A 576,716-nucleotide genomic window follows, 5' to 3' on the forward strand; every position below is an offset into this window, starting at 1 on the left:
AGGGTCTTTTAAAAGACTCATAGATAGGTACAATCCTTCTCCGTGGATTGTCACCTTGTCGTGGTGGAGAAGCTTGTGTGGTCCTGTGATCCCAAGAGCAATGCTATCTGGAGCTATGCTCCTGGTAGGGTCACCCATGGTGGTAAGGTTGAGGGTGAGGTCCCTGACAAAGAACAATCCAAACAAGACTTCAACGGTGGAACGGGTGGACGAAGTTACTTCGAACTCAACCGCTGTATGAAGGCTGCAACAAATCCATCAGCTCCAATCATCGTGGTTTCCAGGCCATTGGAATCAGTTGGTTGATTTGTGAAGTATCGTGTGCTTCTTGAGTGCAACATCAAGTACACGTTAAACAAATGCGCGCACAGGTGTCTTTGCTCTGTGGGCCACTTCTTCAGAATGAAGACCATCATCCTCGGCCTCGAGGGATAGCCACAAGATAGGTACATGGAGCTTAGAAAATTAGAGGGCTGTGTGGTAGGGAAATTCTAGGCAGCTTCTAGAGTAGGTTACATGGTTAGCACAACATTGTGGGCTGAAGGTCTTGTAATATGCTGTAGATTTTCTATTTTTCTAACCTTGTACAGTATCTGTTTAAGCAGTCAATAGCACAAAATGGCATGCTTGTCCCTGATGGGATATATTGGAGATGTTGGCATCTATATCAAAGCATGTGATACCTTCAATTCGTATATAAAAAGATGAAGATGTTGTTCCAGGCAAATAAGACCATAAATAACATTATTGAAACTAAGTGTTTGGGCGAAGATACTTGTAATAAGTATTATGCAAAGCAAGAAGATGTTATAAACCCAAAAATTATGCATTCTGTTTCCAGTTATGTCGGCCAATACACAGACATTTAGCTATTGTGCGTTGATCAATCTAACGTGAGTGTGCTTGATCGGTCACTTCTAACATTGCCTTCTTTGCACAAGCATTTTGTGCCTTTTGTCAGGGTCTGTGTTGTGACTGACTAAAGCCTGATTTATACTTCTGCGTCAACTCCACGCCGTAAGTGCTGCATTGCCGCAAACCCTACGCAGAGCTGACGCGGATCCCTACGCCAGAGCCTGACGTGAACCTCTCCCAAAATGTAACTACACGTCGTGGCAATGCAGAATGCAACAGCTGTGATTGGTCTGCATGGTAGCATTGCATTTCCTCCTACGCTGCAATAGCTTCCCATTGGGCAACTGAAGGGCAGCGAAGGAACTCTGGCAGCAATGCTTTCCATAAAGCTTTACAGACCTCCGAAATTATGGAGGACACATTTCGCTTTCATGAAAAAAGACGCTCGCTTTAAACTTGTTTACCCCGAGAAAGACTACCATGACCATGAAGCCTTGCATGGGCGGGTGTGTGGGCATGCACGACGTGCCCGAATTGCAGAGTGATGCAGACACACCAGTGCACAAGTATAACTGCTCACAACGCACGTAGGCCACTTGTGTAGGTTACAGTATCGAGTTGACGCGGAAGTATAAATCAGGCTTAAAACTGAGTCACACAGAAGCTGGCAGTGGGGTATATAAAAGTGTTTGTGTCAGGAGAGTGACACTCCAAGAGGTTCTCACTCTCCTGACACAAAATCAACATAAAGATAACAATACATGATTAACTATATTTTCAATTACTATGCTCATATTTATTTTAACATTTAGAATATAGACAGGTAAGCTTACAAAATTACATATTTACAATGACAGCACATCCCAACTAGTAGAATTTATTTGAATATTCAATGCTGGTGTCTGTACACAAAGCCTCTTTGTGTACAAACTCCGGACATCTGATTGCAGAGGGAAAGACAAACGTGCTGTAGTTCATTTTTATTATTATGTATTGCATTGTACTGCTGCCGCAAAAACAGCAAATTTCATGACATGAATTGAATTGACTTTATTAGTTGCATCCTTCATATACATGAAGAGTAAAATTCTATGTTACACCTCCATCTCAATGTGCAATTATAGTAATTTATGATAAATATTATGTACAACAGGATAGTCAATATGCCATAGAATTACAGTTGCTTCAGCATTAATTAAGGAGTCTGATGGCCTGGTGGAAGAAGCTGACCCGGAGCCTATTGGTCCTGGCTTTTATGCTGCTGTACCGTTTCCCGGATGGTAGCGGCTAGAACAGTTTGTGGTTGGGGTGACTCGGGTCTCAGGTGATCCTTCAGGCCCTTTTTACACACCTCTCATAGTCTGAGTCGATGTTCCCGCCCCTCCACTCCTTTGTAAGTGTCCTGAATATTAAACCTAATTCTGATTCTGATTTTGACATCCAAAATGTAGCCCTATAGAGATTCTGCAGATGCCCGAAGTCCAGGGCAACACACAAAATGCTGTTTATTCCTTTCAAAAGTTCCCTGGCCCTGATTGCCTCATTTTTACCATGGACATCCGGTCCTTATCAACTGAACATCCCCCAACAGGAGGGCCTTAAAGCTCTCCACTTTCTAGATAACAGACCCAACCTGTTCCCCTCCACCACTCTCCTCCATCTGGCGGAACTGGTCCTCCCACTTCCTTTAAACCAAAGGTGTAGCCATGGACACTCGCATGGGTCTCAGCTATGCCGGCCTTTTTGTTGGCTATCTAGAACAGTCTATGTTCCAAGCCTATACTGGTATCACTCCCCAACATTTTATACACTATATCAATAACTGCATTGGGGTTGTTTCCTACACCCATGCTGAGGACATTGACTTCATCAAATTTGCCTCCAAGTTCCTCCCTGCCCTCAAATGTATCTGGTCCATTTCCAACACCTCCCTCCCCTTTATTGATCTCTCTGTCTCTACCCCTATCTTCAGTCAGTTTTTCTATTGATATCTTTTACAAACCCACTGATTCTCACAGCTACCTGGACGATACCTCTTCCCACCCCCTGTCACTTGTAAAAATGTCTTCCCCTTTTTCTTTTTCCTCTGGCTTCATCACATTTGCTCTCAGGATGAGGCTTTTTATCCCAGAGTCAATGAGATGTCCTTCTTCAAAGAAAGGGGCTTTCCTTCGACGATCAAAGCTGTCCTCACCCGCATCTCTTCCATTTTGCACAGATCTGCCCTCGCCACATCCTCCTGCTACCCAACCAGGGATAAGGGTTCCTTTTGTTCTCACCTACCACCTCAGTAGTCTTCGCGTGCAGCACATTGTTCTCCGTGACTGCCATCTCCAATGGGATCCCACCATCAAGTCCACTACCCCCCCGCCCCACTTTCCGCAGGGATTGCTCTGTGTGCGACTCCCTTGTCCCTTCATCCCTCCTCACTGATCTCCCTCCTGGTACTTGTCCTTGCAAGTGGAACAAGTGCCATCCCCTTCTCGCAATTCCTCCGTCTCCGCCACATCTGCTCTCAGGATGAGGCTTTTTATTCTAGGACGAGGGAGATGTCTTCCTTTTTTAAAGAAAAGGGCTTCCCTTCCTCCACTATCAACTCTGCTCTTAAACGCATCTCCCCCATTTCACGTACATCTGCTCTCACTCCATCCTCCCTCCACCCCACTAGGAATAGGGTTCCCCTGGTCTTCACCTACCACCCCACCAGCCTCCGGGTCCAACATATTATTCTCCGTAACTTCCGCCACTTCCAACGGGATCCCACCACTAAGCACATCTTTCCCTCCCCCACCCCCCCTGCATTCTGCAGGGATCGCTCCCTACACAACTCCCTTGTCCATTCGTCCCCCCCATCCCTCCCCACTGATCTCCCTCCTGGCACTTATCCTTGTAAGTGGAACAAGTGCTACACACGCCCTTACACTTCCTCCCTCACCACCATTCAGCCATTCAGGGCCCCAAACAGTCCTTCCAGGTGAGGCAACACTTCACCTGTGAGTCGACTGGGGTGATATACTGCGTCCGGTGCTCCCGATGTGGCCTTTTATATATTGGTGAGACCCGACGCAGACTGGGAGACCGCTTTGCTGAACATCTACGCTCTCTCCGCCAGAGAAAGCAGGATCTCCCAGTGGCCACACATTTTAATTCCACATCCCATTCCCATTCTGACATGTCCATCTACGGCCTCCTCTACTGTAAAGATGAAGCCACACTCAAGTTGGAGGAACAACACCTTATATTCCGTCTGGGTAGCCTCCAACCTGATGGCATGAACATCGACTTCTCTAACTTCCGCTAAGGCCCCACCTCCCCCTCGTACCCCATCTGTTACTCATTTTTATGCACACATTCTTTCTCTCACTCTCCTTTTTCTCTCTCTGTCCCTCTGAATATACCTCTTGCCCATCCTCTGGGTCCCCCCCCCCTTGTCTTTCTTCCTGGACCTCCTGTCCCATGATCCTCTCGTATCCCCTTTTGCCTATCACCTGTCCAGCTCTTGGCTGTATCCCTCCCCCTCCTGTCTTCTCCTATCATTTTGGATCTCCCCCTCCCCCTCCAACCTTCAAATCCCTTACTCACTCTTCCTTCAGTTAGTCCTGACGAAGGGTCTCGGCCTGAAACGTCGACTGCACCTCTTCCTACAGATGCTGCTGGCCTGCTGCGTTCACCAGCAACTTTGATGTGTGTTGCTGGAACAAGTGCCATACCTGCCCCTATACCCCCTCCCTCACTACCATTCAGGGCCCCAAAAAGTCCTCCCAGGTGAGGCAACACTTCACCTGTGAGTCTGTTGGGGGTCACCTACTGTATCTGGTGCTCCAGATATGGCCTCCTGTATTTTGATGAGACCCAAAGTAGTTTGGGAGACCACTTCGCTGAGCACCTATGCTCCGTCTGCCCACTTCAATTTTACTTGCCATTCCCATTCTGATATGTCTGTCTATGGCTTCCTCTACTGCTGTGATGAGACCACACTCAAGTTGGAGAAGCAACACCTTATATTCCATCTGGGTAGCCTCCAGCCTGATAGCATGAACATCAATTTCCCAAACTTCCGGTATTTGCCCTTCTTCCCTTTTACCATTCCCATTTCCTTCTCTCACCTCATCTCCTTACCTACCCATCACCATCCTCTGGTGCTCCTCCCATTCCCTTTCTTCCATGGTCTTCTACCCTCTCTCCATATCCCCTCATTTCTACCATATCCCCCCTTCTCCAACCCTTTATCTCTTTCACTTATCAGCTTCCCAGCTCTTTACTTCAACTTGCCCCCTCTCCCCCGGTTTCACCTGTCACCAAACACCTTGTACTTCTTCCTACTCTCCCCCCAATCTTCTTGGTCTAACTTATCTTTTTTTCCAGTCCTGATAAAGGGTCTCAGTCTGACCTGCCGACACGAGCAATTCTGCAGATGCTGGAAATTCAAGCAACACACATCAAAGTTGCTGGTGAACGCAGCAGGCCAGGCAGCATCTCTAGGAAGAGATACAGTTGACGTTTCAGGCCGAGACCCTTCGTCAGGACTAACTGAAGAAAGAGCTAGTAGAAGTTTTAAAAGGGGGAGGGGGAGAGCCAAAAGGATAGGAGAAGACAGAAGGGGGAGGGATGGAGCCAAGAGCTGGACAGTTGATTGGCAAAAGGGGAATGAGAGGATCATGGGACAGGAGGCCCAGGGAGAAGGAAAAGGGGGAGGGGGGGGAAGCCCAGAGGATGGGCAAGGGGTATAATGAGAGGGACAGAGGGAGAAAAAGGAGAGTGAGAGAAAGAATGTGTGTATATAAATAACGGATGGGGTACGAAGAGGAGGTGGGGCATTAGCGGAAGTTAGAGAAGTCGATGTTCATGCCATCAGGTTGGAGGCTACCCAGACGGAATATAAGGTGTTGTTCCTCCAACCTGAGTGTGGCTTCATCTTTACAGTAGAGGAGGGCGTGGATAGACATGTCAGAATGGGAATGGGATGTGGAATTAAAATGTGTGGCCACTGGGAGATCCTGCTTTCTCTGGCGGACAGAGCGTAGGTGTTCAGCAAAACGATCTCCCAGTCTGCGTTGGGTCTTGCCAATATATAGAAGGCCACATCGGGAGAACCGGACGCAGTATATCACCCCAGCCGACTCACAGGTGAAGTGTCGCCTCACCTGGAAGGCACCTCACCAGGTCTGGGGCCCTGAACTGTGGTAAGGGAGGAAGTGTAAGGGCATGTGTAGCACTTGTTCCGCTTACAAGGATAGGTGCCAGGAGGGAGATCAGTGGGGAGGGATGCGGGGGACGAATGGACAAGGGAGTCACGTAGGGAGCAATCCTTGCGGAAAGCAGAGGTGGGGGGAGGGAAAGATGTGCTTAGTGGTGGGATCCCGTTGGAAGTGGCGGAAGTTACGGAGAATAATATGTTGGACCCAGAGGCTGGTGGGGTGGTAGGTGAGGACCAGGGGAACCCTATTCCTAGTGGGGTGGCGGGAGGATGGAGTGAGAGCAGATGATCTCCCCCTCCCCCTTTTTAAATCTCTTACTAGCTCTTTCTTCAGTTAGTCCTGATGAAGGGTCTCGGCCTGAAACATCGACTGTACCTCTTCCAAGAGATGCTGCCTGGCCTGCTGCGTTCACCAGCAACTTTGATCTGACCTGCTGAGTTGCCTTAGCATTTTATGTGTGTTACTCAGAATGCAGTTCTTTTGTTGCAGAGTTGAAGGACGGCCCCATTAATGTACAACTAACCAGAAGGTTAAATGACGAAACAGATCTGTCCTGAATTGGCAGGCATACACCTTTAACAATGTGCTAATAGCAGAAACATTCATCTGTTGTCTTTCCCTGTGTAGTTTTCAATGGGATAGAATCAGAATGATTGGCTTTGTTAGCCACAATGCATCAGTTGAAAGTTAAATTGTGGACAGGTTTTAGGTCCTGAAGACTAGTTCTCATTTTATTCAGTCCATAATTGTGCTATCCACAATTATGTAGCTCTAGAATGATCCCTCACAGTCTGGTAATCAAACAGCTGAAATTGCATCTTTGGCTTCCATGATGATTACACCAGTGGCAGCCATTTTATCTTCAGTTGTCACACTCCTTGCAGGGACCTTCTGGCATCGAACGAGCTTCCAGCAGAAGTGATAGAGGCAGGTTCGATGTTGTCGTTTAAAGTTAAATTGGATAGATAAATGGACTGGAAGGGAATGGAGGGTTATGGGCTGAGTGCAGGTCTGTGGGACTAGGTGAGAGTAGGAGTTCAGCACAGACTAGAAGGGCTGAGATGGCCTGTTTCTGTGCTGTAATTGTTATATGGTTATATATGGTTTAAAAAAAATGGTCTGACTCAAATGACAGGGTAGAAGCACACTTTTGTCTTTCTTTTTTTAAATCTTTTTATTAATTTTTCCAAGATTATAAACAAAATAGCAATGTTGATACAAAGAGATTGGAATAATCTTACTGTTAATAAACAATATACAGAAAAGACTTCAGATAACACAGGTATAGTAGACTTCCGAACTCATGATGTAATTAATCATAAAAAAGAAATAAAAAGAAAAAAAATTACACAGAACCCCCCCCCCCAAAAAAAACAACAAAAAAACTAAATACTAGACCCAAAAAAGCAAACGGAACAAGGCTAGACCAATATCTTAAATCGAACAGGTTCAGAAATGTCGTCAACTCCGCTCCTCTATTCATACATTCTAAGTTAATACGAAGGATTCGGAAAGGTCAAATTACATCATATGAAAATGTTGATTAAATGGTTTCCAAGTCTCTTCAAATTTAACCAAAGGATCAAAAATATCAATTCTAATTTTTTCTAAATTTAAACATGATATAGTTTGGGAAAACCATTGGAATGTAGTAGGGGGATTGGTCTCCTTCCAGTTCAATAAAATAGATTTTCTGGCCATTAAAGTAACAAATGCAATCATCCGACAGGCTGAAGACTTTTGTCTTATACTAAGCAAAGTATTACTAGGCTCATGCTACATTCCTGTGACTGGTTGCTCAAGGACAATCTTGCTAGCAGAAATCGGGCCAACATATTTGTGGACACAAAGGGCTGCCCATGTTAGAAGCTGGAGTAACAATCAATCTGCTGGGGCTCAGCAGGTTGAAGAGCATCTATGGAAGTAAAAGAATTGCTGAAGTTTCGAATTGAAATTCTTCATCAGGATTCCGAATGGAGAGGCAAGATGGTAGAGCAGTGATAAGAGAGGATTCTGAGGCGAATGGTGGACTGAGGAGGTGTGTAAGATGACAGGCAGGTAGTGCTATGTAGGGGAGGTGAGTGGGGCTGGAGGTAGGAGACAATGGCAGGTGAATGATAAGATTGAGGTAGAGAGAGGGGGGGAAACAGATGGAGCAAAGTGGGGTGAGGGAGTGGGAAGATAAGAGGCAGTCGTTGGAGGGAAATAAACAGGAACACAAAGTGCTACCAGTGCTGGATTCTGATAAGGAAGTGAGAATGTGTATCATTAGGGGAAAGGTGATATACACATACAAAATGCTGGAGGAACTCAGTAAGTCAGGCAGCAGCTATGGAGGGAAATAAACAGTCACCGTTTGTGTCCAAGAGATGTTTCAGCAAGAGAGCTGAAAATGTTGGAACCAGGTGGGAGATGGGGAGCGGTTACCTAAAATTCAAAAACTCAATATTCATGCCATTGGTTGTAGACTATCCAGGCAAATTATAAGGTGTTGTTTGCATTGGGTATCCTCTTGGCATTAGAAAAGGTCAAGGATGGACAGAGTTGTGTGGGAACGGGGAGGGTATTTAAATTATCTTCAATCGTAAGCTAGGAATGGCCATTTTGTACTGAGTGTGGGTGTTATGTGAAATGGTTGTCCAGTTTGCACTCAGTCTCATTAGTGTGGAGCAGACCACATAGAGTCATAGAAAAGTACAGCACAGCAACATGCCATTTGGCCCATCTAGTCCATGCCAAAACCATTAAACTAGCTGCTTCCATCGACCTGCAATGGGGACATAGCTCCCCATATCCCTACTATCCATGTACCTATCCAAATTTCTCTTAGAAGTTGAAATCGAGCTTGCATGCACCACTTGTGCTGGCAGCTCACTCCACACTCACGTCCCTCCGAGTGAAGAAGTTTTCCCCTCATGTTCCCCCTAAACTTTTATCCTTTCACCCTTAATCCATGATCTTCAGTTGTAGTCCCACCCAACCTCAGTGGAAAAAGCCTGCTTAACCTATACCCCTCATAATTTTGTATACCTCTATCAAGTTTCCTCTCAATCTATGTTCTACATAATACAATTCCAACCTATTCAATCTTCCTTTTAACTCAGGTCCTCTAGACCCAGCAACATCCTTGTAAAACTTTCTTTACGACCCTATCTATCTGTGATGCCACTTAAAATGAATTTGCGACCTGCATTCCCAGATCCCTCCACACTCCTCAGTGTCCTACTGTTCATTGAGTAAGAGCTACCCTGTTTGGTCCTACCAAAGTGCAAAACTTTGCACTTGTTGCATTAAATTGCATCAGCCATTTTTCAGCCCATTTTTTCCATCTGATGCAGATCCCTATGCAAGCCATGGCAGCCTTCCTCGCTGTCCACTCTACCCCTATTCTTGGTGTCATCTGCAAATCTGCTGATCCAGTTAACCACATTATCATCCAGATCATTGATATAAATGACGAACAACAGACCCAGCACCGATTACTGTGGCACTCCACTAGTTACAGGCATTCAGTCAAGAGGGCAACCCTCTACTACCACTCTCTGGCTTCTCTCAAAGCCAATTTCTAATCCAATTTATTATCTCATCCTGAATGCTGAGCGATTAAACCTTCTTGACCAGCCTCCCACATGGGATCTTGTCAAATGCCTTACTAAAGTCCATGTGGACAACACTCACTGTCTTGCCTTCATCCATCTTCCTGGTAACTTCCTCGGAAAACTATAAGATTGATTAGACATGACCTACCATGCATGAAGCCATGCTGACTTTTTAATCAGTCGTGTCCATTCAAATACTGATATATCTGGTCCCTTAGAATACCTCTGATAGTCGTAGTCATACTTTATTGATCCCGGGGGAAACTGTTTGTCATTACAGTTGCACCATAAATAATAAATAGTAATAGAACCATAAGTAGTTAAATAGTAATATGTAAATTATGCCAGTAAATTATGAAATAAGTCCAGGACCAGCCTACTGGCTCAGGGTGTCTGACCCTCCAAGGGAGGAGTTGTAAAGTTTGATGGCCACAGGCAGGAATGACTTCCTATGACGCTCTGTGCTGCATCTCAGTGGAATGAGTCTGTGGCTGAGTGTACTCCTGTGCCCACCCAGTACATTATGTAGTGGATGGGAGACATTGACCAAGATGGCATGCAACTTAGACAGCATCCTCTTTTCAGACACCACCGTGAGAGAGTCCAGTTCCATCCCCACAACATCACTGGCCTTACGAATGAGTTTGTTGATTCTGTTGGTGTCTGCTACCCTCAGCCTGCTGCCCTAGCACACAACAGCAAACATGATAGCACTAGCCACCACAGACTCGTAGAACATCCTCAGCATCATCCAGCAGATGTTAAAGGACCTCAACTTTCCTACAACTGGTATCAGACTCACTGGCCTATAATTTCCTGGTTTAAGTTTAGAGCCCTTTTTAAAAACAGCAGAAGAACATTGACTATCCTCTAATCCTCTGGTACCTCCTAGTTGCTACAGATAATTTAAATATCTCTGCTAGGGCCCTGGCAATTTCTGCACCTGCCTCCCGTAGGGTCCAAGGGAACACCTTGTAAGGTCCTGGAGATTTATCCACAGTGATTTGCCTCAGGGTAGTAAACTCCTCCTCTGTAATCGGTACAGTGTCAATGAAGATGATGCTGCTTTGCCTCACTTCTGCAGACTCTGTGCCCATCTCTTGAGTAAATACAAATGCAAGGAATTCATTTAAGAACTCCCCCATCTGTTTTGGCCCCACGTATGGATTACCATTCTTCTGTGAAGGCTTATCGACTTCTCTCATCCTCAGCCTAACTCTGCTCTTCATGGAGGAGGTGAGATGAGGGCAGAAGAATGAGAATCAATGAGATTAGGCTCTATCAACAGAGCAGAAGGAATCTCACAGTTATTGAAAAAGAAAGACATTTCAGTTGTCCTGGACAGAAAGCTTCAATCTAAAGAGCAGATGCAGTGGTGACAGAGAAACTGGGAGAAAGGACTGGCATCCTTACAAGAAATGGGGAGGGAAGAGGTATAGTCTAAGTAGCTGTGGAAGGCAGTGGGTTTATATTAAATACTTGCGGATAATTTTATTCCTCAGATAAATACAGAGAGATCAAGAAAAGGGAGACGAGTCAGAAATGTCCACATGAATTTGTGAGCATGGTAGGAGTTGGTGGCAAAGTTGCTAAAATTGATGAGTTCTGTAGGAATGCAAGCAGCACAATTGTACAAAGATGCCCAGATAATTCACACCTGAACTGATCTGTTGATGTGCACCTGTTCATTGGGGGAGAATGGATGAAAATCCTGAAAACAGGATTTAACTCCTTTCTGACCTTGGAAGAGAACAAGAACCTTTGACCATATGAGGACTTACAGCGGTGCTAGAAAGTTTGTGTAGACTTTTCTCTATTTCTGCATAAATATGACCTAAAATGTGATCAGGACTTCATGTAAGTCCAAAAACTAGATAAATTGAACCCAATTAAATAAATAACACAAATACTTATTCATTTATTTTTTGAGAAAATTATCCAATATTACATGTATTTATTGGAAAGGTGTATGTGAACCTCCAAGCCTTCTACAAAACTATTTGTAGTCAGGTCTTCCAATCAATGAGATGAGATTGGAGGTGTAGGCTGTAGAGGTGCCCTGCCTTATATGGAAAAAAAAGACACACGAAGTCAGGTTACTGACAGAGCCTGCTCTTCTCAAAAAAAAGATCTGTTTATGTGCACCATGCTGCGACCAAAACAACTTTCAGAGAACCTTAGAAGAACTGTAGAGATGCATCAAGCTGGAAATGGCTACAAAAGCATTTCTAAATACCAGTGTGTTCATCAATCCACAGAAAGAGAAATTGTCTCCAGACGGAGGAAGCTCAGTACTGTTGCTCCTCTCCCGAGGAGTGGGCATACTGCAAAGCTCACACCAAGAGCACAATGTGCAATGCTGAAGGAGGTGGAAAAAAAAAACCCAAGAGTAACAGCAAAAGACCTGAGGGAATTTCTAGGTCTTGCTGAAGTCTCTGTCATGCGTCCACTATCAGAAAAACACTGAACAAGAATGGTATTCATGGAAGGACCCCACAGAGGAAACCTCTGCTCTCCAAAAAAAAAAATTGCTGCACATCTCAAAGACCACCTGGATGTTCTACAATATTTTTGGGACAATCTTCTGCAGACAGATGAGACAAAAGTTGAACTTTTTGGCAAAAGTGCACATTGCTATGTTTGGAGGAAAAAGGGCTCTGCACTCCAACACCAAAACCTCATCTCATCTGTGAAGCAAGGTGGAAGGAACAACATGGTTTGGGGCTGCTTTGCTGCCTCAGGGCCTGGACAGCTTGCAATCATTGAGGGAACAAAAAATTGAAAATTATATCAAGACATTTTACAGGAGAATGTCAGGGTAGCAGTCCATCACCTGAAGCTTATTAGAAGTCGGATAATGCAACAAGACAATGATTCAAAAGACAAGAGTAAATTAACAACAAAACGGTTTTAAAAAAGAAGAAAATTCGTGTTTTGGAATGGCAGAGTCAAAGCTCTGATCTAAATCCAATAGAAATGTTGTGGAGGGACCTGAAGTAAGCAGTTCATGCAAGGAAGCCCACCAACATCCCAGAGTTGATGCAGTTTTCTAGGGAGGAATGGCCTAAAATTCCTCCAAGCCGATGTGCAGGTTGGATCAACAGTTACCAGAAAAAGTTTGGTTGAAGTTATTGCTGTACACAGGGATCGCACCAGTTACTGAAAGCAAAGGTTCACATACCTTTTCCATCAAATACATGTAATATTGGATAATTTTCTCAATAAATAAATGAACAAGTATAATCTTTTGTGTTATTTATTTAATTGGATTTCTTTATCTAGTTTCAGGACTTGCGTGAAGATGTGATCACATTTTAGATCGTATTTATGCAGAAACTGAGAAAATTCTACAGGATTCACAAACTTTCCAGCACCACTGTAGGTCTAATACTCCCAATGAGTAATCTAGATTCGGAAAAGATTTGGTACCATTAGTCTGAGAGTGATCACCATGTGTCTTGATGGGTAATATACTGTGCAAGCTGTACTCACTGCAGGTTTGTATTTGCAAAAAAGATAAATCTTCTAATAATCAGCAGAGTCTGAGATGGTAATGAGTGGGTGTACTGGAGCAAGGTATACCAGCTAGTTGAGTGGAGTCACAGCAACAACCTTGCATTCAACGTCAGTCTGACCAAAGAACTGATTGTGGACTTCAGAAACGGTAAGATGAGGGAACACATACCATTTCTCAGAGGGATCAGAAATGGAAAGGGTGAGCAATTTCAAGTTCCTGGGTGTCCATATTTCTGTGGACCCCACCTGGACCCAATGTATCAATGTAGCTCTAAAGAGTGCAAGACTGGCTACATTTCATAAGAAGTTTGAGACTTGGTATGTCACCAAAGACGCTCATAAATTTCTACAGGTTTGGAGAGCATTCTAACTGGCTGCATCACTGTCTGGTATTGAGGGCAGGGGTGGGGGTTTACTGCTCAGGACTGAAGTAAGCTGCAGAGAGTTGTAAACTTAATCAAATCCATCATGGTCACTAGCCTCCAGGACAATTTCAAGAAGCAATGCTTCAAAAAGGCAGCGCCCATCGATAAGGGCCCCATCACCCAGGCCATGCCCTCTTCTCACTGCTACCATTAGGAAGGAGGTACAGAAGGCTGAAGGCACACACTCAACGACTCAGGATCAGCTTCTTCCTCTCTGCCATCCAATTTCTGAATGGACATTGAACCCATGAACACTACCTCACTACTTTTTAATTTCTATTTTTTGCACTTTTTTTTGGAATATTATATTGGCATAATGTCAAATTCGAACAAAGCAAGAGTAGCATAATTCAGGAGGCATTAATTTATTTTGCTTTGTAATTAGATGAAATTGGGCCTCAGTCAATAAAAGAGAAAATTGAAACAACTACTAAAGACAGAATATTCAAAAAAATTTATTGAGGTTAGTTTCACTTTAGATACGACATTAAAGCAGATTCTTGTGTTTTCCTGCCTTAGTGCTTAGGACACTTCACTTTCTATTAAAACGTGAATGAATAAGGGTGACAGGATAAGGCAAGAGCAAGAAAATCTTCAGCTTTGTGCTTTTTTTTTGATGCGTTTCCAAACAGGCTGCACTTGGGAACAGGTTTCAACACTTTTAACTACAAAGTTGGCGCAGTGATTAACCACAAAGATGACGGACATGAAAGACCTATCGCATTCACATCAAACACACTGACCAAATGTAAAAATAATTGTGGAATGAGCTGCCTGCGAAGGTCGTGGGGATACTGGTTTGATTCCAACACTGAAGGCAAGTTTAGACAAGTACATGGATGAGATGGCTATGGTCGAGGTGTAAATGGATGGGACTAGGCAGTATAACAATTTGGCACAGACAAGATGGGCTGAAGGGCCTGTTTCTGTGTTGTACTCTATGATTCTAAGACTGAGAAGGGTGAGTGATGACAATTATATGTGGGATGATATTTCAAAGTTCAAAGTAAGTGTATTATCGAAATATGTATGTGTCACCATTTTCTGAATCATTATCTTGCAGGCATTTAAAATAACTTAAAAAAAAATACAATAGAATGAAGAAGATGACACACAAAGACTGAAAACCTAGCAATGTGCAAAAGAAGACAAACTGAGGAAATAAAAAACATAAATTGAATAAATAAATAGTAAGAATATGAGTTGCAGAGTCTTTGAAAGTGAGTCCATAGGTTGTGGAATCAATTCAGTTTTGAAAGTGAGTGGAGGTATCTATGCTGGTTCCTGAATCTGATGGTGTGGGACCCACGGTTCCTGTACCTCCTTCCTAATGACAGTAGCAAGAAGAGAGCATGGCCTGGATGGTGGGGGTTCTTGATGATAGATGTTGCTTTCTTGTAGCAATGCTCCTTGCAGATGTGTTCAATGGTGGGGAGGGCTTTTCCTGTGATGGAGGTTTATGAGTTAGTCCTCATTAGGGAATCGGAGGTGAAGAGGGTTAGTAACTAAATGCCTTGGTGTTATCACTTTAAAGGATCTGTCCTGGAACCAGCACATGAGTGCTGCTACAAAGAAGGCACGGCAGCACTTCTAATTTCTTAGAAGTCTGTGCAGATTTGGCATGTCACCTAAAGCCTTGAAAAGCTTCTATAGATGCAGAGTGGAGAGTACTCTGACTGGTTGCATCACGGCCTGGTATGGAACTACCAATGCCCAGGAATTTAAAATCCTATAAGAAGTAAAGGATTAATTCTAGTCTTTCTCTCTCTCCTTTTTCTCCCTCTGTCCCTCTGACTATACCCCTTGCCCATCCTCTGGGTTCCCCCCCCCCCCTTTTCCTTCTCCCTGGGCCTCCTGTCCCATGATCCTCTCATATCCAAAATGTGCCTTTTTTTTAGCTACACCATGAATACCAAACTTACCCATATTACTAGCTATTCAACACATATAGAGTACCACAACAATACAGTGCAATAGACGCCTTCTTCAAGACAGCCTTTACTAAATGGAGAACACTTTTACAATATGTGTCTGACAATGACTTCCCCACCGGGGCAGTAGAAATAGCTAGACCTATACTGAAGGACCCAATTCACAAATGTAAATTAACACAGTAGATGTACAGATGCAGACACTGGTTTGACTGAAGGCATGCAGTCAATAATGATTTGTTTGCAAGCTAGAACTGTATATGATGTGAATATAGGCTTGTGATTCCAAAGCAATGATATAAAATGATTTTAAAAAAATAGTTATAAACAACATTTGGGCACAGTACAATTGAAACCAATGGCCTAGGTATCTATCTGCTGCATACCAAAGACACGTAGATTAAATAAGCTGCTGTTATTTGTCTTCAGTATATGTGGATGGCAGAGGAACCAGGAGCTGATGGGACATGTAAGGAAGAATAGGTTGTAGGAAGTTAAATATGGGAGGCTTTTCCCCCCTCCCCCTTTCCTTTCTCCCTAGCCCTCCTGTCCCGTGATCCTCTCATATCCCTTTTGCCAAACAACTGTCCAGCTCTTGGCTCCATCCCTCCCCCTCCTGCCTTCTCCTATCATTTTGGATCTCCCCCTCCCCCTCCCACTTTCAAATCTCTTACTAGCTCTTCCTTCAGTTAGTCCTGACGAAGGGTCTCGGCCCGAAACATCGACTGTACCTCTTCCTCGAGATGCTGCCTGGCCTGCTGCGTTCACCAGCAACTTTTATGTGTGTTGTTGGGAATTAATGGGATTGCATTGACAGCCAGCATGGGCTGAATGGCCTATGTCACAAAGAAATACAAATATGAAAGTATTTCACCAACTGCTGCCTGGATTCCTGCAGTGTTTATCGAAAATTCCAGAGATAGGTTCTCTTTATTCAAAGACTTCTCAAACTATCTTGCTTACAGCATCTTTTGCTTTGTGTATTTGTCTGCACACTCTGCAGATGGACTGTCTTACATGTCATGAATCCACAGAGATCATATATACTGCAGAATGGGGCTCAAGACAACTCGGTACACTGCTGATCTAGCTACAGATTGAAGGCAAGGAAAAGATGTGCAAAACAGAATTAGAGGAGGAAATTTGGTAACATAGTTTTATTGAGGAACACACATCAAATTTGCTGGTGGCTTCATCTTTACAGTAGAGGAGGCTGTGGATAGAATGGGAATGGGATGTGGAATTAAAATGTGTGGCCACTGGGAGATCCTGCTTTCTCTGGCGGACAGAGCGTAGGTATTCAGCAAAACGATCTCCCAGTCTGCGTCGGGTCTCGCCAATATATAGAAGGCCACATCGGGAGCACCGGACGCAGTATATCACCCCAGCCGACTCACAGGTGAAGTGTCGCCTCACCTGGAAGGACTCCCGATTTCCGACATTCTCCCGATGTGGCCTTCTATATATTGGCGAGACCCGACGCAGACTGGGAGATTGTTTTGCTGAACACCTATGCTCTGTCCGGCAGAGAAAGCAGGATCTCCCAGTGGCCACACATTTTAATTCCACGTCTCATTCCCATTCTGATATGTCTATCCACGGCCTCCTCTACCGTAAAGATGAAGCCACACTCAGGTTGGAGGAACAACACCTTATATTCCGTCTGGGTAGCCTCCAACCTGATGGCATGAACATTGACTTCTCTAACTTCCGTTAATGCCCCACCTCCGTTATTTATTTATATACACACATTCATTCTTTCTCTCTCTCTCCTTTTTCTCCCTCTGTCCCTCTGACGATACCTCTTGCCCATCCTCTGGGGTTCCTCCCCCCCCCACTTTTCCTTCTCCCTGTCCCATGATCCTCTCGTATCCCTTTTGCCTATCACCTGTACAGCTCTTGGCTCCATCCCTCCCCCTCCTGTCTTCTCCTATCATTTCGGATCTCCCCCTCCCCCTTTCAAATCTCTTACTAGCTCTTCCTTCAGTTCATCCCGACAAAGGGTCTCAGCTCGAAACATCGACTGTACCTCTTCCTAGAGATGCTGCCTGGCCTGCTGCGTTCACCAGCAAATTTAATGTGTGTTGCTTGAATTTCCAGCATCTGCAGAATTCCTCGTGTATAGTATTATTGAGGGAGGTTACATAGCAATAGAGATAAGGTTATGAAAAATCTAAAGTGTGGAATTTTATCTGGACATTATGTAGGATGGGAATATTCAGTTAATGATAACGGACATAGGTGATGGGGACAGCTATCTAAAATTTATAAACAAGTTTTAATGAAACAGGTAAAGAACCAGAATCTGCTCAAGCCGGCACAGTTACAGTTGAGTCTAGAAATGACAAAAATCGCTGTTGCAAATTCCACATGCAGAAGTTAAGATGGCCAATAACATGAAAGAGGAAACAAGGAAGTTCTTTTTTCAGATATACAATATAAACAGTAAAATAAAGATGTGAGTGAATATTGGACCACTGGAAAATCATGTTGGACAGGTAGTAACGGAGCACAAAGAAATGGCAGACAAACTCTAAGTATTTTTTGCCAGTCTTCACTGTGGAAGATACTAATAATGTAACAGAAATTCGAGAATGTTGGGGACGGAAGTAGTTGCTATTACTAAGGAGAAGGTGCCTGGGAAGCTGAAAGTCTGAAGGTAGACAAATCACCCGGACCAAAAATCACCCGGATCTGAAAGAAGTAGCTGAAAAAATTGTGGAGGCAGGGGTCTGTGTTGGGACTACTTCATTTCTTGTTACATGTTAATGATTTGGATGATGGGATCGATTGCTTTGTTGTCAGGTTTGAAGATGGGTGGAGGAGCAGGTAGTATTTTGGAAACAGTGAATCTGCAAAAGGACTTGGACAGATTCGGAGAATGGGCAAAGAAAGGGCAAATGGAATATAGAATAAGGAGGCGTATTGTCATGGTAGAAGAAATAATGATGTAGGCTGTTTTCTAAATGGGGGGGGGAATTGAAAAATCAGAGGTGCAAAGAGACTTGGGAATCCTTGTGCAAGATTCCCTAAAGGTTAACTTGTAGGTTGAGTTGGTGATAAGCACGGCAAATGCAATGTTGATATTATTTTTGAGAGGATTAGAATATAAAAGCAAGGATGTAATGCTAAAGCTTTATAAGGTTGCGGTTGGGGTATCCTGAGCAGTTTTGGGCCCCTTATCTAAGAAAAGATGTGCTAACATTAGGAAGGGTTTAAAGGAAGTTGATGAGAATGATTCTGGGAATAAAAGGGTTAATTTAGGTGGAGGGTTTCATGGTTCTGTGCCAGTTCTTGCCAGAGTTTAGAAGAATGCAGGAGGATCTAATTGAAAGCCATCAAATATTGCAAGGCCTAGATAGAGTGGACGTGGGGAGGATGTTTCCTGTACTGGTGGAGTCAAGGACAACAGGGCACAGCCTCAGACTTGAAGGATGTCCATTTAGAACGGAGATGAAGAGGAGTTTCTTTAGCTGGAGGGGTGGTGAATCTTTGAATTCTTTGCCACAGATGGCTGTGGAGGCCAAGTCATTTGGTGTATTTAACACAGAGGTTGATAGATTCTTGATTAGTAAGGGCATCAAAGATTATGGGGAGGAGACAGGTAATGGGATTGAGTGGGATAATAAATCAGCCATGATCTAATGGTGAAGACTCTGGGCCGAATGGCCTAATCTGTTTGTATGAATGGACAAAGTTGGTCCTTGGGCTGGTGGCTGAAACTGAGATAGCAAGGTGGATTGCATCAGTAGAGAGGGCAGATTTGTGTCAGGGTCAAAAAACAATATAGAGATAAAAATAACCATAACAACAGTTATCTCCACATTTCTGAATTCACAAAATTCATCAAAGCAAACATGTCCTCAGAGTCCACAGCACAGAAATAAGCCTTTTGGTCCACTGTGCCCACTCTGAACATGAAACATGTGGCTACACTGCTCCAACCCCTTGAGTTTTCCACAAGGCATGTAAGAGCTAATCTGTAACTGAACTTCATTCACTGATATTCTCTTGATGTATTTACATAATAAAAAATATACTGATCTGAGTTTTGAATTGATTTAGCAGTTTAAAAAAAGATGAATTCACTCTTAAATGTTTTGATTTAATGCTTACTGATCATGATGGTGAAGGAGCTCCACCAGCCAGGCTATGCTCTCTTCTCACTGCAGCCATCAGGAAAGGGATAGAGCAGCTTTAGGACCCACACCACCGGATTTAGGAAAAGTTATGACCCCTCAACCATTAGGCTCTTGAGCCAGAGGGATAACCTCACTCTGCTTCCGTGACCGCATCATTTGAACTGGTCCCACAACCAATTGACTCATTTTCAAGGACTCTTCACCTCGTGTTCTCAGTATTTATTGCTTATTAACTTATTTCTTTTTGTATTGGCAAGAGTTTGCTGTCTTTTGCACGTTAGTTGTCTGCACTCAACAGGCCAGGCAGCCTTTCATTGATTCTATTGCGTAACAGGCCAGGCAGCCTTTCATTGATTCTATTGCGTTTCCTTTATTTACCGTGAATGCCCACAAAGTTGAATCTCAGGATTTTATATTATGACTTCGTTAATAAATTTACTTTAACCCTTGGTTTTAGATTCAAGACTGCAACCCCCTTTTTGATTACCTTGTGAATTTAGAAAAAACACACGTGGCAATATGTTTCACGTACTAACCCAGCTTTTAGATACTTTGATTTGTAGGCTGAACTATTTTTTCACCAACGTGGGTAAACGCTGCTTAAATCACTGAACCAGTTAAACACACACACAAAATGTTGAAGGAACCCAGCAAGTCAGACAGCATCGATGAAGAGCAATAAACAGTCCACATTTCGGGCCGAGATCCCCATCAGATTTCTCATGTGCTTCAGAACCAGTTGCACCGACATTTCCCGTTTTACTTTGCCACGCACGCGCAGTTCACCCTCGCAGCCAGCGTGCTGCCGTAAAATGTAGCCAATGGCCTGGGAGCTATCTAGGCATGATCCAATAACAGTGCGCATACCAGTGTAGGACCCAATCATAGCGAAGAGCATAGGCGGAACGATTGATCTGAGACCCTCGTGGGACAGGAGTTTGCCTCAGTAACAGTTTAGGACCATAATCTCAAGCATTTTAAATTATACGTACAGTAAATAATCCATCGGGATTGTTTATGTTAAGAGTTTTAAAAATATAGTTCTATCAATTTATTTCGCAAGATGACTAAAGTGAGGAAAAGTAAACTTGAAACCCGCAAGATGAAAATCTCCCCAAGCGAGCAAGAGCCAACTCTTTTGGTGCCGGATGCGAAAAGAAAGAAAATGACAAAAACACAGGTGAGTGGCAAGAAGCAGAGAGAACAACTGCTGATCAAACTCCTACTTGCTGCCCGTTACGCCGTTGGCGCTTAGGGTAGCAATGATCAAACTCACCGCTTCTCTTATTCCCATTGATCGATACATGTGTTTTCCATTTTATGAATCTTCTGGTCACTGTCAAAACTATAGGGCAAGCACTTACATTGGACTTTTGGTGGAGTCCTTATCTGTCATCCAACTCAGGGTCTTTGTAAACTTCCGGTAACTCTGCCATCTATCAATTCAGCTTTAATTTGTGTGTTCAGATTCATCTGAACTTAAAATTTATTTGATGGGGAACTGACCATTATAAACTGTATGTAGTATATGCAGATATAAGAGATTCCATATGCTAGAATTTGAGCATCTGCATCATGCTGTCAGAACTCGGTGAGAGTGGCAGCATCAATGCTGTGTATGGTCTGTCAACTTTCTGGGTTCACCTGAGTTGATAGTTTGAAAGGATAAAAGGCGGAAAGGGAGCAGAACGGGTGAGAGGAATTAGCAGAAGGAACTGGGAAGTGATTGTTGGAGGAGACAAAGAGATGGAATCAGACATGAGAGAAAGGTGGATCATGGAATCAGGAGAGGGAGGTCGGCGGGGGGGGGGGAGCGGAATGTGAAGCAGATGGGAACTGGGAGGAACAGTGCATGAGGACCTACCTACCACCCTTCCTCAACTGAATCCACCCATGGCCTTCAAGCTCTTGCTCGATCCATTCCCTTCCCTTTTGTAAACTGGCTCTCTCTCCACTGTCTCTCAATTCAAGTGAAATGTGCCAATCCAAAATGCTAACTGTCTATTTCCCTTCATTCATGCTGCCGCACTTACTGTGTTCCTCCAGCGTTTTGCTTGTTGCTCAATATGCATTAAATGAGTTTTTAATGAAGTCTGTTGCTGAATATACAATCTAGTATATGTGAGGCATGAGGAATTGGAGCAACATGTGCATGTAGTTTGTTCTAGGGCTGTTCTCTAGAACCTTGCAACCTGACCAGAAACTAACAGTATGTAATAAAACTGGAAACACTCATCAGGTAAGGAGTGCCTGTGGAAAGAGAAACAGATTTAACATTTCGGGACAAAGAATCTTCATTTGACCTATCATCCTTTGATGCTATACAGGTTTCCCCCGCCATCTAAAGGTAGAGCGTTTCTATGAAACGGTTCGTAAGCTGGAATGTCGTAAAGCGAAGAAGCAATTACCATTTACTTATATGGGAAAATTTTGTGAGCGTTCGCAGACCCAAAAATAACCTACCAAATCATGCCAAATAACACATAAAACCTAAAATAACAGTAACATATAGTAAAAGCAGGAATGATATGATAAATACACAGCCTATATAAAATAGAAATAGTTCTCTACAACGATTGCCTGCACAGATCTCCGTAGCGAAAATCTCACGCAAGCGCTCTCGGCAGAAAATCTCACGCAAGCGCTGTTGGCATAAACGCGCTCTCCAGTAACCTTTAAACTATAAAGCTGCCAAATCTACCAAATAACACGTAAAAATACACAGCCTATATAAAGTAGAAATAATGTATGTACAGTGTAGTATCACTTACCGGAATTGGGACAGCGCAGAGCACACTGATGATGGTGTGTTAGACAGAGTCATCGCAGGCTGGGGTGGTGCAGTGGCCCCCAACCTCTGGGCCGCTGACCCGATACATTGCCGCGAAGAATGCAGCGGTAGCTGGGAGGCACACAGCACATCTTTAAGAAAAAAGCCGAAATAAACATGCTAATTAATTAGGTGCTGCCCAGCACGTAATTGTCGGCCCAGATCAGTGCCGATTGCGTCGCCTCTGATCTGGGCCAACAATTACGTGCTGGGCAGCACCTAATTAATTAGCATCACACATCAAAGTTGCTGGTGAATGCAGCAGGCCAGGCAGCACCTCTAGGAAAAGGTACAGTCGACGTTTCAGGACGAGAATTAGTATGTTTATTTCGGGTTTTTTCTTAAAGATGTGCTGTGTGCCTCCTGGCTACCGCTGCATTCTCCGCGAATCGGTACAGTATCTGTCCGGGGCCGGGGAGTTGGGGTGGTGGGACACAGGGGTGTCATCTCATCGTCGATCAGGGCAGGCAGCTCATCTTCTTCTATGACTGCCCGCCTCGATATCGAAGGTCGAGGTTCGTCGTCTGCTGTGGCTGATGTGGAAGGCTTGCTTGACTGCTGAGCCTCGCGCATTTTTCTATCACACAGTTCTTTGTAAGCACTCAAACCATCCTGCAAATATCCCCTAAACCTACGTACCCTTTCTAAATTAAAGTCGTACTTTATCATTGCAGTGAAAATCTCACGCAGTTGCTTCACATTCATTTTGCTACTGCATTTGGTTTCGATTGTTATCCTTTTCTCTTCCAATTGCATCAGCTCTTCATCTGTCAGTTCTTGGTCATGGGATGCCAAAATCTCTTCAACATCTTCTTCGTCAGCTTCCACAAGCCAAACTCACTTTGTCCTTGCTTTGTTCACCACAATCGAAACGCTTAATTATGTCTAGCTTTATGCTGTGTAACACCCTTACGAGCTCTTTCAGGCTTTTCTGACACCTTAGAACTCATCTTGCTAACAGTTGCTCAATGCAACGTGTTAAAGCAATGCCGTTCCGAATCTGGGGGAGAGCGGCTGCTTGGAGCGCGCGCTGTGATTTATCGCACGCTGATTTTTTATCGCGTGCTGCCTTTCTTCGTAACAGTGAAAACACCTTCAGAAAGCGAAAACAGGGTACTAATGTAGGTCTTTTGTAACAGTGAGGTTTCGTAAAGCGAACGTTCAAAAAGCGGGGGACACCTGTACATCAGTTGGGTTTACATCAGAGAAGGATTTGAAGAAGATTTAAGGCCTTGGGCTGAGATTAACACTTTAGAAAATAAATGTACTGAATCTCAGGATCTGCAGAACTTTTTTCACTAACTTGAAAAGATAGTGAAAAGATTCCTATTTTCATACTGAAAATGTATTCATAATAATGTTAACAGTATTTGCTTCATTTAAAGTAGAAACAAAGCTGTGAGTTCCCTGTGAGGTGTTGCATGCTATTGCCTGGATTCTTGATTCTGAGTTGACAGAACCAACACTTTGTGTCAGCTTCACACTTGCTTTGACTACGAAGAAATTCTGGGTTTTGTCTTTAAACGTGAGCAAATTTCAAGTTTCTGCGCAACAACATCTCAGATGATCTATCTTGGACACAACACATTTTTGCAAACATGAAAAAGTACACCAGTGGCTCTACTTTGTTATGTGTTTGAAGAGATACGGTATGTCGCCATAGACCCTTATAAATCTCTATGGATGTATAGTGGAGATAATTCTGATTGATTGCTTCACAGTTTGATAATGGAGGTTCCAATACACAGGATTTCAAGAGGCTGCAGAGGATCGAAGCCCTCAACCAGTTGTACGACTTTTCACCTCATCAAAGAGGTCCTCAAGAGGCGATGTCTGAAGAAGGTGGCATTCATCATGACCCTCACCATTAGGAAATGCTCTCTTCTTGCTACTTGTTAATTGCAGGCGAGATACAGGAGCCTGAAGACACATACTCAATGATTCAGAAACAGCAATTTCAGAAAACAGGAATTTGTCTCTAATTTCATCAAGATAATTCCCATCATTAATATTACCATGATTTCTCCATTTTCCTTCTTTTGTCTTACCTACTGGAGGTCTCAACGCACAAACTCTAATGCAAACTGTATGTCCTAGATCTTTTCTCATTGTAAATATTTTGATGATTTTCCTGTTTTACTTGCCTTTCATCCTATTTTCCTTCAAAATTATGTTGGTCAATTTGCAATTATTTAACACGTCAGCAGAACAAAATTCTATTATGGAGTGTGGTATTGGCCATTCACTCAGAAATCTTGCAGTTGACGTTTGGCCAAGTTTCCATGGACCGTGCTTGCAGCAGGGTTTCAACCTGACATTGGGAGTTGTTTGTGTGAAGTTCACACATTCTTGCTGAAGCAGCATGAATTTTTGTCAGGTGCTGTGATTTTTTTTTTCTGCCTCCCAAAGATGTGTTGCTATGTTAATCAGTAATTGTAAATTGCCTGTTTGTGAACATCAGTGGCAAAAGGAATGAAAACAGAGCAGATGGGTAGCTGGGAGAAAATGAGATCCAGGGTTGGAGGAAAGTAAGGAGAGGAGGTCTAGAATATTCTGCTAGGAGCCACATGGACAAGATGGATGAAAAATTTTCTTGCATGTAAAATTGTTTCTTCAATGCCTTTCTCACAGGCAAACTGACTTTTCCACTTCCTCTTTTGAAGTTAGGTGGAAAGCAAAACCATATAACTGTATAATTACAGCACAGAGACAGGCCATCTCGGCCCTTCTAGTCCGTGCCGAACTCTCACTCTCACCTAGTCCCACCGACCTGCACTCAGCCCATAACCCTCCATTCCTTTCCTGTCCATATATCTATCCAATTTAACTTTAAATGACAACGTTGAACCTGCCTCAACCACTTCTGCTGGAAGCTCGTTCCACACAGCTACCAGTCTCAGGGTAAAGAAGTTCCCCCTCATGTTACCCCTAAACTTTTGCCCTTTAACTGTCAACTCATGTCCTCTTGTTTGAATCACCCCCACTCTCAATGGAAAAAGCCTATTCACATCAACTCTCTCTACGCCCCTCATAATTTTAAATACCTCTATCAAGTCCCCCCTCAACCTTCTACACTCCAAAGAATAAAGACCCAACTTGTTCAACCTTTCTCTGTAAGTTAGGAGATGAAACCCAGGTAACATTCTAGTAACTCTCCTCTGTGCTCTCTCAATTTTATTGACATCTTTCCTATAATTCGGTGACCAGAACTGTACACAATACTCCAAATTTGGCCTTACCAATGCCTTATACAATTTCAACATTACATCCCAACTCCTATACTCAATGCTCTGATTTATAAAGGTCAGCATACCAAAAGTTTTCTTCACCACCCTATCCACATGAGATACCGCCTTCAGGGAACTATGCGCCATTATTCCTAGATCCCTCTGTTCTACTGCATTCTTTAATGCCCTACCATTTACCATGTATGTCTTATTTTGATTAGTCCTACCAAAATGTAGCACCTCACATTTATCAGCATTAAACTCCCTCTGCCTTCTTTCAGCCCATTCTTCTAAGTGGTCTAAATCTCTCTGCAAGGTTTGAAAGCCTACTTCATTATCCACAACTCCACTTATCTTAGCAAACAACAGGAATTCTGCAGATGCTGGAAATTCAAGCAACACACATCAAAGTTGCTGGTGAACGCAGCAGGCCAGGCAGCATCTCTAGGAAGAGGTGCAGTCGACGTTTCAGGCCGAGACCCTTCGTCAGGACTCCACTTACCTTAGTATCGTCTGCATACTTACTAATCCAATTTACCACCCCATCATCCAGATCATTCATATATAAGACAAACAACATTGGACCCAGTACAGATCCCTGAGGCACACCACTAGACACCGTCCTCCAATCTGATGCATAGTTATCCACCACTACTCTCTGGCATCTCCCATCCAGCCATTGCTGAATCCATTTTACTACTTCGATATTAATACCTAACAATTGAACCTTAATAACATGTGGAACCTTATCAAAGGCCTTATTGAAGTCCATATAGACAACATCCACTACTTTACCTTCATCAACTTTCCTAGTAACCTCATCAAAAAATTCAATAAGATTTGTCAAACATGACCTTCCACGCACAAATCCATGTTGACTGCTCCTAATCAGACCCTGTCTATCCAGGTAATTATATGTACAATCTCTAAGAATACCTTCCATCAACTTACCCACCACTGACGTCAAACTCACAGGCCGATAATTGCTAAGTTTACTCTTAGAACCCTTTTTAAACAATGGAACAACGTGAGCAATACGCCAATCCTCCGGCACCATCCCCATTCCTAATGACATTTGAAATAAGTAAGATATTTCATTTCATTGCTTTTCATGAATCATTAAAACTGAAATATTCCTAATTGTGGGACTTGTATCTGAACCAACATCTTAATAGGAATAGATTAGGCTTAACTTTTTTTTTGTACACTCTGTAGCAATGCATGGCAGTATCTTCTTTATTTTAAACCACTCTTTCAATAAGCTGTCCACTCCTTTCTCAAAATGATAAATATGGAACTGTAATTATATTTTGTAGACTACTTGTGGTAAACCATGTATATATGTTGTAACTCGGTTACCTGTCTGGACACACCCCTCTGCTGACTGCCCCTGTGGCTCCTCCCACAGAGTCCTGTATAAAGGTGTTCGCCTTGCCCCTCTCCCTCAGTCCGGGGGCAGACACTCACTGTGGAGGTCGTATTGTACAGCGAATAAAAGCCTTTCAGTATTTTACCAAACCTCAGTCTTTTGGAGTAATTGAAGGTGCTTCAATTTTATTCACTGTACGTTTTAAAACATGGAACAGTCCCTGAGACCAGAAAAATTAGACCTCAATCCGCAAACACCTGAAGCTGGAAACGCTTTTGAACTCTGGCTGGCCTGCTTCAAAGCGTATCTAGAGGAGATTAAAGCGACCGACCCCGTAGCGAAGCGCAGAGTTCTACTTTCCAGGGTCAGTCCACGGGTCTATTCGCTGATCAGAGACCAGCCGAACTACGACGGCGCGATGAACGCACTCAAAAGACAATACCTGCGGCCGATAAACAGCGTCTATGCTCGGCACCGTTTAGCGACATAGCAACAACGCCCCAAGACAGCGACCCCACCCTGGCTTCCGTGACCCTCGACCAAAGCGCTCCCCACTAGCTCGCAAGGTCAATGATGGACATCCTGGTGGAGGGGCCAGGACAAGCTGCCTGTTTGACACAGGCAGCACGGAGAGTTTTATCCATCCGGCCACGGTGCAGCATTGTGGACTCATGATATGGTCGGTAAGTCAGAGGGTCACCATGGCCTCCAGGTCGCATACAACAGACATCCGGGGGGGTTGTGTAGCGACACTAGTGGTGCAGGGCACAGAATATTGGGACTTTACGTTACTGGTCTTGCCTCAACTGTGTGCCCCTGTGCTGCTGGGGTTGGACTTCCAGAGCCACCTGAAAAGCGTGACAATGAAGTATGATGGGCCCCTCCCGCCAATTACTGTCATAAATCCCCTGTTTTGTAGAGATATGTCGCGTACCCCGCTACTGACCACACACCCACACCGACCCGCACATCCCACCCAACATCATGCCAACTGCCACACCACCGACGCCACTTGCGGCCTCTCCACCCTCAGGATCCCTCCCCCACCGCTGTTTGCCAACCTGACCCCCGACTGTAAACCTGTTGCAACTAAAAGCAGGAAGTACAGCGCGGGGGACAGAGCCTTCATTAAGTCGGAGGTGCAGCGGCTGCTCAGGGAGGGGGTCATTGAGGCAAGCACAAGACCTTGGAGGGCGCACGTGGTGGTTGTTCGGAACGGGGAGAAAAATAGGATGGTCGTGGACTATAGCCAGACCATCAATAGGTTCACGCAGCTCGACGCGTACCCTCTACCCCGCATCGCAGATATGGTCAATCAGATAGCACAGTACAAGGTGTACTCGACCATAGACCTAAAATCCGCTTACCATCAGCTCCCCATCCGCCGGGAGGACCGCCCTTACACTGCCTTCGAGGCGGACGGCAGGCTTTATCAATTTCTGCGCGTCCCCTTTGGTGTCACGAATGGTGTATCTGTCTTCCAGAGGGCAATGGACCGGATGGTGGACCAGTGCCAACTGAAGGCCACGTTCCCATATCTGGATAACATCACCATCTGCGGTCACGACCAGCAGGATCACGACAACAACCTCCAAAAATTTCTCCAAGCGGCCAAATCTTTCAACCTCACCTATAACAAGGACAAGTGTGTATTTGGGACCACCCGACTTGCTATCCTTGGGTGTGTCGTGGAGAATGGAGTCATTGGCCCTGACCTCGACCGTATGTGCCCCTTGTTGGAACTCCCTCTTCCCAATACCCTCAGAGCCCTCAAAAGGTGCCTGGGCTTCTTTTCATATTATGCCCAATGGGTCTCTAACTATGCAGACAAGGCCTGCCCCCTGGTCAAGTCCACCACATTCCCCCTCTCTGCCGAGGCCCACGCGGCCTTCAACGGCATAAAAGGGGACATTGCCAAAGCAGCAATGTATGCGGTGGATGAGGCCATTCCCTTCCAAGTAGAGAGTGATGCCTCTGACTTTGGGCTGGCTGCTACCCTCAACCAGGCAGGAAGACCAGTGGCGTTCTTCTCCCGTACCCTTCAAGGCCCTGAAATTCGGCACTCTGCGGTAGAGAAAGAGGCCCAGGCCATAGTGGAAGCTATAAGGCACTGGAGGCACTATCTTGCCGGCAAAAGGTTCACCCTGCTAACTGACCAGCGCTCAGTCGCCTTCATGTTTAATAATCAGCAGTGGAGCAAAATCAAAAATGATAAAATTCTGAGGTGGAGAATCGAACTCTCTACCTACAACTATGACATCATGTACAGGCCTGGGAAGCTCAACGAGCCCTCCGATGCCCTATCCCGGGGAACATGCGTCAGCACGCAGATCGACCGGCTATACGCCCTACATGTAGACCTTTGCCACCCGGGAGTCACCCGGCTTTTCCACTTGGTGAAAGCCCGGAACCTGCCTTACTCCCTTGAGGAGATCAGGATGATCTCAGGGACTGCCAAGTCTGCGCAGAGTGCAAACCGCACTTCTACCGACCCGAAAAGGCACCACTCATCAAGGCCACCCGCCCCTTTGAGCGACTGAGTGTTGACTTTAAGGGCCCCCTTCCCTCCATCGACCACAATGTGTACTTTCTTAACGTAATTGACGAGTACTCGTGGTTCCCCTTCGCCATCCCCTGCCCCGACACCACTACCACGTCAGTTATAAAAGCCCTGCGCAAGCTCTTCACTCTGTTCGGATACCCATGCTATATCCACAGTGACAGAGGGTCCTCGTTTATGAGTGACGAGCTGTGCCAATATCTACTGGCTAGGGGAATTGCAACTAGTGGGACCATGAGCTATAATCCCCGGGGGAATGGACAGGTAGAGAAGGAGAATGGCACAGTGTGGAAAGCCACACTCTTAGCCCTCAAGTCAAAGGGACTGCCGGTCTCCCACTGGCAGGAGGTCCTTCCCGAGGCACTCCACTCCATCCGCTCCCTGTTATGCCAGCAATGCCACCCCTCATGAGCGGCTCTTTTCTTTTCCCAGAAAATTGACCGCTGGAACCACCCTACCATCTTGGCTGACGTCCCCGGGGCCCGTGCTGTTCCGGAAACATGCGAGGAACAATAAGTACTCCCCGATGGTCAAGAGGGTTCACTTACTTCATGCGAACCCCCAGTATGCCTACGTGGTTTTACCTGATGGGCGGGAGGACACGGTCTCCATCCGTGACCTGGCGCCCGCAGGAGCTCTGGGCCCCTACCCTGAACATTCCGTGGTGACTATTGACCCCGTACCCACCAATGTATGTACCTACGAGACACCGTGCACCCCAAACCCTATACAGACACCACACGACACTCCCATACCGGGCGCGACGCACACGCACGAGGGATTACCGACGCCTAACGTGCTGGCACCTGAAGTCAGGCCGGAGCCAGCACAACTGCCGTCGCTGATGCAATCACCACTAGTGCTACGCAGATCACAGTGACGGACTCGACCGCCTGATAGACTTGACCCGTAAATATACTTGTAAATATTGTCAGTCACTTCACCCCGCGGGACTCTTTTTAAAAAAAGGAGGGGTGAATGTAGTAAACCATGTATATATGTTGTAACTCGGTTACCTGTCTGGACACACCCCTCTGCTGACTGCCCCTGTGGCTCCTCCCACAGAGTCCTGTATAAAGGTGTTCGCCTTGCCCCTCCCCCTCAGTCCGGGGGCAGACACTCACTGTGGAGGTTGTATTGTACAGCGAATAAAAGCCTTTCAGTATTTTACCAAACCTCAGTCTTTTGGAGTAATTGAAGGTGCTTCACTACTTCATGTCTGAAGATGGACTTTAGGAGATAGTGTTCGTCAATCCTTGTAAACAATACATATACTGACTAGATGTTCGAAACATAGAAAACCTACAGCACAATACAGGCTCTTGGCCCACAAAGCTGTGCCGAACATGTCCTTACCTTAGAAATTACTTAGGCTTACCCATAGCCCTCTATTTTTCTAAGCTCCAAAATATAATCAATGAAAAACTGCACACAACAAAGACAAACAAACAATGTGTAAAAGACAAATTGTGCAAATACAAAATAGTTCAGGTTTAATTGTCATTCGACCACACATGAATACCCATGACTACAGACAAACGAAACAATGTTCCTCTGGGGCCTAGGTACAAAACACCAACAATCATACACAACACAGGGCACACATTGCACTTATAAGATAGCAACAAGATACAGTCACACAAAAAAAAATCTATAGTCCATATCCCTGAGTCTATAAATGTTGCAGCAGTTGGCATTTGAATACAGTACAGCTTGTCTTCCACCAAAACATAACAATGGGAACTGAGTCAGTATTAGTTATTACGTTAGTGTCTTAATACCTTGGCTGGCATTAGTAACTGGGGAGTTTGGACTGCTTCAACAGTAGGCAGTGATCACTACCCAGTTTTATGTTCAGTGGGTGAAAGAGTTGAAGTAAGACCAGGTGGTGGAGTCCCGAAGTGGGTGTTTGGAAAAGCAGATTGGGGTAAGTTCCAGAAGTTGAGTGAAGAAGCATTGACAAAGATTGATATTTCTGGAAATACAGATGAATTAAACAGTCAGGTGACGTCAGCAATTATTATGGCAGCAGAAGGATCTATACCTAGGAGTAAAAATAGGATGAATAGAAAACTGGTACCATGGTGGACAGAGGAATGTTGTCAGGCTGTAAAAAACAGAAATAGAGCATTCAGGCTAGTTAAAAGAACCCATAATATGCAGCATTTGACTCAATATAAGAAGGCACAGGCAGTAGTGAGAAGAACTATACGTCAAGCTAAAAGGGCAAGTTGGAGGAATTTTTGCAACAAAATGGGAAGAACAGCACCTGTGGGAGAGGTATAGGGAATGATTAAGAGGATGGGAGGAGATAGAAGGGAATGAGAATATCCAGTAATGATATCTGAGGAGGAAACTGCAGTCTCCAGTGGGGATAAGGCTGAGATCATGGCCAAGTCGTTTGTACAGATACGCAGTTCAGAAAATTTGTCTGAAGAAGGGAGAAGGAGAAGGGAAAGAACAATGAGTCAACGCCCAGGTGTGTTTAACAGGAGGGAAGAAACAGATGATATAATTGATGATCCATTTAAGTTGGCAGAAATGGTGAGAGCAATAAAGAGATCGAGACCAACCTCCCCAGGGAAAGATCTGATATGCTATGTTATGCTAAAAAATCTAGGAGAAGGAGCGCTCTTGAAGTTGCTGCATTTTTATAACAGAGTGTGGGAGGAGGGAAGGTTGCCAAGTACATGGAAAGAAGCAGTAGTAATTCCAATAAGGAAACCTGGCAAGGATCCGTCAAAACCCACTAGCTACAGACCAATAGCATTAACATCAAATATATGTAAGATAATGGAAAGGGTGATAACGGAAAGTTTATCATATGAGCCTGAGAAGAGGGGAATGCTGGCAAGTTATCAAAGTGGTTTTAGGAAGGGAAGGAATTCCATGGACTCAGTGATAAGGTTAGAGACTGAAATAAGAAAGGCCCAGGTAAATAAAGAGTCAGTAGTTGCAGTGTTTTTTGACATAGAAAAAGCCTATGATATGATGTGGAAGGAAGGATTGTTAATTAAACTGCACAAGATGGGGGTTGGTGGGAGAGTTTTTAATTGGATAAAAGATTTTTTGTTTGGTAGAAAAATTCAAGTTCGGATTGGATCAGAATTATCAAAACAGTACAGAGTGGGAAATGGCACACCTCAAGGTAGTGTGATTAGCCCGTTACTTTTCATCATTATGATCAATGATGTCTTCGCAAAGGTACCAGTGGATATAGGTAGGTCACGGTTTGCGGATGATGGGGCCTTGTGGAAAAGAGGCAGGAACATGGAGCATATAATCAGGAAACTACAAGGAGCAATTAATGAAGTGGTGGGGTGGGGTTATGATTGGGGATGTAGATTTTCAGTAGAAAAAACTCGAACTGTGTATTCCACCAGGAAAAGAATTGAAGTAGGGAAGAAGTTAAGTATGTATGGGATTGAATTAAAAAAGGTTGGATCATTTAAATCTCTGGGAGTTATATTTGATTCACGATTAACATGGGCAGACCATATCAGGAAAGTTGAGGAGAAATGTAAAAAAGTAATAAGTATGATGAGATGTTTGGCTGGTAGGGAATGGGGAGCAAGTTGTTCAGCGTTGAAGAGAATATATGTGGCTTTAGTAAGATCTGTGTTGGACTATGGAAATATAGCATATGGATCAGCAGCTAGGTCTCTTATAAGGAAACTGGATGTGATTCAGGCTCAGGCTTTGAGAGTGTGCAGTGGGGCTTTTAAAACATCACCAGTATCAGCCCTACAGGTAGAAATGGGAGTAATTCCTTTGAAACTAAGAAGGATGCAACTGATGGCAAACTACTGGGCTAATCTGCAGGGGCAGAATGATTCTCACCCTGCAAGAGGAGTGTTGCAGGAGTGCTGGGAAAATGGGAGGTTTCAGAGGGATAACTTAAGTCGGGTAGGGAATGATATTGCTAAAGAATGTGGAGTGTTTGATCTAAGGATAAGTCTTTCAGTAGTTTATCCGGTTGTAGCTCCATGGAAGCTTGTATGGCCTGACATAGACTGGCATTTGTTAGAGGTAAAAAGGAAAGGAAAATATAAAGCTGATTTGGTAAGTGCATTTAACTGTCATGTGATGGAAAAGTATAGTGATTATACTCAGATTTATAGGAATGGTGCTAAGGAACCTGAAACAGGCATGGCAGGGTTTGGGGTGGCTATACCAGCAAAAGAGATTGGAATCAGCAGAACATCATCTAATAATTTAGGGGTGTATACAGTGGAGATGCTGGCAGTGTTGGTTGCATTGCGATGGGTGGAGAAAGCTAGACAAGTCAAAGTGTTGATATACTCAGATTCATCCTCAGTTCTAGCAAGTTGAAGATCTTTTCACTCAAACAGTCAGCAAGATGTACTTTATGAAGTCCTTCAGTCAGTCACAAGAATTGCAAATCAGGGAGGTCAGGTAAAATTTCTATGGGTTCCAGCACATGTAACGGTGAAGGGGAATGAGAGTGTGGATGAGTTGGCAAAGAGGGTGTTAAAGAAAGAAAATATAGAAATGCACATTAGTATCAGTAAAGCAGAGGTTAAGTGTGTAATCTGGGGGAAAAAATCAACCAAATGTGGCAAGATGGGACAGGGAGGGGAAAGGGTGGCATTTATATCAAATACAGGTACTAGGGTAGGTAGTGGATACAGAAGAGAGGAAACTGTGTGGGTTAGGTTAAGGCTGGGGCACTGTGCATTAAACAAAACATTGAAAATGACAGGGACACATGGGACAGGATTGTGTGAGGAATGTCAGGAAGCGGAGTCAGTAGATCATGTAGTTCTGAGTTGCAGGAAGTATGGGATACAGAGAGAGATGATGAGAATTAATCTAAGGGAATTCACATGGAAAGGGTTGCTGGGCATGGGTGTGAGAGCACAGGTCAGGGTATTTTTAGCTTTAAGGGGTACAGGGTTTTTTTAATAAGATGTGATGGATAAGTAGGAATAGGTACTAGGATGACCAAAGATGGGAGGATAAAGTGTTGGTTGTGTGTGTGTGTGTGATTGAGAGAGAGATTGAGATTGAGAGAAGGGATTTAGAATGTAAGTCTATTGCACACTCCGGAGCAGAAGGTGGCGGTAATGCACCATTAAGCTGGGTGCCAACCGCCGTAGAAGAAGAAGAAGAAGACGACGATTTCCCCCAAGGGAACACTGGAGGACGGCACCATTGCCCTCCGACCACCTCGGCTACTCCTGTGGAGTACAGAGACTCTGACTCCTCTCTTTTGGAAGGCTGCAAACAGGTGACTCCACTGCTTGAGTCCTAGTCCCTGCCATAACCAAAGCCACACACCTCCCCCACCATTCCTCCCTGCTGTTCGCCAATAAACCAGTGAATCAGACTTGCAACATTCCACGCTGTCAATGTCCGACAGGGTCTTACGATCACAAGAAAAGTAACGAAGACTGCACACCGCATTCACACACCAATTCCAGTAGCATGGTCCACACCAAGTCCAGCTCCTTCAGTTTCTTTCTTGGTCAGACCAGTAGACAAATAGTCCGGTTGTAGCCTTCAATGCACTTGGTTGGCGGTTTTCATTACAGATTTCCCCCGCCATCCGAAGGTAGAGCGTTCCTGTGAAACGGTTCGTAGGCCGAAATGTCGTAAAGCGAAGAAGCAATTACCATTTATTTATATGGGAAAATTTTGTGAGCATTCACAGACCCAAAAATCTACCAAATCATGCCAAATAACACATAAAACCTAAAATAACAGTAACATATAGTAAAAGCAGGAATGATATGATAAATACACAGCCTATATAAAGTAGAAATACTTTTCCACAATAATTACTGCACTGTTCTCTGTAGCAAAAATCTCACACAAGCGTTGTTGGCAAAAACACGGCGCAAGTGCTCCCCAGTAACCTTTAAGCTATGAAGCTGCCAAGTCATACCAAATAACACATAAAAATACATAGCCTATATAAAGTAGAACTAATGTATGTACAGTGTAGTATCACTTACTGGAATTGGTTCAGCGCCGAGCACACCGATGATGCTGTGTTAGATTGAGTCGCCGCAGGTTGGGTGGTGCAGTGGCCCCCACCCTCCGGGCCGCCGACTGATACCGATCCGCGAAGCATGCAGGGGTGCAGGGTAGCTGGGAGGTACACAGCACATCTTTAAGAAAAAAGCCGAAATAAACATGCTAATTAATTAGGTGCCGCCCCAGCATGTAATTGTTGGCCAGATCAGTGCCGATTTCCGATTGCGTTGTCTCTGATCTGGGCCGACAATTACGTGTCAGGCGGCACCTAATTAATTAGCATGTTTATTTTGGCTTTTTTCTTAAAGATGTGCTGTGTGCCTCCCGGCTACCGCTGCATTCTCCGCGAATCGGTATCTGTCCGCAGCCTGGGTTGTGGGACACTGGGGTGTCATCTCATCGTCTGTTTCCATTAGAGCAGGCAGCTCATCTTCTATGACTGCCCGCCTCGATGTGGAAGGTCGAGGTTCGTTGTCTGCTGTGGCTGATGTGGAAGGCTTGCTTGACTGATGAGCGGCGCGCATTTTTCTATCACGCAGTTCTTTAATAAGGACTCAAACCATCCTGCAAATATCCCCTAAACCAACGTACCCTTTCAAAATTAAAGTCAGACTTTATCATTGCAGCGAAAATCTCACGCAGTTGCTTCACGTTCAGTTCGCTACTGCATTTGGTTTTGATTGTTATCCTTTCTTTTTCCAATTGCATCAGCTCTTCATCTATCAGTTCTTAGTCATGGGATGCCAAAACCTCTTCAACATGTTCGTCAGCTTCCACAAGCCAAAGTCACTTTGTCCTTGCTTTGTTCACCACGATCGAAATGCTTAATTATGTCTAGTTTTACGCTAAGTGTAACACCCTTATGAGCTCTTTTAGGCTTTTCTGATACCATAGAACTCATCTTGCAAACGGCTGCTCACAGGCATATGTTTAAGCAATGCTGGCTAGAATGCGGTTCCTGGGGAGAGCGGCTGCTCGGGGCGCACGCTGCCTTTTATCACGCACTGATTTTTTCGCGTGCTGCTTTTTTTTCGTAACAGTGAAAACACCTTCTGAAAGCGAAAACAGGGAACTAATGTAGGTCTTTAGTAACAGTGAGGTTTCATAAAGTGAACATTCGAAAAGCGGGGGACACCTGTATTACTCTGTGTCTCTGCTTTGATGTGCAATTCATAGTGCTGCACTGTAGAGTGCTCCAGTGGAAGTGTATTCTACAGATACTGTTGTTAATAATAATTCCTGAGTTAGGAGTTGAGACACTGCTTGGCTGCAACCATCTGAGCTTGCTGCATCTTTTTGTGTACAGGAACTAAGTGCTTTTAACAGCTGAAGTGGCTTGCTGCTCTGAACAGATAATGGTTTTTTTCATTTATTTGCCTTTATTAATTCATTATCAAATGTTCCTGAGGAAAGCTGCCAGTATATTGACACTTGCATCATTTTGGAGCAGCTGGTGTTAAATTATAATATGCTATGGTTCCTAAACCTGCAGGCTCTTATTAAACCTGATTTTGCACAGTTTAATTTATTGGCCTGGCTTCACATTTTCCACCTACATAAAGGTTAGGAACGTATGATTTACAGTATACCAATTTTATTGTCTTTCTCGGTAGAACAGGGATTCAGAATTAATTCGGTGAAAAATAATTTTTGATTCAAAGGTCAAAAGGTGGTTCAGAGGAAGCGTAAGCTTCTTGTGGAAGGTAACTTTTACCTTGAGCTGAATTTGAGGAGCAAGATGCAAGAGCCGAAGAGGCAATATCAGCATTTGGGTGATAAATTTCTTGTGCTTTTAAAGAACAGTGACAGCTTGTTTGCATGTAATGTTACTGAAGACATTTAGAAATGATTTATTAGTGCCATGATTTTTTATCCACACAGCTGCTCCATCAGCATGGAATGTTTTAATATTTTATCTGAAAGGCAGCATATTTGATAATGCTGTAGTGCATTGTTATAAAATAATCAGTATACTTTATGTATTTAATTTTTTTTAAAATAAAGTAATTGAGGCTTGGCTTTGTTATATTCTGACTGAGATGGACTATTGGAATCAGTTTGATCTTCTGAAGTTGATTCATTAATGGTGCATGATTATATTGTATTCCTACATGTTGATCATGATTAACTATCTTCACTGATATCTATTTGGATTAAGATAATTCCAATTTTCGTGGGTGGTTCTTTTTTATTTGACAGACAATGGCATCTTAACTGTAAAGTGGTAAATTAAGATCCAATAAACCTTTCGATCCATGGACACTTCAAAGCCCTAAGTTTTGACAACTGATGAAGTACTCTGTTTCGTAAAATTAATAGTCTTATTGAAGGTGAATGTGTCTCCTTCACACTGTATAAATGGCAACTCAATTTGCATAACATTTATTTGCTTTTAAGATTCCTAAGTGATTGAATTTCCATCCATATTGTGGCCCCTGGTTGAATCTTAAACTGTATAGATTATATTTTAAGATAAGCTACTTTGCAATTTTCTTTGTTCACTATGAAAGTCAATTTCTATAATCAAGCCAATTTTTTCTATGAACTGGAGTTTCTCCAGTTCACAACCGGCTCACTTATCTTGAACACACACATTCTGCCATTATACAAACCGTAACTGTCCATGGGGCCACACATCTCAAGTGCAAGTTCAAGTTCAAATTTATTGTCATTCAATTGTATACATGTGTATCGCCAAATGAAACAACGTTCCTCTGGACTAAGGTGCACTGAACAGTATGTATAACTCGTACACAACACATAAATATCACAAATAAATTAACTAAATAATACAACATATCCACATTTAGCATAAGGTGCATATATGACACAAGTCAAAGAGTAACCAGTATCATGCTATTGGCATTTCCTAAGTGATGAGACCAGGGCGGTGGCAGGGAGTTCTGTAGTTCCATGGCCTTGGAGAAGAAGCAGTTTCCCATCCTATAATTTCTTGTCCTAATCCTATGGTATCTCCTTTCTGAAGGTAGAGGGTCAAAGAAATTATGGGATGGCTGGAAGTGATCTGTGACAATGTTAAGGGCCCCTGTGTAGGCAGTGTTTCTGATAAATATTTTGGCTGGGTAGAAGACAATCCTCTCAGCAGTTCTTGCAATCCTTTGTCGGGTCTTGCATTCAGATGCCTTGCAGTTCCCATACCAGATGGTGATGCAGCTGGTCAGTATTTTCTCAAATGTGCTCTGTAAAAATGGAGGGAAGCCTGGCTCACTTTAGTCTCCTCAGAAAGCGGAATCGCTGCTGTGCTTTCTTGATTAAAGAGTTGGTTTTAAGGGAGCAGGTGAAATCGTCTGTTATGTGCACTCTCAATGCCTTGTTTCTCCTAACTGTCTCCATGGAGGAGCCATTTATGTGCAGTGAGGAGCAGTCAGCCTGCACCTTCCTAAAGTCCCCAATCATCTCTTTAGTCCTGTCCATGTTGAGACTCAAGACATTGTGCTCACACCATTCCACAAGCTGCTCTACCTCCTCTCTGTACGCTATCTCATCATCATCATCGTTGTTGCTGTTGGTGAGTTCAACCATCGCTGTTGTATCATCAGAGAACTTGTTGATTTGATTTGAGTTGGATCAAGCAGTACAATCATACATCAGCTGGCTAAGCATGCAGCCCTTGGGGTGGGAGGTGGGGAGTTGCTGGTGCTTAGCATGATGGAGCTAGAGGTGTTGTTGCCCACATGGACTGACTGTGGTCTTTCTGTCAAGAAATCCAAGATCCAATGACAGAAAGAGGTATTAAGAACCAACAAGGACAGTTTATCCACCAGCTTCTGAGGGATGATTTTATTAAACACTAAGCTGAAGTCGATAATTATCATCCTGGTTTATGAAGCACTATTTCCCAGTGGGACAGGACAGAGTGGAAGGTTGAGGCTATTGCTTCATCAGTGGACCGATTTGAGTGATAAGCAAACTGGAAAGGTTCCAATGTAGCAGGAAGATGGGATTTAATGCATCCATAACCAGCTGCTTAAAGTATTTCATTATTTTTGAGGTCAGTCCCTCTGGATGGTAGTATTTAAGACAGACTACCGTTGTCCTCTTGGGCACTAGGATGATGGTGGCTGCCTTGAAGCCTGTGGGGACAGTGGATTGTTCCAGAGAGATTAGCATTTATTTAAATCTTACATCCATCCCACAACATGAGGGAGTAAAAAATCTTTGTGTTATGACTCTGTTGCAATGTTGGTCTTGGCTTTAATGCTGCGGTAGTGTTTGCCAGTTGGAAGCAGCTGAAATTTTTTATGGCTGGCGTGACTGGTGTCCCCAATGATCTTCCAGGCCTTCTTTCTGCACCTGCTGCTGTAAATATCCTCAATGGAGGGAAGTTCACATTCACAGATGCGCTCTGCAGTGCCCAGCGGTCAAGGTTGGTGCAGTTCCTGTACCAGGTGGTATGCTGTCAATGGTGCCCCTGTAGAAGGTCTTGAGGATTTGGGGGCCCATGCTGAAGTTCTTCAGTCGCCTGAGGTGGAAGAGACACTGTTGTGCTTTTTTTGCCACAAAGTTGCTGTGTACAGTCTAGGTGAGATCATCGGTGATGTGTATACCGAGGAACTTGAAACTACTTGAGGATGTCCCTTATGTTATGTACCCCTAGGGTTCATATTTTCTGTGGACTGTCACTTTAAGGAGAGAGAGAGAAGTGAGACTGACTTTTGGGCTCTGTGTGAATTTCTACTGTCTGCAGAATTGCGTGGTTGCTATGGTGACCAGCTCATGTTATGGTTTCTCTGCAGTGTGTTTACTTTTTACAAGGGCTTTACAGACACAGAGAAACACATGCTCAAAGTCAAGATAGATTCAGTCAATGGAAGACACCAGTGAGTCGGTCACTGGTTTAAACTTTCAGTAGCTCGGAAAGGGGTGATATGAAATCGATCCAGGGTATTGATAAATGACTCTCATAAGTACTGCAACTAGGAGAAGTTTGCAGAGGGGAGAGGAAGGTTTGAAACAGAAGAAAACTAGTGATAAAGAGGTCACTGTTTGGACTCTCTCCTAAGTAGCCCGTAAGGGTGAGTTTGAGTTCCATTCGAATACGAAGGTGTGACTGTCACTTAGTTAATCCACAAGAGTGGGTTCTCTGGTGAGGGGAAAATCTTTGTGAATACTACTTGTGTGTTACCCTTGTTTGGGTGTGGTAGTTCACTGAAAAAAGGCACCCCGTGGCAAATCACTGTTGGAGTTATTTTGTATGTCGTGGAACTGGATGAGTGGCTATCACAGTTGTGTGTTTGGGGTAACCTTGTGTGGAAACTACCTGTGTGTGATAATCTTTGCCAGGGTTGGTAGTTTTACCACTTGAAGACGGTACCTCAGTGATAGACTACTGTTGGTGATAATCCATACGTGGATACTGCTTGAGTATTCTGTGGCCACCACTTTGAGATGTCCCGTAGCTGAATTTGGGTATGGTACCACTTGTGTTGAAAGGATATTCGTTGAAGATCACTGTCGGTGATACTTTGTGTGTGGAGTGGAACAACTTCAGAGATAAAAACTACCACTATTGTTATTTTCTATTGCTGTCGTGGAATCTGTGGAATATTGAAGTAATTGCTGTCTCACAATACTTGCCTTTTGGATTACAAATATCTCTCATTAATTAACCTGAGCATTGAACTGAACTATCTTACATTCCATCGTAAGACTGTATCCCTTACCACCTAAGCTTGAAGAAGTTTGGGTTTTATATTTACACACCTATATATGCATAAGTTCTGCTAACTTGTTTGATTTATCTGGTTTTATATTACTGTATTGCATAGTTACTAATAAAAATAGCATTATTTAAAAGCAAAACCAGACTCCAGGTGTGTTTCAATTCTGCTGGTTCTTTTAACTTGTTACGGGATACATAGCACTTAGAATCTCTGTTAATTGACCGGCACAGTCTCTCATCCAAGCAAGTATGTTATCAGACCCTATAGAGTTACGTGTGTTGACCCTGTCAAGAGTCTCATATCAGCTGCAACCTGCTGGAATGACTGCTGCTAATTCAAAAATGATATAATCATGCTAGTTTCCAGTTCAGTTTTTATTCAAGGATTGAAATGTACGCAATAGCAGATTGCACCAGGAAAATATATAAACATACCTTGTGTTTATCAAAGTGGCAAGCTTTTTAATAATGTTACTCAAATCATTGGTTTCCTCCCACACTCCAAAGCCGTATGGGTTAGTAGGTTAATTGGTCACATGGGCTTGTTGGGCCAGAGGGTCTGTTACTGTACTGTATCGCTAAATAAAATGGGGGAAAAAATCTACTAGTAATCTTGAATATGTAATTTTTGTTTAGTATGAGCCAGCTGTGCTGTGTCTGTGTGGGAATATCTTAAGTCATATAACAAGGTTTATGTGCGACAAGCGCATGCTTTTATTATAGATAGAATTTACCAACACTGCAAATTTGGCTCACAGACCAGCTCCAAGAACACTACAATTTCCATTGGAGATTATTACAAAAACACCTACAGGTCTGTTCCAAAACAAACTCAACAGATTGAGAAAACTCTTTGGTGCACCTACTGAGCTTTGCTGAATGGTACTTAATAGTTAGGAAGAATAAATGATGGTTAGTTTCCTGTTTACACAATCAGTTGATAAATCTGTGCAGTCGGTGGCAAGAAAAAAAAGCCTGATTGAGAAAATAGATTATAGAATTAAAAAGACAATTGGCATAAGAGGAAGTTAGATTTGTTTTAAGATGTACCATTTAGGTGGGAAGTGGAAGCTCAAGCATGTATAGAGAGCCAAAGGGTGTTCAGTGGAGTTTATGAATCATTTGCTGTACACAGGAAGGATAAAAATGGCTCTTGGGTTAACTATATTTGCAAAGGCAGATGATTGAGTTAAAAATGCCCAGGCCTGTAGTGAGAGAGTGCAAGAGTGAGATTGGCAAAAGACCTTGGTGATGCGTATTAATTTGCTGACCTATAAAGCTATAAATGTTCCCCTTAAAGAGCTGGTACAGCAGTTGGAATAATTGTTTCAGCCATGGCCCTCTGATTTTATCAGCATCAGGAAGTAGAGAATAGGAGAAGCTGTCAGTGACGTTATTGTTTGGATAGAAAGATGACAGAACAATAATTCTACTAAATTTTAAAATCTGCTCGAGGACATTATGTTCACTCCAAAATTTCTATAGTACATAACCGATGAATATATTTGGTCCAAAGTGTAATTGGAGAGTCTTTTATTTGATTTGCCATGTCTTGATCTCGATGGAAATGGCACTGAAAAATTCCAAATAATTTTGTTCGTCATTGTGCACAAACAGAATGGTGGAAAGCCGCCGTGTGTTCAGATGCTTCCAGTCGTCCATTACCCATACAGTGCCTTGAAAAGGTATTCAGCCCCCACGACTGTTTTTACATTTTCCTGTCTCATTTTCTAAATTTAAAATACATTGAAGTAGGATTTTGAGCTAATCTTCATAACATTGTGCGTCATACAAATCAAAATAAAAATTCCAAAACCCATCAACAATTTACTAACAATTAAAAAACAAAATTGTGAGGCTAAGAAAGTATTCATCCCCTTTGTAATTGCTAGGCTGACTTTCCTCGGGTGTAATACTATATACTACCTTACCAATTTGCCTAATTTGTTGATGTAGAAAATTGGAGGATCACTTATTTTTAATGAATTCATAAGAGTACTGCAAATACCCCCTCTTTCTGTAAGGTCCAGCAGTGTGATAGATTTTCAACGGAACAAACCAAACTGAAGACAAAAGAGCATTCAAGCAAGTCAGGGAAATGATAATAGAGAAGCACAAATCTGGGGAAGGGTACAAGATCACCCAAAGGCACTGAACATACCTCGGAGCTCAGTGCAGTCCATTGTGGGGGACAAAGTGGAAAAATAATGAAATCACAGACAGTCCCATGATCATTTCATATCCCTTTTGCCAATCAACTTTCCAGCTCTTAGCTTCATCCCTCCCCCCTCCTGTCTTCTCCTATCATTTCAGATCTCCCCCCTCCCTCTCCCACTTTCAAATCTCTTACTATCTCTTCTTTCAGTTAGTCCTGACGAAGGGTCTCGGCCCAAAACGTTGACCGTACCTCTTCCGAGAGATGCTGCCTGGCCTGCTGTGTTCACCAGCAATTTTTATATGTGTTACCTACAGTAAAGTATCTTGGAGGTGGCATTATGCTATGGGGATCCTTTTCAGCAGCAGGGTCTGGAAATCTGGTCAGGATTGATGGGAAGATGAATGTTGCTAAATACAGAGAGTTCCTGGATTAAAAACATGCTAGCATCTGCACGAAAGCTTAAACTGGGGAGAAAGTTTGTCTTTCAGCAGGTCAATGATCCAAACACACTGCCAGAGCAATCATGGAGTGGCTTCAAATGGGGAAAAAAAAATGATGTCTTTCACTGGCCCAGTCAGAGTCATGACTTTAACCCGATTGAACATCTCTGGAAAGACCTCAAGATTGCTGTCCGCCACCGCACTTCGGCTAACCTGGCACAGCTAGAGCAACCTTGCAAGGAGGAATGGACAAATCTTGCTCCATCATGTTGTGCAAAGCTAAGAGAGACCTGTCCAAAAGACTACTGGCTGTAATCGCTACAAGAGGTGGTTCAACTAATTACTGAGCAAAGGGAGATGAATACTTTTGAATTGCTGACATTTCAGATTTTGCATTTTTAGTTTATCATGCTTTACAATTTTCCCTATTCTTTGGGCTCTGCTTTTTGGTGTGGGAGGGGGGAAGGAGCATGCGATTCACAAATAAAAATTCTCAGCTAAATTGATCAATATCCTTGGTTGTAATACTCATTAATGTGAACAAAGGGTTGGGGGCTGAATATTTATTTACAAGATACTGATTATACCATCTTCCAATACATTCTACCAATGGAAGTAACAAAATGACTTAAAAACAAGTCCATACCAGGGGCGCGTGAAAACAGCTACTTCTTAATCAGGACGGCGATCGAGTTTTTAAAGCAGAGTTTTGTGGCAGTTTTTCTGATTGAGGAGTGATCAATCAGCAAGCAGCAGTTCGTAAAAAGAGTTACCTTTCAGTCAGGTCTGTTTTCAAGATTTTAAAAAAAACAGAGCTTTGAGCCAGTTTTCTCTTGAGTTGGATGAGCCACACCAGGGTTGTGTGAAAGGAGTTTATTTTTTAATCAGGTGATCGAGATTTTGAAGGCAGAGTTTCGTGGCAGTTTTTCTGAGTTGAGGAGCAACCGATCTGCAAGAGGGATTCATCTGAAAGGGCCAATAAGAATAATTTAAGTGCAAGCAGAGTGGCCATTCTTTTGAGCGTGCCAGTCTTTAGTGTGGCTCATCAGGCTTGGGTGAGGTAGATTGTCTTGTAAGTTAAGGCTGATTTATACTTGTGCGTCAAATGTACGCTGTAGGTACGGTGTAGCCGTGTACCGTACGCTGTACTCTACTCTGTAGCCTAATGCGCACCTCTCCCAAAATGTAACTACACGTCGCGGTGACGCAGATTGAAACAACTGTGATTGGTCCGCTTGGTAGCATTGCATTTCCTCCTTTGCTGCAATAGCTTCCCATTGGGCAATTGAAGGGCAGGGAAGGAACTCTGGCTGCAATGCTTTCCATAAAGCTTTACAGACCTCAGAAATTATGGAGGACCCTGTGCTTGATGCCAGTTTGTAGCTAGCTGCTACAGCCTGTTGACTTCCAGCTGAAGCTAAAACTCGAATGGTGATTGCCAGTCTCTGAGTATACTGTGCATACACTGATGCGAAATAAATGGTTGGAGACGATGAACTAAATCGTCAAATCTACCTGCCGACATCCGAAAATATTTGTAATGCATTTCCTTGCCATGTCTCTCAGTGGCCGGACAAGCACAGAAAATTCACCCTCCTTCAGTTTCAGTCGCTGTTGTTTGAAGTTTGAGTTTCTTCGTGTTGAGTTTCAACACGAAAAAACTCAACTCAGTGGCATAGAAATCCCACTGCCAACTAGCGTTTTGGCGGAGAATTGCAGACACACCAACGCACAAGAATAAATGCTCACAACGGTGTAGCCCACTTGCGTAGGCTACGACATAAGCTAGTATGCACAAGTATAAATCAGCCTATTCTCATTCTCTCATTCTCTCTCTCTCTCTCTCTCTCGCTCTCTTATTCATTCCTCATCTATTAGTACATAGTATAGTGAGAATGGCCAGGGGTAGTGTTTTGTACTGTGTGTGGGAAGTCTGGGAGACCTCCAGTCTCCCAGGTGAGCACATCCGTACCAGGTGCACCAAACTGCAGCTCCTGAGAGAATGTATTAAGGAAGTGGAGCTACAGCTTGATGACCTACAACATTCAGGAGAATGAGGAGGGGATAGACAGGAGATACAGGGAGGTCGTCACCCTTAGCTTACAGGAGTCAGGTAACTGGTGACTGTCAGGAGAGAGAGAGAAAAAATGCACAGCTGGTGCAGGGTATACCTGTGGCCGATCCCCTTAATAATAAGTATATAATTTTGAAGGGGACATCCTGCTGGGGGAGCCACAGTGAATGGGTCTCTGGCACTGAGTCTGGTGCTGTGGCTCAGAAGAGCAGAGAGATGAAGAGGAGATTCCTTAGCCAGGGGAACAGAGATGAGGTTCTGTGGGCACGATAGAGACATCCAGATAGTATGTTGTCTCCCTGGTGCCAGGATCAGGGATGTCTCAGATTGTGTCCCTGGCATTCTCAAGGACGAGCATGAGCAGCCAGAATTCTTGGGACATGTTGGCACTGATGACATAGGTAGACATTGTGAGGAGGTCCTGAAGAGAGATTTTAGGGAGCTAGGTAGAAAGCTGAGAAACAGACCTCCTGGGTAGTAATTTGTGGATTGCTACCTGTGCCATGTGCCAGTGAAGGTAAGAATGGAATGATTTGGCTGGTGAATGCATGGCTGAGGAACTGGTGCGGGGGGCAAGGGTTCAGATTGATGGATCATTGGGATCTCTTCTGAAGAAGGTATGGCCCGTACAGAAGGGACAGGTTACATCTGAACCCCAGGGGGGGGGTCCAATATTCTTGTGGGCAGTTTGGCTAGAATTGTTTGAGTGGGTCTAAACTAATTTGGCAGGGAGATGGGAACTGGAGTGATAGTGCTGAAGATAAGGTATTTGGCTTACAAACAGAAGCAATGTGTAGAGAGACTTCTAGCGAGGAGAGGCTGATGATAGGGCAAAGTTGCAGTCAACAGGATGTGTTGTGATGTAAAAGGTGGACAAAATCAAAAAAGGTGAATACAGGACTAAAGGTGTTGTGTTTGAATGTGCATAGTATACAGAATAAGGTCGATGAACTTGCAGCACAGTTACAGATTGGCAAGTATAATTTTGTAGGCATCACTGAACCATGGCTGAAAGATGATTATAGCTGGGAGCTTAACGTCCAAGAATACACATTGTATTGAAAGGACTGGCAGGAATGCAGAGGGGGTGGCATTGCTGTGTTGGGGGAAAAAAAGAAATTAAATCATTAGAAAGAGGTGACATAGGGCCAGAAGGTGCTCGATTGTTGTGGATCGAGCTAAGGAACTGCAAGGGTGAAAAGACCCTAATGGGATTTAAATATAGACCCGCGCAAACAGTATTAAGGATGTCGTCTGCAAGTTACAATGGGAGATAGAATATGCATGCCAAAAGGGCTATGTTACAATAGTCATGGAGGATTTTCAATAGGCAGGTAGATTGGGAAAATCAGATTGGGGCGGGATTCCAAGAGGGGGAATTGCTAGAATGCCTGCAAGATGGCTTTTTAGAGCAGCTTGTGTTTGAACCCACAATGGTATCATCAATTCTGGACTGGGTATTGTGGGAGGTGTAAAAGAGAGGCAAGCGTGGATATTGGATTGCTGGAAAACTATGCTGGAGAGGTGGTAGTGAGAGACAAGGAAATGACAGACAAACTGTGGAAGAAACTAACAGTATGGTGGAAGTTCCAGGAGTCAAGGATTCATGAAGTGTGTGAAGTTACCATCACTAGAGAGAAGGTTCTTGGGGAAATTGAAAAGTTTGGAGTTGGATAAGTCACCTGGACCAGATGTTGCCAACCCCAGGGTTCTGAAAGAGATTGTTGAAGAGATTGTGGAGGCATTAGTAATGATCTTTAAAGAATCACTAGATTCTAGAATGATTCCGGAAGATTGGAATAATTGCAAATGTCACTCCACTCTTCAAGAAGGGAGAGAAGCAGAAGAAAGGAAATTACAGGCCAGTTAGTCTGACCTCAGTGGCTGGGAAGATATTGGAGTCAATTGTTAAGGATGTGATTTTGGGGTACTTGGAGGCACATGATGAAATAGGCCGAAGTCAGCATGGTTTCAACAAGGGAAAATCTTGCCAGACAAACCTTAATTCTTTGAAGAAATAACAAGCAGGATAGACAAAGGAGAATTGGTTGACTTTGTGCGCTTGGATTTTCAGAAGGCCTTTGACGTGGTGCCACACATGAGGCTGCTTAGCAAGCAACGAGCCCATGACATACAGGGAATCATCTTCGAACCTGGATGAGTATGCTGCAGTTATTACCGACTTCATTAAAACCTATGCGGATGAGTGTGTGCCCACAAAGACTTGCTGGACATTCCCAAACCAAAAGCGTGGATGAACCGGAGGTACGTTGTCTGCTGAAGGCTGGATTTGTGGCATTCAAGTCTGGCAACCCAGGGCTGTACCAGAAAACCAGGTATGATTTGCAGAGGGCTATTTCAAGGGCGAAGGGACAATTTCAAACGAGGTTGGAGGTGACATCGGATGCACGGCAACTCTGGCAGGCTCTGCAAGACATTACATCCTACAAAGCGAAACCCAATAGTATGAATGGCAGTGATGCTTCACTACCAGATGAACTCAATGCCTTCTATGCACGCTTTGAAAGGGAGAATATAACTACAGCTGTGAAGATCCCGGCTGCTCCTGATGACCTTGTGATCGCTGTCTTAGAGGCCAATGTTAGACTGTCTTTAAAGAGAGTGAACCCTTGCAAGGCGGGAGGTCCCGATGGAGTACCTGGTAAGGCTCTGAAAACTATATGCGGAAGTTCCCATTTACTTCAAAAAGACAACAATTAAACCAGTGCCTAAGAAGAATAATGTGGGTGGCCTTAATGACTTGCCCAGTGGCACTCACATTGACAGTGATTAAATGCTTTGAGAGGTTGGTCATGACTAGACTGAACTCCTGCCTCAGCAAGGACCTGGACCCATTGCAATTTGCCTATCGCCACAATAGGTCAACGGCAGACGCAATCTCAATGGCTACCTACACGGCTTTAGACCACCTGGTCAACGCAAACACCTTCGTCAGGATGCTGTTCATCGACAGTAGCTCAGCATTTAATACCATCATTCCCACAATTCTGATTGAGAAGTTGTAGAACCTGGGCGTCTGTACCTTCCTCTGCAATTGGATCCTCGACTTCCTAACTGGAAGACCACAATCTGTGTGGATTATGATAACATAGCCTCCTCGCTGACGATCAACACTGGCGCACCTCAGGGATGTGTTCTTAGCCCTCTATATACACATGACTGTGTGGCTAGGCATAGCTCAAATACCATCCATTAATTTGCTGATGATACAACCATTGTTGGTAGAATCTTAGGTGGTGACTAGAGAGTGTACAGGAGTGAGATATGCCAACTAGTGGAGTGGTGCTGCAGCAACAACCTGGCACTCAATGTCAGTAAGATGAAAGAGCTGATTGTGGACTTGAGAAAGGGTAAGGCGAAGACACACATACCAATCCTCATAGAGGGATCAGAAGTGGAGAGAGTGAGCAGCTTCAAGTTACTGGGTGTAAAGATTTCTGAGGATCTCACCTGGTCCCAACATATCGATGTAGTAGGCAAGACAGCGGCTACCGTGGAGAGCATTCTGACAGGCTGCATCACTGTCTGGTATGGAGGGGCTACTGCACAGGACTGAAAGAAGCTGGAGGAGGTTGTAAATCTAGTCAGCTCCATCTTGGGTACTAGCCTACAAAGTACCCAGGATATCTTTAGGGAGCGGTGTCTCAGAAAGGCAGTGTCCATTATTAAGGACTTCCAGCACCTGGGGCATGCCCTTTTCTCACTGTTACCATCAGGTAGGAGGTACAGAAGCCTGAAGGCAAACACTCAGTGATTCAGGAAGAGCTTCTTCCCCTCTGCCATCCGATTCCTAAATGGACATTAAATCCTTGGACTGTACCTCACTTTTTTTTTAATATACAGTATTTCTGCTTTTGCACATTTTTTATCTATTCAATATGCGTAATTGTTTTGTTTATTTACTTTTTAATCTTATTTTATTTATTTATTTATTTTTTCTCTGCTATGTTTTGTATTGCATTAAACTGCTGCTGCTAAGTTAACAAATTTCACATCACATGCCGGTGATAGTAAACCTGATTCTGATTCTGAATTTACAGGAAAGATTCTAACATAGATAAAGCAGTGGCTGATTGGCAGGAGGAAGAGTGTGGGAATAAAGGGAGCTTTCTCTGGTTGGCTACCAGTGGCTGGTGGTGTTCCACAGGGGTCTGTGTTATGACCAATTCTTTTTAGATTATATGTCAGTGATTTGGATGATGGAATTGATGGCTTTGTTTACTAAGTTTGTAGACGATGTGAAGATGGGTGGAGTGGCAAGTAGTTTTGAGGAAGTAGAGAGGCTACAGAAGGACTTAGACAGATTAGGAGAATAAGCAAAGAAATGGCTGATGAAATACAATGTCGGGAAGTGTATGGTCATGCAGATTGGTAGAAGACATGAAATGGTTGACAATTTTCTAAGTGGAGAGAAAATATAAAAAAATGAGGTGCAAAGGGACTTCAGAGTCCTTGCACGGGATTCCCTAAATGTTAATTTGCAGGTTTCAAATTAAAAGCAAGGATGTAATGTGAAGACTTTATAAAGCACTGTTAAGGCCTCACTTGGAGTATTGTGAGCAGTTTTGACTTCTTAGAAAGGATGTGCTGAAACTGGAGAGGGTTCAAAGGAGGTTCATGAAAATGATTCCAGGATTGAATGGCTTGTCATATGAAGAGTGTTTGATGGCTCTGGGTCTGTATCCACAGGAATTCAGAAGAGTGGGAAGTGACCTCATTGAAACCTTTCAAAAAGTGAAAGGATTTAATAAATGTGGGAGAAGATATTTCCTATGGTGGGAGAGTCTAAGACCAGAGGATATAGTGTCAAAATAGAGGGGCATTCTTTTAGAAGGGAGATGAGAAGGAATTTCTTTCTGTATTCCACAGAAGGATAAGTTGTGAAAGTTCTCCAGAACTTTCTGTACGCTTTTCATTGCTGGGTATTAGTTTTTCCATTGCAGGCTGTGATTCAACCAGTTAGCATACTCTCCACTGCATCTATAAAAGTTTGTCGAAGTTTTTGATGATGTATTGAATCTACACAAATTGTTGTGCCTACTTTGTGATCACTTATGTGCTGGTCCCAAGATATGATAATACTCAGAAATTTAAAGCTGCTGACCTTTTCCATCTCTGATCCCCCAAACGAGGAATGGCTCATGGGCTTTCAGCTTCGTTCTCCTGTAGTCGATAGTCGGCTCTTTGGTTTTGCTGACGTTGAATGAGAGATTATTGTTGAGGCACCACTCAGCCAGATTTTCATTTTCCCTCCTGTATGCTGATTTGTGACCACCGTTGATTCAGCCAACAATAGTGGTGTCATTAGCACTAGTTGTCTGGCATGGTAGCATCGCTTTACGGCAGTCAGTGATTGGAATTTGATTCCCACCACTGTCTGTGAAGAGTTTGTCTATTTTCCCCATGACCATGTAGGTTTCCTCTGGGTGCTCCGGTTTCCTCCCACATTCCAAAGGCATATAGTTAGGATTAGTAAATTGAGGTTGTGCTATGTTGTCACCTGAAGCGTGGCGACACTTGCGGGCTGCCCAGCACAATGCTCACTGTGTATGTTTCAATGAACATTTGACAAATAAAGCTTTAAAAGCACAAATATAGCATTGGAGCAGTACTTAGCCGTACAATTGTAGGTATAAAGTAAATAAGCGCGGGGGCTAAGCACTCAGCCTTGCGGTGCACCTGTGTTGATGGTGATGAGGAGGTGATATTATTGCCAATTCTTATTGACTGGGATCTGCAAGTGAGGAAATGGAGGATCCACTTACAAAGGGTTGGTATCGAGGCCCAGGTCACATGAAATTCAATAAATGTCTCTCCCATTATTCCAGTCTAAAGAAATGGTTAGAAATTTTGTGGGAACTTTTGCCTGAAGTATAATCAATTGTCATCCCACATTTATTTCTGGATGGAAACTACTGGATCCTGCAGATTTGCCACTGCATAGTCATATTTTCCTCATACTGTTAATTTACTTGCATGAGTTTTGAGCCCCTGCCGTTTTGTTATTAATACTTGGCATGTGCAGCAGCTGTCCTGTTCCTCCACTGACACACAGTAGGTTTTCATCATGTCTCAGTATTATTCCTAATATAATTATTCATCATGTCTCAGTATTATTCCTAATATAATTATAAAGAAATTTTCATGTTGCTTTTGATATCCATTTTACTTTTCACAATCCCTTTTTAAAGATTCTTATTGCCTGATTTTATAATCTTTTGCTTGGCTTTGTATCTCCGCAAGTCCGCAGGACATGTGCTGGTTTTTGCCTTTTCTGAATTTTTTCCCCCTTCTCTCTCACGTTGCCTGATACCATAATTTCCCTTGTATTAAATGGAACACTTGTCCCTCACTACCTCAGTATAATAACACTGAACACCTTCCACTTGAATAGACTTTTTTCTTTTTGATCTATTTGGGTTCCTTATATAGTGTAAAACATAACTTTTGTTTAATTTATGTTTTTCTTGTGTGTGCCTGGTATTGTTCTTCTGGCCTCTTGCCAAAACCTCAACATCCTTCCCATTATGCGGTTGTCATCAATAACAATATAATAAGATACAATAACTGGACCCAGAACACATGCACACTTACGACTCAACCGCACTTTATTTTACTTGTGCACAAGGAGAACAGCATGGCCCCAGTCATCATACTATACTGAATTCTGACTGAGAAATGCCATTTTTATACAGAATTAGCTAGTAGTTGCAGATATAAACCATTTGGTAAACTTTGTTTGAATTCCTTACTGCAAGATCAATCACCATTCACAATACAAGTGTTCCATATAACCATATAACAATTACAGCACGGACACAGGCCATCTCGGCCCTTCTAGTCCGTGCTGAACTCTTACTCTCACCTAGTCTACTCTCACCTAGTCCCACCGACCTGCACTCAGCCCATAACCCTCCATTCCTTTCCTGCCCATATAGCTGTCCAATTTAACTTTAAATGACAACATTTAACCTGCCTCAACCACTTCTGCTGGAAGCTCGTTCCACACAGCTACCAGTCTCTGAGTAAAAAAGTTCCCCCTCATGTTACCCCTAAACTTTTGCCCTTTAACTGTCAACTCATGTCCTCTTGTTTGAATCACCCCCACTCTCAATGGAAAAAGCCTATCCACGTCAACTCTATCTATCCCCCTCATAATTTTAAATACCTCTATCAAGTCCCCCCTCAACCTTATATGCTCCAAAGAATAAAGACCTAACTTGTTCAACCTTTCTCTGTAACTTAGGAGATGAAACCCAGGTAACATTCTAGTAAATCTTCTCTGTACTCTCTCAATTTTGTTGACATCTTTCCTATAATTCGGTGACCAGAACTGTACACAATACTCCAAATTTGGCCTTACCAGTGCCTTGTACAATTTCAACATTACATCCCAACTCTTATACTCAATGCTCTGACTTATAAAGGCCAGCATACCAAAAGCTTTCATCACCACCCTATCCACATGTGATTCCACCTTCAGGGAACTGTGCACCATTATTCCTAGGTCCCTCTGTTCTACTGCATTCTTCAATGCCCTACCATTTAACATGTATGTCCTATTTTGATTAGTTCTACCAAAATGTAGCACCTCACATTTATCAGCATTAAACTCCATCTGCCTTCTTTCAGCCCACTCTTCTAACTGGCCTAAATCTCCCTGCAAGCTTTGAAAACCTACTTCATTATCCACAACTCCACCTATCTTAGTATCATCTGCATACTTACTAATCCAATTTACCACCCCAGCATCCAGATCATTAATATATATGACAAACAACATTGGACCCAGTACAGATCCCTGAGGCACACCACTAGACACCGGCCTCCAATCTGACAACAATTATCCACCACCACTCTCTGGCGTCTCCCATCCAGCCACTGCTGAATCCATTTTACTACTTCAATATTAATACCTAATGATTGAGCCTTCCTAACTAACCTTCCATGTGGAACCTTGTCAAAGGCCTTACTGAAGTCCATATAGACAACACCCACCGCTTTACCCTTGTCAATTTTCCTAGTAACTTCATCAAAAAATTTAATAAGATTTGTCAAACATGACGTTCCATGCACAAATCCATGTTGACTGTTCCTAATCAGACCCTGTCTATCCAGATAATTATATATACCATCTCTAAGAATACTTTCCATCAATTTACCCACCACTCACAGGCCGATAATTGCTAGGTTTACTCTTAGAACCCTTTTTAAACAATGGAACAACATGAGCAATACGCTAATCCTCTGGCACCATCCCTGTTTCTAATGACATTTGAAATATTTCTGTCAGAGCCCCTACTATCTCCACACGAACTTCCCTTAATGTCCTAGGGAGTATCCTGTCAGGACCCAGAAACTTATCCACTTTTATATTCCTTAAAAGCGCCAGTACTTCCTCTTCTTTAATCATCATAGTTTCCATAACTACCCTACCTGTTTCCATTACCTTACACAATTCAATATCCTTCTCCTTAGTGAATACTGAAGAAAAGAAATTGTTCAAAATCTCCCCCATCTCTTTTGGCTCCACACGTAGTTGTCCACTCTGATTCTCTGAGGGACCAATTTTATCCCTCACTATCCTTTTGCTATTAATATAACTGTAGTCAATAGTCAAAGTCAATAGAAACTACATGTTGACAAGCAATGATACGAAGTTAGTAAAGGAATTTTTCCCTTAGTTGTGTGTATTTTGTATCCATTAGTTATCTATAAGCGTAATCTGCTGTGCAAAGGAAAGCTCTGCTCTTCAAAGACTTTTCTTGCCCAGTCTGCATTCTTTTTGCAATCTATCCCTGTAGGCTAATGAAAGTTTAATAATAGTGCCACAAAACTTCCTGACTCTCAAACTCAGTTTCTGGAATAATATGGACAAGTATGCCGTATGCCTTCTCTACCACCCTATCGACCTGTGTAGCTATTTTCAGGGAGTTATGAACTTTGACCCCCAAATCCCTTTGTACATTAACACTGTTAAGGATCCTTCCACTAACTGTACTGTCTCTTTACATTTGATTTCCTGAAGTGCAACACTTCACATTTGGCTGGTTTAAACACCATCTGCCATTTTCCACCCATACTTGAAACTGATCAGTATCCCCTTGCACCCTTCGTCAGTTTCCTATGCTATCCACAACATCACAAATCTTCATATCAAGTGCAAATTTACTACTGCAACCGTCTGTTTTTAAACAGGTCATTTATATATCACAAACCCCAGAAGTATTAATCTAGATCCATGCAGAAAACCACTAGTCACAGATATCTAGTCCTATCGACACTACCCACTGTTTTATACAGGCAAGCCAATTCTGAATTCAAACAGCCATCCCATGCATCTTAATCTTCTTGATGAACCTCCCATGAGGGACTTAGAATAGAGCTCTTGGTTCTTAGGGCTATAAACTGATTCTGTAGCACACATTTGTTTTGACTTCCTCTGACTGCTCAATTCATGATTTGCCCAGTTGTCTTTACTCAGGGTAACTTCATAGATAGACACAGATTAAGCTTATTAAAGTCAGCCTTGTCTAAACGTAGAACTTCGGCAATTGAAACTCGCTTCTCCATTTTCAAATGAAGTCATTAATATTATGATCACGACAGAGTAGATCATTTGCATTACAGGCTGCTGACTGAATCTGTCAGATTAAATTTAAATGGCCTGCCTTTTTGATTCTAGGCACACAACAAAAAAAAATCCTGATTACTCTCAATTTATCATGTTGTCATATAAATTGAAGCAAGTTGTATCAGTTCTGAATACTGTAATGTCTTCTGGAGACTTGCAGTTAGATATGCATTCTTATTTCACTTTTATGAATGGTATGAAATATTTACATTAGACACTGAACATTGCACCTTATATTGAGGGATGAATAATTAAGGCTGTCATTGACTAATTTTTCTTTTAAACAGTTCGTCTCCCATTGGAGAGTTGCAAAGAAAATTTCCACATCAATTATTTAAATTAAGGTTATTTATCTGCCACTACAGGGCATTTTGCCCAAATACAGCTGTACTAGAATTTTAATGAGTTGCATCTCAGTCCACCTATTGTTATCACAGTTCTCGCTTCCCCTCCATTTGCTCTGAAATAAAATCTTAAGAAAACAGTTATTGAACTCAAGCATATTGGACCACGTGTGAGGAATTTTGATTAGAATCGAGCCTATTTCAAAAACAGAAAATCTGACCACATTTCACTGGTTTTTACATCATTACACTGGCTGCCTGTGTCCTTTAGGATCAATTTTAAAATACTCTTACTTGTAAATAAGGCTCTAAAATAATGTAGCTCTTCCATATGTTTTGGAGTGTCTATCCCATTACATCCCTAATCATAATCTTAGATCTGTGATACTAGTTTACTTCGTGTTCCTAGAGCCAAGCATATAAGAACTGCTGATGCAACCTTTTGCTCTTCTGCCATCTGAGATACACCAGGCTAATACAGTGGAACATATCAAAACACTTCTTAGAACCCTACTTTTTACAATTTTGCCTACTGATAGGATTGATGATGATTATATTTATATAATTTGGTATATTTGATTGTTTTATTCTTACAATGTTTGTCTTATGATTTTTAACTGTGTGTCATATTTTTGTGACTAATTTAACGTATGAAAGGTGCCATATAAAGTTATTATTATTTGTGATCAGATAACTCAATTTAATTATTTGATGACATCTATAGAACACACATGCAGATGTCTAAAAGCAAAAATATGATACTAGAAACTTGAAATTTAAAACAGAAAATGCAAGAAGTAATCAACAGTATCTTTAGAGAGAATAGTGTTTCAGGTCAATGAAAATGGACTTCTATTTTGTTTGGTCTTTTTTGTAAAGATTGTCTGCAACTTGTGTTTAATTTTTTGTGTATGCTGTTTAAATGATTCTATGTGTCTGTGATGCTGTTCCAACTACATTTATACTTATGCATATGACAGTAAATGTGACTTTGACTCATTAGAATTTAAAATGAGCAAACCAGCATCTTTTAGGTTGTAGAGTGTGGGGAGGGTGAGTATAACACAAGGAATATCTGCAGTAGGTTGGAGAACAAGAGAATCCACCAGACAGAACAACTGTTTATGCCTTGGGAAAGAAGGTGCTGAATGTTTGTTCATCTCAGCTGATATCTCCAGCAGATATAAATGGTGGGAAGTGAAGTAGGGAGGAAGAGTGTTAAAAGTCAAATGACTAATGTGGGTTGTAGAACATGGTTCCTGGAAAATGGAAAGACGAAAAGTGGTGCTAAAATATTTGTCGGGTCATATAGGATCTGGGGGAAAGAAGCTGAGTTAATATTACAGGTTAATGACCTTGCATCTGAACCGGTTAATTCTTACAATACAGGGAAAGCCAATTAATTGAAGTTGCTGAATTTACTATTAAATCCTGAAGAGTGCAATGTTGTCCTCTGGTTGTAATGACTTAGAGGTACAGTTCACTGTTAATTTAATTCTCCTTCTCACTCCCATTCCAATTTCTCTCTGACTTTAGCCACCTGCATTGTTCCAATGAGACCAATGTAAGCTTGAGGAACAGTATCTCATCTTCCATCAGGCACGTTATGGTCCGCTAAGTTCAAAATTGATTTCCACAATTTCAGATAATCAGCATTTTCAGTTTCTATCATAATTGGTCAGTTCAACTTAAGATCATCAACTTGTATTATTAAATCTATTTTTTTTCTGTCCAGATGCCATTCCCTTTTGCTTATTTCCAACGTCTGTTTCATTTTAGGTTTTTGTCATTTAGAGCCTCGGCATTGTTTTTCCTCTTTGCTGCCCCATGTACCTTCTGCTCCCTGCATCTCCTGTCTTCAGATCAGCCTGGTTAACAGGCACCTACCTGCCCCCTTTCTTCCCTCTTTCTTATTTTGCGGCAACAGCACTCATTTGCCTCATCTTCATTGTCTTGGTCTCTAGCCTATCATTGATATTTCCTTTGTTTATTCCACCCTATCTCCTCAGCAACATAAACCTACCTGTGTTTTGTTTTCACTTTTTCAGTTATGGTGAAAGGTTATTATCTGAAGCACTATCTTTTCTCTTTCCACAGATGCTGTCTGACCTGCCAATAATGTCCAGCACTTTTGTTTCTGTTGCAAACGTTGTATGTAAGCAAATCATTGAAATTTCAAAAGAAATGTAAAGGGTGACTAACAATATCATAAATCATGGTGTTCCTCAAGTTTAGACTTGCTGCTTGCATGGCAATTTTCTTTTGTATTCCCCCCATTGAGCTCATCTGCATGGAGCGCTGTCACAGGAAAGCAACATCTAACTTCAGAGAACTCCACCACCTAGGACATGTTCCCTTCTCACTTCTGTCATCAGGAAGCAGGTACAGGAGCCTCAGAACTCTCAGTACCAGATTCAGGAACAGTTATTATCTCTCAACCTTCAGGCTCTTGAACCGGGGGGGGGGGCCGTGGGGGGGGGATATTATCTTTGCTTGCCCCATCACTAAACTGTTCCCACAACCTATAGACTCACTGTCAATGACTGCTTATTACTGTTTTTCTCTTTTGTATTTTCATAGTTTGTCTTTACACAATGGTTGTCCACCCTGTTGGTTCCAGTCTTTCATTGATTGTAATATGCTTCTTAGATTCACTAAGTATGACCACAAGGAAACTAATCTCAGGGTAGTATATGGTGACATGTATGTACTTAGATAATAAATTTACTTTGAACTTTGAATATATGTGGTTGGAGGAACATTTAGTGTATTGTGCGCTACAGTAGTGCAGTAGCGTAGCATTTAGTGTAATGCTTTACAGTACCAGCGATCGGAGGATCGGGTTCTATTCCTGCTGCTCTCTGTAAGGAGCTTGTACGTTCTCCCTGTGGCCATGTTCCTCCAGGTGCTCCGGTTTCCTTCCATATTCCAAAAAGACATATGGGTTGGGGTTATTAAGTTCTGGGTGTTCTATGTTTGCGTTGGAAGCTTTGTGACTTGTGGGCTGCCCCAGCACATCTTTGGGCTGTGTTAGTCATCGTGCTAAACGACCTATTTCACTTTAAGTTTCAACGTACATGTGACAAATAAAACTAATCTTTAATTTCACATTCTCTATCTTGTTAGTTATTATGACAGACATCCTACCTGTCCCGGAAGTTCCGGGAGTCTCCTGCGTATCGATAGTGGCTCCCTGACGCCTGGAAATTATATACAATATCCCGGAAATAGATTTTTTTTTGAGAGGGAGAGGGAGAGCGAGCATACTGATTTGTCTCTCTTCGTGCTAAGAGTGGTCCCCAACCACCGGGCCGCCAGGAAACAATATGATTTGGCAATATGAAACAATGAGTCAGCTGCACCTTCCCGCATTCCCTGTCACGCGCTATTGAATTTTAATGCACGCGAGGTCATCAGTGACCCAAGATGTGCAAAGGAATGGGTGTGAGACCCATTTGTGAATGCCCCCAGTGAATCATCCATGTCAGCACTGGAAGAAGATCAACTCCTCAAGCTTGCAAATGACAGCGGGCTGAAAAGTATGTTTGACATATCATCTCTGCCGGCATTCTGGATCAAAGTCAAGGCTGAATATCCTGAGATAGCCATGAAAGCACTGAAAACGTTGCTTCCATTTCCAACATATTTCTGCGAAGCGGAGTATTCTGCAGTGAATGCAACGAAAACTAAATTGCGGAATAGACTGGACACAAGGAGCCCCCTTCGAGTATCGCCGTCTCCCATTACCCCTCGATAGGACCGTCTTGTTGCAGGAAAACAAGCCCAGGGCTCCCACTGATTCAGCGATATTGGTGTGTTGCAATGATTTTATATGTTCATACGAGGAAAATATGCGCTGTGTGTTTAATATCCAAATGTTACCTAAAATGTTATGATGCTATTGACTTATAAGTGACTTATAATTCAGTGGTCCCAAACCTCCGGGTCGTGAAGCATGCAGCGGTACAGCAGTAGCCAGAACGCACCCAGCACGTCTTTAAGAAAAAAGCCGAAATAAACAAGCTAATTAATTAGGTGCCACCCGGCACATAAATGTGGGCCCAGGTTAGAGGCGATTCGTCCCTGATCTGGGCCGACATTTACGTGCCGGGTGGCACCTAATCAATTAGCTTGTTTATTTTGGCTTTTTTCTTAAAGACATTCTGGGTGCGTTCTGGCTACCTCTGTACCGCTGCATGCTTCGCGGCCCGGAGGTTTGGGACCACTGTTATAATTGGCTTATCACTACATTCATGTGAGGAAAATATGCGCTGTGTGCTTAATATTAAATTCGTTAGATAAACCCCTTTAGAAACGAAATTGAGCGTATTAGCCACTTACAAGTGACTTATAGTTGACTTATCACCTATATTCTGGTTGCGTTTAACACCCCTCCACCCCCCCCCCCCCCCCCCGGGTCGGCCGGTCCGCAAGAATATTGCTAATATTAAACCGGTCCGCGGTGCAAAAAAGGTTGGGGACCCCTGATTTAAACTAGCTGGCTAGCTGTCCAGGAGCTACACTATTGATGTCCTACGTGATGAGGCCAAACTCCCTGTAGACTTGCTTAAAGTTGTAATAGAATAAACATGATAATATAATACAATATAAGTACATATTTTAATGTCACATTTGCTGCATATACCCAGCTTGGTTTACAGATTAGACAAAATCACGAAACAAAGTATTACATACACCCTTGGAGGTCGATTGGGGGGGGGTGATATGGGGTTGCAGCGGGTGGGGGTGCTACGTCCCTGAAATGAGTTTTTGCAGGGTGGGATGTCTGTTACGATTCTTTACGTTACCAGTAGATGGTGCCAAAGGAGCTGCCATCAATAACATTGGCTTGCTTTGATTCAGCAAATCAGTGTTGTACAGATTACAGTTTCCTTTAGTGATAAGTTAATACAGTTTACTAATAAAGTTTGCATATTTTCTTCTGGCATCTCTTTCTCTGCCACTGTCAGTGTATAGTTGTGTATAAGCTTTGTGTGGATAAAATCTTAGTGAGCAATTAGCTTCAAGCAGGTTGTTGGTCCTACTAATGATGAGTTATTTGCTGAACAAAATAGATAACAGTAATAAAGTTAAGAGATAAAAATCTGGCCTTGTCATCACCCAATTTTCTGGTGAGTCTGTCCTTTGATGATAAAATTTGATGTGTTATCCTGTTTTCTTGGCAAGTTTATTGAAGCAATCAGCAGTATTTTGGGTGATGATGAGGTCAGATTTTTATCTCTCAAGGTTCTGCTTTCAACTTCATTACTCTGCTGTCTGTTTTGACCAATATCCTCATTAGCAGGACCCAAGTCAATGTGCTTGACTATAGATACTAACTGAGATTTGATCTTGTGTGTGTGTAAGAGAGAGAGAGAGAGATGGTTTTATTTGTCTACAAAAAGTTTGTGTTCACTGGTATTAAATTGATTGTTATCAGTACTAAAACAGATGGTAAGCCACTTCAATCAATTTCAGCCCTGGAAGAGAGCCATTTGTTCCAGTGATGTTTAGCATGGTTGAAGTTTTTGAATGTACACAGTTTGACTCTGATGAGGACTCTGATCTTTTTTGTGTGACACTTTAGAGGTACGATTGTAGCTTGGGTAGATCGCACTTGAGGAGCAAATTGCTTTATGTAGCTCAAGCAAAATGCTATGTTCCTACCACAAATTTGTATCAAAATCTGAATGTTAGGTAACATAGTAAATAGTGCTTTCTTCTCTCAGAACCATTAGACAGCAATGACCATATTGTCACTTATTTATTCCCACAGATATTTGCAAAGGTGTAATATTTCCTTCGGTATCATTTCCGTATCTGTTGGTAGCAGTTTAAATGTCGGTATTTTAGACTTGGCCCCGTCACCTGCCATTATCTCGGTTGGTTCCTTCTTAATTTAAAAGATTTAACTTGCATGCAGTTTCCTATGCAACAGAAAAGTAAAGGTCCAGTTCTTCTTCTTCTTTAAAATTAATGCAGTCCAGTTCTTCTTCTTCTTTAAAATTAATGCAGACCATGAAAAGGTGGACATCATCATTCTAACCCCATTGTAAACGCAATGGATTCTGAAGTTGCTGGAAATCTTGAACAGCACCCAAAGTACCGGAGGAGCTCAGCAGGTCAGGCAGAACCTATGGAGAGGAATAAACAGTGGACCTATTGTCTTGGTCTAGTGGTCATGACAAAGTTGTTCTCAGACTCTTCAAAATCAGAGCTATTCTTGACTTTTATAATATAGTGTGTGTGTGTGTGTGTATTTCTTTTTCCAGCATGTCGCGTATCTCTGAAATACTCTATCCGAAAGAACTGTAGAGGCTGAGTCATTTGAGTTTGAAATGGTCAGATATTTTTGAATGATAGGGAAGCCAAAGTTTATGGGCAATGGAATAAAAGATGGAACTGAGACTAAGATCATTTGTAGTTTTATTGAATAACAAAGCATGCTTGAGAGAATGTATGGCCTTGTGCTTCTCTTTATGCTCTAATATTTTGATGAAGAATAGGTGATATTTTGATCAATATTTTTCCCTCTATTTTTTGCTTTAAAAAAAGAACTGTCAGCTTTTGCACCTTGCTGTTTATGGGAGTTCAATAGGCCTCTGTTAGTCTGAAAATTGCCCATTTATCCACGCTCTGTTTTCTGTTAATTAACCATGCCAATATATTAACTTAGTGCCATGGGCTCTAACTGTGTACAATAGCTTTTTACATGATACTTTTAATGTTTTTTTGAAAATCCAAGTGCACCAAATTTACTGGTTCTCCTCTATCCGTCCTATTCCTTATTGGTAGTTTTTTGTATTATGTGGAAACAGGAAGAAAGTTTTATGCTGGAGTTGTATAACAACTATTCAATGCATTTCTATGTGTATATTCTCCAAACAAAACCCTACATATCCTACAGTTAGGAATTTCAATACTGCAAAATTTTGTCAAAACACATTTCTCATGTTGTATGACACACACAAAATGCTGGAGGAACTCAGCAGGTCAGGCAGCTTCTATGGAAAAAAAAGTACAATTGACGTTTCGAGCTGAGACCCTTTGGTAGGATTCGGCCTGAAACGTGGACTGTACTTTTGACCGTAGAAGCTGCCTGACCTAATGAGTTACTCCAGCATTTTGTGTGTGTTGCTCGGATTTCTAGCATCTGCAGAGTTACTCTTGTTTCTCGTATTATATAATCATGGTGACCCCACTGAATGATACAGTAATTTTTTTTGCATATCCTTCTTTTACTTTAATGATTCATCATTTTCTAGTTTCAGTAGCCCTAGAGATAGAATGCTCATGAGCTCAATTTACTTCCAATGTTTGGAACAGTGTGGTTTAAGTTTAGACAGTTGTCAGGAAAACCAGTGGCATTTATAGCTGAAGGATTATTTTGTATTGTCACTGCTGGCAACTATTTCAGCTTTCCCAATATTTAGCTAGCCCTACCAGCCCAAAATTGGAAACCAAGCCAGGAACATGGAGCTGAGGTTCAGTGTCATCAGTGTCAAGGTGGAAACAGCTCTGTCCCTTTGGATGATGTTGCCCAGACCCAGCAGCCAAATAATCAATAATGATGAATCTAAAGAAGTGTTCTTATCACATCAAAGAAATGTTCATAACACATTCTAATTATTTTAATTTGGCATCAACTGCAAAAAAAAACTTGGAAAAGATCTGTTTTTAATATGTAGTTAGGTGTAGAACAATGCTTTCCAGTATTTCAGTTTTGATTCTACTTCCTGCAGTTTTCTACATTCACCTCACCCCCTCTTTCATTCTCCCATGATATCTCGTGGAGTTATTTGCAGTGGACTGTTAGGTATAATTATGTTGCAAAATTTAGTGTAAAAACTACAAATACTGTGATGTAGTGTGTGCATGTACTCTTCTCTAAATGGAAGGGTTTTTAATTTGGGCAATTTGTTTCTGCAGACAATATTTGAATTGTGAATGGTAGCTCTGGCAGGAAATTGACACTAACCTTTAATGCATGATTTTCTGCTAGTTACTTGATGCACACCGGTAATTTTTGACACTTTAAAATTACGTTCAGCAACTTAGTAGATAAGTATTAAATGTATCCAGTGATATCTTTTATCTGTTTTTGATGAGTATGCTACAAGATTTTAAAGGACTGTGACATGCATGGTTTTAAATTAAATTTAATAATGAAAATAAATCGCCCATGAAAACTTTTCACAGAATAAGCTGAAACAGTTTCTTTCCAGTGGTAGGAGAGCTGAGAACATGGATTTATGCTAAAGGCAAAGAAACAGAAGGAAAAGCATTTGTACAGTGTATTGTGATCTGGAATGAATTGTCTGAAAAGGGATGTGGAAGTAGAGTAGGGAATGATTTTTAAAGGGGAATAATTTAAATATCTGGAAGATAAGTATGTTCAGAGCAATAAAGAAAAAGAGAGGAGTGAGGATGGTTGGATAGTTGTTTTGAAGAAGTGACATGGACACGCAGGTGCAAACACCCCCCTAGTACTGCATCATTGTATGATGTCGATATAAGTAATTGGGCAAACTTATCCACAATGGAAAATAAACACAGAATTCCTGTTATCAGAACTCTGAGTAGCTTAAAATGTTTATCTTGCTAATCTCCTGTGACTTTATTTATATGTTGCTAGGATCCAGTGCAAAGGTGAGAAAATAATGGTGGCTTGCAACACAGAATCCATTTTGTTTTCTGCAAAACAAATATTTTTGTCATGGGATGACGAATTTAGTTTGAAGAAGGTAATTGGGAAGTATCCATTGTTTTTATTTTATGACAGGATCATCCTGCACTTTATTCTAGAAGTTATAAATATTAATGTATGGTGTTTGAGAATGTCACTGATCAGATAGAAAGAATGATGCACAGTCAATATCTTTTTGTGTTTTTATTGGCACCATCTACAGTATTGTATCTACTTATCTGCAGTAATGGCAAACTACACCGTCGTTGAAAACATTAACCTTTTTTGAGTTTTCTGTTATTGCCTGTCATGAATGTCTATGTAAAAGTACTTATTTTTAAAGCAAAGTGATTAGATGATAAATTTTGTAGATTTTTGATAGCAGTAGAAAATAATCCAGGCTGCTGAGTCTGTTTGCTGTCTCTTAGCCATAGTACACCTTGTGCCTTTTAATAACAATCCATTTTTTAATTCTAACTTCTGCTGATAGAATCATTGTGGCTCTCTTTACTGTTCTTAAGTCCATCCATTTCTGAAGAAAGCCAGATTTTAGTTGGAAGGTGAAATATATCAAATATTGGAATATGAAATGCACACAAAAAGTGGATCTTCGTTTAGACAGAATAATTAGTAAGTATCTGATCAATGTAAATTTTCTGTGAAACAGGCAAAGCACGTGTTTGAATACCGTAAAGATTATGTTGTGGTAAATGATAATGTTATTGATGGTGTGGGGTGGGGAGAAATACCATTGTATCAATTGATAAGGACATCAATGTAGGCTCACCGCAAGGACGTCTGATTAGCCCACTGTCTCTACTCATGACTGTGTGGCTAAACTCTGTTCAAACACCATTTATGAATTCAGAGATGCTCAATGGAGAGTATCCTGACTGGTTGTATCTCAGTCTGCTATAGAAACACCAATGCCCAAGAATGGAAAAGCCAATTAAAAAGTAGTGGATACAGCCCAGTCCATCACAGGAAAAGCTCTCTTCACCATTGAGCACATTTACAAGGAGTGCTGCCACATGAAAGCGGCATCTATAATCACGAACCTTCGCCATCCAAGCCGTGCTCTCTTCTCGCTGCTGCCAGCGGGAAGGAAGTACAGGAGCTTTAGGCTCCATACCAGTAGGTTCAGGCACAGTAATTATGCTTCAACTATCAGGCTCTTGAACCACTGTGGATAACTTCATTCACTTTTACACTGAACTGATTCCACAACCTATAGACAACCTTTCAAGTATTCTACAACTCATGTTCTCAATATTATTTATTTTGTATTTGTACAGTTTGTCTTTTGCACATTGGTTGTTTGTCGGTCTTTATGTATAGCTTTTTATTGATTCTATTGTATTTCTTTGTTCTCCTGTGAATGCGGACAAGAAAGTGAATCATATGGTGGCATATACGTACTTTGATAATAAATTTCCTTTGAAATTTGAGTCCTCCTTGAGTGATCAGCAGTGGAAAGGGTGAGCAACTTTAAATTTCTGGTGTCAGCATCTCCAAGGAACTGTCTGGGCCCAGCATCTGTAGTTTCTTGTGTCTCCAACATCCCATGGTGTGAGGAAAAATAATCTACATAGAACTTGAACTTCATAATTATGAGATTCAATTAGAGATGAATGCTATTATCAGCAATAATAGACAAACTACTATGCAAAGATTTGGAATGCTGGTTGAAATGGCTTTTCATTCTAAGCATTTTTCCCTCTTCTTCTGAAGATATTGTGTATCAATCTTTGGTAACCTACGGCACCCTGTTAAATTGTCTGAAAGGAATGCATTGTATGCTAAATTGGGAGCAAAGACTCTTGAGTATTTTAATACTTCAACTCTGAGGTAGTGGGAGTCTAATTGCAGTGGAATATTCTGGCAGTGGTTAGTCAGATCAACCTTGACTGAAGTTCAAGCTTATTTTTAAATGTTCCTGTCTGCGCTTTGCTTGGCACATCAGGTGGCAACCTTGCTGCTTCTTTAGCGTTTGTCTGCTTTTTACGAGGCCAAGTTGCTCACTTGGTGCTCACCCAGCACGGATGGAAAACGTGCAGGGAGCTGGCTGGATTCAAAGCCAGGACCACTTGTCTCTAAGTCCACTGCAGATGCCACTACACCACCGGCCAGCTACTGAGGTTCAAGCTTGGGAACTTATTGTCCCTTGTATGCTTGTACATATTCACAGCTGTGGAGAGCCATTGTTGAAGTTTAGAATGATGGTTCTGAGATTATTTTTCATTTTGTCTACCCCATTTGTTGTTTGCCTCCAGTGCTGACTTTTTAAAAGAACCTTGGATGAAATTTGCTTTATCTTTGCAGCTTGTTCCTTTGCATGTGTTAACACATCTTAATGGCATTTCCTCTTGCTGGAAAAGTTTTCTGTTTTCAGACCACAATCTGTGCGGATTGGTGATACCATATCCTCTTTGCTGATGATCAGCACTGGCACACTCAGAGGTGTGTGCTTAGCCCACTGCTCTACTCTCTATATACACATGACTGTGTAGCTAGGCACAGCTCAAATACCATCTATACATTTGCTGACAATACAACTACTGTTGGTAGTATCTCAAGTGGTGATGAGAGGGCATACAGGAGCGAGATATGCCAACTAGTGGAGTGGTGCTGCAGCAACAACCTGGCACTCAACATCAGTAAGACGAAAGAGCTGAGTGTGGACTTCAGGAAGGGTAAGACGAAGGAACACATACCAATCCTCATAGAGGGAACAGAAGTGGAGAGAGTGAGCAGTTTTAAGTTACTGGGTGTCAAGATCTCTGAGGATCTTACCTGGTCAAAACATATAGATGCAGTTATAAAGAAAGCAAGACAGTGGCTATACTTCATTAGGAGTTTGAAGAGATTTGGCATGTCAACAAATACACTCAAAAACTTCAATAGATGTACCGTGGAGAGCATTCTGACAGGCTGCATCACTGTCTGGTATGGGCGGCGGGGGGAGGGGGGCTACTGCACAGGACTGAAAGAAGCTGCAGAGGGTTGTAAATGTAGTCAGCTCCATCTTGGGTACTAGCCTACAAAGTACCCAGGACATCTTCAGGGAGCGGTGTCTCAGAAAGGCAGCATCCATTATTAAGGACCTCCAGCACCCAGGACATGCCCTTTTCTCACTGTTACCATCAGGTAGGAGATACAGAAGCCTGAAGGCACACACTCAGCGATTCAGGAACAGCTGCTTCCCCTCTGCCATCCGATTCCTAAATGGACATTGAACCCTACCTCATTTTTTTTTCAATATACAGTATTTCTGATTTTTATATGTTTTTAATCTATTCAATATACATATACTGTAATTGAATTACTTATTTTTTTTCTGTTCTACATTATGTATTGCATTGAACTGCGGCTGATAAGTTAACAAATTTCACATCACATGCCGGTGATAATAAATCTGATTCTGATGGTTGATGCTGTTGGTAATTGTTGATGATTATATTTTACGTCAGCTGTTTTGCATTTATTTCTCATTTTCTCCAGAATATTTTGTTTCTAAGTATTCCATTGATTTTCTTGACTTCCATCAGTATGCACCTTCTGTTAATTTTGGGTATAATCATTAGGAGGCCCAACAATTTAAATAATAAGTACAGTGAATTGAATGCATAGGGATATGTGCCAAATGGAAAGAGAACTAGCAACTTTTATGTGTGTAGCATTGAACATACTGTTTTCCTGCATTCAAAAATATTAACCTACGAAATGTGGTAGAAAAGCAAGAGTTGGTTTAAAATTTGTTAATAATCAAAGGGTTATCTCTATTTTATTACAGTAATCTCTCAGGGATCAGTTTTTTGTTTACAAAACCCAAAAAGTTCCACTTTCTCCTTTAATCCAGTAACCTCTGTTTCGTCGTTGTTTGTGTCTGTGTGTTTACATGTGTCCAATAAAGCAGGCACTCCTAAATGATATGCTTTCATAAGTAGACTGTTGCCCAGTCCTTTCCCGTAGCTTGGAAACACTAATTCTCCTGCCAGCCCCTGCTGTTTAGGTGAAGGAATTCTAATATATTTTTCTAAAACAATGCTACTTGATTTCACTTGCTAATTGCTTTGTTTGTTAACAAAAGTAGTTGCTTCCCTTAATTCTTGCTGTGATGTTTGACAAAATCAGTGGACTGAAATGTTGCTGCCTCTGCATTGTGTCAATTTAGAACATCTTTAGAGAGATTGATGGAATACCCTCTGGTTAGATGCAGCAATCCTGCCAAAGAAACAAAGCAATTTCACTGCTACACACACATCAGCTAATGTTGCATTCTCGCCTGCAATTGAAAACTTGCTCAAAGATATTGTCCACATGAATTTTTATTACGCTAGTAGTATTTCCTGGTTAAAGTTCAGTTTTGGACTCTGGATCATTAAGATCTTAAATGCTTAAAAAAAGTTGCAGATGGTCATTATTAGATTGGAATTCCCTGTTTTGTTCCTGACACAGGAGCAATAAAAAAAATAGTTGTCATTATGTTTTAAAATCCCAATCACAGATGCAGAAGGGTGAGGAGCAATGGGACATAAGAGCTTGAATTGGTAGATTGAACAGAAATAAGGGGAAGAATCCCAGTAGGGGTTTAAACTTCCAGTTTAAAATTGCACTGTTGATGATCGGTGACGGCTTATCGGTGGTATGTAAAGCAAGAAATCCAACTAAGTACTTTATTAATGACACTTTTTCTGTGCAAAATTGTGGTAAACTATCACTGCAAATAATGAAGAGGTGAGTGAAGGTGAGGCTGACCCAAGGATCGAGTCATGCGTGTGCAATGCAAAGTCGGAGCAATGTTGAGACATGTTTGAGGCAAAGTTGGAGCGAATGGAGTGGAGAAGTTTCAGAGCCTATTCACCTAAACCAGGAGCGAGGTTAGATTGATCTAAGCACCAGACTTCTTTGGAGAGGCAGAACTGTGGCGGTGGGGTCCAGGCCCAGAGTGTATCGAAGCAACGGGGCCCAGGTCCTAGGGTCCTAGTGTCCTAGTGCGGGGAATGACCCAGTGTTTGGGCAATTTAAACACTGGGCCAGATGGACTAAAAAGGCAGAGTGTCAGGACCGGAGGCGAGTGTGGGGCCAGTTCTGCTCGCTGCTCTGTGACGTTTGCACCACTCATCACCGTGCTAAGGCTGTGGCTGTGTGCTGCTCTGGGCTCCATGTCTGTAAGGTTTGCAACGATTTGCCCTGCTGTGTGACGAACTGGGGCTATGGGCTTGCTCTGGCTGCTTTGAATCAGTGGACTCACTTTCGCTCTGAATGATGTTGCTTGCTCTTACTGTTTACATGATTTGTGCTTTTTTTCCCTTTGCGCATTGGGTGTTGATCTTTTTTCAAATTGGGTTCTTTCAGGTTTTGTGGCTACCTGTAAGCGGACAAATCTCAAGGTTGTATAATTTATATGTACTTTGATAATAAATATACTTAGAACTTTGGTTGGCATGGACAGTGTGTCAAAGGGCCTGATTCCAGTTCTTACCAGTGCCCTCGTTATCAGCAGGTGTTAGGGCTCACCTTACTGGGATAAAATGATTGGATTCAGCAAGGCACTTTTGCCACTGAAATGAGAACAGAAAGTACATGATTGTTCGGAATCTTGAAATATTTAATGCCTTTTATAATTATTTAAACTATCTTTGATATGTCAGTATTATGGCTGGTGAAATCAGCTTTTGGAAAGAGCAGACTACAGTTTTTTTTCCAGCAGTCATTGGGGAGATTGTATCTGTTGTCTAATCTGGTAATGTCACTTCTGAGTGGCTTTAGCAGTTTTGGGAATCCTATTGGCATTGCTTGAGGCAAAGTCCTAAATAATAGTACCCTTATCTATTGTCAAGCTTAAATAAACACAAGCCAAATGGTTTTTAATTAAGCAATCAATCACAGAAAGCTATTTTGCACATACACGCAATTCACATTTCTGTCTCTGTATTTGTGTAACACTGTTTAAGAGTGTTAAACAGGGAAACAATTATATAGCAAATTATTGTGTATTTTTTTAAACCAGTACAAGCTAAGTAGCCATTATTTGAAATGATTAGGGCTGGAAGTGTTTCAGATTTTGGATTTTTTTTGGGGATTTTAGAATATATAATGAGATACCATTGGATCTCCATCATATCCGACTCTGAATTTATGTGCACTCTTGGTCTTGCACTTGTTCATCACACATACGTAAAAATTTTTATTGTTGAGTATATATCAATAATAAGGAAAATATAATGTGTTCAGGGTAACAAAAGCAGCAACGGGAGAATACCTGAATCAGCTGTTGAACAACAAACAATGGCAGGCTTTCACTCTCTCCGTGTTTTGCCGTGTTTTGATTAAAAGGTTACAGTACATTGTATCTGTTTTACAGTTTTTAGGTTTAATGTAAGGTATAAAAATAATCAGCATTGTAATCTTGTCCTGGTGTTACATTTTCATCAGTGACGATCTTGGCAAACTCAAAGAATTTCTCTGCTGCTTCGTGAACAGCAGAGGCTTTAAAGATTTAACACTGTGGCCTTTCTTAAATTTCTGCAACCAGCATGCTGAATATTCTCAATTACCTTCAATTTTCAGTTCATTGTGATAGATCTTTGCTTGTATCATGATCAGCATTCTGCTAAGCAGCACATGTTCACTCCGATGCTGACGTATCGACTCTTTCAGTACACTATCGAAATATTTATTTTTTGCTTTATGCAGTGTTTTTCTATTTTCCATTAACTTCCGTTCATTACATACATGAGGTCATTTCTCAGAAACGTCTGTTGTGTGCAGAGACCTGTGTATCACCTGGGAACCTGCCCTGCACCTTGTGTAATTTTCCATTTCTGACGTCATGTCAGCACTCAAAAAATTTTGGATCTCAGAGGTTTTTGGATTTTGAAATTTGGATAAGGGGTGCTCAAACTGTATTTTCTCATGATAACAAAAATAGCCTGGACTGTGTGATCAGCAACAAACGATGGTGCTTGCTTCTGCCTTCCATTGCAGCTCCCCTGAAAGATCTCCTGATCTCTGAAGCATGGACTTTTCTAGTGGCTGTCAGATTTGGTTCTTGGAGTGTGGGATTCCTGCATTTGCCATTGTGTTGATTTAAAATACTGGTGGTACTCTAATTTACAATGTAATGCAGCTGGCTGAAGTGCCAATCGTAGCAGTGTTCAAAGTAAATTTATTATTGAAGTATGTACGTAGCACTATATACAACACAGATTGATTTTCTTGCAGGCATTCAGTGTAAATGTAGGGAAACACAGTAGAATTAATGAAAAACCACACAAGACAGATATAACCAGTGTGCAAAAGACAACAAACTACAAATACAAACAAAAATAATAACCATAATAAAATCAATAAGCAATAAATATCTAGAATACGAGATGAAGAGTCCTTGAAAGTGAGTCTATAAGTTGTGGGTTTTTTGCAAATTGCAAGGTTTGATGTGAAAATAACTATTATCTTTTAAGATTTATACAGATTGCTTTATAAACGTTGGAACATGTGTTTAACCAGAAAGCTGAAATTTCATAAACTTAAAAATAAAGTTTTGAGATTTGCTCAGTATTACAGTGGAGTAAAGGGAATTACAAAGGCATGAGATCGGAGCTGGCCAGAGTTGATTGGAAGGGGACACTAGTGGGGATGCCGAATGGACAAACAATGGCTTGAGTTTCTGGGAGCAATTTGGAAGATACTGAATGGTCACAAGATCTCAACAGCATCTTTGTGATATCTATGTTAAGTGATTTAGAATCTGAAATTGTGACCAGTTTCAAAGTATGATAGGTGTGTGTCTGTGTCTGTTTCAAATTTTTCTTACATTTTCATTCACAAAGTCCAGGGACTATTCTTCCAATGTCTCTACATTATCATCCATTAGCAGTAATATAACAATAATACAAGGTCAAATGCCCACATGATAAAGTTCCTGATTTGTTCTCAAAGAAAGCTCGTGTGGGTGTCAGATCTTAGGCATCTGACAATGAGTCATGAGGGAGGTCTTTCTGTACCATTTTCCTTTTATCTGAGCTGTTTTCTCAAGGAGTGAAATAGATTGAGATCCGCATTGTGAAGAGCAGAAATATCCTAGCCTCCCCAGCATACTGGAATCTTCAAGAAGCGATGCTTCCATCATTAAGAACGCCATCACCCAGGCAGCCTCCCTTCTCATTGCTACCATCAGAGAGGTGGTACACACTCAGTGATTCAGGAATAGTTTCTTCCCCTCTGCCATGAACACTGCCGCACCCCTTTTTCTTTTTTCTCTTTTTGCTCCATTATTTAATTTAACTTTTTAAATATATATGCACTTGGTGTAATTTTTAAAATTGATATGTATTGCAATGTATTGCTGCGGTATAATGAATTTTATGACATATACTGGTGATCTTAACCTGATTCTGATAAACTGATGGAATATTTACTCCAAATAGAGATCTCAGTTGATTATATAGTTAATCCTGTTTAATTACAAGGCTTTTAAAAAAAAACTGAATTGATCAAGTACCAGTATTTAGACTTGGCCCAATGGAAGATACTTTGCTTTTATATTATTTAAGATGAAAATCTTAGTGGTAGCAAGACTTATCAGGTCAGGCAACATCTGTGGAGGCAGAAACAGAAATCTTACTGGTGAACAGTTGAATGAGTGCAGTTAGAGAATAGAAAAACCCGAAGGTTGGCAGTGTGGAACAGAATAGCTGTTGAACATACTGAGAAGATCGGATAGTATTTTTGGAGAATGAAAGTAAGCTTGGGGAAACAGTACCAAACCACAGCATCTGTTTTGTAAAAAAAATTTCGTCACTTCATCTCCTCACTTGCCACGTGGCAACCCTTGTGACTTGGTTTCTGATAACCTGCTTTTTATATTTATATCAGACATTTTTGAGTCATCCAACTCTAACACTAACTCAGATTTTTCTCTCTCCACAGATGCTGTCAGATTAATTGGGTATTTCCAGCTTTAATAAATTAAAAAAAAATTATGCCAATCAGATGACAGCCTTAGTACTAGCTTTTTCTCAAAGAAACATGTTCTATGTTACATAAATACACCTTGAAGGTCTTGTTACTTTGAAATAAGAAGTTATGTTGCACAGTATCGTATTTTTTATATTGTGACCGCACTAAACCTGGTGCAGTTTACAAACTGGTCTGAACGACAGTGCATATAAGAAGAATACTTCCAACGGGAGTGAATACATGTTTTATTGTTTTACAACATTGAATAACAGTGGATTTAATTTGGCTTTTTTGACACTGATCAACAGAAAAGGCTCTTTTGTGTCAAGGTGAAAACAAATTTCTACAAAGTGGTTTAAATTTACTACAATTATTAAACAATATAATTGATTGCATAATTACTCACCCCCTTCAAGTCGGTGTTTGGTAGATACTTTCTCGGCAACAATTACAGCCTTGAGTCTATGTGGATAGGTCTCTATCAGCTTTGCATATCTGGACACTGCAATTTTTCCCCATTCTTCTTCACAAAACTGTCAGATTGCATAGGGATCATGAGTGAACAGTCCAGTCACAAACTCTCAATTGGATTGAGGTCTGGAAACCGACTTGGCCACTCCAGGACATTAACTTTGTTGTTTTTAAAGCCATTCCTGTGTAGCTTTTGCTTTACGCTTGGGGTCATTGTCTTGCTGGAAAAACAAATCTTCCCCCAAGTTGCAGTTCTCTTGCAGACTGCATTAGGTTTTCCTCCAGGATTTCCGTGTATTTTGCTGCATTCATTTTGCCCTCTACCTTCATAAGCCTTCCAAGGCCTGCTGCAGTGAAGACTCCCCACAGTATGATGTAGCTACCACCACACTTCAAGGTAGGGAAGTTGTGTTTTTGATGATGTGTGGTGTTTGGCTAATGCCAAACATAGCTTTTAGTCTGATGGCCAAGAAGCTCAATTTTGGTTTCACCAGACCATGGAATCTTCTTCCAGCTGACCTCAGAGCCTCCCATATGCCTTCTGGCAAACTCTAGCCGAGATTTCATGTGAGTTTTTTTCCAATAGTGGCTTTCTCTTTGCCACTCTCCCATAAAGTTGTGAGTGATGAAGCACCCAGGCAATAGTTATATGTGCAGTCTCTCCCATCTCAGCTACTGAAGCTTGTAACTCCTCCAAAGTTGTCATAGGTCTCTTGATGGCCTCCCTCACTAGTCTCCCTGCATGGTCAATCAGTACCTGAGGATGGCCTGCTCTAGGCAAATTTACAGCTGTGCCATATTCTTTCTACTTCTTGATCGACCTAACTGTATTCCAAGGGATATTTGGTGACTTGGAAAGTGTATTGGATCCACCTCCTGATTTGTGCTTTTCAATAACCTTTTTGCAGAGTTGTTTGGAGTGTTATTTTGTCTTCATGGTCTAATTTTTGCCAGGATACTGACTCACCAGCAGTTGGATTTTCCAGATACTCAGATACATGTGTATTTTTATGACAATCAGTTGAAATGCCTTGACTGCACACAGGTGATCTCCATTTAACTAATTATATATCACTTCTAGAACCAACTGGCTGCACCACTGATAATTTGGTGCCTCATATTAAAGGGGGTGAATACTTCTGCAAGCAATTATTTTGTGTTTTATATTTGTAATTAATTTAGATCACTTTTTAAAGATCTGTTTTCACTTTGATACAAAAGGGTCTTTTTCCATTGATCAGTGTCAAAAAAAGATTCAATGTTGTAAAACAATAAAACATGAAAACTTCTGGGGGAGGGTTGATGGGATGAATACTTTTTATTGGCACTGTATATAGATTGAGTTATTTGATCTTCAGTGGGGGGACGTAATGCATTCTTTCACTGAGCTTTGGTGTTCATTCTCTTTCTAATTTTCATACAAATGAAGATTTGTACTCTTGTTATCCCTGCTATCTCAATATAATGTGCAATATTGGAAAGGTGCTGGAACTGTAATATAAAATAGTCTGCAATAATAACAAACCACACTTATTAGTAAAGAAGTCCAATGCATTAATTGGAGTATTATCAGATGGCCAAGGAGGGAGGATGCATTACATGTCCTACAGGAGGAGAGAGGTGTGATGGCAGGAGAACTTACTGAAGGAGTTCCAGAGCTTATGGTTTGGCCAGATGAAGGGATGGATGACAAAAATGCAAAGAAGGTGCATAAGGAAGACACTACAAAACAAGGATATGCTATTGGAATACATTTATCATTCACAACATAGAGTTACCAGACCATCTGCCCTGAGCAGCTCAAACTTCAGTCCGTGCTGGTAATTCCTGCTGAAGTAGTCCTCTTTCCACCCTTCCCAGTATTCCCCTTCCAGTTGTGCCTTATCCTTTAACCAAAACAGTGCTCCTTTTCGAACTACTGGTGATGTTTGCATGGCCAGGGATAATCATAACTGAAATAAATAGCATCTCAAAATAAAGCTGCCAAATGTGGCCAGCACCATAAAATGAAAATTATAAAAGAAAGCAAAGGGAATGTCGAAAGGACGTTTACTTCTGTTGTAAAACAAGTTTGGATAAGCAGTTAAAATCTAACCACAATTAAGTGTTTTGGCTGCCTGACAGCAGTTAAATTTATTACTGTTGGATGAATGTGCACAAGTGTCGGTCGGTAACTCAGGATCTGTAGATAATGCCCAAATACATTTGCTGGTGTCTTGTGCTGTGCATATAGATGGACGCATTAAATTTTAAGTGTTAAAAGAGCCCTTTTGGGCTCCAGATATTTTTACTGGGATTGAAACATTTGCTAGCAAGGTCAAGGCTGCCCTGCATTGAAACAGAGTGCAGAGAACTGGGAACTGGTGTACTTGTGAATAATAAAACTATGCTGAAATAAAGACCATAAGACAGAGGAGTAGAATTAGGCCATTTGCTCCATCAAGTCTACTCTGCCATTCAATCTTGGCTGATCTGGTTTTTCTCGCCCTCCTCAGTCCCACTCCTGAGCCTTCTCCCCGTAACCTTTGATGCCATGGCCAATCAAGAGCCTATCAATCTCTGCCTTAAATACATCCAACAATTTGGCCTCTACAGCTGCCTGTGCTAACAAATTCCACAAATTCACCACCCTCTGGCTAAAGAAATTTATCTGCATCTCTGTTTTAAATGGACATCCCTCTATCCTGAAGCCCTGCCCCCTGCACCTGCTCCTCAGCCACACATTTATCTGCCAGATCATCCTGTTTCTACCCTCACTGATGAGTGGCACAGGTGGCAATCCGTAAATTACTACCCTGTAGGTCCTGCTTCTCAGCTTTCTGCTTTGTGCTCAAAATTCTCTCTTTAGGACCTCTTTGCTTTCCCTTCCTATGTCATTGGTACCAATATGTACCAGGACATCTGGCTGCTCTCCCTCCCCCTCCAAAATGATGTGGACGCAATCAGAGACATCCCTAACCCTGGCAGGTGGGAGGCAACATACCATCTGGGTGTCCAGTTGAAGTACAGTGAATCTCCTGTTTGTTCCTCTGACTATTGAGTCCCCTATCACTACTGTTCCCCTCTTCTCCCTCTTTCCTGTCTGTACCACAGGCCCATGCTCAATGCCAGTAACTTGGTGTCCATGACATTCCCCTGGGAGTTCATCCCCCACGACAGTATCCAAAATGGTATGCTTATTATTGAGGGGAATGGTCACAGGGGTGCTCTGCGCTAACTGCCTGTTCACCATCCTAGTCCTTCTCCTGACAGTCACCAAGCTACCCGCCTCCTGCAACTTGGCGGCGACTACTTCCCTGTAACTCTGATTGATAACTTCCACCCATACAAGCTGAAGGTCAACGAGCTGCTGCTTCAGGTCCCTAACACAGTCTTCAGGGAGCTGCAGCCGGATGCACTTCACGCAGAGGTAGTTCCCTGGGAGATTCTGGGTCTGCCAGGACTCCAACATCCGGCATGAAGAACACCCAGTGGCCATTTAAACTACACTGTATCCCTGACACAGTTAGAAAATAGGGAAACTTAACAGAAATTTACCCGGACAACTTGCCCAGAGCCAATGCCTCTTCTAAACCAAAACCTGACCCTCCCGCTCTCACTACTGGCCTACTCCCAACAATGGTGGTTCCACTTGTCCCTTTTGTGCTTTTATTTTCTCCTCTCTGTGCTGCTCCCACTAGTGTTTTGGGCCACTGGAATGATACTGAACACCCTCGAAGCTCACCTTGTAAACGAGCGCCACCAATCTGCAAGGAACTTCCTTGCTGTGTGCTGCTTCTGTCCTAATGGGGCAGCTGGAATGACACCGAATGCCCGTGAAGGGCTTTATAAGTTGGCTATAGTTAGTGCATAATGCCGTAAGTCTTTCAGAAGTGACAAGATAATACCATGATGCAGCTGAAAATATGATCCTTTAAGAAATTAGAGGTGGAATCTATCAATTAACTTGCCTGAATCTTTATCAATTCAGGCAAGTTAATTAGAAATCAATGTAATTAAAAATTTGTACACAAGCTTTCACACACCAGATACCTGAGACCCCTTTATAATGGTAAGCATGCTTTTGAAGTCTGCATTATTGTAATGTGAGAAAAGAATAGTAGTAACTCCTCTGATCCCTTGTGCTTTGAATTTATCTTTGGACACAAATGATCTAAATTGACGTTGGAAAGAATTACGCTGGCAACCTGGGCTGTTCAGAAGGTTAATAAGAACAAGTCTGGAAATGTCGCTGCATTTCAGTCGGCATATTTTGTGTGGCTCCTTGTAATATTGCAAATCATTTGTTGCTGTTGGAAGACAAGGCCATCAAAAGTGTTATTCTGCTGCTGACTCCTCTTAATTTGATTTAAAAAAAAAATCAACAGATTTTCAGACGGGAGATTAATGTGCTACTGATCTCCATTTTAGATATGAGCTATGTTTCTGTGCAAAGCACTCTTAGCTTCAGTTCCATTCTAGGGGCTCAAGCACAGAAATCTAATGTGATGCATAGAGAATGCCACATAGTCCAGGGTGCCCTCCTTTGGAACGTACTCAGGTGGACGTAAAACTAAAAGGAGACAGAAGAGCTCTCCAGTAGGAGTCACAGGATGATCAGAATCAGGCTTCTTATCACTGGCATGTGTCGTGAAATTTGTTAACTTAGCAGCGGCAGTTCATTGCAATACATAATATAGAAGAAGAAAAAAATAATATGATATTAATAAATAAGTAAATCAATTAAAGTACATGTACACTGAACAGATCAAAAATCATGCAAAAAGAAACAGAGACAATATATATTAAAAAAGTGACGTAGTGTCTTGGATCAACATTGTATCCAGAAATAATTTTAAAATGTTATTTGACAAGTGCTGAAATAAATTTTATATTAATTGTAAAAAAAAAAGTGAGGTAGTGTTCGTGGGTTCAATGTCCATCCAGGAATCGGATGGCAGTGAGGAAGAATGGAGGGGAAGAGAGAAAGGTATTTGGGTATCTGAGCTGTTTTCATCCCTTTCCATGTCCCAGCCCCAAGTGTAGATCCCGAATATTGTAATCTGGCTACCTCAACATTGACTAGTAATTGAGCTTGGGCACCTTTGTGTAATGTTAAAGTGTTTAAAATGATTTAAATAGTTGGTAGGTCACGTAGATCTAAATTCTTTCTTCTGGTGAAAAATGATGTAATCTTAAAACTGAATCTAGATTGCATTGAGTGAAGTTACGAAGGACTTCCCTCTAAGATCAGTGGCAATCTATAACTACTTCTTGCAGTAAAAGCTCTTGGTGGTAGTGGGGGTGGTGATGGTTAATTAAAAATGTCAAATCTGAGGCTGACAGGTTGTCAGTAGGTAAATTATGGATCCAAAGTTGATACGAAAAGCTTGACATAAAGGTGTGTCGATCAGTTGTACTCTAGTTGCATGTTATGCAATCAGAGAATAGTACAAACGAAGGCTATAAAACTCATTCAGTCTGATAGCTTTTTCTAGGAGCAATTTGGTTAGTCCTACTCCCCTGCTCCTCCTTTTAACCCTAATACTTCAAGCTTTTGAATTATTATTGAATCTTTGCCCCATGCCGGCCCCCTAGGTCTGAGTCGACGTAGTAGTATTGAATCGATTTCAATCATCTTATCAAGCCATGGATTTCATATTTTAACAGTATGTTAAGAAAAATTGTGCCAGATATATTTTCTACCTGAAAGAGTGCAGTGGTCGGGGAAGGTAGACACAATTTTTCAACAGCTACAGTGGCCTGAAGTCCCATACCACCAAGAACAGCTACCATTCTGTTCCTGCCATTTATAGTTTAGCAACATTATGACTACTTGACCACATTGGACTAAAATAGACTTTGTTATTTTGTTCTAATTATTTTTTTTGTAAAGGTGGCACAGGGGCACCATGCTGTACAGTACCAGTGACCCAGGTTCAATTCCTGTTGGTGCCTGTAAGGAGTTTGTATGTTCTCCCCGTGACCACGTGGGTTTTCTCCGGGTGCTCTGGTTTCCTCCAGCATCCAAAGACATACTGGTTGATAGATTAGTTAGTCATTGTAAATTGCCTCATAGTTAGGCTAGGATTAAATCAGAGGATTGCCGGGCGGAATGGCTCGAAGGGCCAAAAGGGCCTATTCCACGCTGTAGCTCAATAAATAAATAAATAGTATGTAATTTTTGTTTAACTTGTGTTTTTCTTATGAATCCTGTTTATGTGAAGCTCTGTGTCATGCTGCTGTACTTAAGTTTACACTGCACCTGTGCTTACATGTATTTGTGCATATAATAAGTCACTTGACTTTCACTTTGACTTAATATATAATTAATACAATGTTGGAAAATGCATGGTCATGCACTTTGGTAGTAGAAGTAAATGTGCAGACTATTTTCTAAATGGGGAGAAAATCCAGGAATTTGAGACACAGAGGAACTTGGAGTCAGAATACCCTGAAAGTTAACTTACAGGTTGAGTCTGCGGTGAGGAAGGGAAATGCCATGTTAGCATTAATTTCAGGAGGTCTAGAATAAAAGAGTGAGGATGTGATGCAGAGGCTTTATAAGGCACTGGCGAGGCCTCACATTGAGTATTGTGAACAGTTTTGGGCCCCTCATCTTAGGAGAGATGTGCTGGCGTTGGAGAGGGTCCAGAGGAGGTTTGCAAGGATGATTCCAGGAATGAAAGGGTTATCATACGAGGAATGTTTGGCTGTGGGTCTGTACTCGCTGGAATTCAGAAGGATGAGGGGGGACCTCATTGAAACCTTTCGAATGTTGAAAGGCCTAGACAGAGTAGATGTGAAAAGGGTATTTCCGTGGGAGAATCTAGGACAGGAGGGCACAGCCTCAGGATAGGAAGGTGTCCTTTCAAAACAGAGATGCAGAGAAATTTCTTTACCCAAGGAGTGGTGAATTTGTGGAATTTGTTGCCACATGCAGCTGTGGAGGCCAGGTCGTTGGGTGTATTTAAGGCAGAGATTGATAGGTTCTTGATTGGACATGGCATCAAAGGTTATGGGGAGAAGGCTGGGAACTGGGGTTGAGGAGGAGATAGAAAAAAGTATCAGCCGTGATTGAATGATGGAGCATATTCTGTGGGCCAGATGGCCTAATTCTGCTCCTATGTCTATGGTCTTATATCTGTCGGTGTCTTTGACTTTGTTGATATATCTTTCCGTGATAGAGAGACCATTTGGTTTATTATGTTTGCAGCCAAGTTTTTCATTGTATTCCACATCTTGACAAATTTTACTCTCGTGAGCACACTTTTCAACTTCTTACTTTTTAAATAAATCAGCTGTTGGAAGAACAAGTGGGCTGTTTCAACAGAACGTTATGGCAATCTAATCATTAGACTGTCTGCTGTGATCTGGGATTGTTGGGTTTTCATTCTTTTCCTAGATATTGGAAAGATCCATCATTGCTGAAATCTAATCCAAAGTAAAACAGTTTAGTAACACTGAAACAAAAGACTAAATAATTATTGGTCAGTATAGGGGATGCTGAATGTTCCACAGTCCAGTAGTCAAAGGTGTGTATTGAAGGATGCTAATGTACACTTTAATGCACAATTTTTTTGGGTTGCAGGTTTGTATTTTCTTTGAGATAAAGTGACTGATCTGCAGCTGAACTTTTCTGAAATCACCACTTTTCAGTGGAATTTGTAATTTATACTCTGTTTGAATTAGGGTCAAATCAGCTGCATGTTTAGTCAAATAGGAATTAACTAATCTCTGGGGTTATCTTTAGAGCACAGCATCAAAAGTCGGATGATTCTGTGATATGAGAAACCAAAGCATCTTGAATTTGCCCACCCAGTGTTTGATGAAGAAATTGTTTGAGAGAAACCTATTGACTGCATTATGGTTATCCTGAAACTAATCCAATGTGAAATGCCTGCTGCATCTGTTTCAGTGAAAGTAGATGTTTCCTTTCGCCTAGTCAAATCCATGCAGCTGAGAGGTCAATTAATTAACCCTTGATTTCCAAATGCAATGACTTCTGTTTCACTTGACAATGATTTTTTTAAACAAAGAATCACATCAGAAATTCAGATTTCAACCTGAGCCATTGAATCTCTCTCTTTCTGTGGATGCTGCCTGTCCTGGTGCATGATAGCAAAAAAAATTAGCAGAGCAGATGAGATGGGGAAAGTGATGATGAACACGGGGAAAAATCAGGATAAAGAATTGGCAAGAAAGAGAGTTTACAGGTTTCCTTCAGAAATAGAAAGGAAAAACCAAGAAGGGTTCAGCATGATAAATAATTATATGTTTCAGAATTAATGACAGCTAAGGTAATTTAAAAGATTTCCAAGTTGTCAATGCTGGATTTATTCCAATGTCAAGGAATGTTGGTAACATTGACAGGCTGTGTTATAGAATTAGCATATTACTATAGAGTATTCACAGTGAGTAAATGTTGGTTAAATTTAAGGAATTGACTCTCATTTACCAGTGCCTTCCAAGTAGGAACTATTCTACAAGGGAAAGTATTGAAATCTTGTGAATGGCTAAAATTGAGAAGGATCTTCTATAATCCTGTTTTTGTGAGGTCAAAAAGGCCACTTACATTAGTTATTATTTCATACATCTTTCTGAATTTTATCGTGGTGAAAATTGTGTGTTCGATTGCATCTCTTGATGGACAGAATCTGTATTGCAAGGATATTGAGGAGAATTCTTGCTATTACTTTGACTGAGGCAATCAGCAGGGAGACGCCTCTTATAATTACTGCAATTGAATTTGATTTTCTTGACAATGGTCAGGATTTTGTCACCCCCAGATATACTCTCCTTTTCCCAAAAGAAGGAAATAAGGTCATGCATTTATGTGTGAATTACTTTTCTGTCGTATTTTGGACCTTAAGTAGATACTTTTGCCTGTTACAGTGGTCTTTTAAAACTTTTGAATGGCGTATCCAACCTCTTGCTGTGCAGGGTTAGTGGCAAGGTTGTTGCTGAAGTCATGCTGTGAGATGGAGTCAAGGAGGATCTCATCAAAATCAGAATCTTGGTTGTTAAAGTTACTCATCCAATTGGCTTTGACAATCTCCCTCGGTGCTTGATTGCTTGATGAGCTTTTATCCATGGCTTCTAGTAAAGTGGGTCCTTGGTTCTTTGGGCTATAGATGGTTTTATCAGCATTAAAGAATCCACCTTGGTTGTGGCTGTCTGCTGACTGCTGCATCTCTTTTTTTTTCAACCCGTCATTTGTTCCTTTAAGACATGTGTTTTTGTTGGATCTCGGCCTACAGATACCACTTTATTTTTCCTGGATTTGTGATGGAGTTTCCAATCCAAGAATATCTTGAGCTTATCAATAGCCCACTCCTGTGCATTTTTCCCTAACTAGTCTGTGTTTTTCACTTCGAAAAACAGAGTTTAGTCACAGATAAGAAATATAGTGGGCCTCAGTGAGAAATGGCTCGATGGATGTTCTCAGATATTTGCTGATGGGAATTGTCATGTTGTCTGTGAGGTGCTGACTGAGTAGAAATTCTTTGAAGGGTCCTTGAGAAACTTGATGTTGATTTTCCTGAGGGCAGTGTTTTTCTTGCCTTTATTATTTTGGGGCCAGTTTGATGAAGATGACAGATAGGCAGTGTCACACTCTGGTGGTCATGGGCTTTTGTCACAGCAGGATATTGTGGTCATCCTTGTGGTTCTTCACTCAGTTGCTGACATCTAATGGATACATGATGGCTGGATTGAGGATGTCAACATGACACACTGCTGAAACAGGATGTGGTTAGGACAAGACCAAGTTCTCAGCATCTCATCAAGGTGAGGACTCTGAGATAGCTTTCCCCTGCTCCATCCTGCTAATTCCAACTTTTCGGAGGTTTACATCCTTTCCAACTTTTGCAATGAAATTGCCAAAGAAAATCGACCCGTCTCCTGTTGGTGAAGAGTAGAATTCTTTCTTCATTTATTGCATCTAAGTTCAGGGGATTATTCTGATGATGAAAGTGTGTTGGTTCTGTGATTGAGTAAGTTGAAGGTTCATGAGCCATTACTTTATCCCATAATATGAGGATTGGAGAGGAGTGTTGGTGGGGAGTAGAAAGAAGGAAGGATTGATTGCAGACAAGCTTGACTAATTCATTGGTGGTGTGAAGCCATCCCTGATGACATAGTCCAATCACAAGCAAGAGAAAATCTGCTTGTGGCAATCCAGGCAACACGCACAAAATGCTGGAGGAACTCAGCAGGCCAGGCAGCATCTACGGATAACAGTATAGAGTTTTTTTTTCTGGCTTGCACTTCTAGAAGTAGATACATCTGGTGCCCAGGTCTTAATGAGCTGACCATTTGCTTGTTGAATTTCACTTGGGTAGCCAGGTGATATTGAGGCATCTGACAATGTGCTATGACAATGGGGTCGCATTCTGCTGGTTTGTTGTTAGGTGTGTGTGAGGGTCCTGATTTTCCAGCTTCCTAACTTCATTTTTAGATGTGGAAAATGTCTTTTTATGTGGGGAGGCTTTTGCACTGCAGCTACCACACAGCACTCTCAATACTGACAAAGCGAGGTCATGATCCTGTGCAAAGCAGGTCCAAGACAAGTGGAGATTATGCTCTGCTGCTTGGACAAAACACATACGTACAGAGCATGTGTACACATTGACATCTGTTCCTGCTGTAATTGTACTCTGCCCAGAAACACAGACACAAGCACTCTTCCCATTTTGCTCCTGAATACCACTGTTGGCCCTCACCAGGGCCACCGCACAATTGCTGTCCATCTTTTTGCTTCAGCTAATTTAGGCCCAGGCTTTACTCTCTGACCTCTCCTCGACTCAGTCACCCTCACCTTTGTCCAAGTGAGTCCCTGCATTTACATCCCCCCCCCCAAAAAAAAAATCCCTGGAAGTCTCAGTAACCGCAGCTGACTGCCCAATGCTGCTAAATTTTGACTGTAGCGTTTGGCTTTGCTGTTAGTGGATGCCAGTCCCTAGTGTAGATGATGTGGGTCAATTCTGTTCCTCAATTATACACAAAATGCTGGAGCAACCCCGCAGGTCAGACAGTATCTGTGGAGAGATGGAAGCAGTCAATGTTTTGAGCCAAGACCTTCATCAGGACTGGAAAGGAAGTGGAATGGTATGTAAAGCTGGAAGGGTATAGGCAGAAGTCAGTGGCCGAAGAAGAAATCTGATAGAGGACAATGAACCATGGACGGATAGAAGGAGGGAATTGGAAGGAGGTAACAGGTAGGGAGAAGGGGAAAAGAAAGGGCATACCAGCAAAATTAGGCACTCTTGGTGTTTTGGTCCTTTTTAAAAGTCAAGTCAAAATCGTTGCATGAAACCATAGAGACAACACAAGACATGGCCACAGAAAACGATGCAGTCTGACTCACGGGTGCTCAACCGCAGGAGCTGATTGATGTTCTTTATGATTGATGATTTAAAACAAGGACATGAAAGTCCCAGGTCATTATTTGGGTCAAGAACAGTGGGGTATCCTGTCGTTTTATTTATCTTTCAACAAATATAACTAAATTGAATCTTTTTAGTCAGTCATTACCTGATTGATATTTTTGGGAGCCTGTTCTGTGGAAAGTTAGCTGTTTGGATTCAAATTGACTCCGTTAGCTGCAAAATGTTTGGAATGTCCGCAGGTTGTTACAGCTACGATTAAAAATGTAAGTCTGTTTTTAATCTGGTGTCATTATCCATCTTCTGTTTTAAAGTAGTATGCTGTGTTTAGTAGCTTGATATCAACATCACTGGCTTAAAAAAAGTCTACACTCTTGGTTTTAAGATGTTCCCTTTTTAACGCAGAAACTTCCAGTGCGTGGGATGAATGTATTCGTTATGCTTGTTCCATGTTCAGTTTTCCAGCACTGTGGCGATTGAAAATGTTGGGAGATGATGTGGGAATGTTGGAAAGGAAGTTCTCATTTACTGCCTTGGCTCGGAAGGAAAATGAGCTGAGCCTCAAATTTACCTAATTAGCTTATGCATTTGGATTGGAAGGGTGATTCACAGTTTACATGGCTCCCTTTTGTCTAGATCCATGTAAAATATGACAGGATGGAATTAAAACTGAGAATTTTGAAGATTGCATCTGGGATATTTTTTAAATTTTGATTTGCCAATCTACCTACATCAGTGACAGTCTAATAAATTAATAATAATTAATAAATAAATGGAGTTCCTCCAGCGTGTTGTGAGTCATTAATAAATCTTGGGCACCTTTAGTCTAATATCAATTAAGCATAGGTTTTTAGTAGAAAACTGATAATCAGTGGAATTCCTGGAATAGCAGTGCTGTAACTCATTGTGAAACTCTGTGGTAAAAGTATGGAGAGTGTTGACTCCAAGCTATTCCCATGTTACACCTGATGTTACTTGATGCTAATACTGAATGCAAGGATATTGCATTCCTAAAGCTGTTGTTTAATCTTAAAAGGGAAAGCATTCTGAAAGCTTGGGTGGTGGATTGGTAGGGTAGGATAAATTCCAAAATTAAAATGGGCATTTTTACAAATTTTTTAAAGATGTTTTTGGGTTAATACTAACTTATTCCCTGTGAAAGCAATGACATCTCACCTATCCTGAGTGGAAAGAATTCAGTGACGTTTGAGTTAAAGGAAGCTTAAAAACAGAGGTCTCACAGATGTTTATTTAATTCGTGGCTTCATCAATGTCAGTGGAAAACAAGAATGCTTGGACTATGGCAGCAATGCAGTCTCCTCATTAACTAAGCCACTTTTCCTTTTAATTCATTTTCAACTCTAGTTTAAATATTCTAAATCTGTTTTCAGTGCTGTATTTATAATGTATTCCACATTTAGTTATCATATAGCATTAAAAATATTTATTCAGTTTCCCCTTAAATGCTTTAAATTCTAATAAATTTCTGCTCCTTACTACTGATCTTTCAGTATCTTGCAAGGAGATCCCAGTAGGGGTAGCAGCTAATTTGTTTTGATTTAATCCCTAAATGGAACAATAAAATCTCAACCAAACTACCCTATTCTTCTTAAAAATAATTCAAAAGCATTTTTAAAAAACTTGAAACTGTGTTTTCTGCATGGCAAATAAAGTGGTCAACTCTGAAAGAAACCTTTTGCATTTTTTTGGTTGCAGTAACCAGCCATTGTGGCAAGGGATCTTCTCCCTTCAAAGAAGAGTTGATTATTTGTGTAAAGGAGACTGCAAACTTCCCAGGGTGAGGCTTTACAGCTGGGAAAACATTTATTCTTACATGTTTTTTCCCAGGCTGGAATTTTTCCCCTTTCCACAAATGGGTACATACTGTTCTGATGTGCAGATAGCACTTTTTCTCGATTGAACAGAATGTGGACACTGAACTGGGTACTGCTTTTAGTAAGGGAAGCATTTCTGGTGGTTTTCCGAGATTGTCTGACATACTGTGACAAATGCTTCCATATTTCTACTAGTTCAGGTTGGAGCATCTTTGGGAAGAAAGGAGCATGTGTATCATCATATGTGCCCTGTTGTATGATGTGGGTGATCATGATTTTTCCATGGCCATGATTGTTCTTGGCAAATTTTTCTACCGAAGTGGTTTTTGCTATTGTTGTCTTCTGGGCAATGTCTTTACGAGATGGGTAACCCCAGCCATTACCAATACTCTTTTGAGATTGTCTGCCTGGCGTCAGTGGTCATATAATCAGGACTTGTGATATGCACCAGCTGCTCATATGACCGACCGACCAGCCAACATGTGCCCTGATCAGGCGGGGGCTGAGTAGGTGCTACACCTTGCCCAAGAGTGACCTGCAGGTGAGCGGAGGGAAGGAGTGCCTTACACCTCCTTTGGTAGAGATGTATCTCTACCCCACCACCCACATAACAGGAAGCAAAAAGCTGCAAATTGTAACTCTTTTGGTCAATAACATTAGTGGAAGATTTGACCATGAATTTGGTCTATGAACACTGGGTATCTTTCCATGCCCCAAAGCATTGAATACTTATTGTCCTACTTACAATAATGAATTTGATCTCTTGGAAAGAGTTTTGAGGAAGAATTTATACCCAAAATATCTTGGTGATCTCTTTGATTTTGTACAACCTAGAGCAGAGATGATGAACTTTTTTTTGAGAGCTTGTGTCCAAATTGATGATAGTCTAAAAATATTCTCTTGTGTGCCGTGGATTATCATAGATTAATAAAATAGTAGCAATAATTATGGATGTTTTTAAAAGAAAAAGAATGTGTCTTGTTGCTTATTTACCTGCATTCAATGTACGTGTATAACATCCATCATCAAGGACCCCCACCATCCAGGCCATGCTCTCTTCTTGCTGCTGCCATTGGGAAGGAGGTACAGGAGCATCAGGACCCACACCACCAGGTTCAGGAACATTTATACCCCTCAACCATCAGACTCTTAAACCAGTGGGGATAACTTCACTCAACGCAACACTGAACTGTCCCCATAATCTATGGGCTCACCCTCAAGGACTCTTCATCTTGTGTTCTCAATATTTATTTATTATTACTATTTTTGTTTGTTATTTGTTTCTTTTTTGTATTTGAAGTTTGTTGTCTTTTGCATATTGGTTGTTTGTCCATCTTGTTGCTTAATTTTTCATTGATTCAGTTGTGTTTCTTTGTATTTACTGTGAATACCTGCAAGAAAAAGAATCTCACGGTAGTATATGGTACTTTGATAATAATTTTACTTCGTCCTTTGTTTTACTACTACTAGAACTATAACAGAGAACGATTGAAATAAAAGAACCATCTTAGAAATCCTGCTCAAAAATTATTAATAATCTTTTCAAAAGATTACTGAAAAATAACATTATTTCCAAATAGTGTTGTTGTAGCTGTTTACTAGCCAAATACTGATGTGTACACCAGGTCTTTGAGGTGTTCATATGTGTCATTCAATGTCACGTGTTCTCACAACTATCTAGTTGGTGCCAAACCAGAGTGAGACGTTTCCTATGAAAACATCTCACTGCTCTCAAGTTCTTAAGAAAATATTTGCTGCTTCATTTGGCAGTAAGCATAATCATTATGTATCTTTTTATTATAGGTGGGATTTAAAGAATCAAGGGGTGGCATTGTGTGCCATTTGCCAACAAAATTTTTGTATTTCTTCTCAGGCATGAGTGCCATAGGTTCGCTATTCTTGGACCTTTTCCAATATATTTTAAGTTTTTGACATGTATAGTATATTAGATTAAATTATGAGGACACTCAGTCCTCATTTATTGTCATTTAGTAATGCATGCATTAAAAAATGATACAATGTTCCTCCAGTATGTTATCGCAGAAACACAAGACAGACCGAGACTAAAACTGACAAAAACCACATAATTATAACATATAGTTACAACAGTGCAAAGCAGTACCGTAATTCGATAAGAGCAGACCATGGGCATGGTTAAAAAAAAGTCTCAAAGTCCTGATAGTCCCAACATCTCACGCAGACGGTAGAAGGGAGAAACTCTCCCTGCCATGAGCTTCCAGCGCTACAAACTTGCCGATGCAGCATCCTGGAAGCACCCGACCACAGTCCGACTCTGAGTCCGTCCGAAAACTTCGAGCCTCCGACACCGAGCACCATCTCTGCTGAGCGCTTTGACCCCGCCCCGGCCGCCGAAAAAGAAGCAGAGCTGAGGATTCGGGACCTTCCCCTCCGGAGATTCTGGATCGCACAGTAGCAGCTGCAGCGAAACAGGCATTTCAGAAGTTTCACCAGATGTTCCTCCGTGCTCTCATGTCTGCCTCCATCAAATCAGAATTGTGCATGGCATCCTACTTGACAGATAACAGATATCATCACCGGAGAGGCCGTGCGCGCTGTGTCACGCCGCCATCTTCTGCTTCTCCTCCTTGTCTTGTATTTTACTATCAGACTATTATTTAATTTGATTATTTGCATGCTAAACCAACATAAAATATGTTAGAATTGCTGTACAATTCTATTATAATCATGTACAGTATAATATGAAGACGAGATTAGAAATGGATACACTCAGACCCCGCTTCATGCTGAGGATGTGTTCTTTGGGGGGTGGAGCACTTTGTAAATCAGTGCCTTGCAGGGTCATTATAACATTACATAAATGGGCATGTGTGCCTGATTTTTAAAAAATCCAACCCAAGATATATGATATATTACTTTGTGTACACACAGTAATTTGTGGATTAAGAAACATGCAAATAGGCCTAACCTGTACATCCGTGGAGCAGCAACATATCACAGCAACAGCAGTGCGGGGAAGTGGGTGGTGGTTGCAACTTAGACGAGGGACCAGGCTGTGGGTCCTCCTCTAACTTTAGCTTCTTCTTCAAGGAGGCTTCGAGATTTGCCTGCTTTTTCTTAAGTTTCCTCTCAAGAAGCAGTTCTCGGTGGCAGGAAATCATGTTGAGAACACCTCTCTTTGCCTTATTGCTTTGCTCCCAGTCAGGGTCATGATGAACATTGCAAATTTCAAAAAGGTGCCAACATCAACCTGATGCTCACGACCTTTCAAACACCATTTCACTTGCAGTTTCACATCCATACTAATGCTTTTCCAAGACATTTTAGGTGTACTATTCTCGCTGGAAGTTGCAGGCAATTCTCCAGACATTATGGGTGAAAAAAATGGAATAAATTAGCGAGGGAGCAAGACGCGTACACACGCGAGGGAGGCAGAGTGTGATCTCATATGTGATTGGCTGCGAGTGGCTCAGTGAGTATGTAAAGCGCTCTCATTGGCTGATTGAATTTTACTGTAATGGCGACTGCTTGAGAAGCTTTAAGTGTTTAGAATGAATTTTTGTCATTTTAAAAAACTTCAATAAAGAATTGAATAACCGTGTTGCAACAAATCAATGTTATGTGGGTTCTGAGTGTACTTGTATTTATAAATTTTCTTTCTTGACCTTTGACTGTAAGGCACTTTTGGACACTCCATGAAATACCTTTGAAGTGATAGCATCATTTTGATGTTGAAGATCTATGTTTGTCACTTGGTGGCTGTGCTTTATTTAAGATTTGTGATTTACTTGCTTAGCTCACTATCACTCTAACCTTTTCTCTCCCCAAAGCCGCTTGTTAAAGAATGCCCCTTTTACCAAGCACTTGGTGAGCTGTCCTGAAACTATCGAAAACCAAAAAAGCAGAATTTGGGAAGAACTCAGCAGGTGTAAGTTGACGTTTTAGGTTGAGACTCTGCATCAGGACTGAGGGAAACAGAAAGATTTCTAGTGTACGCTGGTTAGAAGTTGAGTTGTTCAGAGCTGGTAGGTGATAGGTGGATGTCGAAGCAGATGGTAGTAGGTGGGCGGGAGATGTTGGGGCCCCTATGCCTCCTCCCTCACTACCATTCAGAGCCCCAAACAGTCCTTCCATGTGAGGCAACACTTCACCTGTGAGCCTGTTGGGGACATCTACTGTATCAGGTGCTCCCGGTATTGCCTCCTGTATATCGGTGAGACTCAACGTAGATTGCGAGACTGCTTCACTGAGCTCCAATGCTCCTTCAACTACTGCACAGAGTCTTGTCATCTTCAGAAGTTTTCTGATGACTCTGCCATAGATGGATGCATCAGCAAGGGAGATGAGGCTGAGTACAGGGCTACGGTAGGAAACTTTGTCACATGGTGTGAGCAGAATTATCTGCAGCTTAATGTGAAAAAGACTGAGGAGCTGGTGGTAGACTTGAGGAGAGCTAAGGTACCGGTGACCCCTGTTTCCATCCAGGGGGTCAGTGTGGACATGGTGGAGGATTACAAATACCTGGGGATACGAATTGACAATAAACTGGACTGGTCAAAGAACACTGAGGCTGTCTACAAGAAGGGTCAGAACCGTCTCTATTTCCTAAGGAGACTGAGGTCCTTTAACATCTGCCGAATGATGCTGAGGATGTTCTACGAGTCTGTGGTGGCCAGTGCGATCATGTTTGCTGTTGTGTGCTGGGACAGCAGGCTGAGGGTAGCAGACACCAACAGAATCAACAAACTCATTCGTAAGGCCAGTGATGTTGTGGGGATGGAACTGGACTCTCCGATGGTGGTGTCTGAAAAGAGGATGCTGTCTAAGTTGCATGCCATCTTGGTCAATGTCTCCCATCCACTACGTAATGTACTGGGTGGGCACAGGAGTACATTCAGCCAGAGACTCATTCCACCGAGATGCAACACAGAGCGTCATAGGAAGTCATTCCTGCCTGTGGCCATCAAACTTTACAACTCCTCCCTTGGAGGGTCAGACAACCTGAACCAATAGGCTGGTCCTGGACTTATTTCATAATTTACTGGGATAATTTACATATTACTATTTAACTATTTATGGTTCTACTACTATTTATTAATTATGGTGCAGCTGTAATGAAAACCAATTTCCCCCAGGATCAATAAAGTATGACTATGACTACTATCTGCCACAAAAAGCAGGATCTCCCCTGTCCACCAATTTCAATTCTATTTCCCATTCCATTCCCACCCTTCACCCCTCCTCCTCTCCCATCCAGTTTCACCTATCACCTACTACCTTGTATTATTTCCTCTCCTGCCCCCCCCCCCACCCCCACACCTACTGTAACCTCTCATCTCTATTTTCCAGTCCTGATGACGGGTCTCGATCCGAAACATCAACTGTTAACTCTTTTCCATTGATGCTGCCTGGCCTGCGGATTTCCTCCAGCATTTTGTGTGTATTACGCTGGGTTAACGTTTTTTTATCCTGAGTAAGAATTAATTAAGGCAACACAGACTTCACTAGATGTTGGATTTGCAGAGTGAGAATAAGATGTGTATTCTGTAGCTCAGATTTGACTTGCATGAAGAGACACAATCTCCTTTTGTTGTAAATGATGCAATAGTAATTTTATAAACCATTAAGTCAATTTTCTGTCAAAGTATCTTTACAGTATATGGCTGAATGGATGAAAGGTCAGCAACCTGAAAGCTTTGCTCAGTTTCCCTCCAAATAGGATGTTTGACCTGCTGCCTATTTCCAGCATTATGTTTTCATTTTGGTTTTGTACAATTTAGGGTAGGGTATTGTGAAGTCATTTAAAGCCATGTTCATTGTGGAACTTTTAACTGGCTTTGTTACTTAAGAACATTTGTCAGAAAAAACAACAATCTGTTGCCTTCGAAAACAAAAGTGCAGTGCCTTAGGAAGACAGCGTCCATCATTAAGGACCCCCACCACCCAGAACATGCCCTCTTCTCATTGTTACCATCGGGAGGGAGGTACAGGAGCCTGAAGGGATGTCCTTAGTCAGGGACAGCTTCTTCCCCTCTGCCATCTGATTCCTAAATAGACGTTGAACCCACGAACACTACCTCACTACATTTTTTTTATTTCTGTTTTTTTTTGCATTACTTATTTTTAACTTAACTATTTAATAGACATATATACTTACAGTAATTCAGTTTTAATCTATATTTATCATGTATTTCATTGTACTGCTGCTTTAAAGTTAACAAATTTTATGACATATGCTGGTGATGTTAAACATGATTCTGATGCCGAAGTGGATTAAGTTTTCATTTATATAACTACTGTACCATGGTGGTGAAATGATGCGTTTAGTAAGACACCACAATGCACATTAGTTAACATCTATTTTTTCCTCAGACAAGTTGCAGGCAATCCACATTAATGGAACTGATGACCATCTTTGGAATCATCAATCTAGTGACTTCTGCAGCACTTTCTGCTAACACTATCTGCTGTAAATAATGTTAATGTTATCAGTAATGAGAAAATACTTACCTTTACTTATTTTAGCTGCTAAATGTCATTTCATGGTTACTTTGCTGCTCCAGTAATTTATCATGTTGAAGTGACATTAAATTAATGAATTTATCCATATTTCTGTAGAAATAGTTGTTAGGTTGTGTCGGAGTGTTACCTGTGAGCACTTTTATTTCCTCTCTCCCTCTTTTATTCTCTTCCCTTCCATAGGAGGCAGTTGCCATCTTGATCTGCCTTTTCCCCAAAACTGCTGCATTGCAATGGCATGTGTGAATGTGAGGAGAGTCAGAGAGATAGAGCAAGCGAGATAAAGTGATGGAACCTCAGAGCCTCAGGCGTTGTTAGCTGAAGCCGTACCCCCTACGGGATAGAATTAATTTGGGTGTGGAGAACAGACAAAAATAATAATAAGATAAAATTTATATTTGTCAATATAAATATTCAGACTCTTAAATAGAAAATAAATGTTATCTTTTCAAACTTGCAATTTTAATAGCATCCTATTTCTTCCTGTAGCTTTTTGTTGACTTCAGTTAACGGAATTGTGATTATTGACCCCATTCGATTGCACATGTATGAGTCTAGGGTTGCAATCGCAGTGCATGTTCTTTGATGTGGTATAACTCTGTAAGGTCCTGAACATTACCTTGTAGAGTTATAACAGGGTGTCACGTCATTTCAAAAATATCTGTGGCATGGTTTACTTTTAAGCAAATGCCTTTATCTGCTGCATTTGGGGGGGAGGTATGCATCTGAAGGCTGTGCTTTTGCTTGTCAACTGGTGTTTACTAAGCTTGCTGATCCCTCTGAGATACTCCTGAGCTCAAAAGGGCTGTTATTAGACACTGGGGAAAGAAAAGGGCCGGGGATAATAATGTGACTTTGATGAACAGCTTGACTATAAACTCAATACTGTAGATGTTTGAATCTGAAATATAGGCAGAAAACAGATGTGTTGAATATTTTCAGCTTTTACAGTTTCTATAGAGTTAGCAGGAAGTGAACACAATGTAGGTAATATTGAGGTAAGGCTGCGCCTGATAGGGTCAGAGCAAAGTCAGATGGCAGCCCAAAGGGGCTGTTGTAGGGATAGAATGGATGGGTCAGAAGGGGTTATCTGATGGATTTCTCTCCTTTTTTTATTTTAATTGAGAAGTTCACCAAATGGGATGCAGGAAGAAGATACCAAAAGAGACTGCTACCGCTGGAGATGGAGCTTAATAGAATTATAAATTTTGAAATTTATGTGCTTGCAAAATTTCATATTGTGCACTTAAGGGGTCAAAAAGGGCCGAACTGTAGAGAAATACAGTACAGTGTTATTGTTCATCGATTATTGCAACAGGCAGTTGATTAATTTGACTCCACATAATCTAATCCAGGAGTTCCCAACCTGGAGTCCACAGACCCCTTGCTTAATGGTATTGGTCCATGACATAAAAAAGGTTGGGAACCCCCAATCTAATGCCATAATTTTAATATATTAACCTAGCAGTGCAACCTGCGATGCTCATTAGATGTATCTTTAACCTCTGAGAATTGTGTTCTAGTTCAGTTATATGATTACCTCATTTCAGCTTTATTGAACTGCTCTTTATCATTGAGTTCTGAACGCTGAGCTAAATTATTATCTAAAATGGAAATGTGTTCCTCGCCTGGTTCCAGACAGCTAAATCTCAGGCTTGAATCTCAGGCACACAAATATAAAAGTACTAAGACAGGACAATATGGGTGCAATACTGCCTAGCGCTGATTTGAGGTTCAGCAGGGTCACAGCCTCGGAAGAAGCTCATCCTGTGCCTGCTGGTGCGGGAGCAGAGGCTCCTGTAGCGCCTTCCGGAAGGGAGGAGAGTAAAAAGTCCATGGTTAGAGTGAGATGTATCCTTGATAATGCTTTTTGCCCTGCCCAGGCAGCATTTATGGTAGATGTTCTCAATGGTGGGCAATTGGGTGCCGATAATCCGCTGGGCAGTTTTCACCACATGCTGGAGTGCTTTGTGGTCCGATACGGGATAATTGCCATACCACACTGAGATGCAGTTGGTGAGTATGCTCTCAATGGTACAGCGGTAAAAGTCCATCAGTATCCTGGGGCAGAGGTGAGCTTTTTTGATGCTCCGCAGGAAATAAAGGTGCTATTGAGCCTTTTTGACCAGAATGGAGGAGTTCAGGGACCAAGTGAGATCCTCGGAAATGTGGACACCAAGGAATTTGAAACTTGATACATGCTCCACTACAGCTCCATTGATGTAGATGGGGACGTGAGTCCGGCTCCTAGCATGCCTGAAGTCCACAATGATCTCCTTGGTTTTCTGGGTGTTAAGGGCCAGGTTGTTGGTCGGCACACCACACGGCCAGGTGCTGGACCTCGTCCCTGTAGGCCGTTTCGTCATCCCCTCTGATCAGGCCAACCACTGTGGTGTCGTCTGTGAACTTGATTATGGAGTTAGAACCATGTACAGGAACGCAGTCATAGGTGAAAAGGGAGTACAGAAGAGGGCTCAGCACACAGCCTTGAGGCACGTCGGTGTTCAGGGTGACAGTGGAGGAGGAGAGGTTGTCTAACTTAACTGATTGGGGTCTGTTAGTCAGAAAGTCAAAGGTCCAATTGCAGAGGGATGAGCTGATACCAAGCCGGTGAAGTTTGGCTATCAGCTTGGAGGGGATCACAGTATTGAATGCCGAACTAAAGTCAATGAACAGCATTCTGACGTAAGAGTTGGGGCTGTCCAGGTGGGTCAGGGCAGAGTGAAGTGCCATTGAGATGGCGTCCTTTGTTGACCTGTTTGTGTGATAGGTAAATTGATGGGGGTCCAGGGTAGTGGACAGACAGGATTTCAGATGTGATAGAACCAGTCTCTCAAAGCACTTTGCAATGATGGGGGTGAGTGCAACTGGGTGGAAATCATTGAGGCCCGTGGCAGTGGAATGCTTTGGCACTGGCACGATGGTGGCGATTTTGAAGCTTGTGGGGACAACTGCCTGGGTCATGGACAGATTAAGAATGTCCGTGAAGACCCCGGCCAACTGCTCAGCACAGACTCTGAGCGCGCGGCCAGGTACTCCATCCGGACCAGCTGCCTTCCGTACATTCACCCTGCTCAGGGTGGCGCAAACATTGGAGGTGGAAAGTGAGAGAGGCAGTTCACCAGGTGGGAGATCCGCTTTGAGGGTGACCTCCTTGTTCTCTTGGTCAAAGTGAGCGTGGAAGTAATTAAGCTCATCGGGGAGGGAAGCAGAGCTGGAAGGGGGCACTACTAGATGGTTTGAAGTCTATAATGACCTGTATGCCATGCCACATGCGCTGGGGGTCCGAGGAGTTGAAATGCTCCTTGATTCTCTGTTTGCATATGCGTTTAGCCTGGGAGATTGCCCTCCTCAGGTTGGCCCTGGCTGAGCTGTAAGCCTCCCGGTCTCCAGACCTGAAGGCTGAATCTCTGGCTTTGAGCAGGAGGTAAACTTCTCTGTTCATCCATGTTTTCTGATTGGGGAAAACTTTTATTTGTTTTTGTGATGTCACTCTATCTACACACTTGCTGATGTGCTCAAGCGTGCAGTGCTTGATAAATGCAGTGGTGTGCTGCTTTTATATTGGAGATGGTAATTCACTTCAACATTTGGATTCCTGGCACCTTTGCATTTACCGTAAGGACATTGAATTAAAAACAAGTGACTCTGAAAGAGCCTCTTCTGCAGATTTGATTATTCCATAATCATCTACCTCATCTAACATTTGCTTATAAGTTACATTGACAAACATGAAGGTACATAAGTAAAAGAGCACTTTATGGGAACATTCAAAGGGTCTAGTTTGATTATAAATTATTTATTATTGCTAACCATTTTTTCAATCTCTTAGCTGTGTACATACATCTAACTGATGCCTCTGGACACATCTTCAGTGATGTTCCTGGAATCATCGGGTGTTTCGGGTCTTTCAACATCATACACCCTCCTCCAGGTGACCCAGCCGGGGCTGATCAGACCCCAGCTTGTGTCCAGATGGCTAGCTACTTATGACTCCATGGCTGTCCTCTTTTGAGCCACAGCCATCTTGAGGCCCTCTCTGACACATCGGTGGTACTGCGGATGGCTCTCCTCTTCCTCTCTCTCTCGATGCCCAAATTGCTGAGGGCTCTGGCTAAAGAACAGGCTGTGAATCCCCTACATCCAGCCTCCACTGGGATACACCTCACTCTCCATCCAGCCTGCTGACAGTTGCTGACCAGTCCTGCGTACTTGGAGAGCTTCCTTTCAAAAGCCCAAGTGATCTTCCCATGGGACTATCAGCTTCAGCAGCACCACTTGCTTAGTAGACTCAGACACTAGGATAATGTCTGGTTGCAGGGCGGTGGTTGCGATATGGTTTAGGAACTTCAGCTGTCGTTCGAGGTCCACCAACAGCTGCCATCTCCTTGCAGAGTTCAGGATGCCTGCAGTCTCAAAGGGCAGAACTTTCAGGTGTTGAGGAACTAGTGAAGAAGATAGATTGAAGACTAACTTGATTCTACTTGAGCAGTGTGATAATTAATCAATATCTATCTTCAACCTTTCCCACCTGGATTGAGTTGATGAGAAAAAGAGACTTTTTGGCTGAGTGAAATTTTCATTTCTATACTGTCAAATGGCAACTTCTGAATAGAAGTAAAATTGAATGAGTTTTAATAAATTAGTGAAGTTGTGCAAGCTATACCTGCTGCTGCTTACAAAAACGTGTCATGATGGCAAAACAACTCTCTTTTCTTGCAACATTAATAACAGTTACTTGTAAATCACAAACCCGAGAAGATCTGTAGATTCTGGGAATCCAAAGCAGCACATACAGTGCTGGAGGAACTCAGCAGGACAGGCCACATCTCTGGAAAAGAGTAAACAGTCAACATTTTGGGCCGAGACCCTTCTTTGGGACAGGACTGGGCAGTCCCGATGAAGGGTCTCTGTCCGAAACATCAACTGTATTCATGTTCAATAAACCTAGGAGGTGGCATGAGTCAAATGGCCGTTGTTTGTGCTGTAAGTTTATGTGAATAGAACAGGGAACTATTTATTGGCACATAGATCCTGCTGAGGCTGAAGTTATGGTTTCCTGTCCGTTTGCTTTTCGGTCAGAATACCTTTTCTAGGCAGGAGTACTGACTTTCAGCATCACAGTAGAATGCAAGATGTTTATCCGTACTGTGGTCAGCTGAGTGAAAGGAAATGAACTGATGTGAGTCTGCTGCCAGGCAGAATTCAGCTTGTTAATAATGGGATGTGACTGGTCTGTTTCCATGCTGGCTTCTGTTGCTCTATTACAAATAAGAGGCATTGGTATTGATTTTTTTTTCAGATATATATATATTGCACCTTAATTGAAGTGAATACTTACTGTGACATTGTAATGCTTGAAAATGTAGAACAAGATCTCTCAGCTCTTTCTAATTCTGTTCAGATTGTACAGGGTCAACCGATCTTGGGTCAGCTTTCTGTGTCGATGTGACATTTTGTTGACAATTCATTGGATCCAACAGATCTACGCCTCATAATAACCTCCATCTAACTTGCTGCATCTCACTCAACCAACGTATTTAAATTAATTGGCAAAGGAACCAGAGATGGCAAAGTTGCTGTGATTGAGAATACATTTCATGAAAGACTGGTGGAAAGTGTTTCAATAATAACTTTCACAGGGGGATTAAGTAAATATTCCGTATATAATCTTATTATAATAAAAGGGGTGTTTCATCATCTTGATGGATTTTTGTGGGAAAAAAACATTAAGGTACAGTTGGCTCGAGCAAATAAATGTGTTCTAGTTGTTAGAATGTATTTTTGTTGTTAAATTGAATCTTTACTCTCTGCAGTGAAAGATTTAAAGTAACAATGGAATTAATTGCATAGCTGGTCTGAATAATTGGCAAGGCGTAATGGGCAAAATGTGATAATTCTGTACTGTTAGATTTATTCTTCCACTCCTTTACAATTTTATAAATAGGGTAATTTAAGACTCGACCATAGTGCTGGACTTGGAGCCCCACATAAGCCTGACAGGTTAAGCATGATAGAGTTCATTCTATGAGAGACCTTAATGAACAAGATGGGTTTTTATGACATTTTTCTAGTTTATTGTTACCATTATTGGATTCCCTTAGATTACAGTTATATTTAATTAACTTTCCAAGCTATATTGTGATTTGAATGTCTTTTCCTGAACCAACCTACTGGGGCTCTGTTTACTTGTCCAAAACTGCTGTTCTATTCTTCTACTGCACCCTATTAATTTATTCTCTTGTTCAATATTGGCTAGATATGGGTTTGATGACAGCTGAGAATAAAATAGCAGGTTTAATAAAGGAAAACATTTGTAAATTGGCTATAATATCCTTTTGTAACATCCTGAAATACTTTATAGTGAATAATGTAATTTTGAAGCCAGAATAATGATCAGGTTTATTATCACTGACATATGTCATGAAATTTGTTCTTTTGTTGCAGCAATACAGTGCACAGCACAAAAACTTACCGCAAGTTACAATAATAAATAAAATAAATAGCATCAAAAAAATAGCGAGTTAGTGTCATAAATCGTCCAGAAGTCTGATGGCAGAGGGGAAGAAGGTGTTCCTGAAACACTGAGTGTGTATCTTCAGGCTTTTATATCTCCTCGCTGATGGTAATAATGGGAAAAGGGCATGTCCTGGACACTGTTGTTCCTTAGTGACGGATGCTGCCTTCTTGACGCACTCCCTGCTAAAAATATCCCTGATGGCTGGGAAATTTGTGCCTGTGATGGAACTAGCTTAGTGTACAGTCCTCTGTGGCCTGTTTTGATCCTGTGCACTGGAGCCTTCACGCCAGATATTGATGCAAACAGTCAAAATGCTCTCCATAGTACACCTGTAGAAACTTGCTAGAGTCTTTAGTGACATGCCAAATCTCCTCAAACTCTTAACTAAATCGAGCCACTGGCATGCCTTCTTCAAGATTGGATCAATATGTTGGACCCAGTGTAGATTTTCTGAGATGCTGATATCCAGAAACTTGAAACTGCTGAGCCCTCAGTGAGAAATGGTGTGTGTTTTGTTGCCTTTCCCTTCCTGAAGTCCGCAAGTTGAATGCACTGCCGTATTTCTTGCTGACATTGAGTGTGGGATTGTTGTGATAGCACTCAACCAGCCACTCTGTACCTCACTCATCATCTGAAATTCCGCCAACAGTGGTGTCATCGGCAAATTTGTATATGAGAAAGTGGGGGGGACAAGCACAGTAACAAGATTTAAGAAATTCCTTGGCAGGCTCTAGAATGAACAAGACACACTGGGATGTGGAATTAATGTATGTAAATTGGATGAGACAGTATAGTCGGGTAGGCTGAAGGGTCTGTCTCTATGTTGTACAACTGTGTGACTTAAAAATATAATACTCCAGGTTATTCTTTGCTTACCAATGACTAGCTTTAGTATCACAACTTCTATTGTAGCATGCCTCTGAACAGTGGCAGAGGGTGAACAGACTGGTCAGAGAGATAAATTTTAATGTGTTTTAAAGATGGAAAGAAAATATAAGAGGACATTTGGTGAGCATGGGCTCTTGGCATCTGAAGACACAACCACCAATAATGAAGTAATTAGATTTTGGGATGAACAGAATGCTAGATGTAGAGAGGCTTGAATAAGTTGATGGGTATCTTGATGTAGTAGTACCTTACTGAATGTAGCACCACACATAAAACACATATGAGATTGCCACTTCTGTATCCAGAAAAATATTCACAATGCATTTCCTTAGTCAGGAACACAGTAGTTAAAACAAATATCATGGATGCATTGAGGAAAGAAAAAGGAGAGTATATGGGTGGAATGAGGTGAAGACAGGTGGAAGGAGATTTATGTGGACCATAAACTACTTTGTGAGCTGGCTAGACTGGAAAGTCTTATTTTTGCAGTGATTATTGAATACTACTATGTGAAAATATTCTACATACCTAAAATTTGATTTTCCTGCAGCCTGTAGATAAACATTTTTTAAATTTGTTTAGTTTCTTTAAATTTATTAAATAAGAATAATGCTCTTCCAACCATTTGTCCCATATGTGTTTTTTTTAATCCATTCAGATCTATGCCCTTTTTTTCTCTGTTAGATACATGTTGAGGCATAGCTATGTGGGATTTCTAGGTTTTCAAATACAGTGGATTTTGGTTAACTGGGACACATTGGGATTAGTACACTTTGGCCCACTAAAGAATCAAAAGTTTCACGGAAATAGTTGAAAAGGTATAATAAAGATAAACTACCATTTAATTGAATAGTAAATTATGTATTTAAATGAAATATAGAACAAATTAGAACACTGCCAATACTGCTACACTACCATAAAACTGTATTAGTATCTTCTATCTCTGAATTCCTGGAAGCGACAGTTCCTTAGTACTGTATAGGAATAAAAATATCTATAGATCTGTGTTAGATTGCCAGTTTTCTGGGAGGAATAGCTTGTTTCCTTTCTTCTTGACTTTGCTTCTCCCAAAGTCAGAGGAAAGTATATTATCTTTATCGCTCTTGAGTGTGCTTTTCACTTTCAAAATTGCTCATAAATTTCATCTGAGAGGAGCTTTCTCAATCATCACGGCAGTGCTCACTTGCTGTCAGTCACTTCAGTCCAATTTCCCTGCTCTTTTCCCCAATGACCTTTCATTATTCCCATGTAGTTAGTGCTTAAATTCAGAGTTCTGTTAATTGTTTACAATAAAAGATGTGTTCTGATTTTGAAGTTTCTAATATTGCCGTTATAAAGCCAAAAGGGTATGCCATTTGGTCCTGGCGTGGGTTAGGGGGTTTGATAGCTCCCAGGGAAATAATCCCGTTAATCCTATCCCCCCTCCTTATTTTCCTGTACCCAGGCAACTTGTTATCTCTAACGTGTGGTCTTCAACCCCTTTTTGATGCTTTTTCCCCCATCAACCTACATAGATAGTTAATTTATAATAGCTTTCCAGGCAAATAACCTACCAGCACATCTTTGGGATGTGGGAGGAAGTGGGAGTACCAAGTACAAATTCATATGGTCACAGAGAGAAAATGCAAACTCCACACTTACATCATATCTGGAGCTGTGAGACAGCAACACTCTCTATTGTGCCAATGCGTCATCCTTACGCCTAATTAATTCTAATCATATATGCAGCTTGTTGCTGTTGGTGGCAATAATTTTGTTATACCTTACCATCTTGCTTCTATTAAAATGCACTACATCATGGGCACATTCCTCCCCACCATTGGTAGTATCTGCAGGAGGCACTGCTCCAAGAAAGCAACATTTATCATCAATGATTCCCACCATCTGGTCTGTAGAATATTTTTGCAGCTATCATGGGCAGGAGGTACAGAAGCCTGAAGTCCCACACCACCAGGTTCGAGAATAGTTACTTCTATTCAGTTCTTGAACCATTGGGCTAAACCCTACTCGGTACAGTGTAGCAACACCACTCTGCACTAAAATGGACTTCTTTTTGTTCTAGTTGCCTCTTATTGTGAAACAAAAATTGTGTATAATTTGTTTTTCTTGTGAGCACTGCTTTGATGTTATGATGCCGTGTGCTTGTGATACTGCTGCAGGTAAGTTTTCCGTTGCACTGGTGTACTCATGTGCTTGGGCATTCACAATAAACTCAACTTTCAACTACTTCTGTGTGATCTGCTATATGTCCTTGGACTATATTTCTATCTCCTTGATTTATTTTACAGTACTTTTAAATTGATTTCCTCCGTGTAATGGCCCTTTGACAGAATGGAAACAATCTTATTCCTATTACATGTACTGCCTGTGGACCGTATCTTGATCTCTTATTGGGTTGTTGGTACTCTTGCTTTGATACGATGAAGAAAGTGCTGGTTTCGCAAACAATGCTGGCAACACACATAAAGGTTGCTGATGAACGCAGCAGGCCAGGCAGCATCTCTAGGAAGAGGTGCAGTCGACATTTTGGGCCGAGACCCTTTGAAAAACTATGACTGACCATTACAGAACCACTCCATTCCCAACAGTGTATGAAAGAGGAGCATATGTAGGCTCTGCCATTCAATTAGATCCTGGCAGCAACGTCACTTTCCGTGGCAAAGAGGGTGCACGTACGGACACGTGCACACCCCCCGCCCATTAAACAACGGGAAATATTTTGTGACCTCAAACTGATATAGGTATTGTGTTGTAAACATGCATCACATTATCTGTTTGTGGCCTTGATATATAAATGACTTAATTTTGCATCCTTGTTGAATAGATGGATGTGGTATACTGTTTAAATAAATCGTAGTGCAATTCAATTTGTCCAGTGATTTTGTGAGCTCCTGTTTTACTTTTGAAGCTCCAATCGGATTACAACACCATAGTTCTTATTGAATGACAGGGCAGATTGAGGGGACCATTTGGCCATCTCCTCTATGTGATTCAGAATGAGATTGCTGGCTGACGGTTCACTCATTGCTCTTTCCACAGTTGTCGATTTACCTACTATGCACCTCCAGCATTGGCCTTGCCTATTGAGAAGATGGTGCTTGCTTTGTTGACTGTTCAGTTAAATGATGGGGGAGGGGAAGACTAAACATCTTAGGTCAGCTGAGGCAGGGGAGGGAAACAAGAAAACCTAGCAAAACAGGATGCCGATCTTTTGTTAGAACACTGATCGTATATGAACCATATGTGATGTGGTTCAAGACGCCGTCAATTTAATCACTGGGGTGTTTTAAAGAACAGGTTTTGCACACAATATCTGCAAGACAAGGTCATTTGATTAACCTGCCTCCATTGCACTACAGTGCCTTCCAATAACAAATGTTCATGTCAAGACCCTGGAAAACGTGGGCTAATTCCCATATCTTGGGCGCCATCACTTGGTGAAGGTAGATATTGATGATGTCATTCACCACTGCCTTCAACATGCCACTGCAGCTTTGGGTGCATTGAAGAAAAGATTATTTTAAGGTTATGACCTTAGAGCTGGCACAGAATTAGTGATCTATGCTTTAGAGATCTGGAACCCTACAAAAGATGTCTCAAGGCACCAGAAATTCATTTTTGCAAACTTCTCCAAATTTACTGGAAGGATAAGCAAGAAAACGAGTGTCCTCCTCCATGCCAACATCCCAACCCTGAGACTCTAGTAACAACATGGCCAGCCCAACTAAGAAACAACTAAGACCAACTAGTCTAGTTGGTCTTAGTGGCCTCTTAGTTGGGCTGGCCATGTTGTTTGAATGCCTGACATTATACTTGGGGAAACGGATAACCTTTTCCTAGTGCTATTATGGGAGGATCTTGCCTTAAGGATATGTTCAAAACTACTCTGAAGAAATTCAGCATCTCCATTAACTCTCAGAAATCCCAGGCCCATTATCGCTCCAGTGGAGGCAGGGCATTTGAGATAATATTGAGAAGCTTAAGTCTGTATATCAGGAGCACATAAAAGCCTTGGGTAAGTGGCAGAAGAATCTCACAAGCACACAAACTACCCACCCTCATGCCCATAATCAATCTCCTGGCTCTGAGTCACATGATTATAGGTTCAACTCCAATGAACTCCATCTGTAGGAAAAAAGTAGTTCTCATATTAGTCTCACTTTGGAAACCACAAACCTGAAAAAGTGAAAAACACAGAAGTATTAATTGGCTTTTAGTACTACATGATGACCTGAGGTGATGGAAGAGATTATATCAATGCTGATCACTTAATCTCTCATCGATGGTTACATCTTTATGAAGCAACACTTCTTTTAAATATAACTTCGTACATTACAACAATGATTGCACTCACAGGGTAGTTAATTAGCATTGAAGCCCTTGGGATGTTCTAAGGTTGTGAAAATTGCTTTATAAATGGAATCCTGACTATTGGGGAAACCCCAAGCATTTTGCACATTAATAATTGTGTATTTAAGGTATTACCCAAATTTAGAACTTGTTTTTCCAAATGGTATTTTCAGAATGGATGGAGCACCTTTTATTTTTGTGGTGCCATTAACATTACCAAAACATTGCTAGATGTCGGATCAAGGATTCTCTTTGCACTTTTACCACCTTTATTGACTCGCACTGCCACAATGATTTATGCTGTTTGTGTATAGTTTGTCGATCAAGGCGATGGAGGAATAAAGGAGGGACAAATTAAGATCTTACCAAAATGAGTTAGCCAAGTAATTAGACTCCTGGGTCTATCTTATTTTCTAATGCCTGAACTTTCTTCAACCTTGCTTTCACTACTGTGAGATTATTTAGCCGATAATTTCTTATTCACATTTGCCTTTGGCCAAGCCGTATTTCTATTCTGCAATCTCAGGAGAATGCAGACGCAGGAATCTGGAACTGTTAGAGGAACTCAGATGAAGGGTCTTAACCTGAAAGATTGACAGTCCATTTCCTTCCAAAGGTGCTGCCTGATCATTGATGTCCTCTAGCAGCTTGTTTTTTAAAAAAAAATTCTATTCTGTTACTTAGTGCTATTAACCTTCTTTCATCTCCTACTCCAGTAAGTTCCAGTCCAGTACAAAAGGAATGTGCACTATTGGGGTGCTTGTTTTGACTGATAAACTAAGCTGTGTCTATTAGACTGTTAGCAAAGATTCTAGGGCACGTTTAGCAACTTAAAAGTAGATTCTGGCAAACTGAAATAAATTCCAAAAATATTGGAGGTACTTAGCAGGTATTGGCAGCTCTGTGAAGAGGTAGACAGAATTAATGTTTCAGTGTGACGACCATTCATTAGAACTCCGAATTTTAGGAAACTTGAGTGTGTTCGTTTCAGTGTTTTGACATTTTTATGGCCCAACCAACATCACTAAAATGAGGCACTGATCATTATTTCAGAGCTCTCTGGTGGAATTTTCTCAGATGGAATTTAGTTGTCTCAGTTCCCTACCTTACAACAGTAGCTGTTCTTTAAAAAAACACACTCTTTGGCTGTAAAACGCTTTGCCAGTGTCCAAGTCGTGAAAGTGCGAGTTCTGTCTTTTACTTTTTCCTAATGTCATATTTTCTCTCTCTCCATCACTGCTTTTCTCTTCTTGTTCTCACTACCTTCATCCTTCCTGTTTGTCTGTCCTTCTCTTTTCCTTCCTCTGTTTCTCTCTTCCTCACTCTTTTCTCTTGTTAGACTCAGACTCATATTATGTCCTGTACAACCTGATTGAATTTGCCTCTGCATAGTCTGCACAGTACCTTAAGTCAATCAATCAATTTATAGGTTTTATTTACACTTATTTCCATCTGTGAACTTCCCATCAGCTCAGTTTTCTGAGAAGGGATATTGGCATGTATGTGACTATTGGCATATTGTCAAATGGAGCACGTAATCTTGAACACTGCAACATGTCTAATTGATAAAACTACTGATTTATCAATTGCATACTGATATTTCATAACCACCAACATTTGTTTGCCAAGATGTAGCATGCTGACAGCAAATTAGAAATTTGTAGGTAACTAAACACGCATGACCAACCTTAATTTTTGTACTGGTAATTAAAATGTATGTTTCAAAACTGTAGTATAAAGCATTTGAAGTGAATGAAATTTCAATGATCCAGTGATTTTCTTCTTGGTTAAGTAAGGGCTAATTTTGATCAATTTTAATATTTTTATTCCATATAATTGTGCATTAAATATTATGTAAGTCACTTTAACAAGTGCTATTTGATACTTCCTTTATAATTAAATGGTAAGTACCATTGGCCAAGCAAGCAGTTGCTGTCATAGACATATAAACTTTTTTGATTGTTAAAAGGAAAGATTTGTCATTCCATGTCGAACTCTGTTATTGTGCATCCATTAGTTCACCTTGAAGTCATTGACTTGGGGAAACACAACTTACAACCCATTGGCCAAAATTACGTATCACAGCCAAAGATCGTCAAATGTGAATAGTGCCTTTTTCTCAATAGCCTGGGTTTATAGAGATATTATCTGCTATGCAAAAGATTCCTCTTTGGTTACAGGAATGTTCCAGTTCAAAGTGTTGTTGCAAAGCCGGTAAATCGTGGATACGCTTGCCTTTCTTTTCATGTACAAGCGAAGCTTGTCTCTGAAGGTTTCTCCTAAGAAGCTGTATATAATGGGATTCAGGCAACTGTTAGAGAAAGCAGCCAGGTTGACAATGTGGCGTGTGAGTGGGTAGTAGTGCTCCAGTGAGTTCTTCAGGGAAACCGATGTATCCTTTGTGGCCAGTAGGAGCTGAAAACTGATGAAGACATTTTCTGGTAACCAACATATGAAGAAAACCAGAACAGCCACAACAATCATGCGAAGTGCTTTTTGGCGCCTTGGCCAAATGCGGTTATGCTTCTGTGCTTTAGTGAGAATCCGTACTATTAGTGAATAGCAAAGTCCAATGATGAAGAATGGGATAACAAATCCAAGGGTGACTTCTAACCATTGAATCTCAGTAACATCTGCAAAGCAAAAATGAACTTCCCCTGTATGGTGAGCTTGTACCACAGCAAAGGGCATTATTGCAGCCAGGATGGATGTCAACCAGATCAGACCACAGCTCCACTTTGCATGTTGTAGAGTTCGGAGCCTGGTGGCCTTCATAGACTGTGCGAGAGCAAGGTACCGGTCAAAGCTCATCCAGGTGAGAAAGAAGACGCTGCTGTACATGTTGATCTGCAGGAAGAGAGACATGAAAGTACAAAGGATAGCTATGTCGTAGTACTTGTCGTTGAGATTGAAGACCTCAATGAGGGAATCTGCAACAAGGATGAGATCAGCTACTGCAAGGTTTACAAAATAAAGGTCTGGGATGGTCATCTTCCTGTGATGGGTTAAGTTCACCACTAGGATCAATCCATTTCCAATGAAACCAATAGGAAATAGAAAAATTGTATACAAACAGGATAGAAAGAGGCTGATAATATAAAATTGCTTGTCACTTTGGTGTTTAATGATATATCCACAGTTTAAGGTTTCATTGCCACAGCTGGATTCATTTAGTTCAGTTTCATTAGAAAATAATAGTATTTGTGATGCAAGGCGAGCTTCCATAGCCAAAATCTTTTCTTCTGAGATCTCAAATTTTCAGTGATTCTGTATTGATTGATTTTATTAATTGTGCCTTAAAGTGCTGATGTATTTACTGTACCTTTGTTGGTCTTGATAGATGCTTTATTCATTTCATCTCAACATATCAAAAATTAACCTGTCATTCTCTGTTGCAGTGTGATTTACTTGTTGGTTGGATAATTGGGTGGGACACAAGCATGGTCCCCGTAGTTCATTGTGATTCCTCTCAATAACTGTAGACCTGTTCATCTCTAGTTTAAAAGGCATTTCTTTTGGCCTTGATTCAGCTGAGGATTATGGTCTGGTGGTTTGTCAATTCATGTTGTGGAAGTAAGAGATGTGAAAGCTTTGTGATTGTTGCTTTTCTGGCCTTTGCTACAAATATTGTTCATGATAGTCAAGGCCAAGCTCTTGACTCACAATACTGGAGAGTCATTCCACATAGTCGCGCATGTGTATGTGGTGTTTGAATTCTGATGGCTGGCATTAATAATACTTCATTGAAGAATGTGCACTGGTAATTGTTTCTTACTTGACAGCTTCCCAAAAAAAATCTGCTGCAATTAGCTGGAATCTTTTTTCCCCTTTTGTTGAAATAGCTGTCAGACATAAACTTTCTTCGAATTTCTGTGAGCATCCTGCATGTATTGGGAAGTGGGTAATGGGGTTGAAGGAAAAGGAAAAATAAATACCGATCAACACATGCTGTACAGAATAGAAGTCTTTACTTAATAAAAATGTTTCACTTAGCATTTGGAATCTTTTTTCCCCACTAATTGACATTGGGGCATTCATCCAGACAATCAGTAAAACAATCTGTCCAATTATATTCACAAACTTCACAAATAATGATATATCTTTTTATGTCCTGTACTTTCTTAAGAGACAAAATGTAGACACAAGTATGGCACGTAACAAGAATCCCCGGCTGTGACTAAACTTAATATTGAAATATGCATAATTAAACCTTTAGGGTTAATAGTATAAAAATGCACAGGAGCTACATGTGTCCTATTAAATATAATCAGGAACAATTTTGAAAGGAAGGAAAATGAAATGGTATTCACAGTAAATGCCCAGAATTAACATTTCCTGTTTAACATTTGTGTTGTGCTCTTTTTTTCTTGCACAATAATTTGATACTAAATCTGTGCTAATAATCGACAATAATGTTTGCTTCTGTCTTTTGTACTAATTACTCCCTTTTGCACTGAAGGAGAATTTCATTAGAGCTGAGTATCATTTGAAGTGAAGAGCTGACTTCAAAAAGGTAACTTGTTACACTGAGAACTTGCTTAGTATTGTGCTTTTAGCATTGACCTGCTGTTATGTACTAAATTAACCATAAAGTACTTTACAACAAGAAGTTATTTTCTAGATTTTTCCTTTCGAACATCTCATTATTGAAGTAACATTTATTATCGATTTCCATCCTTGAATCATCTCTGGTAAATGAATTTAACTTGGTATTTAGATTTTATTTTTGGTACACTGTTATTTTTACAGACGAGGTTATAACAATGCAACTGATAATGTGCATTACTGTACATTATTTTATAAAAAAGCTATGTCAAAAATATTTTAAACATCCTGCAAGGTTTATCATCATAAATGCAAACAGGAATATGAAGTTGATTTTTCTGAAATTGCTATACTTCTATATGGATATGATGCATCAATTTAAGATTGAAAAATGCTGAATGAATTTACTGTAGGAATTTGCATGACTTAACAAGCCGAATTGAATCTGGAGCATTTTCCATTGAACATGGATGGGTTCGGTTGCTGGTATTTTACAAAAATTACACAACCCAAGTTACTCAGCACCTTTTCTGGAAGGGAGGGGAGTGACACTTTCTGCCAATTTAACTGGAAATAGCAAAATCATGGGAAATTATTACTCTTAAGAAAATCACTTTGGAAGAGGCTCAATTTAAAGAAAATTCATTTAAGAGTTAAAGTTAATAACAATCTCAATTTATATCAGGTGGTGCATTGCAGTGGAACTAATTGAATAGCACTTTCAAAGAGTCGGCAGAAACATGGTGTTCATTAATAATTTCTACTGCAATACATGCAGTATTTTGAAAGGACTCAGTAAGTCAGACAGCATCTATCGAGGAGAATAAACAGTCAATTTTCCAGGCCCTTGATCTTTACAGTGATCTTAACCAAGTGCTTACTTACCGATCAATCTGAGAAATTGGTTCTTTTGCACCTCATAATTTGAGATAGCCCCTCCAGGTTCTTTTAAATCTTTTGCTTTAAATTTTGAAGTTCAAAGTATACATATCATCGAAGTATGTGTGCAGTATACAACCCTGGAATTTATCTTCCCCACAGACCGTCGCGAAACAAAGACCCATGGAACCAACCCATTCAAAGAAAAACATCAGACATCAACCCCCCCACGAAAAATATTGTAAAAAAAAAAGTCAAAAAAAGGCAATTGAAAACACAAAAGGCATATTTCTGTACAGTGCAGCTCGGTGTTCATTATCTGCACATTTTGCTGCATATTTGATTTCAGCGAAAGAATGAGAACAAGTCAAAAAGGAAACTAATGTCACCAAGTTCCATTTCTCTGCATAATTAAAATTTGGATGTAATGGCAAATTTCATCTGGATATTAAAATAGGGGATTCTGTATCCACTCTGCTGTAAATTGTCAAGACAGATATTTTTTGTGTTAAGTTTGTTACGATCCTATCTTCAACTAACTACATTTTGCTTTTGAAGCAAGTCTGCCGCACTTTCAGTTTATTGTGTGCTACACTGTTCACTTACGATGCTGCACCCATGCCACTTAATCTGCCAGAGCTTCCAATGTAATCAAGCCCTTCATTTTTTATTTCACATTCCTTGCTTTGTCAAGTTTACAGCTTCTGAAGTAGTTTGCTTCTGTAAAGTATATGTAATATTATCCAATGCATTGTGTATGAATAAAATTTTTGTACAAAATGGTTTAGATGGGAATTCTTTGGAAGAAGTTATATTCTTTTGTGATGTTATGGATGCTGCTAATGAGGCATTTGTTTCCTGTTGCCCACTACTTGAGATGTCAACGTAAGTTCACCATTTTTGATCTGTGCTCAGTTTAGTCATTGATATTATAAGTTCCTAACTTCAGTCAGCACAGTGTATCTAACCCACACTAAATTAATTGTGGCCTCTGTCTCTGAGAAGTAGTCAGAGAGAAGAAAAGGAACTGAATCTTTTTGTTACAAAACTTGTGTGCCTTGCTTTAATAAATAGTTTTATGAAATTAGACAATTATATACAGTGTAGAAAAATTTGCCAAGAACAATCATTGTCATGGAAGGAGTACGGTTGCCCACATCATACGATAGGGCACATAAGAATATTAAATGGAAACCACCTGTATTCAAATGTGGCACATCAGATCTCTTCACAAACAAGATAAATCTGCAGATGCTGGAAATCCATGCAAACATACAAATGCTGGAAGAGCTCCTCAGACCAGGCAGCATCTATGGAAAAGAGTATGGTTGACGTTTCAGGCTGAGACCCTTCAGTATTATGTCATATCTCTTGTTTACTTTTTCATGTAGGCTCCTGCTTTCCAGCACAACTTGATGCTGAACCAGGATGACAGAATGGTTACAGCACAGAAAGAGTCCGTTTGGCTGCTTCCGTGTGAGACCAGTTTTGCTGGTGTCAATCCCGTTCCCACCCCCCCCCCACATGAGTCCTGCTAGTGTCAATCCCGTTCCCCCCCCCATGAGTCCTGCTGGTGTCAATCCAGTTCCCCCCCCCCCAAGAGTCCTGCTGGTGTCAATCCCGTTCCCCTGCCCATGAGTCCTGCTAGTGTCAATCGTGTTCCCCCGCCCCATGAGTCCTGCTAGTGTCAATCTCGTTTCCCCCCATGAGCCCATGTAAATGCCTTCCTATCAAGGTTTTGTCAGACTCCTTTTTGAGCAGGCACTATTGAATCTTCCCTCATCACTTACTTTGTGCTTGTATGCCGCTGGTGTTCAGGGCAGCAAGTGAAGGTCCTCCATCTCTATCTGTCTAGACAGATTCTTCATTGCTGTTTCCGTAACAATTGTTTTTTGACCAGTCAGGGTTGTTGGCCCTGAGCTGAAACCCTGAGCTTTGAGGACCCGTGGACCACTCATCGTCTGGCCTTTACCTTTTGACCTGCTTGGCATGGGTGACCCTGCCAAGAGCTAAAGCACAAGGCCCTGACTCCAGCCAATGTAGCTCCTTGGGTCGTTGAGGCACGGAAGCCTCCAAACCCTACAACAAAGTTGTGGTCCTCTTGGAGGGTCCCTCACTACTACTGTTGACAATTATTCCACACCAAAGCCTTTATTGCGTGTAGAGAAAACATTTCTTCTTGTTCCTCAAATAAATATAGATTTTCAATTCTATCATGACATACAAAATTATACTGCGCAGCCATATAATGATAACAATGTTGTTTATTGAGCACCTACAAATGGAACTGTATTGTTTGTACAATGATGTATTAGTAACAATAGGCTTTGTATGTTTGTTTTGTGGTAATGGTATTGAAGACCTTAATTAAATCTGTTGTGCTTTATAGTGTATGAGTTACCTCTACTTCAGTCCTGGATAATAAATAAACAGGACAGACAGCTGCTATGAATGACATTTGCCTACTAATTAGATTCTATAGCACCGCATTTTACTGTGCTTTGTGATCTAGTACTAATGGGTAGGAAAATCAAGACTTCCTGCATGAAGAGCAGGATTTTTCACTGTACTCCTACTGCATGGAACAAACTAAATGTAGCAGTAATGAGCAGATTTGTGCAACAGCTGTCCAAGCAAAGATCCCATGAGATTTTTGTTCATTTGTGTTAGGCCTATCATAGGATGGGCCACTTACGCCAAAGCTGGGCTTTTTGGTGGCAGCTCCTTGTTGCTCAGAAGGGATTTGGCTGAGTAGCTCTGGTATTGGGTAGATGCCCTTTGTTTGATATACTTAACGAGTTATCACCGACCCTCTCCAATAAGTACAAAGTTCAAAGTGAATTTATTATCAAAGTACATATACTTCACCGTGAACAACCCTGTGAGTCGTTTTCTTGTGGGCATTCTCAGTATATAGAAGAACCATCATAGATTCAATGAAAGCCTGCACCCAACAAGCAAGCAATATGCAAAAGGGAACAAACAAATACAAAAGAAGAAATAAATAATAATAAATTAGCAATAAATATTGAGAACATGAGGTGAAAAGCCCTTGAAAGTGAGTCCATAGGTCACAGGAACAGTTCAGTGATGAGGCAAGTGAATTAGAATGAAGTTATTGCCACTGCTTCAACAGCCGGATGGCTGAGGGGGTAATAACTGTTCCTGAACTTTGTAGTGTGAGTGCTCCAGTACCACCTTCCTGATGGCAGCAGTGAGAAGAAAGCATGGCCTGGGTAGTGGTAGTCTCTGATCATGGATAGTGACAGCGTTCCATGTAGGTGTGCTCAATGGAGGGGAGGGCTTCATCTATTATGGACTGAGTCATATCCACTACTTTTTGTAGGATTTTCTGTTCAAGGGCATTGGTGTTTCCATACCAGACTGTGATGCAACCTGTCAATATACTCTCCACCACACATCTATAGAAATTTGTCAAATTATGTATTAGATGTCATACAGAATTTTTGCAAACTTCTAAGGAAGTAGAGGTGCTGCTGAACCTGACAGGGGACCAGCCTCTCATTCCAACTCACTCACAGACAGCTAGCCATAATACCTTCCCCTCCCTCCACTATCTTCTGCCACACTTCTACAAAATTGGTCAAATCACTCTCCCTCTCTCTCCACCACTCCCATCCTTCTGATCTTTCTTTCATTTTTTTCTTTTCAAATCTTTTTATTATTATATTATTTCAAAAAAAATAACACGAGTACACCGAAGTAACAACACTTACAAGGTCTCAAGGAAAAAGAGACATTATCTTAAAGATTGAAAAATTTTGTGATAATTTAAAAAAAAACCCATTAGGTGTACAACCCCAGAGCCATTGGTCATACAAAAAGCTTCTAAAAATAAACTCAAACCGCCAGCAAGAAAGAAAAATATACCAAAAATTTTACAATTAGATCGTGGAGAAAATCTATCAATAGCTCAAATGATAATAACGAGCAAATGAGCCCCATCTTTTCTCAAAATCAAATAAAGGTTCAAAGGTTCGACTTCTAATTTTCTCTAAACTAATGCATAGCATCACTTGAGAGAACCATTGTGACAAAGTGGGAGCTGATGTATCCTTCCACTTCAACAAAATGGCCCTCCTAGCTATCAGTGTAACAAGTGCAATAACATGTTGGTTAGACACAGAAATACCATGGATATTTTGAGGAATTATTCCGAAAAGCATAGTTAATTTGTTAGGCTGTAGAGTAATTTTAAGTGCTTTAGAAATTATCGAAAAAACTGACTTCCAGAACTGTTCCAGTATAGAACAAGACCAAGACATATGTGTCAGTGTAGCTATCTCAGTTTTACATCTATCACAATAACTATCAACATTAGGAAATATCTTAGAGAGTCTCTCCTTCGTCAAATGGTAACGATGTACAATTTTGAATTGAATCAGTGAATGACTAGCACAGATCGAAGAAGAGTTAACCAGCTTCAGAATCCACGTCCAATCCTCCGTCATAAAAGTCAAATCGAGTTCCTTTTCCCAATCCTGTTTAATCTTAAATAAGGGACGCTTATCCCATTGTAATAATAAATTTTAAATTCTTCCAATAGAACCCTTCATCGAAGGGTTCATACTCATAATAGTATCTAACAGGTCAGCCTCCAATATGTAAGGAAAATTACTTAAATATTTTTGTAAGAAATGTCTAACTTGAAGGTATTGTAAAAAGTGTGAGTATGAAAGAGAATATTTATCAACTAATTGTTCAAAAGTCATTAATCTATCTTCTTTAAATAAATCCAAAAAAGAATTAATATCTTTATTTTTCCAAAGTAAAAAAATTGGATCACTCAAAGAAGGCTTAAAAAAATAATTTTGATAAATTAAACTACAAAGTTTAAATTTTTTAAGATTAAAAAAATTGCGGAACTGGAGCCAAATTTGTAAAGGATGCTTAATCACAGGGTATAGGTTTAAATTAGCAACTGTAGCTAATTGTATAGGTAAAGCAACTCCCAATAATGAGGTTAAATAAAACTGTTTCACAGCTTTCAGTACCAGGTCTACCCAAATTGGCTGATCGTTTTTATCAACCCAATATAACCAAAAGGACATGTATCGCACATTAACAGCCCAATAATACATTCTTAAATTAGGCAAAGCAAGACCTCCATCCTTTTTCAAGTGACATTTACTAATCCTTGGTCTTTAATTATTCCAAATAAAAGATAAAATAGTAGAATGAATCTGATCAAAAAACTTCTTAGCCAAAAAAACAGGGATATTCTGAAATGAATATAAAAATTTTGGTAAAATCATCATTTTAACTATATGAATGCGACCAACAAGTGAAAATGTAAGTGGACTCCACCTGCTAAATAAATACTTCATAGAGTCTACTAAGGGAGCAAAATTGGCTTTATAAAGATCCTTATATTTTTTAGTAATTATAACACCTAAATATCTAAAAGAATCTGTAACTCTAAAAGGAGTATTATCATTTATAGAGACAGATTTTTTTTAAAGGGAACAATTCACTTTTACTAAAATTTATATCCTGAAAAATCTCCAAATTCATTGAAAAATTTTGGCAAGGTAGGAATAGATTCGTTGGGATTAGATATATAAACCAATAAATCGTCAGCGTAAAGAGAGATCTTATGCATGGTCTCATTCACAAAAATCTCATGGATAGTTTTAGCCTCAAAAGAGCAATAACAAGGGGTTCTATTATTAAATTAAACAACAAAGGACTTAATGGACAGCCTTCCCTTGTCCCCCGTGAAAGCTAAAAAAAGGAGACCTACAATTGTCAGTGACAACAGCAGCAATAGGGGCTTTATATATCATTTTAATCCAATCATTAAAATTAGCTCCAAAGCTAAATCTCTCTAAAACATTAAATAAATTTTTCCATTCGACTCGATCGAATGCTTTTTCAGCATCCAAAGATACAACACATCGTGGAGTTTTAAAAGAGGACGAATATATAACGTTCAATAGTCTCCGAACATTGAAAAAGAATAGCGACCCTTTATAAAGCCATTTGATCTTGAAAAATAATTTTACCCAAAATACTCTCCAACCGATTGGCCATTATCTTTGACAGAATCTTAGCATCGACATTCAGTAATGAAATAGGTCTGTATGAGGCACAGTCAGTAGGATCTTTATCCTTTTTAAGAATTAAAGAAATAGAAACCTTATAAAAAGTAGAGGGTAAATCACCTTTCACAAAAGAATCCTTAAAAATTTCCAACATATACAGAGAAAGCAATTTTCCAATTTTTTAATAAAATTCTACAGGATAACCATCAAGTCCAGGGGCCTTACCAGATTGCATTGAAAAAAATAGCTTTTTGAATTTCGGCTTCAGTAATTTGGGCATCAAGAATTTTTTGATCCTCAACAGAAATTTTAGGAAAAACAATCTTTCGTACAAAAGCATTCATTTCAGATAATTCTACTGGACACTGAGATTTATAAAGCTCAGTATAAAAATCTTGAAAAATCTTATTAATTTCTTCATATTCCTGAGCCAGGGTACCATCTTTCCTACTGATTTTCAAAATTTGTCTTTTGGCTCCAGCTGTTTTTAATTGAGATGCGAGCAGTTTGTTGCTTTTATCTCCAAACATATAAAATTAGCTCTTTAACTTAAGCAAATAGCCTTCAATGGGATGAGTTAATAATAGGTTATATTGTGATGGAAGTTCCACCCTTTGTTTGAATAAATCAATATTAGGGGAAATTGAATAAATATTATCTAAATCTTTAATTTGTTTTGAAATTTTGTCTAATTCTTCTTTAGTCTGTTTTTTATGTTTAGCTGAATAAGAAATTATTTGACCACGTAAAAATGCTTTAAATGTATCCGATATAATTAATTTAGACGTATCCCCTATATCATTTAAAAGAAAAATTCTTTTATCTGGTTTTCAATAAAACTAACAAAGTCAGAGTTTTGCAATAATGTCTGAGACATACACCATGGTGGACAGGCAAGAATGACATCATCACATTCAAAGGACAAACTCAGAGGTGCATGATCAGATATAGCAATAGCGTCATATTCACAATTTTTAACTAGGCAATAAGCGGGAATGGATTATAACATAAACAATCCGCGAATATTTTTTTTATAGACGTGAAAAGAAGGAATATTCTCTGTTATCGGGATGCAGATGCCTCCATAATTCGATCAATTCGAAATCAATCAAAAAGGAATTAATAAGTGACACGGAACGATTTGGAAGTTGCTGATTGGTTGAGCTCTTGTCAATCATAGGATTTAAACAACAGTTAAAATCCCTGCCCATTATCAACATATATTCATTTAAATCAGGCAGTAAAGCAAATACCTTTTTAAAAAAAGAAGGATATCTAAGTTAGGAGCATACAGATTGACCAAAACAACTTTTCTGTTAGAGATCACTCCTTTAACAATTAAAAATCTACCATTAGAATCTGATTCAATATCCTCTTGAATAAATATATTGGATTTAATAAAGATAGACACGCCTTTAGTTTTACTCTGAGAGGTAGAATGGAATTGCAAGCCTCTCCACCATCCAAAAAATCTATTTTGATCTCCCGCCCTGATATGTGCCTCCTGAGCAAAAATTATATCAGGTTGGAATCGATTAATAATTTTAAAAGTCTTTTTTCGTTTGATAGGATGATTCCAAACACATACATTCCAACTTATTACATTAATCCATTTAAATACCATTATAATTTTTTCTACGTTATACATGTGCAGAGCACATACCAATACGGGATTATCAAAAATGGCGGCGATGAAGAATACAACCACATAGAAAACATGCATGCTGCGGAGCCACCCAATGGGAAAGAACTCCTAACTCTAACTCTAACCCCACCTCCCTCCCCGAAAGCCCAAAGGAAAGGCAAGCAATCTATGATAGATACAAAGCCAAGGACCACTCTGTCTGTATTTTCTTTCCCTCCCCCTAGTGAGTAAAAAATTAGAGTGACCTTGTAATAAAGACGATAAAGTCTCAACAAAGGAAAGTATTTACATTCCATTATCTATTAAACAAGACAGAACCAAAATAATCCAGCGCCATCTTTAAGTTTACTGTTAAGTCCCTGAAAAAATCTTTAAATTCGGTTATAAGACAGAAAAAAAAGTTAATAGTATATTTAACCAAAAAAACCATCAAACCAGGTATTAGGTTAAAGAACCAGATACCCTTATCTTCATTACTCAGTTGAATGTCCGAATAATTATTTAAACAGTCATACTTGAACTATAAATCTTCTTTCCAAAAGAAAATCAATAATATGCAATAATGAACAAATCTCCTTATCTTCTTTTATTAGCCTCTCAATGGAATGTCCAAGTAACCTTCATAAATCTTCTTTCCAAAATGCGAATAATATACAGATAACCAAACAACCTTTCAGATAGTTCATTCGGTAGTGGCGTCAGGTATAGTCTGAACGAAGTCCAGTGCGGCTTTTGGATCAAAAGATGTACGAGGAGGAGAATTAGGAGGAAAAACTTTAATTCTTGTCGGGTAACGCAGAGAGGGAAACAGCTTCTTATCATATGCCTCTTTCGTTACCAAAGCAAATCTTGAACTTTGTTCCATTACATGCCTCGGATAATCTTCATAAAAACGGAGCTCAGACTCCTTAAATCTGAAAACTCTCTGCTTTCTTGCCTGTGGCACTATTTGATCTTTAATTTTAAAGTGATGAAAACAAACCAGAACAGATCTTGGTTTATTTGGATCCTTAAATTTCGAAGTAAATGCTCTTTGTGCTCTTTCTACAGCAGGCGGCTGTGATAAAATGGTAGGAAATAAAGTATGAGAAAGCTTACCAAAGTAAGCAGTTGAATCTCCATCTTCAGCTCCTTCTTGCAGCCCAACAATTTGTATATTGTTTCGGTGAGACCTAGTTTCCAGGTCTATAATCTTATTTTGATATCTTTCCAAACGGGTTGTAGCTTCAAACAATTTTTGCTTAGTTATCTTCAATTCCTCTTCATGTGTAATAACTTGAGTTTCCAAGTCTTTAAGTTTTCCCGGAAATGACTTCATTTCATTACTATTCTTTTCCAGTTGGTCTTTAATTGACCCATTCTGATATTTAATTGAATTCAGTGTCCAAACGATATCTTCAGCCATGGTGGCATTTCATCAGATCTTTCCTTTGGCATCTTTCTTTTTCCATTACCTTTGTCACTAGGTTCAGACGGGTTCTTCCCACTCCTCGTAGACATAGACATATTATTCCCCCTCAAGAATCAGCAAATAAAAATTTTAAGTTCGAAGTTTAAACTAGGGGGAGAGAAATATTGTTGCTACTCCATTTGCAGACAGAGGTGGTCTCCCCATCCTTCTGATCTTTGATCATTCCAATTACAGTTGGACAACCTCCTGGCTGGACAATGTCCCACTCTGTGCCATCCCTCCCCCCGCCCAACTAACCCTACTGCAACAAAACACTTGATAGCCCAATGGACACCAACATTAAACATGCTTTACAGGCACCATTCAATTTCTAGACAATTGCACTGAACCTTAAAAGAAACTTAACAGGATCAGTGTCCCGACAAAATCCGACGACAGAGAATGTTTGGATGGAAGACTTTGAGGAGTGACTTAAAAGAGAAAAGAGAAATGGAGGTTCATGGGGGGGAGGTTTTAGAGCCGAGGGCTGATGAACAGAAAGCACAGCAATAGAAACTGTGTATCAATAACTTTTCAGAGCGGATTGAGAGTCCAGAATTGAAGGAGCACAGATCTGTCCATCTGTGTATAGCTAGAGAATATTGCACCAGGGTACTTGAAAACATTGTAGGGTTTCATTTCAGGGATGAGAGTTTTACTTTGAATCCTTGGAAGTCAGTTTAAGGTGAGCAGTACTATGCATAATGTATTATGTAAAAGCAGCAACAGGAATTTTGGAAGAGCTCAAAACCATGAGCTCATTCCTTTCCATTTTTCTCTATGCACATTATATGAACCAACAATGCATCTTGTTTGCAGTGTTGGCTCAATGTACTTTCAGCAGTAATTGAACAAGTGCCCAACTATAGTGTCCATTCCTTGCTGCTTTTAAATATTATGATGAAATACAGCAGCCTACTGAATAACTCACAGTAGCTTGGCTGATGTTATTTCGAGCCTTCGTTTCCCTTACCACACTTTGTCGCTATGTCAAGTGAAAGAGAGGCTGGATCCTACCAGATGATGCAATTATTTTTCTGAAAGTGTAATTTTCTGACCTTAAGCCTTCTGGTTTAACAGTAGTGGGGAATTTGTTGCATGTGTTGTATTTCACTGATTTGTCTTACCTTTGTTTAGTTAAGAGTATTTAGAAACTTGAGATGGAAAATATTATGATGGAAAAATAGAATGCACATTGATCTTCAGTTAATTTCAGTTCTGTGCAGCAGTCTTAGGTTGGGGTGCCCAAGACTTTTGCATGGTACTGTATTTGTCAACATGGAGTGGAGAGCGAGTTTGTAAATCTGGCGGGAGCAGAGGATGTTGGGAATGATGAGGGTGGAGCGCTGCAGGAAGGATGTAGGACAGGTGGCAGAGAAGAGAAGACCCCATTACAAGGTTCAGGGTCAACTTTTATTTGATAACATTTTTGTATACTTTCTTGAAATATTTTACTATGTATAAGATGTTATGAAATCCCTAGATATTGTTTAACTTGTTGATGAATGGAAAAAATTTATGTTTGCCTATATTTTGGGATTGGAATCCTTTAAATGTTAAAATTGATAGAAGTCTTCTATTCTCACACCCTCATCTTAGTCCTCATTTATTTAACACAAGGGATTATTGTTGAACCCTAAGTGGCCTAAATTCATGTGTATACTGACTTGCAGAGGCACTGATCTAGGCAACATCCTGAACACTACAGTTCGGTTATAGCCTATCACCAACTGCTGAAAATAGGGAGAAGGACCTCGGCCATTATCTCTTTATCCCCTTCCCCGTAAGTACTGGCATCAACCATGGGTTAGTGAATTGCACAATAACTGAGGAGAGGCCGGATGTTGAGAATTCACTTTCCATTTCAGAAACTCAAATGCTGAAACTAAGTTGAAAGAGTTGCGGAGGAAGAACAGCCTCATCGAGGCAATGTCTTTGGAATGAGACATAAAGAAAAGGACTGTTTTGTTATTGTCTTAGATGGATGCACAATATCCCAATGTCAGTGCAAAGTAGAGCTGTAAGGTGACTATTTTGTTCAATATATTAAACGAATGTTTTTTTTTAGTGTTGACTTCATTATAGTTAATTGCACTGTTGTGTAATAGAAAAGCATACCACTAGTATTTGAAAAACCTTTATGTGGGGAGTTGGGTGGGTGAGGGTGGACATCATCCCCAGTAACTGCTGAAGAGTAGCAGCAAACCAAAATGCACCTAGCAATACTGGAAAATATTGGATAGTGGTGGAAGTAGTCAACTGTGATGTTCAAAAAGGAACTGGGCAAATAATTTGCAGTTAGCGTAATGGTAGTGGGGTGGAGTGAGGGGGGGGCGGGAAGAGAAGGGAGTGAGTAAACTGGATTGTACATATTTATCTCCTACCACATTACCACATTGTAATTTTTATGATTCTGTGATGCGTAGACCCAGGTCCTTCCAGGCCTGATCACTATACTTTACTGCGGCTAAGGTACTTAAATTTACAATCAATCAGACATGGAATGCTACAAACTCCTTACTGGCAATAAAACACTTCTACACTTTCATAATTAGAAAACCTTTCTAGTCAATTTGTGCACATCAAGCTTCCATAAGATGGAACTTGATTATGACCAGATAAATGTCTTTTTAACCCATGTAGTACATTCCAGTCCCTAACCAGTCATTGTGTTTGAAACGAGATGTGTTTTCTTCCACCTGATTTTCAGTGTAAATTACCTCACTGAACAATAAATGAACATGTGCTTGCTCTGAAAGATCTCAATTTGCTATTTTTAACATTGCTGTTGTGCTGCCTTGTTAATGTTTATAACCTTGGTCCAACACAAACTGTAATGATTTTTTAAGACATTTATATTCTTTGAATTCTATTGCATATATCACTTTGATACGTGTCAGAGCTGGGGATTTTTTTTCACACAAATATCAAATCAGTATGTAATCAGAAGTTTTTTTTTCACATTTTTAAGTATCCAATCAGCATAAGACAGATCTAATGAAATGTTTAACTCTTTCAACCCTTACAAAAAAAAATACATCAGTTTTTTTTTGCAATGTGATTGTTCTCAAAGGATTTGTATACTGCAGGTTCGACAGTAGAGGCTACCTTGGATCATCCTATTTTGAGTTTTCGTCTTGTTTGCTTACTGTCAGAGCAAATAGCAAAACAACAGTTTTATTCCTTAATTAAAAAAATTAGATCTGTTGTTGCAAGAGCAAAAAGGACAGGATGAGTTGCATTGCCGTGTACCTGCAGTCAACATTAGTAGAGCTGGTGAACAGATATGCAACAGGTTAATGACCTGTTTCTCTCCACACTCTTATTTCTTCAGCAATGCGGGAACAATTGCACGACTCTGTTGCACTTACAAACCATGATATAAGACCATAAAACATAGGAGCAGAATTAGGCCATTCAGCCCGTTGAGTCGGCTTTGCCATTTCATCATGGCTGATTTATTATCCCTGTCAACCACATAACCTTTGATGCCCTTATTAATCAAGTAGCTATCAATCTCTGCTTTAAATATACCAAATGGCTTGGCCTCCATGACCATCTGTGGCAATGAATTCCATAGATTCCTCACCCGCTGGCTAAAGAAATATCTCCTCATCTCTGTTCTAAAGGGATGTCTTTCTATTCTGAGGCTGTAGCTTCTGGTCCTAGACTCTCCCACTGTAGGAATCATCCTTTCCATGTCCACCCTATCAAAGCCTTTCAATATTGGATAGGTTTCAATGAGGTTCCTCACTTACTCTTCTATAAAGGGACAGTAATTATAGCTACCAGCTCTCGGTTCATTTTATTGTGACCCCATTGGTTCTGTGGCTCACGGAGACTGAAACCAGTGGAAGTAAACTCCCTGTTTCAAGCTGAGATTGGCCAATTCAAAATAATTCAGGATTGAAGCCACTGTAACTGTTGGACGGGACAACTCGCATGCCACAGCCAACACTGCACATTCTGTGAAGTACTTCAGTGAAAGGAAACATATTTTATCAAGTACCACAAATTATTGGTTGGTATTACCAGGTAACTGCATGAAATCCAACATAGGGAATGTTTATAAAATTGTAAATGGGAAAGAATGTTTATTCCAGGTAATTGTTAATAATGATGAAGTATCTGAAACATCACTCTGGAGTTAATCATAATGGATAGATTGTTTCTTGTCCACAAACCTTATGCAAAGATATGTTTCTGTGTCACAACCTGACCCATTAAACAAAGTGCAAGGGCAGGTGGAGGTTCTGTATTTTGCTGGAAACCAGTATGGTTCTTTATAGACATCCGTTAGCCTCGTGAGACCATGGATTTGTGGCTTGGAAGGTTTCCAGGGCGCAGGCCTGGGCAAGGTTATATGGAAGACTGGCAGTTGCCCATGCTGCAAGTCTCCCCTCTCCACACCACCGATGTTGTCCAAGGGAAGGGCATTAGGACCCATACAGCTTGGCACCAGTGTCATCGCAGAGCAATGTGTGGTTAAGTGCCTTGCTCAAGGACATAGATGCTGCCTCAGCCAAGGCTCAAACTAGCGACCTTCAGATCACTAGACGAATGCCTTAACCATTTGGCCACGCGCCAACACTATGGTTCTAAACCTAGTAAATAATCTTAGCTCTATTTACAAAAGGTCCGTGTGACAGCGCAGGTCTGTCACAAGTAATTTCTTCCTTGTGCTTCATCGAGCACATACCTTCGCTTGAGCAGGCCGTCTGGGTCAACAGAAGATCCACCTGAGAACTGGGCGATGGTTCTACTGGCCCATCATGCATTCAGATGTGCAAAAGTACTGCTGCACCTGCCCAGAGTGTCAAAAGGCAAGTCTAGTCTTGAAGAAATGACTCGTGGCAGACCTTCTCTGTCACAGTCAGCAATTACAGCTCAAAGCTAATTAATCTGTCTGTGAGACATTTAAAATACACCCCATCCTCCTATTATTGCTTTCTTTTGAGCCTTTACTGTGAACATGGTCTCTGGAAATTGCAGTTTCTTCAGTTTTGCAAGTGAAGGTTGTAAAATTTATTAAAACTGATGCATCCGAACACTGAAGAAAATGGATGAGCCCTGTTTCTATCATTTACATTTAATTTTAGCTTTATAGAAGGAAAGCAGTACCATCCTTGATTCTATGCTATTTTAATTCTATTTATATCAGCTTCGTGTCTTTTTTTTTGTGGCAGGGTCAGTAGTGACTCAACTGGTATCACCATTGCAACAGATTCACAAAGTTATGGATTCAAGTCCTACTTCAGAATTGCACATATCTTGTGTGCTGCACTGAGGCACAATCATACTGCAATATTTTATCATCCTGACGGATGAGCCGATGATATGGCAGTTTTGATGAAGACTCAACTGAGTTTTCCCTTCTTTGCTGGTTGATATCCCACAACAAACATTATTGAAGCAGAGTAGTAGGTCGTTACCACATTGTTGCTATTTGTCGGATCACTGCTGTGATTAAGTTAGTGTGCAGTTCCTACTTCAGTGACTGCACTTCAAAACACTTCATTGGTATAATGCTCTGAGGGGTATCTAGCAGTTTTGAGAGAAGTTATAGAACCTGCCAGTCTTTAGTTGAGGAAAAATGTATTTGAACACTTGAGCCAGGGATTCCCAACCTGGGATCCACGGAGCTCCTGTTGCAATGAGCGAATGAAGTGAGCCCAAGTGTAGGGCACAGGCACGAAGACTGAGTTAGGATGCTTACGCGGACGTGAACGTTGAACAGCATACAGGAGGGATCTAGATACGGAGCCTTGACACAGAGAAATGGAGATTCATAGGTAAACCTTGAAATTGGAACAAAGCTTAGAACACACGGTCCTAAGCGGCCGGGAACCGTTAATTACCACACAGGCAAAACCAATGATCTGGCGACTAGTGGTTGTAACGCTGGGGTTTTGATGGAAGACCCATTAAGGTCTTGATGGAAACCAGGAGTGTCGTCATCAAAGAGAATTAGAAGCACATGGGAAATTAACAGTCGGAACCATGGCACAATCAAAGGAAATTAGGAGAAAGATAGGGAATTGACGATCGGGACCGTGACAGTACCCCGCCTGCCCCAATGGGAGTCTCCAGGCGAACCACCAGGCTTGTCTCGATGAGAATCACGGAGAGGGAAGGGTCCAGGATGAAGGAGCGGGGAATCCAGGAGCGTTCCTCTGGCCTGTATTCCTCCCAATCGACCAGGTACTGGAGGCCCCTGCCTCGACTGTGTGCATCCAGTATTCGCCGAACGGTGTACACTGGGTGGTCGTCAATGATCCGGGCGGGTGGTGGGGGTTCGGCAGGAGGGCACAAAGGGCTGACAGATACAGGTTTCAATTGGGAGATGTGGAAAGTAGGATGGATGTGCATGGATCCGGGCAGTTTGAGTCTGACCACCAAGGGGTTGATGACACTCTCAATCTCGAATGGTCCCAGGTAGCGAGGGGCGAGTTTCTTGAGTTCATTCTCGAGGGGGATGTCTTTTGAAGACAGCCAAACCTTCTGCCCAGGCCGATAATTTGGTGCAGGAATTCGATGGCGATCGGCAATCCTCTGGTTGCGGTCGGCTGAGCGGAGCAGGGCCGCGTGTGCATCCTTCCAGATCTTGCAACCTCAGCGGAGATGGGCCTGAACTGAAGGCACAGCAATGTCATCTTCATGTGCAGGAAACAGAGGGGTTTGGTAACCAAGGGAGCATTCGAAGGGGGACATTCTGGTGGTGGTGCTGACCAGGGAGTTGTGGGTGTACTCGACCCAAGCGAGATGGGTGCTCCAGGGTGACGGGTTGTTGGCGGTCATGCAGCACAGTGCTGCTTCCAAATCCTGGTTTGCTCGTTCTGTTTGACTATTAGTCTGCGGATGGAAGCTGGAAGACAGGTTTGCTGAGGCCCCAACAGCTTGACAAAAGGATCTCCAGACTTGAGAGATGAATTGAGGGCCCTGGACAGAAATGATGTCAGATGGAATTCCATGAAGGAGGAAGATGTGATGAACAAGGAGGTCGGCTGTCTTGCGGGCTGTAGGGAGTTTGGGGAGGGCTATGAAGTGCACAACTTTGGAGAAGTGGTCCACCACCGTGAGTACAGCAGTGTTCCCATGTAAAGGAGGTAGTCCAGTGACAAAATCCAGCGCAATGTGAGACCAAGGGCAGCTAGGGACAGGTAGGGGATGAAGCAGCCCAGCAGGTGGTTGGTGGGAGGCTTTTCCATGGGCACAAACAGAACAAGCAGAGGCGAAGGAACGGGTGTCACCGTCCTTGGAGGGCCACCAGAAATGTCTCTTCAAAAGGGACAGAGTTTGGTCGATTCCAGGATGGCAGGCGAAAAGAGAAGTGTGCCCCCATTGGAGAATCTGAGACCGAACCGAGTCAGGCACGAAGAGGCAATTGGAGGGTCCATTGCCTGGGTCAGGTTGAGTCCGTTGGGCCTCTTTGACTCTGGATTCAATCTCCCAGGTGAGGGCAGCCACTACACAGGATGGTGGAAGGATGGTCTTGGGGTTGGGAAGGCCCTGCTCAGAGACATATTGACGGGAGAGAGCATCGAGCTTCCCATTCTTGGACCCCGGACGGTAGGTGAGTGTGAATCTGAAACAACCAAAAAAACATGCCCAAAGGGCTTGGCGGGAATTCAGGTGTTTGGCAGTTTGGATGTATGTGAGATTCTTGTGATCAGTCCAGATGATGAATGGATGTTCTGCTCCCTCCAGCCAGTGCCTCCACTTTTCTGAAGCGAGTTTGACGGCCAGTAACTTCCGGTTCCTTACATCATAGTTCCGTTCAGCGGGGGATAGCCGGCGAGAAAAGAAGGCGCAGGGATGGAGTTTTTGGTCTGGGCTGGAGCATTGGGAGAGGACCGCTCCCACCCCAGAGTCGGAGGCGTCGACTTCCACAATGAATTGGCGATAGGGGTCTGGTTGGACCAGGATGGGGGTGGAGGTGAAACGCCACTTCAGCTTTCAGAAAGGTTGAGTCCACTTCGGGGTCCCAGTGAAAACGTGTCGTAGGAGAGTTGAGTCGGGTAAGGGGGCTGCCACCTGGCTGTAATCTCTGATGAAGCGATGATAAAAGTTTGTGAACCCCAGAAATCGCTGGATTGCTTGAGTGTTGTGGGTTTTGGCCACTCCGCCACTGCTCGGATCTTTTCGGGATCCACCCTCACTTGCCCGCTCTCGATGATGTACCCTAAGGAACTGACAGAAGGGACATGAAACTCGCACTTCTCAGCCTTCACGAATACCTTGTTCTCCCAAAGCCTCTGCAAAACCTGACGGACATGGTGGGTGTGTTCCTGAAGACTGCGGGAGAAGATTAAGATGTTGTCCAAATAAACAAAAATGAAACGGTAAATAAAGTCTCTAGGGACATCATTTATCAGGGCTTGGAAGATGGCGGGGGCATTGGTGAGACCGAATGGCACGACCAGGTATTCAAAGTGACCAAGAGAGGTGTTAAAAGCTGTTTTCCACTCATCTCCCTCCCTTATCCCGACCAGATGGTAGGCACTTCGTAGGTCTAACTTAGAGAAGATGGTGGCTCCGTGAAGGGGTTTGAAAGCAGAGTTGATAAGGGGCGGGGGATACTTATTCTTTATGGTGATGCTATTCAGGCCACGGTAGTCAATGCAGGGGCGCAGTGAGCCATCTTCCTTCCCCACAAGGAAGAAACCTGCGCCTACAGGGGACGATGAGGGTCGGATAATGCCCGCCGCAAGAGAGTCACTTAGGTAAGCCTTCATTGCTTCCCTTTCTGGCCAGGACAGGTTATACAGCTGGCTGGTGGGTAGAGCGGCTCCAGGGAGAAGGTCAATTGTGCAATCGTAAGGGGGTGGTGTGGAGACAGGGAAAGAGCCCGTTGTTTGTTAAACACTTCTCCCAGATCGTGATACTCTGCTGGAACCTTGGATAAGTTGGGGGTTTCAGCGGCAGACGAGGTTGTGGTGACTTTCACAGGGGACAGGGCCGATTGTAGACAATTAGAGTGACAGAACAGACTCCAGCTGACTATCTTCCCAGTGGACCAGTCAATGTGGGGATTATGGCGGCTTAACCAGGGGTACCCAAGAACTATTGGAGCTTGAGGAGAGGAAATTAGGTTAAATCGTACCTGTTCCTAATGGTTCCCGGACAGAACAAGAGACAGGGGTGGTGTGCAGTGTGTGACTCAGGCCAGAAGTCTACTGTCCAGTGCCCAGGCTTCCAGAGGGGTACTCAACGGCTCCCGAGGAATTCCGGCCCGGGAAGCTATGTTTTCATCCCAAAGGTTTCCCTCAGCGCCGCAGTCCACTGGAGCTGACAGTGGCAGGGACTGTGGGTTGTAACGTAAAGTAGCTTGGATCTGCACCCGGGTTCAGGGGACGGAAGGGAAAGTTGTCTGGCTCACCAGGGTCCCCCTTTCTACTGGTGAACCTTCCCTTTTGGCCGAAGGGGACAGGTAGCCTGGAAGTGGCCGGACTGGCCGCAATAGAGACTCTCCCCTGCTCTCAATCTCCGGAGTCGCTCTGTGGGAGAAGGACGGTTCCGTCCCAGCTGCATTGGTTCCTCTCCCGGGGCGGTGGAAACGGTCGGACTAGGAGCTATTCTAGGAGCGGGAGGAGATGAGAGGCTTGTGCTGGTGGGAGACGGTAATGAGTGCCATGCAGTGGCCAAAGGTGGTGAAAGACCAGTTCTTTCCCTATGGCGTTCTTGAAGACGTTTGTCCAACCTGGTGGCTAGGGAGATCAGGGAAGCCAGGCTCTCGGCGTCATCTCTTGCCGCCAACTCATCTTTCACCATGTCGCTGAGACCATTCCAAAATACCCCTTGGAGTGCCTCATCGTTCCACCCCGAGTTGGCCGCTAACATCCGGAACTCCACGGAATATTTGGCAACACTGCGTGAGCCCTGACAGAGGGTGAGTAGATGCTTAGTGGCATCTTTACCACGGACCGGGTGGTTAAAGATCTTCCTCATTTCTGTGATAAAGGTGGGAAAAAAGGAGCAGATATTCAGTTGATTATCCCAAACAGCTGTAGCCCACGCTAAGGCACTTCCCCGCAACAACCCCACGATATAAGCTATCTTTGACTTATCTGTGGAGTACGTGGATGACTGCTGTTTGAACACCAAGGAGCGTTGCAGAAGGAAGACCTGGCACTTTCCCAAGTCCCCAGTGTAGTGTTCTGATTCAGGGACGTGCGGCTCTCTTGGTGGGGGTGTTGCTGACACGTAGGAGGTTGCCACTACAGGCCGTCTGGGATGGTTAGACAGAGTTCCAGGAGTGGATGGGGCAAAATAAGTGGATACACAGACCACCTGGTCACCGATCTTCGTTACGTTAGCAGACAGGGAACGGAGGTTCTCCATGACATCCCAGAGAAGTTGATTGTGCAGACCCAGTAGGGAGCCCTGGCTGGCGAGGGCTTGTTGCAGGGTATTCGTGTCTGCTGGGTCCATTGTGGCCAGATCGTTCTGTTGTAATGAGCGAATGAAGCAAACCCAAGTGCAGGACACAGGCACGGAGACTGACTTAGGATGCTTATGCAGACGTGAACGTTGAACAGCATACAGGAGGGATCTTGATACGGAGCCTTGACACAGAGAAATGGAGTTTCATAGGTAAACTTTGAAATTGGAGCAAAACTTCGAACACATGGTCCTAAGCGGCCGGGGAATGTTAATTACCACACTGGCAAAACTAACGATCTGGCGACTAGTGGTTGTAATGCTGGGGTTCTTATGCCGCAGGACTTGATGGAAACCAGGTGAGACGTCATCAAAGAGAATTAGAAGCAAGTGGGAAATTAATGGTCGGAACCATGGCACAAGCAAAGGAAATTTGGAGAAAGATAGGAAATTAACGATCAGGACCATGACATCTCCTGGTTAATGGTAGGGGTCCATGGCATAAAAAAAGATTGGGAACCCTGATTTAAGACCTCATATCTGTCACCAAACTAATGAGCCACCAGGTAGCAATGATTCGTGCCATCCTGTGAGCCACTAAAGCTTAGATACTCAAAATGGGCATCTCAAAATACACCAATGTGCTTGCCGTAATATTCTTTTAAATTCACAAGAAGAATAAACAAGCCTATGTCATTTCCTCTACTAGGCCAAAATGTGTAGTACTGAAGCCCCTTGGTTGATTACACTGGGCACACTATGGTTAATCACATGCATGATACCTGGTATCTAATTTCCCCTGGGATCAATAAAGTATGACTATGACTATGAATCCAAAACAGATACTGTAATCTGAGCTCTGTCTCAGGAAGGGATTAGTGAATGGATAGCAAATGAACAATCAAGGATGTGCTCAAAGCCTCCTTGAGAAAATGAAACATCCCCACTGACTCATAGCATTACCTGACCTATGACTGCTCAAATAGAACAAAGTGTATTGAGAACCTTGACCAAACGTGAGCTCATGGAGGCCGACAGAAGAGTGGACTACCTCATAGACTATCCAACTGCCCATCCCATCGGCCATTTTACCTTAATGTCTTCATTAAGCACTTCAGAACACACAAGACCTGGGTGGAAGTAAGTCATTCTTGATCCCAAGGGACCAGGTAAGAGGAGAACTTGTAGATCTTCCTCATTCTGTCTAGCGCTGTAATTTATGAGGGAGATGGGAAGTACGATGGTGATGATAGGGAAAGAGTTTTAGAAATATTGTAGATTAATGGAAATCTTAGAGTTTCATTTTCCTTTCTTCTAGAGTCACTGTTTGAACTTGAGGAGAATTATGAATTAAAGGGAACAGGCAAGAAAGTGGAATTGAATGATAAAGTGGATTTGACTCATGTGACCTACTCCAGCACCAATTTCTTATCATCAAGTGCTTTGGCTATCTCACCTCTCCCTAAATCATCTGATGACTTGCCTTTTGAGATTTTAGCCTGGGTATCTTTTCATTCCATATCTATCTACAGCATCTACAGAGTGCTTGGCACTGTATACAAATATCAAATTCATCTTGAATCAGAAAAATATGGAATTTTAATATTTCTATTATATCGGAATGATTCAAGATTTTTTTTCAAAAGTTTTTTCCCTGTAAGTGTTGCATAATATCTTCTAATTCATTCAATGTTTTAATGAAATCTGCCTTCCCTCAGTGTTAAGCAGATTAGTCTTTAAAGGACAATTCTGCTCCTCCTCCTGTTCCCTGCATTTATGCCCTGCGGTAGTGCTTCATATTAGCTTTCATGGTAGAACATTCTGGAGGTTTTTGTGGGATGGTTGGTTGGTGTAGGTGTTGAAATTGCAGATGAGTATCTTGTTATCCCAATACTTTATTAGATTTTTCCTGATGACAATGCTCAGTTAGTGTCAGATGATGACTCAAATCCCATGATGTGTCTCACCATAGAAGATAAATATCAATGTTCTATAAATTCCAATGTAGTGGATATAGTAAAGCGCATGTATTTCAGATTTCAGGGTGAAGTAACAGCCTGAATTAACCAGATGTATTTAAAAATGCACGAAGACACTGGGTTTCAGGGTATTAAAAAGGATTATTGTTTAAACTTGGAACAGTAGATTTTGTGGGTAGGAGGCACCAATTGTTGAAAGAAGGACCTAAGCCACTTTTCAGTTCCCCAGCTGAGGCATGGCAAGCACAGTACCCTGATCATTCTGAAATGTGCTAGTCTCTTCAACTATATCCCTTGTACTTTTTTATGGATTAAGGGCCTAGTCAATCCTAGTTGGATATATTTAATAAAATATTGAAGAAACTAGTATCTCAAAATTTCTCCAGACAAAATAATTTGTGGAGGCAGATACAACTCAAGATTCAATTTACAGAAGGGGGTTTACTGTTCTCTTCAGGTTGACCGACATTAACATCTGCTCAAAGAAAATCTAGAATTTTTCTGACTTGTGCTTTGTCCCTCTTAATGCGTAAACTTTCCAAATTATGAGTTCTTCCTGCTCTGGTGTTCACTTGGTGCAGCTGATCTTCCTAAACTTTCTCTCTCACTTTAAGATTTGCTAAAATTTTTTTTGTCTTTGAAGAAATTCTTATGGTGTTCCAGTGGAAAACTATAGAATTCCCACAAGGTTTGACAGGGTAATGTAGCATTGATGACTCCTTTGGCTGGGATGTTGAGAACCAGAGGGCATAGTTTCAAAAAATGGGGTCACCCTCTCAGGGCAGAAATGAGAACTGTGATTCCATGTAATTCTCTACCAAAGTGGGTCCTTGGAGACTTGGTTGCTGAGTATATTCAATATGGAGATCAATAGATTTTTAGATCTTAAGGGATATGGGTTCAGTGCACAAATATGCCAGAGAAGCACCTTGTATTATTTTACCAGAAATAAAACAGCAGCAGCAATGCTTTTCCCTTGATCTGCACTGCATTAAGAAGTCACTGAACATTACTGATATGGCATTTAAAGGTTTCTAAACTATCCAGCAATGAACTATTGTTTCTGATCATGTGCTTGATGAGGAACATTGCTGGCTCAATGAACTTCAAAATACCAAGCCAGAATGGGCGATATAAAGTGGGTGCTTCTGTACCACAAATTGTATTCTATTTGTGCAATTGAGCTTCTTGATGATGTTGTTGCTGAGCTTGCACTGTATTGAAGATGGATGTTTATACAAGTTACAATCTAATAAATGTGTTGAATCCTATAAAATAGTGTTATTTTGCTGACATAAACTAAAAAACTTTTTTTTTTGCAATTTTTCATCTAAAACAAACCAATGTGGGCATCCTGGGATAAATTGCAACAGAATTCTGTGAATCAGAAGCTGCTTGGTTTATTTCTCTTGATATAGGTTTGCTAGTGAAAGCTACATTCTTCTTAAAATTCTTTATTCTTGCCAAAAGCTTGGGGAATTTCAGAACTCCTGACTATTGTGTGTGTTTGTTCACTTTCGATGGTTGCTGGCCATCTTTTTCTCTGGATATGCGAGCCTCCACAGTACCACACACCAATACCTGAGGATGCTTGTGTAAAGAGCCTTGAATTTGTTTTTTAAGGGATGTACAAAAGTACAAAGCTTTGTTATTGTTTCTTGAATTTTTAGGTGGAAACACATTACCTTGTGTATTACTCAGTTGCACAAGTTTGTTTCCCGCTGCAAATAAGGAACAGAAGTCAGGTACCAGTCTAGCTCTGGGACTTCCAAAGTGATTAGTGACCAACACACATTTACCCTGCAAAGTCAGCAAAATCTGCACTGCCATCCCCTCTTCCCCTGCCCTACATCCACACAAACCCATCTATTTATGTACGCTGCTCTTGTCTTCACAAGAAGGATCAATTCATTGTTTGAAAGTTCAATGCACTGAATCATCACGAATTTTCTTGATATCTCCCGAAGTAAATTAGATAAAATTGAATCAAGTTGCTTACTGTGTGCAACCACCTCCAACATTTGATAATTAGGCATGAAGACTTATTTTCTATTGTGATTTGAATTCCCAAGTTTATTTTATCTTTTATGTCCACTCCATTGAAAGTCTACAATAACCACAAGTGTGCTTTTTTTTTATGACAGTGCAGCATCTGCAAAATTTAATGCTTAATTTACAATTTGTATGAGAGCAACAGAACTGCAATGTGCCATGAAGCTTTCTTAATTTGGCATTAAACAGGGAAAGTGCACAAAATGTTCCAGTACATCCGAATTTTGTTTCATTGAAGGATGTCATGGTGCATGCACGACAAAACTGGGCAAATTCAACTTCTAGTTTGGGAAATGACTCATTTATTTTAGGATCATCCTGATCTGCCTCACCAAACATTTTAATCATTCACGGTATGTGGATGTCACCAGAAAGCCCAGCATTTGTTAACCATTGCTAACTGCCCTGGCCTGAGGGGATTTTCCAACCGATTTCTTTGATAAGTACATTACTCTTGGTCCAGAGAGTCACACCAGACCAGGTACCTTAGCAAGAACATTAGCAAACTAATTTGGTTTGTATGATAATTTATTTTGGATATGCGTGTTTATCCTTCCTGGTGCAAATTCCAGATTTAAGTAATTGAATTTTAATTCCTCTGCTTCCAGGGCAGGATTTAAACTTTTCTGGATCATTGGTTTACACCTCCGTATAATTGGTCCACTGACATAGCCACTGCTATGCTTTCCCATCTTCTGCCATCTGATCTTGTAGTCTTGTAAGGAGATTAACATAATTAAGAAGTATTTATATCACAGTTAAATATTATGGAGTTTTACAGCATGAAAAAGGCCATTCGGTCCACCACATCCACACTGACCACTGGGTATCCATCTGTATTGGTCCCATCACCCAGCCCTTGGCCTGTAGCTTTCTATGCCTGGGCAATTCAAGCGCTCGTCTAGACATTTCTTAAATGCTGTCAGTGCCTCTGCCTCCACTGCTTTCTCTGATGGTGTATTCTCAATAATCAAAGCTTTCTAGGTGTAAAAGGCCCCTTTCGGATCCACTCTAAATCTCTGACGCTTTACCTAAAGCTACGTCCTCTATTTTTACCTCTGCTCTTCAAGACTGCTTTGCATCCTCTGACTGGCACATATTCAGAGAGGCTGCAACCGATGGCGACTCTACCAACTTAGAGGAGTACACGGCATCAGTGACTAGCTACATCAGCAAGTGCATTGATGACGTCACTGTAGCCAAGACCATCACTACACGTGCTAACCAGAAGCCATGGATGACCGCGGAGGTGCGTGCGCTGCTGAGGACCCGTGACTCCGCCTCCATAGCATGTGACAGGGCAGCCCTAACAACAGCGAGGGCCAAACTGTCCCGGGCCATCAGAGAGGCAAAGCGTGCAGACGCCCAGTGAATCCACAGTCACTTCCAGGACAGCAGCGACACGCGGCACATGTGGAAGGGCATTCAGGACATCACCAACTACAAGACAACACCACCTGCCTGTGCTGATGATGCCTCCCTCCCAGAGGCGTTGAACAACTTCTAAGCTCGTTTTGAGGCGGAAAATGACGTGGCGGCGAGGAAGACCACCCCTCTTTCAAATGACCAGGTGCTGTGTCTTACCGTGGCTGATGTGAGGAGAACCCTGTGCAGGGTCAACCCACGGAAGGCTGCTGGACCAGACAATATTCCTGGCAGAATGGTTAGAGGATGTGCAGACCAGCTAACAGAGATTCTCACTGACATCTTCAACATCTCCCTGAGCAGTGCCGTTGTTCCTATGTGCTTTAAAGCCGCCACTATCGTCCCAGTGCCAAAGAAGTTTTCAGTATCCTGCCTTAGTGACTACCGTCCCGTCGCACTCACATCCATCATCATGAAGTGTTTCGAGAGGCTCATCATGAGGCACATCGAGACCCTGCTGCCCCCCTCACTGGACCCCCTGCAGTTCCCAACCGTTCAACAGACGATGCCATTGGCATCACCCTCCACCTGGCCCTAACCCACCTGGACAAAAAAGACACGTACGTTTGAATGCTGTTCATAGACTTCAGTTCAGCATTCAACACAATCATTTCTCAGAAACTAATTGGATCGCTGAGCCTACTGGGCCTGAACACCTCCCTCTGCAACTGGATCCTAGAACTCCTGACTGGGAGACCTCAGTCAGTCCGAATTGGAAACAGCATCTCCAACACCATCACACTGAGCACGGGGGCCCCCCAGGGCTGTGTGCTCAGTCCACTGCTGTTCACCCTGCTGACCCACGATTGTGCTGCAACACACAACTCAAACCACATCATCAAGTTCGCCGATGACACGACCGTGGTGGGTCTCATCAGCAAGAATGATGAGTCAGCATACAGAGAGGAGGTGCAGCAACTAACAGACTGGTGCAGAGCTGACAACCTTTCTCTGAATGTGAACAAAACTAAAGAGATGGTTGTTGACTTCAGGAGGACACAGAGCGACCACTCTCCGCTGAACATCGACAACTTCAACGTAGAGATTGTTAAGAGCACCAAATTTCTTGGTGTTCACCTGGTGGAGAATCCCACCTGGTCCCTCAACACCAGCTCCATAGCAAAGAAAGCCCAGCAGCATCTCTACTTCCTGTGAAGGCTGAGAAAAATCCATCTCCCACCCCTCATCCTTACTACATTCTATAGAGGTTGCATTGAGAGCATCCTGAGCAGCTGCATCACTGCCTGGTGCGGAAATATTACTAAATGACAATAAAAGAGGAATGCGTGTCTTCATAATCTAAAAATTGCACCATCTCGGATTGCAAGACCCTGCAGCGGATAGTGAGGTCAGCTGAGAAGATCATCGAGGTCTCTCTTCCCGTCATTACAGACATCTACACCACACGCTGCATCTGTAAAGCAAACAGCATTATGAAGGACCCCACGCACCCCTCATACAAACTCTTCTCCCTCCTGCCATCTGGCAAAAGGAACCAAAGCATTCGGGCTCTCACGACCAGACTATAAAACAGTTTCTTCCCCCAGGCCATCAGACTGCTCAATACCCAGAGCCTGGACTGACACCAACCTACTGCCCTATTGTCTTGTTTATTATTTATTGTAATGCCTGCACTGTTTTGTGCACTTTATGCAGTCCTGGCTAGGTCTGTAGTCTAGTGTAGTCTTTGTGTTGTTTTTACATAGTTCAGTGTAGTTTTTGTATTGTTTCATGTAGCACCATGATCCTGAAAAATGTTGTCTTGTTTTTACTGTGTACTGTACCAGCAGTTATGGTCGAAATGACAATAGAAAATGACTTGACTTGACTAATGTGGGGAAGTGCTTTCTGCAGTCTCTCCTATAGGCAGGCTACCTTATCAATATCCCTCATAATTTTATATAGCTCAGTTGTGTCCTCTTTTAACTTCCTCATTCCATGGACAACAGATCCAGCCTCTCCAATTTGTCCTCATTTTTAAAAAAATTCTCCACTCTTGGCAACATCCTGGTGAATCATATCTGCACACTCTCTAGCAGGTATCCCATCTTTCCTACAGTATGGTGATCAGAACTGCAAGTAATAACTCCACCTGGGGTCTGACTAAGAGCATAAACTCCCTACTTGTGTATTGAATGCCCTGATTAATCATGCCCAGTACCTCATAAGCCTTCTTAACCATACTATTTACCTGCACTACCACTTTCAAGTCTCTCATTAAACATAATGTTTGCCTTATAACCTGAAATTATAGTCAGTATTTGTAATGTAATAACATTACAACACATCTATTCAACTTTGTGCATTGTGATACCAGTAAGTAAAAGAAAAACTTCACTAAAGTATTGTTATTTGTCACTTGACATCTTTTGTTGTACTTGCTGTTGGAGGTTGTAGCATGTGGTTCTGGCCTCTAATGGTCCATCCACTACATTGGTCAATCTCTTCTGGAGATTCTGGTTAATATAGTAGGTAGTAGTTGAAGTCTGATTCCAGAGCCTTGGCAGAAAAGTCTGGCATGACACGGGGGTAGCACATAGAGGATGCTACACTGCTAGACGGGATGATAAAATATGGCCTTTGCCACTCTTAGTTGGACATAATGGTGCTTCAAAGAATATTTGAACATCTGCATGTTAGAATTATTTAGAGTTAATTTTTTTTACTGGAAAGTGCCACAGAATTTGGTAATTCTGGCCAATGTTTGTCTCGCCTTCAACCCTTTGTCCTGCATGGTTATTCAATGTGCCCATCCTAAGCAAGTATGCATTGTCCACACCCATCAGAAAGTGGACAATTTCCTTGCTAAATGATTTGATTATTCCTAGACTATCAGTCATTTTCCCCATCTCTTATTTTAATAATAAGCAACAAGTGAAAGTAAGAAAGCAATATTTAAGAAAAACGTGCTGTTTTTTCCCCCAGATTGACTATAGTACAGGAAATTAATCATTTGTTTCTGGAGACTGCTAGAAATTATGGAGAATTAGAAACCCTTGACGTAGGTTGCATGTTACATAAGCTGTTCCACATTTATCTCAAACTCAGTAATCGTTTGTCACCCTGTTTCCTCCTCGTCTACCAGCAAGCAATTCGGCTATCACACGAGAATAGAGGCTGTTCTAGTCATTCATAATGCTAGTTGCATTATAGCAACAACACTTCAAATATATCACATTGGCTGTTAAATGTTTTGGAAGACCTGAAGTTATGAGTCATGATAACAAGCGCTTTACCCTGTGATGGGAATGTAGTTGTGTTTTTGGATAGGTTAGCATGTTCCTTTTCTCCAACGTTTTGCATTGCTTTAATTCTCACCTGCCACAAAGTGTAGAAAATGCCCTACAACTGACCTGTTTGTCTAATGGACATGAGCAAGACAGGGACATAAATGAAGCAAGAGTTGAATCAGTGCCTCACACCATTTTGAGGCGACCAGCAACAATATTATGCCAACGAGAGACTTGACTGTGGCAGTGCAGGTAAATAGTATGGTTATGAAGGCATATGAGATACTGGGTATGATTAATCAGGGCATTCAGTACGTGAGTAGGGAGTTCATCCTCTTCGTTAGACCTCAGGTGGAGTCCTACCTGTAGTACCGATCACCATGCTGTAGGAAAGATGTGATACCTGTTGGAGAGGGTGCAGATAAGATTCACCAGGATGTTGCCAGGAGTGAAAAATTTTCTCTTTTTATGAGGACAAATTTGAGAGGCTGGGTCTGTTGTCTGTGGAATGAGGAAATTAAAAGGGTGGCTCAACTGAGGTATATGAAAATATGACGTACTACAATAAGGTAGATTGCCGATAGGACAGACTGCAGAAAATCTGTCTTGTGATTTATCTGTATTAGTGCTGAAATTTAAATTGGTGTTGCGGAGCTGTATGTTGTAGAAAACGATCCAACAGCCCACCATGCCAGCTCTTTGCCTATCAACACCAAGGGTTCTGTCACTTTGAGGACATTCCAAGCTCAGCTGTAGTTTCCTAATGTGCAGAATCCTGTTCACCCATGATCCTGGGGTTGCTCCTGGTAAAGTAACACCTTGCTGTTTGAAATATGCTTCAACCCTTGCATGTCTTTACATCCCCTTCCACTCCATCTTTGTACTCTTTTCCAAATTCTGTGTTCCTTGCCCTCTTGAGAATCCACCTATTATTTTGTCACTGGTGAAAATGCTTTCAGCTTCTTAGACTCAGCCTGAAATCCCCTTTCACTGGCCGCTGTGGTTGGCTGTCTACCACGTTCTATCTCTTTGACCATGAAATGGGTCTTAGAGGAAAGCTGGTCAACTTTTGTGGCTTTGTGTATTTTTGTTTGTTTGAAACCTGCTTCTGTAAAGCTCCTCCAGGTTTCTTGATTGCTTTGGAAGACTGTAGAAATTGAACGCGAAAATTCATTTCAGCGCTGGGGAACAATTAATTCCAGTGAAACCGGCCAGATTAAGGCGCGGTGCTCAGTAGCTGCAGAAAGAGAGTTTTTTTTTAGTTGTTCGATGTGGTCTATGAATAATTGATAGACACATTTATCAAATATAACTGCTTAGGTCTTGAAGACGAGCGAGCTTTAGGCTGGACGGTCCCCGGTTTACTGAGGGTCCCTTGGGGCTCTTAATTTATTATCTACTGGCGGTGACAGGGGAAAAAAACATTTGTTAATGCTACCTACTGCGACTTATTTAGGGAAAAGGTTAACACTTCTTGAATGTTAATTACCCGCCTTGTCTTGACACCTCTGATTGAATGTCCACACAATGCCCCTGCAGTCCACCCGAGGTCGCACAGAGTTTATTAAGCCGCGAACACCACACGTTCAGTGACTGAAAGAAATCTCTGCCACGGTGTGAGAGGTTGGGGTGGGGATGTAGGGCGAAATAGCAGAGAAAAGCCTACAAAGCCCGATTAGCGTTCTGCTCCGGAAACAACATAAACTGGTATACATTTATCCCCAACACAGCCTTTACAAACCCGACCATAAGACTACTTCCAAACACTGGTGCTGTATTGTCCATTGAATTTTAGCACACCTACCAGTAACATCACTGCAGAACTGGGCGCAGACTGCACGGCAGACCAACCTTTGCAATGGTACCTGTTAATTCAGCCTCCCGCTCGCAGTTTTCCCCTGAAGAAAAGGCTCGGCTGTGAAGAGTCATTACCTTTGTCTTCTCTCCGAAACTCCAGTTTGTGTTTTATTCTGATCTCCTCCACGCTGTGCGGAGATCGGGCGCAAATGAAGGTTCCTGGATCAAAGCTAACGCCACCTGCCGTGCAATAACTGAGATCCAGCCGGGAGAGAGGGCGCAAAGCGCGGCGAATCAAATAAACCGACAGCGAAATTAAGCACTGTATGGCAGTGGCTAGGTTATCGGGGCATGCCTTAGCACCGAGGGGTCAAAGGAAAAGTAGCCGTCCTTTCAAGCAGACCATTCCGGATTTATTCAAATAACTGCCTATGAATACATTTTCCCAAGCGAATGGTATTGTTTTAAGGAAATATCCTCTGAAGAAACAGAAGTTATTTCCAGACTTGAATCAAAAACAACTTTTAAGTTTTTTCTTTGGGTTGGTGGCTGGTGATGAGAAGTGGTAGGCTGCTTATGCTGGACTTCTGATAGGATTCTCGGTACCATCAGTACTCCACTTTGAGCAGCGTTTTCACTCAAAACACTAACAAATCCTTTCCCCCATGAATGCTGCTCCACCCCCTGAGTCCCTCCAGCAAGTTGTTTGTTGCAGTCTTCTAGGAGGCTAGACCTTGTCTAGTAACAATGCTTGGAATATAGAGTATGCGTTTGAGGAGTGTGGTCCTGGTCTTCCTGTTCTAAGCCTGCATGTCTAAATATGTGTGTGTTTGTGACATAGGGTAGTCAGTGTCCAAACGGAGGCACCAATAGGAACAACATAGCTTCTCAACGAAGCTGATTGAGTATGACCAGGGTCTCAGCAGTGGGGTGTTGACCTGTACTTAGCTCTCCTATCCGTTTAATGCGTCTGAATGATTTCACAGAGTGGCTATACCTCTCCTGTGTCTGTTGTATATACTCTATGCCACTAAAGCAGGTGTCACAATTTCCTGTGGTGAAAAACTTTATGCTGAGTGTGATGCCTTGATTTTCACGTCTCTTTTGTGCAACTGACTAAAGGCTTTGAAGGAGTTTACCATTCCCTTCGCCAATGTCTGCTACGAATCCTTCAAAGATGTTCCAGCGATGGTGAACTTGAGGACAGCCTCAAAGTTAAAGTTTCTTCCCCCCTCTCTGCTTTCCGCAGGGATTGCTCCCTACGCGACTCCCTTGTCCATTCATCCCCCACATCCCTCCCCACCGATCTCCCTCCCGGCACTTATCCTTGTAAGTGGAACAAGTGCTACACATGCCCTTACACTTCCTCCCTTACCACCATGCAGGGCCTCAGACAGTCCTTCCAGGTGAGGCGACACTTCACCTGTGAGTCGGCTGGGGTGATATACTGCGTCCGGTCTCCCGATGCAGCCTTCTATATATTGGCGAGACCCGACACAGGCTGGAAGATCGTTTCGCTGAACATCTACGCTCTGTCCGCCAGAGAAAGCAGGATCTCCCAGTGGCCACACATTTTAATTCCACATCCCATTCCCTTTCTGATATGTCTATCCACAGCCTCCTCTACTGTAAAGATGAAGCCACACTCAGGTTGGAGGAGCAACACCTTATATTCCGTCTGGGTAGCCTCAAACCTGATGACATGAACATGGACTTCTCAGACTTCTGCTAATACCCCGCCTCCCCCTCGTACCCCATCTGTTATTTATTTATTCATTTATATACACTTTCTGTTTCTCTCTCTCCTTTTTCTCCCTCTGTCCCTCTCACTATACCCCTTGCCCATTCTCTGGGATTCCCCCCTCCCACTTTTCTTTCTCCCTGGGCCTCCTGTCCCATTATCCTCTCATATTCCTTTTGCCAATCAGCTGTCCAGCTCTTGGCTCCATCCCTACCCCTCCAGTTTTCTCCTATCATTTCGGATCTCCCCCTCCCCCTCCCACTTTCAAATCTCTTACTAGCTCTTCTTTCAATTAGTCCTGACGAAGGCTCTCGGCCCGAAACGTTGACTATACCTCTTGCTAGAGATGCTACCTGTCACTTTTTATGTGTGTTGCTTAAAGTTATGGTCGCTTTTCAGCTCCTGCAGACTGGAAGTTGGCAGGTTGTCTGTGAGGAAGTGTCTTTGATTTTTGATTTTCACCGATTTTACAGGGTTTACACGGTGATTTCACGGTTTACACGGCATCTTTGCAGTCCCTTGCACAAGGCTGCAGTCTAACAGATGCCTGTACTTGGACATTGACTACGTAATGTGACTCACATGTGTGCGCACACACATTATGGCAGGAATACCTAGATGGACAAAATGACTTATGAAACTGTGAAACAGCTTAAATAGCTTCTGCTTGTTCTTATATTCATTAGGGTAGCAAAGGCTCATAATGGAGAATGCAGGGCATGAAAAGACCTGCATTTGTATAGTGCCTTTCATTCCCTCAGTAAAACCTAATTGAGGGATAGTATGTATTGTAATGCAGGGAAACACAATGATTAATTTGTCTATAGGAAGACCCCACAGAGAACATTGCGTTAGTACCCAGATGTTGGCTGAAGGATTAATATTTGTCAGGACACCAAGAATAATTGCCTTCTCTTCTTTGAAAAAAAATCATGATTATTTTATGCATAGGAAGGTTCAGTTTTCTGTCTCATTCTAATGCTGGTACTGGTGATAGTGCGGCAGTGTTTTGGTATAGCAAGGAAGTGCCTGCTTAATGCTCTGGAGCGAAGGTGGAATCTGACATTCTGAGAGTGCAATCCAGTGAATCAAGCTGGTAGCAAGTTGTACTGTGATCTGAGATTTGTTTGCAACCTGTGTGATGACAAATGCTAATTTTTGAGAATTCTGACTTTCTCCTCAGTGCTCCCTTCTTGTTCTGTGTATCATTTAGCAGTCAAAGGGCCATTGTCGTTGTAAATATCCCCCCTCTTTCTTAGAGAAAAGATAAACAGAATGGAAAAGGGAAGGGGTAGAAACTGATATTGTAAAGAAGCTATAAAACTATCGTTTGACTCTTGACTGCATTTTTCCACTGATGCTTCCTGTCCTGAATTTTTACAGCAATTTTGCTTTTGTTTAAGAATAAGCCAAAATCTATAAATTAATGAATACTTGTTGAGCAAGGGGATTTGGATATACTGTATATAGTGCGGATCAATATAGTCTTGTCGAATGCTTTTGTAGGTTTTCTGGGATTGAATGGACTGCTTCCCCTATTTTTATATTCTAATCTGGAGTTACGTGATGAATCAAATTAATAAAATAAAATCATCTAGTAATACTACTGTTTTGCAATCTGTAAGGCTCTGTTATGCACAAATACCCAGCGGGTTTCCTTCCGTGCAACAGTAACTACCCATAACACTTTGGGATATCCCGAGGCCAGGAAAATGCCATATAAGCAGGCAAACATTGGTGGAGGTGGCAAGAGTAATTGATGGTTTCAGTGCAATTTTGCTCAAACGGTGCATCGTGCTTATATCATCTGACTGTTGTAAACAATATCCAGTACTGAGAAAAGAACATTGTTGATCTAAGAAAATTAACGTTGAGAAATGAGCAACAGAGAACCAGGGCATTTGACCTATGAGTTCTATCCTGCTGTTTATACGTTCCTTTCTCGGTCTAATGCTGTCAACATAACGGCCTATCCCTTTCTTCTTATAGTATTTATTTAATTGTTACCTTTATGCATCAATGGTATTCTCCTCTGCGTTGTATGCATTCAATTGTAACTTTTAAACTGTTCTGAAGTTTTGGAAGTTTTGAAGTCATTTCTGCAGTAGATAAGTGATCCAGGATATTTTTCATGTAAGTGACAAAATATGTAAACCAACTTTCTGCTAGGTGTGTTCCTAAGGAGTTAGACTGGCAAGAAGTGCGCATGTAATCGTCACCAATTTATTACGCTTATGGGCCTTGTAAACACCTCCGTTGTCTCATTAATCAAGCTTTCATCTGGAAACCCAAATTTAGTGTATTGAAGTTAATGGCTGTATTTGTCATTTAAAAAGTGTGTTTAGCTTTGAAGAAAGACATACAGTGCCTATAGAAAGTATTCACTGCCCCCTTGGAAGTTTTCATGTTTTATAATTTTACAACATTGAATCACAGCGGATTTAATGTGTCTTTTTTGACACTGATCAACAGAAAAAGACTTTCCATGTCAAAGTGAAAACAGATCTCTACAAAGTGATCTAAATTAGTTACAAATATAAAACACAAAATAATCGATTGCGTAAGTATTCACCCCTTTAATATGGCACACCGAATCATCACTTGGTGCAGCCAATTTATTTTAGAAGACACATAATTGGTTAAATGGAGATCTGTGGGCAGTCAAGGTGTTTTTTTTAGATTATGAAGACGCATAGTCCTCTTTTATTGTCATTTAGTAATGCATGCATTAAGAAATGATACAATATTTCCTCCGGTGTGGTATCACAAAACACAGGACAGGCCAAGACTGAAAAAACTGACAAAACCCATAATTATAACATATAGTTACAAATAGTGCAACAATACCATAACTTGATGAAGAAGTCCATGAGCACAGTAAGTTCAAAGTTTCTCAAACGTCCCACATCTCACGCAGACGGGAGAAGGAAGAAAAACTCTCCCTGCCATGCCGACCACAATCCGACTCTGAGTTATCCGAAAACTTCGAGCACTGATCAGCTGTCCGACACCGAGTACTGAGCGCCATCTCTGTCCGAACGATTCGACCTCCTTCTCGGTTGCCAAAAGCAGGCAAGGCCGGGGATTTTGAGGCCTACCCTCCGAAAGATTCCCAACCACACAGTAACGATAGCAGCTAACGGGCATTTCAGAAATTTCTCCAGATGGTTTCAATTGATTGTAGTAAAAATACACCTGTATCTGGAAGGTCCAACTGCTGGTGAGTCAGTGTACTGGCAAAAACTACACCATGAAGACAAAAGAACACTCCAAGCAACTCTGCAAATAGGTTATTGAAAAGCACAAGATAGGAGATGGATACAAGACAATGTCCAAGTCATTGAATATCCCTTGGAGTACTGTTAAGTCAGTCATCAAGAAATGGAAAGAATATGACACAGCTGTAAATTAGCCTAGAGCAGTCCTCAAAAACTGAGTGACCATGCAAGAAGGGGACTAGTGAGGGAGGCCACTAAGAGGCCTATGACAACGCTGAAGGAGTTACAAGCTTCAGTGGCTGAGATGGGAGAGACTGCACATACAACTGTTGCTCAGGTGCTTCACCAGTCGCAGCTTTATGGGAGAGAGGCAAAGAGAATGCCAAGGTTGGAAAAAAAACTATGGAAGTCTTAGCTAGAGTTTGCCAGTAAGCATGTGGGAGACTCTGAACTCAGATGGAAGAAGGTTCAATGGTCTAATGAAACCAAAATTGTGCTTTTTGCCCATCAAACTAAATGCTACATTTGGTGTAAGCCAAACTCTACACATCATCAAAAATGCACCATACCTACCATGAAGCATAGTGGTGGCTGCTTCATACTGTGGGGATGCTTCACTACAGCAGGCCCTGGAAGGCTTGTGGAGGTAGAGGGTAAAATGAATGCAGCAAAATACAGGGAAATCCTGGAGTAGTCTGCAAGAGATCTGTGACTTGGGAGAAGGTTTGTTTTCCAGCAAGACAATGACCCCAAGCATAAAGCCAAAGCTACACAGGAATGGTTTAAAAACAACAAAGTTAATGTCCAAGAGTGGCCAAGTCAGAGTCCAGACCTCAATCCAATTGAGAATTTGTGGCTGGACTTGAAAAGGGCTGTTCACTCACGATCCCCATGCAATCTGACAGAGCTTGAGCAGTTTTGTAAAGAAGAATGGGGAAAAATTGCGGTGTCCAGATGTGCAAAGCTGATAGAGACCTATCCACACAGACTCAAGGCTGTAATTGCTGCCAAAGGTGCATCTTCTAAATACTGACTTGAAGGTGATCGAAATACTTAATTATGCAATCAATTATTTTGTGCTTTATATTTGTAATGAATTTAGATCACTTTGTAGAGATCTGGTTTCACTTTAACATGAAAGAGTCTTTTTTTGTTGATCAGTGTCAAAAAAGCCAAATAAAATCCACTGTGATTCAATGTTATAAAACTATAAAACATGAAAACTTCCAAGGGGGATGAATACTTTTTATAAACACTGTATTCAATATCGCACTATACTGTATCCCAGTAGACAATCCAAAGTGTTGAATGGAACATTGGTTCTTTATCGTGTAGATGACAAGGTGAATAACACTGTGGTATGAAGCCCTGGTTGGACTCACTTGGACGGCAGCACATCTCGGGAATGACAGATAAAGGGGGATAAAGCAGCTTCCCCAGAAGGGTACTGGGACTGGGAGATATAAGATTGTACAAGGTTGGCTTTTATTTTGTGAATGTGGACTATTGCGGATGATCTGATTGAGATCTCAAAATAAAAACATTCAGTAAATGACACAGAAGATCATTTTCTTCTGATTGGAGACTGAGGAAACATAAACTCAAAATCTGACATCTTACAACATAGAACCTTTTCTAAAGGTGTTTACAAGATCCGTTGGGAGTTTTCAGTACTGAAAGATACAAAGATATGTATATGGAGCAATCGCTAGTGAAAGTAAGCAAGATCAAATTGTTACACTGTGCATTGAGGCAGAACAAAGTAAAGCAATAACAGAATACAGAATAAGGTGTGAGAGATGCAGAGAAAGTGCAGTGCAGGTAAACAATATGGTGCAAGATCATAATGAGGTGGACTGATGGGGTCAAGAGGCAATCTTATCATACTAGGGAATGATTCAAGAAGTCTTAAACAGCAGGGTCAAAGCTGCCCTTGAGCCTGGTGGACTTTTGTATCTGCTCTCTGATGAAAGAGTGGAGAAGAGAGAATGTCCGAGGAGGTGGAGTGTTTGATAATGCTGGCTGCTTTACTGACACAGTAAGAATATAGGCATAGTCCATGGAGGAGAGGGGATGTTTCTTTCTGTGATGTGGTGAACTGTTCAAAGTTGGAAGTAACATTTATTATCAGAGTACATACATGCCACCACAAACAACCCTGAGATTCCTTTTCTGTGAGCATACTTAGCAAATCTATAGAACAATAACTGTAAACTGTAAACAAACTGTGCAAATGCAGATGTAAATAAATAGCTTCCAGAGCCTGACAGTTGAGGGGTAGTAACTGTTCTTGAACCTGGTGGTGCAAGTCCTGAGGCACTTGTACCTTCTACCTGATGGCAGCAGCGAGAAAAGAGCAATGCCTAGGTGGATAGGACCTTTGATGGTGGATGCTGCTTTTTTATAGCAATGTTTCATGTAGATGTGCTCAATGGTTGGGAGAGTTTTACCTGTGATGTACTGGGCTGAATCTACTACTTTTTGTAGGCTTTTCTGTCCAAAGGCATTGGTGTTCACATACTTGGCTGTAATATAACCAGTCAGCGCACTTTCCATCACACATCTATAGAAGTTTGCCAAGGATTTCGATGACATGCCAAACCTCCACAGACTCCCGAGGAATTAGAGGCGCTGATGTGCTTTCTTCGCAATAATATTTATATGATGGGTCCAGGACAGGTCCTCTGAAATAGTGACACCCAGGAATTTAAAGTAATTACTCTCTCCACCTCTGATCCTCTGATGATTACTGGCTCATGGACCTCTGGTTTTGCTCTCCTGAAGTCTACTTTTTGATGTTGAGTGAGAAGTTGTGGTTATTACACTACTCAGCCAATTTTTTAGTCTCCCTCCTGTGTGCTGATTCATCAACCCCTTTGATACAGCCTATAACAGTGGTGTCGTCAGCGAACTTGTATATAGTGTTGGAGCTGTACCTAGCCACACAGTCATAAGCGTAAAGCGAGTAGAGCAGGGGGCTAAGCACGCATCCCTGTGGTGCGCCTGTGCTAATGGAGAATGTGGAGGAGATGTTTTTGCCAATCTGAACTGACTGGGGTCTACAAGAGAGGAAATCTGGGATCCAATTGCACAAGGGGGTATTGAGGCCCAGGTCTTGAAGTTTACTGATTAGCTTTGAGCAGATGATGGTGTTAAATGCCAAGCTCTAATTGATAAACAGCATACTGATGTATGGATGTTTACTGTCCAGATGTTCAGAGAGCTGTGTTGATAGCCCTCTGCAGTTTATTCCGATAACGAGCAGAGCAGTTGCCATGCTTGGCTGTTATACTTCCAGATGGGATATCTTCTACGAACATCATTTTATAAAATTGACGAGGTTCAGTGGGAAGATGCAAAATTTCTTTAGCCTCTTGAGGAAGTAGAGGTATTTGTGAGATTTCTTGGCCAAGACAACTATGTAGTTAGTGCAGGACAGTCTATTTGTGATGTTCATGCTCAAGAACATGAAGTTCTCAAACTTTTCAACCTCAACACCATTAATGTAGCAAGAACATGTGCATCATCCCCTTCTTGAGGTCAATGAGGAGCTCTTCTGACTTCTGTTGTCATAACACCATGTCACTAAGTTCTCTATCTCCTTCCTGTACTCTGGCTCGTTGTTATTTAAAGAATGCCCCACTACAATGGTGCCATTTGCAAAGTTATAGATGGAGTGACAATAGAAACTGGCCAGGTAGTGATGAGTGGACAAGTAGAGTAAGGAGCTGAGGACACAGCTTTGTGGAGCACTGGTGCTGAGAATAATCATGGCAGAGGTATTGCTGCCTATCCTTACTGATTATGGTCTATTGGTTAGGAAGTCAAGGGTCCAGTTGCAAAGGGAGGTGTTAGTTCCCAAGGTCCAGAGTTTGGTGATGAATTTGCTCGGAATTATGATATTGAAGCCGGATCTGCAGTCAATAGTTTATATATTTATTTAGAGATGGAGTGAAGAACAGGCCCTTCCAGCTCAATGAGCCACACTGCCCAGCAACCTGCCTACTTAACACTTGCCTAATTGCAGGACAACTTACAATGGCCAATTAGCCTGCTAACCTGTGCATCTTTGAGCCACACTGCCCACCTGCTAACCTGTGAATCTTTGGACTGTGGGAGGATACCCACGCAGTTCATGGGGAGAATGTCGAACTTCTCACAGACAATGTGCAGAATTGAACTCCATATTGCGGAAAGCCCCGAGCTGCAATAGCATCGCACTAACAATTACGCTACGAGGTGCACAATGAATAATAATCTAACATGGGTATCTTTATTGTCCAGATGCTCCAGAAATGAGTGTAAGGCCAATGAGATGGTATCAGTCACAGACCTGTTTTGGCAGTAGGCAACTTGCAGTGGATCAAGGTTGTCTTGAAGTCTGGAATTTATGTGTGTAATGAACAATCTCTCAAAGAATTTCTGTTGTTGGTGGAGGTCAGAGTCACAGAGTGGTAGTCATTAAGGCACATTTCTTTATTTTCGTTAGTTACCAGGATGATAATGGTCTTCTTAAAGCAGGTGGAATCCTGAAGCAGGGAGAGGTTAAAAATGTCTGCACATATCCCTGTCAGCTGATTGGCACAAGATCTGAGGATACTGTTCAGGCTAGATGAGCTTTGTATGTTCACTGTCCTGTAGACTGACCATACGTCTGTATTGGAGGCTGTTGGAGTAGGTGGTGATATACCGACCCCCTTCTATTCAAAATGGAGAGAGCCAGTACTGAAATCCACCAACGGAAAACTTTTTTGTTAGTTAACTAAGGCACAGTAGTAGATGCTGTAGCACATGTAAACATATCTGATAGTATCAATGATTCACCCAAGGGAATGGTTTTTGATACAGAGAAATTCGGCTAAAATCATTCAAACCTCTAATCCAGGGCCACAAAGGATTTTCGAATGAATCGTTCTATTCAAAGAATGCTGCATTGGCCAAATTTTTCAGTGGATATTATGGAAGATATTATTGTAATGGATATCTTTATGGTTCTTGAATGAAGCTTCTTTCAATGGATTACTTTGAAAAACATCAAATAAAATGGCTATCAAGCTCATTGAAGATTATTAGGTATTGATAGTTGAAGAGGACTGATGTTGGCTAGGCTACCAACTTCATTCAGCCTCTTACTTTCCTTTGTAAAGGGCCTTTAGACTGTTCCTTTAATGCGGTGAAATTGGGGAGTGGATAATGAACCAAACACCGATATTGGATTTGAACTCACTGCCTGATCTGAAGCCAAAAATGAAGTTGGAAGGTGTCACACAAAGATGAAAAAAACGTGTTTTGTTCCAACTATGCAGCTGCATTTGACAACATTTGGGCACGAATATGGTAACAAAATAGAAGCTTTGTAAAATTTGTGTAACCAGGTAGAAAGTAGTTGACAGGTGAGAGATGCAACTAGTTGAGGTACTGACTCACATCTCCAGCAGCCTGGTTTATTTCTGATCTCCTGAGCTGCTTGTGTAGAGTTTGCACAATTTTCCTGTGATTCTGTTTTATACCTGCATCCTAAAGACGTGTACAATAAGATGCCCCTGGTGTGTTGGGGAATGATTGAATCTTGGGGCTGTTGAATGAAGTGTGTGGAGAATAAAAAATGATGGACAGCCGAAGGGCCAGTTTCTGTGCTGTGTGATTCTGTACCGAGGCTTAGTTCCTGATTCCATATTTAATTTATTTCTCAGATGCCACTTCAGGAGCAAAAAAAAAGAAACTCTATGAAAGGATATATGTATTAATTTGGCATCATGGATCCAATTAGATCTGTTATAAGGTGAGGATGATCGTGGGGAATCCACAGGTGGGTTTAATTTTGGTTCCCACTCTGGGGAAGGACCTGTGAAATAAGTCAAGGGAGAAGCCAGGGATTAATGAGTGAGATTACAGTGCACTTGCCACAATACTAGAAATGCCAACAATAATTCTGAGGTAGGCATCTTTTCTCTGCTATTCCAACAGTCATGATATTGTTCTAAGTTGTTCTTATAATTATGACAGTAAATTCCCCAACTGCTACCCACCATTTCCCCTACCAAACTTTAGGCTCAAATTCCAGCCTTAGCCTCCAAAATGGTGCCCATCTTCAGAAGATGTGTCAGTGGATGTGTTTTGAATCATTGACGAGCATATTAACAGTCCATCTCTGATTCATGTGCTGATGTTTCCACCTTAATGCAAATTGACCCAAAATTAAAAATGTTTACAAATGAAATAAAAAAACTGCAGGATTTACTCTACCATTGGTTATGTAAAGTTCAAAATATTTAAGGATCTGCCTGCACCAGGAAAGTAAATCATATTGCCCGAAGGATAATGTCTGGGAAGTCGGTGTAAGTGCTAGAAACCCCATTCTCAATTTGCTGATGTAAACTTTCCAGGAAGAAAATGAAGCAGAATAATATTTACATAACTATTTTCTATCTAATTTCAAACTGTTGAGTTCTGTGCTTGGACTCTTTGCACTGATGTTGTTGACAGTGACTGGGCTTGGGTAAGAGTTCAGCACTGTGTGCACTGTAGACATTCAGCTACCCAGACTGCTTTGGCAGTACATCCAAAACCCTGTGATTTCCCACTCTGAGCAGGACAAACACAGCAGGTGCGTGGGAACATATTGATTCCAGGTTTTCTCTGAGCTGCACAGTACCCTGACCTCACAGAATGATGAATAATTTAGCATGCGAGGAGCCACCCATCTTCTGGTTGTTCGTGCCTCCCTTTTAAATGAGCTTTCAGATTATTCCCACTCTCTTCCCTTTTTCCACTGCATTGTATTCCCCCTTAAAGTATTCATTCAGCCTTGTGGATTGGTTATTACTTCAGCGTTGCAAGTTACAATTGTACTGCATATATATCGACATTGTGAGATTATGGAGTCTTTGAAGAAGAAAATGTCACTTTCTCAAGGAAAAATGAGGATAAGCAGAAGTAAATGCATTGGAATTAATATGTCCGTGATGCTTACTCCAACCAAACAAAATTACCCTCTTTGCTAGTTTCTTTCCTGCACTTGGATTGTATCCAATCCTTTATTTTCCCTTTCTTGACATCTCTCCATTTTAGGAATATGGGGCACTCTTCCCTCCTGTTATGGTCCTGCCATCTCCCCTGGCTATTTTGACTTTGCTTCATCTCACCCTGCTCCTTGTATTGGTTCCATTCCATGTCCCCTTCTCTTTTTCACTGATGTTCAAATGATGAGATTTTCCATACCAATGTCTTTGTGATGTCTCCCTTTGCCTTTAATGTGGGTGACTAGGCTCTTAAACACATCTCCCTCACTTCTGTTCTTATTTCCTTTTCCTTCCAGATGGAGTAATGTTTGGGTTCTCCTTGCTCCTAGCAGTCTCCACCTTCAACCATCATCTGCTGTCATTTCCACCAACTTCAATAGGATCCTACCACCTGCAATTCTTCCCTTCCTGTCCCCTTTCCCCCTTCAACTTTCCATAGGGACTGCTCCCACTGCAATGTCTTGGATTGTTCTTCTATCTTACCAACCACTCTCCTTTCTTCTGCTGTACATTCAATACCTGCCCTTTTACCTCTTCCCACTGCTAATATAAAGCAACAGTGGTAAGCAACAAGTCAATTACAACAGTTTCAGGGTTTGGGGGTGGGGTAGGGTACATGGGGAATAGTGGTAATTTTGAATGTCTTGGGCTGAGGGACTGGGGTCTCTTTATGGATCTCAAAGTCAACTGCAAGCCCGAATCACATGCCTTCCTCTATAACTGTGATGCAGTGCTTTAAGAATCCAGTTGCCGGGTTTACATTGTCTGAATAACCTTGCATTGGATTAAAATTGTGTTCGTTTGTGGCTTGATGGGGGAATTGGGGATTCCCGACTGGGCCTTGTGGTATAAAAAGACTGCTGAGGGAACTGCAAGATAACATCTTATTTTTGGAAAGCTGTTCATGGAGGAAAGTTTCCTTAATTTTGTTTTTAACTAAAAAGAGAAAAGGAAAATTTGAGTAAGTTGGTTTGAGATCCTGTTTTATTGACCTTGTGTGTTCCTAAGTGTATTTTCATGTGTTGACTTGCTTGGCTTTGGTTGAAGATTTTGAATATTTCCCACAGATCTTCCCAGATCCCTCTGTTCCTCAACTTTCCACTGGGCAAGTTATTCATGCTGCTTTACTGCTGAGATATCATTCTGTTTCAAGATAATTTCTTAATAAAATCACTTAAAATATTATCTTGTTTTAGTTTTATCTGCTTATTATTTCATAAAAAGTAATTGTGATTGTAATGGTATGTTTTGGGCAGGTTAACAGTGAAAGATCGGGGCCCATACTTAGTGGATCATTGACAAGGTTACATACTTTGGATTATTTATAGAAGACAAAGGAATAAGTAAACTTTATGCAGTAAGAAATATGAACTGGAAAGTGTTGTCCAAAAGTGTGATGGTTGCAGATTTGAGAATAAGTTTCAAGTAAGAACTGAGCACAAACTGGGAACGTGGGTGGGGGTAAAATCTGAAGGACAAAGGAAAGAAGCAGAAGAGATAAAGTAGTCAGTCCTTCTAAAGAACTAATATGATTGGCCAAATGGTTTCCTCTGGGTTGTGGCTTTCCCTAAGTAGACTATTTACATCACCTGATTTTTGAAGCCAAGACCACAAACTGATGTCCACAAATTGCATTCTCAGTCCCTACTCTACTGAAAGCTCATCGGCACCTCTGCTTCCTCAGGAGGTTAAAGAAAGTTGGAATTTTAACTTTGTCCTTCACCAATTTTTGTTGACGCACCACAGAAAGCATCCTATCCAATTGCATTACCTTTTAGTATGGCAACTCTGCCTGCGACTGCAAGAAACTGCAGAGTTGCATACGCAGCCTAGCACATCACAGAAACCAGCCTCCTCTCCATGGACACTGTCTACACTTCTCACTGTCTTGATAATGCAGCCAGCATAACCAAAAAACCCACTCAGCTCTGACATTCTCTCTTCTTCCCCTCTCATTGAGCAGAAAAGTTTTAAAAACTGAAAGCATGTATCACTAGGCTTGAGGATATCATCTAATCTGCCAATGCAAGATGATTGAATGGTTCCCTAAAATGATAAGATGGACTCTTGACCTCACAATCTACCTCTACAATTGGCCTTGCAACTTATTGTCTACCTCCACTGGACTTTCTTTGTAAATGTAATGTTTTATTCTGCATTCTGTTATTGTTTAACCTTGTTTTACCTCAATGCACTGTCTGACCTGCTGAGTTCTTGCAGCAATTTGTGGTTGTAATGAATTGATCTATCCAAATGGTGTGTTCACTGTACCTCAGTACATGTGACAATAACAAAACAATTTATAATTTACCAATTTATCATAATGCCAGATGAAATTGAAGGTCAATATTTATATAACTCCCCTGTTTTAATGTAATATCATACACATTTGGTGTTTGAAATTACTGTTGTTTTCCATTCAAAATCTGCAGCTAATTTGCAAACAAGCTACAATGAACAAATGACCAGTTTATTAATCCTTGAATTGAAGTTACATTTGGAAAATTTCTTATTCTTTCCTGAAAAGATTATGGGATTTTTTATTCTGTCCCAGAGGAATTGATTTGAAAAGAGAGAAAGCTTGTGAAAGAGCACATGGATATGAAGAGGAAGAGTAGTGGAAATTGAGTGGAGCATAAATGCCAGCATTAACTGCTACAGCTGAGCAACCTATTTTGTTTTGTAAATCCTGTGGTGGGGTGGAGATATGTCTCTACCAAAGGAGATGTAAGGTGCTCCTTCCCTCTGCTAGTCTACATGTCACCCTTGGGCAAAGTGTAGCACCTTCGTTACCCCTGATCAAGGTCATGTGAAGCCATGGGGGCTGGTGTGGATGGTTGTATGAACAACTGGTTCATATCACAAGTCCTGATTACAGTATGTAACCACTGATGCCAGGCAGACAATCTCTGAAGAATATTGATAATGGCTGAGGTCACCCATTTTGTAAATACTCTGCTCAGAAGAAGACAATGGCACGCCACTTTTAAGAAAAATTTGGCAAGATCAATTATGGTCATAGACTGTGATTGCCCATGTCTTACGGCATTGAATTGACTTTATTTCTTACATCTTTCACGTGCATGAGGAGTAAAAATCTTTACGTTATGTCTCCGTCTAAATGTGCAATGTGCAATCATAGTAATTTACAATCATTTCTAGTAAATAGTACAGTCAATGTAACATAGAAATACACTCAGATCAGCATGAGTTAATCAGTCTGATGGCCTGGTGGAAGAAACTGTCCCGGAGCCTGTTAGTCCTGGCTTTTATGCTGCGGTACCACTTCCCGGATGTTAGCAGTTGGAATAGATTGTGGTTGGGGTGACTCAGGTCCCCAATGATCCTTCGGGCCCTTTTCTCATACCTATCTTTGTAAATATCCTGAATAGATAGATAGATATACTTTATTGATCCCGAGGCAAATTGGGTTTCGTTACAGCCGCACCAACCAAGAATAGAGCATAAATATACCAATACAAAAACCACAAACAATCAAACAACAAAATGCAAACTATGCCAGATGGAAAATAAGTCTAGGACCAGTCTATTGGCTCAGGCCAATCATGAAAAGTTCACAACTACAGATGTTCTGGGCTGTCCGCAGCACTCTCTACAGAATCCTGCGATTAAGGGAGGTACAGTTCCCATAGCAGGCAGTGATACAGCCAGTCAGGATGCTCTCAGTTGTGCCCCTGTGGAAAGTTCTTAGGCTTTGGGGGCCCATAACAAACTTCCTCAACCGTCTGATGTGAAAGAGGTGCTGTTGTGCCTTTTTCACCACACAGCTGGTGTGTACAGACCACGTGAGGTCCTTGGTTTTGTGGATGCCGAGGAACTTAAAGCTGTTTACCCTCTCAACCCCAGATCCATTGACGTCAATAGGGGTTAGCTCATCTCCATTCCTCCTGTAATCCACAACCAGCTCCTTTGTTTTTGCGACATTGAGGGAGAGGTTGTTTTCTTGACACCACTGTGTCAGAGAGATGACTTCTTCCCTGTAGGCCACCTCATTGTTGTTTGAGATTAGGCCAATCAATGTAGTGTCATCAGCAAATTTAATTAGCAGATTAGAGCTGTGGGTGGTGACACAGTCGTGGGTATACATGGAGTAAAGGAGGGGACTTAGTACACAGCCCTGAGTGGCTCTTGTGTTGAGAGTCAGAGGGGTGGAGGTGAGGGAGCCCACTCTTACCACCTGCTGGTGATCTGACAGGAAGTCCAGGATCCATCTGCACAAGGCAGGATCAAGGTCTCTGAGCTTCCTGTTGAGCCTGGATGGAATTATGGTGTTGGATGCTGAACTGTAGTCCAAGAACAGCATTCTCACATAAGAATCCTTCTTCTCCAGATGAGTAAGGATGCTATGTAGAGCAGTGGCTATTGCGTTGTCTGTTCATCAGTTGTGTTGGTAGGCGAATTGCAGGGGGTCCAGTTTAGGTGGCAGCATGCTGCAGATGTAGTCCTTCACCAGCCTCTCAAGGCATTTGCTTTTTGTTGAGGTGAGTGCGACAGGACGCCAGACAGGATGGTGATACCCTATAAACTATTGTATCTTCATCTGCTTATATTCAGAAGAAGAATCGGACATTTGGGACCAAGATGAGGAGAAACATCTTTAATTCATGTGGTAGTGAAGGTACGCAATTCTTCACCAGAAAGTATGAGAATTCAGAATTATTACATAATTTGGGAAATTAGAGTTATGGATATAATGTAGACAGGTAGAGTTGAAACTGAGTATGAGCCATGATTGTAATGCACACTGGAAGTGAGTTGTTTGATGTATTCTTGCTCCTAGTTCTGTCCTTGTTGTCATGAACTTGGCTGCATACAGTTCTGTGGTGCAAAAATGGGCTGTGCACTTCATCACCGTTTTCTAATTGTGATGTTATTTAAATGACTGTTGCATTTTTAAAACATTCCAAAGGTTGCTAATTTTAATTTTAAGGTGTTTTCACGTGTTTAGATTTTGTTGCCAAAATGATGGTGGAATTTGTATTCAAGGTGTGTTTCTTGATTTTTCTTCTGTTTTTATTCCTCCCTCATCATCCATTTGTTTGTCCATAATTCTCAGTGGATATGATGAAAATTGTTGAAGTCCTGTTGAAAGACCGTGGAGCAAAACGTTGACAATACACTTTGCCATAGCTGCTGCCTGGTCTGCTGAGTTCCTCCAGCATTTTGTATGTGTTCACTGAGGTCTTCTTTCTTTTACCTTTATTATCTTTTCACCACCAAAATCTAGATCTTTTTGAATTTGTATGAAATGTTGCACTATGTTTATAAACTGAATGCATTTATCATGGGTGTGTGATTTAAGATTGGAGCATTATGCAATATTTACAACTTAGAAATAATTCTGATGTATCATTCCTAATGAAGGGTCTCGGCGTGAAATGTTCACTGTTTATTCCCTTCCGTAGACCCTGCCTGATGTGCTGAGTTTCTCCAGCATTTTGTCTGTGGCTCAAGGTTTCCAGCATCTGCAGGATGTCTTGTGTTTAGCAATAATTCTGTGTGGTCCGGAATCTCCAGAGGAGAAGGCCCCGAATCCTCGACTTTGCTTGTTTTGGCGGCTGGGGCGAGATCGAAGGCGCTCAGCAAGGATGGCACTCGGGAGGCTGTATTGGAGGGGCTGGTCAGAGGCTCGAAGTTTTCGGATGGACGGATTCAGTGTCGGCTGTTGTCGGGTGCTTCCAATGCATCGGCAGTTGTTGGTGCCTGGAGGTTTATGACAGGGAGTTTCTCCCTTCTGCCGCCTGCTATCAGGGACTCGGGAGTCGATCGGGACTTTGAGACTTTTTTTTACCGTGCCCATGGTCTGCTGTTCATCAAATTATGGTATTGCTTTGCACTGCTGTAACTATATGTTATAGTTATGTGGTTCTATCAGTGTTAGTCTTTGGTTTGTCCTGTTTTCTGTGATATCACTCTGGAGGAACATCTTATCATTTCTTAATGCATGTATGCATTTCTAAATGACAATAAACGAGGACTGAGTGTTCTCTGTTACGTACCCCGTAACCGGGTTGCCAAACCAGCAGAAATGGACCACTTAGTTGGAGTCTGGTTTAACAGAAACTAATAAAGTTTTATTAAAGAAATAAGTAACACAGTACTCTAATCGTAAGGATGTAAATGCAACAGGTTAGCAATGATGATACACACGTGTACACAGAACTAGGGTAATAGGAATCAAACAAGCTCTATCGCAGTCTAGGGGTAAAATGATCAGTCTTAAGTGACGCAGAGTTCAATTCAGCTTAGTACAGTTCGCAGTAATCGCTGTTGTGCCGTTGGAGAGAGAGAGAGAATGCAAATTTTGATTCAAACAGACCTTTGATGTTCTTCGCAGTTAGCTTTCGGGCGGACCCTTTTTTATGTCTTCTGTGGTCACCGACTGTGACCCCTCCTTTCCGGATACGACCGTTCTTCCGCAGTGAACCTGGCACCCAGGCAAGGGCGGACACACACACCAGGTTCCCACCAATTGTACCCTTTTCACCCTGTGTGTCTATGGTCGGTTCCCGCGATCAGACCTCCCAACTCCTACCAACTTGTGGGGGCACACCGCTCTTCCAGGGTCTCCTTATCTCGTGATATCGTGGTGTGTGTCGTGTCTTAGCGAACCTGTGCTTTTTATCCCCCTGCTGGGGTATCACCTGTCCATCAAACTTCAAACAGTTCAGGTTCAAAGCAACCGGTCTGTCAATATTTTGAAAATGTGTTTCTTTCTCGTTAATCTCTCTCTTCTCTCTTATTAGCATTTTGAATGTTTCTCTATTGTCTCTCTTATCTCTCTCAATCTTGTGATAACTTGGTTTGTCGTCACATCTCATAATCTAATCCCTCTGTATTTATAGCTGTTTGATACAGGTTAAAGATCTGCTTAGGAGCACCAAGTAAAAGGTGGTAAATGCTTCACAGTCCAGCAAATATCCTCCTCACCTAGATAGTGAGGAGCAGGATTATAGCCCGCTGCAGCAGCAATTTGCATTAATATACATAAGCACTTTTTACACTTTAGCCATGCCTGCCTTTTCATTGGCTACGTGGAACAGTTTCATGTTCCAAGCTTTCCCTGACAACGCTGTCCAACGCATTCTGCGCGACATTGATAGCTGCATTGGTGCTGCTTCATGCACATATACTGAGCTTGTCAATTTCATCAACTTTTCCTCCAACTTCCAACAGCCCCTTAAGCTTATTTGGTCGATTTCTAGCACCTGTCTCCACTTTCTCGAACTCTGCGTCTCCATCTCTAGCGACAAACTGTCTACCAACATCTTTTATAAACCTACCGATTCCCATGGCTATCTTGATTATACCTCTTCCGGCCCTGCCTCCAGTAAAAATGTTATTCCCTTTTCTCAATCTCTTCATCTCTGCCGTATCTGTTTGCAGAATGTAGCCTTCCTTTCTAGGACACCAGGGATGTCCTCCTCCTTCAAAGAACCGGGTTTCCCTTTGTCCACCATTGATGATGCCCTCATGTGTGCATCTCCTCCATTTCCCAGATGCTTACCCCATCTTCCCACCTCCTTAACAGGGATAGAGTTTGTCTTGTCCTCTCCTACCACTCCATGAGCCTCCTCAGCCAACTTTCACCATCTTCAATGGGATCTTACCACCAAACATGTTTTCACTTCCCTCCATTCTCCACTTTCTGCAGGGATCATTCCCTGGGTGATTGCCTTGTTCATTCGTTCCTCCCTACAGATCTCCCTCCTGGCACATATCACTGCATGTGGCACTGCCCACTCACCTCCATTCAGGACCCCAAACAGTACTTCCAAGTAAGGTAACACTTCAGCTGTGAATCTGTTGGGGTCGCCTATTGTGTCCGGTGCTTCTGATGAGACCTCCTGTAGACTGGTGAAACCCAACGTAAATTGGGGGACCGCCCTGTCAAGCACTCTCCAAAAGTGGGTTTTCCTGGTGGTCATTCATTTTAATTCCTGTCCCCTTTCCTATTCTGACATGTTGGTTCATGGCCTCCTCTTTTCTCATGAAGAGGCCACACTCAGGGTGGAGGAACAACATCTCATATTCCATCTAGGTAGCCTCCATCCTGATGGCAAGATCATTGATTTCTCCTAATAATTTTTCTTTCCTTTTCCCTCTTCACTCTTCTTCTATTCCCCACTTGGGTCTCTGGCTTCTTTTCCTCACCTGCCTTTCACCTCCCACTAGTGCTCCTCTTTCTTCCCTTTCTCCCATGGTCCAATCTCTCCTCCTAACAGATTCCTTCCTCTCCTGCCCTTACCTTTTCCACCCACTTGGCTTGACCCATCACTTTCTACCTTTTAGCTTGTCCTCCTTCCTCTAAAACCACCTTTTTATTCTGGTGTCTTCTCCCTTCCTTTGCATTCCTGATGAAAGATCTCTGTTCAAACCATCAACTGTTTATTCATTTCCTGTTGATACTGCCTGACCTGTTGAGTTCTTCCAGCATTTTGTGTGTGTTGCTCTGGATTTCCAGCATCTGCAGAATCTCTTGTGTTTGTGATATTTTCATAAGACATAAGACATAGAAGCAGAGTTAGGCCATTCGGCCCGTTGTGACTGCTTCGCTGCTCAATCATGGCTGATCTTTTTTTCCCCTTTCCTCAGCCCCACTCTCCAGCCTTCTCCTCGTAACCTTTGATGCCGTGGTCAATCAAGAATCTATCAAACTCCATCTTAAATACACCCAACGACCTGGCCTCCACAGCTGCCGCTGGTAACAAATTCCACAAATTTACCCACATTCTGGCTAAAGAAATTTCCCTGCATCTGTTTTAAATGGACTCCCCTCTATTCTGAGGCTGTGCCGTCTTGACCTAGGCTCCCCCACCATGAAAAACATCCTTTCCTCATATACTCTGTCTTGGCCTTTCAGCATTTAAAAGATTTCAATGAAATTCCCCCCTCAGCTTTCAAAATTCTAGTGAGTACAGACCCAGAGCCACGAAACATTCCTTGTATGATAACCTTTCCATTCCCAGAATCATACTTGTGAACCTCCTCTGAACCCTCTCCAATACCAGCACATCTTTTCTTAGATGAGGTGCACAAAACTGTTCACAATACTCAAGGTGAGGCCTCACCAATGCCTTATAAAGCCTCAGCATTACATCCCTGCTCTTATATTTTAGACCTCTTGAAATGAATGAGAACATTGCATTTGCCTTCCTCACCGTCAACTCAGCCTGCAAGTAACACACATCAAAGTTGCTGGTGAACACAGCAGGCCAGGCAGCATCTCTAGGAAGAGGTACAGTCGACGTTTCGGGCCGAGACCCTTCGTCAGGAATAACTGAAAGAAGAGCTAGTAAGAGATTTGAAAGTGGGAGGGGGAGGGGGAGATCCAAAATGATATGGGATCCATGCCTGCAATCGCCGTTTTTTTGACTTTGTCATGTTAGGCAAAGATCGCAAGATCTTACATCTGCAGACCCCAGAGCCTGCCGGCCCTGACGCTCACAGACATGAACTTCAGATTGCGGCCCCTGCCACTGATCTCGCCGGCTCCAACACCCCAGGGCGTATTCAAAACCCGGACTCTAGCAACGACCATGGACACCTTCAAAGGGATTGTGCAACCACCAACTGTGACTCCAGCCTTGAACTCCAGGCCGGGTCTTCACGTACTGCTATTGTGACTCCCGTCTCCCCTTCCCCCACCACCACTCTGCAACCCCGTCTTCCTCAGATCCCACCGTCAGCGCCTGGGCCCTCAGAGGCTCCATCTACCTCTCACCCCAACCCTCCCCTCTCCACTGACAACCCCAGCCTTCCCCCTCCCCCCTCTGATCCCAGCTCTCATCCGTGCCGGGTCTTTACCATCCCCCCTGACCTTCAACTCTCTGAGGCAGAGCGCTCTGTCCTCAGTAAGGGCCTTACCTTCACCCACACCTCAGCGAGTTCCGCGTTCGCCATGACGCTGAACGCTTCTTCTGCCGGCTCCGTCCTCGAGCCTACTTCTTTGGCAAGGACTGTCCCACCCCCACCGGTGACCCCTTCTCCTGTCTTCAACCCTCCTCCTCTTCATGGACACCTCGCTCTGGTCCTCTGCTTGCTCTGGATCTCTTTATTGCTAACTGCCGACGGGACATCAACCGTCTCGACCTCACCACACCTTGTTCCCATTCCATCTCACTCCTTCCGAACGCTCTGTTCTCCACTCCCACCGCACCAATCCTCACCTTACTATAAAACCCGCCGATACAGTGAGTGCTGTTGTAGTCTGGCGTACTGACCTCTACCTTGCCGAGGCACAATGACAACTCGCGGATGCCTCTTCTTATTTACCCCTCGATCATGACCCCACTAAGAAGCACCAGGCCATTGTCTCCCACACTATCGCCAGCTTTATCCGCTCAGGGGATCTCCCATCCACTGCTACCAACCTTATAGTTCCCACAACCCGCACTTCCCGTTTCTACCTCCTACCCAAGATACACAAACCTGCCTGTCCAGGTAGACCCATTGTCTCAGCTTGCCCCTGCCCCACCGAACTCATTTCTGCATACCTTGACACTGTTTTATCCCCCCCTTGTTCAATCCCTTCCTACCTATGTTCGTGACACTTCTCATGTTTTGAAATTTTTCGATGATTTTACATTCCCTGGCCCCCACAGCTTTATTTTCACCATGGATGTCCAGTCCCTATATACTTCCACCCCCCACCAGGAAGGTCTCAAAGCTCTCTGCTTCTTTTTGGATTCCAGACCTAACCAGTTCCCCTCCATCACCACTCTGCTCCGTCTAGCGGAATTAGTCCTTACTCTTAATCATTTCTCCTTTGGCTCCTCCCACTTCCTCCAAACTAAAGGTGTAGCCATGGGCACCCATATGGGTCCCAGCTATGCCTGCCTTTTTGTTGACTTTGTGGAACAATCCATGTTCCAAACCTATATTGGTATCTGTCCCTCACTTTTCCTTCGCTACATCGACGACTGCATTGGCGCTGCTTCCTGCACGCATGCTGAGCTTGTTGACTTCAGTAACTTTGCCTCCAACTTTCACCCTGCCCTCAAGTTTACCTGGTCCATTTCTGACATCTCCCTCCCCTTTCTTGATCTTTCTGTCTCTGTCTCTGGAGACAGCTTATCTACTGATGTCTATTATAAGCCTACGGACTCTCACAGCTACCTGGACTATTCCTCTTCTCACACTGTCTCTTGCAAAAATGCCATCCCCTTCTCGCAATTCCTCTGTCTCCGCCGCATCTGCTCTCAGGATGAGGCTTTTCATTCTAGGATGTAGGAGATGTCCTCCTTTTTTAAAGAAAGGGGCTTCTTTTCCTCCACCATCAACTCTGCTGTCAAACGCATCTCTCCCATTTCATGCACATCTGCTCTCACCCCATCCTCCCACCACCCCACTAGGAATAGGGTTCCTCTTGTCCTCATCTACCACCCCACCAGCCTCCGGGTCCAACATATTATTCTCCGTAACTTCCACCACCTCCAACGGGATCCCACCACTAAGCACATCTTTCCCTCCCCCACCTCTCTGCTTTCTGCAGGGATTGCTCCCTACACGACTCCTTTGTCCATTCGTTCCTCCCCACCCATCCCTCTCCACCGATCTCCCTCCCGGCACTTATCCTTGTAAGTGGAACAAGTGCTACACATGCCCTTACACTTCCTCCCTCACCACCATTCAGGGCCCCAGACAGTCCTTCCAGGTGAGGCAACACTTCACCTGTGAGTCGACTGGGGTGATATACTGCGTCCGGTGCTCCCGATGCAGCCTGCTATATATTGGCGAGACCCAACGCAGACTGGGAGACTGCTTTGCTGAACACCTACGCTCTGTCCGCCAGAGAAAGCAGGATCTCCCAGTGGCCACACCTTTTAATTCCACGTCCCATTCCCATTCTGATATGTCTATCCACAGCCTCCTCTACTGTAAAGATGAAGCCACACTCAGGTTGAAGGAACAACACCTTATATTCCATCTGGGTAGCCTCCAAGCTGATGGCATGAACATTGACCTCTCTAACTTCTGTTAATGCCCCACCTCCCACTTGTACCCCATCCATTATTTATTTTATATATATATATATATATATATATATATATATTCTTTTTCTCTGTCTCTTTTTTCTCCCTCTATCCCTCTCACTATACTCCTTGCCCATCCTCTGGGCTTCCCCCCTCCCCCTTTCTTTCTCTCTGGGCCTCCCGTCCCATGATCCTCTCATATCCCGTTTGCCAATCACCTGTCCAGCTCTTGGCTCCATCCCTCCCCCTCTTGTCTTCTCCTATCATTTTGGATCTCCCCCTCCCCTCCCACTTTCAAATCTCTTACTAGCTCTTCTTTCAGTTAGTCCTGATGAAGGGTCTCAGCCTGAAACGTCGACTGTACCTCTTCCTAGAGATGCTGCCTGGCCCGCTGCGTCCACCAGCAACTTATATGTGTGTTGCTTGAAATTCCAGCATCTGCAGATTTCCTCGTGTCAACCTGCAAGTTAAACTTTAGGGTGCTCTGCACAAGGACTCCCAATTCCCTTTGCATCTCAGATTTTTGGATTTTCTCCTCATTTAGAAAATAGACTGCACATTTGTTTCTTCGACCAGCGTACATGACCATGCAATTTCCAGCATTGTATTTAATTTGCCACTTTCTTGCCCATTCTCCTAATCTGTCTTAAGTCCTTCTGCAGCTTTCCCGTTTCCTCAACATTACCTGTTCCTCCACCAATCTTCATATCATCTTCAAACCTGTCTATTCCATCATCTAAATCATTGATATACAGCATAAAAAGAAGCGGTCCCAGCACCAACCCCTGCAGAACATCACTAGTCACTGGCAGCCAAGCAGACTGGGATACTTTTATTCCCACTCGCTGCCTCCTACCAATCGACCAATGCTCTAACCATGCTAGTAACTTTCCTGTATTACCATGGGCTCGTAACTTGGTAAGCAGCTTTATGTGTGGCATTTTGTCAAAGACTTTCTGAAAATCCAAATATATAACATGCACTACACCCCCGTTATCTATCCTACTTGTAATCTCCTCAATGAATCCCAATAGGTTTGTCAGGCAAGATTTTCCCTTAAGGAAGCCATGCTGACTTTGTGCTATCTTGTACTGTGTCACCAAGTACTCCATCCCCTCATCCTTAACGATTGATTCTAATATCTTCCCAACCACTGATTTCAGGCAAACTGGTCTATAATTTCCTTTCTGCTGCTTCCCACCAGAGTGGAGTGACATTTGCAATTTTCCAGTCCCCTGGAACCATGCCAGAGTCCAATGGTTCTTGAAAGATCATTACCAATGCCTCCACAATCTCTACTGCTACCTCCTTCAGAACCCTAAGGTGTAGTTCATCTGCGATTTTCCGTGGTGATTTATATTTGGCTGACTGACTTGTTTGAATGAGCTACATGAAAGTACTTTGACAGAGATATCTTTTGGTTCTTAGTGTGATAGCGTCACCAAGAACTGACCTATTCTTTCTTTGGTAAGCAACTGCATATAATAAATTTACTCTTGGGAAGGGAAGTATTTGTTACCATTCCTTATTTTTTCTAAGTAGTGAGTAATTTCTCATCACATTGGATCCTTTATTCGTCTGTTGAATATGACTATGATAAATTTAACAAGGTGAATGCAATGGAGTTCTTGTTACTATAATGTAATTTTGTGTTCTTGTTAATATAACATTGTGTTTTTGTTACTGTTGTTCAGATTTTTGGAATGGCTGAGACTTGCCATGATCAGAACTAATTTTCTCTAATATGTGTTGACTCAAGTTTTACGCCTTTCTCTGCCAGTTGGACTTGTTCTTCGGAATGTATACCACTCAACAAAGATCTGAATCAATACTAACCCACATGTATTTCTGTTTGGGAATAACAGATACTCTTAAAACACAAAGCTTTTAAATGACGGGGTTGACATGGGATATTTATTTGAAGATAATGTGCAGGCTCAGCTGGTTGTTTCTCAATTGTTCAGGCTTAATTGCTGGTCTATGGCAACAGATATTGTCCAGGCTTTTAATGTTGACATCAATCATCAAATAAATGCCCGGCCAGTGCTGACTGGTCAAAGAATTTGGCAAGCAAAATGCTGTTTGACCAATTGTTTTCTTACATGGCCACTGTAGTCATAAAGCATTTCTCATAACAGGCTGCCCCAGTTAATGAATTGTTCCATTTTTAACAGATGTCCATAAGTTGATTTGGGGAAAGTACACAAAAAAATAATGTGGTGTGGTAATTACATCTCCATAATATTGCAATGAAAGGCATCAAAAGCACATATTACTGATAAGAAAAAAACCCTAAAAATGGGGGGGGGGGGTCCGGGGGGGTGGAGAGGGGAGAGGGAAAGGGAGATAAATTTAGCTCTGCAGTTCGTAGGAATGAATTCCTATATGTACATCTGACCTTTGAATTTAATAATATTATGGAAGCATGTTCATATGTAAGGGGTGTCCATTAGTAAGACATTTGTAACCTGGGGATGACCTGTCCAAGTTCAGCGTGTACATTTGTGCAGTATTAAGTCAGTCACTAATATTCAGCAGAGTTAGATTAAGCATTAATAAGTTAAGATATACAGTACATTCCCCACTATCTAGTCAAATGGAAAACAAAACTACAGGTACTGGTTGTGGTCTATGACTTACCTTGTCTTAAAGCAATTTTTAAACAATATTTGATCATTTCAGAATTTCTGATTTTGAGATATCGTGTTTTAAACTTGCAGAATGTGCTTGTTAGATGTAATTCATAAACATGAAGTCCTGCAGGTGCTGGAAATCCAAAGCAAGACACTCAACATACTGGAGGAACTCAGCAGGTTAGGCAGCATCTATAGGAGTGAATAAACAGTCGCCGTTTTGGGCTGAGGACCTTCATCAGGACTGGAAAGGAAGGGGGAAGAAGCCAGAATAAGAAGATGGGTGGAGGGGAAAGAGTACAATCTGGCAAACGATGGGTGATACCAGGTGAGGGGGAAGGTGGATGGATGGGTGGGCAGAGGGGATTAAGTGAGAAGTTGGGAGGTAGTTGGGTGGAAGAGGTGAAGGGCTGAAGAAGAAGGGTCTGATAGGAGAGATGAGTGGACCATGGAAGAATTGGAAGGAGGAGGGGTATTAGAGGGAGGTGCTGGACAGGCGAGGGGAAGAGAAAGAGTAAGAGGGGAGCCAGATTGAGGAATGGATAAAGAGAGGAGGGGAGGAGGAGAAATTACTGGAAGTTATAGATGTTCATGCCAGCAGGTTGGAGGCTACTCAGAAAGAATAAGAGGTGTTGCCCCACCAACCTGAGAATGACTTCATCATGACAGAAGAGGTGGCCAAGGACACAATTAATGGCTTTAAGAAAAGATTTAAGTGAGCCAACATCTTCTATTTTATCAAAGAAGATAAATTAACCAACAATGCTTATTGATAGGTTATGTGTGATATGACAGATTGGAGGCAAAAGCAGTTCTCTGAATTGACCTTTGCTGTGCTTGACAGAAGCACAAGGGTGAGAGAACTGGTCAGACAAGTAATTAGGAACCAGGAGCTAGAAATAGGTCATCAGGGTATTCAACCTTGTCCCATCATTTAATGTAATCATGGCTGATCCATTTGGCCTCAATTCCTCTACTGTTCCAGTATGATTTTTCATTCTTTAAAATATTTATCTACCTCCACTCCACGTATATCTATTGATTTGGCTTCTACTGCACTCAATGCCAGAGGATTTTGGAGTTTCACTACCTTCTGAGAGAAGAAATGTCTATACATCTTAGTTTTAAATGACCAGGCCTTTATCTTGAACCTAAACTCCCTTGTTTGAGACTTTCCCACTCATGGAAAAATCTTAAGATTTACTCTGTCAAGCTTTCTTCGGATATAGTGTTTGAATAAAGTCAGCCCTCACTCTCCTAAACTCCAACTACATATCCTCTCTGGGTTACAATAGGGTCCTGTTCCTGAAAACTGTTCCTAATTTAACTCTTATCATCATAAACTTCTCATATGTTCTTCATTGTGCATTTATTTAGCTTCCTCATCAATTAGCCCATGCTATTCGTCTCAAGTACCTACTTTCTGTGACGTTTTTCAGACATGTGCCCTAATAACATGATAATGCCACATGTTGCCTTTCAGAATCAGGTTTATTATCAACGGCATGTGTCATGAAATTTGTTAACTTAGCAGCAGCTGTTCAATGCAAAACATAATATAGAAGAAGAAGAAGAAGAAAAAGAAGAAATAAATAAATCACAGCATACATATATTGAATAGATTAAAAATCATGCAAAAAACAGAAATAATATATATTAAAAAGTGGAGTTGTGTTCACGGGTTCAATGTCCATTTAGGAATTGGATGGCAGAGGGGAAGAAGCTGTTCCAGAATCACTGAGTATGAGCCTTCAGGCTTCTGTACCTCCTACCTGATGGTAACAGTGAGAAAAGGGCATGCCCTAAATGCTGGAGGTCCTTAATAATCGACGCTGCCTTTCTGAGACACCACTCCCTAAAGATGTCCAGGTTACTTTGTAGACTAGTATCCAAGATAGAGCCAACTAAATTTACAACTCTCTGCAGCTTCTTCTGGTCCCATGCAGTAGCCCACCACCACCGCCCCCCCACCAATACCAGGCAGTGATGCAGCCTGTCAGAATGCTCTCCGCGGTACGTACATCTATAGAAGTATTTGTTGACATACCAAATCTCTTCAAACTCCTAATGAAGCATACTCGCTGTCTTGTCTTCTTTATGACTGCATCAATATGTTGGAACCAGGTTAGGTCCTCAGAGATCTTGACACCCAGGAACATGAAACTGCTCACCCTCTGCACTTATGATCCCTCTGAAGATTGGTATGTGTTCCTTCATCTTACCCTTCCTGTAGTAATCATCTCTTCTATCTTACTGATGTTGAGTGCAAGGTTGTTGCTACGACACCACTCCACTAGTTGGCATATCTTGCTCCTGTAGGCCCTCTCGTCTCCTTCTGAGATTCTATCAACAATGGTTGTATCATCAGCACTTGTTTGCAGAAGTGAAGAATTATACTGTTGTAACTTCACCTCAGTTTCCAGAACAGAGCAGCCCCCAGCATCACTCCCATCCCCATTCACCTCCCATTGCTTTATTCGTGGCCCTATGTCCCAAGCTATGTTTTCAGAATGTTCATTGCCAGCATTGATTAGCTGAGTCATTTGCAGCTACTTATGAATCTTCACATTAAATAATGTGTGCACGGAACTCCCAAACATGCTGTCAAATTCTCAGTGGATTAGCAGCAAGAGCTGACTATTGTTTACTGTTGTTGCAGCAGAGATTAATTTTCCCTTTTTAGGGATCTGCCGTTTCTCACTCCGTGTTCTGCTGTTGACACTATTAATGAGCTCTGCCTCACTGAGCCCATAGAGACTCCTGGTTTTACAGTTAACCATCATAAAATTGATTCTAAGAGCTGCCGATCAGTCATGCAAAAGGGATCAGTGCCACGTGGTGCCAGTCCAATTGGTTTTAATCTTAAGCGGTAGCCATATAATTCATGAATCAGGCTAAAGGTAAATAAAAGCATTCAGCCTTATTAACACAGTCAGTAAATTTTTATTGTCCTCTCTTGCTTAAGTTACTTGAGTTAAAGCACCACTGGTATGATTTCAGTTCTGATAAAACTGGACTGTATAACAAACAGATGCAACTTTTAAAATTACAATATCCCATGCAATGTAGCACAGTCACAAATATGTTAAAACTTTTAATGACAAAAAATTTAAAGACCTGCTGTCATGTCTTTCAAAATGTCCTCATCTTCAAGAACACTAATGTTCTTCGAAATAATTATGTGGGAGATTAATTCACAGTAAGATTGTTGTTAATATGGTTTGGGAGTGGTAATTGAATAAAGGAGAAAAGTTGTCCAGGAGGACTTACTTCTTGAAATAAAATATCCTATGGCCGCTAATGTCTTCCCAAACAGGAGCAGGTTGATAGGATTCTAGTTGAACGTGTGAGGAACGAAGCTGAGTTCTTTCACTATGGAACTAGAATCTCAGACATTTGGGGTTGGGATCATGTTTGAATGTTTTGACTGATGGACATCTGGACCAGTTGAAATAAAAAACACATTACATTATTCAGTATCTACATACATCTTTTAATTTTCTCAGTGATTAAAATTACTGACCTTTATCATAATTTTATCAATCTAAGTATAACAGCAAGTTTGTTGAAATTAGTTACTGTAGATCTGTTCTTTCATGTTTTCATTTTTGAGATCCACCCAGGGATGATGAGGGGCACCATGGTGGTGTGGTAGTTTGCGCGACACTATTACAGGTCAGCTCATCAGAGTCTGGAGTTGAATACCGGCACTGTCTGTAAGGAGTTGTATGTTCTCCATGTTCTCCGCATGGCTGCATGGGTTTTCTCCAGTCCAAAGACTGTGGGAGGAAATCAGTTAGTAGGTTTATAGGTCATTGTGAATTGTCCTGTGATGAGGCTAGGGCGGGTTGTTGGGTAGTTCGGCTTGTTGGGCAGATTACCTGTTTTGTGCTTTATCTCTAAATAAATGAAATTTTGAGAGTTTTCTATCATACAGCCTTTAGGTGTCTCTGCTCCTTCATCTCTGGTCCCCTGCACTTCTGCAATTTCCTAGCCTTTGCAATTCTTTCTCTGAACTTTTCTATCTCAATATGTCTCTGCTGATTTAACGTGCTTGTTATAACTCCTCTTTGCTTGTATCCCCTTCTGTGTTTTGTCATAGAGCTATAGAGATATATAGCATTACACAGTCCCTTTGGGCCCAGCATCTACGTTAACCATCATGACAATTTATACTAATCCTTCTTGCCTGCATTAACCCCATATCCCTCAAAGCCCTGCTTATTCAAGCACTTCTTCAAATGCCTGTTAGGGGTTGTCACTATACCTGCCTCTAGAATTTCTTCTGGCAGGTTATTCCAGACACCAGATTTACCCCATAGATCCTTATTGAACATTCTACCCCTCACTTTCAACCTGCACACTCAGATTTAGAGATACCGGGATGTCCCAATTGTATCTAGTTTTGTTTGATCGTACTTCAGTGAAGTAACTTGGGATGTTATACTATTCTTAGAACCATGGTAAACGGTTTTACAACAATGTAATCCTTGAGGACCTTGAATAACTGAATAGTGGGTGGTTTAAGTTCAGAGCAGAGTGAATTGAATTGAGTTTTATTACTTACGTCCTTCAAATACATGAGGAGTAAAAATCTTTACGTTACGTCTCTGTTCAAATGTGCAATGTGCAATTATAGTAATTTATAATAAATATTATGTACAACAGGATAGTCAATATAACATAGAAATACAGTTGCGTCAGCATGAATTAAGCAGTCTGATGGCCTGGTGGAAGAAGCTGTCCCGACGGAGTCTGTTGGTCCTGGCTTTTATACTGTGGTGCTTTTTCCCAGATGGTAGCAGCTGGAACAGTTTGTGGTTGGAGTGACTCGGGTCTCCAATGATCCTTCAGACCCTTTTCACACACCTGTCTTTCTAAATAGTACAGTGATGGAAGGTAGGATTTTTGATTAGGATGATAAGGGATCAGGAATTTAACATATAAATAGTTAGGCAGTAGTCAGCATGTATGTATTTTTTAAGAGATTGACCAAAGATTACAAAGGTATAAATTGTCTGGGCCTTGTTCATTCATCAACGAACACTGAACAGTGCAAGAAAAGCTTCCCAGAGGAGTTTTCGATAGGTTGGAACTTGTCAGGGATTTGGAGGAGTGGGATGGGGGATAGGGGAGGTAGTGTGATTTATCTGAGAAATGAAGAAGGATGGAAGATAAGATCAAAGATGGAGGGTCTGCTGAGCACTTCCAGGCACTTACAGAGTGGTGCTGTGTGTAAGTTTAGGAAGCGGTGATGTGGATGGTGTAGAAGATTGTCGTAGGTTGCAAAGGATGGAATGAAAAGTGACAGATGGAGTTCAACTCAGGAACTTGTGAAGTGGAAGGTGAAACTCAAAGGCAGAGTACAAGGTTAATGACAGGATTCTTAGCAGTGTGGAGGAATAGCAGGACCTTGGGGTCCACGTTCATATTTCTGTCAAAGATGCTGCACAAATGGATGAGGCGAATAAGAAGGCATATGTAGTGTTGGCCCGCATTGGTTGGGGGGATTGAGTTCAACAGCCACAAGAAATGTTTCAGCTCAATAAAACTCTGGCTAAACCACTTTTGGTGTATTGTCTCTAGTTCTGGCCACCTCATTATAGAAACGAGTGGAAGTTTTAGTTAGGGTACAGAGGAGATTTACCAGGATATTACCTAGATTGCAGAGAGCATTTGTAATGTGGAAAGACTGAGCAAGCTAGGGCTTTTCTCTTTGGAGTGAAGGAGGGTGAAAGATGACTTGATAGAGGTGATAGAGATGATAACAGACATAGATGAAGTGGATGGACAGAGTCTTTTTCCCAATGACTAATAGGAGGGTGCATAATTTTAATGTGATTGGAGGAACATAGGTGGGGGGGGGGGAGATATTTTTTACACCGAATGCATTGCTGGGAGAGGTGGTAGAGGTTGATATATTAGGGAGATAGGCACATGGGTAAAATAAATGGATTGTTAAGTGGCAGGTCAAATGTTTGGAACAGCATTATGGGCCAAATGGCTTGTACTGTGCTGTACTGTTCTATGTTCTATGTATTCATTGCAAAAGTCAAACCGGCTGGAGTGACTCTGCAGGTCAGGCAGCACCTCTGCAGGCAGAGCGATGGTCCACGTTTTGGGTCGAGCCCCTGCATCAGGCACTGAAATGTCAAGCTTACTCAGATACGGCCTGTCTCACTGATTTCCTCGTACAGTTTGATTTTGCTCCAGATATTTGAATAGGTTAAAGAGTCTTTGAGGGCTGTTAATTAGAGCACATGATGAACTGACAGCATGTGAACTTTTGTACTTGTTAGGCATGAAGAAGGATGAATCTCTGTTGCAATTTAGCTGGAAGTTGTGGAAAAGTTGAAATAAGGACCACAGTGCATGTGGAACTGAGAGGAGATGTGAAGCAATCACGTTTATGAAGCTATTTAACGTGTCTGGGACCCAGTTACTTAATAAGCACTAACAGAAAGATCTATTGAAGCTGAATGTGGTGAAGCATTAATATTGCTGTCATACCAAATCCTTACCATGGGATGGAAATGCAAGCCGAATTCTGTTAGTGCGTATGCGCTGGTCGTGCATGCAGCCTGGTTCAGCCGTTCCGATCTATTCTTACCTTCTTCTTCTTACTTTATAACTTACGTTTTTTTTGTATTTTTTTTTCTCACGGTAATACGTCGAAGCTGCACCCTCTCTAACATGCTGGTAGAGAGAGGTTTATTTGGGTTTTTAGCGCTGGAAATAGTTACATCCAGACATGCGGGACAGAAACAAGGTCGCATTGTGTATTCCAGGGACCAGCTGTTTGTGCTAATGCCGGCCGGTTTAGTGAGCAGAGCGGTGGACACCCCTGCTGAAATCTGGAGGAAAACACACAGTGGATGCAGAGGGGGATCACAAAGTCGAGAAAAGAGGACCGGGTCGAGACAACAGAGACTTATGGAGAAGAGGAGTTCGGTGGGTAATAAAATGGACGAATTCACGGTGCTAGCCAGGCGTCAGAGAACATTTCGGGAGTGCAGTGTTATGTGCTTCACTGGAACGGGGCTGCACGAGGACATTCCCAATCAAAACTTCTCCATGGACGGCTTCCAGACCGTTCCGGCTGACCGGACGTGCACTGAGAGTGGTAAGCATAAAGGAGTTGGGTGCTTACTGTTCTGGTCAACAACAGATGGTGCAATCCGGGTCATATTACGATCGAGGAACATGTTTGTAGACCGGATATTGAACTTTTACTGTTGGACTTCGGCCACATTCCACCGAGATACAACACTGGGTGGCGCGAGAGGTCGTTCCTGCCTGTGGCCATCGAACGTGCAGCTCCTCCCGTGGAGGGTCAGACACCCTGAGCCAATAGACTGGTCCTGGACTTATTTTCCATCTGGCATAGTTTGCATTTTGTTGTTTGATTGTTTGTGGTTTTTGTATTGGTATATTTATGCTCTATTCTTGGTTGGTGCGGCTGTAACGAAATCCAATTTCCCTGGAGATTAATAAAGTATATCTATCTATCTAAATGTAAAGAGCTTCTCAGTAATTTGTTAAGCTGCAGTACTGAATTTGGGCCACTGGGTTGTGCTGTGTGCCACTTCAGTTCCTGAAGCCAAGATTCAGCTTGCATTGAGAAAAAAGAGGTAGAGTGAGTTTGTGTGTGTGTGTGAGAGAGAGAGAGAGAGAGAGAGATAGATAGATAGATAGATGCAGGAAGGAGGAATGTAGAATCCCAGATTGTGGCTGAAATAAAAATAAACTGCTAATGCAAAATTCCAGATGCTGAAAATCTAATGCTCAGCAGGTCATGCAGTATGTGTGGGAAGATCAACAGAGGTAAAGCTTTAGGTCAGAGACTCTTTGTCAGAATGGAAATAAATTTTGAAGTAAAATATATTGGATTACCATTTGCTTACCATTGACTTGATGTTTTATTAATTAGTCATTTTCAATCATTTGTAATCTAATTTGAACATAAGATTGAAATAAGTATAGGTAGGTTTTGGGGAAGGGTGTAGAGAATATATAATTTTGGTTGACATTTCATTTTCTTAGATGCTCTATCCTTTTGAAATTAGTAACAGGACACGTGGTAATTGGGTGATGCCAGCCTTGGCTATTAAATGCTCGAAGATACTTGGAGGGAGGAATGACTGGGTGAGATAGAAAGCCGTCTGATTTGGGGAAAGGACTAATGGGGAATGGAGAGATCTGGATCGTACACAGTGAGATATTGTATTTGTAACTTGGGAGGGCATAGTAATATCAGAAGAACATAGTAGAGGATGTAACAGAGGAAGATTGGAAAGGCTGTGATGGACAGCTGTTGCTGACTTGAGAGGGAAGATCATCTATTTAGTTGAGATACATGAGAGCTGTTGCAAAATCTAATTATAAGAGGGACCATATAGAGTTGAGAACTGTTGAATGGTGATAATGATGGAAGAATTGTAGAGAAAAAAAATGTTCATCATCCCAGAAAAGTTAGCTGCTTCAAACTCCTTTGTTTAAAGATCCAAGACCCCCATTGGGAATCCTTGGAAAGGTTCAGGCATGTGCAGAAGAGAGTTCCATCATTAGTTGTAAAGAATGATGAAAAATATCAAATTATTGTTCAAGCTTGTAATATGAACACAGTCACCAGAGAGACTTAGATATGAAGTAGTCTTTTATTCAACAAAATGAGACACAGCAGACATTATATTGAGACCTTTCTGGAGGAAGAGGCCTGTTTGACCCAATATTGAATGACATTTTATATGCTAAAGATCAAAGGATAATTCTATATTTACAATGTATCTATAATGCTTCCTTTGAATTAATATAACTTCTACTCCTCCTTCTTCACACCCGCGTACAGACTCCCAAAAAGGATGTTAAATCAGCATTGTCTGATTTACCAATTAACTGCAGTTCACAGCTATTAGGAACCCATTGTCCAGAGCTGCATTTTAAATTTTATCTACAGTCCATATTCAGATCTGAAGATTGGGGATGAAGTTAGAATTTTGCTATACACCCTAAGTCCTGAATATGCTCTAACAGAGCTTATTTCCCTCTCTTTAGCCATCACATTATATACACATCAAGGTAGTGAGATTAATTGCCTAGCTACCAGCATAGATCTGGAAATTGTAAGATTTACGGCTTAGCTAGCCTTCAGAACAACTATATTACTACTTAGTGGTATAAATATAAACTCACTCCTGAGATCCACATATGGTTTTCAAACCAATGGACAACTTGTAGCCTTAGATGATATATAATTATTAATTATTATGATTTCATTATTAGATTATATATGATCGCTTTTCAGTAGCAAGCTGTTATTGAAATTGTTATTCTCTTAGCTGTCTCTGTGGAATGCTGGAGTATTTTATTTCTGTCAATCAAGACAGTTGGGCAGTATTACAACATATATATAAACCAAGATAGGTGAATAAGCTAGAGTGAAAATTGTTAAGAAACTTTTTGTTCAGGCAGCAAATAGTCAAGAGTGTAAAAATAACCTTGAGAATATGCATAAGCAAAGCTGTTGCATTCAATACAGTTACTTTTCATCGTTTAAAAGATCACTTTCAGAAAAGATGTCATAAACATACCAAAAGTTCCCTTATAACATTCTGTATAACATAATTCAATAACAATCGTGAGCTAAATAATTGCATATGGAGTGATATTCCTTTGTCAATTAGGTCATATTTGCCTCATAATTGGACATCTCTATTTTATTTCCACTCTTGATTTAACAAAGACTTTAATGAAAAGTACAAATGATATAATATTGCAGGTCTGCTTTCGCTGATGATCTTTTATTGTCCAGTAGCTGAGTAATTTGAATAATTTCTTACAGTTGGTATAAGAGGGACAGATGGCTTTAGAGTTCATGTTCCTGCCAGTTCTCAACACTGTAGTTTCCTGAGTTTTGTCGGGCTGAAGAGAGAATGAGTAATTGCTAATAATGTATTTTGTAACTGTCAAACAGCAAGTGGAGATATTGAAAGAACTTGACTTTTGTTCATCGAGCAATTCCTGTATTACATCTATCCCTTCTTAGCTAATGTGTTTACTACATTCACTTCTAATTAAAAGGCTTTAAAATGATGATTGAGAAGCTCAACACCAAATAGGAGCAAAGCAGCCTTCTTGGTTCGATTCTAATTACTACCTTAAAGTTGTGGCACTGTGGCTCCAATGCTCCACCTACAAAACACACCGCAGTTATTTGCCAAGATTTCCTTAACAGCACTTTTAAAACACTCAGTCTTTGGAAAGATTGGCATTACAACAGTCGCATATTATGCTGCCTCGCAAATAAATTATGTCTTTATTGTTGCCGGGAAGAAATGCTGTAACTTCCTGCATGAGAGCACTGGAGGGATATTTTCTGGAGCAGGTTATGAGTCTGTCTCACCACTGCCTTCTCAAGCATGACAAATGTGCACACTGCCAACAAGGATGTCGAGGCTTCAGAAGTGTTTTATTAGGATGTTGCCTGGATTGGATGGCACATGCTATAATGAGTGGTTGACAGGCTTGGGTTGTTTTCTCTGGGGCAGCAGAGGCTGAAAGGGGGATCTAATAGAGGTTTATATGATTAGGAGAGGCATTGGTAGCGTAGAAAGGCAATAACTTTTTCCAAGGGTTGGCCCGTCTATTACCAGAGCGCATGAGGAGTAAATCTTTTACATAGGGATTGGTGGGTGCATTGCCTGAGGTGGTGTTAGAGGGTGAAATGTTAAACAGTTTTAAAAGATGTTTGGATCGACCCATGAATGTGATGAATTTGGAAGTATCTGGATATTCTCTTCAGAAATAATTGGTTAGCCATTTGATTACTAATTTAATTGGTTCAGTACAACATTGTGGGCCTACGATATTATTCCTGTGCTGTACTGTTCTATGTAATTCTGCATCTATTGATATGAGCAAGAGAGAGGTAGTTTTGAACCTGCAATTAATCTCTCTGCTCAGCCCTTTTGCAGTGTTTCTGTGGATAATGAGCCTTGACAGCAGAGTTCATTCATACTGGGTGGCTGTGTTTTTGGAGACTGAGTGAGCTGGTGAACCTGAGCTTATGATAGTTGAGGCAGCAAAGTTTGGTGATTTTTCTTCAGCTGGGAGATCTGGAAGAGCCAGCTGAAGTGCTGACTCCTTTTCGTCCACAAGCAAACGTGGATGTGAGTTGAATTTTAATTAGCAGCTCTAATCAGAGTTCTTCCTTTTATACCTTTGAGGTCACGGTTGTTCCTTTGTTCTTGAATACAGAATGAAAAGTAATGTGTGCAGCCTTGTAGTTCAACAATTTATTACTTTTAGCTCTTAATCCAGTGCCAGCAATTAAATTGCCATTTGCAGAACTCGTTTTGAAGGCTAGAATTGAGTGTGGTTTCACTCCATTCACACCAGAGGCAGTAATCTTCCATCAATCATGGCTCCTTGGCCAGTAGGTTGTGAAAGGAAGAATTCAGTCCTGTGGTTTTAGAAGTTGATACAATGTGGAATCTGTAACCTTGTAATATTTGATCTACCTTCTGCAACTTGATTTGTTCAAGATTTTAACATAGTGACTGCATCGGTTTTGAAGTGGAAAATTAGCCTATAAAAGCTCATCTTTCGTGCCTTCCAAAGACTGATCTTTGCCATAGTGTTGTGCTCCTTTAGAAGCCATTGGTACACCCTCATTATTTTAACAGTCAGTGTTTAGGACTTGTCTTTCTCCTGATTATCCACGTAACATTCTTCATCCACATCTCCCTCGTTTTGTTAACATTTCCCACCAGGTAAAGAAAAACCATTCCACGGATGCTAACGTGCATCTTACTGTGATATATTCCAGAATGATATTAGTGACAGTTGAGAGTTGGAGTTGATCACTCACAGAGTGTTGCTCCTCAAAGGGATCTGGGAACGTTCTGTGCTTTCCACCATTTTCTGCTTTCCCATGCAAGTGGGAAATGGGTGAAACCTTGTTTTACTGCAAAGTACATACATTTGAGGATTTAAAAAAAATTGGAATGAAACATTAAAATTTGCCACCATTTAAAAAAATTTTCAATCAGAATTTGATACTGGAATGATATCACATTCGATTGATATTGGTTTGGTTGAGTTGATCATTACATAATGTTCTGGTGCCTAGATGCAAAAGAAAGACTTCCATGGATATAGAACTCCTCTTGCCCCTTTTTCAAGATGTTCTGCAGCACTTTAAAGCCTATGAAGCTATGTCTGAAGGACAGTTCCTCTTGTATTCTAAGACAGTGTGTGTAGATGATTTTGACTTTCGTGTAGAGAAGCTGCTTCTACAGGCTGCTCATTGATCTCAATGGTGGGGCTCATGTTACTTCGGTTTCTGTTGGAGTCGTACACCCAGCTGGGCTTAGTAATGCACCTCAGGAAACTCCTGGCAGCTTGTCTCATTTTCTCATCAAAAATGAGAATGCACACAAGGCATAGGCAGCTCCCAGTGAACATGATCAACTCTCCAATTACTGCCATCACTTGCATTTTATAACTGCCGTAGGTATCGACTGCCTGTCGTCGTCGGAGAAGCAGAACATTGTAAACAAGGCGGCAAATAAAAGTCACCGTGACCAGTGCTAGGAAAACTCGGTGTGGAGAGATAGATGTCATGCAGGTTTGTAGGCCATTTGAACTCTGCATGCGTGTGGAATGAATCAGGAAATACAGGATAAATCCCAGAATGGTGAGCGTTGGCAAGAGAAATCCAAAGACAAACTTGACGATGTTATATTTTGCTGGAGCCTCGAGAGGGTCTACGTAGCAGTTCACTTCCTTGTTCAAGTCTTCACTGACCCCAATGAGAGCTGTGACCAGAGCTGACCAGAGAATGCTCGAGCTTATCACAGCGAGGATGGTGATGAGAGGCTTTCTCAGGGTTCTTCCAGTCAGTGCAGTCTGGTCGTATACCAGAAAGAAGGAAATTGCAACATGCATGTATTCTGTGTAGAAATAAGGGAGGTTGAAGCAAAATGAGAGGATTGTACAACATAGAGCAGAGGTTGTAACGGGGTTTGGCCTGACTATATCAGTAAACGAGAAAAGGATAAGCAGGAAATCAGCCACAGTCACTGTGAATACATAAACGTCAAGTATTTCAAATTTACTTTTGTTGAAGTTTCTAATATAAGTAATTAGGATGAAGGTCCCTGTTAAGAGTCCAACAAGTCCAAATATGCTGTAGACATAAACACTCCTTGAGATTATATTTTGTAGTTCCATAATCTTGATGAATATGTGGTGATCAGTAATATTATTGCCTGAAGAAGAGTGGTACAAGGATTCATTGGAAGGAATTTCCATTATTGTAGCCCTTGTGGAATTACTTACTTGGTGATTTTCTGAATCTGCAGCTCAATCCTATGCTGCAAACTGGCTGACAAAATGGTCTCCAACCTGTAAAGAACAATAAAAACAACTGAAGTTAATTTCAATCTACCTGAAAGGATGTTCTGCGTAGCTAAAAAAAAAATGATTTTGGTATCAGTCTTGGCTCAGTGATGGCTCTCTGGGCTTGGTATAAGAGGTTATCATTGCAGACTGTTCGTTCGTTATGTACAGCCTACATAAATTGGGCTCGGGGATTTGTAAGCTGGGAAGGACACGTAATGACTTATTTGATTTGCAGTCCATTCTGTTACAGTGGATTCTTGTTAATTGGGACACCTCTTGAATGGAACATTTTAGCCCAATAAAGAGGCTGCCCCAATTAGCTGATGTTTCATGGAAATAGTTAAAAAGATATAAAAATATAACTAACATTTAACTGAGTAACAAATTATTTATTTCAATGAAATACAGAACAAATTAGAACTCTACCAATACTACTATAGTACTATAAAACTGTGTATTAGTTCCTAATAGCTATCAACAGAGGAATTCATCCAATGTACGCTGTCATATTCTTTTGATTGAGCATAAATGAACAAAATCCCACGGTATGCACCTAGTGCAGATAATAGATTGTCTTCGTACAATGCCTTTGATAATGGCATTTTCCAAAACTTCATTTTCATTGTAACATTGAAAATGAAGGAGAAGGGAGGAGAAGATGGCGCCGCAACGCGGTGATGTCTGTTATTTGTCTAGTAGGGTGCCGTGCACAATCCTGATTTGATGGAGACGGACGTGAGAGTACAAAGGGACATCTGGTGAAACTCTTGAAATGCCTGCTTCGCTGCTGCTGCTACTGCATGGTCCAGAATCTCTGGAGGAGAAGGCCCCGAGTCCTCGGCTTTGCTTGTTGCTCGGCGGCCGGGGCGGGGTCAAAGCGCTCGGCAGAGGATGGTGCTCGGAGGGGATGGTCAGAGGCTCGAAGTTTTCGGACGAATTCAGAGTCCGCTGCGGTCAGGTGCTTCCAATGGTGCTGCGTCGGCAAGTTTGCGGCGCTTGGAGGTTCATGGCAGGGAGAGTTCCTCCGTTCTGCCGCCTGCGTGAGATGATGGGTCTTTCGGGACTTTGAGACTTTTTATACCGTGCCCATGGTCTGCTCTTTATCAAATTATGGTATTGCTTTGTAGTGTTGTAACTATATGTTATAATTATGTGGTTTTGTCAGTTTTAGGCTTGGTTTGTCCTGTGTTTTCTTGTGATATCATTCTGGAGGAAAGTTGTATCATCTTTAATGCATGCATTTCTAAATGACAATAAATGAGGACTAAGTGTCCTCATAATGCAATCTAACATTCAAGATGATTGTTGATACCTTCAAATTCTTCATAGGTCCTAACTTGTTGAAGTAGCGAAATCGTTTCATTTTCACTCCTGCCTGTTTCTGACATCTCCAACCCTGAATGCTTGAAACCACAGTGAGCAAAACAGTTCTGAATTGCCTTTACTGCTGATTTCTTGCCAATTATCAGTGACTTAAATACTGCTTTTTGAACACAAACACACGCAACTGACGCTAATGGCCCCACAAGTGCATGCAACCCTGTTCAGCAACAGTCTCCTGTCCCAACTGAGCAGCATAGTGTCCCAAAAAAATGACGGGAATTCCAGTTATTTCCTTGATTAGTTTTTGATCTTTAAGAGTTGTCCCAATTAAGTGGCTGTCCCAACAAACTGATGGCCCAATCTACTGTATATAACCTTTTTGTGTATTGCCTTGAACCACTTTGCCACATAAGGTATGCTCTTTAAATGCATTTGTTCTTTAGTTGCATGCTTTATAACTGGAAGAAGTTAGAGACATTGCCTACTTACTCAGGGATCAGGAATGTAAACAAAATCTGGTTTGGGGAAGGGTGTAAGCTGCAGCAATAAGACAAGCTCCAGAAACTGCTCTGTCTGGGGCATGTAATCCACTATTGTGGATTCCTCATATGGGACTGCTTTCTCCATGCCCTTTATGTTCAGAACAGGTTGATGATTGAATTATTGTTTGCAGTGCGGTCATAATCAGTGATTTTTAGCATAAGTTGAACGAAATGTAGAATTCTTCATTTTGTGTTGAAACCCTAACCCTAACCCTACCTTCCAAGGCTGATGAGCCCAGGCTGCCCACCCAGTTATACCGTTGGACACTCGGTCGCGCCATGACATAGCAAACTCAGCAAGAACAGGGATGTCACATTTCAGCAACTGGTTGTAAAAGGATCTGTAGGGTAGAGTAACCTGAGAACCTGTGTCAAGTATGAATCTAGCATAAGTACCCTCAATTTGTATGGATACACGAGCTTGGTCCCACTAAGCCTTCAGGAATAGAGCTTTACACTTTAGTGTTTTCCTTGATACATTGATTGGAACATGTTCTCTCTGAGACGCCAGATCGTTCCCTCACTGGGTCTCTCCGAAGGTTTTCCCATCCTTCACACTCCTGATTGAAATGTCCGTCCTCACCACAGATGTAACAGAAAATACCGATCGCTTCCCTCATCAAGAGACCCCTGTTGGCAACAGCCCTCTGCTTAGTACATCCTATCGGTGAATCCAGTTTCCTTTTGGACTTGCCATGCGATGGCAGCACTATCCAACATCAACCAAAGTACCTCGGCTTGCATGTTTTTCACCACATCCTGCAAAACCCCCATTTATGTGGCATCAGAGATTGCTTCAGCAACAGAGGCTACTACTGAGGACTTTGCCCTACTGGTGGAAGTCTCCCACTCCTCCGTCGTATTTTCCTCCTCTCTTACTTCTCTGATCAGCTCAACAAACGAGAAAGGGGGACTCGTCTTCTGAGGCATTCAAATGCTGAAGGCAGTCGCGTCACGTGGCAGTGCACCCTTCACAACTTGCCCCACCCTTAATTAGTTTATCTCAGGCAGTTGAGTTGTCCCATTATGGCACAACCAATGTCGCTGTCTTTCTAACTTGAAAATGTAGGCAGAAAGTTTCTGCCCTTCTCCTGGAAGATGTGCCTGAGCCTCATCATAAGCTCTGCTGGGCTGCCGTCCTGCCAAAAATGTTTTCTGGCGCTTGCATGTAGTCCGCAGATGTGACAATGGGTTTTCTACCTTTAGGGAGCTCACCATCACGGCAGCCAGACCTTTTGGACTCTCTTACCAGTTGCTGTCTTTTCATGTTATCTGAGCTCTGCTACTCATCCAGTAATTGAGACGTCTGCTCTGCCCAAGTCTCATATTCTTTCTCCCCAATGGAGTTGAGCTTGACTCCAGAGAATGTTCTCAGCCTGCAATAACGTTGGCTCTCCGCCCGTGCGCTTTAGCATTTATCAGACTGTGAAGTAATTGCCAAAACCAGACGAGAATTTCCATCACCCACTGAAGCACCCATTAGACCTTCCACATCAGACAACTTCTTCCCCTCACTTCACAGAAATGAGCACAACTTGTTTATGAGGTCCTCACTCTTCAGCAATGTACAATTCGTCTTTATTGTCTTCACCCTCAGCTACATGTCCCCCTGATCGTACCAGGCAGTGCGACTTTGGTCATGTCACTGCTAGTCTGGACTAGCACGATATACTTACCCGCCGATTGATCAAACCGCCGTTCAACTAGCGTGACTTTCCCAATACTTTTACAGAACTCAGCACTCTAATTTGCAGTTCATCAGGGTTTTGGATATTCACCCTGCTCAGAACACAAGCATTAGTTGTGGGTAATCTCTTTGAATTGCACTGTCTTAATCTCTGTGGCATCCATAATAATGTACCTTAATCACTTTCCCCGTCACTAGTGTAAACACAGGCTTAAGTACACAGACCACGTAATCAACTCTAAAGCAGCTGTTTCACAGCCTTCAAAATCCCTGGACAATGGTCTGCCACAAATGTCCCTTACCAGGCTCGTATGCAAACTTGATTCAATAGCGAACTCTGCTAACAGCCATGTGACTCAGCAGTGAGAAGGCCACCTTTCGCAAACAATATATGTCTAGGGTTGGTATGATTTGGGGTTCAACCAAACAGGAACGTTGTGATGTACTGATTAAAGAAACCTCGATCTGAGGGAATGCTGTCTAAATACTGCCTATACACAATTATCAGCCGTCAAGAAATAACAAGTCGTACCCGCATAAAATGATAAAGAAGTATATTTACTAATTTCACATTTATCAAACAGTTAGTAAGAGAAAGAAAATAGAAAAGAATAAAAGGCTCATCTTGGACTCCATCTTGCGAAGCATTCCTTGCAATCATGTCTTCCCATTGGATCGAATTCTACAGCCGTATCTTCTGATCTTCTCTTCTCCGCATCTCCCGCAAAAGACCACAAACCCACCAGTGTCGGTCACATCTCTCTCCACCCAGCTCTCCCTAGAACCTTCTCCCAATTCCACCATCTTGATTGACTGACATCACATTCCTAAGTTAAACTACTTGCCTCCTTATTTTTAGCTGAAACCAAAACATTCTACCAGCAGGGCACACTACTTTTACAGAAAACTACTAAATGAAATACCACACAGCATAGTAGTGGAAATCTTAACCAGGGTATTATATTTCCCTTTCCTTTCTAGGTATGCTCTTTTATATAATTTTCAATATAATACAGCCAGAATTTTGCATTGTATTCCAGGTGAATGAACATAGTTCATAGTTTCAGTAGCTATAATGGGGTTCACCCCATTAAGATTTTTGGTTTAGGTATATTTCAATAGAATTGTATGTTTGAAATGGAATACATTGTCAGATGTCATTTTTAATAGGGTAATTTTGAAAATATTTCTAATACTTGCTTTCTGTTATTGAAGCTAATCGCATGACATCTATACTCTTGTCATGTCAGCTTTTCTGAAAGATTCTAAGAACAAAAGTCGTTCATGAAACTCCCATTTTATAACACTTTTGTGAATATAACTGTGGATAGTCAGAACCAGGGGAGTTCAGACCCATGTCTGTCCCTCTCTGTCCTTGTTCACACGACTTGTACATTTCCCAGAGCTTTGGTTCTCTCAGGGGCAGTGATATTTTGGCCAATTTCTGGAAATGAAGTTGCACTTCCTCCGCATATTGCTATGCATTAAATTTCAGCTTTGAGTCAGATAATTGAGATTTTAATCCTGATATTCTGCATAGTTTAGGATTTGCTGCTTGAAAGTTTTGGAAGTAGATCTTGGACGTAGGAAGTCAGATCTGTATGCACTTTTTAAGAAGATTAAGGTCATAATATGAGGTTGTCATACGCATAAGGAAACAGATGCTCTTGCTTCCTTCTCATTCGAGTTGGAGTATTTCTGAAATCTCTCCTGAATGCTATCAAGAGTGATACATTATAGGAAGCCAGTAAGTTTGCTCTTTCCCATTTGTTAATAGTATTTAACACTGGTAATCTACACCTCTCCCACTCAGCACCCCCATCCTACCCAGATTCTCTGTCCCCAAGGCTCACATCATATCTCTCCTCATGTCTTCTCCAAATTGTGATACCCAATTCCTGTTTCATTGATTCTCGCTAAGCTTTTCCTCAGAATCTGAAATGAGTCTATCACTGGCCTATGTTGTAAAATTTGTTGTTTTGTAGCAGCAGCGCATTGCAATAGATAATAGAAAAACTATAAATTACAATTAGAAATAGATATTAAAAGCAATTAAATTAAATAAGGATTGCAAAAAGAATGAAAAAAAGGAAAAAAAATTGATGTGTACTGCACATGGGTTCATTGCCCATTCAGAACTCTGATGCTGGCAGGCAAGAAGCTTTGAGGCTCCTGTATCGCCTCCTTGATGGAGCAGTGAAAAGAGGGCATGGCCTGGGTGATTGGGGTCCTTAATGATGGATGCCACCTTTTTGAGGCATCAATTTTTGAAGGTGTCCTCAATGCTGGGGAGGCTCGTGCCTCATTCAACTCCCTGGGGAGCTGAATGAGTTTGCAACCCTCTGCAGCTTTTTCTGATCTTCTGCACTGGCCCCTCCACACCAGACAGTGATGAAACCAGTTAGAATGCTCTCCCTGGTAGTATATAGAAATTGGTGAGAGTCTTTTATGACCTACCACATCTCATCAAGCTCCTAATGAAATATAGCCGCTGTCACGCCTTCTTTGAAATTGCATCAATATGTTGGACCCAGGATAGATCTTCAAAGATCTTGACACCCAGGAACTTGAAACGGCTTACTCTATCCGTTGCTGATCCCATCAATGAGGACTGGTGTGTGTTCCCTTAACTTCCCCTTCCTGAAGTCCACAATCAATTCCTTGGTCTTACCGATGTTGAATGCAAGGTTGTCCTTGCAACACCATTCAACCAGCTGATCTATCTCACTCCTGTACACCTCGTCACCGTTTGAAGTTCTCTCTGTTAAATATGGCAAGACACGGCAATGCTTTACAGGTAGCAAACAAAGCTACTAACTATTCTATTAATTGCCCCTTTCCTGCACTGTGATCATTGCAATCTGCAGCCTGTAATTTCCCTTTGGGACTTGTGCTTTTGAACAGTCAAGTACGACCTGGTGTTTTTGCAGTACCCCGAAGGATTCAGCGAACTGGACTTTCAAGAATGCTGGTATGGCCGCAGCAACCATTGCTATAGAGGGCTTGGGGCTGGATTGAAGCAGCAGGGCCTGAGCCTGAGAGGGAACAACGAACTGATGTTTGGCCATTGCTGGAGTGGACTTGGGGCTGAATCAAAGCAGCAGGGCCTGAGCCTGAGAGGGAACAACGAACTGATGTTTGGCCATTGCTGGAGTGGACTTGGGGCTGAATCAAAGCAGCAGGGCCTGAGCCCAAGAGGGAACAATGAACTGATGTTTGGCCATTGCTGGAGTGGACTTGGGGCTGGATTGAAGCCGCAGGGCCCGGGCCCGAGAGGGAAAAACGAGCTAAGGTTTGGCCAATTTAAGCACCGAGCCAGATCAAATAGAGCAAGGTGTCAAGGCCAAGTGTGAAGGCTGAACCAGTGTTCAGCTCATTACTCCGAGAGGCTGGCTTCCCTCAGCACTGAACTGACTCTGCAGCTGTGGCCTTCAACCATTAGCACTTGCCTCAGTCCTGATCTGGCCCCGTGGCTGTGTCCTGCAACCATTTTGCTCCTGGATGGGCTGCAGCACTGAAATGGCTCTGCGGATGTGGCCTGCAACCATCGGGATCCTGGTCCGGCTGCAGCACTGAACTGTTCTGTGGCTGTAAGCTCACTTTTGAGGACTCCGCAGTTTATGTCCTGTGTGTTATTTATTTACTTTTTTATTGTTAGCATGATTTGATCCTTTTTTCCCCCACATTTGGGCATTTGACGGTCTTTGTTATGTGGGTGTTTTAAAAGGATTCTCTTGTGTTTGTTTGTTTTGTATGTGCCTGCAAGAAGACGGATCTCAAGGTTATGTTTAGTATACGTACTTTGATAATAAATGTACTTTGAACTTTGAACAATAGTTGTGTCTTCAGCAAATTTATAGATGGTGTTTGAACGGTGCCTAGCCGCATGTTCATGGGTGGAGGTAAAGTAAAGCAGTGGGCTAAGCACGCATCCTTGAGGTGCACCAGTGTTGATTATCAGTGAGGAGGAGATGTTATTTCTGATCCATACTGAGTTTGGTCTCCCAGTGAGCAAGATCACACTTCCCAATCACTCTGCTGGCCAACTTTGTAACAATTCCTTCTGTTTGAATGTCTTTGGATCCACCATGTTATTATCATCTCCTTCACCTCTTCAATAGAAAACCAGCTGGGAGGAATATTACTAGTCCACCTGGGGCATTATAGGTGGACAGAATGGCTTTCCTGTGTGATGGAACTTGTAGTTGAAGGAATTGTCCATGAGGTGGCAGCAATGATATTTTACTACATCATACCAGGTGCCGTGACAAATAAACCTGAACCACAAAGGGACAAATTTCACTGCCAAAATCTTGAAGTAGTGGAGGCTACCTCAGTAAATATACTTAAGACAAGGTTGGATAGATTTTTGCATAGTAGGGGAATTAAGGGTTACGGGGAAAAGGCAGGTAGCTGGAAATGAGTCTATGGCCAGATCAACCATGATCTTATTGAATGGTGGAGCAGGCTCGACGGGCCAGATGGCCTACTCCTACCCCTATTTCTTATGTTCCATCTTCTTCTTTCTCTCTAGCCCTAACTCAATTTTGTCCTAGTTCTTTATTCAACATTCCTAACTTTATCTTCTTCATACTATGTGGCCAATGAATGGGGTTGAGAGAAATAATAAATCAGCCATGAAGTAATGGTGGAGTTGACTTGATGAGCCAGTAGTTTTTCACAAGTAAAAACAGCAGAGGCATTTTATGTTGAGGAAAACCCGTAAAGACTCATTTGTACTCCAAATACTGAACACAGAGTGCGGTAAAAGTACTTTACTTGATATGTCATCACGTCTGACCAGCCTCAAAAAGTGAACCCCAACTCAATATCGGTGCTTGTGAATTATGTACTTTTCCACCAGTTACATTACCCTGCACAGGACCCTGCAGAGTTCACTGAAGCTCACGTTGTGAGCCTGCCTGGAGCTTGGATGAGCCGCCCTGGCTCGGGTTCTGTGTTCCATGGGTGGAGGAACAGCACGTGCCTCTGGCTTGTCTAGGGGTGTGTTAACACGTTCATGGTCATGTAAGGGGGCCTAAGGGTATGTTGGTGTGCATGGTGGATGGAAACAAACGAGGAGGAATGTAGGTCCACAGGAACCCAGGAGTGCTGTATGCCATGATGGGAGATAGGAATAGGTGAAAAGGGATTGAATTTACCGAGGAGGGTGGAATGCTGTTGACTTGCTGATCAGGTGGTCCTGGACTTAGGAATAAAATCACTTGGCACTTGTAATGGCGGCCCATACACCAACTCAGCTGTGGACAACTGCAGGTCCTCTTCTGGAGCTGTTCTGAGCTCCATCAAGACTTAGGGGAGATGATCATGCCAACACATTTGTCAGCAAAACCCTCAGAGCAGCCATTAAGGAGCGTGAAGCTGCTTGTTGGTCTGCAGGTGATACACCGCGGTGTGATGTAGCTCAGCGCCAAGGTTCTGGGCCATTGCAGCCCAGGGGTCCGATATGAATTGGGGACCGCAGTCAGAGGAGATATCAGATGGGGTGCCAAACTGAGAAACCCAGGTGCTGAGCCACGCTGCGTCCATCGTCTGCAGGAGGGACGGCCTCTGGCCACCTGGTGGCGTGCTCCACTATGGTAAGGAGGTATGTGAAACCACGGCAGGGAGGAAGAGGACTACCAAGGTGCACATTGACATAATCAAACCGTCAATCAGGTGCCGATGGCGCCTGAGCACGATGGTTAACTTCTACCCGCTGGCACTCCACACAGGCTGCAGTGCAATCACACACGTCTTTTCTAAAGCCGTGCGACCAGCTCTCGTGGGGCCTTCCAGCTCGGATGTATAGAGTCAAAAATAGTCCACCTCCAGCTTGCAGGCACTATGGGGCAAGGGCGACCAGTTGAGACATCGCTCAAGGGAGAAAACTCAGTTTCCCCAAACTTAATATCAGCCAACCGCAGGTCCATGACTACTGTTCACTAAGCCTGCACCTGTGGGTCAGTATGCCAGTAGGGTCGTGTTGGAAAGAGCTCATTTGGTATCATCAAATGTTTTGGTCATGTCCGCTGACCGGTCAAGAACGTGATTAGGGGTATTGCCTTTAAGTGCACTAGACAGGGGAAGCATAAGTTCAGCAGCTTGTGGAATGAAGCAGTGATAGAAATTCACTATGCCGAAAAACACCTGTAGTTTTTTAGTGGTGCTGTACGGCGGGAAATCCATACTAGCAGCTACTCTTGATGGGAGGGGTCTCGCACCTTCTGTGGAAATGCGATGGCTGAGAAAGTCAATAGTTGACAACCCAGACTGGCACTTAGCAAGGCAAGTTATCAACCCGTGTTGGCTTAAGCACTTGAAAAGTGTGCAGAGATGAGATACATGTTCGGATTTGGATGCTTTGGCGACAAGGATGTTGTCCGGGTCAGCAAAAAGAAAATCTAAGTCTTTTAATAGAGTCCATCTCAAAGTCTATGCTGCATTTTTCAGCCCAAATGGCATGCACAGAATCTCAAAGAGGCTAAATGGGGTTATCACAGCCGTTTTTGGAATGTCCTCTGAGCACACAGGCACCTGATGGTAGCCCCTTACTTGATCGACTCTGGAAAAAATTAGCTTTCCAGAAAACGTGCTGGATGTGTTGGGGCCGGTTGATGATCAGGGATGGTGGCCTCTTTAAGTTGTCAGTAAATGCTGCATGGGCGGCAACCACTGTCAGACTCAGGGATCAGAGGTGGGGCGAAGCCCAGGGGCTACTTGACTGGTGCCAAGTCTTCCCATGTTGGCAAGCTCAGTCTTTGCGACTGCCGAATTTTCTGCATCCTGTCTACACCTGCGGGCATGGACTGGTGGGCCAATTTTGGAAATGTGGTGCTCAACCCCATGTTTTGTGACAATGGTGGAGAATATGGGCTTGGTGAAGTTCAGGAATTCACCCAACAGATGAGTAAACTCACATACAGTGGTGCATGTGCTTGACAGAGTCATTCTGGGGAACTGACTGGGGGTGCAGGCTAACGACCCAAAGCCCTTGACATCCACAAGCTGGCAGTTCTTAAGATCGACTGGCAGTCCCTGAGCACACAGGAAATCTGCGCTGAGCAGAGGACTAGCCACTTTAGCCAGGATGAAGTCCCACCTGTAACGTCACCCACTGAAGCAGAGTGTCACCCGTCGTGCGTGTAAATCTGGATCCAGCTGCCATTGGCAGCCTCCAGCAAGGTATTGTCACTCTTTGCCTTCTCATCAATAGGCAATGCTAGCAGCACACTCACTTGAGCATCCGTGTCACACAAGAAACGTCGCCTGTCCATAATGAACAGTAGTCGACCTTGGCAGCCGGAACCCACAGTGTTCAGAGACCTCTGATGGCCTGATGCACTGGCACTGTCAAAGATGCAAGGTTGTTGGCACTTTCTAGTGTTCCTACCAAAACAAGCATGGTAAGAATGCAGGCTTGGTGTCGTCTGTTCCTCAGATGTGGGAGGCCTTATATTGGGGGCCTTGCTGACTGGACTTATTGAGGTAGAGAAAGGAGGAGGAATGATGCACCGCCCTCCGGCTGAGTGTAGACTAGTAGCCATTTTAACAAGTTCCCTGCAGTCTTTCACGGATGCATTAGTAAGGGCTATGCGAACTTGATCAGGCATTTGTTGCATAAAGAATTATTTTAAAATAAAACAAGGATGGAAATTTCCCAGTGGAGACAGTATGTGGTCCATTAGTTCTGATAGCTTAGCATCGCCAAGGCCAGGCAAGGAGAGCAACTGTTTGGCATGCTCAGACTCCTGTAAAAGGTGAGATTTCAGTGGTTATCATGTTCAGGCAGGTGCTCTAGTAGACTCATCATTCTCGCAGCCGTAGAATTGCTGAGCGACACAACCACATAGAAAAATTTGGTGTTGTTGGTGGCGATTTCTCGCAGCGCGAATTGGGGCTCGGCTTGTTCAAACCAAACAGCATTTTGCCCCCAAGACTCCAGCAATTTTAAAGTAACTGCGTTAGCCGACATGGCGGATAACTCTGGAATCGCCCTAGAGCATTGGGATCAGCAATGTAGGTTTTTGTGAATACAAATGGCGGAGGCACTTTATGTTTAGGAAAAACCATAACTCATTTATTGGATTCCAAGCACTGAACACAAAGCCCAGTAAATTACTTACATAAAATGTTATCTTGTCCAACTGGTCTCTTAAAGTGAACCCCAACTCAATGTTGGTGGTTGTGAATTATGTACGTTTCCAATTACATTACCCCACAGGCCGAATGGCCTAATTTTGCTCCTATGTCTTATGGTTGTAAATTGCACCATTGCAGAAACAATGGATTTGGCAAAATCACACCATTCTTGCAATGACCTGCTTCCACATATGAGGTCTCTGAATTCCCTCCCAATAGTCTCTGAAATTTGCTGTCCACCTACCCAATTCCATGACCAAATTTGCTTGTTTTCTTTCTTTTTCAATCTTTTTATTAATTTCAAAATATAGAAACAAAACATAGCAATAATACAGATAATATGAGATGCATTGTTACATTTTAAAAAAGAGTAATTGCAAAACCAAATAGTGGAAATTACCAAAACTCCCATACATGTAGAACTGATCACGGATAATTTAAAGCAAAAAAAAAAAGAACAAAGAAAGAAAAAGAGAAAAAAAAACCCATCCCAAAAGAAAAAAAAAACAAATAAACTAAACTAAAAGACTTGGGCAAAACTAACAACTTAAAAATGGAAAAGAAGAAAACCTCAGCGTCGACGATTCCATTCCCCTCCAACAACAGTACAGAGAAATAAAACAAGTTTGGAAATGATCAAATTACATCAAATGAAAATGCTGAATAAATGGCCTCCAAATTTTTTCAAACTTAATAGAAGGGTCATAAACTGCACTTCTAATTTTCTCCAGATTCAAACACACCATAGTTTGTGAAAACCAATGAAATACTGTAGGAGGGTTGATTTCTTTCCAATTCAACAAAATGGACCTTCTAGCTATTAAAGTAAGAAATGCAATCATCCTTCGTGATAAAGAGGTTAAATTATTTGAGCCTATCATTGGTAGTCCAAAGATAGCAGTAATTGGATGAGGTTGTAAGTCTATATTTAGGACCGTTGAAATAATATCAAAAATATCTTTCCAATATTTCTCCAACAAGGGACATGACCAAAACATGTGAGTTAGAGAAGCAATCTCAGACTGGCATCTGTCACATATTGGATTAATATAAGAGTAATAACGAGATAGTTTATCTTTGGACATATGAGCCCTATGGACTACTTTAAACTGTATCAACCTATGCTTAGCACATACAGAGGATGAATTCACCAACTGAAGAATTTTTTCCCATTTTTCAGTCGGTATATTAATCTCAAGTTCTCTTTCCCAGTCAGCTTTAATTTTATTAGAGGTATCAGGACATAAATTCATAATTATATTATATATAATTGCTATTACACCTTTCTGAGAAAGATTTAAGTCTAAGATTTTTTCCAAAGTGTCCATTGGATATGGGTGTGGAAAAGTAGGAGAGACAGTAATTAAAAAGTTTCTAATCTGTAGATATCTAAAAAAGTGAGATCTGGGTAAGTTATATTTATTAGAGAGTTGATCAAAAGACATAAAACAGTTATCCAAGAATAAATCGTGAAAAGATATTATACTTTTGGTTTTCCAATCAAAGTAAGCTTGATCCATCGTGGAAGGTTGAAAAAGAAAATTTGATATAATGGGACTTGCTAGAATGAATTGATTAAACCCAAAAAATCTTCGGAATTGAAACCATATACGTAAAGTATGTTTAACTATTGGGTTATTCATTTGTTTATATGATTTAAAAGAAGTAAAAGGAAGTAAAGTTCCTAAAACCGAACCCAAGGAAAACCCTTGTAATGAATTAGATTCAAGATTTACCCAATGAGGGTTTAAAGATGCGTCCAAATCTTGTAGCCAAAATTTTAAATATCGAATATTAATTGCCCAATAATAGAATCTAAAATTTGGGAGGGCAAGTCCCCCCTCCTTCTTGGATTTCTGTAAATATCTTTTACCTAACCTAGGATTTTTATTCTGCCAAATATATGAGGAAATTTTTGAATCTACATTATCAAAAAAAGATTTTGGGATAAAAATTGGAACCGATTGAAATATATACAAAAATTTAGGCAAAATGATCATCTTAATAGCATTAATCCGACCAATCAAAGACAAAGAGATTGGGGACCATTTGGTAAATAAAAGTTTAATCTGATCAATTAAAGGTAAAAAATTAGCTTTAAATAAATCTTTATATTTTTTGGTAATTGTTATCCCTAAGTATATAAATGAATCAGTAACCAATTTAAATGCTAAACGTCCATAAATAGGTACATGCTTATTTAAAGGGAATAATTCACTCTTACTAAGATTCAATTTGTAACCAGAAAAGTTACTAAATTGAGCTAACAGATCTAAGATAGCAGGAATTGACTTCTCCGGGTTAGAGATATATAACAACAAATCATCTGCATATAATGATAGTTTATGTATTTAATTTCCACGGGTAATACCAATAATATTTGGCGAGTCACGGATAGCAATTGCTAAAGGTTCAAGAGCAATATTAAATAGTAAAGGACTAAGAGGGCAACCTTGCCTAGTACCGCGAAAAAGACGAAAAAAAGGAGATCTATAATTATTTGTACAGACCGAGGTTACCGGGGAGTAATATAACTTGCTTTTGCAACACATCAAAACCCATCAATCACTGGCTGAACTGGAGCATGAACTGCAGTGCACCAAGGGATTTGTGTTACAGTAATTGCTAAGGTAAAATCTTCCAGTGACCTGATTTAAGCCTTTAAAAATTGTATAATAAGTGTTTATATGTATCATTTAAGTTGTTTAATCCTGCCGAAACAAGCATGCCCACTGACCTTTACAAATTAACACAATAAACCACAGCAAATAGAGTTTGTCGGCAATTTTGCTTGTCTCGTTTGCAATTCGTCTACAATTTATTACTTGCCATTCTCCCCATTATTTGTGAAATTTCGTGGTTTTTGGAAGAAGCAGCTGATTCATTGTGTTCCTCGCACTGAAGTGCCCAATTGCCCTCTCCACACTTCTATTTGTGGCAGAAGTTTTGAGCTCTGGAAGAAGATAATGAAGGTTGCTGGACTTGTGTGCCTTTTTTAAAACAATTTCCTGCACGTTAATTTGCAGCTAGATCTTACGATCTTCTTGCGCAGGAATGAAAAAGTTGTATTCTAAACTGGATTTTACCATTTTTCTTCTCATTTTGCTCGTACACAATTTTGAAACATCTTTTTCGTTGAGCATTCCTCAATTATTAATACATAAACGTAGATCATTAAAGAGCTGCACTTAATACACTTTTTAAACAAAACACTTTTCAACAAAGCTACGTGTCCTTATTGCTGTGGTTTTGAGCTATTAACCAATTTGTTGTAGGGAGATTCAGGACACTGTTTAAAATTCCTGGGATGTGGACTTTATTGGCAATGCCGGTGCCTAGTTCAGCTTATTCCGAGGAGGTAGTTAAAATCAACTGCACTGGCAAATTTCTTTCCTTGAAGGACATTAGTGAACCATAAACATGAGAAAGTCTGTAGCTCCTCCACCCTGAGGGTGGCTCATTGTGGCACAAAAGGAGCAAGAATTGGATTTGGAATTAAAACGATTGGCCGTCTGGAAGTTCCTAATTGGCAGATGCAGCGGAGGAGTTCAATGAAGCAGTCTCCCAATATACGATGGCACCACCACTGTGGGAGCACCGGGCACAATAGATGACCCCAGCAGATTTGCAGGTGAAGTGTTGCCTCACCTGGAAGAACTTTTGGGGCTCTGAATGGAGGTGAGCGAGGAAGTGAGTGGGCAGGTGTAGCATTTCGGACACTTGTAAGGATAAGCTCTGGGAGGGAGCTTCATGGGGAAGGATGAATGGACAAGGGAATCACAGAGGGAGCAATCCCTGCAGAAAGTGGAGGAGGGAGGTAAAGGTATGTTCAGTGGCAGGATCCCTTTGGAAATGACAAAAGTTGCGGAGGAACATGTGTTGGATGTGAAGGTTCTTGGGGTGGTAGGTAAGGACAAGAGGAACTCTTATCACTGTTAAGACAGTGGGAAGATGGGGTGAGCACTGGTTGCAGGAAATAGAGGAGGTGCATGTGAGGGTATGTGGAGGAAGGGAAACCCCATACTCTGAAGAAGGAGAACATCTCTGATGTCTTGGAAAGGAAAGCCTCATCCTGGGAACAGATGTGGTGGAGATGAAGGAACTGAGTAAAGGGAAAAGCATTTTTACAGGAGACAGGGTGGGAAGAGGTATAGTCAAGATGGGAATTGGTAGGTTTATAAAAGATGCTGTTTGACAGCTTGTCTTTGGAGATGGAGGCAAAGAGTTTGAGAAAGGGGACAGAACTTTCAGAAGTGGACCAAGTGAATTTAAAGGGAGTGTGGAGTTAGAGGCAAAGTTGATGAAATTGACAAAGTCAGCATGGGTGCATGAAGCAGCACCAATGCAGTTTTTTCAGCAATCCACTAATACGTCCTTTAGTCAATTGAAGAAGTTAATACTTGAAAACCTTGTACAAATCACATGGGGTACCAGCCATCCCTGTCCTCCTGTATGTTTCTGAGTTGTGGACGCTCACAGCAAGTACCTCAAATCATCAAATAAAAATCTCCAAAGCTGTTTCTGTAAAATCTATTAAGTTCAACAAATGAATAAGGTACCCCATTTTTAAAAAAAATACAGTATTTCTCATTTTTTGCACAATTTTTAATCTAAATATACATATACTATATAAAATATACTGAATAAGATTTATCTATTTATTATTATTTTTTCCTTCTATTTCATATATTGCATTGAACTGCTGCTGCTAAGTTAACAAATTTCACGTCACATGCTGGTGATAATAAACCTGATTCTGATTCTGATTCAAATGCCAATCCTCCTCCAGGACCACATTTCCAGCATGAGACCCTGGTTACAGTCAATAAGTAGGCTGTACTGTTTGCAGTATTCTGACTGACTCCTGGGATTCTCTGGGGCCTGACCACTCAAAAAGGAGAAGAAACATTCAAGATGGTGTTGAGACTGCACACAAGGACATACGAATAACCCGCTTACTTTTATTGTTAGCATGATTTGTTTTTTTTTTCTGTGCACATTGAGTGTTTGACGGTCTTTTTTTTAATGGGTTCTATTGGGTTTTTTTTTGTTTTGAGGCTACCTGTAAGGAGACAAAAGCTCAAGGTTGTATACAGTATACATTCTTTGATAATAAATGTAACTTGACTTTAGAGCTATCTTTACTCACCAGTGATTAGAAGCCTGGCCAGGAATATTGCGAGATGGATGTGAAGTCAGTTCAAGTTGAGAACATTACAACCTCAGTTATGACACCAGATGGTGCGTTGCTTGAATACTACTGGTAAAAGAGAAAACAAGGAAATCGGTAGCAATGGCGGTATTATGGGACATGAAGGAAGAAATTCAAATAGCTCCTATTCTTATCACCCAAATTGTGTGTTCGGGTTTCAGTTCATCAAACCCATCTTAAATATTTGGTGGTCCAAATGATCTGAACACCTATCTCCTGTCAGGGGCATTGATCTACAAGGATGTGTATAGAATTCTACAGTGCAAACTGCAAGTCCAAAGGTGTGAGGGTATCCCCTTGAAAGCATCACTCTAACCAGATCTAATCAACTTTATTGCTCCAGCGCGCCCCTCAATTAATATGTATGATACATGGAAAATCAAAAACAACATGCAGCACATCGGCTTGACTACCATCGCTGTGACTCTCACGGGAGGACGGATCCCTTTTCTCCTTTCACATTTTTCAATTGTTAACTATTCAGAACCCAAGTCCACCAGACACAAACTTCAGCCAGTGCAAAAGCTTCTTCCCAATTCACACAATCGAAATCCTCCATCATTTCTGAATGCATCCATCTCCTGTAGTTCTGAGCTGGCCCGTGTATACCCTGAGAGTGGAAAAACCAAGCGACAGCAATCGGCATGGGCAATATGTGAGGCCAAGCTCACCAGGGGCCAGTTGCATCCCTCTTGGAGCCAAGTTCATTATTCTCATTCAGATCAAGAATGGATGTGTGCATTTGTTTCCCTTCATTCCTTTTGAAGTGTTGGCAGGAGTAAATGTGCATATTGTGCATTAGTCTAACTGAACTGAAGGTAAGCAGTTAATCTTTTGGTAAGTAGAAAGTCAATGAGTTTAAGCTTTGCTGAAATTAAAAATGCTATTTATGGATAATTACATTTAGGTTTAAAGTGGACCCAACAACAGTAAGTTGGATTTATGTAACATACACTATACGTCAAATGGAGCATTTTCAAGCAAAGAACTGGTCAAAATTTGATACCTGTTGCTGATGGAGTACTCTTGATCAAAAGGCTAAGTTTGAAACAGCTCTCAAAGGGGAAAAATGTGGAGTGGTTCAAGGAAATAGATTTGAAATGCTAGGGCCTCAGCAGTTGAAAGCATGGCTGCTGCTGGGGAATGATTAAAATTGGTTAGTGTGTAAGGCTGCTAGGTCAGAAATGGTTACAACAAATTCTAGTAGACATATTTTAAAGAACAAAGCCAGTTTAAAACCAGAAATGAAAATCAAGTATTGTTGTCATGCACAGGTACTGAACCACAGTTGCAATGCAAAACTTACTTGCCCTGCAGAAATTCATAGGGAAGCAGGAGAGAGATGTAGGTTACACAACAAGTGTGTTGATGCTCCTAGATGTACTGTATGTGCTTGTGTGGTTACTAAAACATTATTTCTGCAGTTTTTTAAAAATTAATTTTATCGAAAATATATTGGAGAGAAACTTGTTTCTGTTTGCTAATTTGAGTTTCACTGCCTGATCACATTGAAGTCAGTGGAATCAATTTTCTGAGGATAATTCCAACAAAAAACTGATAATCATGTACAGTTCTGTGCAAAAGTCTTAAGCACATTTACATAGCCAGGGTGCCTAAGATTTTTGACAGTAGTGTATTTGGCAATGTGGAGTGGAGAGCGTGTTTGTAAATCTGGCGGGAGCAAAGAATGTTGGGACTGGTGAGGCTGGAGTGCTGCGGGAGAGGTGTGGGACAGGTGGCAGGGGTGTGGGGGTGGTGGGCACCCTGAGACACCAGGCAAGGTCATTTGGTTCCAAACAATTGGTTTATTGTTCATGACAGAATCTCACTCTGGTGCTTCCCACTCTCTTCCCATTTTCCCAACCATGATTCCCTTCTCCCTGCCCCCCTTCCCACTCTCAGTCCACAACAGAGACCCATATCAGAATCAGGATAATCATCACTCACATTTGTCATGAATTTTTTTTTGCAGCAACAATACAGTGCAATACATAAAATTATTACAGTACGTACTATGCAAATGCATTAGGCACTCTAGCTATATATACAGTACATGCCCAAGCCTTTTGCATAGTACAATACATGTTCATCACTAGCAATAAGAAACCAAACGTATTTTCTTCCTGTCAGCTAGCCAATCTTCTATCTTTGCCGATATCTTGCCTCCTACACTGTGATCTTGTATGTTCTGCAACAACGAAATCTAAGTTTAGTACATTGTTGGTTACTTTTTATTAACCACATATGTTCTCTGCTCAAAGACCACAATTATGGTGTATTCATGTAGGTTAGCTTGTCTTCTTCATTAAGTATACCACGCCCGCCATGAAGAAGGTGCATCAACATCGCTACTTTCTTCAAAGGCCCTGACAAGCATATGAAAAACTTTCTGACTGGTTGCATCATGGTCAGGTAGGGGAGCTCTGAAGCACAGGAAAGTAGAAATTGAGGACAATTATCACCATGGATCTTCAGCATCTGAGTCACGGCCTACTCTCTCTGCTGCCACCAGATGGGAGGTGCGGGAGCCTGAAAACCCACTCCTCCTTGGTGCTACAGCACCTTCTTCCTTACTGCCATCAGATTCTTGAACTGACCTGAAAAATCCTCACACCACCTCGACTATATTTCTTTTTCTCTCTCTGAACTGGCACCGGTGTCGTTATGTTTATTTTGTCGTGTAAGTTCTGTATAAATTAGTGTTACTTTAAGTTTATATTATGTTTGTCTTAAGTACTGTGCTGCTGCTACATACAGTAACGCCAATTTTCATGGCATTAGTGTTTGTACACCTCTGATAATAAAATTGAACTTGATTCTTTTTCATTGTCCTATCTTCTGGAAGTAGAATATTCAATTCCCAGTTTATTCATTGTACTTTACCTCCTCACTACTCCTATTTTTAACCACTATATCCACTTCCTAAATTCTGCCCCATCCTTAACTCACCCGTTTGAATCCTTCAGTGCGAAATCAACAAATATTGTGAAAGGATAATAGTTATATTATTGCATACAGTTTATGCTTTGGGTCAACGGCTTGATGAAATTTTAACTTCAGTTCAGTCTCCATTGATGCTTGCTGACTTGTTCCTTTTTTTTTTAGCATTTTCAGCAACTCCTTGCATCTGGTATAATTTGCCTTTACAAATCCTTAATCTAATTGCTTCTCATAACACATGAAGTATCTCAACCCAAAACGCTGACTGTCCATTTCGCTCAAGTTGCTGCCTGACCTGCAGAGTTCCTCCAGCACGTTGCTGCTGCTCCGTATTCCAGCACCTGCAGATTCTTGGGTCTCTCTCCCTGCTCTTCTTAATAGTTTGGTTTAGTTCTGAGCTTTCCCAGGCCCTTCGAAATGCCCCCCTCAAACCAGAAATATGAAATCTCTTAATCAGTCTGTATATGATCTCCTATCTCGTGTGAAAACTGGTGAAGAAACAGCAATGATGAAATGGAGCATGAAAAGAACAAACTGACCTTTTCAGCCAATTGTTCAGGTGTAGATGACTTAGAAAAGCAATTACTTAAAGCAATGTAAACTAAGGGAACTTGCTTACAATTGATTAATCTGTCCAACAATGTTTTGGAGAAGGGGTTGATATTAAAAAAGCAGTCAGAAGGAAATAATATTTGAAGAAAATACAGATCTGGTTAACAAATCACAAATATTTGTACAAGCAAACAAAATGCTTTGGCTCCCAGTTTTCCAGATTCTTGGGTCAAAGTATCAACATGCTCTAAGAAAGCAAAAAAAAAGAGCTACAATCTTTATGTTTTTTCTTCTGGCTTGCTCTCAGTGATGTCCAGGAAATTAATTGTCACCTTCAGGAGATGTTGGACAGTCTGAAGCAGGTTGGTAAGCAGCTGGGATGGACAAATGAAGGATGCAGGGAAAGTTCATGCGGTCTGCAGTCCACAATGAATCACACTCTCATTAAATGTGCTTGACTGTGCCTATTGCTTCAACTGGGTGAGTGATTAATGTAGCAAGTGAGACCCTCCATGTGAGAAAGTTTGAATTAATTATGAATTTGTATAGATTCTTTCATAACATCAGGAAGCCTCAGAGCATTTTACCGTCTTTAAACAGTTTTCTAGCAATTTCTGTATTTGTTGACTAGCCTACGTATCTTTTGAGCGTGTCATTTGTGCCAAGGGGGTAAGAAAAGGTGATTGAGAAGACAAATTGATTGAATTCATAGTTCATGAAGTGTTGAATATTATTCTTTCTAAATATTTATAATGTCACTTAAATCCCCATATTTTGGGGCTTGGGAACATGAGAAAATAGTTTTGATTGTGACACTAATGTGATAGGATGTGCTAATTGTCCCTTTGTTATGTTACAGGTATGTTTTACAAATGATCTTTTTAACCGCGTTCCCTAAAGAAAGATCTGTAAGTACTCCAGTATGAGTTATTTCTACTGAAACAAGAATACTTGTTTCTCTTGGTCTTTAGCCTGGATAGATCTGCACGAAATCATTTAGAATAAAATTGCTTCATCGTGTATTTTAATTGAACATTTCGATTGGCCTATTTAATGATGTAGGAATTAGTCAAATAAATATTACTCCGCAAGTTTTAAATTTGCATCTTTATGTTTCTTGAATGGGTTGAGATACTGGTTGACTTTATATCCAGCATATGATACCAAGTGTTTATTGTTCATTCCTGGAAGTTTCGATTGACTCGCAGAATTGGTAGCATTTTGTTCTGGGAAGGATTAGGTGTTTCCATTTTTTTTTATGCATGGAATTGTTGCTTGTCAAATTCCCACAGTCTTGCTCCGATTTTAAGATTGATATGGAGGAGGATTTGCTTTGTGTGACATTACCAGAACACATTGTCATTTGTAAAGGAAATTTGTACTCAGGGTGATTCCATCAAATCTCGACTGGTAAAATGATTTAGCTGTGCTCTAATTTTGGAGAGTTTTCCAGAGTTGGAAACTCTATCTGGTATATTAACTGTTATTATGGGTGCAATAACAATACTTGTGACCTTAGATCAATATTCCTAAAGTCTGTGCACACATTGTCAACTATGCACAAAGATTGGTTCTAAAATGGGTCCGTGAGTGCTTGTGTCCCGGGATGGAATATAGATTCTGTGGTAATTATGAGAATGTATTAATCTAATAATTTAATAAGGTTAGCTGGATCTCTCATTTTATAAACAGCAGCAAAATTTATTTCATATTGCAAATTCAACAGTAGAGCATATAATTAAGAAAATTCTTTAGATCTTGGCTCCTTGGCTCCAGTTAAGGTAATTATGGTCACTGCATTTTAGGGGAAGTAATGTTAAATCCTTGGGGAGGTGCAGAAGAGATTTGCCAAAATAAGATAAGTAAAGAAAGCATTTGCCTATTTGGCAGACTTACTGTTTAGTTCCTTTATGGGATGTGAACTTCACTGACAAGACTATGATTGGGGTTGCATGCTGGTGCCAATACAACTTCAGTGACCTACATCCAGTTCTACCATCTGAGATTTCTCTGTGTGGACTTTGCATGTTCTCCCAATGATCACATGGGTTTCCTCTGGTGCTCTGGTGTCCTCCCACATCCCAAAGATACGCAGGCTGGTGGGCGAACTGGCCACTGTAAATTGCCCTGAATCCTGGGAGACTTGATGGGACCGTGGGAGGAGAATCGAGCGGGAGTTACAACTGCATATCGATGCCGTTATAACTACATAACGATGCAGTTATGAAGAAGACAAGACAGTGGCTATACTCCATTAGGAGTTTGAAGCAATTTGGTATGTCAACAAATGCACTCAAAAACTTCTCTAGATGTACCATGGAGAGCATTCTGACAGGCCGCATCACTGTCTGGTATTGGGGGTGGTGGGGGGCTACTGCGCAGGACCGAAAGAAGCTGCAGAACGTGTTAATTTAGTCGGGTCCATCTTGGTCACTAGCCTACAAAGTACTCAGGACATCTTTAGGAAGCAGTGTCTCAGAAAGGCAGTGTCCAGTATTAAAGACCTCCAGCACCCAGGGCATGCCCTTTTCTTATGGTTACCATCAGCTAGGAAGCACAGAAGCCTGAAGGCACACACTCAGTGATTCAGGAACAGCTTCTTCCCCTTTGCCATCTCATTCCTAAATGGACATTGAACCCTTGAACACTACCTCACTTTATAAGTGTATATTATTTCTATTTTTTGCAGGATTTTTCATCTATTCAATATATGTATACTGTAATTGATTTAGTTATTTATTATTACTATTATTTTATTTTTTTTATTCTATATTAGGTATTGCATTGAACTGCTGCTGCTAAGTTAACAAATTTCACTATACATGCCGGTGATAATAAACCTGATTCTGATTCTGATTGAGGCGATGGGAATAAAATAGGATTTGTGTTTGGTTCATGCAAAATAGTGCTTCAAGGAGTGAAGGGCCTTTTCAATGTTATTTGCTTCTATAACTCTTAATTAATGCTAATTTAATTGAGAAGACAGTGATAAGCTGTTGCTTTAACTTGTTGCAATCTATGTGTTGAGAGAGACACCCATAGTACTGTTAATTAGGAATATACAGTGTGACGGGGTCCTGAATTACCCCTATTAACTGTGTTTTTGAAAAGAGAGAGAGAGGGAGAGAGTTATTTAACATCGATATCTTGTTTTGGAAGGGAGAGAGTGAGACGAAGACTAACAGTGGGACTGTCACTTTAAGGCACGAGAAAGAACTGGTTAACTTTTGGATTTCTGCTGAGTTGGAGACAGCACCGAGCAGCTCGTAAGTTGCTATGGTGACCGAAGGCAGCGTTATTTAAAAGACACTCGACGTTATGATTTTCGGCAGGTTGTTGATACTTTTTCAAGGACTTTTGCCTGCTTGCATTTCTTTCACAGAGAGGAAGGAGGAGTTATTTGAATGACAGTTGATGCTCAGCACGGGAAGATAAAATAGGAGGTCAGATGATACAGACCTGAGACACATGTTCTGGACACTGAATGAGCATTGTTGTGCCCGCAGGAAAAGTGGGTTTTGGAGGATCGATCAGGCGGATCGATCCGTCGCTCTTGCAGTGGAAAGAAGCAAAAAGGGGTTGACTGGTGGGGAGTTGTCCATGTGTCCACCCTCGCCTGGGGGATAGTTCCACCACAGAAAACCGGTCCCCCTGGTTAAAGTCACAGTCGGTGACTCTTAAAGGATTTCGAATGCAACGAGAAGATCGACGGCATCAGCTCACCTGAAGACTCAAATCTGTCCCTCTCTCTCTCTCTCTCTCTCTCTCTCCATCATTACTCAACTCAATACCATGAACTGAACTGAACTTTACTCATCATCGTAAGACTGTATCTTTTTACACCTAGACTTAAAGAAGCTTGGTTTTTCATACATATATTTCCATACTTACTGATATACTTACTTACATATATAATCATTGCTAACCTGTTTGATTTATCTACATTTATATTACTGTATTGCGTAATTACTAATAAATATTATTAGTTTATAGCAATACTGGACTCCAAAGTGTTTTCCCTCTCTGCTGGTTCTTTATTCCCGTCACGGGGTTCGTCCAAAATTGGGGCCTGTGTCCGTGATATGAACAAAATTGGTTGGGAGGCTGGTTTGAATTGATTGGGGAAAATTCCTTTTGATTTGGTTTTGTGGAAATACAGCAGAAATGGTTGTTAGTATTGAGGATGAGCTTCAGCTTCAGTTGGGAAAATTAAGAATGGAGCATGAATTGAAATTAAAACAGCTCGAGAGAGAGGCTAGAAAGGCAGTAAAACAGAGAGAAGAGGCAGAAAGACAGAGAGAAGAGGCAGAAAAACAGAGACAGCTCGAGAGGGAGAAATGGGAATGTGAAGATCACGTGGCAGACAAGCAGAGGCGGTTCGAGCTGGAAGAGATAGAGGAGTTGCAGCAAAGAGGTTTAGTGTCGGACCCTGATGATTTTTACAGCTCGGAAGGGCTTGTTTTGTGTGATGAATTTAAAAGTTGTGCTCTTGATGATGTAAGGGCATACCCAGATGCAGAGGATGCCACTACCCTGCAGGGGTTTGATAAGAAAGCAGACAAAGAGGTTTTAACCCACGAGGTTGAGTTTACTCCAGAAAAGAGTTTGCCAGAGAATAGCAGGGAGGTTTGGGGTGACCTTGAATTTGAAACTGGGACAAGTGATGACAGCGCAGAAGATGCAGCTGTCCCGATTGAATGTGTTCAGGTTGTGGAAGTACCTGTGAACTCACAGGATTCTGAACCTTATGTTAAGGCTCAGTTGAAGTCTGAGGTGCCTGACTCGGTAGAAAAGAAATGCAGTTTTTGTGTGTCAGGTGATCTTGGTTCAGTGAAAAGGGGTTAACCTTGGTACCAGTGGAATGTGAGGATTCTCAGTCACTTGTGTTAGACCGTGTTTTAAAAGTTGGTGAAAAGGTGGAAATTGGTGAGGTCAGTGTTCCTGAAAATAATGGGAAAAGTGCTGTTCCAGGACTTTTGGATAAAGTGCTGGAGAAGATTGGATTGGTTGCGCGACCTTTGACCCTGCTTGCAGGACAAAGGCCTACTTAGAAAGGATGTGCTACTCTGTTGAATTTTGTTTGGACATTTGAACACCAGCAAGGTCATGCTGTTATTCAGGGTGATGTTATGGAAGCAAGTCAAAGGGAAAGTTGTAATCAGATGAATGGATTGTTTGGTCTCTTCCATAACGTATACATGGTTCTCATAAGCCTGATGATGGTGCTGAGTTTAGTAAACATGGAGGCATGTTGACACCTCTCCAAGGTAAGGTTGATATAGCTGTTCAGTTAATGAGCAAAGCTGCTGCTGAGGCCTATGATAGCAAAACCAAAGGTTTAAGTTATGATGAGGTGTCACAGTCTTTTCTACCTTCCAGATTTCAGCAGGACTTAGAGGGTAGTACAGGTGATAAGAGTAAGGTGTATGAGAAAGGTTTTTCTTTATTGAGGAAGGAATTTACAGAGGAACAGACCGAGATTCTGAAATGGTGACTTTAGAGGAGATAGCTCTCACAGGAGAGGAGGTTCAGAGAGAGTCAGTGGGACATTACCTTAAAGATGGGGTGTTGATGAGGGGGTGGAGACCAGCCACAGTGCCTGCAAGTCACGTGGTGGTTCTGGAAGTTTACAGGGCTGGAATTTTAAGCATGGCTTACAGTATGCCTTTAGGTGGACATCATGGAGTGAGGAAGACAGTGAATAGGATTATGAAGGAATTCTACTGGCCTAGTTTAAGGAAGGATGTTGTGAATTTTTGCAGGACTGACCATACCTGTCAAGTTGAGGGGAAATCTAATCAGGTTATTCAGGTAACACTACTTAAACCGATATCTGCTTTTGGTGAATCTTTTTCGTAGGGTCATAGTGGATTGTGTAGGCCCATTGCAAAAGACTGCAGCTGGTTATCAGTATGTGTTAAGAATTGTGTGGGCTGTGTCTAGGTCTCCTGAAGCAGTGTCTTTCGAAAATATCGAGGCCAAGACTATGGTAACAGCATTCAGTTAGTTTTACACACGGGTAGGTCTGCTCAAAGAAATTCAATTTGACCAGGGTAGTAACTTTTCTTCAAGAACATTCCAGGGGATAGTAGGAGAATTGAAAGCTAAGCACATGGTGTAATCTACATATCACACTGAGTCCAAGGGAGCCTTGAAACGGTTCAACTCAACTCTTAAGACCATGATTAAAGCATATGGTGTGAGAAATGGGAAAAATTGGGATGAGGGCGTTCCCCTCTTCTTATTTATTGTTGGAGATTCGATTCAGAAGGCATTGGAGGGTGGTTTGTTGAAACCTGTATTCAGTTACAGGCCAAAAGGACCTTTGACCCTATTCAGAGAACTATGGTCTGATTTAGAAAGATGTGTCAGTGTGTTTAAGTATGTTTTAAAATTCTGGGAAAGACTTAATAGACTTTGTGTCTTTGCCAAGGAAAGTTTACAAAATGGTCGAATCAAAATAAAACACTTGTTTGCTAGAATTGCAGCTGGGAGAATTGTTATGGAACAAAATGGAGTCGTGGAATCTGATAGTGGAGTGGAAAAACATGTTTGCCCACTGAATCTAGTCTCATCAAAATGTCAGAATTCCATTGTTTTGGAAAATATTACTGATAAGGTCCATCAGTTGGACCCAAAACCACAAAAACAAGTGAAAGGACTAATTGGCGTTTTGAAATGGTGCACAGGTGCAGTGCATCACGTCATTATAATTCAGCCCAGCCTGTGAAATGGCATCTTCACAGAGAGAACTTTGAGAAAAGTAAAATGGTTGAAGAAGAAATTGGAAAGAGGAAAGAACAAGGAAAGAGAATGGATGACTGTATTGATAGAGTGGGGAAGGCTAAATACCTTATAAAGATTGACTTGTTAAAAAGATACAGGGGTGTCCCTTTAACAGAGAGGGCTAAAGATATATCAGCATTTGTGACACTCTAGACTGTATGAGTACAATGTTTTATACTTCGGGATGAAAAATCCTCTAGGGACGTTTCAAAGAATGATCAATTCTGTGATTGGAGGGTTAGAAAGCACAGGGGTTTATATCAATGATTTAATGGTCTGGAATGACACGTGGGAAGAGCAGATTGCAGCTGTAGAAAAATGGTTTGACAGACTTTCCCAGACCAGTCTTACCATGAACCTTGCTAAAAGTAAGTTTGGTCAGGCTACTGTTGTTTATCTGGGTTATGTGGTGGGCCAGGGCCAACTGGCTCCTGTACAGGACAAGGTTCAAGCTATTGCAGAAGTTCCTGTTCTGACCGGCAAGGAAGCTTTGAGGAGTTTTTTAGGAATGGTTGGGTATCATTGTTAGCGTTGTATGAACTTTGCTGACATCGCTGTCCCCCTAACGAAATTCCTAGGGAAGAGTGAAAGATTTGTATGGAGTGACCTTTGCCAGGAGGAATTTAAACGTCTGAAAACCATCCTGTGTTATCATCCTGTACTCAAAACACCTGATTTTTCAAAACCATTCTCGATAGTGTCATGTGTGACGCCAAGCAGAGGTACCGGACGGATGACGCTAATGAGAGAGATAAGAAAGACAATGGAGAGTCATTCAAAATGCTAATAAGAGAGAAGAGAGGGATTAACGGGAAAGAAACACAATTCAGATATTGACAAGACCAGTTGCTTTGAACCTGAACTGTTTGAAGTTTGATAGACAGGTGATACCCCAGCAGGGGGATAAAAGGAGCAGGTTTGCTAAGGCATGTGACACACCACGAGACTCTGGAAAGAGCAGTGTGCCCCCACAAGTTGGTGGGAGTTTGGAGGACCGGTTCATGGGAACCGACCAGAGGCTCATAGGGTGTAAAGGTACGATCGGTGGGAACCTGGAGTGTGTGTCCGCCTTTGCCTGGGTGCCGGGTTCGCCGTGGAAGAACAATCGTATCCGGAACGGAGGGGTCACAGTGGGTGACCACAGCGGGATTAGAAGACATCAAAAGGTCTGCCCGAAACCAACTGCGAAAACATCAAAAGGTCTGCCTGAAACCAAACTGCCTTTCTCTCTCTCTCTCTCTCTCTCTCTCTCTCTCTCTCTCTCTCTCTCTCTCTCTCCCTCCCTCCCTCCCTCCCTCCCCCCCTCCCCCCCAATGGTACGACAACAGCAATTACTGCGAACTGCACTAAACTGAACTGAACTCTGCTTCACTTAAGACTGATCATTTTACCCCTAGACTGCGATAGAGCTTGGTTGATTCCTATTACCCTAGTTCTGTGTACATGTGTGTATTATCATTGCTAACCTGTTACATTTATATCCTTACGACTAGTGTACTGTATTACTTATTTCTTTAATAAAACTTTATTAGTTCCTAGTAATCCAGACTCCAACGAGCGTTCCATTTCTGCTGGTTTGGCAACCCAGTTACGGGGTACGTAACAATAGCAACAGACGCTAGTGACGAAGCTGCTGGGGCAGTACTGTTACAGAAGGGTGTGGATGACATTGAACATCCAGTAGCTTATTTCTCAAAGAAATTTAATGTACACCAGAAAAACTATTCAACTGTTGAAAAGGAATTACTAGCACTCATTCTGGCCTTAAAACATTTTGAGGACAATGCTCAAAAAAAAGACCTTGAAAAATTTCTTTTGCCCAGAGACCACTTGTGGTTTACATGGGTTATAATCCGTTGGTGTTTCTAATTAAGATGAAGGATAAGGATAGGAGATTGTTAAATTGGAGTCTGATATTGCAAGAATGTGACTCAAAAATCAAACATGTGAAAGGTATTGACAATATTATAGCTGATTAGTTATCCAGATATTAAATTGGAAATTGTACACGTTTCTGTTCTGTCATCTGATGATTTTACCTGTATTGTTTCAAACTCTGTAATTTACATTTAGACCAAAAAAAATCATCTTCGTCAATTTTTTTTCTCTGAGGAAGGGGAGTGTGGTGGGGTCCTGAATTACCCCTATGAACTATGCTGAATTACCCCTTTTAACTGTGCTTTTGAAAAGAGAGAGAGAGAGTTATTTAACATCGATATCTTGTTTTGGAAGAGAGAGAGAGAGACGAAGACTCACAGTGGGACTGTCACTTTAAGGCACGAGAAAGAACTGGTTAACTTTTGGATTTCTGCTGAGTTGGAGACAGCACTGAGCAGCGCGTAAATTGCTATGGTGACTGAAGGCGGCGTTATTTAATGGACACTCGATGTTATGATTTTCGGCAGGTTGTTGATACTTCTTCAGGGACTTTTGCCTGCTTGCATTTCTTTCACAGAGAGGAAGTAGGAGTTGTTTGAATGACAGTTGATGCTCAGCACGGGAAGATAAAATAGGAGGTCAGATGATACAGACCTGAGACACATGTTCTGGACACTGAATGAGCATTGTTGTGCCCGCAGGAAAAGTGGGTTTTGGAGGATCAATCAGGCGGATCGATCCGTCGCTCTTGCAGTGGAAAGAAGCAAAAAGGGGTTGACTGGTGGGGAGTTGTCCATGTGTCCACCCTCGCCTGGGGGATAGTGCCACCACAGAAAACTGGTCCTCTTTGTTAAAGCCACAGTCGGTGACTTTTAAAGGATCTCAAAGGACAACGAGAAGATCGACGGCGTCAGCTCACCTGAAGACTCAAATCTGTCCCTCTCTCTCTGACTCAAATCTGTCCCTCTCTCTCTCTCTCTCTCTCCATCATTACTCAGCTCAATACCACGAACTGAACTGAACTTTACTCATCATCGTAAGACTGTATCTTTTTACCCCTAGACTTAAAGAAGCTTAATTCTTCATATAAGACACATCAAAGTTGCTGATGAACGCAGCAGGCCAGGCAGCATCTCTAGGAAGAGGTACAGTCAACGTTTCAGGCCGAGACCCTTCGTCAGGATGTCAGGGTCCTGACGAAGGGTCTCGGCCTGAAACATCTTTTCCTAGAGATGCTGCCTGGCCTGCTATGTTCACCAGCAACTTTGATGTGTGTTGCTTGAACTTCCAGCATCTGCAGAATTCCTCTTGTTTTAGTTCTTCATGCATAAATTTCCACACTTACTGATATACTTACTGATATATATAATCATTGCTAACCTGTTTGATTTATCTACATTTATATTACTGTATAGCATAGTTACTAATAAATATTATTAGTTTATAGCAATACTGGACTCCAAAGCGTTTTCTATTTCTGCTGGTTCCTTATTCCCGTCACAGGGTTCGTGACAGCAGTACTTTGACCAAGTAGTGGGGAAAGCCAATAAATATTCAAGGCAGGATGGTAATGTATATGTATTGGCATTGGTAATATTTCCTGCAGCAGCTGACCACCTTCTAAACGGAAGGCTGAAGGGTTTGTGTTTCCAGAATTCCTGGAAAAATGTGCAGTGCATCGTATCTACTGTTGCTGCAGTGTGGCAGTGTTGAAATGATTTAATGTTTAAGTTGGTGGGTGGGGTGTCAATCAATTAAACTTCATAATGCTCATTTTTTACTTCTCCAGTGTGTTTTGAACTGCGTTCATTAAGGTGAGTGGGAAGTATTCAATCACATCTACTGTATCCTGTGCTCCCGGTCTGGACTCCTGTATATCAGTGAGACCCGACGTAGACTGGGGAGACCGCTTTGCTGAGCACCTTTGCTCCATCTGCCAGAAAAAGCAGGATCTCCCGGTGGCCACCATTTCAATTCTATTTCCCGTTCCCATTCCGACATGTCAGTCCATGACCCCTTCTACTGTCGTGATGAGGTCACACTCAAGTTGAAGTAGCAACACTTAATATTCTGTCTGGGTTGCCTCCAACCTTTTGGCATGAACATTGATTTATCAAACTTCCAGTAATTGCCGCCACCACTACCATTCCTGTTTCTCTCTTTCACCTTATCTCCTTACCTGCCCAGCGCCTTCCTCTGGTGCTCCTCCACCTTCCATTTCTTCCATGGTCTTCTACACCCTCCTACCAGATTCCCCCTTCTCCAGCCCTGTATCTCTTTCAGTAATCAACTTCCCAGTACTTACCTTCACCCCTCCCACTCTCCTGGTTCCACCTATCATCTACCACCTTGTATTTCGTCCTCCCCTACCCTCCGCCCCACCTCCCACCTTCTGACTCTGATTTCCTTCCTTCCTTTCCAGTCCTGAAGAAGGGTCTTGGCCTGAAACATTGACTGTTTACTCCTTTCCATAGATGCTGCCTGGCCTGCTGTGTTCCTCCAGCATTTTGTGTGTGTCGATCACATTTCTAATCTGTGTTTTAAGGAGGTGGGCCTCTCATGCTAGAATGCATAGTCACTTGCCTGCGTTTGTCGTTGCAGTGTTCTTGCAATCATTTCGTAGTGGCTGCAAGATGTTAATGGGGCATTTTGTGATGGCACTGCTAATGAATGTAAAAATGAGTTGTTGGAGATGGCCACTGATGGGTAGCTGGATAGTTCTTATGGTTTCACAAACTGGAGTTGTCTGCTTAGCAGGGAAGGTTAAGGAGGATTGCTCATGATCACAGAGTAGACCTGGCAAAACAGTTTACACCAGTAGGAGAGCAAAAAGCAGTAGAAACAGATTTAAATTACCTTTAGGATATCATGCAATTATTTATAGAACCAATGGTCATTTGAGATAACAGAACATCGAATAATATATCACAGTTTAGGTTCTTGAGCCCATGGTGTTCGTGCTGACCATTTAACCTACTCTGCGATCAATCTAATCTCTCCTTCCTATAGATTCTATCGTTTTTCTATCATCCATGTGTCTACCTAAGGGTTTCTTAAATGCCTGTAATTTACCTGCCTCTACCACCAACCCTGGCAGTGCGTTCCTAATTCAGAATGGTAGCTAGCCATTCCAAATCCTGAGATTTTGCCAAAGAAGTCAGCCCCTGTACAATACCCTCTACAATGTTTATTTCTTACCACGTTCTCTGGAAGGTCTTCTGGAAAAACTGTGGGGGAAAAAACTATGATTGGAGCCATAAAAAATAACGTAAGAAAATAGGGGCTGAAATAGGTCACTTGGCTCCTCAACTTGCCCCATCATTTGACATTGTGGCTGATCAGCACCAGCCCTGAACAACTCCTCCCCAACAGAAAATCATTATGCAAAACATGAGCTATCAACATTTGCACCACCATCCTTCAAAACAAGTACTCAGTCAGATCAACAAAGACCAGTTTGCCTTGTCTTGTACTCAGAAAGAGAATATTGTTTCAAACGATTCTGGTTCTTGCGGAAATATTTGCACCATCCGATCAACCCACAGGGCCTCGTCGGCTGCAAAGCGCTGAGCAGATAGTTCTGCTTTGTGAAGCCATCTGTTCAAAGCTGTTCAGTGAGATTTAGTGTTGCACAGACACAAATGCAATAATGTAGAGTACATAGGTTATTAAATTGAAAAGCTGCAGCAGATATTTAGTTTACAGAATTAAACTGATTTGGTAATACTCACCACCTCTTGATTCTGTTTTTTAGCTTGCTGTCTCTCAAATAGTGAGGAAGTGCCGAAGACTTCCTTTTTGAGGGCGTTGCTTTATTCAGTGCAACAGGCAGGCAGCTATTTTGTCAGTGTCTTGACCTTTAGGAGACCTACTTTGTTAGAAATAAGCTCCATCCTTTTTGAGAATGCAAATACTTTTGTGTAAGCTTAGTTGTGCCCTTTTTTCAGAGTACTTTTCTTTAGCTCAGTTGTTTTGATCCTAGCTGTACTACCTGGATTCAGAAATTCTCTTCAGAATGAGAGCATGCAATTCTTTTACATTGTAGTTAAGTACTTAAATAACTTAGTTTTTTAAGTTATTTTAACATTTAACATTTAAGAGAAAAGTTAAATTAAGTTAGGCTGCTTAAACAGAGGGACTAAGGCTGGGGGTGGCACGATATGTCTCTGCCTGACAGTGCATACATTCTTGTGGTTAGCAGCATTGGGTGTAGTTTGCAGTTTTCTATTTTGGCCCAAAATGGATGTGTGATCAGGATTTAAATAAACACTTTTGTTTTAGAAAAAATATATAATAACCTAGTTATTGTGCTGTTCTGCTTTGGTTGTTTTTCAATGCATGTTTGGTGACCTTACTGTGGTGACTTCAGAGGTGTTATAATTTAATCAAATATAGTATGTGGTCTACAGTACCATTTTCTTTTGATTACACTGAGATGTTTATTTTTGGTGTTTGTTCATTGGTATTTAGTTTTTTTAAAACTCTTTGTTACAATCTCTATTAAACTTTTTGTTTCCCGTAAACATTTTAGTCCATGAAGAGTTAAAGGAAAAGGTACTTGAATGTGTAGGATTGGTGCACGAGCTATTCTGTTTCCTGATTACACATTTGGCATAGAGAAAATCAAGATTCTGAGGGAGGTCTGAATTTATAACAAACATTTGACGCAGGGTGTGGTTTGAAGTTTTCTTATCAATAACAATATGGATTTCTACAGCATTATTACTTTGTAAAAGGATCCAAATGAGCATAGCAAACCAGAAATTAACTTAGTGAAAGAAATCACTCAAACTGTGGGTAAGAATTCTACACCTTAAGGAGCACATCAGCAAAAGCTGAAGAGAGTTGCAAAAGAAACGTACGAACTCTGGGCACAGGTGACTGAAGACACTTTTGCTAGTGGTTGGGATGGAAGCAGTAGGGGACTCACAGGAGGTGAGAGATTATGAGTTTATTAGAGGAAGGGGGGAGAGCCTGTAACTAAATGCACTACTGAAAGTGCTTTCAATTCCAGGAATAACTGTTGCATTTTGTGAAACCTAGTTTGAGAATAAATTACATTAATATTGCCTTAAGTAATTGCTGTATACACTGGTTCTCAATGCAAAAGACATTTGGGTCAATTAATTTGGAGGCTGTTATCACTGTGATAGGGACAGCTTGTATCCCCTCTTTCTCAGCTAAGATTGGTCTGTTTACACTAAACAGGTGTGACACCCTGGTTAAGATTTTTACTGCTATGCTGCAGATATTTCATTTTAGCAGTTCTCTAAGAGCAGTCTGTTCTGCTTTCAGCTTGTTTAGTTTTGAGCTGAGATAAGGGGTGTTGTTGTTCAACGTAGGAATGTGGTGTTAGCCAGTCAGGAGGGTAGAATTGGGAGAAGATTCTAGAGAACACTGGGCGGAGAGGTCTCTGTTGGCGGGAGTTGGGAGAAGACAGAAGGGAAGATGGCTGAGGATGTCGTTCCTGTTGCACAAGGTGCTTTGTGCAGATGAATGGCTTCAAGGAGGGAGAACCAATACCCCCATGGGAGAGCCCGTTTGTTCGAGATGGATTTTGAGCGACATTCGGAAGGTGCAGTGTGTACATCGAAAACAACGGCTTTTGGAAGATTTGCGCGCCACCATGAACATGTGACTGTTTAAGTATAATGGGCCGTTTTTGCTTTATCTTTCTTTCCTTTAATAACTTGTTGCTTAAGTCAACATTCTTAAATATACTTCTTTATAATTGTGTGCAATGTACGGTCTGTTATTTTTGGCCGGGGGCAGTAAATCATGCAGCATTCACACAAACCGGGGTTTGGGTGGGCGAGGCATTCCAACCTCACGGATTTGACGGGACCAAAGTCGTATACACCCTAGACTTATGAAGCCCAAGGAAGGTGGGTTTCTTGCTGTGGAGTCAATTGGCTGTTGGTGAGTGGCTAACAAGCTGCATTTCCAGAGACACCTAGTAAAAAGGTGTGTCACAGGTAAGTATATATGTGCAGGAGGTGACATCATTCGTTTGGTGAGAAGTGTATGGTCCGGACTAAAGTGTCTAACCTTGAGTGTGGCTGTGGAAGTGAAATTGCCCCATTAACTGGACTCGTCTAGCTGCATCATGGGCACGAACCTCCCCATCATCGAAGACATTTTCCAAAGGTGATGCCTCAGAAAGGAATTATGCATCATTAATACCCCCACCTCCCAGGACATAACATCTTTTCATCATGATCATCAAGGAGAAGCTACAGGCTTCTGAAGGCACATACTCCACGGTTTTGGAACAGCTTCTTTCCCTCCACCATCAGATTTCTGAACAGACAATGACTCATGAACATTACCTCACTATTTTTGCTCTTTGTGCATTACTTATTTAATTTTTAAAATATATATTTTATTGTAGTTTTTAATATATTTTATGTAATGCAATGTACTGCTGCTGCACAATATATGCCAGAGATAATAAACTTGATTCTGATTCTGATTCTGAGCTAAACTAATCAAACAGCAGACTGAAACCATTTTAGGAACATGAAGTTGTAGATGGAAAGCATGCTTTCTTGAGACATCCATGAGTGGGTTTCAATTTCTCTGTCTTTTTTGAAATAAATAATGCTGTTTTGCTGACAATTTTTTTAAAGCATTCTTCACCTGTTTGGAAAATTGAAAATGCTTGAGTTACATTGGGTAACAGGGAACTTTAATGAGAAACACGAAAAACCTTAGCAAGAAAAGATTCGAAAAGGAAGTGAGATCTTCTCCTAGAAACAATGGTCTTACAAGATTGTTTGATAGCTGAAGTACGATCCTCTTAGTGGCTCCAGGCACAGGGATACTGTTTTCCTATAGTTATTCTCATTTACAAAATGTCTTCACATTTTGAATATTTGGTTATATTTGATTACCTAAGACACCAAAGTGGTGCTGGCGATCAATTACTGCAATCTGCAGCCTGTAATTTCCTTTTGGCAGCTGTGATTTTGAAGCATCTGAACAATCTGGCATTTTTGTGGTACCCTGAAGGATTCAGTGAGCTGGACTGTTGAGAATCAGGTACTGATTGCTCCATTGCTGGAGCAGACTCGAAGCCAGATTGAAGCAGATGGGCCTGGGCCCAGGCCCCAACAGCAAAGAGTGAACAGGTGATCAGCCAATTTAAGTGCTGAGCCAGGTTAAAAAGATTAAGGCTTTGAGGCCGAGGGTGAAGGATGAACCGGTGTTCAGCTCCCTGCTCTGTCTCCTACTCGCCTTAACGCTGAACTGACTCTGCAGCTGTAGCCTCACTATCAGGCTCCTGGATGGCTGTACTCACCTCAACGCTGAACTGACTCTGCATCTGTGGCCTGCAGCCATTAGGCTCCTGGATGGCTGTACTCACCTCAACGCTGAACTGACTCTGCATCTGTGGCCTGCAGCCATTAGGCTCCTGGATGGCTGTACTCACCTCAACGCTGAACTGACTCTGCAACTGTGGCCTGCAGCCATTAGGCTCCTGGATGGCTGTACTCACCTCAACGCTGAACTGACTCTGCAACTGTAGCCTCACTATCAGGGACTCTACAGTTCATGTTCTGTGTGTTATTTGCTTACTTTTTTATTGCTTGCCGGATTTGTTCTTTTTTTCCCTACGTTGTGTGTTTGGCGGTCTTAGTTGTGTAGAGTTTTTAATGGACTCTATTGTGTTTGTTTTGTGGCTGCCTACAAGAATATGAATTTCATGGTTGTATGTGGTATTTACACTCCGATAATAAATGTACTTTGAAGATGGTTTTAATTAGCAGCTTGGACTCTCAGTACTGCATTAGACAGCCAGATTTCCTGAAATTGAAATGGTTCACTTTTATTTACCGAACTATGAATAGAAGTTCTTTTAGAGTTTGAAATAATTCATCTACAAATATTGAACTTAGAAATATTGTAACTTCCTTCTGATTTTCTGGCCTTTAGTACTGTACTGGGATTTTGTCACTCCACCAGTAACGGTATGCCTGAGTCCTAAGCAATAGATTTCCTTTCCAGAAGTTTCTTTCAGTTGCGCTTCAAAATCTACCTCTTTAACAAATCTGTCCTAATATTTGATTAAGATTTGGATTTGATTAGGGAGTTTAAGGTAAAGGGATCCTTAGCAATGTTAGCATTCATTTTGAGAGGACTAGAATATAAAAGCAAGGATGTAATGCTGAGGCTTTATAGGATATTGGTCAGACAGCACTTGGAGTATTGTGAGCAGTTTTATCTAAAAAATAATGTGCTGGCATTGGAAAGAGTTGAGAGGACGTTCATGGAAATGATTCCAGGAATGAAAGCGTTAACGTACGAGAAGTATTTGTTTGCTCTGGGCCTGTACTCACTGGAATTTAGAAGAATGAAGGGAGATCTCAATGAAAGCTATTGACCTTTTGTCTGGATAGAGTGGATGTTGAGAAGTTGTTTCCTTTAGTGGGGGAGTCTAGGACCAGAGGGCATGTCCTCAGAGTAGAGGAGTATCCATTTGGAACAGGGATGAAGAGGAATTTCTTCAACCAGAGGGTGGTGAATCTGTGGAATTCATTGCCATGGATGGCTGTGGAGTCTAAGTCATTGCCTATATTTAAAGCAGAGGTTGATAGTTTCTTGATTTGTCAGGGTGTCAAAGGTTATGGGGAGAAGGCAGGAGAATAGGCTTGAGAGGGATAATAATTCAGCCATGATAGAGTGGCAGAGCAGTTTCAATGTGCCAAGTGGCCTAGATCTGCTTCTACGTCTTATGGTCGTATTTCTTTTTGTTGCTTGGACTCAAATTTCAACACTTTGGATCAACTAATCTTGAACTCTGAAGGAAGAAAGAAATAATGGTAAAGACTTTTACCTTTTTCCAGAATAACAGAAGCAATAGACTATGTTACATTGGAAATCATCAGTGTAAATCGGTGAATACTGTAATAGATAGCAATATTATTTATTCTGTGATTAAATCAAAATTCAGAGTCATGTCAATTTATTCTTTATTAATCTTAGAGCTAGGAGTTGCTTTTGTGGTTTAAAAATATTTACCCAATCATGGATTTCCAGTCCAAGTCTGTCGGTGTTTCAGGAGTATAATCGTACGATCTTGTTTGGAGCTCCTTCTTCTGAATGAAAAGCAACAGCACAATCCGAAATCAGTGACCTTCCATAGATGCGTAAAGGAAACAGTTCAATCAATCCTCCCCATGACTAATTCAATCAAACTGCATATTCAATGCCTCACCAAGGTTGTTCTCATTATGCTGCTTCCACGATGTCATCACCTGGTTTTGATATCCTGTTACTATTTCACACTTTTTCTAGAACTATATCCTGTGGCAGATGATTTTGCAGCTGCTTACCAAAGATCAGTTAATGTACTGTGACTTTGTTAATCTTGTTTTAAATCATGTGTTTCGATTAAAATGTGTTTGTACATTAGCTCATGTTAATAATTTTTGCATTGCAATACTGAGTCCTAAGTTCTTACTTCAAATAGCAATTTAAGGAGAAATTGAATATATGGACAGGCTAATTAAAAGCATATGTAGGACATAAAGGAAAAACGAGAAATTCCCTTGCAGCAAATAGATTTAAGAAATATAATGTTAAGAACACACGTTACATTTCATCATAGGGGAGAGTTTGCAAGATAAGTTGAAGAAATTCAATAAAGAGATAAGCTATAATAGGCCTTGGACTGTGAACAGGATGGGCACCAGTAATCAGTTAGTGGCCCAATTGATGCTAAATACAAGAGATAAAAGGAAAAAAAAATGACATACAGTTTATCTCCAGCATATCTTCTCTGGCCTTCAAGGCAAAGTTCAAAATAAAATTTATTATCAAAGTACATATATATTAACATATACTACTTTGAGATTCACTTTTTTGTGGGCATTTATAGGAAAATGAAGACGTGCAGTGGAATTTATGAAAGAACCAATCCATAAGGGCTGACAAACAACCAATGTGCAAAAGAAGACAAATTTTGCAAATAAAAAAATAATACTGAGAGCATAAATTGTAGTAAAGAGGCCTTGAAAGTGAGCTGGTACTTTGAAGAATGAGTTCTGGGTTGTGGTAAGTAATCCAAGCCATTTCAGGAGCTTGATGACTGTAGGATAATAATTGTTGCTGAACCTGACGGTGTGGGACCTATGGCTGGTGTACCTACTGCCTGATGGTTGTGGCAAGAAGAGAACTGAATCTGGATGGTGGGGGACTTTGATGATGGATGCTGCTTTCTTGTGGCAGCGCTCCATGTAAATGTGCTCAGTGGTGGGGGTCAGGGGAGCTTTGGCTGTGATAGTGTGGGCATTGGTGAATCTGTGCCAGGCCACGATGCATCCAGTTAGGATACCCCCCACTGTGCATCTATAGAAGTTAGTCAGAGTCTTAGATGAAATGTTGAATCTACCGAACCTAGAAAGTAAAGGAACTCAAGTGTGATGGCACTTGTCTGCTGGTCCTGGGACAGATCTGATATGATAACACCAAGGAATTTAAGACTACAGACCCTCTTCACCTCCAATTCTCTAATGAGGACTACATCATGGACCTTCAGCTTCTTCTTCCTGTAGTCGATAATCAGCTCTTTGGTTTTGCTGAGAGTTTATTGCTGTGGTATCACTCAATCAGAACTTCAATCTCCCTCCTAGATACCGATTTGCCACCTGGGTTATAGACATTGAGACAAGTTACCACATTCTTCTTGGGCAATGATATGACTAAAGCCTGCTTTAAGCATGTGGGTACCACAGACTGCCGAAGCTAGAGGTTCAATTCAAACAAACTGTATTGGGGAGTGGACCTTATCTTCAGGACTAGTGGGAATCAGTTCCGCCTCCCGCAACTATGCACAAGAATCAAGGTAACCTGGCTTTAAAAGGTGAATTTTAGTATGGAGAATATACTTGCATTTGTTCATGCTTGGAGGTTGAGCCATTGTAAGATTATTCATTGAAGTGTACAAAGGATGGGCACTTGCACTCAACAGCCATAAGACTAGAGTCCTCTACCAACATTCCTCTTGCTGCACCATGCTGCCCCCAACAATTACTGTTCATGGTGGGACTCTGTGTAATGTGGACTACTTACCATACCTCAGGAGCCACCTCCTTTGTACAGCATAGAAACAGGTCTATCACATCCCGACTGTGATGCCTCTCTATGCTAATCCCGTTTGCCTGCATTAGGCCTGTATCACTCTATGCCGAGCAGTGTGTGGAATATTTAAGTATGACTGGAGTTGAACAGAGATCATGTTTCTCACACGAGAATTATTTTTAAATAAGCTTTAAAGTTCAACCCAAAACAGGAAACGTTTTGAAAATTCATTTGGGCAGAAGCCTCTCCATTCTGTTTCAAGTGTGGTTTTCTTTCAGGGTTTTGTGCAAATATGGATATCTGCCCTTCAGATATAGGCCCTCCTGTATGATGATTCTTCATCTGGGCAATAGTCTTTGAGGCAGGTAGCTACATTCTTCTTGGACACTGGTATGATGGAAACCTGCCTTAAGCAGGTAGGTACCTTGAAATGCTGAAGCGACAGATGGAATACATTCGTAAATACTCCAGATGGTTGATCAGCACCGGTCTTCAGTGCTCGACCAAATATCCCGTCTGGGCTGGGGCCAGATGCTTTCTGTGGATTCGCCCTTCAAAAGGATGCTGTCTCATTGGCTACAGAGACAAAGATCACAGGGTTATCGGGGCTATAGGGGTTTGTGAAGGTGCCTTAATGTTCTGGTGGCCAAAGCAAACATTTTTATTTTGATGGAGTGGGGGAACCATCCTGACCATCATTTCAGGAGTGGGTCACAGAAATAGCCAAAGTGGCAGCTTTTGAACGCATGTCTTACAAACAGTTTGATAGATTGGACATCTATGCTCAAAAATGGGGCAAATATTTCGGTTTCCCTGGGCGGGGGGGAATAGTGGTGAATGTAGTGATGAAGCGTATTGCTGAATGGTAGCCTTTTCTGTTATTAGACACACATGGTTATTATATTGATATTTATTTCTGCCATGTTTTTATTTTATGGATAATTTTATGTTTTGTAAGCTATGATTTACGTTATTCCAACACTGACTCAAGGGTTCGGGGTTTAAAAACAAACAAACAAACAAACATCTAGACTTTTAACATACAATGTGTACAGAAAATATTGTGGCTTTAGGCTTAACTAGAAGTATTGTCCTTTATTTCAGTGGGCCCTCTTTATTATTGAAGCCTGCTCACTGTGCATGGCATATGTGCAGTAGAAACACTCCTTCATAAGTTTTCTGCCTTCTCAACTGAATGTGTTTGCAGCGATTTGCTTTCTGTCTCCATGCACATCCCAAACATGAAGGAAACCAGGTACAATGGAGCAGAGGTAATTTGCCACAGCAAAGTTCTTGGAGGATTATATTAAGCTTACCCACAGGAAAAAAGCCCTCAGGGCTGTGGGTACTGCCAGCTAGCACAAATATTTATTAATGATCTCCATGTGAAAAATACCTTGAGATTCTTTCCACTGAACAAATAGGAATAAATCATGATAAGGAAGGAGAAAAGATTTAGAAAGAGGTAGGTTTAAATTGCTGGATGAACAGATGAATTTTGAGAGTTTTTTTTTAACAGAAAAGAGAGGAGGAGTTCCAGTAGTTGGGATGAAGCATCTCCACAAGTGACAAAATAAATCAGCAGAAAGCAGAATTTAAACAATTGTGGATTCAACTGACATCAAGACAATAAGGGTTGTGTTTGGTCAGGTCATCCACAGTATCTGTTTCTGTTGGCTTCATCTACTGTATCCAGTGCTCCTGGTGCCACCCCCTCTACAATGGTGAGACTCAGTGTTGATTGGTCTGTCCACAATAGGCAGGGTTTCCCAGCAGCCAACCATTTTAATTCTGCTCCCCATTCCCATTCCACTATGTCTGTCTGTGCCTTCCTCTACTGCCATCATGAGGCCACTCTCAAAATGGAGGAGCAGTACCTCATGTTCCTCTTGGATAGCCTCCAACCTGATGACATGAACATTGATTATCCCGCCCCCACCTTCCCTCTTTTTCCATTCCCCATTCTAGCTCCCCTCTTACCCCTTCTCTTCTTCTCACCTGCCTATCACCTCCTTCAGGTGCCCCTCCTCCTTTCCATGATCCCACTCTCCTCTTCTATCTGATTCTTTCTACTTCAGCCCTTTACCTTTGCCCAACCATTACCTCCCAGCTTCTAACTTCATCTTCCCTACTCTTCCCCCCCCCCCCCCCAATCTGGCTTCACCTATCATCTGCCAACTTGTATTCCCCCCACCCCCCGACCTTATTCTGACTTCTTTCACCTTCCTTTCCAGTCCTGATGAAAGGTCTCAGCCCAAAACATTGTATGTTTATTCCTCTTACTTTTTACAATCCCGCCTCTTTCTGTGTTGATGGAGCTTTCAATCAGCCAAATCCAGCAAAACAAACAGAGTAAGTGGTTCCCAAATTGCACTCAAATCCAAAAAAATGAGCTTGGAAAAGGCGAATGTAGGGTGTATGGTTTTAGTAGCAGGCTTTCGCTGTTCCTGTGCCCTGCCTCCTTACTGACAAAGGGAAAAAGAACAAATATTTATAGAAAGTGAGGGATTAGGAAGGAAATTAAAATTAAAATTAATCATTGTTTAATTAATCATTGTTTAGTTAATTAATCATTGTTTGGTGATGATATTCCCAATTACTATTCTCTGAATATAATTGCAATAAAAATTTTTTAAAAAAGGCAAAAACCAGGACACAAGATAGGAGGGCTTCAGTTAAAAGAAGTTGTTTCAGCTGGGAATGGTTTTCTCTGGAGCGAATGAGGGTGAGAGGAGTTAATAAAATCATGTGGGAAGCAGATATGGTGAAAAGTCACATCTTTTTTCCAAGTTAGGAGAAACTTGAATGCATAGGTTTAAGGTGAGTTTGAAGAAATTTAAAGGTGGAATTGCAGTAAGTTTTTCCACAGAGAGGGTGCTCCATGTATTTTGTGAGCAGCTAGAAGAAGTAGTAGAGCCAGGCATTATTACAGCTTTTAAAAGACTTTGAACTGGTACATGGACAGGAAAGATTTAGAGAGATATGGGCCAAATACAGGCAGATAGGATGAGTTTAAGGTGCCTGAATTGGCATGGATGAGTTGAACCTGTTTCTATGATTTATAATGATTTGTCTCTGTGCACTTGTGGAAAGTTAAGACTCTTGGCAGTGTGGAGGATCAGAGGTATCTTGGGGTCGGAGTCCATAGGATGCCCAAAGCAGCTGCGCAGGTTGCCGCTGTGGTTAGGAAGGCATATGGTGTATTGGCCTTCATTAATCGTGGAATTGAATTTAGGAGCCGAGAGGTAATGTTGCAGCTATATAGGACCCTGGTCAGACCCCACTTGGAGTACTGTGCTCAGTTCTGGTCACCTCACTACAGGAAGGATGTGGAAACCATGGAAAGGGTGCAGAGGAGATTTACAAAGATGTTGCCTAGATTGGGGAGCATATCTTATGAAAACAGGTTGAGTGAACTCAGCCTTTTCTCCTTGGAGCGACGGAGGATGAGAGGTGACCTGATAGAGGTGTATAAGATGATGAGAGCCATTGATTGTGTGAGTAGTCAGAGGCTTTTTCCCAGGGCTGAAATGGTTACCACGGGAGGACACAGATTTAAGGTGCTGGGGAGTAGGTACAGAGGTGATGTCAGGGGTAAGTTTTTTTACTCAGAGAGTGGTGAGTGCGTGGAATTGGCTGCCAGCAACGGTGAAGGCGGATACGATAGGGTCTTTTAAGAGACTTTTGGATAGGTACATGGAGCTTAGAAAAATAGAGGGCTATGGATAAGTCTAGTAATTTCTAAGGTAGGGACATGTTTGGCACAACTTTGTGGGCTGAAGGGCCTGTATTTTGCTGTAGGTTTTCTATGTTTCTATAAGCAGAGATATCATGTCGACAATTTTGTCAAAATTCATTTTGTTTTTGCTGATTATCGCTGTATTTTATGTGCTGTTCCATCAAACCTTTCTTACCTAAATTGGCCTCCTAACCCAGTGTATTTAAAACTTAAAGCAATGTACTCAAAATGCTGAAGGAACTCAGCAGGTCAGGCAGCATCTATGGAAGTGAATAAACAGTCGATGTTTTGGGCCGAGACCCTTCACCAATACTGGAAAGGAAGGAGGAAGAGGCCAGAATAAAAAAAGTGGGGGAGGGGAAGGAGGATAGCTAGAGGGTGATAAGCGATGCTGGTTGGATAAGAAAGATAAAGGGCTGGAGAAGAAGGAATCTGATAGGGGAGGAGAGTGGACTATAGGAGACAATAGGTGCAGGAGTAGGCCATTTGGCCCTTTGAGCCAGCACCACCATTCACTGTGATCATGGCTGATCATCCACAATCAGTGCCCAGTTCCTCCCTTATCCCCATAACCTTTCATTCTGCTATCTTTGAGAGCTCTATCCATCTCTTTCTTGAAAGCATCCAGAGACTTGGCCTCCACTGCCTTCTGGGGCAGAGCATTCCACATATCCACCACCAAGGAGAAAGGGAGGGAGGAGGGGACCTGGGGGTGGGGGGGGGGTTGATAAGCAGGTGGGAAGAGATAAAAGGCCGGAGTGGGGAAGAGAAGAAGTGGCGGGTTGGGTGGAGTTTTTTTTTTTACAGGAAGGAGAAATCGATATTCATGCCATCGAGTTGGAGGCTACCAAGACGGAATATAGGGCATTACTTCTCCACCCCGAGGGTGGCCTCGTCGCAGCACAAAGGAGGCCATGGACCGACATGTTCTGATTCCCATTCCTGTTCCGACATGTAAACACAGCCAGCTCCATCATGGGCACCCACCCCCCCAGCATCGATGACACCTGCGAAAGGCGATACCTCCAGAAGGTAGCAAACATCACTAAGTATACCTGTCACCCAGGACATGCCCTTTTCTCATACCGCCATTGAGATGGCACAGGATCCTGACAACACACACTTAACGTTTCAGGAACAGCTTCTTCCCCTTTGCCATCAGATTTCTGAATGGACAATGAACCTATGAACTCCACCTCACTATATATTTTTGCTTTTTTTTGCAATACTTAATTATATTTTTATTTATATTTATTGTAATTTATTGTTTAAAATATTATGTATTGTAATGTTATGCTGCCGCAAAACAACAAATTTCTTGACACATGCTGGTGATGATGAACCTGATTCTGGTATCTATTTTTAATGTCTTTTGTGATGAAAATAAAGATACCACCTAAACAGAAGCTTCTGCTGTGTAATGTTTCAATGAATGAATTTGCTGTTACTAAAATTGCCGCCTTGTGTTTTATTTTGTAGCCTCCCATTGACAACTTATTAAATATATTCCTTCAATATTATATATAAAAAGTACTTAATATTGGGCAACTGCCCTTTGGAGAGCTATTGAGTGGATAGTTTGAACTTGCATCTCCTCTAGACTGATCATTATTCCTAGAAATCTGCTCTTTGATTGTCATACCTTGCAATCCCCACTGGTGTGTGATTGATCCAATGTTTGGTGAAGATGACACTTTATGATGGGAAAGAACAGTCATCAGAGGATCAAGCTTTCGCGTCACGAACAATTGGCCCCCACTTATAGATACAGTGCCCTTGAGCACGGCACTTAATCACACATTGCTCTAGTCTGTGCGAGGAGTGGTGCCCCACACAGACTTCCAATCTGCACCTTGCAAGGCATGAAAATGCCCGATGCAGGCCTCTCATGGTCTGAGTCGACGTTCCCTCCCCTCCCTCCTATGGATACAGGTTGAGTAGCCCTTATTTGAAATTCCAAAATCCGAAAACCTCCAAAAATCCTTTTTTTTTTTTTTTGAGTGCTGACATAACATCACACTTGGAAAATTCCGCAAGATGCTGGGAAAGTCTCCGCGCAGCACAGACATTTCTGAGAAGTGACCTCACATATGTAATGAACAGAAGTTAATGAAAAATAGAAAACGGCGGCATAAAGTGAATATTGAAGATCTCATCGTGCATCGTCAGCTTTGGAGTGAACGCATGCCGCTTAACAGTATGCTGATCACGAAACAAGCAAAGATCTATCACAATGAACTGAAAATTGAAGGTAATTGAGAGTATTCAGCTGGCTGGTTGCAAAAATTTAAGAAAAGGTACAGCATTGAATTCTTAGAGTGTCTGTTGATCACGAAAATCTAGTACCAGAGCAAGTTTACTACGTGGATTGTTTTCAGAATCAGGTTTATTATCACTGGCATGTGACGTGAAATTCGTTAACTTAGCAGCAGCAGTCCAATGCAATACATAATCCAGCAGAGAGAGAAAAAATCAATAATAAATAAAATAAAAAATAATAATAAACAAGTAAATCAATTACTTATTGAATACATTTTAAAAAGTGCAAAAACAGAAATAATGTATGTTTTTTAAAAAGTGAGGTAGTGTCCAAATATTCAATGTCCATTTAGGAATCGGATGGCAGAGGGGAAGAAGCTGTTCCTGAATCACTGAGTGTGTGCCTTCAGGCTTCTGTACCTCCTACCTGATGGTAACAGTGAGAAAAGGGCATGCCCTGGGTGCTGAATGTCCTTAATAATGGACACTGCCTTTCAGAGACACAGCTCCCTAAAGATGTCCTGGGCATTTTGTAGGATAGTGCCCAAGATGGAGCTGACTAGATTTACAACCTTCTGCAGCTTCTTTCGGTCCTGTGCAGTAGCCCCTCCATACCAGTCAGTGATGTAGTCTGTCAGAATGCTCTCCACAGTACGACTATAGAAGTTTTTGAGTGTATTTGTTGACATGCCAAATCGCTTCAAACGCCTAATAAAGTATAGCCACTGTCTTGCCTTCTTTATAACTACATCGATATGTTTTTATACAGTATATAAAACCTTAAAAAAAAAGTAAAATACAAATACAATGCACTGTAAACTTTTAATCAAAGCATAGCATTGATGGTGGAGAAATGAAAGCCTGCCATTGTTTCTTGTTCAATTGTTCTCCCAATACTTTATACTTTATTGTCGCCAAACAATTGATACTAGAACAGACAATCATCACAGCGATATTTGATTCTGCGCTTCCCGCTCCCTGGAGTACAAATCAATAGTAAATATTAAAAATTTAAGTTATAAATCATAAATAGAAAATAGAAAAGGGAAAGTAAGGTAGTACAAAAAAAACCCGAGGCAGGTCCGGGTATTTGGAGGGTACGGCCCAGATCCGGGTCAGGATCCGTTCAGCAGTCTTATCACAGTTTGAAAGAAGCTGTTCCCAAATCTGGCCGTACGAGTCTTCAAGCTCCTGAGCCTTCTCCCAGAGCGAAAAGGGACGAAAAGTGTGTTAGTCTGGTTGGGTCGTGTTAATACTGCTGTGCTGCTTTTGTTATCTTGCACACAGTATAGTTTCATTTATCAGTAGTATGTAATAACTTTTACTCTTAAGTATACGTGTGTGATGAACAAGTGCAAGTCAAAGGCTGCTTACTGGTAGCATATCAATTGAGTCAGAAATGATGGCAATCCCAAGCAATCTCATTATATATTCCAGATTCCAAAAAAATTGAAAACCCAAAACACATCCAGCCCCAAGCATTTTTGAATAAGGGATACTCAACCTGTATTTGGATTGTAGCAATCAACTCTGATTAAGATCACAAATTAAAGAAAAAATGTTCAATAACATGTATCAGTAGAAAGTGAATTCATACTTTTCTTCCAAGCTGCACATCCATCCCACATCCCAAAATGAAATGTGCATATTTTAGTATAGTGTGTGATCATAAGGTCATAAATCTCCCTGAGGCTTGGCTTTTCACTCTCTCTTCCCTCAAGATGAAAAGTCCATCTACAGAAACCATCCTCACCACTTTTTGTGCTGAGCTTTGCCAAACTTCTTTCATGATAATCAGAGATTTCAACTTTCCTTTCCAGTCAAGAATCATAATATGCCAGAGCCCTGCCTGCTTTAAATAACTCGGTAAAGCTGTGCCAATTCAAGTATGCAACCTCAAATATCAGATATTGTCAACTGAGTTGTATGTATGGTATTTACTGCAAACTGCCTTACTTCAATTGCAGTATGTTGAAGAATTTACTGTGATGACATCATAAAATGTTATTTAACCAAAAAACATCAATAAATTTTTAACTATTACATAACTGCCTGTGGCACAAGACTTGCTCAATGTTTACAATGTTGGTTAGCGGTACATAAGTTTGCACGGGTGGGTGAAGAGCTAATAAAATGGCATTTGCTGTTGACTTGTAGGCAAATTGGAGCAGATCCAAATTGCTTTCAGGCAGGAGTTGATATGTTTATCACCAGCCTCTGAAAGCACGTCATCACAGAGGATGTAACTGCTGTTAGATGACGGCCATTGAGGCAGGTTACCACGTTCTTCTTAGGCATTGGCAGAATTGAAGCTTGCTTGAAGTAGGTGGGTGCCTCAGACTTCTGAAGCAAAAGATTAAAGGTATCTGAACACTCCAGTGGATTGATCAGCACAGATCTTTAGTACTTAGTCAGGTAGCCTGTCTGGGCCAGATGCTTTCTGTGCGTTCTTCCTTCTAATAGATGCTCTCACATTAGCCTCAGAGACTGAAATTGCATGATCATCAGGGGCTGTGGAAACTTGTGAAGGTTCCTCCATATTTTGATGGTGAAAGTGAGCATAGAAGGCATCTGGGATTGAAGCTTTGCTGTCACTTATGTTGCTTGGTTTCACTTTGTAGGAGGTGATAGCAGTCAAACCCTGCCACACCTCTTGAACATGTCTCAGTGATTCGTTTGGTTCAGAATTGGCACTTGGCATCAGAGAATGTACTTGGACCTCTTATATTTTACTTGGTCACCAGATCTGGACGCCACTGTTCTGGCCCTCAGCAGATTGCAGATCTCATGATTCATCTAGGCTTCTAGTTGGGGAAGATTCTGATGATTTTGTGGGGACACACTTCTCTGCGACTGTTTTAATGAAGTTTATGATAACCATGGTGTGTTGGTTTAAATCTTCTGATGAGTTCTTGAATGTGGCCTAGTCCACTGACTTGAAGCAATCCTGTAGCTGCTCATCTGCCTTCGGTGACTACCTCTTTGTTTTCTTTATCTCTGGAGCCTTTGACCTTTTGTGCATTTACCAGATTCAGTTTCAGGCTGAGACCCTTCAGGGCTCAATTATGTCAACTCCTGATGAAGTGTCTTGGCCTGAAACGTCGTCTTTTTCTCCACAGATCTGCCTGAACTGCTGAGTTTCTCCAGAGTTGTGTGTGTGTTGATTCTATTTTAAAAGTGCCTGTTGTACTGTTGCTAATGGAAACCAGATTAGAGATCTGTCTTGATCACAAGATAGTGAACCATCAAGTATTGGAAAGGGTAATGTGATGGAACCAAATCAACATTCAAGTTAGGTTGCTAAACTTTTCAACAAAGGTCATTACATTTGTTACGGCATAGTGCAGTACATGAGAGTAAAATGACCATGTGCAGCAATGTGTATATATGGGAATTCTCCAATTAAAATGCTGTTGTTTGTAATGCTTTATTCTTATCTATGGACACTGCCAAAATGCAAATTATACACTTCAAAACAAGCTGTGTCCAATGTATTTTTACCGAGACATTTTTTTAAAATACAGAGTTTTCTCCACAGCTTTCCTGCTCTCCTGAAATCATCAACTCCCGGGGGCTCACACTCCACAGACCCCAAATTTCTTTCTGCACATGCTGTACGGTTGGTCACTGATGTGTGACCCATGACAGATGTATTTGGCAACAATCCAATGATGAACAACATGAGTAGATAGACAGATAGATACTTTATCTTTACCCAAAGGAAATTACAGTGTCACAGTAGCATTACAAGCGCACAGATATAAATATTAGAAGAGAAGTAGAAAGAATAAAAAAATGTTACCACAAATAGTGTAACAGGAGGGTGTCATCACTTCCCTGGCTATGGGCTGACTTATTACAGAGCCTAATGGCCGAGGGTAAGAATGGCCTCATATAGCGCTCCTTGGAGCAGCACAGTTGTCTTGGTCTATTACTAAAAGTGCTCCTCTGTTCAGCCAAGGTGGCATGCAGAGGGTGAGAATCATTGTTCAGGATTGCCAGGATTTTCCGTAGGGTCCTTTGTTTTACCACAGCGTCCAGTGTGTGCAGTAAGAGAGCCAGTCTTTCTAATCAGTTTACAGAGCCTGTTGGCATCACCTGTGTTGATGCCATTGCCCCAGCACACCACGGCATAGAAGATTGTACTGGCAACAACAGACTGGAGGAACATGTGAAGGAGAGGCCTGCATACTCCAAAGGACCTCAGTCTCCTCAGGAAGCAGAGGCAACTCTGGCCTCTGTGTTGGTGCTCTACTCAAGTCTGTCATCTGCTTGGGGAAAGTAACTGTTTTTGAGGCTGGTGTTCCTGGTGTGGATACAACGTAACCTCCTCCCTGATGGCAGTGGGACAAGCAGTCTATGAGTATGTTCCGGGGGTTCTTTCTTTCATTATGCTGCTGGCCCTTTCCCAGCACCTTTCTGTATATTGGCAGGTGGGCTGGTGCCTACCCATCATAAAGGTGATGCGTTGGGCAGTTTTGACTACCAGTTGCCGAGCCTTCTTGTCCGTTGCTGTGCAGTTTCCGTACCATGTAGTGATGCAGCTTGTTAGGATGCTCTTTATTCGGCATTGTGCATAGTCCAGCTTCCTTCAGCCTCCTCAGAAAGTGGAGGCATTGGTGAGCTATCATGCTTGCTAAGTTAAGAAACTTCATGAAACATGCTGGTGGTAATAAACCTGATTCTGATTCTGATTGTGTAGGAAGTGTTCTGGAACTATGAGAGGTTGTGCACGATGTGCACTCACACGAGTGTGAAACTGCTCGCACTGATGTCACAAGGGGTATGAATAGTGTCATTTCTCCTGAAGTCAATAACCATCTCCTTTGTCTTTTGACATTGAGGAAGAGGTTATTTGCCTGGCACCATTTGCTTATCGAGCTCTTCCACCTCCTCTCTAAAGGCCTCCTCATCATCGTTGGTGACATGTCATTGGCTAGCTTGAGAATGTAATTACTTGGGCATTTGTCCGTACAGTGGTGTGTAAGCAGCATGTATAGCAAAGGGCTCAGCACTCAGCCCAGGGGACCACCCATGTTGAGGATGATGGGGAGGGAGGACCAGTTGTCCATCCTGACTATCTGAGGTCAGTTGGTTAGGAAGTCCAACATCCAGAATCACAGTGGTGGGTTTAGACTGAGGACTTGTTTACCAGTGTCTGTGGGACAATAGTGTTGAATGCCAAACTGAAATTCAGAAACTGCATTCTGACATGTGCCCTTGTTTTTTAGGTGTTTCAGGGCCAGGTGCTTGACAGGTGCTAAAACATGACGTTTCATAGATAAGGGAACGTAGCAACCCCATTACTGTCCACTATCAGAGAAATGCCCTTTGTTCCATCCAGTCTTCCCTCATCTTTGCAACCCACACTGATTTGTTTCTCTCCCGTACCTCACGAAATGCCTCAGGCATGAAATGTTAACTGTTTCTCTTTCTACTGATACTGTCTGACCTGCTTAGTTTTTATCCAGCATTTTCCATTTTTATTTGCTGGTATGGACCTGATGGACTGTATGCGCACTTCCTGTATCTTAAAAAAAAATTCCTTTTTCTTTTAGGGCATCGAAGTTTTTATCTGTTCGAGCTCATTGTTTTGTGTTGTATGTTTGTGGCTGTAATACTAATTGGTATATTATAATGACAGTCTTTTCCCCTTTTTGTCTCCCAAGGAAGTAGAGTTAACCAAGGACTATCGTTATGAGAAAGCTTTTTACATTATGATAGTTTCATTTTTCGTTAGAAAATGATTTCTTTTTTTTAGGTTTTGACTTGTGCATTCAGATGTGAAACCGTTAATGTTTATTTCACCGTGAAGGATTTTAAATTAATCTCTATTCTTTTCAGTGAAAAGACGTAATTTTAAAATGTGATTTCAGACTTTCCCCGTTTCTGTGGCCCACTTTGTCCACACCCAGAGACCAAATCATAGTTCGAAAGGGAATTCTCAATTTTGTTGCAGTAGGAATTAACTTAAATGCACAGGCGTGACTGTGACTGCAATATTTGTTCCTGACCACCGAAAGTTTTCACAGTAATGGTGAAGCAGAGGTCATTCGTTTAAGCTCCATTGAGGACTGTGGTTTGGTTGGACAATTCCACAATCCTTCCTCCAATGTCCAGGGCTTCCTTGTTTTCTTTGCCTGCACACTGCATGGTGGTTCATAGCTGGCTGGAGGTGTGGTCCTGCGGCACTTAACTTCCTGCTCTCTGGTTGGACTCAGTAGCAGTTTCAGAACGATCTAAGTTCAAAGTTTGGATGCACCTTACATCTGACCCCATCGTCATACATCAACTGTGGTTGGAATAAAAGCAATAAATCTCATTTTAATGTATGGGATCACTGTCCTTAAATAAAGGCACTGTAGATCAGGATTTCATTTACTTTGCTTCATTTTACTTGATTGATTTATTATTAGTTTGTCAGTTTGCTATTGATGTATGTACTGAGATACAGTGAAAACCTTGTCATACAAGTTAGATCATTACACTGTGCATTGAGGTTGAACAAGATAAAACAAATCAATATAGAATAAAGTTTAACAAATTACAGGGAAAGTTGGTGAACAATGAGGTGCAAGATTGTAATGAGCTAGCTTGTGAGGCCAAGGATCCATCTTCTCTCACAAGAGTTTGATTTATGTTTTTCATTAATTAATAGTCATTTAAGAAAACACTTTGGTCAAAGTACATTAGATTTTGATTTAGAAGATACTTAATAGCCTGTGAGATTTTTAAAACAACTTTGGATGCTGGGCAGGCCTCAGTTTCTGCACTGTAGAGCAGAGTGTCCACTTGTGGCTTGCTAAACCTCATGGCATGTGTGCAGTGTGGAGCCGTCCAATAAGGCCCATCCTGCAGATGCTGTGGCATTAGCGTGTGGGCTTTCTATCACTAGCAGATGAGATCGTTGATTTTTTTTTTGGAAGATGTTTAATTGCATATAGGTTATTTTTAGATGACACTAAATGTTGGAAATGTGCTGGGGATGAGGCCTCAGTTTATGTGCTAGGGGCAGTGTTAACTTGAAGCTTGCTCCACCTCACAGCTCGGTTCAATATGTTTATTAATATCGTGGGACAATATAGGATCTGAGGGCACAGCTTGAAAATAAAGAAATGACCCTTTAAGACTTTGAAGATCTTTAACCAGAGGTGGTGAATCTGTGGAATTTGTTGCCACAGAGGGCTGTGAAGGCCAGATCATTGGGTGTATTTGAGGCAGAGGTTGATAAGTTCTTGAGTAAAGTGCGTGCGCGTGTGCGGGAGATGGTGTGAGAATGGGGCTGAATAAAATTCAGCAATGGTTGGGTGGCAGAGCAGATTTGATGGGTTGAACAGCCTAATTCTGTTCCTGTATCTTATGGCCCTATATCTGTCCCTGCAAAACCCATCCAAATATTACTAAGAAATATCTATCCAACACATACTCTATGGAGTAAAATCTGAATTCAATCCTGTATCGCTCTTGCCCACCCCCAACCCTTCCTTTCAAGTCACCTCTGTCCCCACCAGTGTGTCTTGGATGGTACAGGTGTCCCCTGCTTTTCGAACGTTCGCTTTACGAAACCTCACTGTTACGAAAGACCTACATTAGTTACCTGTTTTCACTAACAGAAGGTGTTTTCACTGTTACGAAAAAGGCAGTGCACGATAAAAGGCAGCGCGCGCCCCGAGCAGCCGCTCTTCCCCGGATTCGGAACTGCATTCTAGCCGGCAATGCTTAAACACATGCCAGTGAGCAGCCGTTAGCAAGATGAGTTCTAAGATAGCGGAAGAGCCTGAAAGTGCTTGTAAGGGTGTTACACTTAGCGTAAAACTAGACATAATTAAGCATTTTGATTGTGGTGAACGAAGTAAGGACAGAGTGAGTTTGGCTTGTGGAAGTTGACGAAGGTGATGTTGAAGAGGTTTTGGCATCTCATGACCAAGAACTGATAGATGAAGAGCTGATGCAATTGGAAGAGGAAAGCATAACAATCAAAACTGAATGCAGTAGTGAACGGACCGAAAGTGAAGTCGTCCAGGAACTGAACGTGAAGCAACTGCATGAGATTTTCACTGCAATGATAAAGTACGACTTTAATTTTGAAAGGGTACGTTGGTTTAGGGCATATTTGCAGGATGGTTTGAGTGCTTACAAAGAACTGTATGATCTAAAAATGCACGAGGCTAAGCAGTCAAGCAAGCCTTCCACATCAGCCACAGCAGACGACGAACCTCGACCTTCGACATCGAGGCAGGCAGACATAGAAGAAGATGACCTGCCTGCCCTGATGGAAACAGACGATGAGATGACACCCCAGTGTCCCACCACCCCAACCCCCGGGCCGCGGACAGACACCGATCTGCAAAGAATGCGCGGTGGCCGGGACGCATCCAGCACATCTTTATGAAAAAAGCCGAAATAAACAAACTAATTAATTAGGTGCCGCCCGGCATGTAAATGTTGGCCCAGATCAGAAGCGATTGCCGATTGTGTCGCCTCTGATCTGGGCCGACATTTACGTGCTGGGCAGCACCTAATTAATTGGCTTGTTTGTCTCGGCTTTTTTCTTAAAGATGTGCTGGGTGCGTTCCGGCCACCGCTGTACCCCTGCATGCTTCGCGGATCGGTATCGGTCGGCGGCCTGGAGGGTGGGGGCCACTGCACCACCCCAACCTCCGACGACTCAGCCTAACACACCATCATCAGTGTGCTCAGCGCTATCCCAATTCCAGTAAGTGATACTACACTGTACATACATTAGTTCTACTTTATATCGGCTGTGTATTTTTACGTGTTATTTGGTATGATCTGGCAGCTTCATAGCTTAAAGGTTACTGGAGAGAGTGTTTCTGCCGAGAGCACTTGCGTAAGATTTTTGCTATGGAGAACAGTGCGGCAATGATTGTGGAAAAGTATTTCTACTTTATATAGGCTGTGTGTTCCAATTTCCCCAATTTCCCCCATTTCCCCCAGGATCAATAAAGTATGACTATGACTATTCATCATATCATTCCTGCTTTTACTATATGTTACTGATATTTTAGGTTTTATGGGTTATTTGGCATGATTTGGTAGGTTATTTTTTGGGTCTGCGAACGCTCACAAATTTTTCCCATATAAATAAATGGTAATTGCTTCTTCACTTTATGACATTCCGGCTTACGAACCATTTCATAGGATCGCTCTACCATCGGATGGCAGGGAAAACCTGTAATCCAACTAGGATTTTCAGGAACAGGAGTGGTAAAGTTCTGTTGGATAAGGGATGGATTGGGAGGTAAAGAGCATAGCTGGTAGGTGCTACTGAGGGACTACTCAGCAGTCATTTAGTTGAATCTGTCGCTAATAGATTTTTCAGTGTTATATTTTCTTTTAAAATGAACTCATGATATGGTTTTGATGGTCACATCTACACTTTGGAAGTGGAAAATTTGTTGTTAACTTAAACCTGCTTTGTGCTCTGCAAGTCCTGTCTTCTCTATGGAACGAAAAAAAACACATTTCATAATAATTGAGCGTCATGCTGTCGTAAATTAATTCAGATTATTGTCACTGCAACAAAAAGCCATCCATCCGCACACAGTGTGGAGCATTTGTTACAAATTTAAGATCTTGGAGAGATTTGGAACAATTTGGGAAGGTTATTAACAATGTCCAAACTGTGAAACCTGGCATGCTAATTTAGTATGTAACATTAGAAGGCCATTTAATGCTGACCTGTCAGCACAAAGAACCATCAGCCCTGGATACAGCCGTTCAGCAATGAAGTCAAAGGCAATTCATAAATCTGTTTACAACCAGCAGCCTGGCCCAAGTCCAGGGACTTAGTTTTTTTTTGACCAGAAACTGATTCAAATACTCAGCTTCAATGAGTTTCATCCAGGTAGGCTATATTTTGAATATCCCCTCCATGGGTTAGTGTCAGTTATTGTTCTGTGAAGCACCTTGGGATTATTTGTGCAAAATATATAAATCCCTAAAGTGCTTCATAGATCAATATTAGAGGAAAAAAATGCAAGTTGCTGTCAGCAAAGAATACCCAGATGGCAAAAATTAGGTATAGCAAATAGCACATTTTATTGCTTACACATGTTGTATACATACTTGTACAAATCTTAGGCATAGCCTTGAGTATCTTGTTTTGTTAGTAAACATATACTTCAGAGATCTTGTATTAAGCTGCCCAATAAATGAAGAAAAATGCCAAAGAATGTAGAAGACTGGCAATTACTGACTACAATCTGTTTTTAATTTTAGTTCCCATTTTCTTTATGGAAAGTTTCACCCTTCCCAATGCTCTTTCCTTTCCTTGTGCTGTGCCTTATGCTAGAGAGATGTAAAATTTGCTGGTGAATGCAGCAGGCCAGGCAGCATCTCTAGGAAGAGATGCAGTTGACGTTTCGGACTGAGACCCTTCATCAGGACTGTCTAGTACATCTACAAGCAAGGGCAATGAAGAAATTTACTTGCAGCAGCATCACAGACACATAACATCAGATTCATGGCATTCGCAAGGAAAACTGAAATTAAACATAAATTATACAAGTGTAAAATGTTTACTTTACTTTATTGTCGCCAAACAATTGATACTAGAGCATACAATCATCATAGCGATATTTGATTCTGTGCTTTGCGCTCCCTTGAGTACAAATGGATAGTAAATATTAAAAATTTAAATTATAAATCATAAATAGAAAATAGAAAAGGGAAAGTAAGGTAGTGCAGGTCCGAGAGGCAGGTCCAGATATTTGGAAGGTACAGCCCAGATCCGGGTCAGGATCCATTCAGCAGTCTTATCACAGTTGGAAAGAAGCTGTTCCCAAATCTGGCCATACGAGTCTTCAAGCTCCTGAGCCTTCTCCCGGAGGGAAGAGGGACGAAAAGTGTGCTGGCTGAGTGGGTCGTGTCCTTGATTATCCTGGCAGCACTGCTCCGACAGCGTGCGGTGTAAAGTGAGTCCAAGGATGGAAGATTGGTTTGTGTGATGTGCTGCGCCGTGTTCACGATCTTCTGCAGCTTCTTCCGGTCTTGGACAGGACAACTTCCATACCAGGTTGTGATGCACCCTAGAAGAATGCTTTCTATGGTGCAACTATAAAAAAGATGTTTAAGGACATGGTTTGTTTTTTTTTGTCACCACAGACCTGTTTCTATGTCTACTATTCGATGTACTGTTACCACACTCTTGCAGGTTTTCACACAGAATTTCTACACCAAGTTTGAAGCCCATACAACCATGTTATGTAATTTAAAAAAGCATTTTTATCCCTAGATGTCCTATTGCAGATTACTAACAGTGAAATACAGTGAAGTGGAGTCTCAGTTGTAATATAGAGCAAGGTAGCAATTAATTTGCTCACAACAAGCTCAAAGAAGTTGCAATTTCAAATGTGTCCTCTAAATAATTTAGTGATGTTGACTGAACAAAAAAGAAGGCTGGGACACCACGAAAAGCACATTTGCCCTTTTTCAGGAACTGCATTATGGTTTTCCTTTCCTATTTCAATAAGTAGTTGCTAAATTAACATAAGACTTATGAAAAGAACTTAGATTTGAAGGTAGAGAGGGCCAGTGGCTTTAAATTTATTACCATGAACATATCAGAGGCTATGTCCTGGACACACGTCCCTGTAGTTCACGACTGATGTCAACAGGCCCTTGGAAAAGAGCTGGTGAATCCCCAGGTCAGCGAGTTCAGGGATTGGAGGTCCATGTGGGCAGGAGGCATGAGAGCAACTGATACCCAGCCACCCCAAGGTTGTCAAGTCCCAGGAACAGAAGTCCATATGAGTCTGGAACTCAAGGCCCAGACTTCTAAGTCTAATGAAAAGCGTAAATACAGAGAAAGCATGGTAGCGCCTCTACTTTCTTACAAATTTGCATAGATTCTGCATGTCACCAGAACTTTGATAAACTTTTTTAGAGTACCCCAACTGGTTGAGTATGGAAACACCAATGACTAGGAATGAAAAAGGCTACAGAAAGTGTTGGATACAGTGCAGTCAATCACAGGCAAAGCCTTCTCCATCATTGAGTGGAGTGTTAACATAAGAAAGCAGCAACCATCATCAATGACCCCCACCACTCTCTTCTTGTCACTGTCATTGGGCAGAAGATACAGAAGTCTTAGATTCATTGGGATTCATTTCTTTCTTTATCACATGTACAGCTGGGGGACAGCTGCAAGTGTTGCCACACATTCTAGCATCAGTATAGCGTACCCACAATGTTGTTCAGCTGAACAAAATGCTGCAACAGCAACAGAACAAAAGAATAACAACAAAACAAGCCCATTTCCTCCCTCTCACCCACCCACTCAGACAGGCCTCTAACCATAGTACACGCTGCCTCTGGGCCTCCAGCTTTCTGTTCCTAGCCCGGATTTGCAGACATCATGCCACCAACTTCCAGAAACACCGACTTTGGTCTTGACCTTTGAGCTTTGACCTTTGGTATCGAGCCCAGGACTCACTGGTCACTGGACTTTGAAGTCTGGACCTTGAACCCCAGACTCATATGGACTTCTGACCTCAGGTCTCGCCAACCTTGGGGTGGTTGGGGTATCAGACGCCCTCATGCCTCCTGCCCATACAGACCTCCAGTCCCTGAACTCGCCGACCTGGTGGTTCACCAGCACTTGTCCAAAGGCCCTCTCATGTTGGACGTTGACTACAAGCATTGCTGGTCTTTGTTCTCAGCACCTGCCGACCCAACGCCCAGCCACGGGAGAATCACTATTCTTAGCTGAATACTCCAACCTGGACACTGGCTCCCGCCCCTGAGTCTTCATTTACTGTCCATAAACCAGGGATTCCTAATCTTTTTTATGTCATGGACCCCAGGTTGGGAGCCCCTGCTGTAAACTCTAACTCCCCTCAACTCAGTCCCTAAACCCTAACTTGTCACCCTGTTTTGTCCTCAAAACCACCCCTATGAGTATATAAAACAACTAAATCTGAGCATCAACTTAGCCGGACCTACACTACCAGGTTCACCATTTTCCACTGGCGACTTGTTCTTCCTCGTATGTACAAAGTGCCAGGACAATTTCAAGTGAGCCAGTGCAATGCATGTGGTATTTTCATCTCCAATTAAAAATTGGGCCTTCAGCAAGTATGACCTTAGTCATACTTAGATGGAAATTACCTGGGCTAGGCTGGCATCAGTGTCGGACTTCGGGACGAAAAGTCCCAAGTTCGAATCCAGCCGGCTCCCCTGCACGCTTTCCATCCGTGCTGGGTTACGAGCTGGTGATCTGTTCGGAAACTCATCCGGCAGAAGGCAATGGCAAACCACTGCTGTAACTTGCCTCGTACGTGGTTCCCCACTACGTCAGAGAGGCGCGGAGGGAAATCGTCCGCTAACCGGAGAAACTCTGGATGCGACGTACCTTTCCTTTCCTTTATCAACAGATAGGATTAAAAGAAAAACAGGGCATACGTGGCTTGCATCACGGCAATGTCTTCCTGTCAGTGTGTGTTAAATATGCAATCTCAGCAAGTGATCTAAAAAGTAGGTAGGGTGAAACTACTGATATAAAATAGGTGGAGGCAAAATGTATGTAACCTCATCTCTTCAGTCAGTGGCTCCAGCCTTGTATAACTGTTAGGTGTCTTCACGCTCAATTAAGTATGCACACTCTCTTCTCATTAATGCCTCTCATTAAGGCCATTCCGTTAAAGGCTTGGTCTTTCCTGGGGATGTCTGTGGCTGGGTTAGCTACTGTGATAAGCACAATTCAGATACAGTATATATTTTTTGTGAACTTTCCAACTAAATTACTACAATATTATTTACTCTTCAAGGAAACCTCTTAAGCTTTGGCAACACCAGTTTGCAAATATACAGAAAACACGTTATGCTGATTTAAGAGCCAGAATTATGTACTTTCTGTTAAAGTCACCGTGACTTGTATTGGCCAGTAGGATATAACCAAGTCGTAACAGCAAAAGACAAGTTGATATCATATTTTGTACAACATTAGTGCCACATGTTGGTTTTCATCTGTTAGTCCTGTTTTGAAACTTATTGTGTCGTGTAGAGTTTGTGAAGTCACGAGAGTGCTCCTGTGTCTAGTTTTTCAAACTAGTTATTCAGGAAAATATTTGTAGCCCTTACAAAATACATTAATGTAAAATATATTTCCAAGATGCAGTAAAAGTTTGAATTCTCTGCAGTGCCACTGGGCAGGGCTTCCGTGATTGTTCAGATGTCTCCTGAAGATAACAACTTATTTCCTGGAAACTGCAGTGGGTAAACAAAGTGAAAGATGTTCAAGAATTGTTTGGGTTACTTGGGCGTGAGAGTTCATGTACTGAAACTTCCAATGTATATCAGTCTGAGCTGGCGACACTAGGGAGCTGGAAGTTTGTTATGCACAGTACCTTCCTCCATGCTCACAATCTCTAAATGCCTCTGTCCTTGCAGGCTAATGCTTCATCTTCCAAGATTAGGATATATATCCAGTTTCCTTTATGTTGTTTGAAAAGTTTTGTTGGTGCTGGAGAGAGATTTTCCATGAAGTTACCTTGGATGGAGTGTTTCATTTATGAGGAGAGAATGAGTAGGTGTGTTTTCCCTGGAGTGGAAGAAGTTAAGAGAGAAACACGGGACTACAGAATCCAGAGGGGTGAAAAGGTGCTGGAGACATTCTGCATGTCAGGCAGCATCTGTAGAGAGAAATGGGCAGTCGACGTTTTGAGTTGAGACTCTTCATATGGATTGAAAGAGTTGAGGAGAGATAGCCTGTGTAAGGTTAAGGGGAGGTGATGGGGCAAGAGCTAGTAAGCGATTGGCAGATTCTGCTGAGGAGAGGTTGATTGGCAGATGGAGTCAGGTGGGAGAGGGAAGGATGGGAATAGTGACTGAGGCTGGGGGCTAATTGGTGGAGGCAACAAAGGGCTGTTGGTGACGGAATCTGATTTGAAAGGAAGATGGAGCATGGAACCAAATTATGGCGGTAGAGTGGGCAGACACGACTAAATTAGGAGAGGACCCAACAGCAGGAGGGTGTAGGTGATGGACAGATAGAGTAGTTGCAGGTGGGGATAGAAACTAGGGTGATAAGGGACTTGGGGGAAGTAGTTGGAAAGGAATGTATGTAGGTAGATCAGAAGGAGAAAAAGACTGGTGAGGTGGTGGAAGATTTGGCAACCAAAATTGGAGGATTCAGTGTTTGTACTGTACACTACACAGGTGGAATACAAGGTGCTATTCCTCCAGTTGTATTTGGCGTCGACCAGATTTAAGATAGAAAGGAAAAGATTTTAAAAGGATCTGAGAAAAAACTTTTTTTCACTCAGTGATTGGTAGGTAGTAGTGTGAGAGTGGTGGAGGCTGACTTGCTGATAGAACTCAAGTGTTCAGACAAAAGATCGAATCACCTCAGCATAGAAGACCATGAGTCAATTGCTGAAAGATGGTTTTAATATGGATGGGTACCCACTTTTTGGCAAGGATGTGGTCTTGTCCATGTGGGATAACTATGTGGTCATATTTTTGGAGAGGGGATAAAATTAAATTTTTGCTGTCCTCCAAGTTTGGAACATGTGCATGTCTATTTGGTTTAATGACTCATAGCCTTCACTCTAATCACAGGAGTAGAGTTGTCCTGGAGTCTCCTGGAATTAAAGATTAATGTCAAGACTTAAACCGAAAAACTGAAGGTAAAAAAAAAATCACGGGATCTTCAAATCGAAGTTCTTTATGGTTTCCTTTTCATTCTAAAGTTTATCTTCTTGGTTATAAAATGGTTGCTAGCTGTAGGTGGAGACACAGAGTAATTGTGTTATGTGGTTGTTCAACCCTAGCATATTACAGAAAGAATCAAGTTTTCAGAATTATCAAGGAGCCCAAGCCAAAGCTGCTTTGTGCAACAATGCTTTCCACTTCATAACTCTAAAAAAATGTGCGCTTATCCTTCGTCCAGTTACTCAAACCAGCACCGTTTCATCTTGTTCAATTCAAGCTCATCAACATTCACAAGAAGATTGTTTATGGTTTGTGATCACCATTTCATTTTTCCTGGTATCTGGTCACAAGTTAGTCCAATGTTGTCATGTGCATTTCTGGTGCATTACTATTAAATATACAGTAGAATCAAGGGGTGATTGTAAATGAAGTATTGTCGACCATAAAGCCTCACTCAATGAGTGTAAGGTGTCTGCCAAACCCACCTACTGCATTTGTTTTTGGCTGCATGTCCGCACTATGAGAAAAAGAATCATTCTCTTTTTATATTTTATGTTTAATGCAGAAACATACAAAATATGAGTGGGGATGGACCATTTGGCCTTTCAGTCCATGTTAGCCATTCAATATGGTCATTGTTAACCTTCTATATAAAAAACAGGATCCTATGCTCTCCTCATCACTCTTGATGCCTTTTGTCTCTAAAAGTCCACCTAACTCCTTGATTGTCCTCCATAGCCTTCCACGATAATAGTCTTTCAGAAGTTCACCATCTTCTAAGTAAAGAAATTTCTCCACATTCTCAGTCCTAAATGAATAAACCCCATATCCTGGGACTGCAATCACTTGTTTAGCACACAACCAGATCCCCGCAGTAAACATGCTCCCAGCATTCAGTGTATTCAGCCTGTCAGAATTTTATGTTCCATTGACATCCCTTCTCATTCTATCAAGATCTACTGAATATTGATCTACTTCAACCACTCTCCTCATAAAACAGTACTGCTGAACCAGGATCTGTGGTTGCTGTCTCTCCATATCAAAACTATACAGTATCTTTTCTTAGATAAAGAGAATCAAAAAGCACTCTATATTGTAGTTGTGATCTCACAAAGGCTCAGTATATTTGTAATAAGACATCCGTATTAACATGTTATTTCCTTTCTGAATTATGTGGTTCACCTGCATGTTTGGTTTCAGTGGGTGTGCAAGGATATCCAGGTCTTTTTTATATGTCAAAAATTTCCTATTCATCTCTATTTAAATATTATCCTTTCTATTTTTCCTACTGAAATGGATAATTTCACATTTATTCACATTATACTGGATTTGACATGTATTTTCCCACTGTCTAAATTGTCCTGAAGCCTCGCACAGTCCCACTCAGCTTTGTGTCAGCGCCAGACTCAGAAATATTACTTTTGGGTTTGTCATCCAAATCCTTGTGTTTCTGTGAATAACAGCATCCAACCACTATAGTACTTTACTAGCTGTCAGTTGTGACCCTGAAAATAATTCACCTTTTTGTAATCTCTTTCAGTCCATGCCAGTGTATACCTGTGGTATGTTGAATACCGGGTAAACGAGTAGTCTTTGGGGTACTGCAAGTCTGTGTCTTTATTGATGCTGCATGCTTGAGTGCTCGGTGGAGGGTGCTGATGCTTTTTTGTTGATGGAGGGGCTGGTGTTGTTGCTTTGGTGCTGCTTATATGTGGGAGAGGGGAGTGGGGGAGGGCTTTGGGATTCTAATATTTAACTGTCACTCATTCTTTGGGACACTCCTCTGTTTTTGTGGAGGTTTGCGAAGGAAAAAGAATTTCAGAATGTATATTGTATACATTTCTCTGACATTACATGTACCTATTGAAACCTGCCCTGTTCCCATGTATTTAATTTTACACACTAACTTCTTATATGAGCCTTCTGAAAATCTAAATCCAGCATACCCATAAATCTTTCCCCATCTGCTCTATGTGTATTCCAGAGGTTTGCCAAGGGGGATTTCTCTTTCATAATTCAACACCAACTTTGTCTAATCCTGCTGATAATTTCTAAGTGGCCTGTTATCACATCTTTTTTAATAGATTGGAGCGCTTTCTTCTCCACTGATGTTTGGTTCACTTTTGTGTGGTGCCCTGTCTTCTCTCTTCTTTCTTTTTAAATTGTGTCGTAACTTTGGCAACTCTTCAATCTACAGGAATCCTTGCATAACCTGTAGAGTTCTGGTAGTAATGCAGTTTGGAAGCAGTGAAATCGCTCTGTTAGTTCATACACAATACCTCAGTCTGCCATTTGAGTGTAAAAATAGTTTCAAACTTAAAGTTAACATTCATGTTTGATCAGATTCCATTATTGCCTGCTTTTGCTTCTCCAGAGATACTATGACATCATTATCATGGAAGATTGTGGATATGTTGAAAGTCTTGCCCAACATATGGCATAGTCAATACTGCAGTGCATTCTCTATTCAAGATTCAAGCACATTTATTATCAAAGAATGTATAAATTATACAATCTTGCTCACAGTTAGCCACAAAGCAAGAAACCTGAAAGAACCCAATTAAACAAAAAGAATAAAAATAAAAATAAAAGACCAACACTTGAGGTGAAAGAGAAAAAAAGGTCATGCAAACAGTATGAACGAAAAAAGAGTCCTCAGGTCTGAACCCTGAAGCAGCTCAGAGTAGATGTCTATTCTTTACTGAGTTACCACAGCTTTCACTAACATGGTTATAGAAGCAAGGCTGTCAGTTCTTCAGATTTCCCCTTGGTTTTTCTGGAATTAAAGATTAATTCCAATTTACCTTAAGCTTTGGGTTCCTGGGTCTGTGGACCCCTTGGTCAATGGTAAGGCTCACTGGCAGAACTGGGGAACCACTGCCCCAAGACAACCCTGAAGGATTAAACTACCCTGTTAGTGAAAGCTGTCAGAAAAAATGTTTTGAAAGAAACGTAACAAGAGCTTCAAATCAAAACTCTGGGTGTCATGTAAAGTAATAGCTATCAGAAGGGGGGTGAATGGTGGCATTGGAGAAGCGGACAAGGAACGGCACATCATCGATATGTGCTGAAGTCTCTGAAACACAACTGAGACCACATTCAGTGCCTCCACTGGTGAAGAGCTGATACCAATTACATTTATTCTAAACTGCATTACTGGGTGGCCTGCAGGCATATTTCTGTGTCTTTTGTAGTTTTATTCAACAGGAATTGCCTACCAGAGGCAATTAAACCACAAAGATTTTTTTTGCCTGCATTGGTGGTAATTACTCTTAAGTAGGATTGCATTGGCTATCTGTTAGTAGAACTGAATATTTTTGCTAAAAAGGAAAATTTCTTGTAGGGTATGAGAGAGGGAGGTTCCTGGATTGTCCTTTTCAGGACGAACCATCCTGAAGCTACAAAGAGATGACTAATTCGTAGATGCCCTTCAAAAAGGGTAGGAAGAGGCATGAAGTGTAGGTTCCACTTTCAAGCTGATACTCAACACTGGAATCTGACATTGCCTTGAATGTGTGCTTTCCAGAGCATGGCACTGCGGGAAAAGAAATTGGACAGCAAAGTTTGAAAATGCAGTCACTGGAAAACCTATATGAGTTCAAACAAGCATTTCTGTAATATCAATGTGCACCTAGCATAGAATGTTGTTACTTGATTTGGGGGAAAAGACATCATAGACAGGATGTAGAATATTTTGAAAAATGAGATAAGAGAGTAGAAGTCTTGGTACCTGTTGAAATCAACAGATTTGGTAGCATTGGTTTCAGGAGCCAGGGATAGTAATTTGTGCATTTTAAGAGCTCTGGTAAAACTGAAATCAGTGACAGGCAGTAATGCATGAAACACAACTCTAAGGACAAATCTACTTGTCCTTATGCTCAGCAGTCCTCCTCTGGAAGATGCATCAGCCCATGGTGACATAGGTAGAACTGGATGCTGCATTGTCCTTGAGATTAAGTTTAAATTTCACCCCGAGTGCATCCAGCATCATATCATGTGGTAGTACAATTGTGTCAAATGGAATGGATAGACCCAGACTAAAGATGCTGTCCCATTCCAGATCTTTGTGGCATGATATCAGTTTTCACTTGGGTTGCACTCTAAGTCCATTGATACTACAGGAATCACCATCTCTTCCACTTATTTTTCTTAGTCAGGGCAACTCAATGCCTGCTTAAAACAAAATACCATAATGTGCAAATGTTTGCTCATTTTCAATAACTGCTGAGTGGCTGCTGGTGTGAAAATAATTAGCTTGGAAGAATTTTTCCTTATTCTAAATAAGTGATCCCACTTCTCATTTGAGATCACAAGGGATTGAGGTGTGAGGACAGGTTGCACAGATTATGCCTGTGATTTCTTGATTACAGGAAATGAAGGGGCGATTTAGTGACTATATTTAAGGCGATTAAAGGATTTGACATGATGGATGTCATGTGAGAAACTACCTCCCTAGGAGGAGACCGGGATAAGGAAGCATGACCTAAAATTAGTACTGCCCATTCCGGGATGGTCATGAAATACAAAGCTTGGTGGAAACCTGTGACACTTGCTCTCAAGATAGGCTTTTGACGTGAGGTATTAATTCATAGATGATAGATTACAGCATGGAAGTAAACCTTTGGCCCAAACTTTCCAGACTGACTAAGATGCCTATCTTTGCTAATCCCACTTGGCTGTGATTGGTCCATTTCCCTCTAAACCTCCTATCCATGTATCTGTCCAGGTGCCTGTTAAACATTATAATTGTATTGCCCATACCACCTCCTCCGGCAGCTCTTTCCACTTACCCAGAATCCTCTGAGTGGAAACGCTTGTCCCTTGCTCCCCTTGAAATCTTTCCCTTCAGATTCTTCTTAAATCTTTGCACTCTCATCTTAAACCTATGCCCTCTAGTATTAGACTTCCCTACCCTGGGAAAAAGACAATGATTATCTACCTTATCTATGCCTGTCATTATTATAAAGAGTATTTAAGGATATGAGACTTTATGCAGTTAATATAAAAGTGGAGTTAATCTATAAAATGGAGAAAGCAGGCTGACCAGCTACTTAGGCTAATCTTTTACCTCTGTTTTTAAAATGTGTTTAGCCAACTTGCTTCAATTAAACCTAATTTCAATAGTAGATAAGCAGTAGCTGTTGTTATATCTCAACATATTTAGTATTCTGGGGGGGTTGAATGACTAATCATTGGCTCATTTATTATCCACTACAATGATTGAAACCACTTTGTAATAAGTTCAGCGACACTAAGACCTTTAGCTACAGTTTAAATGTTTATCATGAACAAATCAAAGCTGTAATTGTGGAGTGAGTATGAGTTGTATTGAGGCAGTTGTAGTTAAATTTGCTAATCCGCACATGCCATATTCAGGCAAAACTATCATTTGCATGTCACTTCTACCAGTAGATGGAGCTTTTTGTACTCAAGGCACTTGAAATCCCCTGTACCACAACCTGCAGCTTCACAAAAACACTGAGAGAAAAAAATAATGTTGAGAGCAAAGCAGTAAACTAAGGGATAAGGAAAATTTCAGGATTTTAGAATTCAGCAAAGGGGTACCGACAGAGGTACAAGATCAGCCTAGGTAACTGCTCATACCTGTTCTACCAATGAATACAATCAGTGTTGAAATATGCAAACGTATATTAACTGCGATAAGGAAGAGGAGAATTGTATTTGAGACTACACTGGCAAACAGTATAACTATTGATTTAAAAAGCTTCTTTGGAATTTTAAAAAGAAATGATTAGTCAAAGTTAAATTGAGTCCCTTGCAGACTGTGATAGCAGAAATTGTATCAGGGAACGGGGAATTCAGGCAGAATCTGTCCTGGGCGCAGCACATAGACGCAATCACGAAGATGGCATGTCAGTGGCTATACTTCATTCAGAGTTTGAGGAGATTTGGTATGTCACCAAAGGCTCTTGTGAAGTTTTATATACATACAGTGATCGGTGTTGGGGGCCCCAGCATTTCACAATCAATCTTAATGACTTAAATGAGGGAATCAAGTACTTAAGAGTGTGGATGCTAAGCTGGATGGTAGTGCGGTTGGTGAGTGTGATAGAGAGAGCTTTTAGGGCAATATTGGCTGGCAGACTTTGAATATTATGTAAGGGTCTGATCTCCCTTTTTCAGGTAGGTAGACTTTGCAGTGATGGTTGATTCCTAGAATGGTAGTTTTGTTTTATGAGGAAAAAGTAAGCCAACTGAGCCTAAACTATTTGATATTTAGAAAACTGAGAGGTGATATCCATAGACCATAAGACATAATGGGGAAAATTAGGCCATTTAGCCCATCAATATGTTCCACCATTTGATTATGGCTGATTTACTTTCCCTCTTAGCTCCATACTCCTGCCTTCTCCCCATAACCCTTAGTACATATCAGCTTTTGCTTTAAATATACCCAATAAAATATACAAAATTGTTACAGAGATTTACAGAATAGAAACCGAGAGTATGTTACCCCTGGCCTGGATGTCTTAAACTGGTGCTTGGAGAGTCAAAATAAAAGTTCTGGCTTGCAAGACAGATGAGGAGAAATAACTTACTGGAAATAAAGTAAATTTTTAAAATACTCAAAATGTCTTTGAAAAATGACACAAAGAAAAAATAGCCATGATTTCATCGGATGGTGATGCTGACATGATTAGTCAATTCCTGTTTCCATCTCCTTACTTCTTTAATTTCAACATTTATTTGGATTTTGGCCTCAAAGTGCTTTCGGGCCAGTTGAGGACATTGGAAATTCGGTCATTGTTTTAGTGTAGGAGACACATCTGTGAATTTGTACACTTTAATTTCTCATAATTAACCTTGTGAAGAAGAAGAAAGCCCTTAAATCCGAGTGGAGTCATCGGGACACTGTCATGACGGCGATTTTTTAGCATGCTTTCTTATTTTTACGAGGCCGAGTTGCTAGCTCGATGTTCAACCCAGCACGGATGGAAAGCGTGCAAGGGAATTAACCTTGTAATATCGACAAATTTGTTTTGTTTTATTCATGGTTGTTGAAAGATAATGGTCAAGGTATGGGAAGAACTTATTCTTCAAAGTAGTTGAATAGCCAATACGGTTTTCTGCCAAAATATTAGGCGGAACTCACTTTAATATTCCATCCATAAAATACTTTCTCAACCCGCGTAGCACTTACTCAGTACTGAAGTAATTGTAGAATTTCTGATCAGAATTTTCTGAGATAGGATGAGAGTGTTGTGTATTAAATTAAAGCTGATACACTGGAACCCTTTATTTACAGTTGTCACCTCGCCAGTGCAAATGCTTTCCCTTCTAACTTATCATAGGGAAGAAAAGTTCGCCGGTTCTTGTAGGATTGAACTATGCCTGCCATGATGCTTTCTCATACAGAGCCAGAATCTACTTTTAACCAATTATCTCATGCAAATTCTAGGAAATGGGCAATGGAGTCATTTCTTTTAGTTCCCATTGATTCATGTTATTCTCTGAGAACAAATTTATCAGAAGGAATATTTCTCAACATCTCTGAGAACAGTTTTGTTGAGTCAATTTTTTAAATTAGTATTCCAATGAGTTGTCCTGTCCAAAAACAGCTGTTTCAGTATCCTGAAGTTTTGTCTTTCATGTACGTGGGTTAACCTCTTTTACTCAGCCTCTAGCATTTAAAATGAAACTTCCTTTTTTAGTCCTGTTTCCAGAAGCCAGCTTTTTGCTATTATTTCATAATGTAAAACAGTCTTGTCTGTCTTATATATTCAGTGACTTGGTCTCCACTGTTTTCAATGGCAGAGAATTCCAGAGGTTCTCTATTGTCTGAGTGAGGAGGATTCTTCTCTTCTTTATTCCAAATCTTCTATCCTCTGCGGAAGACCATACAATCCATACATCACATTCATGGGTGTATATCCAGGCCTAGTTAAACTAATCTCACTGTGATCAGCAATCCTATTATTCCAGGAATCAGTCTGATAAACCTGCACTGAACTCCCTCAATGGCAAGTATATCTTTTCTTTGGAGACCAAAGACACACATGAAGTTACATATGCACTTGCAACAAGGCCCTGCATAATTTTAGCAGAACATTCATGTTCCTTTACTCAAGGTATTTTGGAATGAAGGTCTACATGCCATTTGCCTTCTCACCTGCCTGCTTTCAATGGCTGTAGTTACAAGATTACCAGAGGACATCAACATTTCTCATTTATGCAGTTTAAGTAATAGTTTGCCATTTTTTCCCTCCTGAAGTGGATAATAACATTATTCTATGTTATTCAGTATATGCCATGCATTTGCACACTCACAGAGCTAGCCTAAACTTTGAAGCGCTCAACGTTTCGGGGCGGGAATGAAGGGTCTCGGCTCGAAACATTGACTGTTTATTCTCATCCATTGATGCTGCCTGACCTGCTGAGCTCCTCCATCACATTGTATGTATTGCTCTAGATTCCCAGCATCTGCAGTACCTCTTGTGTCTAAATTTTGAATCCTCTTTGCATGATCCTCATGACTCATAATCCCATCTAGTTTTGTGTTATTGGTAAACTTAGAAATGGTGTATTTGGTTCAAATCATTGATGTACTCTATATTATAAAGAGCAGAACCCAAGCACTGATGCTTGCGGTACTACGGCAGTCACTGTCTACTACCCAGCTTTTTGTATACGTCTGATACTGGTATAGTCTCCAGCTTTTTGTGTACTTCTGATATTAAGATAATAGGTCTGTACCTCCTTGTTTTCTCTCCTATGCAGCTTTCTTGAAATAGTGGTGTTAAATTTACCATCCACCAATCTGCAGGAACTGTTTATTAACACATTGAATTTTGGAAGATGATAACCAAAGCAGTGTCTATATTGTGGCTACTTCTGTTTTAGCAGATTATTGGCTTTCAGAATCATTATTGTCACAGCACTACTTTTGTTTCTAATATTAATTTCCTGAAATTCTTTTTTTTTGCCGTCAGACTCTTGATATCCTAACATTTCTGGGAAGTTATTTATATCCTCCACAAAGATGGAATCAAATTCTTTTAATTTGCTTTGTCATTTCTTTACTCTTTTTGTTTTTTTTTGATTGCACATTGGGAGAGCTTGGTGGTTAGTGCAGTGCTGGGCCCTGAGTGGTGGTGGTTGCTGGTGTGGTCTATAGATTTACCTACTATACCTTGCTGACTTCCCAGGTTAGTGCAAATGGATTAAGACTTGTCTCAGCAGTGGACATCGAATTAGGCACCGGGGTAGATTGAAAAGGTCAGGGTGGCAGGGCCCAAGTCAAAGGATGGGCCATTTCAGCTTGCTGCTCCACAGCTGGGCTCTATGCTGAACTATGGTGAACTATGGGACTTTCTTTGTGGATTTCAGTTCAGGATGTTACTTGTTTATGGTTATTCTTTGCGTGATGTGTTTTTTTTCTCTGCACATTGAGTGTTTGACGGTCCTCTTTTTTTGATATTGTTTCTTTGTTTCATGCCTGCCCGTTAGGAGACAAATCTCAAGGTTGTATAATGTACAGTGTACATACTTTGAAAATAAAAGTACTTTGAATTTTTCAACTTTGTACCTTCCAGCATGCTGACAAGTTCCTCTGCAATAGTATAAAAAAAGCAGTGCTCAACAAATAACATCATGCACTGTCTCCCAAATCTGGAAATTGCATCAGTGCTTTGGGAGTGACGCAAGATGGGAAATGTTCGCTCAATTTTTCTAAGTGACGTTAACAATCCACGAGTGGGAAAAACGTATATTTTCAACTGCATTACTCAAAAAAAGCACTGCATTATGAAATTGAATTTCCAGCAAAGATATTGCATCATAAAATCCAAATGTTTTCTACTTTATCTGTTCACTTCCAATCAAGATGATGCTAAGCTGTGGACCCCATCAAATTTGTAGCTCAGGCTTAGTTTTTTTGAAGTTAAAATGGATGATTTTGGGGACAGAGAGGGGAGTTAGGCAGTTAGGAAGGGTCTGCTTCCTGCACGCATGCTAAGCTCATTGACTTCATTAACTTTGCCTCCAACTTTCACCCTGCCCTCAAGTTTACCTGGTCCATTTCCGACATCTCCCTCCTCTTTCTTGATCTTTCTGTCTCTGTCTCTGGAGACAGCTTATCTACTGATGTCTACTATAAGGCTACTGACTCTCACAGCTATCTGGACTATTCCTCTTCTCACCCTGTCTCTTGCAAAAATACCTTCCCCTTCTCGCAATTCCTCCGTCTCCGCTGCATCTGCTCTCAGGATGAGGCTTTTCATTCCAGGACGAAGGAGATGTCCTCCTTTTCTAAAGAAAGGGGCTTCCCTTCCTCCACCATCAACTCTGCTCTCAAATGCATCTCTCCCATTTCACGCACATCTGCTTTCACCCCATCCTCCTGCTAGGAATAGGGTTCCCCTTGTCCTCACCTACCACCCCACCAGCCTCCGGGTCCAACATATTATTCTCCGTAACTTCCGCCACCTCCAACGGGATCCCACCACTAAGCACATCTTTCCCTCTCCCCCCCCCGCTTTCCGCAGGGATCGCTCCCTACGTGACTCCCTTGTCCATTCGTCCCCCCCATCTCTTCCCACAAACCTCCCTCCCAGCACTTATCCTTGTAAGCGGAACAAATGCTACACATGCCCTTACACTTCCTCCCTCACCACCATTCAGGGCCCCAGATAGTCCTTCCAGGTGAGGCAACACTTCACTTGTGAGTCGGCTGGGGTGATATACTGCATCCGGTGCTCCCGGTGCAGCCTTCTATATATTGGCAAGACCTGACGCAGGATGGGAGATCGTTTCTCTGAACACCTACGCTCTGTCCGCCAGAGAAAGCAGGATCTCCCTGTGGCCACGCATTTTAATTCCGCGTCCCAGTCCCATTCTGATATGTCTATCCACGGCCTCTACTGTCAAGATGAAGCCACACTCAGGTTGGAGGAACAACACCTTATATTCCGTCTGGGTAGCCTCCAACCTGATGGCATGAACATTGACTTCTCTAACTTCCGTTAATGCCCCTCCTCCCCTTCATACCCCATATGTTATTTATTTATCTTTTATTATTATTTTTTTTCTCTTTCTCCTTTTTCTCCCTCTGTCCTTCTCACTATACTCCTTGCCCATCCTCTGGGCTTCCCTCTCCCCCTTTCTTTCTCCGTAGGCCTCCCGTCCGTCCCATGATCCTCTCATATCCCTTTTGCCAATCAACTGTCCAGCTTTTGGCTCCATCCCTCCCTCTCCTGTCTTCTTCTATCATTTTGGATCTCACCCTCCCTCTCCCACTTTCAAATCTCGTACTATCTCTTCTTTCAGTTAGTCCTGACGAAGAGTCTCGGCCCGAAACGTCGACTGTACCCCTTCCTATAGATGTGCCTGGCCTGCTGCGTTTCTCCAGCAATTTTTATGTGTGTTGCTTGAGGGGAGTTAGGGGTCGGGTTAGGCTTTAGGGACAGGGATGTGGAAAAGTTGGAGGTTAGGCTTGTGGTCTGCGCTCTGCATTTGAAGTCCAGCAATGTGGAAGGGTGACGAGGGGCTTCCAGAGTCCAGGCCTCTACTCTGCACTCAAAATCCAGTGACGTGGACACGGAGACATGGTGTCCTATGTTGTTCTGCCAAGCTAGTTGTGTTGGCACCAGATTGTGTAGCAACACTTGCAGGCTGGCCCCAGCACATCATCAGGTGTGTTGGTTGTTAACGCAAATGATGCATTTCACTGTACGTTTCCAAGTACATTTGATAAATAAATCTGAATCTGAATCATATTATACCTGCAAATTCACTTCAAAAACACATTATTCAATGGAATATTTTGTACTCTGGAGATCTGTCAATTTCTAGTAAGTCTCACTCATGCCTCCTTCTACTGGAAGAATTCAAGTAGCTCTCTTTTCGGTTAATACCCCCAACCAATAGTTTACTGTTTTTCTTTATACCTGTTTCTCTTCGCAGGCGGGAAATAGTTTGCAGTGTCCCAACAGTCCATCCCAGATGTGCAGCTCAAAAAGCAAAAATGGAAGTAAGAGATGCACTCAACTTGTACTTTTCACAACCTCAGGGCAACCCTCAGTAACTTGTAGCCAGTGGAGTATATTTTTTGAGGTATACAGAGGAAAAGCCATTCCCTTTTCGCAGTTCCTCCATCTCCACCACATCTATTATCCATTCTAAAATATCTGAGATACCCTCCTTCTTCAAAGAACGGGGGTTTCCCTTCTTCGACCATTGATGCTGCCCCTACCTACCAGTATCTCCTCCATCTTCCGGACATCTGCCTCACCCCATCTTCCTGCCGCCATAACGGGTATAGAGTTCAAAGATTCAAAGTAAATTTATTATCAAAGAATGTATACAGTATACAACCCTGAGGTTTGTCCTCCGGCAGACAGCCACAAAACAAAGAAACACCATAGAACCCATTTAAAGAAAACATCAAACTCCCAATGTGCAAGGTAAAGAACAAATCGAACAAACAGCAAAAAATGAGCAAATAATACACCGAATATTAAACATCAAGCTGCAGATTCCTCTAAATGGTCTAAGAGTTTTCCTTCGCATCAAGCACATCTTTTTCCACTACTTCTACTATCTTCAATGAAATTGTATTGCTGAACACGTATTTACTTCCCCTCCACTCATCGCTTACTGTAGAGATCACTCTCTCTGTGACTCCCTTGTACAGTTCTACACCTGCCCGTCCATTCACTTCCTCCCTCACCACCATTCTGGGCCCCGTATAGTGCTTCCAGGTCAGGCAAAACTTCACCGGTGAATCTTTCAGGGTCATCTACTCTTATCCTGTGTTCCCAGTGAAGCCTCTTCTATATCAGTGAGATGCAACATAGATTGGGGGACCACTTTGTCAAGCACCTTCGCTCTGTCTGCAACAGGCTGGATTTCCCAGTGGCCAACCATTTAAATTAAATTCCCATTCTTATTCCAAAGTGTCAGTTCATAGCTTCCTCTTCTGCCATGATGAGGCCACTTTCAGGTTCTGCCTGGATAGCATCCATCTTGACGGCATGAACATGGACATCTCTAATTTCTGGTAGTTTCTCCCCAGCAACACCCCCCCACCTCCCCTTCTCTCTTTTTTTTTTCATAGTCAACTGTTTATTCCTCTCCAACGATGCTGCCTGACCTGCTGAGCTCCTCCAGCATTTTGTGTGTGTTACTCTTGATTTCCAGCATCTTCAGGATCTCTTGTGTTGAGGAAAAGCTATTTTGTGTCCAGTAACTCCCTTAAATGGCAATGTTATAAGTTGTGACGTTGTTTCTTTGAGAACAGAGGACCTCATACTCACCCAAAAGGTGGTACTTTTGACAATACTGAAAAGACCCCTCTGCATTTTTATGCTTCTCTCTGAAGAGAGTCAAACACACAGCATCTTGGCTCACAACCAAGTGAACGATATGGACAATCTCAACTCCAGCCATGCATTCTTCAGCCTATGATACAATTATTGTTTGTTGTACCTGCATTAGGTGCAGATAGAAATGCTTGTTACATTCTGCATTTGCTTCTGGGTGGCAGTATGGAGAGTCTGCACGTGATTCAAACTTGTACCATCTTGTTACCTTGTTTTCAGGCTGGATCAGTTATACCACTAGCATTGACAGATCTGTCTTTTATTCCAGTGGGAGAAGAGGCCTCAGCAATTTTGGGGACTAAATTTACTAGCTTGGTTGTCAGCTTTATATCCCAGGGTAAAACTGATGTCTTTAATAGAGTTTGGGCTTGTCTGAATAATTTAATGCATCTCATTCTAGCTGTGGGATCTGGTAACCAGTGAATTAATTCCAACAGTTGCCACAATACAATATTAATCCTGTGTAAATATACCTGTTGGTACACATACAAAATGCTGGAGGAACTCAAAAGGTCAGGTAGCTTTAAGGAAAGGCATAAACAGTTTTGGGCTGAGACCCTTAATCATTAGATCACAATGTGATTTCCTGTGTAACTGGAAATCCAGGGAAGGCAACTGTTCCTGTCTGTATATTTGAAGCACAGTCAACCATTGCTTCAACCTGCTGAGATGAACTAGCAGGAAGGCATCAGATTTATTTGTGCAATGCCCAGAGACCAATTAAATAAAAGATTAGATCTATGTGAATGTGATCAATCTGAACCACAATGTCACAGATGTATTAATTTATCATCATGAATTTGCAAATAGTGATTCAGTCCAGAGAGTGATTATTGAGCACTTCACACCAGCAATATGCCCCCTCTCCCCCTGCTGCTCGGCTCTTTGCTTTTATACCTCACTGTCCCTCCTCTCTTTTGTTCATCTTCTTTATCAGTTTCTGCTCTACTCCCCTTAGTCTGTCCTCTCTCTGCTCACCTTCCCTCCTCGCCAACACCTCCACTGTTCCCCCGAAGCTTCACTGAGAAGCCACAATTCTGAGGTACCGTACAAGCTGTGAAATGCTTGTAATGTAAGAGTATGAGAGGTACTATGTGAATGGAAGCTATTTTTCCTATTGAAATGAGCTTGTAAGTTGATCTCAATTGTAGGTCTACTTTAGAAGTCAATTTCTTTGATATAGCTGTTTCTGTAATGAAATATTATAATGATTGACTTTGTTTCAGAGAGATGACTTTTGAATATGACTGCTCTATGTAACTGAATTACTGAAACTAGATACTGTCAGAGGACAGAATATCCAAAAATATACTCTATTCATTATATATATAGTGAATGGAATCAGGATATCTCATTATCTTCATTCACTGCAGCAAGCAATTTGATACATTGACTTATAATAGGTCAACATTACTAAAGTTTCATCCTTAAACTCTGTATCAATGAAATGCTTGAGAAGCTGTTAAGCAGGGCCCAGACCTGGTGTCCGGTGCCAGCAGGACCCAGGACTTTGGTCCTACGCCACAAAGCCTTTGAGGTGGTTGCACTGAGCTTCAGTGCATCCTTCAGCACGTATTGCCGCACTATGTAGCTGCTTGGGACGGACCTTGAAAGAGACCACAACATCCTTCTCCTGACTCCTCATCTTTTCTTTTCCAGTCCTGCTGAAGGGTCTCAGCCCGAAATGTCGACTGTACTGTTTTCCATTGATGTGACCTGGCCTGCTGATTTCCTCCAGCATTTGGTGTGTGTTACATCCTTCTCCCGACCTTTTTGGCAAGCACACGCTCCATGCGGGGGTGGTGGGCCAGTGACTTGATGCATCACAGCTACCACAAAATCTGAGAGGGACGGCCCTTCTTAATGGCCAAGTCAGGTATTGGTGCTTGCTTGAACGTTCTCATCTTAAGGCATTATGCCAAAAGAACGTGAAATTTTCCAAACGAAGAGAAAATTCAGCAACAACAAGGCCAGGCCCATCATTCACTTCACTGGGAGCAGTAGAACACTTCCCCTTCTTTCCATGGAGACCTGTATATCAAGTGCCTGCAGCCATGATCAGTTTAGATCTCCAAATGAAAGCAGATGATGGCGTGTGTGTCTGCCGCAGTGCAGTCAACAGCAAATGAATAACCTGAGAGCACATCACACCTGATGTCCAAGTTATTGCTCAGCATTGAGGAGGTACGCTGCTCCTATACTCTCACCTTCAGTTTCATCTTGGCTATTCATTCCTAGCTCCTCCTATGCAAATTCTTTGCACCTTGAGGATAATTGGACCTGATGGTAAAGGAAACAAAGGATTGGTTAGAGAAGTTGTGAAATACATTTCCCTCTTGTAACTGCAAAAGACCTTTGGTCTATTGAATTGGCTTTCATATTTATGGCAGATATACAGATAGCAGCACGATCATTCTCCACAATCATTTTTGATTCACAAGATCTCTGGACTCCATCAGTAGGGAGGGACAGTGGAGTAACTTTCTTAAATTTGGCTGCTGACAAATATTTGACTCTTATATATTCAAGTATTATCTTAACCAATGGAAATACAACAGACCCAATCTCAGTGCAGACTGGCGTCAAGTTAGAGTCTGTCAACAATCCATTACTTTTCTTAATCTTTCTCACTTCAGTGCTCCATCTCCCTCCAGCACATCTACTGTTCGGTTGGGGCTAACCCACAGAAGGGTTGGAAAACTGTTTGATCTTTGTTGCTTCCACTCCAGACTCAAGGACATTCCAACTTCATTTGTTGAGCTACAGGATGTAAATGGCCCATATATGCATGCTTTGAGGTCATGGTCTAAGTCGTTTTCAACTTGTTTCCTAAAATGCTTGCAAAACTGAAGCTTACACCTAACTTCCACAAAACAAAAGTACTTTAACAACCTAGTTTTGCTGCACAGCACCACCCTCTGACCATGAAAGTTACGACAATACCTTTGGAAATACCAGGTACTACCTTGTTTTGAAAACCCACTTCTCAATGAAGACAAACATTAGTGACTGAATTTACCATCATCTTCAGTATACCAGCACTGCCTTTGACTTCCTGAAGTAAAAGTGTTTGATGATGATTAGGATCTCAGACCGGGCACAAAACTCATGCTTATTAGGTGGCATTGATCCCTCCACTCCTATGTGTCTCAGAGGCACAAACTATCTACAGCAGGCAAAACAGAGCATTGAGGGGTCTTCTTTAACAGAAAGAAGAATGATTCTGGAAGTGGCTTTTCTAATCCTTCCACTGTAACCTCCTTTGGCCCTCTGAATTCCTCCGTTTATAGTCTCTTGAAATCATTGTTTTTTTCTGTCTCTACTGTTCACAGTTCAAAGTAAGTTTATTATCATAGTATGTATATCTCACCACATTCTTGGAGATATTCACAGTAGAACAAAGAAATACAATAGAATCAATGGAAAAACTACACACAAAGACTGGCAAACAGCCAGTGTGCGAAAGAAGACAAACTGTGCGAGTACAACAAAAAGTAAATAAGTAATACTGAGCGCATTGGTTGCAGAGTCCTTGAAAATGAGTCCATAGGTTGTGTTCAGTGTTGAGGTGAGTGGAGTTATCCATGCTGATTCAGGAGCCTGATAGTTAGTTAAAGGTTAATAATAAACATGAGAAGGTCTGCGGATGCTGGAAATCCGAAGCAACGCACACAAAATGCTGGAGGAACTCAGCAGATCAGGCAGCATCTATGAAATTGAATAGAAAGTTGTTGTTTCGGGCTGAGACCCTTCTTCAGGACTGAGAAGGAAGGGGGAAGATACCAGAATAAAAGGGTGGTGGCAGGGGAAGGAGGCTAGCAGGAAGGTGATAGGTGAAGCCAGGTGGGTGGGAAAGGTAAAGGGCTGGAGAAAAAGGAAGCTGAAAGGAGGGGAAAGTGGACTATAGGAGAAAGGGAAGGACAAAGAGATCCGGGGGAAATAATCACAGGTGAGAAGAGGTAATAGGTCAGAGTGGGGATTAGGGAGGGGTGGTTTGTTCACCGGAAGGAGAAATTGATATTCATGCCATCAAGTTAATAATGTTCCTGAACATGATGGTGTGGGACCTAAGGCTCAGGTACCTCCTTCCTGATGACCAAATGAGAAGATAGCATGGCCCGGATGATGGGGCTCCCTGATAATAGATGCTGTTATTTTGTGGCAGCAGTTCTTGTAGATGTCTCAGTGGTGGGGAAGACTGGGAACTGGAGTTTCAGCTACTTACACCCTGAGATCTAACACCATCATCACCTCTAAGCTAATCAGTAAACTCCAAGGCCTAGGCCTTAATACCCCCTGGATTTCCTCACTCGTAGACCCCAGTCAGTTCAAATTGGCAAAAACATCTCCTCCACAATCTCTGTCAGCACAGGAGCACTGCAGGGATGTGTACTTAGCTTCCTGCTCTACTCACCTTACACCTAGCACTGTGTGGCTAAGTACAGCTCCAACACCAGATACGAGTTTGTTGACGACACCACAGTTGTGGGCTGTATCGATGCTGGTGATGAATCAGCATACAGGAGGGAGATTGAAACTTTGGCTGAGTAGTGTAATAACAACAACCTCTTGCTCAATGTCAATAAGAATGTTGTAGACTTCAGGAGAGGGAAACCAGAGGTCCATGAGCCAGTAATCATCAGAGGATCAGTAGCTTTAAATTAATCAAAAACCTTGGCAAACCTCTATAGGTGTGTGGTAGAAAGTGTGACTGATTGTATTACTGCCTCATATGGGAACATCAAAGCCTTTGAGTAGAAAAGGCAACAAAAAGTAGTGGATTCAGCCCTGTACATCATGGGTAAAACCTTCCCAACCTTTGAGCACATCTACATGAAACGTTGCCATAGAAAAGCAGCATCCATCATCAAAGATCCTCACCGCCCAGGCCATGCTCTTTTCTCGCTGCTGCCATCAGGTAGAAGGTACAGGTGCCTCAGGACCTGTATTACCCCTCAACCATCAGGCTCTTGAACAAGAGGGGATAGCTACACTCATTTAAGGATTCTTATCTTGTTATTTCATGCTCTTTATTTTTTATCTGCATTTGCACAGTTTGTTTACAGTTTACAATTACAGTTCAATAGATTTTCTAAGTATATCAGCAGAAAAAGAATCTCAGGGTTGTATGTGGTGACATGTATATACAGGTGTCCCCTGCTTTTCGAACGTTCACTTTATGAAACCTCACTGTTACTAAAGACCTATATTAGTACCCTGTTCTCACTTTCAGAAGGTGTTTTCACTGTTACGAAAAAAAATTCAGCGCGCGATAAAAGGCAGCGCGCGCCCCAAGCAGCCGCTCTCCCCCGGATTCGGAACGGCATTCTCACCGGCATTGCTTAAACACATGCCTGTGAGCAGTCGTTTGCAAGGTGAGTTCTATGGTGTCGGAAAAGCCTAAAGGAGCTCGTGAGGGTGTTACACTTAGCATAAAACTAGACATAATTAAGCGTTTTGATCGTGGTGAACGAAGCAAGGACAAAGTGAGTTTGGCTTGTGGAAGTTGACGAAGATGATGTTGAAGAGGTTTTGGCATCCCATGACCAAGAACTGATAGATGAAGAGCTGATGCAATTGGAAGAGGAAAGGATAAAAATCGAAACCGAATGAGTAATGATAAAGTACGACTTTAATTTTGAAAGGGTACGTAGGTTTAGGGGATATTTGCAAGATGGTTTGAGTGCTTACAAAGAACTGTATGATAGAAAAATGCGCGAGGCTCAGCAGTCAAGCAAGCCTTCCACATCAGCCACAGCAGACAACGAACCTCGACCTTCGACATCGAGGCGGGCAGTCATAGGAGAAGATGAGCTGCCTGCTCTAATGGAAACAGACGACGAGATAACACCCCAGTGTCCCACCACCCCAACACACAGGCCGCGGACAGATACTGTACCGATTCGCAGAGAATGCAGCAGTAGCCGGGAGGCACACAGCACATCTTTAAGAAAAAAGCCGAAATAAACATGCTAATTAATTAGGCACCGCTCCGCACGTAAATGTCGGCCCAGATCAGAGACGACGCAGTCGGAAATCGGCATTGATCTGGGCCGACAATTACATGCCGGGTGGCACCTAATTAATTAGCATGTTTATTTTGGCTTTTTTCTTAAAGATGTGCTGCATGCCTCCCGGCTACCGCTGCACCCCTGCGTGCTTCGCGGCAATGTATCGGTTGGTGGCCTGGAGGGTGAGGGACACTGCACCACCCCAACCTGCGACAACTCAGCCTAACACACCATCAGTGTGCTCGGCGCTGTCCCGATTCTGGTAAGTTATACTACACTGTATATACATTATTTCTACTTTATATCGGCTGTGTATTTTTACGTGTTATTTGGCAGCTTCATAGCTTAAGGGTTACTGGAGAGCGCTTACGCTGCGTTTTTGCCAATAGCACTTGCGTAAGATTTTCTGCCGACGGCGCTTGCGTGAGATTTTCGCTACGGAGAACAGTGCAGCAATGATTGTGGGAAAGTATTTATCATATCATTCCTGCTTTTACTATATGTTACTGTTATTTTAGGTTTTCTGTGTTATTTGGCATGATTTGGTAGGTTATTTTTGGGTCTGCGAACGCTCACAAAATTTTCCCATATAAATAAATGGTAAGTGCTTCTTCGCTTTACGACATTTCGACTTACGAACCATTTCATAGGAACGCTCCACCTTCGGATGGCGGGGGAAACCCGTACTCCAATAACAAATTTTACTTTGAGCTTCGAACTTCTGTGATCTGCAGCTCTCTCCTGAACAAAGTTGGTAATGTTACATCCTTCTGTCCTCTCAGATGCTCTTTAAAACCCATCTCGAACCAAGCATTATGTCTTCAAACCTGTTATCTCTATGTGACTATATCAAATTTTGTTGATCACATTCCTTTCAGGCATTCTAGGCTATTTTATTATATTAATGGAATTCTAAAAGTACAAGTTCTTGATGTTGTTGGTTGTGCAAAACCTATATTTTATTGAGCTCTAAATGATGGTCATGGATCCCATTGTTTGAAAGGATCCTTCTAGCTGGTTGTGTGTAGACCTGAAACTTCATTGATCTCTGCTTGAACGATAGGGGCAAATACTTTGAAGGCACTTTGATTAGTATTTGAAACCTGGTAAATTTTGGAAACTTTTTGTCCTTTTTAGAAATTCTGTTTCATGGTTATTACAATAACGATGTTGTTTAATGTTCAAGTTAATTTGCTCCAGCTATAAATGGACTATTCTTAAAAGTGAATATTTGGCATGAAATTAAGTGCGTCGCCTGAGTAAACCAACAAACCTTAGCAATGCTTTGTGGTCCTGCCACACCCAATTGTGAAGTGTGGTAATTATTTAAATTTTTCACTTGTCTGTTAATGTGTTGGTCTGATTTTAGTCTCAAAGATCTTTTTCAATGTGTTTTTTTTCAGGATGTTTTACACCATCAAAGCTGATTTAAATTCACCATTCATTCTCAAAAAGTAAACAATAATTTAGGGTACATTTAGTTTCTAAGTTTTCATGTTCAGTGCTGTTGTAAATTACAAAAATATATAGTTACTGGCCATTTTCTGCAGGTTACTGTCTTTGCAAATGCATTAATGTTGCATCCTGATAATTTCTGATCCATCTGCTTAGTAACAATCAGCTAAAGTCTGACAACATAGAAAATGCATTTCTTGCGACATGAATGAAACTTTTGACACAGCAGCGAGGAATGGGAGTAGTGTGCAAGAAAATAAAAGGCAAAGTTGCTGCCTCTGTCTTAGTTTGTTCTCTCCCCAAGGCTTCGTGTTCAAGCCAGTATGAAATTAAGGCCAACAGGCAGAAAAAGAAGAATAACATCTAATTAGATTTTCACCTCTACTTGCAATTTCAATCAGATGATGGGTGAATTTATTACAACATGGAATAAATCTTTAATCTTACTAAAGAAATTACTTCAATGTCACCATCAAGATGTGCCCAATTAATTTCAAAGGACTTCATTCCCTGTAGCAGAGAAGAATGAAGGGGGATCTTATGGAGATGTATTATGAAGGACATAGATAGGGTGAATGCATGCAGGCTTTTTAACCCTCAGGTTGGATGAGACTAGAGCTAGTGGTTTAGTGTAAAAGGTGAAATATTTAAGGGGGATCTGAGGGAGGCAATTCTTCCCTCAGAGGGTGGTTTGAGTGTGGAATGAGCTGCCAATGGGAGTGGTAGATGCAGGTTTAATTGTAATATTTAAGAGAAGTTTGGATATATATGTGGATGAGAGAAGTATGGAGAGCTATGGTTCTGGTGCAGGTAGATGGGATTAGGCAGAAAACCAGCCTGGCATGGACTAGAAAGGCCAAAGAGCCTGTTTCTATGCTGTAGTTCTCTATGACTCATCATAATCTCCAATACAGCATAGAAAAATGTCTTGGCCAAGCACTGAACTGAGATATGTAATCAGATAATCAGTTGTTTTGTGTTGACTGAAGGATAACTTGTGTCGCAGACACCAAACTGATACTAAACTTAGTGTAACTCTGTTCAGACACCTTATTGACCACTTCCTTTGCTAGTATTTGCCATGATGTCTGAACTGCTTATCATCCTATCTGTAAGTTCTGTTCTGAAGAAAACACTTCATTAAAGGAAAGAATATGATACAGGATGGATTCAGTTTTGGAGGTTTCATGCTACATCTCCATCCTCACTGTGCACGCGCACTTTGCTCGCTGTAGTTCCATTCCCTGGGGCAATGACCTCCCTTGCAGTTTGGTGACATTTCCTTATAGGATTTACTTCTGTCTTTCTACTCCTGACATTTTTATATTTCATAAGTAACAGATATTGAGTCAGAGCCATACAGTCCATTGAGTCCATGTCATGCACCTATTTATATAAATTACATTTGTATTCTCTTCATATTCTCCTCAGCCGAACCTAAATTCTACAGAACATCTATGCCCAATCTACACTGGCCAATTAATCTACCAACATGCACATTTTTGGAATATGGGAGGAAACCTCAGCACCCTGAGGAGACTCAAGCAGTCGTAATGAGGTTGTGCAAATCCGCATCGGAGGTTTCGATTGAGCACAGGTCACTGCTGATGTGAGGCAGCAGCTAGTAAGCTGCATCACTGGCCCAGTCAGTGTTAAAAGTAAATTATTTCCTTTCACATCCCATTGATTTGTTTTTTACTGGTTTGCCCACATCTTTGACTTGATGTTTAGTCCCCAATTCTTGAAGATTTCAGGGCAATCCAAGAGGACTAGTAGTCCTAGCCAAATGAAAGTATTTTATAAAAACATTAATGTATTTATACTTTGGTTGAATGAGAAAACTATTGCAGGAGTGTCAGTGGTGGTACTGAAAGCTATTTGACAATGTAAAGGTTGTCCAGACTGCGCGTGGCTGGCACAAGTTATGCTTCTGGCTTATCCAAAGATCACATACTGTAAGCCTGGCTCCAACAACTTCATGTTTAACTTATGTATACTTTGCTTCTGTCTGAAGTAATTGCTTAGTTTATTTGTTAAAGGGATCTATTTTCTCAGTGTTGATATAATGCATCTTTAAAACTTGGTAGATTACTACTTCTTAATGCTTTATTGGCTCTGAACTGGGATTTCCAGCATATTTTAGGCCCTCCAATTTTGATAGATATTTTGTTTGTCTGCTTCACACCCATCAAAGCTAATTCAACTCACATTCTACAAAGGAATTCATTTACTTCATGTTATGAGCTGAGGTTCATTCTGCCTGTAACTTCAAAGTTTTGCAGGCTTATTTGTTTTTTTGAATTTTCAATTATATATGTAGTACCTATTTATTGTTACTATTGTATTTTTATAGTTTTTCAACCCAAGCAGGTAAAACCCAAGGTACAGGCATAGCCAAGCACATTCATTTCTCAATTGCTAGGAACTTTTAACTATTCTAGTGGTATTTAGTATTGTGGCTTTCTGGAGATTTACATAAACTTTACTGGGTAGACCTAATTGTTTAATGTTATTGTGTAGTAATTTTGGGATGATATCAGCTGTAGATGTTACTATTAGTACAATGTATCCTCCATTCATGTTCCATAGTCTATCAATTCCCTTTTTTAATTCAGCATATTTCTGCTGTTTTTCACTTATTGATTTCTATATGATATGTGTGTTTGGAATGGTTATATCTATTGAGTAAGTTCTTGCCTGTTTCTCCTGTATTACTATTTATGGACGATTACTATGGATTGTCCTATCTGTAATAACAGATAGTTGTAATATAATCTGTGGTATTCTGACTCTAAAACTGAATCAGGCTTGTATTTATAGTAAGGTATGGTTTCTTTTATGAGTTTGCATCTTAAAGCAAGATTTTGATGAATGATGTTTGCCACTTGGTTATGTCCGTGTAAGTACATACTAAGATTGCGTTAAACTACTACAGGATCTTGTAATGTGTTAGATTGTTTCTGTTTTTTCCTCAGCATTTTCTACATTTATCATCTTGAATTTGTTGGTCTTTTATTATGTATTTTTGATCATTTTTTGTGTTAACTGCCTGGTTCTATATTGCCACAAGGAACCCTTCTTTTTCTGGGAAGAGGTCTCCAACTCTGAGCCAGGCGTTCAATGTTTCATGTCAACATCTAGTCTGCTCAGATTGTGCGGATGTCTTCCATGGAAGGTCAGGCTCTTCCTTTCGTTAATTTTTTCTTCGATAGTGATAATTTCTTCATTTTTCTGGGTTGTGTTCTCATTTATGTTCAGTCGTGTTTATTTCTTATCAGAATTGCATATGCGTGCAAGGAGTGCTGATTCCTGTTTTCATTGCTGAAGATATATCCTTAGAAGTTTTATCTGACTGTGTGTAGATTTTAATGTCTGTTATTCCTCTTCCCACTTCTGTCCTGGGTAGTGGTAATCTAAGCACACTAAGTACACATTGTTTTCTGAAATGCGTCACTTCAGTTCTTATTTTTCTTTGTAAATTTTCCAGATCAGTTTCAGACCAAGATATTATGCCAAAAGAATACATTCATATAAGTATAGTGAAGGTGTTTATTGCCTTTGTTATATTTTTACTGTTCAGCTCTGTTTGGCAAATGTTCTTGAAGTAAATTCTGTCAAAAGTTTTTCCTTTACCGCACTATGATCTATTTTCTTTCTTTGTTGATATCACAGAAACTTATAAGTTTCATATTTATCCATCAGTTGTATCGTATCCTGCCTCTCTGTTTTGTATTCTATTAGCTCTATCGCACCTTGCGTTACGTTTAATATCCTGCACTTATCCAGTCCAAAGTTCATCTTTATATCTTGTGAATATAGTTCTAATATTTGAATTAATTGGTTGAGCTTAACTGATGAAGGAGCATATAATTTCAAATTACCCATGTATAGAAGATGTGTTAAGGTAAACAGTAGTTCTTTTCATTGTTTCTGATTTGCTACCCAATTTTCATTCATTTCAGTAAATTAGAGTGTGGATTTAAAGCTAGATAGAACCATAGAGAGTCACGTTGGAAAATGCCTCGGTTTATTTTGATAATGGTGGTTGTTCTTTTTTGATTGTTAATAGACAGGGTAATTATAGTATGCCAATGCTTCCTCAGATGTTACAGGAATTTCACAAGTAGTGGGTGTAATTTATATATATATTAAAAACTAATATTAACAATTATTATTATGATTAGTATTATTATTGAAATAAAGCACAGACTATGCCTTTCAGGTTCTTCAAGTGATGTTGCCCAGCAACCTCTAATTAACTCTAGCCTGATCATGGGACAATTTACAACGACTAATTAACCTGGTATGTCTTTGGACTGTGGGAGGAAACTGGAATGCTCAGGGAAAACCCACACATTCCACAGGGAGGACGTACAGACTCCTTACAGATGATGTCAGAATTGAATTCTAGACTCCAATGCCCAGAGCTGGAATTGTGAGTGTCTGTGCTGCAATGTGATTTTGCTTTGTTTCATTTGGCAAGGATTACAAGTATTCAATATTCAACGGTTAAGGTAACGAGTAACAAGTAAAAGATTGATACACAAGATAAAGAGAAATCTCTAATCCGCTGTGCCTGAAAGTACAATGGGAGTGTATTCAATGGAAAGGTAAAAGCTTTGTACAAATGACGAAGCAATGCAAACAAAAAAATCTTAGAATTTTTCACAGAAATGCTGGAAATACCCAGCAGGTCAGGCAGCTTCTGTAGAAAGAGAAATACACTGTGACCACTTTATTAGGTACACCTATACACCTGCTCGTTAATGCAAATATTTAATCAGCCAATCATGCTGCAGCAACTCAATGCATAAAAGCATGGAGACACGTTCAAGAGGTTCAGTTGCTGTTCAGGTCGAATATCAGAATGGAGTGCCATGGTAGCATAGTGGTTAGTGTAATACTATTACAGCTTGGGATGTCAGAGTACAGAGTTCAGTTCTGGCATCCTCTGTAAACAAGTTCCTTCCTGTGTGCACGAGATTTTCCTTCAGGTGAACCAGTTGGGCATTGATAAATTGGTGGGTTCCTGGGTGGCATTGCTCAAAAGACTGAAAGGCCCTGTTCTGTGCTATATCTTTAAATTTAAAAAAATAATTGTGCTTTCAGTGACTTTGACTATGAAATGATCGTTGCTTCCAGGTAGGGTGGTTTGATTATCTCCCAAACTGCTGACCTCTGGGTATTTTCATGTGTAACAGTCTCTAGAGTTTACAGAGAATTGTGCAAAAAAACACACAATAAAAAAACATCCAGTGAGAGGCAGTTCTGCAGAGAAAACACCTTATTAGTGGCAGAGGTCAGAGGAGAATGGCCAGACTGGTTCAAGCTGACAGGAAGGTGATAGTGGTAGTCCTTCGGATTCGAAGAAGACACAGAAACCTGTGCGTGATGGAGTTTGAAGTGGAACAGCCGTTGCACAGGGGCAATCCTACCCTCTTGGCAGAAGAGACCTTGATCCAGTGGCACGGACAACCGTTACAGCTGGAGACCCCTCCTGCTGCAGTGGATGACCAGGACGTCTTAAGTGTCTTGCCGTGCTCTTAGCTCTCCACAACGCCCGCTGGGCCTGCCTTCCTGACCGTTGGACCATTAATCGGTCTCCTCCGCTCAATCTGCCATGGCCAGACTTCACACGCTGGGATAGGCATATCCCCTACCTCACCGAGGGTCGAAGACCCGTCTGCTACCCTCACCTGGTTTGGCCCATCTGCCGAGACGGTTTACCGGGGTGTGGCCGCTGCGCGTGTTACAGCTACTTGGAGCCACAGGTGAGAGCTGAAGGCCAGGTGGGGACCAAAGGTGGATGAGCTGCCCTGAAAAGGGCACGGCAGGCCTCACACTACCAGAGGTACTACCCCTCCCTAGACCCCCATACACCCCGGAAGGTGATAGTAACTCATATAACCACACATTACAACAATGATATGTAGAAGAACATCTCTGAACATACAACACATTGAATCTCAAAATGGTTGGGCTCTAGCAACAGAAGATGACGAACATACACTCAGTGGCCACTTTATTAGGTACAGGGGGTAACTAATAAAGAAACTGCTGAGTGTAGGTTTAATATTCCAGGTCAAGGAACTGGGAAACAGAAAACAAGCTATTATTCAGTTGCAGCAAATACATGGGAGACGTTGTTGGGACATACTGTAGGAAAATATCAGTTATAATGTGAGGGCAGAATAGTCATGGGTAAATTAATCCTCTGGTTAAATGAGTTAGCAGATGCTTTTGCCGATTGATAATGAGGACAAAGAAGTGTATTGTGTTGCAAATAGAAAGGATTTGGCACACTCCCAGTAAATTAAGGTGTGATAATGTAGAAAGCCTTAACCAACATAACAAGTGGATGATTTACAGCAGAAGTGCGTACTTCTGGGACAGACAGAGGAGATGAGTTTCCTGAGATTGACGACTTTGATATTGTGTCTGGAAGGCTACAACATGCCCAGAGAGAAGATGAGGTGCTATTCCTCAACCCTTCACTGGCCTCGTTATAACAATGTACAGATAAGTCTTACGTTGACAGGTAAGTCTGAGTGGCAGGCAACTAACAACTCAGTTTCACACATGCAGACTGAATGTAGGTGCTCCAAAAATTGTTCAGATAATCTGTGATAGTCTCTCCAGTGTAGAATAGAGTATAATTATCTGCTCCATTCTCAATCTGAACTGTTTGTGCGGCTTCCTGCTGTGTTTCAAACAAGGCCCATGTAAACTTGATGGACTGAACCTCATCTTCTATCTTGACACAACACTGTCTTCTGGATTCGAATATTGAACTCTCTGACCTCAGGTGGCTTGTTTTCTCCCTGTGTATCAGAATAGTACATTATCCATTGGTATATCTGTGAAGGTTCTCAGTCATCCAGGTCATTGTATATCAAGCAGTAGTAAATTGCTGGACTTATATGTTGTCTAGAACATGTTTCCCCACTCATCTGAGAGGCTTCTTCAGTTCTGATCCATGATGGATAATTTTCTGGCTTAAAAACATCTCTACCTTGATATCTCCACAACAGTTCACACATCCATTCATGCATTACCTCTATGACTCTTAACGACTCGTATATGATTGCTATACCTTTAAGCAACTCACAGAGTTTATGAGCTGGAAAAATACCCATCATAGATCAGAACTGAAAAAGCCTCTCTATTAGCACACCCGGATTTGGGCATATTCCACAGCCGCACCATTTGAAATACATTACTCTTGTTTGTATTATCATTCTCTCAACTGCCCCAGTAGCTCATTTGCCCATGGGACTTATCCCCACAGTAAGACTGGTCTCATCTTGTCATACACACCTCTCCCAACTATTCCTGAAATTTAATTAGCACCTTGTTTTCTCTCTTTTCTAGTTCTAACAAAGGGTCTTTGATCTGCAACATTGACTCAGTTTCTCATTCACCTGCTGAATATTTCCAGCTTCTTCTGTTTTTGTTTAAGGTTTAGACTCAGTTCCTCAAAATTATTTCCTGTCAAAGAAGAAGTACTGGAATCTTTTATTTGATCTTCCCTTACTGCAACTCACCATTTTAGCAATATTTTAGTGTGCAAAGCTGCTGATTGTAGTCCAACAAATATTTTCTCTGCTATCCAAGATCATCCATGCACACTATTATTAGTTAATTTATTTGTGGTAATATTGCTTTGTGTTGTATGAGATATATGTACTGTGTTGTACACCTTGGTCTGGAGGAACATTGTTTCGTTTAGCAATATAAAAGTATATGGCTGAAATGACAATAAACTTGAATTTAAAGAAGTAGCTTGCATTTTTGAAACAACTTTTATGATCTCTAAATGTCCAAACTATTTTTAGCTCTTAAAGTAGCGTTATCCCATTGATCACATGGGTTTCCCCCCAGGCACTCCGGTTTTCCTCCTGCATTTCAAATATGTTTGGGCTACTAGGTTAGTTGGTCACATGAGTACAATTGGGTGGGATGGGTTGGTTAGGCTGGAATGGCCTGTATGTGCTGAATGTGTTGCATCTCTAAAGAAGAAAAATAAAAGTAGCTTTATAGTGCTATCATAGTCACAATGTAAGGAAGTGAATTGTTCTGGAGTGAAGGAGGATAAGGCGTGACTTGCTAGAGGTGTACAAATGATAATACATTAGTGGCATTTAAGATATTGTTAGATAGGCAAATGCGTGATAGAAAAATGAAGGGCTATGTAGGAGGGAAGGGTTAAATTGATCTTAGAGCAGGTTAAAGTCATGACCATAAGACTACAAGACATAGGAGCTGAATTAGGCAATTTGGCCCATCAAGTCTTCTCCACCATTCTATCTGATGTAGTATTAAACCTCGCAACCCCATTCTCTTGTCTTCACCCTGTACCATTTGATGCCCATACTTATGAAGGACATTATCAACCTCAGAAGTAGATATAGCCAATGACTTGGCCTCCACAGCCGTCTGTGATAATGAATTCCACAGATCCACTACCCTTTGGCTAAAGGTTGGCACAACATCGTGGGCCAAAGAGCCTGTACTGTTCAGAGGAGGAGAGAGTCAGCAACATCAAATTCCTTGGCGTTATCATTTCAGGTAATCTGCCCTATGCAAAGCACATGTGCAATTATATTAAAAAAAAAGCATGGCTGTGGCTGTGCCTCTACTTCCTTTGAAGTTTGCAAAGATTTGGCGTGATATCTAAAACTTTGACAAACTTCTGTAGATGTGTGATGGAGAGAATACTGACAGGTTGCATCATGGCTTGGTATGAAAACACCAATGCCCTTGAATGGAAAAACCTACAAAACGTAGTGGATATGGCCCAGGTAAAACCCTTATTACCATTGAATACATCTACATGGAGCGCTGTTGCATAAAGCAGCATCCATCATTAAGGACCACCCAGGTCACCCTCTCTTCTCACTGCTGCCATCAGGAATAAGGTATAGGGGCCTCAAGACTCACACCACCAGGTTCTGGAACAGTTACCTGTCCCCACAACCTATGGACTCACTTTCAACGACTCTTCACCTCGTCCTCGATATGTATTGCTTTTTTAAAATTTTTGTATTTGCGTGGCTTGTTGTCTTTTGCATATTGGTTGTTTGTTCTGTCGAGAATGGTCTTTCATGAATTCTATTATGTTTCTTGGATTTACTGAGTATGCACGCAAGAAAATAAATCTTAGTGTTGTATATGGTGATATTATGTACTTTTTGCTTTGCATTTTGTAATGTTCTGTATACAGTGACTTTGACTGTAAGTTCTATGACTTAGACTCAAGCAGCAGTGTTGGTAGGGATGCAGTATTTGCAGAAACTTATGCCTCAAAACTATCCCAGCAATTGTGGCCTTTATTTCCCTCAGAGCTGGTGGGTGATGTTCTGATGATTCATGGGTGTTAGGAGATGGTGAGATTGCAGCTATGAGTCTGAGGTTTTTACTTTCACTTGCTGATTAAGATCTGATTTCTCTGTTCTCTGGAACAGAAGAACTGGAGGCCATCCTGAGGCTAGCTAATGAGGCATACTGATTTTGCACATTAGCTGTACTACCGGACCATTGGATAATCACAACTGAGTAATCAATATCCAAAACTCTGCTTTGTCACAGTACATGGCTATAAGAAGATTATTAAGTTCGTGTAAACTTGCTTTCATTTTAACATGCTGCCATGGTAGCATAGCAGTTCGTGCGTTGCGGAGTTCAGAGTTCAATTCAGGTGCCACCTGTAAGGAGTTTGTGCGTTCTCCCTGTGAACTGCATGAATTGCTGCAGGTGCTTTGGTTTCTTCCCATATCCAAAGATGTACTTGTTAGTAAGTTAAGTGGTTATTGTAAATTGTCCTGTGATAAGCCTAGGGTTTAATAAAATGGTTGCTAGGGCTTAATAAGATGGTTGCTAGGCAATGCACTCATTGGGCCAGAAGGGCCACTTCTACACTGTAGCTCTAAATTTTAAAAAAATTAAATGTTGCTCCTTTATAAATGTATTTTCTGGGAAAACCTAACAGAACTTAATTCTCTTCACGGCACTCTCACTTAACATACACAAGGATTAGATGCTGCGCGTTTTTGAGAGAGGAAGTGGAACTTGATTTGAGAAATGGTGGGAAGGGTGGTGAGAGGTGATTGTAGGTTGACAAATGTAAGCTGATGTTTTGGTGATTTGTGAAATGGAGATGGTCACTTTATTGGAAAGTGAAACTGAGACATTTACTTGTAAGTTATTAAAATAGGTGAATGGAACAGCCTTAAAATAGTGAAAGGTGAGACTATTATCCAGAAGTTTCTCTCTATAGAAAGCTTTTAAAGGAAAGTAAGAAAGAAGCCTTAGAATTATTGTGAAGAGCAAAGGATTAAACAGGGAAGTATGGAACATTTCTAAATAGACAAATTAGTGAACAACAAGGCTGGCTCAGGAAGTCTCCATCCTGGATGCAACTTCATTAGTTCTGCTTTCTGTACAAATTATTACTAATGGATGTTTATTGTGGACTTCATAATGAGACCAGATTGAAAGCTTTTGCACATATGGTGCACTAGAGTTGGTATGGCTAACTGCTTATACTTCTCAGCAAAAGTTCTAAGAAAATAAGTAGGAATGGTTAATGGGTGTACTGCCACTTGGTTCAATGTCTATAAACTCATTTACTGAGCATGGAGCCCTGTAAAGGCATCCTCAGATTAACCTCTGGCCACTCCTCAACCTCCTCCTTATTCTTATCTTCCTCTTCCTGCTTCAGTGCCTCATGCTGAAAACGTGTGGGAGACAAGACAAAGGATGAACAAAGACAGCCTTTCTGCTGAGACCTGCGTGCCACTCACCCCAAAGCAGTGCAGATGGTGAAAACTCATCTGGAGGAGCTGACATATATTCTCCACTGGGCTTCCACCTTTCAAATTAACACCACTTAGATGCAGTGGCTGGAACATGGTCAGAAATTAAAAGTGAAGGACCAGCTCTCATTTTATTGAGGAGGCAAAAAAAAACATGAGATCACGTTGACGGCCCAGGATCAAAATATGTGTTGAATCTCATGGATACTGAATTACAGAACAGTTACCAGATGGAAGGAGGACACTTAGAGCCTGTCAAGTGCTTATTGGCTCTTTGTGAGAGCAATCCAACTAGTTCTGTTTCTCAGTTCTGAAAGTTCTTTTCTTAATCGAATTCCCATTTGAAAACTAGTTGAATCTGCCTTCATTCCTACCCTGGCAGTGCATACAAACCCTAACCACTCACCCTGTAAGAAAGGTCCCCTCACTGGCATCTCAAATGGAAACTGACTATACGCTTCAAGATTTGAAGATTATCTTGCACTTTTGTTTGTTCCCCATCCTTTCTTCTCTGTTCACATAAACAAAGTCCTCTTCATCTTTCCAAAAGAATGGCACTCAGTGCAGGCTATAATATTACAGTATTAACCAGTGTTTTTAAAGATTCACCATGACATCCCTGATCTTGTACTCTGCAACTCTTAATATAAAGCCCTGGATCCCAAGTGCTTTTTTAACCACTCTCTTGGCGACATTATCACTTTCAATAAACAATAAATACCTTCCAGAGCTTTTTTTCTGTTCTTGTACCCGAGAATTATGCACTCTAACTTACATGACCTCTTCTACTACTTTCTATTTCTCAGGGACACATTTAATCTATATTGGAAAAGACCCAAGTGCCTCTTGTGGCTGAACATGTCATCTCTATTCAGAAGGTATTGGTCCTTGAGATTCTTGAATGGCTTTAGTTTGTGAAAGACTAAAGAACTACAGGTCCCACCTATCACCACCTGAACGTTCAGAAGTACCACAATGCATGCATGTCATTGGGGCTGCTCACCCTGATGGTGCTTAGCTGAAGGAAAAGTAGACAGATTGTCATTTTGTGTGGAGAGTTTGAGTGACAGCCCTCTACTATTTTGCAGTATGGTGCAATACAGGTCAGTTATCACTGCATAGAATACGAATATAAGAATTTGGAGCAGGAGTAAGTTCATTGACCCTTTGTGTCTGCTCTGCCATTAATCATGGCTGATCTTTGATCTTAGTGTCATTTTCCTGCACTTCCCCAATATACCTTGATAGCCTTAATATCCAGAAATCCATCATCCCCAGTTTGAATGAACTTGGAAAACTGTAGCCTATGGCAACCTTGCTGCACAGGGAAGCTGAGATAGGATTATGGCTGTCTGGATACTATGTTGGCTTTATGTCTGTGGACATCGTTTCTAAGGGATTGGAGTCTTCTAACCAACCTTCCTAAGGCTCCTCGTACCATCAAGGTTGGATCTTGCATGCAGCTTTACTTCAAACTGGGTAGCACTGGCACAGAAGCACTTGCGCTGAGCAGGTCTAAAATTCTGCATTTTCTACGGTGATGCCAGGGATGAGGCAGTTTGTGTATGACATGTTCAAGTTGCCAGGGAGATGGGCTTCAGAGCCAGCCTCTGAGTGCTGTGTAGTAGACTCCAGACGTTTGTGAATACTCTCATTAAATAATGTGGCTGCATAATGCAGCCCTCTGAAGACTCATGCCAACTGGCAGTCACCAGTGATTGGTCTGAGTCTGAACGAGATGACCCGTTTTCCAAACAAGCGTTCCACAGGAATTGGTGTCATTTTGTGCTCATTTAATCAGATAAGACAGGTATCATGTGCAAGATAATGACCTTTGATCTGAGTACCTTTTGTGTTTTCCCCTCAAGCACATTTCAATAGACAATAGACAATAGGTGCAGAAGTAGACCATTCGGCCCTTCGAGCCTGCACCGCCATTCTGAGATCATGGCTGATCATCTACTATCAATACCCGGTTCCTGCCTTGTCCCCATAACCCTTGATTCCCCTATCCATAAGATACCTATCCAGCTCCTTCTTGAAAGCATCCAGAGAATTGGCCTCCACTGCCTTCTGAGGCAGCACGTTCCACACCTCCACAACTCTCTGGGAGAAGAAGTTCCTCCTCAACTCTGTCCTAAATGATCTACCCCTTATTCTTAAACCATTTCACTAAGGAAAAGCCATTCACAACCCATTTTGAGATCTATTGAAGAAGATGGGGATGAGGGGTCACTCCCTCCAACAAGCAGTCAAGTCCTTGTCAAATGCAGCAGAAGAAAGCAGCAATTGGATTTGGATTAAAAAGAAAGGCAGCAACTGGGCTGCAAGATGAAGACAGGAGGGTATGGAACTGAAGGGGGTGTATCTGGGACAGCAGGTAGCACCGTTGAGCCCTCTGGAGACGTCGTGGGCTTATCAACAAAACAACAAAGAAGGAGGGTGCCCACCTGATGACCCCAATGACGTACCTACCCCCCCTCCTTGTCACCACTCCAAGCCCACTGCCAACATCAAGAGTGCCGACTTACCACAGGGATTGAAACATCAAGTCCTAGTAGCTCTACTCTACTGAGAAAGATCAATTTTTATCAACATAGTACCTGTACTAAAAAACACAGTACAGTACAAGAAACATAGAAACATAGAAAATAGGTGCAAGAGTAGGCCATTCGGCCCTTCAAGCCTGCACCGCCATTTATTATGATCATGGCTGATCATCCAACTCAGAACCCCGCCCCAGCCTTCCCTCCATACCCCGTGACCCCCGTAGCCACAAGGGCCATATCTAACTCCCTCTTAAATATAGCCAATGAACTGGCCTCAACTGTTTCCTGTGGCAGAGAATTCCACAGATTCACCACTCTCTGTGTGAAGAAGTTTTTCCTAATCTCGGTCCTAAAAGGCTTCCCCTCTATCCTCAAACTGTGGCCCCTCGTTCTGGACTTCCCCAACATCGGGAACAATCTTCCTGCATCTAGCCTGTCCAATCCCTTTAGGATCTTATACGTTTCAATCAGATCCCCCCTCAATCTTCTAAATTCCAACGAGTACAAGCCCAGTTCATCCAGTCTTTCTTCATATGAAAGTCCTGCCATCCCAGGAATCAATCTGGTGAACCTTCTTTGTACTCCCTCTATGGCAAGGATGTCTTTCCTCAGATTAGGGGACCAAAACTGCACACAATACTCCAGGTGTGGTCTCACCAAGGCCTTGTACAACTGCAGTAGTACCTCCCTGCTCCTGTACTCGAATCCTCTCGCTATAAATGCCAGCATACCATTCGCCTTTTTCACCGCCTGCTGTACCTGCATGCCCACTTTCAATGACTGGTGTATAATGACACCCAGGTCTCGTTGCACCTCCCCTTTTCCTAATCGGCCACCATTCAGATAATAATCTGTTTTCCTATTTTTGCCACCAAGGTGGATAACTTCACATTTATCCACATTAAATTGCATCTGCCATGAATTTGCCCACTCACCCAACCTATCCAAGTCACCCTGCATCCTCCTCACAGCTAACACTGCCACCCAGCTTCGTGTCATCCGCAAACTTGGAGATGCTGCATTTAATTCCCTCATCCAAGTCATTAATATATATTGTAAACAACTGGGGTCCCAGCACTGAGCCTTGCGGTACCCCACTAGTCACCGCCTGCCATTCTGAAAAGGTCCCGTTTATTCCCACTCTTTGCTTCCTGTCTGCTAACCAACTCTCCACCCACACCAATACCTTACCCCCAATACCGTGTGCTTTAAGTTTGCACACTAATCTCCTGTGTGGGACCTTGTCAAAAGCCTTCTGAAAATCCAAATATACCACATCCACTGGTTCTCCCCTATCCACTCTACTAGTTACATCCTCAAAAAATTCTATGAGATTCGTCAGACATGATTTTCCTTTCACAAATCCATGCTGACTTTGTCCGATCATTTCACCGCTTTCCAAATGTGCTGTTATCACATCCTTGATAACTGACTGCAGCAGTTTCCCCACCACCGACGTTAGGCTAACCGGTCTATAATTCCCCGGTTTCTCTCTCCCTCCTTTTTTAAAAAGTGGACTTACATTAGCCACCCTCCAATCCTCAGGAACTAGTCCAGAATCTAACGAGTTTTGAAAAATTATCACTTCAGAAAATTGTACTTGGAAACCTATTATGAATTTAAAATGTACTTTTTTTAATTGAGGGGCCCTTAAATTTTACAATACATCTGTAGGCATGCACCATGTTTCCTATCGTGTAATGAATTGAGGAGTGTATAAGATTTATTTGTCAATTCAGTACTTGTGACTGAATAAATCATATCAGATTGATTAAAGTAAAACTCCCATTGATATCTTGCTCAGATTTTCACATTACAAATGCCATTCACAGCCTTAAGCTGAAGTACTAAAATAATATGGCAACGTATTTCAAAGGTTCATTTTATTGTCAAAGTATGCATGTACAATATAACTCTGATATTCACCTTCTCCAGTTAGCCATGGATTACAGAAAACACAAGAGAGTCGTTGAAAGAAAAGACATCAAACCCCCTCCCTGCATGAAAAGGAAAAAGAAACAAAACTCGCAAACCTCAAACCCCTTGCACAAGAAAACTAAGAGATTGTCCACACGGGAAACAGTAGCTGAAGCACCAAACCCCAAACCCACCAACCCCCCTCGCACAATCGCCAACAGACCACCCACACAGAAAACAGTAACCAGAACATCAAAATCCCCAACCCCGAACCCCCTCCCTTGCAAAAAAAAGCAACGACAACAACATTAAACCCCCAACCCCTCCCTTGCAAAACAGAACCGCGTCAACAGCACCAAACCCCAACCCAACCCCCTCTTCAACACACAAAAACCAATAGATCTCCCACCACAAAGCCAACAAGAACATCAGAAACCAATCCCTTCCTTGTATAAAAGCCAACACATCGCCCACCCAGAACCCCAACCCATCAATCGGCAACAAGAAAGAAATCACAGGAAACTCAACGAGAGCAATATAAACTACAGTCGAATAATCACATAAATCTCAGAATTTCAAAGACATCCTCCCTCTAGAACTGACGAGTGCAGACGCTGAAACTGAGTCCTTCCGCAAAGAGCGACTGCCGTGCTGCCCACCTGTGGCCTTCCGAATGCTGCCACCCAGCTTCCAACCGTGGCCTCCGTGGAGAGCGACCGCTGACCACCTTGGCATTTGCTCCGACGCTTCAATCTTCCTCGATGCTTCAAACTGGAGACAATCATGGCCCCGAGCCCCATCTCTAGTATTCTTGCACGAGGCAACCCATGCTTGCCGTTCCCTCTGGGCATAGCAGAGCTCCAGATCGCTCAATTGAACTCTAAACTGCAAGTCACAGGCTCCAACATGCCATCTTGACCGGATCATCTCGTATTCTCATATTGCAGAGTTTTGCCTACAATACGTACAAACAGGAAGTTCCACTAAACTGAACCGGCTTTATGCTCCACATGAGCTACTGGCACCCTGCCTCATCCAGTCCCTTCAGTACCTTCCGCTTCTCATTTCTCCCATCTGCATCCATTTAAATCTCCTGCAATGTTTTCAGCCTGATGTCATGACTTTTAACAAATGCAAGCTTTCGGTTGAGGAGAAGGAGATTCTGAACTGGAGAGGAGCCTCAATCTCCTTGAAACGGCCATAGTACTAATATATTTTGGAGACACAAGAGACAGCTGATGCTGGAACCTGGAGCAATAAACGAACTGCTGGAGGATTTCAGTGAGTCGATAGCATCCTTGGAGGCAAAGGGATAGTCAATGATTTGGGCTGAGACCTTGCATTAGGACTGAGGGTGCCGAGGGGAGATAGCCAGTATATAAAGAGGTAGGCCAGGGGCTGGTGGGTAATAGGTGGAACCAGATGAGGGAGGCGATGATAGGTAGCTGGAGCCTGGTGAAGAAGGGGAAGATTAGAGGCAGGCTGGTAAGTGATATGTGGAAACAGAGTGGGAAATGTGGTGGAGGCGAAGTGGAGAATAAGAGAGAGATGGAGCCTGTCTTTTAGGCTATCTTCACCAATTTTATACCTTTGACATGTGCATTGAGGTTCCTTAATATTCCCTAAGACTAAACAATTCACCCTTGCTAAGCCATGGCTATGTCCATCTTGCCAATTGATCAATGTCATCGTGTAGCCTAGATTGTCCTCATCGCTATCAATTACACCACCAATTATTGTATCATTGGCCACCTTTCTCATTGTTCCTCTTCACTTTTGCCAGCCAGTGTTCTCTCTGGTACATTTGGATTTTATTTCTATCCTCACAGAAATAGAAATAGAAGAAGACAGCTCTTCTTGCTGTCTTTGCTGATGCACATGACTGCCTGTTTTAAATTTTGCCTGCAAGCTTTTCAAACCTTATGCTCTGGGCATTATGTACTATTTGCAAAGTGAGCAACTCTCTCTCATTCATGTGGACAGCAATTTGTCAAAAATCAACAAAAGTGCTTTCCTAAAATTGATGTCCCAAAAACCAGAGGGTGGAGTAGTAGGTGGCTGGTGACACATAGGGTGACTTACGCATAGGATTCTGCCTGTTCAGAATCTGAGATATTATAATGTCCACTTGGTTACGAAGTATAGATGGAAAGGATTAGTAATGTTGACCGTTTTATAGTTTGCTGAGGAATGTTCTGTTATATTGTCAGTGGACAAGCTCATCTGTTATATGGGAGCCTGATGAACAGATTGCCCAGTAATTGTTTTTTTGGCTACTGCTGTCGACCTCATTAATTGTATCAGTCAGACAATGGAGGTTATGGATGGGACAACGGCTTCAGATGAATAAAAGGATGAACTGTTAATTACAGATTTATGAAATCACAGACTAATTAATAAGGAGTGAACATTGTTTTTTTTTCCAAACCGGCTTGAACTAAGCAGAGTCTTGATTTGAATTGTGAGGGGGTTACACCACTCAGTTTGCATCAGCACCTCTGACAGCCCTACATCTTTGTGTAAACTCTGTGTTGCTCCGAATCTGGCCTCAGGTTACTGTGCCCTGTTGTACCTTAGGTTGCCTAGCCCTGTCAATTGGAAGTGCCTCCCTAAAGAACTTAGATTTTCAGACTTGTAATGTTTATTTCTTTAAGAACTTCAAGTTATTTCCCTGACACTCTCATTTACACTCATAGGAAGCATCTTGGGATCTTTTCCTGAATTGCAGTACTCAATAAATTTGATTTGTTTTCTTTTGTCACTTCTGATTCTAAAGCTTTCTCACTGTCTCTACTTTCTCTGATCTGTGTTTCTAACCCACCACTTCCACCATTGTTAATATGCAGTACTTGCCAGCTCATGGCTAGAGGGAACAAGATTTTAAAGCAAATTGTTTGGGAGAAAATGTGTGAAATATTAATGCTGGGAAAGAATTCCACTAATGCCATTAGACATATTTGAAAGAACAATTTAAGCTCCAAAACAGGAATTTATTAAAGGAGCATGCCTTGACTAGGGCATGGTTAGCTGTGTTGTGAAGATCTTTAGAGTGATTTTCAAAATTGCAGTTATGGCAAAAAAAAGAAAAAGCTTTTCAGAAAAAAAACTTGAATTGAATTGAATTGACTGAATTGATTTCATTACTTACATCCTTCACCTACATGAGGAGTAAAAATCTTTACATTACGTCTCCATCTAAATGTGCAATGTGTCACTTATAATTTGTAATAAATAGTATGTACAACAGAACAGTCAAAATAGCATAGAAATACAACTGTATCAGCGTAAATTGATCAGTCTGATGGCCTGGTGGAAGAAGCTGCCCCAGAGCCTGTTGACCTGGCTTTTATACTGCGGTACCAGGTCCCGGATGGCAGCAGCTAGAACAGTTTGTGGTTGAGGTGACTTGGGTCTGCAATGATCCTTCAGTCCCTTTTTACACACCCATCTCTGTATGAGCAGAATGGGGTTGAGAGGGATAATAAATCAGCCATGATGGAATGGCAGAGCAAATTCAATGGGCTGAATGGCCTAATTCTGCTGCTCTGTCTTACAGTCTTATGTCGATTCCTGTTTTGAATTTGCTTGTAATAAATGAGAAGCAGCTCTCTTCATGTTGACTCAATGAAATGCAGATTAACGATATGAAAATGTGATTTAATCAACAGTTGCTTCAAATTTCTTGAGCAATTATTTTGATTCTCATTTCACAAAGGATGATGCTATCACCTCCCCGAAATTATAGGAAGCCTATTGTCTAGCGAGAAGGTGGGATTGAAGGCAGATAAATCCTCAGGACTTGATCATTTGCATTCAAAGGAAGAGGCACTAGAAACAGTAGCTATGTTAGTGGCCATTTTTTAACATCCTTTATGCTCTGGATCAGATTCTACAGATTGGAGAGAAGTGGCTGATATAACCCCACTATTTAATAAAAGAGGGAGAAAAGGTGGGAATTACAGGCTCATTAGCGTGACATTTGTAGAGGGGATTCTTTTATATATTTTATTTTTATTTAGAGATACTACATGGTAACAGGCCCATCTGGCCTAATGAGCCTACTCTGCCCAATTGCAGTCTGTGACCTGTCAATCTACTAACCTGTATGTCTTTGGAAGGTGGGAGGAAACCGGAGAATCTGGAGGAAAACCACACAGTCACAACGAGAATGTACACACTCCTTACACACACAGTCTCAGAAATGAACCCAAGTTGATGGTTCTGTAGTAGCGTTAGATTAACCGCAACACTACCATAAGAGTTTGTTAATAAAGATGTAATAGCATGTCATTTGGGGAATCATGATAGGAATGTAAACGTGGATTTATGAGAAACAAATTATGCTAGGCAAGTTTAATGGATTTTTTTTTCAGACATACCTAGTAGATAACACTTTGGAGGCAGAGACAGGCAGGCAGATCGTTATGTGAACCACGTTAGATTAGATGAGGAAAGAGGTTGATATCCTTATGCACTGGCCAATGAAAGTAAACATCAAGGTGAGGCTGGTGGTTAGGAGGGCAAATGGCTCGTTGGTCTTCATTGTAGGAGGATTTGAGTACAGGAACAGGGATATCTTATTGTAATTGTACAGGACCTTGTGTTTGTGTGTTGCTTTGGTGTTCTTATCTGAGAAAGGATGTTACATAGAAACATAGAAAACCTACAGCACAATACAGGCCCTTTGGCCCACAAAGCTGTGCCGAACATGTCCTTACCTTAGAACTACCTAGGCTTACCCATAGCCCTCTATTTTTCTAAGCTCCAGGTATCCATTTAGGAGTCTCTCAAAAGACCTTAGCGTTTCTGCCTCCACCACTGCCGCCGGCAGCCCATTCCACACACTCGCCACTCTCTGCGTAAAAAAACTTACCCCTGACATCTCCTGTTTACCTACTTCCAAGCACCTTAAAACCATGCCCTCTCGTGTTAGCCATTTCAGCCCTGGGAAAAAGCCTCTGACTATCCACACGATCAATGCCTCTCATCATCTTATACACCTCTATAAGGTCACCTCTCATCCTCCGTCGCTCCAAGGAGAAAAGGACAAGTTCACTCAACCTATTCTCATAAGTCATGCTCCCCAATCCATGCAACGTCCTTGTAAATCTCCGCTGCACCCTTTCTACATTTTCCATATCCTTCCTGTAGTGAGGCAACCAGAATTGAGCACAGTACCCCAAGTGGAATCCTATATAACTGCAACATTACCTCTCAGCTCTTAAACACAATCCCACGATTGATGAAGGCCAATGCTCTGCATGCCTTCTTAACCATAGAGTCAACCTGCATAGCAGCTTTGAGTGTCCAATAGACTCGGACCCCAAGATCCCTCTGATCCTCCACACTGCCAAGAGTCTTGCCATTAATACTATATTCTGCCATCATATTTGACCTACCAAAATGAACCACCTCACACTTATCTGGGTTGAACTCCATCTGCCACTTCTCAGCCCAGTTTTGCATCCTATCAATGTCCCACTGTAAACACTGACAGCCCTCCACACTATCCACAACACCCCCAACCTTTGTGTCATCAGAAAACTTACTAACCCATCCCTCCACTTCTTCATCCAGGTCATTTATAAAAATCACAAAGAGTAGGGGTCCCAGAACAGATCCCTGAGGCACACCACTGGTGACCGACCTCCATTCAGAATATGACCCGTTTACAACCACTCCTTGCCTTCTGTGGGCAAGCCAGTTCTGGATCCACAAAGCAATGTCTCCTTGGATCCCATGCCTCCTTACTTTTTCAATAAGCCTTGCATGGGGTACTTATCAAATGCCTTGCTAAAATCCATATACACTACATCTACGGCTGTACCCTCATCAATGTGTTAAGTCACATCTTCAAAAAATTCAATCAGGCTCGTAAGGCACAACCTGCCTTTGACAAAGCCATGCTGACTATTCCTAATCATGCTATACCTCTCCAAATGTTCATAAATCCTTCCTCTCAGGATCTTCTCCATCAGCTTACCAACCAATGAAGTAAGAAGCTGACGTGAACTAAGAAGTTACGTGCATGAAGCTTAGCGAAGGCTCACCAGACTGACTCCTAGGGGACTGATGTACAAAGAGATACTGAAACAATTGGACTTGTATCACTAGACTTCAGAAGATGAGAGGGATGTTTTGACACTTACAAAATCTTGATGGGACAGGACAGACAAAATGCAGGCAGGGTGTGCTTAATGGAGTCACAGCCGAAGGACATGGGGTAAACCATTAGAAAGCAGTTAACCTGCGGAGTTTTCTACCACAGAAGGCATTTGAGGCCACATCATTAAATATATTCATGAAATAATTAAGTATATTTACAAAGGCTAGGGACATTAGAGAATGCAGGAGAAAGCAGGAACCTGGTACGTAATTTGGATAATGAGCCATGATCATAGTGAATAGTGCCTACTCCTGTTGTGTTCCCTTCTACAAGTTAACAGAAAGTCCATGTTAAGCTGATACTCATGTGGTTATTTGTCCAGCTGATTTTTGGGGTATGAGAGGAAACTGGAGCACGAGGAGAAATTTTTAGATCCACGCAATGACATGCAACCTGCACCCTGACTGTACCCAACGTTACAATTGAATTTGGGTCTCCGACCCTGTGAGGCAATGGCTGTTGTAACTATGTCACTGTGCTGCCCATATAGGCAAAAAGGTGCAGCGGTTAATACTCCAGTGATCTGGGCACTGTCAGTGTGGAGTCTGTACCTTCTCCCTGACACTGTGTGGACTTGCTACAGAAACCCCCGTTTTCTTCCATGTCCTAAAGGCATACTGTTGATAAGTTAGCAGAGCACCATACACTAAATTTCTAGGTTGGAGGCAGGAGAATCAGGGAGATGAGAATAGGGTTACAGGGAAGTAAATGGGAATGCTCTGTGAGTTGGCATAGATTTGATAGGATAAGTGACCTCCTGGCTTGTGATAAAATATGGGAAATATACAAAAAATATTTTCACTCTATGTATTCGTAAGATGTCGTGAAATTTTAAGTTGTAGAATCAGATTTATTATCATTGATTTTGTATGACATGAAACTGGTTGTTTTGTGGCAGCAGTACATTGCAAACACACAAAATCACTATAAATGACCAAAATAAATACACAGTGTAAAAAAAAAGAATTTTACAAGGTGGTGTTTATAGAGCATTCAGAAATCCGATGGTGGAGGGGAGCAAGGTAAAGAGCAAAAAACATCTCAATAAGCAATGCTACCAAACATAAATTTCTTAGATATATCTTTATTTATTTACAAAGTGAAGACAATAAATAGCGTGAGACTATTTTATATTGTTGTGTTTGATCCAGCAATTGTGCAATTATTTATATATCTATAAAATCAAAATTGTAACACAAATTAGTTAGTGAGGTTGCACATTTTAATGGATAAAATACAAGCAGTTAGAGGTGATAATGCTGTGAATGTGAAGCTGATCACAGTTTACATGGATTTTGTTAGAAGACACTTGTGCAGATTCACATTCACCCCTTTGCCAATAGTGACCAGTCCTTTAAATGTCAAAACAAGCTAACGTTTCCCCAGCAATTTAAAAAGCCCACAGTCTTGTTAAAAGTCAATTGCTGGTGTTTTCTGGGTGGTTCTTGTGTTTTAAAATTTGATGCAATGTCCTTCCAAGCACATTAAAAAGTCCATTCATTTGGTCAGCTTTTTAAATAACATTCAGAACAGAGAGTTTAGACTTCACAGCTTGTACGATCCAATTAGTTTAGCATGGAAACAAATTTGGCCTCTGTGAATAGTCAGCTGTTGGCTGTAGCTTTGAAGCATGTAGGCTAGATCTGGACTCAAATACTGCCTACAATTATTTTTGTTTGTTACTCACCCAAAAAATAGCTTCAATTAGGTTTGATCCGTACTAACCTTTTGAAAGTTTGTTTTCATTGCTTGCATGCCAATCCATTCAACGTTGACACAATTTCTGGTGTCAATAAACGCCTGACAATATGTTCCATGCTGGGTTTGACAACAAATTTAAAGAATTAGTTAATAAAAGCCAGTGTGATATTCTACCATGGAATGATTTTTGGATCCCTTTTGTCTACAAGACCCAAGAAATAGCTAAAGTCAGTTGGCAGGGTTTCTGCTCTTGGTACCAGGGTGGACATTTTTTTGTTTGGTCTTGATTTGTGAAGCCATGCACCATCCATACATTTGAAGAAACCTCAGCTTACAGAACTTGTTGGTGTCCTTCTGAGTGCTGGGCCAAACAGACTTCAGTCTGACAGTCCAGGCTTCTGACTAATTGCCTCAGTTTACTGGTGAAGTTCTTGTGCATATAAGTGTAAAGCAGTGGTACAACAAAGCTGCACGAATATGCCAACAGCTTTGACAAGACCTTAACAAAATAGTAGATTTGATATTGGGTTACTAAGTCTGATCCTTTTGGTTTAAAGGCAATTTGCATTAGTAGTGTCATGTAATAAGGAGCCCACAATACAAGATGCGTACAGACTGTGGCCACTACCAGCGGGTGTATAGAAGGATCTAGCCTCGCAGGATCTTGATCTAGAGGGGTTGACTGGTTCCGAATTCGAAAAATCAATATTAAGGCATAGATTACTGCTACAGCTGGCACAAAGAAGCCAATAAAGACCATGATGGTGTCTGCCACCTCTTTGTTCTGTATTTTTGAGCACTCGATTATCTTGGGAACATGGCTGCACACATAAAGCAGCAGAGATGAAAAGCTGGTCAGTACAGCCCCACCCCAGATGAACCCGCAGACGTGTTTGGTGTTGTAGACGCTGGACATGTAGGTTCTTGGCAAAGCTTGCTCAATGTAGTAGTCCAAACTGAGCAAAGTGGTCGAGTACATGGTGACCAGAGCTGAGATATTGAACAAGATCAGCAAGGTGATGTAGACTTCTCTGTTAAAGTTCCAGATGGCCCACTGTGGATTGTCCGGGCCCAGCAGTTGGATCAGTGCCACTAGGCTGAGGATGAGGCCTGCAATCGCTATGTTGACGAAGTAAACATCAGGCATGGTCATTGATGGTTTGTTGTACAGATTGACTAGAACCAGCAGGGAATTATAACAGATGCTAAAAGGAAAGCAAATGATGAGGTAAATGATGGAGAGGATGAAAAGGATCAGTTCAAGGTCATAGCAGAACTGCTGGTCTAGACCATTCACTGTCGTGTTGGAACCCACACAGCTCCACATAGTGGCTTCACTCGCGGTGTTTCAGCAGGTTGCAAGCTTGGCTGTGAAAAGGAAAATAAATTATATTTAGAAATTTTTTGGCTGAGATGTAACACAAAGCAAAAAGATACTCTGTAGCTCTAATCACACACAAATAAAAGATTGTTGCATGTGTTCTAACTTGGAAATGTAACAAGAGTCATTCATTACTGCTGAAAATATCTGGGGATTCCCCAGTTATCAACATCGAAAGATCCTGTTTGTCATAAGCTGCATTGTAATTCATAAAGTCATCACCATCTGCTCAAAGGCAGTTATTGACGATGTTTGATAGTGGCCATGGCAGAAATATTTACATCCCATGTATGCATAAAAATGTCAAAAACCCACCCCTACAGATTGCCGTATATAGTATTGCTACCGAATGGAATGTGTCCATAGCTTATGAATCGCAATGCAGAAACACTGAAATTTTTTGAGCTGCCACACTACAGTTTTGGCTAATTTTTTGTTTGAAAAGTTCAGAAATGAACTATATTTGACCTCCATTATTTGATAGTGAAATGAAAAGGCAAATGCAGTATTTTTCTCATGTAAGCTTTGTCCCAGTTTGTTCAGTTTTTTTAATATTTGAGAGTTTTGATAGACCTTCCATACATGGGCCTCCATCCTCTACTACTGTCTATCCTTGTGTCCAGTTCTGTCCAATAGATAGTGATTGTTTGCCATATTTAATTAACGACATCATTTTGCGACAACTGTTTCTTTACGATGGTGGACACTGAACTAGAAGGACTAAGCTCCTTTTCTAAGTACCAATTCCAGCATAACAGATACAAACTTTATTTCAAAACAGTTGGAAAGAATTCACATGGCTGAAAACATTGTGTCCAACATTGAAATTATTTTCTTCTTTTTTGGACTTCATTCTACTGTCATATACATGATCTTATATCCAAAGCAATCTATTTTCACGTCCTGACGAAGGGTCTCGGCCCGAAACATCGACTGTACCTCTTCCAATAGATGCAGCCTGGCCTGCTGCGTTCCACCAGCATTTTGGGTGTGTTGCTTGCTATTTTCACATCTTATAATTTTCATCATTCTGGCACTCCCAATGAAAACCGAGGCTGTTGGTTCCTTGCCTCTTAGGCCTTTTACATTTGTACACACACTCACTGGCCACTTTACTAGGTAAACCTGTACACCCGCTGGTTAATGCAATATCTGATCAGCCAATCATGTGGCAGTAACTCAAGGCATACAAGCATGAAGACATGGTCAACAGGTTCAGACGATGCTCAGACTGAATATCAGAATGGGGAAGGAATGTGATCTAAGTGACTTTGACCACGGAATGATTGTTGGTGCTAAAAGAGCTGACTGAAGTATCTCAGGAACTGCTGATCTTCCGGGGTTTTCAGACACCACAGTCTAGAGTTTACAAAGAATGGTGCAAGACACAAAAACATCCAATGAACAGCAGTTCTGTGAGTGAAAATGCCTTGTTAATGAGAGAATGGATAGACTGATGCAAGCTGACAGGAAGGCAATAGTAACTCAAATAACCACAAGTTACAACAGTGGTGTCCAACATGGATGCATAACATCTCAAACTTTGAAGTGGTTTGGCTACAGCAGCAGAAGGCCACGAACATACACTCAGTGACCATTTTGTTAGGTACAGGAGTTAACTAATAAAATGGCCACTGTATGTCAGTGCCCACACACCATGCCAAACAGATCCAAAACACTAGGACAAATTCCTCTTCAGCCTTGTTGTAATTCTGTTCCTTATTTTATCTCTTCTCCTCACCTTTCTGCCTCTGTCTTTAAATTATTCTAAATAACCCTGTTTCTCTCTTTCAACGTCCTGCTTTCAGTGGTCAGCAAGATGAGCCTTTGGCATGATATCCACAAATACAACATTAAAATCAATATACCGGTGTTCTCATTGATGTTCTAACAGTGTGTGGTATTAATAGGGTATAACGTACTGACTGAGACTAAAAGTCCTGTCAATATTCTTTTGCCAGTGCAGCAATTTCAGCCCCATAATATTGAACTTGTATTCATCAGAAATAGTAAGGATGAGACTGACAAAATATTTCATTTGTGCATCTTCCTTTTGATCTGACAGGTTAATGCATTTAAAAGCAGCCTGCTCTGTAATTTAGTTTCTCATTGGAATTTGGATGGGCTGTTACCAAGATGTGATTCATAATGTAGTACTTGAAGATATTTTTATTTCATATTGCAGTCCCGCGACATTGCCTTTGATCTAAGAGACGAAACTGTATGTAGGATGGAAGCTGGACTCAGGAAATTTACATACTTCACAGATGCTGAGACCTCTGTTCAGATTTCCCCAGTATCGTGGCCAATATATATTTTTGAACCAATGTCTCTAAATTAAATTACCGGATCAGTGTCACAAGCTTGTAATGCAAATTGGCAGGGATATTTCCTGAATTACACCACAGTGTTTATAGTTCAAAAGTCCATCTTCTGTTGTAATGTATCTTGCGACATCTGATAGCCATGAAAGGTACCACGTTTCATTCTGTGTAACCAGAAGATGTGGTTGAATAACCTGCAGTTTTGCATCTTTTTTCTTCTTTACAAGATCTCAGTTGTATTCTTTCCTCATGCAGCAAATCTTCATTTCAGCTTAATGTTTAAAAAGTACTTTGGGTACACTGCTGATAGTTTTGCGATGATACAAAGAAGAGTGCTTTACTAAGTTCTGATAGGTATACGAAGAACCCAGAAAGGGATATAAATAGGTTATGTGGGTGGACAAGAAGTTGGCAGATGGGAGTGTAATGCAGGAAAATGTGAGGTTTACCACTTTGGAAAGAGAAATAAAATTATGAATCATTATTTAAATGAAAGTACAGAATGTTCCAGTATAAACGGATCTGGAGTGCTGAAGCAGGGGGATTGGCTGGTGGAGAGAGGGGGTTTCATGTTGTCCCCAGTGCATATTGCATGCTGGTGCAGTACACAATCAGGAAGGCAAATGGAGTGCTATATGTAATGATACACTTACATAACAGGAAATGCACGGGTTTACCAGGTCGATTATGGATGAGAAAGTTGATGTAAGAAAGGAGACTGAAGACATTGTGCTTGCATTCAGTAGGGTTCAGAAGAATGAAAGGCGATTCTAAGGGGAATGAGCAGAATGAGTACTGTGAGGATGTTTCCCTTGCTGGGCTAAGATTCATAATAATGGGTTACCCATTGTAGATGGAGAAAAGGAGAAATTTCTTCTCTCAGAGGATTGGGACTCCACTGTATAGAGCTGTGGAGATTGAATCATTTAATATGTTCAATGTGAATATTGATGGATAATTGAACGACAAGGGTATCAAGGGCTATGGAGAAAGAGCCAAGATTAATCTGACTGAATGGCAAAGCAGGCTTAACAGGCTACTCCTGCACCCATGTTCTTAGTGACATAGAATCATAGAATAGTTACATCACAGAAGGAGGCCATTCAGCCTATTGCATCTGTGCTATATTTCTACTAAGGTAACCAACTTGTTCCACTGTCCAGTACCCTTTTCAGTAGCCTTGCAAACTTTTGCCCCGCAATGTTTTTATCATGGTTACAATGGAAGCTACCCCTACCACATCTACAGTCAAAATTCCAACCACATACTGCATTCAAAAAAAATTGTGTTACTAATTTTCTTCCCCATTCTTTTGTACCAGTGACTTCCAGTCATATAGCCTTTGATCAGTACTGCATGCTGATAGGCCCTTCAGTTCAATAAGTCCATGGCAACCATGGTGCCCATTCAGCTAGTTCCACTTTCTGTCCCATATCCCTCTGAGCCTCGCCCACCATATACCTATCCAAGTGCTTCCTAAACGTTACAATTGTACCTGCATCAAGCACTTCCTTTGCCAGCTTATTCTGTATACTTACCACCCTCAGCTTGAAAACATTTCCCCTCCAGTCCCTTCCATTTCATCTTAAATCTATACTCCCTTGTTTTGGAGTCCCCTATAATGGAGAAAAGACTTACTTTCCACTTTATGTACATCTCTCATAATTTTAAAAATCATTGAAGTTTGCCATTCATTCTCCTACATTCCAAGGAATAAAGACGTATAGCCTGGCCAATCTTCTCCTGTAACTCAGGCCTTCTAGTCCTGGCAACGTCCTTGTAAATCTTTTCTGCACTCTTTCCAATTTAACTACATTTTTCGCATAACAGCGTGACCAAGGTTGGACACAATACTCCAAGTGTGGCCTTGCCGATGACGTGTACAATTCTAACATAATGTCCCAACTCCTATACACAGTGTCTTCACTAATGAAGGCCAATGTGCTAAACACTATTTCTACTACCCTGTCTCCCTGTCACATGATTTTCAATGAACTATGCACTTTTACTCCCAGGTCCCTCTGTTCCATTATTCTCCCTAGTGTCCAACTATTCATGGTATAATTCCTATGCTGGTTTGACTTACCAAAATGCATCAGCTCACACTTATCTGTATTGCAGTCCATTCCCTTTGTCCCAATTCACTAACTGATCAAGGTCCCACTGTAATCTACAATAACCTTCTGACTATAACGATCAACACCTCCTAATTTCAAGTCATCCACGAATTTACTGATCAAACCTTGTGCAGTTGCATCCAAATCATTTATATAAATATGAATAACAAGGGTTCCAGCACCAATACTCTATGGCGCACAACTATTCACTGGCCTTCATGCTGAGAAATGACATTGAACCACCTCTCTCTGCTTCCTACTTGCGAGCAAATTTTGAACACCTAACCAGCTCTTCCTGGATTAGCTGGGATCTAACCTAACAGACCAGTCTGTCATGTAGAACCATGTCAGAAGGCCACGCTAAGGTCCAAATTGACAAAGTCCACTGCCCTTCCATCATCTATGTTTTTGTTTGCTTTTTTCTACACAAAAAGCCAATGCTGACTTCTCCTAATCAAGATCTTTCTATTCCCTTAACTTCTAGTAACTTCCCTACTACTGATGTTAGGTTGACTGGTTGATGGTTCCATGGCTTGTCCTTGCTACCCTTCTTAAACAATGTAACAATATACCTCCTCCCTGTTAATATGAATGTCCACGAAAACATCTCCACTCAATCCTGTTGAAGGGTCTCGGCCCGAAATGTCAACTGTACTCTTTTCCATAGATGCTGCATGGCCCGCTGAGTTCCTCCAGCATTTTGTGTGTGTGTTGTTTGGATTTCCAGCAGCTGCAAATTTTCTCTTGTTTCCACTTTGTTCTGTTATCATTTGAGCAATCATGATTTTCTCATCAGTAACCACCAAAGAAAAATATTTGTTAGAAGTCCCACTACCTCCTATGGCTCAAGAGGTAGGTGGCCCTGCTGATCTTTAAGTAGACCTACTCACTCCATTTTAGCTATAGAACCTATTGGAATTTTCCTTAACCCCACCAGCGGGATGCACCTCACGCCCTTTCTTTGCCCTATCGTAAAGTATTCTTAATCTTCCTATAGTTATCAAAGGATTCACTCATCCCCAGCCGCCTTTTTCTTGACCAGAGCCTCAATATCTCTCGCCAGCCAAGCTTTGCTAAAATTGCCAGGTTTACTCTTCACTCTAGCAGGAACCTGTTGCCCCTGGACTCTCTTTATCACATTTTTAAAAGCTTCCCACTTGCTATTCTTTTCTATCCCTTCAAACAGGCTCACCCAGTTGACCTCTGTAGGACCTGTTTAATTCCACCAAAATTAATCCTGCTGCAGTTTAGAAAACTAACTTGAGGATTTGTCCTACCTTTTCCATCCTTAAGTCTAATCTAATTATGATCATTAAAGCCAACAAGCTCCCTGATTGCCACTTCAGTTAAAACAGTAATCCACCAGCAGGAACTGCTTCCCACTCTCCACTCTGATTAGATCTCTCATCATTTTATGTACTGTACCTATGTCAGATTTCCCCTCAGTATTCTCTTCTGAGAAAACAGTCCTTCCTTGTCCTATCCATCCTTTTAACTATCCTCCCTCGTCCTAAATGCTTATCATTAAATTCATATGTTTACATCTTTCTCCTTTCCAATTTCCTCATTGAAACTTTATCATTTGCACTCTGGTCCTGCAGATATGCAAATAGTTCAGACATTTATTGAAATGATTTCATCTACCTTTTGTATTGGGGTTTGAACTTGAGAAAGAACAGATAGGTTGACAAACTAGCAATGGCATCATAATTCCTTTATTATTTTCTTATACACCTTTAGATTCTCTCCACTGTCTCCATGACCTTCCTATAATGAGGCTAAAGCACAATATTCCGGGTGAGCTGGACCATTTCAGTTGCATTCCCCGGCTTATATATAGAAAAATTGAAATAGGAGTGAAGGGAGCCATTTGGCCCCTTGAGTTTCACTATTCAATGTAATTATTGCTGATCATTTATTTCAATAGACAATAGGAGCAGATGTAGGCCATTTGGCCCTTTGAGCCAGCACCGCCATTCACTGTGATCATGGCTGATCATCCACAATCAGTACCCCGTTCCTGCCTTCTCCCTATATCCCTTGACTCCACTATCTTTAAGAGCTCTATCTAACTCTTTCTTGAAAGCATCCAGAGACTTGGCCTCCACTGTTCAGTTCTTGATCTTGCCCTCTATCTTTCACATCTCTGAATATGCTTAATTTCTTGGTCTCCTTTACCTTCTCTTTCAATATTCTTATTAGTTTCTGCATAGGGGAATACAGAGTACAAGAAGATATTAGCCACCATCTGTACTTTAACAACAAATCAAAGGTTTTGAAAATAACTCAAAAATGGTCCCCACAATGTATAAAAGTCTTGGCTAGATTCAAAAACTGAACAACAGATCTTCTCTAATTTTAAGCATGACATAACATCCCGTAACCATTGAGCATGAGTAGGCGGAACAGCATCCTTCCATTTAAGCGAGAGCGCCCTCCTAGCTATAAGAGAGATAAAAGCCAAAATATGCAACCAGGTGTCTCCAAAATACAGTCTTTTCCTCCAACAATACCAAATAATGCAGTCAAAGGATTAGGCTTAAAATTTACCTTGAAAAGTAACGAGAAAGTTTGGAATACTTCCTTCCAGTATCTTTCAAGGCTCAGACATGTCCAAAACATGTGAATTAATGAAGCTTCTCCATTATTATATCTATCACAGAAAGGAGATATATCCGAATAAAAACGAGATAGCTTATCTTTAGACATGTGAGCACTATGAACCGCTTTGCATTGTAAGAGGGAATGACGGGCACATAATGATGAAGTGTTAATCAATTTTAAAATTTCATTCCAAGTTTCCTCAGAGATTGAGGTCTGTAAATCTTGTTCCCAAAGATTTTTAATTTTGTCTATAGGAACATTTCTCATTCCTAGCAACATACCATAAATATTGGATATTGAACCATTAGAAAAATTTTTCAAATTAAATATTACATCTAATAAGTCCTTATCGGAACTTATAGGAAATGTGTATAGTTGAGAACCCAGGAAGTCTCTAATTTGTAAATAAGTGAGTTTTGGGTAAACTATATTTAGCTATATTCAAAGAAAAGAAGACTTCCTCCACAAACAAATCCTGGAAGTATTTAGTACCCAATCTGTCCCATTCTTTAAAAACTGAATTGGTCATTGAAGGTTTAAAAGAAAAGTTAGAACAAATGGGACTAGACAAAGAAAATCTCAATAGACCAAAGAATTTCCTAAATTGTACCCAGATCCTCTAAGTATGATTAACTACCAAATTTTCAGTTAGTTTACTAAAGGATAAAGGGAGTGAGGATCTGAGAAGAGAAATAATAGAAAATTTATTAACAGAGTTAGCTTCTAAAGAAACCCATATCGGACAGTCCTCAAAGTTAATATAATATGTCCAAAACATAAGATTTTGTATATTGACTGCCCAATAATAAAATCTAAAATTTGGTAAAGCTAAACTTCCATTCTTCTTAGATTTCTGAAGATGAACTTTATTTAGTCGAGAATGTTTGTTTCTCCATATATATAATAGATTCAAGAGAATCAGAAGAAGATTTAGGAATAAAAACTGGTAATGCCTGAAAAAGGTATATAAATTTAGGTAAAATATTCATTTTAATAGAGTTAGTTCAGCCAATCAAGGATAACGAAAAAGGCGACCAGTTTGATAGTGTCCTTTTTACAAAATTCAGTAAGGTAAGAAATTTTTCATTAAATAGGTATTTATAATTCTTGGTAATTGTTACACCCAAATAGGTAAATTGATTTCTTACAATTTTAAAAGGAAGGTTATTATTAATTGATACCAAATTATTCAGAGAAAAAAGTTCACTCTTATGTAAATTCAGTTTGTAACCTGGAAACTGGCTAAACCAAGAAAGCAGAGAAAGCACAGGAGGTAATGAAGTCTCGACATTAGAAATAAAAAGCAATAGGTCATCAGCATAAAGCAAAACTTTATGAAAAGTCCCTCTCCTTAGAATACCAGTAATATCATTAGATTCTTGAAAAGCAATGGCTAAGGGTTCTAAAGCCAAGTCAAAGAGCAAAGTGCTCAAGGGACAACCTTGTCTTGTTCCATGTTGATTTTAAAAGGTTTGGAATACTGAAAATTAGTAAGGACCCTAGCAGAAGGAGATAAATAAAGTAATTCAATCCATTGAATAAAATCGGGCCCAAAATTAAATTTTTCTAAAGTTTTAAATAAATAATTCTGTTCAACCCAATCAAAAGCCTTCTCAGCATCCAAAGAAATCACACATTCCGATATCTCCTTAGAAGGGGAATAAACAACATTTAATAAATGACGAATATTAAAGTGGGAATATCAATTTTTAATAAATCCAGTCTGATCATCAGAAATGATAGATGGTAAAATATTTTCAATTCTACGGGCCAGAACTTTAGATAGGATTTTAGTATCAACATTAAGTAAAGAGATTGGTCTGTATGAAGAGCATTCGGTTGGGTTCTTATTCTTTTTAAGAATAAGTGAAATAGAAGCTTTATAAAAAGATTGTGGCAACCTACCCAACTTAAAGGAGTCCAAAAAAACTGCAAATAAATGAGGTATAAGCAGTGAGGAAAAAACCTTATAAAATTCTGCAGAAAATCCATCAAGACCCGGAGCCTTCCCCGAGTGCAAGGAATGTACAGCCTTGGCAATTTCCTCATACGAAATAGATTGATTCAATTGTTTTCGGTTATCAACAGAAAGTGTAGGAATGTTTAATTGGTCTAAAAAATTATTCATTACAGTGTTATCTTTGGGAGGGTCAGAACTATAAAGTTTAGAATAAAATTCTTTAAAAATATCATTTATTTCTTATCACCATTGGCTTTACAAATTTCTTTAATTTGCCGTTTAGCTATAAAGGTTTTTAATTGGCTAGCCAATAATTTACCTCCAACACACATCAAAGTTGCTGGTGACTTTGCTGCTCTGCTGCTGCATTCACCAGCAACTTTGATGTGTGTTGCTTGAATTTCCAGCATCTGCAGAATTCCTGTTGTTTGCAATAATTTACCTGTTTTGTCTCCGTGGATATAAAATTAACTTTTATCTTTTAAAAGTTGAGTTTCAATTGGATATGTTAAAAGAAGATCATATTTAGTTTGAATTTCAACACACCTTTTATATAAAGCAGGATCTGGAGCCAAGGGGTATTTTTGGTCTAATTGTTTTAACTAATTAGCTAACTCAATTCTCTCTTTGTTAGCTTTTTTTCTTGACACTTGCAGTATAGGAAATAATTTGACTTCTAATAAAAACCTTAAAGGCATCCCATACAGTAAGACTAGAAGTCTCTTCCAAAGTATTCTCTTCAAAAAAAAGAATAATTTGTCTCTCCAGAAATTTTAAGATATCTTTAGCAGATAGCAAAGTTAAATCAAAACGCCAAGATCTGTTTATTTGAGGAAGACCAGGGAGATCTCCCTCATCTACCTTCTAAAATAGAAATTTACACAGGTTCGAGGCCTATAGGTGAAAAAACCTCTCTGGATTTCAGCTCTCAATAGCATATCTTGCACCCCGAGGCTAATACCCTAGTTCTGAACAAGGAGCAGTGCTTTTGGATATGAAGATTTAATGCCAAAATGGTATTCAACTTATTGAAAGTGTGTCACATCTATGGAAGGGCTATTGTTAAGGATAGATTATGCTGGATCAACTATGTAAACCCCAATTAAAAAGGTTAACTGAATTCAAAGGTTTCAAAGGTACATTTAATGTCAGAGAAATGTATACAATATACTCGTACATCCTGAAATGCTTTTTCTTCGCAACCATCCACGAAGTACCCCCAAAGAATGAATGACATTCCTGGCATTTATTAAATGAGCTATCTGACTTCTTGTTGCTAAGTAGTCATGGAATCAATTCTCTAGAGGGAAAACTACTATCTTTTTGTTTATTCATGGTTTAAGCCCATTGTTGTATGCCAAAGTGAAGATGGTTAATTGGCTTCAGCGGACACATGCCAATTATGACAGAGCTGACCATAATGACCTGTTTTCCACCTCCTCCCAGAATTAAATGCTTATCATTAAATTCATATGTTTACATCTATCTCCTTTCCAATTTTCTCTCTGAAACTTTACCATTTGCACTCTGGTCCTGCAGATATGCAAATTGTTCAGATATTTATTGAATAGATTCCATCTATGTTTTGTATTGGGGTTTGAATTTGAGAAAGAACGGATAGGTTGACAAACTAGCAATGGCATCATAATTCCTTTATTGTTTGCACTTCTTATAGATGAAGATTGTAATATGTGTTCGGAGCACAACTTTATAAGTAAGTGTTGTTTGAAAGGGAAGGGGGCCTCAGTGTTGGCAGAAAATGAATCTGTTTCTGCTGGTAGCTTCAATATTTTTGTTACTCCTCGGGCATGTTCAGATGTTATAAACTTATTGAATAAAAAGTCATGTCAGAATCAGCAATAAAAAAGGCACCCAAGGGCAACAACATGAATGTTCCTGCTGGGACATGAAGACTGACAAAATTACAGGTCTTGAAGACATAGGCACTCAACAGATTAAAATTTTTGGGAACTGTCTCTGAGAGTGCTGAACATCATTATGAGGTCTGACCGCTAATCTGCGATCTCGGCCAATTTTCTTCCATTATCACTTAAATACTTCATCTTGAAAAGACTTTCACCCGTCGAGCTCAATCCCACTTCTTCCCAACAGGCTTGTTTCCTCGTGTGAAGGTGTGGACTGGTCAAAGTTTGAATGATGCCTATGTTTCGTAAGAAAGTTAAACACTAGTGTGACTTCTATCAACCTCTCAGCAGCAGGTTGAATCATTAATATTTTGGGTGGGATTCAGCTCCTCACCCCAATGTATCACTTGTCTGGCTGGAACATAGGAAATGTCTTTTCAGGCTGACTGAACATTGTTCTGAATGATCTAAAACATGATGAGACCATTAGCTGATCAAAACACTGTGGAAAGTGTCTTCCATGTTGAACTCAGAGGAATGTGTAGCTGCTGACTCAGTGGTTTATTCCATAAGAAACATAATGGCAGCCTAGCTCTTTAACACTTACACAAATAGCAGACCTATCTATACCGGTATAAACAAGGGACTTTGCCCAGATCAAGCATTCAATAGCAGCCAATCTAGTCAGGCTGACTCACTACAATGCTGTAAATCATCTTAAGCTAAACAAACTACAGATCATTCTTTTCCATCTGCACAGACATGATGTGAATAAAATGCTAAACATCAACCGGAACAGCATCCATTTTCACCCAGTTGACTTTAGAGTGACATGCGCTGCACTATCACTTAAAAGAACAGCAGTAGTGGCCAAGCTCCTTTTGTTTTAAGATACTGAAAGAGGTCCAAAGCTAGTTTTTTTGTTTTAAGAAACTGCGAAACAGAAAGAAAAGAAAAAAGAGAAAGGGAAAAAGAAAAAGTAAATAAGATATTTTCCATCTGACAAGGCATATGTAAATTATGTAAATGTGTATTAAGAAGTTTGACAGGCAAAGTAATTTTTTTCCACTGAATTTATGTGTTTGTATATTTATAATGGAATCATCTGACCTTGGCTTTTATGACTTTATGAAGCAGCATCACATGAATTGTTGAGGGATCACAAAACAGAACAGTGAATTTCTAAAATTGCTTGCTCTTGAAGATCAACAGACATTTGTATTCAATATATTATGTTGACTTTTGTATTTCTGAATTATTGGTGAATTCTTAGTGGGAAACAATTTTGCTTTTTTTTTAACATAATCACAAACCACAAACACTAATATAGCTGAATCCCACTACTGTTCCACAGAGGCAAAAATATTACTGGACTTTTAATAAAGCTTCAATAGATGTAGTTGCCTAAAAGCAAAACACGCTCGAAAGGTCAGCAAGTCACACAGCATCCAGAGAAAGAAAAGTAGATTTAAATTTTCGGTCTAAGGACTTTTTGTCAGAACTGGAAAAGAGAGAAACTAGTTTGAAATTGTAGCAGGTGCTAAGGAATGTACAGGACAAACAGAATATCCCTGATAGGATGAAGCCAAGTCATTGGGATGAAATGGAGAGGTTTTTAGTTTGGGTAGTGATGGTTGTGCACGTGTGTGTATGTGAAAGATATTAAAGGTTGTCAAATACAAGTCTGTAATGTATGTGCAGCTAGTTGGGCTGAATGAATTTGACTGTATTCCATTCTCCTATTTCATAAGACTTTCTACATTGTTGCCTCAACATCCCAGACCATTGATTTCTCCATTGATGATAGAGCCCCGACCATGTTTCATCCAATTCACATCCCTCTCTTCCAAGACAAAGTAAGGCTAGACTTTCCTTGGTCTTCATCTCCTATTCCACCAACCTCTACATTCAATAAACATGAGAACATAGAAATCTACAGCACTTTACAGGCCCTTATAAACTACTCCAGAAACTACCTAGAATTTCCCTACTGCATAGCCCTTTATTTTTCTGTTCCATGTACCTGTATAAGAGTTTCTTAAAAGACCCTATTGTATCCACCTCAACCACCTTCACCGGCACTGCATTCCATGCACCCACCACTCTCTGTGTGAAAACCTACCTTTGACATCTCCCTTTCTCAATTTCTGCCAGATTCAATGAGATTGCATCTCCAAGCTCTTCTTCCCCTTCCCTCCTTTTCAGCATTTCAAAGGGACCATTCCTTTCTCAGCCTCTTACTGGGTCTTCCATTTCCACAGACTACTGTACTTTCCATCCTCTGGCACTTTCCCATGCGACCACAGGAGATGGAACACCTGTCCTTTCACCTCTCACCTCTCACCTATCGAAACAGTCCTACGTGAAGCAGTAATGCACTCACTTTTCAGATAACCATTTTGTAGAGCACCCACATTTATTGTCCACGGTGGACACAGCCCTCCCTGTTGGTAGGTACTCTTAATTCTCCACCCCATTTCCAGTATGACCTGCTGGACACATTCATCATACTTGCATCTAGTTACATTTAAATTCCTTTGCTTGAGTTCTCAGTCCTCATTTCATAGCTTTAGTTCATTTTCTTTCTCTCTTGCTGCTCTATTTACCCATTAACCAAATATCCTCTGCGACAAATTCCCATGGTAATTCTAGCCTCCTCCAATTGGAGATTTCCCCTTTATCCTGTCTACTGTCTGTGCAAATTAAAACTAAAATTGTCCCTCCATTTCTTATAGTTAGTTTATGACCAGCTATAAGAATATTATTAACTCTAATTCTCTTTCCACAGATGTCATCTGACTAGCTGAGAGTTTCCAGCATTTTCTGTTTTTATTTTACATTTCCATAATCTGTAGGGTTTTAAATATTTTTCAGATGTAGCTCTCTGTCTTGTGGAACTAAACTAGATGACTACCAGAGCTTCAAATCATCAGCTGCAAACCTTTTATTTGTACAACAGGTCTAACACAGACAAATGCCCCAGCTGTTTCATACTGTTACCTGACAAAATATAACACTGAGCAACATAAAGAGATGGAACTTAATAAAGTATAATAATATTTTCTCCTGTGTTGTAATTCATCAGCTTCAATTTACAACTCCCCAGGCAGATGTACTGTGAGTAATAAACCTTCAAACCCTCAAAGGCAGTGCTGCCATTGTTTGTGTCAGATACACTCAGTGGCGACTTTATTAGGGACCATCTATATCTAATAAGATGGCCACTGAGTGTATGTTTGTTGTCTTCTGCTGCTGTAGCCCATCCACTTCAAGGTTCGATGTGTTGTATGTTAAGAAATGCTTTTTTGCACACCACTGTTGTAATGTGTGATTACTGTCGCTTTCCTGTCAGCTTGAACCACTCTGGCCATCCTCCTCTGACCTCTCTCATTAACAAAGCATTTTTGGCTACAGAACTGTTACTCCACTGGATGTTGTTTGTTTAGAAACATAGGAAAGCTACAGCACAATACAGGCCCTTCGGCCCACAAATCTGTGCCGAACATGTACGTACTTTAGAAATTATCTAAGGTTACCCATAGCCTTCTATATTTCTAAGCTCCATATGCCTATCCAAGAGTTTCTTAAAAGACCATATTGTATCCACCTCCACCTCTGTCACCAGCAGCCCATTCCACACACTCACCACTTTCTGTGTGAAAAAAAAACTTACCCCTGACATCTCCTCTGTATCTACCTCCAAGCACCTTAAAATTGTGCCCTCTCGTGTTAACCATTTCAGCCATAGGGAAAAGCTTCTGACTATCCACATGATCAATGCCTCTCATCATCTTATACACCTCTATCAGGTCACCTCTCATCCTCTGTTGCTCCAAGGAGAAAAGGCCAAGTTCATTCAACTTATTCTCATAAGGCATGCTCCCCAATCCAGGCAACATCCTTGTAAATCTCCTCTGCACCCTTTCTATAGTTTCCACATCCTTCCTGTAGTGAGGTGACCAGAACTGAGTACAGAACTCCAAGTGGTGTCTGACCAGGGTCCTATAATAGGCATCCGTTAGTCTCGTGAGACCATGGATTTGCACCTTGGAAGGTTTCCAGGGCGCAGGCCTGGGCAAGGTTGTATGGAGGACCGGCAGTTGCCCATGCCGCAAGTCTCCCCTCTCCACGCCACCAGTGTTGTCCAAGGGAAAAGCACTATGGCCAATACAGCTTGGCACCAGTGTTGTCGCAGAGCAATGTGTGGTTAAGTGCCTTGCTCAAGGACACAACACACTGCCTCAGCTGAGGCTTGAACTAGCGACCTTCAGATCACTAGACCAACGCCTTAACCACTTGGCCATGCGCCAACAGGGTCCTATATAGCTGTAACATTATCCCTCAGCTCTTGAACTCAGTCCCACAGTTGATGAAGGCCAATACACCGTATGCCTTCTTAACCACACAGTCAATCTGCGCAACAGCTTTGAGTGTCCTATGGACTTGGAACCAAAGGTCCCTCTGATCCTCCACACTGTCAAGTGTCTTACCACTAATACTACATCCTGCCATCATATTTGACCTACCAAAATGAACCACCTCACACTTACCTGGTTGAACTCCATCTGCCACTTCTCAGCCCAGTTTTGCATCCTATCAATGTCCTGCTGTAACCTCTGACAGCCCTCCACACTATTCACAACCCCCCAACCTTTGTGTCATCAGTAAACTAAACCATCCCTCCACTTCCTCATCCAGATCATTTATAAAAATCATGAAGAGAAGGGGGTCCCAGAACAGATCCCTGAGGCACACCACTGGTCACCAACCTCCATGCAGAATATGACCTGTCTACAACCACTCTTTGCCTTCTGTGGCAAAGCAAGGTCCCTTTGGATCCCATGCCACCTTACTTTCTCAATAAGCCTTGCATGGGGTACTTATCAATACCTTGCTGAAATCCATATACACTACATCTACTGCTCTTCCTTCATCAATGTGTTTAGTCACATCCTCAAAAAATTCAATCAGGCTAATAAGCCATGACAACACACACAAAAGTTGCTGGTGAACGCAGCAGGTCAGGCAGCATCTCTAGGAAGAGGTACAGTCGACGTTTTGGGCCGAGACCCTTCGTCAGGGCTAACTGAAAGAAAAGCTAGTAACAGATGTGAAAGTGGGAGGGGGAGGAGGAGATCTGAAATGTTAGGAGAAGACAGGAGGGGGAGGGATGGAGCTAAGAGCTGGACAGTTGATCTCGACCCGAAACATCGACTGTACCTCTTCCTAGAGATGCTGCCTGACCTGCTGCGTTCACCAGCAACTTTTATGCGTGTTGCTTGAAATTCCAGCATCTGCAGATTTCCTCGTGTTTGCGTTAGTAAGCCATGACCTGCCTTTGACAAAGCCATGCTGACTATTCCTAATCATATTATGCCTCTCCAAATGTTCATAAATCCTGCCTCTCAGGATCTTCTCCATCATCTTAGCAACCACTGAAGTAAGACTCACTGGTCTATAATTTCCTGGGCTATCTCTACTCCCTTTCTTGAGTAAGGGAACAGCATCTGCAACCCTCTGGAACTTCTCCTGTCTCTATTGATGATACAAAGATCATAGCCTGGGATATATCTTGTCTGGTCCTGGTGACTTAAATAACTTGATGCTTTCCAAAAGCTCCAGCATATCCTCTTTCTTAATGTCTATATGCTCAAGCTTTTCAGTCCGTTGTCATCCCTACAATAGCCAAGGTCCTTTTCCATACTGAATACTAAAGCGAGATATTCATTAAGTACACCTGCTACCTCCTCCGGTTTCATACACCATCACATTGAGCATGGGGGCCCCCCCCAAGGCTGTGTGCTCAGTCCACTGCTGTTCACTCTACTGACTCACAACTGTGCTGCAACACACAGCTCGAACCACATCATCAAGTTCGCTGATGACACAACTGTGGTGGGTCTCATCAGCAAGAACGATGAGTCAGCATACAGAGAGGACATGCAGCGGCTAACGGACTGGTGCAGAGCCAACAACCTGTCTCTGAATGTGAACAAAACAAAAGAGATGGTTGTTGACTTCAGCAGAGCACGGAGCGACCACTCTCCACTGAACATTGACAACTCCTCCGTTGAGATTGTTAAAAGCACCAAATTTCTTGGTGTTCAGCTGGAGGAGAATCTCACCTGGTCCCTCAACACCAGCTCCATAGCCAAGAAAGCACAGCAGCATCTCTAAATTTCTGCGAAGGCTGAGAAAAGTCCATCGCCCACCCCCCACCCTCACTACATTCTACAGAGGTTGTATTGAGAGCATCCTGAGCAGCTGCATCACTGCCTGGTTTGGGAATGGCACTGTCTCAGATCGCAAGACCTTGCAGTGGATAGTGAGGTCAGCTGAGAAGATCATCAGGGTCTCTCTTCCCGCCATTAAAGACATTTACACTACACGCTGCACCTGTAAAGCCAACAGCATTGTGAAGGACCCCACGCACCCCTCATACAAACTCTTCTCCCTCCAGCCATCTGGCAAAAGGTAACAAAGCATTCAGGCTCTCACGACCAAACTGTCCAACAGTTTCTTCCCCCAAGCCATCAGACTCCTTAATACCTAGAGACCAGACTGACATCTACATCATTTATTATTATATTGTAATTTGTGCCCTACTGTGCCTATTGTCTTGTTTATTATTTATAACACTGCCCTGCACTGTTTTTTGCACGTTATGTAGTCCTGTGTAGGTCTGTAGTCTAGTTTAGTTTTTGTGTTGTCTTACGTAGTCTAGTGTAGCCTTGTGTTGTCTCACTTAGTCTAGTGTAGTTTTGTGTTGTTCACCAGGGTCCTGGAGGAACATTGTTTCATTTTTTACTGTGTACTGTACCAGCAGTTTATGGTTGAAATGACAATAAAAAGTGACTTGACTTGACTTGATACACACTTTTCCACTGTCACACATGACTGGGTCCTATTCTCTCATGTCTTATCCTCTTGCTTTTCACATATTTGTAGAATGCCTTGGGGTTTTCCTTAATCCTGTTCACCAAGGCCTTCTCATCACCCCTTCTGGCTCTCCTAATTTCATTCTTAAGCTCCTTCCTGCTAGCCTTATAATTTTCTAGATCTCTATCATTACTGAGTTTTTTGAACCTTTCGTAAGCTCTTCTTTTCTTCTTGACTAGATTTTCTACAGCCTTTGTACACATGGTTCCTGTACCCTACCATCCTTTCTCTGTCTCATTGGAACATACCTATGCAGAGCGTTTCTTGCATCATTCACTGTAAACTCTAGAGACTGTTGAGTGTGAGAACCCCAGGGGATCAGCAGTTTCTGAGATACTGAAACCACCCTGTTTGGTACAAACAATCATTCCACAGTCCAAGTCACTTAGATCATATTTCTTCACCAATCTGACGTTTGGTCTGAACAACAACTGAACCTCTTGACTATGTCTGCATGCTTTTATGCATTGAGTTTCTGCCACATGACTGGTTGATCAGATATTTCTATGAACGAGCAAGTGTACAGGTGAACCTAATAAAGTGGCCATTGAGTGTATATTCCTACTGTTTGCTTTCTGTCCCCTTTCTGCTCAATTTAAATATACTCGAGTTTTGAAATATTAATTACATATCTTAACGCTGACCTGCTGGTATTTCTTGTTTTTTCTCTATAATGCTTCAGAAACATTGACAGTACAGTAGATGAATGAAAGCAATGTGGACCTGTTTTATATCTGCTTTAAGTGACCATTTTGATAAGGAGTTGTGCCAATTTAGATTATTTTCTCTGAGGCACTGGAGGCTGAGGAGTGATCTGATAGGCACATGAACATACAGGGAACAAAGTGGCATGGACCATATATCTTCTGGGAAATGCTCCCTTCTTGTGTCTGCCATCAGGAATGAGGTGCAGAAGCCACAGGTCCCAAATCACCAGGTTCAGGAACCACTACTACCCCTCGATCATCCAGCTCTTGAACCAGAGGGAATAACTTTACTCAACTTCACTCATCCCAACACTGTTCACTCCACAATCTATGAACTCACTTTTAAGGATGCTCATGTTCTCAATATTTATTGCTTGCTTGTTTATTTATTTATTTATTTATTTATTATTATTTTGTTTTATTCTTTTTGTATTTGTACAGTTTGTTGTCTTTTGCACATTGGTTATTTGTCTGTCTTTGTTGAGTGTGATTTTTTCATTGATTCTACTGTCTTTCTTTCTATTACTGTGAATGCAAGAATGTGAATCTGTATAGTGACATAAATGTACTTTGATAAAATATTTACTTCAGAGGTTTGAACTTTGAACTTTATAAAGGGAGATGAGTCTAGTTTAATTTGAGGTGACATGGTAGCACAACACTTTACAGTACCAGCGACCCGGGATCAGTTCCTGCCGTTGCCTGTAAGGAGTTTGTACGTTCTCCCCATGACCACATGGGTTTCTTCCCACAGTCCAAAAACGTACTGGGTTAGTAGGTTAATTGGTCATTGTAAATTGTCTGGTGATTAGGCGCAGATTAAATCGGGGGATTGCTGGGCGGTGCAGCTCGAAGGGCTGAAAGGACGCACTCCGCACTGCATGTCAATAAATAAATAAATAATTTGGCATCATGGTTGGCACAGATGTCATCGGCTGAAGGGCCCGTTCTTGTGCTCAACTGTAATGTGCTACAGCTCAGAATTAGTTCTGCTGTGTGGGTACTGACTTGCAGGAACTTCCCACTCACCCAACCCCTTCGACAGTGACCGAGAGAAGCTTTTGAATCAGCAGCGACTCATTTTCAAATCTCTCGCTGTTCTTCCCTTTTGGCTCTATTATCTTCCCCAGCCCACCACCATCCCAGGAACTTGCATTATTTCTCCAGTTTTTGCAAAGGTGATTTGTTTGTCACACGGAACAAATAAAGCTGTAGATGCTGGAAATGTGACAGAAACAATCCGAACGGTATGAACGGCAATGCAAGACAAGCTTTTCAGTGTATCTTCCTACATGTAACAATAATAAACCGATCCCAATACCAAAACTGCGAGAAAAAGCCAGAACTTAAATGTTAATTGTGACTTTTTCCAAAGACAATTCCTGACCTGCTGGGGGTTTACAGCATTTTTCTGTTTAGTTGCTGCACTGTTGACAGTCATAGGTTCAGGTGCCGAGGCTCAATCTATGGAACTCCCTGTTTCAAGACGCTTTTGTCCTTCCCGTCACGCCAACTTCCTTAACGAAGCATTTACTCTTATTAGTCTGCGTCTTTTTTTGGTTAGCACTAGGGCGAAGTTTTGCTATTGATGTTACATACACGCGGGTTGAAACTGCGTAACAAGTGTCTACACCATGCTGCGTGGTTGGAAAACGAGCTGGTTTTTTTTCTCATAGCAAACAAAACCGCCGCGTGTGACAAACTTAAAATCGCGCAGTGGATAAAATTCTGTCTGTGGCCCTTCTGTCCTCTTTAGGGTCTAACAATCCAACTGGTTGGAGATGACAACTGCGAGATGATAACGCAGATCGGTAGACGAACTCAATTACAGAATGCAGTGTAATAACTGGAGGAAGCACCTGCTTTGGGGTGAATTTATAATAGTAAATACAGCCAAAGCGTTTTTTAGCCACATTTCCGAGAGCGGATACGAAGGTTTATCAACGAAAAGACATCACAAGCACAAAAAGCGGCATTTCCATTTCCCGCCTGCTGTCAGTCTGATTTACTTTTCAACCTGAACAACAGTAAATAATCTTGTTTGCTGAACCAGACATTCGCTTAACTTGTTAATCTCCGCCGGGCGCAATTATTTTCAATTAATAGACTGATAAGTGGGTAATGTAACTCACTGTCCACCAGGAATTAAGTCCAGGCAAACGCTGCCACACCCCCCATCAGGTTTTAATCGATTATAAGTTATGGCAAATGCCCTGTGTCTGCCCACGACATAGGTGCGAGTAAATCATTTTAATCTCAACAAAGTTCACCGCTTAGTCTACCTGCGGAAAGGGTGCCCTACCTTAAATGTCTTGCCATCTGCCTTTGGTCGTGGCTAGTTAACATGGACGACGTGAGCACCACTTTGAATGGAAACGGGTTGCTCGGGAGACTTTTTCCTGTCAATGCAGATTTTTCACTCGTCACTCTTGCTATCAGTTAGTACGGCATTGTGCGACGCACTCTGTGTATGTGTGTGTTTCCCTTGGTTAGTGAGTCATAATTATTTCAGAGTCGGTTTGGCAGACTCGAAATGTCCTCACTTTGCGGTCGGGCAAAGTCAGGTGAACCAAAGCAGCTTAAGAAATTATTATAGGATAGAGTTGTACTTTGATTTTATTGGTTCAAAAATCTTTTGCATGTTGTTAAACTCAGCCAACACGTTTAACTTAAAATTAACTCTTTAGTGGCCTGACTGTTTTAGTATCCTGTAAAATTATCCCACATTCAGAATGTTTTGGGGGAATTCTGTACGGAATTTTCAAGTGGAATTTGAGCTACACGTTTATATACAGCTCAGTACGTGTGCACCAGTGACTTACTCATGGAGTCTAACTGAAAGCACAGGAATTTTAAAACATGATTTTTATACAATGGGCCATCCGAAATCTGTACACGAAAGTGACCAGTTGAAGTTTTGTTTTAACCCCGCACACTTTTTGAAAATTGTTATTCGATTTCCTTCCCTTGTATTTTTTTTCAGTTTGTGCTCTTTTACGTGTTATCTACTTTTTGGACTCTGCCACAGGCGTTCGTGCTTCTAGCTATGGATGTCTCAAACGTTAGCGACCTTTCTCTCTGTAACACACACAAAATGCTGGAGGAACTCAGCAGGCCAGGCAGCATCTAAGGAAACAGTCGACGTTTCGGGACGAGATCCCTCATCGGTCCCGATGAAGTCTTTGAGGAACAGTTATTACCAGAGGGCGATAACTTCACTCAACTTCATTCGCCCCATCATTTAGTGTTTCCACAACTTATGGACTCACTTTCACTGACTCTTCATCTCATATTCTCCATATTTATCGCTTTTTATTTGTTTATATTATTTTAAAAATCTTTCTATATTTACATAGTTGTGGTTTGCACATTGGTCATTTGTCCGTGCTGTTGAGCAGAGTTTCATTGATTCTACTGTATTGTGTTTCTTGTATTTACTGTGAATGCCCACAAAATATGAATTTCAGAATTGTAGATGATGACATAAATGTACTTTGATAAAAAATTTACTTTGAACTTTAAACAAGTTTCTTAAAGCATGCTTTTGCTCATTTACCCCAAAGATGGACAGGGGAGAGCCAGTGGATGTAGTGTACCTGGACTTTCAGAAAGCCTTTGATAAAGTCCCACATAGGAGATTAGTGGGCAAAATTAGAGCACATGGTATTGGGGGCAGAGTGCTGACATGGATTGAAAATTGGCTGGCTGACAGGAAACAAAGAGTAGCGATTAACGGGTCCCTTTCGGAATGGCAGGCGGTGACCAGTGGGTTACCGCAGGGTTCAGTGCTGGGACTGCAGCTAGTTACAATATACATTTCTGATTTAGATGAAGGGATTAAAAGTAACATTTGCAAATTTGCAGATGACACAAAGCTGGGTGGCAGTGTGAGATGTGAGGAGGATGTTATGAGAATGCAGGGTGACTTGGACAGGCTGGGTGAGTGGGTGGATGCATGGCAGGTGTAGTTTAATGTGGATAAATGTGAGGTTATCCACTTTGGTGGTAAGAACAGGAAGGCAGATTATTATCTAAATGGAGTCAAGTTAGGAAAAGGGGAAATACAACGAGATCTAGGTGTTCTTGTACATCAATCACTGAAAGCAAGCATGCAAGTACAGCAGGTAGTGAAGAAAGCTAATGGCATGCTGGCCTTCATAACAAGGGGAGATGAGTATAGGAACAAAGAGGTCCTTCTGCAGCTGTACAGGGCCCTGGTGAGACCACACCTGGAGTACTGTGTGCAGTTTTGGTCTCCAAATTTGAGGAAGGACATTCTTGCTATTGAGGGAGTGCAGCCTAGGTTCACAAGGTTAATTCCTGGGATGGCGGGACTGTCATATGTTGAAAGATTGGAGTGATTGGGCTTGTATACACTGGAATTTAGAAGGATGAGAGGGGATCTGATTGAAACATATAAGATTATTAAGGGATTGGACATGCTAGAGGCAGGAAGCATGTTCCCACTGATGGGTGACTCCAGAACCAGAGGCCACAGTTTAAGAATAAGGGGTAGGCCATTTAGAACGGAGTTGAGGAAAAACTTCTTCATCTAGAGAGTGGTGGATATGTGGAATGCTCTGCCCCAGAAGGCAGTGGAGGCCAAGTCTCTGGATGCTTTCAAGAAAGAGATGGATAGAGGTCTTAAAGATAGTGGAATCAAAGGTTATGGGGATAAGGCAGGAACTGGATACTGATTGTGGATGATCAGCCATGATCACAGTGAATGGCGGTGCTGGCTCGAAGGGCCGAATGGCCTACTCCTGCACCTGTTGACTATTGATTCTATGTCTTGTGGTTCTAGAACCATCTTAACACATTGAAACCACATATAAACACAAGTTTTGTGGTTATTTATATTCATGTTAAAAGTTTCATGTAGCTGAAATTCATTGAAGCATAGAATATTGTTGAAATTTAGATCTGGCACTGAAATCTTTCCTACTTTGAAATCTGTAGTATACTGAATAGATGTTGCATCACAGCTCTAAGTGATGCATGTGGAAGGTCCTTTTGTTTCCTAAAGCAATTTATTTCCAAAATAACAATAATTAAAGGATTTCTAAGATTTCTGTGCCAGTTTAAAAATTGGAATGTTCTTCTGTGGCAGACCTCTGCACTCATGTGAATGCACCATGAAGATAGTTATCTTACAACTAACTGAGATCATTATTAACAACAGTCTCTTGAATTTATGTAAAGTAAAAGTATTCCGGGTTATTATCAAATGTGCCCTAAAACTGTTAGGCAGAATTCTAATAAAAAAGAATTGGGTCAAATAGATTGGATTCAAGCGCTGTCTTAAAGATGGAATGAGGAACAGAGAGGATTAGGGAGTGAATTCTTTAGATTATGAGCCTGAAGTCATGGTTGATATAGGGGAATCAAAGGTGTAGTCTGGATCAGACTACAGAGGGAGGAAGCTGCATTCTGTCTATTAGCTACAACCTCACCAATTAGAAATTCACTGTCACCCAGTAGCTTTTTTATTCATTCCCTTTATGAATTAAGTAGCTGAAAGGCATTTTCTTGCACGTGAAGATGTACTATTGTGGTTTTTGTAATATTAGCACTGATGTACTAATTGGCCTTGACGCAAATTATTCTCTCTGCATTTGTTCTGCCATGCACTGCATCTGGAGCAGGCTTCTTGTCAATGATGTTCTTGGCAAAGGACACTCCACACAACCAACTGCTGCAAAGTAGAGAGTCAACCCTCCTACCTCCGCCTCCTAACCAGCGTAATTGAGGTCACTGTTTGGTTACCATCTCTCATCATTTGTGTATCAGATCAGCAAGATGACCCTCTTAAAAGGTTTCAGATATTGCTTTGAACTCCACCCCTCTTAATATCCTTTTAGCACTTCATCCTTGCCTCTCGCAAACCTGCTGGGTAGGAGAGAGGGTTTCTATCTTCTTAAACTTATTTTTCAGTCTTTCATATGCTGTAGTGGTATCTTATTTTGCAACCAACAGTTGGCTCATTTAGAAATACAATATATGAAAAGAAAGACATGTATTCCTGAAACACCCTTCACATCCCTCCAAGCAATTTCCAAAACATTTTGTAACAGTGAGGCACTTTTGAAGTACTTCTAGTTGTAAGAATTTAGACAGTGACTACTCAGCAAATACTCATGGATACTAATTTGATAATGACCGCATCTTATTATAGGAATGAAGCTAAGTGCTGGCCAAGCGTTCTTCTTTTAGAAATAGGGCAATTGAGAGAACAAGTAGGCCCCTGGTTGAATGTCTCAGCAGAAAAGTGCCACCTCCAGGAGTAAAACACTCCTTCACTACTGTACTAAATTATCATCCCTGCATTTAGAATTGATTCTGTGACTTTCTTGCTCGGAGGTGCAAGTGCTGTTACATAACCATGATTAATGTTTAAAAGTGTTTAGTGGATAATACAAATTGACTCCAATTATAAAAATTAGGACACAAGAAATGATCAGTGGAGGAGGCTGATGCCGGTTTTTCACTAGTCGTAATATTTAGATTGTGTTTTGATCGATGGTTAAATTTTTGAAAAATTAGGTGCTTCTGATGAAATACTATTAACCATTCTGATGGAGATGTTTAAGAGGCTTTTAGACAGATATATATATATATGACCGTGCAGGGTATGGATTGATATGGACTGCATACATGCAGATGGATTAGTTTAATTTGATGTCATGCTTGGCACAGAAGTTGTAAGCCAAATAGCCAGTTAATGTGCTGTACTGTTGTGTTCTGTTGATTCTACTAGCACTATGAATTTTCAAGTGTAAATAATAGATTAAATTAGTCCTGCAAATACATTTTATTAAACTACATTGTGGCATGATAGTGTAGCGCTTAGCTTTGTTACAGTGCTGGCACTGATGAATCGAGGTTTGATTCCTACTGTTGTCTGTAAGGTGTCTCGATGAAGGGTCTTGGCCTGAAATGTTGACCATTGATTCATTTCCATAGATGGCGCCTGACCTGCTGAGTTCCTCCAGCACTTTGACTGTGTGGTTCTAGATTTCCAGCACTTGCAGAATTTATTGCGTTTATGTTGTCTCTAAGGAGTTTGTACATTCTCCCCATGGCTGCATGGTTTCCTCTAGATGAACCAGTTTTCCTCCTGATTTCCAAAGATGCATAGAAACATAGAAATCCACATCACATTACAGGCCCTTCAGCCCACAACATTGTGCCGACCATGTAACCTACTCTAGAAACTGCCTCGAATTTCCCCAGCGCCTAGCCCTCTATGTTTATCAGCTCCTTGTACCTATCTAAGAGTCTCTTAAAAGGCCCTATTGTATCCACCTCTACCACCTTTGCTGGCAGTGCATTCCACGCACCCACCACTCTCTGTGTGAAAAACTTACCTCTTAACATCCCACTTGTACCTACTTCTAAGCACCATAAAACTATGCCCCCTCGTGTTAGCCATTTCAGCCCTGGGAAAAAGCCTCTGGCTATCCACATGATCAATGCCTCTCATCATCTTATACACCTCTATCAGGTCACTTCTCATCCTCTGTCGCTCCAAGGAAAAAAGGCCAAGTTCACCCAACCTATCCTCATAAGGTACACTCTCCAATCCAGGCACCATCCTTGTAAATCTCCTCTGCACTCTCCCTATAGTATCCACATAGTTAGGATTAGGGTTAATAAGTTGTAGGCATGCTGTGTTGCCAGAAGTGTAATGCCTCTTGCACAATCCTCACTGATTTGGTTTGACACAAACAACAAATTTCCCTATATACATGTTTCAATGTACATATGATTAATAAAGCTAATCTTTATAATATGCATCCCATGGTCAAGAAATTGTGACTGTGGACAGTACATTCTTACTCAAAACCATTTTAGACTTTAAAATCAAATAGCTTAAAATGTTTCTTTTCTCTAAGTTCCAATGTTCCAAGCATTTTCTCCAAAGTACATATGGAGTATAGAATTGTACGTGCAAGCTTGGATGAGTGAAAATATATCCTTTTCCTCCTTGGCCAAAAGTTGTGCCTACACATTGAAGACAATGGCGATTGTGCAGGAGAGATTTTATCAAAGCTATCTGTGCAGAAAACTCTGAATCCATTGGTGGAATAAGCAAACAAATGCTGTCATGCCCTCCCAGATATCCCTGATTACTCTCAGTCCACTCAATAGGATAGGCCATGCTGTTTGCAAGCCCAACAGGACTTCGAAACAAGCACACTATTCCTAATTTTATCACTGCAGGACATTACCAAGAGAATGGAAGAGATCAAAATATTTTTGGAAATTGTAATATCCCCACAAATTCCTAGATCCTTGACCCATGATTGGTAAAAGAAGAGAAGGAGCATTTGGGATGATACTTAGATCCTCAACTCAATGCTTTGAAAGCATATATACGTTTGGTATAGTTGGTAGAAGGAGTACACCACCTCACAAAATAAACCCCTGCTCACCCTCTTAACCAAACTCTGGCAAAGCCTGTGACTGGGACACAACAGTCACGTGAGAGCCTGGATATCTGGAATGGAAGCAAGTTACCCTCGATTGGAAGATTTTTTAAAAAAATCTGCTTTTATGTTGTCTCACATCTCCCACTGAGCAGAAGATACAAAAGCCTGAAAGCACATACCACCAGGCTCAAGGACAGCTTCTATCCCATGTTATTTTGAACAGACCTCTTGTATAATAAGATGGACTCTTCACCTCACAATATGCTTCGTTACAATCTTGCTCTTCACTGATGACCTGCAGTGCACTTTTTTGATAACTTTATAATATTTTTACACTGTTATTGATTTACCTTATTCTAGATCGATGCACTGTGTAATGATTTGCTCTGCATGCCCAGCTTTTCACTGTGTCTTGAACATGTGACAATAATAAAACATGGTCAATACCTTTAATATATTAAAATTATTCCAAAATGCTCAGAGGAGCCTAATGAAACAATATGTAACACACGAGCATTGAAATGTTTTTGTGGGGTCCATTTGTTCGTTTAATGCCATGTCATATGATGTGGATGATCATGGTCTTTCCATGACCATGATTGTTCTTGGCAAATTTTTCTACGGAATTGGTTTGCCATGCCCACCTTCTGGGCAGTGTCTTTAAAAAACGGGTCACCCCAGCCATTATCAATACTCTTCACTGGGTAGCAAAGTTTTTAACTACCCAGTGGTCACTGGATAGGGAAGCTTGTAACTGACTTTGGCAAGACCATAAGACATAGGAGCAGAATTAGGCCATTCAGCCCATTGTGTCTGCTCAGTCATTTCATCATGACTGATTTATTTACCTTCTCAACCCGAATCTCCTGCCTTCTTCCTGTAACCTTTGATGCCCTCACTAACCAAGAACCTATTAAAAGTACCCAGTCATTTGGCCTCCACAGCCATCTGTGGCAATGAATTTCACACATTCACATCCTCTGGCTAAAGAAATTCCTCCATGTCTCTGTTCTAAAGAGATGTTCTTCTATTCTGAGGCTGCAGCCTCTAGTCCAAGACTTTCCCACTATTGGAAACATATTCTCCACATCCACTCTATCCGGGCCTTTCAATATTTAATAGATTTCAATGATATACCCCCCTCATTCTTCTAAACTCCAGTGAGTACAAGCCCAGGAACTCAAAAGTTCCTCATACATTAACCCTTTCATTCCTGGGATCATTCTCACGAACCTCCTATGCCAGCATATCCTTTCTCTGCTAGTGGTCCAAAACTACTCACATTACTCCAAATGCAGTTTGACAACTGCCTTATAAAGCCTCATCATTACATCCTTGCTTTTATATCGGGACCTCTTGAAATGAATGCTAACAATGCATTAAACTTCCTTACTACTTACTCAGCCTGCAAGTTAACGTTTAGGGAACCTTGCACTAGGATGACCATCTCTGATTTCTGAAAAAAAGCTCTCTCTCCTGGCAGCAGGCTGAAGATACCGTATAACTGAAAATATTCTTTGTGGTAAGGCTCAGTGTCACTTAATAGCCTTGTATATTATATGGAACATCACACAAGGCGACTGAAATAAATACGTTTAGAAATAATTAAAAGCTATGTAAAACCATGACATACCCCTCTCAGGTATCAAAAATTAAAATTAAAAAAGAATGTTGCTAAATGTGCTTTAAATTACTTGAAGTAACTGTGAGGATCATTCATATCAAAAGGGTGAAACTTCTTAAATCCTCCACAGACTTGGCACAGATTTTTAATGAAAGGAGGAGATGCAAGAATGGTGAATTTAGATCAGGTTTCCTCTCCCATATTGAAGTCCACAGGGACTCTGACTTTGGAATGCATTTTGCTGCTCAGCAATAACTCAATGGCAGCAACTTCAGGATGTTGACATTTACTTAGGCGTTTGTGGAAATCCTGAAGTTGTTGGTTATGGGAAGTGATGGGGATATTTGCTGTCCATTTCACAACCATTAATCCATTACAAGTAACACACGTCAAAGTTGCTGGTGAACGCAGCAGGCCAGGCAGCATCTGTAGGAAGAGGTGCAGTCGACGTTTCAGGCCGAGACCCTTCGTCAGGACTAACTGAAGGAAGAGTGAGTAAGGGATTTGAAAGGGGGAGGGGGAGATCCAAAATGATAGGAGAAGACAGGAGGGGGAGGGATAGAGCCAAGAGCTGGACAGGTGATTGGCAAAAGGGGATACGAGAGGATCATGGGACAGGAGGTCCGGGAAGTGGGTTCCCCCCCCCCCTTGTCTTTCCCCATCCTCTGGGTCCCCTCCCCCTTGTCTTTCTTCCCGGACCTCCTGTCCCATGATCCTCTCGTATTCCCTTTTGCCTATCACCTGTCCAGCTCTTGGCTCTATCCATCCCCCTCCTGTCTTCTCCTATCATTTTGGATCTCCCCCTCCCCCTCCAACTTTCAAATTCCTTACTCACTCTTCCTTCAGTTAGTCCTGACGAAGGGTCTTGGCCTGAAACGTCCACTGCACCTCTTCCTACAGATGCTGCCTGGCCTGCTGCATTCACCAGCAACTTTGATGTGTGTTGCTTGAATTTCCAGCATCTGCAGAATTCCTGTTGTTTGCGTTTAAATCCATTACATGAGTGTGCTTGAGACTTAGAAGTTTTGTTAAACTGCTAGGCTTCAAACAATACTTTAAATTATCTGTACTTAGGAATTAACTAGAATAGCTTGTTGTTTAATATTTTCCCAAGTGTTTAATGTTATTTTGAAAAGTGAAGTTAATGTACATTCTGCTGTTAAAAATTATTTTGAAAAGTGAAGTTCCTTGATTGCTAAGCCACAAAAACAACTTTCAGTCTGACAGCCAAAGAATTTTTGTGGCTGTTAACTAGGAAGGAACTAATACTGATTGCTTCGTTCCATTATACTAGAACAATGAGTTATTAGCTGCAGTGTTGGAATGAGTAAGATCTATTGTTTTCTTGCTTGCCACAAAGCTTACACAATCAGCCATACTATGTATTTGGGATGTAATTGTTATTACTGGTAGTTTGAATCATTCTGCACCGAATTACTCTGAAAGTTTTGAATCAAAACTGTTATACGCTCAGTGGCCATTTTATTAGGTAAACCTGCACATCCACTTGTTAATGCAAGTATCTAATCAGCCGATCATGTGACAGGAACTCGATGCATAAAAGCATGTAGACATGGTCAAGATGTTCAGTTGTTCAGACCAAATATCAGAATGGGGAAGAGATACGATCTAAGTGACTGTGGAATGATTGTTCGTGCCAGAAGGGGTGGTTTGTATCTCAGAAACTGCTGATCTCCTGGGATTTTCACACATAACAGCCTCTAGAGTTTACAGAGAATGCTGTAAAAAGCAAAAACAAAGCACCCACTGAGCAACAGTTTTGTAGCTAAAATTGCCTTGTAATGAGGCAGGTCAGAGGAGAATGGCTAGACTGGTTCAAGATGACAGGAGAGTGACAGTAACTCAAATAACCATGTATGTTAACAGCGGTATGCGGAAGAGCATCACTGAGCGCACAACACGTCGAACCTTGAAGTAGGTGGGCTACAGCAGCCAAAGACATACACCCAGTGGCCACTTTATTAGGTACAGGAGTTATATCCTGCTGTCACTAAGAGTCTTGAATTTATATAAGCACCTTTTGTGGCTTCAAAGCATTCAGAACCACCACTTTATAAGCAATAAAGTATTCTTGCACTGTAATCAAATTTGTAATATAGGCAATATGGCAGAGCATACGTATCTGTTCTAAAAAGTGGTAGTGCACCAATCCTTTGGTCCTGTGTTTGAATGTCAGCCTAGGTTCTGCATGCATAGACTGAACCCACGTACGATCTTCCAAACAAAGGACTTTCACTAACCAGGACTCATATCCAGGTATCTTAGGTGAGACTACAAAGGTTTTATGAGGGAGGTATTCCACACATCAGTCTATTCTCCATTTCATGTCATCCTGGCACAATTATCCTCTATAATCCTTTTACGTAAGTGAACTTCCTATTAGAGTGACTTTCTGAAATTCAGCTTCATCTTATAAATCCAGACCTACCTAAAATTTAGTGAACCAAAACAAGTTGCAAGGATTGTTTCTAAAAACCTTGCTTGAGGTGGTACCGCAAGAAGGTGGCGTCCAGCATTAAAGACCCTAACCATCCTGGACATGACCTCCTCTCAGTACTACCATCAGTGAGGAGGTACAGGAACCTAAAGACCAACACTCAACATTTTAGGATCAGTTTCTTCCCCTCTACCATCAGATTTCTGAATGGTGTACGAACCCATCAAAACTACATTGTATATCTCAATTTCATAATTAACTTTTTTGTTACTTACAGTAATTTTTTGTCTTACACTGTATTGCTGTCACAAAGCAACAAATTTCACGACATGTGACAATGATAATAAACCTAATTCTGATTGCTAAGGTAGCCACTGGACGTTCATTGAGATGGGAGGACTGGTGGCATGAATGTTAAAGCAGCAGATAAAACATCACCATAATTTGTCATCTAATACCCCATCAAATCCTTCACTCTACTTTTATTATCAAGCTGAAGATCAACCTTTTTATTTGAAGGAGTGCAGAAAAGAGTGGCAGTAAAATTTCTTTTCCTCAGAGTAAAGCACCAAACAGACAAAGCTCCAGTGCAGTTCACTGTGGTCTAAACAGTGTCCAGTGGATAGATTTTAACATCATAAATGGCAATTAAGCAGGTAACAGGAGAACACTCCAAAGATGGTGGGGTTAACACATGATCACTAAAGCATTTGACCTTGTTCAGCTAGAAGTGCCAAGTGGATGATCTATTTGGATTTCCCCTAACATTCCCCACCATCACAGAAGCAGGTCTTCAGCCAATTCATTTTATCCACATTATACCCAGGAGCAGCTGAGAGTTTTTGAGACTTTAGGAATGAGGAGTTATACTCCAGAAACAGCCGTATCTCCAGTACATTTTCAACAATGGCACCAAGTATATGGAAAATTTCCCAGGTATATAGCTTAACTACAGTCAGACAAATTACTGTGCAATCAGTCTACTCTCAATCATCACCAGAGTGACATAACCCATCATCAATAATGATGCTAACCTGTATTTACTTTTAAATCACATGCTCACCAATGCCAGTTTCGATATGCTGAAGTAAAACAGATCTAATGACAGCCTCCGTCTAAAATGAACTAAAGAGCTAAATTCGTAAGGTTCGGTGAGAGTGACCGTAGTTGATAGCAAGGCAGTGTTCAACTGAATGTGACATTAAGGAATAGAGGTAAAGCTGAAGTCAGTGGACACCTAGAAAAGGTCACTCTAATGGTTAGAGTTTTTCCTTGCATAAGGGAAGATGACTGAGGTTTTTGCAGGTCAATCATCCCAACCTCACATTGTCACTACAGAGGGTCCTCAGCACACTGCTCAAAGCTCAACTATCTTAAGCTGCTGTACTGAAGATCCATCATCAGGGACCCCCACCACCCAGGTCACGCTCTCTTCTCACTGCTGCCATCAGGAAGAACGTACAGGGGCCTCAGGACTCAACACCAGGATCTGGAATAGTTATTACCCCTCAAGCATTAGGCTCTTGAATCAAGTGGGATAACTTCGTTCAACTTCACTTGCCTCATCAATGAAATGTTCCAACAATCTATGGACTCACTTTCAAGGACTCTTCATCTCATGTTCTCAATATTTATTGCTTATTTATTATTATTTCTTAATTTTTGTATTTGCACAGTTTGTTGTCTATTGCATACTAGTTGAACACCTAAGTTGGTATGGTATTTCATTGATTGTATTATGGTTATTATTCAATTGTGGATGTATTGAGTATGCCTGCAAGAAAATTACTCTCAGGATTGCACATGATGACATTTTTGTACCTTGGCAATAAATTTACCTGATCTTTATCATCAGGTTGTTGATGAATACACCATGCTAAATTCCATTTGCAGCTCTTTGAACAAACAAAGCGACCCATAGTTCTAAACCACAAGATCTAGAGGATGACACTCGTGCCACAAAAATAGCTGGCAGTGATCACTTTCAGATTGACTGCTGCCAAGACTCCACCATCCATATCCTAGGCCACCATTTAACTAAAACTCAAATGAACCAGCCTCTTAACTACAAATGAGAAAATATGCAGATGCTGGAAATGGAAGCAACACACACAAAATGCTGGAGGAACTCAGCAGGTCAGTAGGCATCAATGGAAAAAAGTAAATAGTCTACGTTTCGAGGCGAGACCCTTCAGCAGGACTAGAGGAAAAAAGATGAGGAATCAGAGTTAGAAGGTGGGGAGAGGGGAGAGAGAAACACAAGGTGATAGGTAAACCTGGGGAAGTGGGGAGGGGTGAAGTAGAAAGTTGGGAAGTTGATTGGTCAAAGAGATATAAGGGTGAAGAAGGGGGAATCTAATCAGAGAGGACAGAAGGCCATGGAAGAAAGAATCAGTGGAAGAGCACCAGAGGGAGATGATGGCAGGCAAGGCGATAAGGTGACAGAGGGAAAAGGGGATGGGGAATGGTGAAGGGGGGAGCATTATCAGAAGTTCGAGAAAGTGATGTTCATGCCATCAGTTTGGAGGCTACCCAGGCGGAATACAAGGTGTTGTTCCTCCAGCCTGAGTGTGGCCTCATCGTGGCAGTAGAGGAGGCCATGGATGGACGTGTCAGAGTAACAATTGGAAGTGAAATTAAAATGGGTGGCCACTGGGAAATCTCGCTTTTTCTGGTGCATGGAGCATAGGTGCTCTGCGAAGTGGTCTCCCAATCTACGTCGGATCTCACCGATATACGAGAGACCACATTGGGAGCCCCGAATACAGTAGATGACCCCAACAGGCTCACAGGTGAAGTGTCGCTTCACCTGGAAGGATAGTTTAGGGCCCTGAATGGTAATGAGGGAGGAGGTGTAGGCGCAGTTGTAGCACTTGTTCCACTTGCAAGGATAAGTGCTGGAAGGGAGCTCAGTGGGAAGGGATGAATGGACAAGGGAGTTGTGTAGGGAGCAATCCCTGCAGAAAGCAGAATGTTGGGGGGGGGGAGGGAAAGATCAGAGGTTGTGTATCCTCTATTAAGTGAATCATATCGTGAAGCCTTTTCCAATATCTGCAAGGTGCAAATGGGGAACGTGATTGCCTGGATGAGTACAACTCCAATAACTGCTAGGACAAAGTAGTTGGCCTGATTAGCACTCCATCAACCATTGGTGGACTGTTGCTGTGGTCTCTGCCATCTGCAAATGCCACATAGTTACCCACAAATTCAAGCCTTCTACTACCAAGAAGGACACGGTCAGTAGGTGTATGGAACACTAATCTGCTGCTTCCATTCCAAATCTCACACTGTCATGACCGAGAAGTATATCATTGTTCCAGTCATCTTGATGGGTCTAAACCTTGCACCATAAAACTCTGTAAAAGTCTTCACCAGAAGGATTGCAGCAGTTCACTACGGTACCTAACCATCTCCTTATGGGCAATTAACTATGGGCTGGTTTTGGCACTGTTGTCCACATCTGAAAATATACATTTAAAAAAATTCATTCTTTATATATTCTCTGATGGATTGAGACTTGCTGACTAAACCAACAGAGAGTTGTATTTCAATAAAAGGATGTGTAAAATTATGCAGAGCAAAATCATAAATTTTCTTTGCTTAACATAAAGTGGTTGGATGCGAGTCAAAGGAGGTGCATGGAGTTTGAATTACAGATTTGCCATGATCTCACTGAGCAGACATGAGGCCGTAAATAGCTTATACTACTTCCCATGTTGGCGATGAAAGCAACACTCATTTTTCACAGTGTACTCAACACACACAAAAGGCTGGAGGAACTCAGCAGGCCAGGCAGCATCTATGGAAAAGAGTATAGTTGATGTTTCAGGCTGCGACACTTGGGCAGGACTGGAGAAAAAAAGACAAGTAGATTTTAAAGGTGGGGGAGGGGAGAGAGAAATACAATGTGATCGGCGAAACCAGGAGGGGGAGGGATGAAGTAAATAGCTCAGAAGTTGATTGGTGAAAGAGATAAAGGGCTGGAGAAGGGTGGAGTCTGATAGGTGGGGATAGAAGGCCATGGAAGAAAGAAAAAGGGGGGGAGGAGCACGAGAGGGGGGCGATAAGGAGATAAGGTAACAGAGGGAAAAGGGGATGGGGAATGGTGAAGGGGGGAGCATTACTGGAAGTTTGAGAAAGTGATGTACATGCCATCAGGTTGGAGGCTACCAAGATGAAATATAAGGTGGTGTTCCTCCAACCTGAGTGTGGCCTCATTGCGACAGTAGAGGAAACCATGGATGGACATATCAAAATGGGAATGGGAAGTGGGATTAAAATGGGTGGCCACTGGGAGATCTTCTGGCGGATGGAGTATAGGTGCTCGGCGAAATGGTCTCCCAATCTATGTCAGGTCTCACCGAGATACAGGAGGCCGCATCAGGAGCAACAGACACAGAATATAACCCCAAAGGACTCACAGGTGAAGTGCGGCCTCACCTGGAAGGACTGTTTGGGGTCCTGAATGGTAGTGAGGGAGGAGGTATAGGCGCAGGTGTGGCATTTGTTCCACTTGCAAGGATAAGTGCCAGGAGGGAAATCAGTGGGGAGGGACGAATGGTCAAGGGAGTCGTGTAGGGAGTGATCCCCACGGAAAGCAGAACGTGGAGGGGGACGGTGGGGAAGATGTGCTTAGTGATGGGATCCCATTGGAGATTTCGGAAGTTCTGGAGAATTACATGCTGGACGCTGAGGCTGGTGGGGTGGCAGGTGAGGACAAGAGGAACCCTATTCCTGGTAGTGTGACGGGAGGATGGGGTAGGAACAGATTGCGTGAAATGGAAGAGATGCAGTTGAGGGTGCAGGAAGGGACCTTTCTTTGAAAAAGGAGGACATCTCCTTTACTCTAAAATGGAAAGCCACATTGTGAGACTAACCCCTTCCAACCCTGTTACTTGTAAAAACGCCATCCCCTTCTCTGAATTCCTCCGTCTCTGTTGCATCTGCTCTCAGAATGAGGCTTTTCATTACTAGAATGAAGGAATTCTGACAGTTGGGGTTTAATTTAACATTGTAGGTTACAAATGAGTCCATAATAGAGTATTTATACTCTATTCTTGGTTGGTGCAACTGTAACGAAAACCAACTTCCCTTGGGATCAATAAAGTATGTCTATGACTATGACTATATCTCCATCATTAGATGCAGATTGTTAAGGAAAGGATTCTTTGCCCACCTTACTCGTATGCCTCTATCAAAGCCAAAAGTGAGAGGGTTGACAGTCAGGATTTTTCACTTGTAACACCCACTGGCTAAAACCTGCATATTTTTGAGGTCTAAATTTCCTCCTGGCAATTCCAGGTAAAACAGCCTGACCCACAGAATCAAATCTTTTTGACGTCACACAAAAATGAAATGCTTTTGGCCATTAGTTCAGATAGATCTTGGATGGGGCTCTGACTGGAATGATACTGTGATTTCTGTTGGTCTGAATTAGCAAATGATTAATAATGGCAGGAAAACTGCTGCTGCTACATCGTAATCGTCTTCTCTGCTCCCTGAAGAGTTTATTGAATTTTATTGCTGGCTCAGTGCTCGGCATTTGGCCTGCTACCCTGTGTGCCGTTGTTGCCTTTTACAGTGGACAGAAGGAATGCAGCAGACTCCAAGATCGAATGCATGTTGATGTGAAAAAGTTTTAACTCAAGTGATTTATAATGTCTGTGTTATATGTGATCTTCCTCAAGAGGCCACCCAGCATCGTTGACCTTGTCCACTGCTCTACGCAGCTAAGTGCATGACTCTCTCATTTAGCAGAGCTGTCACTTTAGAACTCATTCAGATTTCTAAGTTCTGGGAACATTATCAGATTATGGAACAACATGTTCAAACTTCTATGCCTTAGCTGGAAACATTAATGCTTGGATGACCCCGAGATCCTTCAGATTGGTCAGAACAGGCCATTTAGCCTCCTCTGCGTTTCAAAATAATGATGACTGATCATCTAAACTTAGCATCTTATTTCTGCTTTCTTCCTTGATCCTTTTAACCATTAGGACTATATCAAGCATATTTCCTCATTTGAATTCAACTACTTCTGTACAAGGGGATTTTGCAGATTCATTGAACTTTGAGTGAGAACATTTTTCTTCATCAGTCTTAAATGCAGCATATGACCACAGGTCTGGACTTTCCCACTATCAGCAATATGCTTCTTGCATTTAATCTGTTCAAATCGATGGGTTATCATCTTACTTTTCTAGATTCTAATGAATATATACACAGCCATTCCAAGCTCTCTCATATGCCAATCCTGACATTCCAGGAGTCAGTCTGGTGAACCTTTGTTACAATCTCTCCATAGCAAGCAAGTCAAATCTGCATTCAGTCCTTAAGGCGTGATCTCTCTAAAGCCTGATTTATACTTGTGCGAACAGGCTACACCGTAGCCTATGCCATAGGTGTGATTTATACCCCCGCATAGCCCTACGCCATAGCGAGCATGCATTGTTGTGTCTGCGTCGCTCTGCAATTCACCGCCAAAACGCTAGTTGGCGGTGGGGTTTCTATGCCACTGTGTTGAGTTTCTTCGTGAGAGACATAGACGAGAAAATGCATTTCAAATATTTTGGGATGTCGGCAGGTAGATTTGACAATTTGGTTCATCGTCTCCAACCATTTATTTCGCATCTGTGTACAAACATGGCGGAGAAAAGCAACCAGAAATGCGTAGGAGGAAATGCGATGCTACCAAGCGGACCAATCACAGTTGTTGCGCTCTGTGTCGCCACGCTGCATGAGTTACTTTTTTGGGGAGGTGCACGTCACCCTACGGTGTAGGGTACATGGTACCTATGGCGTACATTTGAGTAGAAGTATAAATCAGGCTTAAGGCTGAGTACAATTAAAATAACACACCTCTGCTGTGCTCAAGTCATCTATGAAGGCACCATATTATTTGCCTTGTTAATCTGCTGTGCTGCAGGGTTACTTTCATGAAGGACAGCCAGATCTTACTGCACCTTCCCTTTCCCCATCAATTGCCATTCAGATAAGCAGTCTTCTCTTGGTTTTGCCATCACCAAAGAAATCCTCACAGTTATCCACATTAGACTGCAGGTTACATGCATTTAGTCACTCACTCAACTTGTCCAAATCACATCATAGTCTCTCTACAACCTCCTCTGAGCTCTAACTCCCAACTAGTTTTGTGCCAGTTGTAAACTTACAGATATTAGATATAATTTCCTCAATTAAAGCATTAATATTTATTGTAATTAACTGGGGTCTAAGCACTGATTCTTGCATATCCACCAGTCATGCCTGCCACTCAAAGAAAGACCTATTTATTCCTCTTTGTTTACACTTTTTGTCTCCTGAGTCCCAACCAGTTCTATCACCATATTAGTACATCAGCCTCAATCCCAAATGCTTTAATTTTGCACACTCATTTATTATCTGGAGTACTGTGTACAATCTGCAGTATTGTGTACAGTTCTGGTCACCGAATTATAGGAAGGATGTCAACAAACTTGAGAGAGTACAGAGGAGGTTTACTAAAATGTTGCCTGGGTTTCATCTCCTTAGTTACAGAGGAAGGTTGAACAAGTTAGGTCTTTATTCTTTGGAGCATAGAAGGTTGAGGGGAGACTTGATAGAGGTGTTTAAAATTATGAGGGGGATTGATAGAGTTGACGTGATTAGACTTTTTCCATTGGGAGTGGGGAAGATTGAAACAAGAGGGCATGGGTTGAGAATTAGAGGACAAAAGTTTAGGGGTAACATGAGGGGGAACTTCTTTACTCAGAGAGTGGTAGCTGTATGGAATGAGCTTCCAGCAGAAGTGGTTGAGACAGGTTCTATGTTGTTGTTTAAAGTTAAATTGGACAGATATATGGACAGGAAAGGAATGGAGGATTATGGGCTGAGTGCAGGTCGGTGGGAATAGGATAGGGTAAGAGTTCGGCACAGACTGGAAGGGCCGAGATGGCCTGTTTCCGTGCTGTAATTGTTATATGGTTATATTATGTAGGACATTGTTGAATGCCTTCTAAAAGTCCAAATGCATCAAATGCACCCTTGAACTTTATTGGTTAATTCCTCAAATATTCCAGTAACTCTGCCTTTCGTAAATCCATGATAACTTTGACTAACCCTGCCAGTGTTTTCCAAAGGCTTTGATAATACATCTTTCGATACAAATTCAGAATAATTTATTTATCACATGTACATTGAAACCTGCAGTGACATGTGGCATTTGCATTAACAACCAACACAACTTAAGGATGTGCTGTGGGCAGCCTGCAAATGTCGTCACACATACTGGTGTCAACATAGCATGGCCACAATCTTTAGTAGAACAATACAAACAACAACAACAAGACAACAGCAAGGAAACATCAACAATAAAAGTAATGGATTGTAGCATGTTCCTCACTGTTGATATCAGAATAATTGGACTATAACTTCCTTTTCCTCTCTTTGGATTAGTGGAGTTATATTAGTTACCCTCTAGACAGTGGAAGTTGCTCTAGAGTTTAAAGAACTTAGGAAAATTACCACTGAGGCATTCACCATTATGAGGTCCACTTCCTTCAGTTCCATGGAATGCAGTCTTTAATCTTGTCAATTTCTCCAGCATAATTTCCCTAATAGTACTAACTACTTTTCAGACCCCAAGTTCACTAGTATTTCTGGGAATTTACCTGTCATCCGCTGCAGAGACAGAACCAAAATATTTTATAAATTTACCGCACATTTTTTTGGTGAACATATAAAAAAACTGCAGATATTGGAAATCTAAAATAAAAGAAGGTTCTGTTCCCACAGATGTGACCTGACCTGCTATCTCCAACATTTTGTGTTATTACTTCAGATTGCCATTTTTGTTCCCTGTTATAAATTTGACTGTTTCTGATTGTAATGGTCTTACATTTGTGTTTGATCTTTTTCTGTTTACACATCTTTCAAAGCTTTATATTGGAATTGTTTAATTATTTTCACATGTACTGATTACCTGAAAAGTTTGCCTTGCATTACTTGTTCATTGAGATAAAAATCAATGCGCAGCGCATTAAGATATTGCAAGATAAAACAATAACAGATATCAGCATAAAATGCAACAGCTACAGCAAAAGTGCAGTGTAGGTAGACAATAAGATGAAAATCAGAATAAAGCAGATTGCAAAGTCAAGAGTCTATCTTATAAACATGAGAAAGTCTGTAGATGTTGGAAAGCCAAAGCAACACATAGAATAGAACATAGGACATAGAATAGTACAGCACAGTACAGGCCCTTCAGCCCACAATGTTGTGCCGACCCTCAAACCCTGCCTCCCATATAGACCCCCACCTTAGATTCCTCCATATACCTGTCTAGTAGTCTCTTAAACTTCACTAGTGTATCTGCCTCCACCACTGACTCAGGCAGTGCATTCCACGCACCAACCACTCTCTGAGTAAGAAACCTTCCTCTAATATCCCCCTTGAACTTCCCACCCCTTACCTTAAAGCCATGTCCTCTTGTATTGAGCAGTGGTGCCCTGGGGAAGAGGTGCTGGCTATCCACTCTATCTATTCCTCTTATTATCTTGTACACCTCTATCATGTCTCCTCTCATCCTCCTTCTCTCCAAAGAATAAAGCCCTAGCTCCCTTAATCTCTGATCATAATGCATACTTTCTAAACCAGGCAGCATCCTGGTAAATCTCCTCTGTACCCTTTCCAATGCTTCCACATCCTTCCTATAGTGAGGTGAGGTGCAAAATGCTAGAGAAACTCTGCCTGTCAGGTAGCATCTGTGGAAAAGAGTAAACAGTTAATGTTTCAATCCAACACTTCATCGGGACTGGAAGGGAAGGGGGAAGGAGTCAGACTAAGATGATGGGGGGTGGGGAGGAAGAAGTACAAGGTGGCAGGTGGTAGGCAAAACCAGGAGAGGGGAAGGGGTGAAGTGAAGAGCTGAGAAGTTGATTGGTGAAAGAGATAATGGATTGGAGAAGGGGAAATCTGATAGAAGAGGTCAGAAGACCATGGAAGAAGGGGAAGAGGGAGGAGTACTGAAGGGAGGTGATAGGCAGGTCAGAAGAGAAGATGAGAGAGGGAAATGGGAGTGAGGGATGGTGAAGGGGGGGTGTAATTATCAGAAGTTTGAGAAATTGATGGTCATGCATCTTAACATACCGGGGAACCATTCAATAGTTTTGTAACAACGTGGTGGAAGCTGCCCTTGAGTTTCTTGTTATGTTTTTAATGTTCTCTACAAGGGTAATTCCATTATTTTCCTCTTCTTAATTACTCCCTTGATCCTCCTTTACTGAGTTCTCAACTGTTCCCATTCCTCAGATTTGCTGCTTCTGCAGGCCAATTTATGTCTCCTCCTTGAACCTAATACTGCCCCAGATTTACCTTGTTATCTCTGATTAAGTCACTTTTCCTGTTTTGTTCCTGAGCCAATAGGATGAACAATTATTGTTTTCCATTGTTCCTTAAATCCCTGCCATGATCACAAATCAGTTCCCTATCGTATTGTTTGGTATAGGGGGCGGGAGCTAAAGGAGCTGCAGAGGTTTGCAAGCTCAGCCAGCTCTATCGTGGGCAGATTGAGTACATCTTCAAAAGGCAATGCCTCAGAAAGTGGACATGCTTCATTAAGGACACCCATCACCCAGGACATGTTGTCTTCTGACTACCATCAGTGAGGAACGACAGGAGCCTGAGGACTCATACTGAACATTTTAAAAACAGCTTCATGCCCTCTGCAGTCAGATTTCTGAACAGATAATGAACCAACCCATGAACACTACTTCAGTACTTTTCTCTCTAATTTAATTTTTATATATATATTTCTGAGAGTAATTTCTAGTATTTTTATGTATTGCTCTGTACTACTACTACAAAACAACAAATTTATTGGCATGTGTCAGTGATGTTATACCTGATTCTGATTCGTTAGTACCCACTAACTTGCCTAATGACATCATGCCTTATTTTATTTCGATCTGGGGTCCTCGAATACGAATCAACAAGGAGCAATTCTACCTCATTATAGTCGCTCCTCTCCAAAGGACTTGCGTAACAAGACCGCTAATTAATGTTTTCTTATTGCTCAATACCCATTCTAGGATGACAGCTCTACAGTTGGTTCCTTGAGATTTTGGTCAGGAAAACCATCCTGTATAAATTTCAGGAATCTCTCCTTTGCAATATAGTTATCAATTTGACAAGCCCAATCTACGTGACTACATGATTACAATTGTACCCTTATTGCACGCATCTCTAATTTCCTGCATAATTAAAAGAACAAAGTAATTATGTGCAAAAGATGGTCATTACTAAAAGTAACTTGAGAGGATCTGTTTATAACTATTGAGATTAAAAGGATGATATTTATAATTTGACAATTTTATTATCTTGATTGAGGAGATACAATGCATATGCATGATTATAGATTAGCTTACTTAACTGCAAAAATCTTTAAAGTGAAGCCAATTAACTCTAAAAAAGATTCTATCTCCTTAAGTTTACCGATGCATTAAGTAACATGGCCATTTTAAAGTTCAACATGCCATGAGACCTGGTAAATGATAATTGGTTTAAGCTAACAATTATTGCATAATGGCTAACTTTCAATTCCCATTGGTCACTGAAAGGGCCTGTGATATGAATCAGTTAGAGATTGGAATTTAGAAAGATATGACCTATGATATGTGGCTCACAATGTTAACTTGCGCAAGTAATTACGAAGGTAACTTCAACATTGGTATTTATGACAAGGATGTTGGAGTACAAAATAAGAAATCTTGTTGGAGTTGAATACGGCTTTCGTCAGATCATAGGCTGTAGGGTTTCTATGTTTCTATAACTGGAGCATGAGTAACAGTTTTGTCTCCTTAGCTCAGGGTAGGATATCATCGTCTCAGAGGGAGTTCCCAATGGATCACGGAACCACTTTTAGAGCTCCATGTTCATGACAGTTCCAACATTTTCTGAACAAGGATCCAGAGCAGGAATTCCCAACTCTTTTTTATGCTATGGACCATTACCATTAAGCAAGAGGTCCTGGATGTATTTTGTTTTCTGCACCATTCTCTGTAATCCCTAGAGCCTGCTGTGCATGAAAATCCTAGGAGATCAGCAGTTTCTGAGATACTCAGACCATGTTGTCTGGCACCAACAATCAATCTATGGTCAAAGTCACTTAGATTGCATTTCTTTCCCATACTGATGTTTGGTCTAAACAACAACTGAACCTCTTGACTATGTCTGCTTGTTTTTATGAAATGATTTGCTACCACGTGATTGGCTGATTAGATATTTCCATTAACAAGAAAGTATACTGAGTGTATCTTGGAAATACTCACTTGACTATTGATTGCTCTCATGATGCAGATTTTTCTGTTTATTTTCTGGCAATAAGTATAGTCCATTCTCATAGGAAGGACCAGGAACATAAGAAATTGGAACAGGGTTTGGTATACCTCCCTCAGGCTTAATCAGTAAGATTATGACCAAGCTTTTAATCTCAAATCCACTTGCTCATTCTTTTCCCATATTTGTTGATTAGGCTGCATGTGAAGTATTGCATTCAGTTCTGGTTGCCCCATTATAGGAAAGCTGTTGAACCTTTGGAGAGGGTACAGAAGAAGTTTGCTAAAATGCTCCCTTGTTTAGAGGGCATGTGCTATATGGAGAGGTTGGACAAACGGATTTGGTTTTTTAGAAACATAGAAAATAGGTGCAGGAGTAGGCCATTTGGCCCTTCGAGCCTGCACCGCTATTCAGTATGATCATGGCTGATCGTCCAACTCAGAACCCTGTACCTGCCTTCTCTCCATACCCCCTGATCCCTTTAGCCAGAAGGGCCATATTTAACTCCCTCTTAAATATAGCCAATGAACTGGCCTCAACTGTTTCCTGTGGCAGAGAATTCCACAGATTCACCACTCTGTGTGAAAAGTTTTTCCTCATCTCGGTCCTAAGAGGCTTCCCCTTTATCTTTAAACTGTGACCCCTCGTCCTGGACTTCCCCAACATCGGGAACAACCTTCCTGCATCTAGCCTGTCCAATCCCTTTAGGATTTTATACGTTTCAATAAGATCCCCCCTCAATCTTCTAAATTCCAGCCAGTATAAGCCTAGTCGATCCAGTCTTTCATCATATGAAAGTCCTGCCATCCCAGGAATGAACCTCGTGAACCTTCTTTGTACTCCCTCTATGGCAAGGATGTCTTTCCTCAGATTAGGGGACCAATCTTACAGTGGCGGAGGCTGCGGGGAGATGTAGTAGAGGTTTATAAGATTATGAGAGGCATAGATAGAGATCCAGTATCTTTATATATCCCAGGGTTGAAATGTCTAATACCAGAGGACATGCAGTTAAGGTGAGAGGGGTAAGTTCAAAGGAGATGTGTGGGCACTTTTTTTACACAGAGAGTGGTGTGTGCCTGAAATGTGCTGCCTGGTTGGTGAAAGAGGCAAATACAATAGAGCTGTTCAAGAGGCTCTTAGATAGGTAGATGAATGTACAGGAAATGGAAGAATATGGATATTGTGTAGGCTGAAGGGATTAGTTTAATTGGGTATTTCATTAACAATGGATTTGCTTGGTACAATACTGTGGTCCAAAGGGTAGTTTTTTCTATCTTCTGTTTCCTCTGTGTCCAATTACCAATGTATTTGTTATACTGATTGAGTAACTTTTCATAGTATTTGTTTGCAAAGAATGAGCAGGTTAACAGCCAATGAAAACATTTCTTCTCACTTTTGCCCTAAATTATGAATTTCTTATCCTAAGACCTAGTCTGTAGTTCCAAATTCTTCAGACAATTGGTACATCAGACATCCATTTTGTCAAACTGAAGATTTAATCTATTTTAATGAGGTGATCTCCTGTTTTTCTACTGTAGAGAATGTAAACCTTTTGGAACTTGATCTCTCTTTACAGAACAGTACTTTTTATTCCAAGAATGAGTTTTGAGGACTCCTTTTACACTCTATCTCTAAGGCAATGATATTCTTCCTTGCGTTAGGAGTTAGAATTCTCTATTATCCTACTAAACAATAGCAAAATTCCTTAGTTTTACGCTTCCTTTCCCAGTGATTACTTCACTAAGTTAACATTGTATTTTGTACACAAGGAATTAAGTTCCTTACAACACGCAAGAATTTGACAAAAGAAAGTTCACCTCTTATTTTTAATTGTGGACTCTCCCACATCCTATCTACGTCCACTCTAAGAGGACCCCACTGGATCATAGGATTCAACCACGTTCACTTTTACTTTTCTAAACTCCATCTAATACAAACCTAACCTATCCAAACTTTCTCGATAACTCACCCATTCTCAGGATCAGTCAAGTGAACTTTCTTAGCTGCTTACAATGTACTTACATCTTTTGTTACTTGAATCATTATTTTTGTACTCAGATCCTATATCAATAAACAACTAATTATATTTTATTATCTTTTCTACTTATTTGCATCTTCATATGTGTCTTTTGTGAATGATGCATTAGGAAAGCCAGATCCCTCTGCATTTGAGAGCTCCAGAATATTTTACTATTTGGTGTGTTTCTTTTTCACTTTTAATGCCATGGACTGTAGCCAAGTTTGTGAGTTCTAATTTCCACAACCAAAATGTGCTATTCTGCCTCTTCCAATAGTTTTTCTCCCTGTTGTGTCCCTCAGAATTTCCGAACTATTTCTGAAGTTCTTCTATTCTTAGACGCTGCTAAGTGAACAGTTAACCTCATAGATTAGGATTTATTTTAAAGATGAATGTTTTGATTCTCAGGAAGTAGGCAAAATTGAATTGATTGCCTATTCTTAGTTGCCCTCAGAGGTTAACACAGGGCAACCTCCTTTAGTAGATGAATTGATTTGTAAGAGCAAAGGACTTAAGAAATCACTGTAGTGGAGCATCAAGAGATGACCGTGATTTGTGGTACTGGGGCCAAAGAAACAGAGCAAGTTTATTTTGTTGAGAGTTATTTCTGTGGCATTGGGATTTATGATAAGATATTATTCTGCACTCTTGGTAGCTGGTCCAAGTCCACAATTACTACATTAGATTATGTTAAATAATTGCAGACTGTAAGCATTCTTGCAGTCAGTAACTTTGAATTGTATTTGCATATCCTGGATTTTAGTAATGTTATAGCAAATAAGGATTATTTTGGATTAGCCGTTTAGTCCTTCATGCAAGATAACAACTAAAACAAGAAGAAAAGAGTCATAGAAATGATAGTTTATCACAGCATAATGAGGTAACTTAATTCTTTGGGAGCACAATGCTGTATTTTAGGGAAGAAATTCCAGGGGGAGGGTTCAGGCAGTCATAAAAGAAACTGAAAAGTAGGGATTTTGAGTTTTGGACTTGGAGAGGGAAAGTAGTAGGTAATCATTATGTGACTGAGCCTTTTATTAATTGATCATGCATCCTTTATACTGATACTGTCAGATGGTTGACCATAACCACAACTGTTTTTAGCTGTATTATGAATGTGGCTCATAGGTAGTACTCTTGTCTCTAAGTAAGAAGGTTGTGGGTTCAAATCCCATTCCAGGCATATAATCACAAAATCTTGGCTGACACTCCCAGCTCAATTCTGCATAATGCTGTGGTTTTGGAGTTGTAGTCTTTGGAATGAAATTTTGTATTTCCTCACAGATGAATGAGAAAGATCCCACAAACAGCAAAAAGAGAGTAATTATACTGGACAGAACCCCTTATGTCAACATTTTGAAATTAGACTGTCCGGTCATTTTCACATTGCTGCTTTGGGATTTTTTATTTGCAAGTTGACTGTTGTGTTTCTTAATTAAAAAACTCTTCGAGCTTCAAAAGTTCTTCATTGGCTAAAATCTGGAGATAATAAAAAAAGCTGTACAAATACTTTTCGATATACATTTTGGTATCTTCGTGCTTGGTTTCCTGTGCACTGTCTTTCAATGCGAATGTACAAGATAAATGGTAAAGTAGAGCATTTTTTAAATGGCAAGAGATTGGGTAATGCTAATATTCTTATAGACAAGCTATTTGCAGGAGCTGCAAGTAATTAGAAAGGCAAATGGCACGTTGGCCTGTATTACAAGAGATCTGGAATTCAGGACTAAAGATGTATTACTGCAATTATACAGGGCAACGTGTGGACAGTTTTGGTGTTCTTACTGAAAAAGGATAAAGTAGAGGGAATACATGTGATATGTAGCAGTGTGTGACATATGTACTACGTTTTGCACCTTCGTCACTGCGGAACGTTGTTCATTTTGCTGTGTACATGTTGAATGACAATAAACTTGAACTTAAACTTGTGCAGTGAAAATTCAAAATTACTGGTTCTAGGATGATGTGTTTGTCAAACGAGGAGCGATCAAAGAGACAAAGTGTCTACTAGAGTTTAGAAAAAAGAATAAAACCTCATTGAAACTTCCAGAAATCTGACAGAATTCAACAGGGATGAAGTCAAGAACCGGGGCAGATACTTAGGATAATGAGTAGGCCTTTTGGGATTGAGATCAGGAGAGTGGTGAAAACTTTGGAATTCTCTATTGTGGAAGGATGTGGAAACTCAGTCATTAAGTTTTCAGAACAGAGGTCAGGATATAAAAGGATTCAGGAATGATGCTGCAAAATAGCGAAGAGATATAAATTCATTCATGGTTGTGATGAATGGCAGAGCAGGTATGAAGGACCAAACAGCTTTTACTCCTTGTCCTACTTTTCATCTTCTAAATGACATCTCTGACCCACACTTCCTAATCCTGCAAATACAACTGGTACCAATTTCTTGTATGTTTTCTAAATTTTGTGAGTCCATATTTTTTAACGCTTTGCTTCCTCCGGACATGAGTGTAAGAAAACGTTATGCTTATGCATGATCCGAATTAAACCAAGATTATCATCAGCCATGACTTTATTTCTTTGTGCCCCAATCAATAGCTTTACATTTTTTTAAGAAACCTCTGCTCCTCTTTTTCTGCCTCTTGCAAATCCTTGGTTTTCACTGCTCGTCACTCGCCTTCAACTGCCTTGGTTCTATATTCTGGAAATGGTTTCCTGAATTTCTGTTGTTTCTTAATATCTGTTTCTTGGACAGGCAGTTTGATTGTATTTGATGCCATGTTTTCTTGTTACTGTTCCTATGATGCTTCAAATACACCCAATGGCCCTTTATTAGGTACCCCCTATCCACCTCAAGGTGGAACATGTTCTATGTTCAGAGATCTCTGCTGCACACTATTTGAGTTGTCGTTGCCTTCCTGTCAACTCGAACCAGTCGGGCCATTCTCCTCTCACTAACGAGGTGTTTTTGCCCACAGAATGCTGCTCACTCAATGTTTTATGTTTTTTGCAGCATTCTCTGTAAACTTTAGAAACTGTTGAGTGTGAAAACTCCAGGAGATCAGCAGTACCTGAGTTACTCAAAACACCCCACCTGGCACCAGCAATCATTCCACGGTCAAAGTCACATAGATTACATTGCTTCTCAATTCTGATGTTTGTCCTGAACAACAACTGAACCTCTTGACCATATCTGTATGCTCTTATGCATTGAGTTGCTGCTTCATGATCAGCTGATTAGATATTTGCATTAACAAGCAAGTGCACACATGTATCAAATGAAGTGGCCACTGAGAGTACTGTTTTAATGAAATTAAATATGTTTATAGAATTATGAGAGGCATAAATAAGGTAGACAGAATCTTTTCTTCCCTGAGTAGAAATGTCAAATATTAGAGGTCATAGCTTTAAAATGAAAGGGAGGAATTTTAAGAGTCTACCAGAATGGTAGATGTGTGGAACGTGCTGCCAGGGGTGGTGGTGAAAGGAAATAGAGTAGTGGTGTTTAAGAAACTTTTAATTTGCAATCATGTTTGGCACAGTCATTATGGACTGAAGAGTTGTTCCTTTGCTGTACTATTTTATGTTTTTTTTGTTGTTTATTATAATAACTAATTATAAACTACACAGTCTACTATAAATGGGTATAAAACATGGCTGAAAGCCTTAGCTTTAACATTAAGCAGATGAGGCGCAAGACTGCCATTTGGATGTGAATAGCTATAAAAGCCATTTTGAAGTTGAAACAACTGGCTCAGTAATATAACTGAGTCCATGCATCCTGCTATTTCTGGTATCACACTGAATAATTTTACAAAATATTCAGTAGTGGTGTTAGATTTCAAACATGGGAATGATACATGCCACAAAGTACAAAGTGATTTTGTTCTTTTTCCTGTTAGAGCAGTAACATCACAGTTCTGTTCTTCCCTTGACTTCTTAATCCTTGCAAGATATACTTGTTGGCGTATTGGTTCCGCTAAAATAAGACTGGCATTTACGACACAAGGCTCAGAGCAGTGCAATATGCAAACCAGCCAGAGTAAAATAATTTATCAGCCCAAAAGCTGAGTTCAACATTGCAAGAACTAATGACATCATTCATTGCTGAGAAGTTGCTGTTGCCCAGATCTTGAAAGGCAGCTGACAGCAAAGTTCTCCGACTAACAAAGTAATGCTGAGAGAATACCAGGGAGATGCAAAGAAGATTGAGGGAGATGCAGAGCAGTTTGGTGAGGGAATACTGGAGCTAAGAGCTGAAGGGAACTCTTATTGCTATAGATCTTCTCAATCTGCCTCGTCACAGCCCTTGTACTTTATATGTCTATCTGCACCTCACTTTCTCTGTAAATGTAATACAATATTCTGCATTCAGTTTCTTCATCCCCTCCCCTACGAGTCATCAGTGCTAACCAATACTGTGCCTCAGAGAACAGTACAACTCGGGCCTCTCAGGCTCGGGTCTGACTGATATAACCAAACAGGCTCGCTTTCTCTCATTCAAGTTACCAGTCTTGTGAATCTTTACTGCACTCCCTCTCTTAGTCCTAACTGTAGATAAACTGAAGTGGGATAGACTTGGGCACTTTTAAGAAGGTGAGAGTAGAAGATTGTCCTTAGCAGGTTCTAATCTGATACCTCCTCATTAGGCTTAGTGATGCATTTTGTTTAAAAATTAGCTTTTGAAGGGGATTTAATTACTGTATGTTAAAAACCCTTTTATAAATGCAAAGTATTCTGGGAATTGCAAGTGTTCATCTTCTAGGTGCTATAATGAAAGTTGGGCATGCGTTTGGTGACGTGCCTTTTGGGCTGGTTGATAATATCCTCTCCAGGGATGAAGCAAAGGAATATATAAACTGCTTGTGACATCCAAGTGATTCTCATGGGACTGAGTATGAAATATTTAAACACACACAATATAAAGCGAATGATCTGCAGTATGAAAAGTTCACTGAATCTTTAAACCATTTACCCATGCTGGTACACTACGTACATTTTCCATAGGGTTACTTGCATGAGTGAAAGCAAGCCCATTTAGCTATATCTGTCAGACCCAAGGTTGTTTTCCAGTCTAAATGTTCAAAATAGAATCATTTTCTTTGCAAATGAAATACTGAGGCGCATCCTAATAAGAAGTTTACAAGGTTATGAAGGAGCTTCAGTGGGATAAACGCAGAAGATGAAGCGAGGTATTCAAGATACAGTACATTTCTTTGCCCCAAGAGTCATTGGAATAAGTGGATTAACTTATGGAAAAGCTGGGATAAGTAGATTCGTTCAGGAAAAGACAATTAAACACAAAAGGAAGGAAGGAATGGAAAGATATGATGATGGGCTTGTATGAAAACTGGAGTGGTTGTCATGTGAATAGGAATAGCAGCCAGAACCTATTTCTATGGCAAACATACAGTCGGCCCTCCTTATCCACGAGGGATTGGTTCCGGGACCCCTCGCGGATACCAAAAAACGCGGATGCTCAAGTCCCTTATTCATCCTGTCTCAATGAGGTGGACTTTAGGACCCAGCGGAGCCCCGGACCTTATTTAACCTGTCTCAGTGAGGTGGGCATTAGGACCCAGCCGCAGAGCTCTGAATCCGCAGTGTTTCTGTTCACGAAAATAATCACAATCACGATTTAAAATGAAGTGGAAATAATAAAGCGATCAGAAAGAGGTGGAACGCCATTGGTCATTGGAAAAGTGTTAGGCTACAGTCGGTCAACGATCGGAACAGTTTTAAAGGATAAAATGAGAAAGGCCCTGCCCGATTAAAGCTAGAATTATTCCTAAGCAATGCAGTGGTTTAATTATTGGGTTTTGGGATTTTGGGTTTTTGATCCTCCACATCAACCCGGCAGGGATGGAGAGCGTGCTCGGGAGCGATCTGTCACTGGATTGAACTCAGGAACGATCTATCACTGGATCGAACTTGGGAATTTCTGTTCCCGAGCCCGGCGCTAAAACATACGTTTCGTAAGTATTTTATATGCATAGGAAGATAAAATATATACTATATACTAAGACAAACGTTTGACGAACTGACACTAAATAATATTAGAAATACCTGTTCCGACTTATTTAGTAAGAGAACTTACATTTTTTTCAATCCTGATCCACGATAACCTACGCACATCCTCCCGTGTACTTTAAATCATCTCTAGATTACTTATAATACCTAATACAATGTAAATGCTATGTAAATAGTTGTAATACTGCATTGTTTAGGGAATAATGACAAGGAAAAAAAGTCTGTACATGTTCGAACAACATTTCCGGGTTTTCTCGATTCGCGGTTGGTTGAATTGGCGCATGCGGAATTTGCGGATAAGGAGGGCCGACTGTACTTTGTACATTTGTAGATTTAAAACCTTGATGCTTTGGATTTGGGTTCACCTAAAAGCCATGATTTCAAGGTTGAATTCTAGCTGCAATAATTTCATTTTTATAATCCAGGTTTTAAAAGGATTCAATTTCAAATTAACATTTAGAATTCCTACCTGTGACTGATGCTCGGACTCCGAATAAAATAACATGTATATACTCAAGAAGTTCTGCAGATACTGGAAATCTTGAACAATGTACATAAAATGCTGGAGGAACTCAGCAAGTCAGCCAGCATCTATGGAGGGGAATAAATAGCAGATGTTTCAGGCTGAGATCCTTGCATCAGGACTGCATATCTTTTCACATCCTTCAGTGCTGCCTGTGTGGAATATGCATGTTGTCCACATTAATGCATGGATTTCCTTTGGCTTCCTCTCACTTCCCAGAGATAAACTTGTTTGGTGGGGTAATTGGTTGCTTAGAATAAATAAATGGCAACAAAAAGATTAAGAGAGAGGTGGGTGTGTATGAGGATTTATTCCTCTTTCCACTGGAGGATCAACTGATGAGATGTAAATGAACCTTAGAAACCATAGAAACTCAAATTTCTAGGCCATTTTTCAGGAGCAATGATTTTCTAATTCACATATCTCACCAAATACAGGTACAATTTCCAATATTTAAAAAAACAGGAACATGAGCAGGAAGGATTTTGATTGAATATACACCTGGTACAGGCTAATGTGACTACTGGGCCTAGTTACGCATCTTGGTCAGCAAGGAGAGGTTGGACTGACGGGCCTGCTTCCATCATGTATAACACTTTGATCTTAGGTAGAGACTGGACTCAAAGCCTCCAACTGTTATTTTTACCCTCATTTATAGCTGCACAGACTATTCAATGTGGGAAATGCAACTGAAGGATATTGATCTAGCTTTTTGCCGTAAAACCATGTCATAGACCTTGAAGAAAACAGTCTACAAAGATCTAGTAATCCCTGTGGGAATATCTTCTCCCTTTTCCCTGTCAGTAGAATGGAATCCATGGGGCCCAGCAACTGCTGTGTCAAGAAGAGGCAATCAGAGAATTTTCATATTCAACACATCAAGGAAAAGCAACACGTTTAACTTTTTAAAACATTTTTCAATGTGTGGATCAAAGTTTGGTATATATATTCCTTAACAAGGTCAAAACTACAACATCATAAATATTCACTTATAGTTTAGAAAGCTGATTATATTATAATCTATTGAATTTGATCATCTGGGTTGAGTACCAGAGGATGTAGGCTCAATTCTTCCATGGAAGGATGGCACTGAAAATCAGGGGTGAGCTCTAGCGGTGGGATGGAAAACAATTAAAAATTACTAATTAAACACTTACTTTTAACCAGTCCAGTTGCCTGTCATCAGGCCTGTTTAAATAGCAACTAGTTTGGCCATCATCATTGAAGTTAAAAAAAATAGCTCTAAACCATCTAAAATTTTACTGGTTAACTAATCTTTGTCACTTTAATTAGGATAAAATGGAAGAATTATTTTCCAGTTCATTTGACCAGTAAATACTTAGTTTTGTACAGTCCAAATCCCTCTACCATCAATGAACCATTGCAGCAGTGTGTACTATCTACAAGATGCACTGTAACAACACACCAAAGTTCCTAAGGCAGTACCTTCCAGACCCACAACCACTACCATCTCAAAGGAGGAGAACAGCAGAGACCTGGGAACACCACCATTTGAAAATCCCCCTCTAAGTCACTCACCATCCTGACTTGGAAACATATCACCGTTCCTTCATTGTCACTGGGTCAAAATCATGGAATTCCCTCCCTAACAGCACTGTGGGTGAACCTACACCCCAGGGACGGCAGTGGTTCAAGAAGGCAGCTCATCACCACCTTCTCAAGGGCAACTAGGGATGGGCAATAAATGCTGGCTTAGCTGGCAACGCCCACATCCCATAAATGAATAAATTTTTTAAAATTGCTGAATTTCTTTTTCTATCTGCAAATTGAAGTATTAGCTGGGTTAAGATTGTCTTTTTTTCCAGAAATGTTGTTATTTGATTCTATGTTGATATATTTAGACTTGGATTTAGATCCAAGTTTATTTATCACATGTACATTGAAAGATACATGTGTCACTTGCCTTCACAACCAACACAACTGAAGGATATGCCCAGGGCAAGTCACAAGTGCCACCGAGCATTCTGGCACCAACATAGCGTGTCCTCAATGATCGGCAGAACAATACAAGTAACAAGAGCAACAAAACAGCAAAGCAAATCATGCTTTTTATCTTGTCTCCCACCCACCCACTCACACACACATACAGGCTTCCAACCCTGGGACAAGCTGCCAGCAGCGGCCTTGGCCTGGACACGCAGACATCAGCTCTCCAACTTCCGGCCATGCTTGACCACGGTTAGAACACTTGCTTCTGAGACAAATTCAAGCTCGTACCTCAGACAGGAATGCGCAATCTATTCCATCAAGCGCTGCCAAAAGAATGCTGTATTGTTGGAGGTACCTTCTTTTGGATGTGATGCGTTACTGAGGCTCCAGAGGTTTGTTCTTTCTGTGACTGTAGAACATGCTGTGGTGATATTTTGAAGAAAGAGAATCAAGTTCTTATGTCCTGGCCAAATTTGATCTGGTAATCGTAATCGTAAAAATAGATGGTCACCATTATTGCTATTCATGGAATTTGTGAGCGTACAAATTTGGCTGAACACATTTGTGTCCATAAGACCAATTATTACAAAAAGAAATACTTATTTGTGAAAATTTTGGGAGTTTTTGGAAGACATTTTATAAATTCTGTTTCAAGGTGTGTACATAATTTCCATATCATCAGCACCAGTAGAACGATACAACCCCAATCCTATTTAAGCTGTGGTATTAATACAATACAGTGAAATAAACCCATTGCCTCCACAGTTACTGAACCTCCAGTGGGAAAACTAAACACTCCCCAATTCTCACATGAACAAACTCCTGTGCTCCCTCCCCCAGCCCTATTCCTCCTGTAGACTCACCCCCTGTTCTCCACCAATCTCCAACACTCCTTAGTGCAGACATCCCAACCTGCAAAAACTCATTTCAGGGAGGTAGCACCCCCGCCCCCCCCCCCCCGCAACCCCATACCCACCCCCGTCGACCTCCAAGGGTGTATGTAATACTTTGTTTAGTGATTTTGTCTAATCTGTAAACCAAGTTGGGTATATGCAGCAAATGTGACATTAAAGTATGTACTTATATTAATTATCATGTTTATTCTATTATAACTTTAAGCAAGTCTACAGGGAGTTTGGCCTCATCATGTAGGACATCAATAGCATAGCTCCTGGGCAGCTAGCCAGCTAGTTTAAATCAGGGGTCCCCAACCTTTTTTGCACCGCGGACCGGTTTAATATTGACGATATCCTTGCGGACTGGCCAACCCGGGGTTGGGGGGGGGGCGTGTTAAATGCGACCGGAATATAGGTAATATGTCAACTATAAGTCACTTGTAAGTGGCTAATACACTCAATTTCGTTTCTAAAGGGGTTTATCTAATGAATTTAATATTAAACACACAGCGCATATTTTCCTCGCATGAATGTAGCGATAAGTCAATTATAACAGTGGTCCCAAACCTCCGGGCCGCGAAGAATGCAGCAGTACAGAGGTAGCCAGAACGCACCCAGCACATCATTAAGAAAAAAGCCGAAATAAACAAGCTAATTGATTAGGTGCTGCCTGGCACGTAAATGCCGGCCCAGATCAGAGGCGACGCAATCGGCAATCGGCAATCGCCTCTGATGTAGGCCGACATTTATGTGCCGGGCGACACCTAAGTAATTAGCTTGTTTATTTCGGCTTTTTTCTTAAAGATGTGCTGTGTGCGTTCTGGCCACCGCTGCATTCTTCGCGGCCCGGAGGCTGGGAACCACTGAATTATAAGTCACTTATAAGTCAATAGCATCATAACATTTTAAGTAACGTTTGAATATTAAACACACGACACATATTTTCCTCGTATGAACATGTAAAATCATTGCAACACACCAATATCGCTGAATCATTGGGAGCCCTGGGCTTGTTTTCCTGCAACAACACGGTCCTATCGAGGGGTGATGGGAGACAGCGATACTCGAAGGGAGCTCCTTGTGTCCAGTCTATTCTGCAATTTAGTTTTTGTTGCATTCATTGCAGAAAACTCTGCCACACAGAGATATGTTGGAAATGGAAGCAATGTTTTCAGTGCTTTCGTGGCTATCTCAGGATATTCAGCCTTGACTTTGATCCAGAATGCCGGCAGAGATGTTATGTCAAACATACTTTTCAGCCCGCTATTATTTGCAAGCTTGAGGAGTTGATCTTTTCCCCGCGCTGACATGGATGATTCACCGGGGACATTCACAAATGGGTCACGGATCCATTCCTTTGCACGTCTTGGGTCACTGATGACCTCGCATGCATTAAAATTCAACAGTGCATGACAGGGACTGAGGAAAGGTGCAGCTGACTCATATCATTTCATATTGCCAAATCATATTGTTTCCTCGCAGCCCGGTGGATAGGGACCACTCTTAGCACGAGGAGAGACCAATCAAGATGCTCCCTCTCGCTCTCCCTCTCCTGCTCAAAAAAATCTATTTCCAGGATATTGTATATAATTTCCGGGCGTCAGGGAGCCACTATCGATATGCGGAAGACTCCCGGAACTTCCGGGAGAGGTGAGATGTCTGTTAATGTCTAATCTGCCAAGGGTCACACAAGACTTCCTTCATCAGGAGAACATGAAGGATAAATTACAGTGTATTTTCAGTTTTGCTCAAAGGCCTGAGCATTGCTGGTAATGACACTGGAACCATGATCCAAGGAGCAGTTGGTATGTCACACACTGATAAACTGCACCGAGTGCCTGCACTGCTTTTTTTAAGTTAGTATATTTTGTTACAAATACATTGTTTCAGGAAATTTTGCAAGGCTTCATCCTAATGCTAATTAAAATAAAATGTCTCAGATTCTTCATATTATCCAACTTTCATTTAATTGGATTATAACCCTGTTTTTTTAAAACCAAAATTTGCCAATTCCTAATTAACTAGCCTAATTAAGCCTATATTCAATCATATACTTTTACTTTTGTTGTTGGAATTATTTGTTGTCTGACTTACCCGAAAGTAATTTGATGATGATCTTAAATTGATTTATTACTAGATTAAGACTAGCACAGTACAATGGGCTGAATGGCCTGTCCAGTGCAGTACTGTTCTGTGTTCTGTTACTGGACACTGTATCTCCTTTCAGCTATCGCTGCTCTAGTTCAAAGTACATTTGCTATCAAAGCATGTGTACATCATACAACCTTGAGATTCATCTTCTCACAGGCAGTCACAAAACAAAAAAAAATCCCCAAAAGAACCCGTTAATAAAGGACTATCAAACACCCAATGCGCAGAGAGAAAAAAAAAGTGCAAACAATAAAAGTAAGCAAGTAGCATTGAGAATGGAAGTTATACGGAAGACATGAACCCAGGCATCACTGCAGCTGGTGCAGACCACAGCCTCAGTTCACCCCAGAGCCGCATAAGTGTCACGAGACCGCACCCACGAAGTCACCAGAACACTAGTTTGCAAAGACAAGTTTATCTTATCAATAATTGGAGCAGTGTCATTGATTGCCCTGCTATCCCTGCGTGCCAATTCTCTGAAGATTCCTGATCTGCATTCTTCAGGTTGTAGTTATTTTTTGTTGAATGAATCACAAATAGTTCCTTTCCTTACTCCACAGGATAAATCATACAAATTGCCTCACAAGATGGGACCTTCATTTACGAAATAAAATTGCATTTTAGATTACTAGTATTTCTAGTAAGTATTCTGTGCAATGTGATTGTGCAACTGAAGGATTTCTGAGAACGTATTCAGGGCCACACAAGGCAACTTATTTTCCTACTGCAAGCATAATCAGAAATTGGACACACACACAATAGCCCAATGATTTATATTTGTTCACAGGTGTATTTTGCTTCTAATTGGCAAGTATATAGGCTGCAAGGAAAAGCACGCAACCAGGCCAGGCAGTTCATCACCTTATTTTGGTCTAGTGCCAAGATGATGGCTTTCTACTGGTAACACCTAGAAATGTCCCTTTTGAATGTAAGACATTTCTTGCAGCTGCTTGTTGCTCAACTGATAGTTTAATGATTTTGCTTTGTTGCAGATGACATGTTTATCAATGTTTAAAGCAAATTTGAATAAACATTTACAGTAGTACAGAACTTCCCACCAGATTAGAGTAGCCACCCACCCAATGTTACTCTGGAATATTGACCATTAATTAAAAGCTGGATGCTTACAGAACAGCCAGCGAGTGGAGGGAGTATGAAACTGAAATGGTCAGAGGCAAGAATCATGGTATGAAATGCTCACTTAAATCAAGAAATACCCCTATTTCCATCAGCCCGCACCACATCGGTCCCAATTACTGTGGTGGCTTTTTGAGATATTGAAAGAGTATTAGCAATTGCAGTACTGTGAAAATTATGAAGCAACTGTTTTACGCAGGCAGGCCTCTGACATCAGTCAAACTAATACAGCAAAAGTTCTGATTTCAACATTATGTTAATCAAGCAGTTTGGAACCAATTATATTTATTATCTGATCTGAGTCGTTTCCTGTGACAGTGTCTGTCCTCTCTGTGGTATTTGCAGTCAAGAGTTCAGTTCGTGTTACACAGAGTGCAGAATTCAGTTCTGGTTGAGCATGTTAATGGATAACAGGGCACTGTGGCCTCATCAAAACCTTGGGCTGGTGCCACAGAATGCAGCTTTGTGCTTTTCTGATTACTCTCCGGCATATTTCCAGATACTGGGCTTCCAGTGAGCCAATATAAGTCAAGTTGATCAAATATTTAATTGGCTGATACAATATGTCTTTATATGGCTTGGTCTTAAATCCGTAGGTCGTTTTACTATATTGGGAGTGAGAAAGGAAAGGTTTGCCTTAAGTGAGATTGTAGTTGCTGATGACATCTCTGCACATTGATATGCTGCCATCTTTAAGCTCTACTGAGACGAGAATAACTTGAAGAATTGGGAGTCAGCTGTCATACACCGTACACTGTACCTTGGGCAAACAGCCCTGGCCCTTTGAGTGACACAACCTAGCAATCCTCTGGAATTTTAATTTGAGTCTAATCATTGGACAATCTACAATGATCAATTAACCTACCAACCGGTACGTTTTTGGTCTGTGGAAGGAAACCAGAGCACCCGGAGGAAACCCACGCGGTCACGAGGAGAACGTACAAACTCTTTACAGTTAGCGGCAGGAATTGAACCCGGATGGCTGGTACTGCAAAGCGTTCAAAGTTCAAAGGTTAATTTATTATCAAAGTATACAACTCTGAAATTATTCTTCTGGGTAGCCATGAAACCAAGAAAGAAAAGAAAGGCAACACAATTATCAACCCCCAAATGCTCCCTCCCTACACCAAAAAAAAGAACAAAAACAGAGCAGGCACATCAACCCCCCCCCCCCCCAATCCCTCCTCACGCACAAAAACACAAACAAAACAGAACAAGCACATTGACCCCAAATCCTCCTCCCTGCACAAAAAAAACGAGAAAGATTGGGTGAAAAACACAGAATATAAAAAACTATAAGACTGGAAAAAAGGTCTATAGTCCAAGTCCATATCCAAAACACAGGATACCTGGGTAACATTCTCCGGGCACAGCGGTAGGCTAATCCCCTCTCCGGTAGCAGAGCAAAAGGCAGCCAGCCACTGCTCACCTTCTGCATTCATCTGAATGTTACAATCTCCCTTGTTGCTTTAATCAGCGCACAATGGAAGCTTTAACTAGTGAAATGGAGTCAAACATCAGCTGGCATCCTACCCCACTACGAGGTCCACGCATGCCGCCTCTGCCTTCCAGAATCTTCTCGGAGATTGCAGGGCACTAGAACACCCAAACGATCTCCAAACAGCAGATCACGGGCTCCAACAGTTCCAGAATTACATCCAAGACGAAAAAAAGACATAAAAGAAGCAAAATATACAGTTTCGTGATCTATCCAGGAGATGTCGACCGAAGGAGCATGACCGGGGGTTGCTACCGTGCTGCCCCAAACTACCAAGCAATGGAAGGATTGTTTTTTCCCTTCTAATTTTCTTATCCTTACTATACCTTTTCAAATGTTCTTCAGAGAAATCCACGGTTCTGATGAATAGGCAGTCTGAAGTAGGCTCCTTTGTTAGCTGATGAAGCAGCACTGTAAGCCTGGCTTCAGACCCGAATACTTGAGATTAAAGGGGCAGATGAAGATTACTTCTCCCCAGTACACATCATTCTTCTTTAAAATAAAAAGAGTTACAGTAGCACATTTATGTCTCTTAAGAGTTCAGATTTCTTGTTCCAATTTGCTTTGTTTGTGAATTAAATATGTTTAGGCGCATGCAAAGAGAAAGCTGTCATATAAAATGAGTACTCACCAATCTTCTGGAAGTTCTTTAACTGAGACCAAGATGCATTTGGTATCAGTTTCAACAGATTTTAGACCATAGAAAATCTACAGCGCAATACAGGCCCTTCAGCCCACAAAGTTGTGCCGAACATGTCCCTACCTTAGAAATTACTAGGCTTACCTATAGGCCTCTATTTTACTAAGCTCCACGTAACTATCTAAATGTTTCTTAAAAGACCCTATTGTATCCGCCTCCACCACCATTGCCGGCAGCCCATTCCACGCACCCACGACTCTCTGAGTAAAAAAACTTACACCTGACATCTCCTCTGTACCTACTCCCCAGCACCTTAAACCTGTGTCCTCTTGTGGCAACCATTTCAGCCCTGGGAAAATTCATCCAAACCCAAACCCAAACCCAAACTCCCAACAGTGGCCGTATCCGACTGTTGGAGTTTGGATGGGACCGTTTCCCATTGTTTGGGTTTGGATGGGACCGTTTCCCATTGTTTGGGTTTGGATGGGAGTGTATCCCACTATTTGGGTTTGGATGGGACCGTATCCAACTGAATGGGTTTGGATGGGTCTGCCCCACAGATTGGGTTTGGATGGGTCTGCCCCACAGTTTGGGTTTGGATGGGACTGTTCCTCACCTTTTGGGTTTGGATGGGACCACGTCCCACTGTTTGGGTTTGGATGGCAGCCGCATCTCTAAGGCTGCAGTCAGAGACTCTTGTCTTGTTTTACAGAGGTGAATGGGATAGCAATACCATCCAAAGAGAAATGGAACTTTTTCATAAGTCTACCTTTCTTAACACCAGACACCCGTATTTCTCTGGCTTAAAGCTCATCCACTCCCTAAAGCTTTCACATCATTCCTGTAATGGGGTAATCAGAATTGCACACAAAATTTTGTATCAACTACTTGAGTCACAGAAACATTGGGGGGGGGGGTGTGGTTGTTTCTTGGAAATCAACACATATTTCTCATGGATGTAGTGACTTGCTCACCTGAATCAGAAAGCCAGGGGATTAAAGTTCAAACTACATTTATTATCAAAGTATGTATACATTATTCAAACTTAAGATTTGTCTCCTCGTAGGCAGCCACAAAACATAGAAACCCAAGAGAACCCACTAAAAACAGAAGACAGTCAAACACCCAACGTGCAGAGAGCGAGAGAGAAAAAAAAAACAAATTGTGCAAGCAATTAAAGAAAGCAAATAGCATTTGGAATGAAAATGAGTCCACAGACACTAGGCCCAGAGTAGGCCACAGCCTCTGCCTCAGATCAGCACAGAGCTCAGTAAATGTCACGGAGCATCAAGCAAAGCCAGCCTGACCCCTGCCTCTGGTCCCAACACCCTGCCTTCCTGGCTCACCATTTAAATCATTCAAATATTGGGTCGTTCCTCGTGCAGGGACCCCAGCCCTGTCGCATCAATACACTCTGGGCCCCGCCATGGACCCCACCACGTTTAAAACTACTCCAGAGATCTCAGCACAAGAGCCCGGGTTGACACACCAGTGCAGTGGAAGGGAATACTGCTGTAAAGGACATTTTCTTCTGAGAGAGGCTTTTAGCTGAGGTCCGGCCTAATATTGTGGAACATTTTGAAGGACAGAAGATTGTTTTCCACCATATGTTGGACAATATATTCACCCAATCATACCATATGGTCATTGCCTTGTTGTACTGTATCGGATCTTGCTGTGTTTCCCACAACAGCAGCTTCACAAAGACTATCTACTTGCTGGTAAAGCCCATTGAGTTATACTTAAAGTGCTATGCAACTGCATTTCTTCCTTGGTTCTACTACTGGGGCCAGATGGGGTAGTTACGTGATAATCCTCCAATGGCTCTTTTTGTTATTAAACACTTGCAGTTGAGGCTGCTTCAAGAGTAAGTTTATCTTAGTTATCGTTGCTGGTTGAGCGGGATTCTACAAGTGGTGTATCTCCTTCTGACTCTCCTCCATGACCTTGACATTTTGCGGCAGCTGAAGGAAAGGCCCTCATCCTATGATTGTATGCTATGCAGTAAACGGGCTATCACAGTGTCTTTTTCTTGTATTGTGTGACGTTAGTTGTGCAGCGCAGATTGCTGCAGCCATGGAGGCAGGCTATGTGATCCTACGAATTTACAGAGAGCGGACCTCTGTAAGCACAGCATCTGTATAAAGCCTGCTGTCAAAACTGCACATGGATCATATTTCATATTAATAGTGGCTTTGATTTAGTTCCCCATTTGAATCAGAGGGCCTCAACCTCCAGGTTAAACCCAGAACAAAAAATAAGTTAAGTACTGCTCAAATCTTAGAAAGCTCAGTGAAATGAAGATGGAAAATGAGGGGAAGTGGGGGAAGGAAGAAATTTTAGTGAATGATTGGATGTCTAATATTCCACAACTTTTGGGTTTAGAGCTAGTTTTAAAATAGCAAGAGTTCTTATTTCAGATAACTGCAAATGATTAGTTCCCTCTCCCCTCCATCACTGGTTTTATTCAGAATTAACCTGCACCATTGATCTGCATTGTGTTAACAATGACTTAATTTGGATTGTGAAAGAATTGTACTGCAACAGCCACTTGATAATTATCATCTATTTAGGGGATGTGCTCAGAACAGAGTTATGAGGCTAATTGGCCTTCCTTTGTTCCTATATTTCCACACGATGTTCAGGCCCTTCCACTGATGGTTCAGGTATTAGAAGAGGTGAGATTCTAGTGCATATTTTTTTGGTGGTAGCCCTCTAAAGTACGTGGAACAGGAAGCCACAGAAGAAAACCTTCTGTCATTACAATAATACTTATTATGCACCTACACGATAAAAGTATGAAGAAGTGAGACATCATGGAAGGGAGAAGAATTAACAATATATAAAACTGAGACAAAGAGAACAAATGGCTAGAGAAGGTGCTTTGGACTGTGTTGTGAGGCCATGGAATTTAATTTCCACAGAAGTGTAATTAATACCAGTATCGGAGATCAGTTGGCATGCTCACAGTCTTTTTCCTAAGGCAGGGAGTCCAAAATTAGAGGACATAGGCTAAAGGTGAGAAGGGAAAGATTTAAAGAGGAACTGAAAGACAGTTTTATCACTAGGGGGTGGTAGAGACAGATGCAATTACAGCATTTTAAAGACATTTGGACGGGTGAATGGATAGGAAAGATTCAGAGGGATACAGGGAGGAGATAGAGATCTTAGTGATATGGTGTCATGACAAGAACCTTTCCCTCAAAGGCAACAAAACAAGGGAGATGGTGTGTGTGCTCCTGTCTGCAACAACAGTTTTGAGGTTGAGACTTTCAAATGCCTAACTGTGAACATCACCAATAGCCCAATAGCCTGTCCACAAACAACCTGGTTGATGTCGTGGCCAAGAAAGCTCATCCATGTCTCCACTTCCTCAGGAGACTAAAGAAATTTGGCATGTCCCCAGAGAGCAATTTATTGATACACCACAGAAAGCATTCTGTTTGGATGAACAATGGCTTGGTATGGCAACTAATCTGCGCATGACTGCAAGAAACTACAGAGAGTTGTGGACATAGCACAGCACATCACGCGAACTAATATGGCCTCTGTGTACTCTGTCTATAGTTCTCGCTGCCTTGGTGAAGCAACCAGCATAATCAAAGGCCCCATCTGCCCCAGATGTACTCTCTTTTCCCCTATCCCAATTGGCAAAAGATATAAAAGTACGTACCACCAGGCTCAAGGGCAGCCTCTATCCTACTGTTATCAGACTCTTGAATGGATCTTTTGTATGATAAGATGAACTCTCGACTTCATAACCTCCCTTGCAGTGATATTGCACTTTAATGTTTACCTCTTTTTCAGGAGCCTTTTTACGTTATTGTGCATTGTTATTGTTTTACCTTACTTTACCTCAAAGCACAGTGTAATGATTTGTCCTGTATGAATAGTACGCAGGACCAGCAGTATCTCCGTACATGTGACAATAATAAACGAATATCAATATCAAATGCAGGCAAATGGGATTAGCTCAGGTTGACACATTGATCACCAGGGCTGAGTTGAGGCCTAAGAGCCTGTTATCCATGCTCTGAAACTTTATGCCATGGGGAAACAATTTCTAACTACCCGAATTCTGCATTTCATATAAGATCATCATGTACTTAAAAATATTTCCTTGAAAATTTGCTGAGTATAATGTGTTTTCTTTATGTGTTGAAATGATGGGTTGCAATACCGTGTTAAATGACCCCACCATTTTACACATGCTCTGCGGTTGCAGTTGAATGATGTCCTGTCTCGGTTATTACTTGTTGTCAGAATGATGGTGAGACTAATGTTCTTCATTATTCTTACTGTCAGGGTTACATCTCTCTGCTGCTGAGTTTGTAAAAATGCCATCTTGCCATTTGCTTCACGGTTGAGGTGTACTGAATTGTATGAGGTTTCTGTATTTATTAATGTACATTAATCTCAGTCCTGCTGAAAGTTAAGTCTTTTGACTTTCTGTGTTGGGTTACTTACTCCTAGTCATCCACCACTACACTGAAAATTACGCACTCAAACCTTGAAGTGTTAATTGTTTTTCGGACCTTTAAAATTTTTAATTTTTATTTTATTTACCTCTTTCTTCCTTAATTTGACCATTCTGTCCCATTCCTTATTTCCTCCCCTGCACTTGATTTGACATTGATCTTCCCACTCGTGCTCTTTCCTATCCTAGTTTTATATATTACAATGTAGTAGTTTAAAGAGGGATGTAGTTAGCTGTCCTGTTCATTTGGGTCCTGAGTACCATTTCTCCTCATTGTGATATTGATGCAGCTATAAAGAAGGCAAGCCAGTGGCTATATTTCATTAGGAGCTTGAGGAGATTCGGTCAACTAAAAAAAAGGTATGACGCATCCGGAATATTCCAGTTAGCGTGCGATTTCCTTCCATGCCACTCTGACGTATTGGGAAATCACGAACGAGGCAAGTTACAGCAGTGGTTTGCCATTGCCTTCTGCTGGGTGAGTTGTTTTTTAAGAGATCACCAGCTCGTAACCCAGCACAGATGGAGAGCGTGCAAGGGTGCTGGCTGAAATCGAACTTGGGACCTCCCGGAAGTCCAGCACTGATGCTACTACATCACCAGCCAACTAAAGCACTCAAAAACTTCTACAAATGTACTGTGGAGAGCATTCTGACTGGCTGCATCACTGTCTGGTGTGGGGAGTTGGGGAGGGGGTACTGCACAAGATCAAAATAAGTTGCAGAAACTTGTAAAATTAGTCAGCCCCATCATGGGTTCCAGCTTCTCTAGATATCTTCAAGGAGCTGTGCCTTAGGAAGGCAGCATCCATGATTAAGGATCCCCACCACCCAAGACATGCCCTCTTCATACTGTTACCGTCGGGAAGGAGGTACAGAAGCCTGAAGGCACACACTCAGCGATTCAGGAACAGCTCCTTCCCCTCTGCCATCCGATTTCTAAATGGACATTGAACCCATGAACACTACCTCACTACTTTTTTATTTCTGTTACTTTGCAGTACTTATTTTAACTTAACTATTTAATAGACATATACGTACTTTATGTAACTCAGTGTTTTTTCTCTATATTTATTTATCATGTATTTCATTGTACTGCTGCCATAAAGTTAACAAATTTCACGACATATGCTGGTGATATTTAACCTGATTCTGATTCTGATCCTCCGCGGTTGGCATCTGCAGGAACTTGATACACAAAAAATTTAAAACATAAACCTGGACAAGTATAAATCTGGACAGAAACTGATAGCTGTCGTACCTCAGCTGGCAACACAGATTACCAGATTAATGGGATTAGTAGAGATGGGTACTGGTCAGCATGGGCATGGTGAGGGGGAGCGCCTATTTCTGTAATGTATTATCCGTGATTCCAACTATGACTCCCGGAGGATTCATTGTGATTTCATGAGTCTGGCTCAAAAGGTAGCTCACTGAGTAGAGGTGCATCATAGAATCTTATTTACTGCTTGTTCTTAATCCATGGAATCTATAGATTTATTTTAGTCCATTTGTTTTCTCAAGTTCCTGCTGCCTCTGTGGTTTCTGATTGAAATCAGATTATAGTTAATACTTTGAACTTGTGAACTCCTCGTGTTCAGTTACCAAAGGCAGTATTATTCTTGTGCACTCTATGGGTGCCTATTTCAAGAGCTCAAGATGCCATTGCTTGCTGGAGGATTGTGATAAATTATAATCTAACCATTGTTGATAGGAAACCACGATACATTAAACAGGCACCATATTTAATATATTTTTTTTTAATTAAGCCTGGTCTGCTTCCATTTAATTTTCATTTTACTGCAAAGTTTAGAACTTTCCAAATGGATTGTTTAACCTCTTTTAAATATTCCCAACAATACAAGGTTGCAGATCAGGCACATTTTCCTTTGATATTTGTTATCAGTGCACTTTCACCGAGCATCTTAAGTCCTGGAATACAGCTCCACAAAACTAAGGCAAGCCCTTAGATCAACTGACATATGAAGTTGTACTCTAACACCAGGCATGCCAACCAACATATTTTTAAAAATTTACTTTTGAGATGAATCAGCCAAGGTCAGATTTTATTACCTGGAACTGAGGTAAATTATTTCAGGACATCGCTCAAAAAACTGGAGGCATATAGCAGGTCAGACAGCATCTGTGGAGGGAGATGGACAGTCAGTGTTTTGGGTTGAGACCCATCATCTGGAATAATACAGATCTGGAAGAGTCCAGATGAAGGGTCCTGATCCAAAATATCGACTGTCTACTTTCCCTGAATAGGGAATGTCTGACCCCCTGAGGGCCTCCAGCTTTCTGTGTGTTGTTCCAGATTCCAGCATCAGCAATCTCTTGTGTCTGGATTATTTCAGAGGCTGTTTAACTGCTAACCTCGTTGTGGTTCTGGAAATATATGTGTACACGTGTGTGAAGATGGCAGACTTCCTCCCTGAAGGATATCAACAAACCAGGTAGGGTTTTTATCAATAATCTAAAAAGTGGTCATCATTGCTAATAACTGTTCTTTAACTTCATCATTATAAAATGAAATTAAGTTCAACATAGTGGGATTTGAATTTGGATCTTTCATGAATTTTAGTTCTCCTTTTGGATCCACTGGCAAGATAACCCTGGCATAGTGGTTAGTGCAACCTTGTACAGTGTCAGTGATCACCGATCTGATTTCGTTTACAGCCCTTGCCTACAAGCAGTTTGTATGTTCTCCCTGTGACCGAGTGGCTCCAGTTTCCTCCCACATTCATTCTAAAGGTATACGGGTATTAAGCTGTGGGCATGCTACTTTGGCGCAGGAAACATACTCACACTTGTGGGCTTCCTCCAGCACAACTCTCAGACTGCGTTGGGTCTCTGATGCAAATGACGCGTTTCACAGTACATTTCGATGTTTCCATGTACGTGTGACAAATAAAGTTAACCTTTAAATCTTTAACTATTGTACCATTGCCAACTCAGACTCTGCTACTATTGCTCTTCTTCACCTCGAAGTGCAGCATGCAAATGAAGACGTGTGCTAATGAAATCACAATTTAACTTTGGGGTTGAATTGACTGAGATTATTTGCCTCAAGGTGAACAATGTGTTCACCATGCCCACGTGTTGTACACCAAAAATACTCCAGGATGCTCACAATATGGTTATCACTTTCCAGCACCATATTGACAAACCATCTGTTTCAGAGTAAATCATTAATGATAAAATTCAACAATGTAAATTTGTACATGATTGGGATATAGTTAACATTTCCAGTGCCTTCCAACTGCAAATTGTCAGCACAATTTTCTTTAAATCCTTTTTCAAGAGCCCTTATAACTTTAAAATGTATCACACAAACATGCCGATCTCCAAGGAATTCTGACCTATTAGTTAATGTGTATAATTTGATGATTTTCCTTTATCTTTTCCTTCCTGCTACTTCCATTCTCGAAACACCAGAAAGAAATGCAGAACCATTCAGGCATCATGAAAGAATAGTTTTGTGGACTGTGCAGAAAGTCTTGAGAGTCATTAATGATGAGGTTGGTTTATCAGTACTGACAGCACTGGCTTAACATAATAGCGTTGCATAACTAAATTACAAAGCTTTTTGAATAGCGTGGTTATTCATTTGTTTTCTTTCCACAGACATTCTTTTGAAAGGAATTTGAGAATGCAAAATTCATTGGGAGGCAGTGTGCTATACGTGTGGGAGAGGTTTGAAATGAAGAGTCCTAAAAAACCTGACACAATGCTGTGGACGGTTGGATACGATGATTTTGCTTTGAATCGATGCTGTAACAAGTACAATGCAAGATTAGTTTTGCAAACTGACTCTTCTGATTTGCTGCTTTTGCAAAGTGACCAGGGTTAATCTCTGCCCTGTGCATAGAACAAGTTTTAGCTGCACTTTTGAGATGGTTCAGTGAATTTGTAGAAACTAATGATGGTGGTGTTTTGACAATTTACATTCAATGGCCACTTTGTTAGGTACAGGAGTGTACTTCATATTAAGTGGCCACGGGAGTGGAAACCATTATGTGGTTTTCTGCTGCTGTAGAGGTTCGATGTGAAGTGTGTTCAGAAATGTTCTTCTGTACATTATTGTTGTAATGTGTGGTTATTTGAGTTACTGTCGCCTTCTTGTCAGCTTGAACAAGTCTGGCCTTCCTCCTTTGACCTCTCTCATTAACAAGCCATCTTCTCCAAAGATGTAAACCCATCCTGCCAAAGAGTTTCAGCCTGAAATGTCGACTATACTTTTTTCCATAGATGCTGCCTGGCCTGCTGAGTTGCTCCAGCATTTTGTGTATGTTGCATCTCCTCCAAAGAACTGACGCTCACTGGATGTTTTTTGTTTCTCACACCGTTCTCTTTAAACTCTAGAGACTTGTGCATGAAAATCCCAGGCGATCAGCAGTGTTGTGTTTCAGTAATATTGTAAATATATAATTTGATTAAGCATTCTTGTAAATGTAGGTAATTCATTACGGGTTATATGTATAAATATGTGAATTGCTTACATCATCCTACTACCATGTGATACGTGTGTGCCTCACTTAAAGTAAAAGATGAAGTTAGACTCGTATCTCCTGACTCTGTTGTTGAAATAGTTTAATGTTCTTAAGTTACGAAACATAACAAGCAGTTTTTGAGATACTCAAACCACCCCGTCTGGCACCATTCCGCAGTCAATGTCACTTAGATCATATTCCTTCCCTATGCAGATGCTTGGTCAGAACAACAACTGACCTTTTAACCATGTCTGCGTGTTGCTCTGATTGAATTGGATATTTACATTAACAACCAAGTGTACATGTGTACTTAATAAAGTGGCACTTATTGTATAACACCAGCAATAGTTCGATACTTCACTGTGATATGGGTTATTCTTTATTATTAATGTGACCAAAAGAGAACATGATAAGTTTGATATTACTTGACTCTAAATGTCACTTCTGCTCGTTTGAACCGAACTGCCACTTGCTCTCTCAGGAGGCACGATTTTGATGGACTGCAGTAAAGATATTCTCAGTGCCCTGGCAAATATTTGCAATTGGAAAACCATGGTCATATTAAATGGCAATGCAGGCTTGATGGCCTGAGTGGCCAACTCCAACTCCTGCTTCTGATTTGTAATATTTATCCCTCGCTCAGCTTTACCAAATCAGATCACCTGGTGAATATTACCTTGGTGTTTCTCAGAGCTTGCTGTGCACAACTTACCTCGGGCATTTTGCACATCACGACAGTGAAAGTATTTTGTTGGCTGCAGAGCAGTATGGAACGCCCTGAGCCAGACATGTAAAATGCAGAATGAATACAATTCTTTCCTTGTTTAACATGACTGATTAGGAAACATTTAAAGGATGGGATATTTTATCAGCTATGAACATTTGTTACTTTGAAGTTGTTTTTAGCCAGGCGTACAATTGAAGTTATGGTGATTCCGTATTAAGCTACACATTAATGTTTTGTTGTAGCATTAGCACTTAGAAATTGCTGTTTAAAATATTAGGTGATTTGTCCCAGTGTTGCTCATCTTCCACATGAACGTAGAACACAACATTACAGCACAGTACAGGGCCTTCGGCCCACGATGCTGTGCTGACCTTTTAACCTACTCCAAGACCAATCTAATGCTTCCCTCCCACATAGCCCTCTATTTTTCTTTCATCCATGTGTCTATCCAAGAGTCTCTTAAATGTCCCTGATACATCTGCCTCTACTACCAACTCCGGCAGTGCATGCAGCACTTACCACTCTTTGTGTGAAAAAAGAGCCTACCTCTAATTTTCCTTTGTACATTCCTCTCATCACTGTAAAATTATGCCTCCTCCTGCTAGATATTTCCACCCTGGGAAAATGTGTCAGGTGGTCCACTCTATCTATGCCTCTTTTCGTCTTATACACCTCTATCAAGTAATCTCGCACTCCTTCCCCTTTGGTCCAAAGAGAAAAGCCTTGGCTCTTTCAACCTTTCCTCACAAGACATGCTCTCTAATACAGGCAGAATCTTGGTAAATCTCTGCACCTTTTCTGAAGATTCCACTTCCTTATGAGGTGACCTAAACTGAACACAATACTCCAAATGTGGATTAATCAAAACGTTTTACAGCTGCAATATTACTTCACAGCTCTTGAACTCAACCCCCTGACAAATGAAGACCAATGCACCATACGTCTTCTTAACCTCTGAGCTTGCACCTCTGAGCGACCTATGAATGTAGACTCCAAGATCCTTCTGTTCCTTCACACTGTTAAGAAATATGCCACTAACCCTGAGCTCTGCCTTCGATTGACCTTCCAAGGTGTGTAACTTCACACTTTTCTGAACTGAACTCTATCCGCCACCTCTCAGTCAGTTTGCATCCTAATAATGTCCCGTTGTAACCTACAACAACCTACTCACTGTCCACAACATCACTGACCTTTGTCATTTGCACACTTACTAACCTACCCTTCCACTTGCTCATCCAAGTTGTCTACAAAGAGCAGAGGTTCTAGAACACATCCCTGCAAAACACCACTAGCCACGGTCCTCCAGGCAGTATACCCTCCGTCTACTACGACCCTCTGCATTCTGTGGGTAAGTGAATTCTGAATCCACATAGTGAAGTTTTCTTGGATCCCATAACTCCACAACCTCACGAACCTTATCAAATGCCTTATAATCAAATAACCTCATCATTGCTATATCCATATCCATTGCTCTAACTTTGTCAATTTGTTTTGTCATTTTCTCCAAAAGGTTTATCAGGTTCATTAGGCATGACTTGCTCCTCAAAAAACCATGCTGACTATCCTAATCAGACTATGCTTCTCCGAATGCTCATAAATCCTGTCTCGAAGAATCCTCTCCAAGGCTCACCCGTCTATGATTCCCATTCCTGTTACCTTTCTTGAACAAAGGAATACTGTTTGCCACCCCCTCAATCTTCTGGTACTACTCCTGTGGCCAGTGAGGATGCAAAGATCTTTGCCAAAGGTGCAGCAAACTCTTCCTTCACTTCTCATAGAAACCTATGGTATATCCTACATGGTTGCAGGAACTTCTCAATCCTAATGTTTTTCAAAAACTCCAACATTGCTTCTTTCTTAACTTCAACGTGTTCCAGCACTTTAGCCTGTTCTATGCTGACTTCACATTCACCAAGGTCCCTCTCACTGGTGAACAGTGAAACAAAATACTTGTAAGAACCACCGCTACCTCCTCCAACTCCAGGCATATGTTTCCTCTTTTATCGCTGATTGGTCCTACCCTTATTCTTGTCATCCTCCTTTTCTTCACATATGCGTAAAATGCCTTGGGATTTTTCCTTAATCCTACTCACCAACAGCTTCTCATGTCCCCTTCTATCTCTCCTGAGTGCCTTCTTAAGCTCCTTCTTAGCTATCTTACAACTCTTAAGTGCACTGTCTGATCTTTTCTTCCTAACCCTTCCTCTTGACTAAATGTTCAACCTTTCTTGTCAGCCATGGTTCCTTCACTCTACCATCCTTTCCCTGCCTAAATGGAAGTGTTCCCTAAACAATCTCCACATTTCTGTTGAGTTATGTCATGAGATATCTCTTCCCACTTTACACTACTAGGTTGTTTAATAAAATCATAATTTGCCTTCCTGCAAGTAAATACTTTCCCATACTGTCTACTCCTTGTCTGAGCAATGCTAATGATCAGCAGGCTGTGGTCACTGTCTCCAAAATGCATATCCATTGACATCTGACCAGATTCATCGTCTAGTACCTGATCCAGAATGGCCTCCCCTCTAGTCGGTCTGTGTACATATTCTGTCAGGAATCCTTCCTGGACATGATGAGCAAATTTTACTCCTTTCCAATATCTGCTTCCCGATCTGTTCCTCAGTGTCTCTAATACTATTGGGGGGTCTACAGAATCCTGCCAATAGAATGATTGATCCCTTTCTGTTTCTGACTTATTCCCACACTGACTCAGCAGCCATTCTCTCCCTGATTGCCTCCCTTTCTGCAGTTCTAATACTATCTCTGATTAGCAGTGCCACTCCCCTGCCTCTTTTACCTTCCTCCCTGTCCATTTTGAAACATCTAAACCCAGGACATCCAGCAGCCACTCTTGCTCTTGTGACAGCCAAGTCTCTGTAATGGCTGCAACATCATAATTCTGTGTACTAATCCATGTTCTACGTTCATCACCCTTATTCCTGATATTCTTGGATTAAAGTAAACACAATTCTGCCATCCAACTGACTGCATTTATTCCAATTCACAGCCTATCCTTCCTCACAGTCTCTCTACATTTACACCAACTGCACCCATGTATGACCTATCACTGTGGTTCTCATCTCCCTGCCAACCTTGTCTAAACCCTCCCCAAAAGCTCTGGCAAACTGATCCCTCTTGAGTTCACTTGTAACCCCTTTTTTTTGGTACAAGTCATACCTTCTTCAGAAGGTTTCCCAGTGATCCACAAATCTGAAACTGTGCCCCTACACTAATTCTTCAGCCACACATACATTGTATTCTTATCCTCACTGATGCAGAACACAGGCAGCTATCCAGAGATTACTAACCTTGAGATCCTGCTTTATCTTCCTATCTAGCTCCCTATGATTCTTCAGGACCTCATCCCTGTTCTTACCTATGTACCAATATGCTCACGTTCCCCAATAAGAATTCTGTCAACCCAGTCTGAGACAATACAGACCCTGGCAGCTAGGTCTTCCAGGGGTCTCTTTCATATCCACAGAACCTCCTGTATGTTTCCCTAACTATTGAGTCCCCTTTCACCACTATTCACCTGTTCTCATCTTCTGAGCCACAGAGCCAGACTCAAGATCTGGTCATTGCAAATTTCCTCTAGTGGGTGCCCCCTCCCCTGAACAGAATCCAAAGCATCATAGCTACAGGAGTACTCTACACTGTCTTCACTTCTCACTATACCATCAGAAACTTCTTTTTCCATTGCCCATCCGCTTTTTGAAAGCTTCTGACAAAACATGTTATTTCAACCACTCCTTATACTTTATACTTTATTGTTGCCAAACAATTGATAGTAGAACGTACAATCATCACAGCGATATTTGATTCTGCGCTTCCCACTCCCTGGATTACAAATATTAAATATTAAAAATAGTAAAAATTAGCAAATATTAAAAATTTAAATTATAAATCATAAATAGAAAATAGAAAAATGGAAAGTAAGGCAGTGCAAAAAAACCGAGAGGCAGGTCAGGATATTTGGAGGGTATGGCCCAGATCCGGGTCAGGATCCGTTCAGCAGTCTTATCGCAGTTGGAAAGAAGCTGTTCCCAAATCTGGCCATATGAGTCTTCAAGCTCCTTAGCCTTCTCCCAGAGGGAAGAGGGACGAAAAGTGTGTTGGCTGGGTGGGTCATGTCCTTGATTATCCTGGCAGCACTACTCCGACAGCGTGCGGTGTAAAGTGAGTCCAAGGATGGAAGATTGGTTTGTGTGATGTGCTGTGCTGTGTTCACGATCTTCTGCAGCTTCTTTGGGTCTTGGACAGGACAGCTTCCATACCAGGTTGTGATGCACCCTAGAAGAATGCTTTCTACGGTGCATCTATAAAAATTAGTGAGGGTTTTAGGGGACAGGCCAAATTTCTTTAGTTTTCTCAGGAGGTAAAGGTGCTGGTGGGCCTTCTTGGCACTGAACTCTAACAACAGCAATTCTGCAGATGCTGGAAATTCAAGCAACACACATCAAAGTTGCTGGTGAACGCAGCAGGCCAGGCAGCATCTCTAGGAAGAGGTGCAGTCGACGTTTCAGGCCGAGACCCTTCGTCTTGGTCCAACCAAGCAGAAAGTCAGGTCATTTGTGATATTGACCCTGAGGAACTTAAAACTTTTGACCTGTTCCACTTGTGCACCACCGATGTAAATTTGGTCGTGTGGTCCGCTACTCCTTCTGAAGTCAACAACCAATTCCTTCGTCTTGCTGACGCTGAGGGAAAGGTTATTGTCTTCGCACCATGCCACCAGGTTCTTAATTTCCTCTCTGTACTCAAACTCATCATGACCCGAGATACGGCCTACAGTTGTTGTGTCATCAGCAAACTTGTATATTGAGTTTGATGGAAACTTGGCTACATGGATGTACAGTGAGTACAGCAGGGGGCTGAGTACACAGCCTTGTGGGGCACTGGTACTCAGTGTGATTGTAGAGGAGAGCTTGTCCCATATTTTTACAGCCTGGGTCCTGTCTATGAGGAAGTTGAAGATCCAGCTGCAGATCTGTGTGCTGAGGCCCAGGTTCTGGTGCTTAGGAATCAGTTTATTTGGAATGATGGTATTAAAGGCAGAGCTGTAGTCAATGAAAAGGAGCCTTATGTATGCGTCTTTATTCTCCAGGTGTTCTAAGGAGGAATGTAGGGCCAGAGAGATGGCAATGATACCAAGTTCCATATTCTTACCAGTCCCCTGTTAAGGAAGGTGCTTCCAAATTCCCTGTTGAATTTATTGATTATTAATTCATGTTTATGGCTCTGCTTTCATCCTCAAATCAAAGTAGAATAGGCTACTGAAATAAGTTCTTTTATTAATTGTGGGTAGAACTTTTCACACAGTAGATCTGTAAACATCTCTTGGTTAACCGCAACTCCTCTGCTTAATTATCAGTTTGTGGTCGACAGCTTTCTAATAAGCTACAACCTTGCCAAAGATCTGTCCAAAATAAGCAAAGGTACGTAAGGTAGAAAATTAACCTCCATTGCAGATAGCAGGGGCCATGAAGTTGAGTTTGCCAAGTGTCCAAGAAGATAGCAATCTCCCACAACTGAAGTGAACCTTTAAGGCAATGTTGGAAACAATTACTTAGGCACTTTAAAAAAACTTTCAAAACCTATCTTTATTAATTATGAAAACATTGGAGTTGATAAGGGAAAAGCTCCTTGACTACTGGCAAGAATTGGTCAATCACTTTATGAAGAGACTGCCCTTTTTTAAGGCAGGAAGATGTTGCATGGGGAGTGAATAGATCTGTTGGTTTTCTCATGGAATTAATCAGTATGCAGCACAGTCAAAGGCAGATAGTTATGTAATAAGTCTCCAGGAATACACTTAGGCCTTATTAGCAATCTTGCATAGAGATTCTTTTATTGACTTTGAGATAATTCAGTCATTGACAGCTCTATGAAATCTTTAACTTTGCCCTATATTCTCTCTGCATTTAGCGGAGTATTCCTAATTCAGCAAGAATTTTGGCCAATGCCATTGATATGCATATGTTTCTGTCGTCCACTGATAAAAGTGAGCTGCAGAAAACATCAAATTTACATCACACAAAGTTGGCACTTTGCTCAGTGATTCACTGACTAGTAGTTTTGCATTTTTCTCTGGTTCAAATATTTGTACCAGGAATAAAACTTGTTCCAGGAATAAAAATTGTCCCTGGTTTTCCATCACTTCTTTTGTATGAACACTTTGAGTAAACCACCTATCAGGTCTTGTGTTGCCTTGGACCAGTGGGTAAAAATGATTCTATATTGATTTCTATCTGTTGTGTAAAGTAGTAGATGCATCTGAAGAACAATTAACAGGGTGTTCTGCATTTGTATGATAGAGTGGTATTGTGGCAGAGTTGCTTTTTATGGGCTCCTACTCCATACAATGAGGCAAGAGCCACAGAAACAACCTGGTCTCCACTTGTCTCAATCTGGGATGCGATTTGACCAGCACTTTAAGAGCTGGACATGGGAATGCTACCTCTAAATTGAAGGCTCACTCCAGCCATATTATACATTCTCCAATAATTCCAATCTTACAGGCAAGAATGAACATCAGGGCATCAATAATGGGCGAAGAGCAGAATGGACAATCAGTTTGAAAGGCAAGAAGAGAAATATCTGACAAGCTTGTTAGAAGCTGCAGGATGAGGACAGAGCCATGAAATTAGGTAAAGGATTCCTCCAGAGAGCCAGCAAGGACCCTGTGATCAGGCTGGTCGGTTTCATTAACATAATGTTATATGACCTACAATCTACAGTTGCTATGTTACACACCCTGGAAGACCAATTGTATGAAATAGCACTCTACCAGCAAAAACACAATCCCAGTAAGAAGTTCTAAAAATCCATTTAATAAATGTGTTAGTGCCTTATCCTCAAGAGGAAACCTTAGCAACATTATCATTGGAACTACATGGCACTGTTAATCAAAATTCCATTGCCTGAAAATTAAATTGATTATCAATATTTTTTCAACCATATATGATTTGAAACATGTGTACCATGGAGTGAAATATAATATTCACCATACCCATGTCTTTTTACATTACTTTACAGATTTGACCTGCTCACCCTGACATTCCTCTGTTGATATGTTTATCCACTGCATTGTCCTTCCTTAAAACACACTTTATGGGATAGAATTAGAGCAAATCTAGCAGCTCAAAACTTTGACATTTATTTGTACCACAGTCTCCTGATCAGCCACAGAATTGTATCCATCAAGCCAGGGACAGTATCAGAATCAGGTTTATTATCACTGCTGTTTCTTGAAATTGGTTGTTTTGTGGCAGCAGTGGAGTGCAAGACATTAAAAAAATGTTATTTTGTTACATTACTAGTGAAATGGAGGATAGCTAATGTTGTTCCGCTGTTTAAGAAAGGCTCTAAAAATAAACCAGAAAATTATAGGGTGGTGAGCCTGACATCAGTAGTGGGAAAGTTATTGAAATGTATTGTAAGCGTTTGGATATATGAGTATTTGGATAGAAAGGAACTGATTAGGGATAGCCAGTATGGCTTTGTTCTTGGTAGTTTGTGTCTCACCAATCTTATAGAGTTTTTCAAGGAAGTTACCAGGAAAGTTGATGAAGGCAAGGCAGTGGATGTTGCCTACATGGAAGTTAGCAGGAATTTGATGAGGTCCCGCACAGGAGGTGGTGAAGAAGGTTCAGTCACTTTGCATTTGAGATGAGATAGTAAATTGGGTTAGATATTGGCTTTGTGGGAGAAGCCGGAGAGTGGTAGTAGATGGCTGCCTCTATGACGAGAGGCCTGTGACAAAGGGAGTGCTGCATGGTTCGGTACCAGGTCTATTGTTGTTTGTCATCTATATCAGTGATATAGATGATAATGTGGTTAACTGGATCAGCAAGTTCACAGATGACGCCAAGATTGGGGGTGTGGTGGACAACAAGGAAGATTATCAGAGCTTGCATTGGGATCGGAACCAGCTGGAAAAATGGGCTGGAAAATGGCAGATGGAATTTAATGCAGACAAGTGCAAGGTTTGCACTTCGACAGGACCAGGCAGGTAAGGTTTTACATACCGAATGGTAGGGTACTGTGGAGTGTGGTAGAGCAAAGGGATCTTGGAATACAGGTCCATAATTCATTGACAGTGGCAGCACAAGTGGATAGGGCCGTAAAGAAAGTTTCTAAGTATTGAATACAGGAGATGGGATGTTATGTTGATGGTGTATTAGATGTTCTGTAACTTAGAGAATTGTGCGCAGCTTTGGTCACCTACCTACAGGAAAGATGTAAATAAGGTTGAAAGAGTACAGAGAAAATTTACAAGGATGTTGCTGAAACTGGAGGACCTGAGTTATAAGGAAAGATTGAATAGGTTAGGACTTTATTCCTTGGGATATAGAAGATAGAGGGGAGATTTGATAGAGGTATACAAAATTACGAGGGTAAATGCAAGCTTTTCTCACTGAGGTTGAGTGGGAGTACAACTAGAGGTCATGGGTTAGAGCGAAAGGTGAAATCTTTAAGGGGAGGGGAACATGAGGGGAAGCTTCTTCACTCAGAGGGTTGTGAGAGTTTGGAATGAGCTGCCGACACAAATAGTGCATGCGATCTCAATTTCAACATTTAAGAGATGTTTGGATAGGTACATGGATGGTGAGTGTATGGAGGGCAATGGTCCGGGTGCAGGTCAATGTGACTAGACAGTTCGAATGGCTCAGCACAGACTAGATGGGCTGAAGAGCCTGTTTTTATGCTGTACTTTTCTATGACTCTATGACTATTACTCTATTAAAGGGAAATAATTAAATAGTGCAAAAAATGAATAGGAATTTATTGTTCTTGGACCATTCAGAAAGTGGCAAGGGTATTTAAAGATGATGTGTAAAACATGCAAAGCTAAAATGTACATGCTAACTAACATTAGCCATATGCAATAGACTTAAGCAACCCTGCAATAAAAGGATGAAATCAAAGCTTTAAACACAAGAAAGTCTGCAGATGCTGGAAATCCAAAGCCATACACACACACAATGTGCTGGAGGAACTCAGCACATCAAGCAGCAGATATGGAAATGAATAAGGTGATAGGTGCAAAAGGTAAAGGGCTGGAGAACAAGGAATCTCATTGGAGATGAGGGTGGACTATGGGAGAAAAGGAAGGAGGAGGGGCATCAGGTGATGGGCAGATGAGGAGAAGGGAGGGGTTAAGATGGAACTATAATGGATCATGGGAGAAAAGGGTTGGAGGGGAATAAATTATCGGATGTTAGCGAAATCAACATTCGTGCAGTCAGGTTGAAGGCTACTAAGATGGAATATGAGTGTCACTCCTCCAACCTGAGAAGCCACATCGATGTGGTAGAGAAAACCATGGACTGACCTATCCTTGTGGTCATGGGAAATAGAATTAAAATAGGTGGCCACCGGGAAATCCTCTATGTGACAGGCAGAGAGAAGATGCTGGATGTAGTGTTCCCCCAATCTGAGTCAATTCCACCATCATTGCAGAGTCAAATTCCTAGCACTTACATGGCAGCACTGTCATTAAAAACTTCCTGCATAGAGTGCAATGAGACTTACCAGCTTTTAAAAAGGAATTATGAACAGGCATTTATAATGCTGTTTTTAACGACGTTGCTCAAGCCCCGTGAATGAATCAAAACAAAAGTAAGTTGTATGGAAGAGACCTTACATAACCTGGCCATTCAGGCTACTCTACCGAGCGTGGTATTTAAACTCCTCTTAAGCCTCCTCCAACTCCTCTTCCATGTACTTAAACTGTGTCTTAAAGTTTGACCTGTTCCCATTGTAAGCATTTGAGTGCAAAATCTCAGCTGACACAATAGTTCAATATTGAGGAGGCAACAGGAATTCTGCAGATGCTGGAAATTCAAGCAACACACATCAAAGTTGCTGGTGAACGCAGCAGGCCAGGCAGCATCTCTAGGATGAGGCGCAGTCGACGTTTCAGGCCGAGACCCTTCATTAGGACTAACTGAAGGAAGAGATAGTAAGAGATTTGAAAGTTGGAGGGGGAGGGGGAGATCCAAAATGATAGGAGAAGACAGGAGGGGGAGGGATGGAGCCAAGAGCTGGACAGGTGATTGGCAAAAGGGATACGAGAGGATCACAGGACAGGAGGTCCGGGAAGAAAGACGAGGGGGGGGCCCAGAGGATGGGCAAGGGGTATATTCAGAGGGACAGTGGGAGAAAAAGGAGAGTGAGAGAAAGAATGTGTGTATAAAAATAAGTAATAGATGGGGTACGAGGGGGAGGTGGGGCATTAGTGGAAGTTAGAGAAGATGATGTTCAGGCCATCAGGTTGGAGGCTATCCAGACGGAATATAAGGTGTTGTTCCTCCAACCTGAGTGTGGCTTCATCTTACCAATATTTGGGAGGTGACCACAAGGATAGATCACTTCAAAGATGCCATCTTAGAAGTGAGTCATACTGAGCTACTGGAGGCGTCTCATGTGGACATAAAAGTCCCAAGCATTATTTTGAAGGGGAAATGCTGAATCTGTACACTCACTTGGCTGAAACCTTTAACTGGATTATCTAGCCATTTTTACTTTGCTACCTGTAGAATCTTAGACTATGAAAACTACCGGAAGCAGATACTCAATTTCCACAGTATTTATCAACTGCAGAACACTCCTGGATACCTCGAGGTAGTGAAAGTTATTAAGAAAATACATATTTTATTTTCTTTATAAGCTTCTATTCCCTTGTGTTTATTGAGCTTCATCTTAAATTTGTAGTGTTACTTGATTCAGTCAGACACCAGCTTTGAAATTGTTCTTTATGTCAGGTATCTATGTTTGATTTTGATGTAAATTGTGTCCTGGAGACAGATTTGCAAATTGATAAGACTTTCTACCATAACCTTGGAAAATCAAGACTTGCCCTTCAATATGATTGCTCTTATCTACTGTCATGTTGATAAATCAGCTGTTTGCATTTGTAACTGTGAAGTATGAGATACCTTAATGGTTTCTGATTTAGGTTTGATAAATGAAATTGTTTTCTGTAAAGCCAGGTCATTCAAAGTGGTTACTATTCAAAACGTTATCTTCAAATGTTAATGTTTAAAGATTATTGCGGTGGCTTTTGTGATAGTTGAACATTATTCTGCAATTATTACTCACCATAAGTCTGAATTACTCATTACTTGAGTCTACATTAACTGATTTATAGCCATTAATTTAGTGATTGCGAAACCTGTGGTTAGAACATCAAAATATTTGTTACAGATCATAGTTGGGAGTTGTCAGAGCCTAAATTTACAAAGCACCTCATCTTCAAGACAATGCTTAGCATTTCCAGTGAAATATCTGTTTTGTAAACTGTTATATCTGCCAATTTGCACAGAATGATGTTTGCTGGGGCTATTTAGGATGATTTAAGCTAATTTGGCAGGGGGATGGGAACCAGAGTGATAGGTCTGAAGTTGGGGTAGTTGGTTTACAAGAAGCCCCACCATCCAGGACATGCCCTCTTCTCATTGGTACCATCAGGAAGGAGGTACAGAAGTCTGAAGGCATACACTTAGTGATTCAGGAACAGCTTCTTTCCCTCTTCCAAATGATTTCTAAATGGACGTTAAACCCATAAACACAATTTTTTTTTGTTTCTGTGTTACTTATTTTAACCTAACTATTTAATATACGAGGGGTGATTGATAAGTTCGTGGCCTAAGGTAGAAGGAGTCAATTTTAGAAAACCTAGCACATTTATTTTTCAACATAGTCCCCTCCTACATTTACACACTTAGTCCAGCGGTCGTGGAGCATACGGATCCTTTCTTTGTAGAAGTCGGCGTCTTGGACCTGTGGAAAGTGATCCACAACAGGGGTGATTGATAAGTTCATGGTCTAATGTAGAAGGACCTCATTGAAACCTATCGAATGTTGAAATGCCTTGACAGAGTGGATGTGGAGAGGATGTTTCCTATCATGGAGGAGTCTAAGACAGAGGACACAGTCTCAGAATACAGGGACGTCAATTAAGTATGGAGATGAGGAGGAATTTCTTTAGCCAGAGAGTGGTGAATCTATGGAATTCATTGCCACATGAGGCTGTGGAGGCCAAGTCACTGGGTATATTTAAGGCAGAGATTGATGGATTCTTGATCAGTCTGGGCGTGAAGGGATATGGGGAGAAGGCAGGAGACTGGGGAGGGAAATGAATCAGCCATAATGAAATGGCAGACTGGATGGGCCAAATGGCCTAATTCTGCTCCTATATCTTAGCTGGAATATCCAGTTTAGCTGTTCAATGGTGGAATGTCGACAGGCATCAGGAGTGGTCTCTGTTCCGTGTATCATGCTTTTTGGATCCCTTGCACTACCATAACTAACAGATGGCGATGTAGAGAGAACCCATTTTATTCACCGTTTACACATGTCCCCTCAGCATGAAGCAAAGCTGATGCCCCAAGCTTTAAAGTTCAAAGTTCAAAGTAAATGTATTGCCCAAGTACCACAGCCCTGAGATTCATTTTCTTGCAGGCATACTCACTAAATCCATGATCGAATAATAACCATAATAGAATCAATGAAAGACCACACATCAACTCGGGCGTTCAACCAGTGTGCAAAAGAGAACAAACTGTGCAAATACAAAAAGAAATAAATAATAATAATAATAATAATAAATAAGCAATAAATATCAAGATTACATGCTCAAACCTGGACATAGATTCAAACATGCAATTTGAATCAAGATTCCTATCTGTGAACCAGGTCAATAAATTAATCTGAAGCCTGTAACTATATGCTGATATTATTTTCCTACACTTATGTCCGGATTTTGCTCTCTGTGGTCAACCTTGTCAGTAATAGCAATAGTCTATCAGTATAAACTATTGCTATCGGTGTATGGATGTATTCCCTACAGATGGTCTTAAAACTTATTTACACATTGTTCCCAACCATATTAATACAGTGATAGCTGCCAGTGTTGTCAACACAATTACCAGTCAGCATGGAGATGTTCCCCAAATGTCCCCTCACTCATGCTCAGTGACCACACATCTGTAATTTGGCTCGATGTAGCTGATTTGCACCAGCTGCATTTTGCTGGAGAAACCTTGCCTTAATTTGGAAAGATTGCTGGAATTTTGAGTGTGTACTGTTCGCTGAAGTTCTTGAGATTTTTTTTAACGTAAACTCTCTGAACAGGAACCAAAATACTGTGGATGTTGGAAATCTTGGGGGGAAAAAAACAGAAGATCATGAAATTCTTAGGACATTGTGGAGCATCAATGGACAAATAGTCATCACATGCAGAGGTCACCAACCTGAGAAATTAACTTTGCTTCTCTCTCCACTTATGCTGCCTAATCTTGGGAGTATTTGATGCATCTTGTGTTTTCATTTCTGTGAACAGGCTTTATTCACTTAGTAGTTTATTCAGTAATTAGACCACTGCAAAATTGCCTCTCATCCGTTGTGTATCGTATCAGTAAACTGGGCACTGAAATTAGTTTGGTGTTGCATGGTCTCATGGTTATACACATGCAGGTGCCTGATCTCGCCCTGTAGTCAGGAATGTGTTGAAGAGAAGCTAACTTCTCAAAAAGTGTGACCCATATGAAGGAACAGTTAGACCAGAGGGCTCCATTATTGTTGAGCTCCAAATCCCCACACCATCACACTGTCAATTATTCCTGTATCCTCCTCCGGCTCGTCTACCCTGACATTTAGGTGATCCTACAGGTCTCACCTCTTGTGCACCCACTGTTTTGGTCACTCAGCCATTGCTGCCATTCCTTCAGGATCTCATACCTAACCCCTTGGAATTTGCTCTGTCTCCCTGACCCCTCCCATCAACAATTGTTTGAGAGTGGAAGCTGGTAATAGGAACTACTGATAATGCAATCTCAAATATATTTCACCTATAAAATGTAGTCAACATTTAAAATAAAGTCAAAATGAGCATTGGAACTGTAAATCAAATTCACTGCAAAGAAAACCGGCAGTGGGCCAAGCCGATATTTGTGCTCCACATCTATTGCTTCCATCCCTCACTTTATTTTCAATTTAACACCATTAACTTTGCATTACCTTTCCCTTGTTTACCATTCTTCTCTTAACTGCATCCCTACTGCCCCCCCACCCCATCTACTGCTAGTGTACACATATTCTACTATCTAAATACCCACTTGGGAAGAGAATTTTCCCCTTGCATCCCCTTTATTTAATTTGCGATTTTCCTATCTTCATGAATTCTAGATGAATATTGAAATTTAAAATAATTGTGTTAACTCAATGTTAATCTTAATCTACCCCTTACATCCAAGCACTGCAAATAAACTGAATATTGGAATGAAGTTCAGAATCAAGTGTTTTGGAGCCTGGTAATCCACTGTGAATATTCTTCTAGACTGCAGCAAATGAACAACAGATGCATGTTTAGTGGGTTGGAACGCTGTATTAATGGGGCCAAGTTAACTCTGATCATGTACTAATCCAGCCTCCCCTTAAATTCATCGATGTTACATTCCTTCCTCCCTCTAGCCCACAGGCTATTCTCTTCATTCTTCAGTTCCACTTTCCAAACAGGATTAGCGGGCAATTCACAACCCTGGGTGCCATCTCTTGCAAATCTCCAACTAAGGAGGCAGCTGTTAAAGTGATTAGGTTGGTTTGAAGAATTGACCTTGTCTTGGTTTGATTGCTATCCTGCAATGGGATCAGGGACGCAACGGGAAAAATAAAAACATTTTGCCCAGGATCTCACAGCAATGCTGAGAAAAATAAAATCCTTTTTGGCAGAGAACAGTACAGCACAGGTACAAGCTGTTTAGCCATGTCAAACATGATGCCAGTCCAAACTTATCTCATCTGCCTGCATATAGTCTATCTCCCTCCATTCCCTTCCTGTTTATGTGCCTGTCTAAATGGCTCTTACTCATTGTTATGGTATTTGCTTCCACCCTTTTCCCCTGGCAGTGTGTTCAAGGCACCTAACACTCTCCATATTTTAAAATAATTGCCTCATAAATTTCCTTTAAACTTCCCCCCTCTTACCTTAAAGCTATGACCCCTCATAGCTACCTACTCATATAACATATATGTTCCTCATAGTTCTAGAGTTCTGTGCAAAAGTATTCGGCACATATACCGTATATAGCCCGGGTACCTAAGTCTTTTGCATAGTACTGTAGTAATTTTATGTATTGCACTGTACTGCTGCCACAAAAACAAAACAAATTTCATGACACATGAGTGAGGATAAACCTGATTCTGATATGGTTCTCTATTGTGGTCTGAGAGTGGGAAGGGGGCAGGGAGAGGGGAATCATGGTTGGGTAAAAGGGAAGGGAGAGGGGAGGGAGCGGGAAGCACCAGAGAGGCATTCTGTCATGATCAATAAACCAAGTGTTTGGAATCAAATGACCTTGCCTGTTGTCTCAGGGCTGGGTGTGTCTGCACAGTGCCACTCCCGGCCCCTGGCACTTTTTCTCTGCCACCTATCCCTCATGCCTCCCCTGGCGTTCCACAATCACTATTCCCAACATCCTTTGCTCCCACCATATTTGCAACCTTGTTTTCAGCTCCATGTTGCCAAATAGAGTTCTGTGCTATAGTCTTAGGCACCCTTGCTATATATATGTGCTTAAAACTTTTGCACAGTACTAAATATACTTGGCAATACACACAAATTGCTGGAGGAACTCAGCAGACCAGGCAGCATCTATGGAAAAGAGTAAACAGTTGACGTTTTAGGCTGAGACCCTTCATTAGGACTGGAAAAAAAAAGATGACAAGTCAGATTAAGAAGTTGGCGGGGGTGAGGGGGAATTACAAGGTAGTAGGTGATGGGTGAAACTGTGAGAGGGAGAAGGGTGAAGTAAAGAGCTGGAAAGTCGATTGGTGAAAGAGATAAAGGGCTGGAGAAGGGAGAATCTGATAGGAGAGGACAGAAGACCATGTTAGAAAGGGAAGGGTGGAGGAACATCTGAGGGAGGTGATGGGCAGGTAAGGAGATAAGGTGAGAGAGGGAAATAGGAAAGGTGAAGGGGTGGGGCAGTTACCAAAAGTTCAAGAAATTGATGTTCATGTCTCAGGTTGGAGGCTACCTCAATGGAATATAAGGTGTTGCTCCTTCAACCTGAGTGTGGCCTCATCGTGGCAGCAGAGGAGACCATAGACTGACATGCCCCTTGTTTGTGATCCGACTGAATATACTTTTTTCAGGTTGCATCACAAAAAAAAAATCTAAATTAGTTCAATCTCTCCTTATAGCTAATATTCTCTAATCCAGCCAACACCCTGGTGAACCAGTCTGTTGGTTTTGCTGCGAAACTCAAGCAATTATAGAGAACTTGGTAGTACGAGGCTAAGGAAAAGGTTGACATGAAGGTGAAGCCAGGAAAGACAAAAATAAGAGAGACAAAAACTTGAAGTCTGAACTATCACAGTCTTAAATTGTCTCAAACTGGTTCACTGCCAATAAGTTACTTCAAAATTGTAAACAAAGAAAGAAAGATGAGATAATGAGCAGATAGCTTGTTTCAATGATGTTGATTCAGGGATAAAAAATGGTCAAGGTACCAGAGGGAAGCCCTCTGAACTTTCTTAATGGAAACTTTTATGTTCCCCCAACTTGGCAGACAGTACCTTGGTTTAAACCCTTACTCAAAACATGGCTCTTGCAATTATTTAGCTCCCATTCTGATGCTTCAGTCTCTATAGTGGGGCTTAAATCCCAAAGCTATTCACTCAGAAGGAAGAGTGCAGTCAGCTAAGTAAGAGTTTTCTCTTGCCCTTTATTTCAGCAATATATAGTTTATCAAGTACAATAGTCTAACCACCCTCCCCATTCAAATTCAAGGCTCTATTCCCCCAAGATTGGAATCAGTCAAGTGAAAGAGTAAACCAAACTGAACCTTAAATTGAGTAATGCACAGATGGTGTAAGCTGGCTGCAACTCCTAGCTGTTTTAAATTCCTACTCCAGTGAACATCAGTGCTGACATTTTGCCTGGGCAACTCTCCTAAAAACTGCATATCTTGCAAATGCAAATTGCTTGCTGTGAAATCTACTCCAAAGATTTTTAAATATTCCTTGTTTTAAAGTACCATCTGCTTTGTCAAAATAAGCTTATTGCGGTCACAGTTGTTTGCAGTAACAGCTCCAGAGCAGACATGACAATCTTTTTCCCCCCTGTGTAGCCTGCCCACAACAATGTGATGGCCAGAAGATGTGTTACATTGATATTGTTTGTGTTATAATTATTGATCGGAGTAACAAGCAGAACTCCCCTGGTCTTCTTCAGAATGAAACCATGGGATATTTTGCATCTATCTCAATGCAATTTCAGTCTAATCTTAAATTTACCAACCCATCAGTGTGGCAATGCCTTCAGCTCTGCACCGAAGTGCTAGTGTGGAATTGTTTCTCAAATCAGTGGAGGAGGACTGTTGAGGTTGTTATGTGGCAAAGTATTTCAATAGTTTCAATGCTTTGACAGTGGAAAGATTTAAATTAATCTTGCACCCAATGCTCAGTTCGAATCTTCATCACATCGCTAGGGGAAGAGGCTGGTGGGATGACAGTAGAGAGGTTAAATAATGGAGGAGGAGGCATGACAAAGTGGAACCCATGAGAATGATGTCCCAGTTTAACTGTTTTGGGTTTCCTAGTTCAACCGCTGATTTGGCTTGGGAGATCACAAAAAGATAGGGAGATTTTAAACTCTGAAATGGAACAAAAGATAGAGTTACCAAAAGAAAGACGTCTTTAGGTGGGGGAGGGGGGCACTCATATGATCAATTGATTACCACAGGAACTGTATATACTTACTGAAGGGTAGGTACCCTGGAAGGGGATTGTTAATTTTACATTCACTGGTCTTGATGATTAATCCAAAGAATAATCTGGAAACTATTACCATATGGCTGTGATTTATTTCGTAATCCCTATGTGTTGGATGTTTGATTCAAACATCAAGAATCTCATTTGGAATAGAATATAATGAAGTCGTTGCTAGCAACAAGTACACAGTGTCTTTTCTAATGAATGGTTCTGCTTCATATATTTGTTTCAGGTGGTTATCATGATGGAAGTACAGATTTCAGACTTCTGAAACTGTTTAGAAGAGAATAAACAGGATAAACTTGCTTTACCTATACCACGCATTTAGTGGTTGTTTTTATAGCAAAATTAACCAGTAGTGTGCTAATGTGTTGCCTGGGGATTATGTGCTGAGTGAGGAGGGCAGATTACACACTGAACCATGGTTTCTTGCTCTCCTGTAATTCCTCGGTCATTTAGCAAATACAAAGGTGAGAACACTTATTTTTCTTGCATATTGCACCCAACCATCAAGACATGAGGCAAGTGTGGCCCGGTGAGTCCCTGGTGAGTTAGGAGATGATCAACAGGTAATGTTACATTTACTTTAGTAATGGGTCAGTAACTTTGAATTTTCACATTACATTGCCATAAAGTATTGAAGTGATTAAATTTATTGCTATTAAAATCATCTTTATGATAAAGCTAACAAGGATCACTATGTATTCTGCACGATTGCTAAGAAAATAAAAAAAGTGTCCAAGTATGAGATAGTGAGATAGTCTTTCTTCAGCATTTCGCGCTATTGCTATTTTTTATATCAGTGCTAAAAGGAGAAAAATGCCCCGAAATATGCTTATTTTTGTTTTATCGATCTATATATTTTCTTATCTGTTGGGGTATCATTTTCAATATCTATCCACTGAGTAGTTGTTAGTTCAGATTTTTCGAATACTTGCTTTATGGTTGCCATGGTGGAGCTTACGTCACTGAAATATGCTTGCTGTGAAGTGGGGTGCCAGGGCCAATTTCCCAATAGGTATGATCTCATCACCTCGTTGTTTAGTGGGTAAACTCACAATGGTGAATGCAAAATGTTTACAAATCGCTCTGAGGATTAATGTTTTTTTTCTCCATTATGTGTGTCATTCCCACATTTTCTTTGGTTGAGTTCCCATTCATTTTGTTAGACATACTGCCAAGGTAATATTCAAAGGGTGATAATTTTCACAGATTTCAGTTCTTGCTGAGGTGAATTACTGTTGGAAGTTGAAGCCAGTTTTGGATTTTCTGTGGAGGTTTTCAAGTGTTAATTCAGGTTATTCACACAGCTCAGCACAGATTTTATTATATGCCAGGTGCTTTTGACATTCACATATGTTTGAACAAGGCAAAGAGAAAGTAAAATGTTGCTTATAAACATCTTTGTGTTTTGTATCAGTAAAACTTATTCTTTCTTTGCCAATTTCAGCTGCTTTCTTCTCTTGTTTGAATACTCCTGAGTCCTCCCAGTGACCAGCACTGACACTAAACTGAAACTAGATTCTAAAGAATGGGCAAGAACAGCCCACAAGATGATTTTTGATTATCACAAACAAGAGAAAATCTGCAGATGCTGGAAATCCGAGCAACATACTCAAAATGCTAGAGGAACTCACAGACATTGCACCCTGCAAAAATTCATTTCAGGGAGGTATCACCACCATTTCAGGGAGGTAGCACCCCCCCCCCCGCCCCCTGCCAGTCATCCTCCAAGGGTGCATGTAATACTTTGTTTAGTGATTTTGTCTAATCTGTAAACCAAGTTGGGTATATGCAGCAAATGTGACATTAAAATATGTACTTATATTGTATTATATCATCATGTTTATTCTGTTACAACTTTAAGCAAGTCTACAGGGAGTTTGGCCTCATCACGTAGGACATCAATAGTATAGCTCCTTAGCAGCCAGCCAGCTAGTTTAAATAACGTTAGCTATGCTGTAATGACACCTGTTAAACTCATCTCAACATGTCTTTTACATTTTAACCCACCATGGGCAATAGAAAAGTCACTGTTGCAAACAGCGCAGCGAGCAACTCTGTCATTATTTTTGAGGTCGACTGTAAAGCCCGCTCACAGAGAAAACTGATAGGTCTCCTTAGCAGGGGTCCCCAACATTTTTTGCACCGCAGACCGGTTTAATATTGACAATATTCTTGTGGACCGGCTGACCTGGGGATGGGGGTGGGGGGGGAGATGTTAATCACGACCGGAATATAGGTGATAAGTCAATAGCATCATAACATTTTAAGTAACGTTTGGATATTAAACACACAGCACATATTTTCCCCCTATGAACATATAAAATCATTGCAACACACCAATATCACTGAATCAGTGGGAGCCCTGGGCTTGTTTTCCTGCAAAAAGACGGTCCTATCGAGGGGTGATGGGAGACAGCGATACTTGAAGGGGTTTCCTTATGTCCAGTCTATTCCTCAATTTAGTTTTCGTTGCACTCATTGCAGAAAACTCCACTTAGCAGCGATATGATGTTGGAAATGGAAGCAACGTTTTCAGTGCTTTTGTGGCTATCTCAGGATATTTAGCCTTGACTTTGATCCAGAATGCAGGCAGAGATGTTATGTCAAACATACTTTTCAGCCCATCGTCATTTACAAGCTCGAGGAGTTGATCTTTTTCCCGCGCTAACATGGATGACACACACGTAATGATCTTGCGTGTGTTCAAGTTCAACAGTGCGTGACAGGGAATGAGGAAAGGTGCAAATGACTCATATCGTTTCATATCGCCAAATCATATTGTTTCCTCACGGCCCGGTGGTTGGGGACCACTCTTAGCACGAAGAGAGACCAATCAGGATGCTCGCTCTCCCTCTCCCTCTCAAAAAAATCTATTTCCAGGATATTGTATATAATTTCCGGGCGTCAGGGAGCCACTATCGATATATGTGAGACTCCCGGAACTTCCGGGAGAGGTAGGATGTCTGAACTCAGCAGGTCAGGCAGCATCTACTGAAAAGAATACAGTTGACGTTTTGGGCCGAGGCCCTTTATCAAGACCGGAGGGAAAAAAAGATGAGGAGTCAGAGTTAGATGGGGTGGGGGGGGGAGAGGATGAAACACAAGGTGATAGGTAAAACTAGGAGGTGGGGGAGGGGTGACGTAAAGAGCTGGGAAGCTGATAGGTGGAAGAGATACAGGGCTGGAGAAGGGGGAATCTGATAAGAGAGGACAGAAATGAGGGAGGAGCACCAGAGGGAGGTGACAGGCATATAAGGCGATAAGGTGAGAGAGAGAAATATGAATAGGGAATGGTGAAGGGGGAGGGGCATTAGCAGAAGTTCAAGAAATCAATGTTCATGCCATCAGGTTGGAGGCTACCCATCCATTTTTGTTTATCTTCTTCTTCATATGTTGTCACTGGAGAGAGTCCAGAGGAGGTTCATGAGGATGATTCTGGGAATGAAGGGTTTAACATATGAGGAGCGTTTGGCAGCTTTGGGCTTGAACTCACTGGAATTTAGAAGAATGTGGGAGGATCTCATTGAAACCTACTGAATGCTGAAAAGACTAGATAAGCTGGATGTGGAGAGGATGTTTCCTCTGGTGGGGGTATACAGAACTAGAGGGTAGAGCCTCAAAACTGAGGAGCGACCTCTTAGGACAGAGGTATGGAGGATTTTTTTTTAGCCAGAGAGTAGGGAATCTGTGGAATGCTCCGACACAGACTGTGGTGGAGGCCAAGTCTGTGAATATATTTAAAGTGGAAGTTGATAGTTTCCTGATTGCTCAGGGCATCAGTAGACATGGTGAGAAGGTGGGTGCATGGGATTGAGTGGGATCAGGGATCAGCCATGGTGGAGCAGACTCGATGGGCTGAATGACCTAATTCTGCTCCTATGTCTTATGGTGTTATGATCTTCATGTGGGGAGATGCCCCAGTTACAATCGGAAATCAGGTTCACAGGTACAATCACAAACATAAACTTTGCTTCTAACTAGTCCCTACACTTTTCATTGATTTTCCCTCCTAAAAGATATCAGCATCTAGTCTATGTTGTTTTAAATAATCTTTTGATAAAAGGGGAAATGGAGTTAATTGCGAGGGAGAAATGTCTACCTCTGTAAATAAGAAAATTTGTACCCACAGTGTTGTATAGATCCTGAGGAATTTTTTTCTATTGGTGTTATAAAATCCTGGCAGACTGTAATTTCAATATGCAAGATAGAATCCATCTTTTAAGTCACAAAAAAATCTGTTTCTGTTTTTGATGGCACTGTAATTGAAACTATTCTGAGTTTTTCAAATTCCTAGGTGACTGCAGAACAGCTTGAGCTCGAAGTGACAGTGAAAGCAGGGAAGCATAGAAATTAGGCACAAGGCAGCCACTGACGTTGGGGAAGGTTTTACATTTATTGAGAGCACCAGCCATCAGCATAAACTTCATCGCAGAGGTGTCCTATATGGTGTATGGCTACGGGACATTTTGACACCAGATACCAACCATTGATGTGAGTTGTGAGTTTCAGAATGAGAATGGATCACTTCCAAAAGACAACAAAGGAAGACCTTGGAGGATGATTTGCCTCTTTATTTAGCAGCTGACTCAAGAAATCATTTGGTTAAATTCTCAGATTGGGGCAGTAACTGTAGAGGAAGTCAAAATGAGTTTCCATCTGGGACATACTTAAATTAAAATATGTAAATATTTAAAAAATAAATTTTGTTTATTTACTTGCAGTGCATGTCTCCTCACAACATCTCAGGCCCCCGGACCTATTGCACACATTAAATAGTTCTGCAATATAATGTCGGCTACTGGAATGTAATCAAACCCTACACACAGCAATAACTTTACATCTCCAATAAACAGACATTGATAATGAGTTTAAAACAATAAATTCAACCCTACATTTGTAATCTTCCAAAGATTTATTTATTCTAGTAAATGCTTTAAATCCCTGACTTGTGCTGCAAGGTCTCAAAGTTCCTGCAAAATGTGTAAAATATCTTTTTGTGCTATCTTGGAGCAATCTTTGGGAGTTCCAGTGATCTGGCCACCATGTATTTATCTTTCATTTGCCATCTTACTGCTGTCTGCCAATTACAGATTGTTGTGCTTCAAAAAAAAGACTATAGTTTTCTAAAGCATTTAATTGTAAAACTTTGTAAAATCTGTTGTGCAAATGCAGTTTGTTCCTATTTTGGCTTGTTAAGTGCTTTCAGTGAGCCTACAAACCTTGTGTTCATGAGACATATCATTGCTTGTTGAGCCATAGCTGAGTCCCATCTGTAATGTAGTCTTTCACTATAGTCATTTTGAGAACACTTTGGCACTTTAAATATCTTCTGCCAGAAAAGTTCTTTCATTATCTCTAGGCAGTATTCACGTTTTGGCTTAAACTACTGAGTAACATGCACAAAATGCTGGAGGATCTCAGCAGTTCAGGCAGCATCTGTGGAAAGGAATAAACAGTCAAGGCTTTGGACCAAGACCCTTCATCAGGACAACTGAGGTGCTATTATTTAGTGCACTTAGTGAAATTGTGAAGCAGTGATACAAATCACCAGTGTCAATTTCTGTTTACCATCTACAAAAGCAATTGTGCAGTTTAAGGCTTGTGCAGCAGAAGTCATTGGATTTATTGTAGATATGCTGGCTCTTTCAAAGAGATTTATTGTAGATATGCTGGCTTTTTCAAAGAACGATCAGCCCATTTAATCCCAATATTCGTTTTGTACGATGAGAGTATCCCTTTACATTTTCTCCTCAAATTAGTTTAAACAAAATAACCAGATATCTAGCCTCAGTGGGATCTGAAAATCTGCTAAAAAAATACAAAACTTTGAAGTCCTTGTAACATTTTCATCATCTCCCCTGCTTTACCCTCAACAAGCTTTTGAATCAAGTTATATATTGGCATGGGGGATATGCTAGTCTTAAAAAAAATCAATGTATTTTTCAAAAAAAATCTGCAGATCCTTTGTCTCATTGACTTCTCAATGAGTGTCGCTGCAATTATGTTGCTATGTCTATTGCGTACGTGGTTTAGGGAAAGCTATTTTAAACTGCTCAAAATCAAAGCAATTGTTCTCTCCTATTTGCAATGTTGGCTTAGCACTGGTGAACTTTGTTGCAATATCCCTTGAAAGTAGTGGGGAAAAAAGCAGTTGTTTTCCTATTTCAGGAATAATATCATTCAAGTGTAGCGCCCAGCTTTCATTTTGTGTTTGTTTTTGTTCAGATGCTGTTTGAGATTAGAACAACTCTAGTAATTGCAACATGATTTAAATTTAAGGAAATCTGAAAAAAAAGTGCTGTACAAAATATATTAATTATATCACAAGGCAGAGTCATCCAGTACCAGAATGGGTGCTTCAGTCTATCAAGTGTCTATTTTAATCTAATTTTTCAGCACTTGGACTTTGATGTCTTGTTGCTTCTAGCACTCAGCTAAGTACTAATTAAGTGTTGTGCCTGCTTCCACTCCCACTTCAAGCACTGCACCCCTGATTTCAGTCTCCCTCTGGGACTAAAGGTTATGCTGCAAATCTGCTCTAAATTTTCTGCCCCTCCACCTTAATCCTATGCCCTCTTGTGAGGAACATGTTTTTCAATACAGCTATCTGTATGCTTCTCATAATTTTGTATCCCTCAGTCAAGTTCATTCTCAACCAACTCCACTTCAAAGAGAAAAACAAGTTAATTCAGTCTCTCCTCGTGACTGAAGTACTTAATCCCAGGTAATATCCGAACGAATCTCCACTGCACCTCTGCAGTGCACTCACATCCTTCCTACAGTGCGGTGACCGTAAATACACAAGGTTTTTCAGCTTTGGCTTAATGTTTTATATAGTTGTCCCATGACTTCCCTGCTCTTATATTTTATCCTCCAAGTAACAAAGAACAATGTCCCATGTGTCTTTCCATCACCGTCAAGGTCCTCCTGTCAAAGCCTTGGACACTTGCTCCTTGCCCTCATACCAGAAGCCAACATAGTGCTGTAATCTTGGCTCTGGCTGCAGTCTCTAAAGGAACACTCATTCCCACTGTTTATCAACATAGATGAATTATTCTAGAGAAAGGTATGTCCTGAATACGTGCCTTCCTTCCTCCCTGGACCTGGTGGTCACCCATTGCCTCTTTCACTGCATGTCCTTCAACATCAGGGTAGCCAACTTGAAGAATGTGCCTTCGGCTGATCTTAATCTCTAAAACCCAGCACTCAAGCTGGTCAAAATGGAGGTACTTCCATCAGATGTGATCACCCAGGCTACAAGGTGCATCTCGGAATTCCCAAATGTTGCAGGCCATACAGCATATGTGACAGGTAGAAGAAGGCCATTCAGTCCATCGAGTCTGCTCACCATTCAATCATGGGCTGATCCAATTTTTCCAGTCATCCCCACTCCCCTGCCTTCACCCCATACCTTTTGATGCCTGGCTAATCAAGAACCTATCTATCTCTGCCTTAAATACACCCAATGACTTGGCCTCCACAGCCGCTCATGGCAACAAATTCCACAGATTCACCACCCTCTGACTAAAGTAATTTCTCCGCATTTCAGTTCTAAAAGGACATGCTTCAATCCTGAAGTTGTGCCTTCTTGTCCTAGACTCCACTACCATGGGAAATAACTTTGCCATATCTAATCTGTTCAGGCCTTTTAACATTCAGAGTATTTCTATGAGATCCCCCCTCATTTTCCTGAACTCTAAGGAATACAGCCCAAGAGCTGCCAGATGTTCCTGATACGGTAACCCTTTCATTCCTGGAATCATTCTCGTGAATCTTCTCTGAACCCTCTCCAATGTCAGTATATCCTTTCTAAAATAAGGAGCCCAAAACTGCAGTCAATACTCCAAGTGTGGTCTCACGAGTGCCTTATAGACCCTCAACATCACATCACATCTATACCTCTAGAAATGAATGCGAACATTGCATTCGCCTTCTTCACAAATGACTCAACCTGGAGGTTAACCTTTAGGGTATCTTGCACAAGGACTCCCAAGTCCCTTTGCATCCCTACATTTTGAATTCTCTCCCCATCTAAATAATAGTCTGCCCATTTATTTCTTCCACCAAAGTGTATGACCATACACTTGCCAACGTTGTATTTCATTTGCCACTTCTTTTCCCATTCCCCTAAACTATCTAGGTCTCTCTGCAGGCTCTCCGTTTCCTCAACACTACCTGCTCCTCCACCTATCTTTGTAACATTGGCAAATTTAGCCACAAATCCATTAATACCATAGTCCAGATCACTGACGTACATCATAAAAAGCAGTAGTCCCAACACCGACCCCTTTGCAGCCAGCCAGAATAGGATCCCTTTATTCCCACTCTCTGTTTTCTGCCGATCAGCCAATCCTCCACTCATGCTAGTAACTTCCCTGTAATTCCACGGGCTCATATCTTGCTAAGCAGCCTCATGTGCGGCACCTTGTCAAAGGCCTTCTGAAAATCCAAGTACACAACAGCTACTGCATCTTCTTTGTCTACCCTGCATGTAATTTCCTCAAAAAATTGCAGAATGCAGGATTTTCCTTTCAGGAAACCATACTGGCTTTGGCCCATCTTGTCATGTGCCTCCAGGTACTCCATAATCTCATCCCTAACAATCGGTTCCAACTACTTCCCAACCACTGATGTCAGGCTAACAGGTCTATAGTTCCCTTTCCGCTGCCTCCCACCCTTCTTAAATAGTGGCATATCATTTACAATTTTCCGGTTATCCCATACAATGCCAGAATCTATCGATTCTTGAAAGATCATCATTAATGCCTCCGGAATCTCTCCAGTTACTTCCTTCAGAATCCGAGAGTGCATTCCATCAGGTCCAGGAGATTTATCCAACCTCAGACTATTAAGCTTCCTGAGCACCTTCTCAGTCGTAATTTTCACTGCACAAACTTCACTTCCCTGGCACTCTTGAATGTCCGGTATACTGCAGACGTCTTCCACTGTGAAGACTGATGCAAAGTACACATTTAGTTCCTCTGCCATCTCTGCATCTCTCATTACAATATCTCCAGTGTCATTTTGTATTGGTCCTATATCTACCTTTGACTCTCTTTTACCCTTTATATACTTAAATAAGCTTTTAGTATCTTCTTTGATATTAGTCACCAGCTTCCTCTCATAATTCATCTTTTCCTTTCTAATGACCTTCTTAGTTTCCTTCTGCAAGTTTTTAAAAGGTTCCCGATCCTTTATCTTCCCACTAGCTCTAGCTTCCTTGTATGCCCTCTCTTTTGCTTTTACTTTGGCTCTGACTGCACTTGTCAGCCACGGTAGTGTCCTTCTTCCCTTTGAAATTTTTTTCTTATTTGTAATATATCTGTCTTGCACTTCCCTCATTTTTCACAGAAACTCCAGCCATTGCTGCTCTGCTGTCCTTCCTGCAAATGTCCTTTTCCAGTCAACTTAGGCCAGTTCCCCTCTCATGCCATTGTAATTTCCTTTATTCCACTGAAATACTGACACATTGGATTTTATTTTTTCCCTCTCAAATTTCAAAGTGAATTCGATCATGTTGTGATCACTGTTCCCTAAGGGTTCCTTAACCTTAAGCTCTCTTATCACCTCCGGATCATCGCACAATACCCAATCCAGCACAGCCGATCTGATATGCCTGCAATACTTTTATTTCTAGTTTTAAAAAGTCTCTGTATCCTGTCACTTCCTAGTTACCAAAACCTCACACTCTGAAGGCAGAAGATACTTTGCATGTATAGGCTATGCTGTGGTCATTCACCCCCCATCACCCTCTTAAGCAATCAGACAGCACTAGTCCATACATATGTTGTCTTATTCTCAATTGAAAAGATTCCCCGAGCAAGTTCCTGCATCACAAATATAATACAGCCTCACTCAGGGAAATATAGTTCACATCCTTGCCTGAAACTGTAAGCTCTAGCTGAAAGACTCAAATCTTCACGTAGATCATTTTAAGAGTCAGTAGTTTTGATTACTAAACTTAAGGTAAAATTCAAAATAAATTAATATACTGTACATCTTGTCACTCCTTTATTAATGCCTGCACTTTGAAGGTAGTTACATTGTAAGGATCGCTGTGTGCCAACCATGCTGTGATCTCTCAGCCTTCTTGTTTGCAATTGTGAGTGGGTTGTATCATTTCTACCATATTCCTTTATCACATTCAACAGCAGCACTTAAGTTCATCTTTCATATAATAAAACTTTTAAGTTTATATAATCAATTCAATAGAAATCATTGTGTTCAGAAAAGTTGCGTTTCACTAACTGCAGAAAAAACTGTTATTTTTCCTCAGAAGAATTTGGAGACTTAGATCTCTGATGAGAATTATATATGTATCTTTAATTGGGACTTTTCCTTCCAGTGCATGGACTGTTTCAGTGAATCCCCATTGTAACCAGGAGTACGTCATTCCTGATTTACTACCCACCCACTGTGGTGCAGAATGGTACTGCAGAGCTGGGGGATAAATCTACCAATGAAAGGATCTTATCCTTTGAAAGCCATTGATAGAAATTTGTCTTGGGTTGGCAACATGAAATAGACCATATCCTTGTATATGGCCATCTAACATCCAACCCTGGCAGTGTTCAGCTACAGTCAATCCTACACTCGGGAGTTGCTGGGCGTAATGGAATGTGACAAGTAACCAATACAGCTCTGTCAGTTTTGTAATGCTGTCTCTAGAGAAATATTCAGCCCACAGCAGCTACAAAATCACTGACATTTAAGTCATGATAAAATAAAATTAATTATAACTGCATCACAGTAGAAGTATTTGGAGGCAGAACAAATAAATTAGCACGCAAGATTGACACTTTTTCAGTAACTCCTTTCTAGCAGAGGAGTTTAACTATCTGTCGTGTTTCAGAAGACAGCTCGTTTGGCTTGTGTGGGTTTAAGTAACACTCCAGAGAGCTAAACACAAAGTGATACTGAGCCATTGTGTGTTGTATGGATTGTCATATTTCAGACGTTAAACTAGTGAAACATGAAGATCCCATTGCACGATATTGAAGAACAGGGGCATTAACTACATGATCTAAGCAATAATTATCTTCCTCCAACTTCACCAAACAGATGATCTATTATTTTCTCTTTCCTGTGCATGAGATCTTGTGATAGGCCACTTGATGCATGCCTTTCCATGAGAATGAGGGTGTTTAAAAGAGTGTTTCAATGGGCTTAAAGTATTTTGTGATGTCCTAGACTTAACAAAACTGCTCTCCAGATGCAAGTTCTTTCTTTCTATCTTCCTTTTCTGTACACTATTTAGCTTAAGATTCATGCACCAGGTGTCTACTACCAGATTTTTTTCCTGCACATGTACTTTAATTGTTAGAGAATGGAATGAATAAATCTGGCAAAGTTCCCAAGCAGATTACTCTACAGTATCTGTATAGGAGAGGTTACTGCTGAGCACATTTCATTAACATCTTTTTCGCAAGGGGCACCAGTTGCAAACGTTGCAGTTACACTCTGGGATAAGCATGTCACAATTTAAATGGCTCGGTACAAGCCAGTAAATATGTAGTCTCTTGTTCATGATTTAACAACATCGTTTATGTTCATGCCTGTGTTACTTCAATTCTGGCCATTTGCACAACCCTAATTCATTGCTCTACCATTGGTTGTCTTGCCTTCATATGGCTAGGCCCAAGTCTCTGAATATCGCTCTCCAAACCATAAGACCACAAGATATAGGAGCAGAGTTAGGCCATTTGGCCCATTTAGTCTGTCCCATCTTTCTCTCAGGGATGATTTATTTTTCCCCTCAACCCCATTCTCCAGCCTTCTCCCCATATCCTTTGACACCCTTACTAATCAATGACCTATCAACCTCTACTTTAAATATACCAATTACTTGGCCTCCACAGCTGCCTGTTGCAATGAATTCCACAGATTCACCACCCTCTGGCTAAAGAAGTTCTTCCTCATCTCTGTTCAAAAAAGACATCCTTCTATTCTGAGGCTGTGCCCTCTGGTCGTAGAATCTCCCACTAAAGGAAACATCCTCTTCAAGTCCAGGCATTTCAATATTTCCTGAGTTTCAATGAGAATTCCCTCATTCTTGTAAACTCCAGTGAGTACAGCAGTACAGCCACCAAACACTCTTCATACGCTGACCCTTTCATTCCCAGGATCATTCTTGTGAACCTCCTCTTGACCCTCTCCAAAGCCAGCATATCCTTTCTTACGCAAACAACAGGAATTCTGCAGATGCTGGAAATTCAAGCAACACACATAAAAGTTGCTGGTGAACGCAGCAGGCCAGGCAGCATCTCTAGGAAGAGGTGCAGTCGACGTTTCAGGCCGAGACCCTTCGTCAGGACTAACTGAAGGAAGAGCTAGGCTAGTAAGAGATTTGAAAGTTGGAGGGGGAGGGGGAGATCCAAAATGATAGGAGAAGACAGGAGGGGGAGGGATGGAGCCAAGAGCTGGACTCCATCCCTCCCCCTCCTGTCTTCTCCTATCATTTTGGATCTCCCCCTCCCCCTCCAACTTTCAAATCTCTTACTATCTCTTCCTTCAGTTAGTCCTGACGAAGGGTCTCGGCCTGAAACGTCGACTGCACCTCTTCCTAGAGATGCTGCCTGGCCTGCTACGTTCACCAGCAACTTTAATATCCTTTCTTAGATAATGTGCCCAAAATTGCTCACAATACTCCAAGTGCAGCCTGACCAATGTCTTATAAAGCCTCAGATTCACTTCCTTGCTTTTATATTCTAGTCCTTTCGAAACGAATGCCAGCATTACATTTATTTTCCTTACTACTGACTCAACCTGCAAGCTGAACTTCAGGGAAACCTGCATGAGGATTCCCAAGTCTCTTTGCACCTCTGATTTCTGAATTTTCTCCCCATTTAGAAAACGGTCAACACCTTAATTCCTTCTACCAAAGTGCATGGCCATATGCTTCCCTACTATATTCAATCTGCCATTTCTTTGCCTAATTTCCTAATCTAAAGTCCTTCTGTAGACTCCCTGCTTCCTTAACACCACCTGCCCTTCCATCTATCTTTTTAATGTCCACAAACTTGGCCAGAAAATACTGCAAGCTATCCCACTGATTAACAGTTAAGTAACAACTCTGAACAGATCTGAGGAAAATTAATAACAAGAAAATTACCAGAACAGGACTTCAGTTATTCTCATTTTAATATAATCCTTCCAACATCCATAAATGCACGGTGACATTACCTACTAACAGTGCAATCAATACAGTCCTTCATTTTATCGCTGTCACATTGTGATTCATGTTCATGCTTATGCAAAATTATACCTTTTTGATTCAAAATCTGTTGCTGAGCAACAACTTGTATTTATAAACCACTTTTTAGCATATCAAAATATCCCAAGGTGCTTCGCAAGCACATTATAAGCAAAATTTAACTTCGAGCCTCATTTATAAATATTCAGGCCAGTGACATGATCAAAGAGATGGATTTTAAGGAGTAGCTTGCTTAATGGAGAAAGGAGAGGTAGGTAGGTAGGTTTGGGAGAGGAGGGATTAGCATGTTGGTAGCTGAAGGTACACCGTCTAATGGTCGAACAAGTAAGGTCAGGAATAGCCAAGAGCCCAGAAATGGAGGAACTCAAATCTCAGAGGGTTAGCTGACAGTAGTAGGATCAGAGTTTTGAGGAGCTCTGCCATGGTAGTATTTGAACGTAAGGCTGAGAATAAAGGCAGGGCATTGTTTAACTAATGCCAATGAGTTTCAGCAGGCTAATGGGACTCAGCTTAAGTAAACGCACAGGCAGCCAAACCTAAAATGAAACCGACATCCTGTTGGTCATTTAATGACCAGGTACATAATGATTTATGATGCAGTTTCATTCCCTGGAATCAAATTCTGACCATACCATCTGAGTTGTGAGCTAATGACCCATTCACCTGGCTGTGGCTATGTCTGACATGAATGCTTGGCTTTCATGGGAGATCACCAACAATTCAGAATTGCTCTAAAGTGACTTCATGTTAATCTCTTCGATAGAAACTCAAGAAGAAATTTCATAAATACACAATCTTACAAAGAAAGCACGACAGTGCCTCTACTTCCACAGGAGTCTGCAGAGATTCAGCATGTCATCAAAAACCTCAGCAGACTTCTATAGATGTGTGGTGGAAAGCGTGCTGACTGACTGCATTACGGCCTGGTATGGGAATACCAATGCCTTTGAGCGGAAAGTCCTACAAAGGGTAGTGGATTCGGCCCATTACATCACAGATAAAACCCTCCCAACCATTGAGCGCTTCTACATGAAACATTGCTGTAGAACAGGGGTCCCCAACCTTTTCTGCACCGCAGACCAGTTTAATATTGACAATATTCTAGCAGACCGGCCGACCGGGGGGGAGTGTTCAAGTAGGGTTAAACTCACCTCAACATGTCTTTTACAGTTAGGGTTGCCAACTTTCTCACTCCTAAATAAGGGACAAAAGTAGCAGTCAAATCCCGGGACACTTTACCCCAGAAAATACTACCATGACAATGAAGTCTTGTGCAGGCACCTGTGTGCAGATGCGTGACGTGTGCATGTGATGTGCACATGCGCGTACATGCCGGTTTTTTTTCGCCCCACAAATCGGTTTTGCCTTCATCTTCCCAACTATACTGTACATACATTATTTCTACTGTATATAGGCTGTGTATTTATCATATCATTCCTGCTTTTACTATATGTTAGTATTATTTATTTTTGGTTTTATGTGTTATTTGGTATGATTTGTTAGGTTATTTTTTGGGTTTGGGAACGCTCAAAAATTTTTCCCATATAAATTAATGGTAATTGCTTCTTCGCTTTACACCATTTCGGCACAAAAGGTTTCATAGGAGTGCTCTACCTCAGCAGGGGAAATATGGGACAAACCAATTTAGCCCAATATGCGGGATGTCCCGGCAAATACAGGACAGTTGGCAACCCTATGTGCAAGTTCAACAGTGCGTGACAGGGAATGAGGAAAGGTGCAGCTGACTCGTATCGTTTCCTCATGGCCTGGTAGCACAAACTTTGCGACCCGGTACCGGTCCACGGCCCGGTGGTTGGGAACCGCTGCTGTAGAAAAGCAACATCCACCATCAAAGATCCTCACCACCTAGGCCATGCTCTTTTCTTTCTGCTGTCATCATGTAGAAGGTACAGGTGCCTCAGGACTTGCACAACCAGGTTCAAGAACAGTTACTACACCTCAACAATCAGGCTCTTGAATAAAAGTAGATAACTATACTCATTCTATTTTTGGTGTTCCTACAACCGACGGTCTCACTTTAAGGACTCTTTGTCTTGTTATTTCATGCTGTCATTATTTACTGCTATTCATTTATATTTGTATTTGCACCATTTGTTGTTCTTTGTTCCTGTTTACAGTTATTGTTCTATAGATTTGCTAAGGATGCCCCCAGGAAAAAGAGTTGTATGTAGTGGCACATATGTACTCTGATGATAAATTTTACTTTGAACTTGATTAATAATTCAAGTAAACTCTTCTTTGGCTTCCATCTGGATGCAGGTATTGATTTTAAATGACATTTCGATGACAAACTCTGCCACCTTCATCAGAGCTGACGCCTAGGCACATATAGTCCAGTGGTATATATACTCAACTCCTGTTGTCCGTCCCTCCTGATTGGTTAGTCCTTAACTAGTTAGGTTTCTGCTCTCCCAGTTTGCTTACAATCATATTCCATTTCTTACTTAATGCGAGACCTTTGTGAAAAATCTTATGTCACTGGACTAGACGTGCCTAGGCATCATCTCTGATGAAAATGGCGGAGCTTGTCATTGAAATGTTGGTTAATCGATACCCATACCCAGCTGGAAGCCTGAGAAGAGTTTATTCATCAGTTACACCAGGAAAGCACCTTTTCACAGTAATAATTCCTTTTTAATTAGTTTATATATTTGCTGTAAAAATATTAGGGATAGGATAAAAGGCTGTTTGACTGCCAGTGAAGTGATAGAGTTAGAAATCAGTTGATGAATCAGCCAAGCATACAGTCTGTACAATTGGAGTTGACACCCGATATTTCAGCAACAGATGCTTCTCTTCCTGTAGGGTTATCTGAGGTTCATGGGAGTGCTGGCAGATTCGCCCTAAACCAACACCAATTTAGAGAGGCGATTTCAGTGTTCCATATTAATATGATTGGCATTTTTGAACTCATCTGGAATCAATTTAAATTTTGAAGAGAGTCCTCATCAGTGCTACAAAGTGAGGAATTGTTGGAATAAATCAAGTCTTTCTGGCTGCAGAACATTATTACTCAAAACTCTTTCGTAAAGCAGCATTCAGTCATTCTCCAGGCAGTGGGGTCAATGTGGTAGTGGAGGTTCTCATGATAATTTCAAATCTCCTGTGAGAAATTATTACTTTAATGGTTTTATTAGAAAAAGCATTCAGCAGAGACTGTAAAGCTGTGTTTTTAATTTAATATTTCTGTCATTTAAATAATCAGAAACTATAGCAGAGTCAGTGGAGGCCTATAATTATGTTCCTCTTTTGAATCTCATTTAAATATATTGAATCACATCATCAAGGTTGTGCTATCCCATGTGTGGGTTTTTACCACTAAGAATTAGCTGCTCATCACTCACTAGATGAACCCCTCAATCACTGTACCCACTTTGGAACTTGAAACTCCTCCCCAACAATTATTAGAGAGGGACAAAAGCCTGCAGAAGCTAGAATCTGGAGCAACAAACAAGCTGCTGGAAGAACAGGAGAAAATAGTTGCAGGGCTTTGACCTCAAACATTGACGATTTCATTCCTCCCACAGATGTTGTTCAACCTGTTGAGTTATGAGTTACTCCAGCAGATTGTTTGTTGCTCCAGTTAATTAGATCAACTTGGACTGGCCGGGGGTTTAAATGCCACCTGGAACATTGGATAAAAGTTTCCTCAAAATATTGACCAAGGGTCTCATGTGAAATATCTTACTTAAGTTTCCAGTAAGCAGAGACCTCCTAATCCTTCTTAACATGAATTGGCTCTCATAACCAGAGAGACCTCCAAGATATCCATTGCATGAAATGGAAATATGCAACATGCTACTGCTGATATTGGGTAATGGTAGTTGAGGTACATAATTGGGACTAAATAGAACCAATTTCCATGTGATTGTCTGTTTTGAGAGGACTTATTTGTCTAAATTTCCACAAAATGTGAAAACCCTTCAGAATGAATGTAAACATTTTTCATGTTTGGTACATGCCAAGTGCCAAAATCGAGCCCGTTTAAGAACAGATCATATGACATATTTTGCCAAAGATAATGTAGTAAATCTTAGTCATGTTAGTTTGTCATCTAAACATAAAGCTACTGAAAAATTTGAAATCATCATAATAAAGCCAAAACAAATTGAAATTCTCTACTGAAAAAAAAATTGCTAGATAATTTGAATTGAGCGACTCATTGCAAAAAAAAAAAGATTTACTGGTGCAAGCCAAATCTGGACAAATTCCTGAAAGCTTGATCATATGATTGTTCCCTCCAACTGCCCTGCACAGACAAAAGCCATTTCACGCCTCTCCAATGCTTTTATAATTAAAGCATTCGAAGAAAAGTGAGGGAAATAATAAAGATTTTTATCTGATTCTCAATCTTGTCCAGGAAATTTAACGACTATCCAGGCCAGTCTTGAAGGAACTGGCAAATTGCTTCCTAAGCCTTAGCTACTCTTGCAGTGACCATCAGGATACATAGCTTTTGTAAATAGGAGGGGATAAGGGAATTTAATTTATTCTTATTTAATAATCCACCTTTCCTTCTGTGGCAATGAAATGCCCTTCTACATTATGCAACTTTAAATCACCTTCAGTATGTTGTAGTGTATAAATTTGTAAATGAGCATTCCAGATCAATCTTAGCATAAAAGAGAGGTCCAGCCAGTCCAGAAGCATTCAGGATACCCACATTAATTTATTTCTTATTGAGTAGCTGAGTGACTTTGAGAAATTGGAATGCCTGCTATTATTTCAAATGGAATTTTAATAAGCTAAGAAGTCTTACTTTGCCATATGTAGTTATGCAAGGACAGGGTGTATGTCAGTCAGAGGAAGGAAGTAGTTTTGGCTGAAACATGGTAGAGCAGAGCAGACTGTTCTCCACACAAGAGTGTGCCTGTTTTCATGAACTCCATGGCACAGTGCAATTAACAGTTGTTTTTGCACACTATAACCCAACTCTTTCCTCTGATTTATTTCTGTAGCCCAGAGTACATCCCTGATGGAATTTTTCCAGAGAAAATATTTCAATGTATCCTTGGAGACAGATTTTTGGTGCTACATTTCAAAAATATATGGGCCTGATTTTGCACATTTTATCAGCTGTCATTAAGTAAAACTGGCAAAAAAAGATCTGCAAATTGTTACAGTTTTTGACACTAACTGCTCATCCAATTACCTACTGTAGGCCAGCAGGTCCTAACTTTTTGTTAACCACTCTGCTCCTCAGGTGACCTTAAACTGCAGAGCAATAATTTTGACGTTTCCATCCCCCTTTTCAGAGGTTTCAACTGCATTACTATTATCTTCCACCTATTTACTGAGATAACAGCACTCCTCCAATCTGGCATTCCTGATTTTCTTATCACCACCACTCATAGCCATGCCTTCGGATGTGCAGCTTTGGAATTCCTCCAATAAATCCCTCTGATTTACTTCTTATAATAATTTTCCTGCCACCCTCCTCATTAACTTCTTAGGTGGCCAGTAAGCACATAAAGATAAGAACATAATAAATTGAAGCAGGTGTAGGCCATTTGACTTCTTGTGCCTGCTCTGACAATCAATAAAATAAAAGTTGATCATTTACCTTTATGTAACTTTCCTTCACTAACCCTAATTCCATGATTCCCTTGTTGTCTAAAAATTACTTGATCACTGTCTTGAACGTACTCATCAACTGATCGCCATAGACTTCTAGGTGAAGAATTTCAAAAATTTCTTATCCTCTAGGGCAGGGGTGGCCAACCTTTTACATTCCATGTGCCAATTTTTTCACTCACAAGTTCAGATGTGCCATACAACTCTTGTACCCCCATTCAATTCTTGTAAAAATATGTTAATATAGAACTTGTGCATGAAAAAATTGCAGCTGAACTCGTGTGTGAAAAATTTGGGGCATTGAATGTAACAGGTTGGCCACCCCTGCAGGGTGAAGTAATTTACTCTCACCTCTAACCAGAGAGTCTGACTCCTTTGTCTGAGTCGGTGGCCTCTTGCCTACACATCTTTGCCAGGGAAACATCACCCTCTTCTCAGCTCCATAAGAACTTTTTACATCACAATGAGATTTTCTCTCGTTTCTAAATTTAAGAAAATAGAAGCATAGTCTTTTAAGTTCTCCTTGAAAGACAAAGCTACCATCACAGGAATCAATCCATTAACTAATTCTCTATCAGTATTAGTGTTTTTTTTCTCAATCCTGTGTTCTATTATATTATTTATAAATCCACATTGCCTATGCCCACTCCATTAATATACTCTAAGCATTATTTCACTCATAATACACTCCAGCATTTCTCTGTTGCTGAAGGCAGGCCAGCTAATGTACTTTATCCCCTCTTTTATAAGTATAAGGTAACAAATCCCTCATCTGTGGGAACAATCCCATAATCTTTGGAATTCTGGGATATGATGATTCATATCTCCACTGTTTCCATAGCTGTCACCTTCTAAACTCTAGGATTGAAGTCATTTTGGTCTGAGAGTGATATCAGCATTCAGTCTCATTAATTTTTATAGTACTAACTTTTAATGCTTATCAATTTCTTCAAGCATCTCAATTGCACTTGACCTCCGGTTCTCCACAATGTTTCTTCATGATGTGTATATAATTATAGTTTAATTTCTCTGCTTTTTGTTTTATAAAAGGAGCCACATGAACATACCCTTTCCTTTTACGAATCTATGGAAGCTTTTTACTGTCTGTGTTTATGTTACTCACTAGACCACTGTTGCATTTCACTTTCTTTTCCCTTATCAAAGCCTTCGTCCTCCTTTGCTGTACCCCAATCCTTTGGCGTGCTGTTTTCTTTGGCATTACCATACGCGTTTTCCTCTAATCTAAAACTGTTGCCAGATTTTCCTTGATAGCCACACATTCCGTGCTGAAAGTTTTGCCTTTAAAGGGAATATGTATATTACTAGTAAAACATTAGCTATTGTTTCATTATTGGCAAACTTATTGCATAAAGAATTTTAGGTTTTTTTGTCACTCTGCTGTAAGTGTTCTAACCTATCAGATAATCAAAAAGGATCTAGTGCTTTCCCAGCGTGTATGGCGAATAAACTCTTGTTAGGCTTCCAACCAGGCACAGGTATCTATTTTAACCAACATTTCGATGACAAACTCAGCCACCTTCATCAGGGATGATGCCTGCGCAAGTCTAGTCCAGTGGTATTTGTGAGTCCCTCCTGATTGGTAGTCTTCAACCAATCACATTTCCACTGTCCTACTTTGTTTTGAAAGAAGCCATTAAAATATGACTGGAGAGTAAGAATTTTAACAAAGATGAAGATCTTGCTCTAAGTAAGGAATGGAATTTGATTGTAAGCGAACTGGGACAGCAGAAAACTGTTTAGTTGAGGACTAACCAATCGGGAGAGATGGTCGGCAGGGGTATACTGTATATACCACCGGACTAGACATGACCAGACATAATTCCTGATGAAGATGGCGAAGTTTGTCATCGGAATGTTGGTTAAAATCAATACCTGCATGTGACTGGAAGACCAAGAAGAGTTTATTCGTCATCAGATAGCCAATTAACCCCTTCTTATTTGAGAATATTTGATTTAAATTTGTCTCTTTCATAGTTGGTTTCTCAATTTATTAATCAAGTCTACCATCTTTACACACTCAATGAATTGCTCTATTAGGTTACCTAGATGAAGATTAATATGTTATAGGCACATCTCAATTCCTAATTTATATAATGTAATATAATATTATATTATCATATAATACCATAAATACTATTTTGGGAAACTGATTTTCCTTCTTGATTTTCAGAATTATGATTTTTTTTCTTCAGTGTTTTAATTCCATTCTTTTTAAGAACAAGGGTACCCTTTCTTTCTAATCTTGCCTATGACTTCTGAACATTAAGGTTCCTATAGTACAGAATGTTCAACTATGATCAGTCTGTAATCCAATCTATTAGATAAGATCCATTTATGTCACTAATATGTCTAATTATAAATGCTGCAAAGATTCAACAGCCCTTAGTTTTGTTCTTTGGCCATTTTTTTCCTGTTCTGACTCTAGTACTGGCATGTTTACATGTCCGTGTCTTTCTGACAGACTTTGGCTACCATTACCCATTACCTATTTTACTATTCTACACTGTCATTTTGGCCTTTGTCTTTAACTTCCTGAACTTTTCACCATCAGCACTTGCCCACTCACCCGACCCACTACTTAGTTTAAGGTGTGTCTACAGCTCGAGGAATTTGATTCTCCAAATTGCTGGTTCCAGTCTCATTCAGGTACAGCCCAACCCAGCAGGCCAGCTCCATCTTTCCTCAGTTCTCAGTTAAATCAACCACACTATTCTCCAAGGTATGCATTTATTTTCTGAAGGTTATTTACTATGTGCCAATTTGGACATGGTTTGGGTAGAAATTCAGACACTGTTGTCTTTGTGGCTCTGTTTTATTTTTGCATTTGGACTCCCAGATTCCCCCAGAAAACCTCCTTAGCCTTGTCTAGCTCATTATTCTCAGCACAGACCAGGAATTTACCCCTCTGCTCCATACTTACTTTCAGCACTGAGGAAATGTCCTTAACCCTGTCACCACACAGGCAGCATGGCCTCCAGGATTCAGCTTACAGCTGCAGGGAACAGCCTCACCTGATTACCATTATATTGAGTTTCATTCCCACGGCTGGAATGGTCTGCCATACAATGGTGCCAAGACGGTTTGTTTATCCATCCTGCAGTCTCCTGTTTCATTCACATAGGCTGCAAGAACCTCATTCCTGTTGGACAAGTGTAAGGCTCGAGATTCTGCAGAGCTATGTTCTGGATCCCCAATCCACCCATCATGCTCTCCTATCTCACTTGACAGACTCTGTTTGGTAATACACTTTGAAGTATCCAAAAGTTTTATTTTGTTAATGATGCCTTATAAATGGAAACTGAGATTGTTTAGAATACTGTATAAATTTACTGCAATATAATTGCATGTTTTGTTCTACTTCACCCCTTCTTTATTCCAGAAAAAGATTGTGTGTAGGTACCGTGACTGAAAGCCCATCATCCCTCTACTTCAAATGCAAGACCAAACAGTGAGTTTTTGTAGAACTTATGCTGGCTTGTTGACGAAGGTTGATCCATTTATTCCCACTTACCTACCTGTTTCTCTAAACACTTTAGTATGTTTTTCCCTTTCATATGTTTATGCACTCTTTTTTAAGAACTACCCTGAATTCCCTCCTTCCACTGCTGTCTCTGAAATACATTCCATTTCATTAGACAATTCCTCCTATAGATATTCCTTCTAATATCTATATCCATATCATTGATGAAACCTTTAGTGTTTCCACTTTAGTTGTAATTAATTGATCCAATGGGATAGATTTTCTTCTTCTGAAAGCAAGTATGTTTTGATTGCTGATCGTGAGAGATCATTTGGAACTGATCGATTGATGTTTACATAAGTGGTAGAATATGTGGAGTATTGATAGAAATGTGGTGGAATAAAAGAGGATTAATTTAAGCTTGGAGTAAATAGTTGATGTTCAGTGTGGATTGGTGGGCTGAGACACTGCTAGACTGTATTTCTTATTCTTGAACATTATTTTGGTTTTGATAATGCTAACTTAAAAATATGGCAAGCACAAATCTTGTTTAAGTTACACCACACAGTGAATGATGGAATTCTTCTCACCAGTTAGGAAATATCGTCACATAGTTGTCAATCAGAGAGGATGAAAGCACAGGGTGAAATTTTCTTCCAAAGGTAATAAAACCCAAGAAGCAAAACAGAATAGGTTGAGAGGGAGCTAACCAAAACCTTTTAACTTGGAGGCAAAGGTGCTGCACTTCTTCCACAAAAGCAATCAAGAATTTTCATTCTCAAGGTATCAGTTAACCCCGGTATGGTGATCAGAAACCTGGCTGGCAGCAACTGCAAACCTTGGGAAAGGGATAGGGAATATTGCAGCAATTAGGAACCATCAAGGATACAAAGATTGGGAATCCTTAGGAATATATAGGTTAGTAACCTCATGAGCAGACAGATTGGGTCACCTAGGAATATATAGATCAAGAACGCTGGGGAGTGCACAGATTTGAGTGTATGTTTTGGGAATCCTTGGGAGTGTATTGACCTGGAATACTTGGAAGTGTACAGTTTGGAAATCCTGGGAGTGTACAGATGGGAAATACTTGGGGTTATACAAGTCTACAATCCTTGGGAGAGTACAGATTGGGAATCATTGGGATTGTATTGATCTGGAATACTCAGGAGTATATAGGTAGGGAATGTTCCTATTAGGAATGTGGAGGTCTGTAGAGATAATGTTCTCTGGGGGAGGGGGAGATACAATGCAAGGGCCTATGAGGGAGGAGAGGAAGTCAAGAACACTGGAGAGGCTTAACGACAGAAAATCTTCAGGTGTGGTGATTGGCAACCCTCAAAGCAGGATTGGTTGGATAGCCATTCTTCAGCTGGTCTGCACATGATAGGCTGTATCTCAATGATTTGAAAACAGGCAGCAGTGATCTGATTGCCAGATGCAATGTTCTCTACATTGACAGATAGTGAATTGTAGTTCTTAAATTAAAATGTGCTCTTTTTTTGCCAATTATGGTTGAAATGGGTTAGAAAGTTAATAACTTACCATGTTTGTCTCTGATAACCCTGACATTGCAGGAAGTATCACAGTAGCATTATAGACGATACAGAAGGGATTTAAGTAGATGCTGCTCAAGTGGAGAACTTTAGCAATGGGTCGAGCTAAACTGGGGTTGCTTTCTGTGGAGAATAGGAAGCTGACTGGAGTTTTAACTGAATTGTGTAAAATTACACAAGGCCTAGATGGTAGATAAAAAGCACTTGCCTTGGCAGAGAACTCAGCAACAGGTGGCATGGATTTAAAGTACTGTAATTGGTGGAGGGAGTAGGGCGGAGAGAATTGTTTTCACCTGAAGACTGGCAGGGGTCGACAATGTTGCCTGAAATGGTAACTGCAGCACTTTTAAAAATTGCTTGGATAATCACTTTGTGTCATCACCTGCACGGCTACAGATCATAAACTTTACAGTGGGATTAAGTTGGATCACCTTTATTCAACCAGCATTGATGTAGTGGGACAAGTGGCTTCTCATGTGGTAAATTTTTGCAATTTTATACCCAGCAGCAATGATCTAGTTGCAGGCTACTGCACTTTCTGCTTGACCAGGCATTGGTACATTGCTTAGGGTGATGCTTAAATTAATTTTTTTTCTCTGTAAATTACAGCCTCTACGCACAAGCTTAATTACATGCAAGGCTTGAAATGGTTTGAAGAAAATGTTGTTGATTCAGCTTTGTGAAGAAAAACACCTCTACTGGTGCCCTTTGTTGATTCAGCGACTTTAATAACATGGCACGCTCATACATCTGTGCTGCCTTTTCTTCTAGTATGAATGTACTTTGTTTATCCAGAAGAATTTGACTGTGACAAATATTGTCTCGAAAGGAAAGTACTTAACCCTATGCGGCCCCTGCTTTGAATAGCACATATACCAGCACTGTAATATAATTCAACAACCAACATAAAAAATCTTTGGTTAGGGTGGGGTGGAGACACTGCCCCATCCATAGCATGCCGGCAGCTGGGTGGGAGGAAGTCTAAGGCCAGTTTTGCAATGCAATCGATTGGAAAGGAATTGGCCAATTGTTTAAAAAATTACCCCATTACCTCCTGAAGTTGTAAATATTTTAAATGGATGATGTTTGAAGAAAGTTTCCTTCTCTCTATCTTTCTGCTCCTCTGCCCTCTTTTCCCATTTAGCTGGAATCTGTTATCTCATAAAGAGCACAAACACCTGCTTCTTCCACTTAAGTAAATTCGTTCTAAGCCCTTCAGATCAGGGAGCAATGCCAGTAGAAGTTCAGCTCGACCCAAGATCCTGATTTCCCCCTCTCCTTTCTAAATGCCTAAAATTTCAAAGCCAGGGTTTATCTATAACATAAAGTTTAGCTCTATTTGTCACTGGGAGGCGGGTTGGAGATCTGTCTCTACCAAAGATGTAAGGCGCTCCTTCTTTCCTCTAGCCTGGAGGTTACTCTTTGGCAAGTTTTAGCACCTGCTTAACCCCCGGATCAGAATCATTTGAAGCCATGGAAGCAGGTGGTGGATGGTCGTACCAGCAGCTGGTGCAAATCACAAGTCCTGGTTACGTGACCACTGACGCCAGGCAGATAACCTCTGAAGACTATTGATAATGGCTAGGGTCACCTGTCTCTAAAGACACTGCCCAGAAGAAGGCAATGGCAAACCACTTCTGTAGAAAAATCTGCCAAGAACAATCGTGATCACGGACAGACCATGAGCGCCCATGTCATATTACACAGCGCATAATGATGATGCTGATATATCTGTCACATGTACATCGAAACATACAGTGAAATACATTATTTGTGTCAAATCAAATTACCAAGGATTGTGCTGGGCAGCCCAGAAGTGTCACCAGGCATCTGGCACAAACTAAGCATGTCCACAACTTTCTAACCCTAACTGATGATGTTGGAATGCAGGAGGAAAACAGGAGCACTTGGACAAAACCCACACACTCACAGGGAGAATGTACAAACTCCTTACAGGCTGGGTAAGGAGTTCTATCATTGATTGCTGGAGCTGTAATAGTGTTACAGTAGCACTACCCTACCTAAGAGGATCATGCACAACGTACATTTATGTCATATGAAGCTGACATATTTATATGTCCCACATTCCAAAGTTGTACAGGTTAGAGTTAATAAGTTGTGGCATGCTATGTTGGCACCAGAAAGATGGCACGTTTGGGTGCTGCCCCCAGCACATCCCCGGACCGTGTTGGTCATTAATGCAAACACTGCATTTCACTGTATGTTTCAATGTTCAATATCAAGGTAAAGCTAATCTTTAATGTGATGTGCTCCTCATTATTAACTGGTTGAGGTACAGAGAAGGTATGATGCAAGATATTTGGTGCAGATATGAGTTTTCCATTCATGTTACTGCAGGGGACACCTTTCTCTTGTTTTTCAGCTTATTATCAGCAGTTGTTGAGGTTGTAATGCAAAAAAACAGTATCAGAGATCAGAAATGCTTGCAGTTAAAAGGAATGACTTATCCGAAACCAGAATGAGCAAAATTCTACCCTTGTAATTAAACAGATTTATGAATCACACTTTGAAATTATCCTATTTTTCTTTTTCAAGCATGAGGTGTGCAACTAATTGTCCTTCATAGCCACAATGACTTTCATGACCTTGGAACATTAACAATAATTTTTACATATGTGGCAACTTTGATGTAGCAATGTGACCCAAGTTACATAACAGAAACGCTATGAAATAAAATTTGAACCAAGCCTCATTAAGACAAAAGTGTGCAAGTAAATAAAACCTTAGTTGGGGAGGAAAGTGAAGGTTTAGGGAGGGGCTTTTGGAGATAAGGGGCATACCATCTGAAGGGATGATTGAGATAAAATCTCAATATGCAAGTTTGCAGGGCAGAGATCTTGGAGAGTTGCTGGGATTTCAAAGAGAAGGGTAGGGCTACAGAGCAATTTTAATCAGAAGTGAGAGAATTTTACATTTAACAAAACTTAAAAGAGAGAGTAAAGCTACTTAATGAAACTAGTCTTATCAAGACAACAGCTCTACATGTTTGATAGAATTCTGTGAATATATGCAGGACTATCATCAAAATAGAATTCTGAGTTTTTTTCTGACTAAAAGGAACAAACAGCGGCGAGGTCTGGTGCCATTCTATTGCCGTGAGCCTGTGAGTGGATGTAACAGGAGTGGGTCATGAAGAGCCATGGTTGAAGATTACAAAATAAAACAGATGCTGAATATTAGAAATTAAATCTGGAAACCCTGGAAATACTCAACAGAACCTGCAGAACTTGAGGAAGGTTGTTGACCAGAAACGCCAACTCTGTTCCCCTACCCAGCCTGTTAAATATTTCCAGCATTTTAGATTGCATTATAATTTGAACTCCAGTGATTTATACTGTACAAAATAGTAGTTTCCGAAGCAAATAAAAGAAAATACATTCTCTTTTTCAAATGAATTCACCCCCTGTAGTCCTATCAACATGCAACTCACAATCAGTGTCATTGCAATAATGTCCACTTTATCTTAAAGTTGTCCTTTGCTCAGTTTGGTAGGTGCTCCCTCTATGTCTACATGTCAAAATATATTAGGAAGTAGAATGGGGCATGCTGAAGCTGCGAAAGTTGCTCTAGATGTGTAGTGTTTCCTTATTGAAGTTAATCTCGATGTAATTGTAAAGTGAATTTGAAGTCTGAAATGATGAGCAGATGAAGGTCACAAGTAGATTACTAAAATTTTGCACTGTATGTAATGCATCACTGTAATTTTTAGCGGGATGGCGAAAACATTTCCTGTTAGCTTTGTGGTGTCAGCAGTTAGAGCATCTGTTATATTCTGTCCTGCTGCTGAAGGCAGACATTCATCAGTTTGTTTTGGGAAACCAATGCACAAGCTTAAAGCATAATCTGACTTTGCATTTTGGAGTAGGCTAAAGGATTTTGCATTTCTTTTGAAACGAATTGCCCCAGATAAGATTCAATGTCTCCAAGAGATGACATTGTTATGTCTGATCATGAAATGAGTGATGCTTTCAATCTAGGCATTTTCTTACCACTGTAAGAGTATTGATTTCCAATGGTACAGTGGCTTTAATGTAGCCAAAACACCCTAAGGCACTTCAAGGAGGCTGTTTGAACAATAATTGATGCCGGCCATGTAGAAAAATACTGAGATGGATGATTAAAAGTTTGGCTAGAGGGATAGACTGTGGGATATCTTGAAGAATGTAAAAGGCAGTGAAGCTATTAAATTTAGGAAGCGAATTGCAAAGCTTGGGACCTTGGCATCTGAAGCAACTCCATCATTGGTACAGCAGTTTAATTTGAGGACAAGCAAGAGGTCAGAATTAGAGGAGCACAAGCAGCTCAAAGAGTAACAGGGTTGGAACAGTTTCAAGGCATGAGAGGGTGTGGTATGCCAAAATAGGGAGATGTGTAGACAGGAATAAAAACAGTGAATTCCGGTAAATTGGGCCGTCGTTTAATTGTGGCAGACACTTATTTGGGACAACTCTTGGAGAACAAAAATTAATTGAGAAGATAGCCAGGATTCCCTTCGTTTATTTGGGACACTATGTTGCTTAACTGGGACAGGAAACTTGCTGAACAGTTTCTAATTAATGTCAGGCGTGTGCGCTTATGTGGCCATTAGACACGACACTGTGCTTCAGGGAAACAGTTTTTAAATAGCATTGTGTTTTAGTGTGCTTGTGTTCAAAAGCAGCGATTTTTGTCAGTGAAAGTTGGTGGTAAATAAGCAGTAAGACATTTAGAACTATTTTGCTAACTGTGGTTTCAAGCATTGAGGCTTGGAGATGCCAGAAATGGCCGGGAGTGAAAATGGAATGAATTCACAATTTCAGTAAGTTAGGAACTACCAAGAATTTGTAGGTATCCCCACCTTGACTGTTACAATGAAAAAGAAGATTTGGGAAGATGCAATTGTCAAAAGCATTATATAAATGTAGTCCATTATTTGTACTAGGTATTTGCACTGATTTTATTAATCACAGTCAAACAAAAGAATGTGGCAGCATACACGCTGGGTGAGTTCCTCCGTTGATAACTATGATAAACTAATAAAGAGTTTTATAGTACTGTATTGGTAATATTCTAATTTGTTCTGTATTTCATTTAAATACATATTTTGTAACTCAATTAAATGATAGTTTGTCTTTTTTTTATACATTTTTAGCTATTTCCATGATATTTTGGCTAATTGGGTAGCCACTTAATCAGGCCAAAATGTACTGATCCCAATGTGTCCCAATTAGCTGGAATCCTCTGTATATAGAAACTGTGCTATTGCTTAACTGGAAACAAGTGTAGTCAGGAAGCACACAAGTGTTATCCAAGGAATGAGTACATGTATAGATATAATAATTTTGGGTTGATCTCAACTCTGTAAAGGATGGAGGTAAGGAAGCAAACCAGGAATAAAGACAAAAAGTGTTGGAAATGCTCAGCAGGTCAGACAGCATTTGTGGAGAGTGAAACAGAGCTAACATTTCAGGTCAATGACACCTCATCAAAGATTAACTTGCTAGGTTAACTCTGTTCTTTTCTTCAAACCTACTGCTGACCCGCTGAGTGTCTCCAGCAATTTCTGTCTTTATTTTACATTTCCAGCTGCTGAATTTCTTTGCACTTAAGGCCAACTAGAAGTTGATTAAAATCATCAGTTCTGGATGTCACAAAGGACTGGCTAATGGTTTCAACAGCTTTTGATTTGAGGAATGAGCAGAATCAGATGGAGAAGTTACATGACCAGACCAGACCAGTAAGAGGTCAATAAATTCAACTTGGAGTCAACCATGCAGTGGAAGTTACAATCAGTCCAATGCAGTTTTAGGCCATCAGTAGGATGACTGAAAAACAAAGCAAGGACTAAGAAAGGAGTTTGTGATGGGTTTATTTATTTTATGTAGAGATACATTGCAGAACAGACCTTTCTGGCCCAATCAGCTGCACCGCCGAACAACCCACCTATTTGTTGTTATTCTCTTCTGCACCTCATGGCGCACCGGGCAGCATCCTTGCTGTATCTTTAGCATTTGTCTGTTTTTATGAGGCTGAGTTGCTAGCTCGATGTTCAACCCAGCACAGATGCAAGGAGCCAAGACAGATTCGAACCCAGGACCACTCGCCTCGAAGTCCAGTGCGGATGCCACTACACCACTGGCCAGCTACTACCCACCTATTGAACACTCGCCTAATCACAGGACAATATACAATGACTTACTAACCTGCACATCTTTGGCCTAAACAGATAAATAAATAAAAGATGTTACAGCACTGGAGAGGATGCAAAGTAGATTCACCAGGGTGTTGCCTGAGATGTGAGCAGTTTATTTATGAGGAGAAACTTGAGAAGCTGAATCTGTCTTCCTGGAGTGGAAGAGATTAAGATGGGACCAGACTGGGATACGTAAAGTTACAAGGGGTATAGATAGGGTAGACTGCAGGAAACTTTTCCCCATATCACAGGTAGATAAAGTGGAGAACATCTACTTAAGGTAAGAGAGAAGAGATTTAGAGGGGACAACCAGGGAATGGTAAATACCTGGAATGCACTGCTTGAAAGAGTTGTTGAAGCTGAGCGGCTGACAGCATTTAAACAGTGTCAAGATGAGCACTTGAAGACTATGGAACAAGTGTTGGGAGATGGGATTAATACAGAGGGGTGTACATTGGTTTCTGTGGATGATTTGCACATGCTGTATAATTCTTTGACTTTGTGAGAAACCTTTGTGTATATGAATGCTGATCTTTGAGGGTGCCAGTGCTCTTTTTGAAAACATGCTTAGGAGATCTATGATTTGTAAATAGAGGCGGAACACACAAGCAGGGAGGTTATATAGAACCTTTATAGAAAACTAATTAGCCTGCAACAAGAAGACTCTGTCCAAGTTTGGCCTCTGCTCTTTAGCCTGCAACCCCACAGAGGGTCCTGAAAATATTTACTGTGGTGAGGATTTGAGTTGCAAAGGTGTTGTGGTAGGGTGTGGAGGTGGTGGTAAAGAAAAAAATGAGAGGAGATTTGATAGCTGAGTATAAAATGTGTTAAATAGAGAGAAACTGTTCCCATTGGTAAAGGTACAAAGACCAGAGGGGACAGATCTAAAGTGATTGGCAAAAAAAAATGCAAGGATTGTTAGATTAACAAAATTGTTAATGCAGCAAACAATCTTCATCTACAAATCAAGGCTGAATACATGGTGATGCTAATTCATTTCTGGACTTCAGATGGAATCTGAATGAAGACTTGAAAGTGAATTAATTTGCGGGCCACAGGGAAAGAGTAGAGATGGGTGCTTTTGGATTTCTCTTCTCAGAGATGGAAAGAGTTGATGCAGTGGCCAGTATTCTCCTGTACCCTACCACCATCATCAATCATAGACCCCTTAGCAAAATTGACTCCTCCTCCCTTAGCAACAGGGGTGGGGGTGGAGAACAAGATAAGGCTGGCAATAGCCCACAGCCCACAACGTCCCTGGAAGGAACATATTGAGCACATGTAGTGTGCTATGCCCAAATGAACTCCTTCTTTGTCGCCAAGGTTTCCAAAGACTTTTTTTCACGGGAGGGGAGTGAATATAAATATCTGTGCATCTAACCGAGATAACTTCAGAAGCAAGCAACAACAGGATTTTACTGGTACTTAAGGTTTGCGTTATCCCACTTCTATCTATCTAAGTTTCCATGAAAATCGGAAACTAATGAGTAGAAGATAACATATCGATTTGTTAATAGTGCCTATGCATCAAGTATCAGAACATAAGCAAAATTTTTCTTGTTTGGCTTTTGAGTTTATACTGAATGAATCTGTTACAGGCTGATCTATTGACATAGGCAGTTCTTCAAGCTGTATTTTCTCTTAGTTGTATGTTGGGAAAGGTGTGCCAGCCTCAATAGCTGACATAACCAAAAACAAAATCCTACAATCACAAAGATACAGAGCACAGCACAATCAGTTTATGTCAGTGATACTGTTAGAGCAGACAAAGGTCAGCGAGGAGCCCTGAATTTGTTGCCAAATGTAAGGTGAGTTAAATGGCTCTTGTCATGTTAATATGCAAGTCACTCAGTAGCTAGAGGCATTCACGAGATTCCACCAGAGCAAGTCTAACAGTAGCACCATTCCTCTGAGCTTCATGAAGTTCCTGCATCTGCACTAACACCCATTAAACTCACCAGAGAAAGTTATGAACGGTTCTTGACAGCACATAAACTTTTTAAAGAAGAGATTCTTGTAAGGCCACTTCTCAACCTTCCCATCCTTGAGCCGAACGACTTAAACCCTGCCCTCTTGTTCCTCTAAAATGTTATGAGATATTAAAATGTTCTGTTATTCTGTTTACCTTATTTGTCAATAGTCCTCTTTTAACCCTTGTTATTTCACTCTTTCCTGCTGTACAGGATTTGCCTCCTGCTCACTTTATATTTTCCCCCATCGTTCCTTTTTTTCACAGGCCTTATCTCCGCGTGTTAAATCTGCACTCGAGTACTAAAATCCTAATGTTTATCTTTGGGCTGATGGGGAAGTGTCTCGGGACCTGGTTCCCCAAGAGTCTGGATGATGTTGGCCCGTTGACACCACTAGGTATACCAATGAACAATTGAAAACGGGTGTACGTCACCCGCTCAGGGCATCCTTTTGCGGAAAATCCCCTGCATTTAATCGTGAGGCCACTGACAGGTTCTCATCACAGCTCTCTCCTTTCTCGCGTCCTTTCCTCATCTTTCATTAGTTTTAAACATGCCGGTATTAGCATAACTTTTTCATTGGCCTCTGCACAGCTTGAGTGAGTGAACGAGGAAATGATTCTGCCACCTTTATATGGCCCATATTTCACTAATGACAGCGCAGGGATGGAGCGGTGTCAGCTCCTGCAAATTTACGACTACCTTGGGGTTGGGGAGTTGAGCAGGAGGTGACAAATACATAAGTCTGCCTTTAGTTACAAACTCTACACTTAACAGCGCAAGTGCGCAGCCGGCTTCTGCAAACTGCAACTGTATCTGTAAGTTGCCACAGGCATTCTGGGCATCAAAAAATAAGTGGGTGCGGAGAGATCCTAATCATGGATTAATTTACAGGCAAGAGTGAAATCTGACGAAGGATTGCTTGAAACTCTTAAAAGTTGTTCTATCGCAGGTGGTCGAGGACTGTGCTTCAAGGGTTGCCGTAGAAACACTCACAACAAGCAAAACTGTATTTGGTTTCTAGTTTCGGGGCTAACAAGGGGACATGATGGAGAAACACTTACTCAGTTCGATTTTCGGATCAGAAGGAATTCAGGTGGTTGTTTTAGAAGGAACGTACGACGTTGGATTCCGAACAGGGTTTGAGTATTAAGCACCGCTCCTTACCCCGCGTGTGGGTCACTGGTCCGACGTGTTGCCATCGTTCCTTGTGCTCTGAACAGTCTAGAACGAGTGTATTTTGACAGCGAAGTTTAATGTGGTTTACATGCTGTCCCCCGGGCAGAAGGTGCAGCGGGCGATGGCGAGCGGCTTATTTTTACCCGGGACCTGGCCACTGAACGATGGAGCTCCAGAGAGAGAGAAAAAAAACACAACTTCACGAACTATTCAGAGGAAGGAGACTGCCCCAGATAGTATCTGGTCACACAAATGAAACAAGGTGGGGGAAGAACACACAACGTCAGAACCGCACCACTTCTCTCTCTCTCTCTTTCTCTTTCTCTTCCTGCTGCCGAATCCCTGTTTAGCGTTGTTTATCAGTAGAGATTACTAGAGGGAGGCTAGCTCTCGGCAGATACACCATGTAATGTGTCCTGCCTGGATTTCATTAAAAGCCCAAATGCATTGCGGTTGCACCACAGAAGGCTCGTCTGGCAAGCTGCCTATTCCGTAGGCAGGATTTCCATTGAGGCACCTCAGATCTTGCTTGTTTTTATTAACCCCAACCCCCCCCCCCACAGTTAAGCTTCAAAACCAAGTCCTCTTTGTGCTTACCTTTGTGCAAGGGTGCACAATGGGATTCTCACTGGCCTGTTTCCTACCAGAATTGTTTTGAGTTGTTTTGCTCAGCGCCGGAGCCTTGTTTTCATTCAGACCAACAGTGTGTCTTTTATGTTTTTTTTGAAGAAAGAGTTTCTTGAGAGAAACGCGCTGTATTATCAACCGAACCCCAGAAACCAATAAAAGCGTCTACGCTAATTTTTTCAAACTATCTCCAGATAGGAAAAAGAAATGATCTGGCGTTTTGTCTATGAGAACTATAACACTTGTGACAGTTCGCGGGGGATGGGGGGTGGGGGAGGCTGTTATTCCTTTTTGTTAGAAACAGGAGCTGGCCGGAGAAATCATGAGAGGAAGTGTAGAAATGGGGTACTTTCCGAGTAGCGACGCTGGACATAACTCTTTGCAGTAAACGGAAAATAAAGAGATCTGCTTTTTGTTTCTCAAAAGCTTGCAAGGGGGAGACCGAGCTGATGAAGAGCTCTTCGTCAAGTGCTTGGCATTTTTGTGACTGGCTTCATTAGTAAGGGATGTTTCGCAATAAACAGCAACTGTGGTCAAGAGATAGTTTTGAAAGCTTGGACATGTACTGGGGGAAGAGGTGTTGATAGATAGTGGCCGGTGTGAGCTGGAAATATAAAGACGATCTTCTCCTGTATGGAGTAATTTAATGGCTGATCCACAACTATTGGGCTCTTGCCAAGGAATTCGCACAATGTGCCCGGGATTGATAAGAGATTGCAATCATTTGCTGCCTCCAGCAGTTTCATAACTGCGGCGAGTGAGGCACGGAAAATTACTAACGGCATATTCTGGTTAAGGTACCGTTCTTCTGAGCAATTTGCGGATGTGGACCTGGAACATCTCCGGAAAGCTGGTGACTTATCGTAATTGTAAGTCTGCCAGCACCTTTGTGACTTAAAGTGATAGCCGTGGGTAGCATTCCCTTCCAAAATTAGAAAGTTCTGGAACCTAGCCCCACCCTAGATTCTTGGTCACATTCCACAAGCCCAACACTCCAGTGCCAGCCAGTGCTATTGTTGTTAGAAGACTTATCCTTCGTGTTGAGCCATAAAATTAAGGCCTATCGGGTGTTCTAAGATATCTGTCAGTACCAGCCCAGCTAATTTTCATCAAGACATTGTCTGGTCATTATGGAGGAGTTGTAGGATCGTGAAGAGGACTTGAGGCCAGCATATGTCAACCATGATCTTGTTGAATGGTAGGGCAGACTTGAAGGAGGCCTACTCCTGCTCCTAATTTCTTACGTTTTTTTTTGTATGCAAGTTGGCCATTACAGTTAGAAAGTGTATGGTTGTAAAAAATAACATAGTATCTCAGACATCCCACCCTGCAAAAACTCATTTCAGGGAGGTAGTACCATCAATTTGCGGGATACACCCAGAACTTCCGGGAGAGGTGGGATGTCTGCAATAGAGTAGCTCCTTAGCAGCTAGCCAGCTAGTTTAAATAACATTAGCTATGCTAATGAATGAATGACACCTGTTAAACTCACCTCAACTTCTCTTTTACATTTTAACCCACCATGGGCAATAGAAAAGTCACTGTTGCAAACAGCACAGTGAGCAACACAGTCATTATTTTGACCCCTATTAGGCAGGGGTACACTTTAGTGTAGTCTGGGGTGACATACGTTTTATATTTTCTTTTTTTGCAACACTCTGCCATGGCGCACTCGCGCTCTCTCCCTCTCGTGGTCTCTCTCACCCTCTCGCTTTTTCTCTCTCGCTCGCTCGCTCTCAAAAAATTGATTTCCGTGATATTGCATATAATTTGCGGGCATCAGGGAGCCACTATTAATATGCGGGAGACTCCTGGAACTTCCGGGAGAGGTGGGATGTCTGGTATCTAAGACCAATCTAAGCAAAGCTGGCAGATTTTCCTTCCAAAAGGCCATTAGTGAACCAGGCAGTCCTGATGAAAGGTCTCAGCCTAAACTGTCAATTATTTATTCCCTTCTGTAGACGCTGCCTGTCCTGCTGAGTTCCTCCAGCAATCTCTGTGTGTTACTCCAGAAAACAGTCCAGCAGTTTCCCAGTCGCCTTTACTGATAACAGATTTTTATATTATTTCAGGTTTTAACTAATCAACTGCATTTAAATTCGCCAGGTGCTGTGTGGGAGTTTTATTCCTATCTGGATTATTTGTACAAATCCTTGATTGTAAAACCAGTAAATGCACCTACATTGGTACAGTGCCTAATTAGAATTTGCAGTGGTATATTATTTTATTATTTGAATGCCAAGATTCAATATAATTATTTTAATGTTTGGTTTGTACCTATTAGTTTTGTTTAAGATATTTGGCATACAGCAGTTATCATAGTTCAACTACACTCAGTGGCCACTTTCTAGGGTACCTCCTGTACTAGGTAAAGAGGCCTTCTGCATGTATGTTTCTGGTCTTCTGCTGCTGCAGCCCATATGTTTCAAGGTTTGACATGTGCTTTCAGAGATGTTCTTCAGCACACCACTGTTGTGACATATTGTTACAGTAGTTGAGTTACTTTCACCTTCCTGTCAGCTTGAACCAGTCTGGCCATTCTCCTCTGATCTCTCTTATTAATAAGTTAAGGCACTTTTGCCCACGGAACTGCCACTCTCTAGATGTTCCTTTGTCTTTCCGCTCCATTCTCTGTAAACTCCAGAGCGTGTGTGAAAATCCCAGGAGATCAGCGGTTTCTGAGATACTCAGACTGCCCCTGTCTGGCCCCAACAATCATTCCACGGTCAAAGTCACTTAGATCACATTTCTACCCCAATCTGATGTTTTTGTCTGATCAACAACTGAACCTCTCGACCATGTCTGCATGCTTTTGTGCATAGAGTTGCGGCCACATGATTGGCTGATGAGATATTTGCGTTAACGAATAGGTGTACAGGCGTACCTAATAAAATAGCCACTGTATATTACAGTTAAAAAAACAATCATTTAGCATTAACTTCTGTATTTTATTTCTGGGCACATATTTCACCAGGACGTTAATGAATAAGAAACACAAGCATGCGCATCTTGCATTTTACCTGGTTGATATCTGTGAGATCTCTCTGTACTTAAATTTACCAGGACGTTTTGCTATAGCACAGAGCAATCTCAGTTCAAATGTACTTCATTACATTATGGTAGATCCTGTAGAAAAATGAGTTTTCCTTTGCTTTCAAGCATCTGGAGTTTAGTGGACATGAAGCTGAAGGGCTGCAGATGAACACTATTTATTGCGTGTTGCTATATTGAGCACATAATTCAACTAGCATCTAGAGGCCCGGATTACTGATCTGGAGACATGAAGTTGCATGGCATCTGGGCAATTTAAATTTAAGTAATCAAATTCTGAAACAGATTCTATATATAAGTAATGGTGAACAGGAAACTGTAGGGTTTCCTTTAAAAATCCATTGGTCTGATTGATAGCTGGTGTGGACCCCATGTGACTAACAGCCCCACAGCTATGGGGTTGACTTGAAACTGTCTTTCATTCATTAGCATGGATGATGATGAGTGGTCATCTGCCAATCATCACCCAGGCTCTGCTTTTCTTTTTTGAAGATAGTAAATGTTGGCTTTGCTGACATACAGAATAAATTAAAGAATATATACTGTATGTTAAATTACAAAACAAAGTACTTATGAGGATAGCTAATCTGAAAAGCTGAAGCCACAGCGTCAGATGGGCAACACTTGGAAGGGTGTACTCATGCAGGTTATAAATCTTAGGTTGCCACAATATGTGTGGATGGGACAGGTGAGATAGATGCTCTGACAATTACACAGATTAAAGCAATGACTACTATTTATGTGGCACCTTTAAAATTGCAAGCTATTACAGTGTTCAGAACAAAATGAATTCCAAGCCAGACCTGCAAGTACAGTATATAGTGTGCTGGATACTTAGTCAAAGGCGTGGATTTCAATTGGTCTCTTATCTGTGGAAGAAAGGATATAGGGTTTCCTGAATTTAGGACCTTGGCAGCTAAAGGCACAGCCAGTAGTCATGGACAAATTAAACTTTTGAATGATCAAAAGGCAGAAGTTGAGACCAGAAAAGGATGAGAGTTATGAACGTAGCTTGATGTTTGCCTGACCGCTCACCGTACACAAGATTGAGCTGGCAAGTATAAAGGCTCCTTGAAGTTGGCCTGTGGAAATAGTGTGTAGTGCGGTCACTTGAGTCAAGTATGATATTTTCCTAAGGGGTTGTTGTTTATTAGTGTGGATTCCCTTAATGGAGAATGCCTGTATGTGAGAGAGAAGAGTATGAACATTTGTTGTCTATGTTCTTCAACAACTCACAACTGAAAACTGCTGAAATAATCCTTGTGGTTCATATCTGTACAAATGGTGTAGTGTGCAGGCTGAGATTGTGTACGTAGGATTCAGGGACTTCAGCGTCACTTATTTTCACATTGTACATCTGCCTGATATTTGAAGGATCGATTTAATGAGTCCTTTTCTCCACAGGCATGTAAGTATTTCCTATTTGCCATCTTAAGCTTTTTTTTAAAAGTTACCATTGAATCTGCTTCCACCACCTGTTCAGTTAGTTCATTCTAGATTATACAATCAGGCAAGTGGAAAAGAAATATTTTGAAAACCTGCATTTAATCTGTGCTGATTGTTACAGTCATTTTTTTATTACGAGAAAGAATTTCTCTATACACTCAGACCCCGCTTCATGCTGAGAATGTTCCCCTTGGAGGTAGAGCGCGATGTAAATCAGCGCTGTGTGGGGTCATTATAGCGTTACATAAACAGACACGTGCCTGATATTTAGAAAGTCACACCCGAGATATATGATATTTTATGTACACACAGTAATTTGTGGAGTAAGAAACATGCAAGTGGTCCTAACCTGTACATCTTTGGAGCAGCAACATATCACAGCAACAGCAGTGGGGGGAAGTGGGTGGTGGTTGCACCTTAGACGAGGGATCAGGCTATGGGTCCTCCTCTAACTTTAGCTTCTTCTTCAAGTAGACGTCAAGATTTGCCTGCTTTTTCTTAAGTTTCCTCTCAAGAAGCAGTTCTTGGTAGCAGGAGATCATGCGGAGAGCACTTCTTTTTGCCTTATTGCTTTGCTCCCAGTCAGTGTCATTATCGATGAACAAAGGTAGATTTCAAAGAGGTGCCAACATCAACCTGATGCTCACCAGCTTTCAAACACCATACCACTTGCAGTTTCACATCCATGCTAATGCTTTTCATAGACATCTTAGATGTGGTCCTCTCACCTGGAAGTTGCAGGTCTTTTTCCAGACATTGTGGGTGAAAAAAATGGAATAAATCGATGAGGGAAGAAGAATGTTTACACCTGCAGGGGAGGCAGAGCGTGAGCTAATATGTCATTGGCTGAAAGTGTTTTAGAGTGTATGTAAAGCATTGTCATTGGCAGATTGAATGTTCACTGTAATAATTACCAGTCTTGAGAAGTTTTAAGTGTTGTTTAAAATGATTTTTTTGTCATTTAAAAAAATTTCAATAGAGACTCGTATAACCGTGTTGTAACGAACCAACGCTATGTGGGGTCTGAGTGTATTTATAAGAAGAACAAAAAAAATCACAGTGGGACTAGATTACTTGGCTTCTCTAGCCTGCTCTGCCATTCAAATAAAGTCATGGCTGAAATCATCCTGCTTTCAACATCATATTCTTCCTGCAGCCCTTAATCTTTGTTGTGCAATAATCTATCTTGTTCTTGATTATACTTAATGATTGGACCCCACAATTCTGAAGTAGAGAATAGCCGTTGCAGAGAAGGAATAATATTCAATTTGGTCTTGGGATAAATGGATAACTGTTGTTCATTTATTCATGGTTCTGGATTGCTCCACCTGAGAGAATAAGTATCCTTTCAATGCATAATCAGCCAACCCCCCATCAGAATTGTATTCTTCTAAAATTGTACATGAATATAGGCATAATTATTCTTTCTGAGACAACTGCTTCATGCCAGAGTTAATTTAGTGAACTTTCTCTGCTCTGCCTTTCAGGAAAGTGTATCCTACCACATGTAAGGAAGTAGTTCACTCAGGAGGCTACTTTTTTATATAAATGATTCTTGACTGAATTTGTGGTGTAGTTATTCAGTACTGGGGAGTGGCATTACAGCAGAGGAACAGGCTAATTGAATCAACTGTTCATCAATCAACAACAGATTGCTGGACATCTCTATTCATCTTGCAATTGCTACTGCTATTGCTTTCTAAGGTATTTACACAGATTTAACTATTTAAGCTGACCTGTGAATGCAACGGTGCTATCTCTGAGATGGCCCCAGACTGCTGGAAACTCCAGACTGGTGCTAACCAAAGCCTAAAAGAGGCAAAGATAAAGCCTTGTGTAAATTTATGTCATATTCCTCAAGAGGCTTCAAGGGGTTAATAAAGCCATTTTTATCGCTTCGGGCAAATTCAGCAGTCTTCAAACGTTTACTAAGTAGATATGCATCTGAAAGTAGAAAAAATATGTGAATTTAAAAACGCAAACACGAGGAAATCTGCAGATGCTGGAAATTCAAGCAACACACATCAAAGTTGCTGGTGAACACAGCAGGCCAGGCAGCACCTCTTGTTTATCTATTTTCTAAGGCTGGAGAGTCAAGAGTCTTGCCATACAGAATATATAGAAATTTTATTTTAACATTGGTAATACTGGCATTTTATTAAGTGTACTTCTTTAATTTCACCATTCTTGACTTCTGTTTTTTTTAAGAAGCTACCTCAACAAGTCAGCTACCCACACTAGTTACAATTTCCCATTTTATTTTTTCATCTTTGCCAAAGGACTCCTGGCTTCTGCTACCTTTCATTCCTTACTTTTTACTTGTCTTACTTTTTATTTAATAATTCTTGCACTTGGAAGCTCCCCTAATGAATTGTATATGTTCCCAACCTACAAAAAGGTTTCTAGACATGTTGTTGTATACAGATGCGTCTAGGAAGAGAAACATATTATTCAAACTTTAAAATTTAGCTGAGAAAAGAGTTATTTCTTCTGTAATACATTGTACCATTCAGTAACTTCCTAAATTCAAAACTGAATACAGAGCTCCGTTGACTGGCTTTGTTTGAAAGTTGCCCTACTTTTGTTTGCACTGGAGGTTTAAGAACACATGATCTCTTGAGGTATTGAGTCTATCTAAATCCTGTGTATACTAATCCAAATTTTCAATCCTACAATCAAAGGATTAGCCAACAATTTATTTGGCTGCACTCAAATTATGTTGCAATCCATTTCAAGGAGATTCGCACAGGTTGTGTCTAAGACCTATGCAACTTGCCAATCAGGTGCTCAAATGTGCTGGTGCTTTGCGAAATAAACTGATAACATTTCTAAGGGAAATTATCTCAGCAGTTTAAATGTGTAGCTTATGAACAATTTCCTATTGGCTACAGATACCAGTATTAGCAATTGCTGATGGAATAGCCTTGCTCTTGATAAAGAAACACAATTCTAGGGGTTGTGTTTCATATCTTTTTTGCCAACACCATAACTATTAGTTGGAAAGAACTATTTACTTACTGGAAAGAGGGCTGGGCGATCATTTATTACAGATTTTGAATTCATACACAAGTCTGTTTGTTATGTTGCCAGCTCAAAACAGAACAATAAAATACAAGATAAGAAAGATAGCTGTTTTGATTATGCTGTATAAAGCCTGCTGATTCCCATTACCTGTGAATTCTCTTTTTTTTTGCTTTTTTTTTAAATTTTATTTTTATTTGGATAAGGAATTCACAAATATCATGTACTTTTTTCACACATATAACCTTTTCCATTTTTTATATGTATAAAACTATAATTATTTATACATTCTTAAGTACACATTGAGATGATATAAAAGGAAATTAGACACTTAAATAGATAATTATGTACTGTGGTAATTCTAATCTATTAGGCTAAGTAATGGTATTAGTTGTTAAGAAAAATGGTAATAATAGTTTCCATATAACTCTTCTGGACCATTTCCACTGGTCCAAAATATTGTATATAAGCCTATGTAACAACCATTGTAGGTGTTTATATCCTAATTTGTTCATGCTTGCTCCTGCCCGCAGACATAATTATCCAATCCCTATGTACTTATTTACTTAATTTTTTCATTTTTTATCCCTTTCCCAAATCTTTCCCTTTACTTGTGTTAATTCTCTATTTTCCAAAAGAAAACAAAAAAAAAGACATTTAGACTAGGGGTGCTTATGTTAGCAATATTACTGTGTAGATGGGAAGAGCAGTATAAATCATTAGGAGAGTCATCTAAAGTCTGCTCGCATTGGGGTTATATATTCAATCCATTTATTCCAGATTTGATAAAATTTTTCTTTTTGAATTCTCAGGGAGTAAGTCAACTTTTCTATTTTAAATATTTCCAAGATAATTTCGTGCCAATCTTCTAATGTAGGTGGTAGTGGATTTAGCCACTTTCTAGTGATTGATTTCTTACTTGCCGCTAAGAGGGCCTGCAGTAACTTTATATCTTCCTTCTGTTCAAGAAACAATACATACCCCAAATAGAGCGTCTCAAAGTTCAGAGGTATCTGGGACCTCAGTACCTTAACTAATGTTCTATGAATACCTTCCCAATATAGACTTAATTTAGGGCAATCCCAGAAAATATGAAAATGATTTGCCTTCTTGGAGCCGCACCTTCTCCAACCCATCATGTTTGTATCTTTATATTTTTCCTGATATGGGGTCTTGAAGTGTCTTATAATGTTTTTCCAACAATGTTCTCTCCAAGTCAAAGAATTAGTCGAGGACCATTGAAAGCTGCAGATTTTCCCCCAAGCCTCCTCTGAAAGTACCAACCCCGCTTCTTTCTCCCACTTCTCTTTAATATACAGTGTATTTACATTTTTAGCATGGGAAAGTGCATTATATAATCGAGAAACTGATTTACTAGGTATTGAACTGCAAGCCGAATTCAGAATCTTGAAAAATTCTAATTCTACTGTTGATAGGTCTGTATATCTACAACTCTGGTTAACATAGTTTCGTACTTGAAGGTACCTAAAAAAGTCATTATGTTCTAGGCCATGTTTGTCCTGCAGGATTTGGAAACTTTGTAATACTCTTTTATCTATAAATGAGAGGTAGGTTGTAAGACCTTTCTTTATCCATAGCTCAAATCTTTTATCTCCTCTGTTGGGAAGGAATTCGGTATCATATGCACACCATCTAAAGAGTTTTAACATGTTATTAATTCCACATGAGTTAACCACCTTCTGCCATACTTTTAATGTAAGATTTATCCAACTGTTCTTAAATTTTTCCAACTGGGCCATCAATCCTTTGTCAGCTATTGAGGCCTGTAGAGGAAAAATGTCAACTAATCCAAATTCTATTTCCTTCCATCTAGCCTTATATTCCCTATTACACCAATATAACAGAGGGGTTATCTGTGAGGCAAAAAAATAATTTCTCAGGCAAGGAAGAACCATACCGCCTCCTTCCTTCCCTAACTGTAAGGTGTTATATCGAATTCTAGGTTTCTTTCCTTGCCAAATGAAGCGGGAAATCCACTTGTCCCATTCCCTGAATTGATTATCTTCCACCTCCACCAGTAAAGTATGGAAAAGATACAATAACCGAGGAAGAATATTCATTTTTATAGTATTTATCCTTGAATTTAAACTTAAAAAGGGGATAAGATTCTATCTATGCATATCTGCTTTTATCTCTGAGATTAATGGCTCATAATTTACCTGTGACAGTGTTGAAAGATCCTTCGGCAGGGTTATTCCTAAATATTTTAATGATTTAGCTTCCCACTTAAGATCGTATGTATCCTGCAATTTTTTGGATGGTGTATAATTTAGGGACATAACCTGCGTTTTCTTTACATTTATTTTATAACCTGATATTTTCCCAAAGTCATCCAACAGTGTAAACAATCCTCTAAATGATTTTTCTGGTTCACTCAGATAGACCAAAACATCATCTGTGAATAACGCCACTTTCTGTTCAGTCCCTGCCACCTTGATACCTTTTACGATTTCGCTCTGTCTTATTATTTGGGCAAGTGGTTCAATATATAGCGCAAAAAGGAGAGAAGAAATTGGGCATCCCTGTCTAGTGCCTCTCTCTAAGATGAAGGAGTCAGAGAGGTCCCCATTTATCTTAATTCGGGTTGTAGGGCTGTCATATAGAGTCTGAATTACTTTAATAAACTTTTCTTGAAAGCCGAATCTTCCTAACACTCTGTATAGGAATGCCCAACTAACCGAATCAAAAGCTTTCTCAGCGTCCAATCCTACTACCATTGTCTCGGTCTCGTTCTTATTAACCTGTTCTAATATGTGCAGAGTTCTCCTTATGTTGTCCTGTGTTTGTCTTTGTTGAATAAATCCAGTCTGGTCTAAGTGGATTAGGCCAGGTAAAAGCTTTTCCAATCTGCGCGCTAATATAGATGTAAATAGTTTGTAATCTAAATTAAGAACACTAATTGGCCGATAATTGCCACATTCTAGTTTATCTTTACCCTCTTTAGGAATAACTGAAATAATCGCTTCTCTCCAGGAAGGTGGAGTTTCTCCTCTCTGCAAGATCCAGTTAAAGGTGTTAAGTAGTAATGGGGCTAACTGTGTCTTCAGGGACTTGTACCACTCTGAGGTAAACCCATCAGAACCCGGGGACTTTCCAGCCTTTAACCTAGAGATGGCCACGTTCAGTTCTTTGACAGTTACTGGTTCTAATAAACTTTCATTTTGTAAATCTGTAAGTTTAGGTAGATCTAAAAAATTCAATACACTGTCCATATAGGGCTCATTGGGGGCCCGGGGTTGGGAGATACAGCTCTTGATAATATGTTTCAAAACTCTGTTGAATTTTCCTTATTGTACTCTCCACAAGCTTTGTCTTTGGATTCTTCATTTTATGAATTGTATTGTCTGCTTGTTGTTTTTGTAATTTATATGCTAATAATCTAGCTGATTTACCTCCTACTTCATAATTCTTTTGTCTCAGGTAAAGAAAATTTCTTTGAGTTTTCAACATATAAATATCGTCAATTTCACTTTGCAATTTCCTAATTTCCTGTTTTCGATTTGAATTACTTTTGTTGCTATCCACAACTTGAAGTTGTTTTAATTTTCCTTGAAGGTCTGCTAATTTTTGTGTATTGATTTTTTTCATGTGAGTGGTATTGGAAATAATTTTCCCTCCCAGTACAGCTTTCAATGTATCCCATAAGATCACTGGTGATGTTTCTCCCGTGTCATTAAGGTCTAGATATTCTTTGATTTCTCCCCTTAATCTCTCTATTACTTTCGGGTTATTGAGTATATGTGAATTTAGCCTCCATAGTGTTTTCCTCATTTTCCTTTCCAGGATTAGAGACATAGAGACTGGGCTATGATACGACAGATCAATTGTTGCAATATTACAGTTTTTTATCCTCAGTCTATCTGTATTAAAGATAAAGAAATAGTCTATCCTTGAATAGGCTGAATGAGGGAAAGAGTAATGTGTATAATCTTTACTAGTAGGGTGTAATTCCCTCCAGACATCTATAATTCCCAACTCCTCCATCAATGAATTCATTTTCCGAGTCAGAGGTTTATTCTGAGTAACTATTCTTGAAAAATCTTACCTGTGAATTCTCATCTTCATTATTTCTAGATTATACCAAAGCTAAGTGCAGATATTTAAAATGATGGAGCAGGTAACTATGTCCATTTGCAGAATATGGACCTTGCTGGCACCATTAATATTTATCGTCCTTAAGAAATTGGCAGTGGACCTTCTTGTTGAAATCTATGATGCAAGTGGTGAAGGGGCCTGGGCTGGCAATTGCAGGATTATGACTACTGATGATAAAGAAACAGCATTTCCTAGTTGGGACTGGATGTGACTCAGAGATGATTGATATTCCCATGAATCTACTAATGTGTTTCTAAGTGTGGGAGCTCACACATTTGGCAGCTGCTGTTAAAGAACTTTGGTGAATTATGAGCTTTGGTGAATTTAGTTTGCTGTGAAGAGTAACGATGATGCTGATGATGATCACAGTGGTAGAACTGATGCACGTGCTATCAAAAAAAGTAAATCTTAACTTTTTTTCTCTCGGTTTTTTTTGCACTACCTTACTTTCCTTTTCTATTTTTCTATTTATGATTTATAATTTAAATTTTTAATATTTACTATAGACTCGTAATCCAGGGAGCGTGAAGCGCAGAATCAAATATTGCTGTGATGATTGTATGCTCTAGTATCAATTGTTTGGTGACAATAAAGTAAAGTTACTTAAATTTGTCGTTATTAGGATACTGAAGAAAAAGCAATGGAAGATCTTGCGTGCCAGGGAGAAGAGGAGCTTACACCAGAAGAAAAGAGAAAGATGGAGAGAAAACTTAAGAAGGAACGAAAAAAGGAAGAAAAACGGTTATTGCGGGAAGCTGGTGTGTCAGTGGCAAAGAAGAAGCCCCAGAAGGCTTTAGCTTGCGACCTTGCATTAAAATATCTGAGCATGTAAGAGTTACAGTTCCATTTACTTTGGCAGCTTTTTCCCCAGGTGATTTCTCTTGGTAACTCTTTATTCGATTTATACTTGTCTTGTGGCAACAAATGAGAAAATTACCACAACCACAACCTCTTTTTAACGTAAACTGGTATTGCAAATAAGATTGAAGGAGTGTAATAGGCTTAATAGAACATAGAACATAGACATATACAGGCTCTTCGGCCCACAATGTTGTGCTGACCATGTAACCTACTCTACAGTCTGCCTAGAATTTCACTAGTGCACAGCCCTCTATTTTTCTAAACTCCATATACCTATCTAAGAGGCTCTTAAAAGACTCTATTATATCCGCTTCCACCACCGCCACCGGCAGTGCATTCCACACACCCACCAGACTCTGTGCAAAAAAAACTTACCCCTGACATCCCCTCGGTACCTATTTCCAAGCACCTTAAAATGATGCCCCCTTGTGTTAGCCATTTCAGCCCAAGGAAAAAGCCTCTGGCTACCCACATGATCAATGCCTGTCATCATCTTATACACCTCTATCAGGTCACTTCTCATCCTCTGTCATTCCAAGGAGAAAAGGCCAAGTTCACTCAATCTATTCTCATAAGGTACGCCCTCCAATCCAGGTAACAACCTTGTAAATCTCCCCTGCACTTTCTCTATAGTATCCACATCCTTCCCAGAACTGATCACAGTACTCCAAATGGGGCCTGACCAAGGTCTTACATAGCTGTAACATTACCTCATGGCCCTTAAGCTTAATCCCATGGTTGATGAAGGCCAACACACCACGTGCTTTCTTAACAACACTGTCAACCTGCGCAGCAGCTTTGAGTGTCCTATCGAGACAGACCCCAAGATCTCTCAGATCCTCCACACTGCCAAGAGTCTTACCATTTTTATTATATTCTGTCGTCAAATTGGACCTACCAGAATGAACCACTTATCTGGGTTGAAGTCCATTTGCCACTTCTCAGCCCAGTTCTGCATCCTGTCGATGTCCCACTGTAACCTCTGACAACCCTCCAGACTATCCACAACACCTCCAACCTTTGTGTCATCAGCAAACTTACGAACCAACCCTTATACTTCTTCATCCAGGTCATTTATAAAAATCACAATGAGGAGGGGTCGCAGAACATATCCCTGTGGAACACTACTGGTCACTGACCTCCATGCAGAATACAAACCATCTACAACCACTCTTTGCTTTCTGTGGGCAAGCCATTTCTGGATCCACAAAGCAAAGTCTCCTTGGATCCCATGCCTCCTTACTTTCTAAAGGAGCCTTTCACAGGGAACCTTATCAAATGCCTTACTGAAATCCGTATACACTACATCTGCTGCTCTATCTTCATCAATGTGTTTTGTTACATCCTCAAAGAATTTAATCAGGCCCTTGACAAAGCCATGCTGACTATCCCTAATAAGATTATATCTCTCCAAATGCTCATAAATCCTGCCTCTCAGGATCTTCTCCAACAGCTTGCCCAATACTGAAGTCAGACTCATTGGTCTATTCTTTCTTGGGTTATCTTTACTCCCTTTTTTGAATAAGGGAACAACATTTGCAACCCTCCAATGCTCTGGTACTTCTCCCCTCCCTATTGATGATGCAAAGATCATCACAAGAGGCTCAGCAATCTCCTCCCTCGCTTCCCACAGTAGTCTGGGGTACATCTTATTTGGTCCCATTTACTTATCTAACTTAGTGCTTTTCAGAAGCTTCAACACATCCTCTTTCTTAATGTCTATATGCTCAAGTGTTTCAGTCTGCTGTAGGTCATCCCCATAATTGCCAAGGTCTTTTTCCCTGGTGAATACTGAAGCAAAGTATTCATTAAATGCCTCCACTACCTCCTCCGACTCCATGCACACGTTTCCACTATCGTATCTGATTGGTCCTATTCTCACACGGCTCATCCTCTTGCTCTTCATATACTTGTAGAATGCCCTGGGGTTTTCCTTAATCCGGCTCACTAAGGACTTCTCATGGCCCCTTCTGGCTGTCCTAATTCCATTCTTAAACTCCTTCCTAACAACCTTGTAATTTTCTAGAGCTCTAACAGTACCTCATTTCTTGAACCTTTCGTAAGATTTTCTTTTCTTCTTAACTAGATTTTCTTCTGTCATGTGTCCAGCAGCAATGGATATGAAATTGAGTCAGGTTATATCAACAAACAATGATATTTATTAACCTCTACTCAAAACATAGAAAAAATAAACAAACTAGCTTAACTGGAGGTTAACCGTTATGCGGCTATCTCGAACAGTCAAACTTAGAAATAGTTCTTAACGAGTTCTCATTCAAGCACAGTCTTAATGTAGTAAGTTGAAAAGTCCAAGAGATTTTTACAGTCTTTAAGGAGAGATTTTACTGCAGCAACAATTCCTTTGAAGTAATGACGAATCTGCCGATCACAGTCGAGCAATGCCTTGTCCAAAGGAGTCACACCGAATATGAAGTAATAAAGTAACTGACCTTTTTCCTGGAGGGTGGACACTGCACAAACCGTCCTGATCTTGCAGGGGTTTAACTCAAATATGTATGCCACAATTTTCCAGATGATTCCGATTCCAAACAGTCGATCACTTCCAAAACACCGAATGTCATTAACTTTTGGGTTCTCATACTTTGGTAAGGTCTTCACTCTCCAGTACTAGACTGTAAAGGTAAAGCAAAGGTTCAACAAGCAAAAACTGGCAGCGATGGGGAAACTGCCGGCAACAACGTGTTTACACCTTAAAATTGAAAGTAAAACTGCATCACACTTTGGCAGCTTCCTTAAATACCGTAGGGAACATGCCCTCATATGACACCACATTACCCCATGGTCATGAGACAATTACATCATCCCACTCATAAGACCATTACATCGTCCCACTCACAAGACCATTACATCATCCCACTGTCCTGTGATCAAACTGTGGGCATGTAACACTATATACTCTGGACACCATTGTTTTTTAATTCTACCATCCTTTCCCTATCTCAATGGAACATACCTATGCAGAACTCCATATTTCTGCCATGCATTTCCCTGAGAACATCTGCTCCAAATTTATGCTCCGAAGTTCCTACTGAATAGCATCATATTTTCCCTGCCCCAATTAAATGTTTTCCCAAATTGTCTGCTCCTATCCCTCTCCAGTGCTATGGTGAAGGAGATAGAGTTGTGGTCATTACCTCCAAAATGCTCTCCCACCAAGAGATTTGACACCTGATCAGGTTCATTTCCTAATACGAGATCAAGTACAGCCTCTCCTCGAGTTGGCTTATCTACATATTGTGTCAGGAAATCTTCCTGAACATACCTTACAAGCTCCACCCCATCTAAACCCCTTGTGCGAAGGAGATGCCAATCAATATTAGGAAAGTTAAAATCTCCCATCAGAACAACCCTATTATTATTGCGCCGTTCCAGAATCTGTCTCCCTATCTGCTCCTCGATATCCATGTTACTATTGGGATGTCTATAAAAAACATCCAGTAGAGTTATTTATTGCCCAGTTCATGTTTCTGACTTCCACCCACACTGACTCAGTAGACCATCCCTCCATGACTTCCTCCTTTTCTGCAGCTGTGATGCTATCCCTAATTAGCAATGCCACACCCCCACCTCTTTTCCCTCCCTGTCTGTTCCTTATGAAACATCTAAAGCCTGGCACACTCAGCAGCCATTCCTGCTCCTGAGACATCCAAGTCTGTGTAATGGCCACAACGTCACAGGTCCAGGTATTGATCCATGCTGTACATTCATCCGCCTTGCTTATGATATTCCTTGCATTAAAATAACCGTATCTCAAACCATCAGGCTGAGTGTATCTTTGCTCTAACATCTGCCTATCCTTCCTCTCAAACTCCCTACAAACTGTCTCTACTTGTCCTCCAACCTCCCCGTCCTCTGCCTCTTCACTTCAGTTCCTACCCACCTGTAAATCTAGTTTAAAACCTCTCCAGTAGCATTACAAACCTCTCCGCTAGGATATTGGTCCCCCTCGGATTCAAGTGCAACCCGTCCTTTTTGTACCGTTTACACCTGCCCCAGAAGAAGTCCCAATGATTCAAAAATCTGAATCCCTGCCCCCTGCTCCAATTGTTCAGCCACACCTTTACCCTCCACCTCATTCTATTCCTATACTCACTGTCGCATGGCACAGGCAGCAATTTCGAGATTACTACCTTTGAGGTCCTGCTTCTCAGCTTCCTTCCTCACTCCCTGTATTCTATGTACCATGACCTCCCTGTGCTCACCCTCCCATTTCAGGATATTGTGGACGCGCTCAGAATCATCATGGACGTTGGCACCTGGGAGGCAAATTACCATCCTTGTTTCTTTTTTGTGTCCACAGAATCACCTGTCTGTCCCCCTGACTTATAGAGTCCCCTATTACCGCTGCCGTCCTCTTCTGTTCCCTACCCTTCTGAGCCACAGGGCCAGACTCAGTTCCAGAGGCACAGCCACTGTTGCTTTCCCCAGGTAGGTTGCCTCCCCCAACAGCACTCAATGGGTTGGTGTTGATATTTTTTTTCCTATCTACAGGGTTTAGAAATACAGGCATGATCTTGGAGTAAATGGAAAGGCATTCAGTACTGAGCTGAAAAATATGTTCACTCATAACAGATAGTGGAGAGGTTGTGGAGACAGGTGTGGTTAAGACCTCAAACAAAGTCAGGAATCAAAAGGTTTAGCATGGTCCTGAGCTGCGTAAATTTCAATGCAGGAAGTTTCGTAGGAAAGGCAGATATGCTCAAGGCATGGATCAACACGTGGAATTATGATGTTGTAGCCATTAGTGAGACTTGATTTCAGGAGGGACAAAACAGGCAGCTCAACATTCCGGGGTTCCGTTGTTTGAGATGCAACAGACCAGGAGGTATTAAAGGAGGAGGGGTGGTGTTACTAGTCAGGGAAAATGTTACGGCAGTGCTCAGTCAGGGCAGACAGGAGAACTTGTCTCGTGAGGTGCTACGGGTGGAACTGAGGAATGAGCAAGGTATGACCGTGTTAATGGGATTATATTACACACTACCCAGCAGTCTGCAAAATTTAGAGGAACAAATTTATAGAGTTTGCTGATGTGCAAGAAACATAAAGTTGTTATAATAGGTGATGTTAACTTTCCACATATTTACTGGGACTCCCATGTTGTAAAAGGATTAGATGGGATAGAGTTTGTCAGACGTGTTCAAGAAAGTTTCCATAATCAGTACATAGAAGTCCCACCCAGAGAGTGGGATGCTTGACATGCTATTAGGAAATGAGACAGGGCAGGTGATAGAATCTTGTGTAGATGAGCACTTTGCAACTAGTGATCATAATACCCTTACTGATTTAATCAATGACATTTATGAGACTGGAATAATACCAGAAGAGATGGAAAAAATCAGTATTTATCACTCTTCCTAAGAAACCTGGAGCAATAGAATGTGGATTGCACCGCCCAATCAGAAATCTGTACTGGGAACAAACTGCTGCTGTAAGAATAGATGAGGAAGTGAGTCAGTTTACGAAAATCAAGAGAGGCGTTAGACAAGGGTGTGTTTTCTCCCCTGATTTATTTAATGTGTACAGTGAAACAATATTACAAAAAATAAGAGACCTTGGGAATCAAAGTTGGCGGTGAAAACATCAATAATTTCAGATATGCAGATGACACTGTGTTAATTGCAAGTACGGAGGAAGAACTACAAAACTTAATTGATATAATTGTTGAAGAAAATGCAAAAATGGGTCTATCTATCAATTGCAAAAAGACAGAATGTATGGTGACATCCAAGAAGAAGGAGAATCCTATCTGCAGGCTGAGAATAAATGGGAAAGACATAAAACAAATACAGGTGTCACCCGCTTTTTGAATGTTCGCTTTACGAAACCTCACTGTTACGAAAGACCTACAATAGTACCCTGTTTTCATTTTCTGAAGGTGTTTTCACTGTTACGAAAAAAATTCAGCGCGTGAAAAAAATCAACGCGCGATAAAAGGCAGCGCGCGCCCTGGATTCGGAACGGCATTCTTGCCAGCATTGCTTTAACATGAGCCTGTGAGCAGTCGTTTGCAAGATGAATTCTATGGTGTCGGAAAAGCCTGAAAGAGCTCGTAAGGGTGTTACACTTAACATAAAACTAGACATAATTAAGCGTTTCGATCGTGGTGAACAAAGCAAGGACAAGATGATGTTGAAGAGGTTTTGGCATCCCATGACCAAGAACTGATAGATGAAGAGCTGATGCAATTGGAAGAGGAAAGGATAATAATCGAAACTGAATGAGTAATGATAAAGTACGACTTTAATTTTGAGAGGGTACGTAGGTTTAGGGGATATTTGCAAGATTCTTTGAGTCCTTACAAAGAACTGTATGATAGAAAAATGCGCGAGGCTCAGCAGTCAAGCAAGCCTTCCACATCAGCCACAGCAGACGACGAACCTCGACCTTCAACATCGAGGCGGGCAGTCATAGGAGAAGATGAGCTGCCTGCTCTAAGGGAAACAGATGACGAGATGACACCCCAGTGTCCCACTACCCCAACACCCAGGCCGCGGACAGATACTGTACCGAGGATGCAAAGAATATCATGGACGAAGTGAATATCTACTGAGGATGTCATGAACAGAGCAAACACAAAAAGAGAAATAATGTATGAGATCATGAAAAGGCAATGCAACTTCATTGGACATGTGATTAGGAAAGAGGTGTTAGAATGCATGGTAATTATGAGAAAGATTGAAGGGAAGAAAGCAAGAGGAAGACAAAGACAAATGATGATGAAGACAGCAGCCGGAGAACTGGAAATGAATACCAATGAATTGATCCACTTGACCCGAAACAGGAGTGTGTGGGCCATGGCAGTCAAAGCTCAAACTGGGCATGGCACCTGATGATGATGATGATCATAATACCATTAGTTTCAAAGTAAATATGGAAAAAGATATTTCTGGTCTGTGTGTTGAGATGCTAAATTGGAGAAAGGCCAATTTTGATGCTATCGGAAAGGATCTGGCAAGTGCGGATTGGGGCATGCTGTTTTCTGACAAAGGTGTACAGGTGTCCCCCGCTTTTTAAACGTTCGCTTTACGAAACTTGGCTGTTACGAAAGACCTACATTAGTTACCTGTTTTCACTAACAGAAGGTGTTTTCACTGTTACAAAAAAAGCAACGGGTGAAAAAAACAGCGCGCGATAAAAGGCAGCGCGTGTCCCGAGCAGCCGCTCTCCCCTGGATTCTAGCTGGCATTGCTTAAACACGTGCCTGTGATCAGCCGTTAGCAAGATGAGTTCTGAGGTATCGGAAAAGCCTGAAAGAACTCGTAAGGGTGTTGCACTTAGCGTAAAACTAGACATAATTAAGCGTTTCGATCGTGGTAAACGAAGTAAGGACAAAGTGAGTATGGCTTGTGGAAGATGACGAAGATGATGTTGAAGAGGTTTTGGCATCCCATGACCAAGAACTGATAGATGAAGAGCTGATATAATTGGAAGAGGAAAGGATAACAATCAAAACCAAATGCAGTAGCGAACGGACCGAAAGTGAAGTCATCCAGGAGCTGAACATGAAGCAACTGCGTGAGATTTTCGCTGCAATGATAAAGTACGACTTTAATTTTGAAAGGGTACGCCGGTTTAGGGCGTATTTGCAAGATGGTTTACAAAGAACTGTATGATAGAAAAATGCACGAGGCTAGCAGTCAAGCATACTGTCGTTTCCCAAGCCTTCCACATCAGCCACAGCAGACGACGAACCTCGACCTTCGCCATCGAGGCAGGCAGACATAGAAGAAGATGATCTGCCTGTCCTGATCAACAATGAGATGACACCCCAGTGGTTCCAACCTCCGGGCCGCGGACAGATACCGACTTGTGGAGAATGCAGCGGTAGCCGGGAGGCACCCAGCACATCTTTAAGAAAAAAGCCGAAATAAACAAGCTAATTAATTAGGTGCCGCCCGGCACGCAAATGTCGGCCCAGATCAGAGGCTGGATGCGTCCGGGCCACCGCTGTACCCCTGCATGCTTTGCAGATCAGTATCAGTTCGCTGCCAGGAAGGTGGGGGCCACTGCACCACCCCAACCTCCAACGACTCAGCCTAACACACTATCATCAGTGTGCTTGATGTCTTCCTGATTCCCATAAGTGATACTACACTGTACATACATTATTTCTACTTTATACAGGCTGTGTATTTTAATGTGTTATTTGATATGATTTGGCAGCTTCATAGCTTAAAGGTTACTGGAGAGAGTGTTTTGCCAAGAGCGCTTGCGTGAGATTTTCGCTACGGAGAACAGTGCAGGCAATCGTTGTAGAGAAGTATTTCTAATTTATATAGGCTGTGTATTTATCATATCATTCCTGCTTTTACTATATGTTACTGTTATTTTAGGTTTTATGTGTTATTTGGCAGGTTACTTTTGGGTCTGCGAACGCTCACAAATTTTTCCCATATAAATAAATGGTAGTTGCTTCTTCGCTTTACGACATTCCGGCTTACGAACCGTTTCATAGGAACGCTCTACCTTTGGATGGCGAGGGAAACCTGTATTTAGTAAGCAAGAGACCTTCAAAGTGAAATTTTGTATGTGTCTGTAAAGATAACAGGTCTAGAGAACCTTGGTTTACAAGAGGTATGAGGCCCTGGATAAGAAAAGAAGGGATGTGCATAGCAGGAATAGGCAGGTAGGAACAAATGTGGTGCTTATGGAGTATAAGAAATGCAAGAGAACACTCAGGAGGGCTAAAAGAAGGCATGAGGCTACTCTAACAGATAAGGTAAAGGAGAATCATAGGGGATTCTACAGATACGTTAAGAGCTAAAGGATTGCAAGGACAAAATTGGTTCTCCGGAAGATCAGAATGGCAATCCAAGCGTGGAGCCAAAATAGAAGGGGGTGACACTAAATTCATTATTTGCATCTGTATTTATTCTGGAGACGGATAGAGTCTATAAGAGAGAGGCAAAGCAGCATTGACCTCATGGACCCTATACAGATCACAGGGGACGAGGTGTTTTTTTCTGTGTTAATTAATAATAAAATAACAATAAACTAAAAATTAAAGTAAATAATGCCACTAAAGAGCAACAAATCTCCAGAAGTGACTTTAAAGAAAATGGTGAGGACATTGCAAATGCTCGACTGTAATATTAATATTAAAGATGAGCTTTATTTGTCACATGTACATTGAAACATCAGAACATGCAGTGAAATGCGTTGACTGCATCAATAACCAACGCAGCCTGATAATGCGCTGGGACAGCCCGCCAGTGTTGCCATGGTTCTAGTGACACTGTAGCATACCCGCAACTTACTAACCTATACATCTTTGTAATGTGGGAGGAAACTGGAGCACCCGGAGGAAACACATGCTTTCACGGGGAGAACATACAACCTCCTTACTGATCCTGACGGCTGGTGCTGTTAAGCGTTACGCTAACTGTTGCACTACAGGCATATATCTCTATTACAAGATGCTCCCAACTGACGCTCTAATTCTCCGGAATATGGATAGCTGGCACTACCACTTTAAGGATCCAGAACCGTCCCGCTAATTGGCAATCGCATTTTGGGCACTAAGAAACACCTATTTAAGGAACACCTGAACTGAGGCTTGGTGCTCAATTGTAAGCTCTACTAGTGCTCAGTTCTTGATCCAGTTTGATACCGTGTCTCGATCCTTGCTTCAGATACTCCAGCATTTAGATGCAAACTATCCTCATCAAGGACTTTCATTTCAGTACAGTTGAGCCAACGAGGATCCAGTGGGGTATCAGAGTCTGTCGTCTGCTCTGGCGGGCCACAACGAGAGGATTTCCAGGCAGAGCTTGGAGATACACGACCTTCAGGCTGCTGTATACCAGCTATCGCAAGGAGGGTGCCAGAGCCGCTCGGGTGAGCCTGTCGGTCACTCTCTGAAGCCAGCACATCCTCCGACCCCGGAGAGTTTCGACAGGGACCCGAGTTCTTGCCATAGCTTCCTCACTCAATGTGCATTGGTGTTCGAACTCTAGCCATCCCGGTTCCCTTCGGAGTGTGGAAAAGTGGCTTTCACCATCTCCCTCTCCCGACCAGGAGGTCCCTCACTTGTGCCACCATGTTTTGAGAATGAAGGTTGGAGATTTGTGTGGATTCGGAGGAATTCATGGCCTTCATAAGAAAGGTATTTTTGTCATCCTGCTGGTGCATACAGAGGCTCGGACGTTCTCATGAATAGCGTAGTGATCAGTGGCTGACTACACTATTGAGTTCCGAACTTTGACGCAAGTGAGTGGTTGGAATGGTGAAATCTTGTCCACTCTGTACCGCCACGGACTCTGGGACAAACTAAAGAATGCCCTCACCTTGGGAGAGCCAACAGATGACTTAAGAGTTCCTCATTGATCTGTCCATCCGTCTTGACAATCATCTGGCAGAGCGTAAGGGGGACTACATTACAAGGCTGAAGAGAGCTAGCCCGAGCCTGGCTTCAATCCATTGTCGTTCCACCACATGATCTCAGAACATGATTAGCCTGCTGTCAAGCCCATGAAGATCGGTTACACAAGACTCCCCACTGATGAGATGTCCCGGCGTCGGAATCAAGGCCACTACTATTACTGTGGGGAATCAAGTCATTTGTGGACCAAATGTCCGAAGCTGCAGCCTCCAGGAGAACTGCAAAGATCGTCCAGTATTGGGAGGACTGTGACAGTAGCAGCCACTACTCCTAATCCCAAGGATTCTGGTTTGGTGCTGAAGGCAGAGTTCACCTGGGGCAGGTAGAGACTTTTGTGGACTCTGAGGCATTGGTTAATTTTTTAGACTTAGGAGCTGCCCATTGGCTTGACATACCGCTGTGAGAGTTGAGCCATTCCATGCCCGCAACTGTCTTGGATGGCAGCCCACTGGGTTCCGGGCAGGTCCAGGAAGAGACTGTGGTTTTGCAGATGAGGTTAGGGGATCATGTGGAAGATTTTAGTTTCTATATCATTGACTCACTACTCATATCTCTGATTCTTGGGTTCCCTTGACTGTCCCATCTGTGGAATGGAGGGAGGGGAGGATCATTGCTTGGTCCAATTACTGTAAGAGGGTAGCTTGCTGCATCTTGTTCTGACCTGCAGAATCTCCCAAGACCAATGACCAGCAAGGGGACTGACATTAATGTGAGGTAACCCAAAGTCTAAGGGATCCAGCTGCTAGGTCCCAACTAAAGGAAGGACTCCTAAATGCAAACCCTTGGAGCCTGTTCCCGGGGTGCAAGGACCATCTGTAACACCTTGTTGCCATCGCCTAAGGTACGATGGAGTCTGGTGACCCTAGGAAGGAGACTCAGAAATTGGTTGAACCATCCCTGCCACCAAGAAGCCTGAGGAGTCATCTTTGAAGGAAGCTTCAGAAGAATTTGCAACACCCAGGCCAGTCGAAGTTCCTATCGTATACAAGGACTTGGAAGAGGTCTTCAGCAAGGGAAAGACCTCGACTCTTCTACCGCACCGACCCTATGACTGTGCTATAGATTTTCTGCCTGGTACTTGTCCTCCGCATGGTCGATTATACGTGGTCTCAAATCCAGAGGGAAGTGTAATGAAAGAATATATAAAGGAAGCACTTGGTATGGGATTCGTTCAGCCTCCACCTCACCAGCTAGCACAGGCTTCTTCTTGGTACAAAGGAAGGATAGTAGCCTGCAGCCATGTATTGATTATAGAGAATTAAATTGCATAACAGTCAAGAATCGTTATCCCCTTCCATTCATGAATACCACTTTTGAGATTCTCCAAGGGGCAAGAGTATTCACCAAGCTAGACCTACATTGTGCATACAATCTGGTCCATATAAGGGAAAGCAATGAGTGGAAGACTGTATTCAATTCACCAGCCGGACTCTATGAGTACCTGGTTATGCCCTTTGGCCGTGTGAACTCTCCAGCAGTTTTTCAGGCCTTTATAAACAACATGCTCCGGATATATTCTCCACACGAGTGCCTTAGTCTACTGGGATGATATCCTAATTTTCTCGTAGTCCATGGAGGATCACGACACTCATGTCAGGGACGTTTTAAAGAGGCTTCTCAACCATGGACTTTATATCAAGTTGAAGTCCAAATGTCATGTGAAAACTGTTTCATTTTCGGGTTCATCATCTCCAACAGCAATCTCAAAACAGACCCTACGAAAACCAGGCAGTCAGAGATTCCTGAAGTCATAGTTTCATAGTTTCTCTCTGTCATGTCAAACAAGTCCAAGGTTTCTTGGGGTTTGTGAACTTCTAAAAGAAGTTATGTGGCAATTCTGCTGTTGGCACTAATTCCGCTAAGAAATCCACAGGCCCTTTTGTCTGGACGACTGAAGCAGAGGCTGCTTTAGTAGAAATTAAACAGTGGTTTACATCAGCTCCCATCTTGACTTCTCCTAACCCAGACCTTCTCTTCATTGTGATGGTTGACGCCTCAGACATCGGAGTGGGTATAGTGCTGTCTCAACGGCCATCTTTAGACGGTAAACTGCACGATGTGCATTGTTCTCCAGGCGGCTATCTCTGGCAGAGAGAAACTACGACATTGGGAATTGAGAACTTTGTGTGGTTAAGGTGGCTTTGGAGGAATGGCGTCACTGACTGGGGGGGCCAAGAATCCTTTTATCATTTGGACAGACCACACGAACCTGGCTTATGTTCAGGAGACCGAGAGGCTGAGTCCCAGGCAGGCCAGGTGGTCTTTGTTCTTTAACTGCTTTAATTTCATCTTGACTAATCAACCAGGGTCAAAAAACCAGAAGCCAGATACCTTGACAAATCGGAACAAGAGGAGCAGCCTACCACCATCTTGCCCCAAGCCAAGGTAGTAGTGCCAGTTCATTGGGGAATCGACGCTCTTGTTCGCAAGGCCTGAGCACAAGGGGAGATGACTAAGGTTGTCCGGGTTGGCTGTTCGTCCCAAGTTCCATTCAGTCCCAGGTACTGCAATGGGGCCTTCATCGAGAATGACCGCTCACCCAAGGGTCGCCAGGATCCTCGAGTTTATCAGGGGAAGGTATTGGAGCCTGGAATGATGAAAGAGGTTTAGTAGTATGTGTAGGCCTGCTCTGTACCCGACCACAAGGGCTCCTCTACCCCCTACCTACTCCAGAAAGACCATGGGCACACGTCCCCATGGATCTTGTCATGAATCTTCTGCCATCCAAGGGGAAGATTAGATTAGAGTATGAGGGCACTCTGTCCTCGTTTATTGTCATTTAGTAATGCATGCATTGAGAAATGATACAATGTTCCTCCAGTATGATATCACAGAAGCACAAGACAGACCAAGACTAAAACTGACAAAAAACACATAATTATAACATATAGTTATAACAGTGCAAAGCAATACTGTAATTTGATAAGAGCAGACCATAGGCACAGTAAAAAAAAGTCTCAAAGTCCCGATAGCCCCATCATCTCATACAGACGGTAGAAGGAAGAAAAACTCTCCCTGCCATGAACCTCCAGTGCCACAAATTTGCCAATGCAGCACCCTGGAAGCACCTGACCACAGCTAACTCTCTGAGTATGTCCGAAAACTTCAAGCCTCCGACCAGCCCTCTGACACCGAGGACCGAGCACTTCAACCCTGGCCCCTAGACCTCAAAAGAGCAGTACATGCAAGATGGCCCAAGAATCTCACAGAACTAGAAGCCGTTTGCAAGGAAGAATGGGCGAAAATCCTCCAAACAAGAATTGAAAGACCCTTAGGTGACTACAAAAAGCGTTTACAAGCTGTGATACTTGCCAAAGGGGGTGTTACTAAGTACTGCCATGCAGGGTGCCCAAACTTTTGCTTCGGGCCCTTTTCCTTTTTTGTTATTTTGAAACTGTAAAAGGTGGAAATAAAAAAGTAATCTTGCTTAAAATATTAAAGAAATGTGTCATTTTTAACTTTATGCCTTTTGGAAATCAGTTCATCTTTTACTCGCTTAGCTATTCACAGTAACAAAAATTTTGACCAGGGTGCCCAAACTTTTGCATGCCACTGTATAATAGAATAATAACCATCACCGAATCAATGAAAGTCTACACTAACTGGGCACTCACCAGTGACCAAAAGACAACAAACTATGCAAATACAAGGAGAAAGACATAATAAATAAATAAATAAATAGATTGATTGATTTTGAGAACATGACACAGAGAGTCCTTGAGATTGTGTCCATTAGTTTTAGGAACATTTCAGTGATGGGCCAAGTGTAGTTATCCCCTTTGGTTCAAGAACCTGACGGTTGAGGGGTAATAACTGTTTGTGAACTTGGTAGTGTGTATTCTGAGATACCTGAACCTTCTTCCTGATGGCAGCAGTGAGATAAGAGCATGTCCTGGGTGGAGTGGGTCCTTGATGATGGATGGTACTTTCCTGCAACAACTCTTCATGTAGATATACTCAATGGTGGGGAGAACTTTACCTGTGAAGGAATGGGCTTCATCCACTATTTGTTGTAGGATTTTCCATTTAAGGGCATTGGTGTCTCCATACCAGGCTGTGATGCAGCCAGTCAATATACTCTCCACCACACATCAAAATGTTATTATGGATGTAGAAAATAATGCTATTCTTCATATCTAGAAGACAAGGTATGCAGTGCCTTCAAAATGTATTTAACTCCCAACCCTTTGCTTGCATAAATGAGTATTACAATCATGGATTTTGATCGATTTAATTGAGAATTTTTATTTGAATCACATGCTTCTTTTTCACAGTAGATCCTAAAAAATGGGGAAAATTGCAAAGCATGAAAAGCTAAAAATGCAAAAACTGAAATGTCAGCAGTTCAGAAGTATTCATTCCACTTTGCTTGGTACTTAGTTGAACCATCTCTCACAGCTATTATCACCTGTAGTCTTTTTTGGATATGTCTCTGTTAGCTTTGCACAATGTGATGGAGCAAAATTTGCCCATTCCTCTTTGCAAAGTTGCTCAAGCTCTGTCAGGTTAGTTGGGGAGCGGCAGTGGACAGCAACGTTGAGGTCTTGCCAGAGCTGTTGGATTGAGTTAAGATCAGGACTCTGACTGTGCTATTAAGGACATCAACTCCCTCATTTGAAATCACTCTATTGTTGCTCTGGTAGTGTGCTTTGGGTCATTGTCCTTCTGGAAGACAAAACTCCTCCACAGTTTTTAATCCAGGATTGTTCTGTATTAGCAGCATTTATCTTCCCATCAATCCTGATCAGATTTCCAGTCCTTGCTGGTGAAAAGCATCCCCACAGCATGATATCCACCGTACTTTACAGTCGGGATGGTGTTACCTGGCTAATGTGCAGTATTAGATTTATGCCACATGTACTGCCAAAGAGTTCGAATTTAGTCTCATCAGACCACAAGATCTTCTTCCACATCTTTACAGTATGTTCCAAGTGATGCTTTGCAAAGTCTTTATGGGCAAGGATATGCTTTTTTTTTTTAGCCATGGCTTCTTCCTTGCCACTCTTCCACAAAAAACCCTTTTTGTGCAAGGTTTTAGCAATTGTGGAGCCATGAACTTCATCTCTAGTTGCAGCCATGGACTTCTGCAGCTCAGTCAGAGTGACTGTTGGTGACACGGTAGCCTGTCTTACAAGTGTTATTCTCCGGCAACTATGTTTAGAGTGGCGACCTGACCTAGGCAGCGTGGCTGTAGTTTCATAATTTCCCCACTTTTTCAGAGTGGACTGCACTGAACTCTGAGTTATGTTCAGTGCCTTTGAGATTGTCTTGTACCTTTTCCCAGATTTGTGCTTCTTTATTGTCATTTCCCTGACTTGCTTTGAATGCTCTTTTGTCTTCAGTTTGGTTTGGTCTGTTGAAAATCTACCATGCTGTTGAACTTTCAAAGAGAGGGGGTACTTATTCTTATGAAATCATTGAAAACAGGTGATCCTCCAAGTTTCTACATCAACAAATTGAGTGAGTTTATACAGTATGACACTTGGAGAAAGTTAGTGTGGTAATTACAAAGGGGATGAAGCCTCACAGTTTTAGTTTTTATTTGTTAGTAAATTGTTGACAGGTTTTGGACTTTTTCTTTTGATCCATAATTGTTTGTGGGTTAGCTCAAATGAGTCTGACTTCAATATATTTTAAATTTAGAAAATGAGACAGTAAAATGCGAAAATGCTTGTGAGGTCTGAATGTTTTTTTTCCAAGGCACTGTGAGTGGATGGGCAGAGTGAAGCATCTAGTGGAACTACACCCTCACAGCGCCAGGTTGAATCCTGTCTGTGTGGACTTTGCACATCTTCCCACATACCAAATGGCTGGTGGGACAATGACTACTTGGACTTGGTTAGGTCAACCTGGATTACAGTCTAAAACTCCAGACCAGGCCCTTAGTCTATGAGGGAGTGAAGGCAGATTTACCAGGATAACGTTGAGACACCAAGGATTAAATCATAAACAGAAATTACACTAACTCAGTTTGTATTCCCAGTAATTAAGGAAACTAGTTTGATAATTTGATTCACATATGCAGTTTACTAAAATGAACCAAAAGGCGCTGCCTTAGAAACACAACCAGCCTTTTTAGAAGTAAACTAAGTAGTTGGAACTCTTTCCAAAATGGCAAAGTTTGGTCTACTTTACATGTTAAATCTTATCTTGTATTTGCTAATCAAAGGTATTATAGTTGCAGATCTCAGTGTAGTCTGGGGTCCAGAAAGCCTATCCTATCCCAAGGGTTGTGAGTGCTGCTGGCAAGGGTAACATTTGTTATTTAAACTGAACAAAAGGCCTGCTAGACCAATTCAGAGGGAAATCAACGGTATTGTCCTGGTTGGAAGCCACATGTAAGCCTGGCTAGAGACGGATGACAGATTTCCTTCCCCACAGACAAGCAGTGACCAAAATTAGTTTCTAATGATAATCACACTTGTTTCATGAGCACATAATTGACTACTTGCCTTTATTTCCACCTTGTACTTAATTAACTGATTTTAAATTTTGCAGCTGGAAAAGGATTTAATTTTACATCATCAGCTCATCTGTCCAAGCCCCAGAGAAGCAACTTTCTGGACCCTGTGCAATTGAGTATTTCTGGGCTTTTATTCATGAGAGTAACCAAGTTGAGAATGCCTCAAACATTCTTAAATACACTTGAACTATTCCTTCGTTTCTCTGTTCATTGTTAGCAGAGAAAGTGTTGAGCCAAGCATCGAGGCTTCCAGAGAAAATGGGGACAATAATTCACTGTAGGAGGAAACAAAAGATCTGTTTAAAAAAAAATCTTGTTTCAATGCTACAGATGTAAACTCTCAGCTTTAGTAAGTTAGAAATTCAAAGCATACTAATCGCAGTCTGCAAACAATTCACTCAGTGGCTTATTTTTCTGAACAAGTGAACTTGGAAGTTTATGACCATCTTATTTCAATTTCTAACTTACCAATGTAGTAAGTGGATTATGAATTTTAGATCACAGTTGATGCAGCCATATGTTTTCCTGGCTGCTCTGGCAAGGAAGGATATGTTGTCACACCATTGCTTACTTGCTAAAACTCACTTATGTTCATTTTGGAATGAGCTAACAGATACCTCAGTGTCATTGCTGTTAAGAAATGTATTTGCTTCCACTTTGCAGTTCATTTAATACAGAATGTAGCTGTTTCTAAACTTACTGGTGTTTGTCTTGATCAACATTTTCCTCTCAACCAATAATAAACCTAATTTTTATTCTTTAAATTTATGAAATCCTTTTCGTAAAGAGTTGCTTCACATAAAATTCTCCAGTGTTATTCGATGTCTTTATCATTAGTATTTGCTAAGTTCCTTTGGCCCTGATGTGTATTAACTGCTGATCACCAGGGCCACTTGCTGATTACAGGATTCAAGTTTCTTCTTCGTCTTTATGCACACCATTGACTGTAGTGAAGTGAGAGATCTATATTTCCATCTGTTACCACCATTTTTAAATAGTGTTACTTTAGCTACTTTCCAATCTTTTGAACTCATGCAGAATGTATACAACTTAAGAAATTGACTCTGGCCTACTTAATTAAACACTCCAGGATATGTGTTAAATTTCTCTAAAATCGTCTTTCCCCTAATATTGATTTCATTCAATTCCTCCCTCTCATGAGTTTATGTTCTGCAAGGGAGTTCGCTGGGGTCTTTCTTTGTGAAGATGGAACAAACATATGTATTTAATAGCTTGCCGTATCATTTCTTCGAATCATAAACACCAAATTCTGACCTCTCTCAGATGGTTACTAGATTATAACCATATAACAATTACAGCACGGAAACAGGCCATCTCACCCCTTCTAGTCCGTACTGAACTCTTACTCTCACCTAGTCCCACCGACCTGCACTCAGCCCATAACCCTCTATTCCTTTCCAGTCCATATAGCTATCCAATTTAACTTTAAATGACAACATCGAACCTGCCTCAACCACTTCTGCTGGAAGCTCGTTCCACACAGCTACCACTCTCTGAGTAAAGAAGTTCCCCCTCATGTTACCCCTAAAATTTTGCCCTTTAACTCTCAACTCATGTCCTCTTGTTTGAAATTCCCCCGCTCTCAATGGAAAAAGCCTATCCACGTCAACTCTATCTATCCCCCTCATAATTTTAAACACCTCTATCAAGTCCCCCCTCAACCTTCTACGCTCCAAAGAATAAAGACCTCATTTGTTCAACCTTTCTCTGTAATTTAGGAGATGAAACCGAGGCAACATTTTAGTAAACCTCCTCTGTACCCTCTCAATTTTATTGACATGTTTCCTATACTGTAATTCGGTGACCAGAACTGTACACAATACTCCAAATTTGGCTTCACCAATGCCTTATACAATTTCAACATTACATCCCAACTCCTATACTCAATGCTCTGATTTATAAAGGCCAGCACACCAAAAGCTTTCTTCACCAGCTTTCTTCATCATTGTAAATTGTCCCTTGAAAAAACAAAATCTGCCACCTTACTCAAGTGGACTAAATGTGACTGCAGACTCATACCCAAACTGTTATCCTCTCAATCAGCTCAGCCTGTTCTGTTGAAATTCTGCCTTGTCGACTGAAGCAATTGTAAAGGGCAGAATACCATTACTTTTTCAAGGGCAAGTGAGGGTAAACAATAAAATATGGCCTGGCAATGACATTGTTTGCTGAATTAGTGGATACAGGCCAGCCCATCACAGGAGAAGCCCTCCCCACCATTGAGCTCATGTGAAAAACAACATCCATCCAAACCATGCTCTCTTCTTGCTGTTGCCATTGGAAAGGAGGTACAAGAGCCTTATGTCCCACACCATCAGGTTGAGGAGCCATCAAGCTCCTGAACCAGTGTGGATAACTTCACTCACCTCACAAATGAACTGATTCCGCCACCTATGCACTTTCAAGGACTGTACAACTTGTGCTCTCAGTTTGTGATTTTTTAAATCAAGGCTCTGTTTAACCAGTAACTGAAATTAAGAAAAAATACTGCAGATTCTGGAAATTTACTGGAAATACTCAGCTGGTCAGGCCTCACCTGTGGGAAGAAAAACAAGAATTAACGTTTCAGATTGAAGACCCTTTGTCAGAGTTCTTTTTAACCAGTAGCAGGCATAAGCACATGCAGAAAGAGGTAATGAAAATTGTTCGGAGCCTTCAGGCCTTACGTTTACAGAAGGTGGAAAGATGGGGATTTGCCAGAATTCATTGGAATGGTCAAGTCTAGAGGTAACATACAGTACATTTAATGGTGTTGTAATTTATTAAAACTAGCTGAATTTTTTCATTTTTATCTTGCTTTTGTAGGTGGTCTGAAAAACACAAGGAATGGAGATTTCAAAAGATAAGACAAACTTGGCTTTTGCAGCACATGTATGATTGTGACCAGGTAAAACATCAGTATCAAGAAAATGTGAATGTAGCTCTACTTTAAGAAGGTGCCAACCCCAGATATAAAATCAGTGCAATGCGACCAAATCTGATATCATAGAACTTGAAGCATGCTTATGTGTACAAATTGGATTCAGTCCAAATAAAAACAGAAAATGCTGGAAATACTCGCAGGTCACTTAGTGAAGTGCATCATTTCACAGCTGCTGTTCCCAGTATCCATAACGAATACATTTGTCTTTTGATGCAAATATTACTAAAATATTCTTCACTCTAGATGTTGGACGCTGATCTTTTATAAAACTCTGTATTCAGAGGTATTTAATCTTATGTATCAAACAGTACAATTAAGTGGGATTTCGCAGAAGGGGACAGAGTTCTTTCTTTTTGATCTCCTGAGGTAGTACAAAGCAGAACTCCTTACTGTTTCTGCTTGTATCCAGTGACTGAAAAGTGCTTGTATATAGATGTCTGGGGCCTGGATTCTGCCGTCACTTTTCTTAAAGTAGATTGACCTTTCAATGTTCTATTAAGCTTTGGAATGAAACTCCAGTCATCGGTCTCTCTGGATGTCATTGTCCAAGAAAATGTTGACATTTTCAGGGAAGAATGTGCATAGGAAAATCTAACCAATTGGCTGACTTTTGCAAGAAACTGGCTAGTGCTTATTGGTTCTCTGATTCTCTGAAAACCGCAGAGAAATAAGCCTGTCCAAGCTTGAATTCTTCTATCATGGGGTGATCATTTATTACTACCTGCTGTTGTGTTCGATATTGAGGGATCGTCAGAGCACACCAAAGCCATCCTTGCAGGATAGTCAATTGAACTTTATTGATAACCCAGCTTGTAGAGTCTGTGAACTCCTCCTGTGTGGGAGTGGCGAACTGAGTGACGTGGGAATCACTCTATTAACTATCACAACATCTTGATTTTGGCATGCATAGAAGCAGAAATGACGAGTCTGGAGCCCTTTAACTGCAAACCATCAAGAATGGTGAGTATGCCTCTTTCAGGCTGGTAAGATCTGAGTTTCTGAGCTCCTTTTGGAACAGCTGGCCATCCATGCTCACAATATTGCATGACATTGCTGCAGATTTAGCCCTTTTGCAACTAAGCACAAAGTTTGTCCATGATGCAAGAATGCTTTCATGTACCTGGCTAAGTAGATGTTGGTATCTTCCATGAGGGTGGAGTCAGCTTCCACCCACTCGCTTTTGCATGACACCCTCGATAGTGTGTCTGATGTTGTGAAAGATTTGCCGGGGATGTGTTCACGTCATAACAGTATGCCTCATTCTGAATCTTTACAGACTGAAGATAAGTCCTCCAAGTCTTTCAAGCTGACAACTGGCTTGTGGTCTGTTTCAAGTAGGAATGTAGTGCCTATTAAGTAGCAGCTGGAGTGTTCACAAGCCCGCACGAGAGCCAGCATCTCCTTTTCGATTTGGGAGTAACACTGTTCAGTAGGAGTCTGTGCTCTTGATACACATACCACCGGTTTCCTTACACACTGCAGTTTTTCATGAGCACTCCTCCAGGCCAAAGGACAAGACGTCTACTGAGACCTTGGTTGCTTTGTTTGGATCAAAGAATGCCAATGTTGGTGGAGAGATAAGCTCTGCTTTAAGTGATGGGACTGACTTCTCCTGTGGTGTACCCCAGGTCCAAACATTTCTCTGAGAGAGGAGGTCACGTAGTGGCTTTGTTTTCTCCGCTAAATCTGGAATGAGCTTTCGCAGCTGGTTTACCATGTCAAGGAAATGGCGGAATTCTGATACATTTGTAGGCTGTTCCATATTCTGGACTCCTGCCAATTTGTTTGAATCTAGTTGCACTAGAGTCTAGTTGATGGCCTCAGAACTTCACTTCCAACTTTGCAGATTCACATTTCTTTTTCTTCAAAGTAATTCCATCCTGTTTCAGTTTTCCCAAGGCAGCTTCCACTCTTGTGTTTCATTCCTCACTTGAGCCTCGGAAGATGAATATATTGTCCATGTGGCAGACTACTTCTAACAGTCCCTCCAAAATTTGGTTCGTCCTCATCTGAAATAGGGGCCGATGAGATGTCAAAAGGGACTCTCTTGAAAGCATAGGTTGTGAGCTTTTGTGATTCAGGAGCTAAACAGACCTGCGAGAACCCTGAGTTTGCATTTTGTTTGGTGAAGAACTATACTCCGCCCGGTTTATCCAATGTGTGCTTAACCGAGGGCAGAATAAACTTATACCACCTCAGTACCTTATTCAATTCTGTTAGATCAATACAGATCCTCACTACGCCATCCAGCTTAGGTACAGGAACAATGCCTGCACACCAGTCAGTAAGTCCACTCACACTAGCTACGATGTCAAGTGCCTCCATTATCTCAAGTTCAGCTTTGCCTTTGTCCATTTTGCCTTTGTCAGTGGGACTTGTATAGCCTTGCTGTGGTCAGAGAACAGGGTGTCACTCCTGGCCTCAGTTGGAAAGGTACTCTTCTTTCATTAGCCCTAGGCCTGTGAACATCCCTGGGTACTTCTGCCACCGAAATTGTTTAGCTAATCCAACCTTGTGATGAGGTTCAGCTCTTGATGGCAGGTCGTCTCAGTAGTGGTGAGAGGAGATTCTGAACAACAGAAACATCCTCTTTTAACTGTTTCTCATTTTTATGGATGGAAGTAGTAAGCATTCCTTTCACACTGAGCTTATGTTTCCCTGGGTCCATGAGCACGTTCTTTGTTGGGTTTAGCATACTGCCTGTTTCCTTCACCAGATTTATGAACAGACATTCGGGAGAGGCTGTGACATCTGCCTCAGTGCCCATTCAGAACATCATTTCCTCATTTTGCAAATGAACTATAGTACATCAGCCTCGTCTGTTTGAATCTAAAGCCCAAGGAAAGTGCTCTCTTCTTCTGAATCATGGTCTTCCTTGATCTCCTGAAGAACTGTTTTTGAGTGGCACTGGCTTTTATAATGGCCAACTCTATTGCATTGGTGGAGTCTTGCTGCATCTCCTGCAGTTGGACATTTTACCTGCTCCTTGTTCAGTCTGACCTGACCTGTAAATTCAGACTCTTGTGCTTCTGAAATGGCTGAGCAAGCCATTCAGTTGCATTATAGCTGTTGCACTAAAATAGAAAGTGGATAAAACTGTTGAATCAGCATGCATTAGAGTTAATCCAGACACTGAATTCGGACATAGTAAAATGGCTGTCAGCTTAGTCAATCTTGCAAAATCTCCACATGCACATCACGGGTCCAGTATCTAAATTGGGAGGCCTGACCCATAGACAAACCAAGCAACAGCCCAGCATTGTGGAATGCACAGAATCACGTCGGGCTCCTCCATCATCTTCTCTGGTTATGACCTACCTTATAAGTAGCCTGCCTAGTATTGTTGACTGCAGACCCCATAGAGCATAAAGTCCACCAGGAAATCGAGTACACCACCATTCATGACTACCCATGGCTGAATGGTGGAGCTTTGATCTGACTTACTGTTGTGCCTTACCAAGGTCTAGTTGTTTGCTCTTTTAATGTGCTTGTCATTCTGTATTGCAGTTGCACCCTACATTTTAGGTATGCCTGTTCTGTTCCCAGCATACCAATCTGTACTCTTCAGTAAACGAGAGTTGATTTCCTGGTGTGAGTGGTCCATTGTAAAATTTTAATGATGTTCTGGGTTTATGAAAAGTGCTTTGTAAGGTTGTTTTTGCTTTCACTGGTGTGTGAATCCAAAGTTTTCTTGTTTCCCTTACTTTCAATGTATACTGGTATTGTCCTGCCTGATGGTGTGTCTGCTTTTAATAAGTAGACACTAAATTGGATAATCCACACTAGGGGTGCATGAAAAGAGCTACTTTTCATCAGGGCAGTGATCAAGACTTTGAAGGCAGAGTTTTGCCGCAGTTTTTCTGAGTTGAGGAGAAACCAGTCATCAAGAGGGGTTGATCAGAAAGGGCCAATAAGAATAATTCAAGTACAAGCGGAGTGGCCATTCTTGTGAGTGTGCCAGTCCCTAGAGTGGCTCATCAGGCTTGGGTGAGGTAGATTGTCTTGTAAGTTACTCTCTCTCTCTTTTTATTTGTTCATTCCTGATCTATTAGTGTATAGTATTGTGAGAATAACTCCAGGGGCAGTGTTTTGTACTGTGTGTGGGATATGTTAAAAGTCTTGGAGACATCCAGTCTCCGAGATAAACACTTCTGCACCAGAGGCACTGAGCTGCAGCTCCTGAGAGAACGTATTAAGGAACTAGAGTTGTGGCCTGATGATCTGTGACTTATGTGGGAGAATGAGGAGGTGATAGACGAGCTACAGGGAGGTAGGCCCCCCCCCCCCAGCTTACAGGAGACGAGTAACTGGGTGACTGTCAGAAGAAAGAGGGGAAATGCCCAGCCAGTGCAGAGTACACCAGTGGCTGTTCCCCTCAATAATAAGTATATAACTTTAGATTCTGTTGAGGGTGAGGAGCCACAGTGACTGGGCCTCTGCCACTGAGTCTGGTGCTGTGGTTCAGAAGAGTAGAAAGGTGGAGAGCACTGCAGTAATGACAGGAGATTCCTTAGTCAGAGGAAGAGAGATGAGGTTCTGTGGGCACGGTAGAGGCACCTGGATGGTATGTTGCCTCCCAGGTGCCAAGTTCAGGGATGTCTTAGATCATGTCAATGGCATTCTCAAGGGCGAGGGTGAGCAGTCAGAGTCTTGGTAAATATTGGCACTAATGACATAGGTAGACAAGGTGAGGAGGTCCTGAAGAGAGATTTTAGGAAGCTAGGTAAAAATCTGGGAAACAGGACCTCCAGAGTAGTAATCTCTAGATTGCTGCCTGCGTCACATCCCAGTGAGGGTAAGGTAAGAATAGGATGATTTGGCAGGTGAATGTGTTTCCGGGAATGTGGTGTAGGGGGCAGGGGTTCAGATTTGTGGATCATTGGGATCTCTTCTGGGGAAGGTATGACAGGTACAAAAGGGACAGGTTACACCTGAACCCCAGGGGATCCAATATCCTTGTGGGCAGGTTGGCTTGAGTTGTTCAGGTGGGTTTAAACTATTTTGCCAGGGGGATGGGAAACGGAGTGATTATATCGAAGATGAGGTACTTGGTTTACAAACAGAGGCAATGTGTAGTGAGACGCGTAGTGAGGGGAGGCTGACGATAGGGCAAAATTGCAGTCTACGGGATGAGTTGCAATGTAGAAGGTGGACAAAATCAAAAAAGGTAAATACAGGACTAAAGGTTTTATATTTGAATGTGCGTAGTATACGGAACAAGGTCAATGAACTTGTAGCACAATTACAGATTGACAAGTATGATGTTGCAGGTATCACTGAATCATGGCTGAAAGAAGATTAGAGCTGGGAGCTTAATGACCACAGATATACATTATATCGAAAGGACAGGTAGGAAGGCTGAGGGGTTGGCGTAGCTTTATGGGTAAAAAATGAAATTAAATCATTAGAAAGTGATGACATAGGGTTGGAAGGTGATGAATTGTTATGGATAGAGCTAAAGAACTGCAAGGGTAAAAAGACCCTGATGGGAGTTATATACAGTCCCCCAAACAGTAGTAAGGATGTGGTACATAGGTTACAATGGGAGATAGAAAATGCATGCCAAAAGAGCAACGTTACAATAGTCATGGGGGATTTCAATATGCCCGAAGATTGCGAAAACAGGTTGGTGCAGGATTCTAAGGGGGGAGTTTCTAAAATGCTTACAAGATGGTTTTTAGAACAGCTCATGGTTGAGCCCACTAGGGACCAGCTGTTTGGATTGGGTATTGTGCAATGAACCAGAATTGATTAGAAAGCTTAAAGTGAAAGAACCCATAGGGGCAACTGATCATAATATGATCGAATTCACCCTGAAATTTGAGAAGGAGAAGCTAAAGTTAGATGTACCATTATTACAGTGGAGTAAAGGAAATTACAGAGGCAGGAGAGAGGATTTGGCCTGAATTGATTGCAAAAGAACACTGGCAGGGATGGAAGCAGATCAACAATGGCTGGAATTTCTGGAAGAAATTCGGAAGGCACAGGATATATACATCCCAAAGAGGAAGAAGAATTATAAAGGCAAGATGACACAACCATGGCTAACATAGAAAGTTAAAGATAACATAAAAGCCAAAGAGAGAGCATATAATAGAGCAAAAATTAATGGAAAGTTAGAGGATTGGGAAACTTTTAAAAACCAACAGAAGGCAACTAAAAAGTCAATAAGCATGTAAAGATGGAATATGAAAGTAAGCTAGCCAAGAATATCAGAGGATATCAAAAGTTTCTTCAGATGCCTAAAGTGTAAAAGAGAGGTGAAATTGGATATCAAACCGCTGGAAAACGATGCTGGGGAGGTAGTAGTTGAGGACAAAAAAAAGGGCGGATGAACTGAATAAGTATTTTGCATCAGTCTTCACTGTGGAAGACACTAGCAGTATGGTGGAAGTTCTAGGTGTCAGGGGTCATGAAGTGTGTGAAGTTACCATTACAAGAGAGATGGGTCTTAGCAAACAGAGGTCTGAACGTATTAAGTCACCTGGATCAGATGGTGTATACCCCAGGGTTCTGAAAGAGTTGGCTGAAGATATTGTGGAAGCATTAGTAATGATCTTTGAAGAATCACTAGATTCTGGAATGGTTCCAGAAGACTGGAAATTGCAAATGTCATCCACTCTTCAAGAAGGGAAATTATAGGTCAGTTCGTCTGACCTCAGTGGTTGGGAAGATGGTGGAGTCAATTGTTAATGATGTGGTTTGAGGTACTTGGCAGCACATGATAAAATTGGCCATAGTCAGCATGGTTTTCTCAAATCTGACAAATCTGTTGGAATTCTTTGAAAAAATAATAAGCAGGATAGGCAAAGGAGAATTGGTTGATGTTGTGTACTTGGATGTTCAGAAGGTCTTTTACAAGGTGCCACACGCGAGGCTGCTTAACAAGCTATGAGCCCATGGTATTACAGGAAAGATTCTAGTATGGATAAAGCTGTGCCTAACTGGCAGGAGGCAAAGTATGTGAATAAAGGGGACAGTTTCTGATTGGCTGCCGGTGACTAGTGGTGCTCCACAGGGGTCTGTGTTGGGACCACTTCTTTTTACGTAACATGTTAATGATTTGGCTGATGGATTTGATGGCTTTGTTCCAAAGTTGCAGATGATACAAAGAGAGGTGGAAGGGCAGGTAGTTTTGTGGAAATAGGTAGGCTACAGAGGACTTAGATTAGCAGACTGGGCAAAGAAGCGGCAAATAGAATACAGAGTTGGGAAGTGTATGATCCTGCACTTTGGTTGAAGAAATTAAAGGGTTGATTATTTTCTAAATGGAGAGAAAATATAAAAATCTGAGGTGCAAAGGGATTTGAGGGTCCTTGTGCAGGGTTCCCTAAAGGTTAATTTCCAGTTTGAGTCTGTGGTGCGGAAGGCAAATGTGATGTTAGAATTCATTTCGAGGGGACTAGAATATAAAAGCAAGGAATTAATGTTGAGACTTTATAAAGCAATGGTGAGGCCTGACTTGGAGTACTGTATGTTCTTTTGGGCCTGTTATCTTAGAAGGGATGTGCTGAAACTGGAGAGGGTTCAAAGGAGAGTCATGAAAGTGATTCTGGGGTTAAATGACCTGTCATATGAAGTGCAGTTGATGGCCCTGGTCCTGTATTCACTGGAATTTAGAAGAATGAGGAGTGACCTAATTGAAACCTATCAAATGATCTTGATAGAGTGGATGTGGAAAGGATGTTTCCTGTGGTGGGATTGTCCAAGTCCCGAGGACAGAGCCTCTAAATAGAGGAGCGTCCTTTTAGAACAGGGATGAGGAGGAATTCTTTTAGCCAGAGAGTGGTGAATCTGTTGAATTCATTGCCACAGGTAGCTGTGGAGGCCTTTAGGTATAGTTAAGGCAGAGGTTGATAGATTCCTGATTGGTCAGGGTATGAAGGGATACGGGTGGGGGGGGGGGTGTGGAAGGCAAGAGATTGGAGCTGAGAGGAAAAATGGATCAGCCATGATGAAATGGCGGAGCAGACTCAATAGGTTAAATGACCTAATTCATCTTATGGTCTTAAGTAGATGACCAATATTGAGGGCTGAATCTGTCGATATGTTTTTGTTGAAGTGTCGGGTGGAGAGAACAGGGTCAACAAACAAAGTGTGGAGTTCCAATAGCTTAATAAGTGGCCAGGAAATATTAAGCTCATGATTTTTTGGTGTTTCATACTTGGAACATCAAAATAATTATTATCAATGTACTCTCCCAATAATGCCCTTTGATAATTTAAGAAAATGTAAATTAAGAGTATACTTTTGTAGGAAGCATGTTGTAGTAGTGGTTGTGGAACTCCCTTTGACACTACTAAATTACTGACTGGTTTCTCATCTATTTTAGATTTCTGATGAGCACTTTACTCTGCTGCTGGGTTATTTGGAAGGACTGAAAGGAAATGCTCGTGATCTAACCATTCAGAAAACGGAGGCGCTGATTAAGGAATCTGACGCTACAGGTAAATATTCGATGAACAGCCTAGATTTTGTTATATAGTGTCAACTACTCATTTTTCCTGTTGGGCTAAACTTGGCAGGTCTGGATCTATAGGGGATGATTATGTTGGCCGAGAGTTTCCAAGAGAAGCTGTGCACCTTAAAACATAATTTTTTAATGTCCATGAGCCAGAGAATGCCCTGTTCTTGAACCTCCCTGAAAGCCTTTATACAGGTCCTTGTAGAAGTATTCAGTCCCCAACTCTTTGTTCACGTAAATGAGTATTACAACCAGGGATTTTGATTGATTTAACTTAGAATTTTTATTTGTGAATCACAAGCTCCTGTTGAGCCCAAAAAAGACGGAAAATTGGAAAGCATGAAAAACTAAAGTTCAAACACTGAAATGGTAGTAGTTCAAAATTACTCATCCCACTTTGCTCAGTGCTTAGTTGAGCCGCCTCTCACAGCTATTACAGCCAGTGGTCTTTTTGGACAAGTCTCTGTTAGCTTTGCACAATGTGATAGATTTGCCCATTCCTCGTTGCAAAATTGCTCAGGCTGTTCCAGGTTACTTGGGAAGTGGCAGTGGACAGCAATCTTCAGGTCTTGCCAGAGATGTTTGATCAGGTTAATGTCAGGAGTCTGACAGGGCCACTCAAGGGCATCAATTTTCTTCATTTGAAGCCATTCCATGGTTGCTCTGGTAGTGTGCTTTGGGTTATTATCCTGCTAAATGACGAACTTCCTCCCCAGCTTCAACTTTTTGATAGAGGCTAGCAGGTTTTTATCCAGGATCTCTCTATAGCTAGCAGTATTCAATTTCCCATTAATCCTGACCTGATTTCCAGTCCCTGCTGTTGAAAAGCAACTCAACAGCACGATGTTACCTCTACCATATTTTACAGTAGGGATAGCTGATGCACAATATTAGATTTACACTGCATGTACTGCTTAGTGTTAAGGCCAAAAAGGCCACACGAAACCACCACGGTGTGCTTCACAGCAGAATAGGTGAGAAGGCAGCTGAAATGTCTCAGCCCAAGCAAGGCTGCAGGACTCAGTACCAGGGTGCTCAAAGCCTGTGCCCCTCAGCTATGTGGAGTACTTCGCCATGTATTCAACCTGAGTCTGAGGCTCCGGAGGGTTCCTGTACTGTGGAAGACATCCTGCCTCGTCCCTGTGCCGAAGATGCCGCGCCCCAGCGGCCTCAATGACTACAGACCAGTGGCATTGACCTCCCTCATCATGAAGACCCTGGAGAGACTTGTTCTGGAGCTGCTCCGGCCTATGGTCAGGCCACACGTTGATCCCCTCCAGTTCGCCGACCAGCCCCGACTAGGAGTTGAGGATGCCATTGTCTACCTGCTGAATCGTGTCTACGCCCACCTGGACAAGCCAGCGAACACTGTGAGGGTCATGTTTTTTGACTTCTCCAGTGCGTTCAACACCATCTGCCCTGCTCTGCTGGGGGAGAAGCTGACAGTGATGCAGGTGTCATGGATTCTTGATTACCTGACCGGCAGACCACAGTACGTGTGCTTGCAACACTGTGTGTCCGACAGAGTGATCAGCAGCACTGGGGCTCCACAGGGGACTGTCTTGTCTCCCTTTCTCTTCACCATTTGCACCTCGGACTTCAACTACTGCACAGAGTCTTGTCATCTTCAGAAGTTTTCTGATGACTCTGCCATAGTTGGATGCATAGGCAGATGAGGCTGAGTACAGGGCTACGGTAGGAAACTTTGTCACATGGTGTGAGCAGAATTATCTGCAGCTTAATGTGAAAAAGACTAAGGAGCTGGTGGTAGACCTGAGGAGAGCTAAGGTACCGGTGACCCCTGTTTCCATCCAGGGGGTCAGTGTGGACATGGTGGAGGATTACAAATACCTGAGGATACGAATTGACAATAAACTGGACTGGTCAAAGAACACTGAGGCTGTCTACAAGAAGAGTCAGAGCCGTCTCTATTTCCTGAGGAGACTGAGGTCCTTTAACATCCGCCGGACGATGCTGAGGATGTTCTACGAGTCTGTGGTGGCCAGTGCTATCATGTTTACTGTTGTGTGCTGGGGCAGCAGGCTGAGGGTAGCAGACACCAACAGAATCAACAAACTAATTCATAAGGTCAGTGAAGTTGTGAGGATAGAACTGGACTCTCTGATGATGGTGTCTGAAAAGAGGATGCTGTCCAAGTTGCATGCCATCTTGGACAATGTCTCCCATCCACTACATAATGTACTGGGTGGGCAGAGGAGTACATTCAGCCAGAGACTCATTCCACCGAGATGCAACACAGAGCGTCATAGGAAGTCATTCCTGCCTGTGGCCATGAAACTTTACAACTCCTCCCTTGGAGGGTCAGACACCCTGAGCCAATAGGCTGGTCCTGGACTTATTTCTTGGCATAATTTACCTATTACTATTTAACTATTTATGGTTTTATTACTATTTATTATTTATGGTGCAACTGTAACGAAAACCAGTTTCCCCCGGGATCAATAAAGTATGACTATGACTATGACCATGACTATGACTAAAAAGATCCATTTTAATCTCATCCAGCCACAAGTCCTTCTTCCACATCTTTACAGTACCTTCTAAGTGACGTTTTGCAATGTCTTTATAGGCAAAGATATGCTTTTTTTTAGCCATGGCTTCTTTCTTGTTACTTTTCCATAAATGCCTGTTTTGTGTAAGGCTTTAGAGATTGTGGAGCCATGAACTTCATCTCCAGTTGCAGCCACGGACTTCTACAACTCAGGGGTACTGTTGGTGTCACAGTAGACTGTCTTCCAAGTGCCATTCTTCACCGCGACTAAGTATAGAGGGGTGGTCTGACCTAAGCAGTGTGGCTGTGGTTTCATATTTTACCTGCTTTTTCACAGTGGACTGCACTGAGCTCTGAGTTTTGTTGAGTGCCTTTGAGATTGTCTTGTATCCTTCCCCAGATTTATGCTTCTTTATTATCATTTCCCTGACTTGCTTTGAATGGATCTTTTGTCCTCATTTTGGTTTGGTCTGTTAAAAATCTGCAGTACTGTTGACCTTTACAGAGTATATATTCTTATGAATTCATAGAAAATGGTTGATCTCCCACGTTTCTACATCAACAAATTGGGTGTGTTGGTAAGGTAATATATTGTATTGCACCTGAGGAAAGTTAGTGTAGTAATTACAAAGGGGATGGATATTTTTTCAGCCTCACAATTTTGGTTTTAAATTTTTAGTAAATTGTTGACATGTCTTGGAAGTTTTATTTTTGATATGACACGTAATGTTTTGTAGGTTAGCTCAAAAATCCTTCAATATATTCCAAATTTAGGAAACATTTTAGCCAGGGCTTTTTTCTTGCCACTCTTCCATAATTACCTGTTTTGTGCAAGGCCTTAGAGATTGTGGAGCTATGAAAACATAATGTGTTGTAGATTAGCTCAAAAATCCTTCAATATATATTTCAAATATAGGAATTTTTTTTTAGCCAGGGCTTTTTTCTTGCTACACTTCCATAAATACCTGTTCTGTGCGAGGTCTTAGAGATTGTAGAGCTATAATGTTTTGTAGATTAACTAAAAAATCCTTCAATATATTTCAGATTTAAGAAATGAGACAGTAAAATATGAAAATATTTGTGGGGGCTGAGTAGTTTTTCAAGGCAAAATCCTTTCAAAACTATCTACAAAGGAGACAAACTATTAAAATATTCAAGACATAGATGGAGTTGATAGTCACAGACTTTTTCCCAGAATGGATAAATCTAAAACTGAAGAACATAGGTTCAAAGTGCAAGGAGAGAGATTTAAAGATTTTCACATGGAGGATGGTGGTATTTGAAACAAGCTGCCAGAGATAGTGGTAGAAGCGGGTTCAGTTACAATGCTTGGACAGATAAATGGATAAGAGAGAATAATAAGATATGGGCCAAATACAGGCAAAGGGGACTTGGTTAGATAGGTATCCTCAGCAGCAAGGATCCTCAGGCTGAGGGCCAATTTCTGTAACGATATGTCTATGACTAATATTAAAATTTACTTTAAAAGTTATAAGAAAGCACTGAAAATAATTTAAGTAATTGAAAATAATAAAATAAGACAAAATGATTGATTAAAATCTGATTTATCTTAATTGTAAGTTTCTACCGTGCCTTTCAAATGTCTGGATGTGCTGAGCCTGTGCCAAGACTAACCAGGCATGTAATCAGAGGGAAGTTATCCCTTGCGAATGGGGAGTTCCAGCAGGCTCTGCTTCAATCTTCAACACTCCATGAGATCTGCAAACTTTGGCCTGCAATTTTGGAACTTTGCATTCACCATGATTTTGCAGGCACACATGCAAGCGGAAGCTGGGGCATTAGGGAGGCAGTCATTGTGAATTGTGATCATTTAGAACATGTGTGACAACTTGATCTTTATGTTCGCCCATTGTTGTCGTCGGTGAAGACCTCGACACCATTGTTGGTGTTGAGACTAGTGCATGATTTAGATTGAAGTGAGGGAGAGTTGCACAGCATCAGCCTCACTCTCTCTTGCTAATTCCCATCTGGATCCAGTGGCAAGACAGAGTCGAGACGACTGGAGATGGGACTAGGCGCAGAGGATGACCAGGACATCTTCTGTGTGTTGTCGTGCTCTACGTGTTCCACGACGCTTGCAGAGGCCGCCTTCTTGACCGTTGGACCTTCCATTGGTCTCGTCTGCTCAATCCGCAGGAGTCTGTCTTCACATGCTGGGATAGACAACTCCCTATCTCACCGAGGGTTTGAGGCTGTCAGCTACCCTCACCTGGTTTAGCCAGCTTGTCAAAGCCATTACTTGGCGTGTGGCTGCTGTCGCATGCAAACAGCTACAAAGAGCCACAGGTGAGAGCTGAGTGCCAGCTGGGGACCAAAGGTGGACTAACCACCTTGAAAAGGACGTGACATGTTCCCCCACCAGAGATGCTACCCCTCCCTGACGCCCCATACACCCCAATTTGATTACACCTTGCATGGCACCTGCAGAGGAGACCTTAAGAGGTTTATGCAATTGTTCATAGGCTACAAAATAATATTTCAAGTTTTATTGGAAATTTGTAGTGACTGATAGACAGCCGGTTCAGTATTGCTCAACCTCAGGAAAGTGCACAGTTTCATGGAATATGACTGCATTATGTTCAAGGCTTTATTGTGAAATATACAGTATCCATAGATGATTACATTGACAAAAGCTTTGCGACAAGTAGTAAACATATAATTCTATGATTATAGCTCTTTACATCCATTTATTAGAGACAGTTTCAATATCATTTCAGAACTGAAGATGCTTAAAAGATTACTTAATTCACTAGAAAGCGTTGTCAAACAGAATATCTGGCCATGGTCATTTTGCTGTTGCTGTTTCTGGATCCATGCTGTGTGCATATTGACTATTGTCTTACCTATATTATTATAGTAAAAAAACACTTCAAATGAACCTTTGGTACATAGAGCAGAAACGGAGCTGTATAAATGCATCTTTTTTATTCCCATGGACTGTGTTCTCCTTTGCTAGTGTCTTTTATTTATCATCTACATTTCTCTCCGCCTTCACTCACTCCATATCTTTCCTTTTTCACTATCCTCCCTCATTCCTTCTTTGCCTCTCTTTTCTTTCTCTTTAATCCTCTTTCTCCCTCTCATTCCTCTTCCACATCCTTCACTCCCTTTCTTCTTCTCTCCTCTTGCATCCCTCCCTTCTCCATTCCCTCCCTTCTCTTCTTTCCCTTTGTGCCTTCCTTCATCTCTCCTTTTTCTTCCTTTTTTCTATCCTTCCTCTTATTTTGATAATTCGCTTCGCTCTCTATTTATACTAGTTTGCCAGCAGCTCACTGTGTATAAAACCTGTACAGAATCATTGCCCTCCATTGCAGTGCCCTGTTTCCAGATATCCTTAGAACAGGAAGAGAAAGGGAGTGAAAGGGTGAAATAAGTATCGATTAAGCTCAATTCATATATTCTGTATGAAGAAAAGTAATTCTTCCCATATGTTTTCACTTGAATAGATGATCCCACTGTGTTCAGCCAAAAGAAGATTGAACGCATGCGGCAAGTCCTCCAGATTTTATCTTGAAGCTTTGGAATTATCTCTCCGTTCAGTGAAGGTTCGCTATCCCTAGCAATGGAGAATTTATACTCAGATGGAATTTATGCCGCTTTTCAAAAAATAATCTTTATTTGAGTACTCTGGTGAATGGTGTTTTCATAAAGTTTGATTTCTAATTTCAGTGTTTGTAATAAAGTTTACTTTTGTACTGGATATACTGAGCTTCCCAATAAAATCAAAGTGTTTACTGAAATAATGGCTATGAGACCATGATTCAAGACTGAAAGCTATTTGCTTCAAATCAGGGAATGGGGAAAGAAGTGGTACTCTGAGGGTTGTGTAAGCAGAGTGAAAATCAGACTGCTTTTGTTTATTTTCTTTGTGCAGCAGATCAGGTTGGATTCTAAAGATATCTTCTGACCATGAAATGCAGGTACCCAGTGCGTTGAAGAGCGTTGACATGTATTGGGTATTTATTATTATAGAGTGGGTACTCTGGAGCTACTTGAGTCTCTGACAACCAAGTCCAGCTCCTGGCCTTCATGTGTGGCTTAGCTATTAAGCTGGGCGGAACCATCTCCACTGACAGGAGAAGGGGCAAAAGCAAGTTACTGGGAACTTAAAACCAGTCGCCTGAGGCAGATGGGGCTCATCAGCTGAGGGTGGCAGCTCATCTAGGAGAAGGAAGACTGATCTCAGACCTCCGGTGCCTTCTGCCTTTAACCATTCATAGGGAAGGCCTCGGGAGTAAACCCTGAGGGAAAGTCCCGGAATTGGAGGCCCTAAGGCAGTCCTATATTGATTTCTAAACTGACTGCACCGCTGCTGGTGCTAATCTGTGTCAGCCGCTGCCGTTCCTTTGGGTTCATTGGATGCGCGGAGAGGGGGAGCTTTCTACTTGGGCAACAGCTTGCTCGCCGTATTGTACTACCCAGGCTTGCATACCTAGGTAGCTAGCAGGCAACATCCGTGGTCGACTCTGCCTGACGAAGGCCTCATCTCATCGTCACTTTGGAGCACAACGGCGGTGGGGGAAGTGAGGGCAATTCATCTTTTCTTATTAATACTTCATGAAGTCCAAATAAACAAAAAGAACTTAGTTACGAACTTACACTCCTTCCAAACTAAAGCAATACATATCGGAAGCTGCATGCACGCTTTGGAATATACAGTATAACCAGGCAGCTTTGTCAGGCTTTTAATATTTTCCCTCCTCCTCCTTTTCTAGCATGTAAGTGCCCAACTGTAACAGTTACTGAGGCGCTGATTGTGTGCTACCGGTGGTCAGAGTACTGCAGAGTTTCCACTGGCATATCCTGTCACACAGCACAGCCCAGCACCAGGCCCTTCAAACCATCCTGTTCATGTTGAATATTGAAAGGCCTAGACAGAGTGAACATGGAGCAGATGGTTGCATTAGTGGGAGAATCTGAGAGCAGGAGGCACAGCCTCAGATAGAAGGGCGTCCCTTTAGAACAGAGGTGAGGAGGAATTTCTTTAGCCACTGGACGTGAGTCTGTGGAATTCATTGTCACAGATGGCTATGGAGGCTAAGCCATTGGGTATATTTAAAGGAAAGGTTGATGGATGCCTGATTAGTAAGGACTCGAAGGTTACTGGGAGAAGGCAAAAGAATGGGGTTGTGAGGGAAAAAAATCAGCTATGGCCAAATGTTGGAACAAACTTGATGGGCGGAATGGCACCGTTTTTCTCTTATGTTAACCATTAAGTACCCATCCACAAATACTCCCATATACCAGCACTTGGTTCATAGCCGCCTTTGTCTATCTGTTGTGTAAAAGCTTATTCAGGGCCAAAATGGTTTCATGTAAAATTTTTAAAAATCATTTCATGCTTATTGACCCCACTCGACATTACCAACCATATTTGTGCAACAAGTAATGTCACTCACTGAGGTATCTATGCCCTGTGCCCAATCCATCAATTGATTGTAAAACGGAAATTTGAAAAAACAGTGCTTTTTGTTTACTTTTTTGAGGAACCATTTGAGCGACAGTGTTTTTGTTCGGTAATGTATTTCTGATATGTCGGTGACAGTTGCTTTCAAGCACTGCTGATGGCATCGGTGTGTTCTGAACCAGGAGTATTTTGCTGTACTTGTCTGAGTGTGTGCTGTGTGTATGTACATGCCTATAAGAAGTATTCGGCCCCCTTGGAAATGTTCACGTTTTATTTTACAACATTGAATCACAGTGGATTTAATTTGGCTTTTTTGACACTGATAAACAGTGTCTTTTGTGTCAAAGTGAAAACAGATCTCTACAAGTGGTCTCAATTAATTACAAATATATAAAACAAAATAATTGATTGCATAAGTATTCACCCCCTTTTAATATAACACACCAAATCATCACTGGTGCAGCCAATTTCTACTAGAAATCATGTAATTAGTTAAATGGAGATCACCGTGTGCAGTTAAGGTATTTTATTTGATTGTAGTAAAAATATACCTGTATCTGGAAGGTCTGCCTGCTGGTGAGTCAGTATCCTGGCAAAAACTACACCAAGAAGAAAAAGAACACTCCAAGCAACTCCATGAAAAGGTTATTGAAAAGCTTACATCAGGAGGTGGATACAAGAAAATTTCCAAGTCACTGAATATCCCTTGGAGTAATTAAGTCAATCACCAAGAAATGGAAAGAATAAGGCACAGATGTAAATCTACCTAGAGCAGGCAATCCTTAAAAACTGAGTGACCGTGTAACAAGGGGGCTAGTGAGGGAGGCCACCAAGAGACCTATGACAACTCTGGAGGAGTTACAAGCTTCAGTGGCTGAGATGGGAGAGAATGCACATACAACAGCTTTTGCCTGGGTGCTTCACCAGTAGTAGCTTTATGGGAAAGTGGCAAAGAGAAAGCCGCTGTTGAAAAAACAGACATGAAATCTTGGCTAGAATTTGCCAGAAGGAGACTGAAGACAGCTGGAAGAAGGTTCTATGGTCTGATGAAACTAGATGGAGCTTTTTGGCCATCAGACTAAATGCTATGTTTGGCGTAAGCCAAACACCGCACCTCATCAAAAATACACCATCCTTACGCTGAAGCAAGGTGATGGATGCATCATGCTGTGGGGATGCTTCACTGTAGCAGGCCCTGGAAGTGCTTGTGAAGGTAGAGGTTAAAATGAATGCAGCAAAATACAGGAAATCCTGGAGGAAAACCTGATGCAGTCTGCAAGAGAACTGCAACTTGGGAGAAGATTTGTTTTCCAGCAAGAAAATAGCTCCAAGCATAAAGCCAAAGCCACACAGGAATGTTTTAAAAACAACAAAGTTAATGTCCCGGTGTGGCCAAGTCAGAGTCCAGACCTCAATTCAATTGAGAATTTGTGGCTAGACTTGAAAAGGACTGTTCACTCACGATCCCCATGCAATCTGACAGAGCTTGAGCAGTTTTGTAAAGAAGAATGGGGAAAAAATGCAGTGCCTAGGTGTGCAAAGCTGATAAAGACCTATTCACACAGACTTAAGGCTGAATTTGCTGCCAAAGGTGCATCTACTAAACACTGATTTGAAGGGGGTGAATACTTATGTATTCAATTATTTTATGTTTTATATTTTATTTAATTGAGATCACTTTATAGAGATCTGTTTTCACTTTGACATGGAAGTCTTTTTCTATTGATCAAAAAGCCAAATTAAATCCACTGTGATTCAATGCTGTAAAACAATAAAAAGGTGGGGGGGGTGAATACTTTTTATAGGCACTGTACATACAAATGTGATACATGTTTGCTTGTGGCAGCTATACATATAAATCAGTCTGTATTTCTGATGAGGCTGATAGATACTGTTACTGATTGAGCTAAGATCCTGTGGGGACTTCAAAAAACAAACTGATAAGCAGGTAGTGGCCAACCAAACAGACATAGTAATACTGCACAAGGAACAGAAGAAAGCGATGGTAATAGATGTGACAATCCTGAGTGACAGTAACATCAGCTAGAAGGAATATGAGAAGCTGGAGAAGTACCAGGGCTAGAGAGAACAGATAGAAAGCATGTGGAAGATTAAAGCCAGAGTAATCCCGGTGGTGATAGATGCACTTGGAGCTGTGACACCTGGGCTGGGAGAGTGGCTGCTGCAAATCCTGGGAACAACATCTGAGATCTTGGTTCAGAAGAGCGCACGACTGGAAACAGCAGAGATACTGTGCTGAACCCACAAGCTGCCAGGCCTCCGGTAGAGGACACATACACACCATCCATACGGGGTGAGGAGAAATATATAGCTTATTTTTTTCGTAGTTTATTATCGTCAGATGTGTTGAGATACAATGAAAAAGTTTGCATCCAGAGTGTTATTAATATGTAACTACATTGAGGTAATAAACAAAAGCAGAATACAGAGTACAGTGTAGCAGCTACAGAGGAAGTGCAGACATGGTGCATGTTCTGTTTTGCTGTTATAATCAATAACTTCTCCTTAAGCAAAAAATTGGATTAATTTGACATTAAATTCCTGCCAACGTGATATACAAGAATAATGTTCGTACATCCGGACTTCAATGTAATTAAGTTTGTTGGAAGAGCTGCTCTTCTGAATGGATTCTGGCCTTGGTTTCACCTGATAAAGGCTTGTTTCATATATCATGTGAGTAAATAATCGATGAAAGTCGCATGAACTTCCTGTCCCATGGGGTGGTGTTTGGGTAGGACCACCCTCCCAGTCATTCACAGGCAGCTGCTCAGTCTCATCTCAATTCTGTACCAAGGGCACTCCATATGTCACATTGTAGAGAAGTGGTTGTGCATCTGTGACATACAGTTAGAGGAACAGAGATTTTCCTGAAATTTGCAACAACACTTTGCAGATAGAACATATTCAACAGAAAAATATCCAAGGCATTAAAAAAAATTTAATGATTCAGCCTGGAGTAGCCCCTGTTTGCTCTCCAAGCCATGCTGCCCTAGCAACTTCACAACCTTGATTTAACCCTAACCTAATTATGGGACAATTTACAATGACCAGTTAACCAACCCAGTACGTCTTTGGACTGTGGGAGGAAACTGGATCACCTGGAGAATACCCATACACTGCACAGGAATTCCTTACAGATGGCACCAGAATTTAACTCCAAACTCCAGAACACCTTGAGCTGTAATAGTGTCATACTGCCTGCTATCCCACCAGGCACATTTCACAAAACCACAGTTGGACAAAGTTTGAGTCTGAGTTACATGGAGTGAAAAGTTATCAAAACATTGGAAAAAAGAGGTAAGCTATGAGATAATTCTTAAAGGAGGATACCGAGTGTTGGATAGCTTTAGGAGAGTGATCCAGAGTTTCGGGAGGCTTTGTGGGATCGTCACCTGGGAGACCAGGATTGGAAGGCTGCAGAGATTCCAGTCAGTCCTATGGCTGGAGATCAGTGTAGAGCCAGGAAGAGATAAGGCCATAGAGGATGTGGTTTTAAAAATCAAGGCTTTTTTCCGGAATTGGACATAGAACACTTGAGATTACACCTCTGTAAGTTTGTCCATTCTTTATGCCCATGACCCTACGCAAAATTGAGGTTAATGGAATAAATTCAGTTTTAGTATACACGAAGCCATGACATCAGTATCCAGATTTAGCAAATTATTAAAGGTTAAATAACAAGTAATTCTGAAATGTCAGTTGCTACTGCCATATATTCAAGTATTCATTGCTAAAAAAATCTTGAGAGAAAGATTAATTTTGTTTTGCGATGACTCTGACAGCAGTACTGCCACTGCAAATAATATTGAAGGAACACTGTATCGTGTGGTAATAAGAGTGTCATCATTTTGCTGTTCTTCAGACACAAATCTACTGAGTCATTTCTGTTTCACCGATATTAGAAGACAAGCCTTCCTGTCTCCCTGGATTTACTGGGCTATTTTTAGTTAACAACGTGGTAAACTCACTGTGGAATGACTATGGATTCCAACGTATACTGGAAGAATGGTCCTGTCATTTATTCCGACGAATTTCATTGTGCATTTTTAATGTAGACTATATATTCGTCCAGACCGCTCATAAGAACATAATCAATAGGAGTAGGAATAGGCCATCTGGCCCATTGAACCTGCTCTGCCATTCAATAAGATCGTGGCTGATCCAGCCATGGACTCATTTCCATCTACCTGCCTTTACCCCGTAACCCTTAATTCCCCTGCTATGCAAAAATCTATCCAACCTTGTCTTAAATATATTCACTGAAGTAGCCTCCACTGCTTCGTTGAGCAGAGAATTCCACATATTCATAACTGTCAGGGAAAAGCAGTTCCTTTTCATCTCCTAAATCTAATCCTCGAATCTTGAGACTATGTCCCGTAGTTCTAGTTCTAGTCTCACTATCCCTTTCATAATTTTACATGTTTCTTTAAGGTCTCTCATTCTTCTGAATTCCAGTGAATACAGTCCCAGGCGACTCAATCTCTTCTCATAGTCTAATCCCCTTATCTCTGGAATCAACCTGGTGAACCTCCTCTGCACACCTAGTCACATCCTTCCTCAAATAAGGAGACCAGATTTGCACGCAGTACTCCAGGTGTGCCCTCACTAGTACCCTGTACAGTTGCAGCATAACCTCCCTGCTCTTAAATTCAATCCCTCTAACAATGAAGTCCAATGTTCCATTTGCCATCTTGATAGCCTGCTGCACCTGCAAACCAACCTTTTGTGGTTCATGCAGAAGCACTTCCAAGTCCCTCTGCACAGCAGCATGCTGAAATATTTTACTATTTAAATAATAATCTGCTCTTTCATTTTCCCTTCCAAAATGGATGACCTCGTATTCACCAATATTGTACTCCATCTTCCTGACCCTTGCCCACTCACTTAACCCATCTATATCTGGCTGCAGACTCTCAGTATCTTCTGCACAATTTGCTTTTCCACTCAATTTAGTATCATCAGCAAAGTTAAATACTCCTCTTCCAGATCGTTAATATATATTGTGAACAGTTGTGGGCCCAGTACTGACCCCTGTGACACACTGCTCACCACTGATTAGCCAGAGTAACACCGATGTATCCCAACTTTCTGCTTTCTATTAGATAACGAATCTTCTGTCCATGCTAATACATCATTTCCAACTCTATGCATCCTTATCTTATGGATGTCTTTTATATGGCACCTTATCTAACGCCTTCTGGAAATCCAAGTAAATAACGTCCATCTGTTCCCCTCTATCCACTGCACTCATTATATCATCAAAGAACTCCAGTAAGTTTGTCAAACAGGACAGAATCCATGCTGCATCTGCCTGATGGATTGATTTCTTTCCAGATACCTCACTATTTCTACCTGTAATGATCGCTTCAAGCATTTTCCCAACTACAGATGTTAAATCAACTGGTCTATAGTTACCTGCCTTTTTCCTACATCCTTTATTGAACAGTGGCATGACATTCGCCATCACGGCCCAGAGTCCAGAGAATTTTGGTATATCATCACCAAATTCTCTACTATAACCTCTGTCATTTCTTTCAGCACCCTGGGATGCATTCCATTTGGACCAGGGGACTTATCTATCTTCAGGCCCACAAGTTTGCTCAGCACTACCTCTTTAGTGATAGCTATTGTACCAAGGCCCTCACCTCCCATCATGTTCATAACATCTCTCTTTGGCATGTCAGATGTATCTTCCACTGTGAAGACCAACACAAAATAGTCATTAAAAGCCTTGACCATTTCCTCATTACCCAATATCAATATCACTTCTCTCTTCTCATCCTCCAAGGGACCTACATTCACTTTAGCCACCCTGTTCCATTTTACATAGTTATAACAAGAATTTTACTATCTGTTTTTATATTCTGTGCTAGTTTATTTTCATAACCTAGCTTCTTTTTCTTTATTGCTCACTTAGATGTACTTTGTTGGTTTTTAAAGTTTTCCCAGTCTTCCAATTTCCCACTACTCTTGGCGTCTTTGTATGCACAAGCTTTTAGTTTGATGCCTTCTTTTATTTACTTAGTTATCCAGGGCTGTCTCCCCCCACCCTCACTGTCCTTGCTTTTAACTAGAATTTTCTTTTGTTGAGCACCATGAATAATCTCTTTGAAAGTCTTCCACTGTTCCTCAACTGTCCCACCATATAGCCTGTGTTCCCAGTAAACACTAGCCAGAGCCTCCCTCATCCCATTGTAGTCTCTGTTGTTTAGGCACAATATACTGTTTTTAGATTGAACTATCGCACCCTCCATTTGTATGAGCAATTCAATCGTACTGTGATCACTCTTTCCAAGAGGATCCCTAACTACAAGATCTCTAATTTTACCTGTCTCATTGCACAGGATCAGATCTAAGATAGCACATTCCCTTGTAGGTTCAGTAACATACTGTTCAAGAAAGCCATCACAGATACATTCTATGAAGTTCTCTGCAAGACTGCATTGACCAACTTGATTCACCCAATCTATGTGCAAGTTAAAGTCCCCCATGATAACTGCTGTTCCATTCTTACCTGCCTCAGATATTTCTCTGTCTATTGCCTGTGCCGCAATAATGTTATTATTCGGTGGCCAATAGGCAACTCCCACCAGTGACTTTTTCTCTTTACTATTCCTAATCTCTACCCAGATGGATTCAACATTATGTTCCTTAGATCTTATATAACCTCTCACTATTGCCCTGAGCTCATCTTTAATTAAGAGCACTACCCCACCTCCCTTACCTTCCTGCTTAACCTTCCATATTACCTGATATCGTTGGACATTTAATTCCCAATCCTCTCCAGCCTGCAACCATGTTTCTGTAATGGCCACTAAATCATACCTCTTTGTGCTAATTTGAGCCACAAGTTCAGTGACCTTGTTTCGAATACTACAGGCATTCAAATAAAGTGCCTTACCTTCATTGTGCTTTTAACATCTTGTAATCTTTTATTCTTTTGCACTTGACTTTTCTTCACTCCACTCTTACCTTTCTCTTTGTTTTCTTTTGTTTTTTCTTTATCTTTATCCACACTTTTCTTTTTTTTACTTTATCCATACTTCTCCAATCTATTGAACCCACCCTCCTACTATTTGGTTTAAAGCCCTATCCACAGCCCTAGTATGCGAATTGCTAGGATCCAGGTCCCATTGGTACAGCTTCCTCCTACCTCCAATACCAGAGCCAATTTCCCATGAATTCAAACACATTTCTCACAGACCAATGCCTGAGCCAAACATTTAACTCTCTAATCTTCGTGACTCTATTCCAATTTGCACGTGGCTCGGGTAGAAATCCAGAGATTACTACGTTTTTGGTTCTGCTTTTTAATTTTGTCCCTAGCTGCTCAAATTCCCTCAGCAGAACCTCTTTCCTCATTCTATCTATGTCGTTGGTACCCACATGGACCACAACAACTGGTTCTTTCCCCTCCCACTGCAAATTCCTCTGCAGATCAGATAAAATGGCCTGAACCTGGGCACCAGGCAGGCAACACAGCCTTTCAGGATGACCTATCCTTGTGAAAGAGATCTCCCCTGTCTATACTATCCCCAATTACCACTACATTTCTCTTCTTTCCCACTTCTTGAATGACTCCCTGAACTACAGCGCCACAGTTCGGTTCCTCATCCTTCCTACAGCCCTCACTCTCATCCACACACGGAGCAAGAATCACAGACCTGTTGGAGAAGCTCAAGGGCTGAGGCTCTTTCAGCACTGTCCCTTGGATCCCACTACCCACCTCACTCGCAGTCACACCCTCTTGTCCCGGACTGCAGACTGAATTTGAAGGAGCTAATCCAATGGGTGTGACTACCTCCTGAAACAGAGAATTGAGGTAACTCTCCCTCTCCCTGATGTGCCACAGTGTTTGAAACTCCGATTCCAGGTCATCAACGTTGAGTCTGAGTCCCTCAAGCAGCCAACACTTTCTGCAGATGTGGTCACTAGGGACCACAATGGGGTCCACCATCTCCCACATCATGCAGCTACAGAACATCATCTGATCCTGCATCATCCCTTTAGTTAATTAGCTGTAATTTAGTGACTTTTTATTCAACCACTACAAAAGCCTGACTTACTACTTACTTGTGCCTCCTCGCCAAAGCCTCAAATTCCCACTCCTAAACTGGTCCCCTCACACAATAGCTGCTCTGCTTTGACCGTGCTTTACTTTTATTAGCTCCTGCTAATGAATTGGGGATTGATTGGTCCACCGCTAATGTGCCAATTCCCACGAAACACTCCTGCTTTAAACTTTTCTCCCCGACATGTGGAAGCTCTTTCTCTCTTCGGATCGATTGGTCCACCGCTTATGGAATTCTTTCAACTGTGGCCCTTAAAGTTCGTGGAGAAGGAAATTTAATTTTAGGTCCAATAACACCTTTCATTTGCTACACTTGAAATGGGAGTGCAAATCTATTACAGTAGTTCTACTTTTCACGTTGCATTGCCAACGTGAAAATGCTTATCAATGCTTATAATTAGTTTGCTGTGATAGGGTGCTTTACAAGTTTTGTATTGTCAGTGGTACATGACTGGGCTTAAAGACTGAATATTGTTCATTGCTTTGACATATGCATTTGAGGCAAGTTTAAGTTTTGTTTATTAGTTTGGGACCATTTCACTCACTTAAGTGAAATATATGTGCTGAAGAATTCTAGATTATTTGAAGTGATTTTTTCAGCATTCTTAATAATAAATTTAACAATCAAAAACACTGTAAGTGATGAGTAGCAGTGGTGCCGTTATGGCAGCCCTGCTAGCTGGTGTACACTTTAATATACTGAAAAATATTCTATAAATAACTTACAGCCCTATAATGTTGCAAGTGGGAACTGGATATGAATCAAATATCATTCACTGCTGTTTGAAAAGAAACATAAATTCTTAAATGCATAAGGAAAGAATCATTTCATGATTGCTTTGCTTAAGAATAAATTTCAAGTGACATTTTTAAGCCGTACTTTGGGATAATATTTGTAACCTGTTTGCCGTATCTTATGCCTTAAATGAATGCCAGATGTTTCATCAGACCCATCAGAAGAATCATACAGTTCTTGCCAAGACTCCTCTTGTTTATAAGCTTTGGATCTAAAAGAAAACTCTGCCTTGCTTGATCCTACAGTGTTATTGGATCTGTTCTTGGCAGGTCGTAGTCAAGTCTGTAACTAGTTGGCTAACCTTTTCATTTTCTTTCAAGAATGAATGAACAAACCTAACTGGCTAAGAGAGATTGTGCTTGCTTGCCATGCACTCCTTGCAAATCATTGGCAAGGCATCTGCAAGCAGTTTTCCTAGATTGGAGCCAACTACCTGTGAGGCAAAATGACCAATGGCACGCTGACATTCTTCTGAAACCATCAATCTTCTACGAATCATTTGGCATGTAACCCAAGGGAATATTTTACAGGTGAATTTCTGACAAATGCAATTTTTGTTACTTTAATGTTGCTACTGCCTGGATGATGTTTGTGAATGAAACCTCTTAGTCTGCTGTAAGTAAGTATGATTGTGTTTTGTTAATTATACACCCAATGTTAGCTCAAGGTGCATAACCTGCTCACGTGATCATTACCTTGGCTAACAGCTGGCAAGATCCAATTTTCATTCATATTTGAAAGAAAATTTCCTACTATTTGTCCTGTGTGGCTTACAGTAAATGTAAGGAGGGGCCCAGTTCCCTTTATGTCTGCAAATTTAAATTCATAACAGATTTGAGTATGGTTAGGAATTCATTGCCTCGGTCTCAGTGGAGTATAGAGCTCCTTGAATAATAATACATTTTATGCAGTGTTTTACTGGATTGAACTTCCCAAATACAATTTAGTTAATTAGTTTTTAAATGCCACAAGTGTACCATGAGCTAACTAAAGAGCCACGCTTAACTTGCATAAGAGTCTGCCCACATCAGTGAGATGGCTGACCTTTGAATCAATTCTTCTGATTAATTTAACTTTGATTCCAGGAGCAGTGAGATTGAATGCTGCAGCATTCGCTCAGTATCGTATTGCTGCATAAACCTCGATTGTAAAGATATGTACAAGCAGTTCCTCATTAGGCAGGGTGTAATCTCTATGAATATTGAAAAGCATGCTTAATGGAAAGCACTTTAAAACATATTAATGTGTGACACAATAGCCGTAGCGATTGGCGCAGCCAGCTGTAAGATTGGAGGTTGATTCCCGCCGTTGTCTGTAAGGAGTTTATAAGTTCTCCTCGAGTCCATGTGGGTTTCCTCTGGGTGCTCCGGTTTCCTCCCACATTCCAAAGGCGTGCAGTCAAGCCTGGTTTATACTTCTGGCGACAATGCGTCGACGTAAGGTCTGCGTTGCCGCAAAACCTACACAAAGCCGACGCGGAACCCTACGCGACAGCCTGCGTTGCTGCGACGCGCACCTCTCCCAAAATGTAACCGTGCGTCGTGGCAACGCAGGACGCAATAACTGTGATTGGTCCGCTTGGTAGCATCGTATGTCATCCTACGCTGCAATAGCTTCCCATTGGGCGACTGAAGGGCAGGAAAGGAACTCTGGTTGCAATGCTTTCCATAAAGCCTTACAGACCTCTGAAATTATGGAGCCCACATTTCGCTTTTACGAAAGAAGACGCTCGCGTCTTGTTTACCCCAAGACTACTATGACCATGAAGCCTTGCGCGGGCAGGTGAGTGCGCATGCGTGAGAGTGCGAATTGCCGAGCGACGCAGACACACCAACACACAAGTATAAATGCGACACACAAGTATAAATGCTCACAACGCACGTAAGCCACTTGCATAGGTTACGGCATCCAGTTAACGCAAAGTATAAACCAGGCTCCAGGGTTAATGAGTTGTGGGCATGCTTTGTTGGTGCTGGAAGTGTGGTGATACCCGCAGCAAGCTCAGCACCATCCTTGCTGATCTGATTTGACGCAAACAGTGCATTTCACTGTATGTTTCGATGTACATGTGACAAATAAAGCTAATCACTAAATATCTTCGAGGTACTTTATTGATTACGTGAGGAGTTCTTTAGACTGAGAATAGTTCAAGAGCTAAGCAAGCGCTTAATTAAATGTGTTCCAGCTGTGAGAGTGGCAGTCTGACCTGGACCTCCCACAGGGTGTACCACTGGGCACCTCAGAGCTCTCGCCAGGAGAGCGGTAGACTGCCCTGGAGCTCTGGTGCCCTATTCCAATGGTCCAACCGAGAGATTGGGTGTATATGGTGGGAGGGTGGGGGAGCTGGAGTTTTATAAGTCGGTCAGCAAACTGGATAACGTGCAGTTGACTGTACACTCTATATCAGTACATAGCACAGTTCAAACAACAATGAAGTGCAACCAGGCAGATTGTGGAAATTTTAACACTAGAAGATGCTGGAAAACACTCAGCAAGTCAAGCAGCAACCACTGGAGGAGAATCATAGTTATTGTCTGAAGTTATTGACCTTGCATTAGAAGTTAAAGGTTAGAGAATAAATAGGTTAAAAAAACAAAGGATCTCGAGCTTTTCTGGCCTATATGGCGAATAAACTCTTCTCTAGCTTCCATCTGGATACAGGTACAATTGAAGTCAGAAGTTTATATACACCTTAGCCAAATACATTTAAACTCAGTTTTTCACAATTCCTGACATTTAATCCGAGAAAACATTCCCTGTCTTAGGTCAGTTAGGATCACTACTTTATTTTAAGAATGTGAAATGTCAGAATAATAGTAGAGGGAATTATTTATTTCAGCTTTTATTTCTTTCATCGCTTTCCCAGTGGGTCAGAAGTTTACATACACTTTGTTAGTATTTGGTAGCATTGCCTTTAAATTGTTTAACTTGGGTCAAGCATTTTGGGTAGCCTTCCACAAGCTTCTCACAGTAAGTTGCTGGAATTTTGTTCCATTCCTCCAGACATAACTGGTGTAAATATATATTCTTTTTCTCTCTCTCCTTTTTCTCACTCTGTCCCTCTCACTATACTCCTTGCCCATCCTCTGCGCTTCCCCACTCCCCCTTTCTTTCTCCCTAGGCCTCCCGTCCCATGATTCTCTCCTATCCCTTTTGCCAATCAACTGTCCAGCTCTTGGCTCCATCCCTCCCCCTCCTGTCTTCTCCTATCAATTCGGATCTCCCCCTCCCCCTTCCGCTTTCAAATCTCTTACTAACTATTCTTTCAGTTAGTCGTAACGAAGGGTCTCGGCCGGAAACATTGACTGTACCTCTTCCTAGAGATGCTGCCTGGTCTGCTGTGCTCATCAGCAACTTTTATGTGTGTTGCTTGAAATTCCAGCATCTGCAGATTTCCTTATGTCTGGTGTAACTGAGCAACACACACCAAAGTTGCTGGTGAACGCAGCAGGCCAGGCAGCATCTCTAGGAAAAGGTACAGTCGACGTTTCAGGCTGAGACCCTTCGTCAGGACTAACTGAAGGAAGAGTTAGTAAGAGATTTGAAAGTGGGAGGGGGAGGGGAGATCCAAAATGATGGGAGAAGACAGGAGGGGGAGGGATGGAGCCAAGAGCTGGACAGGTGATTGGCAAAGAGGGTATGAGAGAATCATGGGACAGGAGGTCCGGGGAGAAAGACAAGGGCGGGGGAACCCAGAGGATGGGCGAGGGGTATAGTCAGAGGGACAGAGGGAGAAAAAGGAGAGAGAGAAGAAGAATGTGTGTATATAAATAAATAACGGATGGGGTACGAGGGGGAGGTGGGGCATTAGCGGAAGTTAGAGAAGTCGATGTTCATGCCATCAGGTTGGAGGCTACCCAGACGGAATATAAGGTGTTGTTCCTCCAACCTGAGTGTGGCTTCATCTTTACAGTAGAGGAGGCCGTGGATAGACATGTCAGAATGGGGATGTGGAATTAAAATGTGTAGCCACTGGGAGGTCCTGCTTTCTCTGGCGGACAGAGCATAGCTGTTCAGCAAAGCGGTCTCCCAGTCTGCGTCGGGTCTCGCCAATATATAGAAGGCCACATCGGGAGCACCGGACGCAGTATGTCACCCAGCCGACTCACAGGTGAAGTGACGCCTCACCTGGAAGGACTGTCTGGTGCCCTGAATGGTGGTAAGGGAGGAAGTGTAAGGGCATGTGTAGCACTTGTTCCGCTTACAAGGATAAGTGCCAGGAGGGAGATCAGTGGGGATGGATGGGGGGGACGAATGGACAAGGGAGTCGCGTAGGGAGCGATCCCTGCGGAAAGCAGAGAGAGGTGGAGAGGGAAAGATGTGCTTAGTGGTGGGATCTGGTTGGAGATGGCGGAAGTTAAGGAGAATAATATGTTGGACCCGGAGGCTGGTGGGGTGGTAGGTGAGGACCAGGGGAACCCTATTCCTAGTGGGGTGGCGGGAGGATGGAGTGAGAGCAGATGTACGTGAAATGGGGGAGGTGCGTTTGAGAGCAGAGTTGATGGTGAAGGAAGGGAGGCCCCTTTCTTCAAAAAAGGAGGACATCTCCCTCGTCCTAGAATGAAAAGCCTCATCCTGAGAGCAGATGCAGCGGAGACGAAGGAATTGCGAGAAGGGGATGGCGTTTTTGCAAGAGACAGGGTGAGAAGAGGAATAGTCCAGATAGCTGATAGAGTCAGTAGGCTTATAGTAGACATCAGTGGATAAGCTGTCTCCAGAGACAGAGACAGAAAGATCTAGAAAGGGGAGGGAGGTGTTGGAAATGGACCAGGTAAACTTGAGGGCAGGGTGAAAGTTGAAGGCAAAGTTAATAAAGTCAACGAGTTCAGCATGCGTACAGGAAGCAGCGCCAATGCAGTCGTCGATATAGCGAAGGAAAAGTGGGGGACAGATACCAGAATAGGCACGGAACATAGATTTTTCCACAAAGCCAACAAAAAGGCAGGCATAGCTAGGACCCTTACGGGTGCCCATAGCTACAACTTTAGCTTGCAGGAAGTGGGAGGAGCCAAAGGAGAAATTATTAAGAGTAAGGACTAATTCCGCAAGATGGAGCAGAGTGGTGGTAGAGGGGAACTGATTAGGTCTGGAATCCAAAAAGAAGCGGAGAGCTTTGAGACCTTCCTGATGGGGGATGGAAGTATATAGGGACTGGACATCCATGGTGAAAATAAAGCGGTGGGGGCCAGGGAACTTAAAATCATCGAAAAGTTTAAGAGCGTGAGAAGAGTCACAAACATAGGTAGGAAGGGATTGAACAAGGGGGGATAAAACCGTGTCGAGGTATGCAGAAACGAGTTCGGTGGGGCAGGAGCAAGCTGAGACAATAGGTCTGCCAGGACAGGCAGGTTTGTGGATCTTGGGTAGGAGGTAGAAACGGGAAGTGCGAGGTGTGGGAACTATAAGGTTGGTAGCGGTGGATGGGCGATCCCCTGAGCGGATAAAGTCGGTAATGGTGTGGGAGACAATGGCCTGGTGCTTCTTAGTGGGGTCACGATCGAGGGGTAAATAAGAGGAGGTATCCGCGAGTTGTCGCTGTGCCTTGGCAAGGTAGGGGTCAGTGCGCCAGACTACAACAGCACCTCCCTTATCGGCGGGTTTAATAATGTTAGGATTAGTGCAGAGGGAGTGGAGAGCAGACGTGTTCCGAAGGAGTGATGTTGGAATGGGGATAAGGCGTGGTGAAGTCGAGACGGTTGATGTCCTATCGGCAGTTAGCGATAAAGAGATCCAGAGCAGGCAGAAGACCAGAGCAGGGTGTCCATGAAGAAGAGGAGGGTTGAAGACAGGAGGAGGGGTCATCGGGGGTGGGTGGAAGAGTCCTTGCCGAAGAAGTAGGCTCGGAGACGGAGACGGCGGAAGAAGAGTTCCGCATTGTGGCGAACACGGAACTCGCTGAGGTGTGGGAAAGGAGGACAAAGGTGAGGCCCTTATTGAGGATAGAGCGTTCTGCCTCTGACAGTTGAAGGTCGGAGGGGATGGTAAAGACCCGGCACGGATGAGAGCTGGGATCAGAGGGGGGAGGGGGGGGAGGCTGGAGGTGTCAATGGAGAGGGGAGGGTTGGGGTGAGAGGAAGATGGAGCCTCTGAGTACCCAGGAGCTGACGATGGGATCTGAGGGAGACTGAGGGAGATCTGTTGTTTGGTGTAACTGAATCAGGTTTGTAGGCCTCCTTGCTCGCACACGCTTTTTCAGTTCTGCCCACAAATTTTCTATCCGATTGAGGTCAGGACTTTGTGATGGCCACTCCAATACCTTGACTTTGTTGTCCTTAAGTAATTTTGCCACAACTTTGGAGGTATGCTTGGGGTCATTGTGCCATTTGGAAGACCCATTTGTGACTGAGCTTTAACTTCCTGGCTGATGTCTTGAGATGTTGTTTCAATATATCCACATAATTTTACCTCCTCATGATGCCATCTGTTTTGTGAAGTGCACCAGTCATTCCTGCAGCAAAGCACCCCCACAACATGATGCTGCCGCCCCCATGCTTCACGGTTGGGATGGTGTTCTTCAGCTTGCAAGCCTCTCTCTTTTTCCTCCAAATGTAACAATGGTCATTATGGCCAAACAGTTCAAATTTTTTTTCATCAGACCAGAGGACATTTTTCCAAAAAGTAAGATCTTTGTCCCCACGTGCACTTAGAAACTGTAGTCTGGATTTTTATGGCGGTTTTGGAGCAGTGGCTTCTTCCTTGCCGAGCAGCCTTTCAGGTTATGTCAATATAGGACTTGTTTTACTGTGGATATGGATACTTGTCTACCTGTTTCCTCCAGCATCTTCACAATGTCCTTTACTGTTGTTCTGGGATTGATTTTCACTTTTTGCGCCAAAGTATATTTGTCTCCAGAAGACAGAATGCGTCTCCTTCCTGAGTGGTTTGACGGCTGTGTGGTCCCATGGGGTTTATACTTGTGTACTATTGTTTGTACAGATGAATGTGGTTCCTTCAGGCATTTGGAAATTGCTCCCAAGGATGAACCAGACTTGACATCATTTTCTGACCTCAATCTGATAGAAAATTTATGGGCAGAACTGAAAAAGCGTGTGCGAGCAAGGAGGCCTACAAACCTGACTCAGTTACACCAGTTCTGTCTGGAGGAATGGAACAAAATTCCAGCAACTTACTGTGAGAAGCTTGTGGAAGGCTGTCCATAATATTTGACCTAAGTTAAACAATTCAAAGGCAATGCTACTAAATACTAACGAAGTGTATGTAAACATCGGACCCACTGGGAAAGTGATGAAAGAAATAAAAGCTGAAATAAATCATTCTCTCTACTATTATTCTGACATTTCACATTCTTAAAATAAAGTAGTGATCCTAACTGACAGGGAATGTTTTCTAGGATTAAATGTCAGGAATTGTGAAAAACTGAGTTTAAATGTATTTGGCTAATGTGTATGTAAACTTCTGACTTCAACTGTATCAATTTTAACCAACGTTTCAATGACAAACTTTACCATCTTCATCAGGTATAATGTTTGGCCATGTCTAGTGAGGTAATATTTATAACCCCATTTTCTGTCCTTTCTGTCATCCAATCAGGTTTCCGCTGCCCCACCTTGTTTACAATCAAATTCCAGTTCTTACTTAGAGTGAGACCTTCATCTTTGTTAAAATTCTTTTCCTCTAGTTTTACTTCAATGACTTCCTTCCCCAGGAGGTTCCAAAGCCATTGGTATGGCCTAGTGATTTCGTGCTGTTGAAGTCAATCCTATGGCCATTGTGTCTGGGACAGTAGAAACATGATTGGATGAGGACTAACCAATCAGAAGGGACAGACTATGGGGGTATAAATACCACCAAGAGTAGACATGCCCAGGAATTATCCCTGATGAAGATGGCAGAGTTTGTCATCAAAACCAATACCTGTACCTGACCGAAAGCCTGAGAAGAGTTTATTTATTCATTGAATAGGTTTTAAACAAACTGCATCATCAGTGTTAGGTGTAAGTGTGGAGAGGAACATTTAAAATTTCAATTTGAAATATCTTCCTGCAGTAGGGTAATTTTCAGGACCTGTCCATCCCGGTTCTTGACAACTGATCTAAGCTGAAGTTCATACAGTGAAACCTCCACAAATGTTCCTAAAAAGCAGTGGTGACCTGAATGGGAAATGAAATAGAAAAGCCATATAAAGCATTTATGACCACATCCATAAACATACAAACAGACACTTCAGTTTAAATATTACCTTCCAGTCTATTTCAGAATGTTTCAAACACCGTACAGCCATTTCTGTAAATTGGCTTTTATAAGGTAGGAAACATAGTGACTAGTTAGCACATACAGCAAGGTGATAATGACTGGGTAATTGCATTTAAAGGTGAAGTTTGAAAAATAAATATTCAGCAGGTCACCATGAATAACTTGTCTTGCTTCATTGGAGATGTCTTGTGGAGTCTTATAAACTGAGGGAGGTAACAGATGGGATCTTGAGCACAAAGAGATTCTGCAGTTGCTGGAAATCTTGAGCAACACACAAAATGCTGGAGGAACTCAGCAAGCATCTACGGAGAGCAATAAATAGCGATGCCAGTGAGTTCAAGCAATCATTTATTTGAGGTGAGTGCTAAAATTATGTGTTATATGTATGTCAAAACATCAAAAAACATTGAGTGAAACGTGTCATCTGCATAAATGACCAAAATAGCATGCCAACCCTAACCTGTGTGAGCACCCGGAGGGGACCCAGGTGATTACAGGAAGAATGTACAAACTCCTTACAGACAGTGGGAATTGAACCCTGATCTTACAGCCGGCTAACCGTGCCACCTACCATGCTAAGAGAATGTTGCATACTTGGAAGTGGTAACTTTGGAATAAGATGTTCAATTGCACAAGTTGAATTGTCATTCAAATAAATAAAGGCATCTGTTAGTCTTGCGAGACCATGGATCTGTGCCTGGAAAGTCTTCACTCTCCAGGGTGCAGGCCTGCGCAAGGCTGTATGGAAGACCAGCAGTTACCCATGCTGTAAGTCTCCCCTCTCCACGACACCAATTTTGTCCAAGGAAAGGGCATTAGGACCCATACAGCTTGGCACCAGTGTCATCGCAGAGCAGTGATTAAGTGCCTTGCTCAAGGGCACAACACGTTGCCTCGGCTGGGGCTCAAACTCACGACCTTCAGGTCGCTAGTCCAATGCCTTAACCACTTGGCCACATTCAACCATACATGAATACCCATGAATACAGCCAAACACAACAGCGTTACTTTGGGGCCAAAGAGCAACATAGCAGCAATAGTCACACACAGCACAAAGCGCATGTAGCACATAGATGACAGCAAGCACATGTAAGGTAAAGTATTTGTAAAACACATTCACACAAAAACATATAGGCCAAGGTCCTGAGTCCACAAATGTTGCAGAGATCTGCAGTTGAACACAATATGGCCTGTCTTCTGCCAATCGAACACTAGGGGCAGCACTGACTCCAGCTTGGACGCTGCGCCACACCACCACTGGTGGAGCACACCGACTCTGACCGACACTTCATTCTTTCAGGTAGATGCAAAAGGAACAGGGGAGTTGTCTATAATAGCTTGGTCACCAGCACTTGACACTGTGCACTGGGTGCTGCTTTACTACCTTTCAAAAACATCTTGGCATGTCCTGAGAGGGAGTTGAAAGGTGCAGGTTTTTCTATCAAGATTTAAGATGGTTTATTGTCATTCGTCGGTACCCAAGTGGAAAGGAGAGTGAAGTTATTGTTACTCCATATTTGATGCAGAATAAAAAAATACAGTAGCAGAAAGAACACAATAAAACACAACAAATATAAACTACATAAAATTAGCTTATATACAAAAATTGGTTGTACTTACATAAGGTGCCAGGTACAGGTGTATCTGTACATAAGTTGATTCTGGTAGGAAATGATAAAGTAGTGGTGGTGGGGTGGGTTAATAATGGACATGGTGAGGCGGGTTAATGATGGACGTGGTCAGTGGGTTAATAATGGACCTGGCGAGTTGGTTAATGATGGACCTGGTTGGTGGGTTAATGATGGACGTGGTGAGGACGATTAATGATGAACGTGGTGAGGTGGGTTAATGATGGACCTGGTTGGTGGGTTAATGATGGACCTGGTTGGTGGGTTAACGATGGACGTGGTGAGGTGGGTTAATGATGAACGTGGTTGGTGGGTTAACGATGGACGTGGTGGGGGCGATTAATGATGAACGTGGTGAGGTGGGTTAATGATGGACCTGTTTGGTGGGTTAATGATGGACCTGGTTGGTGGGTTAATGATGGACCTGGTTGGTGGGTTAATGATGGATGTGGTGAGGTGGGTTAATGATGGACGTGGTGGGGGCGATTAATGATGAACGTGGTGGGTGGGTTAATGATGGACCTGGTTGGTGGGTTAATGATGGACCTGGTTGGTGGGTTAATGATGGACGTGGTGAGGTGGGTTAATGATGGACCTGGTTGGTGGGTTAATGATGGACGTGGTGAGGTGGGTTAATGATGGACGTGGTGAGGACGATTAATGATGAACGTGGTGAGGTGGGTTAATGATGGACCTGGTTGGTGGGTTAATGATGGATGTGGTGAGGTGGGTTAATGATGGACGTGGTGGGTGGGTTAACAATGGACGTGGTGAGGTGGGTTAATGATGGATGTGGTGAGGTGGGTTAATGATGGACGTGGTGAGGACGATTAATGATGAATGTGGTGGGTGGGTTAATGATGGACGTGGTGAGGTTGGTTAATGATGGACCTGGTTGGTGGGTTAATGATGGACGTGGTGGGGATGGTTAATGATGGATGTGGTGAGGTGGGTTAATGATGGACGTGGTGGGGATGGTTAATGATGGACGTGGTGAGGTTGGTTAATGATGGACCTGGTTGGTGGGTTAATGATGGACGTGGTGGGGATGGTTAATGATGGATGTGGTGAGGTGGGTTAATGATGGACGTGGTGAGGTGGGTTAATGATGAACGTGGTTGGTGGGTTAATGATGGACGTGGTTGGTGGGTTAATGATGGACCTGGTGGGTGGGTTAATGATGGACGTGGTGAGGTGGGTTAATGATGGACGTGGTGAGGTGGGTTAATGATGGACGTAGTGAGGACGGTTAATGATGGACGTGGTGGGTGGGTTAATGATGGACGTGGTGAGGTGGGTTAATGATGGACCTGGTTGGTGGGTTAATGATGGACGTGGTGAGGTGGGTTAATGATGGACCTGGTTGGTGGGTTAATGATGGACGTGGTGGGGATGGTTAATGATGGACGTGGTGGGGATGGTTAATGATGGACGTGGTGAGGTGGGTTAATGATGGACGTGGTTGGTGGGTTAATGATGGACGTAGTGAGGACGGGTTAATAATGGACGTGGTGAGGTGGGTTAATGATGATCTGCCTGATGACTTAGGGAAGTAACTTTTTTGAGTCTGGTGTTTCAGGCATGGATGCTGTGTATTCATCGGAGACTGTAATATAGACGGAGAGTGCAGCATTTCTTTGTTTGAAATGCGCTGCTTAATGTCAAAGATTTATGCTTGTGCTACACAACCATCACTTTTATTGAAGACTGATACCCTGTTGTCACTTCCAGTTTATCTTGAATCTACATTGAATTCTGCGTGGTGTTTAACTCACAGTAAGACAAGTGAGCAGCATGAGGTATCAACAAATAGAGCAGCTCTTGGGAAATTTGCCTTTGTGCAGTCTGTTATGAAGATACTCGTGCAGCCAATTCAAATGGTAACTACTGCGAAGGAAGGTTGAAAGGATTGACAATATCTGTGTCGCTACAAACTTCTCTTCAGTTTTCAACCAGGCTCAGCATTCCATGGAAGTGAAGTCACAAATTCTGAAATAATGGAAATCTGATTCAGGTTACTGATTTGTTTCCAAAAGCTGCCAAATTCCCTGATTTCTAACCCTGCCGATGATTTCTTTGTGGGAGCCCAGAGCCAACAAGGATCATTAAAGCACTCAACTGATACAGTCAAGCACACCCATGGGTTGTTTGCTCTCCAGGTGAAATATAAGCAACTTTACAGCACAGTTTAGAAAAAGGGAAAATTATCCTGGCAAGTGGATGTAAACAAAAACAGATGATCTATTATCATTTGCTGTTCCTGAGGCCCAGTTGTGTGAAAATTGACTTGCACTCATGCATTACTCACAGTGAATGTGTTTCAAAGGTACTTTAGTGGCCAAAAAAGCATTAGGATATTGGCATTACAAATAGTATGTGTGCCTAGTATGCTTCATAATGAAATTCGTGATTCATTTTGTTATTAACAGTTTTATTCCAGGATTAAATGAAGTGTGTTTGCTACAGCCATTAATCTGACATCAAACTGGTCAAAATTAACATGCAAAGGTCAGAACAGCTACCGAGCAGCCCAAAGTTATAAGCTTCAACAAAACATTTTCAAAGTAAATAACCCCTGATATCTTGAATATTTGTAGCATGAACTCTTCCCCCTCATTTAATCTCTCACTCTTGATCTGATTTGTCAATTGTCCAGTTTTATGAGCTAGGTGGAAACTTGTTCTCAGAGAACAAGCCTGTTGAAATGGTGGAGTGTAAGTCTGGTCTGGGCTTCTAACTGGGGAGTGAGGAGAGGGAGGGGCATTTAGGGATATAGATAGTGTGAACTAACCATTTGCCTCGTCCAGAACTTGAAACTCACGGGTAAGTATTTTGGGAAGTGGATATGACAAACTATTACTACTGCCCCTTTCTGGGAAGATGATGATGAGTAAGAAGATATGTAAGATGCATGTAAACAGGATTCATGTTGAACGTTCTTTAGGATAGGAATGGAAAGTTTCTTTAATTTTAACAATATCCACAAGGTCACATTTACAATTAATATTCTTAATTTCCATGTCATTATTAGACTAAGTACCAGCCCTCTCAGACATACAAGGACCCATCACTAATGCCTTTCCCAAGGATATGCATTGGCAAATAGTCCTGATGTGACTAAACTCAATGCCTTGGGATTGAAGACCCTTCCTTTGGATCATTCGTCCTGTGGTGCCATTGAATGATAGGTCATTGACCTAAAAGGTTAGCCCTGCTGCCCTCCCTGTGAATACTGACTGATCAGATGAGTATTTCCATGGGCTTCAATGAATATTTTCTCAACTGTGATGCCAATGAATGGGACTAAATTTGGTAGACCCATCCTCCATCACCCCAAACAGGAAAATGGATTGCAGTGTATCCTTAACCCTTCTGGGCTTTTGATGGAGGCAGCATGCTCTTTTGGTGCTTCCTATTGATTTACCATGTTTGCAGTATGCTGGCAGTGCTAACAGATCTATAGAAAACTGTATGCTCTTACTCCTGGTTAATATGTGAGCTGTTATCACCACTTAAAGCCAGCCTGCACTACTTAAAGTTAGCCTAAAGAGGGCATTTTGGAGAAAGACAAGATAAATTGCGATGTAAAAGAAAGCAGGGAAGGCCACAGAACTGAAGGCCTTGGTAGAGGGTAGGGAAAGCTGGAGAGAGGAAGTTGGCATTGTAAACAATCAGGCTTTCACAAGTCGTCGCCAAAAGACAGTGGGAAGAGATAGTAGTGGGAACCAGTGCTGGATATAAACCAGAAATTCTGGATGCAGTGTTGGAAGAAATTTACTGACTTTGAAGACGGTAAAAATTGTTCCAGTGTATCTACAAATGCCATTACTACTAACTTTGTTTCTGATCTCAGACAGTGCCAAGCGCACCACACACAAGTAAACCACCTACTGTAATGTTGCAAATATTCCCAGCTGCAAATGAAAGCTCCCAGATGACTATGACTGTGGTTGCTGTGATATCTACTCTGATTGCAGTTATGGCCGCAGCACCTGGCAGGTCTTTAGTCAAGACAGATTACACATATGTTGCTTCGGGCTGAGGAGAGCAGTTCCTTCTGGGAGCATTTATCCTATCCTTTTAGATGCCACTTTAGAACAGAAATGGCATTGGTGGCCTGCTGAGCCAAACTTTGAAGCCACAGACTACTTACGTTTGCTGAGCGTGCCTTGTAAACTTAACTTAGGATTGAACAGCTGACAGTAATGCCATCTCTGTTAATAACAAAATGTCACAGTAAGTATTAAATCTAGCAATCTTATGTAAATTGAAAAATATGTTTCAATCAAGTTTAACAATATTTAAAAAGGCCACAGAAAATATCATTATTTACCATACGTACTGTATGCTTCACCTTAAGGAAATATTTTAATCAAGAATTGAAAAAAAAACAATCAGTAGTCAGTGTATCCTGAAGCTGGATCAGTAAAAATGGAATTTAACTGGCATGTGATATGTTTCTGTCTCATTGGCTCCACCATGTGGTTAGGATAAGCATTACACACACCAGTAGAATTGCCACACAAGTACATATAAGGTTTAAATATGTACTCCCGTCAATTCATGTTGGTCTGATGACAGCAGGTCATAATACTCCCATTTAAATTTAGTTGTCTATGAGCCAGATGTTTTATATCACAGCCTTTCTTGAATATCTAGGTCTGATGGCATTCAAATGGGGCAAAGCAGCAAATAAAGCACCTAAATAAACTTAGGAATGAATAGTTTTAGGTTTAGGACAGATTCTATAGTTGGTGAACTTACCTTAGCCCACTTGCCCCACTGACAAAGACCCCAGGAGATGAGGGTGAGAATGGAAGGGAGGAGGTGAGTGTGGGGGAGTTGTTATTGTGGATCAAGCAATTTGCAAGACCATTCCATGAATTAAATTGAAACAGTACTTAAATGTTTTGTGGAGTAAAGCTATAACCGTTCATTTTTCCTCACAGATGCTGCTTGATCTGTTCAGTGTTTCTAGCATTCACTTTTTGTATTTCAGATTTTCAGCACCTGCAGTTCATTTGATTTTTCACAAAACATGTTTTAATGTTTATTATATAATTATTTTAAGACCATATCTCACCCACAGCTTATAACTTCTGTTGTCATAAAATATGACGCCTATGAAACCTGTGACCCCACCCTATAACAATTGTTCTGCACCTGTCTAGCACCTGCAAGGGTTGCTATCCCTCTTGACCAGTCTTGGATTTGCAGATTGACGTCCAGGGCACTTATGTTAGGAATCCTGGTTTCATCCCTGCTTAGTAGGGAGCCCCAGTGCACAGCACTGCAAAAGATCGCAGCGAGTTGTTGACTCAGCTAGATCCATCAAAGCCACAGCCCTTCCCAACACTGAGGACATCTCCAACAGGCGGAGTCTCAAGAATGTGTCATCCATCAATAAAGACCTCTAACAACTAGAACATGTCCTGTTTGCCTTAATATGATTGATATTGTAACGTGAATATCCACCCTCAACATTCTTAATGGTCCATGAACCCTTGAACACAACCTCATATTTTATCTAATGCACTGTTTATTTAATTTTGTAAATTATAATTTTGTCTTGCACTGTACTACCACTGCAAAACAACACATTTCATGACATACGTCAATGATAATAAACCCGATTCTTATCTCAATACATTAAATTTCAGTCTCTGTGTATTCCTGACACTCATCAGTTATCATTACCTGTTTTACTGCCCTACACTATTCGTTCTTCCTCCAGAAATTTCACTCCAGAGACTGAAGGCTGAACAGTTTCCTGTTTTCAACCAAGGAGATGAATGTCTCAGTCAACGAACATCAGTGTGACTTTGGTCCAGGCACGTTCATATTTTTGAGTTACAGAACAGGCTTAACTGAATTTACACAAGTTCTGCATAAGATCAATTCCACTCTTCTGCACTCTCCCCTTAACCCTTCAAGTTCTTTCCCATCATATATTTATCCAGTATCTGTTTGAAAATCACTTTCGTTGCTAAACCCATTTCCTGGCATTTCCTAAAGTAAATTTGCCTCCGTTCCTCAGCATCTTTGATTACGAAGCTAGAATGTATGATGGAATCCACTTCTTCCTTAAAGGAAATAGAGTTACGGCCAGCAATTATCATCAAGTCAATGGTCCCACTGTAACATTTCTCTAAAGTAAGGTAAGCATAATCAAGTTATGGAACAGCTTCACAGACATGTCACACTGGTCTGTGGCTTGTTATTGTTTTGAAATTGTTGAGCCTGAAAAAATTTGACTTCACTGACTTCTATTTTAAAAAGAAAATGGAAAAATGGTCCTGAGTTAAACCAAAAATTCTCACCATTTCAAATGTTTCTTAAATTTATAATCTTGTTTTGGTTTTTCCAACAATGGAAATGTCTTTTTTGCATCAATCCCATTGAACAGCTATGCATTTTAAGAAACACTATCAGATTATCTTACTTCAATGCTTTGGAAATACCAGATCTGATATCAGTCTTGATACATCTGGATGACAGACGAGTGGAGCACCAACACAGAGGCTGTGTACAAGAAGGGCCAGAATTGCCTCTACTTCCTGAGGAGACTGAGGTCCCTTGGAGTATGCAGGCCTCTCCATCACATGTTCTACCAGTCTGTTGTTGCCAGTACAATCTGCTATGCAGTGGGTGATGCCAACAGGCTCAATAAACTGATTAGAAAGGCTGGCTCTGTTATAGGAGTCAAACTGGACATATTGGACATATAAGGACCTTACGGAAAATCCTGGCAATTCTGGACAATGTTTCTCACCCTCCACACGCCACCTTGGCTAAACAGTGGAGCACTTTTAGTAGTAGACTAAGACAACTGTGCTGCTCTATAGAGCACTATATGAGGTCATTCTTACCTTCAGCCATTAGGCTCTATAAGGAGTCAAACTATAGCTGGGGAAGAGATGACCCCCTTCTGTTAGACTGTTTGAGGTAACTTATTTTTTATTCTTTCTTACTTCTCCTCTAATATTTGTATACCTGTGCACTTGTAATGTTACTGTGACACTGTAACTTCCTTTGGGATCAATAAAGTATCCATCATCATCATCAATTGTGGATATTTTTGCCACTTTCATAGCACCTCCATGTTTTATTATAATGTAGTGACCAGAGGAATAGAAGAAATAGTGATAATTTTGTCTTTACATTTTCCATTTAGTTCTACAAGTAGAGAAATAAACTGTTTCTGCATCTTTATAGATGCTATGCAGTTTATGAAGTGCATCGGCACTGGTTAAAATGACTCATGTTGACAAATGCTGCATGCACCACAAGGTGGTGCCCTTGAGCAAATTAACACAACTTTGATTCCGATCCAATCCGATTCATAGAGGATACAGCACAGAAACAGGCCATTCAGATCAAATGGGCCATCGCAATTTAATGCTCCACCTGAGTTTCTTTTCATCTAATTTCAGTTTATTCCATTAGCTTATTATATGCTTTTCTCCATCTGGTGTCCCCAACATAATGCTATAATCACAGCCACTCCTTGTCATGAATTCTCAACACTCTCAGATTGGGAAGAATTCGATGAGTTCCCTAATAGTTATGGTATTTAAGCTATTAGAAGAAGATTTTTATTACTCTGTTACTGAGTCAAATCAGGTAATATGGTAACATAATGTAACGTTCCATTATATTGGCTCGCATATGTCTAGGGGAAATCCCGCCCAGCACCCGCCTCAACACTTCCCACAGGGTCGGTCGCCACCTGAATCTATCCCAAACATCAATCATCAGCCAGCACACCCAGTAAATTTTAACAGGTACACTTTATAGATATTACTAATTCTATGACATTAATATACATTTGATACAGAGAGGAAAGTAATGAAAAAAAGGCGCCAACACTTATCAAAGTCCAAGTTCTTCGTGCGCTACCGTTGGAGCTCAGTCGATTCCGGACGACCACCCGGACCCTGTCGACTCATGGCTTGGGACCACCAGAAGTGATCGACCGGAGCCTTTCCGCACGTCCACCGTCCTCCTCCGACTCCCCACCAAAACCCCGTCCACCATCCTCCCCGTCTCTCCTCTGACTCCCCCCAAAAACCCCGTCCGCCATCCTCCCCGTCTCTCCTCCGACTCCCCGTCTCTCCTCCAACCCTCCCCATCAAAAACCCCGTCCACCGTCCTCCCCATCTCTCCTCCGACTCCTTGTCTCTCTTCCGACCCCCCCGTCTCTCCCCCGACTCCCTGCCAAAAACGCCGTCCACCGTCCTCCTCGTCTCTCCTCCGACTCCCTCCACAAACCGCGTCCACCATCCTCCCCGTCTCTCCTCCGATTCCCCGTCTCTCCTCCGACTCCCCGTCAAAAACCCCCACACATCCGCTGTCCTCCCCGTCTCTCCTCCGACTCCCCGTCTCTCCACCGTCCTCCCCGTCTCTCCTCCAACCCCCCATCAAAAACCCCGTCCACCGTCCTCCCCATCTCTCCTCCGACTCCTCGTCTCTCCCCCGTCCTCCCCGTCCCTCCTCCGACTCCTTGTCTCTCCTCCGACCCCCCTCTCTCCCCCAACTCCCCACCAAAAACCCCGTCCACCGTCCTCCTCGTCTCTCCTCTCCCTCCACAAACCGCGTCCACCATCCTCCCCGTCTCTCCTCCGACTCCCCGTCAAAAACCCCCACACGTCCGCCGTCCTCCCCGTCTCTCCTCCGACTCCCCGTCTCTCCACCATCCTCCCCGTCTCTCCTCCAACTCTCCGTCTCTCCACCGTCCTCCCCATCTCTCCTCCGACTCCCCGTCTCTCCACCATCCTCCCCATCTCTCTTCCGACTCCCCGTCTCTCCACTGTCCTCCCCGTCTTTCCTCCGACTCCCCGTCTCTCCTCCGACTCCCCGTCTCTCCACCGTCCTCCCCGTCTCTCCTCCAACTCCCCGCCAAAAACCCCGTCCACCGTCCTCCCTGTCTCTCCTCCGACTCCCCGTCTCTCCACCGTCCTCCTCGTCTCTCCTCCAACTCCCCGTCTCTCCTCCGTCCTTCCCGTCTCTCCTCCGACTCCCCGTCCACCGTCCTCCTCGTCTCTCCTCCGACTCCTCGTCCCTCCTCCGTCTCCTCATCTCTCCTCCGACTCCCCCCAAAAACCCCGTCCACCGTCCTCCTCGTCTCTCCTCTGACTCCCCGTTTCTCCTCCGACTCCCCCCCAAAAACCCCATCCCCAGTCATATGATACAGCATGGTATCCGAAAACAAAACGATACGTGACCACCCATTGGTTAATAGCACCCTGCTATCTCTAATAACCCAAGCAACTGTCTAGTTAGAGACTTTCTAGCATTCCTCAGTATAACATAACAAGAGAAGCCATTTTAAATTTAACAAAAAGAAAGACCCCTTTCAATAATAAAATGGAAACTTGGTTGCCATACTGTCATATCTCCATACTGAGCCATTGAAACCAAGGAAGCCCTAGCTAAAGTGGAAACTCGGTTGCCATACTGTCGTATCTCCATACTGAGCCATGAAACCAAGGAAGCCCTAGGTATCAATGAGCTGAGGTAGAACAGGAAAGATTTAAGGTTATTTACTTGGTTAGTTTGACTAGAAACTGTTCTAATAGCAGCTGCCAGTTGGTGTTGAATGCGCTTCAGCTTTCTTACTCTGTCTGGTGAGTGACTCCAGTCTCTACCACTGGGGAGTGACTGCTTTCATTACTGAACAGCCTGGCCTTGATTTTATGGTCATGTTCCACAGGTCTGCATTTTTCTGTAGGGTAACAGATAGTCATGATTTCTCATTATCTGCATATCAATTTTTAAAAAATTATTTAAACAGGGTTGTTATCATGGGTGACTTTAACTTCCCTAATATTGATTGGCACCTGATTAGTTCCAAGGGTTTAGATGGGGCAGAGTTTGTTAAGTGTGTCCAGGACGGATTCCTGTCACAATATGTGGACAGGCCGACCAGGGGGAATGCCATACTAGATCTAGTACTAGGTAATGAACCTGGTCAGGTCACAGATCTCTCAGTGGGTGAGCATCTGGGGGACAGTGACCACTGCTCCCTGGCCTTTAGCATTATCATGGAAAAGGATAGAATCAGAGAGGACAGGAAAATTTTTAATTGGGGAAGGGCAAATTATGAGACTATAAGGCTAGAACTTGTGGGTGTGAATTGGGATGATGTTTTTGCAGGGAAATGTACTATGGACATGTGGTCGATGTTTAGACATCTCTTGCAGGATGTTAGGGATAAATTCGTCCTGGTGAGGAAGATAAAGAATGGTAGGGTGAAGGAACCATGGGTGACAAGTGAGGTGGAAAATCTAGTCAGGTGGAAGAAGGCAGCATACATGAGGTTTAGGAAGCAGGTTTCAGATGGGTCTATTGAAGAATATAGGGAAGCAAGAAAGGAGCTTAAGAAGGGGCTGAGAAGAGCAAGAAGGGGGCATAAGAAGGCCTTGACGATTAGAGTAACGGAAAACCCCAAGGCATTCTTCAATTATGTGAAGAAAAAAAGGATGACGAGAGTGAAGGTAGGACCGATTAGAGATGAAGGTGGGAAGATGTGCCTGGAGGCTGTGGAAGTGAGCGAGGTCTTCAATGAATGTTTCTCTTTGGTATTCACCAATGAGAGGGAACTTGATGATGGTGAGGACAGTATGAGTGAGGTTGATGTTCTGGAGCACGTTGATATTAAGGGAGAGGAAGTGTTGGAGTTGCTAAAATATATTAGGATGGATAAGTCCACGGGGCCTGACAGAATATTCCCCAGGCTGCTCCACGAGGCGAGGGAAGAGATTGCTGAGCCTCTGGCTGGGATCTTTATGTCCTCGTTGTCCACGGGAATGATCCTGGAGGATTGGAGGGAGGCGAATGTTGTCCCCTTGTTCAAAAAAGGTAGTAGGGATAGTCCGGGTAATTATAGACCAGTGAGCCTTATGTCTGTGGTGGGAAAGCTGTTGGAAAAGATTCTTAGAGATAGGATCTCTGGGCACTTAGAGAATCATGGTCTGATCAGGGACAGTCAACATGGCTTTATGAAGGGCAGATCATGTCTAACAAGCCTGATAGATTTCTTTGAGGAGGTGACCAGGCATATAGATGAGGGTAGTGCAGTGGATGTGATCTATATGGATTTTAGTAAGGCATTTGACAAGGTTCCACATGGTAGGTTTATTCAGAAAGTCAGAAGGCATGGGATCCAGGGAAATTTGGCCAGGTGGATTCAGAATTGGCTTGCCTGCAGAAGGCAGAGGGTCGTGGTGGAGGGAGTACATTCAGATTGGAGGATTGTGACTAGTGGTGTCCCACAAGGATCTGTTTTGGGACCTCTACTTTTTGTGATTTTTATTAACGACCTGGATGTGGGGGTAGAAGGGTAGGTTGGCAAGTTTGCAGATGACACAAAGGTTGGTGGTGTTGTAGATAGTGTAGAGGATTGTCGAAGATTGCAGAGAGACATTAATAGGATGCAGAAGTGGGCTGAGAAGTGGCAGATGGAGTTCAACCCAGAGAAGTGTGAGGTGGTACACTTTGGAAGGACAAACTCCAAGGCAGATTACAAAGTAAATGGCAGGATACTTGGTAGTGTGGAGGAGCAGAGGGATCTCGGGGTACATGTCCACAGATCCCTGAAAGTTGCCTCACAGGTGGATAGGGTAGTTAAGAAAGCTTATGGGGTGTTAGCTTTCATAAGTCGAGGGATAGAGTTTAAGAGTTGCGATGTAATGATGCAGCTCTATAAAACTCTGGTTAGGCCACACTTGGAGTACTGTGTCCATTTCTGGTCGCTTCACTAGAGGAAGGATGTGGAAGCATTGGAAAGGGTACAGAGGAGATTTACCAGGATGCTGCCTGGTTTAGAGAGAATGCATTGTGATCAGAGATTAAGGGAGCTAGGGCTTTACTCTTTGGAGAGAAGGAGGATGAGAGGTGACATGATAGAGGTGTACAAGATAATAAGAGGAATAGATAGAGTGGATAGCCAGCGCCTCTTCCCCAGGGCACCATTGCTCAATACAAGAGGACATGGCTTTAAGGTAAGGGGTGGGAAGTTCAAGGGGGATATTAGAGGAATGTTTTTTACTCAGAGAGTGGTTGGTGCATGGAATGCACTGCCTGAGTCAGTGGTGGAGGCAGATACTCTAGTGAAGTTTAAGAGACTACTAGACAGGTATATGGAGGAATTTAAGGTGGGGGCTTATTTGGGAGGCAGGGTTTGAGGGTCAGCACAACATTGTGGGCCGAAGGGCCTGTACTGTGCTGTACTTTTCTATGTTCTAATTCATCAGATCAGACTTCAAGGAAATAAACCTATCATCACAGCATTGACCATATAATGGAGCCAAGATGAATGATGGGATATTGAACACAGAGACACAATGAGCAAACTGTTCTTTCATGTCACTGTTCTTGGAATAAGGGTACGGGAAAGCATAGGATCAGGCTGATAATGTGACCCAATGTTGAAGATGATGTGATTAGAGTCGTAGAAAAATACAGCACAGCAGGCCCTTCAGCCCATCTAGCCAGTACCAAACCATTTCCTACCATATAGGAGGCCACTCAGCCCATTGTCTATGCCAACACCTAGTACCATTCCCAACTTACTTCCCTTAGCCCATTTTCTCACAGATTCCACCATCAATCAACTACATTCGGGGTAATTCATAAACTGGTTGATTATACTAGCAGTATGTCTCCGGGATGTGGGAGAATGTGAAAAGTCCATGTGAGCAACACCTGAGAGCAGGATCAAACCGTGGTATCTGGATCTGCATGGCAGCACCACCTCTTGACCTGTCTTTCCTGGAAGAAGATGATGATGCACCCTCTTTTCAGACTGCACCTTGTACTGGTTTTGATGTATTGAGGAGCCAACTGGCTCACTTTACAAGGCAGTTAACAATCAACCATGTTGAATTGGGATTACACTTCCCTACAGCTCAGGTAGCTTCAGAGACCTGGAAGAACTTTGATAAGGTCAGATTTTCTTCGCTACAATCTTACAACTCTGTGATAAAATCTCAAACAAGAGAAAATCTGCAGATGCTGGAAATTCGAGCAACACACACACAAAATGCTGGAGGAACTCAGCAGGCCAGGCAGCATCTATGGAAGTACAGTCGCTGTTTCGGGCTGAAACCCTTCAGCAGGACTGGAGAATAAAGGCTGAGGAGTAGAATGAAAATGTGGGGGGAGGGGAGAGAGAACCACCAGGTGATAGGTGAGACCTGAAGTGGGAGGGATGAAGTAAAGAGCTGGGAAGTTGATAGATGAAAGAGACAGAAGGCTGTGGGAAAAAGAAAAGGGGGGAAGGAGCACCGGTGGGAGGCAATGGTCAGGTAAGGTGAGAGAGGGAAAAGGGGATGGGAAGCAGTGAAGGAGAGGGGGGTGGGGGGCATTACTGGAAGTTTGAGAAATCGATGTTCATGCCATCAGGTTGGAGGTTACCCAAAAGGAATATAAGATGTTGTTCCTCCAACCTAAGTGTGGCCTTATCACAACAGTGGAGGAGGCCATGGATGGACTTATCAGAATGGGAATGGGAAGTGGAATTAAAATGCATGGCCACTGGGAGATCCCGCTTCTTCTTTTGGATGGAGTGTAGATGCTCAGCGAAGCAGTATCCCAATTTATGTTGGGTTTCACCTATATACAGGAGGCCACACCAGGAGCACCAAGCACAGTAAATGACCCCAAGAGACTCACAGGCGAAGTGTCGCATCACCTGGAAGGACTGTTTAGGGCCCTGAATGGGAGGAGGAGGTGTAGGGGCAGGTGTAGCACTTGTTCCGCTTGCAAGGATAAGTGTCAGGAGGGAGATCAGTGGGGAGGGACGAATGGACAAGGGAGTCGCATAGGAACGATTCCCGCAGAAAGCAGAAAGTGGGGTGGGCGGGGGTGGAAGATGTGCTTGGTGGTGGGATCCCATTGGAGGTGGTGCAAGTTTCGGAGAATTATGTGCTGGATGCGGAGGCTGTTGGAGTGGTAGCTGAGGTCATGAGGAACCCTATCCCTGGTAGGGTGATGGGAGGCTGAGGTAAGAGCAGACGTGCGTGAAATGGAAGAGGTAAGTTATTTGTGATAAGTTATTATTCATTTAGCATTTGAAAAACAGTTGACAAAAAAAAACTATGAACAAACATTGGACTTGGCAATCCATTCAATAGCTTCAGTGTACTTCAGTGCAAGAAATCTTTTTGCCAATGCACATTTGTGACCTCAGATTCAGAGAAAGCTGTTGTATTTTTAATCATCCCTTCGTAAAATGCTGCCCTGAGATACAATAACAAGACCACCCAGAATGAACAGCTACGGTGGATGTGGACAGAGCCAGATGACCTTGAAAAACCCTTGAATAGCCAAGGTCTAACACAATCCTTGGCTGCACCCTGTCCTACCACCAGAAATGACAACACAGAGGCACAGGAGAGAGGGGTAGCTCCAGAAAACATCCACAATTATTTCAGACCCGATTAAGAACTAATGATACGAAGTTAAATTAGGATACGGAAGCATTCTTCTTGCCATTCTTTAAGATAATAAACCAGCAAATTTCCATGTTGAGAAACACTGAAAGAAACATTGGGAGCAGCAAGGGTGAAGAATATATTCTAGATGAAAGATTTCAAATCCCAGAACCAGAAATGGCATCAGAAGAGATCAATTTGACCTAGGCTATTTGTCACAGCTTCAGATGGGGAGAAAATATGAAGGCTAAATCAGCTTGAGATAGATTGTCCTCAGCAACCAACCTGTTTCAAGTGCTTACTATGACAATATTAGTAAGTACAACTACTGATTAGATTAGATTATGAGGACACGCAGTCCTCTTTTATTGTCATTCAGTAATGCATGCATGAAGAAATGATACAATGTTCCTCCGGTGTGATACCACAGAAACACAAGACAGACCAAGACTGAAAAACTGACAAAAACCACATAATTATAATATATAGTTACAACAGTGCAAGCAATACTGTAACTTGATGAAGAACAGGCCATTGGCACAGTAAAAAAATTTCAAAGTCTCTCGAAAGTCCCATGATCTCACGCAGATGGGAGAAGGGAGAGAACAACTCTCCCTGCCATGAGCTTCCAGTGCCGCAAGCTTGCTGATGCAGCATCCTGGAAGCACCTGACCACAGTCCGACTCTGAGTCCGTCCGAAAACTTTTGAGCCTCCGACACCGAGCACCATCTCTGCCGAGCGCTTCGATCCCAGACCCAGCCTCCAGCAACAGGCAAAGGCGAGGATTTGGGGCCTACCCTCCGGAGATTCTCAATTGCACAGTAGCAGCGGCAGCGAACTGGGCATTTCAGAAGTTTCTCCAGACGTTCCTCTGTGCTTCTCACGTCTGTCTCCATCAAATCAGAATTGTGCACAGCCCCCTATTTAACAAATACGATATCATTTCACCGGAGAGGCCGCACGCGCTGCGTCGCATCGCGCCGCCATCAATTAGACATTGTGGAGATATACACCCTTCTTTCACACCACGATAATTCCATTGTAAGTGGGAAAGATAGAACAGATCCTGGCAGCTCATTACCAGACATCCACGACAGGATCAGGATTTCACCATTTAGTATGCCTCTGAACCTGGCACATGTTCCTTGTTCCAAGTTATCACACATTTATCAAACCAAATGACCAACCATAGTTCTCGGTGGACTACTGAAAAACTTAGTTGCAGCTGGTACGCTGACTAAAGATGTGCCATCTGGTGAAGGTGCAGCGCAGGATTTTGCATGTGCCAACCAGCACAACAGACATTTCTAAACAAACCTCGACCGACAGGTCAGACCAAAACTACCTATTCCTGTCAATTGTTGAGAAACCTGGTGGCCAGTTTAGTAGTTATTGGTTCAGAGAAGGTTCCAAGAAAATTCCACTCAGAAAGATGGCAGAATTCCAAAGGCAAAGTTAAGGCATTTGTAGCTGACTTCTGCTTGAACTGCCAAATGGACAATGGTGTTTAATTCACTCCCAATTCACTCAGCAGAGCGCATCAGATACCAGAATGTCTATGGGACCAGACACCTGGCGGTGGTGCAGAAGGAGCATTCTGAAGCTAGCTGCCCCTTTAGCCAAGCTATTCCAATGCAAATATAGCCCTGGCAATGATCCAACATCGTGAGAAGTTGGAGAAAGAAGCAGAGCCAACTCAATGACCGTTCATTAGAACTGAGCAAAGTTAGAAATTGAACTTGTTTTAAATTGCAGAAAAAAGGTGGAGAGAGCTAAGAGAATGTTTCATTAGAATTGGCGTCCAAGAATGATCAAGAAACACTAGCTGAGGTGGTACTGGCTGAGAGAGGTGGTGAAACTTTTTTAGCAAGAACTGATCTATCTAGAGACCTGTGAGTGGGAGGAGATGAATGAGAGAGAGAAAGAATAAAAGCAAAAAAGAAAATCTGTAAAATATTGAATTGGAAAACAAGATATTACATACTTTGGAAACCTGAAATAAACATAACAACCAAAGAGGAGAATTTCAGAGCTGATGTGAGAGTAATTGCCCTTGACACTAAGGCAGCCACTGACTGCACAGTTGATTAAACCAAAGTAAATTAGAAACAAAAGATAACATTCCACTGGTTGGAATCAAACTTCATTCGAAGACTATGATTGAGGTTACAAACAAGAATTTCCAGAGCAGAAATGGCTAATATAAGGGGACATAATTTTACGGTGATTGGAGGAAAGTATTGGGTGGATTTCAGAAGTGGGATTTTTACACAGAGTGGTGGGTGAGTGGAACATCCAGCCAGAGGTGGTGGTGGAGGCAGGTACTTTAGGTAATTAAAAAATTCTTAGATAGGAACACGGATGGGCTATGTAGGAGGGGAGGGTTAGATTGATCTTAGAGTAGGTTAAAAGGTCGGCACAGCGTTGTGGGTCAAGATGATGAAGAGACTGAACTGTGCTATAATGATCTATGTTCTAAGCTGTGGGAGGAACTCAGCAAGTCAGGCATCATCTATAGAGATAAGTTTTCCTCAATGGAAGCTGCTGGCCTTGCTAAGTTCCACTTTACCAATTAATTCATCTCTAAAGACATTGCTACAGGCCAGTGTTTTTGCACAACTATGCTTCTGTCACAAGGTCAGAAGTGGGAGTGCTCACTGATTGTCATATAGTGTTCAGTTGCACTTGTTGGTCATTGGTTCATGTATCCTGCAGCGAATGGCTCATCTACTGACTCTCCAGAGCAGTCCTACATTTACAAGGCACAAGTTAAGAGTGAATGGGAATACTCCACACTTGGTCGAATGTGCGATTCCAACAACATGCAAGGGGTTGACCATCCAGAACAATCCATAGAACTAGCATTCGTCGAGTCCTGAAACCTTTTCCACTAGCAATTCACTGTGGCTATAACAAAGCCCCAGACCAATCCTTCAACCGTTATTGATAAGGACAGGAGCAGCAGTTTAAAACAGCAGCTGTTTAAAGGGTATTTAAAACACTTTACAATAGGTAGTCAAAACTGCCCAACACATCACCAGCATCAGCCTACCCACCATCGAAGACATATAGTGGCATGCAAAAGTTTGGGCACCCCAGTCAAAATTTCTGTTACTGTGAATAGCTAAGCGAGTAAAAGATGACCTGATTTCCAAAAGGCATAAAGTTAAAGATGACACATTTCTTTAATATTTTAAGCAAGATTACTTTTTTATTTCCATTTTTTACAGTTTCAAAATAACAAGAAAGGAAAAGGGCCTGAAGCAAAAGTTTGGGCACCTTGCATGGCAGTACTTAGTAACACCCCCTTTGGCAAGTTAACAGCTTTTTGTAGCCAGCTAAGGTTTTCAATTCTTGTTTGGGGAATTTTTGCTCATTCTTCCTTGCAAAAGTCTTCTAGTTCTGTGAGATTCTTGGGCCGTCTTGCATGCACTGCTCTCTTGAGGTCTATCCACAGATTTTCGATGATGTTTGGGTTGGGGGACTGTGGGGGCCATGGCAAAACCTTCAACTTGCGCCTCTTGAGGTAGTCTATTGTGGATTTTGAGGTGTGTTTAGGATCATTATCCTGTTGTAGAAGCCATCCTCTTTTCATCTTCAGCTTTTTTATAGACAATGTGATGTTTACTTCCAGAATTTTCTAGTATTTAATTGAATTCATTCTTCCCTCTACCAGTGAAATGTTCCCTGTGCCACTGGCTGCAACACAAGCCCAAAGCATGATCGATCCACCCCCATGCTTAACAGTTGGAGAGGTGTTCTTTTCATGAAATTCTGCACCCTTTTTTCTCCAAACATACCTTTGCTCATTGCAGCCAAAAAGTTCTATTTTAACTTCATCAGTCCATAGGACTTGTTTCCAAAATGCATCAGGCTTGTTTAGATGTTCCTTTGCAAAGTTCTGATGATGAATTTTGTGGTGAGGATGCAGGAAAGGTTTCCATGAAGGTCATATTTGTGCAGGTGTCGCTGCACAGTAGAACAGTGCACCACCACTCCAGAGTCTGCTAAATCTTCCTGAAGGTCTTTTGCAGTCAAACTGGGGTTTTGATTTGCCTTTCGAGCAATCCTACGAGCAGTTCTCTCAGAAAGTTTTCTTGGTCTTCCAGACCTCAACTTGACATCCACCGTTCCTGTTAACTGCCATTTCTTAATTACTTTACAAACTGAGGAAACAGCAACCTGAAAACACTTTGCTATCTTCTTATAGCCTTCTCCTGCTTTGTGGGTATTAATTATTTTAATTTTCAAAGTGCTAAGCAGCTGCTTAGAGAAGTCCACGGCTGCTGATTGTTAGGACAAGGTTTGAGGAGTCAGGGTATTTATAAAGCTTTGAAATTTGCATCACCTGGCCTTTCCTAACAATGACTGTGAACAAGCCATAGCCCTGAAAAGCTAATTCGGGTGTGAGACCTTGATAAAAGTTATATGACAGCTCAAATCTCTTGGGGTGCCCAAACTTTTGTATGGTGCCCCTTTCCTTTTTTTTCACTCTAAAATTGTACAAAACAAAAATAATACACGAATCTTGCTTAAAATGTTGAAAGGAATGTTTCATTTTTAACTTTATGACTTTTGGAGATCAGTTCATCTTCTACTCACTTAACTATTCACAGTAACAGAAATTTTGACCAGGGGTGCCCAAACTTTTGCATGTCACTGTATGTACAGAATGGTGTCAAAGAAAAGGGCCAACAATATCATGAAGGATCTCACCCACCCTGTTCGTGGACTGCTTGTCCCACTCCCATCAGGGAGGAGGCTACATAACATCCACACCAGGACCACCAGACTCAAAAACAGTGACTTACCCCAAGCAGTAAGGCTGATCAATGCCTCCACCTACTAACCAGCTCCACTACTATCCCGTCACCACGACTTTTTATAATTTCCTATCAGAGTTACCCTATGTAGAGACTCCTGCACCTAGCGCCTCTTTGTATATAGATATCCTACGTATTTATATTGATAGTGTTATTTATCTTAGTGTGTTTTTTTATATGCTGCATCAGGTCTGGAGTAACAATTATTTCGTTCTCCTTTACACTTGTGTACTGGAAATGACATTGAGCATTCTTGAATGTTGATCTTTATATTTAGGATGTGCAATGAACACTGCTGGCAGCATTTCTATCCCATAAACAAAAGAATAAATACAAGACTGTTTGATGTATAGCTTTGTTATCTCCTATGTAAACATCTAGTAGTCAGTGATGAAGAGATCGTTTTTCACTGTGTCTGCAGCAAGGTGATGGAAATGTAAGTCACCTTTCCATTTGTAAAGGTGATAGTTGCTGCTGTTGTGTGTGGTTTGGGAGTGATCCCAAGATCTTCAATTCAATCCTTGTTCACAATGTCACAGCTGCTGAGATTTCTCAGAATTGGTTGCAGGTAAACTTTTGGGCAACAGTGGCATTTCCATTTCCATCAGCTCTGTGGGGCTTCAGTTGGTTTGCCTGCGCATATTTGAAGATCGAGTTTGTTGCCTTTTATCTTAAAGTACTTTTGGAACTGAGTAGCATTTTTCCTGATGTTGGGAGGATGAAGGCAACTAGCGGTCATGATAGCTGAGTTGCACTGAGGTTTCCCCTGAATACAACCACAAGGGTTTGTACAGGTGCTGGAAATCCAGAGTAGCACACACAGGTCAGGTAGCATTCATAGAGAAGAATCAACAGCTGACTTTTTGGGCCAAGACCAAGTCTTTTGTGTATGTTTCATTTTGTGTGCTTTTCTCCTGAATATTTTCATAGCACTGATGTATCTGTTGATAAGTTTTACATGTGAGTTCTTACGTCAGGTTAAGGAGCACCTGATTTAGGACCAGAGTTTGTGTCAATTTTTAAGGGTTTTTTTTCCCCCCACATTGTTTCTGCAGATATTTTTACACTTGATTGATGCTAACATCTGAGTATCCTAGTTAATGTGAGCTCAGTTACTTGGATATGAAATCCTGTGTGAAGGAAACACCACAGAATCTCATATAGATGGATCTGATAGCCTAGGTGTTCTTAGAGTGGAATGTGAAGAGTAATGTCTTAGCTGCATTGAATTTCAAGTGTTGTATCTTGACAATGTACTCCAGCATTTGGAGGTCTCTGTTGCGTGTCTGTTCTACTGCCTTAGGGAGTTGGATAAATTTGTGCCATGTGCTTGCTGGAATGTTACTACCATAAAGATTGAAAAGGAGTGGCTGTGGGACTCTGTTATTCACCATTTATTAATATCAATTATTTATGCATTTTGACATAATTTGATACTTGTGCCTTGAAGATCTGGATTAGATTAACAAAATGCCAACAGAGTATTCAAATTTCATTTCTCTAAATGTATTAGTCCAGCAACATTGCCCCTACACACTTTGACCTCTTGGCATGGGTGCCCAGGAATTTAAACTTGACTCTTTTTGGAAGAGAATATAAAACACACAAGTGACCCACCTTTCCAGGTATGATTAAGAGGCCAGAATTGGAAGGTGCAGACACTGATGCTTTTTGGCGGACTGAAGTAGGTTATAGATATGGGGAGGAGGTGATGGAGGAATTTGAAAACAAGAGTGCAAATTGAACTTGAGATATTGCTTATACATGCAAATGGTAGGTCTGTAGTCTAGTGTAGTTTGGTGTTGTTTAACGTCGTTCAGCGTAGTTTTTGTATTGTTCATGTAGCACCATGGTACTGAAAAACGTTGTCTCGTTTTTACTGTGTACTGTACCAGCAGTTATGGTTGAAATGACAATAAAAAGTGACTTGACTTGACTTGAAGACGTAAACAGTTGAGTTTTGGATGACCAACTATTATAAAGGCACTAATCTCAACTGTTTGAACACCATTTTTGTTGTTTATAAGAGCACAAAATGATCTGTTATACTCACCTGTAAATGCAGTTGGATCCCAAGTTTAATGTCTTCTATGAAAGATAATATGAAGTTCAACATGCTGCTTTGAAATGGTGGGCCAGACTTCATCCAGAATGGGGCCAAATGATTCCCTTTCTGATGGGAGGATCAATGACAACGAGATAATTCGACTGATCATTAATTATGGATTCTCAATTAACCATATAAATCAAACCTGAAAGTTGTGATAAGTTTCTGTCCAAGGACATGTAATTATCCAAAGCATAACTCTTAGTAAATGCTTCATACGGAATTAGACAATCAGTTAGTATTTAGTCAGTTTTTGGCAAAGCTTTCGAAAATAAATAGCCAGTTGTATTAGTTTTTGCTATTTTGCACTTACCGCTGTTTTTCTCCCTGGTGCATCTCATACCTTTCACAATGTTTTCAGTTACTTTTGTCTGGATTTTCTGTTGCACTTAAGCTTACATATACTATAAGATGATAGAATTTTACAGAGGAAATATATGAGGGGTGATTGATAAGTTCGTGGCCTAAAGTAGAAGGAGTCAATTTAAGAAAACCTAGCACATATATTTTTCAACATAGTCCCCTCCTACGTTTACACACTTAGTCCAGCGGTCTTGGACATACGGATCTTGGACCTCCAGAAAGTGGTCCACAGCAGGGTTGATTGATAAGTTCGTGGCCTAAGGCAGAAGGAGATGAGTTATACGGCGCTCATTACATGTGTGATTATTCAGAAAGTTTGAAGTTAATAACTCATCTCCTTTTACCTTAGGCTACGAACTTATCAATCACCCCTCATAGGATATTAAAACCACTATGTCTTATTCAATGAATTTCATCACATAAATCAACCAAGTCTTTAGCTCATTCACCTTTTGGAATCTAGGTGTTTCTGTTAAGGCCAGCATTTATTGATCAATTCTAATTGCCTTTGAAAAGCTGGAGATACCTTCTTCAACTGCTGCAGCTTTTTTGGTAAAGATGCTGAGGGATCTTGGGTCCATGTCCACAGATTCCTCAAAATTGCCACACAAGTTGATATGGTGATTAGGAAGGTCTTCATTAGTTGGGGTATTGAGTTCAAAAGCCGTGAGGTAATATTGCAGCTTTATGAAACTCTGGTTAGACCACACTTGGAGTATTTTGTTCATTTCTGGTTGCCTCACTGTGACACTGCTGAACCTCTCGTCACAGCGCTAAGCAGTATTGCATCCGTATTGTACTGTCTCAGTACTTTTATATTTGTGTGCTGTAGCACTTTTTTTATTCGCAGTTGTTTTGTAAATAACACTATTCTTTGCATTTCTGGTCAGATGCTAAATGCATTTTACTGGCTTTGTATCTGTACTCAGCACAATGACAATAAAGTTGAATCTAATCTAAAAGCTTTAGAGAGGGTGCAGAGGAGATTTACCAGGATGCCTCCTGGATTAGTGAGCGTGTCTAATGAGGAAAGGTTAAGCGAGTTCGGACTTTTCTTTTTTCAGTGCAAGAGGATGAGAGGTGACTGATAGAAGTGTATGAGACGATAAGAGACATTGATAGAATGGATATCTAGCACCTTTTTCCCAGGGTGGAAATGGCCAATAGTGGGGGGCATAATTTTAAGATAATTGGAGAAAGTATAGTGGGATGGAATGCCAGAGGCAAGCTTTTTACAAAGAGTGGTGGGTCCATGGAATGTGTTGACAGAGGTGCTAGTAGAAACTGATACATTAGTGACATTTGGTAAGATTCTCTCAGAAAGGCATATGGATGAAAGATAAATGAAGGGCTATGCAGGAGGGAAGCATGAGATTGATTTTGGAGTAGGCGCCACATGGTGGGCCAAAGGGCCTGTACTGTGCTGTAATAAGACATAAGACAAAGGAGCAGAAGTCGGCCACTCGGCCCATTGAGTCTGCTCCGCCATTTTATCATGAGCTGATCCATTCTCCCATTTAGTTCCATTCCCCAGCCTTCTCACTATAACCTTTGTTGCTCTGGCTACTCAGATACCTATCAATCTCTGCCTTAAATACACCCAATGACTTGGCCTCCACTGCTGCCCGTAGCAACAAATTCCATAGATTCGCCACCCTCTGGCTAAAAAAATTTCTTCGCATCTCTGTTCTGAATGGGCGCCCTTCAATCCTTAAGTCATGCCCTCTCGTACTAGACTCCCCCATCATGGGAAACAACTTTGCCACATCCACTCTGTCCATGCCTTTCAACATTCGAAATGTTTCTATGAGGTCCCCCCTCATTCTTCTAAACTCCAAGGAATACAGTCCAAGAGTGGACAAACGTTCCTCATATGTTAACCCTCTCATTCCCAGAATCACTCTAGTGAATCTTCTCTGTACCCTCTCCAACGTCAGCACATCCTTTCTTAAATAAGGAGCCCAAAACTGCCCACAGTACTCCAAGTGAGGTCTTACCAGCACCTTATGGAGCCTCAACATCACATCCCTGCTCCTATACTCTATTCCTCTAGAAATGAATGCCAACATTGCATTCGCCTTCTTCACCACCGACTCAGCCTGGAGGTTAACCTTAAGGGTATCCTGCACGAGGACTCCGAAGTCCCATTGCATCTCAGAACTTTGAATCCTCTCCCCATTTAAATAATAATCTGTCCGTTTATTTCTTCTGCCAAAGTGCATAACCATACAGTTTCCAACATCGTATTTCATTTGCCACTTCTTTGCCCATTCTTCCAATCTATCCAAGTCTCTCTGCAGACTCTGTTTCCTCAGCACTACCGGCCCCTCCACCTATCTTTGTATCATCAGCAAACTTAGCCACAAAGCCATCTATTCCATAATCCAAATCTTTGATGTACAATGTAAAAAGAAGTGGCCCCAACACGGACCCCTGTGGAACACCACTGGTAACCAGCAGCCAACCAGAATAGGATCCCTTTATTCCCACTCTCTGTTTCCTGCCAATCAGCCAACACCCTATCCATGTATACAACTTTCCCATAATTCCATGGGCTCTTATCTTGTTAAGCAGCCTCATGTGTGGCATCTTGCCAAAGGCCTTCTGAAAATCCAAATATACAACATCCACTGCATCTCCCTTGTCTAGCCTACTTGTAATTTCCTCAAAAAATTGTAATATGTTTGTCAGGCAGGATTTTCCTTTAAGGAAACCATGCTGAGTTCTGCCTATCTTGTCAAATGCCTCCAGGTACTCCATAACCTCATCCTTGACAATCGACCCCAACAACTTCCCAACCAGTGATGTCAAGTTAACAGGTCTATAATTTCCTTTTTGCTTCCTTCCCCCCTTAAATAGCGGAGTGACATTTGCAATCTTCCAGTCCTCCGGAACCATGCCAGGATCTATCGACTTTTGAAAGATCATTGCTAATGCCTCCGCAATTTCCACAGCTGCTTCCTTCAGAACACAAGGGTGCATTCCATCCGGTCCGGGAGATTTATCTACCCTTAGACTATTCAGCTTCCCGAGTACTTTCTCTGTCGTAATTGTGACTGCGCACTCTTCTCTTCCCTGACATCCTTGAGTGTCTGGTATACTGCTGATGTCTTCCTCAGTGAAGACTGATGCAAAATACTCGTTCAGTTCCTCTGCCATCTCCTTATCTCCCATTACAATTTCTCCATCATCATTTTCTATCGGTCCTATATCTACTCTCACCTGTCTTTTACTCTTTATATACTTGAAAAAGCTTTTAGTATCTTCTTTGATATTATTTGCTAGCTTCACTTCATAGTTCATCTTTTCCCTCTTAATGACTTTCTTAGTTTCCTTTTGTAAGCTTTTAAAAACTGCCCAATCCTCTGTCTTCCCACTAATTTTTGCTTCCTTATATGCCCTCTCCTTTGCTTTAACTTTGGCTTTGACTTCTCTTGTCAGCCACGGTTGCATCCTTTTTCCATTCGAAAATTTCTTTTTTGGAATATATCTGTCTTGCACCTTCCTCACTTCTCGCATAAACTCCAGCCACGGCTGCTCTGCCGTCCTTCCCGCTAGTGTCCCTTTCCAGTCAACTTTGGCCAGTTCCTCTCTCATGCCACTGTAATTTCCTTTACTCCACTGAAATACCGACACATCAGATTTCGGCTTCTCTTTTTCAAATTTCACAGTGAACTCAATCATGTTATAATCACTGCCTCCTAAGGGTTCCTTCACCTCAATCTCTCTAATCACCTCTGGTTCATTACACAATACCCAATCCAGTACAGCCGATCCCCTAGTGGGCTCAACAACAAGCTGTTCTAAAAAGCCATCTTGCAGACATTCTACAAGTTCTCTGTCTTGAGATCCAGTGCCGACCTGATTTTCCCAATCCACTGGCATGTTAAAATCCCCCACAATTATCATAACACTGCCCTTCTGACAAGCCTTTTCTATTTCCTGTTGTAAATTGTGGTCCACATCACTGTGGACCACTATTTGGAGGCCTGTATATAACTGCCATTAGGGTGGTTTTACCCCTGTGATTTCTTAGCTCAACCCATAAAGATTTTGCACCTTCCGATCCTATGTCACCTCTTTCTAATGATTTGATATCAATTCTTACCAATAAAGCCACACCACCCCCTCTGCCTACCCTTCTGATACACCGTGTATCCTTGGACGTTCAACTCCCAGAGACATGCATCCTTTAGCTATGTCTCAGTGATGGCCACAATATCATACCTGTCAATCTGCAGCTGTACGACAAGATCATCCACCTTATTCCTTATGCTGCGTGCATTTAAGTATAACACCTTAAGACCAGTATTTGGTACTTTTTGCTTTGATTGCACTGCAACTCATCCCAATGGCTGCAAATTTGCCCCATCACCTGCCTGTCTTTCCTGACATCTTTACTGCTCACTATCTTAGATTTATTTCTGTTTTCCCCTTCTTCCGCTCTATCATCCCGGTTCCCACCCCCTTGCCAAATTAGTTTAAACCCTCCCTAACAGCTCTATTAAACCTTCCCGCCAGGATATTGGTCCCCTTTGGGTTCAGGTGTAACCCGTCCATTTTGAACAGGTCATACTTCCCCCAGAAGAGATCCCAATGATCCAAGAATCTGAAGCCCTGCCCCCTGCACCAGTCTCTCAGCCACGCATTCATCTGCCTGATCCTACCATTCTTGCCCTTGCTAGCACGTGCTACGGATAGCAATCCCGAGATTACTACCCTGGAGGTCCTGCTTCTCAGCTTCCTTCCTAACTCCCAGAAATCTCTCTTCAGGACCTCCTTCCTTCTCCTATCTATGTCATTGCTACCAACATGTACCAAGACAACTGGCTGCTCGCCCTCTCCCTTCAGAATATTCTGGACCCGATCCGAGACATCCCGTAACCTGGCACCTGGGAGGCAACACACCATGCAGGTATCTCTATCAGGCTCACAGAATCTCCTGTCTGTTCCCCTGACTATGGAATCCCCTATGACTACCGCATTCCTCTTCTCTCTCCTGCACAACAGTGTTGTGGGCGTTCCCTTTTAGGTCATCCCCCTCAACAGCATCCAGAGCAAGATACTTGTTGCTGAGGGGGACAGCCACAGGGGTGCTCTCCACTATCTGGGCATTTTCCTTCCCTCTCCTGACAGTCACCCAGTTTTCTAACCCCTGTAGCCTAGGGATGACTACCTCCCTGTAACTCCTGTCTATCACCTCTTCACTTTCCCTAATAAGCAGCAGGTCATCAAGCTGCAGCTCCAGATCCCTAACACGGTCTCTGAGGAGCTGCATCTCGGTGCACCTGGCGCAGATGTGGCTATGAGGGAGGCTGGAAGTCTCCCAGGATTCCCACATCTGACACCCTGATCAAAGCACTAACCCTGCAGGCATGCTATCTAATTCTACAGGAATGAAACAGGAAAAATGAGTCTACTCACCCACTTACCTCGACAAACAGACAAACTTTTTAAACCGTTAGCTCGTACCGTTAGCTGTGTGAACCCTGCTGTTCCTGTCTGTCCGGGCCAATTCGCCAAGGGGAAAAAAAAGAGTTGGTGCCTTGCTTTCGCCTCTTCCCGTTACCGCCGAAGCCTGTTGAAGCCAGAGCCCTACACTCTGCTGCCACTCACTCCGCTGCCCGCTGTATAGCGTGGTCTCCTTTTCAAACTTTCTGCACTGTCCTGTCTACATCATGCGCCTGAGCAGTCTTGTCCTTCTTACACTCAAAGAGGTTTTTAAAAAAACTGTCTTCCTTCAGAATTCAGCTATCTTTCCCATAAATGTAAAGAAGATACTTTATAATTAAAGTGTTTTCCACCTGTGTCACAGCAAGATGGCAGTGGAGAACCTCTTCTTCATTCCACAATTCCTGACTACACTTTTCAAAGATGGATGAGAGCATTGACTGAAAATGCCATCAGACACCAAGGTCTAGCATCATAATTACTGAGAGTTTTAATATTTTCACTCTTAATCATCTGAAGAATTTATTTCTTATTTTTAAGCATAACAAAGAGGACGGAATGAATTATAATAACCTTAAAGGTTATTGATCAGTAGTCCTGTTTTGCTGATGTTGTGAAGGACGATTACATATTTATGCTGGAGTTGAACAGCAAACGAGTATTCAGGCATTACCAGTACGACTGTCACGTTAGAAGATGCTATTAATAGCCTTTGATGGGGTTTAAGATGAGCCTCTTTATAGCCTTTTCAAAAAACTTCATGAAATCACTGCGACTGATTTTAAGAGTGATGCCTTTTCATGAAGAAAATGACAATGACGAATGTGGGTCTGTAGTAGGAGGACATTCAGAAATTGGTGGTACTATTTAAAAAAAGAAACCAGTGGAGGAAGGTTAGGAGGTGAGATTTCAGTTCCAAAGTACCATATTTATCTTTGTATCTGGGATTACCTCCGAAGGTTAATCGGATCATTTGAGCTGCTGCAGGAAGGAGAGGAGGTAAAAGCTCTTAACCGAGAATCTCGAATATAACTATATAACAATTGCAGCACGGAAACAGGCCATCTCGGCCCTTCTAGGCCGTGCTGAACTCTTACTCTCACCCAGTCCCACTGACCTGCACTCAGCCTATAACCCTCCATTCCTTTCCTGTCCATATAGCTGTACAATTTAACTTTAAACGACAACATCGAACCTGCCTCAACCACTTCTGCTGGAAGCTCGTTCCACACAGCTACCACTCTCTGAGTAAAGAAGTTCCCCCTCATGTTACCCCTAAACTTTTGCCCTTTAACTCTCAACTCATGTCCTCTTGTTTGAATCTCCCCCACTCTCAAGGGAAAAAAGCCTATCCACGTCAACTCTATCTATCACTCTCATAATTTTAAATACCTCTATCAAGTCCCCCCACAACCTTCTACGTTCCAAAGAATGTTCCCCTTGTCATCTTATTTCCCTATAGATTACATACACGTCATCTACTCTTGATTCTCTTGCCACTTACCACATCGGCTTTTATTCAGTGGCCAATTAACTTCAGTTATGTGGATGAGAACTGGAGCAGTCTGGGAAAGCCAACGTGGCCATATTGAGAGTATGAACCCAAACTGTTGGAATGATGAACCAGTAGCACTAACAGTTGCCCCATAACATGTTTGGATCTGTCCTGGGACTAGCACATCAGTGCCTTTACGAAGAAGGTACGTCAGTGCCTCTACTTAAAAGTTTGTGCAGATTTGGCATGTCATCTAAAACCTTGACATACTTCTATAGATGCTCAGTGGAGTGTATCCTAACTTGTTGCATCATGGCTTCTCGGCCTTTTGGCTAAGATCAAGTGTAGTATCTGTTCTTATCAGACCAGAAGGCGGAGGAGAAGAGTTCGCGCTGATGCAGGGGTGGATCCTAATGCTGATTGGCCTCCAATCTAGCACCCCATACCAGCGACGACAGCAGTGAGGAAGAAGATGACAGCAGTGAGCAGTGCATCGGCTCGAGGCCCGGGTATCAAGAACACTGTCAGGCTGACAGTGCGGGACCGGAACGGGGGCACCGGCTTCACCCGAGAGACCTTCATCCGGAAGGTCTTGATGGAGTGCTGCGGATTTACGCCCGACGACATCTACTGCGTCCAGGACTTCGCAGGTTTCTTCGATGTCACTTTTCGGCAGGCTGCAGGGTGGCAGAAGCTGTACCAGCAGCTTCAGCTGAAGGGGACAGAGGCGCCACTGTCACTGCTGAAAGCGCAGGCCCTCTTTGCAACGGCTACGCAACAGGAACGGACAATCACGGTACATATGTTCAACCCGCACGTGCCAGTGGTAGATGTCCTTACGTTCCTCGCTCGGTATGTGGAGAGCATAGGAACACCAGCGGACGTGAAGGACGGGCTGGGAATCTGGACCAGCAAACGGCAGGTCAAGGTGAAGCTGAGGTTGGATTCCAACGGCGGCGTCATCCACCCCCCCTCCGTCTTCGCCATCGGAGGGAACCGAGGGTACACGGTGTACGTGGGGCAACCAAGGGTGTGCCGAAACTGCGGCAAGGCAGGGCACATCACAGCCCAGTGCAGGGTGGTGATGTGCAAGAACTGTAAAACCGAAGGCCACCTGACCAAAGACTGCACGCAGGCCAAGTCCTGCAACCTTTGCGGACAGGCTGGCCACCTGTACAGAGCCTGCCCGAGGCGTGGGGGCACCTACGCACAGGCGACCAGGGGAGGTGCTGGCCCTGAAAGGGCCCAGGCAGTTTTGGACGTACCCGCCAGCGCTGCAGACGAGGCACCCGACAGGACGGACGATGAAACCAGGGAGGAAGGTGCAAGCACCCCAAGACCTGCCACCCCCCTGCAGACCCTCCAGGACCAGGCAAACGACGAGCAGGAGTCCATGGAGGAGGGGAGAGCTGAGGTGGAAACCGAATGGAAGGTCGTGAAATGCAAAAAGACTCAAAAGGCGGCGGCCAAGCGACAGAAGTCGGAGCAACACAAGAAGAGGGCAGGGAACCACAGGACCTCTGGTACCCTGTCCTCTTCAGAGGAGGAAGGAGTTGGGGGAGGCCAGCAACCCCGGCGGAAGAAGCGGCTGGCAGAACAGGTGGAGAGGAGGAGAGGAGGGGGAAAGTCTGCTGGCCACCCCCCAAGTACAGGAGGCGGAGAGCAGCAGACGCACAGAGCTCCGGGAATCCGGGAGCAGAGCCACGGCTGGCACCCAGCAGCCGGAAGGGGAAGCAGCCCAGGAAGTCAACAACCCCCCCCCCCCACCCCAGAACCAGAACGGCCACACCCGGAGGAATACTACCAGCAGTACCTGAGCCCACAGAAGGTGGAAAACTTCACAAAGGTGGTGGGAATGAAGGCTCAGGATGGCAAGGGTGAGGACGGAGAGCAGCCAAAATAAAAGACTTTGAATGATGGCAGACCTTAAATTGGCGTGCTTGAACGTGCGAAGATTGAAGAGTACTGGGCGATGCGTCAGCACGCTCCAGTACCTGGACACTGTAAAGACCGACGTGACCTTCCTCCAGGAGTGCGGACTACCACACCTCCGTAACTACCGGAGGTGGTCATGGTGGTGGAAAAAAGGTTTGTCTGTGTGGTCGGGGGGCAACGATTGTCGCGCTTCCGGCCTGGGGATTCTGCTGCGGGGAGGCAACTTCTCAATCACCCAAGTTAAAGAGTTGGTTGCGGGGCGCCTCCTGGTAGCAGACGTCAAATACCGGGGCACTCCGCTCCGGCTGGTCAATGTGTACGCCTCCCCCGTGCGGAGCGAGCGGCTGGCCGTCTTCGAGCAGCTCCCACAGCTGCTGGTGACGTCCCAGCCGGTCGTTCTGGCCGGAGACTTCAACTGCACCATTGATGCGGCTGGAGGACCCGGCAGCGCCGACGGCAGGCTGGACAGTACCTCCAGACTCCTGAGGGAAACGGTGAAGACAGCCAAGCTGCGCGACGCCTTTGGCACCCCCATAGGTGGAGCACAGCCGCAAGCCACCTGGACACGATCGGACGGCTCAGCCCACTCCCGGATCGACTTCCTCTTCCTGTCTGAGTCCCTCACGGTCAGGTCCACCGACGTCACGCCGGTGTTCTTCTCTGACCACTGCCCTCTGAGAGCCACCGGTCTCTTACGGGAGGACCAGAAGGCAGGCAGGGGAACTTGGAAGCTGAATGTAAAGCTGCTGACCCCAGAGAACATCGAGGAACTAGAGAGGGAGTACACAGGTTGGAGAACCTTGAAAGCCTTCTTTGATTCCCCGGTTCACTGGTGGGAAGCCACCAAGGAGAACATTAAGAGGTTCTTCATCCGCAAGGGTATCCAGAAGGCAAGGCAGGAGCAGAGGGAACTGCGTAAACTCCAGACAGAGTTGCAGCAACTTCTCCTTCTGCAGTCGAAGGGGGTGGATGTCAGGGAGGAATTGCGAGAGGTGAAGGGCCGGCAAGCCCAGCACCTTGCCGCCGAATCCTCCAAGATCATCTTCCGATCAAGGGTCCAAACTGTGGAGCAGGACGAGACGTGCTCACGCTTCTTCTTCCAAAAGGTGCACAGGGGGAGCTCTGTGATCCACAACCTTGAGGAAGAGGACAGCTCAGTCGCATCCTCACAGACTGACATACTGAGGATCTGCAAGTCCTTCTATGCCGGTCTGTACGACGAAAAGGCCACAGAATCCACAGCCTCCCGCAACTTCCTGTCGTCTATCACGCAGGTCTTAGACGATGGCAAGCGGGAGAGTCTGGATCAGCCACTGACCGTGGACGAGCTGACAGGCTCCATCCGTTCCTTTGGGGCGGGTAAGACTCCCGGAAGCGACGGCTTACCGGCTGAGTTGTACTCGGCTCTGTGGAACTGGATGGGCCCAGACCTGCTGGAAGTGTACAACGCTATGCTTCTAGCCGGCAGTATGTCTGAGTCCATGAGGAAGGGCATCATCACCCTCATCTACAAGCAGAAGGGGGAAAGGGAGGACATTAGGAATTGGAGACCCATCTCTCTCCTGAATGTGGATTACAAGGTCCTGTCCAAGGCTATTGCCAACAGGGTCAAGTCTGCTCTGGGACTGGTGATCCACCCAGACCAAACCTGTGCTGTACTGGGCAGGAAGATCTCAGACAGCCTCCCGCTGCTGAGGGACACCATCACCGACGTGCAGGACAGGGGGGTGGACGCCTGCCTGGTCAGCTTGGACCAGGAGAAAGCCTTTGACAGGATATCGCACACGTACATGGTGGACGTGCTCTCCAAAATGGGATTTGGGGAGGGAATCCGGAATTGTATTAGACTGCTCTACACAGACATCCGTAGTGCAGTGCAGGTCAATGGGTGGGAAACAGACAGCTTCCCCATCAGGTCTAGAGTCAGGCAGGGCTACCCCCTCTCCCCTGTCTTGTTTGTCTGCTGCATAGAACCCTTTGCGGAAGCCATCAGGAGGGATGAGGGCATAAGAGGGGTGACGCTGCCAGGCAGTGGAGGGACCCAAGTGAAAACCTCCCTGTACATGGACGACGTCACCGTCTTCTGCTCTGATCTGAGGTCAGTTCGCAGGTTGATTGGCACCTGCGACCAGTTTGAGCTAGCGTCGGGGGCCAGGGTCAACCGCACGAAGAGCGAAGCCATGCTCTTCGGCAACTGGCCCGACCGATCCAGCGTCCCCTTCACCATCAGGTCTGACCATGTGAGGGTGTTGGGGATCTGGTTCGGAGGGGTTGAGGCGTGCAACAAGAACTGGCAGGAGCGGACTGCCAAGGTGAAACAGAAACTGGGACTGTGGGGAGGGCGCTCCCTGTTGATAATAGGCAAGAACCTGGTCATCAGGTGTGAGGTGCTCTCAGGGCTGCCGTACTTGGCGCAGGTCTGGCCCGTCCCCCGCTCCTACAGCTCGGAAATCACCCGGGCTGTCTTCAGATTCGTCTGGGGATCCAAGATGGAGCGGGTGAGATGGACCGTCATGCACAAGTCCCTGGACAACGGGGGCAAGAACGTCCCCAATGTCGCCCTTACCCTGATGGCCAGCTTCGTATGTGGCTGCATCAGGTTGTGTGTAGAACCCAGGTATGTGGGCACCAGGTACCACTATGTGCCCAGGTTCTACCTGTCGCCCTTGTTACGAAGGATGGGTTTGGCCCCACTCCCGCGCAACAGCCCAGTCAGCTGGTCGTTGCTGGCATACCTGTCCTACGTAGCAAAGTTCTTCCAGGAGAACGCCTTTGACCACAGGGCCATCAGGCAGTGGTCGGCACGTAGTGTCCTGCAGGCACTGCAGGAGAAGGACCTGATGGACACAGTGGGGTGGTTCCCTGAGCAGACTGTCCAGTTCATCTGGCAAAATGCCTCATCGCCAGATCTCACCAACAGGCACCAAGACCTCGCCTGGCTGGCGGTGAGAGGGGCCCTCCCAGCCAGAGCCCTCCTGTACGCCCGGAACGTCGTCTCCGCACCCCACTGCCCACGGGAGGACTGCAGTGAGGAGGAGTCTGTGACCCACCTCTTTGCACACTGCCAGTTCGCAAAGAGGATGTGGAGGAGAATGGACGGGCTAGTGTCATGTTTTATCCCCAGCAGCTGCGTAACAGAGGACTCTCTGATCTACGGGCTGTTCCCGGGGACGCACACGGAGACCAACATCCGGTGCTGCTGGCAGATCATCAACTCGGTGCAAGACGCTCTTTGGTCGGCCCGAAACTTGATGATCTACCAGCACATGGAGATGTCCGTGGGAGAATGCTGCCGACTGGCGCATTCTCGGCTGCAGGAGTACGTGCTGAGGGACGCACTGAAACTCGGTGCAGCCACTGCAAGGGCCCGGTGGGGAAGGACCACAGTATAGGTTTCTCCACCCGTGGGAGTGGGAGGGGTCGGGGGGCGGGGAGTATACCCCTCAACAATGATATGGTAAGCTGAACTACTGGAGTGCCACATGGGTGGCTATAAATACGGATAGGGACTGACTGTAATGAAAACGTATGTAAAGGATGAAAAGTTATTGAATGGTTTATTGTATATATTTATTTTTGAATAAAGTATATTTTGAAATAAAAAAAAATCATGGCCTGGTATGGAAATGTCAACGTCCAAGAATGGAAAAGCCGACAAAAAGTAGTGGATACAGCCCATTGTTGGGCAGTCTTTATGTGTGGTTTTTCATTGATCCGATTGTATTTCTTTATTCTACTGTAAATGCCTGCAAGAAAATAAATCTCAAGGTGACATATACGTACTTTGGTAGCAAATTTATTTTTAAACATTGAACTTTGGAAAGTAGAGACATCACCTTAAGAGCAGGTAGGGCCAACATATGCCCTGGTAAGTTGCGGATGAGCTGCACATTCATGGAGTGAGGCGGCATTTTTGGATGATCACATCATTGGAACACGGCCCCTCAGCTTATAACAGTGCAGTCAGAGCCATGTTGCAATATTGGAAAGTCTCCACTGTTGCTAGTTGTTGCTTTCTGCCAAGAGTGAAGAAGATGAATTCCCTCTCCTGTATTAGGGACTGTCTGTGAGCTCCGTGTGAGATGTATCAGATAGTTCAATAGTTCCATTTAATATCAGAATACAATATATGTATACAGTATACAACCAGAAATTCTTGTTCTTCGCAGACATCCATGGAAACAGGAGTGCTCCAAAGGAAGAGTGACAGTGAAAACATTAGAACCCCAAAGCCCCCTAAATCAGCCTAAATTGACCCAGAAGCATAAAAACTTGACACTCACCTGGACTTTAACACAAAGTCTCTGCTCTTCATTGTGCTTACAGTTGAGGTTGTCACATGCAGCATGACCACTTCAGCTTTTCCTTGGAGAAGCAGTATTTCAGGATGTATTGTGCTTTACCAGAGTAGGAATGTTTCTCAATGTCCTTTCAGGACAGAGCCTCTTCCCACTTCCCCTCTCTCTTTGGCCATATTGTGCTTTCATGCTTCCCATTACACTGGAATTGTGGTCAGTGCACTCCTCTATGGGATTAACAGTGTTCTGCCAAAATCTGAAGTTCACATCACAATCTTCAGCAAAAACCAGCCTGTGCAAATTTCCTTTCATGAGAGTGAAGCCATTCTCCAATCATCAAATCTGCAATTAATTGTTGATAATTTAAATCATGCAGCTAGCATCCCATACCACACTTGCAGCAAAACTCCGATTCTCTCCATGGTCTGAACACATAGTGTCAATGGAGAGGTCCTATTTAGCAGTACTGATATCGAACTAGCTTTGTGTGCTCAGTGATGTCAAAATTGACTGACTCTGCAATACTTCTAATAAGCGGAAATGTTTCATACTCTAATGCCCTCCTCAACACAACAGATGTTATGAACTGTGCACAAGAATAGCAAATTGGCATCCATAGTGTACAAATGGAAGGACTTATGGAGCTGGATTTTACACTCCACGTATGGTATATGATGGATACTACATGCTTATATGAGCTCAGGTTTGTTCATCTCATTGGGACAGGTCCAAATATGACTGAAGATCTGTGAACCCACAGATAACAATCAATGAAATGTTTTCACGAGATGATTTTATTGGAAAATGTCTGCCTTACACAGAAAGCAATTAATAACTTTGCCTCGGATAACATTCAGCATTTCCACGAACAGTGCCACATAATTTTTGTTGCACAGTGTAATTGATTACCAAGCATTTAATCATTTGTTCTTCACATATTTAAAACATTCCATGTATTTGTATTCTTGTTCTGTCTTGTTCCGGTCCATCAGGAGTTTCTTATTGACCTAACTGCACACTAGTCTCTTCCATTTTCCAGGCTTTACAAATTAAAAAAAAACACTTTCACAAGAGAGATGATCTAATAAATCCGTATGTATCCTGCACCACAGAAACACTCTTGTGGGCCAACTCATCAAAAGTGGTTTATATACTTCAGCTGAGACTGTTTCTGCAGCACTTTCCTCAATTTGGACTTTCAACATATTTTCTGTTTTTTTTCTCTCACACACTCACTTAATTTCATTTCAATACTGAGAGTGCTGGGGCAGTGGCTAAGGAACTAGACAAGTAATCCAAAAATGTGGATTAAGAACTCAAAGATACAATTTCAAGTCCACTGTCATGGCTGGTACTTAAAATGCTGCCTGGGAGAGTGGGATCAGCAGCAATGTTCTTGTAGCAAGCTAGCAGAGAACTGAGAGGCTGAATGATCTCTTGTGTTGTCACAACCAAAGAAATGTCTTCTTATCTCCCCATAGGACTTATCAGCAATTCTCTTGTATTTATCGAGTCTAGACACACAGGTATCTCCCAGTCTCCACCCACCCAGCTAACAGGTATCTCCTGCAACTCATTAACCAACACATCAGCTGCAGATTGCTTAGGCCCAGCTCTCATCCACAGCCCTTGCTCACTCATCGAACCAGGCAGCCTCAACCAGTAGCTCATAGCCTTCAGTTACCTTTATGCGTTGTTGTGTTAACTATCTGTTCTCTCTTGTTTTCTGGCCTTTCGTGGCTTGTTACTTTGAAGTTTATTAGTAAAATATTGTTTAATGCTAAATTGTCTCTATTGCTCTGCTTTTGGGTCAAGTCCCCTCTACGTTTCCTGACAGGATGGGTGAACAAATGATTGACCCCGCAGAGTATGATCATTAAGGAAGTCGTCCATTGACAGGAACACACGATCCTGAACCGGCAGGAAACTATGGGCCACCTGCTCGACACTCTCAACAAACTCTCTGTCTTGATACAGCAATCCTGTGCCAGTCAACCACCTCCCTCAGAGCCCTGGATTCCAGTCCCCGACCCAATGCCACAACTTCCCGTCCCAGTGTTTCGAACACTTTGAGCTCCAGCCATCTCTGTATTCTATTTAATGGCCCAAGCCTAAATTGCCTTCATCATCTCTCCACTGATTGGGAAGCTCTGATCCACCTGCTGCTAATGGGAAAATAAAGCCACCATCTGTAACACATATGAGGAATTGACTGCTGAGGAACTATCTGGGAAGTAGCAGGGTGATAGCAGATTGGATGCTTGGCCTGTGTCAAGGCTCGTGCTCAGTGCAGGATACACTGTGGAATTCAGGACCCTTGCAGCAGAGTGTGGCTGAAACGCAGAAGAGCTGGTGGCCGATTACCGTCACAACCTCTTGGAGCACTGGAAAGACGTACTGTCTACCCATGAGATGCTCACTGACCTCAAAAGCACTCCAAATTTATAAGCGTTTTATGGAACGTCCCAGCAGACCACCAGCCAGATCTCCAGTTCTGTTCCCAGAATTACTTTGGGCTGCAGGACCCTCCTCACCAATACCTCCACAACCCATGCAGGTATGTAGAGTTCCCTTAACACCCTCCTCCCCCACCGCAACAGCATGAGCACTGGTGCAGAAACAACTTGTGTGCTTACTGTGGAGCCGCCGATCACCCGTGCATCCTGGAAAAAGGCAACACCAGATAGAGATGTGGGGTCTTCCACCTGGTAAGCTGCCCCTGGCCTCTCATTCCAGCAGCATATCTGACTCACTCTCTCTGTGCTCCTCCAATGGCTCTATTTCTGGACTGGATTCCGCGTGAGCATCTCAGACTCCCTACCGGGACTACCTCTCACCTCTTCTGCATCATGGCCATTGCTGGACGACCCCTGGGGTCTGGGGTAGGTGCACACAGCCTGTGAACATGAGCGTTTGAGAGCACCGCGAGTCCGTCCTATTCCTCTGGATTGACTCACCCAACCTTTCTCTCATCCTGGGTCACCCCTGACTCTCCACTCATGACCCTCCGTTTGCCTGGTTCACTGCTGAGCTGCAGTTCCACCTGCCTTCAACTTCCGCTGACTTCTTGTAAATTCAAGTTACCTTCAGTAAAAGGGAAGCCTGAGTTTGTCTGTCCTCCCTCCCCCCCTCCAGAGACACAAGCTATGAATGAGCTCATCACCAAGGCACTACTGCATGGCTTTGGTCAACCATCTCACTCCCCAGCTAGCGCAGGATTTTTCTTTGTTAAAAAGAAAGTTGGGGTCTTTGTCCCAGCATTGACTACTGTGGACTCAACAAAACCTTCATTAAGAATTGTTACCCTCTCCTCTTGATGAATAGAGCACCTGAAACATTCCGTGGGGCCCAAATCTTTACCAAAATGGATCTTCACAGTGTGTTCAACCTGATCTAGGGAGATGAGTGGAAGATAATATTCATGATACCCACTGGTCACTATGAATTCTAGGTGATGCCTGTTGGACTTACCAATAGTCCAGCCATTTTCCAAGCCTTCCCCAATGAGATTCTCCAAAATGCTACACAGATATGTGCTTGTCTACCTCTGTGATGTCCTCATCTTGGACCTCAAATCAGTTGCACTACAAGTTAGAGAAATGCCATTTCCTTACACCAGTCATTTCCTTTCTGAGCTACATCCCTTCAACCCAAGGTATAACCATCGACCCAGAGTAAGTGTGTGCTGTCATTGAATGGCCTTAACCATGCTCCCTCAAGCATCTACAGCGCTTCTCTAATTTTTGCCATCATTTCATTAGGAACTACAGCCAAATTACCACTCTTCTCACTTCCCTCACCAAATCACCTACCTTATGGATACCCTGGTCTGTTGTCGCAGACCTCATTTTCGAGGAGCTTCACCACCGCTCTCATTTATCACCATCCTAACCCGCCGTACCTTTAGTGGTAGAAGTGGACACATCTAACGAGGGCGCCAGGGTCATCCTCTCCCAGTGAGGACCGAATGGGAGAGGTACACTTGTGCCTGCTTCTCACACAAGTTCAACTCTACCTAGCACCATTATGGAGTAGGAGAAAGGAAACTACTCACCATTAAATGGGCCTTGGAGGAATGGAGATAATGATTGATGGGAAACACCAATCCCTTCCTGATCTGGACTAACCAACAGAACCTCATATCCATACATCAGACCCACCAACTCATCTCACGACAGGCTGTCTGGGCCCTCTTCTTCAACCAGTTCAACTTCACCATCTCCTAGTACCCTTCTCCAAGAACATCAAGTTTGGCTCAGCTGCATTGGAAATCGACCCGTAGGTCATCATTCCATCCACTCAGATCTTCACCCCAATCATTTGGGAGCTGGAGAACTAGATCCACCAGGCCCTGTGGCCCCAGATTGCTCCAGCTGACAACATTGACAACTGTGTGTATCCGCCAATGGCCGCACACTCTGAGACTCTCCACTGGGCCCACTTCTTACCCCTCTCCAACCATCCAGGTGCATGACAGACTCTGGATTTTCTGCAACGTCAGTTCTGGTGGCTTATCAGATGTATATCAATTTATTGCTACCTTCCCCCAACGTGCCTAGTCTACTTCCTTCCAACCAGTACCTCTCTGGTCTCTTGTGGTCCCTACCGGTCCCTTGACACCCATATCCCACATCGCCATGGATTTTATTATTGTCTGCCACCTTCAAATGGAGCCACAGTGATCATGATGGTGGAGAACTGGTTCTCCGAGGTGGCCCACTTTATTGCCCTCCCAAAATTCCATCAGCCACTGATATGGCGAACCTAGTTCTTCAACATGTAGTTCACCTCTATGTTTCCTTCAGGACATTGTGTTGGACCCAGGACCACAATTCTCCCACTTCTGGCTAGTTTTCTGTTCCCCCCTCTGCACCTCAGTGAGTTTGAACTCTGTCTATCACCTGCAGATAAATGGAGAATCAGAAAGAGGCCATCAGCAAGTGGAAAAGTTGCTATGATGTTTCACCACTTCTGACTCTTCCACATGGAAGAGGTATCTACTCAAGGCCGAGCTGTCCCACAATCTACATATCTCCTCTGCCACAGGTATGTCGCCCTTTGAAGTACTTCATGACGACCAACCCCTATTGTTCCCTGCAGAGGAGCCAATGGTGGAGGTTCGATCCACCGGGGTGCTGGTTCACCACTGCTGGAATGCTTGGAAGAGGGGCTGTGCGCCGACTGCCACCAGGCCAATGGCAGCGCCCAGCCAGACTTCTCCAACCTGGCTGTCCACCCGAGACCTGCCCCTGTGTATTGACTCCCGCAAGCTCTCGCCCCATTTCATCGGTCCCTTCGAGATTATCCATTGCATCAATCTGGTCACTTACTGTCTCTAGCAGCCACAGGCGCTCAGGATCACACCTACCTTCCACTTGTCCCGTCTCAAGGACCTTGCCCATGGACCACTCAACTCACCTGATTGTACACCTCCAGAACCTAACATGGTGGAAGGTGGTCCAGTGTACACGGTTTGCTGGTTGGTAAATTCACATTGTTATGAATGTGGTGTGCAGTGTCTGCTTAACTGGGAAGGGCACAGCGTGGAGGAGAGGTCTTGGGTGCTGTCCAGTTTCATCTTGGATCCATTGCTCATTGAGGAGTTCCACCGGACCCATCCCAATCACCCTAGGCTGTTGGGTGCCCGCCATGGGGGTGTCCTGTCAGGCCTGCACAGGCAGGCGCCTCCCATTCTCCTCCCAGCTAACAGGAATCACCTGCCACTCAGTTCCAACTCATCACCTGGAGCCCATTCATACCCAGCTCTGATCCACAGTCCTGGTTCACCCCTTGAGCCAGCAAGCTTGAACCAGGTGTTTCTAGCCTTCAGTTACTGTATCTTGTTTTGTTAGTCTGTGGTTTATTAGTAAAGTATCATTTATTGCTAAATTGTTACTGTTGCTCTGCTTTTGGGTCAAGCATCCTGCACATTTTCAATCATTCACACGCAGTTTTACTCCCATTGTACCATATACTATATTATTATGAATGTTTAAAAGGTATTTGAACAGGTATATGGATAGGAAATGTTTGGAGGAATATTGGACAAATGAGACTAGCTGAGATGGGAATCTTGGCTTGCATGGATTAGTTGGGCCAAGTGGCCTATTTCATTAGACTCTATGAATCTATACATACATAAAAAGACAAAATTTTTAACATAATAAATACAAGTGTGGGTTTCCCCACTGCAAATTATTATAATTGCATTTTATAATTTCAGTCTTGTTTACACCGACATTAATGAAATGGTTGTTAGCTAGTTTTATTATATTTGCATGCAAATTGAAAATTCCTTGATTCACTTTAAATAATAGAACATATGTTTAAATAATAGGAGATGAAGCCACTAGATTATCTATGTTACCAGTCTCAGGCCCAGAGATTCCAGACATACACAACCTGTGCTATGTTAGCACAACATTTTTTGACCAGACTTGTAGCCCAAGAGAGCCTCAAGAGAAGATGAAAGGTAAATGAAGGGAAGTCAGAAGATTAAGGATGAGACTGAGAAGGGTCAACAAAGGTGTGCAAAGTCATAGGCCGATGGACGTCCCAACTAAAGTACTGACCCCCCTCCCCCCTTGTTATCCCATGCTCATACTACAAATACTGGTACCATTACATTTTGATTACCTTGCTTTTTGCTTCACTCACTGTCATAATAATGACAATGATACTAATCACAGTTGATAGTGATCAATATACTGAGGAGCTGGTGCAGGGGGCAGGGCTTCAGGTTCTTTTCTGGGGGAGGTGTGACTTGTGCAAAAGTGATGGGTTTCACCTGAACCTGAGGAGGGCCAATATTCTTGTGGGCAGGTTTGTTAGTGCTGTTGGGGAGGGTTTAAACTAATTTGGCAGGGGGTAGGAACTGGAGTGAAGGAACTCAAGATAGGACAGATGGTTAAAAAAAGCAAAGATAGCATGCAGTCAGACTGACAGGGAAGGGCAGGCAGATGATAGGATAAAATTGCAGCTAGCAACGTATCAGTGCATTAGGGATGCAGAATCACAAATGGAAGTGAATACAGTACTCCAAGTGTTATATCTCAATACACGGAGTATAAGAAATAAGGTGGATGATTTTGTTGCGCTATTACAGATTGTTGGGTATGATGTTGTGGCCATCACAGAATTGTGGCTGAATGATGGTTGTAGATGGGAGCTGAATGCCCCAGGTTACATGTTGTATCAGGGGGGTAGGAAGGTAGGCAGAGAGGCTAGTGAGGCTCTGCTGGTAAAAGATGGCATTAAATCAGTAGAAAGATGTGACACAGGATCGGAAAATGTTGAATCCTTGTGGTTTGAGTAAAGAAACTGCAAGGGCAAAAGGACCCTGATAGCAGTTATATACAGGCCTCCCAGCAGTAGATGGGATGTGAACCACAGGTTACAACAGGGAATAGAAAAAGTGTGGCAAAAGGACAACATTATAATAGTCATGGGAGATTTTAACATGCAGGTCGATTGGAAATTCAGGTTGGTAATGGATCTCAAGAGAGTGAGTTTGTTAAATGCCTATGAGATGGCTTTTTAAGAGCAGTTTGTTGTTAAGCCTGTTAGGGGATCAGCTATACTGGATTGGGTGTTATGTAATGACCTGGAGGCGATTAGGAATTTAAGATAAAGGAACATTTAGGAACCAGTGATCGCAATGTGATTGAGTTCAACTTGAAATTTGATGGGGGGAAAGTGAAGTCTGACATAGCAGTATTTCAGTGGAATAAAGGCCATTATAGTGGTATGACAGAGGAGTTGGCCTAAGTAAATTGAAAGGAGATGTTGGCAGGGATGACAGCAGAGCAGACATTGTGTGAGTTTCTGGGGAAAATGAGAAAGCTGCAGGATAGATGTATTCCAAAAATGAAGAAATAATCAAATGGAAAAACAGTACAACTGTGGCTGACAAGAGAAGTCAAAGCTAATGTAAAAGTAAAAGAGAGGTCATACTATAAAGCAAAAATTAGTGGGAAGATAGAGGATTGGGAAGTTTTTAAAATCCTACAGAAAACAACAAAAAGAATCATTAGGAGGGAAAAGATGAAATATGAAAGCAAGCTGGCAAATAATATCAAAAGTGGATAGCAAAAGCTTTTTCAAGTATATAAAAAATAAGAGAGATGAGAGTTGATATAGGACCGATAGAAAATGAGGCTGGCGAAATAATAATGGGGGACAAGGAGACGGTAGATAAACTAAATGAGTATTTTGCATCAGTCTTACTGTGGAAGACACTAGCAGTACTTCAGATGTCGAAGGGTGCGAGGGAGGAGAAGTGAGTGCAGTTACTATTAAAAGGGAGAAGGTGCTCAAAAAGCTGAAAGTCCTATGGATATATAAGTCAGCCGCACCAGATGAATTGCACCCTACGGTTCTGAAAGAGGTAGCAGTAGGGATTGTGGAGGCATTAGTAATGATCTTTCAGAAATCATTGGACTCTGGCATGGTGCCAGAGGACTAGAAAATTACAAATAACATTCCACTCTTTAAAAAAGGAGGAAGGCAGCAGAAAGTAAATTATAGACAGGTTAGCCTGACCTTAATAGTTGGGAAGATGGAGTTAATTGTTAAGGATGAAGTTATGGAGTACTTGGTGCCACAGGACAAGATAGGACAAAGTCAGCATGGTTTCCTTAAGGGAAGATCCTGCCTGATGAGCCTACTGGAATTCTTTGAGAAGATTACATGTAGGTTAGATAAAGAGGATGCAGTGGATATTGTATATTTGGACTTTCAGAAGGCTTTTGACAAGGTGCCGCACATGAGACTGCTTACCAAGTTACCAGGGTAATACAGAAAACCTACTGGCATGCTTAGAGCATTGGCTGATTTGTAGGAGGCAGCGAGTAGGAATAAAAGGATCCTTTTCTGGTTGGCTGACAGTGACTAGTGATGTTCTGCAGGGGTCAGTGTTGGGACCGCTTCTATTTATGCTGTATATCAATGATTTAGATGATGGAATAAATGGCTTTGTGTCCAAGTTTGTAGATGTGTTGAAGACTGGTGGAGGGGCAGGTAGTGTTGAAAAAACAAGTAGCAAAAGGACTTAGACAGATTAGGAAAATGCGTAAGAAAGTGGCAAATGAAATACAATGTTGAAAATTGCATGTTCATGCACTTTGGTAGTAGAAAAAATATGCAGACTATTTTCTAAATGGGGAGAAAATCCAACAATCTGAGATGCAAAGGGACTTGGGCGTCCTTGTGCAGAACACCCTAAAATATACTTGCAGGTAGAGTCAGAGGTGAGGAAGGCAAATGTTAGTATTCCTTTCAAGAGATCTAGAATACAAGAGCAGGGATGTGATGCTGAGCCCTTATAAGGTACTGGTGAGGCCTCACCTTGAGTATTGTGAACAGTTCTGGGCTCTTCATCTAAGAAAAGATGTGCTGGCTTTGGAGGGGGTCCAGAGGAGGTTCACAAGGATGATTCTGGAAATGAAAGGGTTATCATACAAGGAACGTTTGATGGTTCTGGGTCTGTACTCGCTGGAATTTAGAAGGATGTGGGAGAATCTCATTGAAACCTTTTGAATGTTGAAAGGCCTAGACAGAGTAGATGCGGAATTGATGTGTCCCATGGTGGGGGAGTCTGGAAAAAAAGGGCACAGCTGCAGGATTGAGGGACATTTATTTAAACAGTGTTACAGAGAAATTTCTATAGCCAGAGGGTGGTGAATTTGTTGCCATGTGCAGCTGTGGAGGCCAGGTCGTTGGGTGTATTTAAGGCAGAGATTGATAGGTTCTTGATAGGACACGGCATCAAAGGTTATGGGGAGAAGGCTGGGGAGTGAGGCTGAGGAGAGGAAAAAAGGATCAGCCATGATTAAATGGTGGAGTAGACTTGATGGGCCAAAGGGCCTATTTCTGCTCCTATGTCTGATGTTCTTATCTTGGAGCACAATACCAATATAAAACATACTATTTCTCCACCTCCCACTGCATGTAGTGACCATGGCTCCATAGAGGAATTAGGCATGATAATGTAATCAGATGTCCTGACAGGATTTGATTATTCAGATCAGACATAGTTTACACATCCAGTATTGGAAATAGAGGGCTGTAACTTTACCTTGTGTTCATCCTGATGATATATCAGAATCAGATTCATGTTTATTATCACTGTATACATGACATGAAATTTATTGTTTTGCGGCAGCAGTACAATATTTCCAAGACATAAAAGAACTTCAGAAATTCATCAATGTGTATTTTTTCTCAGTTATGGTCATGTAGACTGAGTAAGTCAATGCCAAAGTTGAGTTTGTTGCGATATGGACACGTACATGCACACAGAGGTGCAAGCAATACCTACTTGTAGCAGCATCACAGGCACATACCTTTATCAAAGCTGCATTCACAAGAAAAACACGAAGTAATCAATAATTATACACATTTTTTACAATAAAACTCAATTAGAATAAGAAGAAAACAAAGTTGATTTTATTGCAACGTAGTCATAATATTGATAAATTATAGTGATTGGGGTTTTGCTGGTTGGTTTAAGAAATGAATGTTTGAAGGAAACAACACAGATCAGTTTAGTTAAGATGGTTATTTAAATCCGAGGGATTTAAAGGTTTTATTCAATATGTTCACCATAGGTTTCAAGGTTAATGTTCACTTCTGGTTAACTACTTAGAACCATAGGCCTTTATTTCGCAGAAAAGACTATTTGACCCATTGTGTCAGTGGCATGGTTATTCTTTCATATGCACCAACATACAAGGGGTGATTGATAAGTTCGTTGCCTAAGGTAGAAGGCGTCAATTTTAGAAAACATAGCACATTTATTTTTCAGCATAGTCTCCTCCTACATTTACACACTTAGTCCAGCGGTCGTGGAGCATACGGATCTTGGACCTCCAGAAAGTGTCCACAGCAGGGGTGATTGATAGGTTTGTGGCCTAAGGTAGAAGGAGATGAGTTATTAACTTCAAACTTTCTGCATAATCACGCAAAGAGTTGAACTGCGTGTGCGTGTAAAAAGACCCGTATAACTCACCTCCTTCTACCTTAGGCCACAAACTTATCAATCACCCCTGCTGTGGACACTTTCTGGAGGTCCAAGATCCGTATGCTCCACGACCACTGGACTAAGTGTGTAAATGTAGGAGGAGACTATGTTGAAAAATAAATGTGCTATGTTTTCTAAAATTGACGCCTTCTACCTTAGGCCACAAACTTATCAATCACCTCGTACAAAATGTTGCATTCAACGATCTGACTTTCTTCAAGTGTTCTTCCATTTTAACTATTTTTAAATACATGCTGAGATACCCTTCAAACACTACCTGCTTTACAGAAAGCCAAATGCAAGGGGAAGCAGTTTAATGATCTTTGATACAAACAACATGTGGGTTTACAACACTGTTCGGAAAAAACCAGGAGATGACTCACACCCTCCTTGGCTTAAACTGTCTTTCTGAAACAAGCTGCAAAGTAATTTATTTAGCCTGTGCTCTATTTGAGCTGATGATCTCTTCTATTTTTAGAGCAATAAGTTGCTCTAAGTCCACTCTACATGTGCCTTGGAGATAGCCCTCTGGGCTCTGACTCATACATCACCCACAGAAAGATTGATCTCTTCGTTTTCCTGCCTGATTATTTTAGCAGATTTGCTTCAAGCCCTGCCAATACTCGCTTGCAGCTTCTCATTAAAAAACATGCACCAAATCCAAATACCTTTATTACGTGACATTTTGCAGAAAGATGAGCAGGTTTGCTCATGGTTTAAAAATGTGGCTTATTGCAGAGTAAAAACATGACTGAGCTATGAAATAGTAATTAGACAACTGAATACAGATTTGAGTTCCTTCAGCATTTTGTGTGCATTGCTAGAATTTATACGTTTAAGATGAGGGGTAGAAGATTTGAAGGAGATCTAAGGGGCAATTCTTTTATACAAAAGATGTAGGTATATGAAATGAGCTGGCAGAGGAAGCAATAGAGGTGGGTACAATTTAAAAGACATGTAGTTAGGTACATGGATATGAAAGGTTTAGAGTAGGGGTTCCAAACCTGCCTCGGTTAACAGTAAGGGTCCACTCTATAAAAAAGGTTTGGAACCCCTGGTTTAGAGAGATACGGACCAAATGAAGGCAAATGGGATTAACTTGTAAAGGTATCTTGGTCAGCATGGATCAGTGGGGCAGAAGGGCCTGTTTCCTTGTTGAATCTATGAATCGGATTTCAAATTGTGAATGTATTTCCTTTCTTTTACTATCACTGCGCAGCATCGAATAAAAAAACGTTTTTGAAAGGATGCTACTGACCTGTGAAAAAAATGACAGTGTGGATCTCCCTCGACCAGCTTATTCTATAAGGCTGGCTCCATCCTCAATGAGAGTCTGGAAAGTTAATCAGCCAGATGGGGTGGAGGTGAGGGGGAAAAAAAAGACCTCCAAAAAAACCGCAGGAAATTTTTGACAGGCAGCTGAGCAATATTTTTCGCTAAGCTGATGTCAAATTACTGAAATCTAGAAATTAGATTGCATTGCAGTATTTGTTTAAACACTGAGTGACCCTAAATTAATTTAGAGTCACTGACACTAATAGTGAAATTGGTCAGGCATTTCTGGTTGTGGTTCATGTTGTCACAACAACCATTTTTCTGACAACTTCGGCGATATGGTTGGCGTGGACAAGTTGAGCCAAAGGGTCTGTTTCTGAATGGCACTTTGACTCTACATAGAGCCGTAAAGTTGTAGAACATTGCAGCACAGAAACAGGCCCTTCAGCCCATTTAGTCCATGCCAAACTCCCATTTGACCTGCGCCCAGTCCACAGCCCTGCCCTCCATAACCCTCCCATCCATGTACCTAGCCAAATTTCTCTTAGGTGTTGAAATCAAACCCACATCCAGTACTTCCACTGGCAGCTCATTCCACAATTTCACCATCTTTTAAATGACGAAGTTCCCCCTCTTGTTCCCCTTAAACATTTCACCTTTCATCCTTTATCCATGACTTCGAGTTCTAGTCTCACCCAACCTAAGTGGAAAAAGCCTGCTTGCAATTATCTGTCTATACTCCTTTGACATCTCCCCTCATTCTACTATGCTCTAGGGAATAACATCCTAACCATTCATCCTATCACTATAACTTAGGTCATAAAACCCTGGCAACATTCTTATAATTTTTCTCTGCACTCTTTCAATCTTATTAACATCTTTCCTGTAGGGAAGTGACCAGAACTGCACACAATACTCCAAATTAAGCCTTGCCAACTTCTCTTACAACTCCAACTCTTGTAATGACAACAATTCAACAGTGCATGTTTCTGATCTAAATTGGATTTCAAAGCCACACAAAACATGTTTCTTGGGACATTGTTAGTAGAGTTAAGGGAACATTGTGGTTTTGCTTGCTTTTCTCAATATTTCAAAGTTCAGAGTATACTTATTATCAAACTATATATATATTATATAACCTTGAGATTTGTCTCCTTACAGGCAGTCACAAAACAAGAAACCCAAAAAGAACCCATTAAAAAAAAGACCAAAAAACATCAGAGAGAGGAAAAAAAACACAAATTGTGCAAACAATAAAAGCAAAGAACAACATTCAGAACAAAAATGAGGCCATAGACATGAAGCCCAGAGCAGCTGGAACAAGTCCACAACCTCAGCTTCAGTGCAGCAAAGAGCAGAGAAAATGTTGTGGAGCAGTGAGCAGAACTGGCCCGACCCTCAAATCTGGTCCCAATGTTTAAATTATCCCAAGATTAGATCATTCCTTGCTTTAACTCACGGGCCCTGTCGCAGAGTTATGGGTCTGGACTTCACTGCCACGTTCCGGCCTGTACTCGACCTTTCCAAATCAGCCCTGTGCTTAGATCGATCAGACCCTGCTCTTGGTTTAGGGGGATGGGTTCTGCTGACCCTGATATTGAGAGGCAAGCCTTGTTAGTCTCAGAACTGGCTGTAGTCGGTTCTGAGACTAAGTACATCCCACCATTTAGACACTTAGCTACTGATTCAGAAGTAGAGGCTTCAACAGTGGGGGCTGTGGGAGAAGTATAGCAAACTATTCAGGGTGAGTTGGAGAGCTAAGCAAACTATAGGCAGCAGCCAATGCCAGATTATGAACAGAGCATAACTTGCCATTAAGTCCACCCAGAAGAGCTGCAATAGCTAGGGGAGTTGAGCTATGATAAATTCTACCATTGGATGTCCTGGCTAAGCATCAGCAGCTTCTTTTTTGCTGAATGAGCAAAAAAGCTATAAGGAACTTGCCAACAAAGAGATACTTCTTAAAAGAGACATGAAAAAGTATAGTGTTCGAGCAGGAGAGGAGAACTCAGAGATGGAGATCAACTTTTCATTGGAGGTCACATTCCATCACTGACAGAATAACAAAGCAGCCACAGTATCAGTCAAATTATTTCATAATTATGTGATCCACTGTAATGAACTATTCAAGTTGCAATGGAAAAGCATCATTCTCTGTCTAGTGGCTATCAAAAATGTTCTCAACCACATTGACATGAAAGGTTATCATTGACATTTTATCATCCATTCCAGCTGGCATTAATGGGTGAGCAGCAATGGCAACAGCTGCCTCAACAGTGTCATTTATAAGACCATAAGACATAGGAGCAGAATTAGGCCATCTGGCCCATCTTTGTACACTCTATACAATTATCTTTGTGCACTGAAGGTTGCGATGTACCTTAAATAACAATGCATTTGAGCATTGCTAGTATCTGGAGAATAACTTATAACAAATTATGTAATATAGAAATGGACAATCTATGCCCCAGTGCCTCTCCTGTTTGACAATTTTGTAGGTGTTTGTTAATATCATAGTGTTGTGTCACTCTTTCCCTGTATGGCTATGATATATTTCGCTGCAAGACTCCTTCCTGTTTCTTGGGTTCCTGAACATGTCTATGATTACAGATGTCAGGGAACATCTGCCCTAGATGGTCAGGTTTCAGAGTGCCACCCAGGGCCAACTGAAAGAACATCCTAGCAGGGGTGGTTATGGACATGAGTGAACAAACTGTCTGAGAGATCATGGTGGGAAAGAATGAGTGAACTCCTTTGTGGAAGTGGTGGGACATCAGTGTTGAACCTGCACAATGGGTAGCCTCTTCTGGACAATAGGTGCAGCAAGTGGTTGGCACCCAGTCCATTGTTACAACCTCAAGACATCGACCTAAGCCAGCTTCCAATTCAACCATCTATGTAAGCTGAGCTGGACTCAACTCATGAGGAAAGGTTATGTAAGTGTTAGAGGTATCTCCCTGCAGTAAAGAAATGAGTTCATACATGCCATAACTCTGCTCAGGTAAGAAAAGAGTTGCATCTTCCTGCTCATTCAGGAAAGTAATCTGCTCAAATGCAACACCTCTTCATTCAAGATAACGGTGAACTGCTCCCATGTAGTATCTCGTCTCTAAAATTATGAGCTGATTTAGAGTTGCAAACCTGTATCCAGGAGAATAACTGTCTGTTCATAAAAGTCATCTTGTTGGTAGTGTATACACTGCTCCTTTAACTTGCTCCCTCTTCTCATAGTCTTAAAAGGCAAAACAGAAGATAGATGCACCCTAGTAACACACACACACACACACACACACACACACACACACACACAGAGTGCTGGAGGACCTAAGGCAGTATCTATGGAGAGGAATAAACAGTTAACGTTTTGGGCCGAGACCTGAAACACACATTTTGAGTGTGTTATTCTGGATTTCAAGCATTTGCTTAATCTCTTGTGTTCATGATAGTTGCTCCCTGAACATCCTTACAGTGATGCAATGGCATCCACATCAATCAAAGATCCATTGAAAGAGGAAACAGCGATCATAATAAACCATATCTGGCATACCTGGTGTAACCTGGCACAGGTTATGAAGGTTATTTGTACTCTGCTGGTCATTGTGAGGAACTGTGGCATTTTCCTGCAGAATTTTGGCCAATATCTGGATTATTTTATTTGGCCCTGCCGATTAATTTGGTCATTATACCAGAAACTCCAGTTCTTCACCCAAGTGGTGCCATAGGATCTTACAAATCCATCCAAGATAGCAGAGAATTGTTGTTTTCATGCCTCAACTAAAAGATAGCACCTCACACAAAATGAAATGAAAGAAGATCTAGTGTTTTCCTGCATATATGATGAAGAAACTCTCCTCGGACTTCCAGCCAGGTACAGGTACGGTTATCGATTATAACTGACATTTCGATGACCAACTCTGCCATTTTCATCAGGAATGATGATCTGTGATGAAGATGGCAGAATTGGTCATCAAAATGTCGGTTATAATTGATACCTGTGCACGGTTGGAAACCCGAGAAGAATTTATTCATGCATAATAGTTCTGCTGAAGGGTCTTGGCCCGAAACGTCAACTGTTTACTCTTTTCCATAGATGCTGCCTGGCCTGCTGAGTTCCTCCAGCACTTTGTGTGTGTTGCTTTGATTTCCAGCATCTGCAGATTTTCTCTTGTTCATGTACAATAATGTTACTTTTCTATGTAATATAACAAGATTTAATTTTTAAAAATAATTGAAATGTATAATGGTTGTTTTTTATTCATTATGACTATAATTAGTAATAGTAAGGGTAAGAGCTATCAGTAAGTATGGAATTAAGATTGAGTTTACTTCTATTTGCTTGCATACACCCAAGGAGAAAAGGACTCCTTAACTTTCCCCCTCCTGTTCTCTTACTCAATGATTTACTCCTCATTTGCTCATGTAGTATGCAAAGGCTGCTAGCACAATGCAGCATACCACAGTAAATCCTGAAGCCCACTTCTGCAATACTGAATTACTCCTTTCAGGAATATGTTCAGTTATTGATTGTTCTTAATTGCCTTTGGACTGAGTAACTTTGGTGGATCACATTCCTTCGAATTTAGAATTAAATATAATTTAGCAGACTTCCTTTCCTGGAAGATAGTTGTTAACCTGATGGAGTTTTAATGACAATCCAATGGTTACATGGTTACTATCGTTAATACTGTTTTCACAATTAGCTGAATTTAAAGAGGTGTTTACTGCAGTCAGATTTGAACTCATGCCATCTCCTGCCATCAATCTAGACCCTGATATGTGGATCAATCACTTTTCTATCTTAATCAGTGTGTGTTCTCTTAGAATGATCCGAAGAGTGGGAATGTTCCTTCAGGACTTTGCTGCCCAGGTACTAGACTTTGAATTTGTGCCTCAGTCCATCTTTCGGGAAGAGGTGTCAGATATTGCTGTAGTATTGACATGAAATACAAATAAAACAGAGTTGTGTGGAGCTAATTGCGCCATTGCTGAAGGACAAGCCAGCAGTTTTGAAAAAATATTATGCTTTTATTTCCTGCTTCCCTATGGCAAGATGCAAAGGATGAAGCGGTCTCTTTGTACCACAGGCAGCGCAATTGCCTCCCTTATATAAAAATACGTCAAGAACTGCATGATGTTACTTGTGACTCCCTTAGCATTCTGGAAGGTGGTAGACACCCTGAAATTCATAAGCTTATTCACCTTCGTAGTCACTGGCTACACTGCTGATATTCTGCAGTGAAGCTAGATTGCAATTCACAGATTTAGTGGCAACCACCTTAGTGAAATGCATACACCGCAGATATTGGTTGCATCTGAAGGTCTTGCTTCATGTTCTCCTGCCAAGTCTTTGCTTGACCCTGGTGAAAACCATCAAAGTAAAGGAAAGGAGATGGAGTTAAATGATGGGGTGGATTTTTCCATTTTGTTAGATTAACCCTATGCAAATTCACTTCCAATATATTTGAATATTAATCAATTTAAATGATTGGTTATAATAGAGCATAGAACAGTAGACCAGAGTATAGTCCTTTGGCCCACAATGTTATGGCAACCCTTTAACCTACTCTAAGATCAATCTAAACCTTCTCTTCCACATCGCCCTGCATTATCCTTTGATCCACGTGCCTGTCTAAGAGTCTCTTAAATGTTGCTGATGTATCTGTCTTTACCACCCATCCTGATGGGTTCCACACACCCACTACTATCTGTGTAAAACAACTACTTCTGACATCCACTCATACTTTCCTCCAATCACCTTAAAATTATGCCCCCTCATATGGCACATATCTGGTTATAATAACTGATTATAACTTCATTCATATCTGCCCCTATAACTTCAAGCTCTTGCCAGTGATTCTGGGAGCTCCCAGTATCCTAAGTATATTTAGTTCAATTCGAGTTTAATTGCCTTTTAACCATACATGAATACTTATGAATACAGTCAAAGGAGGCAGTGTGACGACCGGGTAAAGGTGCAAAGACACATTACCAACAGTCACACAGAGGGTCACGATCATGTAATAAGAGTCCCAACGCCCACCTCCTGCACACCCCGCCCGCCACACCGCAGCTTGATGCATACACGTCAACATCCCATATAGGATATCAGTAAAAATATGACACAGAATGTAGTCCAGACCCTCCCAGCCCACCGATATCATGTGTCAAGTGGCCCCCAATGCCTGCTAGGTGACGCTGTTGCTTTGAGGCTTGGTTCTTGCCCCAGCGCCTGACTCCCGCTAGACGAATCCGTGACTTTGAGACCAGTCCTCGCATATACAAGCTCATATAGAATATTAGTAGAAGCACAACCAGACAAATATACTTGTATATAGTCCAGACCCCTCAGTCCATTTTAAATCTTCAGTCACCACAAATGCGCTACGCCGCCCCCGTTAGGGCGTGATGCTTTGAACGCCTCACCTTCAGTGCTCCAAACACGTGACTGACAATTTGCGGCCTGAGTCCACTGAGTGCCACTAAAAAAAAATCTGCAGTTGGCCACAACAGAGCTTGTCTTCTGAAACTTGGAATAGCAATTCCAAGTTTCAGAATTAAATTGGAAGTATTATCACAAAATGATATTTTTAGATTTCCACAACTCTCCTGCTGGCCTCTGCTCCATTTGCTACTCAAGTACCTTTCTCCTTCTCTGCAGTGATGATCAAATGCAAGTGAAAGATCAAAGGAGTTTATAATTTCAGATTTATGCATTCCATCTATACAGTGAAATATCTGAAACAGGCACCTTATTAAAAAGTAATAATCACAGAGGAGAGGAGAAATATATCATTTCTTGTGATTGTAGGTTTTTTTTTCACTCGTTGCAGCCTGCATGCCCCTTGGCTGGAATTTTGCAAGTTTGTGCAGCCATGTGGCCTTTATCTGTTTGGAATATTTATTTTCTATAATCTGCTACAGGCTTTTCTCTCTTTGGGTGAGGTTGGGCTTATTAATGTGGCCATTGCCTGCATATGAAAGATTGGTGCAGAATACAACGGTGTCGAATTTAGACTGAAGATACAGCTAATCTCTTCGGCCTAACAGTCCTGTTTGAGAGTTCAGACTCCACATGGGTTTGATCCACCCTTCTTTTCATCTAGCCCCTTTACTATAAGCTTTTTTCCTTTATTTTGTTCCCCCCTTAAATAGACACACGTTATTTGCTTCTGACACTTCATATAAAGAGAGTTTCATGTGCTCATCATTTTGATCCTGACTGTCTGTCCCTCTTGCTCCTTGTCAAATTGTGCAGCCTTCTCAATTACCAAGAGATGTGATGAGAATGTTTTTTAATTGCTCAAGCCATTCTGCCAAGAAACCATCTTAAAGTGGATGCAAATAGTGATATACATTCTTCATCAAGTATTTTTCACTGATATGTCTTCCCTACTTTCGTCTGTTGGATTTTGCATTGAAGATCCATTTATGTGAATTGTTTAATCCATTACATTAGAATATATGAAATAGGGCAAAGAGTACAGGGTCCCCAAAGAGTCAATAAGATTCTAGCTGTGTCCTCAACCTCACATAGTCCAGGCTAATTGACCCTTTAGCAACTTTGAACCTATTTATAAGTGAGGTCTGGACCTTCTGGAGTAGAGTGTTCCACAGACTTATTACTCCTCTGAGAGCAGAAAATCTTGATGCCATCATTAGGTTTAGGAAACTTCTATGTTCTACTTATAAAGTACCTTTTGGAAATCCAAATATTCTCATCATCTTCCTTCAGTTAGCCCTGACGAAGGGTCTCGGCCTGAAACGTCGACTGTACCTCTTCCTAGAGATGCTGCCTGGCCTGCTGCGTTCACCAGCAACTTTGATGTGTGTTGCTTCATCTACTGGTCTTCCTTTTATTCTATTCTGCTCGTTACATCCAAAATGAATTATCCTTTCTGTAGAATACTAATCTCCCAATTGCATTAGAAACCAAGGCCGTTAACCCAGTATTATCTGAGTGTGGTTCATTCTAGGCCCCACTTCCTAATCAGTGCTCACCAGTGTTACCTCAGTTCACATCTTTATTTCATTTATCAGTCAAATGGCCTTATTAGTTCCACTCAAAGCTGGCTGCCCTTCCAGAATTCAGCCGTAAGCAAACATGACCCTGTGGCTACTGAAGGCAAGCTTAGTTCGCCTTGCTGAATCAGGAGACTGTATTCTTATTGGCTTATTTACTTCCTTGACAACCTTCAGCTGCACTTTCTTGGTGTCAGGGTGAAGTTTCTTGCATAATCCACTAAGAAGGCAATATTCTTGAGGCCCTTACATCCACATTAAGATACCTAATGCAAAGTCACTGACTCAACATTTGCTACTGTCTTTATGTTGATCAGGCCAACACCCGAACGTTCCCATCCTCAATGAAGGCAGAGCTCAGCACGTTATTATGAGAGAAATGGTTGCAGTGTTTGCATCCGCACACAGACTGAGGTAGATACAATTGCTGCACCCTGGTTTCCTCCTACGAAGCCCACAGCTACCGTAACTAATTCAGTTTACTCCACAATGTCATGAAATGGCTGAGAGCACTGGACACAGCAAGGCTACAGAACCAGACAGTAACTCAGCTGTAGTCAGTAGTTCTGACTGGTGGTGTCTCTAGCCAAGCAGTCTGAGTACAATCATAACATTAATATCTACTTGACACAACCCAGGTCTGTCTTTTTACATAGTGAATAAAAGACAAATCCAGTTCAACTTATAACTGCATGATCACGTCAAGTTAAGTTTATTGTCATTTAACTATATACATCAATATAACATATATAACCATATAATGTATAAAGAAACGAGACAGCGGTTCTTAGAACTGGGGTGTAAAGCACAGTAGTACACATACGCACATAACACACGATAACTTATGAAGGTAAGGATAAAAGCTACAGATGAATCACACATAAGTAACAAACTAATGCACATTAGTTTTAAATATTGGACGGTATGGAATAGATTAACTAGTGACACTTCAAATACAATGCAGCTGAGAGTTCAGAAGACTAGGAAAATAAACTGTTTCTCACCCTGACCATTCTTGCATCATAGTCTCCTGCCTGATAGTAGAAAATCAAAAAGGACGCTGGATGGATGGGTGAGATAAGACCATAAACCGTAAGATATAGGAGCAGAAGTAGGCCATTTGGCCCATTGAGTCTGCTCCACCATTCAATCATGGGCTGATCCAATTCTTCCAGTCATCCCCACTCCCCTCTTTCACCTCATACCCTTTGATGCCCTGGGTAATCAAGAAGCTATCTATCTCTGCCCTAAATACACCCAATGACTTGGCCTCCATAACCACTCGTGGCAACAAATTCCATAGGTTTACCACCCTCTGACTAAAGTAATTTCTCTGTATCTCAGTTCTAAAAGGAGGTCCTTCAATCCTGAAGTCATGTCCTCTTGGCTTAGAATCCCCTACCATGGGAAATTATTAAGGGATCCTTAATAATATTAAGGGCCATGCGCATGCAGTGTTCCTGATAAATATCCCCGATGAATGGTCGGGAGACCCTTATGATCCTCCCCTTATGATTGTCACAGTCCTTTGTTTGGACTTCTGGTCCGATGCTCGACTGCTGCCATACCAGATGGAGACATAACTTGTCAGGATGCTCTCTATGGTGCTCCTGTAAAGCACAGTTGAGATGAGGGTGGGGAGCCTTGCTGGCCTCAATCTTCTTAGGAAGTGGAGGTGCTGTTGCACCTTCTTGTTCAGGGAGGTGGTTTTAAGGAACGAGGTGAGGTCATCTGTGATGTGAACTCCCAGGAATTTGATGCACTTAACTTTCTCTAAGGAGGAGTCATGTATTTGCAGAGGGGGATGGTTTGTCTGTACCTTCCTGAAGTTCACAATGATTTTCTTTTCCTTCTCCACGTTCAGGCTTGGTTGTTCTTCTCACACCAATCCACCAGCCACCTATACTCTGTCTCGTCATTGCTTATGATAAGGCCACCCGCTGTTGTGTCATCCGCAAACTTGCTGACACGGTTTGAGCTGGATCCTGTGACAGTCATGTGTCAGTGTGAATAGCAGCAAGCTGAACACACAGCTTTGGGGAGTGCCAGTGCTCAGCATAATAGGATGAGAGATGTTGCTGCCCACACTGATTGTGGTCTTACTGTTAAGAAGTCCTGTATCCAATTGCAGAGGGAGGTGTTGAGACCCAGCGAGGACAGTTTCCCCACCGGTTTGTGGGGTATAATGGTGTTGAATGCCAAACTGAAGTCTATAAAAATAGCAGTCTGGCATATGAGACCCTATCTTGCAGGTTGGACAAGGCAGAGGCTATGCATCATCAGTGGATCAATTTGAATGATAGGTGAACTGGAAAGGGTCCAGTGTATCTGGGAGAAAGGCTTTAATGTGTTTCATGACCAGCCGCTGAAAACATTTCATAATGGTTGACATTAGTGCCACTGGATGATAGTCATTTAGGCAGATTACTATCACTTTTGGCACTGGAATGATGGTTGCTGCCTTGAAAACCAGGAGGACAATAGACTGCTCCAGAGGGATGTTGAATATATCATTCAGCACCTCCGTTAGACTGGGCTATACAGTCTTTCAGAACCCGACCTGGTATATCATCAGGCCCTGCAGCTTTTGTATGGGTTGACTCTGGCCAGGGCCTTCCTCACCTCATCTTAAGCCAGATGGTGTGGCTGCTCCCCTGGAATCAGTCCACACCTGATCATCACCAAAGCGACAGACTAACAGGTAACACTTTCTCACCATAACCTCACTGGGCCCAGTTTGAGTTTGTAGGACCACCGGTCCTGGATCTCATCACATTGTTTTTTCAAGGACCAAAGAGCTAAGTTCTAAAGGTGGTGATTACCTTGATATCAAGCCAGTGTTAACCAAGTGTGGCATTGAAATAACCTGGTTAAACTGAAATCAATAGTAATCAAAGGGATAAAAAAAAACTTATTACTTGGAGTCATACCATAGCTTTCACAAAGGAAGATGGCAGAGGTTACCAAAGGTCAATTATCCATGATCTAGCCCCTGGACGTTACTATTGGAGGTTCTCAGGGTTGTGTCCTTGGCTCAACTGTCTCCAGCTGCTTCATTAGTGGAATTATCTCCAACAGCAGAAGTGGAATATTTGCTTATGCACTATGTGGAGCAGACTCGACAGGCCAAATGGCCTAATCCTCCTCCTTTCTCTTAGGGTCTTCTGTTTGCACCATGTTCAATTCACTTATAACAGCTCAGCAAACTAAGGTGTCCATCCTGCAGACAGCAAGACAAATGTAGGCTGTTAAGTGGCAAATATATGTGCTGTAGTAGTGCCAGACAATTGGGAAAATGGGCTAAGGATTGGCCGATGGAATTTTACTTGGACAAGTGAGAAATCTAATATGTTGGTCAGTTAAACCAAGGCCACATATGTACAGTAAATGGGACGGCCCTGGACAGCATTGTAGAACAGAAAGACGTAAGGTACAAATAGTTCTCTAATGGCATGGTGGTGTAACAGTGAGCACAATGTTTACAGTACCAGCAACCTGGGCTCAATTCCACTGCAATCTGTAAAGAGTTTGTATGTACTCCCCTTGACAGAGTGTGTATCCTCTGGGTACTCTAGTTTCCTCACACAGTAGAAAGACATACTGGTTTGTAGGTTAATTAGCCACTGTAAATTGTCCCATGATTGGGGTTAAATCGGGGGTTGCTGGGTTGTGCGGCTCAAAGGACCAGAAGGGCCTATTCTGCACTGTACAAAATAAAAATAAGGACACAGATCGAAGGGCAGGCGAAGAAAATGTTTGTCAAGCTTGTTTTCATCAGTCTGACACCGAGTGCAAGTGTTGGGGCATCATGCTACAACTGTACAAGACTTTGATGAGATGTCACTTGGAGTATTGTGTGCAGTTCTTGTCACCTAGTTATAGGAAGGCATTAGGCTGTAAAGAGTGCAGAAAAGATCCCCAAGGATGATACTGGAGGGCTCGAGTTATAACGATATTATTTCAAGGGTCCTAAATCTAGACTTACAACCTCATCCAATTACTGCTATCTTTGGATTACCAATGATAGACTCAAATAATTTAACCTCTTCATCACGAAGGATGATTGCATTTCTTACTTTAATAGCTAGAAGGTCCATCTTGTTGAATTGGAAAGAGATCAACCCTCCTACAGTATTTCATTGGTTTTCACAAACTATGGTGTGTCTGAATTTGGAGAAAATTAGAAGTGCAGTTTATGACCCTTCTATTAAGTTTGAAAAAATTTGGAGGCCATTTATTCAGCATTTTCATTTGATGTAATTTGATCATTTCCAAACTGGTTTTATTTCTCTGTACTGTTGTTGGAGGGGAGTGGAGGCGTCGACGCTGAGGTTTTCTTCTTTTCCATTTTTAAGTTGTTAGTTTTGCCCAAGTCTTTTAGTTTAGTTTAGTTTTTTATTCTTTTGGGATGGTTTTTTTTCCTTTTTTTTGTCTTTTTCCTTTTTTTTGCTTTATATTATCCGTGATCAGTTCTACATGTATGGGAGTTTTGGTAATTTCCACTATTTGGTTTTGCAATTACTCTTTTTTTAAATGTAACAATACATCTCATATTATCTGTATTATTGCTATATTTTGAAATTAATAAAAAGATTGAAAAAGAAAGAGTTATAACGATAGATGGGCTGGGGTTCTTTTCCCTGGATTGTTGGTGGCTTCGGGTGACCTTTTAGAGGTATTTAAATCCATGAAGGGCATAGATTAAGTAGATAGTCACAGTCTTTTTCCCAGGTATTATTGAGGGCATAGATTTTGAGATGGGAGGGGAAAGACTTAAAGGGGACCTGAAGACCTTTTCACACAAACTGGTAGATATGTGGAAAGAGCTGCCAGAGGAAGTGGTAGAGGCCAATACAATCACAATGTTTTAAAGTTAGTTGGATAGATACATGGATAGGAAAGGTTTAGAGAAATATGGACCAAATGGGACTAGCTCAACAAGGATAAATTGGGCCAAAGGACCTGTGTCTGTGCTGTATAACGCTCTGACTCAAATGACCATTTCCAACATGAGAGAATCTAACTACCTACCCTTGACATCCAATCTCATTACAGTATTACTGTAAACCCCATCATCAACATTCAGGGATCTCCACTGTCCGGAAACTCATCTGAACCTGTCACATAAATGCTGTGGCTATAATTCAATTTAAAGTCAAAGTAAAATTTATTATCAGAGAACGTGCATGTCACCTCATTTTTGTTTTTGCGTGTCGCACCAGACAGTCAGCCATTCTTGTCTGGTGTGTGGTGTCAGGTTTGGTCTCCTTTTGGATAAACCGGGTCACAATATGAACGTTCATGACTAGACCCTCTTTTTTTTTTTGAGCTCGATGCTCAACCCGGCATGGATGGAAAGTGTGCTCGGGGGTGGCCCGACTTGGATTCGAACTCGGAAGCCTTCACTCCGGAGTCCAGCGCTGATGCCATTGCACCAACAGCCGGCCATGTCACCTCATACAACCCCGAGATTCCTTTTCAGCGGGCATACTTAGCAAATCAATAGAAGAGTAACTATAAACAGGATCAATGGATAACGAACCGTGCAAATACAGTATTAATCAATAGTAATAAATAATGAGTATGAAATAACAAGATAAAGAGAAATTAAAGTGAGACCACTGGTTGTGGGAACACCAGAGGTAGAATGAGTGTAGTTATCCCCTTTTGTTCAAGGGTCTGATGGTTGAGGGGTAGTAACTGTTCTTGAACCTGGTGGTGTGGATCCTGAGACACCTGTACCTTCTATCTGATGGCAGCACAGAGAAAAGAGCATGGCCTGGGTGGTGAGGATATTTCATGATGGATGCTGCTTTTCTACAGCAGTGTTTCATGTAGATATGCTGAATGGTTGGGAGGGGTTTACTCGTTATGTACTGGGCCAAATCCACAACCTTTTGCTCAAAGGCGTTGGTGGTCCCATACCAGGCTGTAATGCAGCCAGTCAGCACACTTTCCATCATACATCTATAGAAGTTTGCCAAGGTTTTCAATGGCATGCCAAATCTCTGCAGACTCCTGAGGAAGTAGAGGTGCTGTCATGCTTTCTTTGCAATTATATTTATATGATGGGTCCAGGACAGGTCCAGTGTGAGATAATATCATCCAGGAACTTAAAGTTACTGATCCTCCAATGATTACTTCCCTCTCCTGAAGTCCACAATCAGCTCCCTAATTTTATTGACATTGAGTGAGAGATTGTTGTTATTACACTACTCAGTCAAATTTTCAATCTTCCTCCTGTATGCTGTTTCATCACCATCTTTGATATAGTCTCTTCTCAGACAGGAGTTGATATGTTTCATCACCATCTTTCAAAACACTTTATCAGTGTGGGTGTAAGTGCTACTAGACAATTGTCATTGAGGCAGGTTACCATGTTCTTCTTTTGCAATGTTATCATTGAAACGTGTTTGAAGCAGGTGTGTGTCTTAAACTGCCAGAGCGAGAAGTTAAAGATCTCAGTAAACACTCCAACCAGTTGATGAGCACAGGTCTTTAGTGCTTAGCCAGGTACATCCTCTGGGCTGGATACTTTCCATGAGTTCACCCTCCTGAAAGCTGCTCGCACGTTGGCCTCAAAGACTGAAATCACAGGATCATTTGGAGCTGAGGGAGTTTGTGATGGTTGCTCCATGTTTTGAGAGACAAAGCGAACATAGGAGGAACTAAGTTCTTCCAGAAGTGAAGCCCTGCTGTCACTCATGTCGCTTGAATTAACTTTATAAGTGGTGATAGTCTTCAAGCCTGGCTACCACTGTCAAGCATCCTTTGTTAATTCAAGTTTAGTCTGGAATTGACACTTTGCCCGCGGGATGGCTTTCCAGAGGTCATACCTGGACCTCTTGTCATTTTCTTGGTCATCAGACTTGAATGCTTCTGATTTGGCCCTCAGAAGATTGTGGATTTCATGGTTTATCCAGTGCTTCTGTTTGGGGAAGATTCTGAATAATCTTGTAGGGACACACTCGTCTCCAACTGTTTCAATAAAATCTGTGACAACCATGGTGTTTTCATCCAGATCCACAGATGAGTCCTTGAATATGGTCCCGTCCACCAACTCGAAGCGATCCCTTAGACGCTCCTCTGCCTCCAGCGACCACCGCTTTCTTGTCCTGTTCTCTGGGGCTTTACTCTTTAGCTTCTGTCTGTATGCAGATAGGAGGACAGCCAAGCGAGGAAAAGGCATGTCAGGAAAAGTATGTATTATTCTACCCTTCCCTGGATGAATGCAGAGCCAAGATCTCTCAACAAGTTCACCACCATCCTGGACAAAGTACACTATTTGATTGGTACCCATCAACCACCCTAAATATTAATTCCCTTCATTAAAAATGTGCCCTCTATTAAATAGGTTGGGCTGCTCACAAACCTGAAACCATTATTTTCAACAAAGCAAACACGAGGAATTCTGCAGATGCTGGAAATTCAAGCAACACACATCAAAGCTGCTGGTGAACGCAGCAGGCCAGGCAGCATCTGTAGGAAGAGGTGCAGTCGACGTTTCAGGCCGAGACCCTTCGTCAGGACTAACTGAAGGAAGAGCTAGTAAGAGATTTGAAAGTGGGAGGGGGAGGGGGAGATCCAAAATGATAGGAGAAGACAGGAGGGGGAGGGATGGAGCCAAGAGCTGGACAAGTGATTGGCAAAGGGGATATGAGAGGATCATGGGACAGGAGGCCCAGGAAGAAGGAAAAGGGGGAGGGGGGGGGGGAAAGCCCAGAGGATGGGCAAGGGGTATATTCAGAGGGACAGAGGGAGAAAAAGGAGAGAGAGAGAGAAAGAATGTGTCTATATAAATAACGGATGAGGTACGAGGGGGAGGTGGGACATTAGTGGAAGTTAGAGAAGTCAATGTTCATGCCATCAGGTTGGAGGCTACCCAGACGGAATATAAGGTGTTGTTCCTCCAACCTGAGTGTGGCTTCATCTTTACAGTAGAAGAGGCCGTGGATAGACATGTCAGAATGGGAATGGGATGTGGAATTAAAATGTGTGGCCACTGGGAGATCCTGCTTTCTCTGGCGGACAGATCGTAGGTGTTCAGCAAAACAATCTCCCAGTCTGCGTCGGGTCTCGCCAATATATAGAAGGCTGGATAGCAAGAGGCTGTGAGCACCTTCATTCGCAGGTTCTCCTGCAAAGAGCAGACCAACCTCACTTGGTAGTTTAACACTGATTTTTCATCCCCTTGGATCTAAATTCGGCAACTCCTATCCAATAACACAGTGAGGTTATCGTCACTAGACAATGACAATAAGGACTGGGCAATAAATTTTGTCTCTGCCAATGATGGCTAAATAAAAAAAAATAGAAGTGTTAACCACTCTTTTATGCTTACCTCATCTTTAATACTCATTATGTCAGGACATGTATAGTCTTGCATTTTGGTAGAAGGAATATAGGCATAGACTATTTTCTAAGTGAGGAGAAAATTCAAAATTCCAAGGTGCAACAGGACTTGGGAGTCTTTGTGCATGATTCCCTAAAGGTTAACTTGTAGGTTGAATCAGGTAAATGCAATGTTAGCATCCATTTCAAGAGAGCTAGAGTATAAGAGCAAGGATGTGATGCTGAGGCTTTATAAGGCACTGGTCAGACTGCACTTGGAGTATTGTGAGCAGTTTTGGCTCACTTTTCTCAGAAAAGATACATTGGGATTGGAGAGGGTCCAGAGGAGGTTCATAAGAATGATTCTGAGAATGAAAGGAGGAGTGTTTGGTGGTTCTGAGTTTGTACTCACTGGAGTTTAGAAGAATTGAAACCTATTGAATATTGAAAGGCCTAGATAGAGTGGGTGTGGTGAGTCTAAGATTAGAGGGCACAGCCTCAGAATAGAAGGACATCCATTTACAACAGAAATCAGGAGGAATTTCATCAGCCAGACGGTGCTGAATCTGCGGAATTCATTGCCATGGATGGCTGTTGAGGACAAGGCATTGAATATCTTTAAAGTGGAGGTTGATAGGTCCTAGATTAGTCAGGCTGTCAAAGGCTACAGGGAGGAGAATGAGGATGAGAGGGATAATAAACAGTACTGATGAAATGGTGGAGAAGACTCGATGGGCCAAATGGCCTAATTCTGCACTTATATCTTATGGTCTTATTACTTCCAGGTCATTAATTGCAGCTCATCACATTTTCCCTGCATTTCCTCAACTCTAATAGCTGTAAAGTCAAATACATCTGATGTAGGAAACAGTTGGTCGACCACTAATATGCATCCCTTTGAAATTAATGGGAAAGAAAATGACATTTGTGTAAAAATGGCTGCTAATTTACTTAAAATCCACCCTTCACTATTGCCTAAAATCATAGGACATCTATTACTGAACTACATTAAGTTTAACTTTAAGTTGCTGATTATTTTCACTTTTACCTTAGCCAATGTAGAGACAAGCCCGTGAAGGTCTAAGCTTCAGTCACTCAATCATTGCCTTTCACCATTTGATTTAGTATGATGAAAGCACTCTTTGCTTCTAAGTATATAATGTTCTGTTTTATGGCGATAAAGCATAAAGAGAAGTCTAATGACCAGAAATGATAATGATTAGAGCATCAAATGGATATTTATAGATATTTTAGGCTCCTGGGAATACAGAGGACGGTTAGATAAGGTGGAAAGCAGTATTAATGGAAAACATCAAATTTCAAATAACTCAGCCCTTGAAGTTGCTTTCTGAAGAATGAAAGTTGACTCTGGGAATTTTGTTTAGCTGAGCAGAGTGAAAACAGCATAACCTTTCGAGTTTGTTCTATGCTCAGCCGTGTTTGAGGTAAATGTGATCTGGTGAAATGGGAGAATGATTTTCATGTTTTGATCCTTGTCCAAACTTTGAAGTAAACTATTTTCTGCTTTTTGCTACTTCGCTAATGAATGTGTAAAGTTTGTATAATGCAAGGAGACTTGTGTGCAATTGTTCTTTTGTAGAAAGCAGGCAGGCTTATTAGCTGAATTTTAATTCTTGCTGTTTCTGTTATTCTCAAATATTCTCCTCCCTGTAGCCTTTGATAGCCTGACTAATCTAGGACCTATCAGCCTCCACGTTAAAGATTAAGTAGTGCCAAAAGAAAGCAAAAATAGTAAGGTAGTGTTCATGGGTTCATCATCCACTCAGATATCTGACACTGGAGGGGATGAAGCTGTTCTTAAAACATTGGATAGGTATCTTCAGGCTCCTGTAATTCCTCTCTGATGATACTAATGAGAAGAAGGCATGTCCTGGGTAGCAGGGGTCCTTAATACTACATGCCATCTTTTTGAGACATTGATGATTGATTGGTACCACCCTAAATATTAATTCCCTTTATTATCAATGTGCCCTCTGTTAAATTGGTTGGGCTGCTCACAAACCTTTGACCACTATTTTCAACAAAGTCTAGGATAGCAAGTGGCTGTGAGCACCTCCATTCGCAGGTTCTCCTGCAAAGAGCGGACCAACCTCACCTGGTAATTTAACACTGATTTTTCATCCGGTTGGATCTAAATTCGGCAACTCCTACCCAATAACACGGTGAGATTCCCTTCACTAGACAATGACAATAAGGACCGGGCAATAAATTTTGTCTCTGCCAATGACAGCTAGATTAAAAAATGTTTGTTAACTGCTCTTTTATGCTTACCTCATCACTTAATACTCATTAGGTCAGGATGTGTATAGTCATGCATTTTTGGTAGAAGGAATATAGGCATAGACTATTTTCTAAATGAGGAGAAAATTCAAAATTCCAAGGTGCAACAGGACTTGGGAGTCTTTGTGCACGATTCCCTAAAGGTTAACTTGTAGGTTGAATCAGGCAAATGCAATGTTAGCATCCATTTCAAGAGAGCCAGAGTATAAGAGCAAGGATGTGATGCTGAGGCTTTATAAGGCACTGGTCAGACTGCACTTGGAGTATTGTGAGCAGTTTGGGCCCCTTTTCTCAGAAAAGATGTGCTGGGATTGGAGAGGGTCCAGAGGAGGTTCATAAGAATGATTCTGGGAATGAAAGGAGGAGTGTTTGGTGGTTCTGAGTCTGTACTCACTGGAATTTAGAAGAATTGAAACCTATTGAACATTGAAAGGCCTAGATTAACATAGCTCAATATCTTAACATAGCTATAGTAAGAGCAAAAGGACAGCAAGGGACAAACTTGATCTTCTCGAAGATCAATGTGGTCATCTATGCATGGAACTGAAAGAGTTGGGGGAGATTTTAAATGAATTTGTTTCATCTGTATTTGGAGACAGACACAAATACTATAGAACTGAGGAAAAATAGTAGGGGGGGGTCATGGACCATATCTGGATTACAGAAGAGGAGGTGCTGGCTGTCTTGAAGCAAATTAGGATGGATAAGTTCACAGAGCTTGACGAGGTGTTCCCTCAGATCTTGTGGGAGACTAGTGCAGAAACTGCAGGCGTCCTAGCACAGATATTGAAAATGTACTTAGCCATGAGTGAGGTACCGGAGGATTGAAGGGTAGCTAATGTAGTTCCATTATTCAAGAAAGTCTCTAAGGATAAGCCAGGATATTATAGACCTGATGTCAGTTATGCACAAGTTATTGGAAGGTATTCTAAGAGACAGGATAGAGAAGTATTTGAATAGACAGGGCCTGATGAGGGATAGTCAACAGTATTAATGTTTTCCATTAATACTGTGCATGGTAGATCACGTCTCTCCAATCTTATTGAGCATTTTGAGGAGGTTTCTAAGACGTTTAATGAAGATAAGGCAGTGGACTTTGACATCAAGGATAAAGTCCCACATGGGATGCTGGTCCATAAGGTTGTTACTTGCCATTCAAAATGAAGTAGTCTTTTGGATCCAAAATTGACTTGGCAGAAGTCAAAGAGTAGTAGTAGATTGTTGCCTCTCTGACTGGAGGCCTGTGAGTAGTGGTGTGCCACAGGGAACAATGGGTCCATTGTTGTTTATCATCTCTATTAATGATTTAGATGATAATGCGGCAAACTGGATCAACAAATTTGTGGATGACTCCAAGATCGTGAGTGTAGTGGACAGCAAGGAAGGCTATTAAAGCTTGCAGTATGATCTTGACCAGCTGTGAAGATGGGCTGAAAAATGGCTGATGGGATTTGATGCAGACATGTGTCAGGTGTTGCACTTTGGAAGGACATACCAAGGTACAAATTTCACAGTGAATAGTTGGGCATTTGATGCATGCGGTAGAACAAAAGGACCTGGGAATACCAATTTATAATTCCTTATAAGTAGCATCACAGATAGATAGGGTAGTGAAGAGAGTTTTTAGCACATTGATTTTCATATATCAGGACAGAGTTGGGATGTTATGTTGAAGTTGTGCAAGATGTTGGTGAGGTTGAATTTAGAGTAACGTGTGTAGTGCAGTTTACCTACCTACAGGAAAGAGTACAGTAAAAAAAAGACAAGGATGTTATGAGAACTTGAGGACCTGAGTTATAGGGAATGGTTAAATAGGTTAGGACTTTGTTCCCTGGAGTGTGAAAGGATGAGGAGATATCTTATACGGTAGATGTATACAAGATGATGACGGCTATAGATATGGTGAATGCATGCAGGCTTTTTCCCTTGAGGTCAGGTGAGAATTGAACTCGTGGTCTTAGATGTTGGGTGAAAGTTGAAATATTAGGCCATAAGACCACTAGACATAGAAACAGAATTAGGCCATGCAGCCCATTGAATCTGTTCCGCCATTCCGTCATGGCTGATTTATTATCCCTCTCCAGCCCATTCTTCGCTGAAGGGAAAATTCTTTACTCAGAAGATAGTGTGAGTGAGGAATGAGCTGCCAGTGGAAGTGGTAGGTGTGGTAGATTGTAACATTAATGAGAAGTTTGGATTAGTATATGGATGAGAGGGGTTTGGAGGGATATGAAGATTTGTGATAGTACCACCTCCTCGCTGACAATCAACACTGATGCACCTCAGGGATGTGTGCTTAGCCCACTGCTCTACTCCCTCTATACCCATGACTGTGTGGCTAGGTATAGCTCAAATACCATCTATAAATTTGCTGATGATACAGTCATTATGTGGCTTATACGCTGGAGAAGCCCTAGATCCATTTTCGATAAACCATTGATGGTGAAATCTCAGGTGGTGAAGAGACGGCATACAGGAGTGAGATATATCTGCTAGTTGAGTGGTGCTGCAGCAATAACCTGGCTCTCAATGTCAGTAAGACAAAGAGCCAATTGTGGACTTCAGGAAGGGTAAGACGAGGGAACACAAACCAATCCTCAGAGAGAGATCAGAAGTGGGAGAGAGTGAGCAATTTCAAGTTCCTGGGTGTCAAGATCTCTAAGGATCTAACCTGGTCCCAACATAATGATGCAGCTAGAAAGAAGGCAAGACAGCAGCTATATTTTATTAGGAGTTTGAAAAAATTTGGTTTGTTACCTAAAACACTCGAAAACTTCTTCAGATGTACCATGGAGAGCATTCTGACAGGCTGCATCACTGTCTGATATGGATAAGTGGCTACTGTACAGGACTGAAAGAAGCTGCAGAAAGTTGTATAATTAGTCATATTGCCCTGGTTCATATTTTTACTGTTATGCTGTGTGTATTTCATTTTGACAGTTCTGTAAGAGCAGTCTGTTATGTTTTCAGCTTGTTTGGGTTATTGTTGAAGATAAGAGATGAGGAAAAATGTGTGCCATCTAATTTGGATGGTTGAATTAAGGGGAGGTTTTTCTGGTGAGGGACACTAAGGTTGAGCTTGGGGCTTTGGTTTGGGAGGAGGTGAAGAGGGAAGACCGGGAGAGAAGAGGTTGTAGTATATGACCCAGAGCGGGACCGTGATTCGACGAAGCCAGGGGCGAGATCGGTTGAGGATCGGTGACTATGGAGAAACTTTGAGCTCCAACTTGTGAACATTTGACTGTTTCATTAAAATGGACCCTTTTCTTTTTTTTTGTTCTTTTCTTTACTAACCCTTTAGTCAAATTAAGATTCATAAATATCATCGTTTACTTGTATGCCGTGAGCTGTCTGTTATTTTGCGGCACTAATTTGTAACAGGGTGGTGAATTACCCAGCGTCCACACAAACAGGAGTGGGGTGGGAGAACGCCTCAGTCTCACGAGATTGGTGGGGCCGGAAGTTGTCTTCTCTAGACTTGTGCAGCCATTACATTGACTATAACTGATTTATTTATGTTTCTTCCTATATTATCATGTATTGCATTATACTGATGCTGCTAAGTTAACAAGTTTCATGACACGTGCCGGTGGGAATAAACCTGATTCTGATATGGTCTGGATGCAGGTAGATGGTACTAGGCAGAAACATAAGGTTGGCATGAACCAGATGGGCTGAAATCTCCTCCTGTGCTCTATTCATAGTTCTCTATGAATCCATGTTGTAATAATGCTTTTTGAGAATAATTCCACTAAATATTGAAAGATTCATCTGAAAAGCTCAGGAGCATATTTATAACAACAAATGAAGCCATGATGGAGACAATAAATCAACCTAAGGCAAATAATAAAAGGAATGAACATAAAATATAATTTCATGATGGATATCTTATGCTAACTCAAGCCCACAATGGCACTTAGTGCTCTTATGCAGTTTTATAGCATGCATATATTTCAATGATTTGTACAGGAGCTGAATGTATACAAATTATGACACAATGGCTAATTACTTCATGTAATACTAAATAGACCAATTAATGTCATCTACCAAGTTTGCAAAGTTGAACACACTTTCACTAGCAGGAGGGCTACCCTCCAGAGCTTGCTAAAGGGATCACCTAATGCTTACTTCATATAGTGTCCCAGTGGTTTTTGTTTCTGTTTTCAACATTTGCTGATGTTTGTGGAAGCATCTATTTAATGAGAGCCGACTATTTGTCATTCTTTACTATCAGACCACAAGATGTAGGGTAAGCAAAAGGCTACACAAAAATTGAATGGCATCTTTGCGCTGTCGATTCATGTAGCTTGTTTTAATGGCTTTAGGGTTCAGCTCTGAGACAAACCAGAAAAGCACAAACCACTGCTTTAACATCCAGATGGTTTATGATCACAAATAGCCAGTCATCAGGACAATTACCTAAATCCTGGCAGCCGTTTTTATGCGGGCAGTTGTTGTTCTGGCTGCCTTTAGGTCATCATGGAGGAAGGACCATCTGCTGATAGCGTGACTTTCGGTGGCAGTGCAAATGCCATGCAAGCTTTGTGGTGACCAACTGCATTTTGCTGACTTCACCATTAGCTTTGATCAAGTTTCAAATGGAAAATAAAACTTCCTTTTGCTTGCATCATACACCGGGGTGCTCTCTTCAGTTACCTGAGGAGGTAACTGTAGCCATTGGCAAGGAGCAGTTGTCGCCAGGTAGTGCCCAACTTTCACAGAGTGTTTTGACCCTTAACCACGACACTCTCCTGTTGACAGATTAGCAGTGTCACTGCCCATCTGCTCCTGACTTCTACCTCAACTCCTCTCACCTGCTCCATATCCACCCAGGGGCTATTTCTACTTCCTCCCCCATTCTGTAAGCTGCTTGGTTCTTGCTCTTTTCATCAAGACCCAGTGAAGACAGCAACCTCCATGCTGACCTTGCTGGCAGCCCTCTACAACTGATCTCCATGGGGAATAGCCACCTTCTGCACTCCTGGACTAAGGACTGGTACCTCAGGACCCTTCTCTCGTGTGTCTCCTCACATCCTTCCTCCCAAGGTTCTGTGAGTTCCATCAGGCTGATTTTCTTGTCTTCGGTGGACCACAGTATGACGTCTGGTCAAACTGTGGTTTGCACCTGCTACCTCCCCACACCAACCCTCATCTCCCATGATTTGACAGTTTGAAGCAGATTGGATAAGACTATGTTTTGAAACTAACTGCATGTGACAGTATCACTATTGTTCAAGCAATTTAAAAAAATATATCAACAGCAATCTTCATATTTGAAAGATAGTGATGTTTAGGTCAGACAGTGCAAATGTTATGTTTGGAAAGAGTAATGGTGTGTCATAATTCCTCAATGTGAAATAAGGCATCGATTTGAGCAGCATTGCATTGCACACGGAGAAGACCTGGGATTAGACAATGCTTGGAAAAAAGTATCAATTATGCAGGATGTAGAAACACTGCTATGTTGTATGACTGACAAAAAATACTCAACTTCTATTATGAACTACAATGAAAGTGTGGTCTCAAAGATATCGCAGCAATAATGTGATTTCAAATTTGTTGGTTCTGAGAAAGTCAAGACTTGTTCAATTAAGATGTTCACTGATAAATTGAACTATGTCCTTAGAAACAAAGAATTTGAAGAACTGTCAATTCTTGTGGACAGTGTCAGAACATTTCAAGCTTCAAGTGTGAATGTGTACTCAGTTTTATGAATTCAATCAAATGTAAATCCAGAAGCAGGCTAGAAGTGGAACATTTGGATGATCTAATGAGGATTAAGACATAACTTTCATCTGGATATGAAATTAATCTGGACAGTGTTTTTTGATAACGTATTCATAACGAAGACAGATGAGAAAAAGCTACGAAACATGAAACATGCAAGATTTTCTTTGTTGTACTGTATTTCATTATATGAGTAAATAAAATCAAAAGTATGTGATTTTTCAATTTTCATTCTAAATATTCATAGTATGCATATTACAAAACAAAGACATTTAAAGTGCTGCACAGTTTTCAGACTGTGTAAAAATTTCCTACTCAGAGCAACGGCTGGTCCATGCAGCTATATAAAAAAAATTGGAGGGAACATTGCCTCCAACAGAGATTTGTTGCTCCACATTCCAGCATCTGTCATTTTATGTGTCTCCTTTTTAAACCTTTAGTCAGCCCTATTCTTTGTTATAGAATCATCGCAGAAACAATTGATCAAAAAGGAGGTATATTTTACTTGAAGTAGCAACCTTCTATCTGCCATGATATTGTCTTTAAATAGAGCATGGAAGGGGTCATAAGCATTGTTAAAGCTGAGAGGTACATCTGTAGTGTTTATTGTTAAATGCATTAATAAGCCATCAGCCATCAAAAGGTTGCAGTCTTTGTTATTTATATAGCATGTATGATCCCAGAAGTAAATGCTATATAAATCATACCTGCAGACCAATATATCTGTTGTCACCTCGGGTTAGGATTCAATGTTGTCTCAACCACTGAAGTCTATTTTCCTCAATATTTTGACAGTTATAGACTGAGCTAGTCAATGCTAAGTGAATTTTTGTGAGTTCCCTTGTTGGCCTGAGTCACACGGACTAGGAAACTGGTCCTTGCAATTGCTAGTCAGCTCATCCTAAAGAATGCAGCGAGGTGGGATTATAGCAATTGGACTCATTAGCACTTGTTTAACGAGAGTTGAAGGCCTAGGCTCATTGGTACAAAATGTTGTTAGAGTTAGAGTTAGAGTTAGAGTTTAGAGTTTAGAGTTTAGAGTTTAGAGTTAGAGTTTAGAGTTTAGAGTTGAGAGTTGAGTTTAGAGTTGTGCCAACATTATATGTGATGTTGAGAGTTAATTTTTTACTATCGTGGTTCCAGGTACGTTGGGTATTTGGGGAGGTTATTTTCTCTAGAGCAGAGTATTTCAAGAAGTTTTATTAAATGTGTTTAATATCAAGAAGGTTTTGATAAAATGGAATAGGAAACATTGTTTTCAGTAGCAAAATGGTGAGTAACCAGAATTCATTCATTTATGGAGATTGACAAGATTCTCTTATGAGTTAAACTGTCTGGCAGTGCCTGAATAACTGATGTTTGAGGATGAAGATAACCAAAAGCACACTGCTTTAAAAATGTCCTCGCCCCCTTTTGTGAAACCACCTTAAGTTTGTGTCTCCGAATGCTTCATATTTTTAATACTGTTATATATTTAATTATTTATTTTATTGATATGCTTTATATACCCTCTTGGCATTCTGTGTTTTAATGAAAATAACTTCAGCTATTTCAATCCATGGAACAGCAGGCCCTCCTCCTCCCTGACAACCTTGCAGCAAAACTCATTTCACTCAAGCCCTTCAAAGATCTTGTCTCCTGAATTGGACAAACACACTTCAGTTTGCAGAATGAGCACAATACTAAAGTTTATCATGATGTTTTGCAGCCTGCAAACCTTGAATCTTGAACCTCACGTGGTGTATCAAATGTCTGGTTCATCTATCCTGAGGTTTGTCTCTTTGTGGTAATTTCAGCATTGTGAAGTACAGCATCCGGTTCCAAACCTACAAACAAACAATGGTATTCCTTTATTAGAACTGTCTTTTATCTGCATGCATTTCAAAGTTTTACAAAACATTCCACTTTGCTGGAGCTGAAACATTAAAATCTGTTTCCTTTTCCGGGGATGCTGCCTGACTTGCAAATATTTCCAACATCTATTTTTATTTCATATTTCTTTTTTGCTTTGGTCCCTCTGATGATGGGTCCAGGAGCTGAAATGACAATTGTTTTTCTTTCCACAGATGCTGCTTATCCTAAGTGTTTCTAGCATTTTCTGGTTTAATTTTATATTTGGATAAGCTGCCTTTTCTCACTGTTACAAAGTTTCCCCCTACAATAAGCAGTAATCCCTTGGTTGTTTATCATTGCAGCTCCTTTGTCATAACTGACTGCTTATCACTTGCTATACACATTGCCCAATGAATTCATAGCCGCCTCCAGACATTGATTGAACCATTAGAAATAACCATTAGGATTAGGCCAGTTTCTCTTGTTTCATATAGATTTTATATTTTGTCTCACTTGTATACAAAATAATAGTTTTCATTTCTCTTAATGACTCCTTATTCATACTTTAAGCTTAAAAATTTCCTGTGGCATGCTATTACATAAATTAATTCCAGTACAAGTTGCTATCCCCTGCTGAAAACAAATTAGATTGATATCATCTGTCAAGAGTACAATTGCTCCCTTCCTCCACCTAAGCTTAAAAGTGCATGGCAGAGATTGGACATTTCAAATCAACTTGCTTACATAAAATAAATTTTATACTGTGGAAAAATCTGCCAGATTCGTTTTAGTATCACAAGAGTCCATATGGAGAGTAGAATTAATGTTAGGACTGGGCTAGCCCTACAAAAATAGATGTCTAGAGTATATCCAAAGCATAAGAATATCATGGCATCATAATCAAAGCTGAGACAAATGTGCTGCTAAATGGAAAACAGATGTAAAGCAAAGATTTGTTTTTAAATTTAAATGGTCATTAGCTTCATTGTTAAAAGTTATTGCTTTGGAGTGAACTGGTGCACAGACAGGAATTAGTTGCTTTAACATGATGTTGTGCATTCCTAAGTAAGACATATTAAGAACAACTTACCATATGTTTTAATGTATGGTGCATGACTAGCACAGAGAGCAGGGACATTTTCATTAAGAGTATAATTATGTGATCAATGCCTCTTAAATTGCATATGTGTTCAATAGCTTCCAGGTGAGAAATGGCTTGATTTTAAACTTTCATTCCATAGTGTGCGCAGCCTCTGTAGTATTGGCATTCACTAGCTGGACATCAAAGGTAGAGCTACAAACAAAATATCTTTGATTAAAGTTAGTTAACCGTCAACCTACAACAAGTCTAGAACAAGAATGTATCAAAGAATGTAATGGGCTGGGTTGATCAGACCCAAAAGACCCAAACCAATTTGAGTGTCCAGGAAATGTGGTAATATGTGTACAAGCACAACAAAGCAACTTAAGCATATTATAATTTATTATTATAATGTAGAAAACACAAATAAAGTACACAAAATACTACATAGTAAGTCATTAAAATTTCCCCAAAGATTTCAAGGCTGTCTCCACTTGATTTCAAGACTCAGTCTTCAATTGATTGTTGCTGTCACTGGGGGACTCGATTGTCGCTATTGTTGGGGGATCTCCAAATTCCAACTCATGAAATCACCCTGGGTCTGTCCTGGGCACCAGTCGATTGTGATTCCTCGCCTTAGGTGAAGTTCCAAGAACCGAATGAAAGGTGCCTCAATAAACAAGGGTTCAATCCACAAGCACAGTGAGATACACAGACAGACAAGTTATTTGATCTTTTCTTGTCATGCCACTGTGCCTGAGGCCAGAAAGAATCCAGCAGCTACGAGCAAACATTAAACAAATCTGCGGTGTTTAACTTGTAGACACCTCACATGCTGCGAGCTTACAAAGAGTTAAACTGTTACAGGTACTTGGACTTGTTCAGACTTTCATCTAATATCTTTACAAAGTTTAATACACCACAACACAATGGTATTCACTGTTCTTAGATTCCTTAAACTCTATTGTTTTGAAGTCATTGATCCTAATTTCTCTCTTACAAAACATTACATGGTTTCATGATAAATTTTGTTTGATAACACTCCAGTACAGCACCTTGAGATATTTTACAGTATTGCAGGGAACTTGTAAATAGAAATCGTCATTACTTAGGTAAGAAAACTTATGTGCTTTTCTATTATACATTGCCTGAAAGACTGATTTCCCTAATCCTGGTAAATTGGAAATTTACACCAATCTTCCTAAAAGGAAGTTTCAGTCGGATTTCCAGTTATTTACCTGTGCCAGATGCAGAAATTCCGGATTTCAGCCACCAGCTTCCACAGTCATGCCTGTCTCCACTGCTGCATTCACTAGTGCTGTTCATGATGGACCGCTTGAGTGGAAAGGGTCATAATCAGAAAGGTGAAAGGAAAGAAAGTCAGGATGAAAGGAGCATGACAAAGAATGTCTGTGAGGTTCAACGTCTAAGTCAACAGATCTACCTGAAGTTTATTAGATTATATCAGGTTAGTCTGTTGTCATATTCACCCAGGTGCAGCAAAATTCCTTGCTCACATGAAGCTCTCAGCATAAACAGTACACAGGCTGATAACTGAGGGTTCAGCATGGATGTTGCTTCCGAGCTGCCTATGTGCTATGCAAGCCAGGGCAGTACGATATGGAGAGCAGGCTATTGCCCATGCAGTAGGCACTCCCTCTCCAAGCACCTGATGAATCTAAAGGAGCAGCATTTTGGCACCAGTGGCATCGCAAGAGTTGCCAGTCAGTTTTGAACTCAATGTAGGACTGCCTTAAGGACTCCAGCTCTGGACTTTTCCTCAGGGTTTACACTCAAAATCTTCTCCATGAGTTAGTATAGCCACAAGACAGCAGAAATTTGAGATCAGAGTTTTCCTTCTCCTAGATAAGCTGGCAACCGTGACTGACAAGCCCTATCTGCCGGAAGCACTTGGTTTAAAGGCACCAGTAACTCACCTTTCCCCCTTCTCATGTCAGTAGAAATGCTTCTGCTCGGTTAGTGGCTAGGCCACACAGGAAGGCCAGGAGATGGACTTGGTTGTCAGAGGCTATTTGAGATGCACATGTAGCCCCCCTGGCCAGCCTTAGGGTCGCTCGGCTTGCTGTTGTCAAGGGAAACCGCCCTCGGCCCAGCCAAACTGGGGAATCAGTTTGTGTGGATGCTGTGTGATGTACCCCACCCCGCACAAATAACAGACAATACACTGGATACAATTACATGATTTACAGTTTATAGATATTACTGGAACTATATAATTAATAGAGAATAAAATATAAAAGGAAAATAAAAGGCGCCACACTTATCAAAGTTCAATTTCTTCGTGCACAAACAGTTGGAGCTCAGGACCCTTCTTCTTCTTCACCCTGTGACCCCTCGGACCACCTCGACCGGCCGCCTGGGACCACCACTGGAGTCCGTCTCCATCTCCTCTCCTCGTCGAACACCTCACTTGGGGTCCGACCCCGTTAGTAGACTCACAGCACCTGGTCCATCCTCTGTCTCTCTCTCTCTCCCGCCTTCTGCCTCAAAACCCCGCGCATACAACATCGTCAGACATGCCAAAAGCATAACAACTATCCTAATTGTTTCATTCGTCCTCTTATCAATAGATAATCCAAAACGGACTGCTAGCAGGAAGGACTTTGTCAGCAGTTAACATAACAAAGAAGCCCTTTCAATTATAACATAACAAAGAAGCCATTTTAATTAGACTACGCTGTGACATAAAAAAAAGAAACTCCTTACACACACAATTGGGAGTATTTAATAGGTAGTGGGAGTTTTTCCCTCTACCCTCCCCGGCTCTGATAAACTTAAGGAACCATAGCAATAATAAATACAGCAATAAGTATGATAAACTCAGAAACAATGGGATGGTGTAAAGATTTCAGCGTAAATCTGAAGTAGCGACCAAATGATGAAGTGACAATAACAGAATAACCAAAGGAGAGGTAGATTTAAGAGTATAGGAACATGGCAGCACCAACAGGAAGGGTGTGTGAAAGAAGTGATTGTTTCAGATGTCAGATAGCGGTGCAGAAGAAGTTGTTTGTTTGTTTATTTATCAAGATACTGCACCCTTCCGGCACTTCAAGTTGTGCTGCCTGGGCAATTCCCTGATTTACAATGACCAATTAACCTACCAACTGGTATGTCTTTGGACTGTGGGAGGAAACTGAAACTGGTCTAAGTCCTAAGTTGTTCTTCAGCTGGTTCCCACAATTGGAGTCCGCAGACTGAGTGTTTCTCAAACAGTTCCTGTTTAAATTAAAATAAAGCAGACCTCATTTGTATTGTGTAGGCTTGCTTCTGCATGAGAGCTCTCTGCTATCAGTGAGCATTGCATGAATGAATGGAAATCATTACTGCGATGTGCTTGAGGAGTCAGTGCAAAGCATCTACTGTGCTAATTGATTATCACAATGCTTATCAGGCCATTCCTCTCTGTTTGTGGGTCAGATGAACAGTCACCTCAGAAGAAAACGAGCTGACTTTCCAATTCACACAGTAGGAGCCTGATTTAAGTCGATGAACATTTTTGTCTAAAATTCAGTTGGGTGATGCAGGTAGATGTCATCTTATGTGATGTAATTTCTTTTGATTTTGATTAAACAACTGACTTCAAAACATTCTGACAGTTGACTGTGATGATGTTGTTTGTAGGTGGACCGGCATAGAGTTGTTCAGTTCTTCATTGATTTATACAGGTTCTTTATAAGTTAAAGAAATTATTGCCATACTTCTCATCTGCCTCATCCCTAGCAGCTTCCTGCTTTCATCTCTGCTAGGAGGAGAGTTTTATATTACATTTTCATTTTGAGCATGTGTGGATTTTTAGATCATGAGAACACTCAGTCCTCTTTTATTGTCATTTAGAAATGCATACAAGCATTAAGAAATGATACAATGTTTCTCCAGAGTGATATCACAGAACACAGGACAAACCAAAGACTAACACTGACAGAACAACATAATTATAACATATAGTTACAGCAGTGCAAAGCAATACCATAATTTGATGAAGAACAAACCGTGGGCACGGTAAAAATAGTCTCAAAGTCCCCGAGTCGATCGACTCCCGAGTCCCCGATAGCAGGCGGCAAAAGAGAGAAACTCCCTGCCATAAACCTCCAGGCAACAGTCAACTTGCCGATGCCTTGGAAGCAGCCAACCACAGCCAACACTGAGTCCGTCCATCCGAAAAATTCGAGCCTCCGACCAGCCCCTCCGATACAGCCTCCCGAGCGCCATTCTCTGCCGAGCGCTTTCAACCTCTCCCCGGCTGCTGAAACAAGCAAAGCCGAGGATTCGGGGCCTTCTCCTCCAGAGATTCCGGTTACCACACAGCAGCAGCAGCAGTGAAGCGGGCATTTCAGAAGTTTCTCCAGATGTTCCTCCGTACTCTCACATCTGTCTCCATCAAGTCAGAATTGTGCACGGTCCCCTACTTGACACACAACAAATATCATTCACCGGAGAGGCTGCGCGCGCTGCCATCGCGCCACCATCTCCCCCTCAATTTCTAATTAATGTGCAGAATTCTCACAATTTCTGTTATCCTTTGCCCATGCAGTAGGCACACCCTCTCCAAGCAGGAATGTTTTGCTTTATATCTGTGCTTCTGCTTTTTCTCAGGATTTTAGCAAATTCTTGCTTCATCTTTTTATCACTGGGCAAAGAATAGGTCATTTGCCCATTTTATATCTCACAAACATGAGAAATTCTGCAGATGCTGGAAATCCAAAGCAGCACACACAAGATGCTGGAGGAACTCAGCAGGTCAGGAAGCAGCTATTGAAATGAATAAACAGTTGACGTTTAGGACCGAGATCCTTCTTCAGGACTGGAAAGGAAGGAGGAAGACTCCAGAATAAAAAGATGGGAGGAGGGAAGGAGGAAAGCAAGAAGGTAATAAGTGAAGCCAGGTGGGTAGGAAAGGTAAAGGGTTGTTGATGAAGGAATCTGATAGGAGAGGAGAGTGGACCACATGAGAAAAGGAAGGAGGAGGTGGTAGGCAGGTGAGAAAAGGTAAGATGGCAGAGTGGGGAATAGAAGAAGAGAGGAGAGGGGAGGGAATCTTTTTTTGCTGGAAGGAGAAACGATATTCATGCTTTCAGGTTGGAGGCTACCCAGATGGAAGACAAAGTGTTTCTCCTCTACCCTGAGGGCAGCCTCATCATGGCACAAGAGGAGGCCATAGATCAACTTGTCAGAATGGGAATGGGAATGGGAATGGGAATTAAAATGTTTGGCCAACAGGAAGTTCCACTTTTGGCGACTGGAGCGGAGGTGGCTGATGAAGCGGTCCACCGATTTATGACGGGTCTCATCATTGTAGAGGAGGCCACGTCGGGAGCACTGGACACAGCAGACAGACCCTGCAGATTTGCAGGTGAAGTGTTGTGTCACCTGGAAGGATTGCTTGGGGCCCTGAGTGGTGAAGGAGGAGGTGAATGGGCAGGTGTAGCACTTTGGCCGCCTGCAGGGATAAGTGTTGTTCTCTGGCAATGTCAATTCCTTCAAACTGAGCAGATCAAGCAGATCCTCCATATTGTTTTTCACTGCAGTTTATTTAGTTGCAATTTGCAGCAGTTTACTCGTGACATTGGATGGAATTCCCATTCCCTGGGCAATGAAATGCAAAGATGGAAATGAACCGAGGTTTCTGAGTCTGTAGACCACTTACTTTACCTTACAGCTCCATTTTCTTAGAACTTCAGCCCTAAGTCTTCATCTAGCAGTACATATGACTGTGATTATGTTGCAGTTTCTGTGTTCTAATTGTTCCTTCACATTCTGGTCTAACCGAATTCAGTTTGTTCTAATGCAATAACAAAGCTGTAGGTGCAGTGAATTTAAAAATAATAACACAAATTATCAGAAATTCTTGGTAGTGTCAGTTAAAGGAGAAAAACATTAAACTTTTATGCCAGTGTTCTTTCATCAGAGCACTGCTTAATTAACCTGTTGCTCCTTTTGGAGTTTATCCTGTTTACTAACCTAAAAATCAATGAACTAATTCAATTTTTTTCATATCCCCAAAATTTTCCTGCTTAAGAACGCAGCCATATATTTTAGAAATATTTGTCCATTCCAGACATTTAATTTCTCTTTATCCTTGTTCATCTCAAGTTTGTTGAAGTCATTTGGGGCAATGATGCCCACAAGTTTATTGATATTGGTAACTCTTAGATAGGCGCATTGTTGACAGAAAAATGGAGGACTAAATAGGAGGGAAGGGTTAGATTCATCTTCGAGTAGGTTAAAAGGTAAACACAACACCATGGGTTGATGGGCCTGAACTGTGCTGAAATGTTCTATGTTCTAAACCTTGCACTCTTGATAATAGTGGCTAAAGGTCAATTATTATTTCCTAGATCACTCCAGATGAGCTTTGGGTGAGCAGTGTCATTAGTAAAATCCTCCTTTCCCATGGACTTAGTTTACAAATTGTGCTTCTCTGGTGGGGAATATTTACTTTCTAGGGTTGTATGAAGTGTAGTTGGTTACATCTTAAATATACGCAGCATATCAATCTCAGTGGTACAGGAGTCACATAAATCAGGCAGCAGCAATTTGTATGTAAGGCTGCACAGGAGCTGAGTGTCATTTATTTGTCTGGTGTTCCTGTCTAAGATGATAGAGCAATCAATGGAGGTGCCTCCAAAAACATCAGATACAGCTCCTGTTCAACTTAGGTGTCAGTCACAGCCCATTAATAGCTCTCTCATCTCTGAGTCAAAATGTTGAGGCATGGAACCCTAGGAACTTACAATGCATCTTATTTTAGTGCTCTTACTGATGGTGGGTTCTCCTTTTGAATGAGATGATAAACCAATTCTCTGAGTGTTGCCTCAAATTGGTGTAAAGCATCCTACAGTAGAAGGAGAAAAGTGTGCCCCTTGTCTACATTTTTAATTCAATTAACAAGTAGTTGGATAACTTATTTCATCACACTCTGTGGGATATAGCTCTTCATAAACTAGATAATTTTCAAAAATTGCGACAATGATTTCAAAAGTATGATAATTGGCTGAAAAATGCTTTTGGACATTGTGAGGGACACTATGTAAACACAAGACTTTTAACTTCTGGACTGCAGAAATTAACATTTATATTTTGTGTTGCATGGAAAATGAAATTATTTAGAACAAAGTAAGGGTCACAAACCCTGGTGAATTTTGATCCTTGGCTCAATAGTCCCCCACAGAAAGGTGTAATTTAATCCCTGGTAAATATCCTTGGCAAGCTCAGAAGATGATATAATACCAGGACAAGCTGTATTCCAAGGTCAGCTGAAAAAAGAGAATTGATTTAGAAAATCGTCTACTAAGCTGCTTGTTTTTTGTAAGTGCTTATTTGAGATGAAGCATCTGCATAAAGAAACAACAGAAGACATTTCAATGTGATCAATTGATTAATACAGAATTCAACACGTGGAACTCATTTCCTCCAATGTCACATGGTGGATTAATATCTTTAGCACTCTTTGGATGTGCAGTGTATATGTATTAATCTCTTGTTGTCTGAAAAATGTGAATGCAGCCTCTTGATAAATTTGGCTTTCCTTACAAACTATTTAATCATTCTGCTGGAAGGAAGGAAGGAAAGAAAGAGAACTGTTGTATTTATGTAGCACTTTTCATAACTCCAGGCAAATCAAATGTACTCTTCTTGAAAGTAAACTAGGAATAAAAACTAGGAAAATTTCCATAGTGTTGCTTATATCTGGCAGTGAAAAGCTTCACCTCTATATGGTATCAGGAGAAGTAATAGGAAAGGCCATATGACTTGTCAATTCTGGTGCAAGAAGTTTTCCAAAACTTGTTACTTAAACCATCAGTCCATGAGACATAGGAGGAAAATTAAACCATTCCATCATGGCTGGATTTATTATCCCTCTAACCTCATTCTCCTGCTATCTCCCCATAACCTTTGACACCCTTACTAATCAAAAACCTCTCAACTCTCATTTTAAATACACCCAATGACTTAACCTCCACAGCCACCTGTGGCAATGAATTCCACAGATTCGCCATCGTCTGGTTAGATGAAACTCCTCCTTATCTCTGTTCTAAAGGGCCATCCTTGTATTCTGAGACTGTGCCCTTTGACCTAGACCCACCCCCACTAAAGGAAGCAGCCTCTCCATGTCCTCTCTATCTAGGCTTTTAATATTTGATAGGTTTGAATGGGATCCCATTCATTCTTCTGAACACCAGCGAGTACAGGCCCAGAGCCAACAAATGCTCTTCATATGTTAACCCTTTCATTCCTGGGATCATTCTCATAAACCTGCTGGACCCTCTCCAATGCTTGTACATTCTTACCCATATAAGGGGCCTAAAACTGCTGACAGTACTCCAAATGCAATCTAACCAACACCTTATTAAGCCTCAGTCTTCTTCCAAGGCATGGTGTGGAAATGTTGATGTAATATTTGTCCAAATTATGTCTTACCAGATAAAACAGTTGCATATGCACTAACCTTTTGGAGAGTTGTGGTTCCCAACAAACTTGGGACCTTGGCTCCAAGTCTTCTTGTGAGTATATTCGGTCACAAGAGACAAACAGATTTCTGGTGTCTGGATCTACAGATAATGAAAAACACAGTGCTAGGCGGAACTAGAACTGAATTGAACTGAATAGGCCTGAACTCTTCCAATTTTGTGTTTTTCACTTTTTTTTTTGCCATTTGTGTGATTTTTTTTTGTTGCACTTTGGGCCGGGAGACGTTGTTTGATCTTTCTCTTTGAACCTGTTTCATGGTTTTCTTTGTTTCGTTTCTTGGCTGTCCATGGGAAGGCGAATCTCAGAGTAGAACACCGTATGCATACCTTGATAATAAATGTATTTTGAACTTGAACTTTCGTTGATGCATTCTGGGGTTCTAGACAGGCACATGAACAGGCAAGGAATGGATGTACAGTATAACGACCATGTATGTGCAGTATAGATTAGTATACATGATTAGCATGGACATTGTGGGCCAAAGGTCCTGTTCCTTTGCAGTTAATGGAATCATGGTGTCATAGAAAGTATGGCATAGAAACAAGGCCTTTGGCCCATCTGGTCCATACTGAATCATTTAAACTACCTGCTACCATCGAACTGCACTAGGACCCAACTCTCCATATCCCTACCATTCATATACCTATCCAAACTGCACTTAAATGCTGAAATTGAGCTTGCATGTACCACTTGTTCGGGCAGCTCATTCCACACTCTCATGAGTGAAGAAGTTTCCCCCCTTGTTTCCCTCTTGTTTTCACCTTTCACCCTTAACTCATGACCCCTGGTTGTAGCTCCCACCCACACAACCTCAGTGGAAAAAGCCTGCTTGCATTTACCTGATCTATATCTCTCATAATTTTGTATACATCTATCAAATCTCTCCTCATTCTTCTATGTTCCAAGGAATAAAGACCAAACTTATTCAATCTTCCTTTGTAACTCAGGTCCTCCAGACCCAGCAACATGCTTGTAAATTTTCTCTGTACTCCTTCCACCTTGTTTGTGTTTTTCCCGTAGGTAGGTGACCAAAACAGCACACAATCCTCCAAATTAGGCCTCGCTAATCAGTTCTATCTGATAACAGGACATTTAAGAACAGTTGAAGGTGGTTTTTATAAATCAAAAATATTTATAAACAGTCACTGTTAATTAGTTAAAAATATACAATAGAATAAAGAAAAAATTAAAAACAGCTAAATGTACCATTTTAATGGCCAATGACTGAGTAATAGGATAGCCACAGGCGTATAAAATTGAGGCCCACTTAGAAAGTGCATTCAAACCCCCAGCTCAGTAAGTTACAGCAAGCCCCTGGACTCAATGATACAGTGCATCGAAATACCTCTGCATCTTATTATCAACATGTTCCATGCTTCTGGGCTACAGAACAAAATTGTGGATGTCCAGGGAATTCTGACGGTTCACCATGGAACTGCAGAGCTAGCTGTCGTGTGATCTAACATTCAGCACTTTTTAAAATAACAAACATTCTGAAAAAATATAGGCAGGCTACAAGCTGCATTCCTCATTGCTCCAGCGCACCTCGAATTACCATGGAGATCAAGTGGACTACAGACTACCCTGAATTGTAAAAAATGTTGAAGTAAAAGATAATTGTATTTTCATAATTTTCCCGATATCTAGATATCAAGTGCTTCCCGGTCACTGATGTGCTATTGTAACATTGGAAACTTGAAACAATTTATGCATGATAAACTCCCCAATACAGTATGGTATTAACAGTCTGATCACCTATTTTAGAGAAATAAAATCAGAAAATGAAATATTATCTCATTTTTTTTCTCTCGATGGAGTCAGCTTGGCCTGCTGAGTGTTTCTAGCATTTTTAAAACTTCGGACTTCCACAATGTTTTTATTTGTTTCAGTAGGTTTTAGTGAGGTTGGTTAATTATTAACCTGATAACTTGGGAGAACTCAAATGCACTTCTTCTAGAAGAGTCATATTAATGAAAGGTTTCTCATTTGCTTTTCTTATTTGGTCATCTATCTCATTGATGTTTGTGGGAGTGTGTGTGAATAAATTGGCTGCTGTAACTTTCTTTAAAATGACTGTACCAACATTTCAGAATGTGTTTCCAAAAAGTTCCCAAGGATGTGAAATGTACAAACAATAGAATGCAGACTTTCGGATATGCATTTGCCTTAATTCAGCAGGAATGGCACGTGTGCATCAGTTTGTTGTATTCAATGAATAAAAAATGATTTACCAAAGTATCACCCAGGTTTTTTCTTTTGTTATCAGAGTCCTATTATCAGAGTAGGTTATTTCCTGATGTTAAGCCACAACAACATCTACAACTCATCAGAGAAAGACATTTCAATTAAAGCATCACTTTGTAACACCAGTAAGAAACGTAACATCCCTGGTTTTCTAATCATGAGCATGGAGGGGAATGATGTGTGAAGCAAACTATGGTTTAGTAACTTCTCCTGCATTTCCTCAGTTGATGGACGCCCAGCTCTTGAACTTCAAAGTCTTAACATTTTAATCGCTGTGCAATCAAGAAACTTGATTGTAATTCTTGGGTGATGATCTGGCAAAGTGAGCAAATAGATAAACATGTGTAGCAGGAAACAAAACTGCAAGCCTACATTCTTCTAGTGCCTTTTACATACTCTTAGACACCCAAAGAGCTTTGCATCCAATGCAGTATTTCAAGTTTTAGAGCATGGGCACTGTTGGCCACTGTTCAAGTTCAAGCTGAAGTTTATTGTCATTCAACCATACAAGTATATACAGTGAAATGAAACACCATCTCTCAGGGGCCAATATACAATACACAGTACATACAGTATCATCATACACAACAGATATAGTTATGGTCAAACTCAATACAGTTATGAAAGACCTGTACAGAAAAGACTGTTTGCATGTGAACTGGAAGGGGACTAATATCCTAGTGGGAAGGTTTGCTCATGCTGCAGGGTGTGGGGGGGAGGGGTTTAAACCAGAATTGCAGGGGTATGGGAACCAGAGTGCCAGAATGGTAGTGGAGAAGTTGTGGAGACAGATGTTTGTTAAGGCCTCTGACAAAGTCAGGAATCGAAAGGATGAGCATTGTACGACTAATGCCCTGAGCCGTGTATACAGTACTTAGATGCAAGAAGTATTGTAGGAAAGGCAGATGAGCTCAGGGCATGGTTCAACATCTGGAATTTTGATATTGTCGCCATTAGTGACTCTTGTTTGCTGAGGGGCAGAACTGGCAGCTCAATATTCTGGGGTTCCTTGTTGTAGATGCGACAGAGCGGGAGGGATTAAGGGGGGGGGGTGGTGTTACTACTCAAGGAAAATGTCATGGCAGTGCTCAGTCAGGACAGACTGAAGAACTCGTCTAGTGAGGATTTATGGGTGGGACTGAGTTATAAGAAAGGTGTGACCACATTAGATTAGATTAGATTCAACTTTGTCATTGTGCTGAGTACAGATACAAAGCAATGAAATGCATTTAGCATCTGACCAGAAATGCAAAGAATAGTGTTATTTACAAAACAACTGTGAATAAAAAAAGTGCTACAGCACGCAAATATAAAAGTACTGAGACAGTACAATACAGATGTAATACTGCACAGCGCTGTGATGAGAGGTTCAACAGTGTCACAGTCTCAGGGAAGAAGCTCTTCCTGTGCCTGCTGGTGCAGGAGCGGAGGCTCCTGAAGTGCCTACTGGATGGGAGGAGAGTAAAAAGTCCATGGTTAGGGTGAGCTGCATCCCTGATAATGCTTTTCGCCCTGCCCAGGCAGCGTTTATGGTAGATGTTCTCAATGGTGGGCAATTGGGTGCCGATAATCCACTGGGCAGTCTCCACCACATGCTGGAGTGCTTTGTGGTCTGATGTGGGATAATTGCCGTACCACACGGAGATGCAGTTGGTGAGTATGCTCTCAATGGTACAGCGGTAAAAGTCCATCAGTATCCTGGGATAGAGGTGAGCTTTCTTCATGCTCCACAGGAAATAAAGGCATTATTGCGCCTTTTTGATCAGGATGGAGGAGTTCAGGGACCAGGTGAGATCCTTGGAAATGTGGACACCAAGGAACTTGAAGCCTGATACACGCTCCACTACAGTTCCATTGATGTAGATGGGGATGTGAGTGTGACTCCTGGCATGCCTGAATGCGCTATTTAATGGACCACCCAAAGGTCCGAGGAATTTAGAGGAACAAATTTGTGGAGAGGTTGCAGACTATTGTAAGAAACATAAGGTGGTGATTTTAACTTCCCACATATTGACTGGGACTCCCATACTGTAAAAGGACTAGATGGGATAGAGTTTGTCAAATGTGTTCAGGAAAGTTTCCTCAATAAGTACACAGAAATCCCAACGAGTGCGTGATACTTGATCTGTTATTAGGGAATGAGACAGGGCAGGTGACAGAAGTTTGTGCAGATGAACACTTTGAATCTAGTGATATCAATGCCATTAGTTTCAAAGTAAATATGGAAAAGGGTAGGTCTGGTCCTAGGACTGAGATTCTAAGTTGGAGAAATGCCAATTTTGATGGTGTCGGAAAGGATCTGACAAGAATGGATTGGGACAAGCTGTGTTTTGGCAAAGGTATGCTTGATAAGTGAGAAGCATTCAAAAGTGAATTTTACAAGCACAAAGGTTGCATGTGCCTGTCAGTATAAAAGGTAAAGATAACAAATATAGGGAGCCTTGGTTTTCAAGAGATATTGAAACTGTGGCTAAGGGAAAAACGGAAGTACATAACAGGTATTGACAGATAGGAACAAATGAGATGCTTTTGTAGCATTAAAAAATGCAAGAGAACACTTAAGAAAGTAATCAGGAAGTCTAAAAGAAGGCATGACCTTGCCCTAGCAAACAAGGTGGAGGAGAACCCTGAGGGATTCTACAGATATATTAAGAACTAAAGGATTGCAAGGGACAAAATTGATCCTCTGGAAGATCACAATGGTAATTTGCATGGCGCCAAAAGAGATGGGAGGGATCTTAAGTGCATTTTTTGCATCTGTATTTACTCATGAATGGACACAGAGTCTATAGAAGTGAGGCAAAACACCATCAACTTCGTAGATCCTGTACAGATTATAGAGGAGGAGGTGTTTGCTGTCCTGAGGCAAATTAGGGTGGATAAATTCCCAGGGCCTAACAAAGTGTTCCCTTGGTCCCTGTGGGAAGTAAGTGCAGAAATGGCCGGGGCCCTACCAGTGAAACTTAAATCATCCTTAGCTCCAGGTGAAGTGCTGAAGCATTGGAGGATAGTCACTGTTGTTCCACTATTTAAGAAAGGCTCTAAAAGTAAACCAGGAAATTATAGGCCTATGAGCCTGACATCAGTAGTGAGAAAGTTTGGAAGGTATTCCAAATGACTGGATATATGAGTATTTGGATAGACTTGGACTGATTAAGGATAGCCAGCATGACCATGTGTGGTAGGTTGTATCTAACCAATCTCATAGAGTTTTTCAAGGAAGTTCCCAGGAATGTTGATGAAGGCAAGGCAGTGGATGTTGTCTACATGGAATTTAAGCACTTGACAAGGTCCCACATGGGAGGTTGGTCAAGAAGGTTCAGTCGCTCAGCATTCAAGATGAGGTAGTAAGTTAGATTAGACATTGCCTTTGTGGAAGAAGCCAGAGAGTGGTAGTCACTGACTGGAAGCCTGTGACTAGTTGTGTGCTGCAGGGATCAGTGCTGGGTCCATTGTTGTTTGTCGTCTATATCAATGATCAGGTTGATAATGTGGTGAACTGGATCAGCAAATTTGTGGATGACACCAAGATTGAGGGTGTAGTGGACAGCGAAGAAGACTATCATGGCTTGCAGCAGGATCTGGATGAAATGGAAGAATGGGCTGAAAAATAGTGAAGGAGGAGCTTAGGAAGAGACAATGGTGCCTAATGATGACTCCTTTGCTTGCATTTCCAAAGATGGCTTCTTCCACAAAGACTTAGAGCCTCGTTTCTGTAAGAATAGCACGCAGCAGTTCCTCATCTCACACTGCGTCAGTTGCAGATGAAGTTAATCAGGGATTGTTTTTCAGGGAACAACTCAGGAGAGTAGTATTAATGAGAGAGCCAGCCTGCAGGGTTTAGCCTTTCAACCTAGCACAGGTTTCAACATGCTCTCTCACACCACTTCCATTGCCACATCCCTGGGTGGCTATAATGGGTGACACAGTGGTATGAGGGTTTGGGGGGCATTGTCCATGCAATAACCCGAGGCTATGCAGCTCCTCTACTGTCGGTCTTGCCAATGAACCAGACTTACAGTATTTTTTATTATTAATGTTCGCCAGGGTCTTGCGATCATAGGAAAAACATGTAAGACAAAATTTTGCACCATTTGCCTGGCTTGTTTTCATGTAGAAGAAACAGGAGTTATTTTTTCTATCTTTCAAATGCTTCTGAAACCTTAAATCTATAACTGTTTTTGTCCATTGTGTGGACTTCTCATTATAGTCACATGGATGCTCGGTGCTCATTTTCTTGTCCTCTACCATTGAATGATCCTGAAACAATTCTTCAAGTTAAAAGGCAAGAACAACTTGTGTTGAATTGCACGTATAATGCAGCAAAATACCCCAGGTTACTTCACAGGAGTGTTACCAATAAATTTCAACAGCAAACTACATGAGAAGATTTTAAGGGAGATGACCAGAAGTTTGGTTGAAGTAAAATGTATTAAGGGCTTTCTTAAAGAGAAAAAGAAAGAGTTGGAAATGCAGAGAGGTGCAAAATCTATGTTAACCCTCCATTCTGGTGTTGACGGTTTGATGTATTATTAAAACTGCTGTATCTCAGATTTAATGACAGACTCAGGCTCGCCTCTGTATTAAAGAGATCAAATAATGAATTTTTTTAAAAACACAGGTACTGCCGGAAGGCAAGAAATTTCACAACATATGCCAATAGTAGTAAACCTGATTCTGATTCTGATAGACCACAGTTGAGGCAGCATTTCTGACCATCACATTATAGAACATATAATCATACTAGAAATGGAGCTGAGCAAATTTACTGCACAAAGTTGTTGCCAGGTGTAGTGAGCTTTAGCTATGAGGAAAGAATAGATGATATGGTGAAAATTAGTTATATTATTTAAAACTAGGGTGGGTGCTAGATAGGATGATGAAGAACAAATTATTTCTCTAGGCCCATGTCTAGAGGACACAATTGGAAGAAGGATCTGCAATAAATCCAAAAGGGCTGTGGGTAGGGGGGTCTACAAATCACTGTGAGGTTGATGGAGGTACACATTCTTATCACATCTGAGAAGTACAGAGGTGAACATTTGATGATCCAAAAGCCTTAAGTTTTCAGAAAGGGAGCTGGTAAGTGGCATTTCCTTGTTTACCTCTTTTGCCTCAAGGACACAATGGAAAGAAAGGCCTTCTTCTAATTTGCAATGGTCAATAATAAGATCCTGATCTCAAACAATACTTCAGTGAGTTTGGCAGCACTTGGTGTCACTTAAATGCAGCTATTTCACTGAAACATCTGCAATTAAGAATTACTTTTGGAATCCAGGCAGATGTCGGCACACACTCCTGCCAACTTACAGAAGCAGACAGCTCTTACAAGCATCTGACCTTCAAAAAGATGAAGTGAATGTGTTCACAAGAGGGTCATCCAGACAATTGGCAGTTATCAATGGACCAGCAATAATGTGACTTTGAATAGGGAGAATGCTCAACACACCTCAAAAGAAAATACTGAATCATAATGTAAAAAAACTTCAAAAATATCCAACTCAGAGAAGTTTTGAGTAGTCAAACAGGGAGTAATAGCTTACAGGAAGGTGACATCAAGTTTCTTAGCAACCCTCTTGCTGCTATTCACTAGACAGGATCATTGTTGTAGCTGTAGATTTTCTTCGTGATTTCACTTCTTAAAATTTTAGGTCTCCGAAATTAAATGTGTGGTGCCATGTAATTCATTCTTCTTGCTTTGTCAGTAATTTAAACATTGCAAGTCTCAAGGCCTTATTCCTCATTCACCTTTACACTATGAGTCATTCCATTGTTTCCAGAAATAGTTTTAATTCTTTTCTTGCCTCTTTTGCACCACCTGCTCTTCACTTGCTGAGGGGATTAACTGCTTGTAAACATTTTTAAAAAAATGTAATCACAAAATGTGGGTATTAAAGATGATGCAGTCTTGCAGCTAGTGGGGCTGCTGTCTTATAGCTCTGACCACAGCTTTAGGTTCAAGGTCCTGACTTTGGACACTTTCTGTGTGGAGTTTGCTTTTTCTTCCCAGGGCTGTGCTGGTTTCCTCTGGGTGCCCTGGTTTCCTTCCACATTCCAGAAGTATGCGGGTTGGTAGCCACAGTAAGTTGCCCCAATGCAAAGGCGAGTGGTAGCACCTGCAAGGAGCTGATTAGGAATGTGAGGAGACTAAGATGGGATATTAGCACATAGGTTGGCACAGACTCAGTGGGCTGAAGGACCTTTTCCTGTGTTATATGACTATGATTCTATGGCAAGGTCAGTAATCTTTGGTATTCCATTGTCCTTAAACTGAAAGCTATATCCTGTTTGCTCTGAGTCTGAAGTCACAGATGATTTAGTAAGAAAACTAATCTTCCTTAGGGGACAGTGTTGATCATCCTGGATGCTTAAAGCAATCTGTGTGCTCCATGGCCATTGTTACTAGAATAAGCTTCCCTTATTTTATCTTTAGAGATCCAACACAGTAACAGATCCTTCTGGCCCAATGAGCCCATGCTGCCCAATGATGTCAATGAGACCAATTAACCTGTTAATCGATACCTCTTGGAGGTGTGGGAGGAACAGAAGGAAACCCACACAGTCACAGTGCAAACAGTAGTAGAATTGAACCCAGGCTGCTGGCACTGTAATAGGTTATGCTAAATGCTATGCTCCTTCTCCGTCCTTCCAGTGGTCGGCAGGGCATTTCTACAACAATATGACACCATGTGTTTTGCTTTTATGTTTTATATGCCCAGATACCACAATGGGATTTGTCTGTAGAGGCCAAGGCCTTTGAAGGACCTGTCCATTGACCATTTTACCACTGTCGCCTACACCACTGGCTCTCAGAACATTTTTCTAACAATCTGCCACTATACGTCCTCTTTACCCATTTAAAGATTTCACCAACAGTAGACCGGTAAGTTATTTTCATGTTTTAATCAAACTAGTAGCTTTCAAGATTTGTATGTCTAATTGGATTTAATCTCAGCTGATTTTGTAGTTATTTTTGCTCTTCCATATGTTATGACTATTTACTTGGAATGCTATTTTTGCTTTCTTGAGTTTGGTGAAAAGGTGAAGTAGATGAGGATAGCATGAACCATGTCATGAGGTTAGTCGATAGGCTGATGTACTACCATTGATGTTGGTTTAGTCTTCCTTTATTAAGTCTTATACTTGACTACAGTTGTGGATTCGGCTCTTGACAGATCCATTGTGAGATCAATAGAGTTGCTTCGGGACATAGATAGTTCTTAGAGCAGAGTGATCTGGAGGTGCCCTTCCATGCCATTGACTTGTGGAGAGCTCCTCTTTCTCATGCCATGTCCTTTGTTTTACTCATCCCATGCTGTTGCATAACCTCTTCACCTGGGCGCCATGGCAGCATAGCGTTTAGTATGACACTGTTACAGCTTGGAGCGTCAGAGGGTGGAGTTCAAATCTGGTGCCATGTGGAAGGAGTCTGCACATCCTCCTATTGAATGTGGGGGTTCTTTTCCCAGGCGCTTTGATTTCCTCCCAAAGACGTATCAGGTAGGTTAATTGGTCATTGTAAATTGTCCTGTGATTGTCGGGGGCTGCTGAAGCATCACAGCTTGAAGGGTCAGCAGGGCCTACTCTGAGCTGTATCACTAAGTGAACCTGAATCACTAATTAAGCTCAGGGAAGAGTGCCAGTATAACTAGCAGCAGTAAACATGGAATAAGCTCCAGTGATTTTCATTGGACCAGACCAAGTAAAGCCTGGTTTGACAACACCTTGGGGTTCATATAGCATTAATTTGGTTAATTAGTATATTATTGTCACGTGTTACAGTTATAGGGAAAGTGCAGTGCAGATTGACAACAAGGTGTGTGGTCATAATGAAGTAATTGAGGTCAAGAGTCTACCTTATCATACTAAGGAACCATTCAAAAGTCTTCTAACAGCAGGATAAAAGCTGTTCTTGAGCCTGCTAGTACATGCTTTTAGGTATTTGTATTTACTGCCTGATTGGAGAGGGAGGAGAAGAGAGAAGACTGGAGTGGGTAGTAATATGGGTTATGCTGGCTACTTTACTGAGGCAGTGAGAAGTGCGAACAGAGCCCTTGGAGGGGAGGCTGGTTTCTGTGATGGGCTGAACCTTATCCACAATTCTGTGCAGGTTCTTGTGTTCCTGGGCAGAGCAGTTGTCATTCCAAGCTGCAAAGCATCCGGATAGGATGCATCGATAAAAATTGGTGAGGCCCAAATGGGGCATGCTAAGTTTTTCTAGCCTCCTGAGGAAGTAGAGGCAATAGTGAACTTTATTGGTTGTGGCGACCATGTGGTTGGACCAAGACAGATTATTGGTGATGTTAACTCACAGGAACTTGAAGCCCTCAACCCTCTCGACATCAGTAAATAGGAGCATGTACACCATCCTCCTTCCTGAAGTCAATGACCAGCTCCTTTGTTTTGCTGACACTGAGGGAAATGTTGTTGTCATGACACATGTCTCTAGGCTTTCTATCTCCTTCCTGTATTCCAGCTCATCATAATTTGAGATCAGTCCTGTCGAAGGGTTTTGGCCCAAAACGTCAACTGTGCTTTTTTCCATAGATGCTGTCTGGCCTGCTAAGTTCCTCTACCATTTTGTGTGCGTTGCTCGGATTTCCAGCATCTGCAGATTTTCCCTTGTTTGAGATTTGGCCTGCTATGGTGGTATCATCTGCAAACTTGTAGATAGAGTTACAGCAGAATCTAGCCACGTAGTCATGAGTGTACAGGGAATAGAGTTGGTGGCTGAGGACACAACATCTTAGGACTTCATTGTTGAGGATAATCATGATGGAGGTGTAGTTGCCTATCCTTACTGATGCAATCTGTTAGTCAGGAAATCAAGGATCCAGTTGCAACTGATGTTGAGTCCCAGGTCTAGGAGTTTGGAGATAAGATTGCTTGGAATTATAGTATTGAAGATGAAGCTGTAGTCAATAAACAATAGTTTAACGTAGAGTAGGCCACTTTACCATCCAGATGCTCCAGAGGTGAGTGTAGGACCAGGGAGTTGGTGTCTGCCATTGACCTGTTTCAGTGCCAGGTGAATTTTAGTGAATCAAGGTTGCCTGGGAGGCAAAAGTTCATGTGTGACATGACCAGCCTCTCAAAGCCCTTCATGTTGGCTTATGTCAGAGCCACTGGGCAGTAGTCATTAAGGCATATTATGATGTGTTTTTCTAAAGTATCACTTTGTACTTCATATGTGTACCTGATCCACCACAGTGATTTCCTCTGCTAACCAGTATCATTATTTATTCTGTTAAGCCTTCCAGTTATCACTAAGCAACAAGGTACTATTGACTTGTACCACTTGGCACTGACTGAATTTCTTTAAGTACGTTTAAGTCCTATCAATCAGAAGGTCCTGTCAGTGGTTGAGTCTGGTCTGTAATGCCAATTGGATGCTTTAGTTATTTTAGGCTTCTCTTTCTTTTGGTTTCAATCAGAGGATAGTGGATATCTGAAAGTCCCCAGTTGCATAGTCATGATAGCCCAATTGAATCCTTTAAATCTGTCAGGAGATTTCCATCAAATAACACCCTCCTGGCTCCCAGCAGGACATGCGTGGTCCTATATTGCTATTTGGTGGGGGAATAGAGGAATTTTCCTCAGTGTCCTGGCCAGTTCCTCTAACACAGTGGTTCCCAAAATAGGCAATGTTGCCCCCCACCCCCCCCAACCACCCCTGCCCACTGTTCCCTCAGACTTTGCTCAAAGTGTGTTATAGCTGTTGAAAAGTAATGTGACACATCTGTATTTGGCACGTCGTGAGAAATCTGAAGAAATCGTGTTATTTCCTGGCCCAGTCCACGCACTACCACTGTCTACTACATTTAGCTAGTTAGCTAGTACAATTCCTATACTCAAATCACACAGTGATGCAATTCCTATGAATTAGGGTAACGGCGTTCAATGGGGTAAAGTTCAGAATCTCACTCTTGAGTGGTTTTGATCACATTTCTCTAGCCCATGGTCCAACTCGGATGTAGTATCTGCTCCATTTTAAGTGCTTTCAGGCAGAGAGACAGGTTTTGCTTGAGCTATGATGACATCATAACTTTCCCCTTTATTGATTGCAGTGCCTGAGGTTGGACTTAAGCAATGAGCAATTGACCATGGTCATCAATCCTTAATGAAAATGGCAAAATGAATTTGATCTGAAACCGAGGTTCAAAAAATCATAGCAACCTTTTTGGTTGCAGAAAGAAATCTCTGATCGCTATCCTGCTCTGTGGGAAATAGTCAAGATGTTCTTTATTGCCTTTCCAACATCATATCTAGTGGAGTGTGGTTTCAGTGCAGACGCCCAATGTCTTTCAAAGCAACAAAACAGACAGCAAATTACTGAATGTGGGGATCTGAGACTCCTGAGTGACAGTCAGCCTGATGTTGAGAAGCTGATATCACTGCACCAGGCCCATCCGTCTCACTGAAAGATGAAAAAGCAATGAGGTAGTGAATAGTTAGACCAGTAATGTACGCTCTAAAATTGTTGAAGAGAAAAGTTTTTACAGTAACTAAAAATATTTGTAACGTCAAAAATATTTGAATAATTTTTGCAATTATTTGTCTCTGCTTTGAACTTGCAGTTCATATTTTCTTTTATTGTGCATCATTAATCAAAATTTGTTAACAATTTTTATGTAATGGCTGGAAAGGGAGAGGGAGGCACTGGAGAAGTGGTCTGGGAGCCAAAAAAGTTTGGGAACTACCAGTCGAACAACACCACCAAACAAATTATTAGGTCATTGTCACATTGCTGTTGTGATATCTTAATGAATGCAAATTGTCTATTGCAATGCTACATATGAGTGTTGATTTTATCTCAGAATCACTTTCAGACAGCTTGAGGCTCTGCATAAAATGTTATATAAATACACGCCCTTTGTTATATAGAGGGTCAGGAGGCATGGGTGGTTCAGAATTAAATCAGAATCAGTCAGGTTTGTTGCACAGAGTTGATATATAGTTCAGACATGAGTTGATGGAATGGCTAAGTGTACTAGAGAGCCTCTTTCAGGAGCTCAGTCTATCAACATTAAAATCTTTAATAGATAAAAGCTGAAGTCCATTAACAGAATCAGAATATGGTTCACTATCATTACCACACATCTCCTGTCTTTCAACCGATTACAAATCCACCTCCCATGGCTGCCACAATTTCACTCCGATATGTTTTTCTTATTCTCTCATGTGTACAGTTAATAAACATGTGGTTCTGTTGGACAATATCCAAAAACCATACTGGACTCATCCAAGTGTTGTAAATCTGATGTTGTAGACCTGTCATAGCAGTTTCAGATTGTTTTTAGAGAAAGAATAATGACTATTCTCAGATGAGCAGAGACTGAGTTAACTTTCACTATTTGGCCACCAGTTAACCATTAGTTTCAATCTGTATTGAAGAAGAAGCAATATGTTTGAGACTGTGGCCTCATTAGTATTTGGTCAATCAGCCACACACCAATAAATAAGTAGTAGCTAGCAGCTTGTTGGATTCAGACCTTCTGGCAGTGACCAAGACAAGAGAAATAATAAAGAAAAAAGAGAAGTTGTCATTATCACTTAGGGTAGTTTTTTCCAGTGTGGAATTAATCCATCACCAGCTATAAAAGATGACTGTTATATAAAAGGTAATTGCACCGGGGGAAAGGAACAAGATTAAGTTGTAAAGTCAGTTCCCACAATTAAATGATGAAGGGTCTTGCATTATCCTTGGTTCACACACACTATCACTGTTCTGCTTTCAGAGCAATTGCAACAGTTTTGTGTCTTTCCCTGTTGTAATTAAGCAGATTATTCCATCTGACATAATATTGGCTGAGATTGACATCCGTCAAGATCTGGTCTGGTTGCAAGCACTGTTGATCACAAACTTATTGTCACTGTTTAAGCTGTTCAGCCTAAGCATACAAATCAAAACAAAATGACATTTCTAATGTGGCTTTCACATCTGTCAAAGAAGCATTACTTGAACTATGGATACTATTGGACATCAATAATTGTTTCTGCTATTCTCCATTGAAACAGTTTTATGGGATCACTTTTCCAAATGATATCCGAATCTTACATCTTCTTTCTGACAGTGCATAACTCTCTAAATCCTCTAATGGATCAGCAAGCACAGGCAGTTTTGCTCAATTTTTTGAGTGGAACTTGAACCGATAGGCTTTTGGCTCAGAGGCAAGTGTAGCTACAGAGACAGGAGCTGTTTTCTTACTAAGAGGATCATGGACCATTAGAATAAATCACTGGCTGGTGTAGCAATTCCAGTTTTCTACTTGCCTTCAATAAGGAATTGTGTTCCTTACTGGGGCAGAGGGCCCATCAAATAGCATTTTTATTAACACTTGGTTTAAGTGATCTCCTGGACTATTTTTGATCAACTGAGGAGATGATCAAAACTGAGGAAAAGAAACAGAATAGAGTTATTTTACCATTGACTTAAGGAAAATTCTTTTCTGCTTTTACTTATGTTTTTACAGCAACTATGGACAGGAATAAAGAGTTGATATTTTGGGCAGAGACCCTTCAGGAGGACTGGAAAGGAAGGGAAAGAATCCAGAATAAGAAGAGGAGGGGAGGGGGAAGAGTACTAGCTGGAAGTTGACAGGTGAAACCAGGTGGATGGGGGAGGGTGGGAGTTTAAAATGAGAAGCTGAGAGGTGATAGGTGGAAAAGGTAAATGGCTGAAGATGAAGGGATCACATAGGCAAGGAGAGTGGGCCATGAAAGAAAGGGAAGGAGGATGGACAACCAGAAGGAGGTGATAGGCAGGTGAGGAGAAGAGAAGGGATAAGAAGGGGAAGGGGTAAGAGAGGAGTCAGAATGAGAAATAGCAAAGGAAAAAAAGGGAAGGGGGAGAAACCAATATTTGTGCCATAAGGTTGGAAGCTATGCAAAAAAAGAGCTGTAATTTGGATATTTGACACCTGTCCTCATCCTGGGTTTCAACTGATGAGAAAGCATATCACAAAAATAGCTGAGAAACAGAATGCTTAAGTATTAAGTACTTGAAGATTATTAATTGCTTTCATCAAAATATTAAGAGCATAAGATATAGGAGCAGAATTAGGCCACTTGGCCCATTGATTCTGCTCCACCATTCCATCATGGCTGATTTTTTATCCCTCCAAACCCCATTCTCTGTTCTAAATGGATGTCCCTCTATTCTGAGGCTGTGCCCTTTGGTCCTAGACTCATCCGCGAGAGGAAACATCCTTTTCACATCCACTCCATCAATAGAGGCCTTTCAATATTTAATAGGTTTCAATGAGAACCCCGCTTCTAAATTCCAGTGAGTACAGGCCCAGAGCCATCAAACGCTCCTCATATGTTAACCCTTTCATTCTCAGAATCATTCTGGTGAACTTTCTCTGGACCCTGTCCAATGCCAGCACACCCTTTCTTAGGTGTGGGGTGCAAATCTGTTCTCAATACTCCAGGTGTGGTCTGACCAATACCTTATAAAGCCTCAGCTTCACAGCCTTGCTCTTATATTCTTGTCCTCTCTAGCATACTACCATTGTATTTGCCTTCCTTACCACTGACTCAACCTGCAAATTAACCTTTGGGGAATCCTGCACAAGGACGCCCACATCCCTTTGCACCTCCAATTTTTGAGTTTTCTCACCATTAAGAAAGTAGTCTACTCCTTTATCCTTTCTACCAAAGAGCTGGGCCATACACTTCCCTATATTCTATCTGCCACTTTTTTGCCCATTCTCCCAATCTGTCCTTCTGCAGACTCCCTACCTCCTCAACACTACTGCCCCTCCACCTACCTTTGTATTGTTTGCAAACTTGACCACAAAGCTATCAATTCTGTCACCCAAATTGTTGAGATATAATGTGAAAAGAGGTAGCCCCAGTGCCAACCCCTGTCACTGGCAGCTAACAAGAATAGGCACCCTTTATTCGGACTCGTTGTCTCCTGACAGTTGGCCAATCTTCTGCCCATGCTGTTACCTTCCCTGTAACATCATGGGCTCTTATTTAGTTAAGCAGCCTCATATGAGGCACCTTGTCAAAGGCCTTCTGTAAATCCAAGTAAACAACATCCACTGACTCTCCTTTATCTATCCTGCCAGTTATTTCCTCAAAAACTTCCCTAATCGATTTGCAGGGCAGGTTTCTCCTTAAGGCAACTATGCTGACTTTGGCCTACTTTATCCTGCGGCTTAACATGCTCTGAATCCTCAATAATAGATTCCAACATCATCCTAATCACTGAAGCAAAGGTAACTGACCTATAATATCCTTTCTTGTGCCTCCCTCCCTTGTTAAAGAGCCGAGTGACGCTTGCAGTTTTCCAGTCCTCCAGAACCATTCCAGAATCTAGAGATTCTTGTAAGATCGTTACCTATTGCCTTCACATTCAGTGAACTCTTTCAGAATCCTGGGATCTCTTGTCCACAAGATCT

General features: G+C 41.7%; 3 protein-coding genes, 1 long non-coding RNA gene and 1 pseudogene across 16 annotated transcripts; 2 read left to right on the forward strand and 3 right to left on the reverse strand.

The window, feature by feature from the left end:
- Positions 1–20,567: 20,567 nt before the first annotated feature.
- Positions 20,568–456,671, forward strand: LOC140203032 (cholesin-like). Of its 3 annotated transcripts, none has more exons than XM_072268729.1 (5): positions 20,568–20,846; positions 421,892–422,097; positions 441,822–441,903; positions 450,272–450,386; positions 456,383–456,671. In XM_072268729.1, the coding sequence occupies exons 1-5, from the start codon at positions 20,730–20,732 to the stop codon at positions 456,448–456,450; spliced, it is 588 nt and encodes a 195-aa protein (XP_072124830.1). In that variant the 5' UTR covers positions 20,568–20,729; the 3' UTR covers positions 456,451–456,671. The 3 variants fall into 3 exon arrangements, with proteins under 3 accessions (XP_072124830.1, XP_072124832.1, XP_072124831.1); XM_072268731.1 differs by lacking the exon at positions 20,568–20,846 and adding an exon at positions 410,612–410,833; XM_072268730.1 differs by lacking the exons at positions 20,568–20,846; positions 421,892–422,097 and adding an exon at positions 426,320–426,579.
- gper1 (G protein-coupled estrogen receptor 1) lies at positions 107,417–141,096 on the reverse strand. 2 transcript variants are annotated; one of them, XM_072269512.1, is made up of 2 exons: positions 141,039–141,096; positions 107,417–109,465 (listed from the first exon to the last, which is right to left on the reverse strand). In XM_072269512.1, exon 2 carries the CDS (start codon positions 108,807–108,809, stop codon positions 107,736–107,738), a length of 1,074 nt encoding a protein of 357 aa, XP_072125613.1. In that variant the 5' UTR covers positions 108,810–109,465; positions 141,039–141,096; the 3' UTR covers positions 107,417–107,735. The 2 variants fall into 2 exon arrangements, with proteins under 2 accessions (XP_072125613.1, XP_072125614.1); XM_072269513.1 differs by lacking the exon at positions 141,039–141,096 and adding an exon at positions 112,207–112,273.
- Positions 176,291–213,881, reverse strand: LOC140203033 (uncharacterized). Of its 2 annotated transcripts, none has more exons than XR_011887272.1 (3): positions 213,839–213,881; positions 197,889–197,996; positions 176,291–181,048 (listed from the first exon to the last, which is right to left on the reverse strand). It is a non-coding gene; the product is annotated as an uncharacterized lncRNA (long non-coding RNA). The 2 variants fall into 2 exon arrangements; XR_011887271.1 differs by having other exon boundaries at positions 197,889–197,999; positions 213,839–213,878.
- Positions 253,978–409,786, reverse strand: LOC140203031 (probable G-protein coupled receptor 146). 9 transcript variants are annotated; one of them, XM_072268725.1, is made up of 3 exons: positions 409,606–409,786; positions 408,894–409,178; positions 286,041–288,183 (listed from the first exon to the last, which is right to left on the reverse strand). In XM_072268725.1, exon 3 carries the CDS (start codon positions 288,140–288,142, stop codon positions 287,147–287,149), a length of 996 nt encoding a protein of 331 aa, XP_072124826.1. In that variant the 5' UTR covers positions 288,143–288,183; positions 408,894–409,178; positions 409,606–409,786; the 3' UTR covers positions 286,041–287,146. The 9 variants fall into 9 exon arrangements, 5 of the variants coding, with proteins under 5 accessions (XP_072124826.1, XP_072124825.1, XP_072124829.1 ...); XM_072268724.1 differs by lacking the exon at positions 409,606–409,786 and adding an exon at positions 370,513–370,602 and having other exon boundaries at positions 408,894–409,446; XM_072268728.1 differs by lacking the exons at positions 408,894–409,178; positions 409,606–409,786 and adding exons at positions 295,188–295,290; positions 309,015–309,266.
- A 49,389-nt stretch (positions 456,672–506,060) lies between the features above and the next one.
- LOC140203506 (U2 spliceosomal RNA) lies at positions 506,061–506,192 on the forward strand (annotated as a pseudogene).
- The last annotated feature ends 70,524 nt before the right edge of the window (positions 506,193–576,716 follow it).

Source organism: Mobula birostris, chromosome 9 (genome assembly GCF_030028105.1).
Source record: "Mobula birostris isolate sMobBir1 chromosome 9, sMobBir1.hap1, whole genome shotgun sequence".
Taxonomy (NCBI): domain Eukaryota; kingdom Metazoa; phylum Chordata; class Chondrichthyes; order Myliobatiformes; family Myliobatidae; genus Mobula; species Mobula birostris.

What these genes read in the sequence shown, in the direction of transcription:
- LOC140203032 (XM_072268729.1), top strand. Translation starts at nt 20,730, where the DNA reads ATGACTAAAGTGAGGAAAAGTAAACTTGAAACCCGCAAGATGAAAATC. An exon ending in GCATTAAAATATCTGAGCAT is followed by an intron (nt 422,098 to 441,821) that starts GTAAGAGTTACA and finishes TTGCTTTTGTAG; the next exon opens with GTGGTCTGAAAAACACAAGG. An exon ending in ACATGTATGATTGTGACCAG is followed by an intron (nt 441,904 to 450,271) that starts GTAAAACATCAG and finishes CATCTATTTTAG; the next exon opens with ATTTCTGATGAGCACTTTAC.
- gper1 (XM_072269512.1), bottom strand. Translation starts at nt 108,809, where the DNA reads ATGGAAGCTCGCCTTGCATCACAAATACTATTATTTTCTAATGAAACT.
- LOC140203031 (XM_072268725.1), bottom strand. Translation starts at nt 288,142, where the DNA reads ATGTGGAGCTGTGTGGGTTCCAACACGACAGTGAATGGTCTAGACCAG.